Source organism: Mauremys reevesii, linkage group 1 (genome assembly GCF_016161935.1).
Source record: "Mauremys reevesii isolate NIE-2019 linkage group 1, ASM1616193v1, whole genome shotgun sequence".
Lineage (NCBI taxonomy): Eukaryota > Metazoa > Chordata > Testudines > Geoemydidae > Mauremys > Mauremys reevesii.
Window position 1 is genome coordinate 348597044 of NC_052623.1, and position 457670 is coordinate 349054713.

The 457670-nt window shown below is 44.3% G+C and overlaps 6 protein-coding genes and 2 long non-coding RNA genes across 18 annotated transcripts; 2 read left to right on the top strand and 6 right to left on the bottom strand.

Moving 5' to 3' along the window:
- Positions 1-6960: 6960 nt before the first annotated feature.
- TAF3 (TATA-box binding protein associated factor 3) lies at positions 6961-143230 on the bottom strand. Of its 2 annotated transcripts, none has more exons than XM_039519551.1 (7): positions 142940-143230; positions 133403-133645; positions 35295-37099; positions 29662-29744; positions 14760-15015; positions 9681-9787; positions 6961-8921 (listed from the first exon to the last, which is right to left on the bottom strand). In XM_039519551.1, the coding sequence occupies exons 1-7, from the start codon at positions 143103-143105 to the stop codon at positions 8807-8809; spliced, it is 2775 nt and encodes a 924-aa protein (XP_039375485.1). In that variant the 5' UTR covers positions 143106-143230; the 3' UTR covers positions 6961-8806. The 2 variants fall into 2 exon arrangements, with proteins under 2 accessions (XP_039375485.1, XP_039375486.1); XM_039519552.1 differs by lacking the exon at positions 142940-143230 and adding an exon at positions 141189-141227.
- An 8002-nt stretch (positions 143231-151232) lies between these two features.
- Positions 151233-165363, bottom strand: ATP5F1C (ATP synthase F1 subunit gamma). 4 transcript variants are annotated; one of them, XM_039519561.1, is made up of 11 exons: positions 165216-165333; positions 164429-164489; positions 163844-163878; positions 160799-160930; positions 157661-157865; positions 156124-156267; positions 155563-155627; positions 154975-155130; positions 153148-153244; positions 152133-152170; positions 151233-151385 (listed from the first exon to the last, which is right to left on the bottom strand). In XM_039519561.1, exons 3-10 carry the CDS (start codon positions 163860-163862, stop codon positions 152164-152166), a joined length of 825 nt encoding a protein of 274 aa, XP_039375495.1. In that variant the 5' UTR covers positions 163863-163878; positions 164429-164489; positions 165216-165333; the 3' UTR covers positions 151233-151385; positions 152133-152163. The 4 variants fall into 4 exon arrangements, with proteins under 4 accessions (XP_039375495.1, XP_039375492.1, XP_039375493.1 ...); XM_039519558.1 differs by lacking the exon at positions 164429-164489 and having other exon boundaries at positions 165216-165363; XM_039519559.1 differs by lacking the exons at positions 152133-152170; positions 164429-164489 and having other exon boundaries at positions 165216-165363.
- Positions 165364-165372: 9 nt separating this feature from the next.
- Positions 165373-192217, top strand: KIN (Kin17 DNA and RNA binding protein). 3 transcript variants are annotated; one of them, XM_039519554.1, is made up of 13 exons: positions 165373-165573; positions 167398-167492; positions 170344-170387; positions 170501-170623; positions 171602-171783; positions 180672-180720; positions 181040-181097; positions 182907-183036; positions 185913-185963; positions 187005-187073; positions 188090-188189; positions 189576-189676; positions 191224-192217. In XM_039519554.1, the coding sequence occupies exons 1-13, from the start codon at positions 165460-165462 to the stop codon at positions 191284-191286; spliced, it is 1179 nt and encodes a 392-aa protein (XP_039375488.1). In that variant the 5' UTR covers positions 165373-165459; the 3' UTR covers positions 191287-192217. The 3 variants fall into 3 exon arrangements, with proteins under 3 accessions (XP_039375488.1, XP_039375489.1, XP_039375491.1); XM_039519555.1 differs by having other exon boundaries at positions 165375-165573; positions 182910-183036; XM_039519557.1 differs by lacking the exons at positions 165373-165573; positions 167398-167492 and adding an exon at positions 168220-169621.
- A 4081-nt stretch (positions 192218-196298) lies between these two features.
- Positions 196299-235293, bottom strand: ITIH2 (inter-alpha-trypsin inhibitor heavy chain 2). 3 transcript variants are annotated; one of them, XM_039519672.1, is made up of 21 exons: positions 235103-235293; positions 233469-233543; positions 228710-228745; positions 226873-227045; positions 226523-226627; positions 224546-224708; positions 223117-223224; positions 220315-220443; positions 218478-218594; positions 217557-217725; positions 216075-216200; positions 214987-215168; positions 213780-213965; positions 211960-212099; positions 211149-211321; positions 207794-207904; positions 203893-204006; positions 202638-202836; positions 201645-201817; positions 199753-199864; positions 196299-196582 (listed from the first exon to the last, which is right to left on the bottom strand). In XM_039519672.1, exons 1-21 carry the CDS (start codon positions 235184-235186, stop codon positions 196564-196566), a joined length of 2694 nt encoding a protein of 897 aa, XP_039375606.1. In that variant the 5' UTR covers positions 235187-235293; the 3' UTR covers positions 196299-196563. The 3 variants fall into 3 exon arrangements, with proteins under 3 accessions (XP_039375606.1, XP_039375604.1, XP_039375605.1); XM_039519670.1 differs by having other exon boundaries at positions 196299-196711; XM_039519671.1 differs by lacking the exon at positions 207794-207904 and having other exon boundaries at positions 196299-196711.
- A 13390-nt stretch (positions 235294-248683) lies between these two features.
- ITIH5 (inter-alpha-trypsin inhibitor heavy chain 5) lies at positions 248684-314646 on the top strand. Of its 2 annotated transcripts, XM_039519607.1 has the most exons (15): positions 248684-248762; positions 249344-249409; positions 254728-254772; positions 259703-259866; positions 263364-263471; positions 264089-264339; positions 270836-271005; positions 273880-273996; positions 298379-298550; positions 300543-300852; positions 304722-305269; positions 305543-305593; positions 306871-306987; positions 309940-310317; positions 311147-314646. In XM_039519607.1, exons 2-15 carry the CDS (start codon positions 249383-249385, stop codon positions 311443-311445), a joined length of 2757 nt encoding a protein of 918 aa, XP_039375541.1. In that variant the 5' UTR covers positions 248684-248762; positions 249344-249382; the 3' UTR covers positions 311446-314646. The 2 variants fall into 2 exon arrangements, with proteins under 2 accessions (XP_039375541.1, XP_039375540.1); XM_039519606.1 differs by lacking the exon at positions 248684-248762 and having other exon boundaries at positions 249231-249409.
- Positions 262930-274016, bottom strand: LOC120395304. The gene is made up of 3 exons (XR_005592575.1): positions 273523-274016; positions 268341-268552; positions 262930-263398 (listed from the first exon to the last, which is right to left on the bottom strand). It is a non-coding gene; the product is annotated as an uncharacterized LOC120395304 (long non-coding RNA).
- Positions 314647-317945: 3299 nt separating the features above from the next.
- LOC120397486 (store-operated calcium entry regulator STIMATE-like) lies at positions 317946-389050 on the bottom strand. 2 transcript variants are annotated; one of them, XM_039523404.1, is made up of 8 exons: positions 388743-389000; positions 355688-355736; positions 354231-354326; positions 351067-351188; positions 333539-333651; positions 332612-332695; positions 328905-329015; positions 318307-318635 (listed from the first exon to the last, which is right to left on the bottom strand). In XM_039523404.1, the coding sequence occupies exons 1-8, from the start codon at positions 388930-388932 to the stop codon at positions 318522-318524; spliced, it is 879 nt and encodes a 292-aa protein (XP_039379338.1). In that variant the 5' UTR covers positions 388933-389000; the 3' UTR covers positions 318307-318521. The 2 variants fall into 2 exon arrangements, with proteins under 2 accessions (XP_039379348.1, XP_039379338.1); XM_039523414.1 differs by lacking the exon at positions 328905-329015 and having other exon boundaries at positions 317946-318635; positions 388743-389050.
- LOC120397492 lies at positions 381734-388327 on the bottom strand. Its single transcript, XR_005593825.1, has 3 exons — positions 388172-388327; positions 381888-382054; positions 381734-381792 (listed from the first exon to the last, which is right to left on the bottom strand). It is a non-coding gene; the product is annotated as an uncharacterized LOC120397492 (long non-coding RNA).
- Positions 389051-457670: the final 68620 nt, after the last annotated feature.

The window sequence follows — 457670 nt, forward strand, 5'->3', positions numbered from 1 at the left end:
TCTGGTAAAGACAGACCTGTTGGACCAAGGTCAAGTGAAATGAAAAGTTGGATGGACATCAAGATCTGCAGCCAGCTGCAGATAAAAGCCTGGGGACCTTTGGTAGCCTCAAAATTGCAAACCAAGGTCTTGCAACGATGGGCATTTGGGCGTGGGAAAAAATTGGTAGGATGATGAAGTCATTAAGGTGGAGTTCTGTCACCACCTTGGGAAGGAATCTTGTCTGAGTCCATAGTGTCATCTTATCCTTGCAAAATTTAGTGTAGGATGGATCAGTCACTAGACCCTGAGGTTCCCTTGCTCTACAAACAGAAGCCACAGCCACTGGAAAGAAAAACTTTCCATGCAAGAAACCTGAGCTGGCAGGAATCAAATGGCTCTGAAAGAGGCTTCAGTAGCTTAGGTAGACCACAATGATACTCTATAACTAGGGTGACCAGATGTCCCGATTTTATAGGGGGAGTCCTGATTTTTGGGTCTTTTTCTTAGATAGGCTCCTATTACGCTCCACCCCCTGTCCCAATTTTTCACACTTGCTGTCTGGTCACCCTACCTATAACACAAGGAGTTTCTGGACTTGAAAGGGGGATTTGAAACACAAAAGGCCCCTCATGAACCTGACCATTGTGTTAAGTAGAACCTGCCCTGCCCTTGAACACGGGCACCAAAACAATAAAATAAAACCTATATTAACTCTGATGAATGAAGAGTCAAATTTTCAGAGGTGCTGAGCACCTGGAGCTCCCATCCACTTGAGCTGGAGTTGTGGGTACTGAGCCCTTCTGAAGAGAATCAGGTCCTATATCTGCAACTTAGACTAAGACAGGTGAAGGGGAACTCCACTTGGGAATTATTTGCTTCAGCAACCTCCGATCCACAGGGTCTTTTCGCAGTTGGCCCATCTTTTGGGATCAGCCTCACCCTTTCCTTGCTAAGTGAATAATGACCAGGAAAATCCTTGCTGACCACGGCTTGAAATGAGAGAAATACCAGCACCCCACTACTTGTTGTTGAATAACAATGATCCGAATTTCATCTGAATTGGAGCCACCATTGGGATACACAGCCCCTGAATGTGAGCTCAATCCTTGAGGGGGTCATTTAGAGAACTGGGGTAAAACTCTGTCTGGGGATTGGTCCTGCTTTGAGCAGGGGGTTGGACTAGATGACCTCCTGAGGTCCCTTCCAACCCTAATAGTCTATGAGTTGGCACTGGGCTTAGTAGAAGATTCAGGGAAGCACTGTCTGTCTTTACAATGCTCTCACCTATGTACCTAGCAACTCAGAGTGCTATCTGAGAGATTGCACAGCCAACAGAGCCACAAAAGGCAGTGATCATGCTCATCTGTGAGGGATATATTTTGACAGACCTCACAGAAGCAACTGCAGGCAAGGAGCGGCTTTTCAGACATGCCTCAAAAAACAGCCGTGGAAGATAAAAGCATCACCAACAAAAATAAGAGCTCAGTGTGGAGCTTAGTCCTTCCTGCCTTATTCCACACAAAGTATCTGAATAAACAGATCTGAAGCACAGGGCTGGCTTCAGGCACCAACTCAGCAAGCAGGTGCTTGGGGTGGCCAAGGGGAAGGGGCAGCACGTCGGGCTCTTCAGAGGCAATTTGGCGGCAGGTCTCTCGGTCCCTGCCGCCGAAAAAGAAAGTGGTGCGGTGAAGCTGCCACCGATCATGATCGCAGCTTTCCCCCTCCCACCCCCCACCGCTTGGGGCAGCAAAAACCCTGGAGCCGGCCCTGATGAAGCAGCAGGACTGATGGATACAAATCCTGAGGAAACCTGGTGGAAGATGTCCAGGTATAATCTGAAAAGACACAGGGTTCCACTACCATCAGCAGTGAAAATGGAACTAACAACACACCCACTGATGAGCTGGTTCCGACACAGAGTTCTAAAGCGAGGCGAGTTCCTAACAGTCACACAAAGTGGGGGCCAGGAGGCATGGGCATATCTAACCGAACATTGTACCCACACGAGGCTTTGGGCATCCATCACAAATTTGAGATCAGGGCTCAAATGAGTTAGGCACTGTACAAACACATAGTAAGAGCCAGTTCCCAACCCTGAGGTGTTTACAATCTTAGTAGACAAAACACAGTGGGGAAAAGGAAGTGTTATACTCTGTACCGGGGTGTCCACCCCACACAAGGCCTGAAGGGGTTAAGGTGGCCAGCAGGCCAATTAACTGTCCAGGCTCCACCTGGAGGAAGAGCCAAGGAGCAGGGATTAATTAGATGAGGCTCAGATGGATGGGAACAGGAGGGAACTGTATAAAGTCCAGAAGCTGAGAGCAATTAGGGGCTGCAGGGAAGGAGTCCGCAGTCACTCCTTGGGAAAACGGAGGTGTTTGGGGGACTACTGAGGGTAGTTTACAGTTACTCCCTGGGAAGAGGGAGTTTGGACTGGCAAATCCAGAGAAAGGAGAGCTGGAAAGGCTCATGGGAAAAGCAGCAAGGTATAGAGTATACAGATCTTGTCTGCTGCTGAGAGGTCCCTCAGCTGAAACCCCAAGTAGAGGCGTGCCCAGGTTCCCCTACCAGTCATGGAGGAAGTGACATAGACCGGGCAGAGGAGAGCAGACTGCCTGGGACAGTTTGCCCCGAAAGGCTTTGTTACTCCAGAAGAGGAGGAAGCACAGTGACCTGGCTGGAGGGCCAAGTTGCTAAGGAGCTCCTGAAGTTGCAAAGATGGGTGGAGTGACTGCCAGAGGACGGTGCAGCACCTCTGGAAGGAGCTAATCCCCAGACGTGCCAGGAGGAGGCACCCTAGCCTTGTGGGCTCCATGACATCCCCATTCTATAGATGGGGAAACTGGGGAACAGAGAGATTACGTGCCACGGTCACCTGTAAATCTGTAACAGAGGCAAGGATGAAGTCGGATTTGCTGAGTGCTATCCTTATAAAATAAAATATATAGAAATAAATATATAATTGGAGATATACCAATCTCCTAGAACTGGAAGGGACCTTGAAAGGTCATCAAGTCCAGCCCCCTGCCTTCACTAGAAGGACCTTCCTCCTCTGTAGTCACTACTAAAAGAGAACATTTACCAGCAGACACCACGTTTAGTATTAAGATAGAGCTTGTCCGGTAAAAGAAATTTGGATTAAAAATGGAAATAATTTTGTGCAATCCCCTTCATATCAGGAAATATTGTGGCGGTGCTGCTGCATTATTTGACTCCCACAGATAATGCAGACATTAAACTGAAAAATCTAAAAGTTTAATAAAACAAATATTGATTGGCCCTGAACATGTGGAAGGATGACCCTGGTAACACACCAGGAACCAGTTTAGTTTTCTTATTAGCAGAGCCACTGAAGTTAACAGTTGTGTATCCAAGACCTCTTGCACACAATCCATTACCAGCACTGCTGGAGTGCTCGGGTTACAACAGTACAGTGGTCCAACAATGTGCCATCTCATCACAAGAACAGTAAACAATGACAGAGGCATAACAGCTCGTGATCTAATATGTTGTCAAAACTACATTTTAAAGGGACATTGCCAGGCAATGGTTTTTACTTTATAAAACAAATCCCCTCACATTTTATATTATTAAAACTGAAGTGTAAAAATCAAATTCAATTTTCACTAGTCAGACTGGTTATTTTTTGTAGCCTCCCCCCAGTTTAGGCAATACAATAGGCTCGTTAATTTAAAGTTTTTTTGGTTTTTTTTAGTCAGTTTCTGCTGATTTTGCTTTCAGGTTTCAATGTAATAGCACAACACTGAAAAATGCTTCAATTGACAACACAGCAAGAAAATATCTACTCATTAGTAACAACTTTCAATGTGAATTTTTAAACGGATCATGGAAAATTTTCTGCTTACATTTTCCCAATAGCTTTGTTTTGCAAAGCCTGTACAGTGGGCAACATTTTGACATCCCATTAAATCTCGAGCAATGCTCCATTGCTAACATCCTTGAACACAATCATTTGTATAAGGTATAAACACAGGTACAAATCCACAATATCTCTGTGCCCACTGTAGTCTTGTGCTTATGCATCAGCCATGAGTGTTTAGTCATCAGCCACTGACAAAAATGAAATAATATTTTACCTACGTTTCCAGGAACGCAGAACTCCATATTACCAGGCTTAAACATCAATGTTCCAGGAAAAGCAAAATGAGGCCTGGGGAATTTAAAGTAATTGTAAAAGTAATCACCTTCATGTACAAAAAGCCCAGTCCTCAGCAGGTGTAAACAAATATAGCTCCATGGACTCCAATGGATCTATGTCACTTTACACCAACCGCGGATCTGGCCCCAGAACTGCATCCCAGGGGCAGTTCTATGAAGAATTACAGCTGCACCTTGGCTTGTCCCAAGTGAAAGAGCCAAACAGCCAGTTGAAATATTTCATATTTAAATGAAAAGCCTCTGCTTACATCAATCAGGTACAAGCTGTGTGGCTGTCTTAAATCTCCCATTACAGCATCCTCTGCTGTACTCCACACATGGATTAATAGATGCTTTATCCTTTTTAGGTTACAGCTGATCCAAGATTCCAAAAGAAGAAAGAGAGTTTCCTAAATAGAATGACTGACACGATTGTGAAGAGAGACTTTATTCAGAGCATTATCTAATTCATTCTACAGTCAAGGAAACTCAGCTACTTTGAGACAAACTTCTAAAGAAAACTGCTATGAACTAAAGAGATTGGCCATAAAACTATTTGTATTGAAAACTTAGCCAGCATGCCTTTAGAGAACTTCATTCATTAACATTCTTTCTGGCAAGGTTTCCATATATCAGTGTTCATTTTATACTTTAATTTGGTTAGTAGGTCTTTGTTTAATCGTCCTATTGAAAGGAGAACAAAGAAGGTTTAGGTGATACAGTGAAGTAATGCTGTATATTTTATCTCTGGAAAGCCCAGGACAAAGTCACAAGCTCTGATACCTTCTCAATTTTTTTTCTCCTTACAGGACATTTGGAATCACAAATCAGCTGAGGAGCATAAAGATCCTCACTGTACTTAACTGCAGACGCCTTCAGAAGAGAAACACCTTGTCAACCATAGAAATTATGCTTTGCGTGCTAAATACAGTTCTGAAGTTAGATTATCTGGGTAAAAGAACATCTCCATAAATCCCCTTCAATAAAATTGCTAGGCAAGACATTTTCTTCATACAGGCTTTTCCATAAGATCTTGCTACTAGGTCACAGATTTTTCTGGGTGCAAAATGTGATTATACAGTTAATGAGTGTGGTTAATTACAAACATCCTGGGAGCTAGTTTTTCAGGATTCTCCACTAGCTTTCAGGCACATCTTACATTACTGATGAACACACTACCCACCTGAAATATTTCTGTGTGACTTCATTCAGGTAGAGATCCAAAAAGCGGGGCTTTAAAGCACAAAAGGGCAGGTTCTCAGCTGCTGTAAGATGAAACAGGCTCCCTGACTTAAGTGGAGCTCTGCAGATTTACATCATATCAGCACCTGGCCCAGTACTGGCAGTGAGATTCAATAGGTTTTTTCCTACTACCTAACTTTTATAAAGTTTTACCTAATTTTACTCTTAGTATTCCCTGCAGTGGCTTAAATCTATTACTTGTTCTGATTTACTGATTAATGGAAAAAATAATACCCGTCTTGTTTTTTACATACACCTCTACCCCGATATAACACGAATTCGGCTATAACGCGGTAAAGCAGTGCTCTGGGAGGGGGCGGGGCGCGAGGCTGTGCACTCCGGTGGATCAAAGCAAGTTCGATATAACGCGGTTTCAGCTATAACGTGGTAAGATTTTTTGGCTCCCGAGGACAGCGTTATATCGTGGTAGAAGTGTATATGTAGAGTTCTCGTCGTCTTCTCTATATATTGAAAATTATTTATTTCCTCATAGGTCTTTACTTTCCAAACCTTTGGCCATGTTTATTATTGTACTCTGAACAGTCTAATTCACAAGACAGAAACGTGTCCTCTAAAGACAAACCAGCAAACTTTCCTTTTGATAAAGCCTTCCCAACATAACATGACATTCACCACATGGACACCTCTTCATCAAAAGAAATAAAATTGAAAGCCCCAAAACCGCAAGAAAAAAAAAATCAAACCACAGAACACAGCAGAAAAGACTCCCAAACAAACATACAGATCAAACATAAAAAAAAATAACTAACCTCACACCATCGGAGTTTCTATACCCTGAAAAGGGATAATAGCCAGAAATTCCATGAGGTCTATCTGAGACTTTGCTATTGTCAATCTCTTACATGGAAGGAATTTAAATAATCCATTTGGGGTGGACTACAGAATGCTAATGTAGGTAATTTTAAAATGGCCACTCAACAGCAGTCAGATGGTAGCCACTTTTGGATCCTGATTCTTCTCTTACAACCAGTACTAACGCCCTTGACTTCTGATCTATTCCAGTGCAAGTGAAAGGAGAATCAGGCTGCTCATTTCTACTGTCCAAGGCTGGATTCAACCTTGTGACCTGGTGAAAGGCTTTATCTCCCCTTCCTAATCTCATGAGTCATTCAAGCCTCCTGATAATGATTCTTTGGTGGTATTACTGCAAAGATAATTTATAAAAAAATGATCCGAGTTTAGGAAAACAACCCTGAAATAGCAATGGACAAACACACAAATTCCTGAAATGCAGGAGAAGTGGCAAATGTGAGACTTTTCCATTTGTATCTCAGTTGCATAATTTAATCATTTAAATGTGGAAAGTTCTGATTCACCGAACACAGGGGGAAATTGATAAACAAGTTACCAAAAGCTAAGTTCTTTATTGTGCACCCAAAGCAAAGAGGACCAAAGACAGTATATTTTGTGTGTGTCTATGATACAGGAAAAACAAGAATAAGTTTTAAAACATCGAATGATCCAAAATTAGAAATTAAAACCAAGAACAGTCTTGGCTAATGTGTTGACTGGTAATTAGGGATAGAATATAAATGAGGTGGCATGGAACAAAGAAGGTAACAGTGCACTTTTAATAAACCAATTTCATCCATATCTCCACTGATTTGCAATTTAACAGTCATATCAGGAAAACCTAATTTCTTTAACTAGACAAGATGTTTTAAAAAACATGACTAATTCAGTCTCATTAATATCAATTTAGATGGCATTTAAAAAAAGTAATTTGTAATATCTGTGCAACAGGTTAAATGTTTGCATTCTAAAACTCGAGATGCTTATCACTGTACAGTCCAGAGTAGGAGCACCTGAAAATTAAATGACGACGGCTGGATTTACCCTATAGCTTTTGAAACATAAGGCATGATACATAAAATGTAATGCTATATACTAGATTTACCTCTCAGACACACTGTACTAAAATTTCTCATACTGTCACAGTTTCGTGGCATTCTAGAGAATTATTCCTTTGTTTAAAATGGAGAATAAAACATACATTTCCATAGCATACTTTATTTGTCTTTGCAAGGTAATACTGATTAAAAGATACACTAAAAGAAAACATCACAACACACACAAAATGGCACAGTATGCTTTCTAGTCTTTATGGAATACGAACGACACTTCCTTTTTCTAAATGCGAGCGCAATCATTTTGACAAATACAGAAACACTTGCAAATAAAAGGAGCCGCTCCAGCTATAAATTAAAACTCAATTGCTACCATTAAAACTGCTTGAGCCCATTGCCTTTGGTCCCGATTCAGAAAGACACTTCAGTACCTGTCTCACTATGCATAAGAACAGTCCCAATTCCATGCACTGGGATTACTCCCCTCTTAGAGTTACACGTACCCTTAAGTACCTTCCTGAATCAGGGCCTTAAGCAGAAGGTTGGTTGGTTGGTTGGTTTCGTTAGTGGGCCACCTGGAAAGCTCCTTTTGGGGTGAGTCTATCACGATCCTTTAAAGCCACAGTAATGGCCATAAATCATACAGAACTTTCATACCTGCTAGGATTAGACACTCAAAAAAACACCCAAACCCATAAACCTTAAAAATAAAAAATAAAAAGAACTTTATAAATATCAGGTATTTACATGAGAGAACGTCTTTTAATGAGAAGTGTTTTTACACGCTGATGAAATATACAAGCAATGAAAAGGTACACTGACAATGACTAAAAACAAAAAGTATAAAATATATTACAGGTCCACTGAAAACAATTCACATGGAAGAAAAAAAAACCCTGACACAATAGAAACTTTCTTTTAAAAAATAGAAGATATTTCACAAAAGCTTGAACATGTTTATTTTATGTTAGTACTAAAAATCAAGGAAAAAAGCTTCATATATTCTTATCACAAAAATATTTACCAGCCACTTATTTTATTTTCATGTTATGATTATCTGGCTATGCAGGGATAGAGCTTTGAAAACTGTATTCTGACTACAGAAATCATTCCAGTAGGCCTCCTTAGATTACAGTTACTGCAATTTACATATTTCTCCTCTCTTTTAACACCTTAATGCAAAGGCTCAGGAGAGAATAAAAACAAATCAAAAAGGACAGAGGAGATATCTTTATTTACAACATTTGTTGTTGCTGCTGCCGATCTGCAAGAACGGGAGCTGTATCGTTAACTATTTAACCCTAGGTGAGGGTTTCCTTCAGTAAGTGAAAGCCAGTGACAGAACATACTAAAATCTAAGCCACTGGGGCTCACGCACAGTTTGGAAAAAACAACAGTCCTGAATGGACAGTGTATTTTTGTTCCTGATTCATTCAGGAGTCAATCCATAAAACCTGATGACGGATGATGAGGCAGAAGCACAATAAATCCGTCTACCAAGGAGTCAGGGCAGAAGTGCTGAAGTGACTGTACAACTTAAATCCACCGCGAAGACTTCAGTGTGCTCTGTGCTTCCGCTTCTTATGTTTTTTATCTTTCTTTTTGCTGGCACACTTAGAACAGAACCACTGCATTTCTTCTGGGGGTGCAGTCGTAATTCCAACACAAAGCCTATAAATTTGACAAAAAACCCACAAGCTCTCAGTAAATCAACACGTTACTTTTCTTTCTTATCCATACAGGATGAACTTTTCAGATAGGAAACAGAATCTGACTAAATTTTTTAGCCCCAAACCCCACAGCTTGGAAATTTAAACCCTCTTGTTTTGAAACAATGAATTTCTTAGAATGCCACTTAGAGAAGAAACTTTTTTTTTTTTTTTTTGTAAAATAATATGAGAAGTCTACTGCTTTTGGGTGTAATAGGCCAGATTTAAAAAGATGCCACATCATCGTTTAAATCAAGCCTTTTGATTTTGTTTAGCTTCTCAAAAATATACCTATAAAGTGATTCACTTAAAAAAAAAAGAGAGAATGTGCTTCAAAATGTGTTTTTTTTTCATATAAGCAGCCCATAACTTGAAACTTTATAGCTATGTTCATGGTGTTTACAGTCCTATTGTTCTTAGAGTATGTACCTGTATCTGACATTATAACAGTTTCAAAACTATTAGTATTGGTTTTAGCAGAACATTTTCCTATGAATTCTAATGGAAACAAAGAAGAAACATGGGCACCCTTACAACTTAAAATTTACTTTTGCAAACTTCCAAAGTAACAAAGATAAAAGTAAAATCTTCCCAATGACTAGTTGAAATGAAAAGGAACTGCCCAAATACAATTCGAGCTTTTTGTGAATAACTCGGTGGTTTCTAGGACAGCAGCAAGGTGTGAAAGAACGGCACAAAAGAAGAGGTTACAACAACTTACCAGTGATACCAATCATCACAGTCATCGCAGCCTATCATCGGACTGCCATCATCAGCTTTGTTGCAGCCAGGACAGATCCAGATCTGGTTACCCCATTCATCTCGGATCTGGTATAAAAAGGGAAGGAAAAGTTGATTCTTTTTAATGTCAAGTAAGCAAACATAACTGATTTCCTTAAAGTTACATTTCCTGTTTATCAGTCAAAGCTATCTAACGTTCACTCTACTCCTAGAACGTATACCTAAGAATACTCTAACCACAAGTGCTTGGCAATACCATTCTAATTGATTTTGCTATACTGGATTCAGATGGTAAAAACAAACACTGTTTTACACTGCTCTGTAAACCAGTAAAGCCAGTTACACCTCTTGACCCAAGAGAATAGTCATTCACTTATAGCAATCACCATGGCTTAACAGTACAGATTCTTAGCTGTTGATACCCTCCCAGTGAGCTGAAGACTGATTTCTTTTTTAATTTTACACTGCTTATGGATAGAACAATGGTAGCCCCTTGCATAAGATAATACTCTTACACGTATGTAATAAATACAGAGCAACGTGCATATATTGCCTTATTACTTATTAGCCAAACTCAACTAGCTGATAAGATCAAGGATATAAAAAAGTTGTTACTGAGTAACTTTCCATTCTTTTTACGACATTGATGTCACAGTACAATTTACTAAAGGGTAAATGCAATGAGAGAGGCAGATCATTTACAATATTAAGCAATTGTTTACTAAATTCATCTCATTCAATGCCGTATGATGGATTTTTGGGGGGTATTATTTCCAGTTTAAACCACATTTAAAAACTGTAATTTAAAGATTGTTTCATTAAATAGGTCTTTTGTATTGTTTGGTAAAATCTAAACATTCACAAAACCAATTTAATAAAATGCAATTTAATAATAGGAAGTTCATATGCAACTGTCAGAGGATCTACACTGATTTAATCACTTCTGTGACTTAAAAGTATTTAGAACAGGACTTCATGTATTTTCCTTTCAATATTTGCTAGAACACATGGTCATATATCCTGTGTAGTACAGAGAATAACTTTTCTTGTTACCTGCAAGAGGCTTATAAGGATGACATTAAAGTAAGTAGGTTAAAAACAACAAAGGGTATTAAAAAGAAAAACTAAGCACATTTTGGTCTGTAAATCTCAGATTCACCATCCAAGGAAATCAGTGAAAATGCACAAGGGCTGCATTCAGTTTATAATTCATGACTGACATCTCTTAGCTTCTAGGAAAGCCCTGTAGTTTTTTGTCATTCAAAACTAGATTGCAGAAAGCACAGGGAAATATGATGCAGGGCGCTATTCTACACTGACAGGGAGCTGGAGTTTGGTTTGAATGATCTTGGATTGTAATGATTATTCAGCTCTACATATCAAATCTTACTCTGAAAAGTCATTTCGTGTTGGTGCAAAAATGTTTGCTTCTCGTAAACTGGCTGTTTGGACTTTTGGATGTTAGGGTCACACAAAATATTTTCTCTGAAGGAATCAAAGCTAAGAAAGAATCGCACACCGTCACTCGGCTGCAAACAAACAATGCTACAGCCTACAGGAATGCAGATTACAACCAATTATAACCTGGCTGACCAGTCTTGGCAATAAAATGCCTATCAAAAGTAGCTCTGCTCTTCCAAGATAGGCACCAATTCTTAGTAGGTGTCTAATCTGGGAAGTTCACTGTCTTCTTATATGAATCACCACTGTGATCACCTAGTTTGACCTCCTGGATAATACAGGCCATAAGATTTTTCTGAATTAATTTCTGGTTGAACTAGGACACACCTTTTAGGAAAACACCCAATCTTGATTTAAAAATTGCCAGTGATGGAGAAAGCACCACAACCTTTGATAAGTTATTCCAATGGTTAAATACTCTCACTGTTAATAATTTGTACCTTATTTCTAGTCTGAATTTGTCTATTGTCAACCTCTGTCCACTGGATCTTGTTATATTTTTGTCTGCTACATTGAAGAGCCCTCTATTATCATATCCATGTAGGTACTTATAGACTGGGATCAACCTCCTCTTTGTTAAATTAAACAGATTAATCCCCTGGAGTCTTGCACTATAAAGTATGTTGTCTAATCCTTTCATCATTCTCATGGCTCTTCTCTGAACTCTCTCCAATTATAAACATCTTTCTTGAACTGTGGACACCAGAACTGGACACAATATTCCAGTAGCCTAATGCAGACGTAATATAATCTCCCTACTCCTACCTGATATTCCCATTTATCCATCCAAGGATCACTTTAGCTCTTTTAGTCAGCATTGCATTGGGTGCTCACGTTCAGCTGATTATTCACCATGACCCCAGAGTCAGTGCTTCCCAGGATAGAGTCCTCCATCATGTCAGTGCGACCTACACTCTTTGTTCCTAGATATATGACTTTACATTTGGCTGTATTAAAACACGTATTGCTTGCTTGTGTCCAGTTTACTATATGATCCAGACCACGCAGTATCAGTAACCTGTCCTCTTCATTGTTTACAACTCCCCCAATCTGTCTCATCTGCAAATTTTATTAGTAATGATTTTGTGTTTTCTTCCAGGTCATTGATAAAAGTGATCAGTAGTGCAGTGGTTTTCAAACTTCTTTTCTGGCAACCCAGTTGAAGGAAATTGTTGATGCCTGCGACCCAGTGGAGCTGGGGATGAGGGGTTTGGGGTGTGGGAGGGGCTCAGGGTTGGGGCAGAGGGTTGGGGTGTGGGGATGAGGGCTGTGGCCAGGAATGAGGGGTTCAGGGTGTGGGAGGGTGCTCAGGGCTGGGGCAGAGGCTGCAGGCTCTGGGTTGGGGCCGGGGATGAGGGGTTTGGAGTGAAGGAGGCAGCTCAGGGCTGGGGTAGGGGTGTGGGAGGGGGTGCAGGCTCTGGGGTGGGGATGTGGGGTTTGGGGTGCAGTAAGGGCTGGGGCACGGGGTTACCTCGGACAGCTCCTGGTCAGTGGTGCAGCGGGGGTGCTAAGCCAGGCTTCCTGACTGTCCTGGCACCGTGGACTGCACTGCACCCCAGAAGCGGCCAGCAACAGGTCTGTCTCCTAGGCGGAGGTGCACAAGCAGCTCTGCGTGGCTCTTGCCTGCAGGCACCATCCCCCATCACCCAGCTCCCACTGGCCTGTTCCTGGCCAATGGGAGTGCGGAGCCAATCCTCAGAACGGGAGCAGCGCATGGAGCCCTGTGGGCCCCCGCATAGGAGCCGGACCTGCTGCTGGCTGCTTCCGGGGCGCAGCGCGGTGTCAGAACAGGTAGGGACTAGCCTGCCTTAGCTGGGCAGCACCGCTGATGGGACTTTTAATGGCCCGGCCAGCGGTGCTGACCAGAACCGCCGCGACCCAGTGCCTTACATTCCTGGGTTGCGACCCGCAGTTTGAAAACCACTGCAATAGTGTATAGCCAAGATCTGATCCCTGCGGGACCCCCCTAGAAACATGCCCACTTAATGATTCTCTGTTTACAATTACATTTTGAAACTTATCCATTAGCCATTTTTGAATCCATTTAATGTGTGTCATTTTGCACCGTTTTAGTTTCTTAATCAAAATGTCATGCAGTATCAATCAAATGCCGTGCAGAAGTCTATGTATGTTACATCAGAACTATTAACTTTTTCAACCAAGTCTGTAATCTCATCAAAAAAGATATCAAATTAGTTTGACAAGGTCTATTTCCCACAAACGTATGTTGACTGGCATTAATCATATTATCCTCTTTTACTTCTTTATTAAACTGAGTCACGTATCAGCTGTTCCATTATTTTGCTTGTGATCAATGTCAGGCTGACAGGCCCATAACATCCTGGGTTATCCCGTTTAATATTGATGCAACATTAGGTTTCTCACAGTCTTCTGGAATTTCCCCAGTGTTCCAAGACTTAATGAAAATCAACATTAACAGTTTAGAGAGCTCCTTGGCCAGCTCTTTAAAATTCTTGAATACAAGTTATCTGGACCTGCTGATTTCAAAATATTTAACTTTAGTAGCTCTGTTTAACATCCTCCTTAGTTACTGTTGGAATGGAAAGTATTTAATCATCTGATATGACTACAATATCTGGCTTTTCCCAAACAGAGAACAGAAATATTTATTGAACACTTCTGCCTTTTCTGCATTATTATTTACAATTCTGCCATTTCCATCTATTAATGAACTATTACTGTTGTTAGGATTTCTTTTGTTCCTAGTATACTTGGGCAACTCCTTAATGTCTTTAACAATGCTGGCCATAGAGTCCTTTTGCTTCCCTTATACATTTTCTACAATTCCTAGCTTCTGATTTATAGTCATTGCTATCAACTTCTCATTTCTTCCATTTGTTATACATATATTTTAATATCTGATTTCACTATCCCCTAAGCCAGGTTAGTTTTTTAACATTCTTTCTTGATGGTGGCTTTTGAGCATCTAGTAAAATGTTCTTAAGCAGTTGCCAATTATTCAAATTTTTCTGATTGTAATGGGAACACTCTAAGGAACATCCAAGTTTTAACCCCACCTGAGATACGGCAAGCTCACTGCACATGGCGGATTGGCTACAAGCTATATGCAGGAAGTGTGCAGAGCTTCAGAGTTGCACCAGTATCTGCAACCTTGGTACACCGATAAAAAAAATTAGTAAATAATAGTGTACTGCACAAACTGGAAATTACTGCTAAGTGGTAATTCTAACTTCTGCTATGTGAGGGGTTCTTTTCCTCATTGAAGGCTAGATCTATGGCAAGCATTAAAAAAGAATCTGAAAGATCTCAATGAGAAAAATATTCATGCTCAGACAATTAGAAAACACCCAAATGGAACTGTAGTAGATGTGCCAGAAGAGAGACAATCTTTGGCTGAGAATAAGCATAAGAAATTTTAGTACACGCATTTTTTTGAATAAGTTATCAACCCCTGAAAATAGGTGCATAAAGAGAAGGGGCTGTATACATGTGACTAATACATGACACTGTATTAGCACGGCACCTTTACTTTGAAAATGAAAAGTCGTCATGCAGAAGAATTCTCAAAAGACTGATCTCAATAGCATTAAGCCACACACTGAAGTATATCACATACCACGTAGGTACTGACAGTCTCCGTCACCACACTTCTGACCGGCGCTTTGGAGCCTCCTGCTGCAGAGACCGCAGGAGAAGGTGGTGGAATTAGAGCAGGCGAGATGGTAGCCTGTGGAGGAGGAGGAGCTGGAGCAGGAGGAGGGGTCACGTGGACAGGAGCTGGTACTGGGGATGGCACGGGTGGTGGTGTTTTGGGCCGATTCACAGGAGTAGATGGTTTAACCTCTGGGGCTGACACCACTTTGCTGATGACTCTGCCAGACAAAAAAGACCGACACAGACGAGTTGATGTAAAACAGTAAAATGTTATCGGCTAAATATACGAAAATACAAAATGGACAATTCACTTTGCCTTTCAAAAAGCAAAAAGGTTGCTTCAGCACAGCATTAGAACAGTTTTCATGGCACATCGCTGCCTATCAAACAGGTTGAAATAGACAACGGCCATTACAAACTGAACTTCAGTGCAGGACACAGCCACAACTGCTCTATAGCTCACGGTATATAAATACTCTCTATGGCTTTACAGAAGCTAAGCTCGCTACAGAAATTGAGATTCCCAGTTAGTGGGAAACATTAGAAAGGAAAGTTAATCAGCTGTGGGCAGCACTGATTTTAATCTTCAATCTGAGGGACAATACCACTCTCTAGGAGGCTACATTAGAGGTTCTACAAATATTTGAAAATTTGAAAACTTCTTTTTTCAAATGTTTATAGAATGAGTGGCGGTTTTAGTCAAGATAAATAAATGAGACCCACACAATATTCTTAGTGGCTAGCATTAACTGCTACCTTCTTTAGTAGTTGAAGTACTAGACAGGTTGCGGCTCTAATAAATATACACTAGGTGACAATCATGCAGAGGCAGGGGGATGGACTAGATAATCTGATTACTATTGAGTAAAACTTGCTTATAATGCTCGGCACTTTACAGAAAGACTAAAGACAAGTTTGCTGGTGTAAGAATCTTACAACCTACGTTAGAAACAAAGTAAAGTTGAAACAGAAAGATGGGTATCATGAAAGGGAGAGGGGTGGTTCACGCAAAAAAGGTTACAAGACTGCTTGTTTTCACAAGGGCACATCTTGTTAGATCATTTCTTTAATTCATTTTTACTTTGCAAGGTTAGTATGGGAATGTGGGCCGCTGCTGGAGAGACTGTGCAAAGAAGTAGGTTTTGAATAAAGAAGGTCACATGGCATACAGGATCAAGGTGAGCATTTCAGGTATAGGGGGAAGCAATGGAAAACTGAATGGAGATATTTGTGAGTGAATACAAGGGCAGGGCGGTGGCTGGAGACAAGAGACAAAGGGTGAAATCTTGGCCCTATTGAAGTCAAGGGGAGTTTTGTCATTGACATCAATGGGCCTACAATTTCAACAAAAATTCAGACAAGTCAGAGCTGAGTGCAACCTCAAACTCATCAGGGGGAGCGACTCCCGCACTAATTTCCACAGTAACAGCGTTAGGAAAAGATGGCAGATCATCACCTGATCACCAGCACAGAGACAAAAAGTAGTGACAATGAAAATCTCTTTTTCTAGGAAATACGTTGTTAAAAAAATACTTAGCATCCTACACTTAAACATTTTCATTAAAAGAGGATAAAGCATTCTTTAATGTCACAACTGATTCCTGTTGACAAGAATGCCCTAAGAGTACACTGCTGCTATTCTCCTGCGATCGTCAAAATGCAGTGTGGCTAGGACTGGGGCCAGGTCTGCATTCAGCGCATAATCAAAGTTAAATTGTACAAAAGATATGAAACTGTAAAATATTTAATGCTATGCTGAGGTATTAAAATAAAAAGATGTATTGTTCTTCTATTGCGATAGCCTATCTGCAATACTAAATTCTTGCAATTATCATGACAAGAATCACAGTAAAATATATATATAGCTCACAAAACTAGTTTTGATCTAATTAATTACCATACCAACTATATTACCATTTCTGCCTGCCAAGGCCTAAACCTGAGAGGCAATAAAAAAAGGGACAACCAAAGAGGAGAAACATTAGAAAACTAGCAACAGGGTAATGACGTGGGGTTAATTCCTCCAGCATCAGTACTATGGTTTACAGCTTCAGCCTTATGACTGCATTTCTGATGTAAACAACCTGACAATAATAAAAATGAGATGAGAGACAGAGGGTGAATCAACGCAGAAGATAAATTATTTGGCACAGCAAAAGTTCTTTGGATAGTCCAGTGGAACATCTTTTTCCTTCCTTTTGTGGATTTTATTTTTAGTCATATTAAAAGCTCTTCAGGGCACCACCTTTGGTCTAATCTGTTCTATATGTTTTTATATGAGGCTCATAGTATCTAAGACTTTTCCAGTACTGCATTAGCAGCGTGACTGCACATCTGTCTTGTGCTGTTTGTTCTCTCATCTCTCCCATAAGGGAGAAGCACCTGCAGTGGAGTCTTATTTTGGTAAGGTTTTTATTATTATTATCATAAACATATCTGTTGCTATGTGTTTATATTAGAGAAGGCAAGGTCAAAGAAATGCACCTTACGCTTGGAGTGGGAAGTGGTGAGGTTGTTGTGATGGTTCTTAGGCCCTGGGGGAGTTCATTCCAGTCTCATACCACCCCTAGAGAAAGTTCTGTCTTTGGCCTTGTCCAGAGAAGCAAATAGGTTGCATTTGAAAATGGGAGAGCTAACATGATTGTAAATACAGCTTTGCACCTAACAGACAAAGTTTAGCCACTTTTAATAAATGCATTAGCTGGTCATGATCAGCCTTATTTAAAATTGTGTGAGCTCACCTGTTTCCAAACAATGTATTTCCCTAGTGTACTCAAAGCCAGGCCATGACCCTGAATGGGGCTGTAAGAACTACTATAATAAAACTAAGTAATAATAATACTGCAGAAACTCAGTACATGGGTATGTGAGGAACAAACCAACACAACTTAAAATATTCACTGAAGAGTGACAAATATTAACCGATTTACTTCTTTGTTTGAAGTGTGTCATTAGAACATGTACCTAGTACAAGACTGGCCTCTTTGTCTTGGCACAAATGCTCAGGTATTACACAGGAAAGCTGCATTCTGGAGCACACTGGGGCTTACCACTCCCTTGGGCTAATGAAGTTCAGAGGCAGAAGAGAAATGAATTGTTTAGGCTTATGCCACTTGAAGAGATCATAAGGTAATTTCAGAGAGGGCGGAGAGCCTTGTCCTCCCATCCGAAGACAGGGCTGCATAAGTGGCAATATGTAGGTAGAGAGAACCTAGGGTAAAATGGCAGCCCCAGGACCTAATAATTATTACTACTTCAGACTCATACAGAACCATGAACACAAAGATCTCAAACCACTTTATAAATGAGGGCAAGAATTACTGGCCCCATTTTACAGGTGAGGAAAACGCTTGTGAGGGTCACACAGCAAATTAGCGGCACAGACCAGAATCAAAGCCAGTCCTCCTGGTAGTCAGGTCCGTGCTCTTAGACACTAGAGCACACATTAGGCCATCGTAATTTGGAAGAAGATAATATTTCACTTTAATGCGTTTACCACATAATTCCAAATAAAGTAGGACTTCATAAACTACAATGTATCCTTAGTCTCAGGATTCAATTATTTAAAGAGGAATGATTCTTAGCGGGACTCAAACAAAAACTAACATCAGCCAGGTGAACAAAAAATGCCTAGAGCCTTGAGATCAGAGTTACGTTTCTCTGTGGGCTGCTCTCCTGGCAACATGTCATCACAATTATTTTCTATATTAAAAGATAAAAATCAATTGTTAAAGGTCTTATGCAAATGGCTGCACCAGAATTAAGAAGTGTGAGAAAACCCTTCCACTAGATGTGGTAACGGGAGTCTACATCAACCACATAAATATAAAGTAAAAACTATCACCACTCCCTTCCCCAAAGAAAGCAGAATTATTGCAGAGATTTTGTAATACAGCTGTTTTTACCCCAAGTTTAAATATCCTTTCAACTCTTTTTTATGCCAGCAGGAAATATTTTTCTTACCAAATGTCAAAGTATTTATAATGGAAAGGAATACAGGTATTTATAACTCTAATACTAGAATGTACTTAAAATATGCAGTGGAATCCTTTTATAAAGGTAGATTTGGTCAATCTCCACTTTGATCATTGCTTTGGACTGATCACTACATTCAGATCACAACACTAAACTTCCCAAACCAGACGTGCACAGAAGCAAAGCGTTGATCTTGCAAACACAGAGCAAGTTCTACCAGGCTTTTTAATGCCAAGGCAGGTTGGTCAGGTTATAATTGGCTCTAACAGTCACAAGTTGTAACATGCTGCATCTGGAGCAGAGTAAGACTCAAAGGTGTGAAATAATTTCCTATCTCTACAAGTAATTGATTTGATTTCAATCTGTTCCTTACAGATGAAAGCCCCATTGACTGATTAGTATAAACACAGGGCAAACCAAAAGGAAATGGCTTTTAAAAGTATGATTTGAACCACAGATTGCTCCAAGTTCCGATCACAAAAAATGTCATTGTACTGAGAGCTATAATAGTCTAGTCAGAAATCACAGTCTGATGATCTTTGTTTTTATAGAGGGTACGGTTCCAAAAATGCAGTCCCCTCAAACGCCCTGTCTAAACTATGGGTGATATTTTCAAACATTCTAAATGACTTAGGAACTTAATTCCCATTTTCAAACGTGACGTAGGAATATAAGGTCTTGCCTATAAGGGAAAGCTGGGCCACTTTTAACTATACTGATATAGTATCCTATATATAGACACATCTAACAAAGTCCCTTCCTGGAGAAATGCACATCTAAATATATTTTGAGAGCTTGGACACAAAAACCTGTAGAATAAAAATGTTTTCAAATAAGCAAATATTTCCATCTGTCTATTCTCTCCGTGTATGTCTACACTGCAGTTAAACCCCCGTGGCTGGCCTGTATCAGCTGGCTTGGGCTCGTGGGGCTCAGACCACAAGGCTGTTCGATTGCGGTGCAGTCGTTTGAGCTTGTGCTGGAGTGCAGGTTCTGGGACCCCGGAAGCTGGGGCATCTACACTGCAACTAAACAGCTCCACAGCCCAAGCCCTGCGAGCCCAAGTCAGCTGACTCCAGTCCCTATTGCTTTCCCTTGTTTTAGCAAATATACCCAGATACTATGCTCAGGAACATCTTACAGGTTTGTGGAAGGGAACAGTTCTGCTCCACCATCTATAATGGGAATGAAAATAGGGCTTTAAGTACCTACAGCTATCAGAAAGTGATCCTACTGCAGCGCAGGGCTTGTCTACCGTTACAGTGCAGCTGGGCTGCTGTAGCGCTTAGTGAAGATGCTACCTATGTCAACGGGAGAGCTTCTCCTGTTGGCCTAGATAGTCCGTCTTCCCGAGAGGCGGTAGCTATGTTAACAAGAGAAGCTCTCACGTCACCTACACTGGGGCTTAAGTCGATATAGCTGTGCGGCTCAAGGGTATGGATTCTCTGCACGCCTAGGGTGACTAGACAGCAAATGTGAAAAATTAGAACAGGAGGTGGGAAGCAATAGGAGTCTATATAAGTAAAAGACCCCAAAATCTGGACTGTCCCTATGAAATCGGGACATCTCGTCACCCTATGCACGTCTGAGCGACACAGTTATACCAACATAAGTCTGGAGTGTAGACCAGGGTGCAGACAGGCTTCCTCTTGTATAATGAATATTATTTCCACCTTGTCACTGGCTCCTACCTATGCAAAACTGAGTGTTGTGGTCTGCCCGAAACCCTGATCTTTTGCCCGATGATACACTGAGCTACCACATGAACCACTTGCCTAACAACTTTACTTAGATTGCAAGCTTTTTGGGGCAGGGATCACCTTTTTGTTCTGTGTTTGTATAGTGCCTAACACAATGGCTCTGGACCATGTCTGGGCTCGTAGGCACTAAATAATAATAATACCTCAAATCTTTGGCTCTATGCAAGCTGCTTATTTTTGTTTTAACTTCATTTTGAAACAAGTGAGACTCTGGTAACAAAAAAAAAAGGTATATTTAAGGGAAAAACTGAGATATCAAAGTTCTTTTCTTTCACACTAATTTTGTGGCAAAGCCAAGCCTTTTTTGTGTGTGTAATGAAGAAGCACTTGCCTTCAATTCTGTTGGGTACATTTGATCGGTTTCTGTTTGCCATAAAGGGAGACTGCCTACACCCATTTCCACATGCAACCCTGCTGAAGCAGATGTGTGTCTAAATCTGCCTGAAGTTTCCCCACCCCCCTTTTTAATTGAGGTACACAAGACACACATTTTTACTCTTGTGCAACAAACAGCAAAATAAAAAAATCTCACATACAGTAAGTGGCTTGTTTTTTAATGACTCAAACCTTTTTTATAGATTCACATTTGGAGTCACCATAGAGTGTGATTCAAGTGCAAAATGAAAATAATTTTGCATGAACCTTCCAACTACCAAAACCATGGTGATTAATTGGTGGGGTGGCTTCTGTAATTAAAGGAGAGGCTAGGACTAAGCTTGAGGTTTGAACTAACTCTTACGCTCAAGGGAAAACAATTCTAGGTCAGCTTTAAAAGCACATTGGAAAAAGCAACGTTTCACCCATTCTGGCAATGGGGTCTTATTACCTTCAGAAGCATAGATACTTGCACACAAAGGCCTCAACCCTACAATTAGGTAGACCCTTGTGGAGCTAGAACAAAATCAACAGGACTTTGTATGGATGCCAGGGTCCAGGGATGGGGGTTTGAGTGCAGGACTGGGGCCAAATATATTATCCCTTTGCCAAATGTTCCTTTGAGTATATGAACCACACCCTAGACAATGTCTTCAATAAAGAGCACACCCATTCTGTATTTAAAAAAGAATTAGCTCACTGGAGAAGTCCTCCAGCTCTTTATTATAATTTAAATGTAGCGATTCCAGGGAAGAAACCATATAAAGAGGTAGGCCTGGTCTACTCTTAAAAGTTAGAAGGGATGTGAAAAATGTTTGTCGATGTAGCTACTGTCGTTTGAGGAACTGGTGTTCCTAAACTGATGGAATACCTCCTTGTCAGTGTAGGCTATGGGGATATGCTTGCATAGCTACGGTGACATAGCTATGCCGGTGTAGTCTCCATAGTGTACACATACCCTTAGCAAAACTGTAAAGTTCACTGGAGTTCCTAAATCCTACATTACACTTATTACTTGGCTGGAAATTAGATAATTTTTCACTTCTCTCCCTCCTCTCTCTTAGGTGGTCCATTAATTATATCAGGAGTTGATTTAACCAGCATATGTTCTTTTTGGTTTTGTAGAACAAGTTGATGGAGCAACACAAAGTGTAAATTCTAGTATCACACTGTTAACATTTAGCCTTTCACTGCTAAGTGCTACATTGTAAAATAATTGGGATACCCATTAGTACTGTAATAAACATAGACATTCACTGCCAGGACTCTATTGTTTGATTTTCCAAACAGTGGTTTACCCTTCTACATTTTTCTCCCTGAAGTATCACTTTTTCCCTCCTATTTAATTCCACAGTAAGTTCTCCTCCAGAGCTTTCTGTTGAATAAGCAACGTCTCACAGGGTAACCAACACCGCCCACAGCTGTGTCCCACAATAGCCCCATGCTGCTTGCATTACATCTTTTGGAGGATTTGGTCACGGTGCCTTAACTGCTACAAACACTGGACTCATTCATAAAAACGTGCAGAAGGAGGGGCTTCCAGCAGGATTCCTTTACCTGTTTCCCCACCACAAAACAGTGAAATAAATGGAACGGGTCATGAGCTGCTTGGCCTGTAATGCAAACCTATGGCTTGACAAGTCAATAAAGAGCCAATCCTCCCCTCCCCAGCCACACTGAGAGCCAAGGTTAAAGGCAAACACAATTTGGATATACCTACACAGGGAGTTTAATGATCTCCATTATTCAGCTATTGTGGGCAAACACTATGAAGCCAGTAATCTAAATTATCAGCGTCTGAATAACTTGCCACTAAATGGCACACAAAGTTCAAAAGTTCCTTCACAATGGCTTACTTATTTATCATTAAAAGGAGAACAACCATCCTTAAAAAGCCGACACAGTTCCATTAAAGAAGATACCGTGTAAAAATTGTAAGTATTGTACAAAATTGTATGGGGAAAATTGTAGTCTCACTGAAGTCTGTGGCAAACTCCTATTCTCTCTCTCTCTCTCTAGGTGCTTTTACAACTCCCATTGCTGTAGTGTTTGAGCACCTCACATTTTAAATAAAAATGTTTATTTTAGAGTAGCAACTAGAAGCCTCCACCGAGATAAGGGCCCCAGTGAGCAAGGCATTACACCAACACTGAGACAGTCCCTGTTATCAAAAACTTCCAATGCTGGCAGGAGGGGAAAAAATCTGTAGCCTTATTTCTATGTTTCACTTTTGGTTCTCTGACTTCTCTCAATTCTGCTACTTTTTGTGCAACTTTTCCTAGAGATTTTGACTTCACTGGGAGTTCCTGTGAGTTCAGCTGTTTTGTAAGTCAGGCCAACACTTAGGAGCCTAACTGTATGCACCCCATTTTTGGAAATCTTGACGTATGGTAATTTTGGTACTTGTCTGTATGCTGCATGACAAAAGATAAAGCCATATGAAAAAACAAAAGCTACATAAATATATAACACAGAGGTATTCTAGTGGGGTATTAATATGCTATTACTTATGTATTTAAAATAATTTACAAGTGAATAGGTAAACAGATTGGGAGGGGAAAAACCCCCTCTATCTTTGCTTAAAAATGAATTTCTGCGACAATCTAGATGTGCTGCAGATAGCCACGGTAGGTTTCCACTTGTTGATCCTTGTAGTTCCTCACCAGAATGTTTTTCCATCCATGCTATCTCATTCCTATGCCTTTTCAGGCAGACGCCATTTGTGCCAGTTTACACAAACGTGAGTGTGTTATGTGAGCTTCTCATGGACGGTGTTGGACTGACAGGCATGGAACATGAACAGTAACAGACTCGACAATAGCAAAATAGGCTTTCCCTCTTTGTTCCACCAGCATGCTTCTAGGTCACCACTGCTCGGTAGAGAGATTACATGTAGTGGTGAGTGGATAATTCAGTCTCTACTGCCCGTCAGTCCTTAGCCTCTATTGAGATTTCCTCCCAGGGGTGTCAATCAGTGCCAATTATGGTAGTGGGTTTGGTGATATGGACATTCATCCACTACGCTAAGCAGTGGAACGAGCCCACCAACACATTTTAGTTAGGTCACTGAACGTCTCTCTCACAGTATTTGGGATGAAGCTTCAGTGAATCAACAAAATACCAGGAGCAAAAATTTCTTCTTTCCATCCATCAATTCTTTTAAGATTTTAGTTCAATAAATAGTACTCTTAGATGATATATATACACATTTATATTCTAAAAAAAAGTCACATCTACCCACTTCAAAAATTTCAAGATAAATGGCAATTTAATTAGACTGGGCACATCAAATTACAAGTTAAATCAGTGCTAAAACAGCTATCTTCCACTCACTACTAGCATCAAGGTCCCCTACTGAAAGTAGAGCTAAAATACAATACTGTAAGCCTGGAGTAAGAAGCCTGACATTTTAAGATACAGATTAAAGACTTGATTTCACAAAAATATGTGCCTTGTTTCTAAACCAAAGAAGCCCTGAAAAAAATCAATTGTACATTGTTGAAGCCCCGCACTGAAGCTACATGTTGGTATTTTTGTTTTTTATTTGGCTGTAAATATAAAATTAATTTATTGCAAATATCAGGAATTACAGCACATAGTTAATTTGAAGTTCACGTCAGTTGCATCAGTAAATGGCATGCCAATGCATTATCAGTAGATTAGCATTCTTAGACACCATAGGTGTGAAATATGATTTTGTTTGGGAAAAAATAACTGGACAACGGATGAACAAGCCACCACATGATGATTCAACAAAACAGCTAATTACAGGAGATTTAAATTCAGGAAGGGTCCACACCAGCTTTCTCTACATGACAAATTTTAAATGCCTTCTTACACTGACTCAATTAGCGATCTTGTGCCTTGATAACACTGCAGGAAAACAACAACAACAACAACAACAACTTTCCAACTTATCATTCAAATCATCACTAAAAAAGTGGTCATAAATATTTTAAAACCCAAGCAAACTAATAAGACCTAGGCCCATTAAGGATAAGATCTTTTACAGCAAATTAAATAAAACAATTTATTGAAGTCTGTACTCAAGATAAACTAGATTTACTAGCTGACCTTTCATTCATTTAAAGAACAAAATTAGCTCTAATTGCATTAGAATAGAATCCACTAAATTTCTTTTAACGTGGCATCCATGCAAGTATTGCTGTAATTGTTTACTACTAAGATGGAAATGTTTTGATTATAATCTACTTTCCACTTGTTTTATTGTGCAGTTAAAACACTTGCAAAAACCTAACATGTAGCAGTCTTTCCTACTGTTCTATTTATCCTTCAGTAACGGCTCCATTTTAATTTGTACTACCCTGACATTATACCCCATACTTATTTAGGGTACTATGAAGACCTGTATTCTTGGGATTGACAACATATGCTTATGTAGGGCAAACATGAAATGCAGAGATCACTTTTATATCTAGGACCAGCCAATATTAGCATTCACAGAAATAGAAAGAATTAAAATTCACTGTCACAATTAACTCTGACTTGCACCTTCACTGTCAATCTCAGCAGAGACTAAGGCCTGAATAGGTAGAGAGAATGAGAACTTCTCACCCATACAGGTAAATCAGGATTAAGGGACATGAGTGAAAGCTTGCACAGCTACTGTTTTGCTGTACTTGTTCTGTGCATAGAGTTTCCATTCCAGCAGTTGACTCAGCAGCCACGCCAGAAGCTGTCTTTACATCACAGCCTGGCCTCACCCTCAGTGGGGACGAATACTGAGGTGTCTCCACTCAGGGCATGTCTACATGAACACTTTCTGTGTGGCAAGCTGAAGTGTAAATCTACAGTGAGCTCCAGCTAACTACCCGTGTGGACACTGCTGTTGTGCATGTGCCTCAGCAGGGTCCACATGGACCGTTAGTGAGCAGCTCGCTGGAGTGCTGTAGGTTTACACCTCAGCTTGCTGTGCAGTAAATGTTCGGGTAGACATGCCCTCAGTATGTGAGCCCCAGGAGGGGATTAAGACAGGACTGGTCTTAGTGTACCATTCTTCATGGGTCTATACCTTCTGCACCTTCTGTCTCTGAATGAACATAGCATCTTACTGCTTCTTGCTGGGAACAAACAGTACCAGTGTTCCAGGATTTGCACTGGCTGCCCATTGGCCTCTAGACAGACTTTAAGGATGTTGGTTAAGGCTTCGGACTGCTCACCTGAGGGATCGCCTCTCTCCCTGTGACATACTGTCAAAGATGCGGTCAGCAAAGGTGCTGAAGAGGCATCCCCTTGTTATAAAAAAGGGGGTGGCTGGCCAGGTATTCTCTGTGGGGCCTCCAAGACTATGGAACATGCTCCTCCTTGTTCCACAATAGCCCACATTCGGAGACTTTCCAGGCATGCTGCAAAAGTCACTATTTGATGGTTGGGGTCTTTGGAGAAAGTGGAGAGTATTCTTCTGAGATGCTGAAAGGGATAGTTGGCTGGCTAGCCAAGTACCTGTGGAATGTATTTCAATGCTGCTGAGGTTCAATTTAATGGTGTTTACTTTATGATTAACTACAATGAGGTGCACAGACCTTGAACAGGCATCATATTTTTAAAAAAAATCTAAATAAAACAAAAAAAATGTCCAGTGGCATATTTCACAAGCCTTATTTCTTTATAGCCCTACCTCTTTCTGAAATTACACCCATTCAACACAGTATTTTATATAAAACTCCCTCAAACACACACCAACTGTTAACTGTTACAGTGCTAAACTGCATATATATCTCAGCAATACAAACTGTAAAAACCAAGATAGCGAGTAAGCATTTAAAATAATTCAAGACCTTGTCTACTTATCACTCACCAGTTCCCTTTCTCCACCTGAAATAAGTCCCTTGCACACTGTGGCTCACGGTGTCCCCTTCTAGTTGCTGGAGAACATAGAGGTTGATGTGCCTGCTGCAGCCTTTGAGCTAACAGAGCAGAGCGTTTTAACTCAGGCGGTAGAGACTTACGGCTTTAGATCCACAGGTCCAATCTCTGCTACTAGGTGACTGAACATAGAACTAAAAACATGGTCTGAATTAAGACTAAATAGTGTTCTTCAGGTGGAGGGCAGTGATATTATTTGTATTGGAATAACTCATGGACTGGGGCCTCACTGTGTTAAGATGCGGAAGAATACAGTATACACGGGCGGCTGTATGTATTTTGCTGCCCCAAGCACGGCAGTCAGGCGGCTTTTGGCGGCGCGCCTGCGGCAGGTCTGCTGGTAACGCAGATTTGGCAGTGGTTCTGCGGGCGGTCCACCGGTCCCGTGCCTTCAGCGTACCCGCCGCCGAATTGCCACCGAAACCGCGGAGCTCCCACAGGCACGCCGCCAAAGCCTGGAGCCGCCCCTGACAGTATACAACAAAAGACAGTCCCATGCCCCAAAGAGTTTACACGTGTGCTGTGGAAGGGAGATTGTTGACACTGAATAAGGATAATAGTGAGTGGAATGTAGATGGAGTGCTAAATTTTTTTTTTACTTAAACTCTAATGTGGTTTACATTGGTGGGATCAGCAGTCTATAGCAACCATGACTGATTAAACTTAGTATATGTATGAGGAAATTGCCCAGGTTTTTAAATACCTATGTACCAGCAATGATAGCTAATCTTGTGAGTAACTATCAATACTAATACTGTATGCACCCCATACAGGGTTAGGAAGGAATGAAGGAATATTCCGCCCCCCTTGCCCTCCCCAATAAGATTGGCAGAGACCCAGGGGGCTTTTTGCCTTCCTGTGTAGCATGGGAAATGGGTCACTTGCAGTTTAAACTAGTGTAAATGGTGAATTCTCTGTAACTTGAAGTCCTAATGATCTAAGGACTTCAGTAATCGAGCCTGAGGGTAGGGGTCTATTACAGGAGTGGGTGGGTGAGGTTCTGTAGCCTGCAGTGTGCAGGAGGTCAGACTAGATGATCATGATGGTCCCTTCTGACAAAGTCGGAGTCTAAAATCCTCCTCCTTGTATCTATAACGAAAGTGCATTGGTAGACTTTAAAGGGACATTGTGTCCAATTGTCCTCAGTCAAGTCATACTTAAGGGGACAGAGAATAATTTTGAAAACATAATGCCTGTCATAAAATATGACATGACACGTGAACTTTGGGTCAGACTCTAACATTATGAAGGGCAAAAAGGTAGAAAAGATTCAGGAGCATTAAAAGTAGAGGGGAAAACATACTACTTATAACTTTTTAGGTCCCATAGGAACTGAAATTACTTACTTCAAAAAAATTCCCACCGCAACTTCATAACAATATAGCTCCCAGCTAACATAACCCCCACCCCCTTCCAGTGTTAGAACATGCTTTTGTCTAGGCTTTTCTGGTTGAGGGGGAAACACTATCAGGCTTAACTCAGTTTTTCAAGACTGCAACAGGTAAGCTCCCAAGTTAAAATGAATCTTTCAGGGCTGGAGCAAATCCTTCAAGTTGGGTAGGCCCCTATCTAAACAAGGCATCCAGACTGAAGGCCTCTGACTAACCCAAGCTTCCAGGATACATTGATTCTTTCAAACTATGGCAAAGCTTTTTAGTTCCTCTCCCCAACCCCACTGAGCCAGCAATCATCTCAGAGATAGACCACTCCATCACAATGCCATGTTGTAAATGGATGGCAGGTAAGATGACACATTGAATACTGTGTTCAGCACTAGATACCCCATCTCACATCAGATGGGTCAGAAAAGGTCAAGTAAAGGACAAAGAAAATGACAAGAGGCATGGAAAGACTGGCAACCAATAGTAATAATAATAATAATACAACTTAGCTCATACATCAAGAGAGATAAAAAAAGATTAGACTATTTAGTTCGGCTATGACACAAAGAAGAAGCAACATGTCAGAGGTACATAAAATAATGAGTGGTAGGGAGAAGATCAGTTGGGCGCTAATATTGACCATATCTTAATGTAAGAAACCTGTGTAACTAAAAGGCAACACATTTTGAAAACTGATTAAAGGAAATACTTTCACACAATACAAAGCCAACCTATGGAATTTGATGTCACTTGTTCCCCCCCTCCCCACACTCTTTCCCTGCTTGTGTTCTACACCCACCTGTTGCATCTTGTCCTTATTTAGATCATATGTGTTTTGGGGCAAGGATTGTCTTATTTATTTATGTATGTACAACACCCAGCACAAAAGGACTATTGGGTCCTTTTGTATTACTGTACAAGTAGTAATAATTAGTGAGCTAATGAACAAAACCAGGATTTAAAAAGGATTAGGCACCTACATGAATAACCACTACCAACAGTTTATACTAGCTAAGATAAAAATGTATAAAGGGATGTCAACCATCATGTTTCAATGCACAAAGCTGCTAACTGCCTGGGGCTCTGAAACTTCTCCCTGGGGTACGGTATGGATTATGAAAGTTTTCATTGGCTACTGTTGAAGATTGGACATTACTCTAAATTGGCCAGTGATTTAAGACTATGTTCCTAGAAGAAAATTAGTGGGGAATGCAGCAGGACAGATAATGGAGAAATTCAGAGGGCTTTCCTTGGAAATGCTGAGGTGTTTCGTTCAGAGGTTAAGAAATAAATTGGGTGAGATTTCTTTAATGGCAAGTATTTTGATTTATACTTTGTAATATCGGGAGAAGGTTTCACAGATGCACACCTTTATCAGCCAATAATTTTTAAAGTTTCCTTTATGAAAACAGGATTTATTAGACGTGGTAAGCAATGAATCTCTGACAAGCATGCACCCCTTTCCACTCCATTTCTTTGTACTTACATCTTGTCTTGACCAGCACCCACTCTCAGCGTCAGTCTGGGAATAACTGGTGATGGAGCTGGAACAACAGGTTCCACTTTTATCTGTTCAAGGGAATACATTCAACAATAAATACACTGCTTCTCTAAACAGAGATTTAACACTTCTTTACTAATTACACTGGAGCTGAGTTAAATTGACAAAAGGACGTTTAGAATATCACTCTTCCCCATATTACATGCCACAGCATGTAAGGACACTGTTTGTTGGGGGAGTCCTGCAATATCTCATCACAAATCAGTTATGGGCTGAAAAGTCAACTTGGAAGTTCATTGTGTTTGTAAATGTATGTGCAGTATGTTAATTACTGCTTTAATATTCTTGTAGAGTTATGAAAAGATTAAGCTGGTCTCAACACAATGAGGTTATCTCTGCATTGTGCTGCAGTATGGACTACAGGGGTGTGAATTGCAGAGCACACCAAAGTGTTGCAATCTAACTGGCTGTTGATGGTGTGAACTGAAAGGTACCTTGTTTGCATTAATGCTTTCAAACTATACTATATTAATGCGAACTAGTTATCTTTCAGTTTGCACCAGCAGTGTCCACGTGAGGCAGTTACTGTAACACTTTAATGTGCACTGCAATTCATACCATAGTCCACACTGTGATGCACTGTAGACAAGCCCAGAGATTGATATATGACATGACAAATGTGAACTGTGGGTCAGACTCTAACATTGTACAGATATTCTCATTGTACTCAATAGGCCCTCAAGAGAAGCATCTTCTCACCCAATTATTACGAATCCATCTCGGTATCTGGGCACACTTCACATAGTTTAAATTAAAGCAAATATTTCCCAAAACAGCAAGCAAACACACTGTGACCCCTTGCCGAATCAAAACTTTGAACATAGAAAAGGGAAAAAACCTAACTAAGCCCCTTACCTGCGAACACTTAATTGTATGGTTTCAACGGGATTACTGACATGTGCAAAGTTAAGCACATGCATAAGTGTTTGCAGCCTTGGGACCACAGTCAGGATGCTCTGCAATATTGTGAAGAAGGAGTTACTAAGGACTAGCGTCTGTTGTGCATCCTAAATTCCAAACCAATAGCAGTTTATGGTGCTCAGCGCCCAAGAGGATCAGCTTTTCAACTCAGTTTTTAGAGTTTTTAGAGAGTATTTAGGCTGCCCAACACTTCCCACAATAAAATATTCTTGTGATTTTTTCTTGACAAGTTCTCACTTTAAATGCATGCTTAAATCCATCACTGTTCAACAAAGCACTTTAACACAAGCTTAAGCACTGTGTTGATTCGGGGCCTTGGAATCCAAACGAGAAAAAACAGTTCACACAACAATTCACTGCACAATCAGCTGGACTGATTTAAAGAAAAAGCACCACAATTCTTGAGGGAAGAAGCATGTTTTAAAGGAAGTGTTTTAAGGAGGAAAGAGGAGACTAACTGTCAACATGATAAGAGGGCAGGATGGAAAAAGGCAAAGGCCAGAGTAGGAGGACTTGGAAGGGCAATTAGGTGTAATAATTATATATTCCCATATATAGAGATGCAGAGATACATGACTGAGAAAGTTGGACTGTATATAAAAAGCTGCAACTTCCACCAAAAAACCCCCAAAAAACCAAAACCAACCCCAGCTAAAATCTGACTCTACATTTCGTTTTTTTACACTGATAACTAAGCTATACCAAAGAGCTCTCCATGGACTAGCTTCAGACTAGATGACCCTTGCGGTCCCTTCTAAACCCTATGATTTTATGCTTCTACCTCAGACCTCTCTTCACAACTTTGGTTATATACCACAAATCTCCTTTCTGCTATTCCTCACAAGCTGGTACAAGGCGTTTTCTTCTCTGCAGTTCCTGCTGTGTGGAATGGCCTTGCTCGCTCTCTCTCTCTTCCCCTTATGTCTCTCTTAATTGCGTTCTATCTGTCTCCGTTAAATGCAATTTGGTCCAGTGAACAGGGAACTGGACTGGACTCAGGAGATGTGGGTACTGTTCCTGGCTCAGCCACAGATCTGCTGTGTGACACTGCATAAATCATTTCACATCCCCATGCCTATCATTTGTTGTCTTGACTACTTAGACTGTAGCCTGTTTGGGGCAGGGACTGTCTCTGTGTGTGCACAGCACCCAGCACAAGAGGGTTCAAATCTTGGTTGGGGTCTTTGGGTGCTACTGTAACAAATAAATAAGGGCCAAATCATGGCCTGGATTCTGTGCCAGCATGGTGGGGCGTACAGAGCCCCCTTACTTCTTTGTGCCAGCTACCAGCATCACAGGTAGCTATGGGGGAGGGGAAGCAGGCTCCACGGAGCTCCACTTCCATACCACATAGATCTGTCAGTGTGCAGGATCTATACACAATGCAGGTTACTCCTAGGGTGACCAGATGTCCTGATTTTATAGGGACAGTCCTGATATTTGAGGCTTTTTCTTATATAGAAGCCTATTACTCCCACCCCCCGTCCCGATTTTTCACACTGGTCACCCTAGTTACTCCTCCCTCGAGCAGTGGGGAAACTAAATCACAATCTCCCTCCTAGGTTACTCCAGGGGCAAAATAACAATGCTCATGGCAGATCCTATAGTCTCAGTCTAGTCATGAATAATCATCATCATTCCCCCTCTTCCTCTTAGGTCTTGTGACTGAATGCCTTAATTTATTAAGCATGCCAAGGCTTCATGCTGCGACTTTTTTTGTGTCCTATATGCAATATATTGTGGACTGCCCTGCATTTATCTGCCAACCATTTTGGCATACAGTTGCAGGAAATACATTAACAAAATATATTTAAAAAAATAAATCAAAACTAAGATATGAAATCACACTAACTTAACAAAACCTGGTTATAACAAAACAGTACTCTAAATTAGAAATGTTACTCACTGCCATATATTGTCTAGTGCTAACACTGTTTTTCTAAACACACAAACATTCACTAACTTCTTTATTACATGATCTAACACATTTGACATTTAAAAAAAATAATCAAGTTTATAATGTGGAGAGACTTCCTAGGAACACCACTCATCTTTCAGGTCATTCTTATGTCTCTTAAATGGACGCGTCATGGAATGTTAAGTGTCCAGGGAGTAACTTGATCATTTGCACTTACAGCACAACTGCTGGTTAAGTAAGCCATTGTGTGATCTAAAAGCTAAATTAAGGAAACATGTGCTTTTAGGGGTTAAAATGAAAGAGCAGCATTCTGGAGTAATACTGGGAATTGGGGCCAGCAGAAGAGTATTTACAGTGGATTACTAAGCTTCCCAAATCACCAAAGAGGTAAAGTCCAGCAATATAAGACTCCTTTGTAGCTAACTAAAAATACATTGTCAGTGGATTTGTCCAGTTTTATGTATAAGCAATACTTCTTTCACCTGAACTAATACTAGTAGTCATATAAGCCCCTTATTGCCATGTGCTGCATTTTTTTTTGCTAATCTTCAAGGATTTAGCTTCTTTGCCACATACCTCAGGGCACCAACTGATAAAGCTCTAACTCTCCATTTTTCCAGGACACCAGCAGAGCGGCCTTGCAAAAAATGAAAATCGCTCAAGAGATTTAAAGGGGAAATTTATTTTTAAAATCCTGACTTGCAGCAAAGAGGTGGATTTAAAAAAAGCTTATCTATCAAGAATCAGTTTAAATTTTAATTCTATCTAGGGAGTCTTTCATGCATTCTAGCTTTAAAGTTTATCTTTTGACAGGGACTTTTTGCCAAGGTAATGGGCAGCTTTGTCAATTTAATCTGACCAAGTTTTTATTACCATTGAACTCCTTTCATTAAAATATATATTTGAGACTATAAGAAATCTTTAATAGTTCAGACTCCTTTGTGTATACATTGTATTGCTCTAAAGTAAATTAAGAACAGAAATAAGCAGAAAACATAAAAAATAGTTATGTATTTATTAGGCCATGTAATGTGTGAAGAATGGTCAAGATCTTTTTTGTCTGCATTTTACTCGTCGTTAAAATCTTTGGGGCAATAGGGCCAAAATGTCCCAGATTTACAGAGGAAGAGGTGTCATGCACACAGACTACAGAATCCATGAAACGTATTCTGTGTATGTTGCAGTAGCCTGAAAGTCAGATAAATGAATATGGACAGGTAGAACAAAACCGTGACCATCATCAAGTCTTCCATGATGCAGGGGACTGGACTAGATGACCTCTCGAGGTCCCTTCCAGTCCGATGATTCTATGAGGGAAGTTAATTCTCCAGAATGTCTGGAGTCTAAACTGAAAAGCTATGTTTGCCAATTTTTGCGAGATTTATTGCTCAAAAACTAGAAAGAAGACAACAGACTATAATCTCTTGCAATGGCAGGGGGTGGACTCCCAAGATCAGGCATTTATGCTGACCGTGTATTTGCTGCAAAGCTGGGCACATTTAAAGCTAGTCAGTGTAGACAAGGAGAAGAGCAAAATTGTGTGTGTGTGTGTGTGTGTGTGTGTGTGTGTGTGTATATATATATATATATATATATATATATATATATATATATATATATATATACACACACACACACACATATATAAATAAAATCAAGAGTAGGCTGTAACCTGATCTACATCAATTAACAAAACTGGGGTGGGTAGAAAGTGGCTTTAATGGGGCAGTGCCCTGCATTTCTATGATTCTATAGACTTTCCTAAGTCAATAAGAGCTGTAGGTGCTCAGCCCTTTGAAAATCAGGCTCTAGTGACTAAAATAAAGCACTCAAAATGAGGCCACTTTTGAACATTTAGGCCATAATGACTATGTTTTGAAAAAAAAAATATTACTGTGCTTGATCAATGGGGAAAACAAGTTTGGTGTCTTGCTAAGAGAGAAACTTGTGGCCATACTGTACAATCGGGATGATCAGTAGCAAGGAACCTGAGGCTTATTTAGAAATATTTTTTGCCTTCAGAAGAACTACTAGAGCTTGGATAGGTAAGTATTGACTAAATCCATAATTCAAGCTAACACTGCTTATCATTATACCTTATATCTACCAATTTTTCCAGCAGGCTGTGGAATTTTACTAACTCCAAAAACCAAAAACTGAATTTAGAGCGCACGAGAAAGCTGTTGGATTGATAGCCCTACAATCAGAAGTCTATTAATCTATGGAACAAATGTGCAGCAATGACTATATAAGCTTCAAAAGGAATAGGAGTACTAGTGGCACCTTAGAGACTAAAAAATTAATTGTAGCATATAAGCTTCCTTACACAGTGCTGTAAATCTGTCTAAACTCTGACCTAGAGGAGTCACCTTTATCAGTGAAGGCCAGTTAGTCAATGCTGGAACCCTGGTAGCTCAGGTGGGTCAGATGTAAATTGATCTCAGACAATCCCAAATTTCAGTTTTGCAAAACTGAATTCAACAAACATTTGGCAAATCTAAAACTAAAGAGGATCTGTCTGGTACTGTTGGACAAACCCAGAAATTTACATCATACCCTGTTTTAACTTAGGTGACTTGTCATAAAATAAAGCCAGGTCATCTATTAGCATTTTTCCATTAAATTTTCCTAGAAAGCAAAATTTTGTGATAAGAAAGTGTGGGAGCAAATGTAAATAATTTCTTACATGTAACATGTTAATACCATCTAAACAGCTTACTTTGTCATGTTTGTGTTTTTCTTTTTCTTTGTCTTTCTTTTCTTTCTCCTTTCTCTCCTTTTCCTTCTCCTTCTTTTCCTTTTCTTTGTCCTTCTCCCTTTCCTTCTTTTTTTTCTTCTCTTTTTTGTCTTTCTTCTTCTCTTTAGGCTTCTCTTTTTCCTCAAACAGTTTTTCAGGAAGCATTGTGGACAAGGAAGTCAACATGGTAGGAAGTCTCATGGCGGTAGGGGTGCTAAACAAAGGCAAAGGCATTTCTTTGGGAGGCAACACAAGAGGTGCCGAGGGACCCTTTATCTTATCTTCCTTACCTTTATCTTTAATTTTCTCTTTGTCTTTCTTATCTTTATCTTTCTTGCCTTTTTCTTTATCTTTCTTCTTATCTTTATGCTTCTCTCTCTCTTTTTTGGTATTGCCATCTTTCAACTTCATTTTTGTATCAACATCATCAAAGTCCTTCATTTTGAACTTATAGGGATCGAGGTCATCATCTTTGAGGAGGTCTTTCCATTGAAACTTTGCTTCCTTGGTTCCTATGTCTTTATCCTTCTCCTTGTTTTTATCCTTATCTTTGCTTTTGTCTTTATTTTTCTCTTTGTCTTTTTGTTTTTCTTTCTTTTTCATTTTTGTCTTCAGCTCTTTTTTCAACTTCTTTTTCACTTCTACTGATGAGGCCAGCTTGGTTTTCTCCTCATAGACTTTGAGCAGAGGTTCCGGTGTTGGTGGTGAAGCAGAAGGAGAGGAGAAATAAGGAAAGTTTGGAGGTGGATTAGAAGGTGACCCCATCTTTGCTTTTCGAATGACCTCATCAATTGAGTCATCCATTGTCCATGAAATGTCTGAGCTTGAAGTCCCACCCGAGGGAGGCATTGGGGTGGCTCCTATCTTATTTAGACTGTTAGCAGAAACAGAAGCTTTAGGAGTTGGAGTTTCTGAAACAGAAAGTCTTTTAGGGCTGGTAAAAATTTCCCCCTCTGATTCTGAACCAGAGGAAAACTCAAACGGATCAGGTTCTCGTTCTGCACATGCACGGGCAATCACAGCATCAATTGAATCATCAATGGTCTTGTCCATCACTGCCACTTTCTTAGATGGATTTTCACTATTTTGTTTCCCAGGCTCAGGTGGTGTTTGCCCTTGTTTTACTTGGATGTTCTCTTTTCCCATCTTTTCACATAATGCAGCCAAAGGGGTTCTACTTGGGGTTTCAGGCTTGACTGCCACTTGGGAAACATGAGCAGGAACCTTTGGACTTTTCGGACTTTTTGGACTTTTGGCACGACCTGGTGATTTTTTCTCTTTGGATCCAGTTTTTGGTGAGCGTATGGGACTTCCAATAACTACTGGTGCTGGAGTAGCTTTAGGCAATTTAGTCTTCTGTCCTGGAGAACCAGTTTTGGCCTTTGTTTTAGGTGCAAATGGTTTTGATTCTAATGCTTTAGGAGCTGGCATTTGTGATTTTGCAATGGGAGCCAACATCGGTGGTTCTGGTGAAGGAGGGGCTAAATCTGTACTATCTTGAACATGAACTGGAGAAAGCATTGGTGGCACCTTTTGAGTGTTTATTGAACTGAGAGGTTCTCGTGGCTCCAATGCTCCGTCAATGATGTCCCCTTTAGTGATAGCTAGTTTTGGTCGTTTCATAGCAGGCATTTCCTCAGCTTCAGGACTTTCTAAGGGTCTCTTGCTCAAGAAGTTTTCATCATTAACTGCCTCATCCTCTTCCATCTCTCCTTCCTCTTCCAAGGGAACCTGCATGGCTTCTGCTGATGTACCTCCATCAGTGGGTACCTGTTCCTCTTCCTCCTCTGTTATAAGAAATAAAAAAAAGTTACTGGAATACTTTAAAAATATGTTATACAGAAACAAATAAATTATTGGAAATTAATAAGCATCAAAACAGCATTCAAACTGTATTTGGCTCAACGTTATCATCATCTGCTACCTGTTCAGTGACCTACATGAAGCGAGTGGAGCAATTACATTTAGTGACTGGCAGACGTCTGTCTGCAATACAAAATCCATCTTCACAACTGACACTAAAACTGGAACCCTTGTTGGAAGTCTAAAACCCAGGATCAAATGGGCTTGAAGGTATGTCTCAACCATAAAGAAAGACCCTCCAGAACAGGTTTGAGGCACATTGACAGGGCAGTGAAGGGAATTTCCCCTGCTGCTGTATTTTGCTTCACCTGTTCTATGACTAGGACTTGGTCAATTTGTCAGGACTTTGGACAATTAATGAGTGCTAAAAGCTCACCCAAAAATATAGTGAAATGATACTGGTATCATTGAATGATACTGCAGCCAAACATTTTGTATACCATAAGAGGAAAGTTCTCAATCACATATTAGTCTCTCTCACTCTCTCGGAATCTCACCGTAACCCATTCGAGTTGCTTGGATTACAAACACACACAAGCACCTGGCTGATTCATTAAAAAAAAAAAACGTGGAAGGGAATAGTAACAAGGTTTTCTATTATAATAGAACAAATCACAAAGTGTACATCCAATTAAATAAAATCCAGTACATTTTAAATGTATGCCTTATTTGTATGCCCACAGATTTTTGATTGTCAGTTAACATATAAGAGTAATATATGATTTTCTTTCATACTTTCAGAGAAACTATTTGTACATTTCTTGTTCACCATGAATATAGCTCCCAACATGAGTCCTTTTGTCCACTTAAACATACTTTCTCCATGTTTTTCTTGCAACACCATAGCCTAATGGTTAAAACAGAGGACTAAGCTCTACCCATACTGTTTATTGCTCTTCCAGTAAGGGTTCGTGTATATTGGGAAATGTTACCAGCATAACTATACTGATATGATTACACTGTTAGGATTACACCAGTATAACACGCCATGTGGACACTCTTAAATAAGTACATTTTCCCCATGTACACAAGCACTAAGTCACTTAACCTCCATGCCTCAGTTTACTCACCTGCAAAAATGGCACAACATTTACCTTTTCTCACAGGGGTGTGGGGAGGTTTATATTATATTTGGAAGGTGTTTTAAGACTCTTGGATGAAGGACACAGTACAATAGGGTGACCAGATAGAAAGTGTAAAACATCGGGACAGGAGGGGAGGGGGGTAATAAGTGCCTATATAAGAAAAAGTTCCCAAAATTGGGACTGCCCCTATAAAATCAGAACATCTAGTCACCCTACAGTACAAATTGTTTGTTGTGGTGAAATATAAAAAAAGCTGCCCTTTTTAAGTGAGCGGGGCTGTCTTTTTAATAAATATTTAAAAACTGAAATAAAATGCTGAAATTGTTTAAAGCCATTTAATAAGATGCTCTTTTTTAAAAAAAAAAAACCCCTTTTGGAAGAGTTTATTTTCAGGTTTTCTGAGCTGATGTTTCTCTACTGTAATGTGTCAATATCCTGATTTAGGAGAGTTGAGTCAAGAGTCCTGGGCTGAAGCATGAATCTTGCCAGCATCGCAAATTAAGTAAAATAAGCTGGCAATTCTGGCTTTTGCCAGGGCCCAGAGGATTTACAGCAGCCAGCCCAGAGTGGAAACTTTGCTCGAGTATAAAGCCTTCCATGAAAAACAGAAAGTGTTAGGAGTTAGGTTTGCTTGGCTGGGCATTCACATCCTATTTTTTAAATATTAGAAGGGAAAACTGACAGATCACTGTTGACTGAGTCTGCACCAGCTACAAATAGATCTAACTGATGGTTTATGTTTCAGGATCATCAAATCAGTTTCAATCTCGGTCTGCCTTGCTGTATGAATAAGCTCTGCCCTTATGTTCCAAACTGGCATGAGATGAAGGAGGAATAAATATTAGATCGTTATACAGCATTGATGGCAACCACGCTGTGGGGTGCTGTGTCTACTTCCTCCCAGCCCCATTATGCATGGGTCCCCATCAGCAGTTTATTTTTGTTTTAAATACCCTAAGTAAAAAGAAAACAAGATGAAGTTCAACAGCACCATTGCACTTGAAAGTCAAAACTATCTACTTATCATGGTTACAAGAGTGAAAACACAACACAGCCAAATCCAAAATGATATGAGAGGCAAGGAATGTTATCATTCTCCTTTTAGGGTGGACATAAAATGTTTTATATGGATAAAATGAGATATGTGGAGGTATATTTTGCATTAATTAAAAACAAGAAAAAAAGCTGCAGCAACCAACATTGCTCATAGTCTGAAAAGGGTTTTGAAAGATATTTACATTTACTAGGAAAACCAAACATTCCCGCGCCAAAGATTTCCACTCGGTGTCCCAGTTAAACAGCTGATATAGCATGCCCTAACAGAGAACAGTGGAATATTTTACATTGACAGAACTTCTTTCATCCCAGGCACCTCTCACATTATATCCATACAGCACCATGGAATACAACAGCTTCTGGAATTAAGGGGAATAGCCACGCTGCACAGAGTTCTGCATAACAGTTTAGGGAATGGAGGCAGGAATTTTGTACTCCTACAAGACACATTAAGTCCACACACAGCCAAAGGAGCTTCCGTTTTTGAAATCCTGTCTGGAAAGCCAATAAATGGAACTCAGAGGTCTGAGACAACCTACCCATCTTAGGGTCTTCTTTAGCATCCATCAGAGCAGTACCTAAGCATTTCCAACCTTCTACATATTGAATTTGAGTCCTTCAATCCATCACATCAGGTATCTGGGATCTAGTTCCAGCTTTCTATGTGACCTTGGGTGACTCACTTAACCCCTTGGCACTTTTGTTGCCTTATCTGTAAAATAGGGTGATGATATTTTATCACCACTGGGGTTTGAGTGACGTCTCAATAAATGAGGTTTGGGAAGTGCAGAGACTATTAAAGCTCAGTCTGCAAAAGCAAGACTAGAACTGAGAGCCTCTTTTCTCCTAGCCTCATGCACATTGTTGTAAACCACAAAGCCAACTTGGTAACAGAACAACCCACCAGCCTTTTTATAAGAACTGTGATTCCCCTGGAAAATTGTATGGGCAAGTTCATAGTCCCCTGAATTGTTCCGGAGGTTCATAAGCATTTAACTAATGACTCGGGCTGGTTGGGAATTTTTCTGACAAAACGTTTCTCATTGGAAAATACTGGTTTGTTGGAACAATCTTTTTGTGGAAATGGCCAGTTTCAACACAACTTGTCAGGAAGGTTTCTCAGGTACAGTGTGGAATTTCTGGTTAGAACCAAACAGAGAGAGAACGATCCCCACCCCGGAACAGCCAGTAGCCAAATGTTTATGGCCATTGCCTGGGATGTGAGAGTTCAAGATTCAAGTCCCTGCTCTGCTTGATTTGGAGTACATGTTTGAAGCTGGGTCTCCCACATCAATGCCTTAACTACTGCGCTATTGGCTTTCTGGGATGGGTCAGTCTCTCTTTTCATGAACATTTTAAAAAAGCTCTCATTTTTGTTCCACCATGGAATAAAAACTTATGTCAAAACCTCAAATTTTCTTTTGTAAAATGGAAGTGTGGTTTTCCAGCCAGCCCTACTATTGACACACACAGTGCTCTTTGGACATGCTCAGGTGGCAATCTGGAAACACCCATATTTCAGTCAAATAAAACCCAAATTTCACTTGGAACAAGGCCATCTAATGATCCTCCATGAGGGCTATTTTCCTGCCAGTTGGCAACTTTCAGACCTGAGCCATTTTACTGTGGGCTAGTTGGAAAATCAGATACGATTTTTTAATAGAGAAAGTCTGATCTCTCAACTCTCCTCTCACTCAAAAACTACTGGACCCTTTTCCTTCAAACAAATTCACATTGGGGCAAAGACCAAAGTATGGAAAAATGTCACCCTGAAAAGGTAATTTGCTTGACAATATTATGAGTATTTGAAAATGTGGAGGGATGGATTATAATGCAACTATTTTTCACCCTTAGCTATATCAGTCGCTATCAGGCCCCATTCAGTGTGCAATCCTTTGTAAACTGAACTGCTTTTAACTCTCTTTTGCTGTGATCTCCCCCTATCTCCAACCACCTTATGAACGGTACTACTCCCGAGTCAGCATCTACAGGTCAAATGGATATCACCTCAGCCATCTGCCCTAATAACTCTCTCCTGCACTGAAAGGAGACTAGAGCTGTTTGGGAGGTTTTTCAAGATTACAGATATTTTTGTAAGTCGAGGGAGTGCTGAATCAATATTAGTACACACATTACTAAGGCTATACTGAGAAATTGTTTATTAAACTAGCTGTTCACCTCTATAGTATCTTGGTTCAAATGTCGCTTAGTACTCTCAGTCTGACCGTGAATGTGGATTTCTCCACCACCCAAGTCAAACAATCAGACAGCAGTCAGCCCACCACTCTTGTGAAGTCCACTATTAGGACAGCAATTCTGAATGTAGTGTATTAGAAGATGAGGGAAGCTTGTGCACTGCCTGATCCTACCTAATGTGGTCAGTCTCTCACATTCATGAAAGGAAGAATGGATTATCTTTAGGTTAAGGAACATGGAAGCCAGGGGATCTGAGCTCTATTTTGGCTCTGCCACAAAACTGCTCTCTGACCTTGGGCAAGTCACCATCTCTATGTACCTTGGTTTCCCCATCTGTAAAATAAGGATAATTTCACCTACTTCCCAGTCATGTTGTAAGGCTCAGCTTAAATGTATTATTTAAGATCCTTGGATAGAAGGAACTAGAGAAGCATCAGTACAAGCAGTAAGAATGTGTCAACTTTTTTACATGGTGGTCTCATTTACTGAATGTTGGAATTTTTTATTTAAGATGAACAGTTTTAAATCAGCAAAAAGATGAAAGCTGCTGAACCTTATTTAACAAAAGCATTTAAAGAGGCACAAAGTTTTTTCCTTTGTGCACCATGTTTCTTTACAGCAACATGGTCTGTTAGGATATGTCTACGGAGCAGCTGGGGGAATGCTTCCCAGCATGGGTAGACAGACATGCATTAGCTCAGCTCAAGCTAAAAAGAGCAGTATGCCCACATACAAACCCCTCTGGCAGCTAGCTTGTGCTGCTGCAGCCACACTGGTATTTTTAGCACTTAGCTTGAGCAGAGCTAGCATGCGTCTGTTCCCCTCTCAGCTGCTGTGTTGACCTACTCTTAAAGGCCAAGTGGTTATTGAATACATAACTTGGTCATTTGGCTGTGGGTCGGTAGTAGGACAGCAGCTCTCAGCACTTCTATGATGAGTTTCCAAGTTCACGGTGATGTCAGGACTATTTGTCCTTAAAGTTGACACAAAGGCACAGTAGCACCGAAACTGTCTTGATTTCTGAGACAGGGCTAGTGGTAGGGCTAGTTACATTCCTCTTTCAGCAACCCCCGGCTGCCTAATACAGAGAAAGCGGAGTTTTATTCTTTCAGGTGAAGGTAAGATGAAAAGGTGGCAGGCAGCTATCAAATGGGGAGAATGCACTGAACTCTGGAATTAAGAGGTATGCATCAGCCTACATTCAAGTAGGGAAAATAATGACATGCATATACAATGACCATACTTTTGGACATAACCAGCTATTATACTTAGGAGCTCCAGAGCTCAGAGCACAAGCTCACAACTTGAGGACAGGAGAATCTAGTGGACATACCACTGGACCAGGACACAAGACTCTGTTCAGCTCCTGGCTCAGTTACATACTTACTAGGTGACAGCGGGTAAGTCACTTAACCTACCCTGTGTCTCAGTTCCCTTTTATCAAATGGAGAATCAAACATAATTCAATTATTGTGAAAAGCTCATATATTGTGGTGAAAAAAGCCAAATAAGTACCTATGTAGAACAGAAGGAAGTCCCTCAGCTGAGAGCCGTAGGAGAGTCATATCATCTGAAATTGGCACAGAGGTGGACAGACAATACACACTGAACAGAACATACCCACAATGCTTTTACTATTATGAACAAAAACAAACTGATGCAATGTTACTGTTAAGATATTAAATGCAAAAAGGCCAGGCGGTTAGTTTCCACATAAACTAACACCGCTTATTTGCATGAATTTAATATTTTGTCTTATTGTATTTAGTGATAGCTTTAACCTCCCAAATACACCATACCAGCTATAATACCAGACCCAGTAAGATAAATTGTTAAAATATGTTAAAGAGATCAGATAGTTTCTATGAGATCGGTAAGTGCTTGTCTTTTTTATATTCAAAATCTTTACCCACAACATTTTAGCAGAGTTTGCAAAAGATGCTAAATAAAGGCACATTTATTTTACATACTGGACTGTTCACTGGGGGTATTTCCCACTGTGTAGTGCACTCTGGGGAGCACCCAAATGTTGAGATTGCAAATGTCAGAGTTTGGCAATAAGGCTGGCAGACTTGTTGAGCTCTTTCTGCTCCTTCCTTCAAGGGGCTACATAGGAGGATCAGCTGGCTGTGTGCAGAGAGTCTCAAAGTTGAAGAAGCATGCAGCTCTATTTTGAGTTACACTTTGATTAGTAAGGTAGACAGCAGACCCTACATGTCTGGTATGCTATTTTCACTTGAACATTTCTTAATTTTCAGTGAATTTAGTATTCATGAATGGAGATAATTTAGCAGACCTGAAACAGAAATACTATCTATTTCCTAATCATTTTCCTCTAACCTGACAAAGCACACATTCCTCACTGAGGACCAGATACAGGTCAAGATTTAAATTTTATATTCTGAAGCAAGAGCAAGAAAGAAGCTGGCAATTTTTCCTAACATGTGAAAAACATTTTTTCATGCCCGGACTCAACAATGGCTGAACAATTTTCTTCAAACTCAAACACACACACACACACACACTCACCTATTGCCCGAGATAAAGCATGAGATTAAGCCAAAAGATAATTTTGGAGAAAAGTTTTAAGCTATTGAAGACAAGGACTTAGAATGAATCATAACTATAACATCCCAGCCACTATATTATCTAAATCAAAGTACCAGACTTTTGTTAAAAGTTGAATGTTGTTTTCTTACGGCACAATAGCTTTTATCTAACTTGTAATAACTATGGCACTTTCCCAAAGTAACTAGAAAATGTGCTTGTACTCACTAAGAGAAATTGATAGAAGAGTAGCAAAATAATATCCCGACTTCCTAAAGGCATATTAAATCTAAACCTCCCTCACCAAGATTCTTACTGTGCAATATGAACTTAAAATGATGCCATGTTTACTCCTGTGAATTTTGTACATTTTAGTACCTATCAAAAGTACCAAGTGACCAGAATTAAAGACCGAAGCCAACAATTTATCTACGAAACAGATACTGTGTTGGTAGACTTCTCTCACACCACATCACTAGTGTTCCTCAATCTCTCATTCCTGGGACCACCTTTGGGGGCAGGGAAGAAGGGAAGTTTGTGTTCCTTGAGACTTTGAGCTTTGTGCTGAGCCTGCCAGTAAGTTCATTCTGTCTGTGATAACAGTTGTTATAATGTAGCCATATGTACACTGGACTGAAACGACACATTTATATACAGAAATCAAGATTTTTCCAGACTGGCTAGTGATTCTGGGTGCCTACCTTAAACACCTTAAAGGGACCTGTTTTTCAGAGAGCAGGTGCTCAACACTTTCTGTAAATCAGCCCTTGTTTGAGGTGTATCAGTTAAATAACCAAAATATTGGCGCATCCAAAATCAATAGTCACATTTAAAAATCTTGGCCCAAATGTTTAGATGTTAACTTTCTGTCACTAGTCTTAATCTGGGCTGGACTGGAAGCTGTTCAATAGAGGTGACAGGCTTCACATTCCTTTGTCAATCCTCTACCCATAGTACTCAAGCTGTCAAAGCACTTCCAGGTGGGCTAAGGAGCCCCTTCTGTCACAGTGGTGAAACATCCATCAGTCTTCAAATATTGATGCTAACTGTAACCCAGTCCATGACTTATGAATTTCCAGACCAATTAAGATTAAAAACCAGCACCACTTTTCACCTTATATGCCTTCTTTGTGTTCTCCGTTAGTCCTCTATACGTTTCTTTGGTATAAACGGAAGGAATAGATTTTTGTTGGTAAATGTCAATTTCGCTATACAGACAAATCAATTCCATCAATAATAATTGAAATTTACAGATAGGCAAAGTAACAAAAATGCTGCTTGAGAACTTATTGGAACTCCATTTAAGGATATTTACTTTGTATATTTTGACATTTGAAGTTGACCATTTGTGTTTTAACTGTTATAAAGATGTAACTTTCTGAATGTCAACGTCTACTGTCATTAAATAATTATTTTCTGACCCCCTCTCATAATTTCTTGCAACTGTGAAAATTTAAATCAACAAAAGTTGAAAAAAAAATGCTTAAAATAAACATTGATATATGTCAAAATTATTTTAAAAAATTGAATCCGCCACGCCTAGGAATAAAATCAAGCACAATCAAATTTGTGGAGACCAAAGCAGGAGTAGCAGCAAATACACAGTAAACCAGAAATAAACTGCAATGTCTAAGAGCTTAGAGCATCGGGAGCTTCCAGCTGTAAGTATAATATGTGCACGTAGCTTTTTTGAATGCCCACTAGTGGTGGTTCTAATTATAAATATTTCACACAACAGGAAATGTTTGTCAGACTACATTACCCAGACTTCTTAAATGACACACCCAATTTCCTGGTAAGGAGTGAAAAACAAAGTATGGCAGATTGTTATCAGTGAAGTTCACAATCTCTATCTAATCTTACAAAATAAACATCCTACATTTGTGCAATATATTGCAGGCAAAAATATGAGAATTTGTACTAAAAACTAAAAAGGTCCCATAGAGGAAAGAATTTACTTCTACTTTGCCCCCATAACGTAGGCCTTATATACACATAATATATATATATATATAATATTAATCAGGCCCATAGCTTTTATGGATCGGAAGGGAAAGGAGCCATAAAAAGATGTCTATCTTAAGAAGTGACCCACAGAATGAAAAGCTTGGGCACAGTCTCCGTATATACAACACAATATTGTACTAGATCCTTTATTTTTTTTGGTCTGTTTGACATCATTCCAAATAATTTTCGATAACGTTTCTTCCCTGCGATAGCCAAGCTATAGTGTACTCTGAAAGTCCCCTTGTTTGGAGGCAATTACTAAAATACACAGCACTGGAGCCAAAGGCCTCAGTGACAAATTACAAATACAAACAGATTTTGCATGCTTTTTATAATAGCTTAATTCCCTCACTACATTGTCCTACCTATGCTCCAATAGAAAGACACTCTGCACACAACTCAGTCTGGTATATGCACATAAGTGTACATTTTCTTTCTTTAAAAAGAACATATTTGACTTTTTAAAAATGAAATTATTAGCAAAGACAAGGTAATTAGGCAATGACAATTCAGACAGTACAACCAATCAATAACAGAGTACATTAGTAGGACTGACAGAGGTGTGAAGCTGATGTGTTATAAATGGCTATATACTGACCTGTAAAAATGCAGTGTTTCCTTAACATTCTGCACAATAAAAAACTAAAATGCTATATAAGCAAGCCAACCTGAAATGACACCTAGTATTATAAATGGCCTAATCTATATGTTAATACTGTTGTATCACATAACTGCAGCAAGAGTAAGATAACAATATGACTTTGGGGTTTCTATGGCTACATCCTGGGCTAACGTGCCTGAAAGGCCTTGCTGCTGACACCACACAAGCTTTCTGAGTGCTTCTCTTTGGTTATTTATGATATGATTTATGATAACGACAACATCTCCTATTTTCTCCCCTCGTCAGATACAATAAATTGCCATCGTTAATCACCGCTCTTGGTTAAGCTATGATTACAATAGTATAATAGGGCCTAGCTATGGTAATATTGTGTATTAAGGCGTTTTTTTTTCCTTTAAAGAAATATGCACAAGTAGATCTCTTTAGACAATGTCAATATCTGGAGTATTTTAATAATCTTCCTGTAAGTATTGCTGGAAGAGAATTCTATTACATCTAAGATTCTGTACTGTTCCTCTTGCAAAGATCAAATTTATTGATCTAAAGACTTGAAACCCACAGAGTATTATTTGTATCTTACAATTCTCAGAAGTAATACCAGGGTTTTATATGTATTTTTCTTGACAAAAAGAAGCATATGGTCAACCTTTTCACCTACATTTCTAATCTTATTGGATGAACTTTTAAAATGAGGAATAAGTATCACAGATCTCACTAAAAACAAATACACTGACTTCATATACATATTTTTAAAGAGTTTTATACATAAATTCCCTTAAATTCTCTATGCCATTATAGCTGAAAATACAATATTTTATGTCAGACTCTTATTACTATCCAGTATTAAGGATATCCATTAATTAACATTATAATATTTCATATGCAAACTACTTATTCTTGCTAGCCCAGAAACAAACAACTGGCTATTTACTACACTATTCTAGCAGTAGCTAAGCTAGCCAAATAATTCTTATCTGACACTGTTGAATTTCCTAGGTTTCATTCACAAATGAGTTCTTAACCTACCTGCAGGCATTCAGGTGCTCTGAATATTGAAGAGACAAACTATTATTGAATATTGTAGAGCTAAGAAGCCCCAGTCAGGATCAGGGCTCGATTGTGTTAGACACTATACAAATGCATGCAAAGTCTGTCCCAAAGAGTTTATACCCTGTTAAGACAAACAGAGGGTAGGAGAGATGATACAGTCCAAGGCATGCACTTATTAGACAGTATTTGGTCCTACCATGAGGGCAGGGGACTGGACTCGATGACCTCTCGAGGTCCCTTCCAGTCCTAGAGTCTATGAATCTATATTAAGGAACATATTTGCATTTTCTTTATTTTGCTATTATAAATATTTGAAGTAAGAGTCAGCTAGGCCCAATCTGTCCTTCAAGCTAGGCATCATTATTTAGCTGATTTCCTATAGATGCTGTGACAGACGTGGGTCTTAAGGACAGATCTGAAGAAGGAGATGCTGGCAGCATTATCATGATCAAAAGAACAGCCATACAGGGTCAGATCAATAGTCCATCTAGCCCAGTATCTTGTCTCTGACAGTGGCCAGTGCCAGAAGCTTTAGAGAAAATGAACAGACAGGATAATTTATTGAGTGATCCATCCCCTGTTGTCCAGTCCAGCTTCTGGCAGTTGGAGGTTAAGGGACACCCAGACCATGGGGTTGTGTCCCTGACCATCTTGGCTAATAGCCATTGATGAACCTGCCCTCCACGTACTTATCTAATTTTTTTTTAAACCAGTTATACTTTTTGCTTCAAAACATACCATGGCAACGAGTTCTACATGTTGACTGCGTGTTGTGTGAAGAAATATTTCCTTTTGCTTATTTTGCCTATGTTTCAAAATGCTGCTATCAGCACCAATGGCAAAGTGCTACAAGATCATGGGGCGATCATGCTGAGTAATAATTCTAAGGGGCCATTTTCTTGCTTGAGTGAGTAGAAAAATACAGCATATTCTAAGATGAACTATCCCAGCCTTTTTAATCTCTCTTCATATGGAAGCTGTTCCATACCTCTAATCATTTTTGTTACCCTTCTCTACATCTTTTCCAATTCAAATACTTTTTTTTTTTTTTGAAGAGGCAACCAGAACTGCACACAGTATTCAAGGTGTGGGCGTACCATGGATTTATATAGTGGAATTATGATATTTTCTGTTTCATTATCTATCCCTTTCCTAATGGTTCCTAACTTCGTTAGCTTTTTTGACTGCCCTGCACACTGAACAGATGTTCTCAGAGAACTAGCCACAATAATTCCAAGATCTCTTCCATGAGCAGTAACAATTAATTTAGACCCCATTACTTTGCATGTATAGTTGGGATTATGTTTTCCAATGTGCATTATTTTGCACTTATCAACAACGAATTTCATCTGCCATTTTGTCACCAGTCACCCAGTTTAATGAGATTCCTGCGTAGCTCTTCAGAGTCAGCTTTGCACTTAATTGTCTTAAGTAATTTTGCATTGTTTGCAAATTTTGCCACCCCACCATTCACCTTTTTTTCCAGATCATTTATGAACAGCACAGATCAGTTAAAAAAAGGTGTTCCACATTTCAGGGGGAGCATGGAAGAGATCAGAATCTGAAACCACTGACCTATTTCTACACTGTTTTAATAGCTAACTTCAAAGTTCAGATACCATGGTGATAGGTGTGGTATGAGAACCTAGATCTAAAGACAGAATATTGGGAAGCACACCTCTACCAGATGCTTTTGGAAACTGGTAACGAAGGACAAGTTATTTACACTTACATAAGGCTTCCTCCCACTAAAGTAAACTCAAGGTACTTGAATATTAACCTATCTAAGCACAGGCTTCTGCACATTGACTCAGAAGAAGATATTCAAAGCTCTGTTAGATAACTACAGCAACAGTTAGATCTGCACTTCACTTATCCTGAGAGATTATAAATAAAACACTGCAATACACTGAACAGTTTCTTTTCGACCTAGACCTTAATGTATTGTAAAAAGTCAAGCGTATCAACTCTTCAGTGAGAGGGAAAGAAGTATCCTTATCACCTGTCAAAGATTTTGGCTTGGGTTCAACAATTCTCACTTTCAAGTTAATCATCTATATGTCCTTCTCCCTATTTGTTTGTTTCCCTCACTTGCTGTGTCACATGGAAAACCAGAAGGAAGTTGTTTGAGGGCAAGGACAACATCTTTATTTGTTCTTTAAAGCACTTAGCTCACTTTTGGGCACTGGAAGAAACAAGGAAGTCCACATGCCTAGAGACATCGCCAATCCTCCAGGATTGTCCTGGACTCTCCAGGAATTAAAATTAATTTTTAATTAAAGATTATGTCATGTGATGAAACCTCCAGGAATACGTCCAGCCAAAACTGGCAACACTAGTCTCTCCATCAGACAAGCAAACGAAACAATGAATAAGGTGGTACTGCCCAAACAGATCTCAAGCACACTTCATAAAGCCTAGAAAGTCAGACAGGGGAGATTATTTTTAATATATGAATTGAATGAAACACAAAAATCAAGGACTTGATCCTCAGCTAGTGAAAATTGGCAAAGCTCCATTGACTGGATGGACTGAGACAAGTGAAGCTTCAGTGCCTTTTCAGATTGGCACAGATGGAGACAAGTCATGGAAATTTCAAAACCTGTTTCCATTGACCAGAAATTCTCATTTCATTCTCCCTTATAAAGCAAGCAAACAAGTCGTCATTTTCCCCAGAGGGAAAGCAGCCTTTTATCTAAACCATATCCAGCAGGGTTTATTGTGTACTCCAGTTGTTGGCAACAGGTACACTGAGTAGTTTCTTTAAAGACATCAGCAGCCCATCAACAACACTTAGGGATTTTTTGTGTGCCATCCAAGGCAATGTCCTTAATCAGCCAATTGTCAACACAGAATTATACATGCAACTCCAGTTTGTGACTACACACCATAGAAGTCAGTATTCTGCACCAAAAGTGATGTGTTCCTACTATGAATATGAAAACTCTTTCATTCACTGGGATGTAGCCGAAGAAGCAATATGTCCCCATGAACAAAAGCAATCTTCGTGATCTGGCATAGAAGGAAATAACTGGTGATAAAGGTTTAATAAAGCTTGACAGGCCTTAAAATTAAATTGGTCTGTTTTAGGATGGGAATCCTCTTCTCAGCACTTTCAAATGGGACTTGGCCGACTAAGCAGAAGAAAAACTTCAATAAAGGGGTTTTTTTAAAGCTACAAATCCTATTAGCACTTCTCTCCCTGTCTTTTGGTCTGCTCTCTGCCTTCCTCCCTTCTTTCTAACCCTTCCCTGCAAAGTGCCTGTAGGAAAACAATCAGGCAGTGATTACCTATACATCTACACGTAGCACTTCTCAGGCAGCACTCAACAGCCATTTGAAACTGGATAGGATAGCCCTACTCTAAGTCAGTTTCAAAATGCTGCTGTCAGCACCACTGGCAAAGTGCTACAAGAGCATGGGGCGATCATGCTGAGTAATAATTCTGCGGGCAGTTTCTCACTTGAGTGAGTAGCAAAATACAGGAGGGCATGGGAAAATTTAAACCACATCCAATTTAAAACCTCTGCTTCTTATGTTGACCTTATAATTTTTCAGAGATGTCTACTACAATCTACTGCTTCTATTTCCAGGACCTCATGGATCACAGCAACACCCTCAAATAAATCTCACTTCCAAGTGAGTTCAAAGGCTGAAAATGGAGCAATCAGTGCAGTCTGTTAGACACACTCGGAGCTGTAGAGCTGTTACCAAGCGCAAAAAGGTGAAAGGCCTTTGCAAGCCCACTGTTTTAGTAGCTATATTTACAAAACTATGCAAAAATAATATTCTTATACTGTTGCAGCTATCGTAACACCTTTTTACATCACAGTTAAGCTAACTGTCAAACAGTGGAGAAACTGGAGAAAATAGGCTTAAAGATGTGGGAATCCTACCAATGCCAGGAGAGAGAAGGGGTGACAGCTGTCTGAAGCAGGATGGTATGAAGACACATAACATAAGGCTACTGCATAAATGTTGTGTAATGAAGTAAAAACAGATTTTTAATATAGTGTCTTCTGGTCATGAACCTGGGAACATAGATCCACAGAAATTAATTATCTCTGTGAAAGTCTCACATATGTAAGTTTCAGTCTATCCTCTCATTCCAGGACCATGAAAATCCTAGGTGAATAACAGCAATTGCTACAAGCCTCTCATAAACAATGTGTGAGGTCGCACTTTCTGCTCAACTCACTCTTACACATGTAGCACTCAACAGTCACTTTTAGCCAGCCGTCTTCATTTTTGATACAGTGTCTGCCCCCAGTGTGCAGAATGACCTTGACAAAATTCTGAAAAAAGTCTCAGGACCTGGGGCTCTAAAGCTGTTTTAGAATTAGGTTTGAATAATTGTCCCACAATATGAGTTTCTTGATTAATTGCTTAAGATAAGGTCTCCTTTCCCTTGCTGGCCTCCAGTGGCTCCCCCTACTTCCCATAATCACTTTTGTCTCGTTCTTCTGTACATTGGGAAATGCTAAGAGAAAAATCAGAGATACACCAATTCCATTACTTGAGGATTAGCCAAGAGATAACCCTATGTATTCCATTACTGCCCATTATTTGAGTAATTATTCAATCAGTTTAGTCCATGTGAAAGATGCACTAATTGTTTTCTAAGGCTTGCTCAAGCTGTATATCAAACTAAGTGAAGTTAGTTATGTCCTTTAACAACAAAACTATGTTCAGGTTGCAAAGGAAAGATGAGACGTTACTTGCATTGAATTCTGTGGCTGTTTTTTTTTTTTTAAACTAATTAGGCTGCTAAAGTTCTGGCTGCATGACGAGAAAGGTGGGGATCTATTCTGACCAGGTTTCTACTCAAACCAATCAGATTGTGAGCATAATGTAGACAGAAAATTGGCAGAATGTGGCCCTTGCCATCTAAATTATACAAAATTGGTATTCAGCCACTAGGATTTTTGGCAGCAAATCAGAACACACATCCAGTGTGCAGTGGAAGGAGGGATAGGGAGAGGAAAAAACAAACAAAAATACTAACAAGCAGCAGGTTTAACCTAAACAAGAAACTTGCTCACATTTATAAAACACAAATGTTACTGTTCTGTGCTCCAAACTAATGCTGCTTTAACTTCTAGTAAAAGAGCTTTCTTTTCTTAAACACACGGGAACATCCAGTAAAACAGGAACATAATACATTGATTAGTAAATAATTTACCTTCACCGAGCAATTAAGTAAATCTGACTTATGGCCCAGTCTTATTTTTAAATCCTCCTCCACCATCCAGAGATTTCAGATCCCTACATAATCTTTCATTGTCTTGGCGTTGAGTATCATCTACTGACTATGTACACAGTACCATTTACTGACTGTGTCAGAGAGATTCTGCTCTGATTGAAGTCAATGAGAACGTTGGACTCAAGACCTCAATGGAAGCAGTACTAGTCCTTGTTTGTAGCCAGAGTTTATTTCCCTCTTGATGCGCAATAATTTTCTGAACTCATAGGTGTGTTGTGCACACATAACAGCCCTATATTCTCAAAACTCTGACTGCTTCACTAGAATGCATATTATGCCTTGAATCAGCAGTTTAATGCATTGTTTTCTTATAATAATCAGTGCTGTTGTTGTCGACAGAAACAACCAAGGGCTTTTCTGGTACCCCGATGGGTAGCATGGATATTCTAACAGTTTTGAGAACAAGTTAACATAATTTTGCAATTTAAACCATGTTAAATTGTTTTCTAAACTCGCTGAAATTTTTGCTAATGCAGATTTCACACTGGCTTCTAAAAACCCAGTTTTTGTTTGTTTGTATACTGCATGAATGAGGGATTTATCTATGGGAGAGCGCATGAACTATTGGTATTCTCAGGATTCAGTTAGGATGAAGAGTGAATCTTCTCAGGCGTAGCAAGGGAGAGCCTTCCAAGTTAGGATTAAAGCCATTGGTAGAGAAGCTTCTGTTTTAATGGATCAACTGTCGCAGAGAACATTCAGCCAAACTCCTTTGCTGCCTTACAATTTGTTTATGAACAGGACTTGAAATTCATTGGGGAGGGGATTATCCTCCCGCGGTGGCACGTAATTTTTAAGAACACCCACCCTATTTACCTAGTTACAGGCCAAACAGTATGCAGGCCTTTTGACCCAAATCCTATTAGCAACAATCTGTCATTACTTCCTTTACCCCAAAATGAACTATATTCTGGGATGTGTCACAGAGAAATAAATTAAAATGCAGGAGAGAAAATGTATTCACAATCTCTTCCACAATTCAGATTGTAAATTCCTAGGGCAGAGACCTGAGTTGTGTTTGTTAAAAAGCTGTGTGCTACACTGAGACACACATGTGAATAAACCACAAATGTAAATGTCTATGATTTTCTTTCCCATTCCTTTGTTTCTTCCTCTTGTTCTGATTCCTGACATTTTTGTTCACCTTTATATTTACTTATTTCTTTTGTTTATTCCCCTCTCTGTGCATCTCTTCTTCTGAAAGGCTTACAAGCTGGTGCCGGGTTCCTGTCCTCTCCCTGTACTTTATTCTTAGGTCTCTCCCCTGCTAGGATTTAGCAGGAAATTTAGAATATTTTAGAGACAATAACATTTTTTCTTATTCAGGCTGCTGCTGAGGATATTTTGGGAGCTACTGAACGAGGGCAAGAGTGGACAGGCAGAGGAGAGAAAAGAGTGTAGAGTAAAGGACAGGAAATATTGAACAAGGTCATGATGCACTGAATCTAAAAAAAGAATAAGGGAAAGAAGAGGAAACACAGAGAAGGAATGGTAAGTAAATATTAAGAGGGTGAGCAAAAGCTGGGAGAGGCAGATGAGAGGAAGAAAAAATATGGAAAGCAAAAGACACAGATCAGAGCCCTGCCACGTTCAATGCACAAAGAGCAAACCCAATGAGGCAGGAGCCCTTACTTCTGAGCGAACACCTACAGCAAGACAGTGGGTAAGAATGGGATACCTTTGCTTACATTGAATCTGAATCCTTCCCATACTGTCAAATGCTGCTTAGAGCCCGAACCAGGCTCTGCCATCCCTATCTATGATGGGCTGCTCTAACTATGTCCTCTATGTTAAGTCCTGTATTTTCCCTTTCTAAGGGCTTGTCTTCACTACGGGCGTAAGTCGACCTAAGTTACGCTATATAACGTAGCTGGAGTCGATGTAGCTTAGGTCGACTTACCCCGGTGTCTTTGCAGTGCTGTGTTGACGGGAGACGCTCTCCGGTTGACTTCCCTTTCTCTTCTTGGAGAGGTGGAGTACTGCACTTGACCGGACATCACTCTGCCATCGATTTAGCAGGTCTTCACTAGACCCACTAAATCGAGCTCGATTGCAGCAGTGTTGATCTTTCTATACTGGAGACAAGCCCTAAATGCTGTGGGACTGAGGGATTGCTTTGGACAGCCCCTTTTACATGCTCCTCCAGTTGGCCAACAGCACACCTGCCATTCTTAACACACATCCCAGATATTTCTGTCTTTTCTGGATAACGCTGGAGATAAGGAGTTGTTGAAATCTCTGATAAATCTTAGCATTTGTTATAAATTAATTCCATTTTGTACCTGGTATCTTCCTGAGTCATTTGCTTTGCATGGTGTTTAGTCATCTGTTTGTGGATCTTTCACATCCAAACGGTAAAGTAACATCTGACTTGAAGATTCATAGTTTGGTCTTTATCTTGTAGATTTTTGATGACCAAATTTTGCTTAAGCTAGTGAAAGCAGCTGTTGTCTGCAATTTGTTATATTATCTCCTTCTGGAGATCCCCACTGGCTTACATGCTACTGCCAAAGCATGTGAACTGACTCAGCTTTTGTATTCCTTTGCCTTCTAACATAATGCTTGAGCTGGGAGTTGCTCACAACGAGTAGCACCTTATTCCACAAAAGTTGACCTCTTGACTTCAGTAGGCCTGCTTACCATGTAAGGTACTATTCAACAAGACCGCGGATATCATAATCTGGAGGAATGAGTTCTAGTGCCATCCAGTAAGAGTCCACACAGAACTTTGTTTTCCATTCTTTTTATAAACCTAGACAGCATTACCTTAGAAGGTATACATTTATTCTCCCTTTCCACTGCATGGTGGACTTTCCTCCTGTTCTCATTTACACATATATCTGTGTGTACACTGATACAGTCCTCTCCCGTGTAGAGTATGGGACTGGTGGCTTCTTTCACCAGAAAGAGAAGAGCCTCCCCTATGTTGGTTCTTCCTACATCTGACAGGAGCTAACCTTTCCCCTTAGTAGCAGCAGCGGATCATTTCTGTACCCTGAACCTGATCCAACAGAGCTCACTTTTCAATTTACCTTCCAACTCTTTGGCTTTCTACCCCCTTCCACCATGTTGCTCTGTAACGGAAAGGTGGAAAAAGAGGGAGTTTCCTGAGCTCGAAGTTAGGGGAAGGAAGATACAGCAGGGAGAAGAACTTACTTAGTGCGATGTCCCAGCTTCTCTCCAAAAGGAACTGCCACCAATATGCCTGAAAAAGAGAGCTCCCACCTTTCTCAAAGGCTCCTTGACCAATAAGTTTAGATCCACAAAGATGTAAGTTGTGTTTAAATGGCTGACAAGTGTTCAGGAGACAGTGGTTCCCCTCTTTTTTTTTTAAACTGGTTCACCTATTCTTGGTTTCTGAGCTATGTATGAAAGTATGAAAAAGGCTGTCAGGACATGTCATCTGTGACTGCTGCAATTTTTATACAGTTTTAATTATGGAGAGAAGTAAAAGGGAACTAGGAAGAGGGAAGATGGGGGGAAATACATTTTAGTAGGGGTATTTGAGAAACTTTGTAAACAAATTACTGCCATTTTTAAGGTGTAGCAGAGAACTTCAACACTCTTGCCGTTTATCTCATGCTGGTTCACATCAGAGTAGCAAAAAATATAAATCACTAATTTTCTTCAACTTCCTCAATTACTATGGGTAAGATGATCATTAAACTGTATGTATGTAGGAGAATTACACACATTTTGCAAATGAAGAGCATCAAGATACCTTCATTAGGCTAAAAATGGAAATTCATTCTTGCCCTGAAATAATATCCTCACCAAGCCATTATTTTGCCTAAGTTCCACTTCCAAGAAGTACCAGAAGCAGATGTATCAGAACAGCACGAAGAATTTTTCTGACAAAACTCTCACCAGCACAATGCATTTGCAGTCCTTCAATCCACAGATTTCAAAGTAATTTGCAAAGGTGAACAAATATTGTCCTCATTTTACAGATGGTGAAATTGAGGCTCAGGAAAGGTAAATGACTTGACCAGGGACGCATAACAAATCACTGGCAGAGCTAGAAATAAAATCCAGATTTCCTGACTCCCAGCCCTATGCCCTGCCCACTGGCGCACACACTCATCTATTTAAGTTTTGGCTAATAAGGTGTAGTTAGTTTACAAGCAAACACACTATATAGATTGGCTGTGGCCCTGGAGGTTTTTCGCCTTCCTCCGAAGCATGGGGCAGGGGTCGCTTGCTAATGGAGTGGGGAGATCGGCTAATGTGGCCTGCATCTTGCAGGAGGTCTAGATAGATGATATGGTTGGTCCTGATCTCTATGATTATGATTCTTCTTCATATATAGGGACTGTATCTTGCACAGGCAGCGGGAGAAGTAGATATAACAAGTCTTTCCCATTTGCCACTTCTGTGATTTGTAGGAATATGTCAAAAATCTAGCTTTGGGGGTATGCATGCTCACCCACACTGTCGTCCTGCATTTCTCTTCCGTAGATGCATATGTTTTTCCTGCTCAAGAGGAAGCCATAAGTAGGGTGGTTTTGTTTGTTTGTGGAGAGTGCACTTTAAGTCCTTTAATTTATAAGCTTCTTGAACAATTTCTTAGCCACTGAGTTATGTATGATTTGGAAATGACCAGCACTCTCACTAGTACAGTTGGGTGAAGTACCACTTAGAGAGGTGTTTTCCTGAATTTTACAATTCTTTTGCCATAAGTATTAATAGCTGTAACATCCAATTTTTGTGCCACCTCATTTTTTTTTTCTTGCTGAGGATTAGGAAGGAGAGAGGGAAGAATTATCTCTGGAGAACTATAAAAGATAGAATTGATTTTTGGTAAGAACTCTGTGGAAGTTCTTAATACCACCTTATCTTTGTGAATAGTACAGAACTGTTCCTCCACTGAGTGAGAGCCTATCTCAGAAACTATCCTCACCAATGTTATCTCTATCAGAAAAAGTAGCTTTGAGGGATGGAAAATAATATACATTCCTCATTGGTTCAAATGGAGTTGTGTCAAAATCTTGTAATACAGAGTTTAGGTTCCACATTGGGTAGTTCCATAATGTAGGTGGATTCAACAGGATTGCTGCTATGAGAAACTACCATGAAGCAAAAATTAATTGTTCCTATGTTGAGTTATGGAATTTAATCAATGCCACTTACACGTCAATGTATTGACACAAACCCAATGAAATGCCATCTTGCAAAACAGCTGAAGCATGCAAAATCTTAGATGTTAATGTTTTTATTAACACACAAGTTTTAAAAAATTATCCAAATCCTGAAATAAAAATAAAAATTCCTTGAAGGCAGCATACTGGTTTGTACTACTTATTCAGAGTAGCTCTTTTCAACAGCCGTCAACCTCAAATTGTCCATTTGGGGGGGAAAACAAGTCCCTGGCTTATAAGGTCTTTCTTATGAGACAGTCTCATTGAAATGTGTATCAACCTCTGAAAAGCATCTTCTTGCCATTGTGGGGTTATTTGTATGACTAACACCTTCCTTTTTATTTTCAGGGTTACCTTGGCAACTAACAGAAGGAACATATAACAAAAGTATCTTGCAGCTCCTCAGTAAAGAATCTACTGCTTTTGCTGTGCCATCTCTCTTGAGAAAGAGAAGAACTTTTTGGTCATCTGTTAATAATAATATATGGAGATATGCATATCTTATAGAGCTGGAAGGGACCTTGAAAGGTCATTGAGTCCAGTCCCCTGCTTTCACTAGCAGGACCAAATACTGTCCCTGACAGGTTTGTTTTTTTTTCCCTCCCCAAGATCCCTAAATGGCCCCTCAAGGACTGAACTCACAACCCTGAGTTTAGCAGGCCAATGCTCAAACCACTGATCTATCCCTCCCCACCTGCAAATAATTGAGGCAAATAATTATATTTTTAGGACTTCCAGGATTTCTGCTATCTGATCGAATATTTAAACTGAGTCTGCATTCCCTCTGGTGTATTGACTAACAGCTTAGCCAGTCCACTCTGGTGTTCAATGAGCTCTTGTGTTCTGTTACAGAAGAAGCATGATTTTCTGTCCCGCTGAAAAGAGATACTTTTTCCTAGTGCTGAGATTTGAACCCCCCTCTAACCAGTTCAAATAGGACACAGTTATGTTTTCACAATATCAGTAATATGCTCTTACCCAGATGTGTAAAAGCTTACTGTACCTGGGCCAATACAGAAATAACTGAATAACAGTTAATACAGAATATAGCAGACAGTCTCCTTAGCTGGAAAAAAATAAAGCTGAGAACACGGCACACCCATATAAGAGTCTTCTCTTCCTCAGATTCTGCTGTTTGGAATAGTCCTCCTATATCTCTCTGTGATCTTATTTCAGCTCCCGACTAGATACTAATGCCTGGCTCTGGCACTGACCTGCTCTGTGGCCTCTGACAAGTCACTTAGCCGTTGTACTTCAGTTTTACCATGTCAAATGGGGATAATGATTCTTACCTTTTTTTTTTTAAAGTGCTTTGAGATCTCAGTGTGAAAAGCACTGGGTGTTATTAATTATTTCAGTTAATCACCCGTCCAAAAGAAGATATGCAAATGAAGTGTGCATTATTAACTAATTCTCTTGTGTAGGACTTTAACACATTACTGTTCCATATGCCATAAATTTCTCAAAGGATCAGCACTGATGTCAATATATCCTGGAGAGGAGAGGTCTAAGAGGAAATTGGAGAAACAATTCAAAATGACTACAAGTTGTTTCAATTTAATTTCTTCCTCAGATTTCCTGTATTTTTGTTTTGGTTATACTGCTTTATAGGTTTAAAAAATTTATCATTAAATGTTGGTTGCTAACATTTTCTTTTATTGAAAGCTACGGGGCCCTGATTCTGTTCTCAGTATCAGTATCAAGTAAAACCTGTGAGAGCAGATTTAGACGTTAAGCATCAAAATACATTTGAAACAAAATGAATAAAAAGTGGGAGAAAGAGGATGCTCAGAATTGATTTTTCTAACAAGGCATTTATAGGCACTCAAAACATGATCTCCACTTAAAACATAAAATAGTCATTGTGCTGATTTGTTACAGTACGACTTGCTAAAGTATTTGATTCCACATTATCTGAAACTAGGTAGTTATCCGAAGTCTCATCTTCTTAATGGAATGGAATGTACAAAAGCTGAGCATTCAGTTTAACACACGATATATTATCTATACAAATTGGTACTTATTCAACAGACAAACTTAAAAACCAAATTATGGTAGTCTACCAATTTGTTACTCTCTTCCAGAAAACACTATGTACAACTTGATAGCTTATAGAGCTTTTTAAGTACTTTTTTTTTTGATTAATGTGTCTGTGTTCATTACAGACTGTGAGACCCTGTCTAGATTGTGCCAAAAGCAAGTTAGAAAGCTCCTGTCTAAACAGAACTTTTGCTAGCTGGTCAGGGCTGGCCCACAACATTTTGGCACCTGAGGTGGGGAGCTGAAATGATGCCCCCATGTCCCCTCACTTGGGCCAAAACTTTGAAAGGTCTCAATTCTGCCTTCTTCCTGTTCTACTCCTCTCATGGTACTGCTCTGCTACCTACCCCAATAAAGAAGAACTAACAACTTAAAATGCCTTGTTCAAAAATTTTAAGTAACACTTAACTTTCAAATGCCTGAACAGCAAATGTAACTTTTCTTGTCTGCATAGTGAACACTGGCATTTTTATCTGTTTGAATAATCAAAGTGGTGCTTTCCGTGCCTTTGGTTGCAAAGATTTGAACTGCTTCCTGAAGGTCCACAGTCTGGGCCAGCTCATGCTCTACTGAGATGGTTGCAAGGCTGACCAGCCTCTCCTGTGTCATTGTGGAGCGTAGATGTGGTTTTATTAACTTCAGCTTGGAGAAGCTGCCTTCTCCACTGGCAACTGTTACAGGAAGTGTTAGAAGTATGCGCAGAGCAACAAAAGCATTTGAAAAGAGGGTGGTCATCTTATTTGTGCACATATATTCCAGAACAGCCTTTGGAGTTGATCTTGCTGAAATGTATCTTGAAAGGGCTTTCAGTTCATCACCTAAATCACTCGCATCAATATCATGCATGTCATCATGTGTCAACACTATCTCTAGTGCCCTGCATTGCTGGTGTAGGTCTTCTTCAGGTATAGTGAGGAGTTTTGGAATATCATACAACATCCCAAATATATTGCTATGTTCCTTGAGCTGCATGGAACGTTCTTCAACTGACAGTATTGCACAATCTAGCACCTGGTTAAAGAATTCAACTTTGAATTGTTCTTTGGGGTCTCTTACAGGATTATCTCGTGCCTCGTAATCAAAATGTCGTCTTCTTTGGTGACTCTTGTATTCTTAAATTGGTGGGAAAATAGCTTCAGTGTGAAGTTCCTCTGCCAACTTCTGTGCACTCTTAAGAATGTTTTGAAATCCCTCATCTGACCAGTAAGACTATAGGTATGACTTTGCTTTGTCCAGTTGTTCCATTGCTCCAGATATATCAAGGTCAACACCTTGAAGTCTCTTGCTTACAACATTATTTCAAACAGTTTGTCATGCCACAACACTAAGCCACACAGAAATGTGAAGTTATGTATGCTTCTGGTGATTCCATTTCCCTCTGCCACTGTTTTCCCATGAACAGTTCCTGTCATAGCATTATCCTCTTTAATGGCAACTATGGCATCATCTATCTTCCCAATTTGGTGTTTGATAGGCTTTATTGCCTCCACTCAACTTTCTCATCGTGTGGCACTCAGTGGTTTCAGTGTCAGAGAGGATGTTCCCAGATGTTGCTTCAAAATTTGCCATCAATGAGTTGATGCAGAGAAAAATACATAGATGCTTTGAATTACATTAAAAAAATCAGCAGCCTCACTAGAAGCTGATGCTGCATCACTGACCACGAAGTTCAATGAATGAGAACTGCAAAGGACAAAAAAAGCTCGAGGGTTTAATTCTCGGATCCATGTCTGCATTCCTCTGTTCTTTCCTCTCATGTTGGCACCATTATTGTAGCCCTGACCTCTCATGTCAGCTATCGCAATTCCCATATCTTCCAGCTTTTTAAGAAGCACATTTGTCATACCAGCTCCTGTAGTATCATCAATGTCAATAAATTTTAGAAAACACTCTCTGACAGTCACCACTGCAGAGACATTTTCACTAGGGTCTGTTGTTGTTACAAAACGCACCATTAAAGTAATTTGCTCCGTATGGCTGATGTCAGGTGTGCAATCCAGAACAACAGAGTAATATCTTGCTGACTTCAGATCTGCCACAATCTTCTGTTTGACTTTTGTTGCTAGTAACTGTATGATCTCATTTTGAATTGTTTTTCCAAGGTAGTGGTGTGTGTACATTTCTTGGGTGGTGATTCTTCTTAGATGCTCCTAGAGTACAGCATCAAAGTCAGCTATCAGCTCCACAATTTTAAGGAAATTTCCATTGTTCGGCACATACAGCTGATCTGAAGTGCCACGCAGTGGTAGGTTTTGGGTAGCAAGCATTCTCACAATGGCAATGAGCCTTTTCAGAACATTTTGCCAGTAAAGAGACTCTGATGCAATCGTCTCTTGATGCTGATCATCTATGGTGATACCATAGACTCATCTCAAGCTCTTTCCACCTATGGAATGCTATCTGGTGACTTGCTGCCTTCTCATGGCATGCCAGATTTCTAGCCAGATTTTTCCAGTCCTTTGTTCCTGCAGAATCCAATGTGGCTGGAACATTAGACTAGAAGAGTTTGCAACAAAAACAGCATGCAGCATTCTGGGTTTTTGAGTACATAAGCCATGGCCTCTCCACTTTGTCACTATTGGGGGATTTCACGCCAGTAATGTGTTGGATGGAAACTTCTATTTTAATTGCCTTTGGGGAACGTGAAGTTTTTCACTTGCTGTGGCCCATGCATTACAAGGAAGTCCCTCAGGCTACTGCTCAATTGGGTCCACAGTCCTGGATCACCTAGACTGCTTAGACAGAAAAGCTTCCTTTGCTTGCTTGCTTTTTCTGAATGTTGCCCCAGAGGGGCGTTTTCTTCTTTCACGTGTGACTGCTGTTCTGTGCCAGCTATAGTGGCTCTCAACACTCAGTTGAAGGGGACAAATAAGCAGGCCTGAGTGAGGGAAGATATCAGCGTCTTAAGGGCCTAACTGGCTCCTACTACTTCAGTTGACTGCCTGTTCTCCTCAAGTGGGTTCAGGGAAGCAGCAGGAAACAGGAAGCTCCCTGAGAAGATCGTGTTAATCAGTCCAGGCTCCGAGGGGTGCCAGAGAGGTACAGAAGAGGCTCCTCCTCCTTTCTCCCATCTCTGTGCATCTAGAGCAGAGAGAATAAATATGCACGAGCAGCAGACACAATTTTCTACACTCTGAGTCCTTGTAGCCCCTCCCCCCCGCCCAGTCTGGCACCTGAGGCGGCCGCTTCAGTTCGCCTCATGGTAAGGCCAGCCCTGTAGCTGGTTGATAACTTGGTTTCTCTGATCTGTGCATATAGGGATGTTATAAAACATTTTACAAAACCAATCTCCTACAGAATAGGGTCTAATAACGCAACATTCTAAAACCATTTGTGAGCACAGTGGCCAGGAAAGTCATGTCAGAAACCTGATAAAATGTCAAATTATGACTCTTGCTACAACAGTTTTAACTGAAGGACCTCAGAAAAAATATTATGGAACTAACTTCCATGAATGGTCTTGTGGACACAGGTCTTGCAGCTAGCACTACTGTATTTTAGTCTCTGCTCTATCACAAACACCTTTTGACCTTGGACAAGTTAGTTTGCAGTTCTGCCTCAGTTTTCTTATCTGTAAAACTGGGCTAACTGCTTCCTCATAGGGGTACAGACACATCTCGTCACACTAATTTGTTAAGAGTTTTGAAATCCTCTGATAGAAGTACAAATTATTTTGTAATTACGTAGCCATATTGTGTTATCTATCTATATTTACTCTACTTTAAATACTTATTCATTTTGAGAAAATTAGTCATTTTTAATTTCAGACAATTTAGAATAAACAGCTGTTAATCAAAGTATTGTTTTATATCAGGCCTTTGTCTAAATGGTTATACAGTCATTGTACATGTTAACTGAATTAAGAGTGAGATTTTCAAAAGTATTTCGGTAATTTAGGAGCAAACATCCCATTAACTTTCAAAGGAAACTATTTCCAAATCACACAAATGTTTGTGAAAATGCCACCCTAAACTGGTCAACCTCAAATTAAAAACTGTTAAACGTCCTAACGGTGATGTAAATTATATAATAAAAATGGTCCAAAATAGTGTTGCTTTTAATTGGAATACAAAAGGAACTCGATATATATAGTATTGTATATGCTATCATCAATCTAATACACTGTACAGTGTACCAAGTTAAAAATATTCAAGCCTGTAGTTCAGTGACAGATATCTGGATGCTGCTGGGAAGTGTGTGTTATAAACAAAGGCATTTCTCTTGAAAGTTCAATAAGGTTGAAAGCCAAAACAAGTGATACAGCATCAGGGATTTATCATCTAATAATAAAAGAGTATTTGTTCCTTTGGAGCTGCTTCTACCAAGTAGAGTTTCATGCTGAAAGAGCAGGCTCAGGAGGCATGCAGCTTTTCAATTGCACTCCTTATTTTATGCTTAATATTAAAGAAAGCAATTTAACTTTTGAGTACAAGAAAATTATCTTGAAACTGAAGCCCTGTTTAAGCTTAAGGCCAAGCTAGAAAAGAACATATACAAATATTTATAAGTCTTCAGTTATTTCTACAGCTAGAGCACTTGTGACAATTTATGTTGCCTATGGATTTTAATCATAACCCCCCATTTTCAGTAGCTTATAGCTTTCCTCTATCAGGCTGAAATTTATCCGGTGTGGTCTACCAGAGGGTGATTTTTTTAATTTAAGTTTGTGCATTGTAGTTCAGTCCTGTTTCAAATGAGGGGAAAATAAAACATAACCCAAGATATTTTTGAACGTATTACAAGTGAATTGCCACAATGGGTGGAAGTAGAAAGATTAAATCTGGGCAAGCAATAGTCCTCACTGAGAAGTGCCTTTGCAAGGTCTGGCAAAAACCGGGCATTGGTTTAGCTGCATTTGTGCAGGTGCTGTAACATATTTATATATAAAATAAAAGTGGTATCTTAATGGTAGCCAAAGCCAGGCTGGATTGGCAAATAACATCCATAAGGAAGCTGTGTTGCACCTAATGTGTGTATAGCTAATTTAACTGCATACGCAGATGTGCAAACAAGTTTTGCTCCACAGGTCCTTGCCTCATTCATTGTCCAGAAAAGCAGACAATGAATGAAAAGCAGGACTCCACAGAAGCATTCATTCAGGGCACATTAGTTTATGCAGCTAAACTTTGTGTCAAGATAAAGTTTCTCCACAACACTGAAAATTTCTGATCAGTGGATAGAGCTTTCAGTGATGCAAGGTACATACTCAGTAAGGTAAAAGAGAAACCACTTTGCTGGAGTGTAGACATTATGGAATGTCTTTCTCTTTTAAAATAACCTAGGACATTTAATCAAAAATTACATTAAAAGAATGTTAGGATAGAGGAGGCATATGTCTTCCCCGTGTATATTTTACAGTCTTATTTACGTGATCTCATGGTATCTTTTACACACAACATACAGTTTTTGTCAACAACTCTGTAAGGTGTGCAGTGAATGGGTGCTCTTGCCTAATTTACTGTGCACCTTGTATCTGTATTACTTCCACAGGTTCTGACTGGTGCGCACACACTGTAGTACAGGATGTTACGAGTGAATCTAGGTTAAGGAATAAGTCTGATATATCTGATACCATAACCTCCTACCCATTCAAATCTATCCTGTATAACTATTTCTGCTGTGACACCTACAAAACTAGCTGACCGACAATGGCAAGGACAGTCTAGCAAAACTGAAATACTATTATCAAGACACAGCCAATCACTACTCTGGCTATTTTATTTATATGCTGTGCCATTTCCCCCTTCATTTGTAGAGCACTGAAAACCAATTAGTAATATATTGTATTTGAGATGTACACAATGATCACATAATTAAAAACCATCATAAAACCTATGCACAAGACGTGTAAGTGTAAGATTTTAGGTCCAACTTCAAAGATGGCATTTCCTGACTTTGGGGTAATTAAAAGGTGTATCCTCAATGGTATCTTAACATAGCATTTTTAATACTGTAATGTAATACTTGTTTAGAGGAGGGAATTTATGATAATTTGAATTAGGGTAGCGTCTAGAGCAGGGGTGGGCAAAGTATGACCTGCGGGCCACATCCAGCCCATCAGCCATTTTAATTCGACTCTCATGCTCCTGCCGGGGAGTGGGGTCTGCGGTTTGTCCCGCTCCGGCACTCCAGCCAGGGATTGGGGTTGGCCCCACTACACATGTGCCGTGGCTCCGTGCGGCTCCCAGAAGTAGCAGCATATCCCCCCTCTGGCTCCTATGTGTAGGGGCAGCCAGGGGACTCCACACGTTGCCCCACCACCACCAAGTGCCGCCCCCGAAGCTCCCATTGGCCAGGAACCACGGCCACTGGGAGCTACAAGGGTAGCACCTGCGGACGGGGCAGCGCGCAGAGCCGCCTGACCGCGCCTCTGCATAGGAGCCGGAGAGGGGACATGCCGCTGCTTCTGGGAGCTGCTTGACGTAAGCGCCTCCCAGAGCCTGCACCCCTGGCCCCCTCCTGGGCTCCAACCTCCTGCCCCAGCCCTCATCCCCCCTCCTGCACCCCAGCCCCCTGCCACATCCTGAACTCATTTCTGGCCCCACCCCAGAGCCTGCACCTCTCACACCCTCCTGAACCCCAACCCCAATTTCATGAGCATTCATGGTCCACCATACAATTTCCATACCCAGATGTGGCCCTCGGCCCCAAAAGTTTGCCCACCCCTGGTCTAGAGGCCCCAAATGAAATGGGTGCTTCATTTTTGTGCTAGGCATTGTGTACATAGATTTAGTAAGAGACAGTCCCTGCCCAGAAGTGCTTACAATCCAAGTAGACAAGACATACAAAGGGTAGGAGAAAGGAAGAATTATTATGCTCATTATACAGACCGAGAATTGAGACACAGAGTATGTGACCTTCCCAAGGAAGTTTGACCCAGATATTCTGAATCGATCCAGTTCTTTAACCACAAAGCTATTCTGCAACTTGCATACAAAGCAAAAATTGACAGAGCAATTCTAATGTGATATTAACAGTTCTGTTAATTATTCAGGGTTAACATCAAAGTAATAAAATATCCATATTTATGGTGATAGGCAGTAATTGGGATTCTCCTGACTCTTGGGGAAAAAAGACTCTCTTTACCCTCCCCTTTCCATTGCCATACCATGTGGTCTACATCTCTGATAACTGTGGCCCCAACTCTTCTCATGCCATGGGGCAACTGGGTGGCTCTCAAAGGGATTTCCATTGTGGTGCAGGCACTTCCATGGTGGACTGAGAATTTTGTCCCTGAACAACACCCAGAAAAAATACCATGCACGCAAGACACATGACTATACTGCATCTCCTCTACTTCTGAGTGCCTGGAAACCAAAATTCCAGTATATACAGTTCTCTCTAGCACATAGAAATAAAGATTCTTTGTCCTTAAGGTATTTGATAGAAGGATCTCAAAGCATTTTACCATCCTGCATCAGTTAAACCCAACAGCCCTATTAGTTAGTTATTACTTGTTTTACCTGTATATAAACTAAGGTATAGAGGTTAAATGACTTGTCCAAACTCACTCAGTGGGTCAAATGGGAATCTGGCAAGAGACCACAAGGGGTATTGACTTAATTCCCTATTACAACAACAAAGCCAAACCAAGAGATCCAGGGAGAATGCCCTCAGGAACCTGACCACATTTTTAGAAAAGAATCACCATGAAAACACTGACACTGGAAAGCTGTGTCTGATTTGAGTCCTCTCTCCAGTCTGTAGTTGCATCAGCTTGGGCTGACATAATTCAATGTGCAGGTTAATGTTAATAATTCAGTGAAATGGATCATTTATGGACCATTACAGAAATCACCACATCACAATGCACTCTTCCCACTCTGAAGCTTAGTATTAGTAAAGTATTTACATTTTAAATACTGCCTTCCATGGATCCAAAATGTATTTCGGGCTAGTTCTGAGGGACAAGTGCAGAGCCAACTTACATGGCATACCAGTGTCTTCCACACCGTGGAAGATGCTAGAGAGTAAATGCTTACTGTTTAATTTGGTATGTGGAATATTCCTCTGTCAGAAGGTTTATATCTTCCTTCCAGCAGATGGAGTCTGAAAAAACTGAAGCCTAGCAGCCAACAAACCTCAAGTTTAGCGACGGTGTCCTCATCACTGTTGATTTTTTCTTGTCTCCATCTACAGGAAGGGAAATGCAAAGCTCCTAGTTTGGGCTGGCACAAGATTATTACTAAGAATGACATGCATCCGACGAAGTGGGTATTCACCCACGAAAGCTCATGCTCCAAAACGTCTGTTAGTCTATAAGGTGCCACAAGACTCTTTGCTGCTTTTACTAAGAACGGGCCTCAGTTAAAATATGATGATGAGATGAATTCCTTTAGTGGGTGTTTGTTTAGGAAAGTTTCAGGGTATATACACAGGATCTGGATAGTCTCACACATCATATCTTAATTGCCATGCCACGCCAAGATTTTATTTAAGATGGTTTCTACATACCTTTAAACTTTTAATTTAGCACATTAAAAACAATTAAGAGGTCAGTTCCTTAGAAACAGATGTCATGTTAAAAATGGGCATTTGGCCATTTATATGGGTCACAACAAAGAATGACTTGAACTTCCACCATCAACAATGAAAGGGAATGAGGTGAACAGTGAGAAAGTCGCAGGCAGTTTTCATATCAAACTTGTAAATGACCTGCATACTTGACACTTGTGTTTGTTATTGTTTGATAGGCAGAAAATCAGACTCAACAAGCAAAGCTCACAGGGATTCAAATAACTGCTGAAAAACCTCATGAAATACAGGCTCGAGTCAGAGTGGCTCCACTGGAAGACACTGGTCTGCAGTAGGGAAAAGGGCTGTGGTGGCCAGGACCCAAAGAGCACGGAAAGCCTACACTTCATTGCCAACGGTTTGCCAAACATGCAGCTAAAAAAGGGAAGTACCATGCTGCCCCTCTAATGTCATTTGCACTAAAAGGCCTCTTGACTAGGGCTATTAGAAAACATATAATTTTTACAGCCTCCCACCTGCCTTCCCACTCCCCCCACCCCGCCCACATAAAATATTTTTATCTTTTCTTTTCTCCTGTTCCCCCCTTGCCGCAGCCTGGCGCCAGGCTCAGAACAGTAAACAAAACATGTTGTAACAACTGATATTTTCAGACATGGACCGATTGATGACATGCAGCTATGAATGCCTTCTCCTTTTACTGTACGGAATGAAGAGTGGTCGGGTGGCATTATTGTTTTTACCAAGTTACATCCTCAAGTCTGTCATTAGCTATAGAAGAAGCCTTTATGGAGCGGTTGTCCTGTCCCACTTCCTGGCTTCTGTCAAGCTTAACAAAACCAAGTACTAAACACATTTTATGCTGTGGAGTATCAAATGTTCTTCGCTATCAGGCGAAATGGAACTCTGTTCATTTTCATTATTGCTTCATATGAAAATGTTAGCTCTATTCATATTCCATATTCAAGATGTTTAACCTGGGTTCGCTGTATGAAAAGTCAATCATGTGTGCATAAATTCAATATTTTCCCCATTTATTTCAATACAATGAATATCTTACAGACAGCAATGTTTGTATATTGATTCAAAAATATTATCTTTTTCTTTTGCCCAAGTTATTTCGTGTGTATTTGAGGTGAAGTCAGGTATATTTGGGTTAAATAATAGTTTTATCATCATTCACAGTCTATTATGTTTAGCACAAGAAAGAACGCCAGCACAACAGAAGAAAAAAAAATTCACCTCAAAGTCATGCCGGAGGGGGGGCATTTTGCTGATAAACAGGAAACATTTTATTTCTAAAGTTAACATTCTTAAATAAGAAAACAAACACTTCAGCTAAATTTGTGGGTTTTAAACAAACTGTGGCAAACACTAAGGGAACTAAATAGAAACCATCTTTCAAGCTGGTAAAACTGGGACAACGTGAACAGAAGGTATTAAATGAGCCGTGACTAAGAAAGTACGTATCAGCCAATTTTAACACCATTTTAAAAATACCAGCCACGGGAAAGAGAGTAAGTGCACTGAGAACCTACACTTACATTACTAAGTTCTGACACAAACTCACAAAATTATTTATATTGCAGTACCGCACAGGTGCCCTAACTAGGGTCCCATTGTTCTAGGGCTATATACGCCTCTAACCCACTATAACGCGACCTGATATAACACGAATTCGGATATAACACGGTAACGCTGCGCTCCAGGGGGGCGGGGCTGCACACTCCGGCGGATCAAAGCAAGTTCGATATAATGTGGTTTCACCTATAACGTGATAAGATTTTTTGACTCCTGAGGACAGCGTTATATCGGGGTAGAGGTATAACTTAGGCCATGTCTATACTACCACTTATGTTGGCAAAACTTATGTCGCTCAGGAGTATCAAAGAAACACCCTGTGAGCGACATAAGTTGTAGTATGCACAGCACTATGTCGGCGGGAGAGTAGCTACTGCCACTCGTGTAGGTGCTTTTATTATGCCAACGGCATAGAGCAGCTATACAAGCGATCTTGCAGCTGTAAGCTTGCTAATGCAGACATGGCCTAAGTCAAAAAGAGTCCCCTGCCCCAGAGAAATCACACTCTAGGATTATGATACAATGCAACAGTTGATAAACAGATCATTAGGAGTGGGGCAAACTGTGGCAAAGATGATAAATTACATAAATTAGGAATCTCAGCAAAATAAATCAAATCACTTCACAGTTACTGCTGATGTTCTGTTCTAATCTTGTTGGTCTTTTATTTTTGTTCACAGCAATGTGATTTCTCTTCAGGGCACAGACCATCTCTTGCTATGTGATTGTACAACACACAGCGTTACAGGGAGCCAGTACTGACTGAGACCTATAGGTGCTAATGAAATACAAATTAATAGCTCAAGTATAGCAAGTGTCAGTTTTCAAACTAAATGACTGTTTTTGTGGGTTTGTATCATAAATGTCCTGGAGATCTAGATGGAGTTTTTCCATAGATGAGATCTTGTTCTGAGAAGTAAAAACAGGAGAAAAGAAAGTCTTTCATGCAAGTTTTTTTAATGTGTCTTGTTGACCAAACAGTTTGTGTTATCAGATTTTCACATTACTTTTTTTTAATTGGCCAAATACATATCTCGGAACATAAATTATATGTACTCCATGGTGTTATTTACTCAATAGATTAACTGATCTAATATAAACAAATTTTTGGTACACATATTAATATGGAAAATGCATGAGTAGCAAATAACCTACAATAGTTTTTGTAGACCTGTTACAGTGGAGCCTGTAATGATACAGTTGGTAACTGGCAAGGGCTTTTCACATATAAATATACCTTTTTGTGTGAACAAAATTAACATTTATAGTCACTGTAATACAACCCAGTGTATGTGTTATCATGGGATAAACATCAGGGGATAGCCATGTTAGTCTGTATCCACAAATAAATCTGTTAGTCTTTAAGGTGCCACCGGACTCCTTGTTGTTCATTTGATAAACACATGCCTAAGTGATTGATGTCCTTCTGACTTCAGGACCTCCTGCCGAACAGTGTGCCTACTGTAGGCATGTTATTGTACTGTAACAAATGCTTTGCATGCAGGGGTGTTGCAAGGATCAATTAAAGTGCTTTGAAGTTGAAAAGTGCTAAGCAAGTGCTAAGTATTATGTCCTGTTTTATCTCATCACGTGTACTGAGTAGGTGACACAAACATATGAAATTTGTTTCTTTTTTTTTTCCTTTTAAAAAAGACAACATTATGTAGGCAAACAATATTTAAAAGTCTATGGAGATTTTAGCCCCAGAATACCTAAAATGATGAGGCAACACAAATGAATTGTTTAACAATTTTCATCTTTTAAGTGCAATTCATGTCATACAGAATATGCACATCAGAGCATCTTGAATGGGTATATTATTCATTCTTAAGTGCCTCAAAAGGTAAAAAGAAAAAAAAATCCACTTTAAAATACTAGTCCCAAATTAGCAATTTAGATGGTTCATTTCAGCTTGGAGCATTAAGGGGAAGTTATATATTCTTGAAAAGAGAGGTGTTCTAAAGGAAGCAGGAAGCATTATTTATATTTTCTGTTCTGTTAGGGCTCTTATACCTATGCTGAGAAAACCTCAATAAAGCAACAGGAATATTGCTTACCTATGGTGGGGGGAAGATAAGAGTTTATCATGGAGCTAAACCAAGTTAAAAAAAATCCCTGCTTCAAAGTAAAACTAATTATGTATTTTACTAATTACATTTTTAAAAGATACACAAGGCATTACCAACGAACCCTACAAAACTGAAAACAAAGCTATGTCTAAGGCCGCTCTGGCCTGGAAAAGAGCTCCTGAGAATTATCCAGGGATTCCAACTTCCCTCAAACACAGCGCCACTAATATTCTCCAGATTTGCTGGCCCAGCTTCGAACCATCTCGAGAAAATGTTTACATTAAACTTGGGTTCAGCTAGAAGGTCAGCTAACTTTAAGGCTTTAGAAATCAGCAGCAGTCTCGTCTCCCCAAAGGGGGTGGGGGATGGGGAAAAATTAAAAAAGAAAATCATTAACTTGCAACATCAATGAAACCTAATTTCACTATTTCAATCGCTACCAGAGGCCGGGTTTATTTTTTAACCCCCTTCGGTAAAACCACCAGCTTTACATCCCAAAATTTTCATCTGCATTTCAAAAGCTCCTTTTAGGCTCAGACACAACATCTTATGTTTTAAATCCATAATGAAAATAATAAGTACTATCTCACACAATTAGCTGCGATTTTTATCAGTTTCTGGCTTTGAAACTGCACACGTATATGAAGTAAACAAGATAAGGAATTTATATTGTACATATTCAGACTTTATTCTTCAAAAATTGCTTCGGTGAACACCAAGTAGATGGCAGGAGATTATTTTCCAGTTCATTATGTACCACACAAGAATCAATACAATCTGGTTTTATTTGGGTCAGACTGCTAAGACTACATCTTATCATTTACATCTTGCAACTGATAAATGACTGCAATAAAAGTGGGGTATTCTACAGGAAGAAAGTGTGAGTGCAGCTCATCTAATTGTTTAAAGTAGCTAAAGTAATCTGGGGAAGAAACAATATTTTCCAGTCTGAAATAAATATTTTAACAGATTTAGCTAATGTAACTGCCTGGAAAAGACACAACAAAATTAAGTTCAGCAAAATAGGCATCAAACAAAATCAAATTGTTTTTTTTTCAGATGACTGTGATATATCTGAAATATGTCAGAGGCAAGTAAATTTGATAATCAAACCACATTTATGGTTTAAAAAAAACACCCCAAAGACCTTATTCAAAAAAAGTGCTACTATTGTTCTATTCTTTAAAAAACACATTTAAAAATAGCTTGCGTGTTTGCAGCCAATTGTGGGCCTGAATAGGAGAAGAATTCCCATTTGCTTTTAAATGAGGTTAAATGTACACTGCTGGAGAGCAACAAGTAAGGCAACTGAATAGGGAATATCAAAAGCAACATCTGAAATATTTCTTTTATAAATAAAATATTTTTAGCAACTGAGGAGTACATTATGCATGCAGCCCACAGTGTAAAAACAGTAATGACAATGTACCTTAAAAACATTTGCTCAGCAGAAGTTAGTATGCATTAAAGTTGATCCAATTCTTTGAAAGTTTCAAACAGACTTATTAAGACGACGCTGTAATGAGGGTAGAGTAATATCTGCATCATATTCTGGTTCTTGTAGATGTTTTCTTAAATTTATACTTTTTACGGACATGACTGTATTTTACCAGAAACAGTGTGGGTATATATGTTTAAACTACACATGTAAAATTAGGAATAAGCTCCAGCTCAGTAAATTTAGAATTAATCTGTGTACTGCATTAGTCTGAAAAAGTTAAAATCTCAGTTCCAACAAACAACAAATGGCATCAAGCTTATAAGGTGCATTTAATGCGGAAGACGTGCAAATTTTAACATGAGAAATACCGACTACGAATGGTCTAAATAATCTTTTAAGAAACCTGTTTTCCTGCTAAGTGAATGCACTGCAATGAAATCATTTCCAAAGCTTTCACTCATTTCGACACAAAGGATACAGGAGACTGTTTAGACTCCTAATAAGACAGGAGCCTTTAAAGCTACGCAGCACTATTAAACTGTGGATGGCGGCAGTCAAGAAAACAATTCCTTTGAGAGGAAAATAACCAGCATGTGCCCTCATGTAGGAATCGCATACCAGAGGAAAAGAACTTTTTTTGAGTTGTGTGTGATGTGACTGTAAGATGCTTATTGTGCAATAGAAAGCTGAGTTTGTCTGTGCTTCTGTGATTCATTTGTAACTACAAGACTGGCATTAATATCAGCAGCCCAAACTGACTGCCACCTGCCATTTTAAGCCCACTTTAAAAAAAAATGTATTTGGCAATATAGTCTTTGAATCACTTGGCATTTACTGGCATATGTTGTCGAAGTGATTTATTAACATCTTATCCTCAAAAAGTTGCCTGAAAAGATTTTTTGAAATTTGGAGTTGGGCTAGGAGTTGAGCTTTAATTCTATTAGTAATTTTATGCATTTTTCCATTTTAACAGGAAAAGTAGGACACTTCCAGAGTGCCCCTTATAGATGCATACGAAATTGCCGTAATCTAAAATCCTGTGATCTATACCATGACCATTATAAGGGAAAGAACATGGTACGGAAATTAACACATCACTACTATATTTTTCCAATTCAGCAAATTTACAGCTGAAAACAATTCCATGTAACCCAATTTAATTACATTAAAAATGATGTAACTTATTTTATTAAAACGGAATTGATTGCTCTACAAAGAATTTAGATCCAACAATGAACCTTTCTGTGTTACTTTAAAAGGTGTTCAAAAACCAATGAACATACAATGAAAGCTCTAAACCAGAAAGTAATTAGCTCACATACAAAATATTAAATCTGTTTCACAAATTATGTAAATCATATAAAAATGAGGTATAATACCAATGGCAAACTTTATAGTGCCAAAATGGAATAAGCTGTATGTATACCTGCCTTCAAATGAGCTAAAGCAATTATACTGTAAAATCATTAGCTCAAGATATAGTTTAAAGTCTAGCTTTAATAACTTAATGCTACATGTATTTTCCAGCCACAGAAAAAGCATTATGTGCATTTACATTTCCCTCTAAATTTAGAGGTTATGCTGCATTAAATGCAGCAACAAATATAAAACAGAAAAAGGGAAAGCTGAAAATGTTTATTACATAAAATATGCATGTAACTAGACCACCACTTCCTTGGGAGCTTCATTTCCTCATAAAAACAAGAACTTCTTATGCTTTTTGAAACACTAGCGTGTTTACTCTAACTGCCATAGTCAAGAAATTTGTTTAAATAAACAACTCTCCTGCATGACAAGGAAACAGAATACAATTTCACATGATCCTGCTGATACTTAAAAAATACATGTTATCCGGCCTGGTAGCTCTGTGTATACTGTGGCCAAAGAGTCTTATTGCTCTGAAACCAGGATGGGAGGGAATGACAGCTACTCACTGCACAAGTGCCTTTGTTCTGCAAGGAGTGTATTACTGACTTCCCAAACCCCCACAGAGGATGGCTTGGAAGCTTCAGGTATGGAATGCTCAGACACCTTGAACACACAGGTTCAAATCCCACCAGGGATGACACAGCTCTTCTTCCTTGTAAAATAGATAGAGTGAGTTCCATGTGGTTTACTGTGGGAGAGGAAGGGGGAATTTGATAAAGCCTAGGTCTTCCTTGTTATGCCTGGCTATTAAAGATCCTATTGTGATTTTCATAAAGTTATGGAGCTTGCTCCAGTCTCTTTTGTGCTACAGTTATGGAGAGAGCACGTTTAGAGTGTTGCGGTCCATCCACCTGTTCCATTCCACCACAGAGGTGACTGCACTTTACGCCTAAGTGGTAACAGGCATACACAGCTTGTAGTGATTTGGGATTCCTTCAGGAACAAAGGCACCGGAAACTGCATGTGTTTTATATGTGAGACAGAGCACACACATGATGGCCTGGGATAAGGCTTTCCTGGCATGAATGTGGGATGACCACATTCTTTAAATGGTGAAGCTAGGAGTATGTCATGGAAATCAAACTGTATATGTCACATACTATTATAGATTTTTATATATATATGGTTTAGTTTTAAAAATTATTGGGACTTTATTCTTCTACCTGTACAGCCAAATTCTCACACTACTGGCCTCCGAGGGAGAGAAAAACTCCAACTAATCAATTTTTAAAGCCTCAACAAGTTACCTAAAATAGCTTGTTTGCACATCAGAATTCAAGTCTGATATTTTAGGAGCTACAAGAGCTCAAAGACAGTGCTATGTATCCTATTGGAAACCAGGAATCTCCCTTAACTAATTATATAAAAGCTCCTTTTTCCAGTGCTGAAGGGTCATTAGATATTGGACCTTTAACTCATCACTAGTGAAGATATTATTGTCCATCTTTGGGCCCCAAAGTCAAAGTCATTTGGGGGGGGAGGGGAGGTGAAGGGAGAAGGAATTCCACAAATAGAGCATGTGGGAAAGAAGGAAACATTTGTCTGACAGGTGGATTTTTTTAAAAAGCATCTGTTTGACGCTATTAAGTGGTTGAATGTTAGAAAAGGTCCTGGTGGAGATGTTCCAATGTGCATGATAAACATCACTTATATGGAAATACCACCACATATATGCTGTAAATACCCCACCACACACTTACCTATAGTTATGCATATTGATTAGATATCAGAGTTCCAAGCACATGAGTACAGATGACTGTGGTCATCTATTGGGGAGAAGTATTTGGGGTGCAAGGCAATCTGAGTGGGAGCGATTATGATCCAAATATAAAATGCTACGAGACTTTCAGAGCTGGATTTGGGCTGACCTTTGGTCAGATCCAATAACAGCAATCCACACTACCGTGAGGGAGTCATGTCTATGAGTGATCACCAAATTAAAGCTCTAATACGTTTCTTTGACTTGTAAAAAGGATTTCCTTTGTAGAATTCATCAGCAGAGTAATATACAGCAGGGGTCCTCAACAGATTTTCACAGCGAAGACATTGTAAGAGGAACTGTCTACTGGACCACCTACTGTCTTATTTGTGATGGCACAGACCATCTCCCCTCATTAGCAATCAAACAACAGCCTTGTGGCAACTACGGTGATTGAGAACATGGAAGTATTTAATACATTTTTCATTTAAAAAATTAATTTTACAGCAAAAAGCAAACCACAAACCACAATTTTGGAACCACTGATATACAGTAATATATGTTAAAAAGACAACACTCAGGTACTGTAATTAGTTTTGTCTGCCTGGCACTCTAAACATAAGGAATAAAGCTTCTATATGCACATTGCATATTTAATTTAACAGAATAATTCAAAATTAGATCTTTGCCATCAAAACAGGTACAACAAAGACAATTCTCTGACAATATATTTTATCTGGGTATTTTTGACTTATTGTTTGAATCTGTATGTGAGCCAAAAGCCACAGTACCTGCTAACCACTTAATCTGTTTCCTTTGAAACTCATCATCAAATACTCATTTTGTATAGTTAATGACAGGGAATTTGCAATGTGTTTTCTTTTAAAAATGTAAATCCAGTGTCTTGGGACGGCAGTGTTTTTTTTGTTTGTTTGTTTTGTTTTTTTAAACTATGAAGTCCGATTCCCCTAATAAAAAAAGGTAAAAAACAAGCAGTGTTAAGTGTAACATATAAAGCAAAAAGATGCTATTGATCTGAAAATTCCTCAGAGCCAGATTTCTCTTTACAGAAAGCTCTGATATTGTTTTACATATTTTCCGAAAGAAAAATAAATAAAATTATTTCCTTTGTAACTCCTGATTAAGCAGCCCAAATATCCTCTTTATGTTTAGCTTTGAGAAACTTATATTTTTGAGGGGGGAAAACCTGGCAAACAGCCTATGAAATATCCTTAAAAAATAGCTAAAAGAATATTTCACTTGTATATCAGTTCCAACTACCATCTACGCCACATTCTAGGGTTACAATTAGGATGACCAGATGTCCCGATTTTATAGAGGCAGTCCCAATATTTGGGGCTTTGTGTTATATAGGTGCCTATTCTCCCCCACCCTGTCTCAATTTTTCACACTTGCTATCTGGTCACCCTAGTTACATTCTTGACCAATGATACCCAGTCTGGATTTAGTGGAAAAAGTTTCCATTTCTGTCTATACTAACGGTGCCAATGATAAACAGGGAGGACTCCAGTGCATCTAAAGTAGAACTGAAACTATGAAAGCGAATGGGCTTTTCCTTTCTTAAATGTGGAAACGCTTCAGAAAGGGTGGCATAAAAATAAGTTTACTAGCAGAATGATCTGCATTTTGGAGCAGAGAGAATCTGAAATCGGACTGCAAATTTTACTTATCTATGCAGTGAACAAAAGGACATCTTGGTAAAGTTCAATGAAAAGAACTCTCAGTCATCAAATAAGCCACTAACGCTGAGGCTATGTAACAAAAACAATATTAAAACTTCTGGTTAACAGAGTTAATATTACACTGCAGCACATACATCGCAGCATCAGAGACCTCTGCAAAATTAGACAAAGAAGAATGACTTAGAGCAAAGCACCAGCATGGACTAAGTTTTTTAGGTTTGTATCACCATACTGATGAGATTAAAACATTAAATGTTTTAGCCAATTCCTCACTTTCTTTTTTTCCTGTGTTCCATTTAGTTGCTACTCAGATTTACAATGGAGTGCAAGTGCAAAAATACAGCACTGGAAATACATCACATCAATGGGACATTTTCTCTTACTGGTCCCGTAAAACCACTTCTAGCTGTATGGAGAGAGGAGGCATACCTGGAGTGAAGACGCCAAGGAATAGCTATTTTAAGCACCATGTTCCTCTTCTATGCAAATTAAAATCATTATCAAGTCAAAGACCTTTGCCATCTGGGGACTCAGATTGCAAGTGTATAGGTCCAAAACCAATAAGAGCATAGTCATAGACCTGTTGTGCTAACATTGCTGAGCAGGGGACCTGGAAAGAACCTTTGCCCATCTGCCCATGAAGTTGCAGGGTTTATTTTATCTTATCTCCTGTCTATAACTCATACCAGAAGTGGAGGGGAGAGAATCAGTCCAATACCTACACATTAAAACCCATATGTGCTTCTGCTTATGTTGTTTTCCACGTGTATTGAGTTTGGGGAAGAACGCATGGCCTTTGTTTGGAAAACTGTACATAGATTATTCAGGTAATTTATCACATGCAATATGCACAGAAAACCGGATTTTTTTTTTAAATGTCCTGCTAGTGCAAGTTTAAAGAAGAAACAATGGAGGAACCTGAAGCAAAGACCTAGATACAAGTAACAACTTTTAAGGTAGGTCCATTTTTAAGCCTGATTATCTTGACAGTATCCTTTTAAAATTCACATTTATCTTCCAAGTGAAGAAGTTCTGGCAATATGGAATCAACAAGCTATATTGTAACTGGGTACTTGTGTGTTCTTAAAATAAACATTTCTTCCCTTTGTGTGGAAATGTCATCCTTTGCAATTCACATCTTTAGAAACAAAAGCGTTTGGAAAAGTATACATAAAAACCTAGAGAACTCTATACAAGTTTGCACAACTCATGTAAGATATACAAAGGAAATGAACCTGCAATGCTATTGCTGTAATGCAAACATTCACTGTCTACTATCACGATTTCATTCATATTACAGCTTTCTTTAGACCTAGACCTTTCATTTAAAGATGGTGGATATAACACATTAAACAGAAAACATTAAATAATTTTGTTTTTGTAGATAATGTTGCTACCTAAAGTCATAATATCAATTGAATTTTGTTAGTGGTATATTAATATAAACCATGGTTGGGAGACAGGGGTGGAGAAACAAAACATATATATTTAAACGTAAGTGTGAACCAAGACCCCAGACTGAAACACCTTTGAACGCTGAAGTGTTTGAAATTTAGGTCCAAATTTGCGGGGTTGAGTTTATCTCCACTATTCAATCTAAAAAACCAAAGAAATAAAACACTATGATCAAGCAATTATACAAAAAAGTTCTGAAAATAAATGGTTCTCAGAGAAAAAAGACTGTTTAAGTCCCATTGTTCATCTGTAGTATATCACTGTATATAAGTAGTTATACAGGCAACATTTCCCTATATGGTGAAAGCAGCATATTGGAATAGATCATATGCACAGTTCTCACACTGACAACGATGGTCCTTCTGTACACGCACAGAGAACAGAATATCAGGATCTGCCCTATGATTACAGCACAGAATTTTCCTGTGAGGCACTTAATGTGCTCAGTAAATAAATTACAATAGCTACAAGAAACAATCTTAATTTCCTGTCTTTTGTGTTTAAGTTTTCAACCAAAGCATTATATTAATACACCTCTACCTTGATATAACACTGTCCTTGGGAGCCAAAAAATCTTACTGTGTTATAGGTGAAAACATGTTATATTGAACTTGCTTTGATCCACCGGAGTGCGCAGCCCTGCCCCCCCCCGGAGCACTGCTTTACCGCATTATATCCAAATTCGTGTTATATTGGGTGGCGTTATATCGAGGTAGTGGTGTATTGATTTTTTTTTCCATTGGATTTCTCTGGGTTTAAGAAAGGCAACAAACTGCAATTGATCACCCATTCAAACATACACAGTTTATTTCAATGTGCAATGTGAGATTCAAATAAAGGCCTGAATGTGTCTGAATGTTCTCACATATATACAAGATCCCACACTGAAACAAACACAGCTGGGTTTAATTTCAGTGTGTTGAACTCTGTAGATATACGCACCACCATGCCCGTGGGCAAAGATCTGGATTTCCACACCTTGATACATGAACGACTATTGGGCAAAGCGAAATATGTGTAGTATGTGCTTTGTAAATAAGTCATTTAGAGTTTTTGAGAAACTTCTTAACGTGGAAAAATGCCACTTTTCACGGCCAGACAACAAATGATCAATCAATTTATCAAGCTTTCCAAGAGGGAGTCACTTCTGAGTTCAGAACAAGGAAATAAAGCCCAAATACTCTATTTTTGGCTTTTAGGGAAGTTATAGGTTCCTGAAATCAATTTACAATGAAAGAGTTTTCTCAACTATAACTATAAGGCTGCACTGCTTAGGTGTAGTGGGACTGAGAACAAGGCTGCCGTGGCATCACTAAAATAATCCCCTCACTAATAAATCAATCTTACTGCCAAGGTTTTGGAGTTTTCTAACTTTGTGTCATTTGTCTGGTACCAGTACAGGAAATAGAGCTTGCATCTATATAGCTTTTCTATTATCCAGATATCATGACAAGCTCCAAAGCCCAATAAGGACTTCATTTAGATGATAATGTGACATACCTATCTAGGTATTTTTACTGTGCCATTCATTATGGTAATAGAGCAATAACAAAATACACTCTTCACCAAAATTTGCCATCATCCACCATTATGACTATAACACTATAGGTGGCTGTCACACTTTGAAAATTGTCAATAAATATTTATGCAAGTGAAAATACCCTGACTAAGCAGAACTCCAATTATCTGAGAGGTAAGATGGTTTACTTTAAAAGACCAATTAGGAGGCAGGGAGCCTAGAAATCTTGAGTTCTAATCCAAGCTCTGCCACTGATTTGCTGTGTGCCTCTATTTTAGATTCCCCATCTGTATATTGGGAATAATACTTACTGAGCACACAGGTCTGTTGTGACAATGAATATTTGTGAAGCACTTTGTAAGTGAAGTTTTATGTGCTTGACATTACATTACCCCAAATACATTTAACACTGCACAGTATACTGAAGTCTAATGGACTAGCGCACAAGCTGGCAAATGCAGGGTACATTAAATATTATTGGGAACACAAGATTTTTGACTAGAGGCCTTGATTCTGCGGTGTGATAGCTATAATTAAAATTTTTAAGAAGTATGTTCCTGCTGCTCACAAATGAACACAATTCAAAGGTTTATATTGGTTTTGCCATGAAACCACGTTGTCTCAATCTCATTACTAGCGTTGGTCAAAAAAGTTCTGTCAAAACGGTTGACAGAAAATTGCGTGTTTGGCAAAATGAAATTCTCCTCTTCCCTGTATGGAGAAAAATAGGGAGAGGGTAAGAAGAAGCATCCTTCTGATTTAAAGTAAATCTCACACAATGCTGGAAATTTATGTTTGAATTGCCTTGAAAATAACTAGAAAATTATAATGAAATATATATATTTATTAGAGCAGAAAATTGATTTTTTTTTCCCTGTGGAAAAATTCAACTTTTCCTTAAAAAAAACTGATTTTTTTTTTTGTTTTGGGGTTTTTTTGGACAAAATGTTGACATTCTCCAAGGAAACTAGACACTTTCCATGAAAATGTTCCTTTATTTGAAAAAACTATTTTCTGTTGCAAAACAGTTTAATGGAAAATTATCAACCAGCCCAAACATATACATACATACACACACACACACACACACATATATACACACACACACACACCCCACCTACAATTATCATATTATCTCATACTCGATTTTGTGTATTAGACAAACTTCCTCTGTCTATCTCTTAGTAGGAGCCTGTAAAATGCCTAGCACAATGGGGCTCAGATTTCTGTTGGGGCATTTAATTATTCCCATAATTCAAATAATAATTATGAAGGCTGAGAAAATATTGGGGTTCTGTAGGCTAAAAACTGTCATTTAACTTTTCTACCCCTCACACAAATTATATTAGAATTGTATATTATGTATAAACAAATATACTTAATCCTATTTATTTTTTTCTACAGTAAAAAAAGAGGGGATCTACCTGAGTGAGGAAATTTATGGAACAGTAACATTTGCACCACTGAGACTTAATTCTCATTAAATATCTAATTTTCTATGAAGAAATACCTTTTCTACTATCTATAAACAAATAGTTAATTTACTTTTATTTTACTGTCACACCATGAAAAATCTCACAGGATGTAATTTGTGATCACATTAATGCACTAGTATCTCAGAGCCCAAACTCTTCTTTGCCAGGTTTTCTTGGCGTATTTAAAAAGTCTAGGAAACCCGAACTCCTAAAGAACGTATTTGTCATCATCTTGCGGTTATCATCAGATTGGTACTGAAGATTCAGTCTCACAAGTATATTTAGGGCCACATTATACCGTTCAGTAGTAAAACCCAAGGGCAGGAGCAGGGCCGGCTCCAGGCACCAGCTTATCAAACTCCGGAGCGGGGCGGCACTTTCAGGTATTTGGCGGCAATTCAGTGGAGGGTCCCTCACTCCCGCTCAGAGCGAAGGACCTCCCCCTGAATTGCCACAGATCGCGGCTTTTTTTTTTTTTTTTTTGGCTGCTTGGGGCGGCAAAACCCCTGGAGCCAGTCCTGGGCAGGAGCTAGTGGCCCAAACTCTGCAAGGAAGGCAGCATTTCAGTGGATGCATCCATGTCCCATAGATTCCTGGGACATGCAAAGAAAACCAGCCCCTTTCCAGCGGAGTGCTGGCTTCTCTGCTATACCGCCTGGTCTCCCTCTCTCGCCCAGCTGCACGACTCCATTTGGCTGTTCCCACTGTGTCTGGGCAATCCAAGGGATGTGCAGGCACAGAGAGGAAGATAATCCTGTCAAGAGTAGCTTTCACTTCCACTGGATAGTCACACTTGTAAGAAAGTGACCTACTATGAAGAGTGACTGCTCCTTGGCCCAATCCTGTCTGCCCCAAGAAACTCAAGGAGCCCCTACAGCATGGTGTTGATGGGAGCCTGGGGAAGATGCTGTTTGGCTCTGCTCCCTCCCCCTTCTGCTGCTTTTCCAACTCATTTCACTTTCATTTGTTCCCCTCTGTGCCTGAGTGGAGGGGAGCGGAGGATCCTGAACCTAAGTTTAGGTCACTACTTCAAAGAGCATCCACAAAATAAACGGTTATCAAACACAGCTCTAATACATTTCAAGCTGTGAAAATAATTAGTTCGTGCTACGACTGTTACAAAGAATCATGAGAGAATAACTGGCCAAATATATCTATGCAATACATGGTGCTCAAATAAATGTAATCAGGGAAAATGCACTATTTATAGTCCTTAATCTAGCATCATTTCACCAGAAGAAAAGGCAAAATTGTGTGCCTGTTAAACATTTTTAAGTGTAAGGAGGAAATAAGCTCCATTGAACTATTTATGTTGTCATGTTCTTCCGTAATAAAGTTATTTTTGTTAGATTAAAAAACCCTTTTATCACTGGATCATTTAAATATCTGTCACTTATGCAAATTGAAGCAAAACAACTAGACTCAGAAATTCATAGGCTATTGATTTGCCCTGATGATTTTTTTAAGACATTTGTTAGACTGTAAGCTTTTTCGGGGCAGAATCCAAGTCTGCATGTACATCAGCAAGTAGAATGAGGCCCTGATCCTGACTGCAGCCTTTAGGTACTTCTGTAATAAACTAATCTTCAGAAAGGAAAGTAAAAACTGAAAAGATTTCAATTACCTTCCAGTTTGTTGTCCAATACTCATGAGGCCAAAGGCCCCTAAAGGAATGCTAGGAACATTAAGTCAACACCAACAATATTTTGATTTGGACAGAAACAGTTATGCCTCTTGAGCTATTTGTTATCACTGCTATTTTAGTGTAATTTACTTTAACAGGCTAGAAAAATCATTTGTTGCAGATAAAGTGTTTGTTTTAATTAACAAAGGCATTAAAAAGGTCTCCCTAAGGGAAGCTCTAAGCCCACATGGCTTGTGTGTACGTGCTGTGTGCATATGCAGGGGCCTGGTTTTTCCCCTACTGGAAAAGCACATTTCTGAATATGTTTCAACTAATCTTTAAAGTTTACCTCTGTACAGAGAAATCACTAAGATAGCATTCCAGCCACTAGTGCTTCTTTAAAGATCCGCTAGCAATTAGGTATCAGAAAACTCTCAGGATTTGTCAGTAGCTTAATTTTAAGATTAGAGATGGACTCGAACCAAAACCACGGATCCGAACACTTAAGCTTTGGGGAGACTTTAGATCCAGTCCCAAACTTTTCGGCTCAGGCCCATCTATTTAAAAGGAAACAGAGCTGGGGTTACAAAGGTCAGCCTTTCCAAACTGTTTATTGTATCGCAAGGCTAGAAAGCTTATAACTGCTACACCTTCAGTCTTAAACCCCAAAATCAAATTATTAAAGAACTGCAAAGCTAATGGCACTCTATCAGTAAGTGGGAAAGCAGTGTCCGCTGCATTTGGGCTAACTCATTCTGGTTCTTTTAAGGTAGGGTGCTGACACCATGGTCCTGCTGAAGCAGCACTGGTATTAACTCTAGAGAAAGTTATCCAAGAGACTGGGATTAGGAGCACAACACAATGATCAAAGGGAATAGGGATGGGAGAGGGGCAAGAAGTTAGAGGAAATGAGTGGAAGAGAAAAAAACAAAAACAGATATGCTGAGTGGGTGATGTACTTACTGAAGTGGCTTCAGAGAAAAGTGATCACCATTTTTCCCCAGAAGCACCTTTAATCATCCTTGATGCAATTTCACTAAAGCAAATTCTATTTAATTTCATTGTGCCTGACCAAGCAATGCAATTCCTACTAACTGGACACTTTCTAGCCTTCATCAAGCTTTTGCAATAGCACTCATTCCCTTGAATTTATCAGTGCATTTATCACAGCATTTCCAAAAGCGCCAGCTCCATGAGGCAGAACATTGAGCTCAATACTTTATTTGTATTCAGCAGATCAACCTTTGCATTCTGTACTGTTACTCTGATAATTTTCCCTGTTTCCAAGAGAACTCCTATTGCCTTGCAACGTAATCACCCCCTCAACTGAACAGAGCACTTTCCTTCACATAAGCTCGGATCACTTGCATATTTATAGAGATTTTTTATAACTGAGACAAGCCAGTCTTAAATTTGAGCCTGAAAGATCCTTGATGTGCAGTAACAGTTTTCTTTTTGTTACAGAATCAGTCAGGATTCTAGATACTGGATACTCAGGTAACTAGATACTAAATTTAAACTCAAACTCAAACAATTAATTTTATGGAACCTTAGGAGAAAAAGAAAACTTACATTGTCACTTGAATAAAATAATCATGTGGAGATCAATTTAAGAATCACTAAATATTACAACCAATGAAGAACCAGTATATTTTGTTGTGGTGCAACATTATAGCATCATCTCAAACGGCACACTAGTCAACGAAAAAGAAAACCACACAATCAAGTTTTTCCTCCTCCAATTGTTTTGTAATGGATGATCACTTGCTAACAAAGGACCATTGGATTCCTGGCTAAAGAGATTATAAACTGTGTTTCTGTTACTAAACTACATTTCTATAATGAAATGTACAAAATTCTACAAAGAGCATGTTTTTAAGAAAGTCTGTGCCAAATTATTTTATGGATAACAACTTACTACCAAATCATTTTGTAAGGTTGGTGGCCACATGTGGTCATTATTTCTAAAAGTGAAGTTTTGCGTTTACCCCTTTATTCCATAAAATAATATAATGAGAGACTGGGGAAAATGTAGACGTAAGCTTATCTTCAGATTGGATTCAAATCAGCTCAAAATGTTCTCCATATTTTCAGCCCAACTGACATGGGAATTAATTAAAAGTATTATATTCTTTCAATGTTTTAGCACGAACTATCAAAATTAATCCAGTCTGACTGCAAAAACTAGCTAAATTATATTCTAAATAAAACAGTCAGCATATAAAAGAGCCTTCCCAAAGCAAACTACATCTCACATGCACGAGTAAAATATAACTAGTTCCACACTCAAAGATCATGGGAAAAATGTTGATGACCAGCAATAACTGACCATCTAAACAAAGTTGCAATGCAATACTGTGTTCCACTCAGGCCCAGTTTCAAAGGAAAGTCGTTCTCAATGGTTGGCTGGTCAAACACAACATTAAATAGCAAGCACTAAAAAGTTAATTGAATGTTTGCCAGGAGACGTATGACCCATTTTTATACTGGATAATTAATTTCTTTGTTTTTATAAGAATTTTAAAGAGTGACCAACATGCACCCTGAGGGTAATTAGCTTCATTCAAGGGAGACTCCTGACTTCTTGTGACACAGGCCTTGCTTCTATTTGGAAATACTCCAAGAATATACTCACACAGGTACATATTTTAGCATTTTATTTATTGCTAAATCTATTTTACATCATGTTATCTTAAATCACTAATACCTTAATAATAATCCTTTGCATTTATATAGGAAGAACAGATCTTTCAACCCAAGGATCTTAACATGCTTAAGAATGAATTCATCCTCTACACCTGTCATACTGGTAAACATCCCTGTTTTAGAGACAAGGAAATTGAGGCACAATGAGACTAAGTGACTTGGGCAGCGTCACTCAGGAAGTCAGTGTCAGACCAAGTAGTCTTGTCTCCTCACTTCCAGTTCACTACTTAAATCTCAAGACCTGTCCTTCTGCATTGTGAGTCTTCAAATCCAATTTATAATAATGCTGCTTGCTGTTGACGTCAGCCACTCATTAAGATAAACGACACTACTTTTTTTTCTTAGCAACCTCAGAAAATGTGTAATCAACCCCTGTCAAGATTAAGTTTTAAGTATACTTAAACTGCCAAGATCACCAGCTCCATGCTCTGAATCTGAAAAGAGATATGAACTATTAGCATCTCAGAACAGATGCCAAGGCACTAAAATATCTGTAGAATTCTGTTTTATGGCTTGCAGTATTACTATTTAAAAGAAAAAAATCTTGAATCATCTACTACCATTATGTTGCTAATTGTACTAAACAGAATACGAAATTCAGTAGTAATTAAATAAATTAAACTTCTTATTAAGAAGAAAACATCTGCAGATCAATACACGTTTTGAATATTTTTTGTTGTTTCAGAAGACAAATGCTTTATTGAAAGGACAATAGATGTCTAACATATGCAAGAAATTTATAATAAATCATCATTACTGAGCCTTTCCGGTCCAAAAAAAAAGTCACTCTCTTCAAACACTCCCTTGGATAATCTTATAAACTGTAAGAACAACATTAAAAAACAAAACAAAAAAAAGACACACAAAAATATATCAGTTATGTACACAGCATGTAACTTCCATAATCTTAGCATTAACCACCACTAGCCATCACTAGCATCCACCACTGGAATGCTGAACCCTTAAACCTGAACTCTTAAATAAAACAGACTAAGATTTAAATAATTTTAAAAGTAGCGCTATCAAAACTGCTGTACAAACTGAGAATATAAAATGACTCTAGTCGGCATAGGTAAAAGGTCTTGAAACCTTAAAAAGGGAGCTTACTTGAGCAATAAGAACTAGCATATGCCAAATCTGGGCAATACAAGGGCTCAGGCAAGAGGACAAATCTCGTTTTACCCATAGCCTCCTGTGCCATCTTTAGGACTGGTTCCTGCAAACCTCACACAGCTCCACTCTGAATGAATTGAGTGGAGTTGTGTCTGCATGAGCAGGCCCAAAGGAGGTTTTGGGGCCACCGCACTATTACTAGAACATTTTTAAAGAAGCATTTCTTAACTGCCTGCATACCTACAGTGGTGGCTTTTTAAATCACAATATGCAAAATTATTCAAGATGCATCATACATCTGGGTACAATGAAACGCAAGGGCAGTCTAAATAGCTGTGAACAGCTACAACAACAACAACAAAGTTATATAATGTTTAATTAAGTTGAAAGGAAGAGCAAAAGCCCTCTCAGTACCTTAATCTGACCATTATGAAGTCAAACATTCAGTAGGGAGGGGGAAATGTGCTATTTCCTGGGACAGTCAAACAAAATACGCAGACAATATTCCTGGTTACATGTCCATCATACTAATCTTTAGATTGGTACTAAACTCCTTGATTTTGAAACCAGCTCTCAGTGAAAAAAATGTGTATATTGCTATATGAAGCACCCACAGACTATGTAAACAAACTGCAAAACAACAAAATATTTACTGTAAACATTGCCTTAAATACTGGAATGAACAAGTTAATGTAGATATGCACCATGGCCCTCTACTGAACAGCATTAGAGGGGCTTATTTTTGACGCTATATACTGACCCTATATACACCTCCACCCCGATATAACTCTGTCTTCGGGAGCCAAAAAATCTTACCGCCTTATAGGTGAAACCACATTATATCGAACTTGCTTTGATCCACCGGAGTGTGCAGCCCCGCCCCCCGGAGCACTGCTTTACCCCGTTATATCCGAATTCGTGTTACGTCCAGTTGCGTTATATCGGGGTAGAGGTATACTAAGAGCTGATGATTTTCTGCTTAGTTCAAGTGGTGGAGTCTATACTTTTAGACTTCACAACATCCCATGGCAATAAGTTCCACAGGTTGTCTGTCTGTTGTGTGAAGAATACTTTCTTATGTTTGTTTAAAACCTGCTGCCTATTAATCTTATCAGGTGAACCCTGGTTCTTGTGTTATGTCAAGGGGTAAATAACACTTTAATACTCACTTTCTCCACACTATTCATGATTTTATAGACCTCTATCATATCGACCCCTTAGTTGTCTCTTTTCTAGGATGAACAGTCCCAGTCTTTTTGATCTCATCTCACATGAAAGCTGTTCCATACGCCTAATCATTTTTGTTGCCATCCTCTGCACCTTTTCCGATTCTAATACATCTGTTTTGAGATGAGATCACCAGAACTGCACACAGTATTCAAGGTGGATTTATATAGTGGCATTATGGTATTTTCAGTCTTCTTATCTATCCTTTCCTCACAGTTCCTAACTTTCTGTTAGTTTTTTTGACTGCCGCTGCACATTGAGCAGATGTTTTCAGAGAATTATCTACAATGATTCCAAGATCTCTTGCTTGAGTAGTAACAGCTAATTTGGACCCATCATTTTGAATGTACGGTTGTGATTATGTTTTCCCATGTGCATTACTTCACACTTATCAACACTGAATTTTATCTGCCATTTTGTTGCCCACTCACTCAGGTTTGTGAAATCCCTTTGTAACTCTTCGCAGTCTCTTTGTATCGTGTGCAAACTTTGCCACTTCACTGTTTATCCCCTTTTCCAGATTATTTATGAACATGTTGAACAGCACTGGTCCCAGCAGAGATCCTGGGTCCTGATGGACCCAGCTATTTACCTCTCTCCATTGTGAAAACTGACCATTTATTCCTACTCATTGTTTCCTATCTTTTACCCAGTTATTGATCTGTGAGAAAACCTCTATCTTATCCCATGACTCATTCCTTTGCTTAAGAGCTTTTAGTATGGGGCCTTATCAAAGGCTTCCTGAAAATCCAAGTACACTTTAATGACTGGATCACCCATGTCCACATGCTTGACAACTCCCTCAAAGATCTCTAATAGATGGGTGAGGCATGGTTTCCCCTTTACAAAAGTTATGTTAACTCTTCTCCAACATACTGTGATCATTTGTGTCTGATAATTCTGTTTTTTCCTATAGTTTCAACAAATTTGCCTGGTACTGAATTTAGGTTCACTGGCCTATAATTGCTAGGATCGCCTCTGGAGCCTTTTTGAAAAATCGGCATTACATTAGCTATCCTCCAGCCATCTCATACAGAGGTTGATTTAAATGATAGATCACATACCACAGTTAGTAGTTCTGCAATTTCACATTGGAGTTCCTTCAGAACTCTTGGTTGAATACCATCTGGCCCTGGTGACTTATTAGTGCTTAATTTAGTAATTTGTTCCAAACCCACCTCTACTGACATCTCAATCTGGGACAGTTCCTCAGATCTGTCACCTAAAAAGAATGGCTCAGGTGTAGGAATTTCCTTCTCATTCTCTGCAGTGAAGACTGACTGATGCAAATAATTCAGTTAGCTTCTCTTCAACGGTCTTGTTTTCCTTGAGTTCTACTTTAGCACCTGGAGCATTCAGTGGCCCCCACTCAGGGCCGTCCAGAGGGGGAGGCAAATGGGGCAATTTGTCCTGGGCCCGGCAGGGGCCCCCATGAGAATTTTTCAGGGCCCCTGGAGCGGGGTCCTTCATTCGCTCCGGGGGCCCCGGAAAACTCTTGCGGGGCCCGGAGCTTCTTCCGCGGCCAAATTACTGCCGAAGTGGGACCCGCCGCCGAACTGCTGGGTCTTCTGTGGTAATTCGGCGGCGGGGGGCCCCCGCCGTGGGTCTTCGGGGCACTTCGGCGGCGGGTCCTGGAGCGGAGGGACCCCCCACCGCCGAATTACCACCGAAGCAGGGGCCCCCTGCCGCCGAAGACCCCAGACCCCCTGAATCCTCTGCGCGGCCCTGGCCCCACTGATTCTTTGGCAGCCTTCCCACTTCTGATGTACTTAAAATAATGATTGCTGTTAGTTTTTGTGCCTTTTGCTAGTTGCTCTTCAAACTCTGTTTAGCCTGCCTTCTTATACTTTTACCCTCGACTTGCCAGAGTTTATGTTCTTTTCTATTTTTCTCAGTAGGATTTGACTTCCAATTTTTAAAGCTTGCCTTTTTGCCTCTAACCACCTCTTTTACTCTGCTGTTAGCCATGTGGCACTGTTTTGATCCTCTTACTGCTTTTTATTTGGGGTCTGCACTTAGGTTGAGCCTCTATTAGGGTGTGGTTAAGCAGTTTCCATGCAGCTTGCAGGCATTTCACTCTTGTGATTGTTCCTTTTAACTCCTGTTTAACAAGTTTCCTCGTTTTTGTGTAGTTCTCCTTTTTGAAGTTAAATGCTACTGTGGTGTGTTTCTTTGGTATTTTCCTCCCTACAAGGATATTAAATTTAATTACATTATGGTTGATATTACTGTGTGATTCAGCTATATTCACCTCTTGGATCAGACCCTGCGCCCCACTAAGGAGTAAATAAAAAATTGCCTCTCCTCTTTTGAGTTCCAGGACTAGCTGCTCCAAAAAGGAGTCATTAATAGTGTCTAGAAATTTTATCTCTGCATCCTCTCCTGAGGTGACATTTACCCAGTCAATATGGGAATAGTTGAGATTCCCCATTATTTTTGGATTTTCTGTTTTTTGTAGCGTAATTTCCCTGAGACTTCACAATCATTGTCACCATCCTAGTTAGGTGGTTGGTAGTATACTCCTACTTCTATACTTTTATTATTCAAGCATGAAATTTCTAGCCATAGTGATTCTATGGCACAGTTTAATTCATTTAATATCTTTACTATATGGTTGCAAGTGGCCATAGTGTGCAGCACAGTGACAAGAGGGAAATCTTTGGTGGCCGCAGATTTATTTCTTTACCTCTTGGGTTTAGCTCACGTCAGGTACCACTACCAGATCCTTCTTCTAATTCCCCATCTGTGTCTACTTTGGAGTGGTAGTAATGGTGAGGTGAGTTTCTAGGAAAATTTATGCTGTTATCCATCTCTGACTGGATGCTTTCTGCCTAGGGGTATGTCTTCACTTCAGAGTTAACTTGGGTGACTGGCACCTGGGTCCGAGCATTCAGGTTAGTTTAGCTCAAATGTGAGCAGCTAAACTGCAAAGCCCTAGCTATCCTCACTGGGTGCTGCACTCAGTGTTGCTAAGACTTCTGGGAGCACATCCCATGGTTCTTTGTGAAGCAGTAAGTTGAGCCACTATGATTCTTTCCCAGTGAATTGTGGAAGAACTTGTCAGTCCTTCTGAGCACAGAGGGGGAATTGTGGGAAGGCAGTGAAGGAGGACTGTCAGCCCTACAGTGGTTAGCCTGCATCTTCACTGCAAAGTGAATACTTTACAAGACCAAGTGGAAGCTTTGCTCAGCCTATTCTTGCACAATAATCCAGTTTCTTCTTCACAATGCATGCAGCCTAGCCCTGCAATAGGAACCTTTTTTTTTTTTTTTTTTTTTTGGCTCTTTCCAGGATGTGTCTTTGTTGACAATAAGATAACAACAGACAGGAAACTGCAACTCTCTCCTTTAGAGGCAGAAAGATACATGTGCACATATAGGGATGAGTGGGGGCGGACAGAAAGCAAGTGGCAGACAGCATCTGTAAAAGGGGCCTAGGATATTGTACCAAAGTGCTCAGTCATGATATGCTCAAGTGCCTGTCAGTTTGGCGAGAAGGAGGAGCAACCCGCAACCCATCAGCCACAAGCTGATGTCCTGAGGTTGTACTAAGTTCAACACTGTATGTTACCTTCTGTTCTAAAATAAAGCATACGTTTATTGATCAAATATGAATTATGTGGCAGCAAAAGGTTTTCATAGCTGTATTCTATACATATACTGTACTACCATGTAACACTGCTGTAGTTGAGTTAAAACTGATATTCCATTTATACTGGCAATTTTCCACTAACAACAAAGTCAAGTCCAGTAGATGCAACATTTTCAAAATGCATGTAAACTACTTAGATGAATTCTTTTTATTGACAATCCCAGGGGAATGGAGAGAAAATGATTTGTTTTACCCTCAGAGCTCAAAGCTCTCTTCGGAGGTAATTCAATTGAAATTTCACATTCAGTCTAGCCAGGCAGTGATAAACAGATGCTTAAATTAGCTGCATTACACCATAAGCAAATATCTTAAGAGGGGAAAAAAGTTTCCAATAAACAATACGGGGGGATGGGGAAGCTTCCTGATATTTTTAGACAAAATGTTTTTCATACCTCTTTCAGGATCGACACTCTGAGATCGATCCACCGGCGGTCGATTTAGCAGGGCTAGTGAAGACCCGTCAAATCGACAGCAGATCACTCTCCAGTCAACCCCTGTATTCTACCCCTGATAAGTAAGGTAAGTCGATGGGAGGGTTTCTCCCATCTACCCCCTGCAGTAACTCAATCTAAGGTACGTCGACTCCAGCTACATTATTCACGTAGCTGGAGTTGTGTAGCGTAGGCCAACTTACCATGGTAGTGTAGACATAGCCTGACACACCATACAAACGGGGGAACAGTAAAACTGACTGTATCCGTGTTGTTATGCATCTTATGTCACCTTATATACTTGGCAGCCCAACACTTTCCTGTCCCTGCCAGAATGTCATACATCCAAACAGGGCTGCATGGATTCTTCTACAGTACCACTTACACCAAACTCAGCCACAGGGAGTTATGGTACTCACCTTGCAGGCTGTCAGGTGGCCTCTTTTCCTCCCCACTGCTGAATTTCTGACAGATGAGAAGCCAGCAAGAGTGGGGCAGGAGCTAGACAAGGTGGGAAGAAAGCACTTGCTCCAACAACCCCAGGCACACTACCCAACCCAACTGCTCATACAGCTGCCCCAGCTATGCTCCAGGTACCTCTACCATCTCTCCCTAGAATTCCCTTAACATTTGTATGGAGGGGCCCTCCATCTGCTTCTGAGGAGTATAAAAGAAGGGGACACAATATACCAAACTCTCAACCAAACTTGCTCCCACTGGCCAAGAAACTTGAGGGCAGAATCAGAAACGGCAGTGTACATCAACTGAAGAACTGTGTCAAAGGCAAAAAACAGGAAAACTGAAAAGCAGAGAAACGGTCCTCTTGTACTTTTGTTTCTTTTAAAGTTGACTATCATTTTCACTAGCCAGTGATGTTCTGTCAGCCAGCTGGCCCCTGCAGATCTCCACCACAGAAGTCAAAGCAAGCATGCAACTGCTACAATGGGGAACAGCACAAAGTTCCACATAGCATCTACAATTACAAATAAATTGGGCACCAGTTACTAAGCTCAATACAGGTACGTTGACTCCTGCTACGTTATTCACGTACCTGGAGTTGTGTAACTTAGGTTGACTTAACCCCATAGCGTAGACCTGCCCTAAGATGCAAGAATTGAAGTCCCTCTATTTTTGTAAAGTTTTTATTCTTTTTAATTTGTTTCATTCCTTTTTTCAATCCAACCAAGCAAGTTTAAAGCACATTTAAATATGCAATCTACAGCTTGTTGTGGTTTGGTTTTTTTAGGGAACTTACTTTTTTTTTTTTTGCTTGGTTGGTTTTTAGATAGGTTGTTGTGTCCTCCTTCCTCTCAGTTCAAATACAATCCTCATTAACTTATCCACACTAACTAAAAGGTATCTCTAATTCTCACTCTCGGATAACTGGTATTCTCTACTGGGGCCACCCTACGAGCATGAAATTGCTGGGAATTTCCCAAGCCTTAGAATTCAGAAGCCATTAACTTTCTTGTCAATAAGGGCCCTGGACCTGTCTTTGATGAAATAGGTATTGTATATGTATTTATACTACCTTCTGAGCATATGCAGCTCAATGGATGTACACCTAAGAGCAATGCCAGTGGCACAGAGTCTTACAAAAAATTTTTGTCTATAGAGAATAATTTCTTATCTCAGCTTCTTTTACATTAAATTAAAGGAGTCTAATTATTTCAAAACACTACACTTTAAAAATAGGGTGATATCCCTTGTGGACTAAAAGGATGCTCTTTATTTGGTCCTTAATTACCTCAATCTATATCCTAGCAGAAGTTACTAAGCAGCATTTGATCATATGAAAAATGTTTTCAAGAGATAATAATACTACACAAGATTTTATATCGTGACTCAAACATTGCCATAGGAGTGGGAGTTTCTTAAAAATAAGCTGTGTCAATCTCTCTCTCTCTCTGTTTATTTTATATGTTCTATACACATATATAATTCTGCCTAAATTTACCAAGAGTGAACAGCAAATCTGGATGCCCAGCATCAGACATCTTCCTAGGACCTTGTTGTAAAAAAGCATTGAGCACAGCTATCTAAAACATCAGGTTCCTTTAAGGCAGTGGTTTTCAGCCTCTCTCATTTGCAGACCCCCTAAAACATTTTGAATGGAGGTGCAGACCCCTTTGGAAATCTTATACATAGTCTGCGGATCCCAGGGGTCCACGAACCACAAGTGAAAACCACTGTTTTATGGTAGTGACAACCTTTCGTAAACCCCTTACACATAGTCTGCAGACCCCAGGGGTCCATGGACAACAGGTTGAAAATCACTGCTTTAAGGTGTCAGAAGGTGAGCACCCAAAGTGACTACTCACTTTTCAAAATGTAGGCCCTTAGCCTTTATTTCCTTGAAACACTGGCTATCACCATAAGTGCAAGTATCAGAACAAGTAAAATATTTCAATGTCATCTTTGGTCAGAAGAAGCAAACAATGAAAGCTTGTAAGTTTCATTAGTTGACAGTAATACATCTACGATAAAAGCAAATATACAAATATATTAAACTGGCATCATAAGGTAAACGTGTCATGCCTAAAATATATTTTCCTTCAGATCACATTACTTCTCATTACAATAGCTCAGTCAAGGCTCAACATTCTAGTGAAACAAATACAGCCCCTTCTGACTATAGGACTTGAAAATTCAAGTCTACGTACAAGAATAACCTATTTCAAGTTGGATGTACTAGGAAGCAGCTGCTATGAAAGCATGGCAGCCCAGATAGAACATAAAGTTTCACTTAAAACCAGCAGCGTACAAGCCACGGTCAGTAGCACAGAAAGACCCACTTCACAGGAAAAGCTTGATAGACATAGTGACAGACCTAATGCTATAGTTCAAGTTCATTTGACCCTCAGGTTACTACCACACTGCAGGCTGCTGCTGTGGTGCCTCTTTTTTTAAACCCAATGAATCAAAGATAAAACAGGATACCTGCAGTTCCAGCTTCATTTACGTATAGGGCTGAGGATATACAATAACCACAATAGACCAAATACTATCAAGACAAGGACTTGAATTAATTTCTACTCCAGATCCCATACAACAAAGAGCCAGGCCTTCAAAAAACAATACCTTTCTAGTCTTAATATTCATTCCCAAAGAGAACAGACTGTATTTTTAAATAGCTCCATGAATTGGAATAAAGCCCTTATGACAATTTTTTAACTAAAGCGATAATTTTTAAATGGATTCTTATACTCAACGAAAGAGACATTTCTTGGTGTTAACTACTGACATTTTTTTCTGACCTTGTACTTAAGTACGTATCATTTTTGTGGAGATGATGGGCTATTTAATGTGGGCTTTGAAGTTATGAATGCACTGAGAGGCAAATTCCAGGCCCAGAGAAGTCAATGGTAGTTTTAAAAGTAATCTAAACGGGTCTGAGATTTGACCATTAGAGAACCCTCAGGAATTGTTTAAGAACAATGGAAAAATCCAACCAAAATAAGTATTCAATGAAAAAGTCCAACAAAAACTGTCCAGTAATCCCTGTGGTTTTCCATTTAAAAGGCTCAGGAAAATTTAAACTTTTGCATTTGAGAAAACATAGCAGTTACACACTGAACAACTTATCCCAGGAGCTATTTAGCTGCAGGAGCAGAACTCAGGTGACCAAAGTTGTCACAATATCTGGTCAGTTTAATGTTTAGTTTAGAGAGGAGAGAAATAAGTATGGACTTGATGGAGGTACCCGAAATAATGAGGGGACAGTCAAAATTCTACACCAGCCAATTTAACACTGATAAAGAAATGTTCTTCCACAATGCACAATTAATCTGTGGTACTCATTGCCATAAAATATCATTTAGGTGAAGCACATAATAGAATTAAATTTTTTTTTGATATTGTCATGGCTAATGAGACCATCCACAGTTATATTAGCAAAGGGTTTTTTTTTTTTTTTTTAAAGGAGTGGATATAAATCCTCATGCTTCAGGGCATAAGCCTAACAGCTGGGGCTAGGAAGAAACTTTCTTTGTGGGCAGGTTATTCCATAGTTGTTCATGGAGGGACTTCTTGCACCTTTCTTGAAAGCATCTGGAATTGACCACTGTCAGACACAGGATACTGGACTGGATCCTTTATTAGGATAATGATCTGGTATGGCAATGTCTGTATTCCTGGGTTCTTAAAGGGATTTAGATATCTTTGTAATTCTGGCACCCTGCCAACTCTGTTATTCTGACTTTTGTTGTAAAAATGAGCATAAGAAAATGAATTCTAAAGAAATATTCGTGAACTTATGATTCACCACGTCACGCAACTTCCTTCTCCTCTTAAATCCATTCTTAAAACCTTTTTGCAGCCCTCCAAAATTGATTTACCATGCCTACTTCTATTGCATTACTCTGTATTGTACTTGTCTAAATTGTAAGCTCTTTGGGCCAGGGACCCATCTATGTTTGCACAGAGCACTACATGCAGGATAAATGACCATATTTTCATAGCAGATTCTAAAATTATTTAAAGGTAAAAGGTCCATATTTTCCCCATAGATTACTTTTAGAGCAAAATCTCAAAGCAACAAAGCCATTTTTAGGTGTGATTCTATACTTGAGAAATATTTTCATTGGAAATTGGGTGACAGAGTGATAGTGAGGCTTCAAGCAACATGCATAGGAGCAGGAAATATATATTCAAGAGGGTCTGCCTGACATAAGATCATTAACATACATACACACATTAAATATACGTAAGTTTCATTAAGCTTGAATGATCCTTCTTGTGGGAGAAAATACTTCTAACTAATATGCATTTGTAAACTTCTTTATTTAGCAATACCTTTTGTTTGTTCAGGCAATCAGTTATTTAAGGAACAGCAATTTTAAATCAATTTTTTGGAACAATCAGAGTATTTTAAAATCCATTAAGAGTTGAAACTGTTGAGGATGGTGGGTCATCACATTTTCCCATGCTGTAATATGTACCTGTTAAGTCAAAACACATCTAGCCTGATGTCAGTTGGACAAAAGTTGTCTTGGAATTGCAAGGCTTAACACACAAACTCCTGTATTTGTACTCAAGAATGAATGTATGAAGGTCTTTCAAATGTAAGAATACAGGAAATTTTCCTCTCCCCTGCTTGGCTGATTTATGGATTTTGAGATTTTTAATTTTACAAGGTCACATTATCATGAGTTGTTCTAACCATTTGAGTGACAGCAATTCATTCATTATATTACTTGGAACAACTTTTGACCAATCAAGATACAGGCACTTTTAAAAACCCAATTTCTCTCTCTTTTACTGAAACCTGTGAGAACACTAGCACACTTTTGCATCACAAGATAAAAATCTACCATGAAGAAAAAGAATACAATGCAATTTTTTTTTATATATACTGTCCTTCATGCAGAGCATCACAAAATGCTTCCACTGTATAACCATAAGCTCCAGGGAAAAAGGAGGTCATAAGGTGAGATTCAGAGAGAGGATGAGGCTCAGTGGGATGGAGAAAGGCAGAGGGTTCCAGCTAGCTGGGGCAACACAAGTGGCATATTGTGGAATCAAAGGAAGGGGAAAGACAGGAGGCTAGAGGTCTGATCCTGAAGTCCTTCTGCACATGAAACTTACACTGAAGTCAGTGGGGCTTGTGTGCGCCCAACTAACAGCTGCAGGATCAGGGAGTAAATAAGTGGCTACAAGGTTAGAGTGGAGGAGAAAGAGGAGAATTTTGAAATGAGTATGATATGGAAGGAAGCCAGTGAAGGTGACAAAGGATGGGAGGGTGAAACAGAAGAACATTCTGAACCCCCAAAGTCATCACTGCAAGAGCCGACATAGGAAGTGAGTACTGAACAAATAAGGACAGAATGAATTTTGACCACGTTCTGGGGTACGGAAGCATGAAATCCAAAGAGTCTAAGTAAATTCGTATCTTCATTAAGATGCAAACGGTGGAAACGAGAAATCTCATCTTGATGCACTGGCAGTTACGCATGTAAATCCCAATGCAATGAGCAAGATAAGTCCAAAGAATGTACTTGCCACCACCAAACATATTTAGCTTTGTGTACAATAGTGCAGTTTTGCTACTATAACCATCAGGACAAACTCTGCATAACTGAACAATCAAGTGGGAAATGTATTTGGCTCCTGCCAAATATGCATAAAATATAGTCCCACCCATTCCCATAATTTAGAAACAAATATATTAAAAGTAGTATTAAACTTGGATCAAAAACAAAAACAACTTTTGTCTGCCTGAGGCTCTCCTTTCTGAACCAAGGGTAGCAGAGAGACGTCTGAAATGACAGCTCCACCTGCACAGTGCAACATGAACCTAAAGTCTCTTTCTCTGGTGGAAAATAAAGTTTATTTTAATAAGATAGGCCCATGGCATGCCCTTTTAGGAGATCAGTACTGTAACAATGACAGTGTTACTTAGCAACCTCTTCTTCCTTTCTCTGTCTCATCTTGGCTAGAATTTGTCCACAGTTATTCAGGCAGCAGCAGAACACAGAAATCTACAAACACCAGAACACTAGGCTAGTTATCTAGATGCAAAAAAAAAAATAATAATAATTTTAACTATTAGTAGCAATTATGAGGCATCTCCTTTGAACGGCCATAATTAGGGATGATAGACAAACAGGGGATGTGGCAGAAAAAGATAGTACAGGTTCTTTGATAGTACAAAGCAAACAACCAAGGCAGTATGATAGTACTAGTTTCATTCCTTTTGGAGTTCATCAGTTGTGAGCGATTGAATTCTGTCTTATGACTGATAAATGCATATTTTGATTTGTTTCCCCTTGAAAGCCAAGTATTCTTTTATTGGCAGGCTGATTAAAGTGGAATTAAAATGTTCTCCAAGGAAAGAGGTGAAAACTTGTCACCTTTTCTGCAATGCTCTTTTTTCTCCCTTAGTAGATAAGGGTTTTTCTGAGTCACAGACACCAGATACTTTGGGGTAAATTAACCAAACTAGTAACATTTTAAAAGGACGATTGTTCTATTTTTAATGCTCTCATTTTCTGAATATTGGATAAGGGCTGCATTACAAAAGATAACTTTTTGCATACAGTCTGGTCCGGTTTTTTTTTTCCTTTTTAATTTCACATTAGATTTCAGCTCCGGCCCAGCAAGCACCATCATGACTCCTTGCTCCACAGAGGCTTCCTTACTGTAACGATCTCTGCAGGGTTTTGTCACAGCAGAGTTCAGCTGCACCAACAAACAGGCAGCCAGCAACCCAGAGCCCCAAGTCAAGGTGCAACTAAGCTGGAAATAAATACAAATATTTAAAAACAGAGAAACTATTAAAAAATTAAACATTTACATGATATAAAGCTACTAGACTAAAATGAACACGGTCCTTGTGAATCTGCTGTATCAAACGTTTATGTTTCCATCAATTTAAAATTTTAACTAAAGAGACTAAGTACAAAACCCTGGAGAGAAAAACAGTAGAAAGTAATATAATTATGAGAGCAACATCAGCTATTGCGAGTGATATTGTTATTCTCCATCAAGGCAGCAATAACTTTGATGAATAATCCCCTTAATGAACCACCAAGATGGGGTTCTGCCTCCCTAATTAAATTAAATTAAAAGTGTCAGGTATCAAACCTCAGTGGTAAGGATGAACAGAAACCTCCTAACATAGTATTAACAACAATGATTTTGAATTTCTGAGAATTAAAAAACCATGTATCTTTGTGCACTCATTAAAACCACAGGGGGGAAGACATCTATAGATGAAAACCATAGGGTCTGATTTACAGATGCACAAATAAGCAAGCTGTGAGTAAAGGTTGAAACTTTGTCTTTAATTTAGTCCCAATACAGAGCAATCTTGGCACATGCTGCATGGTTTAAAAGATCAACTTTTTTAAACAGAGAAAGCAGGATGAGTAACGTAGGGCTATTCAGTCTCACCTATAAATTATCTCTACTTAATATAAAACAGATATTCAAAATTGCTTTAATAGTTTTTTATGGGTTAATTTCATTGCTCTCCATCTGATACAATAAAAGAATACAAAGCCCGAAGGAAAATAATCCCTTATAATTTGCATTTTAAAATGCCTATACATAATGTACATATTTAAACAGATATATCATAACAGATGGAGCCATTAAGTTACATAAGTATTAGAAGGATTATGAAACACTTATTGATTTTATTGCATAAATATATACCTTGGGGAAGTTGTAACAAAATGCAACTGGCTTTAGCAATTCTACAAAAGCAAAAATCAAAGAAAATTGTGTGTCAAAGAAAATAAAAAATTCTAAAAATGGTCAGCATGTAAAAAACCCAAGTAATTTTGCAGACATATGGGGCAATCACACCACGAGTACCTATATCTATATTTTTGAAGGTCTGTCCTAGGAATTTGTAGAGTTTTTATGTTTTGTTTAATACCAGAAGGATCTAATCCAATTTAAAAAATAAATGTATATAACTTTAAAAATAAAAATTATAGGTCTGTAATTATAACAGCACAGTCACCATTATAAACAAATATTTCTAGAACACACACACTTTAATATGACAATCTCACAAGCTTTAAAAATTCATTAGGCTCTTGTAATAAATATTGTCAATATATTTTACTGTAACTGTATTGATCCTAATGCACTTTACTTATCTATAGAGATAAAACTTATCTTGACCTTGTCAAATACAAACAGTCTGGACTAAAAACCTGTGATAGCCTCTCCTGGGGAAAATACACAGAGATAACAGCTACAGAGATGATACCGGAACAGTACATCAGTACTAATGTTTCCGATTAAATGAGAATTTACTTTAATATTAGCTTACCAATTTGATATAAGGAAATGCTAGTAAATAGGGAGATGTATGAAAAAGCTTTGAAGAACTAAGCTGTACATTTAACTAGCGTATACTTGGGGATTATATTAGTCTCCTTTAGAAAACCTACAAGACCAGATCTTTGTAGCCTCATGCACAGTTATGCTGAGTATGTAATTTTATTTTGTAGGAAGTTTCCCCTTGTGGTACAGGTAAAACCCAATTAAACTGAACCGTACTTGTACAAGGTAACTTGAAATCAGAGCATCTCTTCAACTTTTGTCTCTATTTAAAGTTTTTTAGTTTTCATCCACAGCTCTGATGAAAATTTTAAACAGTGCATACTGGTATCCCGGCACTGATGCTGCTGTACACGTACAGGCAATCTATGGGCAGATCCTGCAAAGGTTCTGAGCGTCCTCAACTCTCACGATGCCTATAGTGGAGGGCACTCATGAACTTGCAGGATCAGGCCCTATTTCTGGATTTTCCCTAGAAGCCCTGAAAGGTGACAGCCTCACTACACGCTTCTGTTTTCAAGCCTCCTATGTCATTCTTTTCCTTGAAAGCCTGCCCCCCATTCCATGTAGTCCAGGATGACAAAATTAACATTTTTAACTATTTAAAAAAATTGAAACCATCTTTTTCTAAGCACACACACAGACTGTCTGACAACATCTTCCAAGCCTTTCTTTTTTTAAATCTTGGTGTTTATATGAAAGAGAAGCTTGCTATCTGAAGGCTGTGTACATCAATTTCTAATGTCAACTTCTCTGGGCATTCACAGAACTCAACTATTTTATAGGCAAAAATCTAAGAGATAGTTGAAGCAAAATTAGAGCCCATTCTCATAATTAATCCTGTCTGTAGTTACCAATTCAAGAGTCAGCTGTAGCAGAAACACAATTAGCAGATCTCTGACTTCCAAAGATCTTTACTTTGCATCCAGTCAGAGCCTCTTGAAGGTAATAAAAGTAGTTTTAAAATTTTAGACCACTTGTTACCTTGGGAAAACATTTTCTTTTTGTGTGTGGCCCTAATATATCAGAAAAGTTTACAGGTTCTTATGTTATATATGAACTATTTCTAGGTCATAATTCCTTTGCATTTATGCTTGATCGTAGTGTAATTAATATTTCAATATGCTAAACAGTACCAATGTTGTATAACTTCTCTCACCAAAATGCAGCAGAAACAAATTAGACAAAAAAAAATAAGCCAACAAAATCAATAAATATTATGGGTTTACATATATATTTTAACAACCTGCAAGTACTGCTCATCCACCAATATCATCCTGTGCATTTGAATACAAAGGTAAAATTACTATGGCACATTAACTCTGTTATTTCTTGAACTACAAGCAGGAAATTTTAAAGATTTAAAGACATTCTATTTGTCCAGAATGAAACCCACAATACTGTATTATATTTCCACCTTTAAATATTGTTTAGCTTTGATAGATAAAAATGAAATGTTCTACATTTTGATAGGTAACGATATTTTGCATTGACTGAAGGCAAACAGAGACAAAAATAATACTATCCACAGCAATGGCACAAAGAATAAGGCTCCATTGCTAATTATGCAGGGAACTGAATTCAATTACATGGAGAACATTAAACACTTTCCAAAATAAAAATGAAGAAAACTGAAGACAAGACTTTCAAGGGCCTTTAGTGCTACAACAGTGCCCTCTACTGATACACTAAAATACTGCTCAGCTTCTACAGAAAAAAAGAAATCGGACATAAAACCAACCCTCTATATTTTGGGATCTTTGCTGCTTAAAATAGAGCACCTTCACAATACCTAATTAAGGTGACTTTCCTTAGAATGAACAAGCAAGCACGGCATTATTATATGCATGCATTTTGCAAAGAAATTAGTTAAAATCTTTTAAAACGTTTCTGCAGTTCAAAGAAATGTAAACAATTCAGAACTTCAGACATTTATTTTTTAGTTTGCTCTCACAGAACCATCAATTAGGATATTCCTAAAGAACAATCTTTTAGGATACTTACATTAAGCAATGCTTTAGTTAAGATCTAACTTTGACTGATTGCATTATTATAGAAACAACTAGATTGGAGCATGTCAAAAATAAAGCTTTCAGAATCCACAGGCTATAAAATGAGCTAAACTAATCCAATCCCAAATTCAACATGTTGCTGTATGCATCAAGACACAAATTCCCATGTAATAAATTACTCCCAATAGTAAAATTGCCTACTAGGTGCCAATTTAATAATCAGGATAGTGCTTGTTGAAATTTCCTAAATTTTAATTTTTTGACAAATTATTCAACATCAAAGATTGTCAAGAAAAATTTGGAATATAAATTTTTCAGTTATAACTTCTTTGACAACTTCCCTACACATTTTTACCAGTTTTTTTGACCAGCTCTATATTAAGATTTTTTTTAATCTAAATTAACTCTTCCTAAAATAGTATATGTAAAATTCATGTTCACAAACAGGTTTAGTTGTTATAGAACGTATACAAAATAATGTTTCCTATAAGAAAACTCTTTTCAGTATGTATAAAAGCAGATCCTCCTTTTAGAACTGATCTTTGCGGACAAAGTATATGCCAATTCTCCCCCTTTACTTCTCTTGGTTCCCCAGATTAAAGAGGAATCTCAGCTTTCATGTTTTTTACTTTGAGAAAAGACTTGAAAACAAATCAATGCAAACTGATCACCGGGATTAAAATCTTAGCACTGATTTCTCCTAAAAGTCACAAGTTATTCAACGATCCCCTCTCACAGCCACCCAAGGCTGGCCTTTAGGGTCCATGAAAACCATAGCCATAGGCCCCCAGATTTGGGGGAATACCTCAGAGTCTTACATCATGCAGGCAGCAACGATGTGAAAGCAACCACTGAGGGCATAAGCAAGCTCCCTACCAGCAGCTGCCTGCAACTGAGCCAACTCCTCTGTTCAACTAACTCTGTGACATCTGGACACAAGAAGGGGCAAGCGCAACAGGATGAGATGCAACATGATCTAAATCAGAGTTTCTCAGCCTTTTCAGGTTGGAGACCACTTATTCAAAGTCAAACATTTTCGTGAACCCCTTATATTTTCTATAAAGAAGTAAAAAGTGTACCAATGATAACAATCCACCTCTATAATGTATTTGTACATGTGTTTTGAGAGGATGACAGAAAACGCCCCTTGACATTGAAGAGTAAGGGTGTGCAGGGAGTGGTGGCTGGGGGACAAGATTTTCTTTGCCTTAGATCATAAATAAATAGTCCCGGGTATAGTTCAGATACACTGGTCTAAATGACTATGCTAAGGAATGAGAAAAAGGGACCAATGCCAGCTTTGAGACTGATTTCATCTTCAATTACCTTTGTCAAGTCTCAGTGCAACAACATTTTCAATTATGGGTGCCTCAAACTAGGCACTTACTTCCAGAGGCGCTGAGCATCCATTGCTCCCATTAACGTCAGAGGAAGCTATGAGTTCTCAGCAACCCCGAACATCAGGCCATCTTATTTAGGTGTCTAAATATGATGTTGTGCATCCAACTTTAGCCTTAACTTCATTGTTCCTCATCTATAATCTTGGGATAAAACTTCACCCTCATGTGCCCTGCAAACCAAGATGTTATCCATTAATGCAGAGGAGGGGTGGGATCACAGTGGACAGAGGTAAATCTTTTTGAGGAGGGGGCTGGTGGCACAATATTTAGCAGGCCTGCCAGCCCTGCTGATTTTGATAGCTATCCCATGCTATATATAGGTCGCACATTAGGGATTCCAACAATTTTATTTTTTTTAACTGCAATGTAATTTCTCTCACACAGAGAGGCTGTCCCAATGAGTTGCTGTATTGTTTCTGGTGCAGCACTGGCTCGTGCTGCTAGGCACTGCAGCACAAGTAACTTCCACCTTACCAGGTATTTAAAAAAAAAAAAGCACCCAATCACTGCTGTGTCGAGGTGTTAAACTTCATTTAAGCAGCCCTGGTGACAGAGCAAAAACCTCACCAACAGTACAACGTCAAGGATGTGTAACATTAGCTTGCACATATGGCATACATTTAACAAATTGGCAATTGAAAATAGTCCACATGAATGGTGGACGAGTTAATGTTGGTATTGACTCATACGTTTTCTATTTCCTGACTATTTAAACCTGCAGCCTTAACCTAATGTAGGGAGATATAGATTACCTTTCTGGCTCTTTGAAAAAGAGCGAGCGAGAGAGAGACAGACATTATCTGTATACTATGGTGTTGTGCAACTCTATATTTTTATATTAGACACCACTATCCACACACATATTATCCTAGCTGCAGTTCTACAGTTGCCCAATTGTGTTTTGCACAACTCTGTAACACCACAGGTTATTATACAACTTAAGGTAGTAACTTTACTTCTGAAAGCAACTGTTTAAAGCCATTTATAACTTCATAATTTCTTCCATCCCTGATTCTGAAGAGCACTTTAGCATGTGACTTCAATGGAACTCAAGCCTGTGCTTTCCGATTTCCTGAGTAGAGCCATAGGGACTATCCTTCACTGAGGACTAGCCACCTGGGAAGACTGAAGTTCTGAAGGTCAGATGCTTTTGAGTTACATATACACACATGCACGTACACCCACAAATGTCTGAAAAACATTTTCCTCCCCACTCAAAAACTACTGAATCAATTTCATTCAGATTTCAGAGATTTATTAATGAGATCAAAAAATGTGAAGTTTCAGCCGAACCATTTTTTCTCTGCCAAAAATTGAAAGACAGGAGGTGTTAAAATGCATATGGTAACCTTAAATAAAGCACAGAGAAAGTTACATATGTTCCTAACTTACTACAGGCCTATCGCTTAGCTACTGTTGTGGAAGACCTCTGTAAATTCACTCTCTCACAATTCCCCCTCTTAAACTGTATCCCCCTCATTTTGAAGCGTTTATGGCAGATATTCCAGATGCCAGCCAGGGTGCAGAAAAATGGCGATGCTGACTGCTTCTCCGTTCAACTGACCTAGAAGATTAGATCATCTCCTATCAGCTGCCAGACTATTTACCAACCGGGGGGTTGGGCCTGCTGACTGCATCACTATAAAAACCTGCAGGGCTAGAACCTGGGACCATGAGGATTCCAGGCCACTGATGCATCCACAAAACCATAGGAAATTTAGGCTGGGCTCCCACCGGAGAACCCTGTGAGGCTGGGCTCAGCAGGACGTACCACTCAGCAGGACCGGAGCTGTCTGGGCAACAACACAGCCTGCCTCCCTGTCTCTCCTTCAGGTTCCATGTGCAAGAAAGCCCAGACTCCGGCTTCCAACTCCTCCCCTCTCCTGATGCCTGGCCAGTCTTGGACTCTGGCCTTCTGGTACCCAACCCAGCCTGACTCCAACTGACCACTAGGTCTGACTGCCCATGTCTTGGTCGTGACAATCACTTAGCGTCAGCACTGTCTTTAAGAGAGGAGGAAGCGCTGTATTGAACTCTGTGACTGCAGTATTTCCTCCACTCCTGCAGGTGAGTGGCCTCCCTTTAAACACCATTACTGCCCTCCTCTCCCAAGTCCTTCTGCCTCTCAGAATAGCCAGGAGGAAGGAGGAATGAAACTAGAGAACCAGGAGAAGAGAGAAAACTAAAGTAACAAGGTAGGGAAATGCAGGGAGTGACCTGCCACTTTTCACAAGCAACTACTACCACTGCCTGTGCAAATTGGGGAAAATGTATCATCTTATACCTGCACCAGTTTAGGTTATTGTATGTAAAAAAGTTGCACACAAGATTGTGGATGTTATTTGAGATTTTTTTTTTTTTAAAAAAAGGTCTGGCCCTAAATTTTCAAGATTACATAAGCAGCAAAGGGAAAACTTAGCTAAAGACATAATTCGCTCTCAAACAGTCCACCCCAATTCATTTGAAGGGGAAGAGATGATCAAATAAATGGTAACTTTACCAATAGTGCTCAAACAACAAAGATGTACAGGGCAAGTCTGTGTCATGGTTCCTCTTTATGGCACAGCAGTATTGCCAACTCTCATGATTTCATAGCAAGTCTTGCAATATTTGGTGTTTTTCTTAAAGCTCCAGCTCATGAGCCACAAGAATTTCAAACTTATTATTTTTAAATGAAAGATTCTAGCACTAATTGTGGATAAAAGCTGGAACACATGACCAAAGAGTACCGTAAGGCTCAAAAACGAGAAGGCAAAGAACCACCCCAAATTATTTTCAAAAGTATCATGGGGGGGGGGGGAAGAGGGCAACTCAATTATTAAATAATTGGAGTTGACAATGCTCTAGATGCAGAATTTTGTGAAAGACTTTTGCATTGATGTCAGTAGTAAATTTAGACTAAAGTAATTAGCGAGATATTTTTCTACAGTGCATTTGCTTGTGGCATTTAGCTGTGTATTGATACAAATCCTAATGTCAGTTTTCTATAGCTGTATTTTCAATGTAAAAATCAGTAGATAGGGTCTTAGACCTGATCTGATAGATTTATGATTTGTTTGCCTACTGTCTGAAGTAGTGGGCTGAAGGCCACGAAAGCTTATGCTCAAATAAATTTGTTAGTCTCTAAGGTGCCACAAGTACTCCTGGTTTTTTTTTGGAAAATATTTTCAAAACATCATTATTATTTTAAAGGCATTATCACCAGAGCGCTAATGAAGGAAAACTTACATGTATTTCGCATGGGTCACTCCTATAAAAATTAATGGCAGAGATGCATTTCAACTAAGGGGAGAGAGGACAACAATCCATTCTTTAAAGATATATATTAGTCTACAGACATGCATTCATTGGGATATTTAAATTTATTTTATTGGATTATATTGAACTCATGAGAAAGGCACAATGAAAAGCTCTTCATCTGTAAGAGGAACTTTGATTTTTGCATCTTAACATGTCACCTGAGTATTCCTTAAACTAGGAGAGACAGTACTTGTTTTTTCCAAGTGAATTGGCTAATCGTTAGTGGGACTCTCCCACCCCCTGGAAAAGTTCCCATTTCGGAGCGCAACTCCCTCAGTATAGGTTGGGATAGGGCACCACACTCAAATTGGCATGACTATATCAGGTGTACAGTCCCCCCTTCAGCTTGATTTCTGAGAGAGGAGAAAACAAGATAGAATCAGAAACATGGTGGAGAACAAAGTATTTGAAGGGTGAAAACAGGATGTGTTCACACCAGACTTGGTTACAGACAGATTCCTCCATGAGGAATAATCCTACTTTTTGGTTTCTCTTGCTTGTCCTTTTATTTACTCATTTTGTTTCTTCTTCCTTTAGATTTGTATACAAAAATAAAAAGGACTGCCTATCCAATGCTACAGACACTCCTGTTATGAATTAAAAAACAGAAATAAAATTAAACAACCAGAACACAAAATTCCCCTCCAAGTCAGATAAGTCTACAACCCACATAAATACATGCCGTTTATAGAGTGCCTTGAAGGTCAGCAAACCAAGGCTATTTCAGCCTGGGAGAAAAAAGTTGTTCCAGTTTGTTAGCTTTGTTTGGTAGATTTACCAAACTTTATGTATACAGCTAAGGCGTTTTGGTAGCGTTAGCACAGTACATAGTGAAGATTATCCATACAGTTGCAGATAAGACAAACAATCTGCATTATTTCCACAAAGACAAGTTAAACAGGTGAACAAAAATCTACCCATTACACAGGTCTTCTCATAATGCTGCTACTCCAGAAAAGTGCATAGAGAGGTACAATAAGAAGTTTCTCTAAACCTGATAAGTTTCTGCAGAATGTTCATAGAACCATACACATTAAAAATGAAATGAATCTCAGAAGGTCATGTCCAACCTCCTGCACTATTTCCCCAGTGTTATCTGATCTCCTTTTGAACATTTCTATTGATGGTGACCTCTCTGTAGGTTCCACAGTAAAACTGCTCTTACCATTAGGTAATCTGGATTTAAGTGTCTTCTGAGAATGGTAAACAAAGTCAGTTGATATAAAAAAAACTCAGTCTACTTGATTCCTTACATGATAGTGACTCAACCTCCTTTTTTTCCAGCATGCTTACTGTATGGTTAGGTTTTTGTTTGTTTTGTTGTTAAATAAATGTGATCTCAAATATTTTTAAGGCATTCTCCTCTGCTGCTCCTGTTCCAGGAACACCCAAGGTCTGATTCCTGCTCTGCTCTTTTGTGGGAAATTGATTAGGAACATTGTGAAAACTAAGGTTGGTGGTGTGTAAGTACTGATCCTCATTGTCAAGTAGGGGACAATCACTAGTAATTCTGACTCCTTGGCAAATCTCTAACTTGCTACACAAGAAAATTACAGATTACCACTGGTTTAACAGCAAATTCTCCCATTGACCTAGCTACCACCTCTCAGAGAGGTGGATTACCTGTGCTGACAGAAGATCTGATCCCACTGACATAGGCAGCATCTTCACTTATGTGCTACAGTGGCGCAGCGTTTTAAGCCCTGAGGATATTCCTGAACTCCTCACAGAGCCCAAACAGGAATAGGGTAAAAAACAACAAAAACAACCCCACCTTCACTGACCAGGAAACACTGTGTCAGAAGACAGGCGCTACAAAAGTAGTAAGAGATTGGGGGGGGGGGGGGGGAAATGCCAGTGAGATACCATAAATAACATGATTTTTACTTAAGATTCAATTTCATTTCCTACCTAATGTGGATGAAAGATTGAAGCTTCCAGAACTCTTTCACTGGAAGGCTGAAAACGACTTGGAAACCGTTCTGGAAAGAGAACCATTTAGCTGTAGTTGTGGTAATGGGTTGCAACCACACCTCCACAGAAGCTATCATCAACCGCTGGTCTTAGCCACATGCCCAATGGTAGTCTTCCAGAAAGTTGGAACAAAGTGGAAGTCATTATCAACATTCATAGGAGAAACATAGTTTATTGAGGCTAGGATGCATTGCCTCAGAAGCATATGGTCACAAGCTGTTCAGCTCCCTCCCAAATTTATTTGTTCTTATTAGTCACGGTATTTTTGAAGTGCGCCAATAGCATTCCAGTTGGCCACGCAAAGGAACAGAAAAGCTTCATTCATGTCAGGCCTGTAAGTCATGGTCTTGAGAAGATGAACCTATAGCATGGGCCTAGGGATATACAGTGCAACCAGAGAGCACCCTATGTATCCACCTATCTTAGGTTTTTATACTGCTCTTCTGAGCTAGTCAGTTTGACAGAGTTTCTACCTACATTTGCTTAAGATTATTGTTACATTTCAAAGCTTTCCAACAACAGGAACAAATCGACTAGCCTTGGTCATGTAGTTTCAGCACATTGCATTTTTATTTCACATTTGCTATGGCGTGTGTTCTGGCATTGTAAATAGTATTAACAAATGCTAGAATTATAAACATTGTGGTAGTAGTTCAGGATACACATATTGAAGACACATTGTCCAAGAAAACCCAGTATATTATGGATGGAGTTGTTCAGACATCAGAAAGGAGGGCATTTGAATTGCTTACAGTCTTACTGCTTGGGGTAATCCTTGTCTCAAGTCTATGGTGAGAGTTGATTAAATACTCAGGCTACTTTATACAGGAAGTAACTAAATGGATACTATCAGGGAGTCTAAAAGAAACCGGTGCCAGAAAATGATCCTCCAAACAAGAAAGTGATACTAGTAATAATTACCCTAATAAGCAAGTTCAATCTCTAATAAAACAACGGAATATTAGGAGAAAAACAAACAAACATTTAGAAGATAAGCAATTAAAAGGTATGTGTGTGGGGAGGGTGGGGGTAGATGGAACAAATATCAGACAAACTCGATAGCTTTTGCGGGTGGAGGGGGGACAGAATTACAGAGATAGTAGATGAATGGAAATGTAACAGACCTTTTAATAAAATTCAGATAGATCAGCATTTGAGTTTCACAGAATCTTATTTGCAAATGTAATTCAAATTGCTGTGGATAAAATACAGTGAAACTTGGTGAAGAGCAATATGGTGAAAAAGGTAACAAGAAACATCAGTGAACAAGTGTAGAGAAGGTGTCTAATAAGGTGCCATAGGGATTGAGGTTAGAACTGTTCTTAACTTGATTAATGTCCTTGAAGGAGAGTTGATCACATTAAAAAAAACTTGGTGAGGACATTAAACTGAGTGAGAACAGAGGACCCACAGATACTAGAAATACAGTTAGGAAGTAACAAACAGATTAAATTTAGAAAAATGCATACTAATCCCCTGGTGGGAGAAAAATATAAAATGGATTCAATGGATCCTTTCAATTAGGAAGCAGAATCAGAAAGACTTACCAGTGATGACAGAGCAAACTGGACAGAAGTTTGCAGTGTGAAATGGCAGCAAAAAAGGGTCAAAAAATTTTCGACTGGATTGCATGGCAAAAGAACAGTCCTCCTTATGTATAGTGACACCACCATACACTGAATACTGTATTTAGTTTTGGACACCTCAATCCTAAAAACAGGACAAATTGGAATTTCAACAAAGAGCAACAGAAATTATCAATATGCTGAGGGACTGGTTTATGCGCAAAGATTAAAATGGCAAAATTTAGCTAAGTAATTACATTTAAGAGTTGGGATGAGGAGGAGAGCGTGTGTATATATGTAAAGTTTTCAGAAGTGCCAAGTGACTGTTACCTAAGTCCCATTTTCAAAAGTAAGGAAGGGCTTGTCTACACTACAGAGCCTTTGGCTGTATTACTATGCCGGCAGAGCCACCTAGTGGAGACGCAGCATAAGACAACAGGAGATCTGCCGGCATATCTACCCCATCTCCTCAAGAAACATTAGCCAGGCTGACAGAAGCACTCTTCTGTTGGCACAGCTGCATCTAGAATGGGATTTTGCTGGCATGGCTACGCTGACTAGGAGGGGTGATTTTATTCACATTCCTGGCCAACATAGCTATGATGGCAAAACTCTGTAGTGTAGACCAAGTCTTGCTGAGAGTCAATTGGATTTTGGCTCCTAAAGCCTGGTCTACACTTAAAACATATACCAGCAAAGCTATGTTGGGAGGGGTGGGGGCTGTTGCTTTACTGACATAGCTGTGCTGGTATAAACAGTAGTGTAGAGACACTCACACCAGCAAAGAAGTGCTTTTGTTGCTATAACTTAGTGACCCAGGGAATTGATGTATGCTATACCAGCAAAAGAACTTTTATGCTGGTATAAGCTGTGTCTACACTATGAGGGTTTGCCAGTTTAGCTATGCCAGCAAAACATTTTTAGTACAGACAAAACCTACTAGTCACTTTGGAAAGTGGGGCTTAAACTTCTACATCACTTACGCGCTTTTAAAAATTTTACTCTATGCCTACAAAATCTGAACAGCGTAAACACCAAGCAGGGATTTAAATTATTTATTGTGATTCAAAGGAATGTAACTAGGGGTAAATGGTTGAAAAATCAAGGCTGTTACAAAATGCTTCCTGACAAAGTTGTATTAGATTATTAAAAAGTTTCCACAATGGCAGTGGTAGAAGCTAGGACTGTCGATTAATCGCAGTTAACTCACGCGATTAACTCAAAAAAATCATGATAAAAAATTAATCACCATTAATCGCACTGTTAAACAATAGAATACCAATTGAAATTTATTAAATGTTTTTGGATGTTTTCTACATTTTCCAATATATCTATTTCAATTACAACACAGAATACGAAGCGTACAGTGCTCACCTTATATTATTTTTTATTACAAATATTTGCATTGTAAAAATGATAAATAAAATAGTATTTTTCAATTCACCTCATACAAGTGCTGCAGTGCAATCTCTATCATGAAAGTGCAAATTACGAATGTAGTTTTTTTGTTACATAACTGCATTCAAAAATAAAACAAACAATGTACAACTTTAGCGCCTAGAAGTCCACTCAGTCCTACTTCTTGTTCAGCCAATCGGTCAAAAAAGTTTGTTTACATTTACGGGAGATAATGCTGCCCTCTTCTTAATTAAAATGTTGTAATTCTGTATTGTAATTGAAATCAATATATTTGAAAATGTAGAAAACATCCAAACTATTTAAATAAATTGTATTCTATTATTGTTTAACAGCGCGATTAAGCACGATTAATTTTTTTAATTGCAATTAGTTTTTTTAATCACTTCACAGCCCTACTAAAAACCCCATCACTTGGGCCATTTAAAACTAGATTGGCTCAGAACTCAAAAATATACTGTAAGGAACAACTCTACACAGACAGGCGATAGACTAGATGACCCAACTGTCCTATTGTAACTAACTTCTGAGATTTTATAATTTGAAGTTACAGGGAATTTTCCATCAGAGAAACTGTCAAAGTTAACGTGGTTCAGTGTTCATCTATTAGGGAGGTAGAAATATATATGCTTATTTTTGCATTCAAAGTGAAGCAATGTTTTAAGAAAAGATGGAGACAATACTACCTTACCACCTACGACTTTACCTACTTTCTCTCCAAACTGTTAGCAATGTGGTGCTGACACTACAGTTAAGGCTGAGATGCTACTTCTATTTTAGACCTCTATCTTTAGATGTTTATAACTTTCTCAGGAAAAAAAAAAAGCTTACCTTTTGGAGCTAAAATTTCGTGTGACTTGCCTCTGCCCAGAAGTGCAATTTGTGCGTGAAAGAACTGGCATAAAAATTCAGCCATTCAAGTTAAATGGGCATAATATTTCCCCCCACATGCCTCTGATGCTTTTAATTGCATTTTGCTAAACCAAAACTGTTTTAAAACATCAAAATTGCCTTGCATATAGTTGTGAATGTGAACTGATGCCTTTGTGGTGTTTGAAAGAATCGTGTTTAAAAACAAAGAAAATTGTAGATGCTTGAAACTGCATGCTCAACATTCATAAGCTGTAACTTCCCTTAGCTTAAGGCTTGCACTGAAGTGTGTTGCTGCGAATCTTTGCTATATATTGTAATTGAGGAAAGTGAAATGGTTTGGATCTGAATCTTTCAGATCTGGAGATTTTTTTTTAGCTAATGTACAGAACATGTTATACACTTTCAAGAGTTTGAAACTCTCTCCTCCTCACTGCTCAGCAGTGACCATCAGTTTTTCAACTTGTCCCCTGTTGCAGTGGTTTGTAAAACAGGTAAAAGCCAGCGATGCAAAACCAGTGATGTAGCATGTGTAAAAGTGCAACTTGAGATGAGTATGTTATGTGATTCTCAAAAAGTTGCAACTGAAAAAGTATCATTTTGATTCTTGAAGACCATGGCTGTGTTAGTGTGAATATACTTAATTTCATCTGGTCTCAAAAACTAAGTACAGCAGAGCCAGATACCTACTTAGTTAGGGCATCTGGCAGGGGTTCTCAGAACAAAAATTTTTTGGTGGACTCAGAGTGCGGCTACCAACTCTTGCTGGTGGCCACTGACAATTTTTCCTAAAATACTTAATTAACTTTAGGAAAAGCAAATAAATATGCACATACACATGGTCCAAATCATTGTTATTTATTTATGTAGGATTTTTTTTGCAGACTAATAAAAATAATGTACAGTTGTCTCTATTTTTTACGGACCCTATAAAGAACAGAAACACAAATAAGGTGCTTTGCATATTCTTATCTTGTTTCTTGTTATGTCTTTTGCTCTTTTGGGTGCCTTTTTTAAAGACTTCTTAATTACTAAGTCTGCTGTGAAAAGTGATATTAACAAACATATAAATATCACAGCACCACAGCAGTCTTACTCAGCCCTGGCAAGCCTGGGGACAAATTAAGCCCTGGATGGGGAGGTGGATATGGAGGCAGCAGGAGCACTGGGAGAGGCAGTGAGGACCGGGGGGGTGGTGACCTTAGGGCCAGAGCCTGCCACCATACAGCTGGGGAACAGAGTCTGAAGTCTGTGGCTGGAGTCTGCCACCCACCCCCCCAGGGCTGGAGCCTGACCCCACCAGCAGTGGGAAGGTGGTGAACTCACTGGCTGTCTGTTCCTCCAGCTTGTGTGTCTCCAGAGGTGGGCAGGGCCCAACCACTGCTGGAGGCCCTCGGGGAGGGGGCAACTGCTTTGCGCCTCCGCCCCCAAATCACTGCCCAGGAGGCTGTGGCCGCAAGAAAAATCCATGGTGGCCACATGCGGCCACAGTGTCCACTTTTGAGAAACGCTGATCTAGAGGGCACAAAAAAGGAATCTGTGGAACACTTATTTTCTGTGGAAAAAATAGTCATTCACAGGCCTCATTATTGACAGAAACAGCCTTTAGCACAAGCAGCCCTGCTGCTTTTGGTTACAGATGTTCTCGTTCAATTTAATGGCAGAACAGATTCATCGCTAACAAGGATAATCCTTCCCTTGATTGTTTTTTTTTCCTCCCCTAGAACATTAGTAAGAGCAACAGCAACTAGTAACACAGTGGCCATTCTTTAATGTCTCAGGACCTGGACCCCACTGGGGAAAAGCGGCTCGACTCCTTGGTCATATTTGTGACAGCGATTTCATACACTGTTTCAAACTCTGTCTTCATTCCTCATAAAAGAAATAGAGAAGTTTCCTATTTCTTAACAGAAATTGCTGCCAGTCATTGCCAACTACTAATACTTCCAAGAGAAGTAACATCACTGCAGTTACTTGTGATCTTCACTGCGCGGAGCAGTCTGAAATGTCATGCACCTGTGGACTGGGTGTTTTTCTTATCGTTATTGTCACAATGGCACTTCCATTCTAAACACATTAGCTTGGGGGATAAGAAGCCATTACCTTTGGAGATACATCATGGTTGTCCTCAAACCAAAGGTGAAATTTTGTGGAATGAAGAAAACCTGTTTAGCTATATAACACTAACATTGAAATAAGCATATTTTTATTAAATACGTTTTATTTTTTTAAATAAACCACCATATTAATGAAGCATTGAGACTGAGTAGCAATAAAGTTATAACATTTAGGTAAGATGCTCACCTTAATCTTAATTCTTCCCATTCATGCATATGCATTTCTTTTCACCGAACATGAAGCAATACAAAATGCTACATGCGTCTAAGATTACAGAGAAAGTGAAGTTCTTTTCTAATATACTGTTTACCAAATAGTATTAGATTACTTAGCTGTATAATCTTACAACATAGGAAGAGAGACCCTACTATAAATAATGCATACCCACAAAAAACTGAGTAAAAGTTTGTGAGAAACAACCCTAAATTTCTTAAATTTTATGGCATTCAAATTTCAACCATGATGCAGCATAAACACAGCAAAGGTACTTTGTTGTATAGCAATTCAAGTCAAAGAAGATCTAGAAGATTAAGGAAATTTAAATCCTTGACAAGAAAAGGATAACCATGAAATTATTCTAATGTGCTCTGGAATAGTAGAACACTGAAAAAACTCTAGAGTAAACCTTTATGAATAGTGTATTTATAATTTTCCATCCATTAGGATGTAAATATATTACATTTGGGATCGAATGTCTGTAAGGTATGAGCTGCAAACTGTATTAATTTCACTGTTTTGTGAGTCACAATGTTTGGTGATCAAAACTAGCCCAAATTTCCTTTGCTAGATACTGGAATGGCCAACATGGAAGGGGAAGCAGAAAATCATTCAGTGCACCACAGTATTACTGTACTACAGTATAAGTATTTCTGATGGTTAAAGTGTCCTCACCATTTTAATGTGTCCAATAAAAACAACAAGGAGTCCGGTGGCACCTTAAAGACTAACAGATTATTTTGGGCATAAGATTTCGTGGGTAAAAAACCCACTTCTTCTGTGTCCAATGTATTTTACTTCTTTAAACAAAATTAAAGGTAGCTTGGAGCAAAGATGCATCACATTCAGAATATGTCTGCTAATAAATTAGACTATAGCAGAAACCTCTTCAGTTCTTTAACACTGAGAAACGAAAAAGCATTCATTTATTTTCCATGTAGTCAGGAAGCGAGAGATTCTGGAAGGTTGAAAAAAATGTATAGATTAGAATGATACACAAGTACTTCTAGGCTGATTGCTTTGAAAGAAGAAAAAAGAAACCAGTTTTTTCCAGGTGGGATGGCAGAATACAGAAGTCTTCCAGTCCTGACTTCCTTTCCTCTGGATGAAAGCTTAGAGCAATGAACACTCAGGAGATTAGTGTACATGCTGGGTAACTCCAAAAGTTTTAGCAGAATACATGGCCCTTTGAGTTTTTGTATATGTGTCATGTATAATGTGCTTTTTTTGATATAATAAGAAAGTTGCTAAATTGTCCTCAAGCTGGAAGAGGTTTTCCATTTAGATAAGCCCAGTAGCTACCACATATTATGACTTCTCAGTATAAAAGCAAATGGGTATCATTGCATTGCAAAACTAGACCAAATGCTAACATTTTACTGGGGACTATAGATCTAAATTCAATTTTACAAAGTTGATACTGTAAGTTATTCAACCTCAATGTGTATCCCTTTGATCACACATAATCCTCTCCTGGCATCACCTTCCAGGTCTTCCCACACCACACCTCCTTCTCGCATGCCAGACTACTCTATAAATATGTATGCATCTACCTTAGAATTTGTACTGCACTCATCATCAAGACATTTGAGCACTTCATATGAATACACTGATAAAAATACTGTATGGGAACTGGTATCTGCACAGTGCCAGAAAATAACCTTTGGATGTACGTTAGTGAAAGAACAAAGCTGTGTTTAGGTAAAAGAATCAACATTTATGTTGTTTATTTGCAGTTCTCTTTTCAGAACATTAGCAGCATCTGGGTATCAGGTACAGTTCTCTTGTTCTCAAATATGTGACTTGCCTGTGGGTTCGAATCCTCTGCCTGAGCTATGTCCTCACTCAAGAGAGCATACAACAGAATCTTCCATTTATATAGCTATTTTTATCCCAAATGCTTTATAAATACAGGACAAATGCTACCTTGGGAGACACGTGCATTATTCGCTTCAAGTCAAAAGGCCTGTTGCACACATTCGATGGGCAGAACATGGCCCCCAACTAAGAATCACTTCAGTCACTGCTGAAATGCAGCCACCTCAGTAGGAGGATGCAGCGACTGTTTAACAGCACACAATAACACTGGATAGCTTTAAAAAATACTCTATGAATTTGAAACTGGTAGGGATATTTTAGCAGGCCGAATTCTTTACTTAATCTTCCTGGATAAATTCCAGTTTAACACATTACTCCTGAAAAATGTGTCACGGCGCCTTTAGTAACCACAAGAGGTAAGAACTTAAGGTTTTCGTTTTGTTTAAAACAGTCAGTCAACAGCACACCTTGCTTCTCACAGAGAAGAGTACTACCCACTAATCAACACTACCTCCTGCAGCACTGGAATTCTTCCCTGCATGTCTTGTGTACAAGAATTGCCCTGTCTTATCCTGCTTAGCTCATAATCTGACAAGATCTTGGCCGAAGGTGGCACAGCTACAGAGCACGGGAGCATATAGATAAAGGCTAAACTGATAAAATACTGCAGTTAAAAGTTTATTTGCACTGATCAGAAGTTTGGTTTAAATTTAATAGAGTAGGAAGGTTTATGCCAAATTTCTTTTTACATTCTTTTTACACTACACAATGGAGGCATTTTAATTGTTTTGTTTAGGGCTGTCAAGCAATTAAAAAAATGGTGATTAATCGCACGTTTAAAAAACAATAATAGAATACCATTTAAATTTTTGATGTTTTCTACATTTTCAAATATACTGATTTCAATTACAACACAGAATACAAAGTGTACAGTGCTCTCTTTATATTTATTTTTTATTACAAGTATTTGCACTGTAAAAAAAACAGAAATAGTATTTTTCAATTCACCTAATATACGTACTGTAGTGCAATCTCTTTATCATGAAAGTTGAACTTACAAATGTAGAATGATGAAAAAAAAACTGCATTCAAAAATAAAATGTAAACTTTTAGAGCCTGCAAGTCCACTCAGTCCTACTTCTTGTTAAGCCAATTGCTCAGACAAACAAGTTTGTTTACATTTGCAGGAGATAATACTGCCCGGTTCTTGTTTACAATGTTGCCTGACAGTGAGAACAGGCGTTCTCATGGCACTGTTGTAGCTGGAATCGCATGATATTTACATGCCAGATGCACTAAAGATTCATATGTCCCTTCATGCTCGATAAAAATCCAACACAGTGTGGACTGACGCATATTCATTTTCATTATCTGAGTCAGATGGCACCAGCAGAAGGTTGAGTTTCTTTTTAGGTGGTTTGGGTTCTGTAGTTTCCGCACCAGAGTATTGCTCTTTTAAGACTTCTGAAAGCATGCTCCTCACCTCGTCCCTCTCAGATTTTGGATGGGACTTCAGATTCTTAAACCCTGAGTCGAGTGCTGTAGCTATCTTTAGAAATCTCACAATGGTACTTTCTTTGTGTTTTGTGAAATCTGCAGTGAAAGTGTTCTTAAAATGAACAACATGTGGTTGGTCATCATCCGAGACTGCTATAACATGAAATATATGGCAGAAAGCAGTAAAACAGAGCAGGGGATGTACAATTCTCCCCCAAGGAGTTGGTTCACAAATTTAATTAACACATTTTTTTTTAAATGAGTGTCATCAGCATGGAAGCATGTCCTCTGGAATGATGGCCAAAGCATGAAGGGGCATATGAATGTTTAGCGTATCTGGCACATAAATATCTTGCAATGCCGGCTACAAAAGAGCCATGCAAATGCCTGTTCTCACTTTCTGGTGACATTATAAATAAGAAGAGGGCAGCATTATCTCCTGTAAATGTAAACAAACTTGTTTGTCTTTAGCAATTGGCTGAACAAGAAGTAGGACCAAGTGGACTTGTAGGCTCTGAAGTTTTACATTGTTTTGTTTTTGAGTACAGTTATATAACAAAAAAAAATCTCAACATTTGTAAATTGCACTTTCACAACAAAGATTACAGGACAGTACTTGTACGAGGTGAATTGAAAAATGCAATTTCTTTCGCTTATTTTTACAGAGCAAATATTTGTAATAAAAATAATATAAACTTTGATTTCAATTACAACACAGAATGCAATATCTATGAAAATGTAGAAAAACATCCAAAATATTTAATAAATTTCAATTGATATTCTATTGTTTAACAATGCATTTAAAACTGCGATTAATTGACAGGCCTAGTTGTTTTTTTTGTTTGTTTTTTTTTTTAACAGAGTGGTGCCAACCAGTTTTTAGGTGACTGAGCTGTTAGGATAGCCAAGTACTCTGTTCAGTTATAATATATTAACTGAGCTTTTCCTCACACAAATTCAAGTTTTATTAAGTACTGACTGTTTTATGTCAGGAACTCTTGCCCATTTTCTTCCCCCTCCCACACCACCAATAAATAAATATAGTGATTAATGCACACGGCAAGGGAGGGCATTAGTTCATCTATGCGCTATTTTAATGTCCCTTTAAGAAAAGTTACCTGCTTAGTGTTCTACTCATGCTTTTGGGGGGGGGAAGGGGGTTGGTGTGGATGTCTCTGGAGGGGTGTCTCTTTAAATAGGAGAAAAAGTAGGATTCCCCTGAGTTTTTGGAGAAATACAGGGGTTCATCCTGAATCACAGTAGGTCTTAAATATTTGGCAGAAACAAATCAGTAAAAGAATGTAATTTGACAAGGAGAGGGCTCTGAACTGCAAAGTAAAACATTACGGGCGTCTCTTCAAAACTTTAGTTTGTACACACCTGTAGTTTAATTTTTCCCAGGAATCATCTACATTTCAACTGATGGGCAAGAGGATCAACCCATTGTGCTTAAGTATTGTCTGTGTTTGGGGTCAGCACGAACCATGTTATCTACCACACAGGCTGCAATTTCTAGGTACAGCTAAGCACGTTAAGAATTTCATGGTAGCAAGAAGCGACAGAATTTAAACTTTAAATTTGAAATGCCTTCATTTGTCAGCTTGCCATAGCTTCAATGAAATTTAACATAACTGTGTGGAGGGCTCTTAAAAATATTAAGGCTGCAATTTTCAAAGGAGCCAAAAGGAGTTAGATGCCCTAATCCTAATGAATTTCAGTAGGAGGTAAGTGCCTTACTCCCTTAGGCTCCTTTGAAAATCCCAGTACAAGTGCATTAAATAGACTAACAGGTGCTCCCATACAGATTCATATTTAAATCTTCTTATAAAACTACACTTTTAACCTGTTATATACTACTATAAATATATACATATATACACATACAAAAGAGAGAAAAGGGCAAGCAAAGTAATTTGAATAAGCATTGTGATTGTGTACTGTAGTGCTCTGAACATGTAAAGCACTAAGTAGTAGTATGACAACTATGGATTTTTACCAGTTCTCAAATCTGTAAATTCTCTCAAAATACAAGAAACAAGTCAAACTAGACAAAAATCACCTTCAATAGGTCTGTGGCTTTAAAGTATTTGAAACAGAAATAAAGCCTCTTTAATGAATGCTTTAAAGTTTCTCATGCAAAACCAAGTGAATCCTTGTTTCATATTCAATTTGCAATAGGATACCCCAGCAACTTAGCTATGAGAGCTTTTTTGGCTGGTCACTAGATGCCTGCTGAGATGGGCTCCATACATAGGTAACATTCTACTGGAGACCAAACCCTCAGAGCTGCATCTCACTCCCCTTTAAAGTTAATCTGAACACACTGGACTCAAGAGGAAATGAAAAGTGAGTTTCTCTCCCTTCCTATGGCACTGGGACTTCCTGAGTTTTACTGATTGGTCAAGAACTATTATTTCCTCTATGCTATTCCCAATTGTGTCTGTCAGACATAATCAGTGTTTCACACACACAAGTAAAAAGTGTTAATGTTTAAATATGCCAGGAGCATATGAATATGTAAAAAAAAAATTGAAAAAATGTACACACATTTTAAGATAAAATAGATACAGGAACACTGATGTGCATACCTTAAATAGCAAAAGGCAAAGTTCATTTGCTACTGTGAATGTCCATAAAATACATAAAAGATAAGAAGAACTACAATTATTCATGATTCTGAATGGGATAAATGGATTATGTGGCAATTCCATTAAATAAGACTTCTCAGCCACAAAAAAGCAGTGCCATCCCCACAGCTACAAATACTTTTATAATATTTGAAGAACAGCACCTTTCATCCCCATGATATGAATATATAGATACTGATCCATCTGCTATTGAAATATGTTTCCCTCTAGAATGGAAAAGCAGCAGCCATTTACCATCAGTGTATTTAAGAAGGAAAGAGCAAAAATGTTTGCCAAGGAAAATGGAAGTTATGTAGCATGTAACAAGCTGTAATTTGCCCAGGGCAGTGGAGCTACAAAGTCTCTCACATTAGCTGCCATAGAACCATTAAAAACAAAGTGGCCAAACCCTGGCTTACCTTTTCATACAAAATGATACTTCATAGTGTATTCACCTAAAACCAGATATCAGTTTGATTATAAGAGAAAGTTATGTAAATTACTGCTGCACCAACTGGAGGCCCTATGTTTTTCAGGTCTTGTCTACACTACCGCGCAGGGTCGATCTAAGATACACAACTTCAGCTACGTGAATAACAGTGTCTTCACTGCGGTAAATTGACAGCTGATGCTCTCCTGTCGACTCCGCTTGCGCTCCTCATTCTGGTGGAGTACCAGAGTTGACGGGACAGTGCTCAACAGTCGATTTATCACATCTATACTAGACATGATAAATCGATCCCCGCTGGATCAATCGCTGCCTGCCGATCCGGCGGGTAGTGTAGACCAGCCCTGAGTCTTGATCTAAGTACCAACCATGCCCAAGTTGCTTAGGTCTGATATCACATTGCAAAGTGGTATGTCTGTAGGTACGCTATAGCTATTGAAAAGTCAAATTATTTGAGCCTTTAATCAAAATATAGATATAAATGTGTACCCATGAAATCAAGCAACAGTCTCAGCTATAAAACATCTCATCCATAGGAAACAAACCAATTCAGATATTTAGTTTCAGGTATCAGAAACCTATAAGCGTGCCTAATAGCATAAACTACAAAAATGAACCATTCAGAAACAATACTGAATTATAAACTTTGATGTGAACTTCAGTCATCCAAAATCTCCTGTTATCTGAAATGGGGTCATGTCTCCCTCGGCCTATTAATCTGAAAATTCCCTATTATTCCAGCTGAATCTACAACACCTTTCTCATAATGCATTGAGATGATTAAGGAGAAACTGTCTATGCATTAAATTTAGTTAATCCATTCTGATTTATCCAACACACTAAGATTCTCTTTATTTGCACAAAGATGAAAACTGGAAGGTTGAGGTTACTCAAAGTGAAGACATGGAGAGGACACTGAAATTATAGCCAAACTAGCAAATTACAATGCTATTACACACACCTTAGCTGTGTGTGGCAAGAGGCAAAGAGCTCAAATGTCTAAAACAGGACTTCTTTAGGTCAGAGATTAAAATACTGGGAGTCAGGATTTGCCACTGATTTGCTTGTAGAGGCATGTGACAAGTCATTTAATCGCTTTAGCCTTGTCTACGCTGGAAAAAATGGGGCCTAGAATTCACCACTGATGTTAGCAACAGTGGAATCTGTGGTTTTGATATAGATCAAGAATGGACAACATGATGATATGAACACCTAAGCCTACCAAAAGTCTGTCCACTCCAGCTAGTTGTTAAGAGTTCCCATGCAAATAGCACAGCCATTGCTGCAGCAACATGAAGATGTTTCATGTAACAAGGGAATCCTAGCCCCAGACTTCTCAAAATCAGGTATATTTATATGATGCTGATCTCCACCCCACAAAAAGAGAGTAATCCTTCAGCATGTAAAAAAAGAGTAAATTTGTGCATTGGCATGAGTATGGAAAACAATTATTTTATTAGTAGATCCAGAGTAAGACTTGTGTCATGTGGACAGTTTTTAAAAAGATCATGATAATGCTGAAGTCTTTTAGCATTACATTAACACACACATCCTGAAAAAGAATAAAATCTGCCAATTTCTGTTCAGAAACAACCCGGCTACAAAGAGGTACACGGAGTAATTATTTAACAAAGAAGAGACATTTTTCTCACAGTGGCTATAAATCTGTAGTTTAGCAGCAATTCCTGACCTTTTACCCCACTGGCTGAAGCATCAGAATTAAATATTTTGGGAGGTCCCCAGGGAGAAAATTGAGAGCATTAGGAGTGAAAAGGAAAAGGTCCAGCATGCTGCAATGACTCTGAAATATAATGAAATTACAAGGTCAGCCCTTAAAATAGGTTAACTGCACCTTTCATTTATCCTGTTTTAAACTGTGGCTAGATTTTCCATTTTCCCCCCCTGGAGTCACCAAAAATATTCTGTGCAGGATGAGGAAAAAAAAGCCTGAGAAGCTTGAGACCAGTAACATACAACTACCAGACAATAACCTAATTTGAAACTTATGCTTTCTAAGCCACAAAGGTGTCTGATGCTCCAGATGAAATAAAATCCTCAAGTATAGCAGCAGTACACGGTGTAGAACGCATTGGGGGTTCTAAACAAAGTCGGATATTGTCAGCAAAAGGAAAAACTGATACCCCATGACAAGTCAAGGCAAGTGACAAAAGTTTTACTGAAAAACAACCACTAGGAAATTAAAATAATGACAGTGTTCTGTGTTTAAAGTATCCACGACAATGGGAGCCTTTTATCGTAAAGTCTTATTTTCTCCCCGAAGAATAATTTCATTATAGCCAAAATTGCAATTTGCACATTACAATGCATTGAAACAATTTAAGACTTTCATTCCAATTCAATGTCAATTAACTCACTGTAAGATGGCATGACATGTGAATCATTACTTTTACAGTACGCAATTTTAATTTTGAATCCTCAAGAAATGTTAACAAGTTGCAAGTTATTGAAATAGGTCTGGAAAAAACAAATTCTTTGAGAATAAAATTTCATCTCCATACTGAAGCTTTAAAGGGGCATAGTTAACTTTAAAAAAACACATTTCTGTTTGAAAACTGTTTACTTACTATTATTACAAGTAACACAAGACTACTATAACGGAAAAAATTAGAAGTATTTTCTCTATTTTTCACTTTACTTTGGACAGGACAGCAATTTTTGTATATGCAAGTTTCATGGTTTATTCTGCAGAGATAGTGTTCTCTTTTGTTTGCACAGGTCTTTCATAATAGAGGCAACATTTTTTTAAATTAATAAATCCATTTTTATAACACAGAAGTTGGCAGGAATATTCAGAGGCAGTGAAGAACCTGAAACTAGTTTTAATTAAGTTTTTTTAAAACTGATTTGAAGTTGGTTTCTCTATCATCCTAAGTATTTTCTGATATTGTACTTCGGTTTTACCTAGATTTGCCGAGGAAAAGAACATGAACAACATTTCTGAAAAATCACAAGTATAGATGAAGACTTTTTCAAATCTATCTATGCCATTCAAAGAGCCTACATTGCCCTTGCAAACACACCTCAAGTTTGATTCCCAAAATCCTCATTACAAACTTCCCTTCAGAGGCAGAGAGAGATTTTCAAAGGTACAAAATACAGTTAGGCACCTAACTCCCACTTACCTTAACTGCTAGGTGTGCCTTTGAAACCCCCCGACCTCCAAGTCTTCACAGCCCAGCTGTGTGATTGGGTTTGTGCTATGGATGAAGTTTTCCTGCAGTGCCCACTAAACTGAATTTTTGCCTGTGATGCTCACAAAATGAAGATCCTTAGATGAAAGTCTATTTGGCCTCAGTCTACGTCTGGTTTTTTTTTAATCTCTCTGTTTTTTCTTGCATTATTTCCATTGGAACCATGTTTTGGATTATGAAACTGTTTCTTAAGGAAAGATGAAGATATATAGTTATAATTATGAAGACAACTTTATTATTCCAGACAGGAGTTATTTTTATGGTTGTCTAATGGTAAGAATTAAACCACACATTTTCTGTACTTTTTTGTTGCCATCTCATATTCTCCTTTTCCTTTGAACCTGCCTCTCCTACTGGCTCTTTCCCAATGGCTTTCCTCTGTCTGCTTCTTAAGCTTGGCTGCCTTTCTCATTTTGTCTGTTTCTCCTGTTGCTTCTTCCTTGCTAGACTGATGCATACATGGAGACTCGTTCGCACAAAAGCAATCAGTGTCTGACACTTAGAGTGCATGGACTGCTAAAGCAACTTGACACAGAGCTTGCAATACTCAGCAACCAGGCATGGCTAGTAGCCAGGAGCAAAGTGTTCCAAAGTTGATCCTCTACCAATGGTTTATACTTCAAATTGGTTGATTACACAGTACCTGTCTGCTGATATGTGGTGGTGTTTTGCATAGCCTAGTATACTAGGCTGAAAAATGTCATTGCTGCTTTTAAACCACCAGTGCAGTTTACTGTGGGGGTATATAATAAAGCTATACACCATACAATTAAATGGGAGGGGGTGGAAGAGAGTAGAAAGGCTGCAAACGAAGTAAGAACAATGACAGAAAAACTCAGTTTATCAAATGGCAACGTCAATATCCAGATATTCCTTTTTAAGCATCTGTAAATCCCACCACACACTGTTTAAAAAGTCATTGGCTTTATTTAACCCTTGAGGAAACCAGGGATTGAAATTACAGTGGTTTGAGATCCAAGACTTGCTATATTCAGTTCTGGAAAAGAGCCAAAAAAAGCACTGCTAGACTGAGAGGCCAGTGACAGTTTCAAAATCTGATATATCAAATCACTGGAGCTAGACACTAATGCTTTATACCATTGCGAAGCTTAATGCTTTATATAATTACACTTCTAGCACTAGTCGGCCTATGATATCATCAGACCTGAAAATCATATTATTTTGATTTCCACTTTGCTTTTCCATACCTCTCTTCAATTCCAATGTGATTTTTAGCACCTAATATCTTACAAACAAAGAGAGATAGTTTAATAAGTTATGTAATTTGACAGCTGGGTTTCCATGCTTTCAGGTGTAATAAGCACAGGTTTCTGGTGGTTATTAGGGTCTAATATCACATCAGCATTAAAGCAGGAGAAAAGCAAGACTGTAATCAGAATGACATTTTTAAGCTCTGACCTGCCAAGGCAAGACATGTCAGACAAAGTTACAAATAAATCAGGACAAGTAAATTGTGTCCAGAACTGGTCCTGGATCAATGATTAGAAAAATGAAGCTAGCTCTTAAATATGCACTATCAAGGCTGAAAGGCCCCCAAACTTAACCCCCACTACAATTTACATTTGTTTTAAAATAACCTCTAATGGCAGGGTTTGAGGAACAAGATGCAGAGACAGAGAAACATTCCAAAGCAAGAGCTAAAGCGGTCTGTCTCTCTCTCTCTCTCTCTCTCCAGGGGAACCACGAAGAAGCACTGAGGCTGCAATTGTGCCCGGTGGACAGAACTTCCTGTATCCTCCCCTCATGCCACTCTGGAGCAACCAGGCACAATCAGGCTTCCAGAAAGCAACAAATGAACTGGTCACCATTAAGGCTGCGTGATCATTAAAGAACTAACAAGATGTCCCGAAAAACTAGAGCTGATGCAAACATAGTAGAATGTTAAAAACTGATGCATACCTAAGAATATACTATATACGTGTGTGTGCCTTAAAAAATCTGAGGGGGAAAAGGGGAATGGAGGGAAGAGGAGATGACACAATACAGAGTCATAGTTTTTAAAAAAATACATATTGTGTATCAATCATATTAATTTAGAATTGGGTTATAAGTGGCTAAGAAGCAGGGTTACTATGGCACATGTAGAATCAGTCTTTGGGACAGGTAAACTTTTTATAATTTTGGGGAACTACACTGTAGTGTCTAATACAAATGGGGTCTGGCTTATAGGTGCTACCACAATACAAATACTAATTTATTATTATTATTCCCTTTGGTTAAGTATCTAGATATTTTTAAGTGCCTAATTTCGCTTTATTACTTTAACTGAAACACCAACTTCATAGAAACTGGTTGATATTATTGCAAAAGTTTGTGTTCTTCTACATTAAAGCATGAGAAATAAAGCATGACCATCATGTTTTGCAACCAATTTATTTTTTTTCTCAAAAAAAATAAATAATCTATTTTACAAGTTCACCATGACATTACAGTGACAACAGCACTAAAACAACTCTGTAAAAACAAAAGAGGGAATAACTAAAAATAGGCAGAAAGTGAACATCATGAGACTGGCATAAAATTTTCCCTGAAGTTTTAGTTGTAAAAAACACCACTAAAACTCCAACATCAAACATGGTAATGATGAATCAGATTGTATTATAGAAATGTGTATTTGTACATCGATCCATATTATTTATACACTTGACACATATGCCAAGTCTTCTAGTCAAAGTTAATGAAACATAGTACTCTAGATTTAATACAAGGAGCCACATTCTGCTTTCAGTTAAAACACTTAGAGGAGAATTTGGCCCAAAGTACTAACCTCACAGCTAACGCTAAATGGCAGAGACAGGTCATGAAAATCTGGGTGCCTTTTCACTGCTCGGCACATTACTATTAAGCTCAGTCGTAAAGAGTGCATGTTCAAATTCCAGCATTTCTAATGAGTGAGGCATATGTGAACAGAACAGAATAAAAATTTGTCTTAATGACTTTTGGTAATAAGATTGACAAAACAGTTAAGTAATCAGGCAAACTATCTGAACAGACCGAATATCTTGTATGTCACACCACTGATTCTAAAGAAAGTGGCAATATGTTATTTGCAGGCACAGAAAACAATTGCAACTTGAGTTTTAAGAAGTGGGCTAGCAACACCTACTGGTCATGGTGCATATTTAAACACAGTTTTTGATGCAAATGTTCTCTAAAAATGAATGTGAAAAATTTAAACTTGTATTATGACAGAAGTGACTAATTACAATGACATAATATTTAGTGGTATTGTTAATTTCTGAATATCCATAAAAATAATTTAATCAAAACCTGAATGAGCTCAGCCTTAGGCCTTAATATAAAACTAAATGTAACCGTACAGTTTTCAAATACTGCCTTAAAATTAGTAATATTCAAGTTTCATATGATTCATGCACATTGCCTCACTTCATCATTGCATGCAGCTATATCTCTGTCGCTGCATGAAATCACTCAACACATTGAACTATTAAATGTAACTGTCAACACAGTCAGAAGTTTTACACTTCCGTAAAGTCAGCTGACAATGTAGTCAACTGCTATATGATGTGATTCTTAAGAGAATGAGGGATAGTTCCATAACATTTCAGAGAGGAAATTACCTCCACATTTTATTTGCTAATAAACTAGTGACAGATGATGAGAACTGATCCTCCTGATCCATTTCATGTACCCCAAAAATATTGATCTGAAAACAGTTATGAACTTATTTTTTTTTTTAAACACACATATGTAATCCCACTGAATTCAAAATTTCAAATTTACTGTATTAGGAAAATGCCCTAAACTATATTTAAGTATGGTACAGCAATTATAACAAGAGTTATTTTCAACGTAATACTTGTTTAAATTTGTATCAATTCCTTTATTGACTTAAAAAAAACCTGTGCTTGTGGTCCCTCTGATACACTAGCCTTGGGCATTAGAAGTTTTCCTGGTTCCTGTCCAACTCGAGAAATAGTATCTTCTTGCTTCAGGTGTTAAAAGGATTCCTACAATATTTATAAGGACTGCTCTACTCTAACTCCTGGATCTAACTTGCGAGAGAAAAAAAAAATGTAGAAATTACTTACAAAGAAAAGCACAATTGCCGCCATATAAATATTTAGCTATAATGCCATACTGAATTTGTAATATTCATCACGTCTTTTCCTATATATTGATATTCCGCTACAGCTATATTGAGTTCTCTCTTGGACTTGATCTCTCTACTACATTTTAAAACCAACATTTACAAAAGTGGCGAGTGATTCTGGGTGCGTAGTGTGAGACACATTAAAGTAGCTTGATTTTAACAGTAGATGTGAAGAACCATCTGAAAAATCAGGCACCTTTACTGTGTCTCAAATTGAACCACAAATTGAAGTACACAAAATCACTATTCACTTTTGAAGATCTTGACATAATTCTATGGGATGTCCTTACAATTATTTTTCAGCTATGCTATGGTTACCTCTTGCTTTGTATTTTTCAGCTCTCTTTGAAGAGTTCTTTTTAAAAAATGTTTTAAAAAGCAAATCTCTTATCAGGCCTCCCAATGAAGAGATTTTAATCCCTTTAAGCCTTGAAAAATATTTCTTGCTACTATTTAAATTTTACTTTTGGTCACATTAAGTCAAGAAATATTAAAATATTTTGTGTGTGTGTAAATAATTGCTAAAAATGTCTGGCTTTGAGGAAATTAAAGTAAATGTGAAGGCTGCAGACCTGAAAAATACATTTTTAGGGCATTCTTCTGATTTCAGAAAACTGTTCCTTACAGCCACTTTGCATAGTATATGATACATAGCAGGGGTCGGCAACCTTTCAGAAGTGGTGTGCCAAGTCTTCATTTATTCACTCTAATTTAAGGTTTCGTGTGCTGGTAATACATGTTAACGTTTTTAGAAGGTCTCTTTCTCGAAGTCTATAATATATAACTAAACTATTGTTGTATGTAAAGTAAATAAGGCTTTTAAAATGTTTAAGAAGCTTCATTTAAAATTAAATTAAAATACAGAGCCCCCTGGACTGGTGGCCAGGACCCAGGCAGTGTGAGTGCCACTGAAAATCAGCTCGTGTGCCGACTTCGGCACCCGTGCCATAGATTGCCTACCTCTGATACATAGTTTAATTGTAGCACATTATTGTTAAATCAACAGAAAATAAACCTGCTACCCAAATAATAAAATTATTTTATTTATCATTTGTATTACTCTGGAGCTTAGGAGCCCCAGTGATGGACCAGGACTCTGTTGTGCTAGGCATTGTAAATATCAGTAATAGAACAACAATTCTGCACATCATTTGCGGCAGTAGAGCAACAGGATTTATTCATGTTGTCAATAAAGGGAAATCATCTTCTGTTCATTTTTATGTTGTAGGGGTTTTCTGCCTACATTTAGTGTCTCAGGCCTTATAGACTAAGTTCTTCAGTAAGCCATTATGTATAATACACAGTATATCCCACGTTATTGACTACAAAAGAAGTAAATGCCACATTAGAATTCTGTCTGTTAACTGTACTGTCCATTCTTCACACCAAGCATTTTGTTCTATTTAGTATTTCTCTTCCTAATCCACAGCACTACATACACTTAGAAAATATTGTTATTATTTGTAACTGTCATTAAAGGACAGCCAATTTATGTTAACCTGTGATTTTTTTTTAAACCTTCTATTGTTGGTTAACATCTGAGATTCTTGTACCTGAAGAGATTACAAAAAAAAATTCGTCCTCTTTCCCCCTTTCAATTATTGTTATAATTAACACAAGATTACTGTAGCTGACAGAAAAAAATGTCTATTTCACAGCACTTTCTGTATAGGCATTTTCACTTTCCTCTACCATTTTTATGAATCGTTCATTCAACGGGGAAAGGAAGGCATTTAAAAATAGAAAAGTGTGACTGTAAAACCATAAAAATTAATAGAGACACTCAGATGCAAGTGTAGTACCTGAAACTACTTTTACTTCAGTTTTTTAAATTGGCAACAGCTTTTTAAACATTAGCTTGAAGGGAGAAAGAACAGTTTTGTCACCTGACAGAGATGTTGTGAGGCTTAATTCATTAACTTAATGACCTGAGATCCTCAGATAGAGAATATTACAGAAATGCAAAGTGTTTTAACACTGAATTCCTCTGATGCAAAGTGCAGTAAAAGTGGAAAACAGAAATGTAACTTTAGCCACGCTACTGCTCTCTTTATTTTGTATGATGATTAAATATTATCATGATTGTACTTCATTATTTGAGCAGTGCCCTAATGGGTGCTTTACAAAACCACTGTTATTGGTGGCACAACTTGGACAGCATAAAGAAAATGTAAACAAATATGTAAATAAACAAATGAAAACGAAAAAAATTCTTAATTTCCCACCTTCTTGAGATGAAACAATAGGTGGCATGTAATCAGGAATGTACTCTTTCCTCTCTTCTGCATCTTTGCTTCCAGGCTGGGGAAACTGTAGGACATTGTTCTTGCTGACAGGAAATGATGGGATTTGATGTGGGAAAGTGACAGGTTCAATATTGTGTATGTAATCTTCCAGCTCATGCAGGTTAACCCCCATAAGTGCGAAGGCTTCACCTACATCATCCAAAATTGGATCTGTACGGCCATCTGCAAACAAAAAGGAATTTTAGTAAAAATCTAGTCTGAAGAACTTTGACTTTGTTTTGTAATGAACAATATAAGCACATTCAGTACACAGGAAATTTCCTTTTGTCAGAAGTAAAAAAACTGACCATTTAAACTTTTATTAACCCAACAGCAGCTTACATGGGGCTAAATGCAACATATCTGGCTAAAACTAAATACATTACTTATTCACAGTAGTGCCTTTTGTTCAAACGGAACCTCTAGTGCTTTATAAACTAGAACTACAGCATTCACTTCACCCACCAGGCAAAAGCACATGGGGGGTGGAGGGGTGACACAGCAATAGCTCAAAAGCATGCAGTGCTACACAACAGTTTAGGTCAGAAGAGAAGAATAATGTATTTCACACATATTGAAGGGGGAATTTTGGTAAGGAGAAAGTAATTCCCCAAGCTGCAATTTCTGTAGGACACCATGGCTAACACTTCTTTCTTGTGAAAAGCATTCTGAGAATTTTACTGGCCAAGTGCTCAGGACCTTGGTTTAACACCACATCCAAAGATAGCAACCCAATGTCCTCCTACTACTATGCCAGTACCTACCGCCTACTGACTCACCAACACCACTTCCAATAGCTATTGTATTTTGCCTCTAGAGTTCTCCCACAAGCATTAACCCGGCATGCCCCTTGCTTCACTTATGAAATTAAAAAATAAAGGATAGTACCCTTCAAAATGGTGCAAGAATGTCTATTAATCTCTTTCATTAACATCTCGGTAACACTGACTGGTCCACATATTGATAGGAATTGCCATACTAGATCAGATCCAAAGTGCATCTCATCCAGCATCCTGTCTAAGTAGCCAGCACCAGATGCTTCAAAAGAATGGGTAAGAACCGTGCAGTAGGCAGGTGTGGGATAGTCTGTCTCTCATTATAGGTCTCATGCCAATCTCTAACAGTCAACTATCAAACACTAAAGTATGAGGTTTAATGTACCTTTCAAAATGTTTGTTAACAAGCACATCCATAATTACAATAATGCTATCTACATAAATGTTCATAAATGATCTTAAAGTGCAAGTCTTGTCAAAGTTACTATATAAAACTAGCACTTTCTCACTGAAAAATATGCTTATTGGGTATATTCAGAATCATAGCTACTACTGGCGGTAATGTAAATATTGGTTTAGTGTGGGGTGTGTGTGTTTTTTTGGTGTTTGTTTGTTTGTTCTGTTTTTTTTTTAAATGACTTTTTACTCCTGTTTCAAACAACAGTCTCTGTGTTCCAGCTTTCCCCATCTATAAAATGGATGTACGAGATTTCTTCCTCTCATCTTTTGTCTTGTTTATTCGGAATGAAAGCTCTTTAGGACAATGGCTTTCCCTTACTATGTGTTTGTACAATGCCTAGCATAATGGGACCCTAATCTCCGATGGAGCCTTTAAATGCTACTGTAATACAAGTAGACAACAACCACAACCTCCATTTGCTCAGCTTTAAGTTCCCAGGCAGAGTTTAGTGAGCCTGACTATAAGAAAAAACACCTTTTTACTTGTTTCCTGAGCAAATCTGACCTAGCAAATTATTGACATGATAAACATGAAATCTTGCAATGCTATTTTTTATTCACTCTTCAGATAAGGAACATGTTAATGTCAAGTAGGGAAAGGTAGATGTAACTTTACCAAATGATTTACTGAGCTCAAAGTGTCAAAATCTAATGGATAAAGCGGAAGAGTGGTAGTCACGGCTAAAGTGACAGGTGATGGGACACTGCTGGGAGTCAGTCATGAACCTACACATGGGTGGGTCAAGACACCATAGATTGGGCTTTATATAGATACGACCTCCTCTACATTATCATTGCTACTAGAAGTCTGCTCCATTTCATAGCGACTGATGAACGTCAAGTAGAAGGAAGAATGGTCTCTCTTACTGGCTGCCAGTAAGAAATTAGATATCCTGAAAGTAACGAAATCTGGGAGGTATAAGGATGTACAAAGCTACACCTCTACCCCTATATAACACAAAATTTGGATATAATGCAGTAAAGCATTGCTTGGGGGGGGGGGGCTGCGCGTTACAGCGGATCAAAGCTAGTTCAATATAATGTGGTTTCACCTATAACGCAGTAAGATTTTTTGGCTCCCGAGGGCAGCGTTATATCAGGGTAGAGGTGTATTTATTTAGTAAGGCCTCATCTACACTTACAAGGCTGCAGCTGCACTGGTGTAGTGCTTAGTGAAGATTTTACCTATGCCAATAGAAGAGTTTCTCCACCTACCCATCATCCTCCCATCGATACAGCACTTTCTACACCGGGGGTTAAGTCAGTATAACTACTTCGCTCAAGGGTGAACCAACATAGTGTTACCAATGTAAGTTTGTAGTGTAGACCAGAGCTAAGAGCATCAACAGCAGAGCAATCTTTTTTGGTCCAGTTCACCAAGAGTATATAACATGTGGCCATACTTTTTAAGATCTAATAATTTTAGGATTTCTCACTTCTATTTATTAAGATGTGCCTATCAGGCTCTGTTTCCCATACATTTTTAATACAAGTCTTTGCATTTTTTGCAGAAGTGAATCTTAAGAACATGGGAATAATCACTTTAGATCAGTGGTCCCCAACCTTTCTCGTCTGGCAGGTGCCAGACGATGAGCCACGGGGGACTGTGGCGGCGGACGAGCATCCGCTGAAATTCCGCTGACAAGCAGCAACGTCAGTAGGCATCGCCGCCGAAATGCCGCCAAGCAGCGTCATCCAGAGGCATCGCCGCCAAAATACCACCGAAAATCGGCGGCGATGTCTCTGGATGACGCAGCTTGTCGGTGGCATTTTGGCAGATGCTTGTCTGCTGGCTAGTACGCAGGCACACTTAGACGCCATGGCGCCCATGAGCACCGCATTGGAGACCCCTGCTTTAGATCAAACTAATAAATTCCTGTTCATCTGGTATCCTGGCTCCAGCAATGAGCATACTTCAAAAGAAGGTAAAAATGCATCCAGCAACACATCTGGTCATTGTGTACAATGCTGAATCTGTGATAAAAGAGTACTGAAAACCAACTCCTTCTACAGATAATCCACTGACAACTTGAAGCAGGTGGCTTAACACCACATTCCACTATTTGTTTTAATAACAAATACTCAAAATTGCCCTAGTTTATTAAACTGCCACTATGCCGCCTTACCCAGCCTGATCTCACTCTCTCCACTGCCTCAGTTTCCCCTTCTGGGCACCTCAAGTACTTGCAAAGGCTTTCACATGTCCAAAAATAACCCTTCTCAGTGTCTGGTTTATTAATAGAGTTCAAAAGGAAAATAAAACTTCCAGCTGGGGCTTTACTTTAGCCAACTTGTTCTCCACATGCCAGCCTCTCTAGCCAGAATTTGTTCCTGTCTTGACGACCTGGCCCTCTGCACATGTCTCTCTAGAATCCTATCCCTTCCAGGTTACCACTGTCTTTATCAAGCATCAAACAGTATCTTCACCTCAGTTTCAAACTGGGCCCAGACCCTGCTTCTTGAGGGCAGGGCTTTGGAGCTGTGCTCCGGCTCCGCTCCAGCTCCAGGCAAAAACCTGCAGCTCCACCGTTCCGGAACTGCTCCGCGCTCCAGCTCCGGGCTCCGCTCCAAAACCCTGCTTGAGGTCTGTCTTCTCACCTCAAGTTTCATTTTAGCCCAGCTAAATAGCCCTTCCTGAGCATCTCTCCCTGCCCTTTACTAAGCAGCAACTCCCAAGGCTTCCTGGAATCTTCTCTCTCACTGGAGAGGACCTAAGGCTTCTCCCCTCAGTCTTCTGGCCTTTGGCATCTACCCCCAAGACCTGGTTTATCCACACAACTCTTCTGTCATGTGGTATTACTCATTCCCTCACCTGGAGAAATGAGTTAAGTTTGTCACAGGTGAGGCTAGGACCCAACATCCCTTAAAAAGACCAGCCAATCTCTGACACACACAACTTACTCTAGCTCACACATCATAGGGTTTGGGCCACATTCTACTCTGTCACACTGGAGTAAACCCACAATAACTCTACTGATATCAATTAAGTCACTCCCGACTTATTTCTTTAACAGTGTAACAGAAAAATTAAAGCCATTTAAAGTTTAAGTTACAACACAGAAAAAAGCATTCTGCCCATGCACAGTACATTTAAACTGAAATCCCTTGCTGAACGGGAAAAGTACCCAGCAATAGCAGGCCACGATGTACACATGTGCAGAGCTAACATAGCTGGGCCACAGAAAATTTAGTTAGGAGGGGACAGCAAATGAAGCAGCACACCACAGGCACCCATATTTCATTCACTGTGTATTTTATTTCTGTGGACTTCCAGGTGAGGTGAACATTATTTTTCACATATAATATAAAACCACACACTTTTTCCCCCCCACAATCTCAGAAGCATGCGACATCTTGTAACATTGTCATTTTTCTATATTTTTGTTAATTTCATTGTCATATTGGCCCAATATTTTTTTTAAACTTTTAAATTTATCTGGGGGGGCTTATGTTTTCCAGGGGATGGTATTTTTAGCTATTTTTGAATTCTATATAAACATCTATGTAAACGTTTTGGGGGCCTCTCTCTTTGTATATATACATAGTACTGCTTCAAACAACACTACGTTATAGCCGACTAGAGAACTTTTTAGTGAGCACCAACAGGGTCTACATGGACGAATTAACATGCAACACGTTAGCGTGCTTTAGAAATCACACCCTCCCAATCCACATTACTGCTTCTTGTAGATGAGCCCTTAGATACAAACTAGGGAACAGGGATATCATCTATATTAGCAAATAGCAGTGGGAAAAAGGTGACTTCAACATGACTAAGTAACTGTTTTCAGTATTCTTCCAGTGTTTATTGGATAAACACCAATTTTTATTTTATTTACTGTACTTTTGTATTGAGGGTGTTTTATCACTTAAGAAGCCCTATTTATATGGAAAGGGTTTTTTGGTTTTTTTATAGGGTTCTCAAACATTTTCACAGTATGGAGCACATGAGGTCTGCAACCTCTATGCCATCTTTGATTCTGACCTCTCCTTTCGTCCTCACGTTTAGGTTTTGTCTAAATCTTGCCAATTCTTTCTGCATAACATCTTTAAGATATAGCCTTACTTATCCATCAAACTCTTATAAAAAGTCCCATCTTGCATCTTGATTACTGCAACACCTCTCTCTAGCCCTGACAAATGCAATCTTTCCCCGCTCATATCCATTCAGAATGCTTCTGCAGTGATCATTTTCCTAGCCCATTGCTCTCTCCATGTCACCCCCCTCTTTGAAACTCTCTACTGGCTCCCCCTTTTCTATTATCACAAAAATAAGCTCCTTTACAGTCAATCCCCACCCTATCATCTCACTCACTATTGAGCTGTTGAAGCTTGCCTCCAATCAGCAGATGATGACAGCCTCCATCACCCATATGTTACATTTTCAAGCAAGCACCTTCATGCTTTCACCCATGTTGCCCGTTATACTTGAGAGGCATTCCCCATAAACAATTGCAAAGCTACCTTCAAATCCTTCCTCAAAACTCTCCACTGCTATAATACCTACAAAAGACCTGATCAGGCTGTACTGCCTATCACCACTGTTGTCTCAGTACTTCCATGTAAGTCCCCCATCTGTCGTCTCTTGTTTTATGCTTAGATTGTAAGCTCCTTGTTGCAGGGACCATCTCTTAATTTTGTGTGCGTAGAGGGCCTAGCACAATGGGGTGCTGGTCCATGACAAGATCTCCCAGGCACTATGGTAATACACATAATTAATCATAACAGGTTTCAAAGGAGCAGCCGTGTTAGCCTGTATCCGCTTATGCTCAAATAAATTTGTTAGTCTCTAAGGTGCCACAAGTACTCCTGTTCTTTGAATCATAACAATCAAAAAATTGCCACAGAGATTGCCTTGTGAATCATCTTGTCAGAAACCAGGGTCTGCAGCTGACACAGGGCCTGCTAGCTGACCTGCAGCTGAATGCCCTGAACAATCAGACTCCTGATTTGCTAAGAGTCATCACAAGTGTTCTCTTAAGCTCAGCAACAGCAGTAGGCCAGTGGCAGCACAATGCTTACACGCACTGCTGCAATCACTCCTGTTCCTGTGTCCTGCTCCAGTCCACTCCTACCCTGCTTCTTCCTTACTTGGTTCCTGACTCCGGCTCTGACTCTTGATTCTGTTCCTGGCCTCTGACATCTACTCCGACTGCTGGGCCTGATTGCCACTGCTCCAACCACTAGACCTGACCACCATGCATCCCAGTTTGTAATACATCTCCCCTCCCATTTGAAATCGCAGTATCTACAACTATTGCATACCTAGAAAAGTAACATTAGGAAAGTACTGAGTGGTATTTATAGATGTCTTTTAATGTGATATAGCAAATGGAAGCAAGGCAGATAATCCAGCACAGTTAGAAAAGCCATCATTTTGCTTGTTAACTGAGAAAATATGGACCCATTATGCCATTTTTACAGCTCTTATTCAGAGTAGAACCACAGTATGCAGTTTATTGTGTCTCAATTACTGAAGATCAAATCTGTTCCATTTACAAGTGCAAAGATTCCACCCCCTCCTCCAAACAAACACCCCAACTGCCAACCCTGCTAAATCAAACTGATCCAAGGGTCAAACTGGTTAGTTTCTGGCTAACACATCAACAACAGAGCCTCTATAACTGGAACTTAGTTAACAATTCTGTTGATTATGCAAGAACCACAAAAAAAATCTAGTTTATTCTTCCAGAGATTAATTGGTTTTGTACAGTGAAAGGTTTTAGGCAGTGACAAGCAAACCCAAGTCTAAATACACTTAGGGAGGAGATCTGTTGAGTAATAGGATGTGCTTTTGACAATCACATTTGAGAGAAAAAAAATCAGTGTGAGGTTGAGAATATATGAGACATTATACCACAGATGTAATGTCTAACTCCTCATGCAACAGCATATGCCTCCGTAACAAAGATTATGCTCCCGTCCCCTCCATCCATTTGTCAAGAAAATATGCCCTTTTCCCAAATCACAATAAATGCTTCACACCCCTCATGCAGCCTAAATAAGAAGGTAAATTACAGTGCCCCCAACTCCCAATCACATACATATATATCATCCCATGGCCTCACAAATCTCACAATAGCTGTGGAAAATACAGGCTAAGCCCTGGAAGGTAATTCTGTTTTCAAACTCTCAGCGCTTCTCAAACTTCTCAGAACTCTCTCAGTGGCAACTCTGGTCCATCTGAGAGGAGATCATTGTCCCCCAATAATACATCTTCCCCACCCCAAGTGCACATGGATCAGACTAATGACAACAGGTCCAACCCAACTTCTGTAGGTAACCCAGTCCTCTCTTTTATTCCACAATCTGATGCTCCCTAGTCTCCTGGAGTCTACCCTATCATAAATATTTATACAGGACCATTCATCTTAGCATTTAGATGTGAAACTTACAGGTATGACAGCTGCACTGGTAAAGTTCCTGCATTGGTGGGACATATGGGTTACACTGGCATTATTTTCTCCCGCCCCCCAAAAATCTAGACTCACACTTCCTCTCATGAGTACTGGTAGACTCAGTCCAGCCCCTGCAGGTAGCCAAAAAACACATGGTTCTCAGGCTCCCCTGTAACCAAAAGTCCTCAGATTAAAAAAACCTCAGAGCATGACAATACCCACACTCCCCATATCCTCCTGGACTTAGAGCGAGGTTGATATTCCTGGCCTCTCAGCCCCCTGATCTCAATGGATCCTGGACTCAAAGAAAAGTGGTACTCCTCTCAACTCCCATTAGTATTTTTGTCAGCCCCCACGTAATCAGCATTTCCAGACTCAGCTACAGCTGTGCCACCCAGAACTCTGGTGGCATCTGTGGCCCCCAGAATCTCCCCATATCCACTGAGCTTACCCTATGGTAACTCCTCAGCCCTGCAGTTCCCATGGCTCCCAACCTCTCTGCACTCACAGAGCCTGCAGTTGCAGGGGAGTAACAACCCCCCACTCTCCTTGTCTCCTCACATTCAGAGTGAGCAGTGACAGCTCTACCCCCACCATGCTGATGGCTCCCCAGTCCCCTAGACTCCCAGAGCAGACAGTGGCAGCCCTAGCCCCCCACTGGCCCTGCATTCAAAGCTCAGCAGGGTGGAATCTCCCCTCACCCCCAACCGCACTGTGCCCCCAGCACTCAGCTGGCAGTGGCAACCCCAGGCTGCTCCATCCCCCCCCCCACACACACTCACAGAGCGGGCAGCTGCAGCCCCATCCCCACAGCTCCCCCACAACTGCTACACTCACAGGACAGGCAATAGCAGCCTTGGACCTCCAGCACCCCATCCATCTTCTCCCCTCCATTCGCTGATCTTGCAGTACTAGACACCCCCTCTCCCCTTTTCTCTATGGTTCCTATCAACACACACTGCCAGAGAGGGCAGTGGCAGCCTCAGCCTCCCTCCCTCCCTCTCCATGGCTCCCATCCCCCTCCCCACTGACAGAGTGGGCAGTAGCCCCACATCTCCAGGGCTCCCATCCCCCACTGACAGAGCAGGCAGTATCAGCCTCAGCTGCCCCCCATCTCCAGGGCTCCCATCCCCCTCCCCCCCACACACACACTGACAGAGCGGACAGTAGCCCCCTCCTCTCCACAGCTCCCATCCCCCGCTGACAGAGCGGGCAGTGTCAGCCTCAGCCGCCCCCCATCTCCAGGGCTCCCATCCCCCACTGACAGAGCAGGCAGTGTCAGCCTCAGCTGCCCCCCATCTCCAGGGCTCCCATCCCCCCAACTCACACACTGACATAGTTGGCACTGTCTGTCTGCGCCGCCCCCCATCTCCAGGGCTCCCATCCCCCCCCCCCACACACACTGACAGAGCGGACAGTGGCCCCCCATCTCCATGGCTCCCATCCCCCGCCCCACTGACAGAGTGGGCAGTAGCCCCACATCTCCAGGGCTCCCATCCCCCACTGACAGAGCAGGCAGTGTCAGCCTCAGCTGCCCCCCATCTCCAGGGCTCCCATCCCCCCCCCCCACACACTGACAGAGCGGGCAGTAGCCCCCTCCTCTCCACAGCTCCCATCCCCACTGACAGAGGGGGCAGTGTCAGCCTCAGCCGCCCCCCATCGCCAGGGCTCCCATCCCCACACACACTGACAGAGCGGACAGTGGCCCCCATCTCCAGGGCTCCCATCCCCCACACACACACTGACAGAGCGGACAGTGCCCCCCCTCCCTCTCCACGGCTCCCATCCCCCTCCGCACTGACACCGCGGGCAGCGGCGGCCCCGGCCCCGGGCCTCGCACTCACAGAGCTCGCAGTAGCGGTGGCAGCCCCGGCCCAGCCCCTGCAGGTAGCGCTGCAGCACGTCGGTGAGGAGGTCGCAGGCCGAGATCTGCACCGAGTCCCAGCCCAGCGCCTGGCAGATCTGAGCCACCGACACCCGCAGCAGACACCGCGAGTAGCTCTCGCACATCCCGGCCGGCTCAGCGCGGCCTGGGCCCGGAGCCCGCCATGGCCCGCGGGGGGGGAGGCTCACGCGCAGGCCATGGAGCCCGCCGCCGCCAACGCCGCCATCTTGGGGTCGCGCCGAGTCCCAGCCGGCCGGGCCCAGACCGCGCCGCTCCACCGCCGAGCGCATCGATGGGGCGGGCGGTCTATCGATTGCTCTGGGCTCCAGCGGGGCCTGGCTCTGGAGGAGGGAGGGGCTGGTGGGGCGAGACAGGCCTGTGGAGAGGGGGAGTGGGGAGGTCAGCAATGGGGATGGGGAAAGGGAGAGAGAAAAGTTTGGTCAAGTGAAAGTTTTAGAAACATGGTGGGAGGGGAATTAACAGCCTCGGATTAAACTGGGAAAATACCAGCGACTCCCTTCATTTGGGAACGATCAGACAGTGGGGTGGGGAGGGGGGAGAGACATGGGGAGCTGCAGCCCGGGTAGAAGCGTCCCCTGGAAAAGACAGTGGATAGCGAAGTTTGCCCAAATAAATTTGTTAGTCTCGAAGGTGCTACACGTGCTCCTCGTTCAAAGGGCTAGTGCAACTGGAGGCAGGGCCAGTGCAACCATTTAGGCAACCTAGGTGGTCGCCTAGGGCGCTGGGATTGGGGGGGGGCGTCGTTTTCTTCGGCAGCGACTGCGGCGGCCAGGTCTTCGGCCACCCCAGTCGCTGTTGGCATTTAGGCAGAGGGAGCTGGGGCAGGGGTGGCGCGGGGAAGGCCACCTGCAGCAAGTAAGGGGGGGGGCGGCACACAGGGGAACTCCCCACCCCAGCTCACCCCTGCCATGCCTCCTCCCCGAGCATGCCATGGCGGCTTCACTTCTCCCGCCTCCGAGGCTTGCGGCACCTAAGCTGATTGGCGCCACAAGCCTAGAAGGCGGGAGAAGTGAAGCGGCGACAGTGTGCTGGGGGCGGAGACGGGGCAGGGGTGAGCTGCTTCACTTGTCCTGCCTCCCAGGCTTGCGGCACCAATCAGCTTAGGCGCCGCAAGCCTGGGAGGCAGGAGAAGTCAAGCAGCCATGGCGTGCTCGGGGTGGAGGCGGAGTAGGAGTGAGCTGGGGCGGGGGGGGTGCCTCAGGGTGGGGGGTGGGGAGCTGCCGCAAGGGGGGGAGCACCTCGGGGCAGGGGAACGGGCGGGGGGAGAGCGCAAGGTGGAAGTTTTGCCTAGGGCGTGAAACATCCTTGCCCGGCCCTGACTGGAGGATGTCAGTGCAACGTTAGCATGGTGCGAGGAGCTGTGGCACCAACCCCAAGTGTTAAAAAAAGTCTTCAGTCTGGTCCTCAAAATCATGGCCGTTTAAAAAAGAAGGCATTTTGGATTTGTTTATATTTGCCTTATGGACTGGGGGTGCACGCCAACAGTGGTTAGGAAGCACACCAACTGTGAGAGCTAGCAATTTTATTTTTCTGAAGTGAGCACAGATTTTCAGGTAATCAGTTGACATCAGGAGCTGCTGGGTTAAGAAAAGCACGAAGTATCATGGGACAACTAAAGTTGTCAGTGCTGAAGCCTGCCTTGCTACTACAGTTTCAATGCAACTGCACCCAAGATAGTGTATTCAGTTCCAGGCACCATATCACCATAATTGTATTAACAAACTGGAGAGAGTTCAGAGACGAGTAACAAATATAATTAGGGCTTCTGTTATTTCAGTTCAATTTATTTAATTTTGGGAAGGTTATCTTTACCAATTTTTGCATTTTATGTAGGTATCCAATGTGTACTGTATATATTACTCATTACTGGAGTATATACTGAAATGAGTAATCTTTGTAATGGTTCCTAGTGTGCTTTAACATAGTACTGTTTCAAACAGCATTATATTAAAGCATGCCATTACGGTCTAGATGGATCAATTAGTGCACTTCAGATACCATACCCCTATACTCGGCATTACAACACTGGGTAGATTAAACCTTATATACAAGTAACTATTTCCAGTGTTTTCTTGGTATTTATTGGATAAACATTGTTTTTCTTTTTATTGGCTTGGTGTTTTATTGGTTAAAACCTAAAATCAGAAGCAGTAAATATAATCAGGGGGCTTCACTGAGAGGAAAGAGTAAAACAATTATATATGAAAAGAATGGCTAAATCTTGGATAGGAGAGGTGAAAGGGACACCTAGGGAATCATTTGCAGGTAGAGCTGTCTGGAAAATGAGCAATTCCCTCCCACCCATGTTTTCAGCAAAAAAACAAACACGAAATATTTTGAGTTGGAAATGCTGTTGTGGTGTCTGATGGTAGTGGTGGTTCAGATGCTTTGTAATGCCATTCTCCTCTATAGGCTGGGCTCCCTTATCAGACCACATCTCCCATGATGCACCATGGTCTCATGAAAGAAGAGGCAGTGTGCATCCTGGGAGATGTTCAGCTGGAAAACCTGACCTACAGAGAAAGGGACCTTGGAGAATCTGAATTGCAATTCCCATGTGGCAGTCTGGAGGCATTTCAGAATCAATTTTTTAAAATTATTTATTTTTTTTAAAAACTGAAATTTTCTATGGAAAGCAGATGCATTTTGCAAAGAAAAAAAAGTTTTTGTCAAAACTCCAATTTTTCATGAAAATAAGAGTTGACAACTTTTTTCATCCATCCTAATTCTGCACTCAGTGGTGTTCTATGAGAGAATAGAGGCCTGGTCCTGAGAAACTAGTTACAGGATTGGGGTCTATATAATTCCTCTCAGCCCTTGGTTTCAATAACCTTCAAATATTTATGGACTGTTACTGTGTCCCTTCCCTCCTTCCTTTAAATTTTTCCTTTCAGATGAAGCCCTCTGATCATTTTTATTACCATTCTTTGAACGCTCCCCAGTTTGTCAATATTATTGCAGTGATGCAATTTCTGGAATGGAATGCAACATCCCAGCTACAGTTGCACCAAAGCCATTCATACCCAGGGTACTCGGTGCTCCGTAACTTTGAATACACAGCTTAAAATTGCATTAGCCTTTTTTGCAGCAAACCCCTGTGCTCACATTTCATAGGATTGGGGCCTTAGAGTGGTACATAGGAGTTATGGGCCAAAATCGAGACAGACATTTAGATTAATATTGGGAAGAACCTCTTGAGAGTGAGATGTACTAGGCTGGGACTCATCCCTCAAGGAAGTAGTAGGAACCCCATTGTGTTGAAATCTGGGAAGGGTTTTGTAGGAAGACCCTTTTTCTCCCCCTTCCTCTATAATCTCTCTGTATGTTTCTGCCATACACACACACACACCTTCTGACAGGTCTCCTGCGGTGGGCTTGTCCTAGTGTAATCTCTATCTTGCTTTTTGATTCTTCTACTTGTATACAGGATACTATCTAAATGTAGTTCCTCTTCCTTTTGTTTCTCTCTTCCATAGTACAGGAGCAGCAATCTGTGCAAAGGGAGATCCCCATCCACTCTGCTTTCCTGCCTGCACTTCTGTCCAACCCAGGAAGTGGCCTTTCCTCCAAAACATCAAATCCAGGAAGCAACGACTCCCTTGGTCCTGAAAGGAAAATGGGACATCCATAGATCCTTACCTCAGGCAAGAACTCACTAAGTTCCTTGCAGTTCAAAACCCTCCCTTTTCTGTGCATGTTGCTAATCTCCATCCACGGAAGGGGAAGACCGTAAATTATGTATAGAGAGAATATAATTACCCAAGTTGGAATTTGGCCAGGACGCTAGGTTTAAACACTTCTAACAAGAAGTGGTATCAGATCTTTAAATAGTGGAAGTACACTGGTCTTCAGTTTTGTCTAAGGACAAGGCTACACTACAAAATTAAGTTGACCTATGTTACGCCAACATACAGCCACCACAGTAGTTGAATTGGTCCATTCTACCTTCCTTGTGTCCCCAACCAGGAGCATTTGTATTTAACTGCCAGTGTGGAGCATTGGGGGTATTTTCTGAAAGGCAGCAACACAGTGTCTATACGGACACTGGGTTGACCTAACTACATTGACTTAAGAACTATGCCTCTCATGCAGGGGGAGTTAAATCGGTGTAGTGGGTAAGTTACATTAGTGGGAAACTATATTTTAGCGTAGATCGGGGTGGCCAACCTGAGGCTCCGGAGCTAAGTGGGGCTTTTCAGAACTTAATATGTGGCTCCTTGTATAGGCACCGATTGCGGGGCTGGAGTTACAGGCACCTACTTTCCACTGTGCCGGGGGTGCTCACTGCTCAATCCCTGGCTCTGTCACAGGCCCTATCCCCACTCCACCCCTTCCTGCCCCCTCCCCTGAGCCTGCTGTGCCCTCACTCCTCCCCCTGCCCCTCCAGAGCCTCCTGCACGCCACAAAACAGCTGATGGGGAGATGCTGATCAGCAGGGCTGCCGGTGGGTGGGAGGCGCTGGGAGTCAGGGGGAGCTGTTGAGGGGCTGCTGATGCATTACTGTGGCTCTTTGGCATTGGTAAATTTTGGCTCCTTCTCCGGCTCAGGTTGGCAACCCCTGGTGTAGATGCTTACAGAGTTCGGTCAACATAAGCTGACTTGCGTCAGCCTAACTCTGTAGAGACCAGGCCTAAGACAGCCCCCTAGAACAGCTCTTTGTTATTTCTTTAGTACTGCTGCCATAGAACCTATGGCACCTGCCTCATCACCACTACGTCTTGGACAGCACTGGGATTTTCCTTGGTGGTCTCCTATTGTGAGCACTGGCTTTCACTTGTGTGATTTAACAAGATCAGTTAAAGAGATAACTGCTGCTAAGGAGGCAGCACGGGGAATTACAGAAAAATTAAGAATGGGTGGAAGATATACCCCAACCTAGCGCAATATATGCTTATTGCAATAGTTTCTTTGCACTGTTCACTTAGTACTGTGTTCTGGGTGCTGTGAAACACACATTAAGTTATACTGTTAAATATTCACTGTTCCTGAAAGCAAGACATCATGTCTTTTTATGACAACAGATCCAACTTATAGAGTAGGGGACATGAGGGACAAAAGCAACCCCCCCAATCTTACTGGAATGGATATCTAGTGGATGGTTAGAAGTCTTAGAGCCCTAGTCCTTTCTGTTAAGTCCATAGTGTTCTTCACAGAGCAGCTGCTTTTTGTCCTTCTCATCTGTTCTGCTACACCCACAGAAATGTACAATCAGCTAGTTTAGGTGGCTGGTGGTGGCAGAGCTTTCTACAGTTAATCATCAATGAGGATTCCTTCACTTCCCTCATTTGTCCACCAGAGACCGAGTTTATTAACCTTTCGGTCATGCTGCAAGGGCTATTTGCTTACCAAAGTTTTGATTTAGTAGGATGCGTGGTTAGGGGAAATAGAATGGGCTAGTTTATAGTCCAAAGGGAATCCAACTGAAGGCACTAGCTTTAAGAGGTTGGTCCTACCTGTGCAAGTACCAGAACAGCAACTACTTCCATTTTTAATCTCACTGAGGCCTCATTTTATAGGCACTTTCTAGAGAAAATAGAGTGGAAATTGCTGACCACTAGGTTTTTGAGAACAGCACAAGCCCTTTGATCATGCCACAACCTTGCACAATTAAGATTCTTACTATATCTTAATTCTTGTATTTGTTTATAATAAACACAGAGCAACAGAAACATTAAAAACAAGTAAAACATTGTTTTTGTTTTTAAAAAACCCATTCCTTCCAAGTTCCTGCAGCGAAACAGGTGCTCGTGGTGGGAGAATTTTCATATTGAGATTTGTGGGGTCTAAATCTCAACCTAACTATAAACCCTACTCTATGTCCCACTGTATTTTACTACTATTTGAAAAGGCAAGAGACAGACGTTAAAGAGAAAAGTAGAGGATCAGCTATCAGAATACTCCTGAAATTGATTTGCCAACCATTTAAGCAGCCGCATAGTTCCCTCCCCCCAAGATAAGTAAAGCAATTGCAGCACAAAGTTTTCTAGACTCTGCTTTTCGGATTGCAGTTTGAAAGCAGTTATGGCTCAGCTAACTAATGACAGGGGCAAGGAACAGGCAATTAGCCATTGGTTTTGGGGAGGGAAAAAAGAAAGGCGCCAACTACTCATGAGTAAAGTTACACTTAAGCATAAATGGATCAAGGCCTTAGGCTGTAAGCCTTCAGGTCAGGGATTCCTCTTCCCACATGACTAAAATGCCTACCATATTTTGACTGCTATATAAAACACACACAGAAAATGCTCTGGGACTTGTTAAAGTTGCCAATTATGAGGGTCATCAGTCAAAGTTGCAATTGGTTACACAGCAAACATGGCCACCAGCTTAAGTACGGTTTTGAAAAGTTACACTAATCATTTAAAAAATGTGAAATCTGCTCCAAATTAATCAATTGCATTGATCACTGAAACCTGTTCATCTCTGGCATTCCAATTTCCCACATTGTCCCTCTCTTGGCTATCCAAACATTTCAGTTAAGATCTTCCTTTGCCACTCAGTAGCACATCTCTGTTCAAGTCTCTTTGGCTTCCTCTCCTGCCTTTTAGGTTACCTGTAACCTGTAACTGATTAACTGATTGCACGTAGAGTGCAAACTGATGTGCAGAGTGGCTGAACAGGAATCTCCTCAGATTCAATTCTAATCTTCAAGGCTTTGCTTCTGTCAACAATTCTGTCATTTCTTTCTGATCTTGTACTGTCACTGCCGTTTCCTTCTTTCATGCCACCCCCACACGTTTGGACCACCTTTCCCCCAGTTCATCAAACTGCAATCCTCTCAAAATTCCTTCTCACAATTACAACTCTCCTTTCAGAGTGACACTATTGACTAATAAAATGAATAAGTACATAGCTCTAGGCCAGGGGCGGGCAAACATTTTGGCCTGAGGGCCGCATCAGGTTTCCGAAATTGTATGGAGGGCCGGTTAGGGGAGGCCCGACCCCTGCCCCCTATCTGACCCCCCTTGCTTCTCACCCCCTGGGACTCCTGTCCCACCCAATCCCCCATTCCCTGTCCCGACTGCCCCCCACTGTCCCATCCAACACTTCCTTTCATTCCTGACTGCCCCCCCTCCCCGGACCCCTTCACCATCCAACCACCTCTTCTCCTTGTCCCCCTGATCGCCCCCGGAACCCCTGCCTCTGACTGCCCCTCGCCATCCCATCCAACTCCCGCTCCCCTTTCTGACTGCCCCCCTAGGAACCCCTTCCCTCATTTAACCCCCCCTGTTCCTTGCCCCCTATACACACTCCCACCCCGAACTCCCCTGCCCTCTATCCAACTCCCCCATGTCACGCTCCCTGGAGCACCAGTGGCTGGTGGCGTGGCCAGAGCCCAGGACAGGCAGCCGCGCTGACCGGCTGGAGCCAGCCACGCCACTACACCTGACAAGAACTCACAGCCACGCTGCCCAGAGTGTTGAACCGGCGGCGGGGCAAGCTGAGGCTGCGAGGGTGGGGGAACAGCGGGGTAGGGCCTCCCAGGGCAGGAGCTCACGGGCAGGGCAGGAGAGTCCCACAGGCCAGATGTGGCACACAGACTGTAGTTTGCCCACCTCTGCTCTAGACAGTATTTTAAAGTTATTAAAAAACCCACCACTGAGATAATACATCTGCCACTCAGAACTGTTTTTGTTTTAGAATATAAGATCCAAGGGACAGGATTGGTTATGCACCTTATTGGAAAAGGAACAAAACCCCAACTTTGTAGTATAATATGATGCAAAGTGAATTGCATGTTTCCTTATGGCACTAGGCTACTGAACAGATGCATTACCCAGACTTTACACTTTCTTTTGAAACATGAGGCATTGGATATTCTTTGAGAATGCCAGATTATATAGACAATTTGTTCTCTGAGGCCTTGTCTACGCTATAGGGGAAATTCAATCTCAGCTACGCAATTTGAGTTATGTGAATAGTGTCACTCAAATCGACGTAGCTTAGATCTACTTACTGGGGGGTCCACACTACGAGATGTTGATGAGTGATCTGCAGTCAATTGAGTGGGTCTTGACTAGACCTGCTAAGTTGACCACTGATGCATCAATCGCCACTCATGGATCCCCCGCTAAGTGTAGACAAGCCCTGAATAACATTTCATGTGCTTCTCTACGGAAAACCCACATACACACTATGTACACCATAAACAGATTAAAAGCAGTAAAGAGCTGGTTTCAAAAAGTAATGGATTCTCTTTGATTTAGATATTCACAGACGAAAAAACAAGAACGTTTGTTTCATGTAGGTGGTTTATTGTAAGATAATTTACAAATATTTTCAGGTTTTCCCCATTAATTCTTCACAGAATGATGGACCAACAGTTTTATCAATATGGATATAAGCAGGTTAAACCAACTCTCTAGAATAGCTCCTCGTTTCTTTACCTATAAAAATACAAGAAATATTTAAAGTTTACACACATATCAAGAGTAGCTTTAAGTGTGCATATTACATTATCTCCACTGTCTTTTCATGCTGGCCCACAAGCTTTTAACAGTTTTCTCACTTCAAATGCCCTCTCTGTCCTCCTAATTCTTCTTTAAACCCACTTCTTTCATAATCCTTTTAATATCAATTTCTATATTCCTACTACTGTAAATTCTTCAGCGGGTAGGACAGTGTCTTGTCTGTGTATTTGTAAAATGTTGTGCATGCTTATGGTGCTATAACATTTAAAATGAATGATTATTTAAGTGAGTTCAGTGGCTCAAGGACATTGAATTAAACCATAAATAGGGTCAGAGTATTTGTGGACTTGTATACATTGTGTGAAGTATGGATCACTTTCAGTTCATTCCCTTTCCTCACACATTATGTGTATTAAAGCTCTCTAGAACCATAAGGCACAATATTATAAGCCTGTTATATATGTGGCAGCGTAGAGCAATACTGATGTTTAAAATCAATTTTCTATGGTACCACTGTTGACAAGATGCTATCTACGCTCTAATTACAGATGGGCCCTTGCCAGTCACTCCCCAAACAATTTCTCCAAAAGTTTAGGAGAAGGGAGCACTTAAAATTCAGATTTCTATATTGAAATTCAGACATATTTCTCATTAACTGCTTCAGGATCATCAGTGCCAAACCACTTTTTTGGGAAGAATCTAGTTTCTACTTCATCACTTTACCTCTTGACTTTAGCTGAAACTTGCTTTCCGATTATCCCCTGGTAATGTTGTTATGGGAAAAAACAGAACAAGCAGGTTAAGAAGCAACTCATGCAAACTAAGGCAAAGTTATTCTTGTGATTTAACCAAGGATGTGTCACTGAGCAGCCAAATTAAATACAAACTAAAGAGTTCATTAAAAACACGCACACATGCAGTTGTGGCACAAGCTGTTTTCTGCCATTTCTGTACACACATTAGTTATGAATGCATTGATCTATATCTTTAATTAGAACACAAGTCTAATCTGCTGATTAGATGCAATTTAAATTAATTCTGTGCAAATAAACCAATTATATGGGCTTAAGCACAGCCACCTCTTATCACCCATAGTGCAGTGTTCTGCAGCTCCTAGCAGAGTGGCAAAGTTTGGTAATTTGTCAGCAAAACACACAAGAGCTAAACTGGTTTTATTTCATTAAAATGCGCATTTACATTCAACAAGCTAAAGTTCCATCCAACAGAAGTTATCCCTCACCTTCTAACCTACGCAGCAGGCTGATCTATACAGAAGAAAAGCCAATCTGCTATGTAGGCTGCCCAAAACAAGAATCTACACTACACCAGAGAGAGATTTGGGGCTATTTGAGCCAAGGGCGGATGAAAAAAGGCCCAGGTAATTACACCCATAGAATGGGGAAGACAAGGGTGTCCACTCAAAGATGGGGAGGGGCAGGGGAAAGAGCCACTTCCCATGAACACGATGCAGCTTCATGGCTACAGAATCTTCTATACCAGCCAGCAGTTGCTGAGGCAAAATTTGAGCTGAATGCAGGCTTTAAGCATCATACCAGTCATTGGAATTTGTTAAAGCAGAATAAAGAACTCTTCAAGTATCAATGCATCATTTTTTCTTTTAGTCTTAGAACAGCTGTTCCTCCACCCTACCTATTTAATACAAGGTAAAAAGCAGGACATTTGAACATTAAAACAATTTAAGTGAAAAGCCTTGTTGCATATTTACACAGATACTTACAGAGCAGCAGCACCAGAAATGATCTCAATAAGCTCCTTGGTGATGACAGCTTGACGGGTACGGTTGAATGTCAAGGTCAATTTGTCAATGATCTCAGCTACAAATAAAAATTGAAATTTAGATGGCAGAATCTGGAAATGGAAAAAATTAGATACACTTCCCTCTGATCTACTTGAGCAGACCACTGTCCAACACTGTTAATTCACACCAACAACTGGGCGACCCATTGCAATTTACTAAATATTGTTAACCACCAAGGAATGGAAAAATAAAGGGTACTGCATGCCAAGATGTATTCTGGTACCTTATTTTGTCAGCTGAAGGTCAGCTTTAATTATAATACCTCAAACTAGTGAATGCAATGTGGTGTAATTTGTTAAAGCAATCTAGTATTTATAGTATGAGACCTCACTATCTGCTATTCAGTCTCCCGTAGCTGTGCTGCAATGGGCTTCCCCATGGGTAGCTATATTGTAAAGGAAAAGCTGCAGTTGTGTAAGCAAGTTACCACTGTTCTGACCAGCAGAAATGTCTAATTGGGAATCTACCTGGTCTCCCATTAATTCCTTCTTGGAGCTGGAGCTGGACCTCCCTCATATGTTGAGAGAAGGAGGCCAGCAAGGAAATGTACCCAAACTTCTTCTGTTCCCCTCTCCCTCACATATAGGGGCTTTCTGAATTCACTGTGCTATTCCCTGCACAATGTGACTGCATATTTAAAAACATCCTTACCTCTGCGTACTAAAACTGACAGCTATTTGCTTTCCCTCATTAGTGGCGATTGCTCACTTTTTGCTTTGCACTCAGCTTAGACAATAAAAATGGACACATGAGTCTCATTTCTGATTGATGCCCCAGCATAATGATGAAATGTTTGGGTGGCAAACACTGAAAGGGAGAGGTTTAAATCCAAACATCTGACAAAGTGGGTATTCACCCACAAAAGCTCATGCTCCAATACGTTTGTTAGTCTATAAGGTGCCACAGAACTCTTCGCTGCTTTTATAAATCCAAACAGTAATTTTTCCCTTGGAATTAAACAAAAAGAAAAAAAGCAAGCATAGAAGCTCTTGATCTTAGGCTGTGCAAAACCATTTTGTTTCACACACACACTCACTCTATGGGTCTAAATTACAGCTGATCAAATAATATAATATTTTAGTTAGCATTTTTTTTTTAATTAAGTCATCCAAAAAGTACCTATGGCTGCAAGTTCCACCCCGTTTGCCACACTGCAGTACCTTAGTCCAAAAACTTAGTGTTTGTGGCCAGAGTAGGGGAAAAAAAATTGATTCAATTCCTAAACTCTATTGCTTGTCCAGCAACCTGCTGGGTGACCTTGGGTAAGATATTTAAAAATTTGCTTCAGTCTCCCCATCTATAAAATTGTTGCCACCGTAATTGCAATGGGTTTGAGAGGCTTAATTAAAAGTTCACGGAGCTTTTTGAAATCTCAACTCAACAGACACTGAAAAAGCGTAAAGTACTCGTGGCAGTCATAGGGCCAGCCCAGTACTTTACACTCTTACACAGGAATCCTGCATTCCACTTCTCGCCAGAGCCTCTTGCTTTCCATATCAAGAGAACTGGGTACCAAGAATATAATGTCACTGAGCAGCAGCCTCTTTTTCTTAGGTACTGAGTAAGGCTGATGTGTCTGGAAGGGCTGTATTGGCTGAAGAGATAGCAACTAGGATTGTGGGACATGAAGAGTAGGGGGATGGGCTAGAATAGCAAACACTGAAAATGTACAAGCGAGATGGTGAACTTCTGGTTAATCCTGCTAGACTGCTCAAGTCCTGTAAACACCCCCAAGAGTATTCTTACAAGCATTTTTGCTAGCGTTGTCCATAGCAGTCATTCTGGCACTCTGCTCGCTGGTGGTGGATTCCTTCAGAGAGTAGAAAAGGATGTTTGCTAATGTAAACTCCTGGTAGTTTCGCAGCACGTCGGCATCAATATCATCATAGATACTAATGCTTTCTGTAAGAATAGGTAAGAGTGGAGATTAAAAACCTGCCAAAACTAGTCACATCCTACTGAAGATACTGTGGCATTAAAAGTTACTGACATGTTTTTGCTTCCTAGCACCCAACCTCGTTCACACTGAAATCAAATTTTATTTTAATTTCAACATCTTGTTTGCTATAAAACAAGCAAAATCAAGTCCCTGTCAACAGAGGCCAAATCCCAAACTATGCTAATGTGGTAGTAAAAAAACCCAGAACAACTTAACTTAAAAATCCCATCCTCACAAATGACATCCTTGGATTGCCAGACATTTAAGTACACAACCAGGCAAATGTAAGCAAAATGGGGCTGTGTTATGACAACTAACTGACGGACCATGAGATATACGGTCTTTCAAGAGTTTTATTCATTGCATTGGACGGCATAGTTAGTTTTACTACTTACCAGCACCAGCAACTGTATCAAGAGAGTAGAAAGGTTTTTCATCTGTCTTGTAGGAGATGACAGACCTACATGAGACAAATTATTTTTAAAGATCTTTATTACAGTAAAAAAAGTCTCTACTGTAATTCTAATCTAAAAATTGATGAAAAACTTCTGTTTTCCAAAATCTGAGATTAGCGTTCCGTGGTGCTGTGGTGAACAGCTGACACCTCAGACAACCAAGAACAGAAAACTTCTTATACTACTTTTGTTGTAACACCATCAACTATAACAGGAATAAAGAACAGAACCCAGAACATAGCTCCTGGCAGGTATGTGCTTTCCAGTAATTGTTAAAGCACATCTAAGTTTACACATGTATTATGATGTTTGAAATCTTGACCTCTTTAAAACAAAAAATTCAGCATGTCAGATCACCATGAGTTTTCAGATGTCGTCACTGGACTAACATACCACTTCCATATATTGTCTGAGTCTACATAAAACCTTCCATCCCACTCCTTTCTGTGCACTCTTAAAACAAAAGAAAGACATTTGAAGATCAGTCTCAGTTTATCTTGCCTGAATCGATTGTAGATGACAGATCCTTCATCGAATTCATATCCAGAGTTTAGCAGCTCTAAGGCAATCACTGAAGCATCTCCAAAGCTGGGGGGTTTCCTTCCCACTTCTTTGAATGTCACCAGGAAATGTTTATTGTGTGTCCTAAAATAAAACCAAGCCCGTGTAAAACCCGAGCCAATGTGCTATTGTAGACCGCAACTATGGGCCTTGATTTAGATAAACACCTAATCCCATGCTTTGCTTTAAGTACACAAATAGACCCACTGACTTTAAATGGGACTACTGGTGTGCTTATAGTTAAGTATATGCATCAGTGCTTTTCTGGATTGGGGCCTAGATGAAAGGAATTTTATTTATTTAAAATTTGGCTCACTGGAATAGCTTCATGAGATGTACCTCTAACTTTTACAATAGTGAGAGTCTTGTCAGCAATCACATTCTCATTCCAACATAGTTCAGTACAGTGCAACAATTAACACAGAACACAATTCAGCAAAAAGAACTTTAGCATAATTGCAGGAATTTGTTTTACAGAACCTTGATTTTTTTTCCACGGCCATTTAAAAATAAATTAGCCTATGCATTCCAAGCTGTTTATTAAAGGATAGCCCTGAAATTTCTACTATAGAAAATTTAAAGCAGCGCTCACCAACCCATTGATCGCAATTGGCTGGTTGATTCTGGAGTCTCTACCAGTCGATCACGATCTCCAGCCGCGGCAACATAACGGGGCTGCCTGCCGCAGCCCCATGCCGCTCGCAGAAGCGGCCAGCACACCCCTGTGGGCTCGCACGGTGGGGAGGGGTCTCCGTGCACTGCTCCTGCCTGCAAGCACCACTCCCGCAGCTCCATTGGCTGGGAACAGGGAGCTATGGCCAATGGGAGGTGCGGGGGCAGTGCCTGCAGAGAGGGGCAGCATGAAGAGTCACGTGTCCACCCCCCAGGAGCCGGAGGGGTGCGATGGCGCCTTCCAGGAGTGGCGTGGTGCACTGCTGGATGGCAAGGTGGCCCGGCTTGTGATTGGGAGGAGGGGCCGATGTGCCTGAGTGGGGCCAAGGCAGGGAGTGAGCCTGCCTTAGCCCCACTGCGCTGCCAACCGGAAGCCCCCCGAGGTAAGTGCCCCACAGCGGGAGCCTGCACCCCAACCCCCTCCCAGAGCCAGCAGCCCACAACTCCCTGCACCCCAACACTCTGCTCTAGCCCAGAGTCTCCTCCTGCACTTATACTCCCTCCCAGAGCTTGCACCCCTCACCCCCTCCTGCACCCCAACCCCCTGCCCCAGGCTCAGCTCTCCCACACTGTGAATCCCTCAGCCCCATCCCAGGGCACGCACCGCTGCCCAAACCCGAACCCCCTGCCCCAGCCCAGTGAAAGTGAGTGAGAGTGGGGGACAGCGAGCGACCGGGGTGGGAGGAGGGGGAAATGGAGTGAGCAGAGCAGATCAGATCCTGGGTTGCCCTTAAATTCAAGAAGTGATCTTAGGCGTAAAATGGTGGAAGACCACTGATTTAAAGCATTACTACTCAAAGATTACCTTTGAAGCAGGCCTCTTAACTTGTCACCTACTCCAACCACCATGACCTCTTTCCCTGCATCTGAGAGGGTGCTAACTTCAGTTTTTATGGCCTTAGCAACAGAGGTATGGATAGCACCACAAAGACCACGATCAGAGGACACACCAATAATGAGGTGTTTCTTCTTGTCTTCAGGGACCTTAATTTCTGCTTTCTCATAGAGAGCTGGAAAAAAAAAAAGTAGGAAAAGTTGCATTCAAGCATATTCATCCCTAGCAATGTCTCTGGGTATGTCTACACTATGGGATTATTCCGATTTTACTGAAACCGGTTTTGTAAAACAGACTGTATAAAGTCGAGTGCACACGGCCACACTAAGCACATTAATTCGGCGGTGTGCGTCCATGTACCAAGGCTAGCGTCGATTTCCGGAGCGTTGCATTGTGGGTAGCTATCCCATAGTTCCCGCAATCTCCCCCGCCCATTGGAATTTTGGGTTGAGATCCCAATGCATGATGGGGCAAAAACAGTGTTGCGGGTGATTCTGGGTAAATGTCATCACTCAATCCTTCCTCCGTGAAAGCAACAGCAGACAATCATTTTGCGCCCTTTTTCCCTGGATTGCCCTGGCAGATGCCATAGCATGGCAACCATGGAGCCTGTTTTGCCTTTTGTCACTGTCACCGTATGTGTACCGGATGCTGCTGACAGAGGCGGTACTGCAGTGCTACACAGCAGCATTCATTTGCCTTTGCAAGGTAGCAGAAACGACTACCATCCCTATTGCACCGTCTGTCATTGTAAATTGGCGATGAGATGATGGTTATCAGTCATTTTGCACCGTTTGCATTTGGAAATTGTCGATGACGGTTATCAATCCTTTTGTACCGTCTGCTGCTGTCATGGGTGCTCCTGGCTGGCCTCGCTGAGGTCGGCCAGGGGCGCATGGACAAAAATGGGAATGACTCCCTGGGTCATTCACTTCTTTATGTTTTGTCTAAAAATAGAGTCAGTCCTGCCTAGAATATGGGGCAAATGTACTAGAGAACCAGAGAGCACAGCCGCTCTGTGTCAGAGCCCCAGAGATCCCGCAGAAATGATGAGCTGCATGCCATTCTAGGGGGTGCCCCTGCAACAACCCCACCCATTGCTTCCCTCCTCCCCCAACCCTCCTGGGCTACCGTGGCAGTGTCCCCCCATTTGTGTGATGAAGTAATAAAGAATGCAGGAATAAGAAACACCGACTTTAGTGAGATAAAATGATGGGGAGGCAGCCTCCAGCTGCTATGATAGTCCAGGCAGGACATTAAAAGGGAGGGGGGGGGGGAGAGGAGCACAGCCTCCCGCTGCTATGATAATCCAGGCAGTACAGAATCTTTTCTTTAGACCTGAAAGGGGGGAGCAGGGGCTGATGGAGCTCAGTCCCCAGTTGCTATGATGAGGATGATTACCAATCCTTTTGTACCATCTGCTGGGAATGACCGGGAGTCATTCCTATTTTTACCCAGGCGCCCCCGGCCAACCTCACCGAGGCCAGCCAGGAGCACTCACGGGCTGACGACGAGAACGGATACCAGTCCTTCTGTACTGTACCATCTGCCACCGGGGAGGGGAGAGGATGCTGCTGTTTAGTGCTCCAGCACCCCGTCTACCAGCAGCATGCAGTAGACATAGGGTGACATTAAAAATAGGCGAGAAACTATTTTTTCCCCCTTTTCTTTGGGGGGGAGGGGGGAAGGGTGTAAATTGACGACATACACCCTGAAACACCAAGGAAAATGTTCTTGACCCTTCAGGCACTTGGAGCCCAGCCAAGAATGCAAATGCTTTTCGGAGACAGCGGGGACTGTGGGATAGCTGGAGTCCTCAGTCCCCCCTCCCTCCATGAGCGTCCATTTGATTCTTTGGCTTTCCGTTACACTTCTCACGCAGCACTGTGCTGAGTCCCTGCTGTGGCCTCTGTCTATCGTAGCCTGGAGATTTTTTCAAATGCTTTGTCATTTCGTCTTCTGTAACAGAGCTCTGATACAACAAATTTGTCTCCCCATACAGCGATCAGATCCAGCATCTCCCATACGGTCCATGCTGGAGCTCTTTTTGGATTTGGGTCTGCATCGCCACCCGTGCTGTTCAGAGCTCCACGCTAGGCAAACAGGAAATGAAATTCAAAAGTTCGCGGGGCTTTTCCTGTCTACCTGGCCAGTGCATCTGAGTTCAGATTGCTTTCCGGAGCAGTCACAATGGTGCACTGTGGGATATCGCCCGGAGGCCAATACCGTCGATTTGCGGCCACACTAACCCTAATCCGACATGGCAATACCGATTTCAGCACTACTCCTCTCGTCGGGGAGGAGTACAGAAATCGGTTTAAAGAGCCCTTTATATCGATGTAAAGGGCCTCTTTGTGTGGATGGGTGCAGGGTTAAATCAGTTTAACGCTGCTAAATTTGGTTTAAACGCATAGTGTAGACCAGGCCTCTTAAGAGACATTTTGACACTGACTAAACATATTAGCACCTATTCTGACTAGAACCATTTCTAAAGGCACGCTAGTCACACTTTTGTCTGCCTATTGATGATATAATTAACCCTTAAGGTTATTATAACTGACACAGAAAGATACTTTTTAAATAATGGTTTACTCCTGTGCATTTGGCCGTGCTCTGAGTCTAGTCAGTTTCACTGTTGTGTTGATGCATTAGTCTTGTATATCATTCCAAAGGTGGCTCAGGTGCATGCTCTTCCCCATGCTTTGCAATAGTGTGTTTACCAGTAACAGCAAAGTTTAAACTGAAGATGTACCAAACAGGCACACGAGTGCAGAAAGAGGACAAGAGAAGAGAGGAGGTGGGCCCCAAATGATTAGGTGTCGCTGTTTCCGAGCTAAACCAAAAGACCATTATAAACATAGACGGGGAGCAAAAATTTCCTTATGTTTTCTAAAAACCTTGTACAAGTTAGGACATAATATTTAAGGGAAGCTAACAGAAAATTAATTTAAAAATATTTAATATTCACATCGTCTCTAAGATATGGATTCTCCTTTTGACAGTCTCCCCCAGAAAGTATAATCATATAGGGGATTTAGGACCACAAATCTTATTGAAATTCTTCCCCTCAATTCTTATGTCAGATACCACACAAACAATTTCTCTTACCCAAGGATCCTACTCCATACACTCTAGCTGGTTTCAGTTCCCTCTCGGCTCTGGCATACTTCGCTGCAGCAACCATCTTCATGGACTTTGTAATTTTCTGGATATTCTTGATGGACTTTAAACGCCTGGTAACTACAAGCATTTGAGGGTTAAAATTGGGCTAAAGTTTCTAGCCGTCACAAATTAATCAGCTTCTATAAGATAGGGAGAGAGAGATGACAATATAAAAAAATTCAAGTGAGATTACGGATTACATTTACAGTTCTGTTTAAACTAGCAAAATAATAAAAGTAGTAATTTAGACAGAATGCGCGCTCCACTTTTTCCTATAAATGGAATAGACGGTCAGTTTTCAGAATGGAGAGAGATAAATAGCAGTATCCCTCAAGGATCTGTACCAGGTCCAATGGTGTTCAACATATTCATAAATAATCTGGAAAAAGGGATAAACACCGAGGAGGCAAAGTTTGTAGATACAAAATTACTCGAAATAGTTAAATCCAAAGCAGATTGTGAAGAGTTACAAAGAGATCTCTCTAAACTAGGTGACTGGGCAACAAAATGGCAGATGAAATTCAATGCTGATAAATGCAAAGTAATTGGGGAAAACATAATCCCAACACACCTAAAAACGATGGCATCTAAATTAGCTGTTACCACTCAAGAGAGAGATGTTGGAGTCATTTTGGACAGTTCTCTGAAAACATCCACTCAATGTGCAGCAACAGTCAAAAAAGCGAACAGAATGTTGGGAACCATTAGGAGAGGGATAGATAATAAAACAGAAAATATCATAATGCTACTACATAAATCCATGGTACGCCCACACCTTGAATACTGCATGCAGTTCTGGTAACTCCATCTCAAAAAACGATACATTAGAAATGGAAAGGAACAGAGAAGGGCCACAAAAATGATTAGGGATATGGAACAGCTTCTATATGAGGAGAGATTAAAAAGACTGGGACTATGCAGCATGGAAAAGAGGAGATTAAGGGAGGATATGATAGAGGTCTATAAAATCATCAATGGTGTGGAGAAAGTGAAGAAGGAAGTGTTATTTACTTCTTCACATAACACAAGAACTACAGGTCACCCATTCACATTAATAGGCAGCAGGTTTAAAACAAACAAAAGGAAGTACTTCTTCATACAACACGCAGTCAACCAATGGAACTCCTTGCCAGAGGATGCTGTGAATGCCAAAACTATAGTTGGATTAAAAAAAGAATTACATAAATTCATGGAGGCTAGGTCCATAATGGCTAATAGCCAAGATGGTCAGGGATGCAACTCCATGCTCTGGGTATCTGAGGGCCAGATGCTGGGACTGGATGACAGGGGATGGATCACTTGAAGATTGCCTTGTTCTTTTATTCCCTCTTAAGCATTGGCACCGGGCACTGTACTAGATGTACCATTGGTCTCACCCAGTGTGGGCATTCTTATGTTCCTAAATAAATGTGTATAGAACTAACCCTGTAGTGCATTTACCTGGAGAACAGACTCTTTCTACAGAGGAGAAATTTTTCATAGCTCCAAAAACAGAAACTGATGCAGTCGGGGTTTAAGCTAAAGCTCCATATTCATGTAGGCCTTACTTTTCCCCTTCTGTCTCTACCTTTTTTGTATGAATGCCCCTCTCAAGTCATCATGCCTATTCCCTGCAGTAAATACAGCTCTGTATTTTAAAGACATACAGTCCGGTCAAATTTGGTCCCAAGTTTAGATTTTGGCAATGCAAGCACATTTTTATATAAGGCAAGACTTTTAGAAATGTTACTATGAATAAAAAAAAACCACTGAAAGAAATGGAAAAGGAAAAGACAAAGTCTAACTAAATTCCCCTGCATTATTTGTGATAGAGATTGGAAGACTTTACTAGTGCATGAAAACCTAAAAGAGTGATTTGATAAGATGAAAAACAAGTAAAACTGACAGGTTTGCTTTTATTGTCCAAAGTGAGAGGAATACACAAAGTCTACAAAAAGAAACAGAGAAAAGTAAATTCAATTTTTAAAAATTATTTGTTTTAATAAGCAAAAACATCAGCAAGGATTTGGTCCCAAGTTATACTTTTAACTTAATAGTGTCTTTAAAACAAAGTTTCCTTAAAAAACATTTACCTTTTATTGAATGTTGTCTTTTTTTGAAGGAAGACTGATTATTTATGGGTAAATTCATGCTTATGAAAACAAGATGCTGACAGCATTGATTAGAAATGGTCACAGTGTAAGCAGCTTCTCTTTACAATTTAATCGGTGACTGCCAGGTTACTCTCCCAAACACAGATCAGTCAGCAAGTGATTCTGTGATTACAAGTTACAAGGAGCGCTGACCCTCCAGAATCAGGTCCTGGCTGAAACTAGTTTACCCTTGTTTATCAAGTATACATTTAAACCTTACTTTACTTGGAGGGTTGGAGGAGTATGAGTTTATTAATGCATTGTGCCACCTAGTCCCAATATTATGATGACACTAATTTGCCATTTTCAGAAAGAAGTTTAGCAACTAAATGACTAAAATGAGTAACTACAATATTACGGTTTGGAAAATAAAATAAAGTTAAAGGCAGGCACAGCAGCCTTTTCTCAAAGTCCTTCGTTTTTGTAAATATGCATATGAAAAATAACTGATTTCTTGTATTTAGTTTAAAACTACTCATGCAGTTGCCTTTTTTAATTTCAGTTACATACCCTTATTCTGGTCTACCCACACCACCAACTGGATGCCATTAATGGAGCTTTTCTGTTTAAGTACCTTCTGCAAACACAGGACTGTGAAGACCCTCTTATGACTGTCATTTTAGACAGTTTATCACCAAGTCTCCCATCTGGCAGAGCTGGTCTCCTAACCAACACAACTTCAAAGCCTCCAAGTCCTCATTTTTTAATTTAAAAACAGAGAAATTTTTCCTTCATAATCAATTTACTGAATCGAGACCATTACAGTTTGAGTGAATATTGCATTTTAAGATTGCTCCTCTGCAACACACCCCATTCCTCCCATCTCCTACCATATTATAAACAAATCAGAAGTACTTACTGTCCTTTAGAGTGGCCATATTTCTGACTTGGCCCCTGAAAATTAACAGAAACATGGTGTGTTAAGTGCTACTCCAACAAGTCACCACAGTCTCCTATTTTCCAGAGATGAGAGAATTATATTTGCAAATGTAAAAGTGGGTTGTTGCTTCTTAATAACACACTTCATTCTATGTTGATTCATATTCTGCACCTTATTCATATTTTCTCTTTTTCCTTTCTTCCCATGCAGAGCACATCTTTGTTTTATACTTTATTGCTATGCAATGCTGATTAAATGTATCATACAGCATTGTACAGTACCCACTATCCAGAAGAAACTGTTATTGATGGTCAGCTATAAACAGGGGATAGCAGGGAGGAAATCTCAGAGATGGGAGAAAACTGACATCCATAATTTCAAAAGATACAAGGGCATCTATGCTAATTAATGAGTAAATGGATGATATCTCCCTTCAGTATCTGATAAGATCACTGCGATGTTTGCAGCCTCTGTCACATACAAGGGCAGGTTAGCTTTTCTCTTTTTTGCCAGGCATCGTTCATCTAACCCTAAAATTTATAACCCCCGCTCCTATAAACTCACTTCTTTCAGCTGGCCTCCCACCACTAACTGTCCACTTGCTCACATGCTTCACCTGACAGACCTGTAATTTAATTCATATAATTTAACATTAAAATTTAAAAGAAAAACATTTAAAACAAAATGTGAGACAAATTGGACTGGATTTTGCGTTCCGTCCCACCACCTTCTTTAATCTGTATTTCATCCATCATGCTTGTATGGTCTTTGGGGCAGTGAACCTGTCTTCCCTGGTAGGTTAAAGCAGCAGCAACGTCCAGATAAGCGAGCTTTTATTCAAGCTACATTACGGTAAAATCCTCCTTATCTGAGCAGCCCCCCTCCCCAAGCTTTACAGACCAGCCCTGCGAACCCCCCCCCCCTTAACCTTGCGCACAGCTCCTCTCCCCAGCAGGGGGGTCTGACCAGAGAGAAGGGCCTGGCCTGGCCGAGGCTCAGGGCGTCGCCCCGATACTCCAGCTCCCCTGGATGTGACCGCGTTGGGGGGAAGGGAGCAAGGGGAGCGCCCAGGGGCCGGAACTGGGCCACTCCTGGTGCAGCCCCCTGGCCTGTTCACTGACCTAGCGAGAGCCAGGTACTGGGGTGTTCGGGTGCCCCCCCGTACTCCGACCCAGGGGCCAGCCCCCCCCATACCCCGACCCAGGGGCCAGCCCCCCCACCCATTATCCTCAGCCCCGGCCGCCCTCTGCTCGTCCCCAGGCCCGATGCTCCCTGGGCCGCCGCGCCGCGCCTCCCACGCCGCGTCCCCACCCCCTCTCGGCACCCGCAGACCCGGCCCGCTCCCCGTTACCATTGCGGCTGGTAGAGCAGGACCGCGGCTCCCCGGGAGAACATGGCGGCGCCTCTCCCCGCTGCTGGCTGCTGCCGCCCGGCTGAAGGTCAGAGCCGCCGCACAGCGCACGCGCCGCGACCGACAGAGGCGGGGCGAAGAGCGGTCTCGCGGCCGGCCGGCGGAAGCAGTTCCGGGGTCGTGTCCTTCCGCTTCCGGTCCGGGCTGAGGGTGGGGGACGCCGCCGGCCGCCGCCGCCGCCGCCATGGGGAAGTCGGATTTCCTGAGCCCCAAGGCCATCGCCAACCGCATCAAGTCGAAGGGGCTGCAGAAGCTGCGCTGGTACTGCCAGATGTGCCAGAAGCAGTGCCGGGACGAGGTGAGCCGGCGCGGGGGGACCAGACCCGGGGGCTGGGGCTCGGCCGTCACTCGGATCGTGGCCCCTGGCCGGGGTCGGCGGCGGGCTAGGAGACCCCTTAGGGCGGAGCAGGGCGGGGACCTGGGGTGGGTGGGACTTGGCTCGTCCCTGTCCTCAGCGAGGCGCTCACGGGAGCTCGGTGCCGCCGAGCACGGGAAGGGGAGCGTGGCTCTCAGCAGCAACGCAAAGCTCGTGGAAACACCATCCCTGTTGAATAGGGGATCTCAAACTCGGGGGGGGGATGGATCCCTCAGGGGGCCGCAGGGTGGTTACATGGGAGTCGCAAGCTGACAGCCCCGAGCCCCCATTAAATTACCCCCCCCCCCGTTTTTTAATTTGTAGGGGGGGAGGATAGTCAGAGTCTTGCTTTGTGAATGGGTTCAATAAAAAAAATTGAAAACCAGGGCTGTTGAAAGACTAGTAATAAAGACTTACATGTATCTATAGCAAAGGAGGAGTCTTTTACATAACTCTTTTTTTTTGCCTAAATCAATGGTAATGCACATCAGAGGAGGCTGTACATTCAAATACAATTCAATGAACTAAACATGATCTGTTTTAAGTCAATATTCAGCATTATAATAATCCAAACAAATTAATAAAATACACTGGATAAGATTTAATTATTTGACTTGACATTTGTTTCACATGCCTTTGTCTGTACAACTATAAGTGTATTAATAAACAGAGTGAAAAATTAAGTTCCACTGCAGCTTTTGCAAGTATCACTGTCCTCTGTTGAGATGCTTTTATTAACTTTCTCCAGTAATAATCTTGACAATTTCACAATCAGTAATATACTAGTGCATTAGATTTTCTCTCTCCTTTGGTAGAAGATTATCAGTATCACAAATACTTGGACAAATTAGGGCATTATTAGTCCTTTCCCCTTTCATAGTTGTAGCACTGATCTCTAGTGAATACGTCAGAACTTGTAATGAGCTCCGTCTTCACTTGTGACACTGACATTCTGCCCCAAAAATACAAGTCCCGTATCACTTTGTTTATTGAATGCAGCCCATGTGCTTAATGCTGAACAGAACACAGGATGATATGGACACTCAGTACCTTACAATCAAGCTCTTGGGTCCCAGTGTGACAAACCCTTATGCATGTACTCAGTAGGATTAATCCAGTGAGGAAGGTAACCACTTTGCTGTTATATCTTCAGGATTAGGACCTGAAGGCTTGATCCTAAGGGCTGAGTGCTCATAACTTGCATTGAAATCAAGGGAAAATGCAGGTGCTCAATACCCCTCAGGACCAGACCATAAAAAACACATCAGGATAATGACCATCAGATGACTGGGAAATAGAATAATCAAATACAGTGCAGCATTATTAAAAATAACATCTCTTATGCAAGAGGAGAGCTAAAACTAGGTAGGCATCACAGAAGAAGTGTTTTAAGGGATTTAAAAACATCGAGCATAGATTCTTGCTATGTTGGGATGGAGAGGGCATTCTGGGCATAAAGGACCATTTGGAAAAAGGAAAAAAGGGAGTGGCTGGTGTGAAGGAGATGTGTTGGTGAAGCCAAGGGAATCTCCTTTCACTGTTAACAGTATTAGGACTTATGACAAACATTTCACACTCCAGAAGCAGGAGTCATACAGTTGCTGCCTAAGCTCTATTCTCCCACGTTAGCGGCACTATGCAATGATGGTATTACCAGGGATGAGTCCGTTTTATTTTTTAAAGCTCTAACTTAGGTTTTGTTGGTGTTTAAAATGTCAGTTTACTGACTTCTGTAAGTCAAGATAACGTTTATCTTTTATTTTACAGAATGGCTTCAAATGTCATTGTATGTCCGAATCCCACCAGAGACAGCTGCTACTTGCTTCTGAAGATCCTCAGCAGTTCATGGACTATTTTTCAGAGTTAGTTTCTCAAAATTCCCCACATAGGCCTTGATCCTGCAATTGAATCTGGGTGGTTGCCTCTTTGTGCCCTCTTGGAGTCCCATTGAAGAAACTGAATTTTGATGAATTTTAAAATTTTATTGTAGTGTTACTTAGTAGGTACTTTTAAAACAGCAGTATGAAAAGTTAAGAGGTAAAAGTTTCAAAAGCACCCAAGGGACTTAGGAGCATAAGTCTCATTGCAACTCAGTGGGGCTTAATCATTTTTGAAAAATTTACCCTGTTTCTAAATATCTTATTTTAAACTTATTAGCCAGTCAGAATGCAGCACTTTGTTATTGTTCGTAACCCTCTGAAGTTATGTATAGGGCCCTGCCAAATTCGCGGCCATGAAAAATGCATCACGGACCATGAAATCTGGTCTTTTTTGGACGTTTACCCTGTGCTATACAGATTTCATGGTAGAGACCCAGGATTTCTCAAACTAGGGGTCCTAACACAAAAGGGAGCTGTGGGAGGAGGGGGGGTGTCAGAAGGGGGGGTTGCAGTATTGCCACCCTTACTTCTGCGCTAACTTCAGAGCTGGGTGGCTAGAGAGTGGCGGCTTCTGGCTGGGGGCCCAGCTCTGAAGGAAGCAGCGCAAAAGTAAGAGTGGCAATACTGTGACTCCCCCCCAGCCTCCCTTTGGGTCAGACCCCTTCAGTTGCAACACTGAAATTATGATTTCAGATATTTAAATCTGAAAATTGGTGATTTTAAAAAATCCTATGATTGTGAAATTGACCAAAATGGTCCGTGAATTTGGCAGGGCCCTGGTTATATAGTAAGGAAATGTCAACTGGTAGAAGTTATTATTAATTTGTATTATCGCAGTGCCTGGGAGCCATAGTCATGGACCAGGACCCGATTGTGCTAGATGATATGGAAACACAGAACAAAAAGAAAGTCCCTGTCCCAAGAGCTTACAATCTGTGATAAGAGACAACAGGTGGCTACAGACAGGGAGGTACAAGGAAACAAGGGGGCAGTATTTGTCAGCATGATAGGCAGTGGTTTCAGCACATGAGCTGTGTAATTAACAAGTTTTTTTTAGACATCATGGCAAAGGAGAGTTTTGAGGAGTGATTTGGAAGTTTTGCTGATGTTTATGGGGCATGCCTCCCACTTGTGAGGGGCAGCATGGAAGAAAAGCACAGAAGTACTTATTTGAAAACTTAAGTGTGTGATGGAGGTTGGCATCATAGGCTTGATTGGAGGTGAGTTTCAGCAGCTCAACAGGGAAAGAGAGATGGTGGGGATTGACTGTAAAGGGCTTAGAAAGTGACAACAAGCAGTGTATGTTTGATGCGGTAGAGAAGGGGAGATAGTGGAGGGATGCAAACAGAGGTGTGACGTGGACAAAGGAATGGGTTAGGAAAATTATCTTAGGAACAGCATTCTGAATGGTTACGAATTGGGCTAAGAGTGCCTTTGTCAAGACCAGTGAAAAGGATGTAGCAGTAATGAGATGTGAGATTTTGAATGAGTGTTTTAGTTGTGTGGATGGATAGGAAAAGCCACATTTTAGACATGTTATGTAGAAAGAATCAGCCACATAAGGACATATCCTGGATCTGATTACCCAGAGTGAGCTCCAAATCCAGGATGACACTCAGGTTATGGGCCTGAGTGACTGGCAGGATGGTGGTATTGTCCACAGTGATCAAGAAAGGAGGTAGCAGAGAGGGCTTGCAGAGGGGAAGATTAAGAGCTTTGTTTTAGCCAAGTTGAGTTTGAGTTGTCAGCTAGGCAGCCAAAGGAATGGTTAGAGAGAAATTTTAATTGAGACAGAAGGAGGCAGGTCTGGAGCAGAGAGGTAGATCTGTGAGTTGTCGGCATAGGAATGGAAGCTGAATTTGTTACTATTGAGATTGCCCAGAGATAAGATAGAGAAGGGGACCAGCGACAGAGCACTGTGGAACCCCTACAGAAAGTTGGAGGGAGGATTAGGCGGAGTCTCTGAAGGATGCACTGAAGGATCAATAAGTGAGGTTGGAGGAGAACCCTGCAAGGACAGAGTCACAGAAACCAAGGAAGGACAAGATTTCAAAAAGAAGAGCGTAGTTGATGGTGTCAAAGGCAGCTGGCAGTGTCAAGGAGGTTAAAGGGTATATCTACACTGCACACCCCCTATGGTGGCAAATAAAGTATATACACTGCACTCCCCCCACCTCCGCACAGATAGAAATAGCATTGTAGGTGGTGAGGAACTGTTTAGGTGCGTGGAGTAAAGTCATGCCTAATGTACCCTACGTGGCTCTCTACACACCCAAGTAGCACCTCTCCTGTTTTCACTGCTATTTTTAATAGTATAGTGTCCTGCTGCTTGAGTCTTTCCCTGCCACGGGGAAAGGCTACAGCAGTGGGGTAAGGCACTGGCAGGGGGGAGGCAGCTGGGAAAGGCTCTGGCAGCTCCCCATTGCCAGAGCCTTTCTTCATTGCAGGGAGCTGCTGGAGCCTTCCACTGACGCATGTAGCTACACACCACAGTGTGCTGCATCGTGTAGCTCCGTATATGTTGCACGCCACCACGCAGGGTGTGCAGAGTAGACATAGCCAAAGTGTATGTGAGTACACTGACATGTTTGCACAATTGTATAAATACAGGCACACAAGCTGTGCATATAGACTTATGTAGGTGTATACACATATGATACCGTATTTTAAAATGTTCCAGTGAAAGAGGAAATAGATTATCTGAATCTGGTGATATTCTTTTGAACTGAATACACCTCTTTATTTTGTAATATTTTTCCGTTGTCATTTATAAATGGAAATGCTACGTAACTGTAAAAGCCTTATTTAAATAGTCTCCTTTTTATTCCATCAGGGAATTCCGAAATGATTTCTTAGAACTGCTCAGGAGACGATTTGGTAAATATTTTGATTATTTTTTTAATGACCCTTTATAGTTCAATAACAAAAATTCACATCAGTTTCTCCCCAGTAATGGACTTGTATTTAACAGTAATATGTTTTTGTTTTAGGAACTAAGAGAGTCCACAATAATATTGTATACAATGAATATATCAGCCATCGAGAGCACATCCACATGAATGCCACGCAATGGGAAACCCTAACTGACTTTACTAAATGGTTAGGGAGAGAAGGTAATTTTATTTCCTATAAGAAATGATTATTGAGTGACTGCATTGCTAATAGTTAATCAGTAAAACCTGCTGATTAGTGCAAAATACTGAAAATCATAAAAAGTATGCATATACATTTATTGTACTCACATCAGTGCCACATAAATAGTGAGACACCCATTATATTCAAACCTTATGCTAACTTCTGAGCCTTTTCCTGCTTCGTCTGCACTCTGCCCGCTAATCCACGTCCACTGGAACTACTACTAAACTCAGATCAACTTTCAACAGCTGCTATTTAAAACAACAAACTATTAAAGAAATATTCCCTCCAAATATAGAATTGCTCCACAAATTAAGATGGCTTGAGGTAGTCAATATTAATCCCTGAACTCGCGAAAGGTTTAAGGATTGATCTACAATAATAGATTTTCTGGTAAATGTGCATATAGAGAATATATGGCTTGGAGTGAAGGTTTTAGCGGCAGTCATTGTAATGACCTGCCTGAGTAACGTGGCCAAAGCAAACTCATTCTAATAAAATTACAAGTGTGAGTAATTAGAACTCATTCTAGTAGAATGTATGCTATAGCACACCATTCTGTATGGGTAGTGTTTTTATTTATATGTGTGTGTGTGTGTGTATATATGTGCGTATATATGTGTAAAAATCTGGGACTGGAAATGCTTTTTTTCATTAAACAAAGGAAGCCTCTGTACTTATGTCACTGTTAGCTACACTGACCTATTTCAAAATAAATCTGATTAGCTGAAGGAAAAGCTTATGCTTTAAGATAGTTTAAAAGCAGCTATTCAAGAATAGTACATGGAGATATGGTGTGCTACTGTTAATCAATACATAGATACGCTAACTACAGTATGTGATGCATGTCTTGGCATTTCCTTATTCCATAAACATAATTTCTTAAATGTAAGCATTTTTCTTTAGTTTGGTTTTGATAGTAACTGTTGAAATATGATCTGTGTTTGTTTTTTAAGGCTTCTGCAAAGTGGATGAGACTCCTAAAGGCTGGTATATCCAGTATATTGATCGGGACCCAGAAACTATCCGCAGACAACAGGAACAAGAGAAGAAGAAGAAACAGGACCTTGATGATGAAGAAAAAACTGCTAAATTCATTGAAGAGCAAGTTAGGAGAGGCTTGGAGGGGAAAGAACAGGTGAGAAGATATTATATATACCAATCTTCAAGCGCAAAAGTGCTCTTATTAAGTAAATATTTAATTTAATCTTCATAGGACTGCTCTGTCAAATCTTCCAATGGAATCTCATCTGCAGGTACTTAGCTAAGATACAAATGATCAGTCTTCATGCTCCAGGTTACAGGTCAATCACCAGCCGAGGTTAGGGAGGAATTTTCCCCAGGTAACTAATGCTGGATTGGTAACATGCATCATGGGTTGCTTTGCTTTTGTATTTTTTTTTTTAATTTTTCATTTTTTGGTCACCTCTGAACCATGAGGTGTAAGCCATGGTCTCAATATTTTTCTTGCTGAGACCCCCCCAGCATGCTATAAAAACACCAGAGCCCAGTAGGGGGAGTCTGGGGGGGGGGAGCCCTTGAGCATAGGCATAGTTTTATCTCTGTTTGCGGGGGCAAGGGCTGACGGGGCTTGAGACAGCACTACAGCACCTCCCTGCCAGACTCCTCTGCCCCTACTCAGGCATGGCAGAGGTGTCCTGCAAACACCTGGTGTAAATCTAAGTGGTGTTCCCTACCTGAGGTAGCACTTACAAGAGGCTGTACAAGAGGCCCTGCCTGTTACTGTGTCTTGCAACAACCGGGATAAAATTCCACCAACCGAGGGGTGGAGGCGGTCCAGAGGCAGACCCCCTACTACATGGTTCGTCAAATCTGTTCCGATGTTGGACTCTCGGGCTGTCAAGTTCTTGTGGCTGCACAGGAACAGACCAAGTGGCGAACGATCACTACGGGCGACTGTTCGGCTAAGCGTTGAAGAAGAAGATTTTGCCATCTAGCCAGCCCGGGGCGCAAAGTTAGATGGCATATCAGGTCACCTCCCCTCCCCTGAGGAGTTATGACTCCTGCACAGAATATCATGATCAGGAGCTTCTGAGGAAAGAATAAGGAAGAGGAGGGAGCTAGTGGCCGGTTCAGGGTGTAAGGCTCACCACAGACCTGGACTGGGGGTGGGGAAACCGTGGAAGGATCCAGAGTTCCACCCCACCCTCCCAGATAGTGAAGTGGGTCCTCAGCTCCCTGAGGAAAGAAGAAGGGCTCCTACATAGCTCCCCTTCCTCCCACTCTGAATCAGGGGATTATGTTACTCATGGGTAAATCCTGCAAATCCCAGACTCCAGAAAGGCAAAAGCAAGTGTGTCCTTGACAAAGCAGCAAATAATATTGTTAATGAGCAAGTGGGGTGAAAATCAGGGGTTAAACCGCTCCTCCTTTGCCTTCTCCCGCTGAGGGAGCGTTTGCTGGGCTCTTCTCACTGCTTACAGTGCTCTGTATCATGATTACTGTCCCTTCCCCACCCTACAGCAAGTTGGGCATGCAGAGACGCCTGTGCCTCCTGTGCAGTCCTGCTTTAGGCTCAGCCTATTGGTAATTGGGCCTGTCTGGCATTCAGCCTAAGGACCCTTCCTCTGCTGGAGAAGGAGCTTAGGTTTTAGGTAGCAGTGGAATGGGAATTGTGCCTTGTGATCCTAACCTCTTGCCCTGTCAGGGAAAGGGCTCTGACTCTGAAAGGCAGAAAAGAGTCTCTCTCCATCCCTCCCTCGTGCCACAGGCTGATTCCACATTAAAGCCTTAGGAGCACTTCAGGCGGTTTGTGACCAGAACAGATACACGTGAGGATTCCACTCCCTGTGAAACTTACAGGGAGGTAAGTGAAAAATCCCTTCCCATGTTCAAAATGATCATGATTTACTAAGTAAAGCCCTGAGCGATACTAGGTTGTTTCTACAGTACTTGGGTGCTAGCCAGCCTTGGGGAGTGAGCAGGCAGCCTTTCAGGCTCCCAGGGACTTCTAGCAAGCTGCTTCCACAATTGAGATATGTGTACCAGTATTCCTGTTCTGTTGTATGGTCCCCATGCCAGGATGAATAGTGTACTACCTCCCCTCTGTAAATAGCCAGGGTAGAGAGTACCATATGTGCTTTTTTAAAAAAAAAATCTAACCAAAAAAACCCCCCAAACCCCTATAGGACTTTTCGAGGACATGATGTTAGTCAGTGGCTTGCAAGAAACTCATTAATGTTAATAAAATATCTTCCCCTTCAGGCATTATTAGACACATGTTTTCCTGTTGATGCCTCCTTTGAGGGTATCATAAGATCCAAATGAGGACATCTGATTAAACCAAATGGTAAACTAAAATTTTGATAGAAAACAGAACTTTTATAAGTTTTGGGAGCCTAAGGTTGGTGCAGCAGTAGCTTCACCAGTGAAAGACATAGTCACATCTTCAGAAGGGGACTTCTTTCCAAAAGACCTCATAGACAATAGGCATGATGACTCACTGAGCAACAAGTTCAAAGTCTCAGCAATAACCTTTCAGACAAAGATTTTTCATGTATTTAGTGAAAGCCTACTCTGGCAAACATGTGGCTCGGTGTCTAGAGGTGTGATTCCCTGCTTGGAATGAGACTTCTCAAGTTCTGTCCTAGTCAGCTTCTTGATGTGATTTGTGACAAGCCAACTTGGTGGCTACAAGGAAAGCCATGTTACACCCGTGAACAGCCATCTCCCATCTTAAACAGATACCTTGTGTATGCAAACTTGCAGGTGAGGAGCAGTTGGGGGAAGACTTGGAGAGATTACTAGCTGAGACTTCAGAGGCGTCAGCTCTTACTGTGGAAGCCAACATAGCTATCCATTGGTTGCTTCGAACACCAAGAGTATCCCAGAAGGGGCTGTTACCCTGGCAGAGGGAAAATCTGGAGTAGAAGCTTCCAAGGAAACCTAGATGAATTTTTCCTCTGAACAAACAAAATTATCAGCCTGACAACGAAAAAGAATATCTATGTACAGAAGCTGCCAGTTGTTGTGCAAGACTCTTCCTGCTGATCCATCCTCTGCACTCAGAATCTTAGGTGGCAGGTGGTAGTCACAGCAAGGCACAGGTCACCCATCACACACCTTTGCCTGTGCGTAGCCAGTTGGTACCTGGTCCAGAGAAATAGACCTATGCATAAATGAACAGCTGTTGGAAAAGGTTAATAGTTGTCCATTCTTCAGTTTCAAGAGGAACTTTTGGTCCCTGAGAACAAAACAGATGTGGCTCTAGCTGTAATTTTATCATAATGGTAAAGGTTTGCAAAGATCAAAAATTTAATTAATTGCTGCAGTCATTTCCCAAGGTCATCAGTAGCCAGTTACTTCCAATGGCTAGGATTGCTGAGGCCATACGACAGCTTCATCCCCTGAATGGGTTTCTCAAAATGCACCTTCTGAAATTCCTTCTGAGACATAGAACCATGGACTTGATGCAATTCATAATTGGGTGTCATTCTCAGATAACATTGAGTGCCCCTTTGTGGGCAGGTAAGGTCAACCAAGGTCCTAAAAGCCAACCCATCTTTCACTCTATACCCGTGTATACTCACTGTGGAAGGAAGCATACTTGGAAGACAAGTCTCCAATATCTCATATTACACATCCTTTTGAGTTTATTATGTCACCTCTATCAAGATGTGTCTTAAAAATAAATAAAAGCAAAACATAGTCATGTGAGATCGGACCAGTTGTCCATTGAGTGCAGTATCCTGTCTATGGTGTGACAGTAGAAGGTGCAAGAAACCATGTTGTGGGCAATTAAGGTACTCACAGAGGAAGTCTGCTACTTCCTGGTAGTGGCTGGTTTATGATTGAGGCATGAGTGTTTATATCCCTTCTGAAACCAGGGAGTAACCAGAGGTCAAAGCTTTTCCATAGTAATGGAAATAATGTCCTGGATAGAGAAGAATCTACTGCTTTTCAAGACAGTTCACGGAAAAGAGGAAAAGGGAGAATTGAAATCCTTTCCCTAGGCCTCCATCAGCCCACAAGGCACTTTGGGATTGCTAGATAATGAAGGACCCTGATACCTACAAAAGCACTAGGCCTCTTGGAGCAGGGTCTCATTCATACACACCACGAACACCTACAGATAACAGCCTGGGCATCGGAAGAGAAGTGTAGTTCAGCATGGATTGTCTGTCTGTTAATTTCTAATACAGTGTGGTATCCAGACAGAACTCAACCAGGACATTTCATTCATTCTAGTAATCCCAAACTTCTAGTGATCTCAGCTACGCTAGAGTTTCTTCAGAAGGTTCAGTTGGAGTCCTACAACCAACCAGCCACAGCAGCATTTTGTAGCCTACCACATTGGATCCTCCATTTGAATATCAGGTGCCATGTTCAACCACACTGGCAAATTAGGTAGGTGGGTGGCTGGCCCTTCTAGCCTCCATTCCCTCCAAAAGGCAAGTTTTGGAACTAGTTCCTATGTCCATACAAGAAACATTCTACCTTTAATGAGGAAAACGTTATTCTTATAGCTCCAGAAACCTTTCTGTTCCTCGTTCCACAATTCCTGGAAAATAGTTCTCCCTTCATTTAGCTCTAACTCTTGGAAGATTGTGGCCTAAATGGTCATTACTAGAGCCCTAAAGATATATCTCCAACATATGCAATTGTACCCTGTTCATCTTTTTCTTCCAAAATGCCAATCCCTTAGGACCTCAGGTTGCTGCAAGCAAGACTTAAAAATCCCGCACCAGTTAGCCTGCTGAGCTTCTGGGAAACTATTCACAGAAGTCCCTAGAGGTATTGTGGGGTGGGGGGGAATATATGAGCCTCATCTGAGGAAGACTTGCACAATAAGTTTCCATTCCTCTGCATTCCATTCCTTCCTTTTGATAGGAGGGTGTCTGTGATGGGGCGTCTACTCCACACTGGCAGAAAAGGAGTTAAAAGCAGCCCTAGTGAGGCTGCGCAGGAGGCAGCCAATCACAGAAGGGCTTATAGGAGCAGCTAATCAGGGCTGGGCTGGCCTATATAAGAAGGGCTGCAGAACCGAACAGGGTCAGTCACTCCCTGGAGCTTGGGAAGGGAGGAGGACTGGCTGCCTTGCAGGCGGAGAGCAGCAAGCACCCTGGACCATGCAGTGCTGCAGGCAGAGACTCAGAGAGCTAAAGGCAGCTCCTGGCAGGCTGCAAGGATCTGCAGACTGAGGCCCTGATGCAAGGGCAAAGAGGGTGCTGGAGCTACTGAAGGAAGTGGCTAGGCAGTGGACTGCAGTTTGTCACTGAAGGAAGTGGCTAGACCAGGGGTCGGCAACCTTTCAGCAGTGGTGTGCCGAGTCTTCATGTATACACTCTAATTTAAGGCTTCACGTGCCGGTAATACATTTGAACGTTTTTTAGAAGGTCTCTCTATAAGTCTATATTATATAACCAAACTACTGTTATATGTAAAGTAAACAAGGTTTTCAAAATGTTTCAGAAGCTTTATTTAAAATTAAATTAAAATGCAGATCTTATCAGTTTAGTGTGATCCTTGCCCTTGCTTTTCCTTGCTGAGTTTTCCAATGTCTGGTGGCACCTATTTAGATATTTTAAGCTGCACACAGGCTTCTGAGTTATAAGTTGATAATTGGCTGGCAGGAGATCAGCGGCTGGAACCCCAGATCGGCAGCTGAGGTGAGTGGAGCTGGCGATTGGTAGGGCTGAGCAGGGCTGGAAGCCTGGACCCTGTGTGGCAGGGGGCCCTGCGCTGGAACTCCAACTGGAAGCAAGGTGAGTGGGGCTGCGGGGACCCCGACTGGCAAGGGGCCAGCAGCAGGAACCCCAGAGCGGCGGCGGGCTGAGCAGCTCAACCCACCACCACTGTGAGGTTTCCACCACCAGCTCCTTGCCAGCTGGGGTCTCAGCCCGCTGCCGGCCTGGGGTTCCATCCCCCAGACCAGCAGCGGGTGCTGAGTGGGACCCAGCTGGCAAGGGGCCAGCAGCGGGAACCCCAGAGCGGCGGCGGGCTGAGCAGCTCAGCTCGCCCCACATGCCATGAAAAATCGGCTCACGTGCCGTAGGTTGCCGACTCCTGGGCTAGACAGTGGACTGCAGGTCCCCCGAAAGGAGGGGAACATGGAGTGTGTCACAGCCAGAGGGTAGTGTCACTGAAGAGGATGCTGCAGTCCTGGGAGTGACATGGGACCAGGAACAGAGGTGACAGTGGGCAAGACACCACCAGAAGAGACTACAGCGCTAATTCTCTGGACAACTAGCAGGCACCGCAGCAGTGAGGCATGCTCCGTCACAGTGTCCTATCAAGGTTCCTCACCAAAGGCTCTTAAGCAAAGTAAGCTGTCGTGGAATAAGAGGATAAGAGGGAAGTTCCTCTCATGGATTGGTATCTGGTTAAAAGATAAGAAACAAAAGGTAGGAATAAATGGTCAGTTTTCAGAATGGAGAGCGGTAAACAGTGATGTCTCCCAGGGGTCTGAACTATTCAACATATTCATAAATGATCTGGAAAACGGGAGAAACAGTGAGGTGGCAAAATTTGCAGATGATAAAACTACTCAAGATACTTAAGTCCGAGGCAAACTGCGAAGAGCTACAAAAGGGGATGTCTCAAAACTTTGTGACTGGGCAACAAAATGGCAGATGCAATTCAGTGTTGATAAATGCAAAGTAATGCACATTGGAAAACATAATCCCACCTATACATATAAAATGATGGGGTCTAAATTAACTGTTACCACTCAAGAAAGAGATCTTGGAGTCCATTGTGGATCATTTTCTGAAAACATCCATTCAGCGGCAGTCAAAAAAGAGAACAGAATGTTGAGAATTGTTAAGAAAGGGATAGATAAGAAGACAGAAAATGTCATATTGCCTTTGTATATATCCATGGTGCGCCTACATCCTGAATACTGCGTGCAGATGTGGTCGCCCCATCTCAAAGATGTATTGGAATTGGAAAAGGTTCAGAAAAGGGCAACAGAAATGATTAGGGGTATAGAACGGCATCCGTATGAGGAGAGATTAATAAGACTGGGATTTTTCAGCTTGGAAAAGAGATAACTAAGGGGTGATATGATTGAGGTCTATAAAATCATGACTGGTGTGGAGAAAGTAAATAAGTGTTATTTACTCCTTCTAATAACACAAGACCTAGGGGTCACCAAAAGAAATGAATAGGCAGCAGGTTTAAAACAAACAAAAGGAAGTATTTATTCCCACAGTGCACAGTCAACCTGTGGAACTCTTTGCCAGAGGATGTTGTGAAGGCCAAGACTATACCAGGGTTCAAAAAAGAATTAGATAAATTCATGGAGGCTAGGTCCATCAATGGCTATTAGCCAGGATGGGCAAGGATGGTGTCCCTAGCCTCTGTTTGCCAGAAGCTGGGAATGGGCAACAGGGAATGGATCACTTGATGATCACCTGTTCATTCCCTCAGGGGCACCTTGCCACTGTTGGAAGACAGCAAGGAGTTCTGTGGCACCTTATAGACTAACACGTATTGGAGCATGAGCCCCTTGCTGCTTTTACAGATTCAGACTAACACGGCTATCCCTCTGATACTTGTTGGAAGACAGGATACTGAGATAGATGGGCCTTTGGTCTGACCCAGTATGGCTGTTCTTATGTTCTTTTGTCACTGGGTTGGTTCCCAGGTAACTCCTTAGTTTATAAATACCTTGCTTTCTATTGGGGATTTTCTATTTCTGCCTATTATTGTACTGTAATAATTGAACTTCTGATGGCTTGAGTTGAAGGACAGAGCTCGCGGACACATTCCAGTTTTGGTAAGGGAGGGGGAGACGTGACTGAAAATGTTTGAGTGCCATTGCTGAACTCAGAGCATAGTTATCAATGGTTCGCTGTGAAACTGGGGGTGCGTATCTAGTGGGGTCCCACAGGGGTCTGTCCTGGGTCTGGTACTGGTCAATATTTTCATTAATGACTTGGATAATGGAGTGTAGAGTATGCTTATAAAATTTACAGTTGACACAAAGCTGGGAGGGGTTGAAGCACTTTGGAGGGCAGGATTAGAATTCAAAATGACCATGGCAAATCAGAGAATTGGTCTGACATCACCTGGATTGATTGGTCTTCAGCTGTTATTAAAACTGCTCCGATCACAACACGTCCGCCCTTCTTGCCTTTCTTCTCGACGCTCGTCCGAAACGTGGTCTGAAATCAGCAAGATGAAATTCAATAAAGACATTTGCAAAGTACTACACTTAAGAAGGAAAAGTCAAATGTATAACTACAAAATGGGGAATAACTGGCTAAATGGTAGTACTGCAGAAAAGGATCTGGCAATAATAGGGGATCACAAATGGAATCTGAGTCAACAATGTGATGCACTTGTGAAAAAGGTAAATATAATTCTGGGGTGTATTAACAGGAGTGTTATATGGAAGACACTGGAAGCAATCATTCCCCTTGATTTGGCACTGGGGCATTCTCAGCTGGAACATTGTGTCCTGTTTTGGGTGATTTGGAAGATTTAGGTTCGATATTAGGAAAACTTTTCTAATTACAAGAATAATTAAGCACTGGACTAGATTACCAAGGGAGGTTGTGGAAACCCCATCATGAGAGGTTTTAAAGAACATGGTCAGGGATGGTCTCGGTTTCCGTGTTCTTGCCTCAGCACAGGAGGATGGACTGGATGACTTCTTGAGGCCCTTCCTGTCCCTATGTTGCTATGATTCTATGATCCTTCAGTGCCTCAAAATAGGGAAGAGTCTCATCATTTCTGTATCATTTTGACAGGCTGTCTCTCTGTATAGCTGTGTTGGCTCAGGAAGAAATAGGGCTGTTAATAAAAGGCAACTTTCCTTTCCTATTGAAGCCAGTCTGTTTCAGATGATATCTATATAGAGAATGTTAATTGGAGAATTCTGCAAAAGGATCTATAACAAGATGTCTTTTAGTCCTGATCCTCCTAACTGATCAGGCCATAGTGACTGGTTTGGTAACCTTACAATAGTTGTAAAAATTGAGCTAATTAAAGATCCCCAGCAATGATATCACATCAGTTGTTTATACAACCCTTGAAATTTATTTTATTTTTCTTTGGCAGGAAAGGCCTGTCTATACTGAACTAAACAGAGAAAATGATGAAGAGAAAGGTAATTGGACTTTTAATATGTATGTTTAGAATTTATGGAGGATATTTGTGATCTGCTATTAAAGCAGGGGACTAAGCACTGAGGCTTAGCATTGGTAAAGTGCTTAAAGATCATGGATGAAAAGCACTATAGAAGAGCAAAGTATTCTTCTTGTCCTGTATAAAGCAGTTTATTTTAAAGGATGAGCCAAAACATTTGAATAGTAAATCTTTCCACATTTGTGTTGCTTCTAATTTGCAATTATTTGCTGTAACACCCTTAAATGCAGTTATATTTAAAGGATAGAAATAGAATAACATCTCTTTATTTTTTTTTTTAGTTGCATTCAATTTAAACAAAGGAGCAAGTACTTCAGTAGCAGCGTCTTCTAAAACAAGGTGAGGAAAAGACACCAAGGCATCCCATTCTGTTTGTGTCCTATCTTACTGTTTGTATCCGCAATGCGCTAAGTATTGCTCACATGTGCAGCGAGACAATTCTTGCCCTAAAGAGCATGCAGTCTATTGCCTGGTCCTGCTGTGTTATACAGAAGGCCAGACTAGATTATCTAATGGTCCCTTCTGGTATAAACTCTATGAATCTATTAGCCTGATGGGTGGACCCGTGTGTGGAGCCCCACGGAAATCAGTGGGCTTCTTCGCATCCACTGATTAGGAGCCAGATGCAGGATCAGCTCCTAAGAAGATAAGCAACATATGAAAAGTTGGATAAAGGGCTAAAATATACAATCAGAATAATTAAATGATCCTCCGATATCCCCGCTGCCTTTCTACTTATCCACTACTAATTTCATCTTGTAAACCCATGTTTGACTCCTGTGGCCAACCACCTGCAATGCATTTTCCTAATCAGCATTCAAGAGAGTGAATCCAAATACATTTTTTTAAAAAATTCATTGAGTTTTGGTGTAACCACAGGCAGTGCAAGACAAAGAAGGGGCTCAATAATACAAGCAATGATGATAAGAAGTTACAGCAGTCTGTGAAAACATTTGGCTAGCAATATACCTTCCTTTCTCATAGGACAATATTGTAATTAAACATATTACAGTTAAAATGAAAGCTATCGTCTCATCACCGGGGAAGCTTTTAGATAAGATATCTGATGTGAGATGTGTGAGGCAGAAAATTAGACTATAAACTGGTTCAATATAATAACAGAGGGATTTTAAGCTTTGAGGCATATTATAAATTACACCTAAAGATTCCACTCCCAGGTAGTGCTCAAGGTGATTACAGGATTTAAAATACAAATGTCCCTGAATAGATCTCCTGCAAGTAAGAAGTACTGTTCTGAGTGTTCTCCGGTTATTTGCTGGAATTGGTCTGTCTAGGCCTCTGTGGAACTAGTAGTGACCTAAATTTCTCATGCAGAGTCAGAGATGCTCCCAGGCACAAGAGTTCTCTAACATTACAAGTCTGTTTTACTTCTGCATTAGAGAGCATGATAATCTGTACTATTTTATTTTTAATTATCCGTAGCACTTATACAACACTTTGCATCTACAAAACGCTGTTTGAACACGAGACAGTAAACCTTGTTACCAAAGCAAACAAATGGACTTCCTGCAGAATGAGAAATGATCTTTCATAAAATTGGTCAAAGGAAACGAAAAATTGCAGGTTCAAAATAAACACGAACGAATCCATATCCAAGTATAGGATCTTGATCACTCTGCTCACTGTCTGTAAACGCGGCAGCTTCCTACAGAAAAGCAAGAACATATGGCCCAATTCAATCTGAGAGGTTTTGTTAATGAACAGGCTTTTGTCCACCTATTGTACCTCTGCCCACAGATAAATTTCCCTGTAATGTGCGCTGGAAGAAACATTTTTGTATTAAAATGGTTGAAGCATCCATCTAAGTCTTGGACCAGTGGGTTGGTTTGACCATCAGATTGTTTGCCTCTTGGAGTTCCTGCAATCCAAACACAAAAGTAGGTGCAATTCCTGCCCCAGAGTTTATAATCCAGTGCCTCGATCCTGCAAATTGATCTGCTCCTGTGTCCATACGGGTCCCCATTGAAATCTGGCGCAGGATTCATGTAGATTATGTGGTGGGATTGAGGACTAAAAGATCAGCTGCACCTCTGCACAGCCTGTTCTCCAGGGGCATGTCTGTAAAGGTGTCATTTTAAGAGTCAGAATGAAAACAATATTGTATGATTAATCTAAACCCTCTTCCAGCAGTGTCCTTGGACCGAGTGCATTGAAGATGGTGGGAGGAGCAGGATCAGTTAAACGGAAAGAATCTGCTCACAGCTCAGGTCAATCAAAAGAGAAAAAGAAGAAATCTGCACTGGATGAGATCATGGAGGTACAGTGAGAATGTTACCCAGAGATCCATGCCTTTGTAACCCAAGGCTAAATCACTTACCGCACTCTACTTGGAGCTACCTTTGAAAAGAACTGGAAGCTCCAGGTTGGGTGGAATTCAGCAGCTCACCATTTTACATGATCATCATGGCTTACCCTATGTAATACCAATGTCTGTTTAATTCTGGATGCAGATCAAGTGGTCTGAATTTTTCAAGTGCCCTACCTTAGTACATTTTTTTACAAGAAAAATATTTTTTTATACTAGTAAAAAGTTTATAAATGTTTAAAGAGAACTGCCTTTCATCTTAATGAAAAAGAGTCCCATTCAGTTAGATCACATAATGGCAGAGGGCTAAAAAGTGATAAATTTTAAAAGTGCTTATATACTAATGCTAGAAGTCTAAATACTAAGATGAGTGAACTTATGTGCCAGGTATTAAATGAGCATATTGATATAGTAGGCATCTCAGAAACATGGTGGAATGATGATCATCAATGGGACACACAAATATTTTGTACCCTTGTATTAAGGAATGACAGAATTTAGTCATGCTGGTGGGGGAGTGGCACTATATGGGAAAGAAAGCATAGAGTTAAATATAGTAGTACAAATCTTAAATGAACCAAACTGTACTATAGAATTTCTATCCACCGAGATTCTATGCTTGAATAATAAGAATGTTGCAGTAGGGATATACTCCTGACCAGGATGGTGATGGTGACTGTGAAATGCTCAGGGAGATCAGAGAGGCTATACAAATAGAAAACTCAATAATAATGGGGGATTTCAACTATCCCCATATTAACTGGGTACATATCACCTCAGGAAGGGATGCAGAGATAAAGTTTCTGGACATCATAAATGACTACTTCTTGGAGCAGCTAGTCCTGGAACACACAAGAGGAGAGGCAGTTCTTGATTTAGTACTACGCGGAGCACAGGTTCTGGTCTGAGAGGTGAATATAGCTGAACCGCTTGGTAATAGCAACCATAATGTAATTATATTTAACATTCCTGGGGGGAATACCAAAGAAGCCCACTACAGAAGCATTCAACTTCAGAAAGGGGAACTACACAAAAATGAGGAAGCTAATTAAAAAGAAATTTTAAAGTACAGTTCCAAAAGTGAAATACCTGCAAACTGCATGGAAACTAAAAAAGAAAAAAAAATCATAAAGGCTCAAATTAAATATATACCCCAAATTAAAAACATTTAGTAAGAGGACCAAAACAATGCCACCATGGCTAAACAACAAAGTAGAAGAAGTGGTTAGAGGCAAAAAAACATCTTTTACAAATTGGAAGTTAAATCCTGCTGAGGAAAATAGGAAGGAGTATAAACTCTGGAAAGTCAAGTGTAAAAGTATAATCAGGCAGGCCAAAAAAAGAATTTGAAGAGCAACTAGCCAAAGACTCAAACTAACAGCAAAAAAGATAAGTACATCAGAAGCAGGAAGCCTGCCAAATAATCAGTGGGGCCACTGGATGATCAAGGTGCTAAAGGAGCACTCAAGGAAGATCAGGCCATTATGGAGAAATTAAATGAATTTTTTGCATCAGTCTTCACTGCAGAGGAAGGATGTACAGGAGATTCACACACCTGAGCCATTCTTTTTAGGGGGACAGATCCCAGATTGCGGTATCATTAGAGGAGGTTTTGGAAGAAATTGATAAATTAAACAGTAATAAGTTATCAAGACCAGATGGTATAATAGCCAAGATCTTGGAAGGAACTCAAATATGAAATTGCAGAACTACTTACTGTGGTATGTAACCTATCATTTAAATCAACGTCTGTACCAGATGACTGGAGGATAGCTAACGTAATGCCAATTTTTAAAAAAGGTTCCAGAGCTGGGAACCCTAAATTCAATGCCAGGCAAATTGGTTGAAACTGTAGTAAAGAACAGAATTATCAGACATGTAGATGAACATGATTTGTTGGGGATGAGTCAACATGGCTTCTATAAAGTGAAATCATGCCTCACCAGTCTAATAGAATTCTTTGAGGGTGTCAGCAAATGTGGACAAGGGTGATCCAGTGGATATAGTGTACTTAGACTTTCAGAAAGCCTTTGATAATGTCCCGCACCAAAAGCTCTTAAATAAAGTACGCAGTCATGGGATAAGAGGGAAGGTCCTCTCATGGATCAGTAACTGGTTAAAAGACAGGAAACAGAGTAGGAATAAATGATCAGCTCTCAGAATGGAGAGAGGTAAATAGTGGTGTCCCCCAGGGGTATGTACTGGGACCAGTACAGTTTAACATAGTCACAAATGATCTGGAAAAAGGGAGAAACAGTGAGGTGGCAAACTTTGCAGATGATATAAAACTACTTCAGATAGTTAAGTCCAAACAGACTTCAAAGAGTTACAAAGGGATCTCACAAAACTGGGTAACTGGACAACAAAATGGCAGATGAAATTCAGTGTTGATAAATGCAAAGTAATGCACATTGGAAAACATAATCCCACCTATACATATACAATGATGGGATCTAAATTAGCTGTTACCACTCAAGAAAGATAGTGGCTAGTTCTCTGAAAGCATCCCCATGATCCAGGAATACAACCCCATGGTCTGAGTGTCTGTAGCTTCTGTTTGCCAGAAGCTGAGGGTGGAAGACAGGTGATCGATCACTCAGAGATTGCCTGTTTTGTTCGTTCCCTCTGAAGCACCTGGAATTTTGGCCATGGTTGGAAGGCAGGATACTGGGCTAGATGGACCACTGGTGTAGTAAACACCTTCACTATTCTGTTTTGGTTTGATACCTAAGTGCATGGAACTTGTTCAGGGTTTTTTGGGGGGTGGGAACTTTACATTAATATGAAAGGACAAAAAAAAAAAGACTGACTTTTTTTTTCTTCTGTAGTTTGAAGAAGAAAAGAAAAAAACAGCTCGAACAGACTACTGGTTGCAGCCTGTAAGTATTTGAATAACTACATAGTTATCAGGCCAAATCCTGCCTTTGGGAACGTGCACACCGCCCCTGCTGGTTTGCAACATGTGTAGATCCAAGAGCAGAATATGAACAAAAATATTTTTTTTTATTTTCCAAACAGAGAGATTATCATAAGTTAATTTCTCACAGAGTTTGAAAATATTTCTCTTTTCCTGGCTGCTGTGCAATATTTACTATTCTGAAACATTATACTTCTAATATTTAAGCTCTTTTGTGTAGTGATGGCTTACTTTGTCGTTAAAGGACAGGTGCTTCTAGAGCTTATCTACATGCACTTTTAACAGGGTGTCTTTTTCCCACTCATAGAGAGATTTAGTCGTAAGCTACAGCCTTTAAACTAACACAGCTATGTCTTGCAGCTCAGGGAGTTGAGGCTCATGCTGTTAGATCCAAATGTCCTGGGTCAGTCTTTGCTCTCAGTGATCCACATAGGGCTCTTTTGTAACATACTGAATTCAAATTTAAGTATATTTTGAGTCAGTGAGGGCAGGAGATGCCTTTGTGATGGGGTTCCTTCCACAAGGAAAGTTCCGTAATGTCGTGTCTTAGAAGTGGCGTTGCCTGCTGACACTACACAGCATAACATCAGGGTACGTCTTCACTACCCGCCGTATCGGCGGGTAGCAATCGATTTTTCGGGGATATATCGCGTCTCATCTAGACGCGATATATCAATCCCCAAATGAGCTCCTGTCGACTCCGGAACGTCACCAACCCGAATGGCGGTAGCGGAGTCAACATGGGGAGCCGCGGATGTCGATCCCGCGCCGTGAGGACGGTAGGTAATTAGATTTAAGATACTTCGACTTCAGCTACGTTATTCACGTAGCTGAAGTTGCGTATCTTAGATCGATTTCCCCCCGTAGTGTAGACCAGCCCTCAGTGTCTGCTTGTGGGGACAACTGGAGTTAAAAGCTACTTGTGATGTAAACACTGAGTTGAGAGTAAGTTGTTTTTGTTTGTGTATTTAGCTTTTTCTCTTTCCTTTTTTCCCTTCTCCAGGAAATTGTTGTAAAAATTGTAACAAAAAAACTTGGTGAGAAGTATCATAAGAAGAAAGCAGTTGTTAAGGTGAATCTACAGCATTTTATCTGATAAAAGTTTGTGAATAAAAGTGATTGGACACAGTTCTGTTTCCACAGCAACTAGAAAACATCTGTTTATTTGGTTGCTTATGGTGGTAGTGGTTGAACCCCAACTATCAGAATGAAGGCTTCCCTTTAACTTTCTCAGAGTTTGTTACCCAATTCTCAGTTCCTTCTGGGCAGTGAGTGACTTGGGATTTATTGCAAATCAAAATAGTGGCTTGTGGGCATCCACTCACCCTTTCATTCTTGATGACCATTTTTCCCTATTAAGTTTACTCTTGTTACTGTTTTCTTCAGACTCTGATTTCGTCAATGAGTCTTTTTAGACCATACAGTCATCTTAAAGCTGTGTTGCTGGGGAGTGACCAAGAGCAGTGCATGGTATTTCAGGCCTTGAGACTGTGTCCGTAATCTCTGTCCAGCATTGATGTGTAAAATTCCCAAATTATCTTTGAAGAAGTGTCCCCTGGATTCACAAGTTCTTCAGTCTGGTGGGCCTGGCCTAATGGTCTGAAGCATCCGATCATCTCTGAAGTAGCTAGTACTGGCCACTGTCAGAGACAGGATACTGCACTAGATAAACCATGGATCTGATCTAGCATGACAAAACCGATGGCCTACATTTTCAAAACTGACTCGTGATTTTGGATGCCCAATCTGAGACTCATTAAAGTGGTCTGATTTTCAGAAGATCATTGCGCAGCACTTTCTAAAAATCAGATCCCTTTCAGACTTCTCAAGTTGGGCCCCTGAAAACACTTGCCACTTTTGAAAATGTAGACCTATGTTTCTGAATCTCTTCTCTATTAAGACTATTTAAAAAAATTAGCAGAAAGTCAAAGAATGATTGTTTTGTAATTACCCCGATGTATTTGCATTGTTAATATTACATGGCCATTTGCTTGTAATCCTCTTATCTGTATTTTTTTAATAAGAGAATAATTAAGTTATAGGTATCTTTCCCTTTCTAAAATAAATATATTTAATTTTCCGTGACAGGAGGTAATTGACAAATACACAGCAGTTGTAAAGATGATTGATTCTGGAGACAAACTGAAACTTGACCAGACACATCTAGAGACAGTAATACCGGCACCAGGTAAAGTTATTGGTAAACCAGCTAGCAAAGCTGCATCTGATGGACTGACTTTCATTTTTTTGAGCTATAATTCATCAAGTGTCATCTGAGTCATTTTACTACTTTTGTTCCTGGCCAGTATTTCTTATCCACATTGGATTAAGATATTCCTGTCACGAACCAAGGATCCTCTGGTTGCTGTTGGTGCAAATATTGCATTTTTTCTTTTTGGTGATTTTGCAGAGCTTTCCAAGAGGAATTATGCTCCTTCTAAGAAGGATAGGAAGCATTTTTTGATTTGACTAAAGAAAGTATCTCTTTTCAGGAGGTATCTGTAGGAGCCTGCCAAAGGGCTTTACTGATTGTCCTCAGTGATTCTTAGCATGCATTTTCCCTCCATATAATACATATTATATATATATATTAAATGTAAGTGTATTGTTGATGTATTTGTCACTTTAAAGTTTCCTCCATTGTCTGGAATTTGTGATTGTAAGGTTATTTCTAGATATTGGGTTTTTGGCATTCATTTATTTATTTAGGAATATTTTTATGATGGATGAGGGAGAAATTACAAGGATTTTGAAAAAAGATGAAGACTTAAATATTGTAAGGTAATTGAAGCTTGCCAGGGCTCCCTAGAAATCTCTATTAGTCATACAGTGCTGGATTTTGGGGGAGGGATAGCTCAGTGGTTTGAGCATTGGCCTGCTAAACCCAGGGTTGTGAGTTCAATCCTTGAGGGGGCTATTTAGGGATCAGGGCAAAAATCTGTCTGGGGATTGGTCCTGCTTTGAGCAGGAGGTTGGACTAGATGGCCTCCTGAGGTCCCTTCCAATCCTGATATTCTATGATTCTATGATTCCTTCACAGATGGAGAGGATTCAAGGAACCTCTCCCCTCCTCTTGTGTACCTGCGCAGAGGGGGTGCCCACAGTCAGTCCTGGGCTCCTGATAGTAAAGGACCGAGAAAGTCTTATCAGCAACAGCAAGGTACCCCAGAAGGGGAGTGATTCTAGAAGGAAGGTGACTCCTGCCCTGACAGCAGGCCTAGCTGGAGAAGGAGGGTGAATGCTGCATCCTTTCAGAAGCTGTTGGAGCTCCCATTGCTACATACCTCACGTGCACGTCTAGTGAATTATGACAAACTTCTCTGCTCTGCTCTTCAGCCTAGTTAGATAAACAGGAGTCAGCAGCTTCCTAAAAGCAAAACAACGTTCATCTGTATCACTCAGGCATGTTAGGATCAAGCAGGCCCTGAAGAAAAACTGAGCATTGCTTCCAAGGGAACACTGTCTTCTATAATTCTTGGAGATACAGACTTCCCAACGTTCTCAGTAGAGCGGAGCTTGATCAAAAGACACTGGGAGTTCCTATGGGTAAAGTTCTTCCTTTTTACTGTTTCAGGAAAGAAAGTTCTGGTTTTAAATGGAGGTTACAGAGGAAATGAAGGCATCTTAGAATCTATAAACGAGAAGAACTTCTCAGCAGCAATAATCATTGAATCTGTATGTACGTTTTAAATATATTAATCTTTCATGCATAGCACTTTTCATCAGTAGGTCTCAAAGCCCTTTACAAAGGATGAATGTCATTATTGGCCCCTGGCAAATGGGGAATCTGGGGTACAGATTGGTGCTCAGGGTCACCTAGCCGGCCAATAGGAATAGAACCCAAATCCTTTTAAGTTCTAATCCACTGGGCCTCGTTACCTTTAAAAGGCAATGGGATAATGAATTTACAAATTGATAAATATGTAAAATATTTAGTAGGTTTAATTTAATTGTGCTCTGTTAATGATACCATAACTTTTTCAACTGGGAAAGCAATACACTTAAAATATATGTATGAAATAAGAGAATTCTCTTACTGTATTTATCAAGCTGGGTGTGTAGTTTGAAGAGTAATGGATTTTTAATCCTTGTTGTTCATGCTACTTATAGTCAAGACTGTGTTTGCATTTTTGTTACAAAGCACCTTTCTCAATAGAAAATAGTCTCTCGGCTGAGCCTTAGTGTACCATGGTATGGTATTGCCACCCTTACTTCTGCGCTGCCTTCAGAGCTGGGCACCCGGCCAACAGCCGCCGCTCTCCGGCCGCCCAGCTCTGAAGGCAGCATAGAAGGAAAGGTGGCAATACGGTGACCTCCCTGCAACTCACTTTTGGGTCTGGACCCCCAATTTGAGAAACGTTGGCCTCCCCTGTGAAATCTGTATGGTACAGGGTAAACGCACACAAAAGACCAGATTTCACGGGGGGAGACCAGATTTCACGGGGGGAGACCAGATTTCACAGCCTGTGACATGTTTTTCATGGCTGTGAATTTGGTAGGGCCTTACATATAACTTTTGTGTGCAGTTACTGCTCTTGAACAGATAACCAGAGTAACTGCCCGTGCATTTGGTCACTTTGACATATAACATAGGACCTGCCATACTGGATCAAACCCTTGGTTCATCTAGTCCAGTATCCTGCCTCCAATTGGCCAGCACCAGATGCTTCAGAGGAATGGTGCAAGAAGCTTGCAGTTGCCAGATGTGGAATAATTCCCCCCCACCCACCCAAAAGCAGATCTCATTCTAATTCCTAATAGCTAAAGAGTGAAGCATGAAATTGTATATCTCTTCCAAAATTTACCATTAACTATTAAAACTGTGAATATTTCTGCCCACATAAATGTCCCATCCCCCTTTAAATCTTGCTAACTAGTAATTCCATAATTATTATAAACAATGGGCAGTGTTCTCAAAATCTGACCTTGCACATTAATACATTGTCCATAGTCTCTGAAGGATGAAAGTTGTACATTGGTTAAAAATCAATAAACAAATGAACACAGAAATGTGTAAAAATGCCAACGTTGGTTGGCATGCAGTTCTTTCGTTTCCTGTGCTCTATTCGCTTAGTCATGTTTAAGAAAAAAATAGTTGTGTGTGGACAGGTTTGATTTGATTCAGTTCAGCTATGTTGGAATTTGTAACTATTTATTATGAGATTCAACAGGCAGAGTTTCCTTCCCCGCACAAACCTTTCTTGCAATTTATTCATCTGCAGGGGCCTTTAAAAGGACGGAGAATTGAAGGCATCCAATATGAAGACATTTCCAAACTCCTTTGAGACTCAAAGCAATGGGTCAAAGCTGACTCTTAGAAACATCAAATTGGTGTCCTCTGTGCAGACACACGAGACTCTACTGTGTCAGGGTTTTTAATTTGTGTATATAGAAAAAACAACCTAGATTTATGTAAAGACCACTATAAATCTGTTAACATTTGTGAAAATCTTGTCTAAACTGATTCTGTATCAAAGTTGTATTATGTTGTAATATTTGAATTTGTTTTCTAAGATTAGGAGATACCTGTGTGCTGGAATATTTTACTTACTGATTACTAATAAACGTATTATAAAATATCACCAGCTAGAAAGGGCCACTGGAGGGAAGGTACTGTATGTAACATAGTCTATAGTTTGCATAACACACTTCTGGATCTGCTGCCAAAACAAAATTCTGGCTTTAGAACAAGCAAAGAGATTAAAAAAAAGCAGGAAGGCAGCAGTGCTGTAGGGGATTATTTTTCTGGGTTTTGATGATGTACATAAGAATGGTTTGGTTTATTAGTTTTAAAGTGAGTGCAATAAATTACAGCAGAACTTGCTTAATCAGTACTCTGCTAAACCACACACCCAGTCAGGACCTGATCCTGGCATCCTCTGTGTTCCCATTACCGATCACGGCTGGACTTGCCTCTGTAGTAACTCCAAGACTTAACCCTTAATTGGCATGATTTATGGGGCAGTGCACTTCTGTGAATCTGAACAGTAAAGAAATGGCACACCTACTTGTCTGCTCAGTTAATAGAGACGAAGTGATGGTTGTGCTGGCATAGATTCCCTAGGGCCTAGTCCTTTGTTCACTTTAATGCTGCTTTCCTGCTCTATTGTGGATCCTAAATGAGTCACTTTTCTTTGAATAGTTTTTAAAACGTGTAACATTTTGTACAACACTTAATTTTAAAGCAATCTGTGGAATAAAAGCACCTCTCTCTCAGCACAATGTATCCCATAAAAGCCTCTGAATAATCAGGATTGTTGTCAACTGGTGCTCCCTAGTGGAATCAAGCCAGGAGTCCAGATCCATGTCTTGCTTTATTTGCTGAAATAACTAAAATGCATAGGCAGCAAAGAGTCCTGCGGCACCTTATAGACTAACAGACGTATTGGAGCATGAGCTTTCGTGGGTGAATACCCACTTCGTCGGATGCATGATGCATAAACCACCCTGGGAAGAGGCTGAAACATTACATTTGGGCTGATATGCCTCTGGTTAAATCTCATGTGTTCTTGGAACATGATACAGAAGTTATCTTGACCCCAGCTAAAATAATTATGGAGAGCAAATCTCACTATTGGACACAATTGGGTTTTTAGATGCACTTGAGTCAGTGCTGATCATCTCTTAGGCCTGGTCTACACTAAGAAGGGGGGTCGAACTAGGGTACGCAAATTCAGTTATGTGAATAGCATAGCTGAATTCGAAGTACCCTAGTTTGACCTACTTACCCGTCCAGACGCGGCAGGGTCGAACTCCGCAGCTCCCCCGTCGATTCCGCCACCACGGTTTGCAGTGGTGGAGTACCGGAGTCGACCGCAGCGCTTCCGGAGTTCGAACTATCGCGTCTAGGTCAGACACGATAGTTCGAACTCCGAGAAGTCGAACTCACCGCGTCGACCGGGAAGGTAAGTGTAAACGTACCCTTAGTAGTAGTTCTTCTGTAGCACCTAATCAAGACAGAGGCTCTGTTGTGACAGGCGCTGTACAGACCTAGGAAGATCCAGCCCCTAACTGGAAGTTTAAAATCAACTGAAGACTAGAAGGGAGTGAGACAAGCAATAAGGGGAGAACGGGGAGGGTTGATGAGGGTAACTGGTAATTGTTACATGGCTTTGTTTTGTCATAACTTGATGGAGCTGAATCATTGAAGTGACTGGGGCTACCAGAGGGAGAGATGTAAGAGGTGGTGGACGGGAGGGAGGGAGCCATTTACATGAGTTTGGCTCAGGCCGGAGGGGAGGCTTTGGGGGTGGGGAGAGGCTGGGTAATTGGGTGAGAGGATGGAAGTGAAGAGGTAAAGGTGTGAATGTGGCTGGGCAGAAGGATGGGGATGCAGTGGGGGAATAATAGGAACTAGAGCAACAATCTGTTTCCTAATGATGTTACAGACAGGAAATGAGGGGGGCTGGTGCCCAGAGCACATCTGACTGGTTTGGAGAGGGGTGGGGCGGTAGTATTGGATTCTCCTTGGCTTGTGCTGGAGCTGCTGCTGGTAGCATATTCTGGGGGGTTAGAGGCTGCCAGGGCTCGTTTACAGCGGAGAACACTGGGGACAGTGTTCAGCGGGGGTTGGGGTAGGTTGGCTGGAGAATCCAGTGTTAGTCTTGATTAAAATAAAAATATCTAACCTGCTCTTTCTTGCCTCAGTAGTTTTAGGCTGAGTGAGTTTCCTTGAAAAGATCTGACTGTGGTGTTCTTGATTAACAAGCAAATCTCCTTCTTTCTCTAGTCTAATGGTTAGACAGTGCAGGATGCTGTGCTGATGTGTGCATTAGCTCTGCCTCTATCTGAGCAACCTGAAAGTTCTGGGCACCATGTTAGTAATAAGAGGCACTCTCACTGTCTTGCATGCTGTTGAATTTGTGGTCTCAAGGGGACCCCCGTCGGTGAAATAGTAGATTGCAGGATTTTTCATACATCCACTGCAATGAATTGTTTCTGAGATAGCATTGCAGTTGCAGATAAAATGGCTCCTTTTGATTGCAGGAATAGAGGTGATGCACTGCAGAGCAGTAACAAAAAGTGGCTTTAAAAAAAACTGTTGCAGCTGAGTTTGTTTTAAGAAAGTTTTACATAAAACGATACTTCCCACTTGTTCAAAACTCTTTATTCCTCCCAGCGTGGCGGAGAGCTAGCCCGGCGGTGACATCCCTGTTTTAGAGACAGGAAGCTAAAGTACAGAAAGGAAAATGACTTGATCAAGGCCCCATGCTGCAATGGAGTAAAGCAAGGAATAATTTCAAGAGAACCTGGCCAAGACTGGGCAGAGGTGGAGAGAAGGGTACCTGAAGTTGGGCTTCAGGAACCTAATTATGTGAACTGATTTCAAAAGCACTGAGCTCTCTCATTAACCTCGATGGAAGCTTTTGGACACTCAGCACTTTTGTAGATCAGGTCATCTATTTAGGCCAGTGTTTCTCAAACTGGTGTCACCGTTTGTGCAAGGAAGGCCCCTGGCGGGCCGGGCCGGTTTGTTTACCGGCCCCGGCTGCAGGTCTGGCCGATCGTGGCTCCCACGGGCTGTGGTTCGCCACTGCAGGCCAATGGGAGCTGCTGGAAGTAACACCAAAGACAACAGTGTTGGCCAATTCTTTAGTAAATTAACTTAAGGTTTATTAGCTAACTGGAGACTACATGAGGAACTGCTGTATAGATGCTATTGGGCTGTATTAATAGGAGCATTGCCAGCAGATTGAGGGATGTGATTATTCCCTTCTATTTGGCACTGGTGAGGCCACACCTGGAGTATTGCATCCAGTTTTGGTCCCCCCCACTACAGAAGGGATGTGGACAAATTGGAGAGTCCAGCGGAGGGCAATGAAAATGATCAGGGTTCTGGGGCACGTGACTTATGAGGAGAGGCTGAAGGAACTGGGGCTATTTAGTCTGCAGAATAGAAGGGAGGTTCCAAAGAGGCTGGAGCTTGGCTGTTCTCAGATGACAGAACAAGAAGCAATGGTCTCAAGTTGCAGTGGGGGAGGTCTAGGTCGGATATTAGGAAACACTCTTTCACTAGGAGGGTGGTGAAGCACTGGAATGGGTTACCTAGAGAGGTGATGGAATCTCCATCCTTAGAGGTTTTTAAGGCCCAGCTTGACAAAGCCCTGGCTGGGATGATTTACTTGGTGTTGGTCCTGCTTTGAGCAGGGGGTTGGACTACATGACCTCCTGAGGTCCCTTCCAACCCTAATCTTCTATGATTCTATGAAATGAAAGTGGTGGCCAGTAAGTCCCTCAGCCTGTGCTACTTCCAGCAGCTCCCATTGGCCTGGTGCAGTGAACTGAGGCCAGTGGGAGCCGCGATTGGCCACACCTGCGGCCGGGGCAGGTAAACAAACTGGCCTAGCCCTCCAGGGGCTTTCCCTGCACAAGCAGCAACCTCAGTTTGAGAAATACTGATTTAGGTGCTTAAATACCAATTTGGGAGCCTAACTTTGGGTACCAATTTAAAAAAAATTTTTTGGGCTCTCTACCCTCATTCCTTGAGTCCAAATGGTCCACTCCTCCGTTTTGAAGCTGGACTCGCACATTTACTAAATAATAATATGCATATTTAAGAGGATTTTCAAAGCTGGCTTTTGAAATACTTGATGCTTTTACAGTATTTCCATTTACTGAATTGTGGCATTTCTCTTTTGTGTGGGGAACTCCCCTTGATATCTTCCAGAGGGAAGTCTAGGTTATATTTCTGTGCAACATGACTGACATCTTCACTGTGAATTTTAATTGGTTAATATTGCAGCGCATGTGTGAATTTAGGTTTGTTTCTGTAGTTCCAATATTTTGTATGCATTAAATAAAATTGGTATTGCCTACGCTGACTTGTACGAGGCACCTGTTTCCATGTTGAAATGAAAGCCCAGCCCAATTCCATTGCCCATGAGTAGTTTATTTCTTTAGTCAGAAAGCACATTTAGAAATGGCTGTGCTTCAGTTAAATGGAAAGGATGTCTGTGGTGATAGAAGCCCAATTGATAGGAGTGAAGCTTTCTGTGCTGGTGATTTTCTGTAGTTGGAGCACAACCTTCTCCCTCAGTTACCTGATTTATATTCTTGTGTATGAAAACTGAAATTGACATAATTCTTTAACGGTGGCCACTTTAGCTAGTTTGCAGTGTTTAGCTGATGTGAAGTGGTATGGAAGCACTAAATATTGTTCTGTATTTGATTGCCGTAACTACGAGAGAGAGAGAATATACCTTTGCATCACTTTTACAAGCCTTCTGAAAAATCTTTTAGTTGAAATAGTCAATCGAGTGATAGCAACCCAAATCAGACATTGCAGGGAGGAGACAACTCGATTCCAACAAGTAGCTTTATTATAACAAGCTTTTAAACATGTTTATATTCATTACATACAGAAAAGCTACCTGCTGTGTTTTACCACATCATACTTCACTTTGAAACACTCTTTCATGGAGCAATGGCCCCTTAAGTTAGATACCTGCTAGCCACCTTTCATTATATTCACCCGCTTTGTTACACTGGGAACACTAAGGAGTCTGAATATTTGTCTGGGGGGGATTTTTTTTTCTTTACAAATTGGTTGAGCCTGTAGCCGTTCAGGGGTTCTTCAGAAAGCTGTACAGGTGGGGAACAAGATAATCGTTATAGTGGCCGTCAATGAAACCCTTCCCACTGTTGTGGACAAACCAGCAGTGCACATTGGTTCCAAACAGTTGGTCTGTCCTGTAGTCCTTCTGCAACCCACTGCAATAAAGAGAGCAACAAAGAGGATGGGTGGTGATGGTACAAGTAGACACGGTAATGCAGCAATAGGGCCTGAATATCAATAGTCTGACTTTAGCAGGCAGGGCCGCCCAGAGGACTCCAGGGGCCCGGGGTCTTCGGCGGCGGGGGGCCCTTCCGTTCCGGGACCCGCTGCCGAAGTGCCCCGAAGACCCGCGGCGGGGACCCCCCGCCGCCGAATTACCGCCGAAGCGGGACCCGCCGCTGAAGTGCAGCCCGGTCTTCGGCGGCGGCAGCGGGGGTGTCCCCGCCGCGGGTCTTCGGGGCACTTCGGCGGCGGGTCCCGGAACGGAAGGGCCCCCCGCCGCCGAATTACCGCCGAAGACTGGGCTGCATGTTGCGGCGGGTCCCGCTGCGGCGGTAATTCGCCAGTGGGGGGTCCTTCCGCCCCGGAGCGGAAGGACCCCCGGCCGGCGAAGACCAGGAGCGAAGAAGCTCCTGCGCCCTCTTGCCCCGCCCCCTCTGGGCGGCCCTGACCCAATCCACCCCCCCGAGAACACCCACAATCCACCCCCCCATTCCCTGACCGCCCCCTCCCTGTGCCCTGACTGTCCCCAGGACTCCCTGCCCCTTAGCCAACCCCCCTGGCCCCAGCCGCTTACCCCCGGCTCCCCCCTCACCTGGAGCCTCAGCGCCTCGCCCGACAGCCGCCCCTGAGCTCCGTCCCGCTCCGAGCCGCGTGGGGAGGGGGCGGGGCTGCGAGCTTCACGCTGAGCGGAGGGAGCTGAGCTCAGCCCGGAGCTCGCAGCCCCGCACGCTCCCCACGCGGCTCTGAGCGGGGCGGGGCTCAGGGGCCCCGGCGGAGACACGCTGCGGCGCTGTCTGAGGACGCCGCTTAATGCGCTAGGGCTCCAGGAGAGGGGCGGAGGCGGGAGCCTCAGCTGTTCTCTTGGGGGCCCCTGCGAAGCCCGGGGCCCGGGGCAAATTGCCCCGTTTGCCCCCCCCCTGGGCGGCCCTGTTAGCAGGAGTTGCCTGCATGCACCTAGGGCTGATCATCCGGCCACTCCATCTGAATGATAGAAGATTCCTACCTCCATAAAAGCATAACACAAACCAGACTGCAAGCTGTAGTAGTAACCGAAGCTGTGCGATTGTACCTGCCTCTGTGAGGGGTGTATTTCAGCTGCCATTGGGGGCTGAGCGTGGAGGCAGCACATGTTTGATGCCACCTCACCCACTTAAAAGGACTAGTGAGAAAAGTCACATGAACTGTGGCTTTTGGAAGTGGAGCTGCAGTAAGCCAGTCCGCTCACTGACAGCCAGAGTCTGACACCCTTACATTAGGTAATACCTCTCCACAAGTAGCTCCATTGACTCCAGAGGGACTATTTGCGGAATATGATACTACATGAGAGTCAGAATCAGGCCCTGATGATGCAGACCACCTGTGCGGAGGAGCACTGTCTATGCTGGCTGGAAGATACTCAACCTGAAGAATCCTATGGAGTAGGATTTCCATATCTTCCCCCGCCCCCCATATGCTACATGGAGAGTCTTTGCTGTCCTTTTATGTTTCATTCCCATGAAAAATAAGCTTCAAACCCCAGTGTAATGTATGGGCTGCTATCAAAGCTTCAGAAGTGGCAAGAGCAGGGAGAATGTAGGAAACCAACTGGCCAGGTGTGTTCTGCCAGTAGGTGAAGTCCGTATCTTTGAGGGTGGAGTAAGGACCCAGTTGTGCCACCTTGGAGCACACTGAATAGTACCTTACTACACCCACAGTCCCGCTGATTACAACAAATAAGGTTGGCACAACTGGGCCCTAAATGAATAAGCTAGGGCCGAAAGTTGTGGGTCTGCTGCATAGGACAACTCTGCCATCACCAGTATGAGGCAGAGATCTCCGCATCCATCTGCCTAGGATGGTAACAGTACGGGCATAGCTAGTGGATTTCCATGGGGTGTTGGATCTCCTAGGATCTGGCCCTTTGTTGTGAGTTCCTGCTCTGTAGGGACTGTGTTCCCTTCTGCATTCCTTGCTGGATTTGGGATACCTTGTTCAGAGCACATGTATTCTCACTCGCAAGCGAGGTATAAAGCTGTACTAGTTGGGAGAACTGTAGGTATTTCTGACTCCTGAAGAGGCATGCCCCTGTCTTGTTTCCCCCGGGAAGGTAAAGGATATAACTGACAGGCTTTGCAATGTGTGTAAGTTTGTGCCAGTGCCGCTTTCCTCTGTTTGAAAAACATTGCATCACATGCAGAGGTCCCACAGGAAGCTCCAGAGAGCAAAGTGCAGTGGCTACCCTGCCTGGGAAAAATCCCCACAAAGCTGTCTTCATGAACTTCAAGCTGAAACCTGCAGCGTTCCCACCATGCTTCCTCCTAAAAGCTGGGCAGAGGTTTCCTGCTGAGTTGGCATAGCCTAAAAGCAGCGGATTCATAACGAAATCCTGCTCTATTCTTACTGTTCAGAAGTCCCTGGCCTCCCTACTTGCAATACAGTCCACTGAGGAGTCATGCTGCCATTAGCTCTCCCACTGCGCTAATCTCCTCCTGAGACCAGCATTACTTTCTGAACTAATATTCAAGGTGAAATCCAGTGCACAGAGTAGCTGCTCCTTGGCTCTCACCCAGCACGTCCTGCCACAGCCATGTATTCGCAGCAGCACAGAGGGGTTTCCATGGACCCCGTAGTGCAGAGAGTACATCATGTAGCTGACTGACCAACCAAGACTTTGGAGGACATAGGCAATGGGGGTTCCATAGTTGTAATGAAGGGCAGAATTTAGTCAGCGGGTTTTTATTACTAGCAGTGATACACAAACACGAAAGAACCCAGCTTGACTTTCAGTGCTGTATTGGGTCTGCTGTGCTGACAGTTAGGAAAAAAACATGCTTTACTTAAAAGGAGAGGAAATGTTGGGAGGGGGGTTAAGAAGTCATTGTTAGCGAATGACTATGTCATTAAAGATATTTTCATCGACTACATTCAGAAGGGAGGTTACCAAACATTTTAGGGCCTGATATGTTTCTTGGCTGAGTTTGTTCAGAATTCCTACCTGGTGACAGTAAGTTTGTGTCCTTTCACTTCCATGGTTGCTTCTGGTTTCTCTGGATCCTGACTGGGTCTTTCATTGAAGATATGCACTTCTGGTTCAGACATGAATTGGCCTGGCCAAAGAGAAGGTTAAAACTGCTTGCATGTCATGGCCTTCAGCCATCGCATTTTAAGCCGTCGTGTGGCACATTTTAAAAATCAACAATCCCAAGCATGCAAAATTGGTCTTTGTAATGTGCTGGGATCTTCCACATTGTGGAGATAGGCGCTCTGCTTTAGAGCCAGCTGACTGATTCTGCATAAGCAGAGCGGGGCTGGGAAGATCAGTAAGGCAAGCTCATGCTGACTAGTTCTGTTCTGCTGTGGAACTTTCCTAGGGATTCTTGAATTTTAAAAAGGGTGAGGGTGTGTTTTTGTTTTGTATTGTTTTTAAAGGTGACCTGCACAGGAAAGAACCCTTCCATCTCAGGGCATCCCCCATTACTGTGGTATGGAAATGGTTGTCAGGTAAATTAGATTCGCAGAGGGCAAGATCTCCAGTAGGTATCAGGAGTCTTCCGCTCTTCCCCCTTCCCTGAGAGAGGGGACTCTGCTAGGGAAAAACATAGCTGTGAGGTGTGGGGGGATGTGGGGGGTCGTTAATTCTTTCTTCTTCTACTCTCCCTTAACCAATTGGCTGTGGTGGGGAGGCTTGGTCACGGAGCAGACGCCCTGCAAGTGGTCAGACTCCAGATCAGCCTGACTTATTCTACAAATTCATTCCACAATTGAACGCTGGGGACCGAGAATGATTTCTCTTTGGTTTTCACATGCTTCATGCTGGGTTTGGGGAGTCGCATAGTTGCACAGAAGCAGGGGCGGCTCTAGGTATTTTGCCGCCCCAAGCACAGCAGGCAGGCTGCCTTCGGCGGTTTGCCTGTGGGAGGTCCCCGGTCCCACGGATTCGGCAGCAGCCTGCACGAGGTCCGCCGAAGCCGCGGGACCAGCGGACCCTCCGCAGGCATGCCGCCGAAGGCAACCTGCCTGCCGCCCTCATGGCGACCAGCAAAGCGCCCCCCCCCCGTGGCTTGCCGCCCCAAGCACGCACTTGGCGTGCTGGTGCCTGGAGCCGCCCCTGCACAGAAGCACCGAACTGGGGTTTTGACCATCCGCTGATGTACAAAGAAAAGTCTGTCTGGATGGCTAAGTCTATCCACTGACTTGGTCACACCTTCTATGGTGTCTCATATTAAGTGGCAGCAAGTAAATAATTAAAATCACCTTGGAACTAACATACCTAACTGCGCTATTACTTTCATAGATTCTAGGACTGGAAGGGACCTCGAGAGGTCATCGAGTCCAGTCCCCTGCCCTCATGGCAGGACCAAATACTGTCTAGACCTTTTTTCTGTCCTCTGTTCGGATCGTAATGCCTTTGGAGAAGGGGCCTTATCTCATTATATGCCCTGTGACTATTGATGCACTATCATAAAACTGAGCGTTGAGCTCTGGAAGTCAAGTAGATATGAAAGGCCACCTGCTGACCACACTGCTGGTCTTGGCATAAATGAGGGCAGAATTTGGCCCTAAAATACAGGGAGCCAATCCTCTGCTCCTGTAAATCAGCATAGCTCCATTTACTTTAATGGAGCTACCCCCACTTACACCAGTGGTGGATTTGGCCCAGTGTTTGAATGTTGTTAGCTGAAGAACCATGCAGGTCCTAAAGGAAGATTTCTCATGGGAAAGCCAATTCATTATTTTGATGGAAAGTTAAACACGACTATTCTAGATATGGGATTTTTTTTCTCCTCTCGTTGATGATTTCCTTCTTCCCCAGCACACAGAGTTCTAGCCAAAAGCAATAGAATCAGGTCCCTCCTCCTGCAGATCCACCCGGCCGCACGGCTTTACCTATCAGCCCATGTGCGCTGGGTGAGAACCGGTTTGTAGGGGGAATGTAGATCCCTAAGAAATCAACGTTGACCGGGTGATTCTTCCACACGCGGTGAAGCAAAACCATGAAGGACATTTCCGTGTCCACGGTGATAGTGACACTGCGGTCTTTCTTCACAGACACAAGCAGCCTAGTGGAAGCACAAAACAGAAATGAGAGCCGTGTCCTTGGTTCAGCTGAGGCACTTCGCTTGTTGTGCACAATGTTGTGTGAAGAATGCGGTACCCAATGAGTCCCAGTTTTTAATGAGGATTTACAGAGCTTTCATTACCGCCCAACAAATCCGTACAAGGGTGAGTGTGATAACCCTCTCCTTTTTCACATTTGGAAACCGAGGCAGAGAAGTTGCCCAGCTCTATATAGCAAATTCAGTGGCAGAGTCAAGATGAGAACTCACAAGTTCCTACTGCCTAGCACCGGGCTCATTCACTATGGCAATGTAGGGTCAATACAAAAAAGATCAAGGTGCCTTAATTATTCATAAACATAAACTGTTCATAATGGCTTCATTGTCGAGCCCACTGCTTATCACACTCATTGCTATTATTTCCTGGTGCTGTCCCCATTAGTTTGTTGCATCCATCCATTTCCCCCTGTTATACTTAGACTGTAAGTTGTTTGGGGGTCGGGACAGTCCTTCTGTTTTGTGTTTGTACAGCGCCTAGCACAGTGGGGGCTTGATCCCTGATTGGGTCCCTGAATTCTACTACAAAACAAATAAGAAATATTAGCATCTCTAGCCACAGTGACGACTGCGCTACTTCGACACATATGGCTGCTCAGTGGCTGAACCAGGACATTGTTGTCTTCATTTTGAGGAAGGACTAGAAAGCCAAGCCAGGCTCATTTCCCCAGGGATGTTCAGGGGTAATTCTTGCCCTCAGATCCACAGGGATCGATACATTCCAAATCGTTTCCACAAAGTACATTGGAAATGCGCCTCCTCTTACCTTTTCCGAATGATGCTTCCTGTGTCGGACCAAGACAGCGCGGTGCTGTAAGATCCGTCTTTCAGGGTGATCATCTCTGTGCTGATCTCTACTTTCAAGCCTTTGTTTTTGAAATAGAATCCAATTTTGCCAAAATAGGTGCTCAGTTTTGTATTCTCACGCTTCTTGGCCCCAGTGAGCTGCCCGTTGACCACGATCCCTATGAAAAGTAGAGGATGTGATGTTTTCCATGAGTTTGCCATGTAATCCAGAGACTTGTTCAAGTCATAGAAGACAAACAAATCATAAAACCTAAAGTGTTTTGAGCAGAGAAGGCCACTTCCCAATGCACAGTTTTTGGACTTAGTTATTAATTTAGTTTCCTGCTTGGCCCCAAAAATGACTTCTTTTTTCCTTTCTCTCTCTCCCGCTGCTTTCTTCTTTGTGCTCAACTGAAAGTGCAAATGAAAGAAACGCAGCCCCACAGCGGCAGGTTTCCAGTGGAATGGATAAGATATTCTTGGTGCACCTGCAGAAGTCTATCCATGTCTGTCCTATAGATCAGCGTTAATGGAACACATTAGATATCATTAATTCTATTGTCTGCAAGTGAGCCAAAGAGTTTGCTTGTGTAATCACTGCAATTTACCAGCTGATCACGACCACGTAGGCATGTTATGGTGCTCGCTTGAATTTCCTAACATGGTAGCAGCCAGGGTTGTAAGAAGGTGTGAGCTTTTTCTATTTTCATCTAACTGCCCAGGCTCACCCATTGCTCAGTCCAGTGCCAGCTGGCAGGCTAGGGACTGTACTGAGTTGCTGATGGAAAGTTACCTGTTCAAAACCACAATCCAGACAGAGAAGACTGCCAGCTTTGACAGGCAAAGAGCAATACTGGGAAGCCAAGTATGTAGGAAGAAGTTTCCCTGTAGATTGCTTAATGTCAGTGTTATGTAGAGAACATTACAAGCATCACGCCAGTTTCCAGGGAACTGATACCATGCTCCGACTTAGTATTCACATTATTGAGATTAAGCCCAGCAAACTTGTTCTGCAACTTGAGTGTGCTCTAATGCTGATTTCATTTACATCTACATAAATTAGGGGTAGCTGCATTGAACTCCATCTTAGGTCAGAGGAAAATTGGCTTGATTAGAACTGACAGCAAGAATCATCACAATGAACCTGGAACATATTCCTTTCCCCAAACCATGGCCTTTCAGATTCTTTAGGATGCATAGTGCTATATAAATGAAAGCTATTCATGTTCTCTTACCAGAATCAGGATCTGAAACCAAGTTCAGGATATTTCCAGGCTCTGAGTCAATATTGAAGCAGATGTTTTCCTGGATCTTTAGCAGATGGATGATGAAATGTGGGTCATTGTCAACTAAGGTACAAAAATAAGTGGGGAATAAAAAAACAAAATGAAAGTAGTGGTGTGATTACTTGTATGAGATCTGAACAGTGTTTCCTCACTGCTCTATACATTTAGTTCACTACCTATGCACATAGATAAGCACAGCTACTTTCATTCGCCGATTTCAAAGTGCTTCCACTCTACAAAGTTAACCAATTATCCCTCAACACCCCTGGGGAAGGAATAAGTAGTAGTATCCACTTTTGATAGATGGGGAAATTCCCAAGCAATCTTTACATAGGCCTGTTACATTTTTTTTAAATGAACCAAAAATCCCCATAGGTCTGTGATGGGGTGTATAAACCCTGCACTGGTGATGAAGGGGTTAAAGAGCAGCTCTGGGCAAGGTTGGATCTGCCCTGCTGGTCCTGTCAGCCATGTCAAAAGTGGAATAAAGGCTTAAAAGCAGGACGTTCCCAGCAGTTGCTGGCCAGCCTTGGGAGACAGCAGATGGCAGCTCTACTGCTCCCAGGGGAGACTCCTGGGAGCCTTCCAGGGTACTGCCCCCGGGAAGGCCATTTACCAGCCACACTCTAAGTCTACAAGGAGCCAATGCTGGTATACTGGCCAGGAAAGGTAGGTTTGGCAAACCGCAGGATGACCCACTAGGCAGTTGGCACCACTACCTTCCACCCCAAATCTGAGACCATACTAAAGGGACTCAGGGAGTGGGAGCCAAGGGCCCCATCCCTTGCAAACAAAAAAGTGAACTATTTAATTCTATTTGTGTCATCTAGACCCCCTACTTTGGTAGATGTGGGCAAGCTAAGGATTTTTCAGTGTCTGTGCAGCTGGAGGGGCCTGTCAGCACTCCCAGAGCTGTGACAAAGTCTCATTCTTTTAAGGAGAGGACGCTGCATTCCCAGCCTCGGCGTCTAACTCACTGCATTGAGTTACAGGGTTAACTGATGAGCTGCCAGCTGGAAAACACCATGTGCTACATTGTGAATGTGAGAGTCTGAGCTTCCTTCTTTTAAAGAGCTTGTATCCAGCAGGTAATGCTAGAGATGGGGCTGATCCAGAAGCCCACAGCTGAACCCCCTCACTCTGCCCCCCAATCAGCTGGGGGCAAAGTTCAGCTCTAAATCCGAACTTCAGAGCTGGGACCCATCTCTACATCCTATGTCCTTATTCTGACTAATGGCTTGATCCTCGCCCCTCCCCCCCGCCATTCAAGCCAATGGGAGTTTTGCCATTGACTTCAACAGGAGCAGGAGCAAGCCCCTAAATACAGAATAATGCAAAGAATTGCCAGTGCAGAGAACAACCTGAGCCAGGAGCTGGACTCTCTTGCTCATTTTTTTCCTTTCCAAAATAGTAAGTTTAACTATGTCAAAGTTTAAGATTACCCCTTGGCCTCACCACCGAGCATGCCTTCAAAGGGGGGCTGACGGTTACTGTTGCATATGTCTGCATTGCTATTAAGCGATTGCAGACAATGGCTCTCCCAGATCGTTTGTGTAAGTTAAACATTAAATCATGGCAGCGACCCAAGTGTTAACAAGACCCAGCAGCCTTCGGAGAATCCAGAGATCCTTATCTACCACACAATATTCATGCTGTCATTTACAATGGGAATTAACTCTGGAAATAATGTTGCATTAGCTACTACAGATGAGCCAGAAAGAGAGTCCGCTGGACTGACTCCCAGTGGCAGATGGCAGGGAAGACCCATTAGATCATCAAATCCATCCTCATGATTATCCCCTAGCGTATACTTTCTAGGGCTTTGTCCATTCACCTTTAAAACACATTAGTGGTTCTTTAGAAGCCTGGTGGATCACTTCTTATCTGGGTGCAATACAATGGCGCCATGGATATTTTGAGGGTAACTTTGGGGTGTCTGTAATGACCCTCTGCATGGATTATGAGTAGGGTTTGAACTTGAGAGCACTGGCCTCTATTGCTTTGGCTACTGGAATTGCTGTGTTAGCTGGTAGCAATGGTCGACTCTTGTTCTCCAGTGGAGCCACCAGAGGAGCATATGAGGTCTGTTTGACCAAAGCAAAAATGTACCCAGTGCTCCCCATCCCAAAAGCAAACTCAGGGCAGTTGGGAAATCTCTCTGTACAGAGTTAGGGCAACGCACCTTTATTCATCAGCTTCAAATTCATGGATTCCAAGGCCAGAAGGGACCACTGTGATCAGGTCGGCTGACCTCCTGTATAGCATGGGCCATAGAACTTCCCCTAAATAATTCCTAGAGCAGATCTTTTAGAAAAGCAGCCACCCTTGGTTTAACAATGGTCAGTGATGGAGACTCTACCATGCCCCTTGGTTGATTAAATCCACTGGGGGGCAAGCCCCCTTGTTTACCAGTACAAGAGGTGCCTGGTTTTGACCAGACAAATAAAGTCCTACCTTGCACACGAATCAGTGCTAAATAAATACATCTCCCCAGCGCATTTGGCGTTTTGTTTTTCAGCACTGGTGCTAGTTTCAATTTCCATGCTAGCATAGACAGGGCTCCGCTAGTCTCAGCACCATGCCATTTAGACTTGGGCCTAAACTGCAAAAACAGCCTCTCATTTTGGATTTTTTTTGGTGCCCAGTGCGGGTCATTTAGAGCTAGATTTTTCAGAGGGGTTGAGCACGCACAGTGGCTGCTGACTTGAAAATCGGGCCCTACTGATTCTAGCTTGGAGACATCCAGAATTACTGGATGCTTTAGAACAGGGATCGGCAACCTTTGGCACACGGCCCATCAGGGAAATCGCTGACGGGCCAGGCCAGTTTGTTTACCTGCAGCGTCCGCAGGTTCAGCCGATCGCGGCTCCCACTGGCCATGGTTTGTCGTTCCAGACCAATGGGGGCTGCGGGAAGCAGCGTGGACTGAGGGATGTGCTGGCCGCTGCTTCCCACAGCCCACTTTGGCCTGGAATGGCGAATCGCGGCCAGTGGGAGCTGTAATTGGCCGAACCTGTGGATGCTGCAGGTAAACAAACCGTCCCAGCCTGCCAGCGGATTTCCCTGATGGGCCAAGTACCAGAGGTTGCCAATCCCTGCTTTAGAATATGTAGGCCCAAATCTTTGTGACCTGGGTGCTGAGAACAATCACAGAGCAGCATCAAAGTGAAGAAATGAGGTGTTGAAATTCTCCTTCTGTAGCAGCCATGCAACAAATATTTGGGTTTTCTCTGCCTTTTCACTATGGGCAAGTTCAGATTCAGGGCCAAATCTGTATCCAGACTGAGGCCCCCTCTTGAGAGCATATGGGGCTATTTTGAACTGCTCTCAAACTGGAACGTGGGCCTCTACCAGTGGAGGCCAGTGACCTCTGAAAGTGGGTGGGGGAAATGGACCGTCAAAACCAATGCAATGCAGTGATGGTCCCTAGTTGAATGGAGAGCAGGCAGTGCTATGGATAAATGGGCCATTTGGCTTCTTCCGCCGTTGCTCTGTTCTCCCCGCCCATAACCCGTAGCCTTTGTATACAAGAGCTGTACCAAGCAAAGCAAGAGGGAGGAAAGCAGCCAGCCAGGGGCGGCTCTATGTTTTTTGCCACCCCAAGCACGGCAGTCAGCCACGTTTCTGCGGGAGGTCCACCCCGGTCCCGTGGATTTGGCGGCGGTTCTGCGGGAGGTCCGCCGGTCCCGTGCCTTTGGCATACCCGCCGCCGAATTACCACAGAAACCGTGGGACTGACTGCCACCCTCGCAGCGACCAGCAGCCCGCCCCCCACGGCTTGTCGCCCCAGGCACACACTTGCTGCGCTGGTGCCTGGAGCTGCCCCTGCAGACAGCCCACCGTCTTTTACCTGAGGTTATGCGAGGACCCTCGAGAGCTAATGTAGGCCTTGTCGTAGGTAGGGATTTCGCCCAGGGTGGGATGGACTTATCAAGGCCATTGGAGACCACACTTAAAGTACCTGTTTGTGAAGAGGTTACATGACATTGGAAATTAGTAAAAATGGCGGCACTGATAAAGAATTGTCATCATTTTTACTTTAGCACACAATGATCGGGATTCTGATCCAATTTACTGCAGGACACTTATGCCAGATTTACTCGGGTGTAACTGAGATCAGAATCTGGCCGATTTACAATTAAGGACTTGCCTACATGAAGATTTTGTCCATGGCAAGCTGGGGTGTGAATCTATCCCACACTAGGCTGCGGCACAGGGTGTACATGTGGACCCTGCTGACGTGCACTAACAGCTCCTCAGTGTGCTTTGATCTAGTCCCATTTCAGGATAGAACAAAGTGCACTAAGAAACTGTTAGTGTCTGTTAAGGGGTCTGCGCAGACACTTAGGCTGTGGCTACACTATGAGCTGGCAACGCATAGCTAACGCGATGAAGGTGTGATTTCTCCTGCTCGCGTACATATACTTGCTCTAGCTCTCCTCGAGCTGGCGCGAGCATGAATAGCAGTGTAGCCGTGGTAGTATGGGCAGCAGCAGAGGCCTGGCTTAGCTGTGCCAAGTACAAACGCACCTGGAACCGCTGGGTACATACCTGACACGGTTAAGCCACCGTGCTGCTGCCGCCGCTACCCATGATCCTGCAGCTACACTGCTAAGCGCCTGGCAGGCTAGTGCGGGGTAGAGTCACACCCCACTTTGCTGTGAATTAAATATTCAAGAAGACAAGCCCTTAATGTGCTCGGTGTGAGCCTATTTTTGAAACGTAGGGCCTGATCCGTTAACCATTACTCACATGAATAGGCCCCGATTAGGCAAAGCTCTTCAGCACGTGCTGTGGTTAAGCACCTTCCTTAGCCTTTAGGCATGCGAGAAATAAGTACTGAGGTTATTTTGTACAGACTCACCCTAAGTCAGAGCTTACTCGGTTGTTACTCAGGCAAAACTCCCGCTAGTACAGCTTGATGGGAGTTTGGCTTGAGATAAAGAATGAGTTAAAAACTATACAAGGACTTCAGAATTTTGCCCCACATGAATGCTACTGCATATTAAGCAATGGAAAAATCCAGCATCCAGTCTAGTCTCACAATAGCATAATAATAAATACATAATTAACCGGATCTTTTACAAAAACTGAGTGAATTCAATGTTGGTGAAAGACTGTGAAGCTAGTTTGGGACAGGACTACCTAAGGCAGAAGCCAGTCTAAACCTAGGTTGATTCTGGCTTATTCAAAGTATATATGGCTATCTAGTCCATCCCAGGTAAGTGCAAGATTTTTTTTCTTCAACACACTGTATTTTCTACAGCCGTCAGTGTAGGCCTGCTATGCGAGAGCGCTTGTGAGGTATCATCCTCTCTTAGGGTCAAATCCTGGTCCCTCGTAGCTCAACGGGAGTTTTGCCCCTGATTTCAATGGCAACAGGATCTGACCCTTAATGTCTAATGTAACTGGGAAATATGTAAGCACACTGAAAGAACAAAGGCCCCACTGTTAATATCAAGTCAATCATCCATCCCTACTAAGTAAAGCAAACATGACCTGGAGTAATCAGCTGATGCAATGTAGACGGAATTCCCATTGGAATAGGTTTAGCAAATGGACATGGGTGGTGGTGCGCAGACGTGTTTAGTAGAAGTGGTGAGCTATGGCACATGGTATAAATAAAAATCTTTTCATTCTACATGGATCTCAGCTGAGGATTTACAATGTAAAAGAAAAACAAATTAACCAACTGTAACATCTTGCAGACTTAAAAAACGCATTTGATTGCAGTAGGATGAGGACATTTTTGATATCTTTCCAGCAGTCTGAGAATGCAGGACAGATGGGCCTGGAGTTTCTGCATAGTTATAAACAGTTCTAAAGTGAAAGGCAAAATTGACCGTGCTGTGGCAGCTACATACGTTGCTTCCCTCTCAACTCAATCTAGCAGAATATCTCCTGTTTATTAACATGATAAATCACCATTTGCTGTAGCCTCAGGGAGTAATATTTGGTTTTCAGTGCCTCATTTTCACCACAGTTCAGACATTTTCCTCCATTAAAAACATACTACTATTACAGATCACTGAACAGCAAGAGCACAACATAATAATAAAACTATCTAGCGCTTTTCATCTTCATATCTCATAATGCTTTACGGGGGGGGGCAGTGTCATTATCCCCATTTTACAGCTGGGGAAACTGAGGCACAGGGAGACTAAGTGATTTGCCCAAGGTACTCAGCAGGTCAGTGGCAAAGACAGGAATTAAACTCCTGCATCCCAGTCGAGTGCCCTCTGCTGATAACGGCTATTAATATAGTCAGTACTGGATTTGTCATCAGTTGGCTTTGCAGTGATGAATGAATAAATTAAGAGCCTGACCAGTGCCCACTGAAAGCAGTGGAAAGGCACCTGTTGACACCAATGGGCATTGATAGGTCAGGCCCTAACAGGACAAACAAGCCCCGCCCCCTTTGGCCCAATGGAAGGCTGCCGTAAAATGGGGGCAGTAACAAAGGAAAGGGAGCACTCTGGAGGACTAATGAATGAAAACACTCTACCTTTAAGAGAGCTCCAGTTCCAGTGCTTTTGTGACCTATCCACAGCCATCTTGGAGGTCCTCCAGAGACCACAAACAGCCGCACCATGACTCAGTCAGCTCCTCTATATCAGTGGAGCACAGGGAATAGACACGGGGTTCCCAAAGTGGGGGTCAGGACCCCTCAGGGGGTTGAGAGGTTATTACCCGGGGGGGTTGCAAGCTGCCAGCCTCCACCCCTAGCCCCTCTTTTCCTCCAGTGTTTATAATGGTGTTAAATATATAGAAAAAAGTGTTTTTAATTTATAGGGGGGGGTGTCGCACTGAGAGGCTTGCTATGTGAAAGGGGTCACCGGTGCGAAAGTTTGAGAACCAGTGGAATAGACATAGCTGTTCCTACAACAAACAAAACTGTGTCGTTGTAGGTTTACAGAAATGCTCACAATGGGCAAATGTGGTGCAGTCAGTCCCCACCGAGGGTGACGCCGACAAAAAAAAGACATGTTGAAAATTTAACTCTACAAGAAGCTGATGGTTTAACTGCCCATTTAATCCAGGGCCTTTCCCTTAAAATACAGATCTCAGCATGAGCACTAACGTATGTTGTCTTAGTGCACCTTGTTTGTCTGCATAAGCGACAATGAACAGCTCATTTCCACTTCAAGTAGGTTTTTTAAATGCCAGAAAGAGCTTGACAAATGGGTCAGATAGGAGATACCCACCTGGACAACAGCCTCTTTTTTGGTCCTGTGGAGAATCTGCCAGCATTCTCTCATTCCTTTCAGGATTCTCTATCAACATGGCCGTGAAAGGCGTCACGATGTGGTGGTCGAGCGACATCTGTAAGATCGATCGGGTGAGGTTCCTTTTCAAAGCAGCAGTGGGGGCCAGGTTTCTGTGTTGAAAAATAAATAGATCCCCTTGTTACCAGCTGTGCTGGGCAGCTGCTGCTTAACTCAAGGCCGTGATCCTTGTTCTTCCTAAACAAGGGGATCAGAAAGGTAGGAACCAGCTAGGACCTAGGGAATGTGAATGGCAAAGATTAAAGTCCCGATCCAAAGCCCACTGAAGTCAATAGTGAGACTCTCATTGACTTCAGCGGACGTTGGATTGGACCCAAAGAGCCTGATCCAATTTCCACTGATTTCAATGGGGCTCTTGCTGTTGACTTCAATGGGAGATGGAGCAAGACCTATAAGAACAAGGAGCCAAATCCTTTTACTCTCGGTCTTTGTTCATTAACTTCATTCATTCAATCCCCAACCCATGTTCAGACCTGATAGGCACCACTGACTCTGTCGCAAACAGGCTGAACCAAAACCTTATGCCAGTGATTAGAAAGGAGGGGGAAGGAGTGAGCCAAGGGTGTGAAGGTGGCACGCTCGTTGGTTTAGATTTATATTCCTCATTTGTACAATAAATGGCCTGATCCTGGGAGATGCCAATAACCCTCATCGCCCAGTGATGTCCGCCAGGCCCTTTCCGGGTCAGCTAGGTCCCTATCAAAAGTCCCCGTCTAGCATTTCTCCCCACCTCTCAGCTAGGAGCTGGTTGATGGTCAGATAGGCCCACAGCTTCTCAGTGAATTTGGGGTCGGCATGTGGCTCTTTCTTCAGGAAATCATCCAGTCCCTCCACATCTGTCAGGGTCTCCAGGACTAGCTCGGCGTTTGACTAAGCGATGAATGGAAGATACCAAGAGCACAGTGTGAGCCGGTGAAATGAAGCAGTCATATCACACCACCCCGACTGCCCCTGGATCAGAACCCAGACAGATTTTTAAAATCCGGGGCCCTCTTGTTAGGAATCTGATCCCCCACACATTTAGAAAGTGATTCTGCTAACAGGACTGTGTTGGCCAGCATGAGTAAGGCTGAGGGAAGGGGGTATATTGCACCTCTCCCTGCACTTACCAAGGAAGAAGGGGAGCTATAGGTGCTACTTGGGGTGGGAGTAAGGAAGGAGGTCGAGAGCTCTTGGCAGAGGAGAGGGAGCTGAGCAGTGCACCGCTTACGGGAAAACTCCTGCTCTCTCCTCTATGCTCATCCCGGGTCCTGCCTGCACTGGAGCCGGGGGAGTTCTGCCGAGCGAGCAGGGCAGGCTCCGGAGAGTCTGTGAAGTGTGAGACCATCCCTTGCACATGGCGGATCCCATCTCCGGTGGGGGCATCAGGGAGACTTTGTGCACACTCGCAAAGCAGGGCTAATGCATCTGCTGGCCATTGCCTCCCACAGAGAGGGAGCAGCAGCTGCTGTGGAATGGCTCCACTGAGCCTCCACCAGCTGCAGAGGAGGATTGCACAGTGAAGGGGCTGAAAGCAAGGATGCGGCCTACAGTGAAGTATTGTTCTGGTATACGGTGACCTGGTTGAAAAGGGATCCTGGTGGCTCTGGGAAGCAGCCGGCATGTCCCACCACCGGCTCTTACGTGTAGGGGCAGCCAGGGGGTTCCGCACCCTGCCTCCTCCCGAGGTGCCACCCCCACAGCTTCCATTGGCCAGGAACTGCAGCCAATGAGAGCTGCGGTGGTGGCGCCTGCAGATGGGGCAGCACACAGCGAAGCCGCCTGGCTGTGCCTCCATGTAGGAGCTGAAAGGGGGGACATGCTGCTGCTTCCAGGAGCTGCCTGAGGTAAGCACCACCTGGAGCCTGCACCCCGATCCCCTCCTGCACCCAACCCCCTGCTCTAGCCCCAATACACCTCCTGACCTCAGAACCCCTCAATCCCAGCCTGGAGCACACGCCTGCACCCCAAACTCCTCATCCCCAGCCCCACTGCAGAGTCTGCACCCCTAGTCAGAGCCCTCACACCCTTCACCCCAACCCCCTGCTCCAGCCCAGAGCCTCCTCCCACACTCTGAACATCTCAGCCCCAGCCTGGAGCCTCCTCCTGCACCCCAAATCCCTCATCTCCAGCACTACACCAGAGCCCGCACCCCCAACCAGAGCCCTCACCCCCTCCCACACCCCAGCCCCCTGAGCCAGCCCGGTGAAAATGAGCAAATGAGTGAGGGTGGGGAGAGCAAGTGACAGAGGGAGGGGGGATGGAGTGAGTGGGGGTGGGGCCTCAGAGAGGGGCAGGGCATGGGCCAGTTCTCAGAGGAGGGATGGGACGGGGGCGGGGCAAGGGTGTTCAGTTTTGTGCGAGTAGAAAGTTGGCAACCCTAGTCTGGTACCATGTGTTACTATTAGGAGATTCTACTGAAGACAGGAATAGTGATAGGAAAGTGACACCCCACAGCCATTGACATAAACCCACACAGAGCCTGGGGTACTGCACATAGTATGACCCATTCTACCCCTCATGGGGAGAAGGCCCCACAAGAACGGGCGTTCTCCAGGAAGCCTGACTCACTGACGTGGCTGTGATAATACTCTGCAGGTGCTGCACATTGTCGGCGTCAACCTTTCCCGCCACCACAATCTCCGACCCTCCAAAGTAGTTATCGAAACTGTTCTGGGTGACATCTGACACCGAACCCTGAGGATAGTTGAACTCCACTTTCTTGAGCAGTGGGGTAGAGACCTGATTGTAGAATTTCTGCAGTTGGAAAAGACACAGGGGGGTGAGGCTGTTGTGTTTGACTCAACTCTCGCTGACATGCTAACGCGACAGCAAAAGGTACAGGCGACAATCTGGAACCCAACAGGGCGAGACCGTATAGTTTATTTTCCAGGAAATGCAATTCCCCTTTTGATTAGGCCTTGAAATGTCTGTGTATTTACAAAGACAGCTCCCAGTAAAGTCAATGGAAAGACTCAGGCCCCCAGTCTGTAATGACAAACACCTAGTTTCTTCCAGGACCCAGAGGCAGAAGGAAGCGTGAATACTGGTGCATATGGGCCCAAATCCCAAAGCAGGTGTGAAGTCAACGAATAAGGACTTGATGATTTGGTCCTTTATTATTTATTGCTTATAGATGTGGGCCCAGGCTTCAAGCACTTTCCAACTCTATTGATCAGAATTTAGCCTTCATGACGAGACTCTTTCTCTATAGGGTGGGCTGAAGTAAAATCCTGGATCTGGACAGCCCTGAACACAGCTCCAGAAACCCTACTTTGCAGTTCAGAGTTTATCCCTATGGCCTGGTCTTCACTACGACGCTGCTGCAATCAATGCAGCAGGGATTGATTTAGCCAGTCTAGTGAAAACCTGCTAAATCGACGGCAGAGCGCTCTCCGGTCGATCCCGGTACTCCACCTCTCTGAGAAGAGTAAGGTAAGTTGACCGGGAGAGCGTCTCCCATCAACGCAGTGCAGTGAAGACACTGGGGTACATCGGCCTAAGCTATGTCGACTCCAGCTAGGTTATTCACATGGCTGGAGTAGCGGAACTTAGGTTGATTTACCCCTGTAATGAAGACAAGCCCTTTGTTATAGAAGGTCTTGGGTTTACAGACATGATTGTTACCCTGCTGAACTCTCAGGGCTAGTCTCTGCTCTCAGTGGGACCTGTGAGAACCAGGAGTAACTCCATCGCCTTCGAATGAGTTATTCCAGATTCACAACTGGCAGCAGAAACTGACCCTCACAGTTTCAGAGGTGGAGGGAAGGAAATGCACCTTCATTTGGGAAGAGGTCTCCTGGTTTCCAAAAATCCTTTGTGCCATTCCATGGTTTTCATGAGCAAGCCTGTCCAGGAAATCATAGTCTACATCGAATCCAATCCCGAGAGAGAACAAAGAGACGTCTTTCGGTATGTTCTGTTTCACGTTCTTCTGGATTTTAGTCAACTTCAGCTCACCTTCAGGGGAGAGAGTGACTTTCAGTCATCTCCTGAATGGAGAACAAACCCTTCAACCCAATTAAAAAATATTCATAAGAATTCTCAACTAGGATCTAATCCCATATTCCTTGACTATCCCAAACTCTTATTGTCTGTAGTGGGAATGTTGGTTCGCTGTTGTAACATACGGAGATGAATAGGGCTGTTTTCATGTCACAGAACTATTGTTTCAGGCCCTCTGCAGACTCAGGAAGACACCACTAATGGTTTACACTTCACTTCATGATTTTTAGATGCTCTTTGCAATCATGAGGGCTAGGAACGAAACTTTTTTTTTAAATCATAGAATATCAGGGTTGGCAGGGACTCCACGAGGTCATCTAGTCCAACCCCTTGCTCAAAGCAGGACCAATCCCCAAACAGGAACTTCAGTTGTAGAGCAGCCAGGGGTGGACCTTTGAGGCAATTTCTGCAGTTGGGGCCTGATGCAAACCCCCACTGAACTTACTTTCCTTTCTGATTTATTCTTCATATTTGGGGGCAATTCCTGGGACGGAGTAGCATCTTGGGGCCAGCCATCACAGTCTGGGCTGAGATCTCTGGAAGAGGGGATTGCCTGTGTGATGGTTGTGACCACCTCTTTTCCAGGACTGAAGTATGTATGTAAATAAAGCACATTTCCCTTAGGATATACCCAGCCTCCATGTCACTCATTTCTCATCCACTAGGAAGCCAACCTGGAAAGCCCCAGAATTCCACTACCACTTGGCAGAGGGGCAACATGATGTCTGAAGCAGGACACACTGGCGTCGGAAGAAGGGACAATGGTATTTTCTTAACTTACTTGTAGAGTGACCATGTGCTGGTTGTGTTTCTTAAGCCAATTCAACTGGCCTTTCACTTCACCTAATGCAAGATCCTTACCTACCGTAGGGTCGCCATCTGACACCAATACGATCATGGAGACGGAGTTAGGGTCCAACATTCCCAAGTTGCTGGCTTCCTTTAGAATGAATATTGCGCGAAGAAGAGCTTCGTTGATGTTTGTACCTGGTAAAGAAGCGACAAAATGAGCACGTTTGCTACGCAGCGTTCCTTCTTGAAATAAAGGCTCAGCCCTGAGAAAATAATACATAGGAACATAGGACTGGAAGGGACCTGAGTAACTGAGTCCAGTCCCCTGCTAACGCCGTCATAGAATCCCATTCTATAACTTATCAAGCTCCATCTTCAGACTAGCTGGGTTGTTTGCCCCCACTGCTCCTATTGGGAGATTGTGCCCGAACTTTACTCCTTTGATATTAGAAAACCTTCTTCTCATGTCCAGCCTTAATTTATTTATGGCCAATTTATTCTGCCCCTCTCATGTATTTAAAGACAGGAATCATACCCCCTCTGAGCCTTCATTTTTCTAGGCTAATCAAGCCAAGCTCGTTGAATCACTTCCTGTAGGAAAGACCCTCCATTCCCCTGATCACCCTAACAGCCCTTCTGTGCACCTGTTCCCACTTGAATGAGCCTTTCCTGAACATAGGTGATCAGATTTGTACATAGTATCCAGTTGAGGTCTGACCACTACCTTGCCCAATGGCATTAATACGTCCACAGCTCCAGTGGAAATACATCTTAGGATTGCACTTGTGTTAGCCCCCATGGACAAAGGCCTCAAAGACAGTTAAAGGCCTCCCCAGAAATAGATGCTGAGGGTGTAGTGCACGGCCTTTTAATTCACCCAACTGGAGTTCATTGCTTTAAGTATATTAGGTCAGATTTTGCTTGTTTATAGTGGAGTTACTCACTGAAATCGATGGAGTTGTCCCAGATTTACACGAGCATGAGTGAAAGCAGATTGTGGTCCATTCAGTGAGCCCCATTCACTACTGTATTACTCTGTTTTAAGCTGGGGTTCACCTAGGATTTAAAAATCCCCACCATACTTGGGAAAATTTAACCAAAAATCCCAAACCTTTGCACAAATTCCTATGGAAGGGCCAGATTCTGATACTGGTTAAAATATATTTTGCTTTGCACTCCTATGGCTCCTTTCCTTACAAGACGCTCAAAGAAGCTTGGTGCCTACATACCTGTAAGGTTCTGGACTCAAGTCCAGAGGTCCTGGGGGCACAGATAGGTAGTGTGGTGGCACCATTGCCCTGGTCTCTTACTGAGACATGGGATTGGTGGGACTGGCCCCACAGAAGGAACACCCTGCCTTTCTCAACAGAATGACCAGGGGGCTCTGCAAGGGGGTCTTCATTTTGTCCCCCTCGTTAGGCCTCTTTTCCTTGTGAGTCTTGTCGCCCGAGTGGGAAATGTGGCCTTTTGGGAACAGGACTCTATCTGTCTGAGGCATTTCTCCCCATGGTACCTAAGTGCCGAGAGTACCTTGTTATCAAACCCACGTACCCCCATTGGGATGGATCTCCTGGATGTATTTCTTAGCATCCTCCTTCTGAGATGCTGTGGCTGCAACTAAATCATCTCTCCAGGTGCGAACATTGTGGTTGAAGTCAACAACAGAAAAGTGGTCATCAGGCCGGAGATCACCCAATATGGTCTTCATTGCCTCAACCGTCTGAGACAGGAAGGGGGTCACAAGAATAGGCACGTTTAGCTCTTTCCATTATTCAAAGCACCCTATAAATGCTAGCTAATGAGTAAGAAACTAAGTGAACAATATCATGAGTGATGGGCCCAAACTGGAACCTTTTATGAGGCTGTCTCTCAGCCTGCTTCCTCTGCACTGTGGAAATCCAGGTAAAATGGGACTTGACTCAACAGAATCCAGATAAGGAGTCTGCAAAACCGAAACTTGTCCTCCTCAACCCATCCCCACTGAATACTAATCATGAGAGGGAGAAGCCATGAGCAGAGAGGACCTTGCTCTGGAAGTTGCATTGCTTTGGTATTAGCACGACACTCAGGAGACGAGAGTTCTAGTCCTAGCTCTGTCATGGCCTGCAGTGTGAGGCTGGGCAAGTCCACATCCCCTCTCTGTATCTCCATGGCCCCCCATCTATAAAAATCACCCTCCTTTGCAAAGTGCTTTGAGAGCTACTATTTCAGAACTCAGTATGATTCAAATGACCTTGTTTCTTTCTTAAAACATTTTAAGGACAGTGAATAAGGTGGGTCAAATCCTGAAGTCCTCTACTCAGGCAAATGCCCAGTGACTTCAGTGATGCTTTTGACTAAAGACCTAAAGATCCGACCTAGTGATTTTCAGTTCAGGCAAGAGCTAGGTATGCGGCAGTCAAATAAGCAATAGCTAAACGTACGGGAGAACACAAAGGCAGGGCCTTATGTCTGCACAGATCAGGAACTTACTTGTTTCATTTTCAGTCCCCACATTGAGCCACTCACATCGATAACGAATAAAATGTTTTTGGGCAGCGGATCCAGATTGTCAGGAGCAAAGTAGTGAATAAAATAGCCATTAAAAATCTGCAAAATACAAACGGTGGTAATCTGAGTTCCTGTAAAGATTCCACATGGCCCAAGACAGTAAACGGAGTGAAAGGTTTCAGCCCTCTTTACAGGCCACATTCTGCTTTCACCTACACACGGTTATATCAGTGGCTAACTCTGCATTTGTATTTCACTCATCACCATAATGCAGTATCTGAGCTCCACTGGCTTTAAGGGAGAGCAGAAATTGGCTCTAAGGACTCACTTGCTTTGGGAACACCCCTTCACTGGCATGGGGGGGTTGATGAGATGGTGTAAAAGAGCTATTTCATCTATAATGACTCAATCCTGCAACCCTACTCCACGCCAACATGATGCTAATGAAGTGCCAGTTTGCCTTCTCACAACTTCTGACCCGGTTCCTTTGGAGTCGGTTAATCAGTACCCCAGTATGGTGTTGGGGAACAGTGCGATGCAAGAGACGCTGGCTTTTGCCCAAGACAGGAAGCTGGTCCTGGCCACTTGTTGTTTAGGTAACTGTATTCTGCCTGCCTAAAATCCCCCTGCTACTTCAGTTGGATGCAGGATTCTTGATTACTTCTGTTGTCCAGCCATGCTGTGCTTTGGTCCCGCCCTAATGGAACACAGAAAGAGCACCAGAGATGGGGATCATGGATGGTCTGCTCTGCTATGGCAACTACTTCTGATGTTCCATTTTGGGGAAGGCCAGTACTTGAGTTGCAGTCAGGCTTGGGGGGTGGGGCTGGTCCCCTTCTGGCTTTTAGGGGCTACCTCACTTGTCTTATGGCCCCCTTACTTCTCACTACTGTCTAAATTAAAGCTCTTGACATTCAGGGCCCACCTAGGCCCCCCCTAGACTCAGCATTATGTACAGTAACTCCTCACTTAACATCCTCCTGCTTCACATTATTTTGAAGTTATGTCGCTGCTCCATTAGGGAACATGCTCGTTTAAAGTTGTGCAATGCTCCCTTATAACGTCGTTTGGCTGCCTGCTCGGTCCACTGCTTGTAGGACTCTGTGGAAGAGCAGCGACTTTACAAGGGAGCATTGCCCAAGTTCCTCTTCTCCGCCTCCCTCCTGCCCTCCCAGCACTTCCCCCGCCACCAAACAGCTGTTTGGTGGCACGTAGGACTTTCTGGGAGGGAGGGGGACGAGCAGAGATGCGCATCTCTCTGGGAGGGAGGGGGACGAACAGAGATGCGCATCTCTGCTCGTCCCCCTCCCTCCCAGAAAGTCCTAAGTGCCGCCAAATAGCTGTTTGGTGGCGGGGGAAGTGCTAGGAGAGGAGGGGAGGAGCGAGGATGCAGCGTGCTCCAGGGAGGAGGTGGAGTGGGGGTGGGAAGAAGTGGGCCTGGAGTGGAGAGGAGACAGGAGGAGGCGGGCCTGGAGCATCCCCTGGCAAAGTCGGCGCCTGTTCTTCTGGGGGGAAGCTGCCGCTGCTGCTGCGCAAGATGCTTCCTAGCATCCTTGCCTGCATCATTGTCTGCAGCAGGCTGTACCTATGTGGAGTAAGCCAGGGGCACCTCCCCACCACAGTACTGTACAGTATATAATGCCTTTTGTCTGCCCCCAAAAAATTTCCTTGGAACCTAACGCCTTGCATTTACATTAAATCTCATGGGAAAATTGGATTAATTTAACATTGTTTCACTTAAAGTTGCATTTTTCAGGACCATAACTACAACGTTAAGTAAGGAGTACGAGAGCAACATATGGTAACAGAATAAACCTACTTCCAGTTCTCCAGCTTTGGTTTCTCGGTGCACATCATACGTCACCACAAAATTTCCATCTACTGCCGTGGCAGAACAGGTGGGGCATTTTCGTTGCTGAGCCACTGTTGGTTTGAAGGACACGTGGGCCTAGAGGTGAGATATGAACAAGGGGACTCCATTACAAAGTCAACCACACATCCCATGACAATGGTATCATTTCGAGAGATTAGGAATGAGTCTTGCAAGAAGCAATGGACTAGATTTTGTATCCAGGGCACACACAATTTTTGTTGAGCACCTTTGTAATTTTTCGAGTAAAACGGGGAGGGATTTTTGTTGCTTCAAAGCAAAGATTGCTCATTGGTTTTCTTCACTCAGTTTCTTCACTGATAGCAGCTCTGTGTGCAAATACACATAGTCATATCCCCGTATTACAGAGAGACCTGAGCAAACTGTTTGTCATAAGCAATTCATTGGATGATTTTAGTTCTTTTTTCCTGTTTGCAAGGAAAAAAAAATATTTGCATGACATCCATGATTTTCACAATATCCATGATTTCCATGAATTTGTTATTTGTAATTGTCTGAACAAATGACAACCTATAGATTCCCTATAAATTGAGGGCTATGAATATTAGTAATTAGTTATCTGTGATTTGTTGCCTTTGTCACATGGTATTGTTTCTCTTTCCTGATTGGATTAATTCAACTTTTTTAAAGTGGAAAATAACAAATGACATATAGTCAATAGTTAACATGAACATCATGTTAACTCAGAGCTATCCATGTTTGCCCATGACTATATTTAGATTGTATGCTCTTTGAGGCAGGGACCATCGCTTTGTTCTGTGCTCTGGTCCATGAGTGGGATTCCTTGGGATTATCCTGTATTATCTATTAATTATTAATTATTAATTATTAATTATTAATTATTAATTATTATTAGTAGTAGTAGTAGTAGTAGCAGCAGCAGCAGCAGCAGCAGCAGAGACAAAAGCTCCAAAAATAGCCACAGAACCTGATCATTGAAATGAACAGTTGAGAGCATGAACATGGCTGAATTGAATTGTGGGCTGGATTTTGCAGATGTGTTTGCAAATACACCTCTACCCTGATATAACATGACTCGATATAACAAGTATTCGGATATAATGCGGTAAAGCAGAGGCTGGAGCACTGGGCCCTTTAAATCACTGCCAGGGAAGCTGGTCCAGTCCGGCACGGCGTACCAGCTCTTACCAGTACGCCGTACTGGACTGCACCCGATATAACACGGTCTCACCTATAAAGCGGTGAGATTTTTTGGCTCCCAAGGACTGCGTTATATCGGGGTAGAGGTGTACATTTTCATGCTATTCAGTTTGCTCCAATTACAACCCTGTATGCCTCAGCCCAAACTTTTGGCTAAGTGGGTTTGTGGACAAGCAAGATGTGAAGCTGTGCATTGATATCAGGGGGCTGACTTGCGATTAACCTGGAGTTTCAGTATAACCTCAGTTATAGACTGTATTTGTGTGTGTATTTGACCCTCATGAATATGAGGGACTGTAGTAGTAGTAGTGTCTATTTTTATTTATTTAAAAGTCATCCATCATCTTGGTATCTAAAGGCCAAACCAGACATCTGCGTAAGGCCAAACTTAGGCCATGTCTACACTACCCGCTGGATCGGCGGGTAGTAATCGATCTATCGGGGATTGATTTATTGCGTCTCGCCTAGATGCAATAAATCAATCCCCAAATTGACGCCCATATTCCACCTCGGCAGGAGGAGTAAGCAGAGTCAACAGGGGAGCTGCAGCGGTCGACTTGCCACCGTGAGGATGGCCACGTAAGTCAAACTAAGATAGTTTGACTTCAGCTATGCTATTCGTGTAGCTGCAATTGCGTATCTTACATTGACACCCCCGCCCCCCAGTGTAGACCAGCTCACAGTGTGAGAGTAGCAGCTCAGCAAGTTCCCCCCACCCAAAACACAGGCCTGCCAAAACACCATAGTCTTGATCTATATCTATTATTTTACTCTAGACCTGGGCCTTTTTCTATCAATCCATGTATGTATGTTCAAATATTAATGCCATCAACACAGAACTGGAGCACTCTTCAGAGGATAAAGCCAGTTATACCAAATTGTTTGGTGTTTTGTGATGAGAAAATAAACCAACTAGCCCTGAAGAACATGGCTTGTCTACACATGAAGGTTATTCTGGAACAAGGTGTGGTGTGAATTGAAAGCAGAATAGATATTCTGGAAAAACTCCATGTGTGCACACTCTTATTCCAGAGTAAGCATGCCTTTCTCTGGTTTTATAGTTTAATTCACTTCCATCTTGAAGCTAATTGGGAAAAAGGCACTCTTACTCTGCAATAAGAGTCCACACATGGAGTTATTCAGGAATAGCTGCTCCAGAATAAGTGCATGCGTAATCAAGCCCTAAGACAGCATATGATTATTTCTAACTTCCTAATGCGCAGTATTGATCAGCTCTGCCTTATATGTAGTTCATTATCTATCTGTTTTATACTGCTGCCATCCCCATAGTATATGAGCACCTTTCATATAAAATCAACAGCAACAGCAAAGTTACTAGTGGTCTTCATGAAGTATCTGGCACGTCAACGTGTTCAGATGTGGTGCAGGGTGTGATCATCAAATGTCTGCATTCTGAATGGCAGATCTCCTCTTTCCGAGTGCTTTCTGTATGGCGAGCGTGTATTACTTTGCCAGATCCCAGTGGGTACTGGGAGAATCTTAACCCCTGTGAGAGAAAATGTTGTACACCTACAGTTTCTTGGTGTCAGCTACTGCATTGACCATTACCTTTTTCTCTCCCTTAGAGATGGTGGTGATTCCCGCAAAGTGATCTCCTAGCGAGTTAGGAACATGCACGTAACGAAGTCCCTGAGGCTCAATAATGCGGACATCCACCTACAGGCAAGAGGGGAGGACAGTAAGCACAGAGCCTCATTAGAAATGCCCCAGTGTCTCATGGGCATTTCTGCGATCCCCAAAACACACTTGTGACAACACCCGGCCTCAGAGGGGCTGCCACGGGAACAGAGCTGATTTTACTATTGCCAGGGGTCCAAGCAATGGTTTGAGCAGATTGAAACAGCAGGGGGAGCTCTCACACCACAAAGGAGAAGGGGAGGTGGAAGGAAATAGTGATCCCCCGCCCCATGCAGGGAATGCAGTGGGAGCACTTTGTCTGCTGTTAGCAGAGGAGAGAGTGGGGAAGCTCCCTTCTGTTCCCCCTCCTCCTCGCTTTAATCCTTGGATCCAAGTTGCCAGTAGGGCAGACTGGACAGTGTATTGTTTCACTCTCTGGTCTCCAGGACCAGTCCTAGGTGGGTGGCTGGCCAGGGCAGGAGACACTCCCCGACACCCATCTCAGACCTCTGAGCAGAACAAAGGCTGGCCAGTCAGCAAAGCAAAACTAAATAAAACCAAACAGCTGGGCAATCAGGAAAACCCTGAGCGGCACAGTGCCCCCTGGAAGCTGGCACCCCGATTGTCTGCCCCTAGCACCAGCCTGGCTGGTCCCATTGCCAAGGGAAGACCGACTGGCAAGTAGCTTCCCCAGCTCCTACCATTTGTCTGTTCCTGCTGTCGGAGGTAGAGGGAGATTGGATAGTGAGCTGCTTTTCCCTCCTATAGGGTGTGTGGGGAGACTGGAAAGGGAATTGCATTCCCCTCTAGTCCCAACCCTGGAGCTAGAATGTTGGTGGAGCCCTCCTTGGTGCTGCTACTGGGTGGGAGATCAGGCAGCAAGTCAACTCTGCAGCGGGGAAACAGGATTCAAGGTAGCAATCAATGGGAAGATGTCCAGGCCCTTAGTCAGCACAAAGCAGCCCATACTCCACAACACGGGAGCATGAGCAGTGAACATTCGCTTAGGGCCTGAGCCAAAGTCCAGTGAAGCCAATGAAAAGTTTTCTGATGCAAAAATCCTGCCTGCTTTTGTAGGCTACTTCACTCTGGAATTAGGGATGGGGATATTTTGAAAGGTGTTATACAAATTAGGGGCAAATCTGCCTCCCTTACTCACATGAGTAACCCCTACAGACCTCAGTGGGATGACTCATGAGGGAGAAGAGCCCTGAAGTTGTATGTAAGTGTGCAGTAGAGCGCATTGCACAAACTGTCACGCACGCTTGTATTTTCTGCGAGAACCAACCAACTACGTGCTCCTTGCAGTGATCTGGGTGATAAGCAACACAGAACATTGTAGTCCTTGACTCTCCTGTACCTCTAGGTGCTTTGCAAGTCTTCCAGGCTGCAGAGGGATAACATACTCATACGATCCCAATTTCCTCCGCATCATTTCTTGGTAATGAATTTCAAACTGGACCTTCATTCCTCCGGGCACGTTCAGTTCAGCTTTGAAGTTTTCCATGTCAAGGGCACTGCTCCTGGAGGTGTCAAAACACAAAGCTGTATCTCTGTGCGGCAAATACCCGAATATGAAAACTCACCCAGTACCTGCTTTAAGAAAAACACCTGCTTTTTGCTAAAGGCCTGGGTTAATAAAAATACAGGGAGACCTAATAGGTGATTTGGCCTTAAATTTGGCCTATAAAAGGGAACCCACACTTACATATCAACTCAATGAGGCTTTGTCAATTCGAGGGTGGAAACACAAGGTGAGCTCTGGGCAAGTTAACTATTGTTCTTGCTAGAGATGACCATAAACACCTGTCAGGGATGGTCTAGGTATATTTGGTCCTGCCTCAGCATAGGGTAGGGTAACCAATTGGGTTGGACGTATTCCTGGAGGTTTCATCACATGACATGATCTTTAATTAAAGATTAAATCTTCCATTCCTGGAGACTCCAGGACAATCCTGGAGGATTAGCAATTCTAGCATGGGGGCATGGACTAGATGACCTCTCTAAGTCCCTTCCAGGCCTACCTTTCTATGATAAAGCAAACCAGAGATTCAAGGCAATGGAATAGAGTGGTCAGCAATAGGAATCTCCGTTACGCAGCAAATTCCAAAACTTGCTACCCAATGAAATGCCAATATAATTTCAAGTCAATTAAAATATATTATTCTCATCTCAACTTTTTGATTTTCTATTATTATAAATTATAATATAACTGTCAACATGAAAAGTCATTTCAAAACAAAAAATCAAATTGTTTAGTTTCAATAAGAACATTTTGGCTTTACCAAAGAGCTTTGTTTCAATTTTTTTCCGAAAGAAAATCTGTCAGAATTTGATGCCCACAGAAAGTATCGATTTTGACAAAACGGTGGTTTTTGATGGAAAAAGGTTCCATTGGAAAGCTTTCATCCATCTCTGCTTTGGAATGTTTGGAGTCTGGGCTCAGATCACCTAAAGTTTGCAGATGGCTCCACCCTATACCACAGTCAAAATCAAAACCCAGATCTCAGCTTCCACCCAGAGTTCTAAGAAGTTCCAAATACAGACCAGGATCTAGATTTGAATTTTGCTCTTTGAATCCACCTCTAACATTTGCAGATTACTGGTTTCTGTTTAAAAAACAAAAACAATTTTAAAGTAGTGGTTGGAGTAGAAGTCTGAATCAGGACTCCTGGGTTCCACTTGTGATTCTGCTACTAAGCTTGGGCTTGTCACGTGACAATAATAATATATGGAGATATCCCTCTCTCATAGAGCTAGAAGGGTCCCTGAAAGGTCATTGAGTCCAGCCCCCTGCCTTCACCAGCAGGACCAAATACTGATTTTGCCTGAGAGCCCAAAGTGGCCCCCTCAAGGACTGAGCTCACAACTGTGGGTTTAGCAGGCCAATAGTCAAACCACTGAGCTGTCCCTACCTGCCCCAGTCACCTTTGTGCAGAGAGCCAGTCTAAGTTCTGTGTTCTGATTAAGTCCCATGTAAAAACAGAGCATAAATGGGATTTAAGTGGTGCATAGGCATCATGCTGACCCTATATTTGCAGTGTCTTAGCTGCCTGTGGTAAGCACGTCAAATTACTTAATATATAGGCCCTAATCTGGCAAAACACTTAAGTTCTGACTTCAATGAGACTATTCATGGTCTTAAAGTTAAGCATGTGCTTCAGTATTTTGCTGGATCAGGGCCTAAATAAAGACACTGTACTCATGTTCATGGGATTTCCACCAGAGATCCTATTTTGGTGTCAGGACACAGACCAGTCTCACAGTCTGGGAGTTAAAGATTCTAGTAAAGGAAAAGGAAGTACAGTAACATAATAAAGAGGAAAAATCTTTGTACCTTACTATTCCAGCAGCTTTGCCTTTGGCCCTGGCCTGAGCATATTGTTGTCTGGCTGCAGATTTTTCTCTAATTGAACTAGTAAATGTTATGCCATTTATGTTCCTAAGAGAGAAAAAAACAGACAGATCATCACAGAGACTATTGTGGAGTTTCTTTATTTTAAGGAGAAATCAAGTTGAATCAAACCTGTTCCTAATCCAGTGGAATCTTTTACTTTAAAAAAAAAAATCTTGGAAAAATTTTATATACAATAGAAGTTATGGACACTTTCCCTCTTATCCTTCCACCAGCTTCTAATTGATTATTGAAATTGTCACACACAATAGATACAGCTGCCCACTACTTACATAGTGAAGTTGTGAATGAAGGCTCCTTTGGGAATCTGCACATCAAACACCAAATTTTGGGCATGCTTAGCTTTATTTTCCACTTTGCTTTGGATCATGGTGTCGACCAAACGGGACGTTATGGTGGACTGAACTTTGTAGCTATAAATACTTATCTTGTCATCTCCCGCTACCTGAAATGGAGAAGATAACTTTGAAAATTCGGGATAGAGATACACCGGGTACGTTTTGCATGGAGGGATGGTTCAATCCGTGCTGACAATCACAGTGTTTGTATTTAGCTACAGTTCATTACAAAATGGCGCCCTCAATGGATCTTCAACTCTTGTAGATCTCAGACATTTGGAATGAGGTCATCTAACAAGAGACTACTGTAATATACTGGCCTAGTACATGAGCTCATATTGCATGATGGGTTGCTACTTTCTAGTATCTAAAGCTCTTTTGCTTAAGAAGGAGACAGCTAAATTTCTGGTGCAGTGGGTCCCAGGTTCAATCCCAGCTAGTGATTGTTCTGTCTATGGCTTTGTGCAAAGCCATGTGGAGACTCTTAGGTCAGTTCACCTCAGCTTTAGCCTGTTCCTAATTAAACCAAAATAAGCCTGGTTTAAACAGGACTAAAATTTGCAGCCTTTTGCTCTGGTTTAACTGAACTGGTTTAGAATCATTCCTTTAATGTAAAACAACTCAGCTCTGTGTGAGGACAAGCCCCGTGTGTATTTCACTAACACTACATGTAGGGAGGATTGGGATTTATAAGCCTTCTGGAAAAACTTTGTTTCTGATAAATGTTGTCAGTAGCTACCGGTGTGGTGCTCTGCTCTTGTTTGATGATGATAACAGTCGGCTGCGTGTGTGTTCCCTCTGCGTGCTGCCCCAGCTCTGCGCAGATAGCTGACACAGCAAACCCTGAGAGAACCCCCAAAGACCACAGACTCTAGTAAGGTACGAAGGAACCCGAGCCAGGTTTATTGTCAAATGAAGCACAGTAATAGTTTCCACTGCCCCCTAGGCCAGACAAAGATGTGCACTCCGGGACCTACTTTTATACAGTTACAGGACAGATTACTCATTCCTACTGACGTATTGAGGTACAGCCCCTTGGCTCGTTAGGGTGCTGTCTCCCCCTTTGATCATGTTGTTTCAAACAAACAGATCTATCCATCATGCTGTCCTTTTGACCCTGTCTTTAAGATGCACCTGCCTGTTCCTTGTTATCTCTGTGGAGTGTCCTCGTATTGGGATGTCCAGGTGCCATCTTGGCACAAGTTCCTCTTATTAGCACTTATATGTGAATGCACCTGCTTCTAACAACCTTCTTCTCACCAACTTCTGTGGGTGGGGCCTGCCTCTGGCTCACAGCCCAGCTTTTGCTTAGCAATGTCTGGCAGTACTTTGGTTCAGGCTTCAGGCCTCAGACACAAGAGTTTGTTTCTGGGCCTCATCTTACTACAAGAAAGACTTAAATAAGTGAGGGAGGAGGCAACTTGGCAGACCAGTTCAGATGTAAGATCCACCATGACAGTTCATTGAGAGAGGGAGAACGGCATGATTTGCCATGAGGTTTATAAAAATATTGCCTTTGGGAGGAAGGGAGAGCATGTTTTCTGTTCATTTTTGTGCGTATTCCCACACCAGTACAATATATTTCACCATGAAATCTTGTACCAATCCCCCGAACAGCATTGTGCAAGCAGCCAGCTGTTTGAAGAAAACAGGTTAATACCCGATCAGTGATACAAGCAAGGCATTGAACAAACAGCAGGATTGATTTCCAGATAATGGTTAACTGGAAAATCATTGTCATCATTTTTTTTTTCCACAGAAGAAAACTCACCGACTCTCCAGAGTCCTCATCGTTTAATGTGCTTCTCTGGGAAGAAAAGAAATAGAGAGTGAGACTTCAGCAAGCCTGAGAATTACAAGTCTAGTGGTCAAGAATTAGCTATTAAAGGGATCAAACAGCATATTGTCCGTGTATTGTTTCACAGGATGATCAGAATCAATGAGAGTCACTGGGTTTAGTTCTTAGTGTCCTTCTCTTCACTTTATTTCTTGTGCTTAAGGGGTGGATTTTCAAAAGTCCCTGAGGCCCAGATCCTCAAGAGGTGCCTAACTCCCATTGATTTCAAGTGCCTTTGAGTATCTGAGCCTAAGTGAAGCATAAGTCCAATTGGACATCACTGACAATCTGGCTCTGAAACCGAGGGACTTTCGAAAACAAAAGTAGGGCTGGCTGAAAAATTTCTGATGGAAATTTGGGATTCTGACAAAATGGTTTGTGTGTGCGTGAAAAGGGTCTGCTTTCTGCAGAAAATTTTGAGTTTTTGTACAAAACTTTCTGACCAAAAACCAAATCTTTTGCCTCAAACCAAAACTTTTTTCTGCCAAAATTTTTCAATTTTAATATTTTTTTCTATGAAAAGTTGAAAATTTCCATGGAAAATTTAAACAAAAATGATGTTTTTGTTGCTGTTTTCATCAATAAAATTCTGCAGAAAAAAATAGTTCTGACCAGCACTACTATTTAAACCTTACCAGGGCTTAAAAATAGTAATGAGCTAATTTTTTTACTGCCATATGAAGATCCCTGTTTAGGATTTATGTCAAGCAGTAGTGACATCTTGTGGCCAGCTCTTGACCCTCTAAAAAAATTAAACCCATGTGAGTGACACTGGCTCCTTAAATGTGACAAAGGCCCAAATTGAGGTAGACAGCAAAAACCATAGAAGAAGCTTATAATTATGGGTGGTTCTTTTCCTGAAGTTTGGTAACAGTTTAGGTCAGTGCATTTGAACTAAGTTAACTTATGCATGGGTAACTGCAGGATTATGTGCGATGCAGGTAAATCAGGGTGTGTAGATGAGGTGACATACCTCATAAAGAGATCCTGTAAAGAGTTATAGATTGGGTGTTTCACCATTTCACTGAACATACACATGGCCCAAGTTTGTATTTGGAAATGCTGTGGTTTAGATCTAGGTGCACTTAATCATGCCTCAGTGTTGGGAGGCTGGACTGGATGCCTTCTTGAGGCTATCTTCCAGCCCTACATTTCTGTCATTCTAGGAGAAGATAGAGATGGGCCCAAGCTGAACCATTCAGATCCAGATTTCAAATCTCCCAAAGTTTGGTGGTGGCTGGATACAGATTTATCCCATTTAAAGATAAGGACCATGTGCAAAATTTCGAGCTGGGTTGAATTTGGAACACCTCCACGGCTTCATAATGTCAAGAGATGGGTGTTCAGCTGTTCACTGGATCTACTGTTTGATTTGTTCGTGTTTCTCGTAGCAGTTGGCCAACTCCAGAAACGTTTATCTAATCCCTCCAAATGTTGGTAGCTGGGATGAAATGGACCCTAGATCCAAACCAACCCTTGTTTTGGTTGTGCAAAACAGAACCTGGCCAACAAAGTCTTGCAAAAGCAAAACCCAGTGTACTCAGCCCGTCTGTAGTTACAAGGATGTGGCCAGCAAGAAGGCTCCATAGTCCCAGCTCCGGCAAATAGCTCATAACCAAGATTTTCCAAAGTGGCTAGAGATTGGTAGGGCATGAATTTTTGGTTGTGCCACACCCTAAAGGACCCTGAGTTTTCAGACAGCTCTGAGCTCCTACCCTCTGAAAATCAGGCAGCGTCTCAAGTTGGGTATCAATGGGTAGGGCACTAATCTAAGACGTGGAAGACCTGGGTTCACATCCCTGTTCTACCACAGACTTCTTGTCTGAGCCTATGCAAGTCACCAAGCCATTCTGTGCCTCGGGTCCCCATCTGAAAACTAAGGTCGAAAACACTGCCCTACCTCACTGGGGTGTTGTGAGGCTAAATATATTAAAGAATGGGAAGTGCGCAGGTACCCTAGGAAAGGGGGCCAGATAAGTGCTTACAACTGACAGAATAGAGGAATATATAAAAGCCCCTTCCAGCTGACCTCAAGATACATTATTAGACCATCCGTTTTGGATCCAGAGATCTTTGATCTGATGGCAGCAATTCTATCCCCTCAAAATAAATCAGACTGCGATCTCTAAGGGAATTTAATTTTATTACTGAAGTGCATTTTCTGCTGGTGAAAGATGCAGCTGGAATGTAGAACAGAAGCAGCATGGACTTCCTCAGACTGCCTCTCTGTTGTGTCTCAAGCGCTGACCTGGTGTAACCATCTCTGGTGCAGAAAGGGGCCTCGGGTCTCCATGACTCATGCTAGTCTTTGCACTCACTGCTGAGATAGCCAACAAAGGGCCTATTGTAACAACGAGGGAGGAGTGGGAGGTGGAAACTTGCTCGTTAGGAAATGGACTCACCCCTAGAGCTGGTTGAAATTTGTCATTCAATATAAATAATGATGTTTTTAATCAAAGGGAAAGTTTCACAGAAATCATTTTGAGTTTCCATTGCTCGGGTTTTTTTTGTTTTTTTTTTTAAATGTAGCTTGTTGTGGTTTTTGATGATCATTTTATCTGTGATTTTGAGGGGTTTATTTCCGCTGCCAATTTTCACTTATCTTAGGCCTAGTCTACACATAAGTTATGTAGCGCTTAAACTGTTATAGTTAAAGGGGTACAACCCATTTTCCCCAGTGTGCATGTTGTTATACTAGGATCAAGGTGTTTATATTGGTATTGCTTTTTTTCTTATGGGAAGGGGAATAAGCTAGACTGGTATCAGGCTCCTTTATACTGGTACAACAGCATCCATACTCTGGATTGTGCAGGGCCGCCCAGAGGATTCAGGGGGCCTGGGGTCTTTGGCGGAGGGGGGCCCCTGCTTCGGCGGTAATTTGGCTGCAGGGGGGGGTCCTTCTGCTCCAGAACCTGCCACCGAAGTGCCCCGAAGACTCACGACGGGGCTTCCCCACCGCCGAATTACCGTGGAAGCGCCGGGTCTTCCACGGTAATTCAGCGGTGTGGGGTCCTTCTGCCCTGGGGCGGAAAGACTCCCCCCGCCGCCGAAGACCCAGAGCGGAAGAAGGTCCGGGAGCCCGGGCCCCGCGAGAGTTTTCAGGGGCCCCCAGAGCGAGTGAAGGACCCCACTCCAGGGGCCTCGGAAAACTCTCGTGGGGGCCCCTGTAGGGCCCGGGGCAAATTGCCCCACTTGCCCCCCGCCAGGCGGCCCTGGGATTGTGCAGGTATAGCTCTAGTAGTTAAAAAAATCCACACCCCTAATCGACATAGTTATATTGGTAAAAACCTGTGTGTAAACCAGGCCCATGTCACTTGGGTCCTGATCCTGCAAGTGTGCAGAGGCCTGGTTCTCATTTACACTAAAACCCCTTTATTCCACTCTGGTAATGTGAAGGGGGCTTAAGATGGGAATTTACACTCAGGTTAAGGCCTGGGGCAGTGTAAATGAGCCTTAGGGCTTGTCTACACACCGCGGACTACGGAGGTGTGAATTGTAGAGCGCGCTAACTGCCCTATGTAGATCCTGCTGGCACACATGAAAAGGTACGGCCACTGCACCATAACATAGCCCTGTTTGAAATGGGACTGCACCAACGAAAGCTGAGTTCCTTTTCGTTCACACCAACAGGGTCTGCATGGAGCAGTCGGAGCACAATGCATTCATATGCTTTCCAATATGCAGCCCCGTAGTCTGCACGGCAGCACCGTGGAGATAACCCGTTAGTGTAAATGAGCCTCAGAGCCGGATGCACTTCAGCTTTATACACCATGAGTATTCCCGGTTAACTCAACGGGACATTAAACCTGGCCCCACTCCTGCAAACACTTATCCACATGCTTAACTTTGGTCCCAGGAGCAATCTTATTGACGTTAATGGGATTACCCATGGTAGCGAAGTTAAGCATATTCATTAAGTGTTTGCAGGATTGGGGCCAGGTGGCTTTTTCCCCCTCCAAAATAAAAAACAATGTTAATTTTTTGAAAACTTTAAATTTTTTAATAAAAAAAGTCTTTTGATAAGCATTTGATTTAAAAATCATTCCACAGAAATTTTTTTAAAAATCCATCTATTTCAATAACTGACAGAATGAAATGATCAGCAGTATAGTCACACAAAAAAAAGGAAAGAAAAGAAAAGAAACGAAACTTTTTTGACAAGTTCTACTGATCTGCCAACTACTTTTCACATACAGCACTGAGCAATGATCCTCTGTGATTGGTTTCCCATTGACCTATCCAGGAAAACAATAGTCAATCAGCAGGGCTGGAAGAGACCATACTACATTACCAATCTCCTAAACCCTAGCTTTTCTTGGACATTTTGGCGCCAATTCTGCAATCCGATTCACCTGGGCACACCCCTCCTCTGCATGGAGCTCCTTTGAAGTCAAAGGGACTTTTCACATGCATGAAGTTAAACATGTGTAATGTTCTGATTAACTAGTTGTACTGCAGTTGCACCTGGGGACTCCAATCAGGTCACGGCCCCCTTGTGCCAAGCACTGTATAAACAGAGCTCTTGCCCAAAGCAGCACCCACCAGGCTCATGGATGCATGGATCCACCCGAGTACACCTGATTGCAGAATTATGGCCTTTGTAATGGAATTGAACATCAGTTGTTTGCTTCAAAACATTTTTCTTTTCATCTCTCTCTCTCCTCCCCCTTTCTAGATTTTATGGTTACTGTACCTGGTACCTGCCATTTCTCATCATGGGCTTTGACAGAAATCCATCGACCTCCAGGTCAAACAAGTTCTCCAGATCCTAAAGGAGACACAGGGAAACAGTAAAGTGTGCACCTCACGGCAGATTTCACTTTCCGAGCTCTCTGTTTCAGAACTGGCAACGCACTCACTGAAGATGACAGAACAGATGTAGGAAACAAATCCATAGCATTTCCCCATAACTTCAGCATTCATTGTGGATAGATTTTAGTTTGTCATCTCGGGGCTTGATTCATCACTCCAGTTTTGTGCTAGTTTGAATTTACTTCCCCCTGGGCGCAAGTGGGGAGCCGAGAGGAATTATGACTCTGCACATCACAGTTCTTTCCCAGGGCAACAGATCTATGGCCACTCCCCTTCTACAGCGAGGAATCGCCAGGCTCCATCTATCCCATTATTTAATATGATCACTTTTGGCCTCCATATGCGGCTATTACTTCTGAAGTCAGGACATATCTCAGAGGGCCTGAAATATCCATAAAGTACAGTAGGCAGATTTACAACAGTGGGCCCAATCCTGATCTCCAGTGTGGACTGAGACAGAGTCTGTCCTCATTTACACCAGGGTCCAGAGTAATGCCATTGAAGCCAGTGAAGTTATTTTGGTTTTACACTGAGTGTCACTGAGAGCAAAATTTGGCTCCTTGACATTAGAAGGAGTTACTCCAGATTTACACAAGCGACAAGGAAATAGGCCCAGTATTTTGTACCTGATACAGAGCAATCAGGATAATCAATCTCATCGTGTCATTAAAAAAAAACAAACAACATTGTACCACGAAAGAGAAAACATCTCCATCTGACTAATTATGATCAACACCGGAGAGGGACACTAAACATCACAGAGCTTCAGACCATCCCTGCCTGCTGCCCTGTAATGTTTCAAATGTGCCCAATAAATAATAGAGTTTGGATGAGAACTGTAACCATCAGACCTGGATCTGAACTCCCCCCAGAATCTGAAAGCATTTGGGTCCAGAGATTTAGTTCAGCTCAGGTCTAGAATTATGACTTCATTTAGAAACGTATTAAGGAGCTGCCCATTGGCCCTGCTCCATTAACATCAATGGGAGTGTGACAGAAGGCAGCGGATAGAAAACAGGCCTGATTCTGTAGTCCCTAACATGTCTATTATTAAGCACCAACACTGTATATAAGAGACACATTCCCTCTCCGGAGGAGCATACAGTCTAAGGCCCCGACTCTGCAATCAGACCTGTGCAGGCAAAGACCTTAGCCCATGCGGAGCCTCTCAAAGTTGGAGAGGATCTGTGCTGCCACACTGAGCCAGCTGCAGGATCGGGACCAGCAAGACAGGCAAAGCTCAGACAAGAATGGGAATTCTGCCTGAGTCAAGCATACAGGGTCTGGCCATGAGCTACCCCTAGTATAGGCATATTGAAGAGCGATACTAGGAATGGAAGACAAGAAGCTGTTACCCGGACGATACAGGATTATAGCAGAAGGAAAAAGAAATTAAGAGGTAGAGGCAAAACTATTAAGAGAAGCAACGGACCTGATCCTGCACTCCTCAGTAGGAGCTCGGATATTGACTGCAGTGAGTGTAACAGGAGCAGACCCCCCTGTGAAATTACTTACATCTGGGATTTCGTCGATGACGAGATCAAAGCTTCGTATTTCAGAAACAAGGAATAAAAGCAGGATGCAAATCAGCTGCTTCATTGTCTCCCTGCTTGATTCACTTCCCAAGAACCGCTCACACAGGCGCTGGATAGCGGATCTCTCCTTCTCTGAGCCAAGTTCAAGGAAAAGACTGGAAGTTATGCAGTATTTTGAACAGCATTTTGAAATGCTGACTTTGTTCAGGCCCCGGGTAAATATTTGCCCTGTAACGCAAGCCAGAGCTGTGGGGGCATGGGCGAGGGTTGTGCAAATATGGTATCATCACTCTGCCATACCCCTGATAACGGCTCAGCACCGGATAGGCTCCGTTCTTGCCTTTGTAGATTCCCGGAGGGTTTAACTAATTTGCTGTTAGGTGCAGGTTTTGGAGGATTAAAAATGGGAAAGATCAAGGTGAAAACGGACTCGGAATAAATCTGTTTACGATAAACAAGGCAACAGCCAGTTCTCAAAGATACTGATGGAATAATACTCTGCACTTCTACAAGGATTCCCAAACCCCTTACAGTGAAGGGCAGGTATCATGGGGCTTGATTCTGTGTTTCACTAATGCCCCTTCACTCTACTCTGGCAAAGGGGCCAGGTTAGGGCCATATTTTGAAGGTATTTAGGCACCTCAAGGTGCAGACAGACAGCTAGTGGGATTTTCAGAAGCACCTAAAATCAATGGGAGTCAGGCACCTGGGTGCTTTGGAAAATTCCTCAGGCTTCTATCTGCATCTTGAGGTGCCTAAACACTTTTAAAACTCAGTCCCTGAGTTGCTTTCTTCCAGGCCCACACTTGGTCTCAGAGCAGGAATGGAAGCATCTGAAATGTGTGTGAAGAATTCTCGGGGTGTACAGCCCTCACCCTTCCACGCGCAAACACTGCTCCTTGTGCAGGACACATCTGGCTGAGGCAGGGGATGGAACAAACCCAACACATGAACAGGGCCAACGCACGCCATGTATTATGGACACCACATGCTTGCTGGAGGGCCCTGTGCTGGGCATTGTGGGATAGAGGTGCAGCCCTCCGCCAGGCCCTGCAGTGCTTCCCTAACGTACTGTGTGAGTGCTCTGTGCACCGGAAAGAGCAGGACTGGTGCAGATGTAATGAGCACGAGGGGTGCTGTGGGGGCATTACGTATAATGATTACACTACCCTTTTCCCTGTGTAACCCACGTGAGGGTGTGTTACAGGTTCATGCCAATCCACAATGGATATGAGCCATTGTAGCCTCCTTAACTGACTGTTCAGTTCATGCTTTTTGCACTAGAGCTCCCCAGTTCAGTCCCTGGGGTGCCAAAATTATAGCCATCTGCAGCTCTGCTCAACTCTCTGCTGAAGCACAGGCCAGATGTTCTGTCCTTTCCAGGCCTCCCCCCACCCCCAAAGTACTTAATTACACAGTTAAATCTCAGAGCTATGGACCGCAAAACCCTGAATGTAAGTATGAATAGCAGCTGCCAGCCAGCCTGAGAAAGTCAGTCCCACCTGGCTTCTTAGTGAATAAATATTTAATACATACACAAACATTTACAGACGGCATTTGGAAAATTTCTGAATAACTTCTTAAACAAAACTATTGGACATTAAACCAGTTGATGTTCCTTCCACTGACTTCCCTGCTTTGATGCTGTTACATATATTTCAGTGCAAAGTTTCAACACTTTTAAACTTTAGGACACATGTACAGACATATTGTGCTCTGATCGGCTCAACAATGATTTCTCAGTCTCTTTAGTGTGGCCTAAAAAATAAGCATGTATGTCCCCATGATCCTCCAAAGCCTGAAGAGCATAACTGTCTCTGAACTGCCTTCCAAACACATCCACAAACAACAGCCCAAAGATCCTCGCAGCCAACAGCATTTCTAGTGCCAAGGCTAAGAAATGACCTTCTGGGTTTCTAGCAAAATAAGGAATCCATGGCCTGTATCCAAAAAGTGGTAGAGGTATCAGGATACAACAGACACATCTAGTGCTTTTGCATCAGTCATCCACTAACTCCACCGAGCTGTCTTCAACTTCCATATGTAGAACCTTTTCTCCCTGAGCTTTGATCAACTCAGCTCTCAGCTTGTGAATGTGTGGAACCTGCAAGACTTGTCTTGCCCTTAATGGATACTTTCTGTAGAGCTTCAGAGACAGCTACTGAGCATGTCCAATAACTGCCATACATGTCCTCTAAATATCTGGGCTCTTCTAACTAAGTTGCCCTGCCTTCCTGTCTGCATTGTGCAGAGACACAGAGGATTTGACTAAAATCCATGTCTCCACCCCACTGCTTTTCTCCTTTTGCTTGGACTTAAAAACAAAATCAAATGGTGCTGTATAAGTGTGTGGGTTACACAGACAGCACAGTTGCAATCACACCTCTAAAAGTGGCAATGGTCCTAATTCTCTATTGTAAACAGGACCTTTGTTGTGCTGGCCCTGCAGGACTAAGGCTTGGTTTACACTACAGAGTTAGGGTGACATAAGGCAGTTTATGTTGACCTAATTATGTCAGGGTCTATGCTAGAATGTTGCTTCCACCAAAGTAAATGTACTGCTACACCAACATAATAATTCCACCTCCCCAAGAGGCATAATGCTTATGCTGGTTTAGGTAAGGTGATGCAGTGTCCATGTAGACACTGTGTTACTTACATCCGCTGTTGTCTGTCATTCTTGTCAGTTTCACTGCTGCTGGGGGGAGGGCTGGAGCTGTGAAGGAGCTTACAGCTGGAGCTGTGAAACTGACAGGAATGTTAATTTCAGGGCTGGTAGGATCCCTGCTGTGAAACTGAACCCAGCACCTGCTCACAGCAGGAGCCCCCACTCCTGAGTGGCAGCCCCAGCTTTGAACCCCAACCCAGGCTCAATTTCACAGCCTGGAGCCTAGCAGCTGTGAAATGGACATTCCTATCAGTTTCACAGCTCCTGCTCTGAGCCCATTGCTGCTGCTCTGAGCTGGAGACAGCCATGAAACTGACAGGAATGTCCATTTCACAGCTGGTAGGCTCCCTGCTGTGAAATTGAACCCCCTGTAGGCTCATAGATTGGGCTGTCACCCTAGGGTAGGTGGGGGCTATACTGTGAGCCCCATGTGGCTGTCAGTGCCCGACACTCAGCTGTCAGTTCCCCACAGTGCTCCACTTCAGTCAGTGCAAGTGCTCCTGGTGAAGACACACACCACTGGAAGAAGGAGGGTAGTGTGGACACCAACAGCGAATTGCACGACTGTGGTGGCTATAGATCGAACTAAATTAAGTCAACCTAATACTGTAGTGTAGACAAGCCCTAAGAGAAGTGAAAAAACAGTAAGGTGAGTTGATGTGACCCTGCATGGCTGGGGGCCTCCTATGTAGTTGGGAATAGGAGCTCTAGTGTAAACAAGAGTTGGGGGGGAAGTTTTGGTCAAAAAACTTTTTTTCAGAGAAAAATGCAGATTTGGCAACACAAACATTATGTAACTTTCACCCAATTGTTTAGGAAAAAAACCACTCAGAAATAATCAAAATATTTCATTTCAACATTTGCAGAATAAAATCTTTTGATTTTTTCCTGTTTGAAACAAAGTTTTGTTTCAAAATTTCCTTTAATTGTAGTTTTAAAAATGCAAAAACTATTTAGAAATGGTCAAAATCAAAATGAAACATGATTTTGTCAAAATGTTTTGTTCAGCCTAAAACAATTTTTTTCTATTACCGTTACAAATTGCCAATGAACAGAAAAATCTGTAATTCAGACAGCTGTAGTGTAGACAAGACTCTATTAGCTTCCTGCATTTTGACCCCCATGCCTCCCACAGTTTGGACTGGAGTTATGGATGCTCTGAGTTAGGGATGATCTGAGAAAAATCAGGCCAAGGGTGATCCTAAGTGACCCATCTCTGGTCGCACAGAGAGGCAGTCAGAGATGCCAGATCAGAACTCTAACCCCTAACTGTTGTGTATTTGAAAACTGTTTTGGAATTGTAAGCTGTCACGTTAATTTGTAAGCGATTTCCTGATTCTGCTTGCAGGCTAGGGGGTTCTGTACGGAAGCATGAGATCTGGGCCAAGCAACTACATCAGTCATTCTGCAGTCAGATGGCCTAGAACAAGGCAGGGAGAGTTGTACCTCTCTGCTTTAGAGAACTGTCTAGTTTGTCTCTGTTGTGGGATTCTTATGTGCTATTCTGGATTCCCAGACAAAATAGTGTTACATTATAACCTTCCAGCAAGGGCATTTTATGTTTTTATCTGATTTCTCTGTTTGTATGCCATGAACTTGTAAACTAAGGCCTGGTCTATACACAGCTTTATATCAGTGTAACTATTTCAGCTGGGGGGCGGGGGGAGGTGATTTCTTACCAATATAATTATACCTACCAACCTCTAGAAAGGACACGCTTGTAATGGTACAAGAGTGTAGTTTATTTCCCTTCCTATATGAAAATAAACGATACCAGCATAATCACTGGGATAATTGCATTCACACCTGGGGCACGGTGCTGCTTGAACTATACCGGGGCAGTTAAAATAGTACAACTCTTATGTGTAGACAAGACCCTGGTCCTGTAAGCTTGTTCAGCCAGTTTCTTTGCAAACTCAGGGAGGTCCTCTGCATAGATAGCCCTTTAACAGTGTGCAGCACTAGACCCTGCAGGGTTTTCCTTAAAAAAAAAAAATTGACTTCCTGCCTTTCTGTGTTTTACTTTTCCGCCCATATAACACATTCCCCCCAAACCACCGTGCGGGTTAATTGTTAGTGGAAATACCAAACCATGTGATATGTAGCCACTAGATGGCACGAACTGCTCAAAGATAATTTCCAAAAGAGCCTGGAAATGCTCAGGCAAACAGAGCATAGGGCACTATGGGAATCTCCATCACTGGAGATTTTTAAGAGCAGGTTAGACAAACACCTGTCAGGGATGATGTAATACATAGTCCTGCCATTAGTGCAGGGGACTGGACTAGATGACCTCTGGAGGTCCCTTCCACTCCTATGATTCTATGAATGTATTAAACAGAGCTAGATAAACTTTCCAGAAGCGAGAAAAATCTCATAATATACGTGGTTGCTAATTAGATTGTACATGTCACTATTAAATACTGCCCTGCTCATACTCCCTGGGTAAGATTGCAAGATGCACTCCATTCTAGGGGCTAAATTCTATCCACAAATGCTCATGGACAGCTCCTGGTGAAGTCAATCCGAGTCTCTGGTTGTCATGGGATGACTAACGCCTTTAAGAGATAGTGGGTCCAGCCCGACCTGTGCCTTGCTCAGCTCCCTAAGCGAGGAAAGTTATTGCAGCCACAGGCAGGTAGGTCATATAACTAAATCGGTCCCAGGCCTAGTGATGACAGAGGTGGGGCTCCAGCACCCCTGGGGAAAGTGGAATGTCGGCGCGTATGGTGCAGTGTAGACGTACCCTTACCGAGGCCCTTGAAGGAGGGCTGGAGCACTCCTGGCTCAGGGTGGGGGAACCTACCTGAAACAGCACACGAGGACAGTAGTGAGAACTTTGAATCAAGAGGAAAACAAGAGGTGGACATGAGAGGCTAATCATTAACAGATAAGCTGTCCCAGACTTAGTAAATGAGACCCCCTTCCCAGGGAGAAATCTCAATTTCAAGTATTCTGGCCTGGGAGTGGCTTCCTCCAAGAGTCAGCCGGGGGAGCAGAGGGCAGCACACCTGTAGCGCCGTGCCATGGCACAAGGCGGGCACCCTACGAGATGTTTGCCTGTCACACTGCTGCATATATAAGGGCAGACTCTTGCTATAAACACATTATCTTGGCTTGAAGCTGCCTTGAAATCTTCCAGATACCATTTTTGAAAGGGGTGCCGAGGGGTCATTAGGAATTATTTTGCTCACGACAAACGTAAGGCCTGATATGAAATGTCCACATTTCCCATTGTAACCTGTATTTATCTCATGAGGCTTTGAAAGGATACAGGAAAGAATGGAATGCAGCCGTAGGCCAGCACAAACCTGTTACATTAGCTTTCTGCAGCAAAATAGCTTCTTCTGCCACAAGATGTGGACGAACCTCAAAGCCTCCTGTTGTGCAAATAAATACATTGCTGTGGCTTCCAAATTCTCATCTTCTGCACAGGCACCCTTAAGTGAACTGCAGTGGGATATGCAGTGGCTAGGTGAATAATGGGATGTGTTTTCAGCCTGCTATGGCTTGATGTATAGCATTGTGGCCCAGTCGGGGTTGAAGGAGGGCATGTACCGCAACCCAAATAAAACAAAGACCTGAAAGTTTACAGTGGATAAAGTGTCCCACAATTCTGGATTGTAAAGCACAAAGAGAAAGCAACTCAGGGCATCCATCAGAAGTTATTAATAATTCTAATTCTAATAGCAATAACTAGAGCTGGTCAGAAACATTCAGATGAAACATTTTTTCATTGGAGTTTCCTGATTTGTTGAAATTGGAGTGTTTTGTGGGGATGGTTCAATTTCAGCATATATCCAACAGATCTGGCCTCCCACACAGGTTTCAAAACCGGACTGGTTTCCTGCCTGCTCACCCACCTGGTTCCTTAGCAGCCTCACTGCCACACTGTCTCAGCGAACCCCAGGGCCTCCAGGATCCATGACTCCATGACAGGCAGCCGGGGAAGGTGTCATGGTGCCGGGATCCCTTTTCATTCTGAATTGGAATGGAGGCCAATTTTGAAATATCAAAATCCTCCAGAAAACGGAATTACCTTTTTCCTCCCAGCAACAATAATAGTAACAAACAACTATTTACATTTCCTATCATCATTTTTTGGAACATAGGCACTGCCAGACTGGATCAGGCGTAAAGTCCATATAGTCCAATATCTTGTATTCAGCAGTGGCCATATCCAATGCATCATAGGGAATTGGCTTAATCCCAGAGGCATGAGGTTTAATATCCCTTCCAATTTTTTTTAATCCTATTTAATCATGATAACTCTGGATGTTCTATAGATATTCAAACGTCCAATCCCTCTATGAACCTTGCTATGTTCTAGGTCTCAGTGATTTCATGTGCCAATGAGTTCCACACTCTAATTATGTGTTGTGTGAAAAAAAATACTTCCTTTTCTCACTTTTGAATTTGAATTCTGGAAATTCCATAAAAAGTTGTTTTGAATTTTGTCCCTATTTGGGATGAATTTTTTTTTTTTTAAACTGAGACATTTTTCATAGGAGGAGTATTTCCATTTTCCAGCTAGCACTAATCAGATTCCCCTCATGAATTCTGAGCACTGTCTATACCAGGGGTAGGCAACCTATGGCACACGTGCCGAAGGCGGAACGCGAGCTGATTTTCAGTGGCACTCACGCTGCCTGGGTCCTGGCCACAGGTCCGGGGGGCTCTGCATTTTAATTTAATTTTAAATGAAGCTTCTTAAATATTTTTAAAGCCTTATTTACTTTACATACAACAATGTTAAAATGTATTACTAGCATGCAAAACCTTAAATCGGCATGAATAAATGAAGACTCAGCACACCACTGCTGAAAGGTTGCCGACCCCTGGTCTATATAAATAAGTACTTAATATGACTCCCACCACCGTAGCATCTGGGAACCTCACAGTCATGAATGAATTTAAAATTGATAACCCACCCCTGTGTTATGCATTATCAATGTCCGCAGTTGACAAATGGAAAATTGCGGCACCTATAGATTAAATGCCTCATCCAAAGGGTGTGTCTACCCTGCAATCATGGGGTGTGATGGCCCCTCAGAGGCACATACCCGAGTTCATTTTGATCTAGGTAGCCTGCATAACAGCGCAGTGAAACCAGAGCGCCAGGGGCTATCCCAGCCCACCTGGAGCCCCGGAAAATGACTCCTGCAGCTAGCTCATGCTGACCCCAGTGCAGCTGTTGCTTCACCGTTCCAGCACCTGACCTGGCTAGATTAAAGCCAGTAGGAGTAGGTCTACAGGAGCTGCGCTCACATACTGTGCCAGCAGTGTAGGCAAACTCTTAATGCAATTCATTTCTTGCTTGCATATATATACCTGCCCCTGGAAATTTCCACTACTTGCATCCGACGAAGTGGGTATTCACCCACGAAAGCTCATGCTGCAAAACATCTGTTAGGGTACATCTTCACTAGTCGATTTCTCAGAGTTCGATATATCGTGTCTCATCTAGACGCGATATATCGAACTCCGAATGCGCTCCCGTTGACTCCGGAACTCCACCACCGCTAACGGTGGTGGCGGAGTCGACGGGGGAGCCGCGGACTTCGATCCCACGCCGTGAGGACAGGTAAGTACTTCGAACTAAGGTACTTCGACTTCAGCTAGCTGAAGTTGCGTACCTTAGATCGAACCCCCCCCAGTGTAGACCAAGCCTTAGTCTATAAGGTGCCACAGGATTCTTTGCTGCTTTCTTAATCCAATGGTTCTCAAACTCTTTTTTCCCCACAGATCACTTGAACATCGCTGAGGGTCTCGGCGGACCACTTAATGACCTTTCCAAATGTTGTTTGTACCATTAGCTAACTATTGTAAAGTGCTTTGGATAAAGGTGCTATAGCAAAAACATTAATAATAATTAACATTTTTTGTTCTACAAATAAAAGCACACAACTCATATTTTAATAGCAGGAGGCTTACTTCTCTAATGCGATGGATGTGCCCTCTGTCCCCTGCCACAGCAGCCACAGAGCTGAGGCTGGGAAGGAGGGGGGTGGGGGTGTCTCTCCCTGGCAGCCGCAGCCCTGGAGTTGGGGAAAGTCACCTCTTCCTCTGGCCGCCGCAGCCCTGCATGTCTCAAATTCCCCCCACCGCCTCTTCTCACCTCACTGGTCCCCCCGTTCCCCCAAGGCCACCACTTCACTTTACATGTGCATCTTCTCCAAGGTCCAGGCAACTGATTAGTGGAGCCACACCTGCACAGATCCACTTATTAGGCAGGTGGCCCTTCATTCTCTTGCATGCAGCTGCCCAGGCGTGCACCTTGGAGCTATCCACCGACCACAGTTTGAGAATCTCTGCCTTAATCACAGAGGAAGTCTGTAGTAGGGCAGGGGTAAAACCCCTTTAAAGCCCTGCCAAAATGCTGGCTACAGCCTGCTCTCTGGCTGGTAGGCCAAGGGTAGAGATGCAGGTACTCAGCAGGGAGCCCAGCTGCAAGCCCTAATGAACCTGAACCTGCCGGGCTAAGCAGTGACAGCTGGGCTGAGGCAGGAGAAGGCTGTAAAATCCTTGGGCAAACCTCAGTGGGGAGGCTAGCCTGGGAGGAGACAGGAGGGCAGTATCTCTGTCTCCTTGCCAAGAAGGAAGCCTCAAAGGCCAGGAGACCCTGGGGAGGGTCTGTGGGGCACTAACTGTTGGGGGATCTGGGCACTGCACAGGCACTGTAAATAAAGATACTAGGGTGATTCAACAAAAGAGGGAGTGAACACTCTTCATTAAACCAGCCTAAACACAGGGTACAGCCACAAAAGTAAGAGAGCCTGCGCTCGCCCTGTGACACAGGGGTTAACCCAGATTGCTGGAGTTCCAGTAATCACTTCACCACTGCCATTCTTCCTCTCTCTCTATGTGCACCTGGGTAATATGCTGTCCTTGTCTGCATGTGCAGCTTCTATTAACAGCATTGGAGGCTGTATGGGATTCACAGGCTGCAATGCACTTCCGGGTTCTTTTGGATGAAAAGTGCTGTCTAAATAATCCAAGACATGACTTCACATAGACTGCCCCGCCCTGACATTTATTTAACCAGCAGAGTGACAATCAGGGCCCCCAGTTCTGCCTGTGGGTTTGCCTGCCTGTGTAACCAAAGGCAGAGTATAGCTTAGGGCAGGAATGGACAAACTACGGCCCGGGGGTCACATCCGGCCCTCCAGATGTTTTAATCCGGCCCTTGAGCTCCTGCCGTGGAGTGGGATCTGGGGCTTGTCCCACTCTGCACGGCTCCCAGAAGTAGCGGCATGTTCCCCTACATGTAGCAGCAGCCAGGGGGCTCGCACGCTGCTCCCACCCCAAGCGCTGCCCCCACAGCTCCCATTGGCAGGGAACCATGGCCAATGGGAGCTGCAGGGGCGGCGCCTGCGGACAGGGCAGCGTGCAGATCTGGAGGGGGGACAAGTCGCTGCTTCTGGGAGTGCTTGAGGTATCCGCTGCCTGGAGCCTGCACCCCTGACCCCCTCCCACACCCTGACCCCCTGCCTCAGCCCTGATCCCCCTCCCACCCTCTGAACCCCTCTGTCCCAGCCCAGAGCACCCTCCTGCACCCCCAACTCCTCATCTCCAGCTCCACCCCAGAGCCTGCACCCTCAGCTGGAGCCTTCACCCCTCTCCCCCACACCCCAACCCCCTGTCCCAGCCTGGAGCTCCCTCCTACACCCTGGACTCCTCATTTCTTGCCTCACCCCATAACCTGCACCCCTTCCACACCCCAACCCCCAATTTCATAGACTCATAGATCTGGAAGGGACCTCGAGAGGTCATCTAGTCCAGTCCCCTGCACTCAAGGCAGGACTAAGTATTTTGTGAGCATTCACGGATACCATTTGCATACCCAGATGTGGCCCTCGGGCCAAAAAGTTTGCCCAGGCCTGGCTTAGGGTGTGTGTCTGTATATAAATACAGACAGTTTCACCGAAATAATGTGATCAGCCCTGGATCAGAGTGCGTAGAGGCTTAGTTCTCAGGTCCCGCCTTTACGGAACATTTCTGTTCATACTGGCCACAGACATGCCAGGTCCCACCCACAGAACACTTGCTGATTTTGCCATGGGTCCGTGAGGGAAGACAGCACCCAACGTGTCTAATGTGAGTAAGTAAGCACACCTGAATAATTGCTTATCTCCACCTTGAATAACACCCTGAGCTGGATGCCAAGCACGTCGGCCCCTGGAAAGAGAACAGCATGTTAGAGGGCGGAGGGAAATGTACTCAGCTCTGATCCCATGCCTCACGTTCAGACATCGGGCCCATTTTGAGCTTGAACAGCAGATATTGGAATCATTTAGTGATGGCCTTGGGCAGGGCCGGCTTTAGGAGGTGCGGGGCCCAATTCGAACAGTTTTGACGGGGCCCTGGCAGGGATGACTATAAAAAAACAAAAAAACAAACAAAAAAAAAACCATGTAAAAAAACACATGGGGCTTGTGCTCACTGGGTGGTGCGCCGACTCTTCGGCGGCGGGTCCTTCACTTGCTCCAGGTCTTCAGCGGCACTGAAGGACCTGCCGCCGAAGTGCCGCCAGGTGAGTAAAAGTTAAAAAGGCGCCTCTAGCCAGGGAAGAGATTCTTACTGGGCGCAGGGCCCTTTTAGGCGCGAGGCCCGATTCGAGGGAATTGGTGGAATTGGCCTACAGCCAGCCCTGGCCTTGGGTGCCTTAGCTGAGGACGTGAATAGCGACCTAATCGCATCAGACATAGCGATGCTCTTCCTGGTGTATTGTCTTCAGTCTGTTGGTTACCTTCCCCCAGCCATCCACCCTCCGGGCCTGATCCTCTGCTCCTTTACCCCTGCTGTAAATAGGGTGACCAGATGTCCCGATTTTATAGGGACAGTCCCGATAGTTAGGGCTTTCTCTTATATAGGTGCCAATTACCCACCCCTGTTCCAATTTTTCACACTTGCTATCTGTAAAAGCAGCAGAATCCTGTGGCACCTTATAGACTAACAGATGTATTGGAGCATGAGCTTTCGTGGGTGAATACCCACTTCATCGGATGCATGTCATTTGCTATCTGGTCACCCTAGCTGTAAATCAAGAGTAAATCCAGTGACGCACCCCATGGTGCTTTCCCCCAGGCTGCCCCTCAGGCTTGGGAGGAGCTCTCTGGAAACAAAGATGGCCACCTTCAAACTCTCCTTTGCTGTGATGCCTGCAAATAGCTGGACTGTGGCTATGCATCTGGTGTGCTGAGACTACTGCCTGCCATGCTGACAGTACTGTCTCATTGCTCCCTCGTACTCCCCCACCTATCGTCTCTTGTCATATACTTAATTTGTAACCTTTTTTTTGTTCTGTGTTGTACAGCACCTAGCACAGTGGAGCCTGGTCCGTGACAAGGACTCCAAGGTGCTACCACAAGACAAATTAATAAAAATAACAACAAAGTCACGAAAGTCACAGAGGTGTGAAACCAGTGTAATGGGGCACTGTGTGTGTGGGGGGCTAACAGGGCCTGATTCGGATCTCACACACACTGGTCTTACTCCAGTGTACCTCATTTGACTTTTGTGGAGTTACTCCTCATTTACACTGATGTAAGCGAGTACAGCATCAGGCCTCTCAGGAGCAACTTAGACCTTCTCTTTTGCCTTCCCGGTATGGGAGCTACCCCAGTTTAGACTCAGCGAGGGCCGAGTTTAGCCCTGCACTGCAAGAGCCTGGTGCAGGGATGGAGGGAGATGGACGACACCTCCCCAATCTTAGATGCACAATGCACCCATCACTCCTGCCACTGGCAGGGGTCAGAAGGGAGGTCTAGTTGCTGGACCGACTCAGGAGCTGCCGGTTTAATTTCCAGCTCAGCCACAGACTCCCTGTAGCTTAATCTACCCTGTGCCTCAGTTCCCCATCTGTGAAATGAGGAGAATACTTTCCCATTTCACAGGGATGTTGTGAGGCTACAACCTATAATGGCTGTGAGCTGCTCAGTGACAAGGGCCAGGTATGTACACAGATAAAAAGGTAGGCCCAAAACCAGACTTCTTGTAGGTTTTTCCTGAAGATGCACTGACTAGTCACAGGCTGCCTTACAAATGTCTGTGCATTCTGCTCAGGCCCAGGAGAGTTTTCTTAGGTCACTAGAGTGGTTGTGATCTGATTTTTGGGAGGTGTCAAGTGATGGCAGTTCCCACAGACATCCACGGCAGTTCTGGATGCACAGAAAATCCTATACATAGCGCACGTCATTCAATCTCTCTCATCCTGTGGATGCAATTGGGCGCTGTTACACTGCAGTTATGTGCTGACTGAAACCACTCGAGGGCAGTCCCTTAGGAGGAAGGATGGCCTGGTCAGTAAAGCCCTGGAGTGGGCCTCTGAATAGCTGGGTTTAATTCCCACCGCTGCCATGAGCTTCCTGTGTGACCTTGGGCAAGCCACTTAATCTCTCGGTCTCAGTTCCCCATCTATAAAATGGGGACAGTAATGCTTCCTTTCTCCCACCGCTTGTCTATTTCGGTTGTAAGATCTTTGGGGCATGAGCTGTCTCTTACTATGTGTATATACGTGTCCAGCGCTCAGTGCAGCAGGGCCCCAGATCGCATCTGGGATCTGTAAGTGCTACTGGAATATAAATAAATCTTCCCCCAAGGTGATAACTCCTGGGCTATATAAACTCTAGGGCTGAAGGTCTTAAAATCTGGTTGAAGGGAGTAATGCCCCGTCCTAGCCAGCTGGCACCACTGAGCGTGCAGGGAATGTTTCAGACAGCTGAGAGGTGTGTCCACTCACAGCACTCGGGCTCTGCTGAGGCTGAGATCAACTGGAGTTTTAAAGCGACATGATAAGATTTGGGACAGGATGGGACAGGGAGGAGCTCTTTGCCACTGGCCCAGGAGAAGACCGTGCAGGTGGAGCAGGGCTCTTGTCACTGGGGAGGATTCAGAACAGCTGGCAGGGGACAGCAGGGCTCTTGTCATTGCCTAGGGCTGGGGGAGAGGAGCTTCGAACTGCTCAGTGCAGGTGCTGACTGGGAATGAGGCGGTTTCAGGGGCTTGGTGTGTGTTCTGAGGCAGGCAGACCAGCACCCAGTGGCAGGTGTCCAGCAGCTCTGGGAAGTGATGGGAGAACAGTGGCTCCTAAGTACCTATCATGTGCCCTGGGCCGGGGGGACTGGAGTAGGGTGAGGTGCAGCTCAGGGCATCTCCTGGGTGGCGATGTTGGAGAAGAGCCTGGAGCTACCAGGGCATGACCTGGGCTGGGGGTTGGGGAACTCCCCAGTGCATGGCCTATGGAGTCAGACCCAGGGCTTCAGGAGCTTCCTTTACTCTTTGGTAAAGCGATAGCAAGGAATTCCCAGCCCTGGCTGCGAGCCTGGAAAAGGGGCTGGTCCAGAGATGGGGAGAAGGAGGGGAAGCGGGGGAGAGAGACTCCTGTCAGCTTCTCCTGCAGACTCTCCATCCCAGCCTGCTGCAAGAAGCAGCCCCAACACTGAGAGGGCTTTTCTTCCACCTGGGGTCGGGGGGGATCCCCTGGCCGCCCCTTTAACCATGATTTTTCTGCTGTGGCTCTGCTGGGGATTCTCTCTCACCTCTGGGCAGCAGGACTCGGAGCTCCTAGCTAGGTATCTGGAAGAGAAGTTGATGGTGAATTCTAACTTCCCTGACCATGTAAGTTTCAAAGCAATGATTATTTTGTACCATCCAGTGTGTGTGTCCGGGTTATACCAAAGGAGTTGCCTGGAGGTTTAATTTAAATTAATCCACCTGGGAGTCCTTTGAATCTATGTCCGCCAGGGCAATCAGATGAAAGCAGCTCCCAGCACTTTTGCCAGAAGACCCAGGTTACGAGGCAGATGCTGACTATATTTATAAGAAAGATTTTCTTAATTTTTCTCCCATTTGCTAGAACAAACAAAGAAACGTATGTGATTTCTGTGTTGAAATTCTGTTTCCCTCAGAATTCCCTGGGTGTTTTCCAACCTACCTGCCCTACTGTCTCTAATTTGTCTTGTCTGTTTTGTTATTGATCTAAACATGGATTATAAGAACTGTGGGGCTGGTTCTCTTGTTCACACTCATGAGCATCATGTAATTCCACAGGCAAATAATAGTGTGGTAGATTAACCCAGCTTTGTTCATTAATGTTTCCATCACCAAATTAACTGTTGTTTATGTTAGTGCCACATATGTGTAAAACAGTAAGACACCAATAGCAACATATATTTACGCAGTTTCCCCCTCCTTGTACGTTAGAGGTGATGTGGTTAGTTCACACAAAACTACAGGGTGTGTGTTTGTGTCTTTGCTCCCAATTGCCTTAAATCCCCAATGCAAGTCGCCTTTGCCACCTCTCATTACCTCAAACGCTTGTGTCCTAAAGCCGCAGGCGTCTTCCTTGAGAGACTGGAGCATGTCACACACATAGATTGGACCTAGCACACCCCACTGTCAGATCTCCCAGATAGAGAGCACTGGTGGAAGTTAGTTACTGGCTTGGAGAATTTACCAGGGAAGTAGGTGCTGTGGGAAGTGGCGATTAGTGATTCAGTCACTGACACTGAGCCTGTAATGAACATGGTGGTAGCTAGGGGGCACTGTGCTGCGGGTGTACCATCCGCCCCTGGATGAGGGAGATAAAGCTGAGGTTCTGGCCGGCTGTGCTAATTAAAGAGCCGATGGCACAGTTTGCAAGAATAAGGGAGTTAACCCCAGTGTCCTGGCCAAATTCCAAGTTGAGTAATTCTGACAGTTTAAAAGTTGGATGCAGCCCTTTTCCCCCCCGGAAACTCTTGTGCAGCGTTGCTGCTTGCCGCGGAGTAGTTGCTTTTCTGACCCAAGCTAGACGAAGGGATCCCCATGCACCCTTAGTATTTCAGCTGGTAAAGTGCTGGAAAGAGGCGATATGTGAGCCAGAGAGGATTATGCCGCTGGGTTATGGGGTGGCCTATAGTTACTTTTCTTTTTGTGGGGGATTTTTTTCCCCTGACTTGTGAGCGACAGTTGCAAATGGGAGGAAGGATGGTCCAGGGTTAGGTTCCCTGGCTTTAATCCCTTGTTCCCCTACAGACTTCCCATGTGGCCCTGGGCAAGTCACTTAGCCTCTGTAAAATGGGATAATAGCACTTCCCTACCTCACGGGGGCGTAGTGAGGAGCAATACACTAAAGGCTGTGAGGTACTACAGTAATGGGGGCCAGAAAAGTACCATGGACGCATAGAGAAACTTACCTCTGAAAAGTCCCGTTAGCAACTGCGATTTGTTTGTGAAATGCCCCAAAGGAGAGATGAGAAGTCTCAGAGTGGTGGGTCAGGCTGAATATTGCATCGTGTTTCTATTTAGTGAACAATGATGCAAACCACTGAAAACACTGAGTAGGGGAAAGGTGCATTCCCTGCTAGGGAGTTACAGAATTTTGGAGCCAGTTTAAGGGGGTGGGGGTTGATGTTCCCCTGGGTCCACTCTCCTTCCCTCTGCCCTCCTGCAGCCCCCCCAGAAATTAATCCCTAAAGCCCTAATCTGGCAAAATCTCAGAACACGTGCTGAACTGAGCACTCATGAGTGGCCCATGGGGGTCGCTCTCCTGGGGGTAGTTAAGCACATGCCTGGATCTTGGCAGGTTCACGGCCTTCCTAAGTAATGTGGATTTGATCCACAGATGCAGCTCGGAAGATGAATTTTAAAAACTCCTATGTCTCTGAAGTGAGGCAGATAGGGACATAGTCCGGGTGGGTAAAGTTAATCATTTCCCATCTTCAGGGCTATTTCTAGGGAGAAATAGACTTTTGTGACCATTTGGAATGATGCCACTTAATCAAATCTCATGTTTCAGGGAGTAAACTAATTACTGCAGGAGGGTCGGGGGCTGGAAGATATCCCAGCCCTCATTTCTAGCACAACATTCTCTGTGACCCTCCTTCTGTGAAGCGACCACTGCTTAAAGGAGCAGCTGGTCTGAGCCGGTAGGACAAATCTGACATTTTCGATGTCCCGGGATTGATTTTTGTCACGAGAAAGGTTTTTGTCTGGTTCAAAACTACCTCTTGTTCCCCAGCACACGAAGAGGAAGTGAAAGAAATAGCGGGCGTGACCATGACATAAACACAGGATGCTCTAAGAAAGGAGGAAGGGACTCTATAGCTGCTACAGTAGATCAAAGAGGCAGGCTGGCTTCTAACTATTCAGTTGCTTTCCCGGTTATGTTTTCTCTGTGCTATTCTGGGTAGCTCTGATTTACTTTCACAGCAGGTTAATAGGGAGGAAGTCACCCAAGCGCTGCATGACTTAGATTCTTCTGACTTGAGGCGGGACATATTGGCTGCATAGGTGGCATGTAATGGAGGCTGAAGGAGGCTAGGCCTCCCCAAACATTGTGCCGCTGTGGCAGGGGTGGGGGAGGCAGTGGAAGATTACTGTATGGGACCACGGGGCCTGTGCCCAGGGGCCCTGGCCAATTTGGGGCCCCCAGAAAAATCTCTCCCCTGCCATGGCCCCAGAAAGGAGCGAGCGGGGGTGGGGCCTTGGAGGGAAGAGGCGGAGTGGGGGCAGAACAGGGGCGGGGCCATGGGTGGAATGGGGTGGGGCCCTAAGTGGGGTAGTGGCCATGGGGTGGCGCCATGATCCCACCGGGGCTGAGAGCTGGACCTGGCTGGGACTGACTTCTCAGTGCCCATCCATGGGCCCAACTGGGCTCTCCCTGCCCCAGCCAGGGCCATGGGGAAGAGGGGCTGAGCACTCAGCCCCCTACCCTCCACCCTGCGGGGTGTGGTCTCAGCTGGAAGAGGTGGGGCAGAGAGCGAGCCTCCCCAAGAGGAAGCTTCACTCACTGCCCACGATTGGCTGTGTGTTATTAGCCTGCTGCCCTGGGCGGAATTTCACCCCAAAACAACATCTCGCCTCTTCCCTGAAATCACGGGAGTTTTGGCTGAGACTGAATTCCTCTCTCTAGCTACAGGATAGGTTCAGCCTGCCTAGCAGCAATGTGTGCTTCTCCTGCTGATGTCACTCAGCCCTGACCTGGAGGGGCCTATCTCTTGATAGTTTAGTCTCCCCAGCCCATTCAATCCTTGGCCCTTCTACTAAGATTGCCGGCAAGGCTATCAGTTAGTATCTATTGCATCAGTGGTGGTTTTTCTGGTATGGGCCAACTGTCCACTAGGTGCTGGAATAATACCACCAGACTCATTCCATGTGTGCAACTCAAAGGTTATTAGACGATAACGGCTTTGGGTCACTACTAGGATGTGTTGGATTTGAACCAGCTCTTCAGAGATGGAAGATTTTATCTGACCATTGATAGGAACATAAGGATTGCTCTGCTGTCTGAGAACAATGGCCCATCTAGTCCAGTGTTTCTCAAACTGGGGTCGCCGCTTGTGTAGGGAAAGCCCCAGGCGGGCCGGGCCGGTTTTTTTACCTTCCCCCGTCCTCAGGTTCGGCCGATCGTGGCTCCCACTGGCCGCTGTTCGCCGCTGCAGGCCAATGGGGGCTGCTGGAAGTGGCAGTCAGTAAGTCCCTCCTGGCAGCTTCCAGCAGCTCCCATTGGCCTGGAGCAGCGAACCGTGGCCACTGGGAGCCATGATCGGCTGGACCTGCAGACGGGGCAGGTAAACAAACCGGCCCGGCCCGCCAGGGGCTTTCCCTACACAAGTGGCGACCACAGTTTGAGAAACACTGATCTAGTCCAATATCCTGTTTTTGAATGTAATTAGTACCAGATACCTCAGAGGTAAGGGCTAGAAATCCTGCAATAGGAAGTTATGGGATAATCTGCATATATGGAAAGTTTCTTCCTGACCCGCATCCGATAGAGGTTCTCTTATGCCCTGAAGCATGGGGGTTTATATCCCTTCCAAAACTTTCTTCTTGACTTAAGTCTCCTGAGTGCCCCACTTTCCCTATATTACCATTTAGCAAGATGTTGATCAAAGCAGTGGATGAGAAAAGAGTAAAAGTTCTAACACTGGAGACTGTTTCACTTCTCCTCAGTGCTCTTTTTAGCTTTCCAACACGATGTAAACAGACGTAAATTTTTTCTCTTTGGCAAGAAAATCTGTTATGTTAGTGTCAAATAACAAGGGTAAAAAGTGTCATTGCATGCCTTTTCTGTCTGGAGTTTCACCAGTGATTTCTTTGCATTAAGGCTATCCTGGTACTAAGTGATTTGGGGACCTGCTTTGAAGACATTGAGACATAACATCTTCACTGATATCCTTAAACCAATGGAAAGGGACTGCCACTTTGCTAGTGAAGGATGGATTTTTATGGATTTTTCCCCTCTGTAGATTCTAATTTGGGACTTATGCAGCATACAGCCAAGCCAGTGAAGCAGTTGCAGCTGGTGGAGACTGATACAATGGACGTGATTGTGCTGGAGCAGTGGCTGGCACTTTGTTTCATAATCAGCCTGATGGCTGGTTTTAAAAAGCCTCGCTCCATCGCTTACTAGGCAACGGTAGCTTCTCAGTGACTGGTGTTAATGTTGATAAAACTTAGACATATTGTGGGTTTTCAGGTGATATAAATCAACATAGCTCCATTCAAACTGATGGTGCTATGCCAGCCGAGAACTTGACACTCTATGTGGCTGTAGGCTAGTCAAATAACTGCTCCGTGCCTCAGTTTCCCCAGCTGTGATCTGGGTACAATAATAAACACATAATTACCCATGGTCCTTGCATGTTGGTACACAGTCCCTCCATTCCTGCACTCCCTGCATGGAACATGCTGCTTTGAAAAGCACTCGGTGACACCTTGCCTGGGAAAACCAAATTCCATTCTACAGCTTTGATCTGTGGGTCTGTTCCAATTTTTTTTTAAAGTTTAATCTTAATAAAAGGGTCGCTTAACTTTGGCTGTGTGAAAACAATTGCACTAACCAATGTCTGGATCGACTCCACTGCATTCTTTTTAAACAACCGACAAATCTTCCTTTCATGAACTTGAAAGGAGCAAGGCACGAGTTACAATATTTACTTAACCCTTTGCAGGTGGCGCGCAGAGTCCCAAGACAAAGCCGATTTCTGCAGAGGCTGGTATGTATCCGGCTGCCTATTTATTTCATTGCATAAAAGCAAGCACTCAGCGTGTATGTATTTGGATGTAAGCACATGGGCGTGAATAAACTTAGTGGTGGCCTATCCCAGGCTGAGAGCTCTAGAGGGTGAATTCCTGTCATTTATCCACACCGCAGGTATTGCATGAGTAGTGGTAACTGAAGCATGTCCCAACACGGCCCCATTAATATTCTGCAACCCGTATCTGTAGAACATTGCTTAGTCTGAGTTCAGCGGGGATCCAGCCTCTCTACTGTGACAGCCAGCAAGGTGGTCAATCTTTGGTAAATGTGGTGGTGATGTGGCCATTTATCGATTGAACCCGGGAGTAACGTCTCACATACTGTAGGCCACTGACTAGCCATCAGATGGTAACAGCTGTTAATCACTATGATCCTCAGCCAGATTTGAAACAGCAGCATAGAGGTGCATGGGTCTGTATCCCTGGAATGACCTATTAGAGGTCTTATTCCTTCACTGTCCTGCTCGCATGAACAGACAGCAACAATACCTGAAGTCTGAAGGTGCAAACAATTCAATGTTTATTGGGGTGAACTTCCAGCAAGCAATGATTCCAGTTTCCCTCCTCAGTGCCCCACTTCCCAGCTCTGATGCCACAGAGCCTGGCCTGTGTCTCTGTTCCCATTCCTTGTTCCCATTCCCCCCCTTAGCGAAACATGATTCCAATTCCCCCATCCCCATTCCCTGTTCCCATTTCCTCCTTACTTCCTGATTGACTGCAGACTATATAAAGCAACAAAGACTCCCAGATGTATTGGAGCATAAGCTTTCGTGGGTGAATACCCACTTCGTCAGATGCATGTATTCACCCACGAAAGCTTATGCTCCAATACGCGTTAGTCTATAAGCTGCCACAGGACTCTTTGTTGCTTTACACCTCTGATACCTGCAGTCTATATAGTAAAACTTCAGTTCTGCTTAGCTTAACCAATCATTTTACTGAAATTTTACTAACCAGTCCTAGCACATTGTAACATCATTATTTAACCAATTATATCCCACCACCTTAATTGGTTTATGCCCAACAAAATTAATTATACAGCAGACAGAACCAATCACAGAACCAGGCAGAGTTTTTACAGACAAACAATAGGGAAGTGGAGACCACAGTGGTAGAACAATACAGAAATGAGGATTTCACACCCCAACTATTGATAAGTGAGTTCTTGCCAGACAGGATGCTATCAAACCAAGTTTCCTTTTACATCATCTAGGCTCTTCCCTTTCTCTGGAGGTGATAGATGGGATCACCTTCCTAACAGCCCCAGATTGCCTTATTTCAATGAGACTAGTTTGGAATGTGAGGATGTGACCGTTCGCTTCCCAGCTTATGGCTGCCTCTGCTGCTTAGCCAAAGGCTTAGCCTGGGGACAGGGCCTCAGACTGTCACAGTGAGAGACGGCCCTTACACCGGCAGACAGTGATTTTGATTCTTTCTTTTATACTTCTATATCTAGCTAAGTGATAAGAATACACCTAAATTCTTAAAATATAGGCCTTTGCAGACAGGCCTGAATATCTCTATCCTAACATGACCCAGTCTTGGTTCTTACTTTTAATAAGAATTTGACACCAGGCCAAGTTGTTTTGACCAAAGCAACCACCGCCAGTGAAAATGCAGGCGTATATTTACTGCTCTTTTTATACTTCCCAGCATGTGGGGTAAGCAGGAATAAATTCCCTGTTTGGCATGAAAAATCTATTCTCTCGCTATAGTGAAATGCCTTGAAAAAACAGGGCCTTGCCCTGTGAAATAGCAGCGCTCTCATCCGCTACCTCTGAGCGCCCCCGCGTTTGTTTTTAAAAAGGAATTGTTTTCTTAATGTCTCTTCTCATCTTCCTAAGGGGCTTTAATAACAAGGAGTGGAGAAAACAAAAGAGGGAGTGCACACGGACACAGCTGTAGGTCAGAACTTCATGCAGTAAGAAGTTGTGCAAGAACTCTAGGGAATGCATAAGATTTTCAGACAGGAACTTGGGCTAAACGCCAGCCCTGAGCCTAGCCACCTGTTTTGAAACCACCTCAGCAACTCTCCACTACTGTTCGCACAAAGAGTAACAAGCTGCTTGCAGGTCTGGGGGGATGAGTCAGCAGGTTCTCCTCTCCACCTGGAGGGAGAGAGCTGGGTGTGTGTGTGTTTGTCTCTCTGTCCATCTGTTCAGCAGGATAGGGGTTGCCAATTTTGGTTGCATGTATTCCTGGATGGTTCATGCCTTGACATAATCTTTAATTAAAGATTAATCTTTAATTCCTGGAGATGTCAGAACAATCCTGGAGGGTTGGCATCCCTATAGCAGGGATCTCTATCATCCGAAGGGGGAAAACCTTGAATGAAGGTTTCCCATTGCGGTTGACTTGAGTCCTGCGGCTGTTCCAAGTTATAAGTGGTAGCCCCCCTGCCCTCAACAGAATTCGAAGACATTTGAGCCTTCAAATGAATCCAGGTGAAACTCAGTGGTTTTGCTGCTGCGTTTGGAGAAGGTTTTGAAGCTGCCCCTCAAAATGAAAGTCAGGACGGCGGTGTGAACTCAGGAGGTTCGAAACTAGAGAAGATGCTGCACCTTGTGTGGCTCTAAATTATAACAGCTCCCCCCTCTCTTCTTTACTTCCGCTTCTGATTGGCCATCCAATTCCTTATTGGAGTCACTTGCAATCCCAGTAATAGCCAGTTAAATATGCAGAACGTTATGTGCAGCGCGTGACTCCTGCATTTGGGGAGGCTGGGCCTAAGTGTTGTGGTCCCACCCCCTGCTCTGCCCTGAGGCCCGCCCCCTGCTCCGCCCCCATTTGGCCTCCTCTCCCACAGGCCCCACCCACGCTCCAGCCCCGCTCTGCCCCTGACCCAGCTCCTGCTCGGCCCCCTCCCTTGAGGGCCCCCCTGCTTGCTGCTCATGCCTCTCTGCTCCCTCCCCGAGGAGCCCCCGTGCCGGCTACCCATGCCTCTCCGCCCCCTCCCTCTAGGGACCCCTGCTGCTCACGTCTCTCTACCTCTCAGGGGGCAAAGAGGTGTGAGCAGCAGGTGGGGGGGTCACGTGGGAAGCCGTGGACAAGCCTGAGAGCCGGGTGGGGGTGTCACAGGGGAGAAGTGTGAGAGGTGGGCCGCGGGGGTCCGCAGGGGAAGAAGCAAAGCATGGCAGAGTGAGGGCGGGGTCACGGAGGAAGCATGGGAGTGAGGCCTCGGGGCGCAATGTATGCGGGGCTACGGCCTGGACGCCATTTTGACGACGGCATTCCAGGGGAGACTAAGCCTCCGCTGGCCTCTTATACCCGCCGCCCATGCAGAACAGTGAATGAAAGGACCCACAGAGAACTAATTGAATTTAGAAATGGGCCTGAACCAAAACTCCAGCTCAGAATTCCCCTCACCTGGCACTTTAGGGGAATGAGATTCTACATTAGGGAAATTCACATTGCTGTAACTACTTCCATGCATTTACACCGGTGCAACCCTTAATGCAGATGCCCTGAGCCCCTGCTAAGCAAGGGGTTACACGGATGCGGCATAAGGCAGAACTTTGCCAGACCTGGATTTTTGCAGATGCCCCCTTCCTTTATAATGATCACGTCTGGAGTGTTCCAAAGTCAGCCAAAAATGGAGTGCCTGCTTTTGACACCTGCACTTCCCCCCTTCTCATGTGGACTAGCCTTTTACTCTGAGAAGAGGCCTTTTCATTTCAACGAGACCATTATCACAGAAAGGGATTGCTCATTGGAAGAATGGCAGAAATGGGACCTACATTTGCTAGTCCACTCAGGTGCATCTGTGAGTTTATTTGTGTGATAGCGTTATCTCTTTGGCAGCCTTCCTACATTGGAGGATCAGCTGTTTACTGATCAAGCCAACATGCCGCAGATATTTTTCTTGTTGGTTACCTAGAGTAGTTACATTAAGCTTAGGTCTTCCAAATACAAAACTTCTTGGATTTATGGGGCTACTGCTATCCAAGTGCGTATGAGCCCTGAGAAGCACTTCGTCCCAGGACTTGCACATAAAAGTACATTCCCAAGATGCATAATTTGGCAATCAGCTCTCAATTGCTCCAATCTCTACTTCATCCAAACTGGATGGGGTCCAGAGTGTTCTAAAAAGGATATTTTGCTAGATGAGACTCAGCCGCGTACGTTTTCTATTAAGGCTGTTCCAGCTATCATTTGAGAGCTATAGAACAGATCCTTAGGCAGATTTACTCTGGCTAACTCCACTGAGTTCAGTTGAGCTATGCTGGCTCACACCCGCTGAGGATCTCGCCCTCTACATTTTAAGACTTGGTTGCATGCATCCTTACTTGGCTCCAGTGAGAATTTGGCAGCATAGTGTAATGGCTACTGAGGAGACCTTTACATAAAATGTCCACAAGCTAACAAGGAGATTTGTCTAGGACCGCGGTTCTCAAATCTTTCCCAGACCATGACCCCATGTCATGGCTGGCCAAAGTTTTGGGAATCTCCTCCTATCTGGCCCTAAGGAACGAGAAGGTGGTTATAACCCTCTGAAACCCATTCATGACCCCCACGTTGAGAACCCCGATCTGGGACGTGCCCAGATTTCACAAGTACTTTTCATAGCATATGTCTCGGCTCGCTCTGTGTAGAGGTCTCGCACCGGCACTGGGCAGAATGAATGTGGACTGTGCCCTTGGCAGTGCAGAGGGAGGTACCGTGTCCGTTGTGCAACCTTTCCCCACTGATCTGAAGCCCTGATGAAAACCCCCACCCTGCCTAGGGTTCAAAAAGAGGCTCTAACGCTCTTCATCTTACAAGCTTTTATGAGGCTGTCTGTTCGCATCTCATATTAAATCCTTGTGTGCCACAAAGAAATGCCACAAGAGTGGGTTGTTTGGCTTTTAACATCGATGATGCTAATGGGTAACTGTTCAATTCCTACAGGAGACCAGGCCAAGGATGGCTGTGTTCACAGTGAAATCCACAATCATTTCCCGCTACGCCTTCACCACCGTTTCCTGCACCATGGTGAACAGCGGGTCTGAGGCCAAGGAAGGCACCTTTGAGATGCAGATCCCAGCTGCAGCCTTTATCTCCAACTTCACCATGTATGTGGCGCTTTTGCTTCTCCATGAGTTTCCGTCCCTTCTTGTCTCGCTGCGGGATGAGAGGGTGTGTGGTGACTTGTCCCCCTCCTCTGGCCCTGCTGGGTGCAGGCTGGGCCATGAGTCCAACAGCACTGGAGGGATGCCGATACCCTGGAAGATCAGGGCCCCACGAATGTATTTGATTCCCTCATGCTGAAAGCCTGCTGGTAGGTCTGGTTCTGACAAGCATCCCCAAATTAGAACCTCATCTCTGGAGCCTGCCAGAGTGAATGGAAATCTCAGGAGAACAGGCTTTCTTGGAGAGTTTAACTGGGTGGTTTTCCCCATGGCTGAAGAACTTGGGGCTAAACCAGCCCTAGAGACAGGATGAGCCACACCTGTCAGGTGCTCCCAGGATAAAAAAAAAGAGCGGGAAGTTGCAGTAAAGGGGGAAGCCCAGGAAAGTGTTCTGAGGGAAAAAAGAAAGCTGAAGAAGCAGGAGAAAGCTGTCCAGGCAGGGGAGCCTGGGCCAGACCCTGTCTAAGTAGGGCAGTGGCTGTAAAGGCCAGCTGGGATGAAGACTGTGTAAATTTGAGTTTTGTGTTAATTTGGGTTGATCAAGAGACTGAACGGCTTGAGGCTTAGAGCGCCTGTTTTTTATCAGAGAAGTAACTACATGGGACCCCTTGTGGGGATTGCTTGAATCACGTTTGAAAAGTGAGTTCTTAAAGGGCCTTGAAGAGGGGGAGCAGGCAGGAAGCCACAGAATGAGCTTTGCCTAGTGGGGCACTTTGGAGGCTGCTTGTCCACAGTGGGGTTACCACCCATGGGGTATTCAAAGGAATATTTCTTCACTGGTATCAAATGTCCTAAGACCCATTCCTAGTAAGAAACGGTCATAAACATACAGCTAAGGGTAGCATAAAATCCCTTCTTTACCTGTAAGGGGTTAAGAAGCTCAAATAACCTGGTTGGCACCTGACCAAAAGGACCAATAGGGGAAGAAGATCCTTTCAAATCTGTGTGGGGAGGGAAGTTTTTGTTTTTGCTCTGTTTGTTGTTCTCTCCGAGACAGAGAGAGACCAGGGCAGGAAAAACACATCTCCTAAAACCCTACCTGAAATAAGCATCTAAGATTACAAATTGTAAGTAATAGCAAGGAAATGCATTAGATTATCTTTGTTTTAGCTTGTGAATTTTCCCTGTGCTAAGAGGGAGGTTTATCCCTGTTTTTTGTAACTTTAAAGTCTTGCGTAGCGGGGAATCCTCTGTGTTTTACATCTTATTACCCTGTTAAATTACCTTCCATCCTGATTTTACCGAGGTGCTTCTTTTACTTTTTTCTTTATAATAAAGTTCTGTTTTTAAGAACCTGATTGGTTTTTAGTGTCCTAAAAACCCAAGGGTCTGGTCTGTGTTCACCTTGTTTACCTATTTGGTTGGTAGATTATTCTCAAACCTCCCCAGAAAAGGGGGTGAAGGGGCTTGGGGGAATATTTTGGGGAAACAGGAATTCCAAGTGTTCCTTTTCCTGAATCTTTGTCTCAATCACTTGGTGGTGGCAGCAATACCGTCCAAGGACAAGGAATTTGTGCCTTGGGGAAGTTTTTAACCTAAGCTGGTGGAATAACATAAGAACATAAGAATGGCCGTACCGGGTCAGACCAAAGGTCCATCTAGCCCAGTATCTGTCTACCAACAGTGGCCAATGCCAGGTGCCCCAGAGGGAGTGAACCTAACAGGCAATGATCAAGTGATCTCTCTCCTGCCATCCATATCCATCCTCTGACGAACAGAGGCTAGGGACACCATTCCTTACCCATCCTAGCTAATAGCCATTTATGGACTTAGCCACCATGAATTTATCCAGTCCCCTTTTAAACATTGTTATAGTCCTAGCCTTCACAACCTCCTCTGGTAAGGAGTTCCACAAGTTGACTGTGCGCTGCGTGAAGAAGAACTTCCTTTTATTTGTTTTAAATATAAGCTTAGGGGGGTCTTTCATGAGGGTCCCCACATCTGTACCCCAGAGTTCAGAGTGGATGGGAATCCTGACAGAATCATTTCATTCGATCTGTAATTTGAAGCCTTTAAATCATGATCTGAGGACTTCAGTAGCTCAGCCATAGGTAGGGGTCTGTTACAGGAGTGGCTGAGTGAGGTTCTGTGGCCTGCAATGTGCAGGAGGTCAGACCAGATGATCATGATGGTCCCTTCTGACCTTAGTCATATCAGATTGGTGGGCCATGATCGATCCACTGGGGGTTGATTTATCTCATCTAATATAGATGCAATAAATCAACCGCTGAGTGCTCTTCCGTCGACTCCGGTACTCCACTAGAACGAGGAGCCCAAGCAGAGTCGACGGGAGAGCGTCAACTGTTGACTTACCGCAGTGAAAACACCACAGTAAGTAGATCTAAGTATGTCGACTTCAGGTACATTATTCACGTAGCTGAAGTTGCGTATCTTAGATCGACCCTGCACGGGAGTGTAGACAAGCCCTATGAGACAGAAGTCTGTTTGCAAGCAATAGCAACACAGAGATTGATACACACTGATACAAAAGTAGGATTTGTTGCCATGAATAAAATGCTGGAGGTAGGTGTCCCTTGTAAATAGCTTTGTCCCCTTCTTTCCCTACTGTTGTCCTTTATTCACTTGGAATTACATGCTGAGCTGCAGAAAAGGGGATGGTAACTGAGGTTTGGGGACTACCCAGATGAGTAAGGGGTTCTATCACTGCCTCCTTTGTAACTTTGGGTGCCATTGTGCTATGCTGCTACAGCCTACAAGCGTAAAGGTCTTGACCCTGGTTTCCACCACCCTAGTTACTCCTTGCAGGGTGATTTCAGCTACCCTTTCTGGTCTCGAGTCCCCCCCCCAAATCCATCTCCCTAAGGGCTTAACTACCAGACACTCAGACTTTTCCTCTCTGGTTCGTCACCCCCAAAGGAGTGAAATCTGCCCCCAGTTATCACTACGCTGTGGCACACATACTCCACGCAGTTTGCGCAGCAGAGACCTGCTGGGGATAAAAATAAACAAAAAGTTTTATTTCATAGAAAAATCATAGATGTGAAGAGGAAACAGTAGGGCCTGGTCTGCACAACAGAGTTAGGTTGACATGAGGCTGCTTACATTGACCTAACTGTGTAAGCGTCTACACTACAATGTCCTCCCACTGATTTAACTCACCTGCTATGCAGACCTAATAACGCCACCTCCCCGAGAGGCATAGTACTTAGATCGACGTAGCTGGGTCAATGCAGTGTCCATGTAGACACTGTTGCTTGTATCTGCTGTTGCTGCCTTTGACAACTGGAGTCCCTCTGCCCTGGGCTGGCAGCTGCTGGGTGGGATTCTCTGAGGCCATAACTCACAGACCACTTGCCCCTTTAGCCTATGCCCAGCACAGAAACGTGCCCAAGCATTGTCACTGCGCTAGGACGAGCCCCACATCCGGATTTGTCTCCGTGACTGTGGATCTGTAAGGCTGACGTCTCTTAACCCGACAGGATCATCGGAGACAGGATTTACCACGGGGAAGTCACTGCGAAAGAAAAGAGAACCAGCAGTCAGGACAAAGAGAGGGATAATAAACATTCTGGTCCCACAGATGGCGGGTGAGTATTGTTTCCTCTGGCTGTCATTTTGGGCAGAGTTCCGACATACCTTTTAATGGTATAAAAAAGTAATTTCCTTTCTCTCTACTGTGTGGCCTTTTTATTTCTCTGTGACAGGGCCTGAGATTTATGTAGTCTAACATAGGGACTTATACAGCCCCCACTACCATCGGCGCAGAACATCTCACAACACCCCTGGGAGTCAGCACTGTGCTGTTGTTCCCATTTTACAGATGAGGCAAAGAGAGGCTAAGTGAGTTGTCAAAGGTTACATAGGAAGTCTGTGGCAGAGCAGGGAATTGCCATGGGGTCTCATGAGTCCCAGCCTAGTTTTCTAACCATTGGACCACCCTTATTCTCCCTCTCTCTGCTCTGAACTTCATTCCTTTTTTATGCGTCTGTCATACTCCTACCCAAGCCTTTTAAAATCTCTCCTCCTCTGGAAGCCTGCTGTTTATGTACCCCTGAGTATTTCTGTTGCCTGTCTTTGCATCTTCATTTAATGGGGAACACTAGCTGCTGACAAAAGGGACCCAGCCCCAGGAAACCATTAACTTCAGGGTGTGGCTCATGATGTAAAAACAGCATGTGAAGGTCTCTTTGAATTTCCCTTGCAGGGAGAATGGAGTAGAGACTTTCAAAGCCTCTGGCACTATTCCACGCAAGACCCAGGCCATCTTCACGCTGCATTACGAAGAGCTCTTGCAAAGGCGCCTGGGAAAGTATGAGTATACTGTCAGCATCCGGCCCCAGCAGCTCGTGGGCAGGTTACGTGTGGAGGTGAACATCCTAGAGAACTCAGGCATCATTTCTCTGGAGGTGCTGCCGCTCCAAAACAGCAAGCAGAGGGGCATCAAGAAAGTCATAGGTGAATAGAGTGTGTGGCCTACAGCGGTGATTGTGTTGCCTCTTGTGAACTGGGCTGGGCCTGGTTAGTACATGTGTAACCCCGACAGACCCTGGTTGTCGGCAGCCGGGATCGAACCTGGGATCTAATGCGTGAGCCTCGTTTACTGTCTGAGCTAAAAGACACCTTTCTCTTAGCCAAGCGTAAAGGTCTTGACCCTTGACCAGGTTCATCAAACTTTAGCTGGTCTAGTCACCACTAGAGGGAGACAGAGTGCCACCCCAAGCTGGCAAGGGTTACACATGGATGGGATGGAAGATCTCCAGGGAAATCCCAGACTGATGGTGTAGATCAATAAACTACACTTTTCCCTCAGAATCGGCCATAAATCAGTGCCCCCGTGTTGCATTAGGTGACACTGAGCTGCGGAGGGAGCCACCTTTTGGTGGAGTCGTAAAACTGAGGCCTGGACCTTACACAACCATTGAAGACCACAGGGAACTTCTCACAAGGTAGGGAGCGGTCTGAACCCTGGTGGCCTGGCCATATGCCAGTGTGGGTTTTATATTTCAGTACCATTTCATTTAGAAACATTATTCCTTACTTCCCTGCTGAGCCACTGTGGTGCAGTGTGGTTGGCACATTCCGCCCCAGAGGTGGCTGCAGTTCAGTGCTAGGTAGCTGCTTTCTGCATTTTGACTCTCTAACTATCTGGCAGTCTCCATCCCCGATAGGGTGGGGATGCAGTATAATAGCAATGACCATTAAGGATTTTTTGGAGCTATAATGGTGGGACTTCAGCCTGCCTTCAGAGAGGTCCCTGGTTTTTGTGGCTTTAAGCCGGCATATGCGTACGTGCAGGTCTAAACAGCTAAAGAAAACTTTGAATCCTATTGAAATTAGGGCGTGATGCAAAGCCCACTGAAGTCAATGGGAGTCTTTCAAATGACTTGGATGGGCTTTGAATCAGGCTTTGAATCAGATGCGACGTTCAGCATCTGAGAAGCCTCCTTCCTGGCTCCGGATCTCCTGGGAACTTGTGTTTCCATCCAAGTGGACCAAAGCAGACAGGAAATCCTGCCTTTCAGAACACAGGAAATTTCGGTCCTTTGCCAAAGCAGCAGAGAGCAGGTGCAATGCTGGGGGGTCTAGCATTGCCCCATACGCTGCTCAGAGCCTATTGTTTTTCTTCTGCAAATGGGCAGCATGGACCATAGGATGCTATGACTTTGCCTGGAAGCCACTGCACGGTAGCAAAAACCCCAGGCTAACATCAAGTGGGAGATGGCCTTGCACTAGGATCATGGGTCTCAAACCCAGGTCTGGGGGTCCCCCAGACCACAGCCGCTTCCTGGCATCTCGCTGGTACCAGCAGGGAGCATGGGCTGGCGGCTCCTTGCTCACAAGAGGCACTGCCCACAAAGCTTCCAATTGGAGACGCCCGGCCTCTCTGATTGGCTCAGACTCACTACTTTAGCCAGAAGGAAGCACGGGAAGTTGTCTGAACAACTAGGTGAATCCCTGGCTGGCTTCTCCGTTGGACCGTTCTTGTTAGCCTGCTCCTAAACTGTTTTGTTTCTGATTTGTGCCTTCCTGTCCTGCTCCTGGTTCCTGCTCTTCTGCCTTATTCCAGATCCCTGCTCCTACACCCCACTCTTGGCTACTGATTCTGGCTCTGCCTCTTGGCTTGATGCCTGCCTCTGGCTCTGACCCTTGGCTCAACCCCCGACTTTGTTTCTGTTGCTGATCTGAATCTTGCTCTGACCACTAGGTCTGACCATCTACGTCCCGGTCTGTGACAGTAGGGTCAGATCCTCAGCAGCTGTAAATCAATATGACTCTAGTGAATTTCGTGATTTATACTGTGTGAGGATCTGGCCTGAAACGTGTGAATATGGAATAAAACAAAAGCCTCAGTCCTATCCCTATCAAAGCTGAGGCCTGAGGATTGGGCCTGAATGCTGCTGTTGCCCAGTGATTTCAGTGAGCCTCGGATCAGGCTTTGGATCAGGCAAAGCAACTGCAGCCACTGTCGTTAGGGTAAAATGATAAAGGTTGTCAGTCCCCTTGATTTAGCTTAGCTGAGGTGAGGAAAAGATGTTTCCCCTTGGGGTCGTAGTTCATGGTGAGATGCATTTCTGGTGTTACGCTTTCCTCCAAAGCATCTGGCATTGATCAAGGCCAGAGACAGGATAACTGAGCAGACACACCCTTTGTCTGTTCCAGCATGCATGTTCCTGTATTTAAACCACACATGGAAAAACTCAGTATTGGAGCGGCCTATCCAAATGTGACTCTGCGAGCACCAAACGTTCTGTGCAACATAACAAGGGGTTTAAAACATTTAATAGAAAAGTTGGACCCATCCAGTTCTCTTGTTATAAAAGTCTTCTCTGGCCATTAAAGGCCTCTGTAAGTGAGATAGCACTTTCAACGTCATGACCAGAGGAGGGGACTGGAACCCAGGACTTCTGGATTTTATTCATACATCTGCTACTCACTCACTTTTGCGGTCTAGATTGTCACCCTTATTCATGTTGAGTGGTGCCTCACTCCTCCAGTGGCAATATTGAAACCAGGAAGGTTACCTCAGGGATGAGGTGCTGCTCAGTGTAAAAAGGGGGCAATCTGGCCCTCTCTAAACTTGAGCAAGTCACGTAGGGTCTGCTTGGCTGTCCCCATCTGTAAAACAGCTACAATGAAGCCTACAGTATTTCTCGCATAGGTGTTGATTAACATTTAAAAAGTGCTTGGAGAGCCTTGAAATGAAAGGCCGAATTAGCGGAATAAACGAGAACGAGAGTAACATTTTCAGAAGCACACAAGTCCCGTTTTCCAAAGTGACTTAGGCTTCCAAGTCATTTAGGTGCTTTCTGAACGTTTTGCCCTGAAACACAGGGGTTCCCGATTTATTCTCAGTGATTCAAACAGCCGGAGCTTGCAAATCAAAGAGAAGCTTCTACCTTCCCGTCACCAAATGCTGACCCTGAAGATTTAGCATAGGGTATGGGTTCCTTCTGCCTCTGTAACCATAACCAGAAATATTTGAACTCCACCAGCAATGTCTGGGCATTGAATGTTTGTGAGTGAAATGCCTACCTGCTGTAGTGATTGGCACTATGAACATGAATGAAATGAATGAACATTTTCCAGATGGATCTAGCAATCAAAACATATCTGGCCATCACCCAGTCAGGGATTAGCCTCAGACATCTCTGAAGTGCCGAATGCATCTTCAGGATGCATTCGGAAGAGTCAGATTCCTGTCACCTGGCTAGATGTGCACTGGCTCTGCGGATCCAGCTGTAACAAGATCCTGGTGTGTCCATAAAACACTTAAAGCAGGATGTAGATGGGATTTAAAGGCACGCAGAGAGGAGGTGCTCTCTGCTGAGGAAGGACAGGAGTCCCCATTCTCACATTTGTGAAGTAGCACAACAGTCTTTGTTGTTGCAGTGGCAATGGCGAATGTTGTATTTCTGGCTAGGGATCTGAGCCACAAAGGTCAGACGCAGCTCCAGACTTCTCCACAGTTTGATACAGGGCTTAGGTTTGGTTTGTTATAAAGATAGAGGCCGCGTGGAGGTTCTGATTAGGTTTCCTCTCTGACTGACAAAGCTAAGCCAGGCCTCTCTAGCGTGTTTCCTTTGTAAGCAGGCTCACAGACATACAAACCAGCTGGGTTTATGTTTTTTCCCAAAAGGAAGCCAGAGGGCACATAAGTTTGGGGAAATGATTTCCTGAGCTAGGCAGGTGTCTGCTCCCTTTCTGCCACTGTAACACAGATAAAACAGCGTGGAGGAAGCTGAGGCCAGGAATTCCCGCTCTTTCAGATGACCTCAAAACATAGCCACTTTCCACATGATGTCTAAGCCCAGAATTCCCTATTCCTTCTGCTGAGGCCCCATCTAATTCACACCTGGCACCCTTCTCTCCCTAGGAAGCAGTTTGGTGAGAACGTTTTACCTGTTGTGTACTGTAACCCCACATTCCCAGGTAAAACCAGCCCCTGTTGTAGTTACCTCTGTTTCCTTTCTGTTTTACAGCTGGTGCTCAAAACCCCGAACTGCAGGGAGCTTTTGCTTTACTCCTCTCTCCTTCCACCTTCCTAGATGCTCCCATTTTAAAGCTCAGGATGAGCTCTGGGTTGGAGCTCTGTATCTGGACTCTCCCAAGCTCTGACCAAGTTTGAATTTGGCTTCACCTCTACACTTCATTGCTTGGGTACTCCACTCTGTAACATCAAATGAAGACAGATGTTAAAGGGTCAATTTTAGCAGGGGCGGTTTTGCTTTTGTCAGCCTGATTTGCACCGACAGTTGAATTCTAACAATTTGCCTTCATGCCTAGCTCATTGTGGGCATGAATCAGGCAGGTGGAAGCTCAAGCACTTGGATCTTGCAAGCCATTCGTTCTGCAGGTCAAATTAGACCAGGGGTTCTCAAACTGGGGGTCACAACCCCGCAGGGGGTTGCAAGGTTTTTACATGGGGGGGGGTTGTGAGCTTTCCGCCTCCACCCCCAAACCCCGCTTCACCTCCAGCATTTATAATAATGTTAAATATAAAAAAGTGTTTTTAATTTATAAGGGGGGGTCGCACTCAGAGGCTTGCTGCGGGAAAGGGGTCAGCGGTATGCAAGTTTGAGAAGCACTGAATTAGACCTATGAAAAGGGAGGTCCGAGCCTTTTTGGATGTTTACCCCTAAATATAACAGACTTTCCCCTCTAGGTCACTAGTTCAAATGGAGGCCAGGGTAGTAAGGAGCAGGCAGTATTTGCTATATGTCCATTTTATTTGACATGTCTCCACATCACAACAGGCACCAGCTAGTTTGTTGGAGAGCTCAGTGGAAAGGACAAAGGTTGACTGAGCAGCGTCTGAGCCACTTCCTCGACCATTCCTGCCCCAGTTGGTGACTCTCTAAGTGACCTTGGCAAAGTCACCTAACCCCTCTCTCCAGGCCTCTCATGTGCGTCATGATCTGTACAATGAGGATAACACTTACCCACCTTTGTGAAGTGCTTTGAGATGATGAAAGGTGCTGGATAATTGCAAAGCCGTACCTAGCACTTCTTGATCTCAAAGCACTTTACAAAAGAGATTAGGTGACTTGATCCTCAGGTAACAGATGGGGAAAGTGAGGCATAGAGAGGCTATCTGACTTGCCCAATGGTAGACAGGAAGTTCATGGCTAGGCTGGAGGTAGAATCCATATCCCTAGATTCACCAAGTGGAGTACTTACCTGTGTCCAGGTAAGAGCTGCCTGAAATTTCTGTTTGAGGGAAGCGCGTAGGGGAAGCTTGCATAGCCACTGCCTGTGATATATGATGAGGATCAAGAGGGTGCTTCCATTTCCAGTGTGATCTGGAGCATTTTACTAGCACTGAAGTAGGAGTAGAGAGGTATGACCACTGCTGGAATCCTGTGTCCAGTTCTGGTGCCCACAATCGGCACCAGACAAATTGCAAAGGGATCAGGGGAAAGCCATGAGAATGATTAAAGGATTAGAAGACATACCTTATAGTGATAGACTCAAAGAGCTCAATTTCTTTAGCTTAATAAAGAGACGATGACTTGATTACAGTCCATGAAGTATTTATGTGGGGAACAAATATTTGATAATGGGCTCTTCAATCCAGCGGAGAGAGATGTAGCATGATCCAATGGCTGGAAGTTAAAGCTAGACAAATTCAGACTGGAAATAAGGTGTAAATTTGTAACAGTGAGAGTAATTACCCATTGGAGCAATTTATTCAGGGTCATGGTGGATGCTCCATCACTGACCATTTTTAAATCAAGATTGGATGTTTTTCTAAAAGATCTGCTCTGGGAATTATTTCAGGGAAGTTCTCTGGCCTGCGTTCTACAGGAGGGCAGACTAGATGATCACAGTGGTCCCTTCTGGCCGTGTAATCTATGAAATATATCAGCCTACCTGGCAATGCAATTTCACTAATTGCTAGGGCTGCCTGTCAAACTCTGATAAAACCCAGGGAGGCAAAGGTGAAGCTCTCCAGGTAAATCAGAAAATGCAAATGTTCTTTTAACACAGTGTTATGAATTCTGGACAGTTTCCGCGTGTTGTCAGTTAACCAAGATCTTTGACGAGAGAAAAGATGGATGAAAAGAAGTGCCAATCCCAGCACATCTACTACACTGTATCTGAGGAGTGTATGTTACTCTAGTCAATTCATCACATTACAGAGCAGCCTTATAAGTCAAATGGAATCAACATTGAAATAAAATCCAATAGAAGAGATATTGATTTATGACTCCTCTTGCATTCTTCTGGGGCTGGAGAAATCCAGAGTGTACGTAGCACCAAACAGTCAAAGTCACGACTCTGGGTAATTCTCTTATAAACCCATTAAGACTAATTGTTAAATAGTTTTAACACTTCCTCATTTGCATCATAGTGTCCTGACTAATTCCCCATATGCTGTGCTGCGCCATGGTGAATCTGTCCGACATAAATAGAAAAGCTGTAATATCGCTGGTTGTGTTTTCCCTACCAGATGACATCTCCCCACCTCCATCTACCGTGATCGGCCAGACGAAAACGTTAGCCAAAGTGACCTTCAGTCCCAGTGTTGTTCAACAAACCCAGATTGCCCGCAATGGCATTCTGGGGGATTTTATCGTTCGATATGATGTCAACAGGGAGCTGAGTGTCGGGGATGTGCAGGTACAGTACACATGCCTCACCTTCCTTGTGCTATCGACTGTGCCAGAGGTAGCTGAACAGTGTTGGATGCCTGTGTTCCATAACAAATATTCCCCAATTGAGGGTCATTTCTGCAGCTAGTAGGAGCCTAACGGCCACATCTAAGTGGTGTAACATTGACCAGATTGCAGCCACCCTTGTACTGCCAACCCCACCGATGATTAATTACCCCTTCCCCAAAAAATCACAAGACTGGTTTAAAAATCATGAGATTATATCTTTTAAATAACAAATGTTGGGTTCTATTTTGTTGCCTTTTGGATTCCCAGCCTCTAGGGTGTCCTTGCTTGCAGGCTAGAAGCTTACTTTTTTCAAAAGACATGAAAGCTGAGATTCGAATGCAGTCTGATTCTGGCAGTTGAGCTTTTAAGAAACAACCGCTATTGGGAGACTTCTGATCCAATCCTCAGAGCCAGCAACACTGACACCCCTTATCTTGAATGTGACTCAGGGGAGTCAACTAGTCCCTGTATGTGATACTCCATCTTTAGCTGAGTAGCTTCCTTCCAGATCATTGTGTGCCTTTGTAGTCTACCAGAGCCACACCTCTATAATCAAGATGAGGGCAGTCATTATACTGCTCACTGGACCACATGTTGGCTTCTCTTGTCACAGAGCATGTGTTCTTCATACACCACTGATATGGAACAGCAACACAAGGGAACTCTTACTACTACATAAAAACATCTGTCCCCACAGGGAACTAGTTAAATCCCACATGATAGATAACTAAAACTCAGAGCCCAAGCATGCCCGGTATCTTTTAGCATCAAAGATTCACATGAAAGGGGACAATGGAAAAATTATATGTAAGAAAACCGTCAAATCAAAGTCACCCGGCAGCTCTACCCGCATACCTAGCAATTTTTCACATAAGTCAAATTGCAGCTATTAAAAAATGACAGTTTTAGTGAATGGGACGCAGATAGCTATGGTTGGTGGCTCTAAACAGGCACACATAGAACAATATCTCTTTTAGCTCCACCAGCTATTCACATAGGCTGAAAAATCACCCCTGTATGAAGACCTACGTAAGTCCTATTTTGATGGCTTCAGTGGGGACGTGGCCAGCCACATGGCCTCTGCACAATGTCTCAGCACACAAGTGCACGTCAGACAAAGTTCAGTGTATGCATATTTTTAAATAGATTCACAGATTCTGAGGCCAGAAGGGACCATTGTGATCTCCTGCGTAACACAGGCCAGAGAACTGCCCTGAAAGAATTCCAAGAGCGGAGCTTTTAACAAAACATCCACTCTTGTTTAAATATTGCCAGTGATGGAGAATCCACCACGACCCTGGCGAAATTGTTCCAGTAGTTAATTACCCTCACTGTCAAAAATATATGCCTCATTTCCATCTGAATTTCTCTAGCTTCAACTTCCAGTCATTGGATGGTGTTAGACCTTTCCCTGCTAGACTGAAGAGCCCATTATTGAATATTTATTCCTTGTGTTAGTACTCAGAGACTGTTAAGTCACCCTTTCAGCTTCCCTTTCTTAAGCTAAAGAGATGATGTTCCTGGAGTCTGCCACTACCAGGCCTCTTTCTAAGCCTTTAGTTTAGTCATTTTCATGGCTCTTCTCTGAACCCTTTCCAGCTTATCAACCTCCTCCTTGAATTATGGCAAGTGGTTCTGCGCTGCCTATTATGAGGCAACTTGCTCTCACCTCTGCTTGAAATCCATGTCCAAGCCTTCATCCTCTTTCACGCAGACCAGAGGTTCCCAAACTTCAGTGATTTATATCCCATGTGTGACCCCTTCACAGGGGCAGGCGAGGGGAAGGGGGGCCTGGTACTCATGGGGGCCAGAGGCAGGGCAGGAGGGGTGCTTGGTACCCCCTGGGGCAGGGTGCTACTCACCACCTGGCAGTTGAAGAAGCCTTCCTCTCTTGCAGCTGTCGGGTGGTTTTGGCTGCCAGGACCCAGCTCCCTGCCTGTCTTGCACTCATCTGCCCCGGGGAAGCAAATGGGGCCATGCTGAAGGGTTGGAGTTAGCAGGGAAGGCTGCTCCCTGTGAATACCCAGGCCCCTGCCAGACACAGCCCACTCCTGACCTCGTCCCTTCAGCACAGCCCTGTCCACTTCCCCATGGCTTTTTCCAGCAGGGGAAGCAGACACCCTGGACTTGCACTGAAAGGCCAGGTTCAGGAGGGGGCTCTGCCCGGCAGGGGACTCAGCACTGCCGGCCTCCCCAGCAGAGGTGGGTAGCTGCCGGATGGGGGCTGCTGCAGCTGTGGCAACACGGGAGCAAGACACACAGGGAGTCTTGTCCCAGCAGCTGAGACCACCCACACAGCCCCGTCCGCTTCTCCTGCTGTGCAGAGCTGCCTGCTGCCCCTGGCCCTTCAGTCCGGCCCATCCTCAAACAACTCCGTTTGTTTAGGAGCCAGTCCAAACCCGCCTGCCTTGTCTTTAAACCCTGCCTGGCCTTGCCCTCAGTTGTCTCCACCATTCCCTGCTTCCTTTAGCCCTACCTTGTCCTCTTTGTGGCTCCTGCCAGCTGGAACAGCCTTCCTGTCTCCCTCCATGCCACTGACTCCTCTAAAATCTCAGCTGAAAATCTCTCTTCCCCATTCAGCCAGAATCACTTAATTCTTTTCTGCCTCCACTCTGATTCCCCACTGCACCATGCAGCAGCGTCTAGCTCTGCTCAGCATTTGGGGACGTCCTTGGTACGAAAGACGCTATTCAGAATTAAGGATCAATCCTGCTCCCACTGGGGTGCATGGCAAAGCTGTTGACTTCACTGGGGGCGAAGGGGTCCTGGTGACGAGTGTGGTTGACAATATTGTGACCTGCCACGTGTCCTTGACTTTCTCCCCCTCCTTCAGATCCTGAACGGATACTTCGTGCATTACTTCGCCCCCAAGGATCTCCCGCCGCTGCCGAAGAACGTTGTGTTCGTGCTGGACAGCAGTGCCTCCATGGTGGGCACAAAGCTCAGACAGGTGAGCCAGGGGACGCTATGCGATGCAGAGTGGTTGGCTGTGATGTTACCATGACGACCACTTAGGCGGGTAGCCTGGCCACCAGCGCTACAGGGAAATTACATGGGAAGCCCCCGGCACCAGGAGGCCCTTGAGACATCTCAGCATTTGGAAGGAAGAGGAAGAGGATGGAGAGATTACAGAGCTGGGCTCATGCAAACCCTGAGCAAAATCCAGGCCTCACTGAAGCAGTGGCAGATTAACTCATGGGCCCATGGGGCCTGTGCCCAGGGGCCCCAGGCAATTTGGGGGCCCCCGTAGGAGTGCTGGAACCTGTATAGAAGTGGGGGGATCATCGCTGCTGGACCATAGCCCCACCCCCTGCTCGTCCTCTTGCCCCTGGAGCTAAGCTGTGGTAGGGTGAGCATATTTCCTACAGGGAAAAGGGGACACCAGGCAGGGCTTGCCCGAGCCCCACTCCCCCCACCCTACAGAGCTGGCCTGAGCTGCTCACCTGAGCCCTCCACTTCTCCCACACAGGGCTGGCCTGAGCCCCACTCCACCTGCCCTGGGTTGGGGGCTGGGGTGCCCGAGAGCAGCCCCTGGCCCATGTCCCCACCCCCCTGAGGCATACCACCCAGGGTAGGTGGAGGGTGTGGGGCTCACCGGGCAGCTCTTGCCAGTGCTTGACTTCGGCTTCCAGTCTGGCCAGGGGGCAGGGCCTTGGGGGGGAAGGGTAGGAACAGGGGGTGGGGCTGCATGGTGAGAGGAATGTGGGGGGTCCCAAATGTTCTTTGTGCCCAGGGCCACAATAAATCTTAATCTGCCTCTGCACTGAAGTCAATGACAAATCTCCTATTGACTTCAATAGGGCCCGGATTTCACCCTAGTCTCTGAGAGCTGAGTGCCGCTCCCACAGCTGCCAAGTGGCAGCAGCATCCAGAAAGAATGGGGGAATGGGGAAAAAACGGGGGAAGCCTAGAATCTAGGACACAGCTTAATCTGTAGGATCACGACCCTCCCAAATAGCTGTCTCCTTTCCCCTCATCTCATCTCCTCCCCTTCTAGGCGAGGATTAGACAGAGAGGCCAGCGCTGCTGAAAGCCCCTTGGCCTGTCCGGTAAATGGAGCGCCTGCACCTTTACCTGGCACAGGTTTAACCATGCCCCATCAGGCAATGACTCCCATCATTTCCAGACAGGCTAAAATGCCGCTGTGGGGGATCTGCACAAGGGCGGAAGCTGGTGCGAATCTGCAGGGGCAGTGCTGGGTTGGAGGCACGTCCAATGTGGCTTGGGGTTGGAACATATAATTAAGATGGGTGAGTGACATATCAGCCCAGCGCACGTCCTTCTCAGGTTCCCTGGCTAGCTGCGCTGACTGCTGATGAGATGTCTGGGAACAGCCCAGAGCCGTCTTCAGGAGTTAATTTATTTGGCTGCCAACACTGGCACTAACTTAGCAGATGTAAACCTAGTCTTGAGAGTTTGAACCATGATATTTATACAAAACCTTAACTTAGGGTGACCAGACAGCAAATGTGAAAAATCGGGACAGGGGGTGGGGGATAATAGAAGCCTATATAAGAAAAAGACCCAAAAATTGGGACTGTCCCTATAAAATCGGGACATCTGGTCACCCTACCTTAACTACATGCAGCCCTTGAAAAAAGGCAGATCTGTACTAGCATGTGCCCCACGTAACACTGGACTGTCACAGCATCTTGAATCAAGGTTTTCACTGTAATGGCCCCTTCTCCCTGCCTCGCCGAGCCCTGATTACTAGAGAAGCGCTCATCGGTGAAAGAGCTGCTTGCTGCTTCTGTGGCGCTCCAGAGAGGACTCCAGAATGACGCCATGGACCCTATGCTCTGGGCAGACTCGGAGTAGCTTTCTCCCCCCAGCCTGTGTATTTGTGTTTTAAATTCTGCTCTAACTAGGGGGCTGGGATTTGAGTCTGTTTAGTGCAAGGAGCTGGCTGGGTTTAGGAGCAGGTCTCCCAGGGTTAATCCCGGGCCATGCTGTTTGGAATAATAGCATGAACAAGAAATGCTAATGCCCCATAATCTTAGCCCTCGTCAGGAGGAAAATAAAACCCTTTAGTGGCAAAAGGTTAATCCTTCAATCCAAGACAATACTGGGGCAGTTCACACCGACTCTTGGCAGGCTGGTCATTCAGTGCCTTAATGCCCTGGCTCAGCATTACATTGCTTGCTAAACACTTTATCCCCCGTTTCCAGCAAGCGGGGCTGGTGGATGGGTTAGGCTTTCTCCATTCAATGTAAGAGACAACCCAGACGTTTTTCAGCCAAACAACACAGTCAGCAGCAGAATTTCAGGGGTTTGTTAGCAAAGCTGCTTTCCCGGACACATGTAGTTGGGCCTGCACTCATTCAATAGCCCCTACGTCTTTATTCAGAACCCGCCCTCATGTGTTCACTTAGTTAGCTGCATGTTTGCCATACAAGCCCTGGGGGAGGTAATTCAATGTACTAAAAGGCACACTTGATTTTAGTTTTCAGGGGAGGTGGTTAGGTAGGTAGTTGAAGTTGTCGCTTCTAAAGGAAGATATAGGACAATTATATATGATATAAGCAAGTCTACTGTAAAATAGCTAATAGAGAGGCAGGGCCTTCCCAGGTACGCATGGACAAAGACAAATTGCTTATGGATAACTGGGTGTATGTCTGGTAAGTAAGTTAGTGCCAGTGTTGGTAGCCAAATAAATTACCCCACAATGACTGTTCTAGGCGTAGCATGACCAGATGTCCCGATTTATAGGGACAGTCACAATATTTGGGGCTTTTTCTTAAATAGGCGCCTATTACCCCCCACCCTCATCCCAATTTTTCATACTTTCTGTCTGGTCACCCTATCTGGGTGGGGGCAGGGGATGGGGGGAATTGACAGTTGTTACAATGTCTGTGACAGTGTGATTCCAGTATGGTAAGGAGCTTCCCTCTGCCTGAACTGGTCTACCATAATGCTCATTTTTAAACCACCTCCGGCTTTGTCTTCTCCAACTTGATAGTGTTGTCTTTAGCTCAACACCATAGACTATGTTGTAGTGGCAACAAAAACCACAGAGAGGAGGAAACACAATGTCATTCATGGCTAAAGACTCTGTCACCCAGCGAATAGACCTAGCAGGAATGATGCGCAACAGAGACCGATAGTAATTAACACATTAGAAATAAAAGGTCCTAATGGTTTTCTTATGGCTGCTGCCATCTTGGGTTGGTAAAAGCCATGTTAACAATATCGAGCTAATCAGCAACCAGGGTCAGCAGGCAGTAGCCTTTGCAACAATCCATTATTGATGAAGGCTGATAGTTACAAAGATGGCTATTAAACGATAATCAGGCCCACGTAGCAAGAGAGGCATGTGCTAATGCATGCTGGAGTAGGGGAAAGGCCTCCTCTTGCTGTTCTATAGCAGAGTTCTCAAACTGTGGTTCATGGCACGTTTGGCAACGCACAGAGAGTTGGTAGGTCGCATGGGGCTGGCTTTCCTCATTTCCAGCTGCTGAATCCCATGAGAACATAGCTAAAAATACACTCAGTACTCTTCTGGGATGTCTTTTCATGGGTGGCACGAGACTCCTCCATCTGGGGAGGCTGGGCACGCCCAGACCATGGCTCTGCCCCGATGCCCACCTCCATGCGGCCTCCTCCTCTCGAAGCCCCACCCACACTCCTCCCCCAGTGGCCCAGTTGGCCGGCCGCTCACCACCTGGGCACGCCTCCTCCCCCGGCCCCCATGAGGGCGGAGCGGGAATGGGCAGAGGCAGAGGGAGGGCGGGGCCTCGTGGGAAAGAGAACAAGTGAAAGCAGGGCCTCAGAACAGAGCGCGGGGGGGGGCCACAACCGGGGCTACGGCCAGTGTGCCCTTTTGGCCTCTTATACCTGCTGCCCACGTGTCTTTTCCATGTTAGCAGCAGCTGTAGCTGCCATGAGGAAGTGATTGTGAATGGGAAGAGTGCCAGTCAGGACGATCACAAATGAGAATGGGAGGCATCTGAGAGACAAACTTTATTCCAGCAGCAGACAAATGTAGGGCTGGAAAAGACCTCGAGAGATCATCTGGTCCAGCCACCTGTGCTGTACCAGGACAAGATATACCTAGAGCAATGGAGCAATAATACTCAGACTGTGGTTCGTGAGCCGCAAGTGTCTCTTTAATGAGTCTCCTGTGGCGCTTTGCAGCACATGATAGTAAAACACTGTGTGATCTAATTATTAACTAGTCTAAGTTATTAAGTTATTTTACTATGTTATTAACCAAATGTTATCAAATTGCACTAAGTAATACACCCTTATTTGCTGTGAGAATAATATATATATTTATATATAAACTAAATATTTCCCCATCATACTGTTTAAATATGAATAGTACTATCGTAAAAGAAACAATGGAATGTTGATCGCTAATTTGGCTCCTGAACTGCTGAGGTCTGAGTGTTAGTGTTCTAAACCATCCCTGACAAGTGTTTGTCTAACTTATTCATAGAAAACCTCCAGTGATGGGGATTTTGCAACCTGACTTGGCAACTTATTCCAGTACTTAATCATTCCTTTTGTCAGAAAAAAAATGCCTAATATTGAACCTAAATCTCCCTTGCTGCAGATTAAGCTGATTGCTGGATATGGAGAACAATTGATCTCAACCCCTGTAACAGGGTTGATTTATAACAACACTGCATAAGAGGATAGTGATTCATAATAATGTAGAGGGCTTGTGAAATCCTCTGCACTACATGGGAGTGGAATCCTGGCCTCATTGAAATCACTGCCCAAACGCACACTGACTTCAGTGGGGCCAGGATTTCACCCCTGGTGGGCAGCTCTACAGGTGACCTCATGCTTATGGTCCAGTTGTGCATAAGTTCTTTTTCTGCTCCTGTGCTCTTCTTTTCACTATGTGCCAACTAGTCAGTTCCCCCCGTCTCTCTCTCTTTCCCAAGCATCACAGTCTTTGAAGAGACAGAACATATGGCTTCAAATCCATTTAGCACCAGCAGCTTCTCAATGTTTCTGTGAAAGAAACATTTTTCTCCATTGTGACAGTCCAGCAGGGAGGCTAGGCCTCCATTGCTTCTTTCTGCTGTGGTTCTAATAGCATTTGAACTTGGGTCAGACCCTCATGTCGTGTAAATCAGCTTTAGTGCTGCTATGATGCTTTACACCAGATGAGGATCTGGTCCTGTGTGTGTCACTCTCCCTACAACACTTGGCAGACGGCATTTGTGAGAGGCAAGAAATTCCAGAGTAGGATACATGATTATAAATACTTTACGCACTCGAGGTCTACTAGGTGGCTATTGTTGTTATGCTGGCAAGGAAAGTGCCTAAAGTGTTTTGTTCCTTCATTTGCAAGGCGAAATGATAGAACCTACTGCATGGAAGAGCTGTGTTAAGTATGAGTCTGAAGGAAATGGGGTCTATGCAATTCCGGCAAAGAATTGGGAAGCACTAGGTTTAGCATATGGGATCAGCTTGTACTAAGCTTAAGTCGACCTAAGTTACATCAGCATACAGTCGCTGCAGTAATTACATCGCTCATGTGTGTCTTCACTTGGCTCCTTGTGTCGGCGGTGCTCCTCCTCACTAGAAGCGCTCGTATCAATCGTACTGTCATTTTGGGGCATTGTGGGATGGCTCCTGAAAGCCAGTAACAGTCGATGTAAGCAACCCAGTGTCTACACTGACACTGCATCGACCTAACTGCATCGACATTGACTCTCCGTCTCTCGCGGAGGTGGAGTTATTAAGTCATTGTAGCGGGGCAGTTACGTTACCAGGAGAGAAATTTTAGTGTAGACATTTCCAGAGTTAGGTCAACGTAAGCTGCCTTGCGTCAACCTAACTGTGTAGAATCATAGAAACATAGAATATTAGAGTCAGAAGAGATCTCAGGAGGTATCTAGTCCAATCCCCTGCTCAAAGCAGGACCAACACCAACTAAATCATCCCAGCCAGGGCTTTGTCAAGACAGGCCTTAAAAACTTTTAAGGATGGAGATTCCACCACCTCCCTAGGTAACCCATTCCAGTGCTTCACCACCCTCATAGTGAAATAGTGTTTCCTAATATCCAACCTAGACCTCCCCCCTGCAACCTGCGACATTACTTCTTGTTCTGTCTTGTTCTATGTAGTGTAGGCCAAGTCTTAATGATTCAAAAGAAGGCAAAGACCTTCCCCCAAAGTACCTAGTCAGTTGTACAATGGTGTTTTTTCAAGGCTGGGATGGGTTGTATACCGGGTGCAATTCCCTTTTAACCCCAGCATGTAGTCACTGTGATCCGATTCCTCTACCTCTGCTGGCTGTGGGTGTTGTGGTAGTGAAGACTGAATTGAAAGCCCCATCTACACCTGCTGTAACAGAATCAGGGGATCCAATTATAACACTTTTTGTCCCCTGAGCTGGGTACAACATAGTTAGAAGTCGTAGTGTTGGTGAGGGCTGACCCTGTCCCCATAATTGGGTTAAATCCTTATATTGTCCAAGATTTTAGCTTAGTTCTGAGAACATGATGGGTTCCCATCCACACTGCAACTTCTAAGTGTGCTGTAACCAGGCTGGGAGACAACATAGCTGGAGCCCCAGACTCAGTTACAATTGTAGCATGGGCAGGGCTGGAATGTGACTAGCCCCACGCTGGTCGTTTTTAAGATAATGTCAGTCACACAGTATTTATGGATCTGTTTCCTTGGCAAAGCAGGTTTATCTGGCTCACCAGATTTTATTTTGATTGATGAAAAAGATTTCTCACCCCAAGCCAGCCCTTGAACACGGACACTTACACTAGGTACCCAGTGGGGCTCTTATTTCAAGATGCTGGAGTGTGGGCAAGATCATACTTAGAGGTACTATGCAGTCACCATATCTATACTCCCACTCTTCAGCAATAGGACCCTAGAACCTTCTCTGGTTTGGACCTTTCATTTCTAATTTAGGGTCAAAGCCCTGAGTAAAGACATCGGGCAAAACTTCCACTGACTTTAGTAATAGAAGTTTTACCTGAGTGAGGACCTCTGGCTTTGGCCCAGTAAAGATCCTTCTCCAAGCACTGACCAGGTATTAGCTGGAAGTACTCAAGCCACTCTGCTCATGCGTGCAAGCTGTATGCTCCTGCATGTAACAGGAGATGCTGGAATCCCCGATTTCACACAACGTTATAGCCAGGCATTTGGAGAAAAAGCTCAGAAGGATCAGACTAAACCATTCAGGGTGGTTTTAGTTCTTAAGTTTCAGTTCAGCTCTCTGACCAAACTTTTAGAAAGTCACAATTAGCTAAGAATGAGATCCCGGTTCCCAGGGATCAGGTCTTACTGGGTTTGCTGAGTGTTCTCCTTAGGTGGATTTGCTTTTGTCACCGGTCACGTTCTTAGAAAAGTCTGAGCACCTTGTATAAACATTTCTCTGCCTCTCCATGCCTCGGCGCCCAGCCCTCTTTTGAGTAGTTTCAGGTTGATTCTATTGATTGTGTGGATTCTGAATGCCAGCAACCATCAGGACTGTTTGACACCTTCCCTGCCCCACACAAAGAAATTCCCTGTGTTGCTGAAGAACTGGCTGTAGGCTCTTTGGCCTGGTCTACACTGGGGGGGGATCGAACTAAGTTACGCGACTTCAGCTATGTGAATAACGTAGCTGAAGTCGATATACTTAGATCTACTTACTGTGGTGTCTTCACTACAGTGAGTCGACTGCTGCCGCTCCCCCGTCGACTCTGCTTGCTCCTCTCACCGAGCTGGAGTACAGGGGTCGATGGGAGAGTGCTCGGGGATCAATTTATCGCGTTTAGACTAGACACGATAAATCGATCCCTGCTGGATCGATCGCTGCCCGCCGATCCAGCTGGTATAGGCTTTGAGCAGCTCCAAGACCTCAGCATACTGGGAGTCGGAGGCCAGATTCCAGCTCTCAGTGGGATCACTGACCACCAATCCGGCCGGTCATGAAGTGCTAATCTGAATGGTGGCTGCTCTCCAGAAAACCCTACCTTAAACTGCCAAGGAGCCACTGAGCAAAATCCTAATTCTAATTGCAGTCTTCCATGGTTTGCAAAGCTACTATGTGAACAGCTGCCAGCCTTTTTGGTTTTATCTGGAGATTTACAAATGTGTCTACCCAACCATGAATGTAGGATGAGCGTAAAGAAATTGTACACATGTGCCCAGCATAGAGTCTGTCACTACAGATGTCTCCCACTGCGGAACAGAGTATAATAGAGTCACCTCCATCACTCCCATTTGATGAAAATATGGGTGAATCATTGGAAACATAGAATCTGCCAGTCTGGATCAAACCCAGCTAGTCCAGTGTCCTGTCTCTGACCATTACCAGCATGAGATACTTCAGAAGAAGGTGCAAGAACCTCACACTAGGCAGATGTGGGATAATGTGTCTTCCACACCATCCCAAAGCCCATAAAATTGAGGCTAAATCAGCCCAACCACGGAAGTGAATGCAAGATCTGGACACCTCTGGAAATTCAACTCTCAGGACTGTTGGCAAAATCTCAGCTATATTGATGAAGCGGAGATGCTGCCTCTCATGTAGAGGCCAGACCATAGAGGGCTTTATATGTCTATGTTAACTCTTTGAATTGGGCTCAGAGTACATAGGAAGCAAGGCTAGTGCAAGTTTTGAAACCGAAATGCTATCAGGGCCTGACCCAAAGGCCAGTGAAGTCAATGTGTCAGTCTTTTCATAGATTCCAGCAAGCTTTGAATCAAGCCTCTAGTTAGTACACCATGAGATGGGATGAGCCCATGTACTACTGAAGTGATACTATCTTCTCTGCAAAATGAGTCTTTTATTGTGCAAAGTCTTTGCCACTCAGTACGCTTACACAAGACATCTTCAGGTCTTCTGAGCTCCGACCATGCCTAATACCTTATGAGCTAGAGCTATCATGGAATTGCTTCACTCATCACCCACATGCAGCTACCTCTGGGGTGCGTGGAAGGCGGCAGCTGTTTAACAGCAAGCAGCAGCACTTCATAACAAGTTTACAAGAGGTAGCGAAGAATATCGTCCCTGTAGCTTGGCTGAATGTGGGCAGGATATAATGCTCTATATTGCAATCTGTTTAGAAACATTCAGCACATTTGCAGGTGCATCTGGGGCTTGATACAGAAGAGACATGGAACGTGTGTAAGGGAACAAGTAGGGGTGGAAATATGTGCTACCGCACAGGCAAACCCACACATAGTCTACTAAGGATCGTTGCATCAGGCAGAGCAACCATGGGTGATGGCATCGCACCAGGCGTCGCTAGCGAAGTTCCCAGATCTGGCTCAGTGGGATTTGCATGCTAAAATGGCTTGAAAAGTGCCGAAGAAATAAACATCATCTTTCCTGGGGCTGTCCTTGCTTTTCCATTCACATCTGTTTAAAATGTTTCTCGCTCTGTGGCTGGCAGTAAGCTCCCATATGCCAGCCAGCTAATGTGCTCATAGAAGCCAGCTGGGTTCCATGCAGTACATCGCTGCCGGTAAGTGCACTGACAGACTTTTTATTGAAACTGCAGATGATTGGTAGGGTGGGGAGACAATGGAAAAAGTCCAGTGACAGCTACTGTTTGCAGGTCCACCAGTTTGGAGCCCGTTCTGCAGTCCTTACTCAATTGGGACAGTGTCATCTAGCGGTTAGGGCACAGGAATGAAAGCCAGAGCTGGGTTCTGTTGGTAGCTCAGCCACTGAGCTGCTGTACAACTTTGGGCAAGTCACTTTCCTTTTCTGTGCTTCTGTTTCCTCACATACTTTTTGCCCTGTCTATTTAGCTCAGTGGTGCCCAATCTCTTCCTTTTGTGCCCCTCCCACCTTTACCAGTAATGGAATCTGTCCACACCTCCTTCCCCCGTTCCTGCACAGTCACAGCTTCCTCAGATGAGGCACTTGGGCTGACGGCAAGCTTGGGGTGGAGCTGCGGCTGGGGTTGGAGCTGGGCTGGGGGCAGAGCTGGGGGCAGAGTGGAGCTGTGGCTGGGGGGGTGGAGCTGGGCTCGGGGCGGAGCTGGATTGGGGCAGAGCAGGGGGTGGAGTGGAGCTGCTGCTGGGGCTGGATCAGTGCTGGGTGCTGCTCCCTCCTCGCCCCTCATGGGGGCTGGCCCGGGCCCCACTGCATGTCCCCTCCTACGTTCCTCTGTCTCTCCCCTCCCGGGTGGGCATGCCCCACACTTTGAAGACCACAGATCTAGACCATAAACTCTGTGGGGCAGGAATTGTCTCTGATGTATGTACAATATCTAGCACCATGGAGACTTAATCTCTGTATGGGCCTAAGACATCACTGTAGTACAGATAACGGTTGCTGGAGCACCCACAAAAAAACATTAGCGGGTGCTTAGCACTCACAGGCAGCCGGCTTCCTCCCGCCTCCCAGCGTCTCCTGCCTGCTGGTGGCCCTGCTCATCAGCTCTTCCCCCTCGTCTCCCTGCCCCGCGCCTCCTGCCCACCACAATCAGCTGTTCTGCGACGTGCAGGAGGCGCTGGGAGGGAAGAGGAGGGGCGGGGATGGGGCGCGCTCGGGGAAGGGGGCGGAACTGGGTGGAAAGAGGCGGGATGGGGTGGAGCAGGGGTGGGGCCTTGAGGAAAGGGGTGGAGTGGGGGCAGGGTTAGGGTGGGGACTTGCAGGAAGTGGGTGGAGTGGGGGTAGGGTCTAGGATGAGCTGGGGTTGAGCACCGCCAGGGACAGAAGAAACCAGCTCCCATGGCACATTCTACACTTTTTACTCACCTCTGACTAGATAATCGTGATGGTCCCTTCTGGCCTTAAAGTCTCTGAGGCAGCGTTATCTGGTGGTTAGAGCCCAGGACTGTGAGTTTGCTCAAAACAAGTGTAATAGCTACATTGGCCAAAACACTGCGTCTTGAACCCAGGTCTTCCAGAACCAAAAAAACACGAGTTACCACAGCTTGCCCTACTTGGTCTATAACAGATTCACATCGTCTGTGGATTGAGCACAGAGTGGGACCTGTATCATATTCCCCAATGGATTACATAAAAATACAATGTTCTCAGAACTTGCCAAAAATTGTAGTGACCACCAGGCTGGTGGCATTCAGTCAAATGCTGTGAGAAAAGAGCGTTTCCTCCATGTAGTGTGTGAAAGCGAATGTAGGATAATTGAAATAAAAAGCATAACCTCCCTGGCCTCTGGTTGATTCTCGCTGACCCGAGTCGCAGCTAATTGATGTTGAAATCCAGTTGAGTGCATCTGCTCGACGTCTGAACTCCTTTTGACATTGTGACAGCTGTAGATCTGTCTCGCAGGGCATAGGGGGAAGGGATCAAGCGCTTGGAATATTTTTCAGGCCTGAGGACTGACTGACTGTCTTCTGAGGACAAACTGAGAGAGAGACATCAGGCAATGAATCGAGGGCAGAGGGTAACGTCTCTTCCCTTGGCATTGACCTTTTAATTATTAGCTCCATGGAAACTGTTTGTGGTGATGAGGGTTGGGGTTTTAGTATAAGATGTGCCTGTTAAAAGATAAGTGATTCCATTTAAAAAAAAATCCAGCGAGAACAAGAATTTAGGGCTTCATTCACCACCGTATTGCTCTGGCTTATAACTATGGAACTCCATTGTTTTCAATGGAGCTACTCCAGTATGACTCCAGTATAACACAGTGATGATACCTTTTGTCATAGGTCTCACCCCCACTTAGAGCTGTTGGGTTCCAAAATGGGGACCTGCATGGACTCTTCTAAAATCCTAGTTTAGATCTGGTAAAAGCTGCCACCACCCAATAATGTACGTGTATTGGGACACAGTCCTTCCCCAAAATCCTTGGGGATCCCAAGAGCCCCAAATCCATGGAGTTCTTACACCCAGGAGAAATAAACCATTGGATCCAACTACAGACTGAGAATTCACCCAAGGAAAGATCAACCAAGTCCTTAACAGAAAAGATTTATTAAAGAATAAAAGAAAGTAACTGTCTCTGTAATACCAAGATGGAACAATACACAGGGTCTAAATTTATTAATCTCTGGAGAGAATAATTAAAGAAATTCTGTAGCAAAACACAGAATTGCAAATACAGAAATAAAAGTATAAGAATACTAGTTCCTTGCTAATACTCACTAGCTTGAATAGAAGAATTTATTGCAGAAACCTGGGAGGACTGGATTAAGATGTCTAGAGACTCTCTAACACAAAGAACAGAAAAAAAAAACTTCCCTCCACAGAGATTTGAAAATCTCTTGTCCCTGATTGGTCCTCTGGTCAGGTGTTCACAGGTACTGCTTGTTAACCCTTTACAGGTAAAAAACAAACCTTAACCCTTAACTAACTGTTTATGACACCTTTAAACCTGAGAGACTTTAACTTGCCCAAGACTTTCTCGCATCAAGTATATTTACAAAAACATTTAGGATTCAAATTTAATCTGGGCTGCAGAGTCGATAATTAATTTATATAATACTTACCATTTATATAGTGTTTTGCATGTTCAAAACACCTTATGCACATTAATTAGCCCTGTCTAACCTTTGTGGCTCTGTGGCCATCATTCCCTGTAATACCCAAGTGTCTGACAATCTGTAATGCACTTACTCTCACACTGCCTCTCTGAGATAGGGAAGTGCTGTTGTTCAAAGGGGAAACTGAGGCACAGGGTGAAGTGACTTGCACAGGGTTATACAGGAAGTCTGCAACAGAGCAGGGAATTGAACCTAGATGGGTGGCAGCTAATGCCCTAATAACTGAACCATCCTTCTCCCAAGCCCCCTTTGCAGATAGGGAAACTGAGGCAGAAAAGTAACTTCCTCAAGGTTACATAGTGAATCTGCGATGCCCAATTTATTAGCAGGACCTGCAGGGAACCACATTCAGGGCAGCAAGGCTGGCCAGCACAGTTATCCTTTTGTGACAGCTCTGTGTTGTGAAGAATAGCTACAGCCAAACTCTGGGCCCTCACTGGCAGCGTCAGCGTCAAAACACCTGTTGCCTGGATTGTACAGGAATTGCTTTTGGTTGTGGGCTGGCCATCTGCCTGGAGGGGATCACACAGACACTCTGAAAGGGAAGGTGGATGGCAGTCTGTGGCCTGCAAGGTGTTGACTTCAAAGAAAAGATTACACTGTCTGCTCTGAACAGCGGGCATAGAGTGGAGGAGGGAACAATGAAGCAGAACCCGGGAAGGAGCTCTGGTTTAAAAGCTCCTGAACTAAATCCCATCTTAGTTAAGAATCAGCTTATGATCTCTGTTGGCATTTCTATGCAGGAGAGGACAGGGTTAGCGTGCCATGAAGATCTTGTGAGAAAAGCCCTGGCCTGGTACTCACTATATATAAGTTCAAATCTCAGCTTTGCATGACCTTGGCCAAGTCATTTGGTTTCCCTGGGTATGTCCACACTAAATACTAAGCCCTGGCTCTTTCTCAGGTTTGAGCTCAACTCCCCTCTCTGTCCACAAACAAATCAGTCTGACTAGAGTCAGCAAGCACTTAGGTCCTGGGTTCTAGGACCCTGCTAGGAGTCAGAGCCTGTTTCCTGCTGTGGCTTGGGTCCAAGCCATGTCACTTTGCAATGTGGATGCAGGTCAAACCACAGACCCAAGTCAGGAGATCTGTGTAGTGCAGTATGGATGCATTAACATGGCTGTGAGACCCAGGTCCAACGATTATAAACCCGGGTTTACAATGCAGTGTGGACACTCAAGCATGTGCTGGGAAACACACGCCCAGGTCTCACAGAGCTTGGTTCACAATGCAGTGTAGGCATACCCTAAATACTTCAGTCCCTCATCTGTAAAACAGGGATGATGATAATCCTTTCTCTTGTCAGTTTAGATTGCAAGGTCTTTGGAGCAGCGACTCTCTTTTACTAAAAAACAAAAAACCAACGAGGAGTCCTTGTGGCACCTTAGAGACTAACAAATTTATTTGGGCATAAGCTTTCATGGGCTAAAACCCACTTCATCAGATGCATGAAGTGAAAAATACAGGAGTAGGCATAAAGGATGGGGGTTGCTTTACCAAGGTCAGTCAAATGAGATAAATCAATTAACAGCAGGATACCAAGGGAGGAAAAATAACTTCTGAAGTGGTAAGAGAGTGGCCCATTACAGACAGTTGACAAGAAGGTGTGAGTAACAGTAGGGGGTAATTAGTATTGGGGAAATTAAGTTTAGGTTTTGTAATGACCCAACCACATCCAGCCTTTATTCAGGCCTAATCCGATGGTATCCAGTTTACAAATTAATTCCAGTTCTGCAGCTTCACATTGGAATCTGTTTTTGAAGTTTTTTTTGTTGAAGAATTGCCAGTTTGAGGTCTGTTATTGAGTGACCAGGGCGATTGAGGTGTTCTTCTACTGGTTTTTTAATGTTATGATTCCTGATGTCAGATTTGTGTCCATTTATTCTTTTGCACAGAGACTGTCCGGTTTGGCCAATGTACGTGGCAGAGGGGCATGGCTGGCACCTGACTCTTGTACAGTGCTTAGCACAATGAAGCCCTGATCTCAATTGGGGCCTTTTTCTAATGTAATAAAAATAAGAAATAATCATAACACGGTGCATCCTTAACTTTGACATTTCCTGAGCTCCAAGTGCTTGGCTGTAATGTTGGAATACGTCCTGTAGATGCTGTTGGTGGGGGATGGTGGATCCCTGCTTGTTATCTTTGAGTCTCCAGATCTTGTGCTTTGGCCTCAAAAACTTTGCTGTTTCTTGTGTGTGTTGGGGAAAGGGCTCTTGTGACCTTAAGCACAGAAGATAATAGGGGCAAAGTCCTACTGGATCATCCAGTCCATCTCCCGGTCGGCACAGGATTGCTCCCTGGAGGATAGTCTCTTGTGCTTCGCCCAGATGGGTCTCAAAGGTGGATGGTTTGGTGGGTGAGATGCAAAGCCTGCAATGCAGGAAACCCAGATGTGGTTCTCCATTCTGCCACAGACCTCCCGGAAACAAGGCACCCAGTTCAGCCACGGAGGCGCCTAAGCCCTTCTCCTCGGCATTGCATTCCTGGCTAGTTTAGACAGCTCCCTGCTCAGCCGGCTGGCTCCTGAGGGTCCCTTTCGTAGCTGCCTAACTCTCCCCATGCGTTGTATGGGGAGCCTGGGTGGCTAGCTCAGGGCTGTGGATTCTGCCAGGCAGTAGGCTGTCAGGAGTGAGGCACTGCAAAGCTGAGCAGAGCAGCGCAGAAGTATCTTTGAGGAACGGGGCCTCGGTTGCCATCTATAAATGCGGATAACAGCCCTGCCCTACCTGATGGGCTGTTGTGAGGATCAATACAATGAAGACTGTGAGTTGCTCAGGTACTATGGTAATGGGGCAGTGGAAGGGCCTAAGAGATATAGACTAGGTAGAAGTGATCCCTTCCTTCAGGAGGTTATTCTGCAGTCTCAGACAAGTCATGGGCCAGACAATTTTCCTGATATGCAGCCAGAACTCTCCCTTTTCTCAGTGTTCTCCCCTAGCTTCTAGCCGCATCCCCATGTATCGCACTGTGTAACTTCTCTCCTTCCTTGGTAGATATTTGTGGGCTGTTAGCAGATCCCCCAGTTCTTTAATCATTCCTTAGCCAAATTATGCATAGTTAGCTCATTCAGGTGAGTAGTGTATGTCCCTGAATGATTCATATATTGGTCAGTGGTTATTGCTTAGAGGTTTTTAAGGTCAGGCTTGACGAAGCCCTGGCTGGGATGATTTATTTGGGGATTGGTCCTGCTTTGAGCAGGGGGTTGGACTAGATGACCTCCTGAGGTCTCTTCCAACCCTGATATTCTATGATTCTATGATTGCGCCTTTCCTGGGTGAGTAGGTCTCTCAGGGATGTCTACATAGCAATTAGATACCCACAGGTGGCCTATGCCGGCTGGCTTGGGGTTGGAGCCTGGGCTCTAGGCCCTGAGGATTCAAGAGCTTTGGCTTCTGCCCAAACCTTGAAGTCCACACAGCAATGAAACAGCCCACAGCATGAGCCCTGCAAGCCCAAGTCAGCTGGCATGAGCCAGCCGCGGGTGCCTAGCTGCAGTGTAGACATACCCTAAATGTCTGATTTCAGTGAAGCTGAGGCTAGTCCATTTTTGCAACAGGGCCCGATCCAATGTCTATTGAAGCCGATGGAAAAACTTCCCTTGACTTTAGCGGGCTCCGGCTCAGGCGTATGCGTAGGAGTTGTTAAAATATCTGCCCAGGAGGCAAAGTTTGTGAGCATGCTAAGGAAACGGGCCTGTCAGTGAGGTAATTGCTAGGAGTTAATGGGAGCTGCAGTGGGCAGCGCTGCTGGGGAAGCCTAACAACCGAGCATTGTCTCCCTTTAAGCTGCTTGACTTTCATTTCACATGTGTGACGGTCACGCTTCCCCCTTGGCCCGCTCCGCACAACAACCGAGGGATTGTGGTATAAATGTCATCGGCGGTGCCCTTCCACTCGGAGAAGGTGCCCCGGAGGGTCTGACGCTGCGCCGTCAGCATCTGGGAATGTCTCTGTCAGCATTCAGGCATGAAACGTTTCTCTCTCACGTTATCGGGCTTTTCCTACTGACCCTGCCGGGTATTCCCAGGGATTGCATCACTCCAGCATGCTCTTGTGAACAGATGAGGAAGGGGAGAATGGGTGCGCACCCTCTGTCTGCCTGTGAAGCACATGCCATTTGCTTGGGAGGGAGCGGTGTTGTCTGGGGGTTAAAATGTGGGGTGGGCGTGGTTGGCACGCTGGAAAAATGTGAAATGTAGACAGTCAGGATTCCTAGGTTCCTTTCCCAGCTCTGCCAACGACTCACTTTGTGATTAATTAGACAGTTAGTTAATCTTACTATGCCTCAGTTTACTCTGCTGTGACTGATTAATGCTTTTAAAGTGCTTTGAGATCCTGGAGTAAAAGCACTATGTATATACAATCATTATTAGCAGTTATCTTTCTAGGAGCACCCTTACCCATGCTGTTTTCTTAATATTCATGCCAGACCAGTGTGCTCTGAGATTTCCAATGTGTTCCCATAACTGAACAGTGTGGAGGCTGCAGCAACCAGCAGCAACTCAGCCGTAGAGCTCAACACGGGCTGGATTCCTGCTTCCCCTGGTCCCTGTGGCCGTCTGTCCCTATGGAGAATTTACTCACCTTCATCCCCAGGCTTGAGATGCCCGAGTGCCATAGGCTCGCATTGGCTTTTTCGATTCCTTGCAGAAATGTGGATGCCAGCATAGCCCTCTGCTCAGTGTGTGTTATGTATCCCCCCCACAGTGGCTCCCAATTTCAGTCTCCCAGCTGCAGAGTCTGACTTTTCAGCTCAAGATGTTGAGATTCATAGAAGTGTAGCACTGGAGGGGACCTCGAGAGGTCATCTAGTCCAGTCCCAGCACTCAAGGCAGGACTACATAATAACAAGACCATTCCTCACAGGTGTTTCTCTAATCTGCTCTAAAATATCCAGTGATGGAGATTCCACAACCTCCCTAGGCAATTGATTCCAGTGCTTAACTACGCTGGCAGTTAGGAAGTTTTTCCTAATGTCCAACCTAAACCGCCCTTGCTGCAATTTAAGCCCATTGCTTCTTGTCCTGTCCTCAGAGGTTAAGGAGAGCAATTTCCCCCCCTCCTTCTTGTAACAACCTTTGATGTCATCCAGTTAGTTCTGAGGGTTCCCTGGTGTGTCAGCCCCAGTGGCAGCTGTCACAAACACACTTCTTTTAACTCATTAAAGGCTGAAAGCTACTGGCACAGATTCTATTTTGCTGCACAGCCTCTGTTGCCTGCTTGCTCACTTTCTGCCATGCTGATTCTCATGAACGAGGAAACCTGCCCCATAGTATTCAGGAAGCTGCAACCTTCTCCTCTAACTCCCGCCTTAAAATGTACCCGTGTTGTATATTGGTACTTCTGCAAATCACTCCAGGGGCAAGACAAGCCTTTCGTTAAACTCTCTTTTACTGTTACTTCTTCCTCCCAGTCACTCCTTGTCTTCTCCACCCTGTTGCCACCAGACCACTCTCCTGGGGCAGAGACAGTCTTCTTTGTTACGTAGCTCTACAGTGCCTCGCATGATAGGACCCTGATCCTCGATCTGGCTTCCTCAGCACTCCCATGTGAAAAACAAGAATACCAGGCTAAATGCAGGGTGACTCATTGTCACACTAAACACCCATCTGGCTAGTGGCCTGGAAAATACCAGCCATCAAAGGGTTACTCGTCCTCAGACATGCATTTCAGTGGAATGACTCACTCTGGGCGCTGGCAGCAGAGACCCTGGTAGGTGCAGAGACACGCTGGGCTCTCCCTGCAAGATAAATTCCGACTGTGGCCGTACAAGGCCCGAATGCAGAAAGCTGTCAGTGTGCCCTAAGCACAGAGGCTGCCACCGAGTAGCCCTCACTTCTCACGCCAGCCATCAGTCAGTGCAGGGAACGATGGAGTTTTGCCGTTTGGGGCAATATATTTAAAGTCTCCGCGGGATGCCAGCAGGAGAAACTTTCGGACCAGTTTCCCTTGATAAAAGCTGTAGCCCCTTGACAGCTCCTGAGTTGTATACCCCTCTGTGTAAGGAAAGTCTTAATGCTCCCAAGGACCTGCCTTTCCCAGAGCCCGGGGGTCTCAACTTTTTTCTTTCGGAGGCCCACTCCAACGTGCTGTAAAAACTCCCTGGCCCAGCTGTGCCACAGTAATTGATTTTCTGCATGTAAAACCAGGGCTGGCGTTAGGGGGTAGCAAGCAGGGCAATTGCCTGGAGGACCCCGTGCCACAGGAGCCCCCACAAAGCTACATTGCTCAGGCTTCGGCTTCAGCCTTGGGTGGCAGGGCTCAGGGCCCCGGGCTTCAGCCCCATGCGATGGGGCTTTGGCTTTCTGCCCTGGACCCCAGCAAGTCTAATACTGTCCCTGCTTGGTGGACCCCTGAAACCTGCTCGTGGCCTGCCAGAGGGCCCCGGACTGCTGCCATAGCCCACGCAGCGGAGAGGAACATGGATTGCAATGCACATGTTGCACTTTCATCAGGCTAGAGTTTCATGTCCGTGAGGTGGGTGCTTTGCCCTCCTCAGCTGCCGTGACAAAGCAGCCTGGTCTCAAAGACAAAAGGAGCCATGCAAATATACAGAACAATCAGGGCGATTCATTCCAGCGCTGCCCTGTCATGTGCAGAGCCTTTTCCTGCAAGACATGGCACATCTTCCATTCCCATCAGCTTCGGTGTGAGTTGAGAGTGCCCAGTATTGTGCAGGATCGGGCCCTTAGTTTACACTGGAGCTGAAGTAAAACCTAGTGGGGAGGGAACCACTAAATAAGATCACCCCTCCCCCGCTTAACCCTTTGCTCATGTCTGGACTCAAGCCAAACTGATGTATGTTTCACACACCCCGCTACATTAAAAGAACATTATTAAGGTTGCAAAGTCAAGGATTCAAAAGTTAGGAAATGGTAGAATTACAGGTGCCAGCATAACCTTAATTTAGCCCCTTTGTGTGTATTCACTGTGATACAGTCTTTAATGATAATACATTACACCCTGTGTGTGGACATTATGATATAGTCTTTAGTTAAATTTTTTTTGCCCTATTAGTCCCACTTTTCCAACTTGAATTTGGCTCCTTTTCAGATCTGCATTCTTTGGGCAGATTTTCACAAGGCTGGCGAAAGGCACATCCTGACACAAAAACCCTACCCTTCTGCTCAGTCCCTGCTCCAAAGCCTGGTGGCATGAGAACTGCTCAAAGAAAAGGTCGCCAGAATTGTTTAATAGAGGCAAAACTATATCTCTTTCTCCAGCCTCGTTTAGCTGAATTGGTTTAGCTGAAAATTTCCAGGAAATTTCATTTGGAGGCAGACACCCAGCATGGAAAATTTTAGCCCAAACGATTACTGTTTAGCAAAGTTATAAGCAACTGAAAACAGGATCTGATCATGGGAAGGGTTGGGCACCTTAAACAGAGCTACCAATCCCACCTATGACAGGATCTGGAAATTCATCTCCTAAGCCATAGGCCCGGTTTCTATTCCTTTCTCTCTCTTTCTCCTGCCTATGTTGATGTGACACTCTGTATCTCGGGCGAACACCCTGCACCCCCATATTCATCCTTATAATATGATTGTGTGGTATCCAATGCAAAGTTTGTCATATCGGGTGTCTTTGGAAGGCTCATAATGCACTGAGCACTGTTGTTATAGTGATGTGATAGGTTGTAATTTCACGTATATAGTTATGAGGCTGAAAATGTGTCCTCATGGCTTAAAACAAGTCCAGGCAAAACTCTCCAGGAGCAGAGGGGCAGTTCACACCTCATCAGGGCATGTATGATACAAACCGAGCCCAGCCTCAGAGGAACAAAGGACACTGGCCTAGGCAGCAACAAAGGATCTGTTGAACTCTTGAGTCAGTCACCCCCACTTCCCTTTGTCAGTTCGGGACTGTGATGAGGTAATGCTCACCTGACTCTGAAGGTGGGGGAGGGGCAAAGCCAAGAGGTAAGAAAGGACATGATGAAAGGGAGAGACATTTGCCATGCTCTCTCTCTTCCACCTCCATCTACAGACACCACCACCAAACGACGGAAGTGCTCATCAAAGTAGAGAGCCTGGCTGAAGGGCAGCCAGCCAGTCTGTGGTGAGAAACATCTAAGTTTGTAAGGGCACTGAAAGATCAGCTTAGAATGCATTTTGCTTTTATTTCATTTGACAAAATCTGACTTGTTGTGCTTTCACTTATAATCACTTAAAATCTATAAATGTGTTTGTTTAGTCTACCTGAAGCAGTGTGTTTGGTTTGAAGCATGTCAGAGACTCCCTTTGGGATAACAAGCCTGGTACATGTCAATTTCTTTGTTAAACTGACAAACTCATATAAGCTTGCAGCGTCCAGCGGACATAACTGAACACTGCAAGACAGAGGTTCCTAGGGTTGTGTCTGGGACCAGAGATATTGGCTAGTGTCATTCGGTTGCACAATCCAAGCAGCGGCTGGTCAAAAGTGCTCACGCACAAAGCTGGGAGCAGCTTACATGCTAGAGGCTGTGTGTGAACAGCCCAGGAGTGGGGGTTCTCACAGCAGAGCAGGGTAAGGCTGGCTCCCAGAGTCAAGGATTGGAGTGACCTAGCAGATCTAGCAGAAGTCTGAAGGAATGCCTAACATAGTGAATGCTAATGGGAAGGGAGTAGGTTTACAAGATAAAAATAAAAAAAGAACAAGTTAAAAATCACTTAGAAAAGTTAGATGCCTGCAAGTCACCAGGGCCTGATGAAATGCATCCTAGAATACTCAAGGAGCTAATAGAGGAGGTATCTGAGCCTCTAGCTATTATCTTTGGAAAATCATGGGAGATGGGAGAGATTCCAGAAGACTGGAAAAGGGCAAATATAGTGCCCATCTATAAAGAGGGAAATAAAAACAACCCAGGAAACTACAGACCAGTTAGTTTAACTTCTGTGCCAGGGAAGATAATGGAGTGAGTAATTAAGGAAATCATCTGCAAACACTTAGAAGGTGGTAAGGTGATAGGGAATAGCCAGCATGGATTTGTAAAGATCAAATCGTGTCAAACCAATCTGATAGCTTTCTTTGATAGGATAACGAGTCTTGTGGATAAGGGAGAAGTGGTGGATGTGGTATACCTAGACTTTAGTAAGGCATTTGATACGGTCTCGCATGATATGCTGGATAACTGTACTCAGAGAGTAGTTATTAATGGTTCCCAATCCTGCTGGAAAGGTATAACAAGTGGGGTTCCGTAAGGCTCTGTTTTGGAACCGTCTCTGTTCAATATCTTCATCAATGACTTAGATATTGGCATAGAAAGTACGCTTATTAAGTTTGCAGATGATACCAAACTGGGAGGGATTGCAACTGCTTTGGAGGACAGGGTCATAATTCAAAATGATCTGGACAAATTGGAGAAATGGTCTGAGGTAAACCGGATGAAGTTTAACAAAGACAAATGCAAAGTGCTCCACTTAGGAAGGAACAATCAGTTTCACACATACAGAATGGGAAGAGACTGTCTAGGAAGGATACGGCAGAAAGGGGTCTAGGGGTTATAGTGGACCACAAGCTAAATATGAGTCAACAGTGTGATGCTGTTGCAAAAAAAGTAATCCTGATTCTGGGATGCATTAACAAGTGTGTGGTGAGCAAGACATGAGAAGTCATTCTTCCACTCTATTCTGCGCTGGTTAGGCCTCAACTGGAGTATTGTGTCCAGTTCTGGGCACCGCATTTCAAGAAAGATGTGGAGAAATTGGAGAGGGTCCAGAGAAGAGCAACAAGAATGATTAAAGGTCTTGAGAACATGACCTATGAAGGAAGGCTGAAAGAACTGGGTTTGTTTAGTTTGGAAAAGAGAAGACTGAGAGGGGACATGATAGCAGTTTTCAGGTATCTAAAAGGGTGTCATAAGGAGGAGGGAGAAAACTTGTTCACCCTAGCCTGTAAGGATAGAACAAGAAGCAATGGGCTTAAACTGCAGCAAGGGAGGTTTAGGTTGGACATTAGGAAAAAGTTCCTAACTGTCAGGGTGGTTAAACACTGGAATAAATTGTCTAGGGAGGTTGTGGAATCTCCATCTCTGGAGATATTTAAGAGTAGGTTAGATAAATGTCTATCAGGGATGGTCTAGACAGTATTTGGTCCTGCCATGAGGGCAAGGGACTGGACTCGATGACCTCTCGAGGTCCCTTCCAGTCCTAGAATCTATGAATCTATGAATCACCGGTCCAGATAACACCAGGGGAACATCACAGTTGGCAATTTACAGATGCAGAGGCCTGGTAGCCTGCTAACCTCTCAGCCTCCTTCACCTCCAGCACAAGAGTTTCCTCTCTAGCGGTTGACATGGCAACCTACCACACTCCCTACTCCCCTTCAGACTCTCCATCCACTTATATAGCATTTTCTAGGAGCAAATGGCCAACTACACCCTCATTGTGATGTAGAAGGATCCACTCGCACCTCCACTGGGTCTCACTGCCCTACTTCTTCCATGTATAAATGAGAGGCAGCGTGGCTTACTGGACTGACAGCTGGGAACTCCCGCGTGCTATTCCCAGTCTTGATGGTGACTTGATGTAGGATATAGGCCAAATGAAGTTATCTCTCTGAACCTCAGTTTCCCCATCTGTAAAAGGGTGGTAGTAATGCTTACTTACCCCCTCAGGGGTGTTAGTATTAGCTAGTGTCTGCAAAGTGCTTTAAGAATGAAAAGCAAAGATTACACCCTAGAGCAAAACATGGGACTGCAGCGTCCCCAGTGATGTGAACTCCCACCCTGCCTTTATTCTTGTAACACCCGCTATTAGGTTTCCCTCATTGTTCTAAATGCCAAGAAACGCTCCAGGAAGTAGCGAATGTCTAGCACATGCTGCCAGGGAGAGCTGGTCTCAGAGGTCTGGGAAAGCATTCAAACTCTTGGGTGCTTTTCTGGACCAAACCCTAAATCTGAACCTCCCATCACTGCTAAAATACAAGGGCACCACCTGATCACTGTCTCTGTCTCTATTAGTAGCATTGTCTCTGAAACAGTCATGGAATGCTTTCTGCAGAAACGTAACAGTGGATTAAATCTCAGTTATTGCCAGATTGGAAAAGGGGGAAAGGGAGAGACAAATCATCAAAATAACATTTGGGAAGGGTTTACAAATTGGATGCGGATCAGTAGGAGGTGCTCAGGGCTCCCCTCGTCTGATCCAAAGCACATTGAAGTTGGTGGAAAGAGTCCCACTGATTTCAAATGGACCTTGGATCAGACCCCAGATCACCAGCTGGAGGGATGACTAAGAAATTCCATTGCAATGGGTAATTTGTTTGCAATGAAATCGCCAGCTTCAATGCAGAATCAAGAGAAATATTGGCCACACAGCTTGATGGGACATTTGTGCTCTTCTTCAGGTTTCCTTTGTATAAAAACTCCAGGTCTGGAAATATTTGATTTCTATCACCCTGGATTACCCTATTTGTCACTCTTTTGGACAAGCTCCTTCATGAATTCTGCCAGGCTGTCCCGTATGCCTGTAAATACCTGCAAAGCCACTATCCTCCCCTAAATCTGTCCTTAAAACCTACCTACGCCACGATGCCTGCAAAAGACTTGACAATGGTTAGGCAACAGGTGTGCTGCAGCCGCTGCCCCACTATTCATAACTGTTCCCTTGTCCCCTGTATCCAAATAGTGTCTCCTATCTTACACTTAGATTGCAAGCTTTTGGGGGGCAGGGGCTGTCATTTCATTATATAGTTGTCCAGCACCTAACACAGTGGGGCCCTGGTCGCTAGGTGCTACTGTAATACAAATAATAAACATCTAGGGAGTGAGGCTTATTGGCTCAGATCCTCAAAGGTATTTAGGCACCCAACTCCCATTGGAATCAATGGGAGTTAGATGCCGAAATATCATTGAAGATCTGGGCCCTTGCCATTAAAGCGGTGAGAATTTGACTTGTACGTTTCTTTTCTTTTCTTTAGACCAAAGATGCTCTTTTCACCATTCTCAAGGACCTAAGGCCAGAGGACCACTTCAATATTATTGGTTTTTCTGACCGAATCAAGGTCTGGCAACAGGACCGTATGGTGCCAGTGACTCCAACCAACATAAGAGATGCCAAAAAGTACATCCATAGCATATCACCTACTGGAGGTAGGCTATGGAGACCCAGATGGGATTGACTTGTTCCTTTGATTAATTTACACCAGCCTGAGACCTTGCAGATCTCTCAGGGAACACCAGGTGGAATTATCAAAAGGGTTCTCAGCACTGGCCTCGCTGTCGGAGTCAATAGGAACTTTGCTGTTCATTTCCCTGGTAGCAGATTTAGCCCACTGCTGAGCATATTTGAAAATCCCACCCTCTGACTTCTCATCACACAAGCTTCCCAACTATCTAAACTAGCTGTTCTCAAACTGTAGCCTACAGAGAGCTGGTTGGTCACATGGTGCTGGCTCCTCCTCCTTGTTTCCAGCTGCTAAGCAACTGTTAAGGGGCAGCTGGAGATACATTCAAGGCTTTCTTAATGTTAATTTAGCATGCAAGTAGTTGCAGGAGCTGCCACAGGGATTGCAAATGGGAGGGAAGGTGTCTTTGTTCCGTGTTTGACTTGCTGTTTCTACAGTGCCTAGCTCAGAGGGGTCTTGATCCATGACTAGGGATCCTAGTGCTACTGTAACAAAATAAATAAATAATAAGCCTCTAATTGTAATAGAAGAGGAGGTATTTGGTGCAATGATCTCTCTGTTAAGCTGTGGTCCACAGTATAAATGTGTTTGGGAACCCCAGTAACCTAATGTACTTCTTGGAGACTCATCATCAGTTTAATGTCTAAGCACCAAATTACCTGCACAAAGCCCTGTAAAATGATCTCTAGAAATTCTGGGAAGACAAGAGACTCCAGCTGGCCAAAGATCTGCAAGGGCTTCCCCTACTTTTCCTTATCAGCCTAAACAATGAGCATTCGTTCTAACTGAAGCATTCCAAAGGAAAAATGAGCAAACAGGATGGTCTGTTGCACTGCCTGTACTAAGTAGCTAAAGAGTTCAGGAAGAGGCGGGGTGGGGTGGGGGACATGCCTAGCTAAGCAATTACCAAAGGTGATTATCAAATGAACAAAGCATGTTATCCCAGAGGTATCATAGGAGAACCAAGCAAGGGCCAGCTGAGCCTGCATTGAGTGGATATGACTAATTACAGCTCAAAACAAAGGGAAATAATTAACGGCATGCCAAACTTTGAAGTTTGAAAAAAAGAGATGTATTGATTGTCTATCTCAGCGGGTGTACCATTCTGATTTGCTTCTTTAATGTGTCTGGTTTAGCAAACAGATGTTGGCTGGGTGTCTTCACATCAGTATTTGTACACCTACCTACCTACCCACAAATGAGCCCTTTACTGCAAAATGATTTTGGGGGGGAAAAATCACTGCTTTCAGTCTTCAGTGCTATTTTGCTGAGTTATGGTTTAAAAAGGATACTGGTAAGCATGTGGGATTTCTTTCCTCTGTTTTTGAAAAACAAGTGACACTCTGTATCTCGGGGGAACACCCTGCACCCCCACGTTCAGCCTTATAATATGATAGTGTGGTATCCAATGCAAAGTCTGTCATGTCGGGTGTCTTCGGAAGGCTCATGATGCCTTATAATATGATTGTTGTTACAGTGATGTTATAGGTTGTAATTTCATGTATATAGTTATGAGGTTAAAAATGTGTCCTCATGGCTTAAAACAAGGTCAGGCTCCAAAAATCCATATGGGGTTCTGGGTTTAGATTCCCAACTTCTAACATTCAAGACTGGAGCCAGGATTTCGCTTCAGGACTGACTCTAGTATTTTTAGCCTTGTTTTCCACCTCCTCTGTTGCAGTCACTGGAGTGGCAAATGTTGTATTTGTAGTGGTGCCGGTTGACAGAGATACAGGTGGAGGTGGAGTAACAGAGCCCGCTTACAGGAACAATACTGTTTTTGAGGGAAAGGGCACATCACAATGAGTAGAATGTATCAGATGTTTGCAAGCTGTTGAGATTTTCTTGTCAGCTATTTGCACTGCACATAGTCAGGGCTAGATGACCTCCTGAGGTCCCTTCCAATCCTGATATTCTATTTTATGAAAATAAACTCATGACTTTGCTGCATTCCCAGGAACTAATATTAATGAGGCTGTCCAGACGAGTGCAAAGCTGCTTAACAATTACATCGCTCAGAACGACATTGACGCCAGGAGCGTCTCCCTGATCATCCTCCTGACAGACGGGCGGCCCACGGTTGGGGAGACGCTCTCCTCTAAGATCCTCAGCAACACCAAGGAGACCATCCGTGAGAAATTCTGCCTTTTCACCATTGGCATTGGCAACGACGTCGACTACAAGCTTCTGGAGAGGATGTCCCTGGAGAACTGCGGCATGATGCGGCGGATCCAGGAGGAGGAGGATGCAGCCGCACAGCTAAAAGGGTTTGTTGAGCTTCGCCCTGGGTGCACTGGGGCCTTGGACGAGATTGGGTCACCCCTGTGGGCCTGGGTTTGGCGAGGAGGGACCTCAGATAAATTCACAGTAGAGACAGGCTCTAGCTGCGGATGGTGGATCTAGATTTCGGCTTTCCCAGGGAACTTGTTTATAAAGATATGGTCCGTTAGCAAAATGTAGGTGCCAATACAAGCCCCTCCCCCTCAAAAACTTGGGGCTGTTACAGGTTTGATGGTGGGTGAGAGGTGTCGCTCAGATAAGCCCTTACAAGTCTGGGCATGGATGGTGTCTGTAGCCCAGGGATTCTCACAACAATTTTTTTGGTGGCCTCAGAGTGCAGCCACCAACTCTTGTTGGTGGCTGCTCTGACAATTTTTCCTAAAATACTTAATTAATTTTAGGAAAAACAAATAAATATGCACATACACGTGTCTAAATCAGTGTAATTTATTTAAGTAGAATTTTTTTTTGCAGATTCAATAATAAAAATAATGTACAGTTGTCTCTATTCTTTACTGACCCTAAACAGAACAGGAACACAAATAAGGTGCTTTGCATGTTCTTATCTTTTTTCTTGTTGTGGCTTTTGCTTTTTTGGTTGCTTTTTTTAAAGACTTCCTAGTTACTAAGTCTGCTGGGCAAAGTGAGATTAACAAACATACAAATATCACTTTTCATAGCAGACTTACTCAGCCCAGGCAAACCTGGGGACAGATTAAGCCCTGGATTGCGAGGTGGATATGGAGGCAGCAGGGGCCAGGAGCACTGGGGGAGGCAGTGAGGACCAGGGGTGATGGAGGGGGGTTGACCTTGGGACCAGAGCCCAACCCTGTACTGCCAGGAAATGGCGCCTGAAGCCCCATGGCTGGAGCCTGCCACCTGCCACCCCAGGGCTGGAGCCTGACCCCACCAGCGGTGGGCAGGTGGGGAACTCACTGGCTGTCTGTTCCTCCAGCTTTTGTGTCTCCAGAGGTGGGCAGGGCCCAACCACTGCTGGTGGCCCTGGGGGAGGAGGCTGCTGCTTTGCCGCTCCCCACCCCCACCAAAACACTGCCCAGGAGGCTGTGGACGCAAGAAAAGTCCACAGTGGCTGCATTTGAGAAATGCTGCCCTAACCTCTGTTTGCCATAAGCTGACGATGGGCAACAGGGGATGGCTCACTTGTTCAGTTCACTGTTCTGTTCATTCCCTCTGGGGCACCTGGCATTGGCCACTGTCGGAAGACAGGCTACTGGGCTAGATGGATCTTTGGTCTGACCTAGTATGGCCATTCCTATGGTTGTAGAGCTCTTTCCATGGCTGGATGGCTACTTGGGAGTTCTAACCCCCCTCAATATACAGTGTACTATAGTTCAGCTTTGGTGCACTTCGGAACAAGGTTTTGGTTTAAATTCTTTTGACAGAGATATTGCATGTGCGCCTAAATCTGGGTGGCTGGAGAGCTGGGAGACACTTACATCATCTCGCCCCAGGGTGCAAGTGGAGAAACAAGGACTCATTGCCCATTTAAATAGATGTTAGACAATGTGCAGGTGCCTCGGCACAAACAGCGTCTGCTTTCTGTGAAAAATGTTGATTTGGTTTTTTTATTGAAAAATATTTCACCTCAAACCTAAAATATTTGAATTTGGAAATGCTGCAGCATAGCCTCATGGGAGTCATAGTTCGGTTGCCTCCCTGTCCTCATTCACCTCAATGGGCTGGGCTCCCTGACCGGACTACATCTCCCATGATACACCATAGCCAAGGATTTTCATATAGCTTTGCCGCCCCTCTTCAAGCGGGAGATCATGGTGCACCAGCGGAAATGTAGCCCAACCAGGGAGCCACGCCTGTAGAGGAGAATGGGAGCATGAGTCACCAAAACGACAACCCCCATGAGGCACTGTGGCTGTATTTCTGCATCGAAAGTTATTCAGTTTTTGACCAAAATTTTTTGGTGTTTGAATTTCTGCCAAATAAATGAAATTTTCCATGGGGGGAAAAATCTCCTAGTTTCCCTAGGTATCCGTAGGGGTGAGCCTGCACACCTCCAATCATAGTTGAGTTACTCTGTTACACTATGCTTAGCATGCTTGCCCTTTCTACTTTAATACATTGTGGAAACCCATTCTCCACCTTTCCCATGGGAGTTGCACCTTAGCATGTGAAATTTGGAAAGCAGCAGCATAAGTGTATGATCCTGAACCACTGAAAGCCGAGGGAGCTATATCAGGCTTCAAGAGCTCATCAGAGAAAAGACTTTCTTGTAAAGGTAGTGGAGTGTTGTCCAGTGGTTAGAGTAGGTAAAATGGAATCAGGATTGCTGGGTTCTCCTCTCAGCAAAGCCACTGACCCTCTGTGTGGTTTCAGGCAAGTCCCAGTGTCACTTGTGCTTTGTTTTAGTACTCTGTGGCCTGTATTGAGTAATAGCACTCTTAGGGTTAACTGATGCTTCCAAAGGGCTTTGAGGTCCTTAGACTGAGGGCACTAGAGTGCTCAATACTATTCTAAAAAAGGGAACTGAAAAGCTTTTTATAAAGAAAAAATAGAAATGTCCAAAGTCCCAGCTCTTTAACAGCCTGTATGTGCAGGCATGAAAGTCAATGACCACAAAAATAGAGTTGAAGTCAGTTCTTTGTTCGTTTATCTTTCAATGCCTTATTTCAGGGTTCTGTCAGTCCTGCCTTGCAAGAGAAGAGGAGGCTGAGACTAGAAAGCTCAAGCCTGGTAGGGAATGCAGTGCTCTCCAGGTGGCCTTAGGTCTCAGCCAGGCCATCAGTTGTAGCAGAGGAATCATGCAGCTGTAAACTCAGGTCTGGGTCCCTTATACATGCTTTTCAATCCAACCAAGTGGGAGACATTCCCAGGAATGTGGTAGGTCCTGTACGAAAGCCCTAGATGAAACACCAATATATTATAGGTGTCTAATCTTCATAAGACCGTAAGAACATAAGAATGGCTATACTGGGTCAGACCAAAGGTCCACAGCCCAGTATCCTGTCTGCCAACAGTGGCCAATGCCAAGTACCCCAGAGGGAGTGAACCTAACAGGTAGTGATTAAGTGATCTCTCTCTTGTCATCCATCTCCACCTTCTGACAAACAGAGGCTAGGGACACCATTCCTTACCCATCCTGGCTAATAGCTATTGATGGTCTTAACCTCCATGAATCTATCTAGTTCTCTTTAAAACCCTGTTATAGTCCTAGCCTTCACAACCTCCTCAGGCAAGGAGTTCCACAGGTTGACTGTGCACTGTGTGAAGAAGAACTTCCTTTTATTTGTTTTAAACCTGCTGCCCATTAATTTCATTTGGTGGCCCCTAGTCCTTATATTATGGGAACAAGTAAATAACTTTTCCTTATTCACTTTCTCCACATCACTCATGATTTTATATACCTCTATCATACCCTCCCTTAGTCTCCTCTTTTCCAAGCTGAAAAGTCCTAGCCTCTTTAATCTCTCCTCATATGGGACCTGTTCCAAACCCCTAATCATTTTAGTTGCCCTTCTCTGTACCTTTTCGAATGCCAGTATATCTTTTTTGAGATGAGAAGACCACATCTGTACACAGTATTCAAGATCTAGTGGAAGCCATTCTGACTTTCATAGAATCATAAAACAAATAGTGCTGAGATCTTCCACTTCAAGGCCTCCTGTATCAGAGGAGATCATGTGGAATACAGTCACTAGATCCTAGCACAGGATCCATGCTCAAAGAACCAGGGAAAGGCAACCTCCTACTAACATGCCTCTGATATTACCTTGGGGAATATCCCACCCCGAGGGCAAATTCAACAGTGTGTGTGTGTGTGTGTGTGTGTGTGCGTGCCTGGCTGAAAACACTAACCTGTGGGAAATGTGACTTGTTTCAGGCTCTATGACGAGATAGGGACGCCCCTTCTCTCCGACATCCGGGTTGATTATCCCAAAGACAGCGTGGAGCAGGTCACTCAGAACCTTTTCCCCAACTACTTCAATGGGTCTGAAATTGTCATTGCCGGGAAGCTCATCGAACGCAACACGGGCAAGCTCCACGTGGAGGTGACGGCCAGCAACGCCAACAAGTACATTCTCCTGAAAACCGATGTGGCCATAGACGCCCCGAGCAAGAATGACATCAGGGGCTCTCCTGGCATGGAGGATGGCAAAGAGGCTCAGAATTATGCTGAAAGGGCATGGAGCTATCTCACCATCAAGGAGCTGCTGACTTCCTGGCTGAAGAGCGATGACAGTAAGGAGAAGGAACACTTGATGGATAAAGCCAAGTCATTGGCCCTGACCTACAACTTCATCACCCCCTTCACCTCCCTGAAGATGAAGGAGTTACAGGCAGACCTGTCTAAGGAGGACCATGCCAGTCCTTCTACTGAGGGCACTGGGGAAAGAGTGCAGAGTTTGCAAGGACACAAAGCACCACCAGGTACAAACAAAATTGCTGTAATAATTGGACACATTCCTTTGAAACAGGCCCCCCTCCAAATTGATATCATTAGAAAGGATTGTGTAGTGGTTAAAGCACAGGATTGGGAGGTAGGAGACTGGGATTATAATCCTGGCTTTGCTAATCACTCAATGTGTGTCCTTGACCAAGTCACGTAATTTCTCTGAGCAGTGTTTTGGGAACATTGTTGTAACATTGCTTAGTCTGTTGTTGTACCTGTAACTCTGGCTGCTTTCTCTTCCCCACTTCTAGGTGTACCCAAGCAACCAGACAAACAAAGAATTAAAATATCCAGAACGTCAGGTCAGTGTCTATTTCCCAGTTCTATATACTTTGTAACTGAAGATAAACAACAGTTGGTTTACAAAAGCCACAACTCTTACTGCCTTTGGCATTCACCCTCCTGGAGCAAACCAGCAAAGATCCTATTCATCTGATTAAAACCCAGTAATTTGGAAGAAAAAAGAAAAAAAGAGAGAGGATCGGAAATTGCTAAAAGTTAGCGAGGGGGCTAATTAGGAGGCACAGCAGGATGGTATATTAGGAATACATAGGTGCATTATTTAAAACAGACATTCATTTAGGGATCATAAGGGCTTTATTTCAATATTTTAGTGTCACAATAACTTGATTTTCAAAATAATATTGCTGAAATGTTAAAAGCCAGTAAAAAATGTCAAAACGTTTTCATAATATTTGTAATTGTTTTTTTGACCATCCTTTAAAACATTAAATAGACCTAAACCAAGACCCTAGATCTGAATTTCACCAGACACCAAAGAAGGTCACACTTAGCTCTGAAGTTCACAGCTCAGGCCAATCTGGCGCTGCAGGAGTGGATCACTTGCTGTGTGGGAAATCTATCTGCTACTGCATCAAATTAATATTGATGGGCAGGAGGACTTGCCCAAACTCAATTGTTAACATTCATTGTGCCTGATGTTAATGCTAATCCTAGGGCTGATCAAAAATTGTCCCTCTGAACTGTTTATTGATCGAAAATTGGGTTTTGGACTAAACAAAAAGTGGCTACTTCCCATGGAAAAATTTTGATTTTTTCATCAAAAGTGAACACTCAAAATGTTTTCAGCTGAAAAAAAAAATGTTTAAATTCTGAAGTGTTGTCATGGTGCCTTATGGGAGTTGTCGTTTGGGTGCCTCACACACCTATTCTCCATGGACCAGGATCACATCTCCTATGATGCACCATGACTGCACAGCTGCCGCATTGCTTGGCAGCTCTTCACCAAGAGGAGAAACTGTGGTGCATCATGGGAGATGTAGTCCAGCCAAGGAGCCTGGCCTATAGAGGATAATGGGGGGTATGAGGCACCTGAACTACAACTCCCATGAAGTATGGTGGAAGCACTTCAGAAATGAAATATTTTGTTTTTTGACTTTTCACCTGAAACTCAACATTTTTGTGGGGGAACAAAACCAGCTATCCCTAAAGCCTTTAAAAATGTACCAGTAGATCTTGAAGAAAACAGAGACGAGGCTCTTTCAGACCTGTTTTGTGAGATTGCACTGGTATTCCATGAACGTCTCTTACCTTTGCTCTCCTTTTCATGTCTTCTCAGCGGATGGAGACCCTCACTTTGTCATTGATTTCCCCTCCAGCAAGCTAGCTGTCTGCTTCAATATTGACGGGCAACCAGGGGACATTCTCAGACTGGTCTCCGATCATAATGAGTCTGGTAAGACAATGGGGAATCCTGTTGGGGCTACCCCAGCAGCTGCTGCACTGGGGAAAGTTGAGCTGCAGGTATCAGTCCTACAGTGAAAATACCTAGCAACAAGGTGATTTATGCATTAAACTTACAACAAGCCAGAGAGGAAGGAAGGCACTGTCACCATTTTACAGATAGGGAGATGGAGGTGTAACCCACACAACTTCTGGGTGTGGTGTTCTGTCCCATCCAGGGGCACCGAGACCACTTAAAGAGAGAGATAAACAATGAGTCTGCTCTACAACCTTAGCTAACAGCCAGTTGGCTATTAGCTCATGCAGCAGAGGCTCATGCACTAAGCTCTAGAAGTCCCGGGTTTGATCCCACCCGCTGACGACCGGGGTCTGTCAGTGTTACAGAAGCACATGAGATCTTAGTGGCTGTCTATGGCTTAGCACCAATCACATGCAGAATCTGCTGAGGAGTGCCCAACCCAGGGCTCCATTGGCAGGAGGCCAGGAGCTGCAACCACTTCATGTCAAATGGAACGGATTGCCACCCCCCCAAATATTTCATATGGAGATGGGGACCATGGAAATACAAAGACCCAGAATGCAATGCTCCAGCTTGATCTGAGCAAGCAGCACCTGTTAGTAAGACACATGTGGTCTGTATGCTGTACTTGACTACAGCTGGAGCAGGCACAGCTAAATAAATGGCCATCTTGAGTTTTAGATGCTAAACCTGCGGTGCTGACATGAACCAACAGCCTTCCACTGTTAGAGATTATGCTAGGGCTCTGCCCCCCCCTCCCTCCATCCCCTTTTCTCCACCTGCAGGTTTCACTAACTGATTCCGCTTCCGTAGCCCACGGGTTGCAAAGTTGCTGAATGCAACCACAGGATTGCAGAGTCTCCTTGGCAGAGTGGGATGGGCAGGTTTTGTATCTGACCTAGTTATTAGCATTTAACTGCATACTGCTTACTTAGGGGGCTGGCGGTGTTCAGTGCTAAGTCCCTGTCAAACTGCAGTAAAAGGGTCCCTGAGCACTGAGGCGGTTAAAGACTGTATGTTTTAAAGGAGGGTCTATAGTAATTGGACTAAAACAGTTTTTGTCTCTGGATCAGTCCTGAGAAAGCTAAACCCCAAATGATTAAGTCTCTGCTTTCCCCTGACTGCCCAAAATTCAGATCTGATCTGGAATTCCTAAGCAACATGGCTAGTAAGTGGATTATTTGCGAAGCAGGAAAGCCGTGGAGCGGGGGCAGAGGCGTAAAAAACAAAGACAATATGAAAGTCTGTCTGACAAGGAAAAAACGAAACAAAACAAAGTCACCGGAGAGCTATTTCGTGTGGCACTTTTGTCGCATTGGCCCAACTTCCCTGTCCCAGCTGTGTCCAGCCCCTGTTTGCTTTGGTATAAACTGAACCCCTGGCAGACAAACCACCAGCTTCCTTCACCGGCTACGTTGGCTGGTTTTTTGTGGCTTGAGAGGGAGAACAGCGTTGCCCAGGTTCAAATAAATGGCAGCTAAGTGTATGGAGAAAGGAATGAGAGTTTCTCCTGTGACCGCGGGATAGGGAGCTTTTCACCTCTGCACTGATGGTGTGAGGCCAGTTGTGATCCTCCATTGTTACCATCTGAGGGTGGTGTCTGCCATTTTGCAAAGAAATGAAAGTGACATCACATTGGCCAGTTCCCCCAGCCCTCCATCTGTTCTGACCCCACCCAGTCTCAGCTGCGCTCCCCCTTCATCTCTTCACGCCCCCTTCCAAGGCCAGGTGCAGCAGGGAGGGAGTTGCAGAGGAGCCATCCCATTGCTCACAGGTGGGGAAGGGAGAAAAGAGAGTGCAGCAGCCCTGAGCTGCTGGGCTTTTTCCACTCCCCCACCCCACCACGTGGGCTCCTGAGGGGAGAGGGAGAGAGCGCTGCCTCCTCCAGTAGTCCTGATTGGCTGCTTATACCCCAAGAGGTGGGGCAAAAGCAGTCAGTCAGAAGGAAAGTTTCCCTTAGGCAGGGAAATGTGCCCCTCAGCGACCAGGCTCAAGTTGTAGAATTCTGCAACCCCTTTGAGCCAGGCACACTGTAAGCCTGGCCTCCCACCGCCACCTGTGGCTTCTCCAGTGCAGAACTGAGACACGCTGGAAGGGCAGCGTGGGAGAAGCGTGTATAACCCACTGGAGTTACAGGTGCCTCTCTGTGCCGGTGCTCACAGACTATGAGTCTGGTGCTGTCCCACTGAGGGGCCTTTCGCTCAAGCTGTAGACGTTGTGCTTTTAGCCCTGGTTCAATCCCTAGCATGTTGGCCAAGATGGCGTCCATCACATTTCTGCTGCTGTCGCCTGTGTTGGACCTTTTCTGGCCTCAGGCAGCAGGGCTTCAGGGCTGTTGGACCATAAGCTCTCACCATTGCCACATTAGGTGTCCTGCAGCTTACAGAGAATGACCCACAACCCTGACGCCTATAGAGCAGTGGTATTAGGCCAGATCCAATTCCTCTCTTACCAGAAATAACTCCGTCCCATGGTCCTGTGCAGAATGAGATTAGCCCCATGCTGGCTAACACTCTGTGTGACTGAGCAGGGTTCTAGGATGGTGTTTGTCAAAGCAAGCCATCGTCTACCTGCCCTAGAGAGATGATAATGCGGTTTTCAAATACCATGCTAACACAGCGCTCAAGGAAAATATCCTCTCTCACACTGAGCAGGGCAATGGTGGCAGAACTCTGCTAATAGACCGGGGTCTGTTTTCAAACTTGGATGTCCAAATATGCAGTTAGGGGCTTAATTTGCAAATGTAGTTGGAAAATTTTGGCCCCGTTGTTTTAAACAAGATGGCAGCTGGGAGAACTAGGATCCCAGCTGAGTGGTACTTCAGTGTCCACTCAGAATGAGGTTTTCATTATGCATGATCCACCGCAGCAGCTCGAAGCGGTTCATTTGCTCACATTTGAAACTGCTGGTTCTTTTCTCTAAAAGGCATAACTGTGAACGGGCAGTTAATTGGAGCCCCAGCTCCTCCCAACGGCCACAAGAAACAACGGACCTACTTTAGCACCATCACGATCCTCAGCAATAAACCAGAGCGATCCTACGTCGAGATCACACCCACCAAGGTCATCTTGGATGATGGGGAAAGACTCATTTTGCCATGTGACCGGAGTGCCACGGTGGGGAGCCGTGGCCTTGAGGTGTCTGTCTTTGCCAATTCCAATGTCACCGTGGCAATACAAGGCACCATCAGCTTCGTCATCCTGATCCACCAGTACAAGAATCCTGCCCCCTACCAGAGGAATCACCTGGGATTCTACATTTCCAACAGTAAAGGGCTCTCCCCTCAATCCCATGGACTGCTAGGTAGGTGTCACACTCTTTCAGTTGTAACCTGTAGCAAACTGTTTATGACTGAGATGGGTGAGATGGGAGAAGCGACTATTTCAAAGGGGGATGAGGAACAGAAGCAGGAGGTGGTGGGCCTAGAGGAATGGGATGGGTCAGCTGAGAAGTCAGACTCTTGGCTTGAGCCAGTCATGACCAACTTTTCTGCCATCAGAAACCCTCAATGTCCTCACCCCTCTGTTCTCCATGTTACCCATCTCCCCTAGTGTATCTATCAATTGTAATTATATGGCCCCATTACTATAATATCTGAGCACCTCACAGATTTTAAGATATTTATCCTCACAACACCCCTGTGAGGTAGGGAAGTGCTATTTGCGCCCTGGGAAACTGAAGCCTAAACAACAAGGGACTTGACCACGGTCATACAGGAAGCCTGTGGCAGAGCAGAGAATGGCCTCCTGAGTTCCAGGCTGGTGGCCTAATCACCTCACTCTCCTTCCTAGATTTGTGGGTATAAAACAAGTGATATTACCCTCCAGTGGGGAACAGGAGGCTCTCTGCTAGTGGCAATTCAAGAAGCAGTTTCCAAGCTTAATTTGCCAAGGCCTGTGTTTCTGGAGGTGAAGAAGGAGCAGAGTTCTAGTCGCAGTTCCCTGTTTGTGGGTGCGGGACTAACAAAAGAATTGTAGCACGTAGCTTCTTTCCACCATTGCTGGGAAACCCTTCAGAATCCCCAGAGCCATTAAAACCTGGTAATTTGGCTGCCGCTTTGGAGACGCCCTTAAAAGACTCTGTCACAAAGCAAAGCAGCTGGTTTACAAGTAAGTTTAATCTTTCCTTGCAGGTCAGTTCTTGTACCATGAAGTCAAACTTACCCAGGCCTCTCTGGGTGGAAGTCCCCAGCTGGTCAGTCAGAATTCAACTGAAGAGCCGAACCCGAGACCAGTGAACATGCTGAAGGTGAAAGGTAGGCTGGTTCCTGTCGTGTGGAAGCAGAGGAAGATCTACAACGGCGAGCAGCAGGTCGATTGCTGGTTTGCCAAGAACAATGCAGACAAACTGATCGATGGAGACTATAAGGATTATCTTGCTGCTCATCCCTTTGACACAGGAACCAGCTTCGGGATGGCTAACAGACTTTAAGGCCTATCACCGGTTGCATCAGCAGACTCAACAACAATAACCCTGCGGGCGGTTCTTACTTTTTTTAGTGCCAAAGAAACAAATCTTTTCCCTTTGGAAATCAGCTTCCCCTCTTCTGTGCTGGCAGGTCGTGGTGCTGAGTGCAACGGGGGGGAGGTTCGTGTTAAAATGCTGTCCTGGCGGGCCGCGAGGGAGAGGTATGTCAGATTTAGCAGTACAGAAAGATACATGTGTAAAACTAAATGCCCCGGTGGATCTGTACAATACCCACCAGTGTCTGGCTAAGGTCAGAGATAAGTCATACAACATAACCCTTCCTTTGGTGGGATAACATGACATGAGGTACCTGCTGCAGATGTGCTTTTAGGGAAAGCATCCCACAAAGGAAAGCCCACGGTCACGAGAGGGTTAATGAACAACACAGACCCAGTGAGTCACAGCAGGGCGTTGGTTTCGTGGCTATCCAGACACCTGTTGAATGTGGTGTTAGGTGTGACAGTGGGAACCTCTAGCCACCAGAGAGGCTCATTAGTGATACACACCCTCATGAGGCGTCTTGCTGTTAGAGTATGGGAACAGCCTAAAAAAAGCAGTTACAGCCCAGAACAGTGATAGCGGTGGTGTAACTTCCACCCCTTGTAGCATCTTGATTAAATGTTTCAATCCATGGTCTCTCCTGTCTCAGAAAGGAAGGCGGCTCCAACCCACACCACATCTGCTTGATCATAGCACTCAGCACCCATTCTATTTAATAGAAGCTTCGTTAAATTCTCTGGATAGGAACAGTCAGCCAGGCTCCAAATCCATTGACCACAAAACAGTCCCAGCTCTTGTACTGAAATACAAACCTCACATAACTGTTACAGTCGGGGCCCAGGTAAAAGGGGATGAGTGGTATGGTGGCATGTGAGCTTTAGCCATTCCCGATCCCCAAATGCTTCTCATCTGACACTCCTCGTCGCTGCTTCTGTGCAACGAAGGTGATTGGCGACACGAGGGTGTGAAATGGGCTGTTAAACAGATACTCACGCAGGTGTGTGAAAGCTGAGAGGCCACTCAAGAGGATTTTGCCAACCCAAAATGTAGAGACTGATCTATTTTAAAGCGAGACATCATTTAATAATGCTGTGCATCAACCTCCAGGGAGAGCCCTTATTAGAAAAGTCTGCTAGAGAGGACGTCAGCAGACATGAAGACATATGTGCACGGGCGGCCAGAACTGAACTAAAGTTTACTGTATCTCCCCAGGGGCTCAAAGGGAAGGGGTGAAAGCACCTTAAGCAGCCAATGATATCCAGGTGTTAGAGCACTGAAGAACTGCTTTGGCCTAGGAGAAATAGACTAACTCAGAGCTGATATTTGTATATTTAAACATTATAATCACATCTGGAGTCTAGGACATCTTTCACCCACAGCATCCTTGTCCATGTAGAAACCACTACTCCCTAACGCTGTATTGGGAAGAAGCATTGAGCTAGCAGCATTGCTCAGTTCAATCTCATGTTTTAGTGAATTTTCTTGCTTGTTGCAGGGAACGATACCATTAGAGCTTCCCATGTAAAGCCCCACTAAGGTACCTCAAATGCAGCGCTGCTGCCAAAATTCTGAGAGTGCTTTGCAGAGAAATTTGAATCAGACTTTGGCCAGCATAGATCTGTCAGTAAGGGACGTGAGGGGGGTGATCCCTGACTGATGTGGCTGCGTCGACAGAAGCCTATAGCATAGCCAGAGCTATACCAGCAAAACTGCGTTTACTAGGGTAGTTTGTTTCACTCCTGGAGGGTGGCTTTACTACACTGGTCCTATTGGGTTCTGGGAATTGGGTGGGCACGAGCCCACCCATTGCTAAAGGACCCTCCCCCAGCCTTAGGGGAGGATCCACAAGGTCCAGGAACTCAAATAATTACAGGGGACAACCAAAAATGTAACAGGGGCAGGTGCGAAGGTCAAAGGGTCAAACAAAGGTCAAAGGGGATACCGAGCAGAGAAGCCCGGACAGCGCCCACTGCTCCTCAAAGGTGTCAAGGGATCCAGCGGAAGCCGCCCAGAGGAACTTTGCCCAGATACATGAGCAAAGGCAGGATCGGAAATGGGCCCCACAGTCTCAGGAAACCCCCTCAGCCAACCTCCTTGCCCTGGTTTTATACATTGGCCATCGCCAGGAGGTGGTTGACGAGGAGGTCCCGCGACTCTGTGGGGCCACGGATAGGGTGTGAGTATATGAAAAGGTGAGGGGAAAAGTGCAGCCAGGAAGGTAAAAGGATGGTCAGGAGGAGCCGGAACAGGGGCTGCAACCCGGCGCACTCCAGGTCTATGTGCGCCAGGGTCTCCTTCACACCGCAAAAGAGACAGGTGACAGGGACGGGGTGAACCGTGCCAAGTACACACCCGTGCTCAGTATAGCTGTGTCCACACCATAGTACTTGGCCAGTATAGTAACCTGGGAGTCCCATAAAGCCCTAGTGTAGACATGTTCTGAGGCTACCGCGCTAGGCATGGTGCTCTCAGGAAACAATCCTCTCAAAAGAGCAATTGGCAGACACTGCGGAAGCGTGTTGGGTGCTGCCTTTCTCCTAAGCAGTAAGCACAGCGTTGGTTAGCAGGCCATGGCTAAACAAGGCTAAGCTTAGCCAGCACCAGTGTAGCACCCATGATCAGGAAATGCTACGGGGAGGGGAATCTTGCAGAGGCTGGGAAATTGTGCCAGTTAAACTGGCTGCTTACCCTGAAAACGTATGGTGACAAACCACAGTTGACTGACTCCTGCACTGACTTGACTATTTTAATTGCAGCAAGCGACCTGGATGTTGGTCACCTAAGAAACATTCCTGAACTCATCAGACACCTTTGGACTGTGGTTATTGCCACGGGATTTCCCTGGGTTCGCACTTTCCACCTCCCCGCACCCATATTTCAGCTCTTTAGAGGCAGGGTTTGTGTTTTCTACATGGTGCTGACCTGTTCAAACACCCGTTCCCTTCGAGGGCAGTTTAGTTAGGGCAGGTGTAGGGTTTTATTCCATTGAACACACCCTTCTGCTCCCTTTCTGTAGATAAATCTGTATTGCTAAAGCTTCGAGTGCATCACACGCCTCCCCCACCCCATTATGGACATACTATATCAGTTGACCCCAAAAGGATGAACATCCCGTAGCTATAGGAAGCACTTACAACAGCACAGTTGAGATTCGGTCAGTGCGGATCCAGTTATCACGTTTCACAATAAATATTCTTTACAGTGAGCATGCAGGTGATGTTTTTATTTGGTGTGAAGCAGCAGACACTTGGTTGAACCTGTTATGAGACTAAGGTTGTACATGTCTTTTATGTTGCTGGATCAGGGAAGAAGCAGCTGCACCAAATCTCAGGTGGTTGGTTACAATGTCCTTTGTGACTTCAATGTAGATGCTTAAAAAATCAGTAGCAGCCTCTGGCTTAGAGAGAGATACAAACAATAGATGTCAGTCTTGCCCTTGAGTGGTGGAAGGTTGGTTCAGTGGTTAGGGAACTAGCCCCAGACATGGGAGACCTCTTCAAGGCCCAGCTCCAACAAACTTCCTCAGCGCCCTCAGGCAAGTCCTTTGGGAAGCCGAGACAGAGACGCTATCTGCAAGATGAGCATAACGGTACTTCCCTGCTCCCCAGAGGTGTTCTAGTCTATACAGGTTCTTCTACCACTTATCACCATAAAGTATCTTAGTGCCTTGCAGTAGTGCCACAGGTGACGTGACTAACCTCCACCCAGGGAGAGGAGCTGGTGCAGTGAGGTGGATTTTTTCAAAATTGTTTTCTATACAATGATTGAGGTGCTCAGAGCTGACAGAAATTTAAGTGGAGCAGGATGGGACCCTAGGATAGCACCGATTGCAAGTCCTAGATTCTCCTCTGAATCGAGAGCTTCTGAAAGACACCCCGGTGTCTGGGTATCTCTCACTATTTCCCTGCCACTCGTGCACATCGGTCGCCCCTATTCTCTGCCTGTGGCACAGAACAGTCTGGTCTCCTGAGGGCTGAGATAGTTGGCCTGAGGGCACAGAAAGTCAGAACATTCTGCGGTTCTGGCAGGAACATCCAGGGGTCCCTGCTTCTGCCCCTGCGGCTAGAGCCTCTGGCTCCCCCAAGGCCACTTGGTGGGGGCAGGGGGCAAAAGGGAGGCACCTGTATCCTAGTTCTCCCAGTGACATACCCACCTATCAGCTGCAGGTTGTCTTTCACCTGTGACACTGCACATCCTGGGAAGTCCCATGGCTGAAGACATGGGCAGGTATTTTACCTTGCATGCAGCGCAGACTTTAAAAGAACATGGGGGGAAGCACAGGGGCCTGGCCTTTTCAACATTGGGCTGTTTTCACCCATTCTTATTTAATGAGTGACATGAAATGTTTGTAAAGTCTTGGTCCAGGCCCTTCTGCAGCCCAGAAATTGGGCTTTTTTGCCAACTTAGCCACCCAAGTGCAAGTTTCCCACTGAGGGGTGTGAAACTTTGATTTTACTCACCCTCACAAATACCCGGCCGGCCAAGCCATTTAGAACGGCCAATGCTTGAGGGTTTGTTCCTAAAGCAGTACAGTTGGATAAGAAAAAAAATGGATCATTTGAATCATGTTAGTAGGAAATTCAAAAAGCTTCCCATTTCAAGACGTTTGGAATACTGTGCATGGCTCCATTCGTAACCCCTTGTTTCAAATTTAGCCAAGCACGGCTTGTTCGGTGAAGGCTACGCGATCCTTGGGGTTTGTATCTAGCAGCAGAGTTTACAAATTCTTCACATCCTCTTGGGGCAAAACATTTTAAAGAAAGGTTCCAAAATCCTTATTTATGCTTCTACAGAAGGGCTTGCATAAATGAAGGCTGAGTTTGCCACAAGCTGAGGTGTAAATCTACCGCTACCCTGCCATGCACGAAGTTCTCATTTGGACACTGCTGCTGCACCCCAGTTCATAGAATCATAGAATTCGAGATCAGAAGGGACCATTATGATCATCTAGTCTGACCTCCTGCAAGATGCAGGCCACATAAGCCGATCCACCCACTCCTTAAGCAAGCGACCCCCCCCCCATGAGAGGAGAAAAACAAACAGGGCCACTGCCAATCTACCCTGGATGAAAATTCATTCCTCCCAAAAATATGGGTCAAGTGAACCCGAGCATGCCATGCGGGACATGCAGCCATACCTCTCAGAAAAAAAAGGCAATATCCCTATCATTGACCCATTGTATTGACCACCAGTGTGGCTTGTGGCAATTGCTAAGCCATTGAATCCTATCATACCATCTCCTCCATATATACTTATCTATCTAGCTTAATCTTAAAAGTCATTCCTTCGCTCCTGTTTTTCCTTTCCTCTCCAGAATTGCACTCCTCTGATGTTAGAACACCTCTTAGAAACCTTCCTCAATCTTCAAGCCTAAATTTCATTTTGACAATTTATATCCGCCTTTCCCTCGTGTCCACATTATAACTCTCTGCTGAAATAATGAATCCCTCTGATATATTTCTGTTATATTTAATTTATGCTCTTATCCAGTTCCCAAGTGCCCTTTAATCTAATGAGATAGATTAACATGCACCAGGGAACTGTTAGTACATGACCACAGGCTCCACCCAGCTTGCTCTGAACCAAGTACTCATTTAGACAATCCCTAATTGACCTATAACTCAAAGGGCTGAGCACTAGATAGCTCCCAGTGAAGTTACTTGGCTCTGCAGGTGGGTGCATTTTGAGAAGCTTCTCATCCAATGTGTGTATGGTGTGATTTGAAGCCCTTGAAGTCAATGGGTTTTGGATCACAAATTTTTTTCAGCAGCATAAATATTTCTATTCTTATACCACCCATTATTACGTGGTCCTGCCTTGAGTGCAGGAGACTGGACTAGATGACCTCTCAAGGTCCCTTCCTGTCCTACACTTCTAGGATGCTTGGATTACTGTAGAATCTGAATGCCTTCCAGTTATGCATTAAGCAACTTGATTAATATCAGTCATGTGTGGTTCATTCTCTCTTCCTCTCCTGTGGGGGAGAATTGTGCATGCAATGGAATGTTTTGGTAGGGTGCACATGCTGATCTGTGTTCCTGGTAGGCTGAAGGGTGCCTTGCATTTGGAGCAGAAGGTGGCAAGGTTTGGGCCAGTGCGTAGGTCCTTCCTGAGGGAGTTTGTTCTACAGCTGTTAGACTGACCCCTGGGAAAGCTGTCTCCTGCACAGATGGACTTTCCTGTTTAAATAAGGCTTTATTTTAGAGATCACTTTAGACATCGATTTTTGAAAATTTTGGCTTTAGAAAAACAGCTTTTCCCCACGTCATTAACCCAAGTGACTGCATAGATTTTTAATCAGATTAACTTCTGGGCCAGGTCAGGCCAGGACAGTTCGGATATGGCAATGCAAAGCAAGCGACAAGTCCCTGCAATTGAGAGTTTAGAATGGAGCCATCTCATTTGTAACATCCTCTCTTTGCAAAACATCAAGCACGGGAACACAGTCCAAAAGATGAAGCAACTTTAAGTCAAACTTTTATTGCAATCCCTATAAAACAGTACAAAAGTCAGATTCAGTGGAATGATCAGTCCAACCCCCAAAGACATTTTTAAATACTTTTTACAAGTGAGTTATTTACGAGCAAGCTGTGCATACAGAAAGTGTCACAGTACAGTTAGTACAGGATAAATCATAAATCGTATTAAAAGATCTGGTATTTTGACTTATGCTACCATCCTAACAAGCTCTACAGCCAGCTGGCCAGCCACAGAAATATAACTCCACAGTCCTAACCATGATATGATTAGGAGTGTCCAGTTTAGAGACAGATACAGGTACAGCAGGAGTTAATGGTGTATGTGGAGCCAGCCACCACACTGAGCAACAAGAATGCAGAAGGTACAGAACCGCCATCAGGAAAATAACTGCAAAGGATAGATCTGGCTAGTCCCAGCATGTGATCTCCATTTAACTGTCAATAAACGAGCATTCCCACCCCACCTTCTAACATCAGATCAAAATCCAGTTTTCTACCAAAGTCTCTATTGCTGTTTTCTTGGTTGGCACTCTCTCCATTTGGCTCAGTTTGAAGTTGCTATTAAAGTACCACTTGATAGCCTGGCTGTCTCATTTTCTGGCTGGGTCCTTGGAGTCCTGAGATGTCTTCACCACTTTCAGACCAATCAAAATCCAAGTCAGGACAGAGCAACGCCTAAAGGAAGAACAAGAACAATTCAACTCTTGACAGAGACCCATTGCTCAGTGGTTAGAGCATCTGTTTGGCTGGAGATCTCATACCTCTTAGTGCCTTTTAATAGGACATACCTTCGGTAACATGTCCCAGAACAGCACTGCTCTGAAGGATAAAGATATGCCAGTGAGCAAACAAAACTACCCTAAGTTTGATACAGGAGTTGGCCACGATGCCTATTCCTCCTCAATCAAGTACAGACTCAGCAAAATCTAAACTCAGACCCTCCTCAACCAAACGCTCTCCTTACAGAGCTAAGCATTTAGTTACCCCGGGGGGTAGGTGTGGGCAGGGCATCCCATGCTGTTTGCAGCTTGAATAGAGGCGTGTTCCAAATTAAGTGTCAGCTGAACAGCAGAAGTCGGATCGGTCAGCTCGCCAGCTGGCTGGCTAAGTGGTTTCTGCTATGAATTATGCCCACCTATGTTAAACTATATTTTTTATTGTACCCTGACCTCCTCCCACCTTGGTTTGCTTGGTCGTTTCCCCAACCCACTATAAAGACTTCGTCTTTACACTGTAAACTCTTCGAAGCAAAGAAATGTTCTTCATTCCGTTTGTCCAGTGCCTGGCACAGTGGGGTTAAGGCCTCTAGGTGCTATTGCAATATAATATACATCATTCTTGAAAACAGAAAATCAAAGTTAACCAATGTTTATTCAGGGTAGTACAAGAAAACTGTTGGACTCCATCACCACTAATTCAATGAAGCACAGAAAAATGACAGATGAGCCTGCTTGCTTCTGATTCGCAGACACCACATCTCATTGGCCTGCCATTGTCGTCTTCTGCACCTGCCAAAGTCGCTTATGTTGAGTTACTTAATTAACCACTAAAGTGCAGCCACCTCTGGGGGGAGGCTACAACTTTTTAACAGCACCCAGCAACCAGGGCCGGCTCCAGGCAACAGTGAAGGAAGCAGGTGCGTGGGGCAGCCAATGGAAAGGGGCAGCATGTCCGGGTCTTTGGCGGCAATTCGGTGGCAGGTCCCTCAGTCCTCTTGGAGGGAAGGACCCGCCGCCGAATTGCTGCCGAAGAATGAAGTGGCACAGTAGAGCTGCCGCTGAAGTGCTGCCAATAGCGGCTTTTTTTTTTTTTTTTTTTGCTTTGCCACTTGGGGCGGCAAAAAAGCTGGAGCCGGCCCTGTCAGCAACAGTTAAGGATAGAAGAGAAGGCGAATATTTCAACCAGTTGAAACTGCACGGGAGTTTAAGCAGACAATGTAGCTTACCCCTACGGAAATATGGCCAGGTCCCAGGGCCCTGTTGATTCCTGGGTAAGAACATAAGAATGGCCGTACTAGGTCAGACCAAAGGTCCATCCAGCCCAGTATCCTGTCTAATGACAGTGGCCAATGCCAGGTGCTCCAGAGGGAGTGAACCTAACAGGCAATGATCAAGTGATCCTTCTCCTGCTGTCCATCTCCACCCTCTGACAAACAGAGGCTAGGGACACCATTCCTTACCCATCCTGGCTAATAGCCATTAATGGACTCAACCTCCATGAATTTATCCAGTTCTCTTTTAAACCCTGTTAGAGTCCTAGCCTTCACATAAAGCGTGTATGTCTGAGATTCTGACAGCTTCAGGTTTACTTCTCTAAAAGACGGCCCCTCCAGTGGCACAGTCCAGACCACGCTGCGCTAGTTGAGAGTTGGCTCAGTGAGACGAGCACCAGCTCCTAAAAAACACAGCTTCCTGTATCACCTTACTGGAGGTCTCCCATCTGGCCTGTCCCTACTCAGCTCGAGAGATCTAACAATATCACAGCCTGCATTTTTATGCTGGTTATGAAGCGTGTAATTTGGCTCTCTGGAATGTTTCCTGACACACTGCATTAGCGATGCAGTATAAAATATGCTGGTTTTATGAAATGCCCGTATCAAGGGAGAATTTGCTCATGCTTTGTTTGGCCGGAATGTTTTAAATGCAACAGACAAAAACCTGGCAGATGACAGACTATTAAGAAGGCCTCTTCCCCGGTCCTGGACCCAGACATCATGGGGGACATAAATTGCATGACCCCGGTGCACTGTCATAACAAAGGAACACACCCTTCGTTCGTTATCATTTAGGCGGCACCGTGGAGCCAGTAACCACAGCAACAGGAGGGCTAAACAGGAAAAACAAACTGCTGCAATGAATCAACCTCTTCAAAGGGATTAGAGAGGCCCACACAGCCCATCCCGATTCACACATTTTATGACATCTCCAGCAATACGTGGAAAAACCAGCAATATTTAAGAGATGCTGTCAGGTCACCTTTGGCTTTTATAACAACCTGAGACAAGTAGAAAATAAAGGGAAATGGCTTGTTGTTCAGGTGCTATTTGGAACCAAGACGTTGATCCTTCTTAGGGTACAGTACACAGTTAAAGCTGTTCATGGGCATTAGCTGATAGACCAGTGCAGGGCACGCGGCCCGTCAGAGAAATCTGCTGGCGGGCTGGGACGGTTTGTTTACCTGCAGTATCCACAGGGTCGGCCAATCGCAGCTCTCACTGGCCGTGGTTCGCCATTCCAGGCCAATGGGGGCTGTGGGAAGCGGCGGCCAGCACATCCCTCAGCCCACGCCGCGTCCTGCAGCCCCCATTGGCCTGGAACAACAAACTGCAGCCAGTGGAAGCTGCGATCAGCCGAACCTGCAGACACTGCAGGTAAACAAACCGTCCCGGCCCGCCAGCGGCTTTCCCTGATGTCAAAGGTGCTGATCCCTGGGCTAGTGAGTAATATAATGGCGGAAACAGCACAGGGTGGGCTTGGAGTGGGCTAGCAAGGTGGGTATGTACCCAGGGTCCAGCCCGCTCTGCTGTTTTCCCTGCTATTGTCATCTGCCCAAGCTGGATTCAAGCTGACTCTCTCAGGCTAATCTGTGCACGCTTCTGTTGTGTAGACAGACCCTTAAGGAGAGGTGATACTTCAACACAAGCTTGTCCTTGACAGTTGCACTGGTTGTGTTACAGCAGTGGTGAGGGGGCCCACTGGGCTAAAAGCACTAGTAAGACAAACAAAGGGTCAGAAAGAATTCCTGCTCCAAAGAGCTTTCAGTCTAGACAGGGGAGGCATCGAGCCACAGCAAGTCAGTGGCAGAGCTGGGAACGGCACCATGGTTTCCCAACCCCTCGGTCACCGTGCCATCCTGGTCTTGTGCCTCAGTGATTCACCAATATTCTCACGTCTACTCTTACAATCTGGGCTTGCCTAGCGTGTGCCTCTTTATACTCAAGTGCCAGAGAGTTGAGAAGGAAATGAACATCCCCACCATACGTGTACATTCGCTTGACTGCTTTCATTCCTTTCCCCTCCCCAAACACAGTTCAATACTTCTTTTGCATTGTAACTTAAAAAACACCTCCGAGCTACATCCTGTACAGAACACACTTCCCATCAGCTGGACTCTGTTGTTCCAGGGTTCCATCTGAGTGCCAATATTTACACAATAGATATGCCCAGGGTAATTTACATATCCCAATACAGGCCTCTAGTCAAAAGCAAGGGACAACGGATTTGTAGATGTTTAAAACTCTGCCGCTTCACCTACTATGACCTCAAGAGCATCGGGTCACAGCTGCAGGCATACTCTGCCAGTCCGTTTTGTTGTAGACAGCAGGCTGGATAATGACAGATGCAGTGAACCTGAACTCAGATTCTCCATATCATTGATCTATCCCAAGGCTAGAGCATGCAGAAAGAAAAGAGTGTGACGTGCAGTCATATCCAGCAATAAGAAGAAAGCTGATAAATCCATTTCCCCCATGAGATAGGTGGAATCGGAGCTACTTTAGAACTTGCTCATCTCTGATGTTACAATGCTTTAGACAACCCAAAAACGTAGTCTGTTTTAAGAAGTCGAAGTGAATTTTGTGCTTGTGAAAGATTGGCAACTCATTCCTCACCCAACTAGATACCTCAGTTCTGATCTGCAATACCCATGCTATGTTAATCAGAGTCTAATTTATGTGTCTGCCAATTTTGCTGATTTATGTAGCCAGTTAAGAAAGGCTGGTGCATTAGCCTAACGACACAGGTTCCCTACTCCAACCCCCAAATTAACCCGTGCACGTGTCATCGGGACAGTAAGGGTCCTTGCGAGCAGTGGTCACAAAGACAAACCTGAAAATGTGAAAATAAGGACAGACAAACACGTATTCCTGTTTTTTAAATCTGCTTTCTGCCCATGGGTAAAAGCCCCAGACCCAGAGAGATCAAAGGACCCGTTAAGGGCTTTGAAAATGCTACTGGTTTTCACGGACTGGGGAAGACAGTGGTGCCATTGACATGGTCTGTGGTTTACGGTCACAACAGACTCCAGCTGAGGCAGGAGAACAAGGAGCCTTCATTTCAGCCTGCATTTCCTCAGCTCTTGTGCAATGAGGGTGACCATATTTTCCAAAGGGAGAACGGGACACCCCCAGCCACTTGCCCAAACTCCCACCCCCACAAGGGGCCGTTGCCCGGTCACTGGAAACCTGCCAGCCCCCCACATGCTGGAACACTACCCCAGCCCTGCCCCTCCCGCACCCCACGAGCAGGGCTGGCATCTCCACTTGCCCCTCCCTCCCCACACATTCCTCCACACTGCATCCCACTTCTTTTTTTTTTGGCAAAAGTGGGCATTTATCCCGTTGACTAAGTCAGCAAGAACAAACGGGACAAATGTCCACTTTTTTTTTTTGGGGGGGGGGGGGGGGGAAAGAAGTCAAGATGGCCAGGACAGGGCTTTAAAAAGGGACTGTCCCGGCCAAAACAGGACGTATGGTCACCCTACCTGCAACTCAACGTGCAACAATTCAGGCAAACATTAGTGCAGATCAGACTGGCAGTTAGATGGGAAGGGAGAGAACTGCGCAAGGGGCTGAGGGAAAAAAGCCTGTCCTGGAAGCTAGATTTGGGGTTTAAGACTAGACCAGAAGGAAATTTTAATAGATTCCCCATCAAAAGGACAAAAATCCCACCCTGTAAGTGCTGGTTTTGGCCAAAACCACAGCCCTCACTCCACCTTACACAAAGCCCTATGTCGCCTCACTTCACATCTATAGCTCAAGAGTGAGAAAGCGGGCCCCGCCTTAACCCCCCCCCCCCCCATATGTGTGAACGAGATGGAAGATTGGGCTCTGGGCTGGCCAGCTACTCACGGTCTCCTATCAAACAGTGGGATTGCATCTCTGCTAGGTACCTTCACAGCATGGGGCATCCCAAGCAATAATATGGAGATATGCCTGTTTCATAGAAGTGGACGGGGCCTTGAAAGGTCATCAAGTCCAATCTCCTGCCTTCACAGCAGGACCAAGTACCACCCCTGATAGATTTTTGCCCCAGATCCCTAAATGGCGCCCCCAAGTATTGAACTCACAACGCTGGGTTTAGCAGGCCAATGTGCAAACCACTGAGCTATTCCTCCCCTCACATATAAATAAAGCAGCCCTGTAAAAAACAGCTGGTGCAGCCATAGGTAGCGCTGGTTTTAAGACTAGGTTAAAACAGGGACCCATTTTCTAACACGAGCGGATTCCAAGCCCAGGTGAAAAGAATGAATCCCTTTATTGTGAAGATCGGTTGAAATTCAAGTAAGCAACGTGACGGGGAGTTGTCGGCGCCTGCTGCTAGACAGGCCTGATGAACTCTGATAAACTCCAGGCACTTTAGCATGAGCAACCCTGCCAAGCATAGAGATACGTAGGCACCTGAAAGGAGGGAGATTAATAACATAGCAGGGAGGGAGAAAATTCTCCTTATTGAACAATCAGGAGAGCAAATGAGTCAATTAATAGGGATGGATCTCAACCAAATCCCCATTTCCAGCCTCTGATCTTGGATTTCGGCCACCCCAGCTTTGTGGCTTGGGCAATTAGACTTGCCAGGTGGGTCGTCATTTTATCTACCGTTTAAAGGGTGACTTGTGATATTGTTAGGATGTGGACAAATTGGAGAGAGTACAGAAGAGGGCAATGAAAATGATTAGGGGGTTGGGTCACATGACTTATGAGGAGCGGCTGAAGGAACTTGGCTTATTTAGTCTTCAGAAGAGAAGAACGAGGGGGGATTTGACAGCAGCCTTCATCTACCTGCAGGGGGGTTCCAAAGAGGCTGGAGCTCGGCTGTTCTCAGTGGTGGCAGATGACAGGACAAGGAGCAATGGTCTCAAGTTGCACTGTGGGAGGTCTAGGTTGGATATTAGGAAAGACTATTTCACTAGGAGGGCAGTGAAGCACCTGAATGGGTTACCTAGGAATCTCCATCCTTAGAGGTTTTTAAGCTTGACAAAGCCCTGGCTGGGATGATATAGCTGGGGTTGTTCCCGCTTTGAGCGAGGGGTTGGACTAGATACCTCCTGAGGTCTCTTTCAACCCTAATCTTCTATGATTGTACAGATAGGATGTCACATGGCAAGTGGCTGTATGGAAGTTTCATGGAGACCAAGAAAGAAGAGAGAGAAGTCACGGATTTTCTGTGAAGATCCCCACTTCTGTGACACAGCAGGAAGGCAACAATCCCCATATAAAGTTCCAGTAAGAGAACACTACAAATACAGGGATGAACCAATCCCTGGCGTAACTCCACTTCACACCAGAGAGGACGCTCCAAGTCAAGCAACACAAGTTAACTGACTCTTTTCTCACAAGAGGTAAAACTAAAAAAAGTTTTGCTGAGTAACAACAAAGTGAGAGGAGTGGGAGGAGAGGGAGATGGTAAGTCAAATATTCAAAAGATATAAACAATAAGATGGGAGATGCTAAGGGAAAGCTTAGGCTAAATAGCAGAAAAAAGCCTTCCCAGCAGGGAGGTCTATTAATGGAAGCCTGTTGTTTGGAACATTTAAAGCTAGACTGGTCAGAACATTAGAAAAATGGGCTATAAGGAGAAATACTGCATTGGCAAGAAGATGGGTTAGAGAACAGGATCTTTCCTGACTTCTAGAGATTTGGATAGCGGGCTTCTTTATAGACTAGCCTGAACCGGAACAGGTTGCCAAAAAGAGTTTTATGGTGCTCTGTTCATTCCTCAGCACAGCAAGACTGATGGCATGGTATATTTCCACATGCGACTGGCAACAACAACAACTACTGGGTATTGAGTCCCAGATGGAATGGCTACCATATAGTTGTGTCTGCATGCTACAGGGACACACTGTGCTACTGTATTGCTGTTGATGCTACATGAAGGTGAAAGGGGATCTCAGAGGCTCCAAAGTTTTGCTGTAAAATAAAAGGATTAGTTGGGCTGTTTGTGGGAGGGTTACGATCCGATCTCAGCTGAAAAGAGATCAGGTCTCCACTATGCACAGAAGTTACAGTTTAAACACAACTTTAAACTGGTGCAACTTCTGTGTTTGGACATAGCTTCAAACTTGCAAAAACAGGACAAGTAGCACCTGCGTCCACCCATTATGAAAGACGTTACGGGTTCACAGCCATCCCTGCTAAATGAGACTGGAGGAGATGGCACTCCTGAGTATCAACCACTACGACGAGGCCAAGATCATGCCATAACCAGAGAAGCATTAATTGGCTCTGGCTGGGTAGAATTTAGAGTAATTAGCAGTTTTGTGCATGTGGGATCTCTACAGGCTTGTCTACAGTTTTGGGTACCGCTTTTCACTATAGTGGTTAAACAAAACAAAAGACAAACACGGCACCCCTAACCAAGATAGTTAAACTGGTGCAAGAACTGTTCAGAGCAGGCCTCACCTGGCTGAACTTGCCTTTCAACACCTATGAAATATAAACGGTATCTGCTTTCAAGAACGGGCTCCCCATTTTTGGAAATCCCCGGAATGCAAGGTTCAGAGGTTTTGGAACACACCATAACTCAGAGAGCTCCCATTCAGAGAACGAGGCCAGCTCTGCTGTACCAGGATGTGCATGACTCATTTCTTGGCTGTCCAGCTGTTAACATCTGTCTCTACTTTGTCGGTCCCATAAGAGGAAGGAATCCACTAACGTCATATCGCCCTTTAGGAGTGGTAGCTTATCAGATACACAAGCACTGCAAGAATTCTGGCTTGAAGTTATGTAAATGGCATCAATACCAATTAAGAACATTCTTCTTCACAGTGTATATTTCAGTGCAGAAGCCAAAGACGGGTAGTTATGGCCATGGGATTAGCAGTCCCTAGTTTCTGCATCAGACACGTGTTACACTTACTAGAAGATGTGCTCTGATTAAAGCCATGAGGGAAGTAAATCTAATGGGTACTGGAGATGAAAGTTATTCTGTAAGGAGAACGGGAAATACCTCGTATTATTTCGGTTCTGCTTCTTCCCCCTTTTCTCCAGGAGTATTTAATTCCACCAAGAAGGAGCTATTTCAGAAGCTAGCCTGTAACTGCTGAACTCCTTTTCAGTCTAGTGGGTCTTGCCAATGAACAGCAGGAAATCAGAATTTGTATGTGTAGCATTTTGAAATAGGATGGAGGGAGGGAAGAACAGAATTAGATCCAATTAGATTATGGCCTTTGCCCAAAACCCAAGCACAGACATGGATGTGACATGTGTCCGGTGAACTCTGTTGTGTTAGCAAACAATGAGAACAAAATCTGCCCGTAACATAACAATGTTTTTTTCCTTTGGACTTAAAGCATCCAACTAACCCAAATATATACTGAGGGTGACTCACGCCAGAGTTAACTGGCAGTTTGCTTGCTGAGAAACAAAGACACCTGGCAAACTCTGATTCCCCCAAGCATGTTTTCCTCCAAAATTCAACAAAAGACGAGACATTAGCAAGAAAAAAATTCCTTCTTACTCCAACTTTAAACATGTTAACTAGACACGGCCCCAAAGGAGTCAGAAGCGACACCTGCTGGAATTCTGTTGGTTCTCAATGGACTTCATACGACATTTGCTCGAGTCACAAATTAAGAATGATTTTTCATGCCATTAATTCAACCCAGAATCTGGAAAAATATCGAGCCACGCCCTGTCACGGCATTCAGCTGTCCTTACTGATTGGACTAGTCTGTTGATGGTGCATGAAGTAGACAAGAATCCAGCTTAGTTTTCCATAGCTGGTGTAATGTAGGCATGGCCGAGTATAGTATGTGTATGGTGTCAGTGGATAACACCGGTAGTGCCGGAGGAAACCTACTGATCAGATACTGGATATTTATTGCTTTCGACATGGCTGTGCCTAGAGGGCCCGAACTGCAATCAAGGTTCCATTGTGCTAGGTACTGTACAACCATCTAGGAGTCCCTGTCTAAACAGAGACACCAGAGTGGGAGGGGAGCTGAGGAAGTGAAGTAACTTTCCAGGTTAGAGCTTGGCAGTGGCAGAGTTGGGAATAGAAACCAGGTCTCCAACTCCCTGTCCACCAGCCCATGCTGCCGCTCCCAATACTGAGAGGGGCGATACCATTTTAAGTTCTTTTCCAGGGGTGGCCAACCTGTAGCTCCTGAACTGCATGTGGCTCTTCAGAGGTTAATATGCGCCTCCTTACCTAGGCACGGATTCCGGGGCTGGAGCTATAGATGCTAGCTTTCCCATGTGCTGGGGGGTGCTCACTGCTCAACCCCCCGGCTCTGCCCCAGGCCCTGCCCCCACTCCACCCCTTCCCCCAAGGTCCCTGCCCCTTCCCCTGTTATGCCCTCGCTCCTCCCCCTCCTGTGCATGTGAAACAGCTGATTGCGGTGGGAGGGAGGAGTAGGTGCTGATTGGTGGGGGCTGCCAGCAGGCGGGAGGCGCTGGGGAGCGGATGGGGGGCTGCTGACGTATCACTGTGGCTCTTTGGCAATGTCCAGTGGTAAATTCTGGCTCCTTCTCAGGCTCAGGTTGGCCGCCCCGTCCTTTCCAAATGTAGCCGCTCTGTAGAGCTTTCCTAGGGTCTAGAGCTCTTGCCACCTTTTCCCTCCTGGCATTTCTGGTGCAGACGCTTTCATACGCTCACCCACTCCCTAGTGTCAGAGAGCAGACCTGAGGGAGTCAGACACTCCCAGCATCTCAAGGCTTGTCCATGGTAGCTGGGAGAGCCGCTTCCCTGGGGTGAAGCGGCTCAAGACTCGGTCAGTGCTCCCGTTTCTGCAGCATTAACAAGGGAGCGCTCAGCGAGAATCCCAGCGCGCAGCGTGTCTGCCAAGGGGAAGGCAGACACGGCTCTGTGGCACAGCCAGCTCTAAATTCAGATCACCTGCCTTGTGTCATTGCTACCCACTGCAGTCACAATTAGTGGTGTTCATTTGACTTCGGGTTGGCTGTCTGTCCACATCTGCCCACGGCACATTCTCTGGGCTTACCTGGGATTCTTCATTCCTCACGGGGTTTTCTATGGACCTGCTGCCTTCGAGGCTGTCCGCCTGCTTATATTTCCTCATGATCAAACTGTCCACGACCCAGAACATAACAGCCTTGGAGGGGAAAAGGAAAATAAAAAAGTTGTTCAAACAGCCCAGATGGCCAATGACAGACTTCGGATGGCCAATCTTCAGTGCAGCCTCAACTGCGAGGCGGTAGCAGCAATAGGGGGCTGCTACAGCTTTAAAGCCTTACAATGACCACCAACAGCTCACATACAACCTGATCCTACCGAGCAATTAGTGACACACGTTAAATACCACGTTACCCCTCACTGACACGAACGGAGTAGAGGCCACTCTGCAGGATTAGGCCCCATGTCTGCAAGAGTTTGACCAAATGTGTGTTTGGGGAGTTATTTTCTCTCCTCTGCGTTGAAGCCTGGTCGGTTTGTCAGAGCAGGCACTTGCTGGAGGACCCTCTGGAAAAGAGATTAAACAGTAGACCAGGGCTGTAACTGGGTCAGAGTGATTTCCCACCATGCTCTGCAGCTGTAACTGGCTGAAACACGATGCATCCAGAGCCAAGGTTCACCCATTCAGCTTCCCAGAACAGTTGTCAGTGCCTGCACTGGCTTCCCACATGCTGGGAAAGTTTGCTCCTGAGCCAAGCAGAAGTGGCAGCAGGGACAAAATTACGGCCATTCAGGGCCGGAGGCACATCCCGCATGGGGCTCCCACGGCCCCACCTCCCTCAGGTGGCAGCAGGTTTCCAAGTGAAGAGGAATGAGGCTGATCACCCCCCTTGGAGGTACTGCCTCATGAGTTGGCAGCATCAAAGGCACACACACTGTTTGTATTTTCAAGCTTTCCCCACCACCTGGGAAACCAAACACAGCTCTTCTAAAAATGAAAGCCAAGTTTCTGAGCTCACCATGTGGCTGCAGGAGCTGGCATGTTGTTTGGCTGAGAGCAGCCAGGATGTGTTTGGCGCTCTCAATTACTTAACCGCATCAGCACGCATGCCCAGGTGGATTCTGGCCACAGCGATTGTGGTGACATATTTAGGAGATTAAAAAAACCTGTAGTTTCTGTATGAGAAACCAGTGCCCAACTGAAGGGCACCAGCTCGGCAGCTGTAGGCTTTTTCTCCACCTAGTTAGAAACTGCAGGGGACAGCAGCTTTCCCTCCTCACCAGGCAGTCTTCTGAAGGGGAAGAAATATTAGCTGCCGCGAGCTGTACTGACTCATGCATTTTGCAATCCTATTCGGATGAGAGTTGCAGTGTCCTGCCTCACTGAATGTAACCTCCTCTTGTGCCAGTCTCACTCAGCCCACACTACTCTCCACTCTGAATTTCCTCTTTGCCGTCCACATCAAGTTCAAACAGCTTGTCTCCGTCTGGAAGGGTTCTGTATGGCTCCTCTGATGCCTTACTCTCTTACTGGGAGGCACCTTGGCCTAGTGACAGAGCACTGACCAGAACTCAGAAGACCTGGGTTCTAATCCCTGCTCTGCCACTAGATGGACTGCTGGGTGACCTTGGGCAAGTCACTTCCCCTCCCTGTGCCCAGTTTCTCCATTTCTAAAAGGTGGGGGTAAGGATACTCACATCCTTGTAGATCTACTGATGAAGAGTGCTCTATAAGAGCTAGGTATTGCTGACTGCTTCTGGCTGGCTGGCTGCACTTCTCCCAAGCCATCCAGTGAAGTACGTCCTACTTCTGTCTTAGCGTCATCTTCCATTGCATCCCTTATGTTTGGGACTCTCCATCTCCTTGTGTGCGGTCACCAGAGAATGCACCAATGTGTTGGAGATCAGGAGGAGAAGAGCAGCCATTTTAACCACAGGGTCTTAGCAAAGTTGAGACACATTGCCAAGGAAGGGAACTCTCCAGTGATAAATGCAGTTGTTCCTGGGATTTTTTCAAATCCCCTAGAAACTTAGGAGACAGTTTCCAGAGAAAAAGGAACGGGAGGGAAGAAGTGGCATAGCTGGATAGGACGGATGCATAGTCTACCTTGAACTTCTTGCATCCTGAGTTGCGGTGGGTGTAAAGACGTTCTGAATGGAGCAGGACACCATCTGCCATGGCATGTCGTGTCAGACTGCAGTGGGACATTCCATTTCACAGTTCAGAAAACATTCTGGTCCCATCAAAAATGGCCTAATCAAAGGTTCAAAGCCTCTGAAGGCAGACACGGAAAGGATTTCCAGAGTGATGGTTTAGAGACGATTAACAGTTTTTGGGACAACAGAACATTTGGCTGGACTTCAAGCAAGTCCTATTTTAAAAGGACCTTCTGTTGCAGGAGGGCTAATTTTATACAAGAGCATCAGAAGTAAATATAGGGTAACTTTGTTCTAAGTATCTGAATTACCACTTCCTCCCTAAGGAGTTTTACATCAGACTGAGTGGAAGAAGTTTCAGCCAAAAACTCAATGGACTTTTTTGTTGATTCTTCCCAGTTTTGAAGGCTGCCAACCCTAGGGAAATCTATTTGGACAAAGAGGTTTGCAGACAAAGGGCCTGATTCTGACAGTACCAGCCTCTCCCAATGGGCTGGATTCTCATTGGATTTGGTAGCATTTACACCCACGAAGCCCTGGCCTATTTGACTCTGGCTCATTGACCACAGAGTAAAGGGTATTTGCCTTGCAGGACAGGGCCTGTTTTGGAGTTATAATTGGTATTTAACGTGTGACATCACTAGAAAACTACCACTCAGCTGTGAGTTCTGCCTTTTTGGATCAAATTCCATACACGAACCAGTTCGGCTATTCTTTAAGAGCATCATTAAAGAGGTGAATGGTTGGCTGATAAGGCCGGAGTTCAGAATTAAGTGCTTTTCATCACAGAATGCAACTAACAGCCGAGTTTTGGACGCCTGGGACGTCATGAATAATTGCAAGGGAAACCCAGATCCTTCATTTGTCCCTCGTCAGGTCCAGTAGAGGAGGAGGCGATTTTTAAGTACAGCAGGACAATCTGTCCCAAATGATCAATTAAGCAACAGACTTTTGTCTGTCGCAATGGATCACGGTGAAAATCTAGAGGCCGTATCTTACTCTTTGATTCACCCATAGAACCCAAGTCACCTCATTGTCCTCACCTTCACTCTATCCTGTCCTAGCCCCACCTCTGTCATTTTCATCTTACAGTTTAACTAGAGCCTTCTAGGCAGGGAACCTCCGTTTCAGAAAATGCCGTGCACATTGCATTAAGTACTTAAAAAAACCCCAAAAGCAGTCACCACCTTTCATCTCGGAAACCCTAAAACCACATCCCCGTGCATTGTATGTGTCGTATTCTTACAAAAATATGCAAAGACAGACAGAATTAATCATTAGCTAGGGTAGAGATCTCAGTTTTGTGATGTCCGAGAGGCTTAATTACATCACTCCACAACTCAAATTGTATCAACACTGTTGCTTGAAACAATTTATTAACTAGGAGACGCTAGCGTCTCAGCAATAAAGGGCTTCTGCATAGACTGATGAGACGGGCAGGGTGGTCTAGTGGGTAAGGCAACATCTTGAGAATCCCGAGAGGGAAGTTTTATTCCCAGCTCTGCCAATGACCTGTTGTGTCACTTCTCACTTGCTTGAAATAGGCCAAAGCAGAGGACGTGTACAGCACGTCTCTGTTGGGATGCCTAGGCCCAACGAACCCATAGTGTTTTCAGAGGAGTCTTTGGCTTCACTTACGTTGACTGTAAAGGGCACAATGAACATGACCAGGACGAGCTCTAGCTGAGGGTCTGGGATATAGTCCAGTAAAATCTCCTGAAGCTGCAAGGGAAACAAAAATTAAGCATGTTGTTAAAATACATCTTGGTTGCATGCTATTAACCATGAATTGCAGCGACCTTCCTGCAATGCCAGATTCATGGCAGAGGCGGCTGCTGCCTTTTTTACCCCGCCGCATAAGCTAGAAGAACACAAGCTAGTCCACCCCATCCCAGACGTTCCTGGAAGCCTGAGGCCAGGCAGATGTTTATTCATTTATTAAAGTGCTGGTCTTCCACACTGTAACACTGCATTAAAACAACAGGCAGATTTTCCTTGGATTCTCTCACCCTGGCTGCAAGACAAGCTTATGGGACAGCAGCCTGGCATGAGGTGGCCTAGAAGACATCCAGAAGAATACTGCCAGCCCCCAGATTCACATACCAAGAGTGGAGAAATCTACATTAGCGGTTCAAGTCAGGGGTTCAGAATACTGGTTCCAACAGGAATGAAACGCTGATGTGTCCCAACTTAATGTCTCCCACTTGTTCCATCTCTCTGGACACACACAGTTGCCGTCTACTGATAGTCTTTGTATCATAGTAGCAGCTAGTGGTCAGAACAGTTCAGAGCCCTACTGTGTTAGGTGCTGTACAAAATATAATAAGACAGCCCCAGGCTACAAGCTAATCCATCCAAGGACACAGCAACCTATTCAATGAGTCTCTCTATTGGTCAGCTTGTGACATGTTTCCCTGCCACTAGCCATTTCCCCAGATGCAGTAACCACTAATGGGTTATTTGAGGGCTCCTCGTGAGTGATGGTCTAATAAAGAATTGGTGCACACAGTGCAATGGAAACACCCGCCCTCCCACTCCAGAGGGGAACATAAACCAGTCACTTACCTTTGTCCAGCCAGGGATGAACAGGGCCAGGCTTACCACAGTCTTCTCAAAGACCATTATCAGCAAGTAAAGGATGCACTGGCCAATCCAGGCAGCAGCTTGTGGAGGGTCACCTGGGAAAGTAAGTTACACCTGGAGTATAGAACAGGCGTAGAAAACTACCCAGAGGAATATCAGAGTACCCTAATGTAAAACTGTATGGACTGATAATGGGAATTAAGGAGACTAGCACAGGAGAAGCGGGAAGTGTGTGTACAGTGCCTCAATATACCAGCTTGTATGCGTACCTCTGACCCCTCCTAGAAAGGATGCTAATCTGCTTGGGTGTTGCAGTGATCCAGGTGGAGGACTAGAGAGGAGATACATTTTACTGACAGCTACTGGAGGTCTTCCTTCATCTCAAGATGTAGAAGCTTACGGTTTTGGAGCAGAAAGTTGGCTCCTTTCTTCAGACAGGACATTAAAAATGACTCTGGTCCCCATTCAGAATGTTTTAGATTGAAAACTGAGCAATACTCACACTCCATTGAAACAATTCCTTCCAACACGCACTGCTTTGCAGGTCATCAAATTTAATCTGTCTTGCCCCATCTAGCTTAGCCAGGTCCTCTGTCCTCTTTAGTTTAAGAGAATCTACATAACTGTGCCAGTGGCAAGTTTTGCCATCTCTTCATATCCTTTTCCAGGCTATTGGGAACAAATTATATATGGGCCCAGTAGCAGACTAACAGGATAAATTCCATGGCTTGTGTTTTTCAGGAGGTCAGACCAGAGCCAGTGGGCCCTTCTGGCCTCAAAATCCTAGTACTGATCGTGGATACAATGCACTGCCATGTTGAGAAACGGTTTATTCCTATTCAGTGCTGGGATAACTCCATCCATGTCTGAAATGCAGCCCCTTCTGGTGTAAGTTGTCAAATATGCGCTCCCGCGCTACACCAGGCAGCAAGCTCAGAACACAGCCTCCAACTGTAAATTCAAGGGGAACTTTAGGCAGCATCTGGGATTTCCCCCACATTGAATCTGAAAATGCCAAGGGTATATGGTGATCTAAATGGCCACGGCCTCAGTTGTCAGTATCACCCGAAAGGCAAAGTTTTCATAACCAGCACTACATCCAAGATAGATTTCATCTTACATGGTGTGGCTGTATCAGATATCTGTTAGCTGCTGATGAGAGCGGATGGCTGAGGACGTAATACTTAAGGTCTGAGACACAGGGCCTCCATCATCCCAGGTTTTCATGTAATCCAATCTGAAAATCAATGCTAGTTAAATATGGATGATAGGTACCTAAAGTGAAAATTAAAAGCTTATTTATTATTGTTAGCAACTATAATGGAACGATATCTATTACAGACAGGAGCGTCAGGCCTCAATAAACATCCTGCCAGCTGTTCATTATCTTCCTAGGCTCATTGCAGTCCGTCGGGTCTGCAAAATTGGGGCTGGCAATATATAGCTCTCTCGAGACACATGCCACATTTCCTCCTGACACTCAAATACTAAGAGAGCCTCTGGTGGCATCTCTGTTTCCAGTAGACCAGAGCCCAGAACCGCAGCTGCGCAGGAGAGTCAGAGCAAAGCTCCTCTGAAGCTGGAAGGTGATTCGAGGTTGGATCAATTATTTGATCCAAATGGGTCAGGAGGTCTCTTGGCCTTCCCTTCTCATCACAGCCCCCAGCCCTTTAGGGAAACCCCTGCTCAGTTCACCCCCACCCCTGGAGACGTTTTCGCATTCTGGACATCTCCGTGACAGCAGAGAACTCTCCTTGAGTCTGCTTCAACTCCAAGAGGCACAAGGGAAGCCATCTAGATCTCTTTCTCCAGCAGAATGGCAGCAAAAGCCATGTCCAGCCTGCCAGGGACAGCGCATGCAACCTATTAGTAAGAGGACAGGGCCAGCTCGTATTCCTATCGTGAAGGGTGATTCTGTAAACATGAGGCAGGTCAGACAACACCAGGGCTGTATCAGCTTGGGAGGAACGAAGGCCTTTTTCAAGCCGACACCTTGCAGGAGCAGTAGAAGAGAAGCACTGAAATGTTTGATCAACGTTTCTGATGCCTCCCAGGCTGAGGAAACACATCCAAGAGCCAAGGGCTACTAAGCCGTCTACACGCTTTTGGGGGATTTATTGCACCCGGTGCTAAAGGCAGCCAGGAACAGAAACACACTGAAATGTTTGACAGACGGATACAAACCAGCACGCCTGTGGGTTCTGGTGTTATTACAATGAACTGGGATCAAGCCAGCGCAGGAATTCCAGATGCCTAAGAACCTGGGGCGGCAAAGGCATCATCTTATTCCTTCCCTTCACTATAACTGTTGGAAGGAAGGGAGAAGGGGAAAGCCAAGAATGGATGGTTGCAGATGGGAACTGGGCAAGGGAGGCTGCTGAAATGGGGAAGGGTGGGTGGGTCATGGCGACAGGGACCAGTAAGAGGAAACAGGGCCGGGGAGGAAGAGGCATAGGTGGCAGGGCAGGGAAGGGAAGAAGAGAGGAGAACAGAAAAGGTAAGAGGCTGGGAAGGAAAAAAGGCCAAGAGGAAGAGAAGTGTGGGAGGAGTGAAAGGGACCCAAGCCAGCCAGCCAGCATGGACATTAGCTTATAGCAGCTGAAGCCTTGAACAGCGTGTGCCTGAGCTAGTTGGGGAGAAGCTGCCTGGTGGTAGTTGGGGGGCTGGGAGAAGCTGCTCCCGTTGCTGGCTTTAGAAGAGGGTTTCAGCATTTCAAGAGCAGTGCAGAGCCCATGGACTCATCCGAAGCCAGGGGCTGGGTTTTGCCCATTCCTTGACTTGGAGTGGGTTGGGTTTGGTTTTTTGCTATGTACCGACATCTGAGACATTCCCACACAACTCCTTGCATCTGAAGCCTTGGTGGATAATGCTATTCTACTCTAAAGCTCAAGCATAGACAAAATAAATCCATCCCTTCCCTTCTGCCTTTGAACTTGGCTTTCCCTTTTGTTCGGGGCACTCTCAGCCGGTGCGCACTGACTCCAGAATTGAGACCTTGAAATCACAAGCCCCCAGCTGCCTGCCCGTTACAGGCTGCTGCACAGCGGACACGGCACTGCGTTGCGCCTGCCACCATTCAGCAATGCTCATCTGGAGAGAAGATGCTTCATCCTGTGGATGGCTACAACTTTTACAGGCTACCTGTGAGAGGCTGGCAGACCGGATGCCAGCTCTTGACAAGGCTTTAGGGCTCAGCTGAGTACTGACAGTTTCATTACTGGAAAGTTGTCCAGCCCACCAGTGCATTAGTATGGTTACGATGGGTACTGGACTTATCATGGTGTGTTTAGACTTTATGAAATGCTTGTGTGTTGCTACATGTCTTAATCCTACTTAGAATGTCGATATCCTAAGGTATATAAGGGAATACTTCAGTGTTTGCTATATAGCTGTAACATGTTTGTCCTGAACTATGTAACTCAAACACAAAAAATGTTTACCCAGTGCAAAGTGCTAAATCCCTGTGAGGGGTATTACCTCTGGCCCATCTGGAGGGGCTATATCAGAACTAAATGGGCCATTGCGGGACGTCACAAGGCAAAGACTTTATTAATTGTCCATGAAGACCCACGAAGAGGCTACCTGCAAAAAGGCTCGTCCCACCAGCTTGAATTGTGGAAGAAGAAAATAAAAATAGCCGACAAGGAAATTTTTCAGCTCTTTGGCTGTTTGGACACCGAGGGCTCGAGCTACGAAAAAGCAGCGGAGACCCCCAGGGTCAACCTGGGTGAGCCCTAAAAGATACTCAGAGCTGACAGATTGCTACAACTCTGCCACCATTTGGAACCATAGACTGTAACTCATTTGTGACTGTATGTTTGCCAGCTTTAACCTGTAACTAACTCGCTCATTTCTTTTTCCTAGTTAATAAATCCTTAGTTCGTTTACTATAGGATTGGCTACAAACATTGTCTTTGGCATAAGCCCTAAGATACAACTGACCTGGGGTCAAGTGACTGGTTTCTTGGGACTGGAAGCAACCCAAATATTTTATAGAATCATAGGACTCGAAGGGACCTCGAGAGGTCGTCTAGTCCAGTCCCCTGCACTCATGGCAGAACTATGTAATAATTAGACCATTCCTGACAGGTGTTTGTCTAACCTGTTCTTAAAATCCTCCAATAACTGAAATTCCACAACCTCCCTAGGCAATTTGTTCCAGTGCTTAACCACCCTGACAGTTAGGCAGTTTCTTAATGTCCAAACTAAACCTCCCTTGGTGCAATTTAAGCCCATTGCTTCTTGTCCTATTCTAGGAGGTTAAGGAGAATATTTTTTTCCCCTCCTCCTTGTAACAATCTTCAATGTAATTGAAAACTGTTATCCTGTCCCCATCCCTTGGTCTTCTCTTCTCTAGACTAAACAAACCCAATTTTTTCACTCTCTCCTCATCGCTCATGTTTTCCAGATCTTGAAATCATTTTGTGATCTTTGGTGCATAGTAAACAACCATCATTAAGTCCAGCTTGCCTGTGTGACAATGCCCAAGGGGACTGCCTGTGACCCCATGGTAAGGCTCAGAGTGCTTCAGGAGTGCTCATTTGTTACTGGGTTGGTGAAATCAAATTGTAGAACGCACCACCAGTTTGTCTGCCCCGAGATTAGCCTTCACAGGCGTGAAGTACTCCAGACAGAGTGACAGTCTGCTCTCTCCTTCCCTTCTGTCCAGCAGGAGTCTGACAGGGTCAGTGCAATACCACTGATTGTTATCTTACCATCAGTGAAAGTCGTATTTTTAAATGTAGCAGGTGCCAGACAACTTCACAATGTACAACATTTCATCTTTAGTACCAAGGGCAGGCAAGGAAGTGTTATTTACTCCTTCTCGTAACACAAGAACTGGGCAGGGTGGGGAGGGTCACCAAATGAAATCAATAGGCAGCAGGTTTAAAACAAACAAAAAGAGGTATTTCTTCACACAATGCACAGTCAATCTGTGGAACTCCTTGCCAGAGCATGTAGTGAAGGACAAGACTATAACAGGGTTCAAAAAAAGAAGAACTAGACGAGTTCATGGAGGATAGGTCCATCAATGGCCATTAGCCAGAATGGACAGGGAGGGTGTCCCTAGCCTCTGTTTGCCAGAAGCTGGGAATGGGCAACAGGGGATGGATCACTTGATGATTACCTGTTCTGTTCATTCCCTCTGGGGCACCTGGCTTTGGCCACTGTCGGTAGACAGGATACTGAGCTAGATGGACCTTTGGTCTGACCCAGTATGGCTGTTCTTATATTCTTAAGGCAGGTTGGAGTAACAGCCAACCTAAAACTTTGCCCAAAACTCAAACCAAATACCAGCCTTTTCCTGGCTTTGAAGTCTGCTCAGGTTTTTCCTCCCTCATGTTCTGTTTGAGAAATTCAGCTAGCTGTTCATGACTTTCTTGTTTGCCAGGCCTACTTATAAAGAAGACCTGCTCACTCTAAGAGGACTTTATTTCTCTGTCTGCGGGAGAGTGATCAAAATACAAATTCAGCATTATGAATTTGTTGCATAGTACTTTCTAGATGCACTATACATAGCTGGGTTGAAAGGAAGGAAACAAACCCAAATACCTTCAGCAGCAGAAGCAAAACCATACTGGCCAGGTTGGGGTTGTATAAGTTTGTTTTTCAGCCTTGCTATCTCGCTATCTTGTGGTCACTGTGACCGCCTCAAAGACATTAGTCTTTCATCCTTTAACACACCTTGGAGGCAGGGTGGGATCCACATTTTATAGATGAATTGAGGCACAGAATAGATTCGGCGACTTCTCCAAAGTCACACAGGGAATCTGTGGCATATCCACACATGCGACACACTGGCAGACCAGGTGCCAGCTCATGCCAGAGCCCCAGGCCAATTCCCTTGTGTATTATTATTCCCATTCCCAGCCAATGGGAGCTGCAGGAAGTGGTGGCCCCGCCCACATTGCTTCCTGCAGCTCCCATTGGCCAGGAACGGCAAACTGCTGCCACTGGGAGCTGCAAGCGGCGGTTCCTGCAGACACTTAGGTAAACAAAGCGTCTCACGACCTGCCAGGGGCTTATCCTGAACAAGCCACGAACCAAGTTTGGGAACCACTGGTACAGATCAAAGTGATTGTTAAATGTAAAAAGGGAATTTGGTGTTTAAACTTCATGAAAACTGGTGGGATGTTACTTGCATTATTTTCACTTATCTGTATCCTGTTATAATGTAGGCGCAAACATTCACATTGTGTGTTTACTCCTGAAACTAAATAACCCATCAAAGGAGAAAGAAGCCTTGTAGAATGCAAATGAAGAACTTTAACAGAAAAGTGCTAATTTCAAAGAAAAAAAAGTCACTGTTGTGCGTTAGGATCGGAGGTCAAAGACTCAAAATGCATTCCTCACCTTCTATCATCAAAGGAAAAAGCCACATGGGTAGTGACATTGTCAGCTCGTTTTCTGTGAGAAGCTACAAGTATGGATTCACGGAAAGACCCTACACCTCTGGACTGTTTGGACTCTTCCAGGGAAGTGTACCAGATACAAAGTGGAGATATCCAGAGACAATCTGGATACCCTGAAAAAACTTATCACATCACTGCCACCATTTGGAATTAAACTGACTCACCTGTGCATATATTTTACCTGCTTTCACCTCTCAATAACTCTCATTTCATAGACTCATGGAAGATTAGGGTTGGAAGGGACCTCAGGAGTTCATCTAGTCCAACCCCCTGCTCAAAGCAGGACCAACACCAACTAAATCATCCCAGCCAGGGCTTTGTCAAGCTGGGCCTTAAAAACCTCTAAGGATGGAGATTCCACCACCTCCCTAGGGAACCCATTCCAGTGCTTCACCACCCTCCTAGTGAAACAGTGTTTCCTAATATCCGACCTAGACCTCCCCCACTGCAACTTGAGACAATTGCTCCTTGTTCTGTCATCTGCCACCACTGAGAACAGTCTAGATCTATCCTCTTTAGAACCCCCCTTCGGGTAGCTGAAGGCTGCTATCAAATCCCCCCTCACTCTTCTCTTCTGCAGACTAAATAAGCCCAGTTCCCTCAGCCTCTCCTCCTAAGTCACATGCCCCAGCCCCCTAATCATTTTCGTTGCCCTCTGCTGGACTCTCTCCAATTTGTCCACATCCCTTCTGTAGTGTGGGAACCAAAACTGGATGCAATACTCCAGGTGTGGCCTCATGAGTGCCGAATAGAGGGGAATAATCACTTCTCTCGATCTGCTGGCAATGCTCCTACTAATACAGCCCAATATGCCATTAGCCTTCTTGGCAATGAGGGCAACGGCAGCGGCTACTGCAGAAGCAGCATCTATACAGCAGTTCCTCATGTAGTCTCCAGTTAGCTAATAAACCTTAAGATAGTTTACTATAGAACTGGCCACCACTGTTGTCTTTGGTGTAAGATCTAGAGTACCAATTGAACTGGGGTAAGTGACTGGTCTTTTGGGACAGGAAGCGACCTAAATGTGATGTGATTTTGGGTGTAAGTAACCACTGTATCACAAAGTCCAGTTTGTCTGGGTGGCAAGACAGATTGGAGAATCTAAGGGGACTGTCTGTACTTTCCTGGTAAGACTGGCATAGTGATCCAGGAGTTCACATTTCTCACTGCCCTGGTGAAGTCTAATGACAGAACACACCACCAGGCTTGAGGGTCTGCCCTGTTATAGGTAATAATTGGAGATATACCAATCTCCTAGAACTGGAAGGGACCTTGAAAGGTCATCGAGTCCAGCCCCCTGCCTTCACTAGCAGGACCAATTTTTGCCCCAGATCCTTAAGTGACCTCCTCAAGGATTGAACTCACAACCCTGGGTTTAGCAGGCCAATGCTCAAACCACTGAGCTATCCCTCCCCCGGACTGTTTTTTGACAGTCCGCCCTGAAGTAGGCGCTCACAGTCGTGAGCCACTCCAGACAGCGCAACACCCAGGAATTGTACTCTGATCTTGCATGTCCAAGTCCTAATATAAACAATGCATTGGACAGGGCCCAACTGCAGTCAGGGTCTCATTGTGCTGGGTGCTGTACTGCCTCATCTCTTCCTCAAAGCGCTGACACCCTGAGAAGAAACGAGTCACCGAGTAGAAGAACTTGCCCAATGTCAGTGGCAGAGGCAGTAATAGCACCCAGCTCTCCCAAATCCCAGATTCAGTGTCCTACCCACTGGACCACGCTACCTCTCCATCCATCCTCTCTTGTGAAAGTCCTTAAAAGGCAGAGATAAGGAAATTTAGCTACAGATTCAGTCATCACAGGGAAACATGGTCCCAGAGAACAGATGCTAGTTTTATTCCCTCTCAAAAGCTTCCAGCCATCACACTACGGGACAGCCAGTCTGGTATGGTACTTGTATGGGTGGACTGCAGAGCCACACAGGAATTGGGGAACTCATTTTCCTTCATGTAGAAGAGGAAGAGAATAAGGCGGAGACCAGACTAAGCCTTGTGTTTACTGTGAGGCTGCCTAAACCCTTTAACTAGAGCGGTGCAAAACTCAGCTAGTTTGAGCCACGTGGCCTTGCAAACCTGCTCTTTGCTTTGGCATTTCGGAGAGAAACAAACAGATCCAAAAAACCCTCAAAGCAAACCCATCAGTTATATTGGAAACAGATGGCGCTGCACCTTTTGGTTGTGTTGCCATACCAGACACCAGCCTGGACTCCTGAAACTTTCAATAAGCCAGGCCAGAGTTTAAACCAGGCAAGTTTTGCCTGGTTCAGGGTCCACTATGAATGCTTCAAGTCTCTAGCCTGGTGATCTCAATGCAACATTGCTCATGTGGTTACCCCTTTACATGGTTATCCTCCACCACATACCGACTGCACACGTCAACAGAAGAGCTGTCAAAGAGGCACAGATCCCAGCACTGAGATGTTTCAAGCAACAGGTGTGGCTCAGAGCAGTTTTTTTTAAGCTGTTTTGTCCCTTCTCGTCCACATTCATTTTAATTTTCAAAACTGAGAAAAAAAATGTTTTAATGCAACAGAGGAAGACTCGGTTCTTAAGCATAAAGAAGTTTCAGGGTTAGACATGCATTGGTTTTTATCCTCTGACCAGAGGGTCTGTGGGTTTTGGAGTTATACTTTGCAGGAGTTTGGTCTCCTAGGAACAAGAGACTGCTCAGTGCCAAAAAATCTCTCTCTGGCCTGGGGCAAATGTCAAACTGTTTTATGGTTTTTCTTAAGCGGCTGCATGGCTGACTGGCTGTCAGTGGGATTTAGATCTTCTCATTTTCAGCCAGGAGCTCAAATCTAGCCCAGGGAAGCAATCAGCTGCAGTGATCAGGTGGCCATTGGGCTGCTATGTGGGGTGATTTGGTCGTCCGAGTCCTATTCGGCAAGGAATAGTGCCAATATTACAAGAATCATTAAACAGGCATAAGAGAACCCCTTCTTTTCTCCCGATCTACAGGTCAGCCAGAGGCTTGAACAATTCAATCTGATACAGTGCCCTGGAGCTCACCACTCCAGGTTTGGCCAGCCAGCAAGGGAAGCATCTAGATGCATGGTTCCTCCACATAAGGTAATAATTGGAGATATACCAATCTCCTAGAACTGGAAGGGACCTTGAAAGGTCATGGAGTCCAGCCCCCTGCCTTCACTAGCAGGACCAATTTTTGCCCCAGATCCTTAAGTGGCCCCCTCAAGGATTGAACTCACAACCCTGGGTTTAGCAGGCCAATGCTCAAACCACTGAGCTATCCCACCCCCCCAGACACCCAACTAGTACAGGAATTGACAGCCTAGCAGAACATAAACTTCCCACACACACATCGTGATGGATCTCACCTCTCAGATAACTGGGTTCCAAACGACTCGGGTTTTACAGACTGGCACGCAACACCTTCCTAGGCACACACAGGAGACTCTAGGCAGGTAGCTCAGAGCCCTGGGTCATTGAGAGCAGACTGCTTTAATCAATCAATGGGCAAGATGCTCCATTCTGCTTTAACTGAAGGCTCCAGATGCTTTTCACATAGAACACGTTCTAATCAGACCTTGAGATTCCACAGCCACGGAAACCGTGCAGCCTCCAAGTTGGACTACAGATGGGGCAGGGAGGAGGGACGGGTGGAACGCATTATCTGCCATAGTTGATACCTGAGAATCTAGGAGAAACAATGGATCCACTACAACCCCTAAGATTGCAAGGAATGGTAGCAAACTCAGGACATACACAGGGTGCCCTCATCCCCAGTCACAATTGATTCAGTCTGATCCTACCTGAGCTTACATTCCAATTCCTTACCTTTGTCGGCCTCAGAGAGCGCAGGCTACAGCATTTGTGTTAAGACTACAGGGAAATCTAGATCACAGCACGTCATTCATATAGCATGGATACTGCTGGGAAAGCCACCTCCTCTCTCCTGCACATACAAATTCAATAGCAGGGATGGAACAATGCAGAATCTCACACCTACTGACCATTGGCAGATGCAAAAAAGTCTTAATGGTGCCAACAGCAAATGGTTAATACTCATGGGTCAAACCTAATGGGTGGATAAATCGTTCCCCAGAAGAATACGAAAAGTGAACAGTAAATCCACTCAGTGCGGGGTCTGGGGAGGAAGGATACACACTGCCAGCTTTTGAGACTTCTTAGGTGAGGCAAGCAATCCCCCAAGTGAGTCTTCTCACCCACTTCCACAAGAGCCTGTAGACTGGTCAACTCCTCATTGAGATCAACACTGATCGTCCAACAAAATCAGCAGGGACACTTTGTACCTGTGACCATCAACAGGAGGAGAGAGTGAGCCACAGGGGATCCTCAGACCCATGTACTGCTCCCTCTGACACAGGCCCAGATAGCCTCCTCGCAAGTCCCATAAGGACAGACTAACCTCCTGGAGACACTGGAGGGTAAGTTTGGAAAGAGGTGATCATCTGACCTGAGCAAAACACTAAATTCCAATCCTGTGTATAAAAGGCTTCAAAGATATTCTTGCATTGTAGCTAGCAAGTGTTAGAAGAAAGTGTCTTCTCTGCTGTAGCCATCTGAGTCTTCACTCGCGTGTCTCCATGATACAGGAATGTCCTCCTCCTCATGTCTCGTGTATTCCAGTTGTGCTGGGAGTGAGAGCCTCCCAGTAGCTTGCAGAGCTTGAATACCTCACGAGCAGCGCTGCTTTCTCTCACTCCAAGCCGTTACCACACAACAGGATTACTTTTAATCCATGTGGCTTTTACTGCACTGAGCTGTCAGCAAACCCCACACATCACTGTCTGACAGCTTTATTCACTGCCTTTACAAAGCCATATGTGCACGGAGCATATACAAAATGGTTAACTGCAAACCCAAGAGCTAAACAGAAGCTAGAAGGCAAATGGAAATTGAGAGTGTGATGGTTTGAATACTCTACAGTAGCATACAGAGGTACAGTAATAATTCTGCTGGAAGTAAATTTGCATTTAAAGGTAACATTTAATTGAACACAACACTGATGGAGAGTGCCGGCTTGTCAGCTCTGGGGAAGAACGTCTTATTTAACCACAGGATCAAGGGCAGCAATGCACAAGCCTGTCGCATAGGCTGCCTCAATGCAACTCGTACCGAAGGTGCAGGTACCACCTGTCAGAGCAGATTTTCATCACCCTTAGCATCTGGCAAGACTGCCAACAAGGGTGCCAGGCAGGCCAAATCCAACATGAACATGGAGACCCGACTTCAGTGGGCACTGGATGAGTCCAGAGATTGGGCAGGGTCCTGGATTCATTGTTCCAGTTCAGACCCCTCTCCCGAACCACTGGTAACTGAAGTACAGCCCTATTCTCAGTTCAGTTTTCATATCCTACAACTGCAGGAGTTAATTCCCGTTTAAGTTCCATGCATTACAGTGATTCCCCAGTGCCCTGCCCCTTGTGGAGGCATCTGCACCCGGGCACAGTGGGTGCATGCAAGTGCAGAATTCCAGTTTCACATCCGCTTTGCCCAGGTGTAAACACTGCCAGGGGGGGCAAGGCAGTGAGAGATCAGGCCTTTGGTGGTGTTGGACTATTAGGGTCCCCTCCCCCGTCACTTTCCCCCACATACAGGAGCAGTGAGCTAGAATGCCAAGTCAGTCCCCTTCCCCACGGCATCTGGATATTTTTGGTAAGATTTAAGCACTAACAGACCGCTCTCCCTTGGCTGCCCAGGACGTGGGAACACTTGTTATGGAAATATTGTATAAATACCATGACAACAGGCCCCAAAGCATCCCACACAGGTCCTCAGTTAAACTCAACAGCTGGCACAGAGCATGTTCTCCTACGGCTAACTTTGACCAGCCAAGTTCAATAGGGCATTAAGCAGCGTTTAAGGGTTCTGACCAGCACGTCTTTACATCTCCAGCCAGTAAACTGAACGAATCATCATGCTTGGAACCTCCAGAGTCACTGGAGCGACAGGTTCATATCCCAGAAATAGCCACTCAAGCCCTCCTTTCTGGAGAGGAAACTGAAAGGCATCTATAGGAGGGGGATGAGGATGTAGGTAGGGGGATGAACAGGTGAGAAGGGATGTAAAAAATATTTTCAAGCAAAATTGACGTGCATCGTAGTAACTTGCACCTTGATCACAGCACATATTCGTTGTTCCCTCTCCCCAGTCCTTTGTTAGCATAGTGTCTATTTTAGACTATGCTCTTTGGGGTAGGAACCATGATTTCACGCGAGTCTGAGGTGCCTGGCACGGCATGGCTCCCTATTGCTTGCAAACCCCTCATTGCCCACTTCATTTTAAGTGGTCTCCCACAGCACACATGGGTTCCTTCTGCTTAACAATTTTTCCCAACTTGTATTTAGCTCAGGTGAGGTCTACACTAAAAAAGTTAAGTCGACCCAACTACATCACTCAGGGGTATGAAAAATCCACCCCCTTGAGCAATGTAGTTAAGCCCAGGTGTAGACAGCACTAGGTTGACAGAAGAATTCTTCATAGAATCATAGAATCTCAGGGTTGGAAGGGACCTCAGGAGGTCATCTAGTCCAACCCCCTGCTCAAAGCAGGACCAAACCCAACTAAATCAGTTGACCTAGCTCCTGCTTCTTGGGGAGATGAATTAACCACAGCAATGAGAAAACCCCATCCTGTCACTGCAGGGAGTGTCTACACTGCAGCACTAACATGGCAGCATTTCTAGTGAAAACAGAGCCTCAGACACTCTGGTTACCTTCCCCAGGCCTGAAGAAGGCTGAGGTTTTAGCACTAGGCATGGAGAGGACAATATTCCAGGGGGAAACCACAACCGGAATTTGGAGAGAAGGTTAGACAGGAGCTCCTCATGGTGCCACTTCTACACGCAAGAGGAGCACAGCTACAGCAATCTGTTCCACTTTACACAAAGCAAGAGCAACTCTTAAGGATCCAGCAATTTCCCAATAAAGCCCAGAATCGTCCAAAGTTTGATCCCCAATTTATCGGGTCATTGTTATAAGACTTTAGTCCCCTAAGAGTTAGTACGTTCCAAAAGCGTGGAGGATCCAGGAACAGTTAAAACAAAAAGCAGTCAAGCTGGACAGTAGACAGCACCCTAGCTATTCTCCTGGTTAGCCAACTGGCATTCTTCCTCCTAAGCAAGGAGGACTTTGCTCTAGCTGGCTTAATTTAAAAAAGCAGCTTCTGCTCCCTCCTCCATGCCTGCAGCTGAACAAAAAACACAGGGAAGTTTTCACTCATATTAACAAAGCTTTAACTAATCTTAAGAACATAAGAATGGCCATACTGAGGTCAGACCAATTGTCCATCTAGCTCAGTATCCTGTCTTCTGACAGTGGCCAGTGCCAGGAGATTCCAAGGGAATGAACAGAACAGGTAACCATCAAGTGATCCATGCCATCACCCATTCCCAGCTTCTGGCAAACAGAGGCTAGGGACACTTCAGAATCTTGGAGAGGATTAATGGAGTTTCTTTATAAAGTTTTAACCTCTCTCTCCAGAAGCCTGGCTTGAACTACCAAAACAAATCGCTCTTCTGCTGCGAAAGCCATGGATCTTTTTAATTTCAAAGCCAAATATGTTATAAAGTTTCTCACCAATTATGTTGTGCCATGATCTCAGAGCAAGCCCAACACTGAATAAACCCTCAACACCCTTATTGGATCAAGGTCTCTCTAGGAAGTGCCCCAATATGAAAAAAGTTTGATAGGTTGAGCGACTGGTTCAAAGTAACAATGGCAGGCCTGGGAGAACAGAACTCTCACCCTGGCTTACTTACCATTAGACAACCTACAGTCCAGTTTGGAAGCTACAATAATGCTGATAAGTTTGGTGCAGAAACTGGAATAAAGCCAGGGATACGGATTCTTTCCCTACTTTTCTAACCATTACACCAGACTCCCACTTGCTGTCTCCAAGGAAACGCTTGAATTTCCTGAAGAGCCAAGTGCTCACCTGGAACTTCTGACAGGGGAGTAAACACCTTCTGTTTAAAATACCAAGGAAATTTAAAGTATTTGTTTCTCTTATATACACAAGAACGTCACTCTGCCCCTCTGTGCCCCAACCATCCAGGCCACATCAAAGTACTGTCACTTCTTCCTCTAGTTAGTACATCTAAGATCCATCCTCGTTTATCCCTACAGACCCCCCCAAAAAACAACAATCCACCACCTTTCATCCAGGGTCTCATCCCCCAGCCAGATGGCTGCAGCCTCCTCCTTTTTGGCCTTCTAACTGCTCATCTGTCAGTTGATACACAGACAGCAACCAAGCTACATTTTTGCCCAGATGATCCTCCCCACTTTGAATTGCTCCACCAAATCAAAGATCAGGCTTCCTGTCTTTGTCTTCAAGGCCCTGCATAATTCTGCAGCCATCTTGTCCTTTGCTTCTCCAGCAGCTGCTATCTCCAAACCTCCCATACCACTGCCTAGGCAAGAAGTGCCCTGCCGTAGCAAGTTCACAGCACTGCTACACTCTCTCCATTCAAATCCCCCTAGAAGAAAGGCCTAACTCTCCACATCTCGGGAGGGTGATCTGGGCAAGAACGTAACTTGGTTGCTGTCTGTGTGTGTCAGTTGGAAGGGTGCAGATGAGTGGTCAGAGGGCCAAAAGGGAGGAGGTTGCAGCCATCTGGCTGGGAACTGTGACCTTAGATGAAAGGTTTGTTTGCTGTAGGGAAGGATGGATATTAGCTGCACTAATTAGCTACAAGAGGCACAACTGCAGGGTAATCTGGGATTGTGTTTACAAGAGTATGGAAGCTTTGTTAGAGAGCCCACAACAAAGGTTGCATTGAGACATATGAATTCCACACTTCACACCCACCTATGCCTGTTTTTCAAACCAACATCAGACGCTTTTGAAAGCTTAGATGTTTCAGGAAGAATCGCAACTAAACAAGTCCTTTTAAACTAATTCTCTCTCTCTGTTTCTAGCGGAAGGAACCTAACCTCGCAGGGCTGCCGGGAGGATTTGTTTATTTGTACAGCACTTTCAAGATGTGACGCCCTAAGCAAGGGCCTGATCCAAAGTTCAGGTCAATGGGAGTCTTTACCCTGATTTCACTTTGGATCAAACTCTAATTGCTTAGATTACCAGATGAAAAGCAACAGGGGGGGAAAAAAGGAGTCAATCCTGTTTTCATTAAAGTATCCCCGATAATTAACCTTTACAGGGATGGAAGAGTGAGAATGTGGCTTTTACTGATGGAATGGTCTAGGAACAGAAGGGAATTCTGTAGGACATGCTGAAGTTTCAGTGGGTCTTTAAGATCACAAAAAAACTCAAACTTTTCAAAGCAGTAGGGAAGAATTATTTGTCTTCCCCTCTGAAAGACAGAAGTACTGTACTCACTTAACTTCATCTTTTATTTAGAAAGACAAGTGCTACCCTCTAGTGGAAATGTCTAAAAAAAACAAACCAAGCTCACAGATCCCAAAGCAGGGGATGAAATAAAGGGAAGATGATGGTAGAATCTCAGAAATACAGAAAGCGACTGAGTAATTTCTGAACCCACGATCTAGAAAGAGTTTTGGGGCTGGATTCTATTCTTTAGGTCCTATGCAACCCCAAATGGATGAGACTGCTGGTTGGGCATTTTCAGCTACAGATCCTTGATTCAAGACATTTCCTCCATCCAAGCGCAAAGCAACCTTGACTAGTCAACATTTAGAATGTGCTGTAACGCTTACGTATTTTCCTAGAGCCTCACCAATGAGTTGGAGGGGGAAATTTTTCCTTTTGCGGAGTAGGAAGAGTTTGTGGATACTGATTTATTTGTTCCCTAATGATTTCATGACTTTTTAATATGAAAGCTAATCTCTAGCATGGCTGACAGGTACCTTTGAGAATTAACTATTCATCTGAATCATAGAACTGGAAGGGACCTCGAGCAGTCTTCTAGTCCAGTCCCCTGCACTCAAAGCAGGGCTAAGTATTATATCTAAGCAGTGATGAGCTGCCAAAATATTAACAACCGGTTCCCTTCTCCTCACCCCACGAGGGGGTCATGCCCCGCCCCGGGACTCCTGCCCCATCCAATCCCCCACGTTCCTTGACAACCCCCACTGGGACCCCTGCCCCATTCACCCCCCTTCCCTGTCCCCTGACTGCCTCCTGCCACCCCATCCAACCCCTTCTCTCATTCCTGATGGCACCCAGGACCCCTGCCCCATCCAACCACCCCTTCTCTCTGTCCCCTGACTGTCCCTGGAATCCCTACCCCTGACTGCCCCCCACTGCTCCATCCAATCCCTGCTCCTTCCTGACTGCCCCCTGGGATCCTTGACCCCATTCAATCCCCCTGTTCCCTGCCCTCTGACCGCCCACACTAATCCACCCCCGCAACTCCCTGCCCTCTATCCAACACTCCCTCCCTGCCCCCTTACCGCACTGCCTGGAGGTGGGAGCCAGGCCGGGCCAGGTCTGGGAACGGAGCCACTCGGCCGGAGCCAGGGCGCTTGGCCGGGCCCAGGGGCCAGAGCCGCGCCGCCCAGCCGAGGTCGGGGCAGGAGCCGGGCAGGAGCCGCGCCACCCGGCTGAGGTCGCGGCCGGTCCCAGGAGCCAGAGCCGCGCTGCCAGGCCGAGGTCGGGGGCAAGGCCGGAGCCGTGTGGCGCCTGGAGCCCTCCTGCTCGCGCCCCTGCCCCGGCCCCAGCTCACCTGGGGGAAGCCGCTGCTTCCTTCTCAGCCCTCCCAGGCTTCCCGCGCAAACAGCTGATTCGCGGGAAGCTGGGGAGGGGGAGGAGAAGCTGGAGGAGCATTCAGAAGAGGAGGCAGAGGCGGAGTGAGGTGAGCTGGGGCTGGGGGAAGGGCAGGGAGCTGCTAGAGCTTTTGTTAAATTTAAAAGCCCTTTTCGAACCAGTTGTCCCTGGCGGGACAACCGGTTCTAAACGGGCTTCTAAATTTAACTACCGGTTCCCACGAACCAGTGGGAACCGGCTCCAGCTCACCACTGTATCTAAGTATTAAAGTATCTTCTTTGAATGCACCCAATGTAAGTTCCATTAGTCTGAATCTTCCAGGAAGCATCAGAAGTGTGAACTTGCTGTGTGTTTTGTGCAAAGACGATATAGAAATATTGGAGGGAAAGGAAGAGGATCAGGTTGTCCTATACCTACCATACTCTCCAAAGACTAGGCATGTGTACTCCCGGTGCTCCACAACCCAGGAGACAACCTTCACACCGAACCAGATCAGCAGCATCCCCAGTGTGGCATCGAGGATGAAATTCATTAGGTAGCTAAGAGAAGGGGGAGAAAACACCCTGTGTAACACTTAAATTCAGGCTCAGCTGGGTTCTTAACTCCCAGTGAATCAAAATAGATTCTGATAGATACTTTGGAAGTCCCCATTCCGATAAGACAAGCAGTAGTCCCAATTCTCCTTCCTTGTATGAAATCACTGTTGGCTTTAAGGGAGTTCTGTTGGTATAGAATCTATATAAGGGAGAAGCCACAAATGAAAGGAGAATTGGTTCCAAAGTCTCCCTTGTCCCCCAACTCCTCCTCTGTGAAGTTCTAAGAAGATCCTGTTCGTGATATGTTACAGGATCAAATTAGCCTGAGAATATTTTCTATGGTAGTTAGGAAATCAGTATCCAGTTTTGAGTTATTGTATATTCATGAACAGTGTGAGATTTTCTTTTCAGAACTCCTAAGGGTGCCTTGAAATATTCATTAATTGGGCTTTATCTCAATATCCAATCTTTCCATCTTTTAATCTATAACCACCTTGGGAACACTTGAGCAAATCTTCCCTCCCCATACACACTGGCTTATCACTGCACTGTTACTCAGTGTTAAGAGTAATTCTTTGGGATTTCTGTAGCCTCATACATATTTTTAAGTTACACACGTGCTTAAGTTTCTTTAGAGGATTGGGGCCTAGGCTTTGTATCTCTTCTGCCACAGAGTCCACGCACAAAGCTCTGAGATGCAAAATTACCTTGTTCAGGGCTCAGACTACATAGACGTAAGTATTTCTATAGTCCCTAACATTAGGGTTGTCAACTGTCTAATCACACAACCCCAAACATCCTTGCCCTGACCTCATCCCACCCCTTCCTTGCGGCCCCGCTCCTGCCCCACCCCTTCTCCAAGGCCACCTCACTCACTCCATTCCCCCCCTCTGTCTCGCTTTCCCCCCACCCCCCCTCACTTTCACCGGCCTCAGGCAGGGAGTTGGGTTCCAGGAGGGGGGGCGGGCTCTGGGCTGGGGCCCAGGGGTTCAGAGTGTGGGTGGGGGCTCCAGACTGAGCCTGGGGCAGAGGGTTGGAGTACAGGAGGGAGTGTGGGGGTGCAGGAGTTTGGATGTAGGAGGGGGGGGGGGGCTGGGGCAGGGAGGGGGGGTGGAGGAGAGAGGGGTGGAAGGGGGGGGGAGGGATTTGGGGAGGGGGAGGGGGTTTGGGGGGGGGGGGGGGGGGTTGGGGTTGGGGTGGGGGGGGCAGGGGGCTGGGCTTGGGGGCTGGGGGGGGGGCTGGGGGGTGGGTAAGTTTGGTGGCTTTTGCCCTCAGGTCCCCCCAGGGAGGTCCTCAGTCCCCCCCGCTTCCCTGCCACATTAATACGAACCGAATCGCCATCACCGCCGGGGCGGAGCTGGCGGACGCTGAAGCCTGCTGCCAGCTGAAGCGCTGCTGTGGGCGCTGTTGGGGTGCAGCTGGTTGGGGGGCAGCTGGCAGCTCTTCTGCTCTGCACAGGCTCTCGGTGGGCGCGCCAGCGGCCAGCGCGCAGCTCCCTGCCTGCCTGGCCTTGAGCCTGCCAGCCAGCAGCAGCCAATGGGAACTGCAGGGAAGGTGCAGGGCAGTGCAGGGGGGCAGCTCCAGGGGCCCCGGGGGCTCCCCTCCAGGGGGCCCTCCAGGCAGAGCATGCCCTGCCTTAGCCCCGCTGCACTGCTGGACTTTAAGCAGCTTAAAATCTCCTGGACTGGCTTCAGTAGCCTCTGGGAGATAGAGCCTGATTCTGGAAGCCTCCTGGTGAAGTGGGAGGGTTGGCAACCCTACCTAACAGTAACATAGATGTTAAGGAAGTGGGGGAACAGAGAGCTCTGCTGCGTTTTTTTGTTTAAAACTATGAAGAATCACAGACTTTGCAAACAGATACTCTATTAGAAGAGTAGGTTCAACTTCGGGCCAACACCATTTAAAGAGATACTACCTTTTTTTCCCCCGGAGCCAACTGTTTTTTTTTTTTAAAGCTATAGCTGGACTTTCAGAGATTCTAAAGCCGGATGGGACCATTGTGATCATCTCGTCTGACCTCCCGTATACCAAAGGCCAGAGAAGTTTCCAAGTAATTCTAATGGAGTTAGTCAAAAAAAAAAAACTGAGGAGGAGTTAAGTCTAGTATGAATAAATGACTTGTGGTAAAAGAAAGGCAAACTCTTTCTTTTGATTTACACCCCTCCCTCAGCCTTCTACGATAGTGTGAATGCAAATGCTAGTGCGGGAGAGCCAGAAAGTGACACTGAATGAAAATCAGATGGAAAAAAAAAAAAGAGTAACAGATTTCAACACTCCTTTACGGCTTTAATAGTATGAAGTACTAATAGCACTGGTAAAGGCAGACATTTTAAACTATGATTCTCCTCTAAAAGGCCTGATTTCAGAAAGTCAGACATGCAAGAGACAGTTACACATTTACCTTGCATATGTACCAAATGCAATTATAATGTGCAAATATATTATCCATCAATATGTATATGGCACTTTATCCATAGGTCTCAGAGTACTTCACAAGGACTGGGAAAACCTTCCTTCTTCTGCCCCACATAGGTCACACAGCAATTGGCAACAGAGCCCAGATCTCCAGAATCTCAGCCATTGGACAGCTCTGCCCCCCCCAAACAACTGCACCGGCAGACTAGGAACGCAGCTGCACATTCATTTTTGCACTTCCAGTAGAGTGCCAGATACTTTGAAAACCCCAGATGCCTCCACCCAGATGAGAAACACCAACTGTTAGATGGGAATTAACAGCATTAAGAGGATCTAAGTCAGTGTCTGTTTCTACAGCAGAGACAATAGACGCAAGTGAATTTAGATTCCTCCAGTCCCAATTATAGAACGTTAATGCAAGTGTAACACCGATAGACCCTGGGCGTCGGCAGGCAGGAGCGAACCTGGGACTTCTGGAGCTTTGTGCATGAGTTACAAGCCACATGAGCTACAAGCCACCTGCCTGTTAGCTAAGGCTGCAGAGCGAGCAAACTCTCCCCCCAACCTCTCCGGGACAGAACATCACACCCAGAAGGTGTGTGGGCTACACAAGCACAATGCTGTACTCACAGAGAGCAGGGATCTTCTGCAGTATGACCAGACAGGAAAACATTAGCAAAATGAATGAAGAGGGCACCTATTGCTTGCTTGGAGGTGTCATAAAACCTGAAATAGATGCAACCACCTTTCCAACAGCAGCAGCAGAGTGTTAGCCGGCACACGAAATCACATTGCCAAGATGGGGACCTCAGATGAAGCCTGGCACAAGGAGCTTTTGTAATCCCCAGGTGGGATTCCCAGAAGCTCCCATTGAAGTAAATGGGAGCAGAGGTCGGCTGGTGCCCAGTGCTTTTGAAAACCCCACACCCCACAAGGAGCAGCAAGCACAACTCCTGGATTTACACCATTACCAGACGTTCATGTCAGAGAGGTCACTGGATGTGAGCCCCTGGCACAGTGAATGCAGCATTAGTGAGGGTGCTATTAGGAAACAGGGTGGGGATGAGGGAGGAGAATTGAACCTCTATAAGCCTATTCAGGCCTAGGCCTCCCGGCGGAGGCTGTCAGCAAGAAGGAAGTCAGCACCAACTGTGATGGTGCTTTCCCCCCATTTGTATACTGGGAACAGGACAGCTTTGTTCAGAGCCCATGTAAGGTGACATGAGACTGTGAAAGCTTTTGGTGACTACTGATCTGGGCCAGATTTCAGCTGGTATCTTAGGCCTGGTCTACACTAGGGTGGGTGGGGGAAATCGATCTAAGATGCGCAACTTCAGCTACGAGAATAGCGTAGCTGAAGTCGACGTATCTTAGATCGACTTAGATTGACTTACTTCACGTCCTCGCGGCGCGGGATCAATGGCCACCGCTCCCCCGTCAACTCCGCTTCCGCCTCTCGCCCTAGTGGAGTTCCAGAGTCGACGGGAGCGCGTTTGGGGATCGATGTATCCCGTCTAGATGAGACGCGATACATTGATCCCCGATAGATCGATCACTGCCCGCCGATTTGGCGGGAGTGGAGACATACCCTTAGTGATCAGAGGTTCTCCTGCACGGCCAGGAAGCCAGTCAGTCCTTGATATTAGACTTGTTTATACATCCCTTAGCTACAAATGCACAGGTGTAGCAGGCTTCTTAACTTGGCTCTCACTGCAGCGTAACAAACGTTATGCTGGGAAGTGCATACAGCTGTCTGGAACTCATGATAAATAGTTCACTTGCTAGTGAGCTGGTAATGCCTGGAGACTTCTCCACGAACAGTAAAAAGTACTAAACAGGGCCAAACACTCTGTAGCATCTAGGATTACAGTATTTCAATCAATCAATTTCATCCATAACGTGATGGGAACTTTATAGGCAGTAACACCACTAAGAATTTCAGTCTGTTCACTATTTCCATGTTAAACATTTCAGAACAGGAAGGATCTAGAAGCCCATTAATGATCAGAGTAAACATAAAAAAGCCGTTCTGCAAGACAGAATCTATTCCCCTTAGTTCAGAGCTTTTAAAAAACGCTATTTCTCACCAGATCCTCCAGGGACGCCTCTCTTCTTTTGGTTCCTGAAAGCGCTTTACTGTAAAGACAGAGACAATTAAAGGTCAGATTTACAAGGAAACGAGACCTTACTGTATAATTGGACTAAGCAGCAAGATTAGAAGGTAGGATGATTACAACAAACCCTGACATTTCTCTAGAGTCTGTTTTGCCTCTGTTATACTCAGCCCAAGACACACCAAGGCCTTCTTTGGGCTAGGAAAAAAGGGTTAAGAACATAAGAACATAATGTTACTCCATACATTTCAGTAATCTAGTGTAGACTTTAACAAATGCAGCAACGGTCACCTGGAAGTCTAGGGGAGAGCCTAGAGCAGAGGTGGGCAAACTGTGACCTGCAGGACCCTCCTGCCCAGCTCCTAAGCTCCTGGCGCAGGAGGCTCGCCCCCGGCCCTCCCGTGCTGTTCCCCCTCTCCCGCAGCCTCAGCTCACTGCGTCGCCGGCGCAATGCTCTGGGTGGTGAGCTCTTGCCAGGCAGTGCAGCTGCAGAGCCGCGGCCTGACCCGGTGCCTGTGCTGCGTGGTAAGGGGGCAGGGAGCGGGGGGGAGGGGTTGGATAGAGGGCAGGGGAGTTTGAGGTGGTGGGTGGGGGTGGGGATGTGGATAGGGGTCAGAGGGTAGGAAATAGGGGGTTGATGGGGTCCCGGGGGGCAATCAGGATTGAGAGGAGGGGTTGGATGGGGCAGTGGGGGGCAGTCAGAAGCAGGGGTTCCAGGGGTGGTCAGGGAGAAGGGGTGGTTGGATGGGGCAGGGCAATCAGGATTGAGAGGAGGGGTCGGATAGGGTGGCAGGGGGCAGTCAGGGGACAGGGAGGAGTGGATGGGGCAGGAGTCCCAGAGGGGCCACCAGGGAGCGAGAAGCAGGGGGAGTCGGATGGGGCTAGGTCCGGGCCATGCCTGGCTGTTTGGGGAGGCACAGCCTCCCCTAACCAACCCTCCATACAATTTTGGAAACCGATGTGGCCCTCAGGCCAAAAAGTTTGCCCGCCCCTGGGCTAGAGTCTAACCATTTAGACTTGGCCAAGCTAGGAGATTCAGAGCTAAGCCAAAAGGATCTGGTTGAGCTTCGCAAGCTGGAACATGAGCAGAGACACAAGAACTGATCATGCACCTATCAAACCACCAGACAGTTAACACCAGAAATATTTTCACTGGTTTGGCTCAGGCTCTATTGCTCTTGGCGTCAGGCATGCCACTGGCCCCAGGCATGTGCTTTTATGGGCTTGTCCAGTTTTAAACACAGCACTGCGATTTCAAGGATCTGAAGGACGTGAGTGCAGTATTTCTTGACACAAAAAACAGGACTTTAGGAGACAACTCTACAGTGGCAGCTGGGTGCACTGGGTGACCTCTGACTTCTAGTTCTAGGATTTTATCAGTCTAATCTGAGCTATAAACGTCTGATTCCCATTCCTAGCTCCTGGAAGTCTCTTTAAGCCTCAGAGATGGTGACCAGATTATCACTGAGACTCTATGAAGTTCCTAATTGTCAGCTAAGGATGGTTTCTAATTGGGGGTGTGAAAAATGATTCAGAAGAGAGACACACACCCGGCCCACTCCAAAATGAAGTACTATAAACCACTCCAAATTTAGTACTATCAACCTCCCAAAAATTTTTTGAAAGTAACATTTTAAAGCTACAACCTTGATTTAAGTCATGGGTGGCATTATCAAAATGTTACCCAACTCGTGCATAATATAGGCGTTAACCAATGGTTGACTGCGACTGAACATGCAGCATGTACAGTGTGGGCAAGTTCATCTCGATAAGAACCCTTTCGTTTTTACATCTCCCAGGTTTGCAAGCGGAGGGGTTTGTATTTAAACGTGTGACTGCTGCAGGACAGAAGTGATATCCTGGACCAAAACTTAACTGCCTTCCGCTGTAGAGGAACTATAGAAATTACAAGATACTAACGCAGAGACTAACACAAGGAGCACTAGGTTAGATGGCACAGCAATAGGGTGGGTACAGACAACATTTAATAGTGCAAACCACCTGCACAAAATACAGTTATATAATCTCAAAGTCAAGGCTTAACCAAAGTTTCCAACACGTTCTTACTGAGGACAACAGCTCGTGGACTGATGGACTCTTCAGCAGCAGGTAAAATAAGCTCATCAGAAAGACAGAAGTGACTGACAAGAGAGGAGAGGGTTGAAAGAGAGTGAAAAAGTAAGATTATGAACCATCCCAACACCCACTAAATACAAGAATGGGCACGTTTGACCAAACAGTCTTTGCAAGTTCCTAGCAAGGTCTTGTTTCTATTTAATAAGCTTGACACTACATAGCACCTGCATCTATGGCCGTGTCTACACTACAAATTAGATCTCCCTAATTTATGACAACATACAGCCACCGCAGTTATTAAATCACTTGTGCATGCACACTCTTTGCTCCTCGTGTTGGCGGTGTGCGTCCTCACCAGGAACGCTTCTCTCGGCTCTATTGTCAGTGTGGGGCATGGCAGAACAGCTCCTGAAGGCCAATAACAGTCAAGCTGGTGTTACTAAATCAGCACAGAGTCATTTACGGTGGTGGGAGCCAAACTTAAGTGAAGACACTTCCACAGCTGGCTCGATGTAAGACAGCTTACGTCGACCTAACCGTGTAGCATAGACCAGGCCCAAGAGCATGTTCAATGTTAATTAAACCTGTCAGTCCACTTGAGATAGGTATCCACACCCTGTTTTAAAGGGAGGAAACTAAATCAGAAAGCTTAAGTGACTGGCCCAAGGTCACACCAGTAGTCAGTGGCAGAGCTAAGAATATATTGAATTTCTCCAGACTCCCAGTCTGGTATTGTAACCACTTGCCAACATTCCTTCGCTCATGTATAAACAAAGGCCACAGCGATACAGATTCTCACTTGAGACTCTCCTGGAAAAGGGAACTAGGTTAAGGGTGGAGTGCATGCAAGATGCAATCGTAGTGCAGATGATCACATGTCTGGGCACAGGTAATGGGATTTCGCATTCATTTCAAAGTGTGCGCATGCACACAGACGATATCACTACACTTCCCTTGTCAGCCCTGGAGGGAGAGGGAATCACATTAGCATAAGGAGAACCTGTGAAAGCAGCAGGATCAGGGAGAGATGGAGAAAAACTTCCTCAAATACAGATGGATGTTGCAGCTGAGAAGCCAAATGTCTGTAGCTGTGCTAAGCTGGTTTCAAACGTGTTACCTCATCTGAGGTGCCTGCTTTCCACTGCAAGGGTCTCCAGAAGTGCCTCACACTCAGCGTATCCCCAGCAACTAGAGTTTTGGGCCATCTACTTCAACTGTACACCAAAAGTTAGACAGACAGCAGGCAGGCTGGCTTCAGGCAGGTAGCACATACCACTCTAGTGCTTCCTCCCACCACAACTCCCAGAAGAGGAGGCTATTCTCAGTGATTTTCCTATGAATGAAGCCTGAAAGGTCCCTGCAGTTACCGAACAACTATAGCAATTCATTTCTAGCCCAGCCACTTATAACTGCTCCCACGTTTATCATCATGGGGGGTGGGGGGCTCTGTGCAGCTACGTTCCAAGGTAGTAATGGATTAGGGGCACATTTGGACTGGAAAAGCGGTTTGTCAAGATCAGTGGTTGTACTGGTGACCCCTTTCACATAGCAAGCCTCTGAATGTGACCCCTCCTTATACATTAAAAACACTTTTTATATATTTAACACCATTATAAATGCTGGAGGCAAAGGGAAGTTTGAGGAGGAGGCTGACCGCTTGCAACCCTCCCCCACGTAAGAATCTTGTGACCCCCTGAGGGGTCCCGACCCCCAGTTTGAGAACCCCCTGGTCAAGATTGTTTTGGCTTGTACTGTACACGGTGACACAAGCATTGTAAGGTGGTCCCGGAAAGGGCAAAGTCTGTGTCCCAAAGAGCTTACCGGAATTGTCCTAGTCCGCGTCTGTGCGGTGCCTTAGCAGAAGGAGTCGTGGCTCCTAGGCCCCAATACAAATAGTAACTACCCGATCATCTGAAAGCAGCGAGTACAGCATTAAACCCAAAAAAACTACGGCCTTCCAGCTAAGTTGTATGAATCAGGAAGTCTATTCTAAAAAGAAAAAAAGTCAGTAATTACAGTTAAAACCACAGAAGTTGGTCTGATTTAGTTGGGGATTGGTCCTGTTTTGAGCAGGGCATTGGGCTAGATGACCTCCTGAGGTCCCTTCCAACCCTGAGATTCTAGGATTCTAAGATGGATCACAATGGGCGGTTTGTTTTGAAGAGCTTTGACAGCTTGGAGCGGGACCCCAACACAGTTATTTGGGGTCAGTGATTGTTTTCCTTCCAGGTCAGAAAGTTTCAGACACCACCACCAACAAAAAAAATGTTGCCCCCGCATCCTATTTACCACGGTTGTACTCCAGCTGAGCCTTCAGTGATAGATTGATGAATAGTGCCATCTAGTGGGAGGCTGTGTGATGCCGTGTCACCAGGTGGACAGGATATCAACACATGAGCATCAGTGAATAAACGTGATGTATAATCCCATTAGAGAAGATATCCCTAGGGGATATTCGGTGAACTCTAATAGCCCAACCCTTCCAAATGTACTAGACATGCCGGCTGAAGTAGCTAGGCATGATTATTAATTATATTAGCAATGCTCAAGTAGTTACTAAGCTGATGACAGCAGGAGTCTGAACAGGCCTTCAAGGTAGCCTTTCTTATCACCACTTTAAGCCACTGTACTTAGGCTTTGCAATCTACTTGCTTTTAAAAATATTAGAAGATCCAAAATAGGTATGTGCTGAAACCACTGCCTATCATGCCACCAAATACAATCTCATTGTTTTCTTCTACTCCCCCATCCACCTGTTGTCTCTTCTCTTATACTTTGGTTGTAAACTCTCTAGGGGGTAAGCACCATCTTATTATGTGTTTGTGCAATACCTGCACAAGGGTTCATCACTAGGAATCCTTCCACGATACTTCACTGTTCCACACTTGCAGATCTCAGCAGGTAAGTGATGCTGGGTAATTCTGTCCTCAACTTTCAACTGAGGCTCTCAGAAATGCTTTACAAACCACAAAGAATTTATCCTTGCTCCTCTACTGTGAGAGCAAGTAAAGAATATCCTTGTTCTAGAGACTGGGGCACGGGAAAATTCAGCGATTTATCCAAAGTCAGATAGGAAGTCTGTAGGCAAAGCCATCTTGATTGCACTCTTTGCATGCCAAGGCAATATAGAGAAGTCATAATAAGTACCAGCAGTGGTAATGATTGGCTGCCCATATCTCTGGACTCCTAGCCTTGGGTTCCAACTACTAGTCAAGCCCCATGCTCTGCATTTTTCCATAAGGTAGGAGATTCTGTTGATAGGAACAGACAATTTGCTACACTGTATCAGACCAGAAGTTCATCTAATCCCGTAATACATTAACAGTAGCCACGACCAAATGCTCCAGAGGAAGGCGCAAAGAACCCTTGTAATCAACAATTATGGCATAATCTGTCCATATGGGAAGTTATTTCCTAACCTCCACACCACACTGAGGGGACATCAGGCATTTTTCCTCTCTCCTAGTGTTGCCCGCTCATGATTTTGTTGAGAGAGTCTTGCAATTTGGTGTTTTTAGAGTCCCAGCTCTCAGAATCTTGTGATTAATAGACAGATTTTACTTTCATAAGTTTCTAGCCCTCATAGTTAGGGGGGCAAAGCCTGGAAATGTGACCCCTGAAGGCTCAGAACAGCAGGAGGCAAATAAAAATTCCAAAGATCTCATGATCCGAGTCTGATTTTTGAATGCGTAGAGGTGGCAGTGCTTTTAGATAATATACAGGGGACCTACCTATTTCATTCTGATTTATAAACAAAAGCCTATTACGCTAAACCCTTGACCAGTTTAGAAAACTAAATACACTACATATGCCAAAAAATCTCGACCTGTAGAAGACTTTTTGCAACAAGTAGCAGCCCTTATCAGGACCATATGTGGAGACACAGGCCTTTCAATGTAGCCTGATGATCAACAGGACTGGCAGAGTTTGGACCAAGGGTGGGAATAGATTCCAAAGCAGAGGGGTCCCTTTCGCATAAGCATTACTGCCAAAGCTCTCTAAAGTTGAGAGTAAGTGATCCCAACCTTCAGATGGTGGAGTCTAAATTAGCTGTTACCACTCAAGAAAGATCTTGGATTCACTGTGACTAGTTCTCTGAAAACATCCATTCAATGTGCAGCAGCCATAAAATAAAAGCTAACAGAATGCTAGGAACCATCAGGAAAGGGATAGCTAATAAGACTGAAAATATCATGTTGCCTCTATATAAATCCACGGTACACCCACATCTTGAAGACTGTGGGCAGATATGGTTGCTCCATCTCAAAAAAAGATATATTGGAATTGGAACAGATACAGAGAAGGGCAACAAAAATGGTTATGGGTATGGAACAGCTTCTGTATGAGGAGAGATTAATAAGACTGGGACTTTTCAGCTTGAAAAAAGATGACTAAAAGGGGATATGATAGAGGTCTATAAAATCTTGACTAATGTGGAGAAAATGAATAAGGAAGCGTTACTTACTCCTTCACATAACACAAGAACTAGGGTCACCCAATGACCCAAGGCAGCAGGTTTAAAGCAAACAAACAAGTATTTCTTCACATAATGCACAGTCAACCTGTGGAATTCGGTGCCAGGGGATGTTGTGAAGATACAAAACTAGAGCAGGGTTCAAAAAGAACTAGATAAGTTCATGGAGGATAGGTCCATCAATGGCTATTAGCCAGGATATGCAGGGATGCAACCCCATGATCTGAGCATCCCTTAGCCTCTGTTTGCCAGAAGCTGGGAGTTGACGATATAGATCGCTTGATGATTGCCTCTGTAGCACCTGGCATTGGCCACTGTCAGAAGAGAGGATACTGGGATAGATGGACCATTGGCCTGACCCATTATGGCCATTCTTATGTTCTTAAGTGCTTCTGTTGATAGTAACTGCACAGAATTGCATGCTTCAAGATGGCCTCAAGTAGGCAGATCCCAACCCATTTAGGGCTTAATAGGTCAAATCCAAAATATTATATGCCACCTGAAAACCAGAGGAGACCATTGAACTCTGGTGCTGTGTTCCCACCGGCTTGTCAAGCAAGTAGCCACCTTCTGCACCAGCTTCAGGTATCAGATTGACTTACCGAGTAGCCCCACAGAGACTAGGTTACTGCTGTGCATGGTATGGATCACAGTAGCTATCCACATGTCTAGCGGTTTATGTTTTAATTCTGCTAAACTCTTCACCTCAGCAATATCCCGTGGTTGTGAGCTCCACAGGAAAAATATACGCTGCATGAAGTAGAACTGAACCAATAATTAATTCTTCAGTTTGGGAGCCAAACCAGTTTGGTGCTAAACTGATTTCTTGGAGTTTCTTACCACATGAAAACAAAAACATTCTTCTGGGTCAAAACACATTTTTCAGCTGACCCAAAATTAATTTATTTGGGTTTTAAGTGATTCTTTAAAAAAAAAATTTTTTTTTAATTAAAAAATCAAAAACAAGAAATAAAAAAAAAAACTAAAACTTCAAAACATCATCTTGACATGGCCAAAATGAAGCTTCTTGACTTTTTTAAATTTCTTTTTTTTCAGCCAAACTATTTGCTGAATTTGACCGAAATTTGCAAATAGTTTGGCAAATAATAAAATTCTCCCCGCCCGAATCACCCAGCCCTAGAGTAAAGTAGTACTTTCTTTATCAGTTCTGAAGTTGCTGACTTTCAGTTTCTTATGCTACGAGAATGGTCACTCCTATTGTACCCTAACCAACTTTCTCAGTAACATTTTGTACACCTCTACCATGTCTCCTCTTTATGTCCTGATCATGAGCCAGTCTTCAGGTCTAGTCCGCCCATAAGCAGGGTTAATATTCTCAGCCTCAATCCCACCATAGTGAGATGAAGTTTGGGGGTCCTGCTCAACTCCCCTGTGCTTTCAGAGGATCAGATATGTACTTTTATCAGAAATGCCTCCTCCTCACACGTTTCTTAGGCAAAACAGCTGCACTTGCCCTCTGCAAGGCGCATCTCAAAAAAAAGCCAGTTACCTTTTTCATAATTGGTGTTCAAGACATGTTGCTCAAGTCCATTCCACATTAGGTGCATGTGCTCACCACATGCACCGGTGCTGGAAGTTTTTCCCTCAGTGCTATCTGTAGGGGACTGGCTCTGGCACCTGTATGCCACGGTATAAGGGGCACCACCGGTTCCTCTCCACCCCCGCTCAGTTTCTTCCTGCCGGAAACTCCGACAGTGGGGAAGGAGGGTGGGTCATGGAACGGACGTGAGCAACACATCTCGAAGAACACCAGTTACGGAAAAGGTAACTGTCTTTTCTTCTTCGAGTGCTTGCTCACGTCCATTCCATTGTAGGTGACTCCCAAGCAGTATCAACAGAGGCAGGTAGGAATTCATGAAGGTGTCGATTGCAACACAGCTCTGCCAAATCCAGCATCATCACTGGCCTGCTGGGGGATGGCATAGTGTGTCATGAACGTGTGCACTGAAGACCATGTGGCGGCTCTTCGGACGCCTTGGATGGGGACATGCTCTAGGAAGGCCGCCAAGGATGCTTGTGCTCTGGTCGAGTGGGCCTTCAATATAGGTGGTGGTTTGGCCCATGCTAACTCATAACAGAACCGGATACAGGAAGTGATCCGGTTAGAGATCCTCTGCGAGGACACTGGAAGGCCTTTCATCCTGTCCACTGTCACAAAGAGTGGGTCGACCTGCGGAAGGGCTTGGTGCACTGAAGGTAGAATGCTAGGGCGCACCGGACATCCAAGGTGTGCAGCTGCCTCCCCTCCGTGGTGAAGTACGGCTTTGGACAGGGAAGCGGGAGAAAGATATTCTGGTTAACATGGAAGTGGGACATCACCTTGGGCAGGAAAGCAGGATGGGGTCACAGCTGGACCTTGTCCTTGTAGAAAGCTGGATAAAGAGGCTTCGAAGTAAGGGCTTTAATTTCAGAGACTCGCCTCACTGAGGTAATGGCTACAAGGAAAGCAACCTTCCATGACAGGTGTGAAGTGGAACAAGAGGCCAGGGGCTCAAAGGGAGGCCCCGTAAGCCTCGAGAGGATGAGGTTGAGGTCCCATTGCAGAATCGGGTCCCAGACCGGTCGGAAAAGTCACTCTAGTCCTTTTAGGAACCGAGTAGACACCAATTTGCCCTGGACAAGCTGGTGGGAGGCCAATATGGCTGCTAAGTGCACCTTGATGGAGGAAAGCAAGAGGCCTTGATGCTTAAGGTGCAGCAGGTAATCAAGGAGTTCCACAGGCTGACTGAGTTGTATGAAGAAATATTTCCTTTTGTTTGTTTTAAACCTGCTGCCTATTAATTTCATTTGGTGACCCCTAGTTCTTGTGTTATTAGGAGTAAATAACATTTCCTTATTTACTTTCTTGACACCAGTCATGATTTTATAGACTTCAATCATATCTTCCCCTTAGTTGTCCCTTTTTTTCCCCAAACAGAAAAGTCCCAAGTACTCAAGATGTGGGCGTACCATGGTTTTATACAGAGACAATATGATATTTTCTGTCTTATTATCTATCCCTTTCTTAATGATTCCCAACATTCTCTAAGTGCCCTGTCCAGTCTAGTTTGGAAACATTCCAAGCTGCCGCCACTTCTCTTGGGACGTTATACAGGACTGGGACGTTATTGCAACAGAATGTGTGCAGTGCTTGCTATCAAATGACGGAAACGGAGCCTTTTTTGCAATAAAATTAATTTTGAGAGGCTACTTGTGTCTTGTTCTGTGCATGGGAGAAAGGGTTACAGGCCAGTTCAGCTGGAGAAAGGTACTGTGGTCCCAAATCTAAGATCAGTTAGCGTTGCAGTGCAGAGAAATGTATCAAACTGGAAGGGAGTAGCTGTTTAACAGCACCTGCAGACCACAGAGCAAACTACCCAGCTGACCATTAACCTGGCAGCAGGAGCGTCCGTGATTATTCTCATTGCTGTCCTAATGGAAAATGACATGTTATGTATCTAGAACTGCTCAGGCTAGAAAGACAGTAATTCTGTGTGATAAGATGACAAATAAGAGGTAAGAAGTTAATGGTGTGGTGCCTTGTTGAGCACGGCTTGTCACGCCTCATTAGATTTAAGAGAGTTATCCGAGACTGTAATTATCAGAGACAGTAAAACTGTTGTATTAAAGATAAAAGCTAGTATTATAGAGAAATAATTAACAGCTTAATAGGGCATTTACTGGGTAGAGCTGTGGCAGGCTGTCTCTGAATTAAAAGCTAGAAAGCCAGCCAAGATTACTGGGGCTTAAGCAGGCAAGTGAAGTAGTTCAGTAGCTGTGACCTAAAAGGTTATTGGTGATGTTAAATCCACAAAGATGACTCTGGTTTCTTTGAAAGCTGAAAAACCCTCTGTGAAGAGATGAGTTTTTCCTTCCAGAGTGCAGTTTCCACAACATATTTCCAGTAAATACAGACTGAACAGTAACTGGATGAAGTTTTGGGAAGAATATAGGGACCTTCTGCAAACTAAGTAGAGCCATAACACACGCCATCCATTAGGGTCAGTTCAGAATTGACTAGCAGCCTCTAGGCAATAGGATACTGGACTAGAACTCTGCAGATATGGATTCTAATCCCAGTTATGCTTATGGCCTGCTGCATGACCCTGGGTCAGTCCTTTCACCTCCACCTCTCTTCCCAGGCTTGTCTATTTAGAGTGGTGCAGGACTAGTAGTGTGTACATCTAGTGCCTAGTACAATTAAGATCATCCGAATTCGATAGCTGTCTAAATTATTTTTAAAAATTTGAAGTTTATTTGATTTAAAATTTTCACAGTTGTGGGAATTTCTGGAGGGTCAGACAATTGATGACCGTAGAGAGAGACTCAAAAAAGCTAAATCTTTATTAACAGTTAAAACACAAATTGTCAACATCGCATGTTAAAATATACAAAGTAAATATCCTTAAAATCAACAAAATCAAAGCCGTTTTTACTATTCATTCACTTATCTATTTGTAACAAGCCTAATAAGTCATAGATTTTGACTAATATGTCCTCAGGCAGCATTTTTCTTTACCTATCTGTAAATGTTAATTATTATTGATTGAAATATATATTTTCCCTCAGTTGGTATGTGTACAGTCAAATCAACATTTGTGGATAAAAATCTAATCCTTCCAAGTCTACATATAATGGAGTCGCGGTCTCATTTGGTGCCTCTAGGTGCTAGTGTAACACAATAATGAAGATTTAGTAAATGAAATATGCAATGTGCATTTATTGAGTAGAAAAGAAAGCAAGAGCCAGACCAAGCTCACATTCCTAATCTCTTTCTAATAGGTGCATAGGTGTTGGGATTTTTGTAGCATGTTTTAGCAAGCTAAGGTGGAGTCCAGCTTCATTTATATCCCCTCTTTCCTTTGCTCACAACTTGGGCACAGAGTGCCTTTGGAGCCCAAATTTGTCATGCTTGGTGTCAGCCCAGAGATCAGTTGTTTGGAAAGATCAATCAAAAATTGGTCCAGCAGTTTGGAGTTCTGAAAATATAAACACATGCACAGCTGACTGGAACCTCATGAGCAGAAACTGTACACAACTCAACCACTAATCAAACTTATTGAATCTGGGATAGTCCCTTCATTATATGGGTCTATGGGCAGAGAACTATTCAGCCATTCAGTTGTACACAGTGCTGGAAAGCTTTACAAGACAAATAGAAAGACGTGGGAGCTGCCCCAAAGTGGTCACAATCTAATTTTGAACATGTGACTAGCAAAAGTAACAGTAGGAAGGGAACACAGTAAAGCAATGAGCTCACAAGTGTAGTCGGTGAAGAGGTGTTTGTCCTGCTCCACCAATTGTTAATCCAAATAGATTTATGAAACCGCTATAGCCATTGAGCAAAGGAAGTTTGGTTCTTTAGCTCAAGTAATAGATGCTCATACTTTTAAATCCAGAAGTCTCAAGTTCAATCCTTGATGGCCCACCCAAGATCACTGTTACACGTACATCTTGATGGGCGCTTAGACTTGCTCATAATAGGCATCATAGAAAGATGGTATATTAATGGAGAAATCAGAGTTTTGCAACCTGAAAGTTAGAGATTTTTTTCCCCATTATGACAGTCATAAAATACTAGAGTAACTTAGCCTGCTGGGACATCTGAGATTTAGGGCCATTCAACATGAAACATATGGACTTTCATAACTACTGAATCATTTTCTTCAAACTTGTCTTGGTTTGTAGATCTTAAAGACTTACAACTCAAGCCAAGTTTGAAGACTACTATGCTTAGAAATAGTGTTTATACTCACCAAGTCCTAGAAATATGTTTAAAGGAACTGTAATCACTTTAAGTCTGGCCAGTTTTGAAACACTTCTTGCATGTTTATAATTAAGTTGTGTTCTTCCCGTCTTAGTTTTACAAAACAAATGCATCAAATTTAAAGTAGCATGTGCAATTAGCAAAAGGCTTTAAAGATCCATTTTCTACTTGTTGCAATCAACCATTCCAATTAAGAAAAAAAGTTAGAGAGCTCTAAAGAGAAGACTGACCTCTCTAACACTTAACATTAAAATAGGATGGAAACAGGATGCTTAATAGGACAGGAGGACAAGTGCCAGTGATAAAACAGACTTTGAAAAGACTGATCCCCTCTTCATACCTCATTTCAACACTGAAGTGACTCTACATGATTTGTCTCATACAAAATACTGTAATACACCATTCCAGGTTGGAGGAATACGGGCGGTTTTTAATCTTTCCAATTATTAAAGTGATTTTTCTTAATAATGGCCTATAGCTGAAATGGGTCTCCATTTCTGCTATGAGTGACGCGTCATCCCAGTTTAATACCATTTCTTAAAAATGCATTGATTTGTAGACTGAAGAAAGAGTGAGCTCAGGTCTATAAAAACAGGTTGTTTGTCCTGGCTGATAGTAAGTAGCCTGTTCAGGTCTTTCCGGTAAATTAAGCTCTGCAAGTAGATTTCAGTGTAGAAGCCTATTATAATAAGAACAATATCAATAAAGCACCAACCATCCTCCTAACCACACAGTAAGATATATTGCGCTTTGCATCTGTAGATACTACAATGCTTCATAAAAAGGTGGCCAAGGATTCTTCACTTTCCCAAATGGGTAACCTCAGAAGCGAGGTGACAGCCCCAAGGTCACCTGCAGGTCAGTGGCACAGCTCTGCTGGCAACAGAACCCAGGTTCCCACCCCCACCCCCAACTCCCAGTCCAGTGCTGTCCATCCACCAAGCAGCATTGCCCCAACAGGAATCACAGTTCTCACTAGGTTTCCAGTGTCCATCAAGTGCAACAGCAGTGACAGCAGGGATCAAAATCAGTCTTGCTAACAACAAAAAACACACAACAAAAACCCACCCCCAACCAACTGAAAAACCCATAGGTTCCTGCCTTTTGAGCTGAAGGCAAACCCTCTGTAAGCAGTATAGGGCTTAGGATTTAACTGAGCAACCCAGTAGAGGTATGAAATGGATGAACTAGCCCATTAATTTTTGTCCACAGAAAGACCCTGAAAGGCCATCTTCAGCTCCTTTCCTAAAATTCTTGGCTCTTGCCTCGGTTTCATGTACCATACGTTGCTTAACATGATGACTCCCTGTTAGCCAAGGTCTGAGATTTAAAAAATCTGATCTGGTTTTAAAAAGGAAGTCTCTAGCCAGATTCCTGGCCTGACCTTCTGACACGCAGATGCCAGGGCTAGGAAGTTATCACTCCCATTAGAGGGCAGGAATAAAGCAACCACATTCTTTCTCTAACAGCCAAGAGTAATAAGATGAACCCTACTGAGCTCAGAGGAAATAGGATATTTCCCCCTTTATGTACATTATAATCTTACACTTAAACGTTTCTGTATCCATTTACACTGAAATGGGTTTTTTTCTAGACACAGGATTCACCCTCCAAGCCCCAGACAGGATTAAGCAAGTCAACAGGCAGGATACGCAGGCCAAAACCTTGGGGTGCCATTATTAGTCTAAACACACAGCTTCCCGGACAGCTTGGTCTGAGAAACAATGGAAGGGGAGAGAGAACAGCTGTTGAAGCAACCAATGAGCGAAAGGCTCTCAAGATCAACTGCGCCTGAGCTGGAGGAGTTCTGGACATACATCTAAGACCCGGTTAAGTGAATAACACCAGTTACACAGAACAGAGTACTCTATAGATAAATGTCCCCTTACCCTTTCTGTTAGAGAAGAAACTGGATAGGTCTATGCTAGAACGGCTGCAGCTGTGCCGCTGCAGTGTAGACACTTCCTATGGTGGCAGAAGGGGTTCTTCTATCACTGTACTAAATCCATCTCTCCTAGAGGTGGTAGCTAGGTCAATGGAAGAATTCTTGCATCCATCTAGCGCTGTCTACATTAGGGCTCAAGTATCAGAGGGGTAGCCGTGTTAGTCTGGTTCTGTAGAAGCAGCAAAGAATCCTGTGGCACCTTACAGACTAACAGACGTTTTGCAGCATGAGCTTTCGTGGGTGAATACCCACTTCTTCGGATGCAAGCAGTGGAAAGTTCCAGGGGCAGGTGTATATATAAGCAAGCAAGAAGCAAGCTAGAGATAACGAGGTTAGATCAATCAGGGAGGATGAGGCCCTGTTCCATCACCGGTTCATTCACCTGCAGGTCCACCAATGTAATATATGCCATCATATGCCAGCAATGCCCCTCTGCTATGTACATCGGCCAAACTGGACAGTCTCTAAGGAAAAGGATAAATGGACACAAATCAGACATTAGGAATGGCAATATACAAAAACCTGTAGGAGAACACTTCAACTTCCCTGGCCACACAATAGCAGATTTTAAGGTGGCCATCCTACAGCAAAAAAACTTTAGGACCAGACTTCAAAGAGAAACTGCTGAGCTCCAGTTCATCTGCAAATTTAACACCATCAGCTCAGGACTAAACAAAGACTGTGAATGGCTTGCCAATTACAGAACCAGTTTCTCCTCCCTTGGTTTTCACACCTCAGCTGCTGGAACAGGGCCTCATCCTCCCTGATTGATCTAACCTCGTTATCTCTAGCTTGCTTCTTGCTTGCTTATATATACACACCTGCCCCTGAAAATTTCCACTGCTTGCATCCGAAGAAGTGGGTATTCACCCACGAAAGCTCATGCTGCAAAACGTGTTAGTCTATAAGGTGCCACAGGATTCTTTGCTGCTTCATTAGGGCTCAAGTCAGCTTAACGACGTCACACAGGGCATGAAATATTTCACAGCCCTGAGCCATGTAGTTAGGTCAACCTAACTTTGAAGTGTTGGCCAACCCCTTAGCCAAAGTTAGGACTGTATCTCTAGTTTCTTTCTAGCAGGCATTGTGGCCCAGTGACTAGAATGCTGGAGTGGACTCAGAAAACCTGGGTTCTAGTCCCAGCTCGGTCAGGAGCCTGCTGGGTGACTTGGGCAAGCCTCTGCCCCTCAGTTTCCCCATCTATAAAATGGGTATAGTGCTACTCTTTTGTAGGGCATTGTGAGATCTAATGCGGAAAAGCACTGTACAAGAGCTTGGTATTATATTATATGCTCATTCCCCCCTGAAGCACCTGGCACCAGTCATGGTCTAGATGAACCGCTGGTCTGACCAAGTATGGCCATTCTGATGTTTTGCTTTCAATTACATTATACTAAGAAACAAGTAGTGAAAAGCCTGAAGCTGGGAAACTAAATCACGGGATCATAGGATATGGATCTTTCCCCTTTCTGGTTTAATCACTTAAAGTCCTGCCCACGTTCTTGGGAAAGATTCATTACAATACAACAGATTGTCCATGGTCTGTATAAAGCGAATTGAGCTTGGCAGCTTGCATTCCAAATATTCACATCACAGAATCATCATTACACTTGACCTCCTTGCTGACCTTTTCACGAAGAGGCCAGAGATCCAATGGGCCATGGGGTTAAACTGGCTCCGCAGTTTTGAGGTCTGTTAGGAACTGTGTGGTGCTTGGTGTACATCTATGATTATAAGCACTCTTAATGCACTTGTTAATTTTACAGTGCTTGCTGTACATTTATGATTATTACACTGTTTGTCTCTGATCCTACAAGTTGTGTCACTCTGTTCAATAACAAGCGTGTGCTTTCAGAACTCCTAGACACTCTGCAGCATATGTTGTGAACTAATCATGATTAATTTTCCAAATAGAATTGTATTCACTAACAAAACCAGTGTAAAGAAAAACCTGTGCAATTTAAAAGCAAATACACTGAAAACTTAATAAATTAATGGAACAGAATTTAGGGGAAATAACATTCATGGCAATTTTACCTATACACACTGACCTGGAAAAGCCACGGTTATGGTATATGTGAAGCTGTGGTTCTCCTTAAAGTCCTTGAGGGTGGAATGGGAGGGTAACGATACGGTCCCTGATACTACATGGAATCATGAGGGGCCCTAAGGATGTGCTGTAATGGAGTTCTCCATGGACTGCAAAGGGAGGCAAGCCTGTGATTGCTGAACCTGTAGGCCCACAAGAGTCAGTGGAGTCTGTGTTTTTTGGTTCTTCTCTTGTGTATGTACTTGGTGTGAAAGCTTTTCCATTACAAGCACAGTCCATATTTTACTATCATGCAATTCCATAGGAGGAGTCACATTTTTCCAATAATGTGCAATACAAAGTCTAGCTCAGGGGAGGGCAAACTATGGCCCAGGGGCCGGATCTGGCTCATCAGGGCTTTCAATCCAGCGTGTGGGATTGCCAGCCCAGTGGCGCAGCAGGGATAAGGCAGGGTCCCTTCATGCCCTGGCCCCACGCCACTCCCAGAAGTGGCTGGCACCACATCCCTTTGGCTCCTGGGGGAGGGGCGGCAGAGCTGCCCTTACCTGCAGACACTGCCTTCCACAGCTCCCATTGGCTGGGAACAGGGAACTGCAGCCAATGGGAGCTTTGGGGGTGGAATCCGCAGGCGAGGGCAGTGCACAGAGCCCTTGCCCCCCGTTCCTTCCCCCAGGGGCCACAGGGACATGGTGCTGGCTGCTTCCAGGAGCAGCGCAGGGCCAGGCCAGGCAGGGAGCCTGCCTTAGCACCGCTGCACGCCACTGCCTCCCTGAAGCCGCTTGAGGTAAGCGTCACCAGGCTGGAGCCCACACCCTGAACCCCTCCTGCACCCCGCACTCCAACTGCCTGCCCTGAGCCCCCTAATCCCCTGCCCTGATCCCCCTCCTGCACGCCGCATCCCCTCCTGTATCCCAACCCCCTGCCCTCAGCCCCCTTCTGCATCCCACACTCCTCCTGCACCCCAACTCCTTGCCCTGAGTCCCTTCCTGCACACCACACCCCCTCCATGCACCCACACTCCCTCCTGCACCCCAACCTCATGCCCCAGCCCTACATTCAGGGCCCTGCATGCAATTTCCCTACCCAGATGTGGCTCTCAGGCCAAAAAGTGTGTCCACCCTGGTCTAGCTGCTAACAAACAAAAAAATTAATGTGTTGTTCTATTTAAAATGTAGGTCCTTTACTAGAGCATTAAGTAAGAGATCCCTTGACCTGCTAGGAAGCCAGCACTTTGTCAGAAGATGAATTTCTTTAACAATTTCCTCCTCAAACTGCTTAATTCCTGGACACAACCACCATATGTGCAAGTATGTTTCCCTTTTCCTGCAACCCCTCTAAAAGGGAGCCTCCCTAGCAGCAGAAGTATGAGGGAGTCAAATGCCATTTATACAGTAATTTATAAAAACGGCTTTATGAGCTACACAAATTGAAGATGTATGTCCCATTTCCCAGAGACCCACTCATCTAGATCAATTTCTTTGTGCAAATCCCTCTCCCATCTTTTTATCTGGGTGGTTTCCTGAACATCTTTTTCAATCAAATTGTACACATCTTTGAAATCAAACCTTTCATTCCAGCTTGCTCCTGGATCAACTCCTCAAATGCGGTTAAAGGTCTAGATAGAGCTGTCTTGTATCCAGATTTCACAATAGCATGTTTGAGTTGGAAACCCTGAAAATATGGGATCATTATTTACCTTATTACATACATCTTGGTACGATTTCAAAACAGACGCCAGGAACAGCTGTCTTAACTGAGTTATCTCAGCTCTTACTCACATTTCCTAGGAATACATTCCTGATTATTAATGAAAGTAGCTTAGGGTGAGGGCCTTGGCAACAGGAATGTTAAAAAAAAAAAAAAAAAGTGTCCAAAGCTACTACGGTGATCTGGATGAATGGGTGGTTTTTTAATTTTATCTTTGGTAACCTAATTTATTTTTTAACCCGACAATCACTATGAATAGCTATTTCAGGGCTCCGGTCTTGTTGGAGTTTTACCCAGTGTTTGGATGGTCTACTGTTAACTCAATGGCCTACATCTTTTAATGGCGATGCATAGTAATAATAAGCCAAATTAGGGAAAAGCTAGTCCACTCCACTTTGTAGACTTAAAAAGAACTTTAGAACTCAACCCTGTGTCTTTTGTGTTTCCATATGAGTTTTAATAGCTCAACCTGTCATGTTTTTAATGTCATGTCAGGGATACCAACAGGGATGCATTGAAACAAACAATAACAACTTTGGGAGGAGGTTTGTCTTTACTGAGGATGCCTTACCTAGCCAAGACATTCCATATTCCATTCTTCCAACTCTTTTACTATGTTATGAACACTGCAGGGCAATTTGCCTTAAGATTTTTATCTTTCTCCACAATATTTATTCCTAAATATTTGAAAGATTCCGTTACCCACTTAAACTTACATAGCGGACAGGAGTTTGCTTTGACTCCTTCAGGAATATTAATTGATAAAATTTCAGCTTTATTGTAGTTTATTTTGAAGACTGATACCTGCCCAATTTACAAAGTCATTTGTTCTAGAACTTTGAACAAGGCTTCTGGATTCTGCAAATATAACAAGACATCATCAGCATACAAAGCTATTTTGTGTTCTACTCCAGAAGGCATTTTGATGTTCTTTACCAAGGGACTGTTTCTCACATTTATTGCAAACGTATTCCCAGAGGAAACAGGAGGGCAGGGGAATGACAGATAACCCTGTTTCATACTCTTAAACAAATTAAAAGGATTGATCACTATTAGCCAAAGCAGTCCAACAAGGTTGAGTATATAAGACCAACCTGCCCCATAAAACAGATTTTCAAAACCAAACCTTACCAAAAATCTGTCAAAGGTACTCCCACTCCAGACCGTTGAAGGTTAGTGCACAGAAAGAATTGCTAGAATTAACATTATAGGTCAAATTCAGAGTTCTTTGGATATTATCAAATAGATGCTTGCTAGCAATGAACCCAGATTGGTCAGGGTGAACATATTTGGCAAAAATGACACTCAATCCGTGTGCTAGCACCTCTGCATAAATTTTAGCATGTGCATTGAAGAAGTAGGTCTGTATGGTGCACTTAAGACCCTTTCCTTCTTTTGCAATGACCACAATTTTTGCCTTTGCCATGAATCTGGACTCCTGCTCCCCTGCAATATACCATTAAACAATTCAGTTAAAACAAGGACCAACTCTTGCTTTACATCTCTGAGATACTCCCCAGCAAACCCATTAGGGTCTGGAGCGTTACTGGATTTTAAATTCTTAATTACAACTTCAACGGCCTCTTGTAGATTTAGGTCTACCTTCCAAAACAGTTCTTTAGCCAAACTCTCTTCAAGACTGCTCATCTTTTTGAGGTAGGATATTTTATGAGGTATGATAAGGATCCGCCCCCCCACCCCGCCATTACCACCTTTCCAGGATCCCAGAGAATACGTCTATTGAGCCAATCCTTATTTTTGTCTCTATATTTCTGAAAATATTCTTCCAGCTCTTGAATTCTAAGGGATTCATATAACAAAGCTCTATTAAACCACCAGGCTCTTTGTTTTTGCAGAGTCTCAGTCTTTTAGTCTAATATATGCAGGGGCATGACCAGCCCAAATTGTAACGCCCAGATTAGCTTTTTTTCCAGACATGGAATTTTTGACCTGGTCTCCGTTTAAAGCCAGGCTCAGAGACAAGACCAGAGCTATGAGCTCCTCCACTGTCTAGGCCCATTTTGGTATTTATCAGCCCCCTCCCCCACATCATGATTGGGCTTTATCATCACAAGACCCCTGTGAGGCAGGAAAGCATTATCGGCAGTTTACAGAGAGGGACCTGAGGCACAGGTAGGTTCAGTGAGTTGTCCAGTCACAAAGGAAGTGTAGCAGATCCCAGAACTAAGCCCAAGTCCAAGGCCCAGTCCAGTAACTCAGTATTACCAACACCAGAAGTACAAAAACCACAAGTCTGACACACACACACACACACACACACACACAAATCATGATGTTTAAAAGATTTGGGGTTTTGTTTGCCTTTTGGGTAAGCTCTGGTTACATTTTCAATCCTTCCTCTGTAACCATGAAGGCTAGAATCTTTCTTTTAAATTAAAGCTGATATTTTCCTACAAGCAAGCAACTCCAGGAGGCGGGGCTTTAAGACCTCAAATGTCCTAAGCAGGGCCGGCTCCAGGCACCAGCTAAAGAAGCAGGTGCTTGGGGCGGCCAATACCAGTCCCTCTTGGAGCGAAGGACACACCGCTGAATTGCCGCTGAAGAGTGGAGTGGCGCGAACGTGCTGCCATGGCTTTTTTTTTTTTTTTTGCGCGCCGCTTGGGGCGGCAGAAAACTTGGAGCTGGCCTTGGTCCTAAGTTTCATGTTGCAGGATTTGGCAACCCTGGAGCTATGTCTACACTTTAGTTGGGATGCGTAATTCCCACCTGGATAGATGTATACATGTCAGGGGTCCGTCCCCTCCCCACACACACACACTGAACTCTAGGGTACAGATGTGGGGACCTACATAAAAGACCCCCTAAGCTTATATTTTACCAGCTTAGGTTAAAACTTCCCAAAGCACAAATTCCTTTCCTTGTCCTTGGACAGTGCTGTGCCACCACCAAGTGATTTACACAAAAATTCAGGGGAGAGTCACTTGGAATCCCTATTCCCCCAAAATATCCCTCCAAACCCCTTCACCACCTTTCCTGGAGAGGCTTGAGAATAATATACCAACTAATTGCCTTAGCAATGTGAGTACAAACCAGACCCTTTATCTTTAGGGCACTAAAATCAATTAGGTTCTTAAAAAAAGAAAAAACTTTATTATAAAGAAAAAAAGGAAAAGAATCACATCTGCAAAATCAGGATGGAAGGTAACTTTACAGCATAATAAAAAAAATTAACACAAAGGACTCCCCACTGGACTCTGCTTCACAGTGACAAAAACAGGAATAAAACTACCTCTGTAGCATAGGAAAATTCAGAAGCCAAAACAAAAGATAACCTAATGCACTTCCTTGCTTTACTTACAATTTCTGTAATTTTAGATGGATCATTCCAGGTATGTTTTCAGGAGATGTTGTACCTGCTTGGTCTCTCCCTCCCTCCAGAAAGGGAACAAACTAAGAGAGCCAAACAAATTCTCCCCCCTCCCCCAGATTTGAAAGTATCTTCTTTCCTCATTGGTCCTTCTGGTCAGGTGCCAATTAGGCGATTTGAGCTACTTAACCCCTTACAGGTAAAGCAATTTAGTACAGCTGCCAAGGAGGAATTTTATGCTACTCTTTTCTTTATATTTATGACAATATGCATTAGCTCTGCTTGAGCTAGCTTACTCAAAAGAACAGTCTGGCTGCGGAGGCATGAGCTTGAGGCGAACCGCCCAAGTATGTACCTAAAATATTAGATGGGGTCGGACTTGGGCAGCTAGCGCAACCTGCTGCCGTCACACTGCTATTTATGGCACGCTAGCTGAAGTGGCGCTAACATGTGTATGTCTCCGCAAGCTGCAAATTACACCTCCCAGCTACGCTGCCCTGAGTGACAACTGCTAGACCATCCTTCTGCCCCATTCAATTGGATAACCTGTAAAGCCAGACAGCACCTCCAGATGTCCCATGTGACAGCTGTGCAAAGGGAGCACTTGTTATTCAGTGTTTCTCCATCAGTCATTCTTCGGACTACTGCATAAGAGATATCCTTTCACGGACTGTCAACCTCCAACCTTTCAAAATGTTTCATTCTGCAGTCCAGCCACTGAGGCTTGAGAAAGAGTTTTAAGCAAATAGGGGCTTACATCTTAAGGATTTGATCAATTGGAGTCAGTCAACTGGACACAATCTTCCTCAAATGCAGAAGATGAACAGAACTGGATGACAGGTTTCAGAGTGGTAGCCGTGATTGTTTTTGCTTATACACACTATGAGGAGTCCTTGTGGCACCTTGGAGACTAGCAAATTTATTTGGGCATTTATTTTAGCCCACGAAAGCTTATGCCCAAATAAATTTGTTAGTCTCTAAGGTGCCACAAGAATTGGATGAGTAAAGGAGTCACTAACTGACCCTGGTCTGTAATTTGTTTAATTTTAAGTTCTGGTTAAACCTGCCAATCAGGAAAAAATGCAAGGATAAGTTGTGATGTGCAATGTTTCCTCTTTCTGATGCAGGAAGCCCAACATAAGGGGTTTGGGAAAAGGGGTTAAGCAGATGCTTTGCAATTCAGGAGGGCGCAAGAGCAGCTTTAAAGGATAATAATATTGTTTTGATTGTTCTAATTAAGTTCCTTGTTCAGTTAGAAGAACGCAACCCTGTCATTCCTAGTTCTATAGGAGGGTTTGCAGTACTTGCGTTAAAGACACTAGGAGATTGATGTAGTTTTGGTTCAAGTTAGATCTCTATAACCATCATATTTATGCTCCTCAGAAGCTAGAATCTGCATGCTATAATGTAGGAACCAGCTTGTTTTGCATCTAAGTTTACAATATAATTTGTTTAAGCCAGCCTTCAAAAAGATGTAATCACAACATTAAAGATCAAAATTCAAAAGCTTGATACAAAGTTATCAGTTTTTAAAAATTAGACCCTACCCTGACTTTTGTGCATGGAACATGTACGGTATGTTCCGTAAATTCCAGTATTTTTTATGCATAAAAGATCTGCTTTCAGATGTACTTGACAAGAGAAAGGGAAAGTTTCTATCTCAAACCTTTACAAAAGTCCCTTTGTTGTAACAGCTCCAACAGCAGAATGGAAACCATTGAGCTGAACAACCGTTGTTCATATAGTAAGTTGATCCATTTGTTGCACACGGTATGAGATGTTTGACAAAAACAACAGACGTGAAAAGCCCAATCAAGACACACAAGAAGGATTTGAAGAGTGAAAGATGCAAGTGCACTAATTCAAAGCATCTCACATCAAACCTTAAGTTCTAGTTCAGTCTCCATGGACAGTACAAGCAGGGTACATTTACACTGCGATAAAAGATCCACTGCATGGCCGTGGCTGGCCCGGGTCACCTGACACAGGTCAGCCACGGGTCTTTTATTGCAGTGCAGACACACCCTGAAGGAAAGTGCTTTGCTCAACTGTATCCTCACTCAGAATCTAAAATGGAACAACCCTCAACGACAAGCTAAGATGTGTCTACATATTGATCTAGTCTTCACTCTTCACAGTCTCTGCTAGTGGTATTCCCAAACCTGGGGCATATGAGGGTGGCAGATTGAAAGTGCTGCTCAACCCAGCCTGCTCAGGCATGCTCTATTCCAGTGTAGTGCCCAGGGCATATTAGGGTGACAGCTTGGAATGCTGTTCAACCCAGCCTACTGAATCCAGGGACATATAAGGGGTCAGCTTGGGAGTGCTGATTAACCTGGTCCTCTCAGACACTGTGTGTGTGTGTGTGTCTGATTCTGGGACTGGAAGAACCCAGCCCTGGGGAACCTAGGTCCTGCAGGATAGCTCCATTGGGAGGGAACTTGCAGAAGGGAGAAGTAGAGCTCACTATAAGTGACACAAGCAGCACATTGACAGAATTACAGACTCCCCTCCCCCAAACCATAGAATCTCAGGATTGGAAGAGATCTCAGGAGGTCATCTCTTCCAACCCCCTCCTCAAAGCAGGACCAACACCAACTAAATCATCCCAGCCAGGGCTTTGCAAGCCTGACCTTAAAAACCTCTAAGGAACGAGACTCCACCATCTCCCTAGGTAACCCATTCCAGTGCTTCACCACCCTCCTAGTGAAAAAGTTTTTCCTAATATCCAACCTAAACCTTCCCCACTGCAACTTGAGACCATTACTCCTTGTTCTATCATCTGTTACCACTAAGAACAGTCTAGATCCATCCTCTTTGGAACCCCCTTTTAGGTAGTTGAAAGCAGCTATCAAATCCCCTCTCATTCTTCTCTTCTGCAGACCAAACAATCCCAGTTCCCTCAGCCTCTCCTCATAAATTATTTTTGTTGCCCTCCACAGGACTCTTTCCAATTTTTCCACATCCTTTTTGTAGTGTGGGGCCCAAAACTGGACACAGTACTCCAGATGAGGCCTCACCAACGTCGAATAGAGGGGAATGATCACATCCCTCAATCTGCTGGCAATGCCCCTACTTATACAGCCCAAAATGCCGTTAGCCTTCTTGGCAACAAGGGCACACTGTTGACTCAGTGTCGACTCAGAAGAGAAACCCTAATAAATCAGTGTACCTCAAAGTAACAGGCAAATCTGGTAACAGCAGAGCTGGTAGCACTGCCTATGATCATCACAATCGCCATTTCTCACTGCCTCCTCACCCTATACTTAAGGTCTTGTCTATACTAGCTGGTAAGTATCTTCAAAATATAGCAACGATCTGCTGAAAGGGACCATGGGAAGTCCCTATCAGACAGGACAAAGCCATATTCAAAAGCCAAGCTGTACCCTACATGCCATCAGTTAAGGGAGGGGGACATCTCTTGGAACAGGTTTCAGATATGGCTCATTCTAAAGCAGGCGGGACCCAAGGCACTCCTTGGCTATGCAAGTATTTTCTCCTCTCCCAGAGTTAAGCTTGCATTTTTGTATTGCAGCTTCCATTCAAAAACCCAAAGAACAAAATATATTGTCTGAGGTAAAAGCAGCAAAGAATCCTGTGGCACCTTATAGACTAACAGATGTTTTGCAGCATAAGCTTTCATGGGTGACGAAGTGGGTATTCACCCATGAAAGCTCATGCTGCAAAACGTCTGTTAGTCTATAAGGTGCCACAGGATTCTTTGCTGCTTTTACAGATCCAGACTAACACGGCTACCCCTCTGATACTTGTCTGAGGTAACTTATCCGTGGGAAAACTCAATTACAAGGAGGTAGATAACCTGGTGCTCACCTGGGACATCCATGACAGAGAGTCGGTTGGATGAAATTGCTAGGGACAGCTTGAATAAGAGTGGGGAAGGGAGAGGGGTTGGCTGATGGCCATTCTGATGAACTTGAAATTTTCTTAAAAGAGGAGAGAAAAAGCCAGTGTTCACCAAAATGCTTCCAGCAGCCCCAGGTTTAGGGCTCCCCTACACTTGGAGTGAATCCGGAATGAGGTAACGTGTGAATTTAAAGCACAGTATCTGTTCTGCAATAGCTCTCTGTGTGGACGGTCTCTTTCTGGAATAAGGAGTAGGGTTTTATGGATTAAACTTTATTGGTAAGAGTCAGTAAACATCAATTTCACCATATACAGAAAATATTTATATTGATAATTATTTAAGTTTCCAGATAGGCAAAGTGAACAAACTGCTGCTTGAGAACATCTTAGAGTTTGTTTTAAAGATACTCGCTCTGTACATTTTGACATGTGATGGTTGGCAATTTGTGTTTTAATGGGTATTGAGGTTTAACTTCTTGAATCTAAACATCTTCTGTCATGAAATAATTAGTCTGACACCCCCACACACACCCTATTGACTGACTCGCCCATAACTTCCCACACTGTGAACATTTAAACTGATAAAAATTGAAGAAAAAAATCTTAACCCATAATTTCTCAACTGTAAAAAAGAAAAGCTAAAAAAAATGCTTAAACATCAATATTATTCAAAGTTATCAAAAAAATTGAATTTGCCAACCCTAAATAAGAGCACTTACACAGAGATATTACAGCAGCTATCCCAGTCAATTTCTAAGTGTAGACAAGCCTTAAGCTGAAACATTTCCTCATGGAAAAAGTTTTGCACCCTCTCTCCATAGTAGCTGCCCCAGGACTGACCCATCGATTCACATTTGGCATCTGCAGCTGAAATAGCCAAGAAGAGCTGTCACCATTCAGCCAACGATCTTTCACAAGGACACAGACAAATGTTTAAAACTACTTCAGACGGGATTACTCACTTGGCTACAGTTCTGTATGCCACGACGACCCTTCACAAGAGCAGGGCCTTGCACGGTGACAGGCACAAATGGTGCAGTGCTCTGCTCATTCAGAAACCAATGTATTGAAAGGAAATATGTTTGAGTCATTGTGGCGGACAGTCTCATGTGCCCAGTTTAAAGTGTACCTGAAACAACAAGAGAAAGGATGAAGCACTATTTCAAACAGATCTCTTACCAAGTTAGAGATGGGGTCTGGACCACAACTCTGTACCAGAACTAGCCCTGGACTTTCTGGATCCAGAGCTGAACTCCAGTACTTTGCCACTCTGGCCCATTTCTACCAAGAACATTTATAGGACGAAAGGAGCTTTGCTGCTACTACTGCTGCTTGTTTTGCACACCTTCTCAGCTTAGTAATGGCAGCTGTACTGCCCAAACCTATTTGGTCACATACTGGGATCGGGAGGGACAATAAGTAACCTACACAAAGTGACAAGTCCACTACTTATTTCATACAAAAGTTATAGCAGGCTACATTTCACACACACGCACGCCCAAGGTGTGGCATCAGCCCCAGTCATCCCCATTAATCACACTCCATGTATTCCCCAGGCAGCTCAAGCTTGTGGGCGCATAAGGTATCCTCACCACTTCTGCTGGAATGGACTATGCACAAGTAGATAGTTTTTGCAAGCAGACCCCAAGCACTCTGCCTCTTCGACCCACTGCCCCAAAACAGTCCCCTGAAACTCACATGTGCTGTGAGGCACTCAACCTGGCCCAGTCATGTCTATGGCATTATACATGCTACCGTCCAAGGGAGTCCATAAGGCAGCGCCATCGTGCCTTTAGTTGTCAGTTAGAAGCATGTTCCACCCCATTTTGAACGCACCCCTGATACGCTGGTGGAAATCAGGACAAGCCTTCTTTACCCAGGGCAGCAGCACATAGGCTGGGTTGGCTGAAGATAACAGTGGGCATGGGTAGTCCTTAATTGTCATTAGGGAACAACATATCAGCTTCCCATACTGGAACAGACCTGCCCTGAACACCCTGGCATCATGCACTCTGCCAGTGCATCCCACATAGGTGTTCATGAATCTGCTACATTGGTTCACACTGGGTGATTACACACACCCGTAATATCCTTTCCTGTAAATCTACTCACTCCTCTAAATGGCAGGCATTAGGTGGGTGTGTATATGCTACCCGTAGCACCTGCACAGTTTAGAAACATTTTTTTCCAACCCTGCAGTTACTGCAAGGATATTTCCCAATTTAGCCGGGGGTTGCAGGAGAACACTGAAACGTGTCCAGTTCTGACCCAAAGATTTCTGGGTGCATAATCTATGCTTCTTAGCACCACAACTCACTGTGCTGCTCTAGGTTAGCTTTCTCAGGGCATTGTGAGACATATTGCCAGTCCTTTCTGGGATGGTGGGTGGAAATGGTCTTGGCCTGGGAAATTAATTTCCTAGCTCAAGCCAACCTGGAGTGTTCTCTCCTGGTCCTGTAAGAGATGGATCCTGCTCGCCCTAACAACCAGGACCAACAGCCGATTGTTTTCATAGAGGCTGTGTTTCTTTGGCATGCCGTAGTAGAAGCTGTCTCCTAAAGATGGTGGTGCATATTTCAGCTTGTTCTGTAACTTTAGATACCAGCAGGGTGAAGGATGTGGTATGAACCTGAACAGAACCGAATGAGTTTACAATTAACACTTCATTTCAGACAACATTACTCCTCCCCTCTGGAGTCCTCTTGTTTACCTTGCTCCACTTTATCCAAAGCCACCTTTGTTATGAAAACTTCTTTTCAAAGGCACCTTGAAGACCACTGCTCTAGGAGTGTAAACACTGCTGTTTGATGCTGTTTTCAGAACAAACTTTCCAAATATATTGCCACTATTCTGCATCTCCAGCAAAGTCATTAACCTCGCTATGAAAGATGAGCAGAAAGTATTCTGGCCCACTCGCGCCCACTACGCCATCCTTGTTCTTTACTTGTATTCTACCCTCCTGACAATGCAGCCAAATGCCCTGTTGCAATTACAGATAGCTTCAAGGATTGTTTGCAACAAACAGTTCAGCCTCCTCCCCGATCAGAGTAGATGTAGAGTGTTCCATTTGGATAGACATGCTCGGTTTCGGTTCACTGCCTCTAGTTTATCCATATGCTTCTTTATTTACACAAAATGACTCACCCCTCATCACTGGGAACCCTTCCCATGTTGTTGCCATTAGCAAATTGGCAAGTTCAAAGAAATTTCACGCTATTTGTTTTTTGCTGCTAGCAGGCCAGCGGGACATAACAGTTGATCTAAAGTGCAGGATTTGTGAAAAGCGTTTATTAAAGTGTTTCAGTTAAAGCTCTAATGGTAATAGATTTACAGCATCTCCCTGCACAGTTTAGAAGCCAGACACTGCACCATGTGTTAGCCTCAGTTAAATTGGGCAAAAACAGACTAATTCGGTGAACTGTGTTAGTCTATTTTCCATTGACCAAACTCAGCAAAATACAGACAGTAAAGAGAGATTTTTCCAGCTTGAATAATCCAATTATTTTAGTTAACCCAGGTAAGGAATTTCAGAGGTTTTATTAAAATTTTTATCCTGAAAAACTTCCCCTTAAGATTGCAACCACTGCATCCTGGCTTTGAAACGATTCTCTCTGAAAGGTCCAGAGATACAAACAAGCCTCAAAGTTTGGATGCTTCTCCAGATCTTTTCAGGTCTTACTTCACCATCTCCTCTACTGTTCCAGCAACAACAGATTTAAGATGTCTAGGTTCTAATCCTGGCTGGTTGTGCAACTTTGGGCAAGCCATTTAACTGACCTGTGCCTCAGTTTACCCACCCCTAAATCACTGATGGCAATGCATAGCTACCTCATGAGGACATAGTAAGTTTGGTTAAGAATATTTCACTTGTCTAAAGAAGTAGTGCTTTATAGCCATTCATGAAGCCCCATGTTACCCCAAGGAAGTATTCACCTAGCTATCTTATAGATAAGGAAACCGAGGCACTGAAAGGAAGTCTGTGGCAAAGTCATGAGAAGAACCCAGAAGACTCCCTGCTCTATCCATAGGCTCAGATGTATTTTGAGATATTTGGATGACAAGCACTACAGACTGCAAGTTAGTCTTCTCCTATTTACCGCACTGATCCCAGCATACCTCTAAAACCTACACTACCCGCTTCCAGATACATACCTTTACTTCTGTCTCCCCCACACAGCTAGTCTGTATAGTTAATGTAAACAAATATTTTATTCAATGGCTTCCCAGAGTCAGATGTGCTCAGAAAGCCTCTCTCCAACTAGAGTTGGATGCATTTGAGGGGAGAAGTTTGCTTCTGAGATTTCAGAGAAGTTTCAGATACAAGTTTTTCCACGCTCTTCTCCCTCCTCCACCTGCAGTTTTATATTACAGTAGCTCTTTGCATAGGTGCTGACTCCATGGGTGCTCCGGGGCTGGAGCACCCATGGGGAAAAATTTAATAATAATTGGAAATATACCAATCTCCTAGAACTGGAAGGGACCTTGAAAGGTCATCGAGTCCAGCCCGCTGCCTTCACTAGCAGGACCAATTTTTGCCCCAGATCCCTAAGTGACTTCCTCAAGGATTGAACTCACAACCCTGGGTTTAGCAGGCCAATGCTCAAACCACTGAGCTATCCCTCCCCCCTAGCCCACCTCTGCTCCGCCTCCTCCCCTGAGCGCACCACATCCCCGCTTCTCCCAGCACTTACCACTGCAAAATGTTTCACGGAAACAAGCGCTGGGAGGGAGGGGGAATGCAGCACGCTCCAGGAAGAGGTGGGACCGGGGCAGGGATTTGGGGAAGGGGTTGGAATGGAGGAGGGGCCGGAGGCGAACACCCACCGGCGCTGGGAAAAGTTCTCTTAGAAGCCATAGCCAAGTTCAGGGCTTTGTTGTGCTAGGCGCTGTATAACATTGTAACTAATGGTCCCCATGACAAAGAGATTACAATATAAATAGGTAAGACAGAGGGGAATCAGAAGCGCAGAAAGGTGCAGCGACTTACTCAAGACCAGCAAGTTATTGGCCTAGGCAGCCTGACTCCTACTCCAGTGGCCTTATCCAGACCAGCCCCCTGGCCTCACTCTTACTCATTAGCACCTTCCCAGTAATCGATCAGTTGCATTAGTCACGAGCCTCAAATTAAAACTAGCTCACCTTTTAAAGTTAAAATGATATACACAATCCACTGAATTCGCTCCCCATCCTCCACGAATACCAGGCTCTTGTTCCTCCATTGTTTGCAATGATTTCCACCTCTCTACCAAGTAATAGTCAATTCAGATGAAAACTCTGTTTTAGAGTTTTAAATCTCCAGTGACTTTGCAGCTTAAGTCATCTTTGGTATTAGAGCAATACGTGGAAAACATACCATTCCAATTAAGCAACATTGTATTTGCTGCCAGGCCACTCTGTTAGGTTAGCTTTATCTTCTCACTAGTATAAACCAACAGTGAATTACCTTTTCCTCATTGTTAGAGTTTTATAAATGACTAATTGTTCACTGTTGCACAGCCAATTTTAATAGATTAGATCTATGATTTTGTATTTAATTACAATCCAGTTAGGATCTGTGGCAATGATCTTGAGAACAAGTGTCAGGTCCCTTAACATGTATTTACCCAGGATCTATTCTAGCCTCCTCAGCAACGTATATATTAGGAGTTTGTGTCTGGAGTTTTTTGTTTTTTTTTTAAATTAATGCTGAGGAAAAAATGGTGCAAGCAAGATAGGAAATTCCATGTTCAAGCTCACAAGTCAAACCTATTGTGCAGAGTTAGCCACAGCTTAGACTTCCAGTTATCAGTTTGTGCCACATAAAACCTTTAATGTTAAGCAGGGAGGGGTTTTTTTGTCTTTAATTCAAAGAGATCTGTGTTTATACTCTGGCTTCAATCTCTGATTTTTGGAGACAGCTCCCATTGCAAATAAAAGATAAATTCTATTGGGGCTACTCTCCATTATCATGCAATATATGTAACGAGTTACCCCTGTGCAAAGCAGGTGCAAGACACCACCATATCAGTAGTAAGTGATTACACCCTGCGAAGCCACACACACAGGTCTCTGAGCTATACATCCAGATGAAGACAGCCAAGACCCAGCCTTTCACAGTCTTTTTGCACTTGCCATAACATGTTTTAAAAGTTATTTTTATTTGGAAGGTACACGGCTTATCAGCATTCCCAATAGCACTGCTAACCGCAACCCAAGACCATTAGAAGACAGAAGTAACTCACACCTACTCCACCACCACCACCCTGACACTCCAGGATCTACTATAGATTGTCCACTCCTTTGAACACTCAAGTTTTAGGTGTGCTACCAGGATCTTGTCTACAACAGCACCATTCGGAATAATAGGGGTGTAATCTAATGCAGCTAATCATTTCCTTTAGTTAAAATATGATTTTAGCACACCAAAGACCACACTGTATAATCATCAACTACCGATCTTTGGAGCGTGTGTCAGGATTCAACCTTAAATTAAATGTTATTAACCCCTGCTCCCATCAGACACCTTGCGGAATATATAGAAACAACAGAAATGCATCTTTGCAAAAGGTCAAATGGAAACATCTTTTAAAGACAACTTTTCTCTTTCAGTGTTGGCAAGCCCAAAATTGCAGCCTTCTAGCCCAATAGAGGCTCTTGGACTAAAACATACTCGGATGAGAAAGTGAGTCTCATTGTCCAACCAGAAATGCAAGAGGCAGTATAAACGGATTGGATTTTTACCTTTGCTCCCACTGCATCAGCCATCTGAGATATTCGCAGGCCACAACCCATGGAAGGAAACCTAAATATGCACTAACGCAAAGTTTACAGCCTCCCTTTCAAAAGCATGCCCGTTCTCAGCTAGGTACACCTGGTGTCTCCCAGCCTAACAACATGGAATAGCCTTCCTAAAAAAGAAAAGGTCACCAGGTGAGACATTTCAAGTAGTTTTTAAATGTAAACACAAGAATTGGACACAACACATTCTTCCTACATCAATAACAGGGCGAGAGAGTGGCGGGGATGGATCACAAAAAAAACATGTTAATACGTGACCTTTGCTAAAGTTTGAAGACTTAATTGAAAGCAGGCTTGGAAGGATTTGGGTTTTTTCCCCAGTAAATGCTGATCTCACTGAACACACACAAACCAACAAAAATATTTCCCTCGCTGCTCCTCAAAATTGACAGAGAGGCAAAGCAAGGAAAATGCTGCTAGAGAACTCCTGAGAGTTTGATTTAAGGATATTCCAATTGTATATTCTGACCTGGGATACTGACATCTTGTTTGAAAGGTTAAAGTTTTAACTTTTGGAATCTGCTGCCAGGCTTAGACGTTCAGCTTGTGCCGCATACAACCCTTTAATGTTAGACAGGGAGGGAGGTTTTTGTGTCTTTAAGCAAAGGGATCTGTGTTTATACTCTGGCTTCATAAGGACTCCGATGCCCATAGGTGCTGGAACTAGGGGGTGCGGTTTCCATTATATCCAGGGTTTGCAGTTTGCTTCAGTGGCTCTCAGTACCCCCACTATACAAATTGTTCTGGTGCCCCTGCTGCCTCCCTGGGCCTTTACCTGCCTGATGCTCTCCCACAAGTTCCTGCAAAGTGTAAAAAAAAAGTTAAACGTATAAAAAAAAAGTTTTAAAAACAGACATCCCCGTATCTGCAGAAACGGTACCAAACAGGACACTCGCATTGCGCCAGAAGCAAAGTCCCGGCGACTAACTGACCAAGGCGTTGGCTTCTTTTCCCCACCCCGCCACGCGGAGCAGGTTCAGCCCCAGGGAGAGGTTTGGGGAAGGCGCCGCCTGGCTCTGCCCCCGGCCGCGGGTACTCACACATCAGCGTGCTGAACGCCACCGCGGCCAGCAGGGCCTGGACGAGCACCCCGAGCCGGCCCAGCAGCGCCCCGCTATTGCAGCCGTGGGGCTGGATTTTCACCGGGGTGCCCAGGAGCCCGGTCTCGGTCACCCCAGTGACGGGCCGGGCGGGGCCCGGAGCGGGCTGCGGGGAGGCAGGGAGAGGCATCCCGGCCGGCTCCGTGCAGCGCCGAGCGCCGCCGCTGCTGCTGCGTCCTGCGGGGGAGCGGCCCCAACCCGGGGCCGGATGTAGCTTCCCCGGGGAGGGGGCGGCAGGGACGGGGCTCAATGGGCGGCGGGCTCTAGTCCGGAAACGCCCTGCCCCTCCCCGGCCAGGCTGCAACTGGGGGGGGAGAGGGGCTGTTTTGGAGCAGGGGGAGGGGCCGGGTGGGTCATTCTGGGGCAGGTTGCAGGCAGGGGGGTTGGTTGGGGAGAGGGGGACTATTCTGGGGCAGGGGGAGGGTCAGGTTGGGGGGTCATTCTGGGGCAGGGGAAGGGGTAGCTTGGGGAAGGGGAATCATCTGGGGAAGAGGGAGGTGAGGGCCAGGCAGGGGAAGCTGGACAGGGAAGGTCATTTTGGGGTGCAGGGGAGCTGGTGATGCATAACGGTCCCTCTACGAGGCTGGCGATGAATGAGTGAAGAAATCCTTCCAACCCCAGTGATACTCCTGGGTCTCTCTCAGTTTTGTCATCTAGAGCCCCTCTGGGTGGGACCTGCATCATTTATAAAACAAGGAAAGCTCTTAAAAACCAAAGAGAGAGACAATTCCTTTACCTCAAGCCACCCGCTGCAAAGCTGACTGTATGTATAGCGATAAAATAAAGGGATTTTCTGGTCCCGTCTGCACCATAACCAGCGCCGTGGTTGAGATGTGGCTATGACAAGACAATTCTCTGGCACAGTTAAAACACAGTATGGGGAAGGGAAGAGGGGGCAGAAACTTCTCGTACCAGGTTCCTGGACTGTGCTGTCTCCTGGGGGGGCCAGAGAGGAAAGGGATTTTGGCCCCGCAGGCTGTGCTGCACTCCAGCCGATTTGCACCCCTCAACTGGTGCAAATCAGCCCTAAGCCAAGCAAATCTGGCCCCAGGAAGATCTCCCCTGCGTAGAGGCCATAGAAGAGTAGTGGAGCTCAGACTCCACCCTCCTGCTGCAGCCAGCCTAGGGGGGGAAGCTGGGACTTTCCTATGCCCTGGTAATGAGCATAGGAGACCATTGGCAGCTGCCACATATTACAGTCGACTAGTTGGCTGTGATGTGCCCCAGTGGACTGAACGCTTGCAGAGTGGGATTCAGGGGACACAAATGCCAATACCTTTGCACCGGCCTAATCTACACTGATCTCTCCCTTAACTAAACACTTAATGTCGATCCTATTTAGATCCTATCCACCTTGCAGCTGCAGCCAACCCCAGGCTTTCCAAAACCATGAGACTGGCTTAAAAATTGTGATAGAAATACGCTTGGGGTTTATTTGATTTGGGTTTGGGTTTCTGAGCCTTTAGGGTTCACTAAGGTCACATTAAGCTCGTCTCTAGAGGGCTAGAAACATATGATTTTTTAAAAAAAGAAAACTGATAATTAACTATTTGTTCACCCCAACCCACCTCAGTATACAATCAACAGTATACCAAACTGTCCTGACGTGAGAAATACCTGAAAAGAACCTAGTGTTAAATCAGTAGGCTGACCTTCCCTAGAGTCACTAAAAGCAGGGTTATTCTATCAGATTCCATTGTAATATTGGGTCTAACACCCCTCAAACTGGGAAATCTAGTTTGTTGGATTTCAGTTTCACAATCTAACTGGCACCTTGTCAAATTCATAAAATTGACCCCCTTTCATGCTTACAATCTCATATAATCACATGACTCCCAGAGCTGGGGCTTTCAGAAAAACCACAACTATTGCAAGACTCGTGATGAAATCACAGGAATTGGTATGGTTCAAAACCACTTCAAAAACTGTTCAGTCCAATCTATATCGCAAGAGTGATTCATATTTTTACTGTCCTGTTGGAAATAGGTCATTAGTACAGTATAGGGGGAACCTAAATCTAAGGTGTGAGTATTAGTCTTTTTTTTTCAGTACCAGTTTCTCTTTGCTGAGAGCAGCTCCTGATGTTCCTTTGAAGAATTCAGAGCTAGGAGTGATGCCACTGACTTCTGCTTGGGGGTCCTATGCCTTTGAAATGTGTCAGTAAGTCATGCTCACTAAAGAGAAACCAGCTCTTACAGGTTTCAGGCCTTGTCTACACTAGAAAGTTTTACCAGCAGAAGTTCTGCCAGCGTCCTACTGACACCTATTTCAGCAGAACGCATTCACATCTGGCTGCTTTTGCATGGCCCATGTGTCCCCACAGCATTAGCTTGCTTTAGCCAAAGACATACGGCACTGTGAGCAGGCATCCCAGGGTCCCCTCGCCACCATCTGATGCACTGCCTCCTGGGAAATGTTTGCGACGTATTGTGGGGCTGCTGCCATGTATTACAGGACACCGCTCTCAGGGAATTGTGGGAGTTTGGGGACAAATCCCTCTGTTCCATCCCAGAGGCTACTCTTTTTCGTGCCATTTTTCAATCTCCCCCTCAAAACATTAGCAATTATTTGTTATTTGTATTACTATAGCTGAACTAGGAGCACTAGTGCAGCTCCTCGGCCCCCAGTGTGCTAGGCACTGTACAAACACAGGACAAAAAGAAGACAGTCCCTGCCCTTAAAGAGCTGACAGTCTAAGTAAAAGACAAGAAAGTAGATGGGCAGACAGACAGGGGACTATGTGGAAACTACAGGTCAGTACTGGTCAGTACAGGAGCTGCCTAGCCGCTGTCACAAGTCATCAGAGGTCTCCTGCCTGTTTTAAAGACAGGGCAAGTCACTCTCTTGTATTTGTGGAAGCATGGCACCAGCTGGACATCCAGCGAGGATACTGAGGAGGATGGCGTGAACGAAACTGACCGGCTGCTGCAAGGAATCACTGAGAAGCTGCCCACAGTGAAGCCGTGGTTTGGGGCCTGTATGAGCATTGGGTAGTGGGACCGGATCATGGTGTAAACCTGGGATGCTCAACAGTGGCTCCAGAACTTCTGGATGCAGAAGGCCACATTCCTGGAGTTGTGCGCCAAGTAGGGTGACCAGATCACACAGGTGAAATATCGGGAAATGGGGGGGTGGAGCAAAAAAAAAAAAAAACTGCCACTGGAGCTCCACCCTCCCAACCCCCGCACCAGCATGCCTCCACTCTGTCTCCTCCTCCCTCCAGCGCTTGCGATCCCATACAGCTAATCAGCGCAAGCCTGGGAGGGAGGGGGGAGGAGGAGGAGGAATGTGGTGTGCTTGGGGAAGAGGCAGGACCAGGATGAGGATTTGGGGAGGGATCCAATGGGGCAGTGAGGGGGCGGGGCTGAGGGCACAGGGCCAGGGTGGGGATTTGGGGAGGGATCCAATGGGGGAAGGAGAGGGCAGAGTTGGGGCGGGGAGGGGCGCGAGCCTGTGAGTGGAGGCAAAATATCGGGACAATTCACGTCCCGACCAAAGGTAGGTTGGGACATGGGACAAATAAGCAAATATCGGGACAGACATCTTGTCACCCTAGCGCCAAGCCCACCCCAGCCCCGTAGCCCACAGACAGACACCAAGATGAGTTCATGCAAGAGCTGGAAGAGGGAGCTGAGGGCTGTGTCATGCCACAAGGGGGAGCCCTGAGATGGCCCTTTCATATGCTGGTGGAACTACAGAGGCTGGCTACAGGATTTCGGTCACTCGGCAAGCTGGTTTCACTGTGCCAGCAGAAGCTGAGGGTTTTGTGGGCAGGAATCCCAACGGAGTGTGGATGCACACACGGCTGTGCCGACGGAAGGAACATTTTGCCAGTAAAACTTTCTGGTGTGGACCAGGTCCATACAGATGGGCTGCTGTCTTTTTCTGCACTGAGGGCAGCTTATGTCCTAGTGAGGAGTCCTTCAAAGGCAGAAATCCCCCAACCAAAAGCAATGGTTTCTTGGGGACAGAAAGCTGTAGGCCCCTCAGAGTCCTTGAGCCTCAAGGCTTTTCATTAGGCTAGGCGGTGTTGCCTAGGGGTTAGAGCCCGTGGCCGAGAGACAGGATTCCTTTTTGCTTTCAGTTTCCTTGCCTGTTTGTTTCTTTTAAACGTCTGTGCTTAATAATGTCAGCTGCACCGTCCTCTGCTGCACCGTCCTCTGCTTCACTCAAGTCTGTGATCTGGGATTATGTTTCACTCCTCCCTTTCCTTTGCCCAACACATCCAGGCTACCTCCAAAGCCTGCTCCTTCATCCATCACAACATATATCAGGTCTCTAGGTCTCTTTCCATCCCCACCTGCAGTTCTCTCATTCAGACAGTGCCTGACTCAGCCACTGCAGCAGCTTTCTGTCTGGCTGCCCTGCCATACACATGGCCCATGCGAAAACTAGCAACTAAGATCATCTTCCTTGCTCATCATTTTGACCATAATAATAAATAATATACTACTGCTACCTAGATCGTGTACAGTGGTTTTTCATCAGGATATCTGACAGCACTTTACAAAGGAAGTCCCTGTCATCATCCCCATTTTACAGGTGGAGAAACTGAGGCACAGAGCTGGGAAGTAACTTTCCCAACATCACCCAGCAGGCCAGAGGCAGAGCTGGGGGGGGGCAGTCAGGGGCAGGGGTTTCAGGTGCGGTCAGGAAGGAGGGGTGGTTGGATGGGGCAGGGGTTCCAGGGAGAGTGGTCAGGAAGGAGGGGTGGTTGGATGGGGCAGGGGTTTCAGGGGCGGTCAGGGAGAAGGAGTGATTGGATGCGGTGGTGGGGGGCAGTCAGGGGCAGGGGTTCCAGAGGCAGTCACGGGACAGGGAGAAGGGGTGGTTGGATGGGGCAGGTGTCTGGGGAGGGTGTCAGGAATGAGAGGAGGGGTTGGATGGGACGGGCAGTCAGGCAGGGGTTCCAGAGGCAGTCTCGGGACAGGGAGAAGGGGTGGTTGGATGGGGCAGGTGTCTGGGGAGGCGTCAGGAATGAGAGGAGGGGTTGGATGGGATGGCGGGGGCAGTCAGGGGTGGGGTTCTGGGAGTGGTCAGGGGACAGGGAGTGGGGGGTGGATTGGGCAGGAGTCCTGGGGGGGGTGTATAGGGGGTGGGGGCTGGGCCACGACCCCCTCCCCTAACCGGCCCTCCATACAATTTCCAAAACCCGATACGGCCCTCAGGCCAAAAAGTTTGCCCACCCCTGCTCTAGTCTGGGCCTTCCTTGTCAGGCAGGATGTAACACCTGTTGGAGACCATAGATAGATTATTAGGGTTGGAAGGGACCTCAGGAGATCATCTAGTCCAACCCACTACTCAAAGCAGCACCAATCCCCAAATTGTGTCCTCAAAGATTGAACTCATAACTTTGGGTTTAACAGGCCAATACTCAAACCACTGAGCTATCCCTCCCCAGCATGGCACACTACTTAATGTCTCTCTCCTGTCTGGTGATTTACACAGTTACAGAGGCTTACAATGCAAACACTCAATATTGCCTTACGATACGGGATGCCCATAAGTGAGATTAATGCAGGCAGCAACTCACAAGCATACAATAAAGTCTAAACACATTCTTATAATTCTAATACCTAGTTTAACAATAGTAACACACAGGCGAGCCAGCCTGATTTCAGCTACGTATTTGTCAATATTTCATTGAGGCCTGGGCACCTGGCCCGTCATTGCCTTCAACCCTCTGCCCTTTTCAATTATCCACCCTTGTCTAGCCTGGCATTATGCCCGTTTCCACTTTGGTGATGCCAGCCTCATGCACCTGTAACCCACACATAGGGCCGGCTCCAGGCACCAGCCGACCAAGCACATACTTGGGGCGGCACCTTCTAAGGGGCGGCCAATCTTGGGGTGGTGGGGCAGCGCGCCGGTTTTTTGGTTTTGTTTTGTTTCGGCGAGCGGCGCTCGGGGTTTGGGTTTTTTTTGGTTCAGTGGGGCAGCGCTCAGGGATTTTTGTTTTTGTTTCAGCGGGGCAGAGCTCGGGGGGGTGTTTCGCCAGGGCGGCGCTCGAGGGGGTTGTTTCAGCGGGGCGATGCTCAGGGGTTTTGTTTTTGTTTTTACGGGGCAGCGCTCGGGGGGGTTGTTTCAGCGGGGTGGCACTGGGGGACGGGTTGTTTCGGAGGGGCGGCGCTCAGGGGTTTTTGTTTTGGTGGGGCAGTGCTCGGAGGGGGTTGTTTCGGTGGGGCTGTTTTTGTTTTTTTTTTTGCTTGGGGCGACAAAAAAGTTAGAGCCGGCCCTGCCCACACACCTCCTGAGTATGGTGCTCTGTCCCATCTAGTGGCACCGAGACCACTTAGTGATTAATGAGTCTGCTACAGCCATAACTAAGAGGCATGTGGCTTTTAGCTCATGTAGTAGAGACTCATGCACTAAGCTCCAGTGGCCCCAGGTTTGATCCCACCCAACGACAGCTGGCCTCTGTCAGTGTTACACACCCATTTGTCACTTTCTCACCCAATCTCCATGCTGCTCTCTTTGCACAGAATGCCTTTCTGCAGCCAGAGGCGACCCACGGCTGCTCATAGTGGGGTGGGGTACAACCCTGGAATAGCTCGATCAGACTCCTCCCTCCCAGAAAGCGATGCCCCCACCTCTTGGAAAGTTGCAGCTCCTCCATGCAGCTCCCGTCTGTTCCTCCTGCCTCTCCCTGCCTGGTGCAGCTCGCTGGCTCACCTGCCCCGTAGGAGGGGTCCTGGCCACACCATGTGACCAAGCAATCGGGGAGGGGATGTGACCTCTTTCCACAGCACACTAACAAGGCTCCTTCCCTTTCTGCATTTAGGTCCTACCTGGAGATCCTGGTCTGCTCTAATGCCTACGGAGGACTCAGCTGATAAATAACAGTTAAAAAGGATTTTTTTTTTTAAAAGTTGACCTCAGTTGTCAAGATGTGGCTAAGCTCCACCTTGAGCACTTGACATACGCGTTGTCCCCTTTCCTTCTAACGTCTGTCTGTCTGTCTTCACAGCAGGAGCCCTGGAGCAAGGATGGGGCCTTTTCAGTTTGAAAAACGCTGAGCACAGTGTGTCTGGTTCCAAAAAGCAAACACTAAATGATCTCCAGCTAGGGTTGCCAACTCTCTAATCGCACAAAACCGAACCTCCTTGCCTCGCCTCCGGCCCCTTCCCTGAGGCCCCGCCCTGCCCCACTCCTTCTCCAAGGCCGCCCCCCTGCCCTGCCCCTTCTCCAGGGCCCCACCCCACATTCACTCCATCCTCGCTCCCTCCGTTGCTCGCTCTCCCCCACCCTCACTCACTTGCTCATTTTCACCAGGCTGGGGCGGGGGTTGGGGTACGGGAGGTGGTGAGGGCTCCAGCTGGGGGTACAGGCTCTGGGGTGGGGCTGTGGATGAGGGGTTTGGGGTGCAGGAGGGGGCTGCAAGCTGGGGGATGGAGCTGAGGGATTCGGGGTGTGGGATGGGGCTCTGAGCTGAGGCGGGGGGTTGGGATGTGGGATTTGGTACAGGCTCTGGGAGGGAGTTTGGGTGCAGGAGGGGGATCAGGGTGCAGACTCTGAACAGTACTGACATCAGGCGGGTCCAGGGAAGTGACTGGCATGTCCCTCTGGCTCCTAGGTGTAGGCACAGCCAGGTGGCTCTGCGCACTGCCCCGACTGCACGTGCCGCCCCCACAACTCCCATTGGCCAGGTTCCCAACCATTGGGAGCTGTGGATCTGGCACTCGGGGCAGGGACGGCACATGGAGCCCCCGGTGCCACCCCTACACTGAGAAGATGGAGGGACATGCTGCCTGCTTCCCTGCCAGCCCCGCCCCAACTGGACTTTTAATGGCCCGCTTAGCAGTGCTGACTGGAACCACCAGGTCGAAAACCAGACACCTGCAACCCTATTTCCAGCTCACAACTTGCTGAAGTGAATGGGATCAAGGAGGAATGAGTCCCAGTTTAGCTGGACAAACTGGGCCGCAGTAGGTCTGTCTACATCGTGAGGGCAGCATCTCTTGCAGCAGACCATGGCAAAAATGTAAAAGTGACCAGCAAAAATGGGTTTCTTAGTAATGGAAGTCTGATCTGCCCTGGAAGATGTTACGGGGTGTCTATACTAGGCCACAGATTTTCTACTGTTTTCACCACTGGTTCAGTTCTGTTGTTGGTATCAGTCCTGGGAGTGCTCAGGTATTAGGATTTGTAGCACCTAGGGTCCTTAGCCAAGATCAGGGCCCCATTGTGCTAGGCGCTGGACATACACATGAGAACAGACCATCCCTTCCCAAGGGATCTCACAGTCCAAGGCCCCTGTCAGGAGTCAGGGCCGGCGGCCGAACCTGGGACCAGCTAGTTGACCTACAGTTGAACACTCTGACTGACCAGAACCCCTGGATTGGCTGAGAGGCATCACCAGACCTGATCTTAAGCCCAGCAGCAGGGCCAAGCCAGCGGCTGCTCAATGCTTATGCCTGCAGCTGCGGTCATGCCTGTTCCCCTCCTTGTTCCCCTGCTTGGTTCCTGACCCCAGCTCTGATGCTTAGCCTCTGTCTGGGCCAGTCAGCCTGTCCCTCTAGTGCTCTGATCCCTGTCAGATCCTGTAGACACGTACGCCTATATTTTCAGTCCCTGCTAAGTTCGTTTAGAGTTAGGACTGTCTGAAAAATCAGGCCACTTATTTAATTGCCTGAATATGGAATTTTAGGCACCCATGACAGAAAGTAATTTTCTGTGCCTCACTTTCCCCATCTGGAAAATGGGGATAATGACCCACACCCACTTTTCACAAGCGTTTGGAGATCTCCTCTGGAAGCAGCACAGGAGCACTAGGGCCAGAGTTAGTCCCCTGGCAAAGTGCGTGAGGTGACTGGGGATGTAAGATCACAGCCATGGGCAAAAGGTTCAAGGATAGAAGCCTAAAGGTAGACTCCTAAATTCATCTTTATTCTTCTGCTTGGTGTTTCCAAAGGGCAGAGCACACAAGAGCTCCTGTGGACCTGGCATTGTTCACACACCTTTGGTGACCGAGAAAGCAGTGAGTGAGAAAACCAGTTGTGCATTTGCGGCCTAATAAGAGTTTTCCCATTCACTTCCCTTGGAGCAGGATTGGGTTTTAGAACCATGGTTTAGAAATATTTACACCTAAAAAGTGTAAATTGAGGAGCAACATCCCTCATTTGCCTACATGCCGTAACCTCATGTTCCGTGCAGTGGATTGTATGTCTGCTCATCCAGCCACCACTGAATATACACAGTGGACCCGATCCTGCATCCTCACTCGCACACCCAGCGAGAATTGTATCTGAGTAGCGGCAGTAGGAAGAATAGTGCTTAGCACTAGGATTGGGCCAAAGGTTTAGGCTTGCCCCGAGCGGATCTGAAACACCAGCAGCGGGGGCTGGAGGCATCTGTGCAAAATAAAGGAGTGGCCTTGTGATAGATACAGCATTGTGTTCTCAGTGAGCCTGTCCTATTCTATATCTTGCTGTTCTGGCCCCACGTTCGTTGTCTTCCAAAGCCTCTGTACTTATCTTTCACTGCAAAGGGCTTCCTGTATTCTTAGAAGATAATAAGCTTTTTCTCCTTGCTTCCAATCACAAGCAATTTCAAAAGCAGCCTCCTTTGTAAATCGTTCTTAGAGCGCTTGGAAAGTTGGGGTTTCACCGGGGCCACGGGTGGTTAATGACAACTCGCTGTACGTCGCCTCTTTTCACACGCCCGCTTGCACTTGGATCTGATACGGCTTGTTCTTCCTGCCGACATCTCGCGTCTTCGTTCAGCCCTGCCATCTGGGTTACCCCCTCGCTAGCTCAGATTTCAAAACAATCGCATCGGAGACCATGGTTTACAGGATTTCCTCAGTTCAAGGCATGTAATTCTGAGAATTTTCTGGCTCTGTGTCAGACAGGATATTAGTCGCCTCGCCAGGGGCTTTAACGTGTTGACATTCACCACCCCTAGCACAGAAGCCAAGAGAGCACCCTTAGTGAAGCAAATGGTTTTATGTAACTGACTAACATTCTCCCATTTTCATCCATTTAACAGCCCCCCGTGCTTATTATTTACTATCTATTAGCAGTATTAGGGTAGTGCCTAGGGACCCCAGTCATGGGCCGTTGTGCTAGGTGCTGTACAAACACGGAACAAAAAGACAGACCTTGCCCTGAGGATCTTAGGCCCAGCTTTACTGAAAGCAATAGAAGTTGGAGCCTAAATACCTTTGTGAACAGGGGCCTTAGTGTCTAACAGAACCCATTGTACTAGGGAGTGGCAAGCAGAGGTTCCTGTAAATAAGAAAATAAAACACTTTCCTAGTGAAGTGCATTATGCGTGACTCTCTTAAAAAGGGCCAGATTCTCAGGTGGTGTAAATTGGCATGACTCTACAGACTTCAATGGCGTGATTCTGATTTACACTAGCTTAGGATCCGGCCCAAAGTCTATTGCCAAAAATGAGTGGGGAACTAAATGGCTATTTTACTCACTGAGATCTGAGCTGCTGAATTACCCAGTTGATATCACTAGATAAGGTGGGCCCCAACTTGCAAAATTTGGCTCTAGATCAGGCAATAGAAAAAAAATCAAATCTGAATATCGCGGCTTGAGTCTGGCACAAAATAACGCTCAATCCTTTCGCCCTTTCCCTATAAAATGTTATTGTGCGGGAACACAAGTGGGGAGAGTGGAGCTGACGAATATGATGCTGACCCTCACTTTGCAGCAAGTCAGGGTCAGCTTCGTGTCAGCTAGGGGGGTTAGACCACGCCTACCTGCCACGATGTGGAACATGACTTTGTCCTGATTCAACTGATCATCATTGCATTAGCTAACTTGACTCTTCATACACAGTCACAATAGAATTTTGTGAGGGACATGGGCCCTCAGACCCCACAGATCCCAGAGAAAGAACCAGCAACCCTTTCCCAAGAGAGTCCTAAAGAGACAAAGCAAGACACCAGCTACAAAGAAGGCCAGATCCTTTCTTCTAGCACAGCTGGGCTGCTTTGAAACCAACATTATCAATTTATTATTGTATTACTGTCATGCATTGGAGCCCCAGTCATGGGTCAGGCCTGCCTAGTGCTAGGGGCTTCCAAACACAGCACAAAAAGATGTTCCCTGCCCCCAAAGAGCTTACAATCTACGTATAAGACAAGAGACAACAGGTCGATACAGACAGAGTGACCGGGGAGTACAAGGAAACAAGCGGACGATATTGGTCAACATGATAGGCAGTGTTCCCAGCACACCAGTGGCTGAATCATTGTCAATTTCTTTGCCGAGAGACAAGGTGGGTGAGCTAATATATTTTTGGACCAACTTCTGTTAGTGAGAGAGACAAGCTTTCGAGCTTGCCCGGAGCTCTTCTTCAGGTCTGGGAAACTAACCTCCACACTTCCTTCCCCCCCCCAAGACTGGAGGGGTCTTAACGGGCCACTTCACCTTGAATGGCCCCTTGAAATGTGGGTTAACTACTTGTGTTAAACGATCTGTTCCAATCTTGTGACACGTCGAGGGCTCGTCTTCATGTACGGCACCAGGCAGCTGCCTCGCTGTAGCGCTTTAGTGAAGACGCTACTACACCAGGGGGAGAACTTCTCCCATTGGCGTAGTTATTCCATCTCCCTCAGAGCTCTCCCGGTCTATGCAGGGGGCTAGGTTGGTATAAGTACATCGCTCGGAGGTGTGGGTTTTTTCACACCCCTGAGCAACATAGTTATGCCGATATAGGCCTGTAGCATAGACCTGGCCTGAGTTATTATATGATGCAAATGAGCTAGAGTGACAGCCATCTGGCTAGCTGAATCGCTAGCTTAATAGAAACATTAGCTAGTAGCTGCTTGGAGGTTTTCTGAGGAGCCGTTGTCAGTAGCAGGAATGAAAAGGCTATCCAGGAATTAGGTCCAGTATTATAAACACAGTAAATCCTTTTCACTGGAGGAGCGCAGTCAGTAAGCAGACTCCTTTGCACAGAGCAGGAGCAGCGTTACACAGTTACAGACAAGACCATTTCCCATGGTCTGGTGACATGCAGCTGTCCCGTTCCCAAGGGCTTCTGCCCAGCGGCACACTAAAAGAATTTGAAGGGGAAAAATCATTCCATTGTGAATGAGCACACTAGTGCCATGAACAGATTGCACCATGGACACGGACCAATCATATGCTTAGCACCCACTCAAGTAGCCAGTCCAGGTGCACTGCCTAGATAACTTGAGCCAAATGGCTAAGGATCTGGCCCTCTACCGTTTAATATTATTCCAAACTGTGTAACAGTTCTTCCCATGGCTTTTATGGGCCTGATCCTGCATATCCTTACTCGTGAGTATTCCTAAAAACAGAAATTCTGCAAAATTCTGCCAAGAAATTCCACCTATTCCTGTTCCAGTGGAAAGACTACTGTAAAATCATGGTGTTCCTTAATTGCATAGGTCAGAAAAGAAAGTTTACATTCATGTGACATTTGTATAATTTCGCATTCACATTGTGATCGCAATCAATAGACATGACGCGTAAAGCTGTAAGAAAGTTGTGATTTTTTTGGTTCAGAATGTATGGCCACAGCTTGATAAAGCTGCGGTTTTGGTGCAATCAGTTTGAAATGGTGCACAGGGTCACAGCCCCGCTCAGATCTGGCCTGGCCACCCCTCCATCCTGACGTGCAGGTGCAGGTGTGTTCAGAAGTGCACTCCAGGCGGAGTTGTGATGGGGTTGCAGGGCAGCGGGGCCTTCAGGACAGAGGTGTGGGGGCCCCTAAGGGCAGAGGTGTGGGGGGTCCTGCAGGAGTGTAGGACCTAAACTCTTTTGTAACTGACTAGATGTCAAGTTTACAGCAGGGTCTTTACCCTCCAACAGAGGCTAGATTATTCCCCCCTACACACATACATACACACATGTTCCTGCAATCCCTAGGACAGGGGGGTAGGAGGTCTCTGAGCCCCTGTGACCCTCTTGTCACGTGGTATGCGCATCCCATCCTCCTTTGGGGCGGGCAAGGTTGTAATACCACCGCAGTTACAGTCTACCAGACTGTCCTTAGGCTTGAAAGTGCCATGGCCCACAGGCCGGAGTCAATATGGCAGCTCTTGGAGTCAGGGCAGGGCAGGGCAGCCTAATGGCCAGAGTCAATACCGCAGCCCTTGTGTTCACGGCAGTGTGGCCTAGTGGCCAGAATCAATATAATATAATATAATAGCCTTCAGGCACAGGGCAGTGCGGCCTAGTGGCCAGTATCCGAGGGGCCACCACAAGGGGGAGCGGCAACCCGGATAGGGGGGCCTAGGCCCACCTGACTCCACTGGGCCCCAACCCAGGGGCCTAACAGTGGCGGAGTGGTCTGCCACTGGGTCAGTGGGGAATCCCACCGAAACACGCTGACCTCACACAGGTGGGAGATACCACTCGCTCACCCTCCCTGTGTCACTTCCTACTGCTCTTCCTGAAGCTGTAGTCCATGCGATATCAGGGTCTCCAGGCTCCTCAGCACGAGCAATTCCCTGGGGCTCCTATCTCAGGATCTCCAGCTCCTGCAGGCAAGGGCTGTGGCATCTCTTCAGCTGGAGCCATTTCCAAAGGTCCTTCATCTCTGGCAGTCAGCCTAGAATGAGCCGGGCTGCTCTCTTTTATACTAAGGCAGCAGTTGGAGCATAACATAACATAAGAACATAAGAAAGGCCGTACCGGGTCAGACCAAAGGTCCATCTAACCCAGTATCTGTCTACCGACAGTGGCCAATGCCAGGTGCCCCTGAGGGAGTGAACCTAACAGGCAATGATCAAGTGATCTCTCTCCTGCCATCCATCTCCATCCTCTGACGAACAGAGGCTAGGGACACCATTCTTACCCATCCTGGCTAATAGCCATTTATGGACTTAGCCACCATGAATTTATCCAGTCCCCTTTTAAACATTGTTATAGTCCTAGCCTTCACAACCTCCTCAGGTAAGGAGTTCCACAAGTTGACTGTGCGCTGCGTGAAGAAGAACTTCCTTTTATTTGTTTTAAACCTGCTGCCTATTAATTTCATTTGGTGACCCCTAGTTCTTGTATTATGGGAATAAGTAAATAACTTTTCCTTATCCACTTTCTCAACATCACTCATGATTTTATATACCTCTATCATGTCCCCCCTTAGTCTTCTCTTTTCCAAACTGAAGAGTCCTAGCCTCTTTAATCTTTCCTCATATGGGACCCTCTCTAAACCCCTAATCATTTTAGTTGCTCTTTTCTGAACCTTTTCTAGTGCTAGAATATCTTTTTTGAGGTGAGGAGACCACATCTGTACACAGTATTCGAGATGTGGGCGTAACATGGATTTATATAAGGGCAATAATATATTCTCAGTCTTATTCTCTATCCCCTTTTTAATGATTCCTAACATCCTGTTTGCTTTTTTGACTGCCTCTGCACACTGCGTGGACATCTTCAGAGAACTATCCACGATAACTCCAAGATCTTGTTCCTGACTCGTTGTAGCTAAATTAGCCCCCATCATGTTGTATGTATAGTTGGGGTTATTTTTTCCAATGTGCATTACTTTACATTTATCCACATTAAATTTCATTTGCCATTTTGTTGCCCAATCACTTAGTTTTGTGAGATCTTTCTGAAGTTCTTCACAATCTGCTTTGGTCTTAACTATCTTGAGTAGTTTAGTATCATCTGCAAACTTTGCCACCTCACTGTTTACCTTTCTCCAGATCATTTATGAATAAATTGAATAGGATTGGTCCTAGGACTGACCCTTGGGGAACACCACTAGTTACCCCTCTCCATTCTGAGAATTTACCATTAATTCCTACCCTTTGTTCCCTGTCCTTTAACCAGTTCTCAATCCATGAAAGGACCTTTCCTTTTATCCCATGACAGCTTAATTTACGTAAGAGCCTTTGGTGAGGACCTTGTCAAAGGCTTTCTGGAAATCTAAGTACACTATGTCCACGGATCCCCCTTGTCCACATGTTTGTTGACCCCTTCAAAGAACTCTAATAGATTAGTAAGACACGATTTCCCTTTACAGAAACCATGTTGACTATTGCTCAAGAGTTTATGTTTTTCTATGTGTCTGACAATTTTATTCTTTACTATTGTTTCAACTAATTTGCCCGGTACCGACGTTAGACTTACCGGTCTGTAATTGCCGGGATCACCCCTAGAGCCCTTTTTAAATATTGGCGATACATTAGCTAACTTCCAGTCATTGGGTACCGAAGCCGATTTAAAGGACAGGTTACAAACCTTAGTTAATAGTTCCGCAACTTCACATTTGAGTTCTTTCAGAACTCTTGGGTGAATGCCATCTGGTTCCGGTGACTTGTTAATGTTGAGTTTATCAATTAATTCCAAAACCTCCTCTAGTGACACTTCAATCTGTGACAGTTCCTCAGATTTGTCACCTACAAAAGCCAGCTCAGGTTTGGGAATCTCCCTAACATCCTCAGCCGTGAAGACTGAAGCAAAGAATCCATTTAGTTTCTCCGCAATGACTTTATCGTCTTTAAGCGCTCCTTTTGAATTTTGATCATCAAGGGGTCCCACTGGTTGTTTAGCAGGCTTCCTGCTTCTGATGTACTTAAAAAACATTTTGTTATTACCTTTGGAGTTTTTGGCTAGCTGTTCTTCAAACTCCTCTTTGGCTTTTCTTATTACACTCTTGCATTTAAGTTGGCAGTGTTTGTGCTCCTTTCTATTTGCCTCACTAGGATTTGACTTCCACTTTTTAAAGGAAGTCTTTTTATCTCTCACTGCTTCTTTTACATGGTTGTTAAGCCACGGTGGCTCTTTTTTAGTTCTTTTACTGTTTTTCTTAATTTGGGGTATACATTGAAGTTGGGCCTCTATTATGGTGTCTTTAAAAAGGGCCCAAGCAACTTGCAGGGATTTCACTTTAGTCACTGTACCTTTTAACTTTTGTCTAACTAACCCCCTCATTTTTGTATAGTTCCCCTTTTGAAATTAAAGGCCACAGTGTTGGGCAGTTGAGATGTTCTTCCCACCACAGGGATGTTGAATGCTATTGTATTATGGTCACTATTTCCAAGCGGTCCTGCTATAGTTACCTCTTGGACCAGCTCCTGCGCTCCACTCAGGATTAAATCTAGAGTCGCCTCTCCCCTTGTGGGTTCCCGTACCAGCTGCTCCATGAAGCAGTCATTTAAAGTATCGAGAAATTTTATCTCCGCATTTCGTCCTGAAGTGAAATGTTCCCAGTCAATATGGGGATAATTGAAATCCCCCACTATTATTGGGTTCTTAATTTTGATAGCCTCTCTAATTTCCTTTAGCATTTCATCATCACTATTACTGTCCTGGTCAGGTGGTCGATAATAGATCCCTACTGTTATATTTTTACTAGAGCATGAAATTTCTATCCATGCCCAGCACGGTCGGAGGGGCGGGACTTCTACCACCCATAGCATGGGGTTAACCCTCTCCTGCCCAGTGCGGGGTATACACACCTTGCCACTCCCCCACTCAGACCTCTGGAGGTCCTGTGCAGAGCTGGCGTTGCCAGGACTCCCCAGTCCCAGCCCTGTGCCCTGCAGGAGGCATAAGGCCCCACCTCCACCTGGCCACACTCACCGGGGCTTCCCTGAACCCATCCTCCAAAGCAACTGGAAGGCAAAGTCCTCAAGGAACATGCAGCAACCGCCTGTTTCTGGGTGGGGGTCGAACTGCGCCATCTGGTGGAGGCAGAACTGCTCCTGGTCAAAGTGTGAGGCCAGTGCCAGCAGGGCAGAGTGCAGGTGGTGGTGTTCAGTGTGGAGATAGGGGAGCGAGTGGCGTGAGCACCCTGGAGACCCCAGCCCTGACATACCCTGGTCCCCAGCCCCATTCTCCTCCTGGTCTGCCCGATCCCAGATCCCTACTGTGTTATGGAGTGGCACTAAGGAAACAATTGCAGACTGCAATGATTACATTATGGTGTGTGTGTTGGGGGGAAACAGAATATTTGCTTTTTTTATATGACATTATTGTAATAATTTTTCTCCAGGAGAAATTGCTTGTGGAAATAAACTCCCCTTGACAAAACGTCTTTTAACTGACACTTGAAATGGATTCCATTCAATATGCCACTAGCAATAAAGCTGGCTGATTAAAAGAGTAAAACAATCGTTATTCTTGTTAATTATGTTGTTTTTTTTTTACAAAGGATGACGTATTTAACATTCATTTTTGGTTTATATTAATATGCAAGCAGCCTATACAATTTTCTTTCATCCAAGACTTTCTAGTTTAATACGCATGAAGGGGTAGGGACAGAATAAAATTAATATATTTCCAAGAAATGTCTTACTGCAACACTATCGATGATTAAATGTGAAAGAATTTGCATGATTTTGTTCACTTTTCACCAGTTTGGCGAGAAGTTAGGGTACAAAGGGTATCCTTGGCACACTTCATTTGGCTTAGAGCAGGGGTAATCAATTATTTCTGGTCAAGGTCCAGATTTCTTGCTCAAGGTCCAGATTCCAGAGAAACATTGTTCAAACCGCAAGTGCCCCATTCACCGAACACAGCCAGTGCTGTGTAATACAGCTAGGGTCTATTGCTTATATTTTTAGTGCATTAAATGAAAAATAAAATCAAACCACTAAATAACCCAAAAATAACCCCCAAGAAAGATGTAATGAATCTGAGACTTTGGGAAAGTACACATACAAAATGTCAAATAGATGCAAATATTAGCATCAAAACACCTTCAGACAACTGTTCTAAGTTTTGAATTTGTTATGAGTTTAGCAAGAGAATTAACTTTGGTTTTTGTCAAATACAATTATTGTAGGCGTATGACCCCCCGATTGTCCCCCGCACAGCTCACCTTCCCTAACCCCCGATTGTCCCCGGCACAGCTCACCTTCCCTAACCCCCGATTGTCCCTGGCACAGCTCACCTTCCCTAACCCCCGATTGTCCCCCGCACAGCTCACCTTCCCTAACCCCCGATTGTCCCTGGCACAGCTCACCTTCCCTAACCCCCGATTGTCCCTGGCACAGCTCACCTTCCCTAACCCCCGATTGTCCCTGGCACAGCTCACCTTCCTAACCCCGATTGTCCCGGCACAGCTCACCTTCCCTAACCCCGATTGTCCCCGCACAGCTCACCTTCCCTAACCCCGATTGTCCCCGCACAGCTCACCTTCCCTAACCCCGATTGTCCCCGCACAGCTCACCTTCCCTAACCCCGATTGTCCACGGCACAGCTCACCTTCCCTAACCCCCGATTGTCCCCAGCACAGCGCACCTTCCCTAACCCCGATTGTCCCCGCACAGCTCACCTTCCCTAACCCCGATTGTCCCCGCACAGCTCACCTTCCCTAACCCCGATTGTCCCCGCACAGCTCACCTTCCCTAACCCCCGATTGTCCCAGCACAGCTCACCTTCCCTAACCCCCGATTGTCCCCGGCACAGCTCACCTTCCCTAACCCCCGATTGTCCCCGGCACAGTTCACCTTCCCTAACCCCCGATTGTCCCGGGCACAGCTCACCTTCCCTAACCCCCCGATTGTCCCCGCACAGCTCACCTTCCTAACCCCGATTGTCCCCGCACAGCTCACCTTCCTAACCCCGATTGTCCCCACAGCTCACCTTCCTAACCCCGATTGTCCCCTGCACAGTTCACCTTCCCTAACCCCGATTGTCCCCGCACGGCTCACCTTCCCTCACCCCCGATTGTCCCCCGCACGGCTCACCTTCCCTAACCCCCGATTGTCCCCCGCACAGCTCACCTTCCCTAACCCCTGATTGTCCCACACAGCTCACCTTCCCTAACCCCGATTGTCCCCCACAGCTCACCTTCCCTAACCCCTGATTGTCCCACACACAGCTCACCTTCCCTAACCCCGATTGTCCCCGCACAGCTCACCTTCCCTAACCCCGATTGTCCCCGCACAGCTCACCTTCCTAACCCCGATTGTCCCCCGCACAGCTCACCTTCCATAACCCCCGATTGTCTCCCACACAGCTCACCTTCCCTTACCCCCTTTTGTCCCCCGCACAGCTCACCTTCCCTAACCCCCCGATTGTCCCCCGCACAGCTCACCTTCCCTAACCCCCGATTGTCCCCCGCACAGCTCACCTTCCCTAACCCCCGATTGTCCCCCGCACAGCTCACCTTCCCTAACCCTCCGATAATCCCCCGCACAGCTCACCTTCCCTAACCCTCCGATAATCCCCCGCACAGCTCACCTTCCCTAACCCCCTGATTGCCCTCCTCTCCCCCCAAAAGCCTCCCCGCTCGCCCTGGCCAGAGAGTAGGCTGACCACATTTCCCTATACTGAAAACGGGTCGTACCGGGCTGGCCTGAGCCACCTGGCATTGCTGCTCACCCCCCCAAAATGTTCCTCTGTGCCCCTAGATGAGCCAAGTAGCAGAGATGGGGGCAGGTGGAAAGAGGACTAGGTATGGGCTGGAATCTCAGCAGGAAAGCAGGTGTATGTGTGAGTACTTTGGGGCTCGGAGCCAGCAGGTGAAACTATTGGACAATGATCCAACTAGTGGTGTGATGCCCCTTTGGGGGCTGGGATAGCAGAGGGGCAGCAAGGAGGCTCTGGGTCACGGGAGGGACCAAGGAGACTCCAGATAACAGCCCTGGGGAGGTGGGGGGAGGCCAAGATGTGGCAGGAACGGGCAACTGGAGGTGGACTGGGAGAGAAGAGGCCGGTTGGGGTGGGGGGAAGGCTGGAGAGGGCTCTGGGGACTGGCCTCAAAGGACAGGGGGGTGAGGCAGACACAAAGCCAGGATGGGGGCTCCGGAGACCGATTTGGGGCGAGGGACACCTGGCTGGGGTGGATGGGGGCTCTGTGGACCACTCGGGGCAAGGGTCATGAGGCCAGGAGGGGATTCTGGGGATCGCTCGGGGGCAGGGGGCACGAGGCCAGGGTCGGGGGGAGCCTCCAGGAAGTGCTTGGGGGCAGGGGGCACGAGGCCAGGGTCGGGGGGAGCCCCTGGGAAGTGCTTGAGGGCAGGGGGCATGAGGCGAGGGTCGGGGGAGCCTCCGGGAAGTGCTCGGGGGCAGGGGGCATGAGGCCAGGGTCGGGGGGAGCCTCCGGGAAGTGCTCGGAGGCAGGGGGCATGAGGCCAGGGTCAGGGGGAGCCTCTGGGAAGTGCTCGGGGGCAGGGGGCATGAGGCCAGGGTCAGGGGGAGGCTCCAGGAAGTGCTTGGTGGTTGAGGACATGAGGCTGAGGATTGGCTGGGAGGTAGGAAGCTGTACTGTGCTTGCTGCCCCCAGCACAAAAGGATGCTGCGGGACCCTGTCCGGGATTCATCAGCCAGGTTGCCCAGCAGGGCCTGGGGCCCATGAGTCGTGACTCCATGGCCCGGCCAGCCCCGCCATCTCCATGGAAAGTAGAAGAGAGTTTGAATTAGGGCCCCTACAGTGCTGCTCTCTAATTGAGCTGCAGAGTAAGCATGTGACACCCCATCGCTCCCTGACTGGAGGGGCAGGCTGTAGCGGAGACACATTAGGCTGCCCATGGGGTGGCGGGTTTGGAGCCGCCCTCCCCTCCCCCCAGGTGTAACCGCTTGCCACTCCCCATTCCTATGCTGCTGCTGGTAGGGCTGAGGCTGGACAAGCAGCCGCCCAGGAACTCGACTGCACCCTGCAGCCTGGCCCAGCAGCCCGCCCCCTGCTGGGGGGGTCTGCGCTAAGGAGCAGGCATGGCTCTGCACAGCTCCAGCCCCAGCTCTGCTTCAGCCCACGCAGTTCATTGAAAAGCATCTGGCAGTCCAGATTTAGCCTGCGGTCTGCCTATGGACTACCCCTGGCTTAGAGGAAGGATGGTTGTCTAGTTAAAGAACAGGACTGGGACTCAGGTGATGTGAATTCAAATGTTGGTTCTGCCACCCTCTTCCTGTGCCCTTGGGTAGGTCATTTAATCTCTCTATGCCTTGCTTTCCCCACCTGTAACCTAGGGATGATCAAAATTCTTCCTTTAATCATAGGGAATAGCCATAAACACTTGGGAGGCACTCAGGTACAATGGTGACAGGAGTTATAAGTACAGTAACTCCTCACTTAACGTTGTAGTTATGTTCCTGAAAAATGCGACTTTAAGCAAAACACTGTTAAGCGAATCCAATTTCCCCATAAGAATTAATGTCAATGAGGGGGTTAGGTTCCAGGGATTTTTTTTTTCACCGGACAAAAGACTATTATATATATATACACACACACAGCATAAGTTTTAAACAATTTAATACTGGTACACAGTGATGATGATTGTGAAGCTTGGTTGAGGTGGAGGAGTCAGGGTGGGATATTTCCCAGGTATCAGAGGGGTAGCCGTGTTTGCTGCTTTTACAGATCCAGACTAAGAGTCCACAAGACTCTTTGCTGCTTTTATATTTCCCATGGAATGCCTTACTGCTAAATGATGAACTAGCAATTGGCTGAGCCCTCAAGTGTTAACTCTCTCTCTACAAGGCAGCAGGAATGGAGGGAGGGGAGACAGCATCGCAAACAGAGACACACACAGTGTGTGTGAGAGAGAGAGATGCGCCCATTTCCCCTTTAAGTACGCTGACCCTACTCTTAAGTACACTGCCTTGTTAATTAGATCAGCTTGCTAGGACTGCAGCTACTGCCAGCAAGCTCCCTCCGTCCTGAGCCCTGTCGTGTGTCCCCCCTGCTCTATGGAAGATGGGGTAAGTGGGGTGCAGGAGCAGAGGGGAGGGGGACAACCTGACATTAGCCCCATCTTCCTCCCTCCCCCCCCCCCCAGCAAGCAGGAGTCTTGGGGAGCAGCTCCAAGGCAGAGGGCAGGAGCAGCACATGGCAGTGGGGGGAGGGACAGCTGAACTGCAGGCAATTGATAGCCTGCTGGGAAGCTGCCACACAGGGAACTTAGGGGAGTGGGGAGCTGGTAGGCGGAGCTGACAGTCCACCCTGGTTCCAAGCCCCCACCAGCTAGCTGCAATGGGCTGCTCTTCCTGCAAGCAGTGGACAAAGCAGGAGGCTGCCACAACGTTAGAAGGGAGCATTGCACATCTTTAAACATGCATGTTCCCTAATTGATCAGCAACATAACAACGAAACAACGTTAACCAGGATGACTTTAAGTGAGGAGTTACTCTATTAAGGTGTGAAAACACACTGGTCGGTTTCACTCTCTGGTCCCAATCTGTTTCATGTCCTTGTTCTTTCTGTACTTGCTCAGTGCTGGTTTGTTTGCATGAAACAAAGAGATGTAGATCTCTGGTCTGTCTGAATTCTGATCAGACAGAATTAGTAATTAATTAGTAGCGGTAGTTACTTGTAGAAACCTCAGCTGAGATGAGAGAGGCTGTGCATAAGAGTCAGCCACTTCCCCCGAGTTTACAGTCTAAATACACCAGACAGATGGTAAGTACTCAGCAGGCTTTAGATCAGCCTCCAAGGTTAGGGGAGGGGGAAGGTATAGAGAAGTGTGAAGCACCTTGCCCAAGGTCACAAAGCAAGTCAGTGGCTGAGCCAAAAGCACAACCCAGGTCTCCTGACTCCCAGCCCAGTGCTCCATCCACTAGACCACACTGCCTTCTCTTAATTGCCCAATGTACATCCCAGTGCCATCCATTCTGCTTCAGATACCTGGGCACCAAGGAGGCAGCGCTGTGCAGTTATCTGAGTTAAGGTGCTGTCCATGTCTACCAATTGAGCCAGTTGAATTCAGATATATTTGTACAGTGACATGCTTGGGGTGGGATAGCTTGCTTAGTGCGTCTTGCCTGCTGGCTCACAGAGTGGCATTGATGAAGGCCTTGTCTACATGAGGGAAATGGATCAGCATAGCTAGTCTTGAATGACTATTCCACTATAATTTAAATATTCTGGAAAATTCCCTGAGTGGATACTCTAATCCAGAATAACAGTGATTTTATGACACTTTTATTTAAGAATAGAGCATTCAGATAGGGAGCTATTCTGTCATCGGTATCACAGAGTAGTTATTTTGGAATGGCTATGTTGGCCAAATGGCCAATATCCCCTAAGTAGACAAGTCCTAGGTAATGATTTCTCATTGTGTTTGTGGATTTATGAAGACCACTGAGTTTGTGGCTATTTAGATAATAACAGAGCAGGCTGCACATTTTCAAAGTTTGCAATTTTGGTTAATTTCTTTCTTGAAATTTCAAATTTTGTCCAAAAACTAGTCAATGAGAAATTTCTATAAAGTTTCATCCCATTTTTCAAACATCCAGAGCTGGAACGCTGCATCCAAGCTTTGGGGAAGTTGAGTTCCATGTTCTGATTCACGATGTGAGTTCGTCTCTGCAAGAATCACAACCGTGTATCAAAATTCCATCAAACTCGAGAGAAGTTTGGAGACGGAGCCGAACTTTGCCGCTCACCCTTGTAGATATCAGCTATTGGAGGAGAATACCTTGGGGGCGGGGGGAGTGTGTAACATTAGTGAAATAGCATTATGGATTTTGTGTAGTTGGTGGTCCAGTCTTTAACCTTTGAGGTCAGGATTCAAACCCTGTCTTAAGATACTGGTGGCTCATTAAGCATTCCCACCCCAAATGGATATTAGTGCATATCAAAAAACACTCTCTGTTATCATTCTCGGTTGAGGAAAAGACCAGAGGTGGAATAATTCCAGATGAGGATTGAACTGTGTTGGAAGCTTGCTCAGCACTCAGCTGTCAACAGTGCCCCTTGTCCTTCAGTTTCACGAGTCTCAGACTGACACACATGCACACTGGATAAAGGAAAACCCAAAGAAGTGCAATACAGCACTTCTGAACCTCTAGCTAATCCAAGGTTCCCAGCTCCCTTGGGAATCTTTCTCTCTTCTGTGCCCTTTGCTGAGTCTTATCACACCCCTGCTAAAGACGAGATTTTGATACCACTGTAAATATTTATGGAAAAGGTTCGTTAGATAGAAGACGGCTATTACACAGCTGGGAAATGATACATATGAGCAGAGTTCATGTAATCTGAACCAGAGAGGAGCTTGATTCCAGCGTCTCTTGTTGGGAATCTTGAAATGAAATGCTTGTTTGCTGTGACCTGAAGAATTCCCACTGCTTCTAACCCTCCCTACAGAAACCATACATTGCTTCACAATCAGTCCTTGATGTTTTATAAACTTTATGGCTCTGATATCTTTTAGTTCTTTTAATTTTTATTTTATTTTATTTTATTTTATTTTATTTTACAGCTGCAGCAGACAAGCCATTTGGATTCAAACTGCAGCTTGTCACTGTGAGACAAGACCTCAGATACATCTCCCAGGACACTTTCAAGCAGCAACATTACCTCGGTGTGTTAGGCAGGGCCTTTCTCAGGGCCACACTCAGGCAGTTTCAGAGCCTTTCCCCCTTTCAAAGGTCTCCCAGGGGTTCAGTAAGCCTTTGAGGGCAGGGGAAGCTTATCAGCTGTTTCCCCTCTCAGCTGTTCTGTAACAAGAGACAGCTGCTTCTAAGGCACAGCTGCTTTCCTCCTGGTTGCTGCCCCTTGCTGTGACCAGCTCTCCTTTTTAAGCTTGCTTCCTCCAGCTGGCACAAACTCTGCCCGTGTGTCAGTCTGGAAGGGATTGAGCCCAGAGATGCTCATTAGCCATCTCCTGATTGGGTTTGTTTACTTTTGTGGTCATTGTGGGTTTAATTTCAGGATTTCATTTGGCCAGCTCCGAGGAACAGAGACCTGTTTTATAGAATCATAGAAATGTAGGATGGGAAGGGACCTTGAGAGGTCATCTAGTCCAGTCCCCTGCACTGAGGCAGCACTAAGTATTATGTAGACCATTCCTGACAGGTTTGTCTAACCCAGGGGTCAGTAACCTTCGGCACGCGGCCCATCAGGGTAATCCTCTGACAGGCGGTGAGACATTTTGTTCCTGGCCAATGGGTACTGCGGGAAGCTAACCTGTTCTTAAAAACCTCCAATGATGGATTTTCCACAACCTCCCTCGGCAATTTGTTCCAGTGCTTAATCACCCTGATAGTCAGGAAGCTTTTCCTAATGTCCATCCTAAACCTCCCTTGCTATTGTTTAGGCCCATTGCTTCTTGTCCTGTCCCCAGTGGTTAAGGAGAACAATTTATCACCCTCCTCTCTATAACAACCTTTTACGTACTTAAAGACTGTTATGCCCACCCCTTGATCTTCTCTTCTCCATACTAAACAAACTCATTTTTTTCAGTCTTTCCCCCTAGATCTAGACCTTTAATAATTTTTGTTGCTCTCCTCTGGACTTTTTTCCAATTTGTTCATATCTCTCTCAAAGTGTGGTGCCCAGAGCCAGACACAATACACATTGGGGCATGGAGGGGACGCTCTAACCAGATCAGCCACATCACCGGTTCATTCACTTGCACGTCCACCAATGTAATATATGCCATCATGTGCCAGCAATGCCCCTCTGCTATGTACATTGGCCAAACTGGACAATCCCTACGTAAAAGGATAAATGGACACAGGTCAGATATTAGGAATGGCAATATACAAAAACCTGTAGGAGAATGCTTCAATCTCCCTGGCCACACAATAGCAGATCTTAAGGTGGCCATCCTGCAGCAAAAAAACTTCAGGACCAGACTTCAAAGAGAAACTGCTGAACTTCAGTTCATCTGCAAATTTGACACCATCAGCTCAGGATTAAACAAAGACTGTGAATGGCTAGCCAACTACAAAAGCAGTTTCTCCTCCCTTGGTGTTCACACCTCAACTGCTAGAACAGGGCCTTATCCTCCCTGATTGAACTAACCTCGTTATCTCTAGACTGATTCTTGCCTGCATATTTATACCTGCCTCTGGAAATTTCCACCACATGCATCTGATGAAGTGGGTATTCACCCATGAAAGCTCATGCTCCAATACATCTGTTAGTCTATAAGGTGCCACAGGACACTTCGTTGCTTTTCCCTAGACTGAGTAATCCATGCCACATAGTAGCTCAGCTGGCCCTATCCTGTCTCCCATCCAGATATTGAACCCCCCTCTTGCAGCTTAACTTATAAGAATAACCAAGAGCTCTAGCCTCCCAGTACACTAATGATGTTATGACACCTAATGCTTTTTATCAATAGCTCTCAAAGCACTTTACAAAGGCTATATCATTATGCCCATTTTGCAAGCAGGGAGACTGAGGAACAAAGAAGTGAAGTGACTCACCCAGCAGGACAGGGCCAAAGCCAAGAACAGAACTCAGATCTCCTGAGCCCTAGTCTAGTGCTCTATCCACTAGGCAACCTGGCCTTGGTTTGTTACAGATTCTGAGGGTTGAACCTGTGGCCTAGGGTTGTGGGTTTTCTTTCCAGACTCTGCCTCTGAGGAGGGGTTTGTTCTACCTGGGGGGAAGGTGTTGGGGTTTAAAAATGTGCTCATGTGCGTGTTGTGTTTGATGCCACACTCAGCCTCATCGAGAAGGGGATTGTTGTATGGGGTGTTTTTGTCCTTGTAGGGCCCCTCTTAATGCCTGCTGTTAAGTCACTATCTCTAATGCCCCCCGTTAGAGCACTCGCTAAAGACCTGGTGAGTTATGATAAGATCACTAGGAGGAATCCTTTGGCTGGAAAACCCCAGAGGTTTGGTCCTTTCAGAGGCAGGTTTATATGATATTAACCAATGCTTCCCAAGTGTCTCTGAAGTACAGGCTTGGGGAATGTGATTACACTCTGTTTATTGCCTCTGAGGACATGGCCTATTTTTGTTGAGGGTGTCTGACACATTTAGTCAATCTGTGCCCTTAGAAGAGGCAGCCTGCCCCTGGGAATGGTGACCCTGTGCCTGGGAATGTGGTCGTTTCTGAGACTAAAGCACAGAGTGAGGGGCTATGTCAGATACTGGGTCCCAATAGGCTTCAGATGTCTCTGGGGATGTTGGTTCTGGGGAGGTTAATGGCCCCTTTACAAAATGGAGGAGGTGGCATTACTTGTTTGGTGGCTTCTTGGCCTGAACCTGACTGCAAAATGGAGGCTGAGCTTGTTGCTATGGAATCTGCGGCCTTGGTGGAGGATTCTGGTTTGCTGGCAAAGCCCCCAGGCAAAAAACAGCCACTCAAGGCAAAGGGGGCTCCAGTTTTTGAAGGTGAGAAGAGGGCTAGCTTGGTTAGTGCGGGCATGGAAAAGTCTCAGGTATTAGTTTTGCCCCCCTCGGTCCCAGAAGCCCCCTCCCTTGGTCTCACTGAGGTTCCCCCCTCAAGATCTGTAGCGACTCTAGGTCTGAGAATGTGGGGGATGATGAACTCACTGATCCTTTGGGTCCTGAACTCCCTAGGTGGGGATATACTGTGGATGCTATTGGTAGATTTCTGGGTGAGACTAAGGGGAAACCTGGGGTAGAGGTGGCCGATTGGTTTCCTGACCTTAATCTGTTTTGTTGTCTGTTCAGACTTGTCTCTCTGTCTGAGTTTGACAAACAGGAGCAGTAGAGATTGACAAAACTGATGGTGAAAGTCCATGTCTCTTTGACCAATGGAAGTGTTGGGGATTCAGGGATAGAGGCGAATTTGGTGGTTTTGTTTGAGGTTTTGGGGGCTTTTTTTGTGGCTGTCTGGTTTTATTTTTTCTGATGCGTACTAGTCTGATGGATAATTCTGTATGCAGCTCTCTGAATGTGAATGGGTGCAGGGACATTAAAACACATATGGCTCTTTTTGAGTTCCTGTCCCGGAAAAAGATGGGCATTTCATTTTTGCAAGCAGACGCACCCATCTGCAGGCAACCAAACCGATTGGCTGCCTGATTGGAGAGGGGTGGTTTTTCTGAGTCATGGGTCCACTGCAGGTGCAGGCGTTGCCATTCTCTTTGCAGACCATTTGAAGCCTGATTCGGTGGCTGTGCAGGAATGTGTCCCAGACCTTTTACTGATGGTTCAACCTACTTTTGAGCAACGCCGTCTTTTCTTGACTCATGTCTACGGTCCCACTGTAGGGACCTTATGTGCCTTTACACCTGGTTGAGGGCTAATGCCAGCTCTTTCTCTGTGGCCTGTTGGCCTATATTTTTACTCATCATTTGTCTCATCTGCTTTTATTGTCCCTGCTGGGATTTCAGATTGCGGTTTTGTTTTATTTGTGTTGTCTCTTCTTTCTAGTCAAGACTATCATCCATACTGGCATTTTAATGCTCGCCTTTGACAAGATGTTCACTTTCATAGCTCTGAGGAGCTTGCATTGCCTCAAAGGATGTTTTCCCCTCCTTGAAGCAATGGTGGGAGGTGGGTACAGTTAATATTCAAAGTTTTTTGTCATAGATGATTAGGGTTGGAAAGGACCTCAGAAGGTCATCTAGTCCAACCCCCTGCTCAAAGCAGGACCAATCCCTAGACAGATTTTTACCTCAGTTCCCTAAATGTCCCCCTCAAGGATTGAACTCACAACCCTCAGTTTAGCAGGCCACTGCTCAAACCACTGAGCTATTCCTCCCCCCCAGTGGACAACCTTGGGCCTTCACCCGAGTATGGTGGAGTGATTTAGAGTTGGGGACTGTGGAACTTGGAAAGTCTTTCATGGCAGTAATGATGCTGGGTGGCATAAGAGTTAATATAAAAAACAGCTCTTGAGGGACTTGTTAGATACCAAAGTACAGGGTGCACTGGTTGGGGTCCGATTTCAGGGCCTTTTCTCAAATGGACGCCCCTACCTGGTCTGGAAAAGAAACATGGAGAGTGGAAGATGGTTGGCCATTTCAAGACATCATCAGGTCCAGTGCTTTCACGCCCTGGGGGATTAGGGACTTTGCTGTGAATTTGTTCTCAGACCTGTATGTCACGGAGCCTGTGTGTCTGTCTGAGACTGAGAGGCTCCTTGAGGATCTTCTTAGGATCTCAGCATTGGATGTGGACAGAACCTGACGCTCTCAGAATTGACTTCTGCCCTAAGTGGCTTTGCTCCAAGGAAGGCATCTGTGGAGTTTTATAAGGCCTTATAAAACTTATTGGACCCTTCTTGGGCCTGACTTGCTCCAGGTTTTTCAGAAGAGCATCAAAGAGAAGATATTGCCGTTCAGTGGTCATTGAGTGGTTCTTATCCTGTTGCTGAAGAAGAGCAAATCTGGGGAGGGAAAGAAATGGAGACTTGTGTCCTTGCTTTGCTCCGACCAAATTTTTTTTCAAAGGCCTTGGCAAATAGATTGAAAATTGTGATTGGTTCGGTCATGCACCCTGATCAGCACTATTGTGTCCCCAACAGGTCCATTGTTTGATAACCTTTTCCTATTACAAGATGTACTTTCAGCGTAAAAATGTTTGATTTGCATGTTCGGTTGATTTCCCTTGATCAAGGGAAGGCTTTTGATTGGGTAGATCATGGATATTTGTTTCACACTCTTTGTGCTTTTGGTTTTGGGACCAGGTTTGTCTCCTGCATTCAGTTACTGTATAATGATACATATATATAGAGAGAGAGTCATGCTGGGACCAAAATCCTATTTTGAGTCAGAATTTGGAGGGAGTTATGGAAGAGTTGGAGGGGGTGTTGCAAAGGTTGAAGTGGTGTTTGATTCAACTATCCTTCCGAGGGCGGGTTATAGTCACTAATAATTTAATTGCCTCTATGTCGTGGCATAAGTGTATTTGTTCCCAGATCCCCCTCCACTCCTTTTAGAAAAAGTTCAGAAGGTTCTTTCGGACGTTTTCTGGGATGACCATCACTGACAGAGGTAGAGTGTTTTGAATGTGCCTGTTGCGGAAGGGAATCAAGGTCTCATTGGTCTTTTCAGCAGAGTTGCTACTATTTGGTTACAGTTCCAGCAGCAGCTGTTGTTTGTGAATGAGCTCGTTCCTTGGAAGCAACTGGCCTTTGCCTTTCCTCAGTAGGTAAAGGATTTGGGTTTTGCTGGGGCACATTTTTTTGTTGCACTTTCTAAAGCTTGGAAATTTTTAAAGGAGAGGCCTTGGGATAGGCGGCTAGAGTTCCCAGGGCTGCTCGCTAAGCCCCTTGTTTATAATCTTGCCATGAGGATTCCTACTCCTACTCAGGAGTCTTGCCTCTTTCTGGATGGCAGCAGGTGTAACAAAACTGATTCATTTTATTGATTTTTGCCAATTTTCCATGGGTCTCAGCAGATATCTGGCTTGGTTTTCATTCCATTCACCAGGTTTCTGGGGTTTTTTTTATCACAGGTGGAATCATCCCTTCCTAGGGGCAGAATTGCCAGGCTAGCCAGTTGACTCCTGGAGCCAGTCATTCCTGATTATGCTACTGTTTCTATTTTCTAGCTTGTTACTGCTGCTTGCAAGTGGGATATTGACAAGCCGGGCAGCTTGCTTGCCTTCAGTGGGTCTTCTGAATTTACTTTTAACAGCTTCGACCATAAGTGACTGTATGCGCTTGTGGCAAAGATTCATAATTTTCAAACACTTGTTTATCCCAATACAGTACGGAGAAGACAGCTTCTGATGACAGACTCCAGCCAGCCTGGCGAACTGTATACAAGCCTCTGGTTGCAAAGAGGATGGGTGATCGCCTATGGAGAATTCTTCACGGGGCTATTGCCACGAATGTGTCTGTGCATCGTTCGACTCCAGAGGTGTCCGTGTCGTGTCCTCTTCGTGACGCAGAGGAGACACTTTTTCGTATGTTTCTTACTTGTTCCAGGTTACAGCCATTATTTGGTTTACGTCAGAGTATTTTTTGGTTACTGTGCCTTGATTTTTCTCCTACTATATTTATTTTTCCTGTTAAGTATCAGTTCACAAATAGATCTGTGGCACGCCCGGCAAACTTTATTTTGGGTCGAGCAAAGATGGCCATTTAAAAAAGTAGACATTCTGAATTATTTGGTGCTGCGGTGATCAATGTCCTTTGTTTTTAAAGATTTTTAGTGGCTTTATGCCTTCTTTTGGAGCTCAGATATTACATTCTTAAGTGATTTGGATTAATGTATTCAGCAGTGGGCTATTGGAAATGCCTTTGATCTGTTTGGGATAGGCAATTATTTTTGAATTTGTAACTTACTTTCTTGTTTTTACTGTGTTTCTGTGATGATTTTATTAAAAGTATTTCAAAAGTCAGAAGTCTCTCTCCCTTCCCCCAGCAGATGTATGTGCTTCATTCAATATCAGGTTAGCACAGGACTGCATCGTTTATGATGACTAGGGCTTAATACAAGAAGTATCCATTGACTGTGCCACTTCCTGGCTGAAACATGTTTAAAGCTTTTCTACCAAGAAATGCTTCAGTGAGACTAAAGTGAGGTTTAAGAGGTGCCATTAATTAATAAGCACTGGATCTGCAAGAAGAATACAGACACTGGCTGAGGTTTTCCTAGCTGTATAATATGCTGGGTACTGCCCTTCAGTAACATAGCAAGGAGAGGCAGGAGATAGCCCTAAACAATTACGTTCAGTGCCAAACGAGGTGGAATGAAGCAAAAGCAGGGCTGACTTGTATTGAACATTTTAGGATCCCAAGAACAGACCAAGAGTGGTACCCAGATCTCCTGAGTCCCAGTCCAGTGCATTAACGACTAGACTGTTGTTAGTTGTGTGATGTAGGCTCTTTTGGGGGACAGCTGTTGCAAACAGCAAGAACATTTGCTGTCTGCCTTAATCTCTCTAGCCAAGCATATTCTTGGTGTGGAGTTGCTTCCTGGGACCTGGGCAGTGGTGGTTGGACTGAGATCCTGATTTGTGACCACCTTCGTTCAAGGATTGGGGTAAATCATAGGCACTGACTCTGTGGGTGCTCCGGGGTTGGAGCACGCACTGGGAAAAAATGGTGGGTGCTGAGCACCCACCGGCAGCCTCCCCAATCAGCGCCGCCTTCTCTCCCTCCCCCCAGCGCCTCCCACCCACTGCAGATCAGCTGTTCTGCGGTGTGCAGGAGGCGCTGGGGGAAGTGGGAGGAGCGAGAGTGGGACATGCTTGGGTGGGGTGGAACGGGGCAGGGCAGGGAAGGGAAGAGGCGAGGCAGGAGTGGGGTGGGAAGAGGCAGGGTGGGGGTTGGGCCTTGGGGGAAGGGGTGGAGTGGGGGAGAGGCCTGGGGAAGAGAGGGTGTTGAGCACCCTCCAGCACAGTAGAAAATCGGCGCCTCTGCTGTAAATAAATAAATTACACTAAGAAAATTCCCTAACTCTGCATCGCTGAGTTCTCCTCTAACAAGAAGTTGACCGGCAAGGGCCTGAAATCTGCTACTGCTTGTCAGGAGGACACGGTATTATGTAATGTCTCTAACATTCTGCAGAGCAGCCATTTTGCTACTGTTTATTTGCACATTATTAAATCCAATGTTTTCCAGAGCTTCCGACACACAGATGAGACGGCTCAGATAAGACCTGATCTGGAGTCAGTGGGAGCCTTTCTACTGACTTCAGTGAGCTTTGGATCAGGCCTCTGAATCTAAAAAATAACCAGACTTGAGTGAATCATTCACTCTGGTCCAGAATGTGTGTGCAGCACATGTTTAGTGGATACATGCGCCTGCATATCCAGCAGTTAGATGTCTAAACTGGTAGACTTTCTGCCCACAATTTGTCACTGGTGTAAAACTGAGGCCGTAAATGGTATATTTGGACCCAGCAGGGAAGGAGATCGACACAGACACGGAGGGAGCTGACAGAAACAGCTGTCTGCTGTGCTCACTGTATTGTTGCACAAAACCAGAAACCACCTAAAAAATGAGGCTTTGTGCAGCAGAGGGGGAAACGCTCAAACATTTAAAGGGACAGGAGGACCTCTCATTCCTCCACCCTACTTAAAACAATTTCCCAAATATGCAGATGTAAGCAGAGTCAGGATGAGCTCTACCCTGACATCTGGTGGTGAATTATGGGGAGTGTGGAAAGGAATTTCAGGTGTTTGCATTTGCACACCCACCCTGCCTAGTATGGCCCACGGCAGCCTGGGAGGGTTACTCTGATAGCTCTGGGATCCCCAATTTCTTTGTTGTTAGGGCAGGAGGAATAAAGTGTTGTCACCCTGATTATGTGAATAAGGAACTATGAAACTGCTTTATGACAGAGTCTCACCATCAATTAAGTAGCACTCGCTAGACAAGGGACATGGGTGCCAAAACCCAGTGAATTGAGAGAGGTTGGGGACAGGTGTCTGTACCTGTACCTGGTGGTGTGGGTGCCTTGTGTGAGCCAGAAGCACTAATATCACCGCCTCCTCTCTCCATTGTTGAATATCAGAGCTGATTTTTGATTCCCTTAAGAATCTAAGTTACAGGTTACTGAGCTGAACTCACTGTGGGCTAATGGTGCACCAGCACTGGTGCTCCCCCTACTATGAGCAGAAATCACTAAAGAGCTAAAATTACTGAGCTGAGATCACTGAGTGCTGGGCCAATTAGTGGGGGAGTCTGAAGCTATATTGCGGAGCAGAGCAGCTGGCAGAGCGGAGCAGTTTGTGGGACAGTTGGAGTGCCCATGTTGTGAGCGGAGCCGAGCAGTTTGCGGGGATGGCTGGAGCGGATCACAGGATGGCTGGTGGAGCAGAGCAGCTGGCAGAGCGGAGCTGAGCAGTTTGCGGGGAAGCAGGGAGCAGAATCCCATGGAGAGGCAGGGCAGTCGACCCCGGACCACGTAAGGTGCCCCTTATTACCCAGGCTGGCGGGGGGAAAACCCCTGCAGATAGGCACTGACTTTTGTGACTGTGGGTGATTTTGGGGTTGCTGGACTCAAGAGCTCAGGGAAAAGGACATGGCCCAGTTGAGGCGTCTTCCCAATTTAATGCTATGTTGTTTATCTCATGTTATTAAACATTTTCTGCTACACCAAGACTCTGTGCTTGCGAGAGGGGAAGTATTGCCTCTTTGAGGCGCCCAGGGGTGTGTGTAAGATTTTCCCAGGTCACTGGGTGGGGGCTCGAGCTGGTTTGCATTACGTTGTGGGGAAGGGACCCCTATGTATTGAACCCGGCCCTTGCTGCTATCGTTTCGGCCTGGCAGAAGGGTTACATTTACATCATCGTTTACATGGCTAACATAAACACTATGTAACCTAACTAAAAGTTGAGGGCTGGACGACCACAGACTCTCAGATTGCAAGGGATTATTCTGCCCTGGAATAGCAACTCACTAAATAAACAAATTACAAATTCAGCTGGACAGCGAGTTTTTGCAGTAGTGTGGGATAACGTGGTGATGGTGGTGCAGCGTTGTCTTGAACAACAGGAACAGTTGGTGCTAAGGAATCAAATGGCTCTGGTATGGAATCAGTTGATCTGGTACCAAAGTTTCTCCCAACAAGTCATCAAAATTAGGAGTTGTAATGGAAGGAGGTTCACTCAGAGGAACAGAAAATCCTACTGGAACATCCCTAGGCTCTGGTATTTGTTGAGGCTGCATCTGGTCCATATGCCATTTCCATACACTACAAACAAATCAGGTCCTGTGCATTTTACAAGTTCTCCAGGTCCGCATTTCACCCCACAGTCATAGTTCTGAGTCCACACTATGTCCCCTACTTGAAAAGAATGATGACACATCTCACGACATCATGATTTTTTTAACCCCGTGGCATCAATTACATGTCCAAGGCATTCAATTTAAGGTTCTAAAAACTCACATTGGTCTCAATGTACTCTCCATCCATGGTCTTTCAAACGTTGCAAGACAGCATCCAAATTTTGAAGATGATCCTCTTGATACTTTCCAGTAACAAGCATGTAATTCAAATAGCACTGAACTCCGTTCAGTCTCTTCAGAATCTCATCCATGGCTTTCTGGAACAGAGCAGGTGCTGATGTGATACCGGAAGGCAGCCACTTGTAACAAAATAAGCCTTTTTGTGTGTTGATTGTGAGATATTTGTGAGATGTCAGGTCAATCTCCACTTGGAGGTTTGCATTGGGCAAATCCAATTTACTGAAACACTGTCCACCACTAAAGGTAACAAACAAATCTTCAGTATGAGGTAGTGGATACTAGTCTGCACATAAAACTGGATTCAGTGTCACTTTGAAATCTCCATGAATTTGGACTGAGCCATCCTTCCTATGATTGGTATGATGGGTGTAGGCCACTTCCTGTGTGAAACCAGTGATAGGACGCCGGCGTTCATTAAATGATCCAAATCAGCTTCTACCAGAGCTTCAAGAGCATGAGACACAGTTCTGGGCTTGCAATATTTTGGCTGGACGTCAGACTTACCAGTGAGCTTCACTGGCAGATTGCTCATCTGTCCAAGTTCTTTTTCAGAACCTTTGGAGTGTCAGTTCAGTATTTCCTGAAGATGTTGAGGACAGAAACAGCCATCTGCCATGTTGGCTTTATTGTTCTTGCAGCAAAACAGAAACCAATGCAAAAGTGAGGTTTTGCACCAGGGAGGAGGGAGTGCTCAACCATTTAAAGGGACAGGACATCACAATAAACATGAAGGCTAGTTTGAGGCCTGCTTGGAAGCTGGGTCTTTAGGGCTAGATTTTCAAAAGCACTCAGCTGTCATGGTGACACAAATGGCCAGATTTTCAAGATTTTAGCGCCCAACAAAATAATCTCTCTTGAAAATCTGTCTGCTAATTTTGGCACCTAAATGGAAGATGAGCTCTTTCAAAAATCTGGCCTCTAATGTCCTCTAACAGCAGACAGACATGTAGCTCTTTTATATGAACTGCTATTGAAGGACCCGTTTAACTTGAGGACAAATTCAGTGCTGGGTTAAACTTTGAGTTAATTGTACCTCATTCTTACCCTGTGTCAGAACTGATCTGTTAGTCTCTTGGTGAAAAAAAATGATCATTTGACAGTTTTACACTAATAGCTTTGCAGTTCAGGTGAACTAAATAACTCCAGAGCTCAGATGACTGACCAGCTCCTAATCCCAAATCGTATTTCTCTGTTCAGTTACCAAGCACTGGACTGTGTTAATGAAAAGCCGATGGGAATGTTCATCAGCTGTTCATGGAATATGACTCCCTGGGACACCAGGTTTCCTTCATGGCTCATACATTTGGAAGTTTCACATCCTGAAATGGTAGAAGAGAAACAATTTGAATTAACAGGAGTGGCAGCAGCTGCTATGATTAAGGCTGACGAACTCTTCCCATTCTAAGCCCCTGTTTTTGTTTGCCCCAAATTGGCAGAAATCTTCCACATTTGGTGTCTGACCAGAAGTATTTTCAAAGTTGGAGCAAAACTAGTTCAGTCATTTCTCAGCTGGAGGAGGATGGTGGGGAAAATATCCACTTTTCCCATTATAAAAACATTCTCCTTTTGGTTTTGGTTTTCCCAACACCTCAGGAGGTGGCCTTTTCCCTAAAGTTAGCTGGACTGGACCTCCCTCTTGCAGAACTCATAAGGTTGGTGAGACAGAATGTTCTGCTTGTGTCCAGCCAGATATTTCCACGTATAGCATTACTTTTGTTCTCCCGGCTCTTTTGCCTAAAAAAAACACACACACTAGAGAATTCCATTGAAAATGCTCCTTTAAGAGAACGTAATTAACATGGACAAGGTGTCAGGGTTATGGTGGCATGGCTTTCGACTGATGAAAGCTGTGCCATCTTAATGTTCTCTTTTTTGATGGAATAGGTAGGGAAAAGGATGATCTTGCAGATAAGCCATTGGACTGGTACTCAGGAGATCTGGCTTTGATTCACAGACTTATTCCATGAGCTTATGCAAGACCCTGTGCTGCAGTTTCCCCATCAGTGCATTGGAGATAATAATACTGACTTATGGGATAGAAGCGCTGTGAGGATAAATTCAGTGATATTTGCAAGGTGCTCAAACGCTGTGGTAATGCGGCTGTCCTAGAAATACATAGCTATTTCAATAGCTCAGCCTGATTGACTCCCAGGGATATGGGGAAGCTGCCTCTGTTCCATCCATCTCTTCCCTGAAATCTGCATGAAACACAAAATCATCAGTGTCAGTCTGAGAGAATTACAACAAAACATCAGACGAGTGAGGAGAATTTAAACAGAGTCTTGCCTTGTCAGATATATGCTGCCTGTCTCTATATCACAGCAGGAGAAAAAGCTGGCAAACTGACATTTAGTATATGTGCAAGCAGTGCTTATTATATGTGCGTGCGGTATATAATCCATCTGGTATGATGGAGGCCATGATAAAGTGAATACCCATTAGTTAAGGACGGAGAATACTCAACAGAGATTGGATGGGTCAAAGGATTGGTAATGGGGGGAGAAAGTATTTTGCCTGTAGGTTACAGGTTCAGTGCCATAGACTCTGATCCTGCAAATGCTTATGAACGTGGTTAATTTTACCACAGCTTGTAGTCCTGGTGACTTCAGTGGGATGGCTCATGGTAGGACATTTGAGCATGCGTGTAAGAGTTTGCAGAATCAAGGTCATAGGTAGCGACAGAAAGTCATGAGCATCTGAAGGCTCTTTGGTGGCCCTTGTGAAATGTGTTTAGTTCTTATCTGGTTGCCCACATCACGAAAGCCACCGCTACATTTGGCTCTGATTGTCCTGCATAGGCGCTGTCTCACAGAGAGGCTCTTGGGAGGTTTGAGCCTACACCATTGGAGTAAATAGGAGCTTTGCCATTGACTTCAATGGGACCGACCCCAAGCCCTGGCATAGGACTCATGTCTCTCTTCGGTTTCTGTGAAGCACCTAATGCACCTTTGAGCACAACAAAACAGTAAGAGGCCAAGGACGGACTGGAGATGGACTATGAATCTCAATGATGATTCTTCCATTAAATGCAAAAATTGATCTTCCTGAAATGTTAACCACTGAAAAGTCAGAAATGCCAAGTTGCCCATGCTACCTTAACTATGTCTTTTAGGTAGGCTGGGCTGTTTACTTTTATTATTATTTATGGTAACTGCAGTGACACCTGGAGGCCCTGGTTGAGATCAGGATCCCATTGCGCTAGGTGCTGTACGGACACCTAGTAAGAGACAGTTCCTGCAGCAAAGAGTTTACAATCTGAATAGACAATGGGTGAGAGGGGAAACAGAAGCATGCAGCTGTAGGGTGATTTACCTAAAGTCACACAGCAGGCTAGGGGCAGAGTTGGGACTTCATCCCAGGTTTCCTCAGCACGCCACTGGTGCTTGATCCATTGGGCCACCCTGCCTCTCATGTGCTGCATTATGTTGTGAACTTTGTGGCATGCCGACTTTGGCACACAACTCAAAAAGAGGCCTCAATATTTCTCACTCTTCTCTCATTCAAAACTCAGTGAACTGTTCATGTTCCATCTTTCTATTAAAAAGCCCCACATTTATCACCCCTGGGCAGACACCAAGCAGGAAACCTTTTAGGCCCGGCAGGGAATGTTTGGCAAAGCTTAGCTCCCTTGAAAACAGGGATTCAGAATGGAACCATTTTGCAACCTGAACTGTAGCTGCTCCTGCTAGAATATCTGTGCATGTCAGTTACTTCCTCCGCCGTAAGCTGCTCTTAGTTCTGTGTCTGTTACAGGGAGGTGTGTGATATTAGAATTCAGATCCAAAGTGCAGCGCTTCCAGAATAAGGGGATCCCACTCCTGCAGACCTTCACGAAGGGAGAGAGTGCTGCATCTCTGTATACAATTATATAGCTCCTAGAGATGTACATGGCTTCCTAGAATAGCTAGATCATCAAGGCTCCATGACAGGATTTGGGGCATCCTTTTTCTTGTTTTTAATGTAAGAGAAGAAGAAAAATCTCTTGCTAAAGCAAAGGGAGTGTTTATTTTTGCAACCTGAGAGGGCTGCACTGAACACGATAGGAGGTTCTTTGTTCTGTGCAGTGAAGGAAGTTTTAACTTCTAATGTACATTGAGCTCCTTAATGCTCCAGCAGGGCCTCCAGGGAACCCTGTTTGAAGACAACCACATAGTAAGTAAGCAAGTCTGTATCCATGTTCACGAGGTCCCAGCAAATGCTCCCGCGCTTTGCCAATTTGTGGCAAACATGCATCGATTTTTCTGGCGTGCTATTCAGTCCGCAGGGAGCTGATAGCTGAGATAAACAGTCATTCTAGTTAGGGATTGACTCGGCCTGCGGAGCCGGAGGCTAGAGGGCGACGAAACTGCAGGTAAAACAGGGCTCCTTGCCAGAACGAATCCTACAGAAGCGCAATTAAGTGAACAGACGCATACACTCAGTGCCTTCTTCATAAACCACAAAAGCAGTATTTACACTGGGATTTTCCTGTCATTTACTCAGAAGGAAAACATCATGTGCTTCTCCTCAGCAAGGAGTTATAGAAAATTGGCATACATCAGTCCGATTTACAAGTCTTCAGCAGATACGTGTGTCTGAAGCTAGCTTTCTACTTAAAAGTCTCACTGGCATAGCTATGTCAGTTAGGGGAGTGATTTTTTTTTTTTAACAACATAGTTATATCAGCAAAATCCCTAGTGTAGTCACCGTTATGCTGGCCAAAAAAAAAGTGCCTTTGCCTGTAGAGGTTATTTCACTCACCAAACAGCAATAAGCATCACCAGCGGAAGCGCTTGTGTGGGTCAGGCTTGAAAGGGAGAATAGAATTTTGGAGCTAGGTGAAAAGCTTCTCTTCAAAACACTTTTTTCCAACGGGAATCACCTTTTCTTTCCTCTCTGCAAAACAATTCTTTTTCCACACAGGTTCACGTCTTTCAAAAACTTTTTTCTTTAAAGAAACAAACCCAAACCCAATACAGGTCTCTCTCTCTCTCTCTCTCTCTCGCTTAAAAAAAAGAATAGAGGTTGGGGAGTCAAAAACTGGGAGGGGGGAGAATCCATTCTTGGTTATTTGGGGGTTGGGAGGGGTTCTTGGGTTATTTTCAAACAACAAAACAATTCCCAGAAAATTGAGGAAACCTTTTTCCTTTGTTTTAAATTTACAATGTGAAAACCAGCCGGCATTTTCCCATCATCTCTCGTGCTGACATTAAAAAGAGGTAGAGGAAATAGAGGAGGAAAGTGTCTCCAAGCTGTCAGGGGCAGAGATTGCTGGGAACTTGGTCAATTTCTAGCTAATATACCTGCAAAGGGCTTGGTCTGTAGCTGGCGTGTACAAGGGCCACCTACAAGTTCAAGGGCTGCAACTCTTTTCCGTGCAGTTTCTTCTATTGCCTTAGCTAGTCAATGGGTTTTCTGCAGTGCTTGAAGGGATGATGCATGTATGATTGTCAAAGTCTTGGCTAACACACCAGAGACTGAACTGGGGACCTCACAGCATGAGCCGCTAGAGCTTGAGCTAAAGAACATTTTAGCTGGGGCTGCGACAGACTCTTTCGTTTGGAATGGGCACGGAGCAGGACCTGTAACATGCATTTCCAAGTGGGTCACACATGCATATCACCTTGACACCCTTGCCTCTGCCCATATTCTCCCCACATGTGAACCTTGGCTTCACAGAGATCCCTTTTATGGAAGGAGGGAGGGATGGTGTCATGAAGGCAGCTGACCTCTCTCCATTCTGTGCAGGGTGGAGACGTGTGTGGATTGCGATGCACCATCCCTCCGCCCCCTTAGTAAGGGTATGTGGGGCTGTAGAATAGGTGACAGTAGAGAGAAGCCCAGATTTGAACTTTATAACCCCCTAAATGGGATAAAATAAACCTGGGATCTGATCTCTCCTGAAAATGGAGGTTCAACCTGTGGGCCAAAGGCAAACTTCCCTTGAATTTGGAGCAGGTGACATTGGAACAATTTGTATAGTGGGGGTGCTGAAAGTCACTGAACAAAACTGTAACACCTGTATATGATGGAAACCACCTCAAACCAGGGGTGCTGCCACACCCCCAGCACTCCTACTTCTAGCACCCCTGAGTTGGGCTGTCTGGATTTGGTATTTTGATTTAACCATTAAGAAAGCCTGGAGCTGTGAACTTTGATCCACTTCCGAATCAAGCCTTTTCGGGTAAACTGTCCCAAGCTAGTAAGAAAGTATCCATCTGACGAGCTCACTTTCTAAAGACACAGGATGGTGCCAAACAGAACTGACACACGGTGCGGTGATAGCTGGAGTCCTTCACGGAGCGGGTGTGGTTTCAGAAGTTTTCTGACGGCGGAAACTGTGCAAATGTAACCCACTTGTCAATCCGTGTTATGTCCCCTTCTGTGCCTGCTCAAGAGGCTAGAGAGCTGTTGTAACTGTCTGCTTCAGATCCCGGCTCTTTTGCTCAAACTGCAAAGGTTTATATTTTCAGCTCTCTAGGGCCCTGGTTTGGTACCCAGTGGCTCTGTCCACCAAGATGGCGGTGGTCACACACATATGACTTGGATGGCTGTGCCGAGAAGAAAGGGTGATGTGACAGGACTGGCATCTGAGGGAAGCAGAGCACAAGGAGCAGGATGTGTGTAGGAGCAGAGAGGCGTGCTGTGGAGAGCTCTGAAAAGGAAGAGCATAAACTTTATGTGGACGTCTGTGCAGCCACATCCAAGAATGTTGTGGCTTAGGTCCATCTCTCATATGGCCTGGTGTGATGTCTCATTAAATAACTATCCCAGCATTTGGCTGTTTTGTCTAAAGTGAGTCTTCTGAAAACTCCCATTTCTTGGGAAGGAATTTCTTTGATACGAGTTATTTGCAGAGGTTATTTAAAAGAAAAAATGCATTAATTTATTTACACCAGAAAATCTGTTCCCTGCTTGGGCCAATTCCCATACTCCCTCTCTGCCCCCATCCATCACTTTTAGTGCTCAGCCTAAATACAGACTCTTTCAGTGATGGCTCTTTTACAGCACACAATAAAATTGATTCATTACTCATTTTCCTCTTATTATCTTTCATTTGCTACAGCTCCTGATACCGCTTAAAGTGGACATTAGCCCTCAGTTACCAATACATTATCCTAGCACAATTCATGATCACACTTAGTGGAGAGACCATTTTTTCTCTCGAGTCCCTCGACGCGTTCATCGCATTTATTCCCTAATATCATGGCACTGTGCGAACTCTCAAAGATCACGTTGCTTTCGTGTGAGTTCACCATATCCACAGGCTACGTTGAGAGGCCTTTATACCCATACAGTTAAAAAAAAATAACCATCATCAGTAGATAACTCAGCTAGTTTCAGACAGGACGATGGGCAGGTCTATACTTAAAACACCGCATTGGTGCAGCTGTGTCGCTGTAGCGCATACGTGAAGATGCTCCTGCGCTGACATGCTCTCTCCTGTTGGTGTAGTTAATCCACCTCTCCCATTGCTATAGCTCTGTCTACACGGGAGTGGGGGTGGGGGGCATTATGGTCAATATAACTATGTCGCTCAGGGATGTGGATTTTTCACACGCCTGAGCGATGTAGTTATACCGATATAGGTCTGTAGTGTGGATCCAGACTACGTTAATGCGAACTACGTACTTTTTAGAGTGCGCCAGCAGGGTCCACACGGGGCAGTTGGAGCACGACACATTAACGTGCTTTACAAATCACACCCCTCTGGTGTGCTTTGCCATGCCATGTAGACAAGCCCTACATGGGGTGACTTCAGTGTCACTACTGTGACATTCTATAGCTTGGGTGAGCATCCTATTACCTCCATATTCCTTGTTTTTATATAACCGTGACCCTACATGTAAAGCATACCTTGCAGGGTATCAGGGGAAAGGTTATGATCTGCTGAAAGCCATTTCTCTATCCATATATGTGTATCATTAATGCATATGAAGTTATGAGAATTGTGTTGTATGGTGGTCACTAAAACATGCTGTAAATTGGGGATTCAGTCAGATATTAGCTCCCCAGAGGTAACAGCAAGGAAAGTAACCAACGCCCGGGCGGGGTGTCAAACAACCCATCAACAGCCATCATCCAGCAAGGGATCTACAATACAATGACTCACCTGCATGAGGCCACACCAGGGAATTGCTCAGCCTTGCCTGAAGACTCAGCAATGCACCCAGACACACCTGGACTTGTGTTCTACAAGCACATGATCTGAGGGTATAAAACAGACACAGTGGCCTCATGCTGGGCCTTTCTCCTTCACCCACCTATGCTGCAAGCAACAAGGACACTCTGAAGACTCCAACTGTGGGGAGTGGTCCAAATTTCAAGGGTGAAATCTTTATACTATGGACTGCAGTATCCAGTGGGGTGAGAAAAACTGCTTAATCTAGCTGTTGCCCAGTCTAATAGGGTTGAGAGTTTAGACTGCGTGGTTATATTTTATTTTATTTTGGTAACTAACTCTGACTTTTTGCCTATCACTTAAAATCTATTTTCTGTAGTCAATAAACTTATTTTACTGTTCATCTTTACCAGTGAGTTTGCCTGAAGTGTGTGGCAAATGTGCTCAGGTTTGCAAAGGCTGGTGTATATCCACTTTCTATTAATGAAGTGGTGAACCAATTAATAAATTTGCACTGCTCATGTGCGGTTGTGCTGAGTGATAACAGCACCTGGAGGGGTTTGCTGCTGGTCACTAGCAAGGCATTGTGAGAGACAGCCCAGGCTGGAGAGAGTTCAGGGGGCACAGCAGGCCCACAGTCCCAGTCTGGACCCTGGGAATCCCGTCACAGCTATGCCTGAGGATCTGACTCTCTATTCCTCTAATGAGGAAAGAAGAAAGCTTAGGATTGTTGTTCCGATGCAGCAAGAAAGCAAAACCATTCTGAATTCCAGCCAAATGGGAACGTTTTGTTTAGAATCAGTATTGGAAGGTTTCAAGTTTTGTTTTATTTTTTAACTTCTTATGCATTTGGATGGATAATGCCAGTACTGAATCTCATGTAGATTTTCAGGTTATTCACGTAAGTTCATCATCCAGGAGGAAATCAGAGGTAAAAAACTCCAGATATTGAATATTATTTATTCAAAATATAATAATTCTGGTTTTCCACTCACTTAGGGCTCAGTCCTGGAAGTACTGCATACACCAGGCCCCCTCCAGCAGAACACTTTAACTTTATTCATGTGAGTAGCGTCATCGGGTGCCTATTGAAGTCAATGGCAAAACTCCCCTTTCACCCATTGATTACAATGACACTTAGGCACATGCTTATATGTTTTACTGGATTGGGGCCCTACTGATTAGGAAGGGACCACTGTTTCATAGTCACATTTGTAGCTATATTTACACTCTATATTCTTTAAGACAGTTTTCGCAAAACCTGTAGTCGTCTATGGCATAGAAAAGGAAAATCCTACTGCCAGTTGTATTCAGTATTTGAGATCGGTTATTTATTGTCATTTGCTAAAGGATAAATATGTAAAGTAGCTTTGTTTTATTATTTTCAGGTGTTTTCCATCAGTTCAGTTTTGGCCAGTTGTTCTAAAGCTTCATACATAATAGATAGATAGATAGTCTTAAAAATACGACATACAGAGTTTCTTTGACTCAACTGGCCTCCACCCACCAATTATAAAGATTCATTAAGCAGGTTATCATTAAAATTACCCAGTGACTGCAAATAAAAAACAGGGGTGCTATGGTGGAGGCAGTGTGGTCTAATGGCTAGAGTATTGGACTGGGGTTTCAAGAGACCTGGGTTCTATTCTTAGCTTTGCCACTGGCCCACCCAGGTGACCTTGGGCAAGTCCATTCACCTCTCTTTCCCCATCTGTCAAGTGGAGCTGATGTGACTAGCTTCTCTCATAAAGAGATCTACTGATAAAAAGTACTATATGAGATTAAGTATAGGCACAGAGATCACCTTTCTAAAGCCCAGTCCTGGCTGTTCTGAAAGGAAGCAACAGGGGTGCCCATTGGACCCAAACTCCCATTAGTTCCTTTGAAAATCATTCTCTGCATGTGCAAATGACTTTACATTACCTCGCTGTGGCCGGTTACTTTTCTTTCTGCTATAGCTGCAGTGGCTGGCTTTTCACCATCTTCCATATTGTATTGTTTAGAGCTGGTCAGAGAAATGTTGATGAAACCATATTCTGTCAGAATATGCATGTCTGTCAACATTCAAATGCTTTGTGAAATGGGACTGATTTTGCTAGAATTATGTTATGGAAGGACACTGGGGTGGGGGCAGAGTTCCAGCCACGTTGAAATGTCCCATTTCAACATTTTAGGAATGACACCTTTTGATATTTCATTTTGAAATGCGTTTTTATTTTTCATTTTCAATTTTGTATTGTGGGATATATAAACCAAACCCCCTGAAACTGACAAAACTCTTTTGATTGTTGTCAAAGTGAAACATTTCAAAGGACCCTGCATTCATTTCCCCCCACCCCTCAATTTTCCTTTGCAGAGAATTTCGGCATTTTTTATTTTTTCCAACCTATCTGAAATGAAGCCAAGTTTTGAAATCTAAACATTGTTTGTAAAATGGAACTCCTGCCCTCCACACGGCTGTAGTATTTTTTTTTTCTAGTAAGAAGAAGGATAAACCATCAGGAACCTGATCTTATTCCTGTTAAAGTTATTAGCAAAACTTCCATGGGCCCAGGATTGAGCCGACAAGGCTAATATAAAGACTAATTTGGATCCCCCACCCATACCCCAAAGTATTTGAGCTTTATGGCCTAAATTCTGCCCTTTCACGCAATGGCAATATGAAGTCAATGAGAACTGCATGCACAGATTCGTAGATTCCAAGGTAGAGGGGGGACCGTTGTATCTAACCTGCTGCATAACACGGGACTTCCTTGAATTAATTCCTGTTTGAACTAGATCAAATGTAATAGAAAAACATCCAATCTTAATTTAAAAATTTCTGAGAGCTGAACGGGCCCATATGTCTCCCGTAGCAAACCTGTGTTGCCTAGTACAGGGGTTCCCAAACATTTTTCCCTGAGGCCCACCTGTGCAGCTTCAATAGGCACTGCGGTCCACTGTTAACACACGCCCATGAGGGAGAGGGGCACCGCGGCTCCTTCTCTCAGCAGGGACCAGGGCCAGCGAGAAGGCGAAGGGGCCAGGCAGGTGTAACAACCTGCCCCCACCGATGCCTCCAGCTCAGCAGCCTTGAACCTGTCACCTGGCAGCTCTGCCTCAGTCACCCAGCCAGCACCCTGGCACACTTCCCTCACAGGGACCCCCTGCCAGGAGCAAGGAAAGGTTTCAGGGTTCACTAGTGCCGGGCAGAGGCTGGGCCCAACCATTACCTATGATGGTCCCAATCACATTGTCCTGGCGGAAGCAGTGGCACTGCCTAGGCCTGCCACCTCTCAGGGCTGGCCCCTTCTCACCCACTGCCCGGCAGCTCCGCTTCGCCCTCTGCTACCCGCCGGGGGCACTGGGCTCCTCCAGCCCTGGGTGGGGGCTATCACCGGTCGCCCCTCCGCCAATGTATACAGTTTGTGGGGGCAACCCTCCCGCAGGTGGACCACCAAGAACTGTGTCACGGCCCACAATGTGGGAACCCCATGCCTAGCACATCAACACTTTGTGCTCCCAGAGGTATCCACTGAAAAGAGTATCTCTGCGGGCTGTGTGCATTTTCATACGTAGGGGGAAAACCTGCCCAGGGGTCGGGGAACGTCACTAGTTTCAGCTTGCAGTGTTTCCTCCAAGCTGTCTCGTCAGGGGCCTGACTTGGATTTACATCTCTATGACAGATGGTTCATCACAAACTCAAAGACATCCTCATGGCTTGTCAGACCGATGGAGGCCAAAGGGAGGGTCAGGGACTGTCTTTTTTGTTTTGTTTTGTTTGTACCGCACCTAGCACAATGGGGTGCTGATCCATGACTGGGGCTGCTAGGTGCTACGATAGTACAAATAACGGTCATCTGTACCAAGGAGCAGAGCCTTTGTGACTCTCAGGACTACATAGTTTAGTGCTGGATTAAAGAATTTTGGGCCCTGTACTCAATGGAAATCGCATGACAGAGGGGCGACCAGGCCAAACCTGAGTGGTGCTGTGACTCTGCGTGCCAGGTCACAACACAGAGATAAGAGACTCAACGAGATGACAGCTGAACCGTGGCTGAGGGTTGGCCAACTACGCTCCCCCACTGCATGTTTTCCTTGACCCAGTATAGACTAGCTTGAATTCTCTGGCCTGTGTTACACAGGATGTCAGACTAGATCATCGAATTGTCCATTCTAACCTTAAATTCTATTAATTTGAATCTACGAAGCATGTCTAGTGCTACTGCCACTCTGCCACTGACCTGCTCTGTCACTACACCAGAACCTGCCCTGCCCCTCATCTCCTTTGTGTCACTCCAGCTGCACAAAGCAGACAGAAAGCTATTTTGCCTGGGAAATCCCCAGTGGGCATACAGTTGGCTTCAGCCCGGGCCGGAGCCAGAGGTCTGTCAGTCCCCGCCATGGGGCTCCAGTTGTCATTCCTTCCCCCCTGACCCCAACCTTCTCTCCCCCTGTTATTTTTAGTACAAGTCAGGACAGATCACGGCTCCTGTGATTTTTTTGTTTATTGCCCGCGAGCTGTCCCTGACTTTTGCTAAAAATAACCGTTACGAAATCTTAACCTTAGCCATCACTGATGCTTCAGAGGAAGGCGGTCTGCTGCTAATGAAGCAAACTGGCAATCAAGAACTTTGCAGGAGCCTTGTGTACTGCAGCGTATGTTTGCCCGTCCATGAGAACCTTTCAGTTCCCTGCAAATGGCAAAGTTGCACTGTCATTATAATGTGATAGTGACATTACCCTTGTCAGTCTAACAAGAAATTATAACATTAGCTTCCGTCCTCGATTCTTCGAACTTCTCGCCTTGCAAACAACAAATGTTTGCCCTGGCGTGGTCTTGTTTGCTTCACTTCCAAAGTACCGCTTGCTGTTCAGCCTGCTTTGCTCTCTCTTTGTTTATGCTAATGTAGTAAGCTGTCTCCTGGGAGGCCTGGCTAAGCAGAATAGCTAATAGTAACACATTCAATTAATATTATACCATCAGGGATGATTTATTTACTGAAATGCTATTTGAAGTGCAGCACTTTCCACAGAGCGCTTAGTTGTGACAGTATCTGCAAATGTTCCTAAGAGGCACATTACATGGAACAGATGCACATTAAGACGTCAGCTAAGAAAGATCTGTCAGGACACTCCAGTCTTTGCAGTGTAAAACCATCTCGTGTTTTACAATATGAAACCGTCCAACAACTTTGGAGTGAAAACGGAAGCCAGGCAAAGAGAAGGCCGCCTCCATCGAGAGGAACCCCCACGCCTTCATTGGGCAGCTAGGTCTTGATTTCAAAACCAGTCCTGATTTGTAATAGCGTGCCAGTTATTGGAGATTTTATAGGAATAGGGATACTTTATACTTGTAGCAAGAGCTGGTCGAAAAGCGTTGTGAGGGTGTTGGGGGTTTTTTCCACAAAAAATGTCCCACCTGTCCTACAACCGTATATTTGCTGCAGGCCTGGATTCTAGCTCACACAATCTGACTTTCCTAACAGAAGGAATCACCTGTTTGGGGGTGTTTGAGCAAAGGTCATTGCTGAGTCAAGGGAAAGAGCAACAATAAATTATCTGACCACACCCCACCACTCCTCTTTGTCACATTGGGTCAATGTTTTCCCAAAGAGTGGGCCATGTCCCGTACAGAGAGCGCAGTGGCCTGCCTCTGTGGGGTACGGGGGTTGTGTGCACGGACAGACCTCTCTACAGAGTCTCAGTATTCCCTTCTTTTTTGAATTATTAGCTAGTTGTTATGGTGGAGAAGAAAACTCTCAATTATTATTTGTATTATAGGACCTAGGAGCCCTAGTCATGGACCGAGACCCCAGTGTGCCAGGGGCTGTACAAACACAGAACTCCAATAAAAGGACGGCTCTGCCCCAAGGAGTTTACAGCTTACAATCACAGGTGTCAAGTATCAGAGGGGTGGCCATGTTAGTCTGGATCTGTAAAAGCAGCAGAGAGTCCTGTGGCACCTTATAGACTAACAGACGTATTGGAGCATGAGCTTTCGTGGGTGAATACCCACTTCGTCGAAAGCTCATGCTCCAATACGTCTGTTAGTCTATAAGGTGCCACAGGACTCTTTGCTGCAATCACAGGTGGATGCAGACAGATGGGGGAGTACCAGGAAACAAAGAGACAATATTGGCAGCGGATAGGCAGCGATCTCAGTGCACCAGCAGCCTACCCGTTGTCGAGGTTTTTTTTGTAGTCCTCACGGCAAAAGGAGAGCTTTGAGAAGGGGTTTGAAAAAGCCTAATGAGTTATTTTTACAAATGTTTAGAGGGAGCATCTCCAAGGCATTCATGGCAGCATGGGGGAGAGTAAGAAGGTGCTTGCTTGAAAACTTAATAAGTGGGTATCATGGGCCAACCAGAGGTGAGCGTTGACAGATTGGTAGCGAATGAGAGCTGAGAGAGAGAGGGTGGGGATATGCTGCGAAAGGCCTTGAAGGTGAAGACAAGCTGCTTATGATTGATGCAATAGAAAAGGGGGAGCACTGGAGGAATACAAAGAGAGGAGTGACGGGGTCAAAGCAATGGGCTATGAAAATGATCTTAGCAGCAGCATTTTGAAAGGATATGACTAGGGTGAGATTGCATTTGTCATGACCAGAGACACTGATGCTGCAGATGCGAGATAATGAGCATTAGTGAGAGTCTTAGCTGCATGGCTGGATAGAAAAGGCCGTATTTTAGAGATGTTATGCAGAAAGAATGGGCAAGATAGATGGATGTGGCACAAGTATAGCTGGTACGACAATGTCAGCCTGAATGTGCAGAGAGCCTGAAACAATAGCTCTGAGACATGAACTGCCCTAGTCATTCCAAATTATGTTATCTCCTATAGCACTACTTAAACTTTAAATGTCAGCATTGGTAACTATTCCACGGTTCACCCAGGCAGGTAAAAAAGGAGAGGAGGCATCATGTTGGGAAGATCTACAGTGGCCTTTAGGGTGAAATTTACTCCTGTGTAGGGGACCAACACTATGGCTAGGCATCACTTAAGTGATATAAGGGGATTTATGTCATAGGCCCTCTGCATGAGGAAGCATTGCATCCTTGGAACAGCTTCTGGGCATTATTTCAGGGCAGTCAGAATTGGGGCAACACATTTTCACCTTTTTGGGTGACTCCCTTTCCCATCCTGCAGCTATCTGTGAGGCTAGCTAGATTTTGTTGCCTTCATTTTTATTTTTTGACTGTGACTTTGTGGCAGATGTAGTAGCTGAAGTTGTATGCATGATTTATGAGCCAATATGAATTTAAAATATGCCAGATGCCTCTGACTTGACCAAATCTTATTGCTGCTCTGTAAACCTCAGTCCAGAGTGGCCTCGGACTTACCCAAATGTGTCCTTGACATGTTTATTGTCAGTCAGTAAATTGAACAAAAGATGTGCATGTAATGTTCAAGGTAGAGACTTTTAAAGAAGAAGGATGGTCTTGTGGTGGAGGCATATGCCTGGAGTGCAAAAGACCTGGGGTCAGTTTCCAGTCCTGTTACAAATTTCCTGTGTAATCATAAATACATAATTTAATTTCTCTGGGCCTCACTTCCCCATATGTAAAATGAGGATGATCATACTTCCTTTTCTCAGCCTATATAGTCTAAATAGACAAGGCAGATAAGCTGTTTGAGGCCAATGACTGCGTCTGTGCAGCACCTGATACAGTGGGACCCTGATCTCATTTCAGACCTCGAGGTGCTACTGTAATATAATATTTATCTGGCTTTATTCTCCAAGAGTCTGAATTGAATATGGGGGGAAATTATAGACTCAGAGCTTCGTGCTGGGGTTTTCAAAGAAGCCTAAGGGAGTTAGGCACTCAACTCCCATTGAGTTTTCCTATCAAAAACCCAGCCTCAAATAGATCCCTGTAACTAAAGCTTTTAAAAGATGCTTTGCTGATTTGAATTCTGTTGGGAAATCAATTGGAAAATTGAACTAAGTGATAATCAGTAACTCTGAGGGTGTGTTTAATGGGGATATATTTTTAGGACTGGATTGCTTCTTACACAGCTCAGTGATTTTTCAGTATCTCAGACAAGCCTGTCTGAAGCTGACGCAGTCACAGCTGTGGGAAGGCAAGAACTGGGAACGTAGGATTTGTTTATGTGTAACCAGTGGTGAGCTGGAGCTGGTTCGCACCAATTCACGGGAACCGGTTGTTAAATTTTGAAGTGGTTTTAGAAAGCCTTGTTAACCTGCTTCCCTGTGAGGGAGCGCGGCAGCTTCCATGGGCTCCGGCCAGGAAGTGATGTAATTCCTCCTCCGGCCGCCGGGGGCACTGCGCTGGGGGAGCCATGTGGCCTGCTGCCTGGCCCTGTTGCTGCTGCTGCTCCCCTGACCCCTGGCCCTGGGGCTCCCGCTGCTGCCTGGTGGGTCCCCAGCTGCTCTGCTGGGCCTGGGCTGCGTCCTGCTGCTCGGGCTGCTCCAAGCCGCCCTTCCTGTGAATAGCCTCCACCCTGCCTGCAGCCAGCCCGTCTCCAGCCAGCCCCTGCCACACCCCCTGCTGCACCCCCTGCCCACAGCCAGCCCCTGCTGCACCCCCTGCCTTGCCCGCACCAAACCTGCACCCCCCGCCCTGCCTGCACCAGCTCCTGCCGCACCCCCTGCCCTGCCTCCAGCCAGCCCCTGCCACACCCCCTGCTGCACCCCCTGCCCTGCCCGCACCAGCCCTGCACCCCCCGCCCTGCTTCCAGCCACCCCCGGCACCCCCTCTCTGCAGCCCCCCCCTGCCACACCCCCTGCCTTGTCTCCAGCCAACCCCTGCCGCACCCCCCTGCAGCCCTGCCCGAAGCCAGCCAGCCCCCACAGCCCCCGTCTCCAGCCAGCCCCGCACCCACTGCCCACAGCCAGCACCTGCCACACCCCCTGCCCTGCCCGCACCAGCCCTGCATCCCCTGTCTCCAGCCAGCCCTGCACACCCCTGCCCTGCCTGCAGCTAGCCCCTACCTCCAGTCAGCCCCTGCCCTGCCTCCATCCATCCCCACACCCCCCGTCTCCAGCCAACCCCGCACCCTCTTGCCACCAGCCAACCCTACTGCACCCTCCTGTCTCTAGCCAGCCCCACACCCCCTGCCCTGCCTGCAGCCAGCCCTCTACCCCCTGCATCCAGCTAGCCCTGCCCCATGCCCCTGTCTACAGCTGGCCCCACGTCCACTGGTGCCCTGCAGTTCCCAGGGCAGTAACCCTGCACACCTGCTTCAGTGAGGGGGGCAGGGAGCAGGTGGGACCCACACATGTGCGCACCAGACAGCAAGTGTGAAAAATCGGGACAGGGGTTGGGGGGTAATAGGAGCCTAGATAAGAAAAAGATCCAAAAATCGTGACTGTCCCTATAACATTGGGACATCTGGTCACCCTAGCACACCCCCGGGGAGTGGCGGGGACCCACACATGTGAAACGGAGCTCATTTCTAGTTCAGGTCCATCTTTTTAAAAAAGAACTTTAGGTGGGGTTACCATACAGCCGTATTTTCCCAGATATGTCAGGCTTTTTGGTTCTTAAATCACCATGCGGGAGGAATTTAAAAATTTTTAGATTTTAAAAATTCCTCCTGGGAAAATACGGACGTATAGTAACCCTATTGGTACAAAAAATACATACTGTGGCACACCCCTTAAATCAGACCTTTTTGCAGGGAACTGGTTGTTAAGATTTTGGCAGCTCATCACTGGCTGTTAGTGTCCTTAGGGAAGTTAAGATGATACTGCCCTTCATCCACCTGTAACGTGATGTCTCTTGATGGATTGTTGGGGTGGGGGGATATTGAATCCAGGACCCCTGGCTCTAACACCACGAGAACCGTCTCTCTTAGCTCAAAGCCAGTAGCAGACTCATGAACCTTTATGCGTTCCAGGTACTAGAGGGTAACAGAGCCTTACTGTGTGAATGTAGGTTATGGCCATTTTTACTTCTGCATACGTGCAATGCCCAGTATTTGTATGGCACTTTGTTCCCCTTAGGGTGACCAGGCAACAAATATGAAAAATTGGGACAGGGGGTTGGGGGTAATAGGAGCCTATATAAGAAAAAGACCCCAAAATCAGGACTGTCCCTATAAAATCGGGACATCTGGTCACCCTAGTTCCCCTCAAATGGGGGCTGGATGATTATATATACGTGGTTGAGCCCCCTACAGCCACTGCTTTTAGCTTCTGCAGTAGAGGCTCATGCTTTAGACTCAAAGTTCCCTAGTGATTTCCCCCACTGTGAACGACCCACCCGAAAGCATGGTGTTACAAATGCAAGCTGGAGATTTGCGTGCATGAAACCCTGTCTTGCCCACGTGCCTCAGGCATTGTACGAACGCCACTTGGGTGTGCACATTTTAAAAATGTCTGCGTCCAACTGTATTAATCCTGGGGGTGGGGTGCAGAATAATTTAATGAAATAAGGGCACTTGCAAACAGCAGCTTTCTTGTACAATACGTGCAGATTTTATTTTACTGTGCAGTATTAGCTACTGTCAGAAGACAGGATACTGGGCTAGATGGACCATTGGTCTGATCCAGTATGGCTGTTCTTATCTAATTTCTGCTCCACTAGATGGTGCAAGCCAAAATTCATGAGAGGCCTGGATTCTTAGGTCAGATTTCTTGTGGCATGTTCGATAAGGGCTACAGATGGGACACACATCAGTGCCATGCGAAAATAAAGGAGCTGAGGCAAGTATACTAGAAGGCAAGGGAGGTAAACCATCGCTCTGGTGCTTCACCAAAGACCTACCACTTCTATAAGGAGCTAGATGCTATCCTTGGTGGTGGCAACCCAACCTCCACCACCAAGAGCCCCGTGGATGCTTCAGCAGGGCTGGAGATGGTGAATAGTGGACTCAACCCCAAGGATGAAGTCGTAGACAAGGAGGTTGAGTTGGAGGACGATGTGGAGCACACGGCAGGATTGTGTGGTGGCATGGTGATTCAAGACCCCTTTTCCACTCCGGAGAGGTCTAGCCAGTCCCAGCGGTCTGTCTCTGGTGTCCATGATGCAGGAGACGAGAGCCCTGGTAAGTGATCTTTTTGAGTCGATGCTGCTCGGTTATGTAAAGTAGAGCTGTCCTTTGTTCTGTATATTCTAGAAGAGGGTGACGAGATAGAAATGTACAAGACTAGCTGTGTGTGCGCGTTTTCCACTTTCCCCTGTGCAGCTAAGAAGTGCAGCAGAACAGTGTGTTAATGCACATTGAGATTTCATAGGAATCCTCCGGAGAGATCTCTAGGACACTTTCCTGGAAGTACTCGCTAATCCACTGCCAAAAGTTCCTTGCAGAGTTGTTGTTTTTTCCCCCATTGTAGGAAATTTCCTGCGCCACTTGGCAATCACCGGGGCCCAGCTGTGGCAGATCACTGGCCTGCAGAGGGCGCTCCGGGCGGGAAATCGAGCTAATTCCCTGAGAGACCAGCAGGAGACGCCACAGGGGTGAGTCCACAGGCTTACAGTCTCCAACACGTGATGGTTGCTACCGGTAGTAATACATAGTGGCAGTTTGCTCATTGTCTGACTAGAAATCCCAGTCAGGAATCATCACAATTTCCATGCAAGGTGGCAAGTTAACAAAGCATGGCAGAGTGCTGTACAGAAAGACACATTACTGGTGCTCATTGTCAAAACGTTGCCTCAAAGTCTTCCTGATTCAAGTTTTGCCCCTCTACTAGCCCTGGTATCTGGCAGCTCAAATTCAGCTGCCAGGCCCTCTGCCTTTGGGCTCCACCCCAGGGGAAACTTTTCACCCTTAGCCTAACCAAATATTATGGAGTGCGCAGCAGGCTGCTATGACCATGGGAATATTTTCCTCGTTTGGGTGTAACCTGCCATAAAGGCAGCGCCAGCGCGCTTTTAATCTGCCAAAGGCACATTCCTCAGTCATTTTGTACCTGCTCAGTCTGTTGTTGAAGTGCTGTCCAGGTTTCCTGTGTAAGTCTTCATGAGCCATGAGAGTAAGGGGTACTCTGGGTCTCCCAGGATCACTATGAGCATTTCAACATCCCCCACTGGAATCTTATGGTCTGGAAAGAAAGTTCCTGCTTGTAGCTTTCTGTACAGGCTGGTGTTTCTGAATATACGTGCGTCATGCACCTTCCCAGCCCACCCCGCGTTGATGTCAGTGAATCCACAAGTGCCTGCAATACCATAGCGAAGTACCCCTTTCTACTGATGTACTCCGTTGCTAGATGGTTCCAAAATTGGAATACACATGCCAACTATCACCCCTCTGCAGTTAGGGAATCCCATTGCCACAAAACTATCCACTATTTCACGCACATTGCCAAGAGTCACAATCCTTCATAGCAGGATGCGATTAATGGCCCTGCAGACTTGCTTTACCGCAGCCCCAGCGGTGGATTTCCAGTTTCTGCCGCGGTGCAAGCTCTGCACGCAGTTCCTGGAAGGTGGCTTTCTGCACCCTTCTGCAGCCACTGTTCGTCATCCCAGACCTGCATTACAATTCAATCCCACCACTCGGTGCTTGTTTCCTGAGCCCACAAGCGACAGTCCACTGTGTTCAGTGGCCCCGTGAATGCCAAAAGTAATCTGGTGTTGTTTCTTTCCACGGCACGCAGCAGGTCAGGCAACTCTGATTCCTGTTCAGAGTGGGAGCTCATGATATACTGCATGACCATCTGCAATGCGTTCAGATCAGTGAACACCACAGTAGGGAGCAATGCAGGATCCATCCTTTCAGACAGAGATGGCGGGCGCACAGTAAACAGGGGCCATTGAAAAATACCACGAAACACAGTTGAAAGCCCATGGAATGCTGGGACGGAAAGAACTGCATCATGGGACATTAAGCCCGCATCCATGGTGCACTGCGATCTACTCCACCTTCCCACAACTCCTAGCAGCAGAAGGTGGCGAATAGCACAGTGGGATCGCTACCCACAGTGCACTGCTCTCACTGTCAATGCTAGAGCACCAACAGTGGACCCGCTCTGCTGACAGAAGGAGCGTTGTGTGAACATGCGATGTAATAACCCCGGTTTTTGATTGTTGGCTTAACTTGCATTGACAAAACTCTGTTGTGTAGACAAGAGACAGGGCTTTCAAAGTGGATTAAGCTAAACCAGAAAAGATATATTCGTATTCGAGAATGAGTGTTCACATGGAGCGCTATTCTGAAATAGCTCTAAATTCACACACCGTATTCTCGATTAACTTCCAAATGTAGGCAAGGCCTAAATTATCTTTATACTAGTATAAGTGCACCCATGCTAGGGCTTTAACTAGTATAACTATTTTAGTAAAACAGCCCTTATTGGCATGGTTATACCTGTGCAGTTTACAAGTGTAGGCCAGGTCTAAATGCGTCAACTTCAGGGGTTTGCATCCATGAAACTTGATCAATTTTTAAATTGATTTGGGTACATGGGTGCAACTTTTCTAATACAGACCCAGCCTAACAAGTCTGATGACCTGGTGGGTGGCTGCTGCTGCTGATCAAAACGTCACAAGTCTCCTGTAAAGTAGCCTCTGACAACTTGGGTCAGATGTACCCCCTGGCTTGCTCATGCTGAATTGCTCTCTTGCGCCCCCCTGTCTGATCCCTCAGTACTTTGCTGCTCTCTGTCTCTCCTCTGTATTGCATGTCTGGATGGTTTATTTTTTTCTATCCTCCATCTCTCTCTGGTGTTGTGATGAGCTAACTCATTTGAAAGTCTGGGAAGAAGTCCCTCTGCCGACTCGGACTGGTCACCTGGGTAGTGTACCTGACATAAATATAGAGGAATTAAGTACTAAAAAGCATTACAGCCAAGTAGCAATGGTTGCTGAATTGGTAATATTTGCATGCCCAGAGAGAATAATGGATCTGGTCCTGCCCCCACTGAAGTCAATGGGAGTTTTGCAATTGACTTCAACAGGAGCAGAACTGGATCCTAAATTCCACTAATATATCTAGCTCATCTAGCGCTTTTATCAGTATATCTCAAAGATCCAGATCCTCAAAGGAATTTAGGTATCTAACTTCCATTGAAATCAGTTGGAGTTAGGCACCTAAACATCTTGGAGGATCTGGGCCAAAGCACTTTATAAAGCATGTCGGTACCATTATCCCCTTTTTACAGATGGGGAAACTGAGGCACAGCAAGGTTAAAGTGACTTGCCAAAGGTCATGCAGCAGGCCAGTTGCCAAGCCAGGAAGAGAACCCTCATCTCCTGAGTCCTAGTCCATTACTCTATCCACTAGGCAAGGCTGTCGTTTATAGTAGAAATTGTTTCATAATAGTGAAAAGGATTTTTACTACAAAAGGACTATTTTTTTTCTTGACTGAGGAGGTACAATGCCTTAAAATGCTGCCCACAACCTGTCTACTTGTCAGGTCAAACCAATCCAAAAATACTGAGAAATCGGCTTCATTTTCAAAAGCTTTCTCAAGAAATTTGTTCTTTATTTATTAACCCGACAGCTTTTCTAGCTGGACAGAATCCTAATAAAGAAACTATTTATATAGCCTCCCTTTTGATCCCTTGGACTGGGATAGTTTATCAGTTCTGAGCTCATTACAGCCTTAAATATGTTACCTATTACATTTAATTGCATATTGCGGGCTCATCTACTAGTAACTCATAAGCATTCTTATTAAAAGTGCTTAGCAACCTGGCGCTGAAGCAACACAAATGGCAGCCTCCTCAAATGAAAATAAAAATCAATTATGCTTTTAAGGGCAGAGAGAGATTAAGCTGCATATAATGCACATTTACAGGATTGTGGAGACCAAAGCCTTTAGGTGCAGTTAGCGGCATTTCATTCTTAATCTTCCTCCTTAATGCAGCAGAAGCCATTAAAACAATGAAAAGTAAATCCACATGCCTGTTTCACCATCTCCTTCAGATAGATTCCTTCAACTGCTTTATTTTATGTTTTTTAGCAGATCAAAAGAATTAATTGTAGGCACCCAGACTATGATTATTATTTGGGGACGGGGGAAGAGGGCCCAATCTTGTTGGAAGAGTTATACTTTGCAGCAAGCTAAGGGTAAGGAGCGAAATGTAAAAGAAGAATTAATTTTCAAGGATCTCATTAAATTGGTGTTGGAGGATTATACTTTCCGCTCCAGAGTTTTGACCAGATCATTGGAAAGAACAAAGGGAGGCTGCCCCAGAGAACCAGCCCCAGGTTTTTTACATTTGGTCCAATGCACACTGGAACGGTGCTTTCAGAATTTAGTCAGTGCTGTGAGAATATGTACAGTGCAATGCAGCACTGTGTAGACATCCCACACAACGCTTATTATTTGTATTGCACGAGTGCCTACAGGCCGAGGTCATGGCCTTATTGTGCTATACTGTACGACGTATAATAAGACACTGTCCCTGCCCTGATGCGCTTATAATCCAAATAGATGTGAAAGATGAAGGGGAAAAGGAGAGGTGAAGTGACTTGTCAGACTTCACATAGCAGGTCAACTAGTGGAGCAGCGGCTAGATGGATTTCTGGGCCTTGGTCTAGTGCTCTAGCCATTAGGCATCACTGTCTTCTTTTTGTCAAGGTCCTGGAAGAAAACATAAAACCATCACTGATAAAATTTGCAGGTGACACCAAAACTGGGCCTGTGGACAGGCCACTGATTCAGAGCGATCTGGATTGCTCAGTAAACTAGGCACAAGCCAACGGTATTTGTTTTAATGCTGCTAAATGTACATGTCTGCATCTAGCAACAAAGAATGTGGGCCAGACATACTGGATGGTGGACTTTATCATGGGAAGCAGTGACTCAGCGAAAGATTTTGCGGTCATGGTGGATAATCAGTTGAACGTGAGCTCTCAATGTGATGCTGTGGCTAAAAGAGCTAATGCAACTTGTGGAATCTCTAGTAGGAGCAGAGAGGTTATTTTACCTCTGTATTTGGAACTGGCTGCTGGAATATTACGTCCAGTTCTGATTCCCACAATTCAAGAAGGTCTTGATATATTGGTGAGGGTTCACTGAAAAGCCATGAGAATGATTGAAGGATCAATCTTTATTAATGATCTGGACGATGGGATGGATTGCACCCTCAGCAAGTTCGTGGATGAGGGGAGGTAGATATGCTGGAGAATAGGGATAGGGTCCAGAGTGACCCAGACAAATTGGAGGATTGGGCCAAAAGAAATCTGATGAGGTTCAACAAAGACAAGTGCAGAGTCCTACACTTAGGATGGAAGAATCCCATGCACTGCTACAGGCTGGGGACCGACGGGCTAAGTGGCAGTTCTGCAGAAAAGGACCTGGGGATTACAGTGGATGAGAAGCTGGATATGAGTCAGCAGTGTCCCCTTGTTGCCAAGAAGGCTAACAGCATATTGGGCTGTATTAGTAGGAACATTGCCAGCAGATCGAGGGATGTGATTATTCCCCTCTATTCGGCACTGGTGAGGCCACATCTGGAGTACTGCATCCAGTTTTGGGCACCTCACTACAGAAAGGATGTGGACAAATTGGAGAGAGTCCAGCAGAGGGCAACGAAAATGATTAGGGGGCTGGTGCACATGACTTATGAGGAGAGGCTGAAGGAACTGGGGTTATTTAGTCTGCAGAAGAGAAGAGTGAAGGGGGATTTGATAGCAGCCTTCAACTACCTGAAGAGGGGTTCCAAAGAGGATGGAGCATGGCTGTTCTCAGTGGTGGCAGATGACAGAACAAGCAGCAATGGTCTCAAGTTGCAGTGGGGGAGGTCTAGGTAGGATATTAGGAAACACTATTTCACTAGGAGGGTGGTGAAGCACTGGAATGGGTTACCTAGGGAGGTGGTGGAATCTCCATCCTTAGAGGTTTTTATGGCCCGGCTTGACAAGCCCTGGCTGGGATGATTTAGTTGGGGTTGGTCCTGCTTTGAGCAGAGGGTCGGACTAGATGACCTTCTGAGATCTCTTCCAACCCTAATCTTCTATGATTCTATGATTAGAAAACATGCCTTGTAATGACAGACTTCAGGAGCTCAATTTATTTAGCTTAACAAAGAGAAGGTTAGGGGGTGATCTGATCAGTCTAAAAGTACCTACATGGGAAATATTTGATATTTGATAACAGGCTCTTCAGTATAACATATGACTGGAAGTTGAAACTATAACAATTCAGATTGGAATGGAGGTGTACATGTTTAACAGTGAGGGTAATTAACCATTGAAGTTATTTACCAAGGGTTGTAGTGGATTCTCCATCACTGGCAATATTTAAATCAGGATTGGTTGTTTTTCTAACAGATCTGCTCTAGGAATGATTTTGAGGAAGTTCTCTGGCCTGTGTTCTACTGGAGGTCTGACTAGCTGATCACAGTGGTCCCTTCTGGTCATTGAAGACCTATGTTTAAAGAGTATATTTGATATATGTTTAAAGAGGCTGGGAGGTCTTAGTGTTGAGTGGCTGGATGGATATCTGGGTTCAATTCTTGGCAGACATCTTCCTGTGTGACCTCAGCCAGGTGTGCTAATCTCTCTGTGCCTCAATCGCCCCCTCTGTAAAACAGGGATAAACCTTCCCTTCCTAGCAGGGGCATTGTGAGGATAAAGCTATCAGGGTCTGAGAAGCACTACAAAGATAAGTGCCATAGAGAAGACTATAAATAATAAAAATAAATAAAAAGCCAGTTAATAAGTGGTGCAAAGGGGTGTACCAAGCCTTCTGTACCAGATGAAATTCTTCCTTAGTGCAGACATGATCAATAAAAGTAATAAATAGGAACCTCAGTACTGAGTCTCAGTGCCTTGATTTATCTTAAATAATATGTACCCCTCTTTAATTTACTGCTGATGTAGAGGAGCTGTTTGGATTCTGGACCAGCCCTTCTAAGGATTTTTGGGCTGCAGAAAACTGAGAGGCGACATAACAGTTTTCAAGTGCATAAAAGGTTGTTACAAAGAGGGGGAAAATTTGTTTTTGTTAACGTCTGAGGACAGGACAAGAAGCAGTGGGCTTACACTGCAGCAAGGAAGGTTTAGGATGGACATTAGGAAAAACTTTCTAACTGTCAGGGTGGTTAAACACTGGAATAAATTGCCCAGGGAGATTGTGGAATCTCCATCATTGGAGATTTTTAAGAGCAGGTTAGACAAACACCTGTCAGGGATGGTCTAGATAATACTTAGTCCTTCCATGAGTGCAGGGGAGTAGACTAAATAACCTATCGAGGTCCCTTCCAGTCCTATGATTCTATGTGTGATATAATGACCAAAATTTTCAAACCAGGAATCCTGAAGGTAGGCTCCTAAGTAGAGCTGGGAGAATTTTTTTTGGCCTAAACCATTTATTTTTTTTCTTCTTTTCAATATGCAATTTTTTTAAAAAACTTCATTTTTGGATCAAACAGAAATAATTTTTTTTGACTTTTTGGAATTGCCAGCAAACTGAAAAATCAGTTATTGCACAGTTCTACTCCTAAATCCATATTTAGACACATAAATAATGGTTTGTCTACACTTGAAAGTTAATTCAGATTAAGGCAGGGTGTGAATTTAAAGCACAGTAGCTATTTCTGAATAATGCTAGTATGTTGGACACTCTTATTCCAGATGAAAAATGCCTTGTTCCTGTTTAGCTTAATCCATTTTAGAACAGGGCACTCTTATTCTGGAATAAGAATGTCCATCCATGGAGATTTTCAAGAATAATTATTCTGAAATTACTCCCTGTGTAGATAAGCCCTTAGTGTCCTGATTTTCTGAGCTGAGGAATCTGCCATTCTGTGTAGTGATATGTTAACTTGCTGTTATATTATTCAACTACTAGCTGGCTCAGTGTGGAGTCTCAGACCAGTCACAGTCCTTGTTATACAAGGCAGACAAAGTTGGAAGATGAGCTGTGCAAAAGTCTGTCCGATTGCTGGAGCTGTATTGTTGAACTAACACCTCCTATTTAAGAAGGCCAGATTCCATGTACCAGGAAACCCCTGGTGGCTTTTAAACAGTGAAAGCACCTCTAGGACTAGAACCTGGAGGTTCTAGGCCACTGATGCTTCTGCATTGCCAGCAGGAGCTTGGGCTGGCTTTCTGCTGGCAGACCCTGTCAAGCTAGACAGTGCAGGAAGTACCGCCCAGTAGGGCCTGAGTGGCGGCCTCCCGCAGCCCACTGATTGGTCCAGGCTGGTATATAAATCAGGAAGCCATTACAGTGAGCTGTCTGAGGAATGATGCAATATGCCTGTTTGCTTCTGCTCCACTCCTTGCCTTACTGTGAACTTGACACTCTGGATCCTGACCCCATTCCATCCCTGATGCTGCTACTTGCCTTCTGTCTGTGCCTGACCTTGACTTTCTGATATCCTGACCTGCCTTGACTCCAACTCCACTACTCACCTCCTGCCTGCAACCTAGTGCCTGACCCCGAGTTCTTGGTATCCTGACCCAGTCCGACTCTGCTATGTGTCCCCTGACTGCAACCTGGTCATTGACTGGTGCCCATGGCCTGGCCCTGACAGACAGCGAGCACAAGTCAGAACTGCATAGCACTGGCAGAATCCTCTCTGGCCAATTGATTTGGAGTCTGTGCTGGAAAGAAGTGCCCAATATGGTGCAAGGCGGCACAGAAATGTAATATAGCCTATTACCTGTGGGGCTACTACTGTGTGCATGTGTTTCTGGAGAATGTATGTCCTTGACTCACCTGCTGCCCAGTCCTGTGGCAAGGTCCCATGCAGGTCTGGAAGGAGGGAGGAAACTGTTATGGAGTGTTAAGGGGCTTATTCCTTCACCCTCTCACTTTCCTGGTCCTTCTCGCATGAACAGAGAGCAACAATACCCAAAGGCGCAAACAATTCAATGTTTATTGGGGTGAACTTCCAGCAAGCAATGATTCCAGTTTCCTTCCTCAGTGCCCCACTTCCCAGCTCTGACACCACAGAGCCTGTCCTATGTCCCTGTTTCTGTTCCCATCCCCTGTTCCCATTTCTCCCTTTAGCAAAACATGATCCCAATTCCCCCATCCCCAGTCCCTGTTCCCATTCCCCTTCCCCTTACTTCCTGATTGACTGCAGACTATATAGTAAAACTTTAGTTCCGCTTAGCTATACCTTAACCAATCATTTTACTGAAATCTAACTAACCAATCCTAACATACTGTAACAGGGTTATTTAACCAATTATATCCCACCACCTTAATTGGTTTACACCCAACAAAATTAATTATACAGCAAACAGAAACAATCACAGAACCAGACAGACCATGCAAATAAACATACAAAAGAATACAGAAGTGAGGATTTCACAGCTACATCTATACAGACATAAGGGTTCTCCAGCTGTGTCTATTGATAAGTGAGTTCTTGCCAGACAGGATGCTATCAAACTAAGTTTCCTTTTACATCTTCTAGGCTCTTCCCTTTCTCTGGAGGTGATAGAAATATCAGGACAGGATCAGGGCCGCCCAGAGAATTCCGGGGGCCCGGGGTCTTCGGCGGCGGGGGGCCCCCCCCCTCGGAGCGACTCTGGACCCCAGCGCCGCGCAGCGGCGGCGGGCGGCCCCTCCCCCCCTGCCGCGGCCCCCCGCGGGGGCCCGGCGGGACACCGGCACCATGCATGGCGGGGGGTGCCGTGTGTGCGGTGGTCCCGCGACCTCTGCTGTCGCCTGCCGCAGAGGGGGAGCGTCCAGCCGCGGCGGCCCCCCTCTGCCCCCATGCCGTCATGCCTGTCCGGCAGGGGGCCGGTCGCCTGGTCGACCTGCAGCGCTGCCCCAGGGGGAAGGCGCGGGGAAGACGAGGGGGGAAACAGAAACACTAAAAAACACTCGTGGGGGGCCCTGCGGGGGGGAGGCCTGGGGTGCCTGCCCCTCGCCCCTCCTCTGCCCCCTGGACAGGATTGTATTTCTAACAGCCCAACAGCACCTTATTTCAATGTGACTAGTTTGGAATGTGAGGATGTGACCATACATTTCCCAGTTTATGGCTGGCCTCTGCTGCTTAGCTGAAGGCCTTAGCTTAAGAACCAGGCCTCAGACTGTTACAGTAAGCAGCAGCAGACAGTGATTTTTGATTCTTGCTTTTATACCTCTATAACTAGCTAAGTGATAAGAATACACCTAAATTCTTAAAGTATAGGCCTTTGCAGACAGGCCTGAATATCTCTATCCTAACATGGAGGTGGCTGAGTCTCTTTTCCACATAGATGGTGCACAAAGAGAACCCTCTGCACATGGATCTCTGGAACATGATTGGTTCCTAAGTAAGGGTTTGGCCTCCTAGGGAATATAATTTTCATTATAATGATTAATAGTAATCCCTAGCTCTTATATAGCCCTCTGCATCTGTAGATTTCAGTGTTGTACAAGGAAGACCAGTGTCGTTGTCCCTATATTACAGATGAGGTGGCAGGAAATGAGGCCCAGTGAAGTGACTTGCCCAAGGTCACCCAGTAGGCCAGTGGCAGAGCTGAGAATAGAAAACTGGTCTCCTGAGTTCCAGTCCAGTGCTCTAGCCATTAAGCAATACTGCCTAGGTATTAGACTCTTATCATGAATGTTATGGACTTTTAAAAGTTATATATTGTTACTTATATTTGTAACTTCTTTAGCTTATTATGCCCTAAGCACCTGTCTTCAAAGAAACCCGGACGTTGCACACAATCAGACTGAGCTGGCTGAAAATGCTGTGTGACTGTTTCTCGCCAATAGATGGTGCTGTGAAACTAGCCTTTAAACATCCCGACATTAACTTGCAGAGCACCTAGCTTCTCACTATCATTCTGGTTACTGTAGGATAATAAAGTTGAATAGGATGCCACTTAAAAATCGGTGCCTGGATCTTCAGCAAGGTAAATCAGTGATCTGCACCTGTGGAAGATCTGGCCTTCTAAGTATAGGTAGTGATGTCTGTTGGGATATAAATCCGTGATGAGTGCAAATGATCAGAAAGCAGGTGTGAATGGTAATGTATTCTAGCCTGCACAGCCTTGGCAGTAAGTAGGGGCCTGATTCTCCTCTGCTGTTCACCTCGTTCAGTCATTGACACTTGAGCAATCAGAGCCCACAGTGGGTGTGATCTGCAACTGTTCTGATTTTAGTGGCATTTTTACTCCCACTTTGCACAGATGGAAACAAGTGGAGGATCATGACTGATGTGGTCAAAACAAGTGTAATTTACCAACCAAGGCTAAATTGTGTTCAGCTGAGCTGGCATAAATCCAGAGTAACTCCACTGGAGTCAACACAGATGCTGGTCCCAAGAGAGGGAAAGGGCTGGAAAACCGACTACCAAAAGTATGTGTGATAAAGTAGGGATGGGCTAACAGCATCTTATCAAACACTACTGCAGAGAGCAACTGGCTGTGGGAGATTGGATTGAATGGTCTAATAAATCTCTGCCTTCTGATTTCTGTGACCTCTCCTGCTCCTGTTAGTAGCTTTTCCTGCTACAGCCAATTGAATTCTGCCCCTTTGATTGTTCACGCTCATCGACTAACAAACGGGAGCAAGTTACACGCCCTTGCCACTTACAACTTTTTGCTGATGTGACCTGCAGTCTATGTTACGAGTTACATAAAATCAGGGCCTGCTTTTAAAGCATGTAAGGGAGTTACTCCAGGTATAAATTTGGCTCCTTGCAAATAGTTTGATCCTGATTCTGTAGTCTTACTTGAGCAAAGCTGCAGGAACTGGCCCTTTAAGATTACATCTATAAAAATTATGGGCTAGATCCATCATTTACAGCAGCTGGACGATCTGACACTTTGCTGATGTGTATGTATTATGTACAAATATAGCCCCCCAGTTCAGCCTTGTATATTTAGTTTGTGTCTGACGTTAAGCACATGGCTTTCAGTGACTGTGTACTTACAGTGCTTAGCAGAATCGGGGCCAGGTATATATACTCATATAATACATGATTGATCTGTTCCATGACACTGTCTTCCTGAGTGAGGGGAAGAAAGATAACTTATGAGTGAGTAACTTATAGCCAGGAGTGAGTTTTCTTGACCTCTTCTCTGGTGTGAAGATTAATGTCCTAGAGAACCAGCCATTGTGTATTTTCTGTATATAGGGGATATGTGTTTTCCTTCTACTTTCCTCCAAAAATGAAACACTTGAAAGTGACAGCATGGAACATTGGAATGTTTGGTAATCTAAGCTAATGGGCACTGCTAGAGTTTCAGTGTTTGGGTGCTACTATCTTGTTGAAGTAAAATAGCCATGATCACACTTGGATTAGGAACTGATACGCACTGAAAGGAGCAAAGGGCAGCTAGTTGTCCAACTCTCACTGAAAGTCAGTGGAAATGGGCCACCAAACTCCTATTTGTACCTTTGAAAATCTCCTCCTCTGTACATATTTGCATATAAATATTTTATTTAAAATTAATTTGGGACATGGAACATTTATTCCCAATTTGAAACTCAAGGTCAGACATTTGGCCAATATCGTATATGAGGATTTAGCAACATTCATGGCAGTAAAACAAACATAGCTAAATTTCCTTTGCCCTGAAGATGTATTTCTTAATATAACAACGGTAGTGGCTCCCTTCCATGAAATTAGCATCACTGTGACTTTTTTCAGTAGCGGCTAAGCCCATGGCAATGCTGGTTTTATATCTAATTTTTTTATGGAAGATATTATATGAGCAGCATTCTGCATACCCTGAGTTCGTTTTTTGCATTGCGCCTCTAAAATATCATGAAGCCTTTCAAAAATGACCATTTGAAAGATATCGCCAGTAAACCAGCTTGAATACTATTGGCTACATCCAAAGTCCATTAAAGTCAATGGGGAGTTTTTTCACTGACATCTGTGAACCTGGGAGCTATGTCTGGACCATTTTATCAGTATTTGAACTTAGGAAGACAGTAGCCACTCTGAGAAGTTCCAGAGGATTTTTTTTTAAATCTTGTTTTTCTTTATTGGTATTCTTAGCTGCCTTCCAAAGAGCTAAGGTAGATTGTAAATTCTTTGGGACATGGGTCATGTATGATTTCCTTTATGTACAGGGCCCAGCACAGCATCAGAACTTAATAGTCAGTCAAACAATAATTAATAAAAGAAGCAAGCAGGACAAGATTAAGATAAATGGTCCATTTTCAGAATGGAGAGAGGTAAAATAGTGGTGTCCCCCAGAGGTCTGTACTGGGACCAGTCCTATTCAACATATTCATAAATGATCTGGAAAAAGGGGTGAACAGTGAGGTGGCAAAATTTGCAGATGTTGTAAAACTACTCAGGATAGTTAAGTCCAGAGCAGACTGCGAAGAGTTACAAAGGGATCTCACAAAACTGGGTGACTGGGCAACAAAATAGCAGATGAAATTCAATGGTGATAAATTCAAAGTAATACACATTGGAAAACATAATCCCAACTCTACATATAAAATGATGGGGTCTAAATTAGCTGTTACCACTGAAGAAAGAGATCTTGGAGTCTTTGTGGATAGTTCTCTGAAAACATCCACTCAATGTGCAGCGGCATTCAAAAAAGCAAACAGAATGTTGGGAATCATTAAGAAAGGGATAGGTAAGACAGAAGATATTGTATTGCCTCTACATAAATCCATGGCACACCTACATCTTGAATACTGAGTGCAGATGTAGTCGCCCTATCTCAAAAAGGATATATTGGACTTGGAAAAGGTACAGAAAAGGGCAACAAAAATGATGAGGGGTATGGCACGGCTGCCGTATGAGCAGAGATTAATAAGACTGGGACTTTTCAGCTTGAAAAAGAGATGGCTAAGGGGGGATATGATCGAGGTCTATAAAATCATGATTGCTGTGAAGAAAGTAAATAAGGAAGTGTTATTTACTCCTTCTCATAACACAAGAACTAGGGGGTCATCAAATGTAATCAATAGGCAGACGGTTTAAAACAAACAAAAGGAAGTATTTGTTCACATAACACACAGTTAACCTGTGGATCTCCTTGCCGGAGGATGTTGTGAAGGCCAAGACTATAATGGGGTTCAAAGAGAGCTAGATAAGTTCATGGAGGATAGGTCCATCAATGGCTATTAGCCAGGATGGGCAGGGATGGTGTCCCTAGCCTCTGTTTGCCCAAAGCTGGGAATGGGCGACAGGGGATGGATCACTTGATCATTGCCTGTTCTGTTCATTCCCTCTGGGGCACCTGGCATCGGCCACTGTTGGAAGACAGGATACTGGGCTAGATGGACCTTTGGTTTGACCCGGTACGGCTGTTCTTAAGAGCAAAGAGGGAGTTCTAAGGAGATTAGAGGCATACATAACCCCTGCAAAGAGGACAAGTGTGCAGAAAGGAAACGATCAAATAATCTGTGTATTACGGAGAAACTATGCAAACATCTGCTACATTCAAGGTACAAACCATTGTCACTTCCCCAGCTTGGAATATTATGGTATCTCCCGAATTCAGCATGTATACTTACATCCTTAAGACATGGTGTATTCCTATCCACGTATGCTTTCTTGCCATCCTTATGCCATTATGTATGCAAATCAGGAAACCTGCAACACTTGGCTCTTCAGCTGATCCAAAAAAGGGGGAATTTTGTGATTTTTTTCCCCAAAATTTCCACCCTTTTCTCAGAATTTTGAAAATCTGAAATGTCAGAAGTCCGACAATCTTGCCCAGTTTTATAGCTACTTGAAAAACAGGGGTGAGGAAATCAGGAAAAATTCATTCACACTGTCCTTATTTCTTTGTAATTTGAATGTTCTGTCAAAACATTGAAAAATTCCAGCCACCTTATTTGCACCTGGCATCTACTCCTTGTTTTCCCAAAGTCTCCCCTCTTGCTTGAGAAAAGAAGGCTGATGGTGGGGACAGACCTGTTACCAGCCTCAACATGTTTGATGACTGTTGATCAATTGCTGCCCATGTTCACTGAAGGTAAAGACAAAATGTAAGAGGCTTAATCTGCAGCAAGGGAGATCTTGGCTAGATATTAGGAAAAACTTTCTAAGGACAGGGAGAGTTAAGCTCTGAAATATGTTACCAAGAGCACTTCTGGAATCCCCATCACTGGAGGGTTTTATGAATAGTTTAGACAAACACCTGTTAGGGATACTCTAGGTATACTGTGTCTTGTCTCAGGACAGGGAGTTACATTTCGGTATTAATGATCAAGAAATGCACAGGCAGGGTGATGGGTAGCAATATGAACGCCTTATAACACTAAATCATCAGGTGTAGATCAGCCCAGCTACAATCTACCCCAGGGAATGTCACAATCTTCATTATCCCCTGCAAACTTTTTTTTTACATTATTAATTATACAAACGTGTAATTAAGTATCTGAGTGGGCAAGATCTCTTCTCCATAGACACCTCACAGTGTAATAATGGCTCCAGGAGAGGCTGGTGACAAAACTTTAAGAGTCGTCGGCACCTCGGCATTCTCATCAGGACAGGTGAAATGTCCTGTAGCGAGATGATGGCTAAGTCCCGCTGCTT

Excerpts from the sequence above, each read along its gene's own strand:
- ITIH2 (XM_039519670.1), bottom strand. The coding sequence starts at position 235,186 with ATGAAGCAGCTGATTTGCATCCTGCTTTTATTCCTTGTTTCTGAAATA. Across the intron at positions 228,746-233,468 it reads TGAGAAATGGCAGGTACCAG|AGAAGCACATTAAACGATGA; the intron begins GTACAGTAACCA and ends TTTTCTTCCCAG. Across the intron at positions 207,905-211,148 it reads AAAAAGAGGCTGTTGTCCAG|GTACTTTAAGTGTGGTCTCC; the intron begins GTGGGTATCTCC and ends CTTCACAAACAG.
- ITIH5 (XM_039519606.1), top strand. The coding sequence starts at position 249,290 with ATGATTTTTCTGCTGTGGCTCTGCTGGGGATTCTCTCTCACCTCTGGG. Across the intron at positions 273,997-298,378 it reads TGGGCACAAAGCTCAGACAG|ACCAAAGATGCTCTTTTCAC; the intron begins GTGAGCCAGGGG and ends TCTTTTCTTTAG. Across the intron at positions 306,988-309,939 it reads CTCCGATCATAATGAGTCTG|GCATAACTGTGAACGGGCAG; the intron begins GTAAGACAATGG and ends TTTCTCTAAAAG.
- KIN (XM_039519554.1), top strand. The coding sequence starts at position 165,460 with ATGGGGAAGTCGGATTTCCTGAGCCCCAAGGCCATCGCCAACCGCATC. Across the intron at positions 180,721-181,039 it reads AGAAAATGATGAAGAGAAAG|TTGCATTCAATTTAAACAAA; the intron begins GTAATTGGACTT and ends TTTTTTTTTTAG. Across the intron at positions 187,074-188,089 it reads AGAAGAAAGCAGTTGTTAAG|GAGGTAATTGACAAATACAC; the intron begins GTGAATCTACAG and ends TTTCCGTGACAG.
- TAF3 (XM_039519551.1), bottom strand. The coding sequence starts at position 143,105 with ATGTGCGAGAGCTACTCGCGGTGTCTGCTGCGGGTGTCGGTGGCTCAG. Across the intron at positions 133,646-142,939 it reads CCACCGCTACTGCGAGCTCT|ATGGCCGTACAGATCCAATT; the intron begins GTGAGTGCGAGG and ends TTTTGTTTGCAG. Across the intron at positions 37,100-133,402 it reads TATTGTTTCATCTCAAGAAG|AGGAGGAAGAGGAACAGGTA; the intron begins GTGGGAAATTAA and ends TTCTTATAACAG.
- LOC120397486 (XM_039523404.1), bottom strand. The coding sequence starts at position 388,932 with ATGCCTCTCCCTGCCTCCCCGCAGCCCGCTCCGGGCCCCGCCCGGCCC. Across the intron at positions 355,737-388,742 it reads GGCGTTCAGCACGCTGATGT|TAAAGCGCTTTCAGGAACCA; the intron begins GTGAGTACCCGC and ends CTGTCTTTACAG. Across the intron at positions 351,189-354,230 it reads GCAGAAGATCCCTGCTCTCT|CTACCTAATGAATTTCATCC; the intron begins GTGAGTACAGCA and ends CCCTTCTCTTAG.
- ATP5F1C (XM_039519558.1), bottom strand. The coding sequence starts at position 165,259 with ATGTTCTCCCGGGGAGCCGCGGTCCTGCTCTACCAGCCGCAATG. Across the intron at positions 157,866-160,798 it reads GTATGGAGTAGGATCCTTGG|CTCTCTATGAGAAAGCAGAA; the intron begins GTAAGAGAAATT and ends TTTTTTTTCCAG. Across the intron at positions 155,628-156,123 it reads GTCATCTACAATCGATTCAG|GTCTGTCATCTCCTACAAGA; the intron begins GCAAGATAAACT and ends TGTCTCATGTAG.